The sequence below is a fragment of the Anabrus simplex genome, chromosome 11 (assembly GCF_040414725.1).
Source record: "Anabrus simplex isolate iqAnaSimp1 chromosome 11, ASM4041472v1, whole genome shotgun sequence".
NCBI classification, from domain to species: domain Eukaryota; kingdom Metazoa; phylum Arthropoda; class Insecta; order Orthoptera; family Tettigoniidae; genus Anabrus; species Anabrus simplex.
The window spans coordinates 40997778-41574493 of NC_090275.1; the positions used below are offsets into that span (position 1 = coordinate 40997778).

Sequence of the window (576716 nt, forward strand, 5' to 3'; positions counted from 1 at the left end):
ATGCTGAAGGTGAGATGGATAGATCAAATCACGAATGAAGAGGTACTGAATCGAATTGGTGAGAGGAGAAGAGTTGGTTTTTGAGGGAAGTGTAGGTAGTAAGAAGGGTAGGGGTAGACCAAGGTATGAATATGACAAACAGACTAGGACAGATGAATGATGCAGCAGTTATGTAGAAATGAAAAGGTTAGCACAGGATTGGGTGTCATGCAGAGCTGCATCAAACTAGTCTATGGACTGTTGACTCAAACACCAACAACAACAACAACAACAACAACAACAACAACAAGCCTCTCACTATAGTGGAACTGTCCATCATATCTTCCGGAATAATACACTCGGTGTTCATCAATCGCATTTCACTCACACCCATGAACGTAAAACTCCCCTTCCTACAAATGAATATTTGCCCCAATTTGTCCTCTTGAATTCCAACTTTATATTCATATTGTGATCTTTCCTACTTTTGAATGCACCACTCAAACTTATTCGTATACTAATTTCATTCCACGCCATCGCTCCACTGACAGCTCAAAACATCCCACTTAGTCGAGCAGCTCGTCTCCCGTCTCCCAAGTCTTCACAACCCAAATCTTGCAACATTTTTGTGACGCTATTATTTTGTCGAAAATCACCGAGAACAAATCGAGCTGCTTTTCTTTGGATTTTTTCCAGTTTTTTAATCAAATAATCCTGGTGAGAGTCCCATACACTGGAACCATACACTAGTTGGGGTCTTACCAGAGACTTCTACGCTCTCTCCTTTAAATCCTTACTACAGACCTACATAACCATGTGCAGAGATGTGTACCCTTGATTTACAATCCCATTTATGTAATTACCCCAATGACGTTCTGTCCTTATATTAACACCTAGATACTTACAATAATTCCCCACCGGGCGAGTTGGCCGTGCGCGTAGAGGCGCGCGGCTGTGAGCTTGCATCCGGGAGATAGTTGGTTCGAATCCCACTATCGGCAGCCCTGAAGATGGTTTTCCGTGATTTCCCATTTTCACACCAGGCAAATGCTGGGGCTGTACCTTAATTAAGACCACGGCCGCTTCCTTCCAACTCCTAGGCCTTTCCTATCCCATCGTCGCCAAAAGACCTATCTGTGTCGGTGCGACGTAAAGCCCCTAGCAAAAAAAAAAAATAATAATTCCCAAAAGGAACTTTCATCCCATCAACGCTTTAATTAAAACCAAGAGGACATTTTCTATTTGTGAAACACACAACCTGACTTTTAACCCCGTCTTTCATCATATCATTAGCTGCCTCTGAGGATCAGTGCAAGAGTGTCGGCCTCCAGATCTCAGGATAGCTGGTTCAAACCCAGCAGAGGTAGTCGAATTTTTGAAGGGCGAAAAAAAGTCCATTCGGCACTCCATGTCTTACTATGTCGGCATGTGAAAGATCTCTGCTGACACATTTGGTGTTTACCCGTCAAAATTCATTAAATCTCAGCCATAGACGCCCGAGAGAGTTTCGGTTTACTCGGTCTGCCATCCAGTGGGCCTAGAGTAAAACGCAACTTCGTAGTTTACGAGCAGACACCCAGATGGCGTCAAATTGTAATGTCTGCACACGGTAGCTGAGGCCATACGATTATTATTATTAATAAGATTATACCATTGCCTACTGTCCATCTCATAACATTATCGAGGTTATTTTGCAGTTTCTCACTATCTTGTAATTTATTTATTACTCTGTACAGAATAACATTAGAGGCTGCCTGTCCGAGGCGGTAAAGGCGTGCTCGGCTCACCCGGAAGGACGTCGGTTCGATTCCCCGTCAGGAAGTTGTAAAATTTAAGAAACGAGATTTCCACTTCCGGAGCTGCACATGGCCCTGAGGTTCACCCAGCCTACACCAAAAATGAGTACTAGGTTAATTCCTTGGGGCAAAGGCGGCCAGGCGTACAGCTAACCACACTACCCCATCAAGTGCCGAGGTTACGGATAGTGGAAGCCCTTACCTTCCGCCCCTCCAGGGGCCTTCATGGCCTGTACGGGGATGGCTTTGCTTGTTTTTACAGTATAACATCATCCGCATTATTATTCCACTTCTTTTCTCATATCAGTTATAAAGTTCATAATAATGTTATTTGCTTTACGCCCCATTAACTACTTTTCCATCTTTTGGAGACGTGGAGGTGCCGGAATTTTGTCCGCAGGAGTTCTTTTTACGTACCGGTAAATCTACCGACACGAGTCTGACGTATTTGAGCACCGTCAAATACCACCGGACTGAGTCAGGATCGAACCTGGCAAGTTGGGGTCAGAAGGCCAGCGCCTCAACCGTCCGAGACACTCGGCCCGACTATAAGAAACATCATCATCATCATCATCTTATTATTATTATTATTATTATTATTATTATTATTATTATTATTATTATTATTATTATTATTATTATGTCCGGCTCCATGGCTAAATGGTTAGCGTGCTGGCCTTTGGTCACAGGGGTCCCGAGTTCGATTCCCAAACAGGTCGGAGATTTTAACCTTAAATGGTTAATTCCCTTGGTTCGGGAACTGGGTGTTTGTGCTGTCCCCAGCGTCCTTGCAACTCACACACCACACATAACACTACCCTCCACCACAATAACACGCAGTTACCTACTCATGGCAGATGCCGCCCACCCTCATCGATAGGTCTACCTTACAAGGTGTGCACCCGGCCAGAAATAGCCACACGAAATTATTCATCATTATTATTATTATTATTATTATTATTATTATTATTATTATCCGGAAGGCCGAATTGAAAAATTGCCTTCCTACTACTGCTAGTACTCTATTCTAGCTTTAAATATGTTGATTTCAAAACAATGATTTTAGTGATCAACATTTACTTGTACGACAAAATCTGCACATACAGAAAATCATTACACTATCCCAAAAAATAGTCCTTCAGGTAATTAGTCACTTTTTTAAACGTTTATTGACGGCGTCATCATCATCCTCCTCTTCTGGCTTTTTCCCAGTTTGTTAGGGTCAACACATTAAAGCGGCTTTGCCCCATTTTTACGGCCAGATACACTTCCTGACAGCTATCAAAGAACAGTATTTTAATGCCGGGAGTGTTTGAGGACAAGTTCGGCTCGCCAGATGCAGGTCTTTTGATTTGACGGCCGTAGGCGACCTGCGCGCCGTGATGAGGATGAAATGATGATGAAGACGACACATACACCCAGCACCCGGGCCAGTGAAATTAACCAATCATCGTTAAAATTCCCGACCCTGCCGGGACCCATGCGACCAAAGGCCAGCACGCTAACTATTTAGCCATGGAACCGGACTATGCACTCACTCTTTTCTAGCAACGATGTGAATCAGGTATTCAAAGAAAATAGTGAATGTAAGGTTGTTCAATACAGCAGTCTGATTTTGATTTTTGACCAAAATCATCGTCCTTGGTCTGGGAAACGGCTTAAAGAGGGTGTAAATACACAGGTTTAATGAAAATATCCATCCATTCCGGATAAAAGTGAACGTGAAATAGGGTGGTTGACTTAGACGGGGGAACATATCATTGAATTTTTGAGTCCTCTTCATCTTCTATCAAGAAGAAATTGATACATTCTTTTTTCTTTCTCGAGATGTTTACTAGAAATCTTGATTACTAGCATTTATTCCAAGAGGGTGCAATACATAGCAGAAATACTCCCCTCCCGCCCCCATCCTGTGATAATAATACGTCCTGAAAAATCACAATAGTACAAAATAAATAGGTAATAATAGTAATAGTCCAACTCTGTGGTGTAGTGGTTAGCCTGATTAGCCGCCAGCAACGGAGGCCCGGGTTCGATTCCCGGCCCTGCCACGAAATTTAAAAAGTGCTACGAGGGCTGAAACGGGGTCCACTCAGCCTCAGGAGGTCAAATGAGTAGAGGTGGGTTGGATTCCCACCTCAGCCATACTGGCAGTGGTTTTCCGTTCTTTCCCACTCCTCTTCCACGCAAATGCCAGGATGATATTTAAGGCCACGGACGCTTCCTTCCCTCTTCCTTGCCTATTCCTTCCAATCTTCCCATACCCCCCACAAGGCCCCTGTTCAGCAAAGCTGGTGAGGCCGCCTGGTCAAGGTACTGTCATTCTCCCCAGTTGTATCTCCGACCCAATGTCTCACGCTCCACGACACTGCCCTCGAGGCGGTAGAGGTGGAATCCCTCGCTGAGTCAGAGTGTAAAACCAACCCTGAAGGGTAAACAGATCAAGAAAGAAAGAAAGAAAGAAAGAAAGAAAGAAAGAAAGAAAGAAAGAAAGAAGGAAAGAAAGAAATAGTAATGCGTTTCTAGCTTGAATATATTTTAAATAATGTGATGCAGTTAACACTGACGGCTGGCCTAGTCATTGTAGGGGAATTATGATATATATACTGAAGAAAATGAAAATTGAACCACAGAGAAGGAGTGGAGCTACATTGCAGCAATTGAACATACAGAACGAGTATTCGGTTGTGATTCGATGATTACACTTTCAGGTCCCTCTGACCGCAAGTTTGGACAACAATCAATACAGGTTGTGCCCAACACGAGCTGAAATAAATTGATGAATTCGTCGAGGCATGGTGTCAATAAGATCTGGGCGGCCCCTCTGCCCGGTACGTCGGCGCACACAATTCCGGCGATCACTGCGGGCAACACCGAAGCGCGATTCATCACTAAAGACGACCCTATGCCATTCGTCGACCCACGTCGATCTTTCTCGACACCAGGCCAGCCTTACACGGCGCTGTTATGGGGTCAATGGAACACGTTCTGCAGGGACACGGGCTCGTAAGCCAGCTGCACGCAGGCGATTAACAACTGTTTGTTGTGTAACGTGGGGTGCCACAGCTGCTCGAATTTGCGCTGCTGTTGCATGGGGTTCCATCCGGGCCATCCGAATGATGCGGCGATCCTCTCTCACAGTTGTCTGTCGCGCTGGGCCTGTGCCAGGTCTACGAGTGTGGGTACCTTCATTTGACCACTGCTACCATACACGTTGTATCGTAGATGCCTGTCGGCCAACACGTGCAGCGACAGTCCTTAGCGATAATCTAGCCTCACACAGCCCAATTATCCGAGCCCTCTCAAACGGCGACAGTTGCTTATAGCGTGCTCCTCTCTGTCGTCGAGGCATGTTTGACGGGGAACACTTCACTGCACAGACTGCAAGTCAATTACGCTACACCAGAGTCCGTATAGTGGAGTTGATACCTCCGCGACCAATCACGTGGGGAGACCTTTAGCAACAATCCAATGGGTCTGAAACGTTGATCGTTTACATACCTGCATGGCATCGTTCCATATCTTGAAAATCAATACAAACAACTAATGCCTTCATGATGTTGCAATTTCCATTTCCTTAAGTGTATTATAGATTAGACATGTTTGCGAAATTAATACCTGGTTTGACAGAAGGCAGTTTGGGTTTAGGAAAGGTTATTCTACTGAAGCTCAGCTTGTAGGATTTCAGCAAGATATAGCAGATATTCTGGATTCAGGAGGCCAAATGGACTGTATTGCGATTGACGTATCTAAGGCACTTGATAGGGTACATCATGGAAGACTACTGGCAAAAATGAGTGCTATTGGACTAGAAAAAAAGAGTGATTGAATGGGTGGCTATAATTCCAGAAAATAGAACTCAGCGAATTAGAGTAGGCGAAGCTTTATCTGACCCTGTAATAATTAAGAGGGGAATTCCTCAAGGCAGTAATATGTAAGTAAGTAAGTAAGTAAGTAAGTAAGTAATTCGTCTTTATTCGTGGCGAAGTTAGGGCTCAAGGCCCTCTCTTACACTTAACCACAATATTTAAAATGATTAACGTACATATAATATTTAAATGCAACAGATCTTTTAAAATAATATGGTACTAATAGAAAATTTGGAGATTGTAATAAAAAACTACTATAGAAAGTACAACACTACAATTTAAGTGTACATGATAATAAATATAAAACTAACACTAGTGATAATAAGAGACGGAAACATAGAAAAAAAAACTATAACTGGCAAATATATTTCTAATTATTATGAATATATGCTCATTCACGCACTCATTCACACTACACACATCGAAAAGTCAGCTAGAGGTATTCAGAAAGTGATTTCGGCAATCCATCTTAAATCTCCTACGAGAACGCAAATCCCTAATGGTAGCAGGTAGGGTATTCCACAGCCTCGCGGCAGTGACTACAAAGGAGCGGTTGTAGGTCCTGGAGTGACTGAGAGATATTGTTAAACAGGAGCCAGATCGTGTATCGTGGTTATGATAGGAGGAGAGGTAATTAAATTTTGAAGATAGATAATTCGGTACACCTGTGTTTAGAACACCATGCAGAAGAGACAACATGTGGAGACTGCGACGCTCATGAACACGAAGCCATGACAACTCCCTGTAATAAGGTGAAATGTGAGAACCATATCGCAGCTTAAATATGAATCGAATACAGATGTTCAAACTCCGTTCAAGCATCTTGTTACTGTCTTGAGATATGTCCGTAAGTACAGTGTCGCAGTAGTCTAGAATTGGTAAGATTAGGGATTTTACCAGTTGTATTTTAAGATTTTTTGGAAATATAGTAGAGTAGCGTTTGAGAGGAAAAAGGGATTTCTGCACTTTACGGCATGTATTTGTCACTTGTTCAGTCCAGTTGAGGGTCTCAGTCATTATAACACCTAAGTTTCTTACTGACGTACAATAGGGCACGACAATGGACCTTTATATTTTCTTATATATATCAATGATACGTGTAAAGAAGTGGAATCAGAGGTAAGGCTTTTTGCAGATGATGTTATTATGTACAGAGTAATAAATAAGTTACAAGATTGTGAGCGGCTGCAGGGTGACCTCGATAGTGTTGTGAGATTGACAGTAGGCAATGGTACGATGATAAACGGGGTTAAAAGTCAGGTTGTTTCACAAATAAGAAAAGTCCTCTCAGTTTTAATTACTGCGTTGATGGGGTGACAGTCTCTTTTGGGGAGCAATGTACGTACCTAGGTGTTAATATAAGAAAAGACCTTCACTGGGGTAATCACATAAATATGATTGTTATTAAAGGGTACAGATCTCTGCACATGATTATGAGGGTATTTAGGGGTTGTAGTAAGGATGTAAAGGAGAGGGCATAGAAGTCTCTGGTAAAACCCCAACTAGAGTATGATTCCAGTGTATGGGACCCTCACCAGGATTACTTGATTCAAGAACTGGAAAAATCCAAAGAAAAGCAGCGCGATTTGTTCTAGGTGATTTCCGACAAAACAGTCAGTGGAGAGATGGCGTGGGAGGACATCAGTAGACGAATAAGTTTGAGTGGTGTCTTTAAAAGTAGGAAAGATCACAATATGAAGATAAAGTTGGCATTCAGGAGGACAAATTGGGGCAAATATTAGTTTACAGGAAGGGGAGTTAGGGATTTGAATAACTTACCAAGGTAAATGTTCAATAATTTTCCAATTTCTTTGCGATCATTTAAGAAAAAGCTAGGAAAACAATAGATAGGGAATCTGCCACCTCGGTGACAGCCCTAAAATCAGATCAGTAGTGATTGATTGATTGATTGATTGATTGATTGATTGATTGATTGATTGATTGATTGATTGATTGATTGATTGATTGATTGATTGATTGATTGATTGATTGATTGATTGATTGATTGATTGATTGATTGATTGATTGATTGATTGATTGGAATGGGTATTATAATAATAATAATCTACTTGAAGAAAAACAGTAGAACTGAGGCAGATTTCTTAAGGTTTCCTTTCCGATAACAATGAAAGAATAATGTCTAATAATAATAAACATGAAACGTGCAAAAATGTGAGTTCCTAAGGGAATACCGATGTATTAAATTATTTTCAATGTGCTAGGTATTCTTAGATACGTATATTTATTCTTTAATATGTAGTTGTTTCATATGAGGGTAGGTAAATTATTATGTTATTAACTCTATAGGAACCTCATTCAGTTTGAAAGGAATCACGTTAATTTATTATTCATAGCAAATTTAATAATAATAAACATAAATAAAATTATAATTTTTCTTTGCCTCATACACCGTTCTTATCTCGGAGTGTATGTTGGATATTCAGCCCGAAGGCTGTCATAGTTGGCCTAGGTGTCACTGAAGAGGCGTACTTGGGAAATGAGGAGTGAGATAGTTTCCCGTTGCTTTCCTCACTGAGCCAGAAGTTTCTATTGCATATCAGTCTGCCAAGCCCACTGAAATGCATGCACCAACCGACCCTATGAGCAACGTTTTCACACCATCCATAGCAGGGACTGGCTGCATAAGCAATGGCATTACTAGCATCACTCATACCTCAGCCACTTTCATATTGCCAAAGCCAAGGATAAGACTGAGACAGGTCAATGAAAGTAACAAATTTATTCTAGCCCATACCAGAAGACATAGGGCACTGTACACACTTCATCTTGCCAGCAAAGGCAATATCTCGGATTAGGTAGTCTATATGATAGTCGAAAGAAGGTTGAACTAAATTTTGTTAATCACAACCGTCTATTCGTTTATTTTTATCTATCTATTTTCCTGTTTGTTTTTGTCTACGGTATTTGTTTATTTTCTAGTTGTTTGTCTACTTGTTATTTGTCAGTTTAGTTTTTCTCTTTCTCTGTTTGTTTGTTTGTTTGTTTGTATGTTTGTCCATCTATTTGTTTGGTTTTCTCTGATTGTTTATTAATTTGGTTGTCTGTTTCTTTATCTTTGTAAATTGATTTGCTGTTTTTAGGTCTGCCAATTTGTTTGTTTGTTTACTTATTGTAACGCAATTTTTATTGTAAGAAAGTTTCTTTAAACTATGAACAATCACATCTTTTTTCATTTGAAAGTAAATAGAAATGTAACTTCTAACCACTACACAGAGGAGTGTTCAGATTCCAAACTCTGAAAGAAATAGCTCTCTTTTATTGTCAGATCTTTATTAGATCTTTATTATTATTATTATTATTATTATTATTATTATTATTATTATTATTATTATTATTATTCTCTAGATCATAGTAAACAAATACCAAATTGATCCGCTGAATGAGAAAAATAACAGCGTTCAACTTTAGCCACACACACAAACTTCTACTGACTTAAAACAAATAGACATAGTTGATATACATACAAAGAAATAAAAGAACACCACACATTATAGGCAAAGAAAAAAAGAAAAGAACACCACATAAGAACCTCTCTTTTATTGTCGAAACTCATCAGTCTGTTATTGCATTTGTCGGTCTAGAATAACATTATTAAGAGTTCTCAATCAACATATCAGGAATGTTTGATACAGGTGCTTTGTTTCAAGCTACAAACCATGAATGTGCGGTCATTCAGACCGCTATAAAACGTAACTCTTTGTTATCGCGGTCTTACTGATGCTTATGAGAGCAAGGTCAACATGAGTAATAGACCTGACTACGCCAGGAAGATACAATGACGTTATTTTTCTGCCACGGTCATATCGACCGCTGGTTAAAGGTTAAAAATATATGTATTTCAATAACTTAATCATTATTTCTTACGTAGATGACTGCACAAATATTTTGTTAGCAGAGTGAAATTTTGAATTTACCATCAGTTAAACATCATGTGATATATTCTTATTGTTACTTACAGATTCTATCAGTGGTGGTGGTGGTGCTTGTCTCTGATGTGACTGCATTTTTCTCATATGGTAAGTTGAATTGCTGATAAAACGGATAAGTCCAATTAAATATGTCTTGTGTCATTGCTTAAAGTTTTTACTGGAAATGTGCGTGAGTAATATTACCCTGTTCGAAAGCAAATATTAAGTATTACTAGTGGACTCGTGCTACTCCGCAACATTCCTTATAAGTAGGTCAGATAACTCGCCTTGATGTGGCTGACGCAGTCATATGCCATTTTTAATAGTTTTATGAGCATTTAATACGAGTAATGTAGTTTATAACACTTCATTCTATACAATATTCTCTGTGCTTTGACCATTCGGCCGTATCTGGATCTTAATATTTTCAAACGATCTTGCCCGTGATAGTGCAACATACAATAGGTCATGGGTGAATACTGGTTCAGATAAGTACACAAGCCAATTTTTCAAGAGTTTGTATGTGCGCTTTATTAATGGTCATACAGAATTCTAGTCGACTTGGTACCTTCCCGTCTGTACTTCCGTAGCAGCATGCTAGTTGTTAGGAACGTTCTGCCATCTGTTGAGTATATTCAGAAGCTGGGCAAGGTCAAAGAATCAAAGAGTATCTATCAGAGATTAGTATTCTTCCATCATCAGAGGAAGTGTATACTCTCTGACTTTACAGGTGGTAATCAAACATGGCTACATGAAATTACTAAGGAAGAAAATCGCATAATTATATCAGAATATTAATGAAAGTGTTAAGTCACTTATCAACCTGCTAAGTACAGAATGAATTGCGGGTTAGGTTAGGCCTTAGGCCTTCTCCTGAAATTATAGGAGTGATCATTCAATGAATTTATTTTATGATTACTCAAAGGTGGCTGAACTTAGAGACCTATCAATGCTTCATGATTCACTGGGTGATAATTGCGGAGAGAATAAAACATAAACGAAGCAGGAAGAACGGACGGACAGATTTCCCAAAGCTGCTTTTAGTAAACTCTTTTAATCTGTAGATATTAGTATTCCTTTAAGTCCAAAACAAAAACACGGGAGTGCAGTCGAAAGAAGTCAGGTGATGCAGGAAATATTAAATTAGGAAATTAAGTCATAAAGGAAGTAGATGAATATTTTTACTTGGATGGTAAAATAACTAACGAGGGCAGAAGTGAGGAGAACATAAAATGCAGACTAGCACAAGCAAAGACGGCCTTTCTTAAGAAAAGAAATTTGCTTCAAGATCTCGAAAAAAAAGAGAGAAGAATCCTAAGGAAAATTTTAGGACCACAGAAAAATGCTGATGGGGAGAGGAGGAATAGAAAAATATGATTATCTCTACAAATACACCGAAAAAAACACAGTCATCATGCGAAAGCGAAGGCTAAAACTCTATGGGCATATAGAAAGAATGGATGAGAAACGGCTAACTAAGAAAATATTCAAGTACATCACTGGACTGAAAGCTTCGACGAAGTGGGTATATGAGGTAAAAAGAGATGCAATAGAAGGTGGACTCACAATGGATACGTTCCATAACAGAAAAGAATTTAGAAGCCGCGCGGACAGCATCGAGACATTCCAGGAGAAAGCGCCAAAATGTAGACACAAATTGGTCATATCTAAGAAAGAAAGGAAGATCAGAAGTGAAAGGATGAAGAGGTTCTGGGTGGTAGAGAAGAAGAAGAAGAAGAAGAAGAAGAAGAAGAATATAAAGCCTTAAGTTCAATGCGATCCATAGGTGGAAAAATTCGAAAACAAGAAGAAGAAGAAGAACAATGATATAAGGATTAGAAAGATGTTTTTGTAGACTTCCGTCTGGAGCGTGGCCTTGTATGGAAGTGAAATAAGGACGATAACTAGCTCGGAAAGAAAGAGAGATAGAAGCTTTCGAAATGTGGTGTTACAGAAGAATGCCGAAGGTGGGATGGATAAATCGAATGGCGAATGAAGAGATACTGAATCGAAGTGGCGAGAGGAGATCGATTTAGTTAAATTTGACGGGAAGATGAGACAGAATGATAGGACACATTTTAAGTCATCCAGGACATGTGCAGTTGGTTTTACAAGGAAGTGAACGTGGTAAGAACTGTAGGGGTAGACCAAAGTATGAATAAGGCAAGCAGATTAGAGCAGATGTAGGATGCAGCAGTTATGTAGAAATTAAAAAGTTAGCACGGGATAGGCTTGCATGGAGGGCTACATCATACCAGTCTATGGACTGATGACTCATACAACAGTAAACCTTCATTTACGTACATGGCGTGATTCAGGCTATAAAGTCTGGTGTTCTGCCCAACCATATCTTATAATGTACGTACAGCGTGATTCAGCCGCCCCTTCCAATGTGGTTTTATGCAACCCACAATATCAAATCCGTCCTGAAAACATCTGCCCTGCCGGTATGCTCAGACAACACAACCGGATATCTTGGTATTTACCGCCTCACCATGATAGGACGCCGTAATATTATATTCTTATTAAATACTGGAAGACATGCGTGTGCCTTCTAGATCATATGAACCTGCCACGCCGGCGAAAAACTAAACTGATATTGTGACCGCAGTAAACCTAATACTTGCTATAAGCTGCCCAGTGTTCCGTACGGAACCGTAGTGTAGTTGGTAAAGGCGTGGCGGAGCAGGCCTGCATGTCAGGAGGGAGGTTCGAGTCCGGGGCGAAGATTATAAATAGGCTATTTGCAATATTTGTTTAATACGTATCGCACGCAATGTAAGTTCAATCCCCGGTTCATGCAAATTGTGTGTGAATGAATGTGTTTGTGGCCCTAAGAAGTGCCGATTAGTTAGCAGGCTGGACAAATACAGACCGGAAATAATACGAACACAACTGCCCTGACAATGTTTTATCGCAGCAAATACTCGATGTGATGACCGCTTTGGTTTATGTACATTCGGGCCCGGTGTCCAATAAATCGTCTTGCGTTCTAAAGCATTCCAGGTGTAATTGCTCGGCAGGCATCCGCGATGAGTTGCCGGAGCTGGTCGGGGTTTTCCGGCGCTTGAGTGTGAACGACGTTCTTCAAATGCCCCCAAAAGAAGAAGTCTAACGCCGTTAAATATGGTGATCTGGCGGGCCAAAAAGCAGGGCCTCCTCGTCCTATCCATTTCGCTGGCAGTTCCTCTTTCAGATAGTTACGAACGGGCAAAGTCGAATGTGATGAGCTCCATCCTGTTGCATCCACATCTTCAAACGATCGTGCAAGGGCAGCAGTAGGAGTTCCTGACGCAGAAAGTGAAGGTAGCGTGGGCCCGTCCAATAGCCCTCAAATAAATAAGGTCCAATCAGGGGATCCCGCAAGATTCCACCCCAAACATTCACTCCCCATCGTACTTGCGAGCTGCATGTCGCACCCAGTGAGGATTGTCCCGACTCCAAAAGTGCATGTTGTGGTGATTGACGTTCCCATTATTGCGGAAGTGCGATTCATCCGAGAACAAGATGTGCGATACCAATGCTGCATCATTGTCCTGCCTGCCTAATAGCCACCGACAGAACTCCATTCGAGCTTCGAAATGGTATGGGTGATATTTATATTCATGCAGTATTCGCCAGACGTACGGCTGGCTGGTGTTGACCTGTCGTGCAATGACCCTTGTATTGATGTGTGGCCTCCAGAACGGCCTCTTCTGTTTCACCCGTTGTAACGGGACTATCGCGAACTGGTGGCTGGTTGGAAATCACTCCTGTTGTCCTTAGGTGCCTTTCAACACGGCGGAATGTCGTAGCAGCCGGTTGTCGCCTGTCGGGATACCGTTCTTGGTACAGACGTGGTGCGTCTTATCTTGTTTCCCCACAAATGAGGAGCATGTCAATGTTTTCGTCCGTGGATAACATGCCGAATGACAGCAGAGATTACAGTACATTGAGGCCCTAACCAGCGGAGTATGCGCAGTACACAAGATGAATAACAGCTTCATTCTACCGTTGAATGTGGCAAACGTGGGCCTGTGTATACCTAAGCAAACATCATACCAATGCAGAAGTATTTGAACGATGAAGGATTCGAACCGCCTTCTGGCATTCCGTTGATTGCTAGGCGAACGCCTAACCACATCCGTTACACTACACTGTTTGCTTTCTTTTTTTGCTAGTTGCTTTACGTCGCAGGGATACGTCTTATGGTGACCATGGGACAGGAAAGGGCTAGGAGTGGGAAGGAAGGGCCGTGACCTTAATTAGTGTACAGCCACAGCATTTGCCTGGTGTGAAAATGGGAAATCACGGAAAAACACGCGATTACAGCTATCGAGCTCGGTTACACTGTTTGAAACATGCTAGTAGTACGACGAGAGCAGAGTAGATACGCCATCCGGTTCGGTGTTTAAGACATTAATTACTGCACTGGTACCTAGTTTTATGCATTGATTCCCCTCTTCGTTACACCCGGTCACGAAGCACTACACATTAACATAGTTACATGGTAAAAGGATGTTGCTACATGATTTCAAGGCCTAATGTTTTGTAAACGGATGATTTAACATTTCAACGGGGTTCAGAATCGTGTGCAAAATGTGCTCGCTGAACATTTTTTCCATACAATACGCCTGCAGGGGAATAACACCCCTATAACAATGTGCACGTTAGTTGGGCTGCTGCATCACACTGTATAGTTCACCATATATTAGATACAGTTCGTCATATATTACACGTTACAAATGACTGATACACACACACACACACACACACACACACACACACACACACACACACACACACACACACACACACACACACACACACACACACACACACACACACACACACTATAATACTAAACTAAATTACTAATTACTAAACTTTACAAATAGTTATAAAAATACATGAAAGGAAAGAAAAAGGAAACGTATATAAAATAACCAGAATACTGATGCTTGTCCTAATGCATCAATAAAAACAAATTCAATAAAGCTTAGTGACACGTGGAAGGAAATAACAAATCAAGAAAACAGAATACCTTTTCATATAGTGTGTCCCTTAGGTCACTGGGCAACGAAATCCATGCTCGAATTTTATTGACAACAAAATAATTATTGTAGAGGGTGGATCTGTGATTTGGTTACGTTAGCTGCAGCTCTGGTCGGGATGTTACGAATGGATGAGAGCAACAGGAAGGAGTCTGTTAGATACGGGGGTGTCTATTATTGTGATTTTTATCATCTGGACAAATTCCTTTAAGGAATACATGGCGAAAAGAAGGAACTTAAAGTATACTTATTGACAGGCATTCATACATACTGCTTCATCATAGACTCGTATGCCTTTCAGCGTTCAGTCTGCAAGCCTCTATGAATTTACTAATCGCTGCCACAATACTGTATTTGTAGCTAGTTCTTTGGCTTCTCTCAGTTCTATACCTGTAACTTTTAAAACGTTAGAAAGTGATTCTAACCTTGTCGTCTTGGTCACCCTCTACGCTTCTTATCCTCCATAACAGAGTCCTTTTATTCTCCTCGGTAACCTATCCTCCTCCATTCCCTTTACATGACCCAACCTTCGGAGCTGTTTTATGCGTACAGCTTCATCTATCGAGGTCATTCCTTAGACTTTATCTCCTCATTCCGAACACTCTCCTTGAAATTATATGAAAAAGGAGAAGGCTGATTACCTCTACTTTGGGATAGAAAGCGAAGGGTCAATTAACATCGACAGCGTTGAGATTCTCAAAACATTTCAATTTAAATATCTGGGATCACTTATCCAGTCGGTTGGTGACACGCTCCCAAATGTTCGAAACAGAAACAACGCTGCTGGATGAAGTGACGCCAAAATTACAGGAGTACTTTTTGATCGGAGGGTGCCAAAGTATCTGAACTCCAAACTCTATAGAACCATTATTAGACCAGTGGAACTGTATGGAACACAGTGTTCACCAGTTACAACCACACACGGACAATGTCTGCATGTCATGGAGATGAAGATACTTCGCTGGCCAATCGTTCTCACTAGACTGGATCACATCAGAAATGAGGACATTTGCATGGCATTTGGTGTGGCCCCAATGCCCGATAAAATGCGAAGGAATCTATTGCGGTGGTATAGCTACGTGTTACGCAGAAAAGGTTCTTCGGTTGCAAGAAGGGCATTAGACTTTAAGTTCTGAGTGTCGCAGACAACGAGGGTTGGATCGACACTCTGCGGGAGGACAAGAATGTGGCGAAAGTCTTTCTTGAAGATGCACAAGACCGCATCAAGTGGAAAAGGAAGTGGAAAACAACAGGCCCTGCAATTAAGCGGAATGGATCGTAAGGAGAAGACAAAGGAGTTTTAAAAAGATAGAATAATAAAAGGTATTTAAGACAATGTCACCAAGCGAGTTGGCTGTGCGGTTAGAGGCACACGGCTGTAAGCTTGCATTCGGAGATAGCGGGTTCCCACACCATAGTCGGAAACCCTGAACATGGTTTTCCGTGGTTTCCCATTTTAACACCAGACAAATGCTGAGGCTGTACCTTAATTAAGGCCACGGCTGCTTCCTTCCCACTCCTAGCCGTTTCTTATCCCATCGTCGCCATAAGACCTATCTGTGTCGGTTGGATGTAAAATAACTTGTAAACTTGTCAAAGACCTGTTTCAAGAATTCTCCGGCTCTTTGATCGAATGGTCAGAGTCGTTGCCTTCTGTTCAGGGGGCCCAGGCTTCGATTCCTGGCCGGGTCGGAGATTTTAACCTTAAGTGGTTATTTTTCCTGACTTGAGGACTGGGTGTTTCGTACTGTTCCCAACACCTCTGTAACTCGCACAACGCTATACTCCAAAACAAAAACACGCAGTTCCCATATGTGGCATAAGCCACCCACCCGTATCAGAGGGTCTGACTCAGAAGGATTGCACCAGGCAGTCCGGACATGTCATCAGACACAACCATAAATAAATAAATAAATAAATAAATAAATAAATAAATAAATAAATAAATAAATAAATAAATAAATAAATACAGTAGAAACACTGTAAAATCCATCAATCATTCACTACTGATCTCCATTCAGGTCTTCGCCCAGAAGATTCCCTATCTGTTGTTCCCCTAGTCTCTTCTTAAATGATTGCAAAGACATTGGAAATGAATTGAACATCTCCGTTGGTAAGCCATTCCAATCCCCAGATCCCCTTCCTAGAAATTAGTATTTGCCCCAATTTGTCCTCTTGAATTCCAACTTTATTTTCATATTGCGATCATTCCTACTTTTAAAGACAAAGCTCAAATTTATTCGGCTACTAATGTCATTTCACGCCATATGACAGCTCGGAACATACCACGTAGTTGAGCGGCTCGTCTCCTTCCTCCTACATCTTCCCAGTGCAAACTTTGTAACATTTTTGTAAAGCTGCCCTTTTGTCGGAAATCACCCAGAACCAATCGAGCTGCTTTTATTTGGATTTTTTCCAGCTCTTGAATCAAGTAATCCTGGTGAGGGTTCAGTACACTGGAACCATACTCTAGCTGGAGTCTCACCAGAGATTTATCTGTTCTTTCCTCTACCTCCTTAATACAACCCATAAATACCCTCATAACCATGCACACAGACCCGTACTCTTTATTTACAATCACATTTATGTGATTATCCCAGTGAAGATCTTTCCCTATATTAATGTCTCATCCCCAAAAGGACATTTCACCCCATCAAAGCAGTAATTAAAAATGAGAGGACTTTTCCTGTTTGTGAAACTCACAACCTTACTTTTAAACCCGTTCTTCATCATACCATTGCCTACTGTCCATCTCACAATATTATGTCATCATGCTGCAGTTTCTCACAACCTTGCAACTTATTTATCACATGATATCATTACACTTCACCAACGTGGGCTGGTCACTAGCTAGTTAGCAATCAACAATCAGCGCCTCCGTAGCGTAGTGATTAGCTCTACGAAGGGAATTCGAAAACAAAAAATACCGAACGTTTTCTATAACATCTCTATCGCCTACTTTACAACATTTAAAGCAATTTTCCCCTCAGGGTAGTAGAATATCCTATGTTGTTATTGTTCTTTGAGTCATCAGTCCATAAAAAATGAAATGGCGTATGGCTTTTAGTGCCGGGAATGTCCGAGGAAAAGTTCGGCTCGCCAGGTGCAGGTCTTTTGATTTGACTCCCGTAGGCGACCTGTGCGTCCTGATGAGGATAAAATTATGATGAAGACAACACATACACACAGCTCCCGTGCCAGTGAAATTAACCAGTGATGGTTACACTTCCCGACACTGCCAGGAATCGAACCCGGGTCCCCTGTGGCCAAAGGGCAGCACGTTAACCATTTAGCCATCGAGCCGGACATCAGTCCATAGACTGGTTTGATTCAGTTCTCCATGCTACCCTATCCTGTGCTAACCTTTCCATTTCTTCGTAAATATTGCATCCTACATGTGCTCTAATTTGCTTGTCATATTCATGCCTTGGTCTACCCCTACTGTTCTTATCGCCTCTACTTCCTTCAAAACCAACTGAACAAGTCCTGGGAGCCTAAAGATGTGTCCTATCATTCTATCTCTTTTTTGTCAAATTTAACCAAATCGATCTCTCACCAATTTGATTCAGTACCTCTTCATTCGTGATTCGATTTATCCGTCTCATCTTCAGCATTCTTCTATTCTCTTTCTTTCTTTCTTTCTTTCTTTCTTTCTGAGCGAGTTATCGTCCACGTTTCACTTCCATACAATGCCACGCTCCAGATGAAACAGCCAATTTCTATATCAAACTTTGAAGTGAGCAAACTTCCTTCCTTGTCTTTGCTAGTCTGCTTTTTATGTCCTCCTTACGTATTCCTTCGTTAGTTATCTTACTACCCAACTAACAAATTTCATCTTCTTCCTGTAAGACTTTATTCCGTAATTTAATATTACCTGTATCACCTGCCTTAGTTCGACTGCACCGAGCTCCATAGCTGCAGTCACTTAAGTGCGGCCAGTGTCCTATATTTGGAAGATAGTGGGATCGAACCCCACTGCTGGAAGCCCTGAAGATGGTTTTCCGTGGTTTTCCATTTTCACGCCAGAAAATGCTGGGGCTGTACCTTAATTAAGGTCACGGCCGCTACCTTCCCACTCCTAGCCCCTTCCTATCCCATCATCACCAAAAGACCTATCTGTGTCAGAGTGACGTAAAGCAACTGGCAAAAGAAAACTGCGTAGACTGCACTCCATTACCTTTGTTTTTTGACTTATTTATTTTCATCTTGTACTCCTTACACAAGACTTCGTCCATATCATTCAGCAACTTCTTGAGATCTTCTGCAGTCTCCTCTATGGTTTGGAAACTACGTAGTTTCTCAGCTGACAGTAGATAACAGCCGACAGTAGGTGACGGGCTACGAGAACCCTGGCTATGATGCATCTTGTATTTGCTTGATTATTGATGAAATTCTGGGCGAGTTTGTGAGTTGCAGACAGTGTAGTCATGGAATATACCTAGGTAAATTATCTATGCGTCGTTCTTCCTTCCTTCCTTTCTTTCTTTCTTTCTTCTTTCTTTCTTTCTTTCTTTCATTATTTCTTTCGTTCTTTTTTTAAAACTTCATGTATTTAACAACTTGGCACGGCGTATTCAGTTGCCGACGGCTACGGATAATTGTGATTAATTACACTGAAGTAAATGGAAATTGCAACACTCAGAAACAGTGGTGCTACATTGCTGCAATTGAAGATGCGGGACGAGTGTTCGGTTCTCCTTCGATGATTACACTTTCAGGTCCCTCTGACCGCAAGTTTGGACAACAATCAATACAGGATGTGCCCAACACGAGCTGCAATATATTGATGAATTCGTCGAAGCACGGAGTCAATAAGGCCCTGGATCGCTTCCTGAGGAATTGTGGCCCATGCTTCCTGCACTGCACGGGTCAGTTGTTCCAGAGTTGTGGGTGGCTAAGGACGGTTGGCCAATTGTCGACCCATCATGTCCCACACATGCTCAATAGGACTGAGGTCCGGGGATCTGGCGGGCCATTCCAAGGTTGTGATGTCGTGGAGAGCTTCTCTGGAGATGCGTGCAGTGTGAACCCGGGCATTGTCCTGCTGAAACATCCCATTAGCAATGTTCGCCATCATAGAGACAACCACTGGATTGAGTACCTATCAACGAACTGTCGAGCAGTCATAGTGCCCTCAACAAGCACTAATTGTGATTTCACATTAAAGCTAATAGCTTCCCAGACCATAATGCTTGGTGTTGGCTCTGTGTGCCTCTCGACAATAAGATCTGGGCGGCCCCTCTTCCCGGTACGTCGGCGCACACGATTTCGGCGATCACTGCGGGCAAGACAGAAGCGCGATTCATCACTAAAGACGACCCTATGCCATTCGTCGACCCACATCGATCTTTCTCGACACAAGACCAGCCTTACACGTCGCTGTTGTGGGGTCAATGGAACACCTTCTGCAGGGACACGGGCTCGTAAGCCAGCTGCACACAGGCGATTACCAACTGTTTGTTGTGTAACGTGGGGTGCCACAGCTGCTCGAATTAGCGCTGCTGTTGAATGGGGTTCCATCCAGGCCATCCGAATGATGCGGCGATCCTCTCTCACAGTTGTCTGCCGCGCTGGGCCTGTGCCAGGTCTACGAGTGTGGGTACCTTCATTTGACCACTGCTGCCATACACGTTGTACCGCAAATGCCTGTCGGCCAACACGTACAGCGACAGTCCTTAGCGATAATCCAGCCTCACACAACCCAATTATCCGAGCCCTCACAAACAGCGACAGTTGTTGATAGCGTGCTCTTCTCTGCGCGTCGAGGCATGTTTGACGGGGAACACTTCACTGCACAGACTGCAAGTCAACTACGCTACACCAGAGTCCGTATACTGGAGTTGATTCCTCCGTTAGCAATCACGTGGGAAGACCTATAGCAGCAATCCAATGGATCTGAAACTTTGATCGTTTACATACCTACATAGAATCGTTCCATATCTTGAAAATCGACACGAACGACCAATGCCTTCATGGTGTTGCAATTTCCATTTTCCTAAGCGTATGTACAGACTGGTTATTACAGGTACCGAGTGACAGTAAATTAGATATATCGAAAGACGGCTAGCACTAAACGGGGAATGGCCGTAAAAATAAATCCTTGCATACTTGAAAACAATGAATATACGAATTGCACAAATACGACATTCATACTACACTGTGCTCAGAGAGACTATTAAATAGGCCACAGTCGATATTGCTGTGAAACGTATCACAACGTACATATTACAAAGCAACCTAGTGAGTACATGTCCAAGTTGGAAGTCGATATACTGAATACGTTTCGAGTTACAGTGGTTCGAGTGTAGCAGTATAATTTCTTACTTGGAGGCTTGAACTATACGGTCTACATGCGGTAGGAGCCTCCGTACGGGGCCCCTCGTCAATATCGGAAATTTGGGAAACAGGAAAAATTCTGCTGGGGCCAAGTCCTCAAAAAACGGTGGATGGAGCAGAACGGAAGTGTGATGTTTTGCAACGTGTTAGCCGGCGTATTGTAATGATGCAACATCCAAAGTCTGGTTTACCACAATGTAGGCCTCTTCCTGCGCACAGCATACCTAAAACGCGGTAGACTTCCTTGTTTACCATCTGATACGACAGAGCTGCCAAAATAAAACTCCTGGACCAGTTTGAAGTGGGGAAGGATGTCCCTAGTTATTCAAGAGCCTCTAACTTTGATGGCTGTTTTCCCGCAAGTTTACTTTTATTACTTAATGCTCATTCTTTCAGCTTCTACTAAATATAGGAGCTTGAAACTTTCACAGTTTGTTTAATCAAGTGTTGCACATGTGCTAAAGGTACCTAATTATTTTTATTTCAAATATTTAGTCACCTTAATGAAAATTCTGTTCAGTAAATAGTATATTTATTTATTTTCTTTGCAAAAAAATTGCATGTGAGGCACATCTTTAATTATATACACTTGAGTAGCTAATGAAGCTACACATCTTAAACACTGAAAGATATCGTACGTTTGTCATGGATAGTTTTTGAGAAAAGGTATATCAAACGTTGATAATTTAGCATTGAACGGATAGAGCGTATCGGGTCCCTTTAATTAAGTCCTCTATTGTCTCCAACCAAGCATACCGGGCGAGTTTGCCATGCGGTTAGAGGCGCGCGGCTGTGAGCTTGCGTGCAGGATATAGTGGGTTCGAATCCCACTGTCGGCAGCCCTGAAGATGATTTTCTGTGGTTTCCGCTTTTAACACCAGGCAAATGCTGGGGCTGCTCCGTAATTAATGCTTCCTTCCAAATCCTAGACCTTTTCTATCCCATCGTCGCCATAAGACCTATCTGTGTAGGTGTGACGTAAAGCCACTAGCAACCAAGCATCGAAGGCAATCTATACAAGGAATATTTGTTGAAGTCTGTGTTCAACCACACTTGTAACACTAGTACACCGACTCTATCTCTTACCTAACCGAAGGACACGCACACATACGCGCCTTATAATACTAAACTAAATTACTATTTACTAAACTTTACAAATACTTATGAAAAGCACATTAAAGGAAGAAAACGTATATAAACTTGTCCAGAATAAAGAGAATTGTCCTATTGCACCAATAAAAGCAAATTCAGTGAAAGTTATTGACAGCGGAATAAAAAAACATAATTTATGTATTTACACTCCACGTGGTACTCCCAAGTACCGCTGCCAACATTTCTTTTTGTATACCGGTTCAGATAGTGTGTCCCTTAGTCCATTGGGCAACGAATTCCAGGTTCGAATTGTACTTTGTACTATCAACAAAATAATTATTGTAGAGGATGGATCTATGATTTTGTATTTTGAGGGTTACGTTAGCTGCAGCTCTGGTCGGTATGTTACGAAGGAATGGGGGCAACTGGAAAGAATTTGCTAGATAATACGGTGTCTATTACTGTGATTTTTATCATCTGAACATGTTCCTTTTAGGGAGTACATGGCGAAAAGAAGGAACTTAAAGTATATTTATTGGCATACATACATGCATACATCTTTATTATAGACTGTTATGCCGCTCAGCGTTCAGTCTGCAAGCTTCTGTGAATTTACTAATCGCCACCACAATCCTCTATTAGTTGTATACCTCTAATCATTAAATATTTAGAGAGTGATTATAAGCATCGTCGCCTTGGTACCCCTCCACTCTTCTTACACTTCATAACAGGGACCATTATTCTACTCGGTAACCTATCCACCTCCATTTTCCTCACATGACCCACCATCGAACCCGGTTTATGAGTACAGCCTCATCTATCGAGATCATTCCTAACAGCCCTTATCCCCTCTTTCCGAGTACCCTCCTTGATATTATATGAAAGAAAGGACTTTAGAAAAGGTAGAATAATAAATGGTGTTTAAGACAATGTCACCGAGCAATTTGCCCGTGCGGTCAGGGGTGCACAGCTTCAAGTTTGCATTCGGGAGATAGTGAGTTTGAACTCCACAGTCGACAGCCCAGAATATGGTTTTGCGCGGTTTCCCATTTTCGCATCAGGGAAATGGTGGAGATGTATCTTGATTAAGGCCACGACCGCTTACTTCCCACTCCTACCTCCTTCCTATCCCATCGTCGCCATAAAATATCTAGGTGTCGGTACGACATGAAACAACTTGTAAGAAAAGGGAAAAATAATGTTATCAAAGTCCTATTACAAAAATTGTCCTGCTCTTTGGTTCAATGGTCAGTGCAGTTGCCTTCTGTTCAGAGAGCCCTGGATTCGATTCCCGGTACTGGCACAAATTTGAGATTGATCATGTACGTCATCTCAACTACTGCACCACCTCGGGATGGGGACACAAATTTACATTTATAATGGCAAAACTGTTAATGTGCTGGTTCTTGATCCAAGGCACCTCCGCCAGATGGAATTCTACCTGCTGGCAATATTTTAACTTTACTCGGTCAATTCATCTGGATCGGGGACTGGATAGGTGTGGGCTTCCTCCATCATTAGAATTCAACACAGGACGGGCTACATCCTCGCAGACACGCAGTTCACAAATAGGCGTCAGTTCGAATGATCTGCACCAGGCGTCATGTATGTAATATTAGTCAATAATTTCCTGGACTGGTGTCTACAGAGTTGGCAACAGAACATACACTAAGTACTACAGCGATTAACTTCGTGGACTGACGCCTTCAGTGTAGGCAACACAGCGTAATACAGTCAATATGTTCGTGGACTGGCACCTAGAGTTCAAACATCACCTGTTTTTTCCTTTTTCCCCAACGTTTTCATTCCCCATCCTGAAGGGGTGGGGCGGGCCACCTAGAGGGTTACGCCCTCTCTTTGGTCAAGAGATGCGGGCGGGTTGGGGAGATGTGATGGAAGAAGGAGGTGGGTAAATGATGTGAATAAGTAGGAGATGGGAAAGGAATTGTGCCTATGCCTAGAGATTGAACAATTGCGTTATTTAATTCAGAAGTAAATGTGAGACAAGATGTGATTTTCGTAAGGGTGTGATGGAAAAGGTGGAGTGCAAGTGGGAGAGATGAAGTTCAGAAAGAAGTGCCGGGGTAAAGGTGAAAGGTAAGAAGATGGAGGGTAGCTGTCATATGACTGAAAGAAGCGATGAGACGAAGGAGTTCAAACGTTGGTAGGGGTGAGGGGATAAAACCAACTGGAGGAAGGGGAGGACAAACTGGTTGAGATGGGTAAACAGGAGGAGGGGCTGGCCGGGGGCGACGAGACGTATGATCAGTGGGTTGGCGGCCGGGTGAGGGTGGGGAATGAGAGTGTTCCACTCGATAATGTTGGCCGTGGACACTGGCACCGGTGGTGATGAGCTGGTGGACGGCATCAGATGTACGCAGCTAGAGCCACACCATAGATGTAGGGCCATGGGCGTTCCGAATCCGAATAGCACGTCGGACGGGAACGCCTGCTGTACGAAGTTCTTGTAGAACGTTCATGTCGGAGATTTCAGGTGGGATTCCATGTAGCACACAGCTATACACAGCTGTAGGGGACGGTAAAGGTGACTGGGTCGAAGATGTCTGGGCAGCGGCTGCTGTGGTGTTGGCTGGTGAAGATATCGATGGCGAAGCGGCGACAGTTGAGTCCAGCGTGCTTGCAGAGAGTTGCTAAAGGGCACTGAGCGAAGAAATTGGGAGAGATGACGACATAACAGGTGATGGGTGACAAGTGGTAACCGTTGTGACAGGAAGAGAAGAAAGGATACTAACGGACGTCGTGGTGGTGGTTGTTTTGAAGGAGGGTGTTGATGGCTGAAGCGTCGCCCGGGATGTGGGATCGTGAACAACTGAGACAAGAGTTGGAGTTTCAGAGAGCTGGGGTTGAATGTTCGAAGGGGTTGGCACCACTGCGTAATTCTTACAATGGATCATCGCGCCGGAAGTGAACAGGCGGCGGAGGGCGTCCTCTCCGCTGAGATGCACTAGAATCTGCGTAGAGGGTGCAAGGGTGTAGAGGTGTGGCCATACGTCATTCTGTAGCCGATATGTACAGGGGAGTCAGCGGCAAGAAGGTCATCGATGACATCTTCTTCGGAGATGGCAGGATCCACTTCAGGAATGTTACAATAGTCCATGCTCGTGGGGAGGTCAACAGTTAGCGAGGCGTCAAACTATATGCTGATTGGGGTCGGCCTAGTGGCAGGTAGCGATGAAGGCCGCCCACCCCAGCAAAAAAATTGGAAGTTGCGACGGCGGAGACTATGTCCACTTGGCGAGGTGTGTCCCATGAAACAGTGTCGCACTCTGTTGTCCTCCAATAAACATCACCTGTCTTTTCCTTCGCCTTTCAGCGGGCTTTCCCCGCCGTGGTGATAGGTGCGATTTCGTCTTCATTACCTCAATTGATTCGATAGAGCATTTGCGTAATTTTTGGCAGAACCTGAAACTTTCCCGTTGCTCAAACAACGACATTCTCAAGTCTCGCTACTTACATTCAACTACCCTTCACAAGATGGACCATAATTCAGCGTATACTGAATGCACGGAATTGCCTCTTTCTGGGCGTAGCGAAGATCGGTCACGACACCATCCTGTGGTACAACCTATCCATCGTACTGCACCACAGTGACACTAGACGGCCAGTCCACGAACTAAATGACTGTACTGCGTATGCATTATTCTACTAGTCTTTTCAACATCTTCATTTATGCTAATACAGTACAACATTCTTCTTGCAGATCCATTATTTGCGGGTCGTAGATCAACAGCCGGTAGTTCAGAATACCCTGGAGGTGAGTAATTTTCTTTTCCTTTCCAACAAAATCTATAAGGATCGATCAAAACGTTTCCGTTCGACGGCTATACAACCTGAATCCGGATGCCAATGAGGCAAAATTGCCGTGAGCATAGAGACACTCATCCCACCGACCGTGTGCTGAAACGCGGTGTCAAGCTGCGTGTAGAAGTCCGTGATCAGCTGCTGAACATCCATGTCCGACAGCAATCATCGACCTTTCAAAGCCTAGTTGAGGGGAACCGAAGGCGTGATAATTGCATCAGGAGAGATCACGACTATTGGATGGGTGCTCGAGTGTCCGCCACTTGTTCGCAATGGATGCGGCAGGCCTCCAACATGGACCGGCGTCTTGTGCCGAAACACGACACGCATGGAATTTCGTGCACCATTCCACAGTGGTGGTTTTCGACAGACATGCTGTACCACACACAGTCTTTATTCTCTTATGGATGTCCACCGGTGTTTCTCCTTCCGCAGCCAAGAAGAGAATAACAGCACGTTGGTCCTGTTTGGACGCATTTTGTAATAACGTCGCTATAGTTTATGTGGCCGCATTTACCTCACGCACCTCGGCAAGACACGGCTGCCACAATAATCTATTTTCCTGCATGTCCGTGTTTGAAAAACCGCATCGGAGCCACGATACGTTGCATAATCATTGCAGCAACGCCCTTAAACGGAAATTTTTGATCATGCCTTATATTTTTGCTTAGACTACTCGATATAATAATGTGTCCGCTTTGCTTCTGTTATAAAAAGCTTTCTCTAATTGAGTAGCCGAAGTTTCTACATGTGTCATATCTTAACATCAAATTAAATTTCAGTCAGCATGAGCAAACTGTGCTATTTTACTCTGAATGTAATGAGATAACCGTTGTCAACCCGCTAAGCTTAATAGTGGATAATTTAGAATTTTCTCGAACTTCTCTTTGTGTTTTGAAGACTATTCCACGCAACACAATGAAACCCTTTCTGCTACAGTAACATTTTTGTAATATTTGAAGCCATCTCTTTTCAGTTTCAACTCGCTTAATTTATAACTGTCAGGTCCTGCCAAATCTAATTTTGAGTGATATGTGTACAAAATACCTGAAAAAGAAAACATTTTGTAAGAGTATTACACCTACAAAAGGAACAACTTAATTAAACTGGAATGTAATGTTTCGTTCTTCAAAGAACATCATCAGATCCTTTCAAATCACACTCAAATATTAGAAATAAAAAAACATTAATGTATATTTCTATTTGAATTATTATGCACATGAAATCTGGAACTTACCTTAATGGTACATTGAGTGGAGATATAAGGACACAAAATAAATGTTCTTATTTTTTATTCTGAAATTAACTTTGGAATCCTGGCTTTAAAATGGTATAAAAATTACCTTTGCATGAACAGTGTAAGTTTCTTTTAATATTTAAAATAGCTCATGCATGATAAGTAGTAAGCTGATAGCCATTATGGCCGACAGGGTTTCAGTATGAGTATTTCAAATGTAGCACTTCTGTAATGAAGTCCGTGGTCTCATAACTGGGAAAAAATACAACCATCCACTCAGTCTACCTTCTGCTGTGATGGAAATAATAAAGCCAGTTTTGTGGAAATTACACACCCTGACCTGATGGAAAAATATCTGCACACACGGACACAAAATCCAAACGAGAGTTTAAACAATGCCATCTCTGTAGACGGAGTATTGGATGCAGTGGCAACATTTAATGAAAGAAATGTAGCAAGATGTAAGTTTTGGGAAAGCTAGGATTGGGTGTCGGTTGTAGAACTGTTGATACGATGCTACGATGCGTCAAGGAATGACGACGAAATGCTGACCGAAATTTGCAGACTTTAACTTAGGAAGTCACGATACGACAAAACTGTCAAAAGAAAACTCCTGGACCAGTTTGAAGTGGGGAAGGATGACCAAAATTATGGAACAGGTTTATTGTGACACTCTAAATTTGACTGCTTTTTTCCCAGAAGTGTACTTTTTATTACTTAATGTTCATTCTTTCAGCTTCTACTAAATGTAGGAGCTTGAAACATTCACTGCTTGTTTAATCAAGTGTTCTACATGTACTAAAGGTCCCTAATTATTTGATTTCAAAACATTTGTCACCTTAATGAAAATTCTGTTCTGTAAACAATATATTTATTTTGATTCTTTGCAAAAGAATTACATGTGAGACACTTCCTTAAATTTATACGCTTCAGTAGCTAAAGAAGGTACATATCTTAAACACTGAAAGATTTTGTACGTTTGGCATGGATCCCTGGGTTCGATACCCCGTACTGGCACAAATTTAAGACTGATTATGTACGGCATGGAAAAATCGTTCACACACTTCTCCTGCTGCACCACATGGGTATGTGGACACAAATTTCCATTTATAATGGCTAAATGATTATTGTGCTGGTCCTTGATCCAAGGCACCCCCCCCCCCTCCCCGAATGGAATGCTACCTGTTCGCAGTATTTTAACCTTACTCGGTTAATTCATCTGGATCGAGGACTGGATAAATTTGGGCTTCCTCCATCATTAGAATTCAACACAGGTCGGGCTGCATCCTCGCAGACACGCAGTTCACCGATAGACGTCAGTTCGAGTGATCTGCACCAGGTGTCATGTATGTATGTATGTAATACTAGTCAATAACTTCCTGGACTGGCGCCTACAGTGTTGGCAACACAACATACACTAAGGTACTACAGCGAATAACTCCGTGCTCTGACGCCTTCAGTGTAGGCAACACAGAGTTCAATTACGTACTACAGTCAATAGGTTCGTGGACTGGCACCCAGAGTTCAAGCAACACCCGTCTTTTACTTCGCATTTGAGCGGTTTTTTTCCCGCCGTGTCGATATGAGCGATTTCGGCTTCATCACCCCAATCGTTTCGATGGCGATTTTGCCTAATTTTTGGCTGTACTTAAAACTTGCCCGTTGCTCAAACTATGACATTCTCAAGTTCCGCTACTTACATTCAACTACCCTTTATAAGATGGACCATAGTTCAGTTTATACCATATGTACGCAATTGTCTCTTGCTGGGCGTATCGAAGCACTTTCACGACACCATCCCGTAGTAAAACGTACTGTACTGCACCACTGTGACACTAGAAAGCCAGTCCGCGAACTAAATGACTGTACTATGTATGCATATTGCTATTATTCTTTTAAACATCTTAATTTATGCTAATACATTACAACATTCTTCTTGCAGCTGGCAGTTCAGCATTTGCAGGTGGTTTAACAGGAGGCTTTAGTTCAGCAGGTCTTGGAGGTGAGTAATAATTTTCTTTTTCTTGCGGACAAAATCTATATGGGTCGATCAAAACGTTTCCGTTCGTCAGCCATACAGTCCCGAATCTGGATGACAATCAAACAAATAACCTTTTACCCATCTCCCTCATTTTTTCACTTCTTCCCAACCCCGTCTAATCTTCTGGCCAGAGAGAGGGCGTTAGCCTTTAGATGGCCCACCCCACCCCTTCAGGGTCGGGGAAAGAAATCATTTAACGACGAAACTACTTAATGCTGTCACTGAAGCCAGCAGCGCAATGGGCTTGAAGCTTAATGTAGAGAAGACCAAGTGGATGGTTATAAGTAGGAATGAAGATGGCATTCGAGGTAATCTCACAACAGCGAAGGAACAGATCGCGAGAGTGGCAACATTTAAATACCTGGGATGTCACATCAATGATGACTGGGACCTTACTCACGAGATCCGATGCAGAATTGAGCAGGCCAGAACTTCTTTTCAGAGACTTAGAAAACTTTTGACAAGCCGTGACCTTTCCATTTCACTACGGACACGACTACTCCGGTGCTACGTTTTCAGCATTCTGTTGTACGGCGTTGAGGCATGGACACTAACTGAGACCATGTGCAAGAGATTGCAAGCATTTGAAATGTGGACGTACCGAAGGATGCTTAAGATACCTTGGACAGCTAAAATGACCAATATAGACGTTTTGCACCGTATGAACAAAGAACCAGAAATTCTCACTACCATCAAGAGAAGGAAACTAGAATACTTTGGTCATATGATGCGGAACTCTAAATACCACCTTCTGCAAGTGATACTCCAAGGGAAAATTAATGGAAAGCGTGGTCCGGGGAGAAGTAGGACATCATGGCTCGGCAACTTGAGCCAGTGGTTTGGGGTGACAAAGTTTACTCTGTTCAGAACAGCTATGAACAAACAACAGATCATGCTAATGATGGCCAACGTTCTGCGAGGACATGGCACATGAAGAAGATACCGACATTCGTTCCTCCGACCCTGCGGTGAAACACCATGAGCTGCTACATGAAGAAATCCGTGATCGCCTGCTGCACATCCAAGTTCGACAGGAATCATCGACCTTTCAAAGATTTCTTGAGGGGTCGAAGGCGTGGTAATCGCATGCGGAGAGATCAGGACTATAGGGTAGGTCCTTGAGTGTCCCCCTCTTGTTCGCAATGAATGCGTTAGGCCTCCCACATCGACCGGCGTCTTGTGTCGATACGCGACCCGCATGGAACTTAGTGCACCATTCCACAATCATGCTGTACCACATACATGTCCACCGGTGTTTTTCCTTCGGCAGCTAGGAAAAGAATAACATCACGCTGGTCCTGTTTGGACGCATTTGGTAATGACGTCGCCATAGTTCATTTGGCCGCATTTACCACACGCACCTCGGCAAGATGTGACTGCCACATTAATCTCTTTTCCTACATGCCAATGCTTGTATACCCTCATCGGAGTTGCGATACGTTGCATAATCACTGGAGCAACGCCCTCAAACAGAAACTTTTCGATTGCGCCTTATATTTTTGACCACTCAATATGGTAATCTGTCCCCTTTGCTTCTGTAATCACAAGCTATTTCTGTAATCGAGTAGCGAATGTTTCTTCATCTTTCATATCTTAATCAGAAATTTAATTTCAGTCATTATGTGCAAACTCTGCTATTTTTCTGTGGATGCAATAAGGTACTCTTTGTCAACCCTTTAGGCTTCCTAGTTGATCATTTAACATTTTCCCGTACTTCTCTTTGTGTTTTGAAGACTGTTGTATACCAGGAATCGGTATACAGAAAACACAACATAAATTTATTGATTCAATAGGTTTTTACACAATATGTACATAAATGCAACTAAATTTTCTTGAAGCTGGATGCACTTGTAAGCAATTGATGATGTTATTACTGTAGACTGAGGGTCTGTGGAAATATACACTTTATATACATGAGAGTCTATATACACACACGAATCTATCTTGCGGAGATATTCTGTCAATTAAGAGAGAGTCCAAGATAGTCGAAAACTATCTGCCTTGAAGAATTACAAGTGTAACTTGCAATGAAAGTTCGTACTAACAGAATGCTAGTAGTTGCCGTAGGCTTGTCAGGAGCTGACATAAATATTCACAATTAGTAGAATACTAATGTTAATGTCGGAGCCTAAGTGAGGACTGAGGCATGAGTAGAATACTGACATCGGGGCTCGACGTGGCTACAGGAAGCGGGAGGTGAGGCAGTGCCTAGAGGTGAAACCTCACAACCAGAATTTCAGTCCACCTGGTCGATACACATGTTTAAGAGGGATAGCCTCCGTGTTCGACTTGCAGTGTAATCTGGCGTTAGACACTGAGGAGTCCTCGTAAGGAGCGGAATGAAGCTTCCTTTTATAGCGCTGGCTGACGTCACAAGCAAGCGCACTGCAGTACCTCGTAGAGTCTGGAAAGATCCGGGCTGCGGAGTGTTGCGGAGCTACCAGGCGCAGAGCAGAGATTGCGAAGGACACACAACAAAGACTATTTCAGGCAACATAATGAATTTCCTTCTGCTACAGTATCGGTTTTTTGGTAATATTTGAAACCATCTCTTTTCACTTTCGACTCACTTAATCTATAACTGTTAGATTCTGCCGAATCTAATTTTGAGTAATTAATGTTCAAAATACCTGAAAAAGAAAGCATGTGGTAACAGTATTACACCTAAAAAGGAACAACTTAATTATAATAGGATGTTATGTTCCGTTCTTGAAGGAACATCATCAAATTCTACAAATCACACTCAAATTTTTGCATGTATAAACATTAAGTTTATTTCTGCTTGAATACTTCATCATCGTCATCATTTCTCCTTATCCAGCTCATGCCAGGTCGGAGTATTTACGACAATTCTCCACCTTCCTCTTGCCTTCCACAATATTTTCCCAGTCTAAATTTAGTCTTCTTATGGCGCTCTTCACAGATTCAATCCACCTTGTTCTAGGTCTTCCTCTTGCTCTCTTGCCCTTGCACTTTGACTCCAGCATCTGTCTTGGAATTCTATTCTCCTCCATCCACTTTACAGGTCCAAACCACCTTACTTTATTCTTTTCAACACTCTCATTTAGCTTTTCTATCCCAACATCCTTCTTAACGTCTTCAGTTCTCACTCTGTCTTCCCTTGTCTTTCCTATCGTACTCCCTAGGAAATTCATCTCACTGGCTTGAATTCTACTCTCTTGCCTGTTAGTTAAAATCAAAGTCTCAGCTTGTAACGTGTTCAAATCGCTTACCTAATTTTTCTTCTACGCTCAAACCCAACGCACCATCTCGCTACACGAACTGTCTGCCTTCACGCCTGTCGCTTGACTGCTTGGACTGTTTCATCGCTCCACGAGAGGCCCTGTGACGTCATCGCTTCTAGCATGTTCCACGGCGCTCTCGGTTCCGTATATATACGGGCTCCGTGTGCTTGTTCGAGGTTCAGGTGTGGATCAAATGTAATTGGCAGTGGAAGCTCTGGAAGTGTGCACGGCTGGCCCGTGTACAGACTGGTTTTAAATTTCTCTGTTCTACGTACTGGGTGAGCAGACTTCATATTTCTATTCATATTAACATTCATTCTATTTTGCCCTTTTTCTTCGGCTTGTTAATTGGAATCCGAACTTCAGTCCTTTTTTAAGGGCGTTACGAAATTGACACTGTGGTAAAATTCAAACTCTGAACTCGAGATAGAAAGGTGAATCGAGAATGTGGACTGGACTCGCACTTTGTCTTCTTGTCCCTCCTGATTTTTCTTCTCTCTTCGCCTCATTGCCCTCCTTTGCCTTTCCCTTCCTTTATTATTTTTATCCTTTTGTTTACCTTTGTTATTTTTGATGGTGTATCGCGGTCTGCTAACCCTTTTATGATGTATCTATATATCTACACTAGGCATGTTCGATGTTCACATGTTTCCCTATATTGTCTAAGCTGAACCACGAATCTGGGGGATTGTGGCAGTATCTTGCAAAGTACTCCTTTTTTCGTATTCTAAACCTCTTTTCAAAATATCTTATTCCGGTTCATCTAATGGGCCTCTTATGGGAGCTTGTATGTAAACAAGAACATTGATTTGCTCAGGTTTAACCTTTTCACTCGAATTTGTACGAGTCAAGATATTTGTAATTCACGGGGCATATACCCCTTTGGTTGTACCTCAAAGACAGTTGTAATTCTCGGGGTTGTTATCCCTTATTGTATCCAAAGATAATGTTGATTTTTACGGGTCATTTTTACCCTTTGTTGTAACTGTGTGTGCCTATCTAAACTAGATTATTGACCATTGTAATAGTCCCCCGTGATTTGTTTATCTCTCTTTTGTGGATCTATATCTTGTTGTTTTGAAAACTTTATTCAATATATACGTTATCTTAAAAAAAGAATTCTGTGTTTTGGGAGTTCTCTTTTCTGGTATTCCTTTCCTACGATTTAACATGCACTTACCACGATAACTCCTCTTGGGTAAGGCCCACCATTCAATTTTTTTTTTAAGTTCCGAAGTACGGCATTGTGTATATTACCTTCCTCTGCGCTCCGCTCTGCTGAGTTTATTGCCTTGTGAGTCAGAACTTGTCTACTGGAGCATTCTGCCTCTTATGCATCGATATTGAGTTGATACTTGCGAAAGCCGTTTCTCTTAACGCTCGGCGATATAGTGGAATCGACCTTTCATTTTTGATCTCTTCTAAAAGGGGATTGGTAAGCTTAGGCCACTAGTGTGTAACTTCATGACATTTTCTAAAATTGTACCTAACAAGCTGCATTATTTTTCCTTGCTAATTCTTTGCTCCAAACAAATTTTCCTACACTTTTGTAGAATGCTTTACCCTGCTGTACCTTCCGGCTAAACTCCATGCCCACTCTAAGCATTTACATTAATTCTCTTCCTAGGTATTTAAAGTTGTCCAGAATTTCCAGACTCTGACTTCCAATTTTCACAGTGCCCTTTCCTTGCCTTACCCCTCTCGACATCACCCTAGTCCAGCTTTTCTCTGTACTGATTTTCATGCCATACCTCTCAATTCTTCGTTCAGTACATCTAGTTGTTGTTGCACTTCTTCGCTGTTCTTTCCCAAGATCACAACATCATCTGCAAATAGCAGTATCTTCATCCACTTATCTCCATAGGCTTCTTTTGTTTCCTTTTAAATTTCGTCCAATACCATATAAATAAAAGAGATAACAGCACACTCGCATGTCTTTTTCCAGTGTTATTCATAAACCATTCTTTCCAACTGGGGTCAGTACTCTGCTAACACAGTTGTTGTACATTGCTTGCATCATTTCTAAAATTTCTCTTCCAGGTCTCTTTTTAACCTTGGTTTCCCAAATCTTCTCCCTGGGGACACTATCATATGCCTTTTCTATATCTATGAAAGACATGACCAGATCCTTTAAATATTCCCAGTTCTTTTTCATCAGCTGTCTCGTGCTAAAGATTGGATCCACGGTAGATCTTCCGCTCCTGAAGCTATATTGTTCCTCTTGTACCTCTCCTTCAATCTTTCTTCTCATTCTTCTTTCTAATATCCTTTCCAGTATTTCAACTACCTACGATATGAGTGTGATTCATGTATAGTTACCACAAACTTTCTTGTTCCATTTCTTAAACATTGGTACTATTATTCATTTTTTCCAGTCTTCTGGTACACATTTGTATTTCCGCATACACTTTAGTAGTCGGTACAAGCATTGCATAACCAACAGGTCCAGCAGCCGTTATCATTTCAACACTGATTTCATCCATCCCTGTTGCTATTCCCATCGTCAAATTTTGAACCGGTAACTCCACCTGAGGCATTGTAATATCATCCTCTGTTGTTGAGTTTTCACACTGTACTGCTTCTCTCTCCCCTGTACAGTTGTTCACATTCAATAGCTTATCAAAATTCTCCTTCCATCTCCTCTTTATCTCTTCTTGGTGTGTTAACAATTCCCCATCTTCCTTTTTCACTAGCTTTGTGATAACTCTTTCTGTCCTCTTACTTCTTATAAGTCCATACTGAATTATTTCGCTACAACTTACATCCACTTCTATTTTTTGTGTAAATTCTTCCGAAGTTAAGCAACATTGGGCGTGGTCAAGATTTGGATGGGTTGCCACGCGCTGTTCTGGGGGGTAAGGAAATGGAGGAGCGGAAAGCAACTGGTCACCCTACCGTACGTAAACTCCAGCTCAGGCACACCTCTGCGGAGGTTCGGACCTGCCTTCGGGCAGAATACACCCTTACCTTCTCCTACCACCTTCTTGCATCTTCGTATGTTGTTGAGATTCTTCCCTTTGCTTTCTTCTGTTTGAACTCGGTTCAATTCTCGCCAGGCTGTCTTTTTTTGTTTCACCACTTCAACATTCCACTACGGTGTCTCCTTTTCTTTAACTCGTGTACATGTCCTGCCAGAAGCACTCTCTGCTACACAAAAAAATGCCTATTTAATATTGGCCACTTCTCTTCTGCATTTTACACCTCAGTAACTGGGATGTGTTGCGTCCATCTCTCCCAAAAATCTTCCTGTATATTTTTGTCTTTCTATTTCCATACTTTTATTTTTCATTTTCTTATCTCTTTTAGTTTTCCATTTTTCCCAACCGTAATTTTGCCATCATAACTCTATTTTCCCCCCATCAAATGCTTCTCCTGGTAAAGCTGTCACATCCATCAACTTCCTGTGAATTGTCCTTCCCATCAGAAAGTAGTCAATTACTGATTTTGATCTCCTGTCACCTCACCCATATCTCGTAAAGCCATGATTGACCCCGAGCTGCCTTCCACCCCGGATTATATAGAGCGGGTGCGATCGCGTGTATGGAAGCCAGCACAGGCGTTTAGCCGCGAGAGAGGCAGCGAGGGAATACCTGAAGGGTTCCCTCCCTCTGTGCTGATTTATTAAATAAAATTTCATACAAATACATAGCAATCAGGTCACAACCTGTTACAAAAGAAAAATAATAACTAGTCTTTACAAACAAAGATGCATACAAGAACTCTAAGAAACAAAGTGATTCGCATAGTCTCAGGCAGACCCTTCAAGGATTTGTTCAATACGTGTAGAGTCGCCTGGCGCAAGAGCCGCGAGGAGAGGTTCGCCGCTGTCCTGCGGCCAGTTGCAGCTTCCTGCCTTCGTTGCTGTGGTTTTGCTCCCCGCCCCGCGACGTCCACGTCCTCTTTCTGGCCGAGATGAGCTGGCCCCGCGAGTGACCGCGGGCTGGCGGAGAGTTTGTGTGTAGGAGAAGCTTTCCGGAAGCACGGCGACTTGATCTCCTGTTGCCCTGTCTACTTGTACTGCCACGTCACACCCTTGGGCCAAGGTTAAAAAGAGGAGATTGGCCCGATTGAAGAAATATTTTATTTAGGCCCGCTCCAGGCGTGGCCAGGCCGAGGAGGGCCCATAGGGTGGTCGCTGCATCGTGGTGATCGCGCCCCGTAGTTACGAGGGTGCGCTGGTCCCGCAATGCGAGGGCGATCTGGTAGACCTTGGCGTCTGGAGGGGTTGGGGGGGCCTTTGTCGTACGTTGCCGGCTGGAGGCGTCTCCATGGGATGATTTCTGATTGCGGCTGCAGGTCCTGGTCGTCTGTGCCGCCGTCGTTGAGTTGTTGTTCCTCGTCTAAAAATAATCCATTCTGGCCTCGAGGTCCTTGAAGCGGTCAGACATAGCTGTGATGGCCGCGGTGATGGCGTCTAAGTTTGCCTGAGACATTCCTTGGTCTGGATCAACTTGGCTGAGGATCTCGGTGATGGCGTCGGTGCTACTGGCACTTTGAGTAGCCTTGGTTTGTTGAGAGACTGGAGTGACGTTCGTAGACTTGTCTAAAAGCTTCCTACGTGGAGTGTGCTTCTATTGCCGGTATGTCGCGTCAAGACGAGTCTGCGGCATACTCTGATGACCGGTGGGTGTCAGGGGTGACCTTCCCTAGATGTACCCTAACATACCCTGGGTGTGCAACGTTATTGTACGACCGGCGAACACACAACGGGGAAGGGAGATTAAAGTTGTATTGTTTTGTTTTGACATGTAATAGGTTGTGCTCAGTTTAGCGTTTTTTTCTCACGGATGGGAATGGGAAGGATTTGGAAAGGAAGTCGGCCGTGGTCTATCACAAAGGTACCTATCCGGTATTTGCCTGGTGTTGAATATGGGACACCAAGAAAATCACTTTCAAGTTGGGCGAGGCAGGTTTCAAACTTACGCTCTGCCGAATGCACACTACTACAGTCGCGCTGGAGCTCTGCAAAGATTAATGCGTGTAAAATAAAACATAAATAATAGTGTTGCTGCCATCTCACCACGATCAGCTCTGAACATTTGCTTTTCTAGAAGGAACTCTTCCGGTGTTTTGTGTTATGTTTATTTCACAACTCATAGGGTAGTATGAACTGTAAACTAAAACCAGTGACAATTATAGCTTTCGTCATCTTCCTTTCAAAGCAAAGTACTTATGTTATTCCTTTTAAACACATCAACCCTCTCTGTCCTGTCATGTGTTCGCCTGTCATCCACACATTGCAAACCCATCACATGTGTACGAGGTGCTTACATGCCTGGTATCCATTCTGTGGCTGGAATAAAGGCCAATATGTAATTGCCCGAATTCACGCCGTCTGATGCGGCATGCAAAACAGCGCATGCTGTACTTACTTATATCTCAAAAAGTAATTGTCCGATTTTGAAAATCTTACATATTTGAACTTGTGCGCAGATGAACTTTTAAATCAGCTGTATGAATTTGTGTCGTTCCATTTAAAAATATGCATTTAGTATCAATAACTCAATTGTTAACCACCCCATGAGACTAAGTAGCACGTTATTTTACAAGACCCTGCGTACCATTTACGAATATGAAAACAGAATGCTGATATCTTTAATGGTTTAGAAGTTATTTCCGTGTAATATGTTAGGTGAATAACCCTGCATAAATCACTTTTGTGTGATAAGTGTAAGTATTTCTTTTATATTTAAAATAACTCATGCATGAAAAGTAGTCAGCGTGTAGCCGTTATGGCCGACAAGTTTTCAGTGTGAATATTTCAAATTTAGCACTTCTGTAATGAAGTCTGTGGTTTCGTAACTGGGGAAAAATACAACCACCCACGCAGTCTACCTTCTGCTGTGATGGAAATAATAACGCAAGTTTTATGGGACTTAGCACACACTGATCTGATGAAAAAAATACCTGCACAGACGACACGAAATCCAAACGAGAGTTCAAACAATCCCATCTCTGAATTCGGAGTAGTTGATGCAGTGGCAGCATTCACTGAAGGAAATGTAGCAAGATGTAAAGTTTTGTTGATACCATGCTACGACACGACAAGGAATGACAACGAACATTTCCAGAGTTTAAATAAGGAAGTCACGATACGACAGAGCTGCCAAAAGAAAACCCCTGGACCAGTTTGAAGTGGGGAAAGATGACCAAAATTATGGAACAGGCTTATTTTGACACTCTAACTTTGATGGCTGTTTTCCTGTAAGTTTATTTTTTATTACATTATGTGCACTCTCTCAGCTTCTACTACATGTAGGAGCTTGAAACTTTCACAGTTTGTTTAATCAAGGGTTCTACATGTACTAAAGGTCTCTAATTATCTGATTTCAAATATTCAATCAACTTAATGAAAATTATGTTCTGTATATTGTATACATCCCGGAGGTCCCGGGTTCGATTCCCGGCCAGGTCAGGTATTTTTACCTGGACCTGAGGGCTGGTTCGAGGTCCACTCAGCCTACGTGATTAGAATTGAGGAGCTATCTGACGGTGTGATAGCGGCCCCGGTCTAGAAAGCCAAGAATAACGACCGAGAGGATTCGTCGTGCTGCCCACACGACACCTCGTAATCTGCAGGCCTTCGGGCTGAGCAGCGGTCGCTTGGTAGGCCAAGGCCCTTCAAGGGCTGTAGTGCCATGGGGTTTGGTTTTTTATACTATATATATCTTGACTCTTTGCACACATAATTAATTCTGAGGCACATATTTATGTATATACCGTTCAGTAACTGATGAAGGTACATATCTTAAACACTGACATATTTCTTATGTTTGTCATGGATAGTTTTGAGAAAAGGTACATCAAAGTTCATAATTTAGCACTGAATGTATAGGACATACCAGGCCCCCTTAATTAAGTCTTCTTTTGTCTCCAGCCAACCATAGAAGGCAATCTAGACACGGAATATACTTGTAGTTTGTGTTCAACAACACTTATAACACTAATACACCGACTCAAACCTATACCTAACCAAAAGATCACGCACAACCTCTCTCTCTATCACACAAACACACACACACACAATAATATTCTTCTTAATCTGTTTACCCTCCAGGGTTGGTTTTTCCCTCGGACTCAGTGAGGGATCCCACCTCTACCGCCTCAAGGGCAGTGTCCTGGAGCGTGAGACATTGGGTCGGGGGATACAACTAGGGAGGATGACCAGTACCTCGCCCAGGTGGCCTCACCTGCTGTGCCGAACAGGGGCCTTGGTGGGGGATGGGGATAGAGGGGAAGGGATAGACAAGGAAGAGGGAAGGAAGCGGCCGTGGCCTTAAGTTAGGTACCACCCCGGCATTTGCCTGGAGAAGAGTGGGAAACCACGGAAAACCACTTCCAGGATGGCTGAGGTGGGAATCGAACTCACCTCTACTCAGTTGACCTCCCGAGGCTGAGTGGACCACGTTCCAGCCCTCGTAACACTTTTCAAATTTCGTGGCAAAGCCGGGAATCGAACCCGGGCCTCCGGGGGTGGCATCTAATCACACTAACCACTACACCACAGAGGCGGACACACACAATAATACTAAAATAAATTACTAATTACTAAATTTGTTCGGCTCTGTGGCTAAATGGTTAGAGTGTTGGCCTTTGGTTCAACGGGCCCCAGGTTCTATTCCTGGCTGAGTCGTGGATTTTAACTTCATCTGTTTAATTTCTCAGGCTCAAGGGCCGGGTGCTCGTGTTGTTTTTAAGTGTATAAGTTCATTTATTAAAGTCAACTTTAATTACTAAGAAACAAAATTGAAGCTGGCTGGCAAAATATTCGATAGGTCCGAAAGGCAATTCAAAAATGTATTTTTTTAAATTACTAAATTTTACACATAGTTCTATAAAACACATTAAGAGAACGAAAAATAACAAACGTATATAAAATTATCCAGGATAAAGAAACTTGACCTACTGCATCAATAAAAACAAATTCAGTTTGCTAATTGCTTTACGTCGCACCGACACAGATAGGTCTTATGGCGACGATGGGATAGGAAAGGCCTAGGAGTGAGAAGGAACCGGCCGTGGCCTGAATTAAGGTACAGCTGCAGCATTTGCCTGGTGTAAAATGGGAAACCACGGAAAACCATCTTCAGGGCTGCCGACAGTGGAATTCGAACCCAGTATCTCCCGGATGCAAGCTCACAGCTGCGCGTCTCTAACCGCACGGCCAACTCACCCGGTAACACATTCAGTAAAGCCTAGTGACACACGTAAGGAAATAACAAAACAGGAAAACAAATTCATGTATTTCCACTCAACTCGATCCGTCCAAGTACCGTTGCCAACATTTCTGTCTAAATACCGGTTCAAACAGTGTGTCCCTTAGGTCATTGGGCAACGAAATCCATGCTCGCACTGCACTGAAAACAAAAGAATTGTTGTAGAGGGTGGATCTGTGATTTGGTTGCGTTAGCTGCAGCTCTGGTCGGGATGTCAGGAATGGATGAGGGCAACTGGAAAGAATATGTTAGATAAGAGGGTGTATATGACAGTGATTTTTATCATCTGGACATGTCCCTTTTAAGGAGTACATAGCGAAGAGAAGGAGCTTAACAAATATTTATTGGCATACCCACATACATTTTCATTATAGACCTTTCACCGAGCTCGATAGCTGCAGTCTCTTAAGTGCGGCCAGTATCCAGTAATCGGGAGATAGTGGGTTCGAGCCCCACTGTCAACAGCCCTGAAGATGGTTTTCCGTGGTTTCCCATTTTCAGACCAGGCAAATGCCGGGGCTGTGCCTTAATTAAGGCGACGGCCGCTTCCTTCCACTTCCTAGGCCTTTCCTATCCCATCGTCGCAATAAGACCTATCTGTGTCGGTGCGACGTAAAGCAAAATAGCGTATGCCTTTCAGCGTTCAGTCTGCAAGCTTCTGTGAATTTACAAATAGCCGCTACAATCCTCTATTTGCAACTAGTCCTGTGGCTTCCCTTAATTCTATATCTATTACGTTTAATACGATTCTAACCATCGGTTTGCCGTGGTTTCCCATTTTCACATCAGGCAAATGCTGGGGATGTACCTTGATTAAGGCCACTCCTACTTCTTTCCTATCTCATCGCCGCCATATGACCTATAGGTGTCGGTACGACGTAAAACAACTTGTAAGAAAAGAAAAAAAACAATAAAGTCCTATTACAAAAGAATGTCCGGCTCTTTGATTCAATGGTCAGTGTAGTCACCTTCTGTTCAGTGGGCCACGGGTTCGATTCCCGGTACTGGCACAAATTTAAGATTGATCATGTACGACGTGGTTAAAATGGATCACACACCTCACCTGCTGCACCACATGGGGATGTGGACATGAAATTGCATTTATAATGGTAAAATGGTTAATGTGCTGATAATTGGTCCAAGCACCCCGCACCCCCGGTTCGATTCCTACCTGCCTGCAGTATTTTAACCTTACTTGGTTAATTCATCTGGCTAGGGGACTGGATAGGAGTCGGCTTTCTCCATCATTAGAATTCAACACAGGTCGGGCTGCCTCCTCGCAGACACGCAGGTCACCGATAGGTGTCAGTTCGAATGATTTGTACCAGGTGTCATGTATGTATGTATGTATGTATGTATGTATGTATGTATGTACAGTGTTGCCCCCTTATTACCAAGCTAAGCTCAGCCACTGACCGACAGATCCCAAAGTGGAACGATCTTTCATGGCTGCCCGAATTTCTAGAGGCACTTAAGGGAACAGGATTGACGACCAAGCACAAAGCATAATTTAGAAAGAAAAATATTCTTGCAGTACTTGAATTTCATTTACAATTGCATTTTGTCATTTCTTCCAGTAGTAAAATTGACATACTCAAAATAATCTTCGTCGATGCAGACAACGGTTAGATTCTGCAATAAAGTATAAGCTTAGATTAGGCCTTCATCGCCTTTAAAAATGATTAAATTAAAAGATAAATGTGGCTAAGCCTATCCTGTAACTCACATTAGTATTTATTTATTTATTTATTTATTTATTTATTTATTTATTTATTTATTTATTTATTTATTTATTTATTTATTTATTTATTTATTTATTATTACAGAAGCAAAGTTGAACTGAAAATTCCACTCATCCATTAGAGATTTACCACGTGAAGATTTTTAACTAATAATCAGTTTCATTACTTCAAGGTAGATAACACTCGCTAGTAGTATAATTGGGGGATTCGGCCGCCTCCGCCTCCACAGGGCTCCCAGGGGCCCGCTCCTCCGCAGCCAGAGGCCTCTTCCAGTGCTGCCAACTTAACCTTACTAGCGCGAAATTTTAATTGGTAAACAAAGCCACGTGCTTTTTGACAGCTATCATCGACAACAATCATCGCTAACCTCACTGCTGCTATCTTAACGGGCCTAAACCTCAGTGCTACCAACTTAACCTCACTAGCGCGAGATTTGAATTGGTAAACAAATCCACATGCTTTTTTGACAGCCATGTGCTTTTTGACAGACAACAACGCATCGCTAACTTCAGTGCTACCATCTTGACGGGCCTAAACCTTAGTGGTGAAAAATTAACCTCACTAGCGCGAGATTTAAATCACTAAACAAAGTCACGTGCTTTTTTGACAGCTGTCATTCGCCATTTTTAATCAACAGAGCACCGTGCTGCGCTCTTGCAGACAATTTCGTCAGCAGTCATCCGCCATCTTTAATCTACACAGGACCGTGCCGCCCTCTTACTGACACGTAGTAGCGGGCAATTTGAAAAGTTCCGTTAGCTGTCACCCGCCATCTTTAATCAAGAGAATATCGTGCTGCACTCTTTATCGTAGTAGCGGCAATTTGAAAAATTATACGTTCTCTTGTTTGGAAACAAATTCACGTGCTTTTTTTGACAGCTGTCATCCGCCATCTTTAATGAACAGAGCACCGTACTGCACTCTTTAGCTAGATACCTTTTAGCGGGCAATTTCGTCAGCTGTCATCTTTAATCAAGAGAGCACCGTGCTGCACTCTTTAGTTGAAATGTGGTGGCGGAAAATTCCACGTGCTTTACAAAATCACGTTCTTTTTTGTCATCCGCCATCTTTAATCAACAGAGCACCGTGCTGCACTCTTTAGTTGAAATGTAGTGGCGAACAATTTGAAACATTCTATTTGACAAGCTGCCATCTTTAATCAACAAAGCATCGTGCTGCACTCTTTAGCTAGATACCTTTGAAATGTGGTGGCGGCAAATTAAAATTATATCCAGCAGCCATCTTTAATCAACAGAGCACCGTGCTGCTATCTTTATCGTAGTAGTGGGTAGTTTCTACGTAACAGCTGTTATCCGCCATCTTGCATCGCTAACCTTAGTGCTGCCCTCTTTAGCTACTTACCTTTGAGGCGGACTATTTGAAAAATTCTATCTGATAAAGCTGTTATCCACCATCTTGCATCGCAAACCTCAGTGCTGCAATCTTTAGCTACTTACTTTTGAAATGTGGTGGCGGACAATTTGAAAAATTCTATTTGACAGCAGCCATCTTTAATCAATAGAGCATCGTGCTGCACTCTTTAGCTACATACCTTTGAAATGTGGTGGCGGGCAATTCCACGTGACAGCTGTCATCCGCCATCTTGCATCGCTAACCTTAGTGCTACCCTCTTTATGACACTGCTGGTAATTTAAAATTTACGTGATTTTTTAACAGCTGTCATCCTCCATCTTGCATCGCAAACCTCAGTGCTGCCCTCTTTAGTTGAAATGTAGTGGCAGATAATTTGAAAAATTCTATTTGACAAGCTGCCATCTTTAATCGACACAGCATCGTGCTGTCATCTTTAGCTACCGCCATCTTACATCGCTTACCTCGGTGCTGCACTCTTCAGCTACTTCCCTTTGAAATGTGGTGGCGGACAATTCTATTTGACAGCAGCCATCTTTATTCAACAGAGTACCGTGCTGCTATCTTTACGGCTACTACATCGCTAATTAACACTTAGAATCTACTACACAAGATGGCGGTGTCTGTTATAGCCTCTTCCTCTGTCATGGCATAGCTTTATCGAACAAGTTTAAACATGCATCGGGATAGCTAGAGTAAGCACATGCTACAGTGATGACGTCATTGAGCATGTTCAGCCTTGATCGTTTTCTTAAGAGTAAGTACGCGTAAGGAATGCAATAAGTACAACATTTTGAATGCGATCAAATATTTATTTACAATGCACTACAACAGTGTTCGTTTTGCTGCTGATAAGGATAGCATGCTTCTTAACAACGTTTTGCAGTATGCTTCTGAAATGCCTCCTGCAACATTCAAATTAAACAAAACATTTAGAAATATATTATACCAAGTATGTTATGCTTTACAGAGAAGATCATACACTTCTTACCTTGTTGTTATTCCTTTTCTGAATCATCATCATCATCGTGAGGTATTAGAGAAAGTTCATTCTTACACTGTGTACAGTGTTCAATCCTCGGATTTGGTCCATACCAGTCATCATCACCATTTTCTCCTCGATGCTTTTAATGTCGTTGACAAGTTCTGCATAAAGCTACTTCGATCGACATCTTACTGTGTAGAGGAAGGATGTCCCAAAAATTATGTACGTAAGAGGCAGCGTACGTAGATAAAAATCCTGGTGGTAAGTATTGAATAAGATGTTTCGGCATGGACGTTCTATGTTTATAGAGCATCTTAACAGCCTCACTCATTCGTGCAAGATAAATAAGATGTTGCGTATGAGCATCCAAACAGCATGCACATTTAAAGTTTTGTTCCATAGCGTACGATGTCGAAGCACACACTAATGTTAATGATAAAGAGCTATCCTTACTTATAGTCTCGTAACAATATTCATTAGCGGATGGTAAGTAACATCACTTATATGAATAATACGACAATAGGCTGCTGTGTTAGCAGGAATGTCTTCAGATGTTTCAAATTCTAAACGAATATCAACTGGAGATTCTTTTATAGATTATTCATAAGAGCAGTCTATAACTACAATCGGTGCTTTATTTTTGAATTCTTGAGGTATAAATAGCGGACGATCTTCTTTCTGATAATACGATGATTGAAATTCACAAAACATGTCATAGAGCATCCCAAACTTATTTTTCTCAAAGTTAATGTCTACGTTTTCGTAGGGACACGTAATTCCGTTGAGATATACTCTAACGTGTCTTAATTTACAGTGATCAAACAGTGAGCTATCTTATTGTTGATTGAATTTACGATTAGTTTGAAATCCAAAAATAATACACAAGGGCTTCTCAGTAAAACGTGATGTTTTAACAGCCCAGCTATGCTTGTTTGTACGTGGTAACACAGGATATTCATGCAGTTCCCAACTTCGAAAACGTATACGTGATGGTGTATTATTTTCTACAATCTTGAGCAATCGAAGTTTTTCACGACCAGGTAAGGTTACATGTGGAATCTTCCACAGTATACGATGAAGTGTAATTTTCGATTCCACTGGTGTTTCTGCTGCTTTAAGAGAATTGTAATCACTTCGATCACGGATTAGAATAAGCTCTTGTTTTGCGTTGATTATAATACGTGTAAAGTCTTCTGCGAAGCCAAAAATATGTTTCAGTGATAACATACCCGTAAAAGTTCCATCCTCATTAATCATCCAGTTGTTAGTAGCTTTTGGACACCATCCTGCCATCCGCAAAATATTACTTTCTTCATCACAGAAAGAAGGGTAGGGTTTCATTGCACTTGTAATACCTGCATTCTTCGTTCGATATATTTCAACATTATTTATTTCATATCGCGCTTCAGAAAAGGGAAAAGCTAGAGCATGGTTGTTTAGTTGTGATTTGTTTAGTCCACTTCCATCCGACTTTTCTAGTCGTCCTTCAATATAGAGGTAGCTTTCGTGTGGTAAGGTGTATACATCTTGCCGATTAATAATAAAATGAATTTCATCATTGTTATTTACTCCAAACGTAAAAGGTTGATAGGAATGAGGCTCACTTCGTACTACACCTTCACGAGTTTCTACTGTATTCGTAATGTCTAGCATTTCTTCCATTCTGTTGTAGTAGCGTATATCCTAAATCTTGGAGTATCTGCTTATGGGTATCTGTTAACTCGATGAGTCTCTGCATACACGTAGTATGTTTTCGGAATGTACACCGTGTTTTATACATGTTATTCATACTGGTTTGAGATGAAGTTTGTAAGCTACGTACGCGTGCCGATCTAAATGAATAAGCTGATTATGTTTATTTACAAGTCTAAGAGTAATGTTGCTAATGTGTTTTACAGACACAGGATGATAAAGAACTACTGCTGGTTTCTCACAAATAGTATATCCTCGTTCCTCTGTAACAATAGTCATGCAGGACGTGCGAAGGTTGTAGATTACTATTCAAGTCTGTAATAATATTACAAGTAATGTTCACATGATAATCATCGAAGAGTGTTATAGGTTGATCAGACTCGTAACGTACGTTCGGTAGGAGCTCCCTCGATGAAAATCCAAGCAATGGTCCAATCGAATCAGGTTGTGATTTGAAGTCATTCTTAAATGATGATTCAATAACATATTTATGTGTAATGTTGCTTATAGTGATTGAGAACTTGTAATTACGATTACTAAAACTATCTTCTCCAAACTGATCAATTAACGTACTTTCAATATAGTCATGAATATCGTCTAATGAATAACTACCTGAGGGCAGTGTTAGCACATACTCATCGTAATAGAATTTGTTTACACCATCACGCACATTATAGATTTTATTGTAGCTTTCAAACGATACTAGTCCAAGACTATGCGGCTGATAGCCAAGTTCGATTGGCGGATTAAAATAGACGGTTGTTTCAGGTCCTTCCCCACGTACAGCAAACGTTCTTTCACTGTTAGTCATCACGTAGACACTAATGCTCTTTCTCTACTGTCTGGGTTTGATATAAGAAAATAAGACATAATCGTCCGCATATGCGTGTATTAAAGTTTTGCACACGGTTTTAATTTTAAACTATGTCTGCACTGCTTCCGAAATAACGTATGAGCTCAAAAGGAGGAGGTAAGTCTCCGTAGTTATCAACATACTATACTTTAGATTTACGTTTTACATAAGCAACGTAATGAGCTCCAGGCCCACGACTGTTGTCCAAGTTAATTACGGCACTTTCACGTTCACGTGGGCGCGCTGGTAGTAGATCGTGCATATACACACCTCGAAAATAATGAATTCCTAGTTGTTTAGCAAACGTAAAAACTACACCATGCTTTAGAGCTCGATGTGGCAGTGCATTCAGTAGACGTTTTTTGGAGAAATTTAGATACCAAGCCCTTTCTTGTATGGTGCTAGCTTCATGTTCACACCTTTACCTCGTAATGCAATTGCCTCCATCGTCTTGTTATGACGTTCACTCTCTTTCAACTGTTGTTTCGCTTCTTCTACAGCTTTGACAGTTCTCGCTACAGCACTAGCACCACCTAGCAATGACCCTGAAGCTGCTAGGCCAGCAAACAGCGCAGGAAGAAATCCTCCTCGTTTTGGTACAGGAATAATTCGTGCACGTTTACTAAATATTGCTCTGCACTTTGGAGAAATTCTCGCTCTTGCTGCGCGTAATGCCCTAGTAATAGCTACACGAGGATTGCATTCCCCTCGAAAAGCTTCTTGCGCAGCCTTTATAACATCTTTCCATCCAACAGTTTTTCTTTCTTCTTCTTCATGTCATTTGGATATCGTTGTTTAACCATGCTGTACGCGACTTTACTAGTCAAGAGCAAATCATAAACTAACCGTCACCTCTTGTTTCGTTAAATATATATATCACTATTACGGACTTTATGATTCAGTTATCATGAAGATTATAAAGCAGCAAGACACCTCTTACCTAGTTCTAGTACAACTACAAGAAAACGTCATGGAACGTTGTTTCCTTTTACTGTTCGATGTATTATAGCAGGTCCATCGGGATGCGGGAAAACAAATCTTTTACTTACACTTATTACTTCTGTAAATGGTATACGCTTCGAAAATATTTACGTTTTTGCAAAGTCACTCTATCAACCGCTATATACTATTCTACAAACTGAAATGCACGATCTAGTTAGAGGTGGAATAAGATATTTTAAATTTAATTCGCATGAGCAAGTACCATCACCAGACGATGTGCTTCCTAATTCTCTTATGATCTTTGATGATATCGGAACAGAACAGCAAAACGTTATTCGTGCATTCTTTAGTATGGGACGGCATAAATATGTTGATTGCACCTATTCTCGTGTGCCTAAGCAGTTGATACGCGACAACGCAAATGTTATTGTGCTTTTTCGGCAAGATGAGCGCAACATGCGACATGTGTATAACGATCACGTTAACACTGATATGACATTCGATGACTTTAAACGTGTGTGTGCTAAATGTTGGTAATACACCGTTACAGCTTTTTAGTTATGGATAAAGAAAGTGATGTTCAGCATGGACGATATCGCATGGGTTTCGATCATTTTATATGCATTAACACAGAATTACAGTAACTACTTGATTAAAAACCATCACCATGTTAACATCTAGCAAGGAGATTACAAAACATATCATCCAAGCTCGAAACAATATTCGACGGAAATTTAAAGAGCTTAAACGTATTCAAGCAGACACGGATTTATTTTTAATAACACAACTAAGTACACAACTCAAAGAAATTTTTAATTCTACTTCATTACCGCAGTCTACTTCAAGTTTGGCTTCTATGCAAACATCATATCATAAAGAGAAGCATGAAGAAGAATAAGAAAAGCATGAACAAGATAAGGAAGAGAAGAAGCAGGATGTAGATCAAGAAGAGGAAGATAAGGAAGAAGAAGAAATTAATGATATATCACCATCTAAGCGTGTTGAGTTTTTAACTACAGATGTTATTGCTGAAACACCTACTACATCGACGCAAAATCTACCATCGTTGTCTGAGCTTATGATAACACCAGAGTATCGCAATCAGTTTAGAACTTTTATTCAAGATACCTATGGATCTATCTTTGCATCGTATATAGAAAAGCTTTTTACAAGACAAACTGACACTACCTACGGTATTCGCTACGAAGATGACTGTTTCTGGAGAGGAAATACAAATGTTAAGATTAATAACAATAAACTCATTGTAAAAGCTGTTACCTATAAACCTACGAAAGGACTCTTAGAACATCTTTTCTCACGAATACCTGACAAGGATATAATTTTACAAGATGACGTAATTACAAGAGAACAGAAGCTGTAAATGCAAATAAGAGTTACAAGTATCGTGAGTTTATTTCTAAGCTGTTTCTGACTGCACGTAGTCTTGATGTTATCTACAAGCCTTTGTTGCTATGTGTGGATGTAAGATACTGGAATGACCCAAACTTACTCCTTGAACGATTACAACTTTTAAGAGCATCGCAAGAGGCTGGTCACACTGGTCACGAATCAGAAATTCTCGAAATAAAAATAGAATTACGTTATGCCGGTATTATTTTGTAATGGCTCGTCAAGAGAAGATCTCACCTGTAAAGCTAAACATCGCGCATGAGTTACATAAACCAGCACGTCGCACCTACTGTAGCAGACGCGTTATTACACGAGGAAAAGATGATCTTTGGCAAGAAGACTTAGTAGAAATGATTCCATATGCCTCTAGTAATAAGGGGTATAAGTATCTACTTACTGTTATCGATGTGTACTCGAAGTTTGCTTTTGCACAACCCGTGCGTTCTAAAACAGAAGCTCAAGTTAAAGAAGCATTTAAACATATTGTTGAAGAATCGAAACGCTGCCCAATCTTCTTCAAAGTGATCAACGTAAAGAGTTTTACAACAAGGATTTTTCTTCTTACCTCAAGTTACTTGGCATTCAACACTACTCTAAGTTCAGCAATCTCAAAGCAAGTGTTGTAGAACGCTTTAATCGTACATTCAAAACAATGATGATGCGAGAATTTACAGCACAAGGTTCATATCGTTGGATTGATCTGCTACCTAGACTGTTATCTACCTACAACGATACATCTCATCGCACTATCGGAACAAAGCCACGTCTTGTTTCAAGGAATACACCCCGTATACATGCTATTCATCTTGTAATTAAAACATCTGATCCACACCGCTATCGCTTTAAAGAAGGTGATTTTGTTCGCATCAGCAAACACAAGTCTATCTTTGCAAAAGGATACACACCTAACTAGAGCACTGAAATTTTTCAAATCAGAAGTGTTAAGCTTACTAATCCAGTTACGTATTTACTTCGCGATCTCAAAGGACAGCCTATTGAAGGAGGATTCTAGATCGAAGAACTGCAGAAAACAAAATATCCTGATCACTATTTAGTTGAACGTGTTATTCGACGTCGTTGGAATAAACTGTATGTTAAATGGCTTGGTTTTAATAACAGCTTTAACTCATGGATTAATAAAGAGGATGTACTTTAAATCTTATGTGTGTTTTTTAATCCTCAACCTCTCCTTTCTTCTAAGTCACCAGGACATGCTGTAGGATTAAACAACACATGTAATATGTTTTGACAATTCATATTTATTTTAGAATGTATATACATTTTTATCCTTTGTTTATTTTACTGTCTTTGTCACTTAGTTTTCGTTTTATTGCACCAACAACGACAAGTGCTGCTATCTTCTGAGCAGCTGAAGCACTAGGTAATAACACACACAGCATAACTTTACGAAGCAGATTTTATTAGCTACACGACATACTCTTTGCAGGCAGCATGTAACTACGTGTCAGGAGAACGTGTTCTAGAGCCGCAGGGAAGAAGAAGCTCGAAGAAAAGATCAATAACTTTATTGATGAGCCCATGCCCAACATGCTTCCTCATCTTTTTCCCAGCACGTTTCTTCACCTTTTCTTTGTTTACTCTCTTCGCAGCCATGATAAGTGTTTATAAGCGAAGATAAATCGTTAGTTTTAGGTCCGTGATACAGTTTAATTAGTTGACATGTACGGCACTGTCTCACAGAAGGTCTTCTGCCTAAACTCACGTGTTCATGATGTAAACTACAAGTTTGAAGCTCTGACAAAACAGGATCTTGAGTCCACTCACGGGGCACCTTATCCCAAATCTTCTTTACAGCATTCGCAGCTACATTAACCAAAAATGCCTTTGATAATGTATTTCACTCTTCTTCAGTCAAAGTGTTTAGTTACTTTTTGCATGCATAAAACTTTACTATTGCATTTTCAACTGCGTTACACTTAGTATCTGTTAGAAATGACATGAGGTCTTTACTCTACAAATGTTTCTTTTACACTAAGGTTATTTCGACACTGCAGTATACATATGTTGTTCACTTCCCGGCATGCACTGCAACACAAGCAATCAAAGAGCATGCATACATGTTGTAAAGACTGTTTACTTGTTTCTCTACTGTGCTCTTTGGGAAGAGTTTTAAATGATGGACACCCCAATTCATGAATGTCGCTAATTTGACACGATGATGGTAGATAATCACGCAACCATTATTTCTTTTCACAACCCTTTAAAAGAACAAGATCTGCTCTTGACAAATGTGCATTCATCATTAAAGGTAGAAAACGATTAGGTATTCCTTTTTCTTCCCACTTCAAACCTAAATTTTTTCGATCCATTGAGTCTGCTATTTATCTTCATCTGTTTGCAAACAGTAAGGGAACGGTGGGCTAAATACTAAACTAACAAGTTTTGGTGCCCACAACACACTGCAATCTAACACAGCCACCTCTTTAAACACATGTTTGTTGCCGTTTACTTTAAAGCCTTGCACATCAACTATTGTTTTCGTCATGTTTGCGCTCCACTCTCTATCACCATTTCTCGAAGACTAAAGCTTTTAGTCAACGAACAGGTTTAAACATGCACATCTATAATAACCTCATCTCTGCAGCACATGCACACTCTTGCTTTTATGATGCATACTTACTGCATTCCTTACACCTACTTACTCTTAAGAAAACGATCAAGTCTAAACATGTACAATGACGTCATCACTGTAGCACGTGCTTACTCTAGCTATCCCGATGCATGTTTTAACTTGTTCGATAAAGCTATGCCTTAACAGAGGAGTAGGCTATAACAGCCAGCGATGTAAAGATAGCAGCACGGTACTCTGTTGAATAAAGATGGCTGCTGTCAAATAGAATTTTTTAAATTGTCCGCCTGCAAGGTAAGTAGCTAAAGAGTGCAGCACCGAGGTAAGCTATGTAAGATAGCGGATAACAGCTTGTCAAATAGAATTTTTCAAATTATCCGCCACTACATTTCAACTGAAGAGGGCAGCACTGAGGTTTGCTATGCAAGATGGAGGATGACAGCTGTTAAAAAATCACGTGGATTTTAAATTACCAGCAGTGTCGTAAAGAGGGCAGCACTAAGGTTAGCGATGCAAGATGGCGGATGACAGCTGTAAAAAGCACGTGAGTTTGTAAAGCACTTCGAATTTGCCGCCATCACATTTCAAAGGTATCTAGCTAAAGAGGGCAGCACGGTGCTCTGTTGATTAAAGATGACGGACGACAGCTGTCAAAAAAGCACGTGGCCTTGTTTACTGATTCAAATCTCGCGCTAGTGAGGTTAAGTTGGCACCACTAAGGTTTAGACCCGTCAAGATGGTAGCACTGAGGTTAGCAATGCGTTGTTGTCTGTCAAAAAGCACGTGGCTGTCAAAAAAGCACGTGGATTTGTTTACCAATTCAAATCTCGCGCTAGTGAGGTTAAGTTGGTAGCACTGAGGTTTAGGTCCGTTAAGATGGCAGCAGTGAGGTTAGCGATGCGTTGTTGTCGATGATAGCTGTCAAAAAGTACGTGGCTTTGTTTACCAATTAAAATTTCGCGCTAGTAAAGTTAAGTTGGCAGCACTGGAAGAGGCCCCGGCTGCGGAGGAGCGGGTCCCTGGGAAGGCCGTCCGTGCGGTGGCGGAGGAGGAGGCCCCTGGGAGCCCTGTGGAGGCTACTCTCGCTAGTGAAAAATGTTAAAATCCTACTTCAAAGTCACAATTATTTAATTATTATTATTATTAATTGCCATCAAATTATTTGGTAATTATTTATCTCTGATAATCACACGATCGTGTTCACAAAATCGACGTATTCCATTTGATAAGTTCTCAATTTAATCATGACTCGCTTAATAAATTAATCAATTAATTAATTTTTTAATTATTTAATTATTATATTTGTTACCCCCTTGGTTTACAAGTTAACTATGTCATCTCTTGACATTTAATTCACTTCGTTTGAGTTCTTTTGAAATTCAATTGAAAATTAATTATAAATCGATTGAAAATCAATTATAAATCACTTGAAAATTCATGGAAAATTCATTGCCTCTGCTGGTTTTTAACTACAGGATCTTTCGTCTAAATCGGCTATAAAAGAAAAATATTCAACTCTAGTCTTACTTTGACCTAATCTCAACAAATTTTTCATTAAAGTACACTTCCATTAAATCAACTCTTTGGCAAAACAACGCTGGAATAATCTAAGTCATCGCAGTGAACGCATGACCAGATTAAAGCACAGTGTGAAAATGAACACTTGAAAATATTTCTAACTACTTCATTCGCTCATCTCATTCACACAAGTATAACACGAATTTTATGTACATTATTTACATGCGAACTTAGTTTGTTAGTCCATTATTTTTTTAAACATGGTCGAGTCAGTAAGGTCAAGTAGATGAACTTGTGTTAGCACAATCGACTTAATTAGTGACCAGTGATCGATTTAGAGTTATCACTTGCATTGAGTCAATCTTTTAAGAACGACGAAGATCCATCATAATTTCAGCAAATTTATCGAAGATTCAAATAGAAATAAGTAATGATCACCATCAAGTAGGTTATCAAGTTGCAAAATACAGAGTCCGTGAGCCTCAATCAATTTATTATTAATCCCTACACTCATGATATGCATTCAACACGTGCTCAACATTTATTCTGACTCACTGTGTTCCAACGACACAAGCAACAAATTATTATAATTATATCCCTCAGGATCGCCAATATTCCATGCGCAATTACTAACAGAGCACATCAAATATCATATTCGTGATTAATCTAACATAGTTTATGGCTCATGACCGTTAAATTACCACTTAATCCGGTCTCATACTTGAAAATTATTATTATTATTATTATTATTATTATTATTAAGTCTATCAGTCCTCTCGAAATTGTTATAAAAATGGATGACAAGACCCTAAAGAATTGTAAGTAAGGCATGGAAGACACTCAATTCGACACTACCTCTCAAAAATCAGGTACGATTCCATGTCACAATATTTCAAATATCACATGTAAAACAGGTAAAGTTCAAACGCGAGGTCACTTATATTTACATGTACAAAACCTGCACTTGAGAATCTATTCAAAAGAACAACTACAGCAAACTACTCTAATAGAGTTCAAATATTTCAATCACACAGGTAACTCGTCTACTTCGCCACCTTTAAGAATGGAAAATGGAAATAAATCAAACTACAGCAAATACTAATAGAGCTACGATCTAGGGAAGAAAGATCATCTAGTTATTACATAGATGAAAGAGATATTATAAAATCAATGGGTACTCAAATGTTGGGTGTCGTTCGACTCCTGGCGAAGCTGTCCATCATTCCGGCAGTTCCCTTTCGTTCACCTCCGTGCCAGAATCGTCTTACATGTATAGCAGCTCATGGAGACACAGTAGTTGACGCCCCTCTATGAAACTATTGTAATTCTTTAAGACGCCGGATTCATCTTGAAGTTGACGATGATGTTCGTTGAGCTCGGTCTTCGCCACGTGCAAGTAGAATTTAGCTGTAACTAACATAACAGGCATTAAAATATGCACACATCAGTCGAAATTTCCAGTAATCACGTGGAGAAATAAACTTAACTTGAATCCTCAAAATTTGCAACACCCCTGGGTGAAGTTCTACTGCAAATTACAGTCACAAGTAGCAGAAAAGTTATCGTCCGTAGGGTTGAATTAAGTTCCACGTGGTTCGACGAATAGCAAGTACATTATATTAGCAGGTCAGAGCAGCGCAGGGCAGGACAAAATAAGACAAGACAACACAAGACAAGACAAGACAAGACAAGACAAGACAGGATAGTGATTTAATGTGCACGCGAAGTTTTGTACCTTTTTGCTCTGGGGTGTGTCGTTTTACATGACGACCATTGGTTCACCAGTGTCTCCTTTAATTGGCTATGACTATTCCAGAAGTTCGCTGTTCGGGCACGCGCTCTAGCCTCGGGAAATCTGTTCGTCACGTGATCTCCCCTTTCACTCGATCGAAGATTGGATTAATACTCGCCCGTAGAGAACCGGTGAAAACAAGCCTGACACACTAGCATAGCTCGCTGATGACAATTCCATCGCTTGGCAAGTAATAAAATCTTCAATGCGGGCCTGTGGCAAATAATCTCATTATGGCCAAATTTGACGGGGACAGTATGTATTACTAGTCAATAACTTCTTGGACTGGCGCCTACAGCGTTGGCAACACAACATACACTAAGGTATTACAGTGAATAAGTTCATGGACTGAAGCCTTCAGTGTAGACAACACAAAGTACATTTAATTATTACAGTCAATAGGTTCGTGACTGGCACCTAGAGTTCAAATATCACCTGTCTTTTGCTTCGCCTTTTAGCGGTGTTTTCCCACCTTGGTGATACGAGCGATTTCGGCTTCATTACCTCAATTGTTTCGATGGCGGATTTGCCTAATTTTTGACAGAACTTGAAATTTGCCCGTTGCTCAAACTATGACATTCTCAATTCCCGCTACTTTCATTCAACTACCCTTCACAACATGGACCATGGTTCTGCTTATACTGAATGCACGCAATTGCCTCTTGCTGGGCCTAGCGAAAAACTGTCGCGACACCCTCCTGCGGTACAACCTACGAACTGTTCTGCACCACAGTGACACTAGAAGCCCAGTCAACGAACTAAATGACTGTACTACGTCTGTATCATGCTATTAGTCATTTAAACATCTTCATTTATGCTAATACAGTACAACATTCTTCTTGCAGGTATGAGTTCAGCATTTGCAGGTGGTGGTGGAGCATTTGCAGGTGGTGGTGGAGCATTTGCAGGTGGTGGTGGTGGTGGAGCATTTGCAGGTGGTGGTGGAGCATTTGCAGGTGGTGGAGGTGGTGGAGCATTTGCAGGTGGTGGTGGAGCATTTGCAGGTGGTAGTGGTGGTGGAGCATTTGCAGGTCGTGGTGGAGCATTTGCAGGCGGTGGTGGAGCATCAGCCTTTGGTTCAGCAGGTCTTGGAGGTGAGTAATTTTCTTTTCCTTTCCGAAAAAATTTATAAGGGTCGATCAAAACGTTTCCGTTCGACGGCCATACAAACCTGAATCGGGATGCCAATGAGACAAAATTGCCGTGAGCATAGAGTCCATGATCGCCTGCTGCACATCCTTGCCCGACAGGAAGCACCAACCCTTCAAGGTCTTCAAGGCGTGATAATCGCACGAGGAGAGATCATACCTACAGGACGAGTGCTCGAGTGTCCCCCATTTGTTCGTAATGGATGCGGCTGGCCTGCCACATCGACCGGCGTCTTATGTCAAAACGCGACCCACATAGAATTGGTGCACCATTCCACAACGGTGATTTTCGACAGACAATCTGCCCCCATACACTTTCTTCATTCTCCGATGGAAGTCCACCAGTGTTTTTGCTTCGGCAGCCAAGAATAGAATAACAGCACATTGGTCCTGTTTGGACGCATTTTTGAATGACGTCGCCGTAATTTATGAAGCCGCGTTTAACGCACGCTCGGTAAGACACGATTCTTCTCCTACATGTCTGTGCTTATATACCCGCGTCGGAATCGCGTTACGTTGTATAACCACTGCAGCAATGCTTTTGAACGGAAATTTTTGATCATACCTTATATTTTTGCTTAGACTAGTTAATGTAATATAATGTGTCCTCTTTGCTTCTGTCATCAAAAGCTATATCTCTAATCGAGTACCGGATGTTTCTTAATGTTTCATAAAATTTAATTTCAGTCATTATGTGCAAACTGTGCTACTTTACATTCAATGTAATAAGGTAATCGTTGTCAATCCGCTAGGCTTACTAGTTGATAATTTTGCATTTTCTAGAACTTCTCCTTGTGGTTTGAAGATTATATCACGCAGCATAATGAATTTATTTATGCTACAGTACCATTTGTTGTTATATCTGAAGCGATGACTTTTCAGCTTAGACTCAGTTAATGTTCAACTGTCTGTGGAAACTAATTTTGAGTAAGAAATTTGTAAACTACCTTAATCAGAACACATATGGTAACAGCATTTTACTTGAAATGGAACAGCTTAATAGAAATAGAAAAACCATGTTTCATTCTTGCAAGAACATCGTCAGATTCTATCAAATCCCGCTCAAATATTTAGAAATATATAATCATTTATGTTTACTCCTGTTCAAATATTTATGAACTACAAATATGGAACTTATCTTAATGAAGTTCTGTTTTGTCTCCAACCAATCATAGAAGGCATTCTAGACGTGAAAAATAATTTGTAGTTTGGTTCAACAACATTTGTAAAACTAAAACACGACTCCATCCTGTACCTAACTAAAGAACCCACACATTAAAATATCGATACTCAGTCCAAAGTACAGGAACACCAAAGATAATTATTCGTTATCATTATCAATCATTGCCATCATCATCTTCATCATCATTGCTACCACCCAACTCGAAGATTGGTCGATGCAGGTGCAGACGCCTCGTGTCTGCGTAGTTGTTGAGATGAAGTCACGGTTCGCTCCAAGTAAATCAGAAAAAGGTGAAGTTCATGAAATGAAGGAAACTGTTATCAACGGACACATTTCCCTGTCAATAACCAAACAACTGAAAGTCAAACCTTTCAAATATTTAGCGGTGACTCTACAAGTCACTGGATTCACTTTCACAGGGCACATTGGAGATAGAACTGTGGCTGCGATAAAAGCTGCAATGGAGATTCGCAATCTCAAATTCCTTTCGCTAAGAAAATCAATGTCATTACGCAAGCTGAAAGTTGCACCCGTAGCATCGTATGCAATTGACATAACATGGCCGTACCTTTCATACCGAAAGCTGAAAACTTTAGAGAGAACTAAAGTCAGATACCTAAAAAGCGCATTCTGCAGCTCGAAGATTTCACCGAATCAACTTGTATACCAGCTAGCAGGAAGATCTTCCCTTATAGAAGACCAGATAATAACTTATAATCTGAAACCAGCCCCAGCTACGAAAAGATTCCTAGACGAAAAACTCCAGATAACTGCAGAAATAGACCCAGGATTCTTTAGCACTCCAGCCATGAACAATAATTAATGGAAAGCAGACAATTTCGAGCTACGTCACCTCCACACGAGAAGAGCCATTCACGGCTTTAGCACAGTATTTGTAATAAGTAGGGAAAGGACTTTAAGGCACTAATAGGTTAGATTGCAAACGTATTTGAACAAAGCGCAAGTGTTCTCTACACGCACAACGTTTCTGCTGTGAGATTTGCATTAATGCACTTAAGAAAATGGAAATTGCAACACCATGAAGACATTGGTCGTTTGTGTTGACTTTTAAGATATGGAACGATGCCATGCAGATATGTAAACGATCAAAGTTTCAGACCCATTGGATTGTTGCTACAGGTCTCCCCACGTGATTGGTCGCAGAGGAATCAACTCCAGTACACGGACTTTGGTGTAGCGTAGTTGACTTGCAGTCTGTGCAGTGAAGTGTTCCCCGTCGAACATGCCTCGACTATTGAGAAGAGTACGCTATCAACAACTGTCGCCGTTTGAGAGGGCTCGGATAATTGGGCTGTACGAGGCTGGATTATCGCTAAGGACTGTCGCTGCACGTGTTGGCCGACAGGCATCTACGATACAACGTGTATGGCAGCAGTGGTCAAATGAAGGTATCAACACTCGTAGACCTGGCACAGGCCCAGCGCGACAGAAACTGTAAGAGAAGATCGCCTCATCATTCGGATGGCCCGGAGGGAACCCCATGCAACAGCAGCGCAAATTCGAGCAGCTGTGGCACCCCACGTTACACAACAAACAGTTGGTAATCACCTGCGTGGAGCTGGCTTACGAGTCCGTGTCCCTGCAGAAGGTGTTCCATTGACCCCACAACAGCGACGTGTAAGGCTGGCCTGGTGTCGAGAAAGATAGACGTGGGTCGATGAATGGCATAGGGTCGTCTTTAGTGATGAATCGCGCTTCGGTCTTGCCCGCAGTGATCGCCGGAATCGTGTGCGCCGACGTACCGGTGAGAGGGGCCGCCCAGATCTTATTGTCGAGAGGCACACAGGGCCAACACCAAGCATTATGGTCTGGGGAGCTATTGGTTTTAATTGAAATCACAATTAGTGCTTATTGAGGGCACTATGACTGCTCGACAGTTCGTTGATAGGGTACTCAATCCAGTGGTTGTCCCTATGATGGCGAACATTGCTAATGGGATGTTTCAGCAGGACAATTTCCGGGTTCACACTGCACGCATCTCCAGGGAAGCTCCCCACGACAACACAACCTTAGAATAGCCCGCCAAATCCCCGAACCTCAGTCCTATTGAGCATATGTGGGACCTGATGGGTAGACAACTGGCCAACTGTCCTTAACCACCCACAACTCTGGAACAACTGACCCGTGCAGTGCAGCAAGCATGAGCCACAATTCCTCAGGAAGCGATCCAGGGCCTCATTGACTCCATGCCTCGACGAATTCATCAATGTATTACAGCTCGTGTTGGCCGGGCACATCCTGTATTGATTGTTGTCCAAACTTGCGGTCAGAGGAACCTGAAAGTGTGATTATCGAATCACAACCGAAAACTCGTCCTGCGTGTTCAATTGCAGCAATGTAGCACCACTCCTTCTGGGTGTTGCAATTTCCATTTTCTTCAGTGTATTAGCGATCTGAACTAGTTGAACCCCTAAAATTTATGCAACTCGCCTACATACTTTAAAGAGGTTAGATGATACTTGCGCCTTGTTGAAATACGTTTGCATTCTAACCTTTTAGAGCCTACAAATCCTCTCCCTTGTAATAAGAAAGTTTTTCATCAGATATCCAGCGAATGTGATTGTGAAACCTGCGGCTCACATTGTTCACTATACCACCTGATCGACCGTACACAAAGAATACTCGTAAAGGATCGATCATAGGGGAAATGTCCATAGGGACTTATACTGGTTTGGGGTGTAGTATCTACACCCGATTACTTGTTACATGTTTGGCAACACAGTGTATGATTCTGCTATGAGTTACGAAGAAAAATAGGATCAAAAGTAATTCTGATCGCATCGCTCAAAAGATGAGTAGTACCATAACGAATGTAAGACCAAGTGTGAGGACTCAGCCATTATAGCGCGGTAGTTTGTGGTCCCACCACTGCATGCACTACAAGCGATTATATCCAACACATGCTCCAGTAGTTCCGGAGGCCGGATATAGAAAAATGCAAGAGACGTTACTGTGCGGGATATTGCAGTGAATAAGTAGAATTTTCTTTGCTTTCACTTCCTTCATTCAGTTCATTGTGTGTTGCGTATATCAAGCATGTATCTTATGTGGCTTGATTAATTTAATAGTTCAGCATGCCGTACTGTTTTGTGCGTGGCTGTAAGTCAGGCTATGGTAGATTAGTTGATGATACGCGATTTTTTTTCACTACGGAAAGAAAGAATTCAATTTGAAAAATGGGTCAGAGCTATTCCAAGGAAGGATACTGTGTTAACGGGTAATAGAAGAATTTGTCACCGAGCGAGTTGGCCGTGCGGTTAGGAGCGCGCGATTGTGAGCTTGCATCTGGGAGATCACGGGTTCGAATCCCACTGTCGGCAGCCATGAAGATGCTTTTCCGTGGTTTCCGATTTTCACACCAGGCAAATGCTTGGCTGTGCCTTAATTAAGGCCACGACCGCTTCATTCCAACTCCTAGGCCTTTCCTATCCCATCCACTCCATAAGACCTATCTGCGTCGATGCGACGTAAAGCAACTAACTTTTAAAAAAAAGAATTTGTCATGTTAATTTCTCTGATGATTTTATAGTAAAAATCAGATAATTGTATGTTCTTAACACGTCCTTCGAAAAGTGCAGGCCGAGAAAGTAATTAACTGAAAACTGAACTCAAAATCGATGTGGGGCGATTTTTTTTTATTGAATCGGTAACATAGAAAAAAATCAGTTGATCCTTCAGGAGGTGGCTGTTGTCTTCAACATGTTAAGGATAAAATCCCTAGAATTTTTATCATTATCTGAATATACCACATAACTTTGCAAAGAAATATATACGAATTTTTTCTATGAATTTTGTCTGTATATGTACACTCCATTAACCTATGCTTTCCGCAACATGTGATGAAGGCCGTACCTCTTATTTCCATATTATACCCTGCCGTTGTATTTTAAATGTAATCTCTCACTGTCTTTTAAAAGACAGTGTGTATACTCATCAGTTACGGAGTAATACGTTTCCTCTGGCATCATCCCTAATACCAGCTCGTCGGTACTGTGGAACTTGTCTACTATAGCACTGCCTGGCGGGCCGCGCTTGAACTCTAGGTGTCCTCACACTTGTTCTTACTGTATATTCGTCGTTGACGGAGCAATCACATAGCATGTGCATGATTAGAGTTGCATCGAGTTTTATTCCTTAGGATCCTTGCGAAGCACCTCCTCCTAATGAAATAATTGGAGAACTTATAGACGCAAGAGTAGGCCCATCTATCGGAGATGAGTGGCAGCCGAAGAAACAAACACATCACAACTGACAATGGTGAATTTAATGTTAATAGTAGAAGGGCAAAGTATGTTCTAAAACAATGAGTGCTGAGTCAGCTATGTAGGTTCCAGGTCCATGACCTAGTAGTGAATGATCTCTTGGTGAGGTTAACACGCGGAATAACGTCATCACCTTGCGTACGAGAGCAAGCTTTACCTCACAGACTCCATTGCAGGGGCCTAATTGGTCAGGGAATGATCTGCTGTGCTTTTGACCCCTAGGTGAGGTTATAACGTCTTGGCTCAACTCAACTCGGCTCGGATTTGGAAACGCTACGGAGCAAGTGGGAGAAAGGAGGAGCGAGCGGGACAGGAGTGGGGAAAGAGACAGCGCTATTGCTACAAATCGAGGAGTGGGGTTCTGCACTCTGGTCAACCAAGCGAAGTCGTCTTTTGCACCGTCCACAGTGCATACACCGGGCGCATGCACCCTGAGAGGCCCTGGCCTAGACTATAGTACCATATTCCCGGGCTTTACATACCGATTTTCATTAAATTCCCTTCAGCCTGCGCGTACGGACAGACAGACATAGCGGAAAATAAAAAGTGCATTTCCTTGTTAGTGTGGACCTGACCGATACAGAAATACCACTCTTTTGTAATTCTGAGCAATATATAGATAAAATCTTATTTTATATATAGTGAGCGAGATTTTTAATGGCTACTTTAAAGATGTTTGTGCCTACTTTAATGCCGATTTTTAATTTTTAAGACCTTTCTTTGCATGCTTATTTTGCAGATTTTTTTATTTTCTAACTAGCAAATGCACACTTGCTTCGCTACGGTATTCTACATTGTACACGGATTTCTCCGTAAACCACTGTAAATGCAGTAAGTAAGATTATATAAAATTGCATACATCTTAGCGCCATCCTAGAGACAAACAAACATGGAGAACAGGATACGTTGTTTCCGATGTAAGGTAAGCATTGGGGAAGTTTTGAAAATAATGGCAGGCCATATTTCCTACTGTCAGTCACAGTCGAGGTAGAGAGTTTCTACTAAAACAGCAGGCTCACTTGGCAACAACCATTCACAATAGAGATGGAGAATTTTGATTATAAGACAGGTCACTTTTCCTAATGCAAGTTACAATCGAGTTCGAAAGATTTGATTATAATCGAGAAATGCAGCGCTATATAACGTGTCAACAATCGTATCAACAATATAACGGCGCTTGTGCTATCTGTTTTGTAATACGACTTACCGTTTAGCCACCAATTATCCCGAAACGAAGGTCTGCACCGCCATTAACATGCATCCATATTTCGATATTTTCCGGGGCCAAAAGTTATACTTTTGAACAACTTGGAATTTTTCCTCAAGGAAAAAATTGACCAGGTTTCGGGATTAGCACTCGCTACATGCGGAGAAATTAAGGAACAAGGTGATACAGTTCAGAAAGTTGAAATTATTAGAAAATAGGATTATAACTAAGGACAGCCGGATAGGACAAATGTGTAAATACCAAGTGGATGTATTGGAAAATCAAATGTCCCTCAATAAATTACGAAGGAATGAAGTTACGGATATAAGAAAGCGGTTACTGAGGAGAAATTCAGGCGCAGGGATCCTTAGGTAAACGGATAAGGATATGACTTATGGTGTTATTTCTTAAACTATTCGAAGACGGCTATAACCTCCAATGATATTCCGCGAATATCCCGCAGAATAGCCGATTGACGTCTCTCTTGCTTTCTACCCAAGGAACAACCACGAGTTTACAGGAATGATGCCGAAAATGGCAATACGTTACTTCCCTGTAGGCAAACAGTCAGAAAGGTTGCCATGGTAACCTGTTCTCTCGGTCACTCAATGCAGACCATGACACCCGCAGAAAAATAGTAATTGTCTCCGTCATTTGAAGAGTAAGGTAAATTATGAACATAACAAAAGTTGTTTGTAATGAAAAGACGTTTCACATACAGTCCACGGATTTTGCAGAAAATCAATAATATAAGAGAAAAAGTGTTCTGGTTTTCTTATAAACCCCCGTCTGTTCAATGATTTTTAAATCACATGCATATCAAAACCTTCCGCGGGATGAGTATACTGCAAATGTGACGTTTGATCGAAATCTATTCAACCGTTTCGCCGTGACGGCGGAACAGACACGAAAAATTTAATTTAAAAAAACAGAGATTCGGTCTTGAGTTGACCTAAAACTGATAAATATCTGAACAACTGGCAACACAAACGAAATTACAGACAGTGGACCCCCTACAACTTTATTTATATAGATGTCCGATCTCCCTTCTGTACTGTATGTAAGAACTGATTCTGTTACAGGTGCTACAAGTATGGTTGGTGGTTTTGGAGGTATTGTCAGCGCTACCGGCGGTGGACTAGGAAGTTCTTTTAGTTCCAGCTTCGGTCCAGGTGGCACTCTTACTGTCTTCAATGGTGTAGGAGGAGCAGTCACAAGTATCACTAACAAGAAGGGAACAGGCAGTGCCGCAAGTGGTACCGGCACAAATCACGTCAGCAGCTTTAGTGGAATGGTTGACGGCAAGAGCATTGCCTGCAGCGTTATGGACGGCAAGACCGTCTGCGTTTAGTGCATTTATTATGTCTTTCTTCATAATAAAACAGGCCGTTTTTTAAAGTAAATAAGCAATCTTGTTATTTTATTTTTATCTCCCTGAACAACCAAACTCTGTGGCTTTGATGTTTCATCAAAGGACACTGATAAATAATAATAATAATAATAATAATAATAATAATAATAATAATAATAATAATAATAATAATAATAATAATAATAATAATAATAATCTATATATTAAAAAATTATGAAAACTAAAGTCAGTCAGTCCGGCCATTCTATCCGGTCGATTTCCTTCATTTTTTAACTGAAACGTATGCATGCACAGATTTTTCATCAGGTACTATAAATCACTTAACTTCCGCCTTCCTCAAATTATTTGATTTTCAGTTTTTTGTCCCTTTGAAGCAATCATATCTTTGGTTCTAATTGAGGGACGCGGTTCGTTTTGGCCTAAGAACACTCAGTAGACCAAGCTCTTTTATTTCAGCACTTAACTATTCAAATTGCTTGATTGTGAGGAAAGTTATGACTGCACGTTCAATCTGATGTGTCATTTCTTCTACATTTTCTCTCATTGAAGCAATCATATCTTTCGTTCTAATTGAAGTACGCAGTTCGTTTTGGTCTAAAACACTCAGTAGATCAAGCGCTTTCTTTCGAGGTAATAACAACTTAAATTCGTAGACTCTAAGAAAAGTTATTAGTATATTTGTCTCCATGACGAAGATCTTTGAAGGACTTTTTAACAGTTCGGCATGTAGTGTTCCAAGAAACGTTTAATTCGATTTCTTTGTATGACGTATTTTCAAGTGGTTTGTTGACATAATATTACATTCTGTTACCACAGCAGATCATGTGCTTTATTTCCTTAACTCGAAACTTTGCAAATGCATTCGTGAAGACAGTAACGAACAACACCATACTTTGTACATTGCGGGGGGAGCCACGGGGAAACTGCTAGTAATAATAATCAAAATAATGAAATGGCGTATGACTTTTAGTACCGGGAGTGTCCGAGGACAAGTTCGGCTCGCCAGGTGCAGATCTTTGGATTTGACTCCCGTAGGCGACCTGCGCTTCGTGATGAGGATGAAATGATGATGAAGACAGCACATACACCCAGACCCTGTGCCAGCGAAATTAACCATTTATGGTTTAATTCCAGACCCTGCCGGGAATCGAACCCGGGACCCCTGTGGCCAGAGGCCAGCACACTAACCATTTAGCCATGGAACCGGCATGATAATAATGTTACGAATTCAACTCCGTATGTTTTATTACTCTAATTTATTTCAGGATAACCTGGTATATTTACAAGTCTCTCTTCCTTATGGCGCAGCAGGCGGTCCGGCTCTTTGCTATTACCTGGGAACTGTTGACCGCTGGATTTGAACACAGGGCTACCCAACACACGATGACTATACCTTGGTTCGACTCCAGAGACAGTCCAGTAATTCACACAGTCTCGTGAAGTGAGCAACTAAAGAGCAACAGCTCAACAGTATTCAACAGCAGGACGATACTCACAACAGCGAACATTAACACACGCCCATTTACCGTCACGCTCACGATAGCGACTTTCCTCGCTGCCTCACGGCGATCCACAGCAAGAGAAATACACAAACACACCGTACCCTCAGGTGCTACACAGTTTTCTGTCCTGCACGTTGTCTTCAGTACATCCACTCGCCTGATATTCCGACACCACAACAACAGTTCCTCGCTCAGACTTTGTTGGACCACTAGCGACAGCCAACAACCCTGTCACCCTCAGCCTTGCCACCGAACCCCAACACACTGATTCCACCACTGAGCCCAACTCTGACTGACTGTCCCCGGTTAACCTCCATTTTTACAGCTCGGGTGATGTCAACCAGAACATTCGCAAGGTGGCTGGAGGCGGAACATTCCCGCTGAACCTCCAAGAAACTCACAGATATACCAGCCGACGAGAACAATACACGGAAATAACAGCCATGAATTCCAGGCCGGCTGCGACTCCTCAGTCGACTGATTCACTAGTTGCTTCCAGAAAATTTCGAAAGGAGCTACCACAGGGCGGGCACGTAACAATAATAACAATATATAATTTCAAATCCTGTATTATGGAAACTATCATTTGATATATCTATATTTTTGTTGATAATATTGGCATACCGATACTTCCATCTAGTATCGAATGGTATATTGATATTTTAGTACATCGAAACGTCGTTGCCTAGGTCTCGAAAACATAACATCGCCGGGGTCGAAAAAAGAACAAGTGTTGACCAAGGGAAGTTTGATTTTTAAAAAAGATGAAGGTGAGGAGCCTGAAATAATTAAGTGGAAGCACTGCAGTGCCAAACTCAACTAAGTGAACCACGGTCGCTAATCCACGCTCCTAATTCAGATCTCCTGGAGCTCATTTTAGTTGCCTCTTACGACAGGTGGATGTTATACTACCGCCCCCACTCACAGAGTAAATGCCTGAAAGGGGGATCCCAGAGGCTTTCAAGCTGAGGGTATGATGTGATGGCCAAGGCCCCTAGCTGACTCTGATACAGCTTCAGTTTACTTCTGTCAGGCTCCCCATTTTAACTTTTCCTATCTGACCTCCCCTGGTCATTGTTTGTTCCCTTGAGACCCTGACGGTGTTAGGTTTGGGAGACCTCATGCCTTTCATTTTCACGCCCTTTGTTGTCCTCTCCTTTCTTTTGCCGCGGGTAGTAACTATGGCTCTCTTCTATAGGTCACAGATCGCGCGGAGGCTCGTCGTTTGAAGTGTCGGGCAGCCCCTGCGACAGCTCGAGTAACTCCCCGTTTCCCCCAGAGGGTGTCTCTCTTCAGCACCTGCTGGCCGAATCATTGAACGGAATCGTTTTCTCCACTCTAAGGAAGGATTAGCCCCAAAGAGCACTTAGCCCTTCCCCATGATTGGGTGGTTACCCCCCTGTTCAGGTCATCCCGAGCCAAGAATGGGATTTTATCAGCACCGACTTCTCCGACTGATCATTCAAGGGAAGATTGATAGGAAAAGATCTACGGGAAGACGGATAAATTCCTGGCTGAAAGACTTGGGGCGGTGGCATGGACATACGTCGATAGAAATCTTCCGTGCTGCCGTTTCGCGTGTAATCATAATCAATTGGATCGCCAACCTTCGGAGGGAGACGGCGTCATAAGAAGAAGAAGGAGAAGAAGAAGGTCTTGCTCAAGGACCGGTCCCACAGGTAGTGACTTGGGGTGACTTTCCAGCAGCAGGCTTGTGCAGATGACAGGGCACATTCTGCTTGTCCTGACTACTACCTCTTCGGTCAACAGTTTCGATCCACCCCTCGAAGGATGGACACTCTTCCCTTTTTCCTTTTGATTAGTTTTAATAGAGGAAGGTTGCCCACTTGTACTTCCTCTTAAAAACATCATCACCACCACTACCTCCGTTGATCAATTGTCATGTTGTTGGGTGCGGTAGAACATATCCAAGATATTTCCTGCCTGTCATAAAAGGCAACTAAAAGGTCATCGCAAAAGCTTTCAGTTCGGGAAAATGTCCAACACTGACTGAGTGTCCGCGGCTAGCCTTCGCTTTTATAGCTCGGGTAATGTGAACCAGAACATTCGCGAGGTGGCTAGAGGCAGAACATTCCCGTTGAATCTCCAAAAAAACTCACAGGTAAGTCAGCCAACGAGAACAATACACGGAAAGGCCGGCCATGCCCTCCAGGCAGGCTCGGAGCTTCCCGGTAGTCTGACTCACTAGTCCTTGGGGGAACACTGTGCCCCTAGCTCAGCCTGCCATTGCCTCCACTTACTTGTGCTAGACTCCTCTCTTTCACCTAATCTCTCTAACCTCCCGTGGTCACTTCTTATTCTTTTCCGACTCGGACAGTGTTAGGTTTGCGAGGTGCAGTGAGTTCTTCAGGTTCATGCCCTTCCTGGCGATATCTTACTTCACCGAAGGGTCAGGTCTCTTTCCTCTCTAGCGTGATTTGCTTCAAAGACCGTTGCCCAGTTGTATTACTTCTACATATCTACATGTCTGCAGGTCACGAAAATATACGTAAACAGCATTCCTGAGTAGTGTTCCTTATATGACTAACTGTTTTTTTAAACTAACCCGAATATCTCATATCACGAGTACTGGTATTCTGATAAATGAAAGTTGACCAAAATTAATCTTTAGTGGTGCAATGGTTGTTATTTATATAGCATGGATTATATGTAATTACAATTTCTATTCCCATATATGTAGCTACAAGAAAAGCTAAAATGTCGGCGAATTACACTAAAGGGACCATTATTCCAAGAGTTTAAAGTTACATATTTTTACACATTTCGATGCATAATGAATATTTTGATAAATATTACATATTCTGAATATTTTGAAGGATATAACGCATTTGAAAGAAAAGCTGCCTCTGTGGATCAGTGGTAGAGTGTCAGCCTCCGGATCCCAAGATAGCGGGTTCAAACCCGGCAGAGGTAGTCGGATTTTTGAAGGGCGGAAAAAAAGTCCATTCGACACTCCATGTCGTACGATGTCGGCATGTAAAAGATCTCTGGTGACACATTTGGTGTTTACCCGACAAAATTCATTAAATCTCAGCCATATACGCCCAAGAGAGTTTCGGTTTATTCGGTCTGCCATCTAGTAGGCCTAGAGTAAAACGGAACGTCGAAATTGACGAGCAGACAGCCAGATGGCGTCAAATTGAAATGTCTGCACACGGTAGCTGAGGCCATACGATTATTATTATTATTATTATTATTATTATTATTATTATTATTATTATTATTATTATTATTATTATTATTATTATTATTTGAAAGAAAACTTCTTCACTAATTTTACATCGATTTGAACTTTTTTAATTAAACAATTGAATATAGTTCAAAACGTCTGTACGCCTCTCGCATCTAAAAATAATGTAATAATTTAAAGTGTGGTATTTTGTCAAAGAATCGCATCCCTTAGCTATGTTTACGGTGCAAGGTCTTGGGTGTCTCGAGCTGTGTCTACTAATCTTCCCTTGCACAAATTTTGTCACATTGTTCTCCTTTCAAATTTAGTGAATCTTTTTTTTTTTTGCGATCCCTTCACCAGTCCTCGGTTTAACGAGATATGTCAAAAGCGCCTTTTATTGCCCATACTTCACTTCCATAAAGGGCTACACTAGATACAAATGTCTTCAGAAACATTTTTCTAATAACCAATTTGTATTTGATGAGTTCAAATTTCTTCTCTCTTGATCAGGACCTTCCTTACTACAATTAAATATTTCTTTGCCGGGCAATTTGAAATACGCACCAGTGACTTCATGTGAAGTTGAAAGGTCTTTTCCTATGTATATAAGAACTATAAGAACATCCTAATAGACAGATGGCATTCGATGAACGCAGAAAATTTGGAAAACGATTCAGTTATTAATTGTGCCTCCAAATGAAAACTAGAGGTTGAATAATATCTGTACTTTTAAGTTTTTTCGGTTTTGTTTCCTTTTCTGTGTACAACAATACAGCAAATAAAGTTTGGATATTAAATTGCATATTTTTTATTTATTACATAATTAATTACATATGCTAACGGCCGTAGCCGTGTTGAAACACCGGATCCCGTGAGATCTCCGAAGCTAAGCAACATTGGGCGTGGTCAGGAGTTGGATGGGCGTAAGGGAATGGAGGAGCGGAAAGGAACTGGCCACCCTACCGTACGTAAACTCCGGCTAAGGAACACCTCTGCGGTGGTTCCAGAATAACCTTTACCTTAATTACATATCTTGTTAATTTTAGCTACATATTTATGTACATATTTCTCATTTTTACACTACATATAACCCGGGCTCTAGTTATCACACTTTCTGGAGTTCTGTAGAAAAGAAGGGTGCTTTTAATACACACTGATTTCGATCAGTGGCGAGAAAGAAACCTTAGCATTTGGTTGGATAAATGTTCGCCTCAAATGTAAATATATATAAAATAAGAGTTGTGTCTGCACATTGCTCAGAATTCAAAAGAATGGTATTTATTTATAGGACGTGCCCACACTCTTTTAGCTACCCAAAAAACCCACGCACGACTCACAGACGTCCATACCCACTCAGTAACATTAAGAGGTACTCAGTTACAATTCAAAGACACAGTTAAAAACTTAGGGATGATAATGGATAAAAACCTTAGTTGGAACGATCATGCAACAGGTATGTCAGCGAGTGTTTTATTCCTTACATTCCCTTAAGAAACTCAGAGATTTACTCCCCCAAAATGTAAGAAAACTGCTTATCCAAAGTATAGTAATGCCAATATTCGACTACTGTGACGTAGTATACAGTAACCTGCACGCCTCACTTTCCATCAAGCTCCAAAGGGCACATAACGCATGTGTTCGATTTATTTCAGATATACCAAGGTTTAGCCATATTTCTCCCGCATTTGGTAGGCTTTCATGGCTACGCTTAAGAGAGCGACGGAATTTGCACACTGTTTCCCTGTTACATCGTATACTGAACCTTAACACCCCTGAATACCTTGCCACACAATTCCATTACCTAGCATCACCTTCTAGTATTCCTACCAGATCATCATCCACCTCAGTACTAAGCATTCCCATTCACCGCTCAACTGGCTACAGTAGATCATTTGTAGTCGCCGCCAGCCGAATTTGGAATTCCCTACCTGCTGAAATTAGGAGCGTATCAAACCACCTCCGTTTTAAGAAACTCTGTCAAACCTGGTTAATAAATAATAATAATTTCTTATAACATAGTAGGATTAGATCATAGCTAAGTTATTAGGTTAATTAAAACATGTAATTGATACCTTAAGATATTAAGTTGTAGATAATTTACTGTATATTTAACTCTTCATGTAGGTGTATGTATGGTCGGACAGAATAGCAGGCTTCATAGCTTCATAGACAATAAATAATAATAATAATAATAATAATAATAATAATAATAATAATAATAATAATAATAATAATAATAATAACTTTCCGTCATCTCTGTCTGCTAAGCAGTTCTCGCTGTGCTAGTGAGCGCGTCGGACGTGCTGTACTGAAAATCAACTCAAGACCTAAGCGGTCCCTTTGATGTTAGTCAGACTTCTGGTCGGTGAAAAGGCTTCCGCAGCGCTAAATAGTTCCCTAGGTTTGTTATATGTTCCTGAGGTCAGGAGATTCCTTCGGTTTGGTTAGATATTCTGGTGAACTGACTTGACGAATTAAAAACTTTTTCCCTATATAAATATGGAAAATATATCACAGGTTGTATGTTATTCGGTTTCGTTACCAACTCTTATATTTCATACGTAGATGGCTATGAATAGTTACTTTTCTCAATGGTGCATGTAGCAAAATAATAATTATTTAATATGAGATTGATATTTTATTGCCCTGTGTACTTCGTTCGAGTTCATTTCATTGCTGATAAGTTCGCATAATATTTGCGACGTTGAAGATGGATCCAAGAAACCTGTTAGCAATACTGGCTGCCAGCTGTGAGAAACACGTCTGTGATGCTGTGGCGCTTGAGTCTCCTGTGAAATGCTTTAAAGCTAACAAAAGTGGAGAAAAATTAAGTAGGAAATCTAAAATTGTTTTAAACGTTTACGGTAGCCTACGAGATTAGAATCTGCTGTGGACTGTGGAAGACATGGTGAAAAAGACCGCGCAGCTGACAGGCGTTTCTGTGTACAGTGTTTATGCCGCTCGCGCGGAATTTGAACTCCACGAAGAATCCAAGTCTCCAGCGAAAGATCGAAAGAGAATTCTTATGTTTTCTTGTGGTACTATATCGTATGCTCTCCTGTGGCTGTTTATATATGTCGTGAGTCTTTCTGATGACACGTTTCTGTAAAGTCGCTAAACATTTAGTTTTAAGGAAGTGTCTCAGTATGTAAACAAGCAATCAAGGTGATAAGGAAAATGTCGCTCAACTAAGCTGCATGCCATATTTATGTGATAGAAAACGTTTGCTCGTTTGGCTGTTCGTCAGTAGGCCTATGCGTCAGCTCAGTTCGAGCTATGCACTCGCCGAAAAATAAAACAGGAAGGGCCTTAACACGGTATGGGAATAGGATAGGATCCTTGGCGTAATTAATAATAATAATAATAATAATAATAATAATAATAATAATAATAATAATAATAATAATAATAATAATAATAATTTGTACTTTACTTTATATTCGTAACCGCCCTCTACCTGCATAAATGTTGTCATGAGGGGATCATAAGTTCGTTTTTACCTTCCGAATGATGAGACTACAATATTAACAACATTCCTGGAAACACTGTATTTTGCAATCCCACTCACAGATGGGTTTTTCAGCTTGTTGAACTGTGAGAAACTGCCACTGACAGTCGTTGCACGAGAGCGGAATCGTATACTTATGTTGTAAGTCCCCATGTGCCTTACACAAATTGCTTTATGAAATAAAAGTAAACCTTGCTACTCGTACCTTGGTATTCGTCAGTAATCTGTAGGTTTTACATGGTCAATAAAGGAATAAATAGGTATGGTACGTAATCAAAGTACAGCTATGTGAAAGGAAGTGATTTCTTTTGATGCTTCACTATTTGAGAATGAAGTACTTGTCAGATAGACGCACGACGTTAATAATGAGCTGCTTTTGGCGGAGAAGGAGAACAGAGACGGGAAAGGGGAACAGGGGATGTGCTTACATGCGGAAGGATACTTTTCTTAAGCTCTTGACTTTCAGTATAGTAGTAGTGTGGTGAGGCAGTTACGAGTCCCGTTGTATTGGTCGTGTTCGGAATTTTGCAAACAGTTACTTTGTTACCAATTCCAGACAAGGTGCTTCTACATCTTGGCAACGATAACTAGACAAATCAACATGACAGCAATCGAACGCAAAAACACAATTATGATTAGTTTCATTGATCGCAACATTCCCCGACCTGCACCATATGAAATTCACGACTGGATATACGACAACCTGAAACTGGAGGAAAATGAGAACCTCGGACCGATTACTCCAAGATTATTCAGGTGAGCACACCTCTATTCATAGTAATGGTTTCCGAAGTAAAGTGACTGTAGACTCTGCCTGCCCAGGTACCAAATTAGTAGGATTTTCAACTTACCGATAGAAGTGCCACACAGACTGATTTCCGACCGGATACGTACTTTCGGTTCAGTGCCTTCCATTAATGATGAGACCTGGGACTCAAGCCTTCGATATCAAGTAAATAATGGTGTCCGAGCAGTTAAAATCATGTTAAAACAGCACATCCCCTCCTACATTGATATCGGTGGTTTCTGAGCTTTAATCAGCTACGAAAGCCAGCCCATAACATGCTTGATATGCAGTGAAACAGGTCATCTGCGAGGACAATGCCCCAAAAGAAAACATTGCCCGACCTGGGAAACTCTAGCGAGTGGCAAACTACCGACCAAACGAGTTCCCTTATCAGTTGCCCAACTCAGCCTAGCGAACAATGTCAGCAACACACACACAGTGGACACAGTACCGGAGGTCACACCACCAGTGAATGAGGATCTACAGGACTCCAAAAAAGTTCCGCTACAACCCTTCATGGATGTTGATACAAGCATTGAGACATGTAAGTTAGATATGACAAGTGCACACAAGGTACCTGTTGTACCGAATCTCTCCTCAACTTCAGTCGATGAGTCTATGGAGCAAGATCCTTCTCCCCCAGCGTTAGATGTCCCAGAACAACAACAACACCCCCATGACCTTGAATCCATAAGCGACCAACAACATATAGGGGAAGACGAAGAACCAATGCTAGCTGATCCAGCGGAACACCCTTCTACTCCAGATGTTCTAGTGCAGGAACAGGTCTTGGATAATGGTCCAAGTCAACTACAAACACTTTCATTACCAACCAACTCACATGATAATACGGGAAAGGATGTCCGAATAATCAAATCTCCGGGCACCAGTTCGAGAGATCCCAGATTAAAACGTCCGGTTGACGACCTTAGTTATAAGCGAGGACCGAAAAATCCTAAAAACTTATCGCAAGATAAAATTCTAGGCCAGATCGAAAATGGTCTGTAAAATGTGGGTTGCTAAAGTATTTCTCCTTTTGTTTATAATACTCCTTCGCACTTACGCCACCCTTAATGTGAACTGCTTGTGAAGTAGAAGTTAACAAGTTCTTCTCCGAGAATTTATTCGAGATCATGACATAAACATAATTTTCCTGCAAGAGATTAGCATCAGTAATCTCTCTTTTCTTTGCCCGTTATATGATTGCATTGCCAACCCCGGAGAGGAGTCCAGAGGTACCGCTATACTGTTTAGAGCAAATGTACCCATCAAGTTAATTGAATGTTATCCCAGTGGAAGGATTACATCTATACTAACAGTCGACAACACACTTTACGTGAACATTTACTTGCACTCAGGGACACACAGAAGACATGAAAGGGAGGATTTTTTTTGCTAGGGGATTTACGTCGCACCGACACAGATAGGTCTTATGGCGACGATGGGATAGGAAAGGCCTAGGAGTTGGAAGGAAGCGGCCGTGGCCTTAATTAAAGCACAGTCCCAGCATTTGCCTGGTGCGAAAATAGGAAACCACGGAAAACCATTTTCAGGGCTGCCGATAGTGGGATTCGAACCTACTATCTCCCGGATGCAAGCTCACAGCCGCGCGCCTCTACGCGCACGGCCAACTCGCCCGGTGAGGAATTTGTTACCACACAGCTACCATACTATTTGCGACACAACTGTCACAGACTAGTCACTGGGGTGATTTTAATTGCGTGTTGCATTCCAAAGATCAAAAAGGTCGCTTAAATTCGTCGCCAGCGCTTGAACGACTTTCTACAGCTGTCCAACTTCGTGATGTGTGGGAATCCAAATATGGGTCGCTTGTTCAGTTTGCATACTTCCAAGCATCAGCGGCATCCCGTCTTGATGGATTCTATGTTAATAAAGACACTATTCCCAGTGTTCATGACATAACAGTTAACATCGTACCGTTCAGTAACCATCATGCAGTTCTTCTGAAAATGGGATCTGATGATTTCTTACCCAGGATAGGGAGGGGATACTGGAAATGAAACGACTCGCTGTTAAATAAGGAGGAAATAAAAGCAGAATTTCATCGGATGTGGGCAGACTTGCTTAACCAACTACAAAGGCAGAGGCCCCTCAACATATCCACATGGTTGCACAGATTAAAACCTGCCATTCAATTCTTTTTAACAGAAGACAAACCCTACGTTCTTACTATGTAATCCTCAATGATCTATTGATTCGACAACAAGCAGGCTTTGATACCTCCAACCGTATAGCAGCCCTCAAACGTCGAATAACATCTATCCAGGACCACATTCTTTAAGGTTCCCTTGTGCGTTCCTGCCCTCCATCCCTCCCGGCGGAAGAGAAAGCTCAACTCTACCATATAGCCATGGAGAAAAGAAAGGCTCAGAGGAAATTTGTACACTCGGAAGATGGTAGACAGTTCAATGGTACACAAGAATACCTAGAGGAAGCAGAGAAATACTTCAAAGAAACATTTACAGATAACGGGAACTCCGTAGCCGAGCAACAAAAAATTATATAATTTGTAGAGCAGCACTTGTGTGAAGAAGGCAAACAGCATCTGAGCCGTCCCATCACTGAAGAGGAAGTATTTGAGGCAATACACGCAGCTAGACACAAGTCCGCACCAGGCCCCGATGGCCTTAACTACCTTTTTTAACAAGACATACTGGGCTATCATAAAAAACACTTTTGTGGAGCTAATGAATGTACTTATCGAAGAACTGCCTGATTGTACCGTGTTCTGTGATGGTATAATTATGCTCATACCCAAGGATAAAATGCCCAAAACAATATCAGACTTCCGTCCAATACCATTGCTCAACACTGATTATAAGATATTTTGAAAATTCTTGCTCGTTGTATAATGCCTTTCATGGGATGCGTCGTCAAACAAGGTCAAAACGTGTGGTATTCCAAATAGAAAAATAACACAAAATCTTCAAAACATTAGGAACACGGTGCTATTTTATGCAAGGAATACATGTATGGCTGGTGCCATTTTAAGTCTGGACTTTCAGAAAGCTTTCGATCGAGTTCATCACGGATACTTGCTGGGAGTTCTGAGACATGTGGGTTTCCCCGACGCTCTCTGTAACATTATACATAATGTTTATCAAGCCGCTCAAATAGAATTTTACTTAATGGTTTGTTTTCTCGTCCGATTCCTATTCAAACGTCAATACGACAAGAATTTCCCTTGTCTATGATCTTATATTCCTTGAGCATAAAACCATTCGTACGTGCTAATCATCACGTCCTTAACTCAATAAGTAGTATAATACAGGGATTCGGCCGCCTCCTCCTCCTCCGGCTCCCAGTGGCCGCCTCCTCCTCAGCCAGTGGCCTCCTCCTCCTCCTCAGCCAGTGGCCTCCCAGTGGCCGCCTCCTCCTCAGCCAGTGGCCTCCTCCTCCTCAGCCAGTGGCCTCCCAGTGGCCACCTCCTCCTCCTCCTCAGCCAGTGGCCTCCCAGTGGCCTCCTCCACCTCAGCCAGAGGCCTCTTCCAGTGCTGCCAACTTAACCTAACTAGCGCGAGATAAACAAAGCCACGTGCTTTTTGACAGACAACAACGCACCGCTAACCTCAGTACTGCCATCTTGACGGGCCTAAACCTCAGTAGTGCCAACTTAACCTCACAAGCGCGAGGTAAACAAAGCCACGTGCTTTTTGACAGCCACGTGCTTTTTGACAGATTTGTAAACAAAGCCACGTGCTTTTTGACAGCTGTCATCGACAACAACGCATCGCAAACCTCAGTACTACCATCTTGACGGGCCTAAACCCCAGTAGTGCTAACTTAACCTAACTAGCATGAGGTAAACAAAGCCACGTGTTTTTTGAAAGCCACGTGCTTTTTGACCGATTTGTAAACAAAGCCACGTGCTTTTTGACAGACAACAACGCATCGCAAACCTCAGTACTGCCATCTTGACGGGAATAAACCTTAGTGGTACCAACTTAACCTAACTAGCGAGAGGTAAACAAAGCCACGTGCTTTTTGACAGCTGTCATCCGCCATCTTTAAACCACAAAGCACTGTGCTGCCCTCTTTATCGCAGTAGCTGCAAAATTCGTCACCTGTCATCCGCAGTGCTGCCATCTTGACGGGTCTAAACCTTAGTGCTACCAACTTAACCTAACTAGCGTGAGGTAAACAAAGCCACGTGTATTTTGACAGCTGTCATCCGCCATCTTTAATCTATAGAGCACAGTGCTGCCCTCTTTAGCTACTTACCTTTGAAATGTGGTGGCGGATAATTTGAAAAATGCTTTTTGACAGCAGCCATATTTGTACACCGTGCTGCCCTCTTTAGCTAGATACCTGTGGTGGCAGACAATTTCACGTGACAGCAGCCATCTTTAATCAAGAGAGCACCGTGCTGCCCTCTATGTGGTGGCGGCAATTTGAAAATTCTACATTCTCTTGTTTGGAAACAAACCCATGCGCTTTTTTTTGACAGCTGTCATCCGCCATCTTTAATCCAGAGAGCACAGCTGTCATCCGCCATCTTTAATCCAGAGAGCACCGTGCTGCACTCTTTAGCTACTTACCTTTGAAATGTGGTGGCGGCAAATTCTACGTGCTCTTGTTTGGAAACAAAGCCATGTGCTTTCTTGACAGCTGACATCCGCCATCTTTAATCTATAGAGCACAGTGCTGCCCTCTTTATCGTAGTAGATGTAAATTCGTCACAGCTGTCATCCGCAGTGCTGCCATCTTAACGGGCCTAAACCTTAGTGCTACCAACTTAACCTCACTAGCGTGAGATAAACAAATCTACGTGCTTTTTTTGACAGCTGTCATCCACCATCTTTAATCTATAGAGCACAGTGCTGCCCTCTTTAGCTACTTACCTTTGAAATGTGGTGACGGATAATTTGGAAAATGCTTTTTGATAGCAGCCATCTTTGAGCACCGTGCTGCCCTCTTTAGCTAGATACCTGTGGTGGCAGGCAATTCCACGTGACAGCAGCCATCTTTAATCATGAGAGCACCGTGCTGCCCTCTACGTAGTGGCGGCAATTTGAAAAATTCTACATGCTCTTGCTTGGAAACAAACTCACGTGCTTTTTTCTGACAGCTGTCATCCGCCATCTTGCATCACAAATCTCTGTGCTGCGCTCTTTAGCTAGATACCTTTGAAATGTGGTGGCGGCAATTTGAAAAAATCTATGTGCTCTTGTTTAGTAAACAAAGCCACGTGCTTTTTTTTGACAGCTGTCATCCACCATCTTTAATCAATAGAGCACTGTGCTGCTATCATGCGGGTAATTTCATCACCTGTCATCCACCATCTTTAATCTACAGAGCACCGTGCTGCTCTCTGTAGTAGCGGGCAATTTGAAAAGTTCTGTTAGCTGTCATCCGCCATCTTTGAGCACCGTGCTGCCATCTATGTGGTGGCGGTAAATTCCACGTGCTCTTGTTTAGTAAACAAACTCACGCGCTTTTTTGTCAGCTGTCATCCGCCATCTTACATCGCAAACCTCAGTGCTACACTCTTTAGTTGAAATATGGTGGCGGATAATTTAAAAAGAAAAATTCTACAGCAGCCATTTCTCGGCGCTAATTGCACAAGATGGTGGCTATACATGACTCCTTAAAGGTGCTTATGCAAGATGGCCGCTATACATAGACTCCCTTGGGATGCTTGCGCAAGATGGCGGTTATACATGGCTCCTTTTGAAATATGGTGGCGGATAATTTAAAAAGAAAAATTCTACATCAGCTATCTCTCGACGCTAATTGCACAAGATGGTGGCTATACATGACTCCTTAAAGGTGCTTATGCAAGATAACCGCTATACATAGACTCCCTTGGGATGCTTGCGCAAGATGGCGGTTATACATGGCTCCTTATGAGACGCCCTAGAGATGCTTGCGCAAGATGGCGGTTGCTCTTATGAGGTGGCTTAAGGGTCCTTGCACAAGATGACTAGAGACGCCCTAAGGATGCTTGCGCAAGATGGCGGACGCAAGATGGCGGCTATACACAACTCCTTATGAGACACTTTAAGGGTGCTTGCGCAAGATGGCTGCTGCTCTTAGCTTAGAGGCTAACGTGTCGTGCTAGTTCGATTCATTAAATTTGGAGGCTTAAATGCAAAATGTTAAAATTCTCGAAAACGATGCATCGTAGAGCAAAACGGACAAAATTTTTCTGACCAATGATTTAACAGCTGCTGTTATGCATGCGGTGGAGGGCAATTTGAAATTCTATGTGCTTAATCAACAGAGCGCCCTGCTGCCCTCTTTAGCTGAAATGTGGTGGTGGATAATTTGAAAAATTCTTTTGACAGCTATCATCCTTAAACAATGGCGACTATACATAGGCTGTTAAGGCCTTATCATGCTCCTCCTCCTCCTCCTCCCCCTCCTCCTCCTCCTTCTCTACCTCCTCCTCCGCCTCTTATGTCAAGGCATAGCTTTATATCGAACAAGTTTAAACCTGCATCGCGAAGGCAAGCGCGTGCAGCGATAACATTATTGTGCATGTTTAGACTTTCGAAACATAAGAAGAGTAGAATCAAACGCTGTACTCGATACGACATGTGATCAGAACATTGATTGATGCGTTCAGAAAACAAAATAAGTGATCAAGACTAGAATCGAACACTGTACTCAATACATCATGTGTAGAATATGTCAGGGGATACGCTTGTTCTAAGAAGATCAGATTGAAACATAACAAGACTAGAACAGAACACTGTAATCGATGTTGTTAACTTCAACATGTGATCAGAACATTGATTGATGTGTTCAGAACACAAAATAAGTGATCATGACTAGAATCGAACACTGTACTCGATACAACATGTGATCAGAACATTGATCGATGTGTTCAGAACACGAAATAAGTGATCAAGACTAGAATCGAACACTGTACTCAATACAACATGTATTTAGAACATGTTAGGGGGTACCCTTGTTCTAAGAAGATCAGAATGAAACATAACAAGACTAGAATCGAACACTGTAATCGATGTTGTTAACCTCAAGATATGATCAGAACATTGTTTGATGTGTTCAGAGCAAAAGTACAATTTTGATGATTTGCGCAGCTAACTCGCTCGGTAAACGATGTGGCCAAAGTATAACTTCAAATTATTTACCTTCCATCATTCGTCTTGTGTGTAAAAATCAGTCGAACAAGTTATCGCATAAACATAGCTGAAAAAATATCGTGATAGGGTATGGAACCCAGGGGTTACATCTTGTCAGAAGAGCAAAAAGGATGAAAGGACTCTTCCTCCTCCTTACCGCACATTCCTTGGCTAAAGGGCTAATGGGCTAAAGGGCTAATGGGCTAAAGGGCTAATGGGCTAAAGGGCTAAAGGTGCAACAACCTCGTCGATCGCTATCAGCAAGAACGCTTGTACTTTGTAGAAAATTAATCTTTATTTGTAAATGGTTTTATGTTCAGAACAAGGAATGGAACCTAGGGGTTACGTCTTACGTAATAAAATCCCCGAGGTGCGATGAGTTACGTTTTTCGAACTAGTGTTTGGAACACTGAACTTTTCAAGATGATAGCAGAGAGTTTAGCAATGTTCTGTTGTTGGATTTTAAATTCCGCGCTACAACATGCATAAGGTGGCAGCCTTGAGGTTTACCGCCGTAAAGATGGCAAGAGTGAGGTTAACAATGTTCTGTTGTTGAATTTTAAATTCCGCGCTATAACATGCATAAGGTGGCAGCCTTGAGGTTTACCGCCGTAAAGATGGCAGCAGTGAGGTTAGCGACGCTCTATTGTCCTTCAAAGTGAGGTTAGGGTTCGTCAAGAAGACAGCTGTCAAAAAAGCACGTGGCTATGTTTACCAAACAAGAGCACGTGGTCGTGACGTCACGGTCACGTAATCAATCCTTAGCTCGACGTCGTTAAGAGCAGTATTAGGGTTAGCTATGCTTAAAAGTCTTGGGAACAGAGCAGCAGTATGAATTGCTATGTTTCAAAGCGTGTACACATGACCTATCGATTTTACATGCATCGACCATCGAACTAAACTTCACCCGCTAGATCGTGCTGCTATCTTAGCATAACCTATACCCATAAAATTAAAGTACAATGAATAGCCATGTTTCAAAGCGTGTACACATCACCTATCGATTTTGCACACATCGACTCTTGTACTAAACTTCTTCCGCTAGATTGTGCTGCTATCTTAGCATAACCTATACGCGTGACCTTAAGGTACAAAGAATAGCCATGTTTCAAAGCGTGTACACATTACCTATCGACTTTGCATGCAACAAATATCGTACTAAACTTCTTCCGCTAGGTTGTGCTGCTATCTTAGCGTAACTTATACACATGAACTTAAAGTACAAAGAATAGCCATGTTTCAAAGCGGGTACACATTACTTATTGATTTTGCATGCATGAAATATCGTACTAAATTTCTTCCGCTAGATTGTGCTGCTATCTTAGCATAACCTATACCCATGAACTTAAAGTACAATGAATAGTCATGTTTCAAAGCGTGTACACATCAACTATCGAATTTGCATGTATCGACTCTCGTACTAAACTTCTGCAGGTAGATTGTGCTGCTATCTCAGCATAACTAAGACGCATGAACTTAAAGAACAAAGAATAGCTATGTCTCAAAACGCGTACACATTACCTATCGATTTTGCAAGCATCGACTCTCGTACTAAACTTCTTCCGCTAGATTGTGCTGCTATCTTAGCGTAACCTATACGCATGACCTTAAGGTACAAAGAATAGCCATGTTTCAAAGCGTGTACACATTACCTATCGACTTTGCATGCAACAAATATCGTACTAAACTTCTTCCGCTAGGTTGTGCCGCTATCTTAGCATAACTTATACACATGAACTTAAAGTATAAAGAATAGCCATGTTTCAAAGCGTGTACACATTACTTATTGATTTTGCATTCATCGAATCTTGTACTAAATTACTTCCGCTAGATTGTGCTGCTATCTTAGCATAACCTATACCCATGAACTTAAAGTACAATGAATAGTCATGTTTCAAAGCGTGTAATCATCAACTATCGATTTTGCATGTATCGACTCTCGTGCAAAACTTCTTCAGATAGATTGTGCTGCCATCTTAGCATAACTAAGACGCATGAACTTAAAGTACAAAGAATAGCCTTGTTTCAAAGCGTGTACACATTACCTAATGATTTTGCAAGCATCGACTCTCGTACTAAACTTCTTCCACGAGATTGTGCTAAAATCGTGTAAGTGTGCTGCTATCTTAGCATAACCTATCGATTTTACATGCATCGACTATCGCGAGCATAACTAAGACGCATGAACTTAAAGTACAAAGAATAGCCTTGTTTCAAAGCGTGTACACATTACCTATCGATAATGTATGTATCGAATATCATACTAAACTTCTTCCGCTAGATTGTGCTGCTATCTTAGCATAACCTATACGCATGACTTTAAGGTACAAAGAGTAGCCATGTTTCAAAGCGTGTACACATTACCTATCGACTTTACATGTATCGACTCTCGTACAAAACTTCTTCCGCTAGGTTGTGCTGCTATCTTAGCATAACTCATACACATGAACTTAAAGTACAAAGAATAGCTATGTTTCAAAGTGTGTACACATCACCTATCGATTTTGCATGCATCGAATCTCGTACTAAACTTCTTCCGCTAGATTGTGCTGGTATCTTAGCATAACTTATACCCATGAACTTAAAGTACGAAGAATAGCCATGCTTCAAAGCGTGTACACGTCACCTATCGATTTTGCATGTCTCGTACTAAACTTCTTGCGCTAGATTGTGCTGCTATCTTAGCATAACCTGTACGCATGAACTTAAAGTACAAAGAATAGCCTTGTTTCAAAGCGTTTACACATTACCTAATGATTTTGCACGAAACGACTATCATACTAAACTTTTTCCACTAGATTGTGCTAAAATCATGTAAGTGTGCTGCTATCTTAGCATAACCTATCGATTTTACATGCATCGACTATCGTACTAGACTTCTTCCGCTAGAGCATGTAGCAATCGCTTTTATGTATCCCAAACCCATGTGCACGAACTTAAAGCATAAAGATGAGCTATGTTCTAAAGCGTGTACACATCACCTATCGATAATGTATGCATCGACTGTCGTACTAAACTTCTCCTGCCAGAGCGTACGACTATCGCTTGTGTGTGCACGAACTTAAAGCATAAAGAATAGCAATGTATAAAAATCTTGTAAACAAAGCAGCAGCATTACGTATAGTCAAGTTTAAATGCGTGCACACATCATGTATCCATGATGCACATAGTACTAAACTTATTCCATTAGAATGTACAAAGTTCGCATGTGTTTGTGCTGCTATCTTAGCATAGCCTATGTGAATGAACTTAAAGCATAAAGAATAGTTATGTGTAAAAAATCTTGTGAACATAGCAGAATGTTTACTACGTAGTTGTAGACATTAAACTTTGCATGCTGAGGCGGCATACTACGTGACCGTGACGTCACAGCCACGTGCTCTTGTTTGGTAAACATAGCCACGTGCTTTTTTGACAGCTGTCTTCTTGACGAACCCTAACCTCACTTTGAAGGACAATAGAGCGTCGCTAACCTCACTGCTGCCATCTTTACGGCGGTAAACCTCAAGGCTGCCACCTTATGCATGTTATAGCGCGGAATTTAAAATTCAACAACAGAACATTGTTAACCTCACTCTTGCCATCTTTACGGCGGTAAACCTCAAGGCTGCCACCTTATGCATGTTGTAGCGCGGAATTTAAAATCCAACAACAGAACATTGCTAAACTCTCTGCTATCATCTTGAAAAGTTCAGTGTTCCAAACACTAGTTCGAAAAACGTAACTCATCGCACCTCGGGGATTTTATTACGTAAGACGTAACCCCTAGGTTCCATTCCTTGTTCTGAACATAAAACCATTTACAAATAAAGATTAATTTTCTACAAAGTACAAGCGTTCTTGCTGATAGCGATCGACGAGGTTGTTGCACCTTTAGCCCTTTAGCCCATTAGCCCTTTAGCCCATTAGCCCTTTAGCCCATTAGCCCTTTAGCCAAGGAATGTGCGGTAAGGAGGAGGAAGAGTCCTTTCATCCTTTTTGCTCTTCTGACAAGATGTAACCCCTGGGTTCCATACCCTATCACGATATTTTTTCAGCTATGTTTATGCGATAACTTGTTCGACTGATTTTTACACACAAGACGAATGATGGAAGGTAAATAATTTGAAGTTATACTTTGGCCACATCGTTTACCGAGCGAGTTAGCTGCGCAAATCATCAAAATTGTACTTTTGCTCTGAACACATCAAACAATGTTCTGATCATATCTTGAGGTTAACAACATCGATTACAGTGTTCGATTCTAGTCTTGTTATGTTTCATTCTGATCTTCTTAGAACAAGGGTACCCCCTAACATGTTCTAAATACATGTTGTATTGAGTACAGTGTTCGATTCTAGTCTTGATCACTTATTTCGTGTTCTGAACACATCGATCAATGTTCTGATCACATGTTGTATCGAGTACAGTGTTCGATTCTAGTCATGATCACTTATTTTGTGTTCTGAACACATCAATCAATGTTCTGATCACATGTTGAAGTTAACAACATCGATTACAGTGTTCTGTTCTAGTCTTGTTATGTTTCAATCTGATCTTCTTAGAACAAGCGTATCCCCTGACATATTCTACACATGATGTATTGAGTACAGTGTTCGATTCTAGTCTTGATCACTTATTTTGTTTTCTGAACGCATCAATCAATGTTCTGATCACATGTCGTATCGAGTACAGCGTTTGATTCTACTCTTCTTATGTTTCGAAAGTCTAAACATGCACAATAATGTTATCGCTGCACGCGCTTGCCTTCGCGATGCAGGTTTAAACTTGTTCGATATAAAGCTATGCCTTGACATAAGAGGCGGAGGAGGAGGTAGAGAAGGAGGAGGAGGAGGGGGAGGAGGAGGAGGAGGAGCATGATAAGGCCTTAACAGCCTATGTATAGTCGCCATTGTTTAAGGATGATAGCTGTCAAAAGAATTTTTCAAATTATCCACCACCACATTTCAGCTAAAGAGGGCAGCAGGGCGCTCTGTTGATTAAGCACATAGAATTTCAAATTGCCCTCCACCGCATGCATAACAGCAGCTGTTAAATCATTGGTCAGAAAAATTTTGTCCGTTTTGCTCTACGATGCATCGTTTTCGAGAATTTTAACATTTTGCATTTAAGCCTCCAAATTTAATGAATCGAACTAGCACGACACGTTAGCCTCTAAGCTAAGAGCAGCAGCCATCTTGCGCAAGCACCCTTAAAGTGTCTCATAAGGAGTTGTGTATAGCCGCCATCTTGCGTCCGCCATCTTGCGCAAGCATCCTTAGGGCGTCTCTAGTCATCTTGTGCAAGGACCCTTAAGCCACCTCATAAGAGCAACCGCCATCTTGCGCAAGCATCTCTAGGGCGTCTCATAAGGAGCCATGTATAACCGCCATCTTGCGCAAGCATCCCAAGGGAGTCTATGTATAGCGGTTATCTTGCATAAGCACCTTTAAGGAGTCATGTATAGCCACCATCTTGTGCAATTAGCGTCGAGAGATAGCTGATGTAGAATTTTTCTTTTTAAATTATCCGCCACCATATTTCAAAAGGAGCCATGTATAACCGCCATCTTGCGCAAGCATCCCAAGGGAGTCTATGTATAGCGGCCATCTTGCATAAGCACCTTTAAGGAGTCATGTATAGCCACCATCTTGTGCAATTAGCGCCGAGAAATGGCTGCTGTAGAATTTTTCTTTTTAAATTATCCGCCACCATATTTCAACTAAAGAGTGTAGCACTGAGGTTTGCGATGTAAGATGGCGGATGACAGCTGACAAAAAAGCGCGTGAGTTTGTTTACTAAACAAGAGCACGTGGAATTTACCGCCACCACATAGATGGCAGCACGGTGCTCAAAGATGGCGGATGACAGCTAACAGAACTTTTCAAATTGCCCGCTACTACAGAGAGCAGCACGGTGCTCTGTAGATTAAAGATGGTGGATGACAGGTGATGAAATTACCCGCATGATAGCAGCACAGTGCTCTATTGATTAAAGATGGTGGATGACAGCTGTCAAAAAAAAGCACGTGGCTTTGTTTACTAAACAAGAGCACATAGATTTTTTCAAATTGCCGCCACCACATTTCAAAGGTATCTAGCTAAAGAGCGCAGCACAGAGATTTGTGATGCAAGATGGCGGATGACAGCTGTCAGAAAAAAGCACGTGAGTTTGTTTCCAAGCAAGAGCATGTAGAATTTTTCAAATTGCCGCCACTACGTAGAGGGCAGCACGGTGCTCTCATGATTAAAGATGGCTGCTGTCACGTGGAATTGCCTGCCACCACAGGTATCTAGCTAAAGAGGGCAGCACGGTGCTCAAAGATGGCTGCTATCAAAAAGCATTTTCCAAATTATCCGTCACCACATTTCAAAGGTAAGTAGCTAAAGAGGGCAGCACTGTGCTCTATAGATTAAAGATGGTGGATGACAGCTGTCAAAAAAAGCACGTAGATTTGTTTATCTCACGCTAGTGAGGTTAAGTTGGTAGCACTAAGGTTTAGGCCCGTTAAGATGGCAGCACTGCGGATGACAGCTGTGACGAATTTACATCTACTACGATAAAGAGGGCAGCACTGTGCTCTATAGATTAAAGATGGCGGATGTCAGCTGTCAAGAAAGCACATGGCTTTGTTTCCAAACAAGAGCACGTAGAATTTGCCGCCACCACATTTCAAAGGTAAGTAGCTAAAGAGTGCAGCACGGTGCTCTCTGGATTAAAGATGGCGGATGACAGCTGTGCTCTCTGGATTAAAGATGGCGGATGACAGCTGTCAAAAAAAAGCGCATGGGTTTGTTTCCAAACAAGAGAATGTAGAATTTTCAAATTGCCGCCACCACATAGAGGGCAGCACGGTGCTCTCTTGATTAAAGATGGCTGCTGTCACGTGAAATTGTCTGCCACCACAGGTATCTAGCTAAAGAGGGCAGCACGGTGTACAAATATGGCTGCTGTCAAAAAGCATTTTTCAAATTATCCGCCACCACATTTCAAAGGTAAGTAGCTAAAGAGGGCAGCACTGTGCTCTATAGATTAAAGATGGCGGATGACAGCTGTCAAAATACACGTGGCTTTGTTTACCTCACGCTAGTTAGGTTAAGTTGGTAGCACTAAGGTTTAGACCCGTCAAGATGGCAGCACTGCGGATGACAGGTGACGAATTTTGCAGCTACTGCGATAAAGAGGGCAGCACAGTGCTTTGTGGTTTAAAGATGGCGGATGACAGCTGTCAAAAAGCACGTGGCTTTGTTTACCTCTCGCTAGTTAGGTTAAGTTGGTACCACTAAGGTTTATTCCCGTCAAGATGGCAGTACTGAGGTTTGCGATGCGTTGTTGTCTGTCAAAAAGCACGTGGCTTTGTTTACAAATCGGTCAAAAAGCACGTGGCTTTCAAAAAACACGTGGCTTTGTTTACCTCATGCTAGTTAGGTTAAGTTAGCACTACTGGGGTTTAGGCCCGTCAAGATGGTAGTACTGAGGTTTGCGATGCGTTGTTGTCGATGACAGCTGTCAAAAAGCACGTGGCTTTGTTTACAAATCTGTCAAAAAGCACGTGGCTGTCAAAAAGCACGTGGCTTTGTTTACCTCGCGCTTGTGAGGTTAAGTTGGCACTACTGAGGTTTAGGCCCGTCAAGATGGCAGTACTGAGGTTAGCGGTGCGTTGTTGTCTGTCAAAAAGCACGTGGCTTTGTTTATCTCGCGCTAGTTAGGTTAAGTTGGCAGCACTGGAAGAGGCCTCTGGCTGAGGTGGAGGAGGCCACTGGGAGGCCACTGGCTGAGGAGGAGGAGGAGGTGGCCACTGGGAGGCCACTGGCTGAGGAGGAGGAGGCCACTGGCTGAGGAGGAGGCGGCCACTGGGAGGCCACTGGCTGAGGAGGAGGAGGAGGCCACTGGCTGAGGAGGAGGCGGCCACTGGGAGCCGGAGGAGGAGGAGGCGGCCGAATCCCTGTATTATACTACTTCAATACCTAATCCAAATAATCTGTTTGCCATTAGAGCTTACACAGATGACGTCATTATTAATCTTCGGACCCCTGGAGTCGCTCAACAGCTAACAGGAATAATATCTACATACGAAACGGCCTCCAACGCCCGTGTAAGTTATCAGAAATTTGAACTTCTTCCTCTTGGTAGATGGCTGAAGGCAGCAACGTTAGCCGACGTACCAACCAAAGAGCGTATTATAATCCTAGAGATCATCGTTACACAAACATTAAAGAAATAGTCGATTTAAACTGAGACAATATTACTCAAAAGGTGCGCTCGACCCTATCGATGTACCTCAGCAGGAACCTCAACATAATACAAAAAGTATGGCATCTCAACTTGTTTGCGCTGTTAAAACTATGGTACACTGCATAAATTTTACCAATGCCAGAAAGAATTGCCCAACGGATAGAACTTTGTGTCGGATATTACTTATGGAGAGGATATCCTTTTCGTATAGCCAGGCCACAACTGAGGAAACCAATTGTCCAAGGGGGATTAGGCTTCATAGCTGTCTCCGAAAAATGCAAAGCTCTCCTGATCAGCAGCATTCGTCTTCCGACCAAGATAGCGCACTCCAGTTTTCCCCCTTGTGGAAAAATCAATATCTTCGCTCGTCATGTTTTAAATATTTTCTGCAGGCTTTGCACAGCTTGCAACTTCTGACCACAATATCCTCACTGTTAAACTAATTTGTAATAAATTGCTACAGAAGCATGATCATCTTCCACACATTATGGTCAAATTTCCCAGTTACAATTGGACTAATATCTGGACAACTTTCCAAATGTCTTGCATCCCCTTAGAATGGAAAGTAGCCAGCTATAATGTTATAAACGAGTTACTTCCGACAGAAGAAAAGAAATTCCGCCACAGGATGACACAATCGCCGCTATGCTCGGTAACTGACACTCATTTTCATAGACTGACTAGGTGTGGAGCCGTCAAGGACATTTGGCAGTGGCTCAGAGTAGCGTTCAACAGGTTGACGTGATCTAGAAACCCGAACGACGTATATCGTGCAGTATTGACTTTGGACATTAGAACACGTAATCATAGACATGCTCTGACTTGGCTTAGTATAAGGTATCTGTTTTACACTCAAACCAACGACAAGGTATCCCTGACTTCCTTCAGAAGCTACTTACAAGAATGTAAACGGAAAATAGTAAGATGTGGTAGTCTCGCCGCCAGTCTACTCATAAAAGAACTCCAAAGTGCACTGTGATGTTTTCAGGTTTGTTGTCTCAGCCGTGTCTAGACTTTCCACCGATATCTCGTGTCCCCTGTCACAAAGGTGCTGGAAAGCGGTGCGAGTGTCAGCGACGCGCAGTGTTACAGTGAAGATCGAGGCTACCGACAAGTAGCATTGCACAGACTGTGTTCCTTAGTGAATTGCATGTATTATGTTGAGTAATGTTTTTGATGTAAGTGCATAGGCGAAAGAGGATAAGCACAGGACACTGAGGTGCAAGAGAAGTGCTATTATTATTATTATTATTTAGCGTATGGCAACACATTGTAATATACAACAATCTATAAATCATATACTAAAATAACCAGGGCCTTATTACTATTAGACATGAAACAGAGTATATAATGACAATGTATGCACGTATATAGTGAGAGTCAATTTGTCTATCCAGTTAACAGCATCTCGAGTCAACGTTAGAAAGTCCTTCAGATCTCCCGAGTATGACGTAATACTGCACTGCTGCACAATGTATTGGATGGTCTGGGGAGTCGTTCCACAAGCACAAGATGGATCAGAAATTTTGTTCCTTGTGTAGAAGAAGTCATTACATACTCATGGTTTGTACAAATCCTGTTGGCAGATTCCACGTACGTCGAGGCAGATCGAAACCAGCTGGTTTAGTTTCGGTGTTTAGAACAGTTATAATGTCTGGTGCTGCATGTTGGATCCATTTTTCTTCCCAATGATCATTGATATTGAAGCCCGTATTGAAAAGTTCAACAGCAGATTTAATTGCTGGATGTCTAGATTTTAACTTGCCAGTTATTGCACTTGGAATGTAGTCATGAATTGGAAGGTCCGGGTGATCCAATATTTTCTTATATTCACGTAACAAAGCATCCTGTCTTCTCAGTGCAGGTGGATGAATGTGACTTAAAGTTGGGAGCCAAAATGTTGGTGTAGTTTTTAGACGTCCGTAGGAATTACCTCCTCAATACCCTACACGTGTCCCCTGGGTGGTGCTAAGCGAGCAACAGTAACTCACTGGCGGCCAAACTATCAACAGTTGTTGATCTCCTGGCCATAACGCACATGGATAAAGAAAAGTGCTAAAGATGATATATAACGATATCACGTTTCTTTTTCAATGCATCATGTCCCTTGTTAAGTGCGTATGTGTATAATGGAATTGAATGTGTAAGTGTATAATAAAAAATGTGTCAATAAAAACTCAGAATAAAAAATAAAAAATAAAAACGGCCGTAGCCGCATTGAAACACTGGGTCCCGCGAGATCTCCGAAGTTAAGCAACATTGGGTGTGGTCAAGATTTGGATGGGTTGCCACGCGCTGTTGGTGGGGGGTAAGGGAATGGAGGAGCGGAAAGGAACTGGCCCCGCTACCGTACGTAAACTCCGGCTCAGGCGCACCTCTGCGGAGGTTCGAACCTGCCTTCGGGCAGAATACACCCTTACCTTTTCTGTCTATCTGTCTGTCTCTATGTACGAACATCGCGAGAAAATGGCTGAAGAGAATTTAATGAAAACGGTATGTAAACTTGAGGAATTAGGCACTACAATCCAGGCTGTAAATAATTGTATTTACGCTGACTGAAATGGTAATTTAGGGGAAGGCCTAAAATTGAATTCTCAAATATCTATGTTATTTTCGGTCCTATCGATAAATACTACAAGTAGAGAATATAATTTCCGAACATTTATGTCTTATACTGTTTTACCATACCGGTTATGATAATATAATTCATGAATTTGACTTTTGTTGCTTAGTCCATATCAACGCCGAGCATTGCCTTCTTCTCAATTCTCAATCCTAAGATTGGTTGGCAGCAATTCGTCTTCTCCACTCTTCTCTGTAATCCGCTAATCTATTCATTTCCACATATGAGCCTGTTCCTACGTCATCTCTGATCTGTCTTGAATATTGCAGTCTAGGTCTTCCTCTTTTACCTTGAATCATTCCTTCCATGACATTAACTATGAAACCATTGTGCCTATAGAGATGGCCAATTAATCGGTCTCTCCTCTTTCTTATTGTTGCTGAAACGGATTTTTTTCACCTATTCGTCGAAGAACTTTTTCATTGGTGAGTTTTGCTGTCCATGAGATCTTTTCCATCCTCCTCCAGCACCACATCTCAAATGCTTCCAGGCGTTTCTTATCACATGATGCACTAATAGTCCACGTTTCTGAACCATACAAGGCCACACTCCAGACATAGCACTTAATAAATCTCTTCTTGGTCTCCATATTTAAATTCCTTGATGTAAGTAGTATCCTTTTCTTGTTAAACGCAATCTTTGCTTGAGAAATTCTGCTCTTCATGTCGACTGAACTTTTGCCGTCGGGAGTGATTTTACTTCCTAAGTAAGTAAAGACATTTACTTGCCTAATTCTGATGTAGACTGCAATATGCTGGCGGTTGCATACCATAATTTCGGTCTATTTTGTATTAATTTTCAGGTTATATGTATGTATATCTCAATATCTTATTCATTCTTATTAATGCACTTTGTAGTTTCTCTTCGTTCTCCTCTATAACAGCTATGTCATCAGCAAATCTTATCATTTTGATTTCTACTCCATTTAACTTTATCCCTTCAATATCCTCTTTACATTCCTCAATGCCTTTCTCAATATTCAGGTTGAACAGCACTGGTGATAAATTACATCCCTGTCGTACTCCTTTCTTTATATAAGCCTCCCATACTACACCATTTATGTTATTATAGAGTTCATATACTATTCGCCTATCTCTAAAATCTAGACCAACACTAGTCATAATCTTCATTAATATATTCCAGTTCACATTATCAAAAGCTTTTTCTAAATCCACGAATGCAATAAAGAAAGGTTTTCTTACGTCTAGCATTTTGTCTATAACCTGCCGTAACGTTAGAATAGCTTCTCGTGTTAGCTGGTGATGGTTTTCGTCATGATTGGCTGATGGTGTAAAACCAGGTGATCGTCGGTCCATGTCGACAAGGAAAACTGTTAAGATGAGTATAACAATGATAAAACTCGTAAAAGAACGATCGCTTGAAGATTAAGAGAAGAGGGAGTCACGAAAGAAGGAAGGAAGGAAGGAAGGAAGAACTCCCTTTACATTGGATGCCCTAATATCACGGAGTTGGAGGTAAGCTACATGTGAAGGCCTACAATATCGAAAGCTCATAAAACTGATCAACGATCCATTGACGATTGTAGTGATGTGATTTGTCTCTTCTGCTGCTACTCATGTCCGATAGATGGGATTACTGCTCCGGCCCGATTAAAAAACAGTGCCTGAATATTGGCAGAAAGTAGCTGGGGAGTTACATTACTTTGCACTAGAGATGGCTGAAAAATAACGTAGCAGTTACTTTGTCACAGTTACATGCTTGTCACTGTTAAAAATGTATCCGAGGACAAAAAATAACCGGTTATCGAGTAACAACAACAGAATAACATACTAGTGAAAACAGTAGTCCACCTCTGTGGTGTAGTGGTTAGTGTGATTACCTGCCACACCCGGAGGCACGGATTCGATTCCCGGCTCTGCCACGAAATTTGAAAAGTGGTACGAGGGCTGGAACGGGATCCACTCAGCCTCGGGAGGTCAACTAAGTAGAGATGGGTTCGATTCCCACCTTAGCCATCCTGGAAGTTGTTTTCCGTGGTTTCCCACTTCTCCTCCGGGCAAATGCCGGGATGGTACCTAACTTAAGGCCACGGCCGCTTCCTTCCCTCTTCCTTGTCTATCCCTTCCAATCTTCCCATCCCCCCACAAGGCCCCTGTTCAGCACAGCAGGTGAGGCCGCCCGGGCAAGGTACTGGCCATCCTCCCCGGCTGTATCCCCCACCCAATGTCTCACACTCCAGAACACTGCCCTTGAGGTGGTACAGGTGGGATCCCTCGCTGTGTCCGAAGGAAAAACCGACCCTGGATGGTAAACAGATTAAGAAGAAGAAGAAGAGGAAGAAGAAGAAAACCGTAACTGAGAAGTGGTAACTGTCACTAGCATCAGCTTACAAACACAGAATGTGACCTTCAGAGTTCAGTTAGTCATTCAAGTGAGAGCGCTTTTGTAGGAGATTGCTGTAAGTCACCGAGCTCGATAGCTGCAGTCGTTTAAAAGTCCGGCCAGTATCCAGTATTCGGGAGATAGTAGGTTGGAACCCCACTATCGGCAGCCCTGAAAATGGTTTTCCGTGGTTTCCCATTTTCACACCAGGCAAATGCTGGGGCTGTACCTTAATTAAGGCCACAGCCGTTTCCTTCCCACTCCTAGGCATTTCCTGTCCCATCGTCGCCATAAGACCATCTGTGTCGGTGCGACGTAAAGCAACTAGCAAAAAAAAAAAAAAAAAAAGCTGTAAGTCAAATACGTTTAAGTTGCTGCTGTCATCTGGTAACTAAAGTGTAAACTGTTATGACATATTCAACTGCTCAGGGGTAATCGTTGACTCAGACATCGCGCAGGGCCACCTACATTATAATATTATTATAAGTTTCACCCTATAATTTTCCTTGTACCATAAATAAATTAGTATGCTAACTTTTCATATTGATAATAGAGATAACATACCCCTCCCATACAGCCCGTGAAGGGCCTTGGCCTACCAAGCGACCGCTGCTCAGTCCGAAGGCCTGCAGATTACGAGGTGTCGTGTAGTCAGCATGACGAATCCTCTCGGCCGTTATTCTTGGCTTTCGAGACCGGGGCCGCTATTTCAGATAGCTCCTCAATTCTAATCACGTAGGCTGAGTGGACCTCGAACCAGCCCTCAGGTCCAGGTAAAAATCCCTGACCTGGCCGGGAATCGAACCCGGGGCCTCCGGGTAAGAGGCAGGCACGCTACCCCTACACCACGGGGCCGGCAGAGATAACATAGCATTACATTTTACTTAATCGATCCTCTTGTACCGGTTTGTGTCGAGGTTTGGCAGACAGATCATCATGTTTTCTTGTCTTCTTTCATCGGGGCATTGTCAAACTCACTCCTCTATATTTAAGGAAAAACGCTATGGTGTCTTCTCATTTCATCTGTTCTCTGCCTCTCGTTACCTTTTTAGCAAATAGAAATTCACACTTTGCTGCACCGACTTTGAACAGTGTAGTGATGCGTGCACGCATGTGGGAGTCATTTAACGAGACTTCGCAACACAGCTGTAAGGAGACAAGCTTGAAGCCGTGATTAGGCTGTGACCAATAAAAGGTGAGTAACGGTGGACGTTATTTTTAACTGTTATTTTTTCACAGTTACTGTACTGTAGCAGTGACAGATGTAGCAGTTACACAAAAATAACCGTTCGTCACACCTCTACTCTGCACGAGTACTACAGCAAGTAACTCATAAATCTTATTCTGGTTCCACGTTACCTACACATGTTAATGTCAGCGTATATGCGCGACTACTAAGAATGTATGTAACATCAGACCACTCTCAACACTGCGCTACGGGCGCAGGCTTCAGTGAGGTTTGTACACAGTAATCCCTGAAATGTCTGCCTCAAGCTGGATAAATGACTTTGCGTTTTTAGTTGACATTCTCAACACCTTAATTTAAATGTTAGAAATGCAAGAATAGTCTCCGTCTAGTACTTTCCATACACTCAGTATTTAACCATGACCATAGATAATGTTTAATGATTTATTACAAGCCGCGGTGTGGTTAAGGAGAAACCATGTTGAAGTTCGCAGTTATAATAATTACAGTGTGATCATATTAGCCTTGAAGGCTGTGAACTATTCCTGGAAAACAAAGAACTCACGTTCTCCGCTATCACGAGTTTTTGTCCCGGTATATATAAGTAAAAGTCGATTTTATGTTCTGTTTAGTGAGTAGCATCTCCCATCCGCAACCATGGTCTTCATCAAACTGTTGGTAAGTAGATTTTATTACAAAAATAATATTCCATCACACAGTTTTCTTAATAACCATTACCATGGTAGACAATGCAGCTCCATCGCTGAATGGTGAACGTCACCCTTTCGATCTTCAGGGTCCCGGATTTGATTCCCGGGTGATTCGAGGAAATTTAACTTTTTACGGTTAATTCCTTTCGGTCGAGAAATTCCTTCAGCTCACACCACAGTAACACGTGGACTTATCACTTCCTGCTACGAGGTGTCTAATTTACAATGGCTACGCTAGACTAGCAATAGCCACACTGTATTATTATTATTATTATTATTTTTTTTTTTTTTTTTTGCTAGTTGCTTTACGTCGCACCGACACGGATAGGTCTTATGGCGGCGAAGGGACAGAGAAGGGCTAGGAGTGGGAAGGAAGCGGCCGTGGCCTTAATGAAGGTACAGCCCCAGCATTTGCCTGGTGTGAAAATGGGAAACCACGAAAAACCATTTTCAGGGCTGCCGACAGTGGGGTTCGAACCTACTATCTCCCGAATACTGGATACTGGCCGCACTTAAGCGACTGCAGCTATCGAGCTCGGTATTATTATTATTATTATTGTTATTATTATTATTATTATTATGTCCGCCTCTGTAGTTTACTGGTTAGTGTGATGAACTGCTACCCTCGGAGGACGGGTTCGATTCCCGGCTCTACCACGAAATTTGAAAAGTGGCACGATGAGTGACACGGGGTCCACTCAGCCTCGGGAGGTCAACTGAGTAGAGGGGGGTTCGATTCCCATCCCAGCCATTCTCGAAGTGGTCTTACGCAGTTCCCACTTCTGCTCCAGGCAAACGCCGGGATGGTACCTAATTTAAAGCCACGACCGCTTCCTTCTCTCTTCCTTGCATATCCCTTCCAATCTTCCCATCCCCCCCCCCACACACAAGGCCCCTGTTCAGCATAGCAGGTGAAGCCGCCTGGGCGAGGTACTGGTCCTCTTCCCCAGCTCCATCCCCCCGACCCAAAAGTCTCACGTTCCAAGACACTGCCCTTGATGCGGTAGAGGTGGGATCCCTCGCTGAGTCCGAGGGAAAATACAACCCTGGAGGGTAAACGGATTACTAAAAAAAGAAAGATATTTATTATTACTATTATTATTATTAGTATTATTATTATTTAGACTTTCACGGCCCGTGTAACTATTCACAATGTATATTTTGGGATGAAATGAAATGTCGTATGGCTTTCAGTGCCGGGATATCCCAGAGAACGGGTTCGGCTCGCCAGGTGCAGGTCTTTATATTTGACTCCCGTAGGCGACCTGCGCGGCATGATGATGATGACATGATGATGAAGACAACACATACACCCAGCCCCCGTGCCATTGGAATTAACCAATTAAGGTTAAAATCCCCAATCCGGCCGGGAATCGAACCCGGGACCCTCTGAACCGAAGGCCAGTACGCTGACCGTTCAGCCAACGAGTCGGACATATTTTGGGATTATGCCGTGTAATGAACTATATAAACATTCAATGCCTTCCAAAAGGAACCGTGCCTTTCTTCATCATTACACGGCATAAGCCCAAATTATACATCATTTATTATTATTATTATTATTATTATTATTATTATTATTATTATTATTTTAATTACCGAGCTCGATAGCTGCAGTCGCTTAAGTGCGGCCAGTATCCAGTATTCGGGAGATAGTAGGTTCGAACCCCACTGTCGGGAGTCCTGAAAATGGTTTTCCGTAGTTTTGCCATTTTCACACCAGGCAAATGCTGGGGCTGTACCTTCATTAAGGCCACGGCCGCTTCCTTCCCACTCCTAGCCCTTCCCTGTCCCATCGTCGCCATAAGACCTATCTGTGTCGGTGCGACGTAAAGCAACTAGCCAAATATATATATATATATATATATATATATAATTTTAATTTACGTTTGTCAACCTTGACAGTATTTGTAGTCTTCTCCGCTTTCACCCTCTGCCAGTTTTTCATCCTTTCTCCTACTTCCTTCTCCTGCTCTTCTGTATATTATCTCTCTTTTCTCAAGTGTTTCCCCAGTCTCCTGGAAACCACGGAACTATATGACGAGTTATCTAAATTGATTTCTGACCATGATATAATCTTCCGGAACCATCTTCGTCAAGTCCAACCTCACTTCTCGAAACCATTTCAGTATGTCTTCCTCTTGCTGAAGAATTTAAAGATTCTCTTCGTTACTCTATTATTGCCCATCCTTAACAAGTATCCATAGCACTATAATATTCTCTTTCTAATCAGTTCAACGACTCCTTCTGTTCTTTGATACAATAGTTAGATTTTAGCCTCCTCTCCCCATTCTCTACATTTGAGCCCAGAATTGTTCTAATCATTTTTTCTTTTTCTTTTACAGATATCTTCAATTTAAAGATATGAACTTCATTAATGTTTCCGTATTGAACTGAGATCAACGATAAGATATCTATTAGGTTCAACCTTTTCAATACTAATTAGGTACGTGTTTATGTTACAAATACCTTTTATTCAACTTTGGGACCGGTTTCGACATATATAATGTCACCAAGAGCCATAAAATCACGAATATATAAGCAAAGACATAATCTGTAACTGACCATTCACACCATGTGTCATAACAGAAGAGTAACGGCTTAATAATTAAATCTGGCGCAGTGACACATTGGCTGATGATGACATTATATATGTCGAAACCGGTCCCCAAGTTGAATAAAAGGTATTTGTAACATAAACGCGTACCTAATTAGTATTGAAAAGGTTGAACCTAATAGATATCTTATCGTAGATATCTTCAAGCCCGCCTTTTCCAATCATGTCCAGTGTTTCTGCTCCGTACAGTTGCTCAGGTTTAACAACAGTGTCTAGATGCCTCAATTTAGCCTAATAAGATTGAAACCTTTTCGTTGTAGTTGTTCCTCGTCTGTCGAAATGTCATTTCCATTTTTCTCGCCCCCTCACGAATGGCATTCCTTTCCGACCCTTTCTCTTGTAATGTTTCACCCAAATACTTAAAAGACATAACTACTTGCTTGTCTCCTAAGTTCATCAACTGGGGGGCCTCTTTAATGTTGGTCATGAGCGCAGTCTCAAAAGAAATTTGAATCCCAGACTTATTATTATTATTATTATTATTATTATTATTATTATTATTATTATTATTATTATTATTATTATTATTATTATTCCTTGGCGGCCAAAATCGTTCAAGTATGAAATTTTCATACTCTGACAATTATGGTTAGTCGGTTCGAGTCGCCGTGGAAAAAGAAACACACCATCAGAATGTTGGCCAGCGCCAAAAACCTCCAAAACACATAACAGTGAATAAATTTCCTCCACACAGGATTGGCATCAGGAAGGGCAACCCCGGCCGTAAAACATATCGAATCCATATGTGCGACACATTTCCCACCCGCGATCTTACTACAACATGTGGTAAGTGATAGAGGAATAAAACAACATTTGTATTATAACTGAGATAGCAAATTCATAATTACTAGTTATATGTAATTTACACGCAGGTCTTTACGGCTTATGGGCGATCTGCATGTCTGTGAGGATGGAGCTCTGAGATGATTTCTAATGTTGAAGACATCACAAACACCCAGTCCTCAAATTAACCAATTAAGGCTAAAATCCCCAAACCGGCCGTGAATCATACCCGGAACTCCCTGAACTGAAGGACCAAACGCTGAGATTTCAGCCAAGGAGTCGCACTGTAATATGTTTTGTTATGAGATTTGTGAAATTATTCTTCTTTTTCTACCGCATTTCCCACACTTGTGGGGTCGTGGGTGCGTACTGTGTCGCACATGTGGATTTGGCCCTATTTTATGGCCGGATGCCCTTCCTGACTCCAACCCCATATGGAGGGTTGTAATCACTACTGCATATTTCTCTGGTGGTTGGTAGTGTAGTATAATGTAGTGTAGTGTGTTGTCTGAATATGAAAAGGAAAGTGTTGGGACAAACACAAATACCCAGTCCCCGGGCCAGAATATTAATCAAAGGCGATTAAAATCCGCGACCCGGCCGGAAATCGAACCCGGGACCTTCTGAACCGAAGGCCTCAACGCATTCAGCCAAGGAATCGGACTTTATAAACATAGTAACTAAGTTATGTACTCTCGTAATGAAATGAAATGGCGTATGGCTTTTAGTGCCGGGAGTGTCCGAGGACATGTTCGGCTCGCCAGGTGCAGGTCTTTCGATTTGACTCCTGTAGGCAACCTGCGCGCCATGATGAGGATGAATATCCCGTGGCTATTGCCAGCCTGGAGCAACCCTTGTAAAGTCGACCCTCCGCCGAGGGCGGATGACATCTGCCGTGTATGGCATAGGAAATGTAAAACATCCTTTGTTTATTTCTCAAGAGATTATAATCAATATTCATTTTATCACTAGGGAGTAACATTAAAATGATGCAATAATCACATAATTTATAATTCAGGAATAGGAATTCTGTTAGAATATTATTTAATCTCTTTATAGTTCTTCCTGGTGATACTGGCAATTTGTCTTCTACCAGAGACTGCTGCTGATGAACAACCGATCCTTCTTCAACGAAGTAAGTACCAGACATAATAGTGGTTTATATTAAACTAACAACTCACCTCCGCTTGGCTCAGGAGCATATTTTGTATTTACGATGATGGTTCATCAGATTTCCTTGTAGACTACAATAGTTCGCTTTAATGTACGTAGCTCAGAGCGACGTTTTCCCCAACGCCTTTCCGGTCGCCTCTCTGTCACCTCATTCATTTTTGTCCCCGTACGATACTTAAAACACCAATAACTCCCAAACCATTCAAGAAATTATATACTGTTATAGCTATTATTTCAATACGATTGTTGAGATGAATGAACTATTTTGATAAGGATTGCCTGATTAGTCTCAAAATGTTGTTATTCTTTTTCTTTTTCTTCTTTCTGGCCGTTTTCCAAATTACCCAGGGTCGGCCTTTCGTTTGGGGATTTTACCCAGTTTTAAGGGCGGATTTCTTTCGTGACGCCGACTTATGTGGAGGATTGTATTCACTATCGCCTGTTTCTGTGGTGACAGTCGCCAGCGGGCATAGGAGAGAGTACTTAGACGGTGGCACAGAAGATGACTGCCGGTACCGCAGTAGTAGTCGAAACGTCTGGCAGGAACGAGAGGAGTAGACCATGGCAGAATGGCCCGCAAACCTTTGATTATATTGACTCCGACCAAGAAAGCCTTCATACTTTGATGGCCTACGTTATGACAAGGCCTGGAAATGAGGCGCGAGACAACACTGCGAGCGATGCTTCAATCTCGTTCCGCATTTTGCTGCTAGGTTCGCTTCTTGGTGCCCTTAGTCGTATCCTTTGCATTACGTACCATGTGCATTGTGTTTCGGTGTTTGACGATAAAGAAGGTGTCTTAAAGAGCGAGAAAGTTGGAGTGTGTTTATAACTGACTAGCGAAGCGTGTCGTATTATATATACCTTAGTTAAGAGCACTGGACTGCTGTTTGACAGAGAATGAGACGGCTGCAAATGCTTTTTGGGAAGAAGGCGCAGTGAAAAAGCAAGTTTTTACTTATGTTTTTACATGTGCCATAAAAATCACACAATTTACGGCGACCATGGGATAGGAAAGAGCTAGGAGTGGGAAGGAAGTGACCGTGGTCTTAATGAAGGTACAGTTCCAGCATTTGCCTGGTGCGATAATGGGAAACCACGGAAAACCGTCTTCAGGGCTGTCGACAGTGGGGTTCGAACCCACTGTCTCCCGAATGCAAGCTGATAGTAGTAGTAGTAGGAGGAGGAGGAGGAGGAGGAGGAGAAGGAGGAGGAGGAGGATTTATTGAACCTTAGAGGCCTTCGCCTAAAACAGTGTTCAAATCCATAATAGCCTAAGCAAATATAGAATGTATAAACTCCCCTGCTTAATAACAATGACAGAATAATAATTCGATTAAACAAAACAATATATTATTTGGAAACAAATGGCCCACGGTCAACTCTCTTCCGGAGCGCTGTTAGCTCTGGGAATACATCTAATCTACAGTCATAAATAAAGAACGATTGCTAAAGATTGCACGAACCTGGCGATTACCAGATGTTCGGCGATTGCCAGGAAAATGAAATTGCGTATGGCTTTTAGTGCCGGGAGTGTCCGAAGACATGTTCGGCTCGCCAGGTGCAGGTCTTTCGAGTTGACTCCCGTAGGCGACCTGCGCGTCGTGATGAGGATGAAATGATGATGAAGACAACACATACACCCAGCCCCCGTGCCATGGGAATTAACCAATTAAGGTTAAAATCCCCGACCCGGCCGGGAATCGAACCCGGGACCCTCTGAACCGAAGGCCAGTACTCTGACCGTTCAACCAACGAGTCGGACGATTGCCAGGAATTGCGAGGCTACTCACGATACTATAACGATTTTGAACTAAAGGGAATAAAATAATAGCTCCTAGTAGTGCTAACTGCTGGGTGGAGACTGGTGCTAACCAGAACACTAAGAAATGTTACGCATCCTGCTTAGGTTACGTAACATGAAGAAGTAAATACGAACTAGGCGAACGGCTACTGTAAGTGACACCCATAGGTATCTTCCTTGCCTAAGCTGGCTAGTCTGGTATTACGATACCACTCCTAGCAAACTCTGACGACACTACACTTTCCTCTGAGTGCACTGACTTTTCTGCTGTCTCAGGACCTTCCTCATTACCATATAAATTCCTTTCCACTTGTGTGTTTACATACTCATTTCTTACTTCACCACCACATACTGATCTCATTTTTCTTTCACATAGTTTTTTCACGGCGCTTAGGAATGAATTCAGATTGCCCTTGATGTTCCATTCTTTGGAGATTCACGCAACAACTTACAGTTTATCACCATTTCTACACATCTCTTGTTGTTTATCACTTAGGAAATTTTTCCTTAACTTCCCTGTTTCTATACACTCTCTACTAGGTGTAAGTCATCCACCCTGTTCCCGCATATAAAATGCAAGCATGGCCACTTGCTCGGTTATTTGTAGAGTAATTTAAATGTAAATAGCAGAGTAATGACTTGTGTTTATTAAAAACTAGCTAAACCGAGCCACGCTTCGCTGTGGCCCAGTCTGATATGAAATGAATGCGTAAGTAAATAAATGTATTCTAGCGAACATGAGATCAATCGCACTTTCTAACATCGGAATTAAATTATTGTCATGTAATATTCTTTTGCAACGAATCAACAACAATACACCTTCTGGTTACGGTAGAGATTTGGCAGCATTCATTCAATTGGTCATTTTCATATCCGATGAAATAGATTTGGAGAAATTTATGATAATTGCTGGTAAAAGGAAGCAAAGACTAACGATCTGTGGTAAATATTGACCCTGAATTTTGAAAAAATGCTTTTCTATAACGTTAGCGTCGAATGAAGTCATCTGGAAAGAGGACTTGTAATTCCTTATGTCTTTGATGAAATCTTTGAATCATTAGTAATTCCTTTTAACAAACTTTTCAGTGGTTCTTTTGGCTGCTCAAGTTAAGGTAGCTTCACTTCTGCGTTCGCGCAGCACATTCCGGGGGTTTCTCCTTTAAATTTTATTGCTGTGCAGTGAGGACAAACTTTGTCCATTTTTTCCATTTGAACGAATTTACGTGTTGAATATACGGTTCGTATGAAGAAGCAGTTCGGCGATATGAAGCTCGTTCATTCAGAGATTGTAACTGCATACGTCTTCGCTGTTGATCCAATTGTTCTTGGCGTTGTTGGGACTATTGTGCTGCTCTTCTTCTTCTTCTTCTCAATTCAATTCATAAAACTCTTAGTATGTCTGGCGAAAACACAGACGACGATACACCACTTTTAGAGTTTTGCGAGCACAGGACACGGTTATTCATGTTTATTCACGTTTATAATAACAGGCAATGAGTTGCTTAGTTACATGGAAGTACATCTCGATCACGGCATGTTGGATTCCTATTTCCAAATAACAAGCAATGGGTTGTCTAATTACAAGAACTTCCTCGCAAGCAAGGTACCTCATAAAACATGGCGGCGTGTTCTCATCCTCTTATATACAGCAATTATTACCGGGCTATAATGGATATAGCGTAAGTCGTCGTCGCCTAGCGACAATCTCTTCATCAAGGTCGATCCAATCTTGGTGTGGCTTTGTAATTAAATTCCATAAAATTACTCATTACAAAAAAATACCAATCCGATTTCGTTCAAACCACTTCCTAAACAAGCTCGTATCCGAATGCAACGTTGTGTCAAAATTTCAAGACAATAACGACTACTTTTAGAGTTTTGCGATCACAAAAATACACAGGCTGAATTTTCATATACAAAGATGGGTATTGTAGTGTTCCGTATTGTAAATCTCACCAAGCTAAAGACAATGGACTTTCGTTTCATAAATTTCCATTGAACGATGACATTAGGAGAAAATTGTTTCTAGAATGAGGCGGAAAATCAGGGTTTTTGTGGACACCTAAACAGTCTTCTACAACTTGTAGCAAAGTGTTTAAAGGATTCTGATTACAGTATAATTACTATAAAGAGAACGCTCTTACCAAACACACTTCCAATGGTTTTTGAGGACTACCCCGAACATAAACAAGTGCAAGTAAATAGAAATGCGTGCAAAAAAGAGCATATGTGGTAAAAGACAAATGTATAAGCAATAAAAAGAAAATGTGCAGGTAATGTCAATATTACAAATGAGTGTCATGATGAACTAGGGAAAACAATGATTAACACATGTTAGTGTAGGAACACAATGCAAGCCAACTAACGGCAAGTCAACAAAAATAAAATGTGCATTAAGGAGGGCAGTAGGAAAAAATGCAGTATACAAAACTACAATAAAATCGCTAAATCGAAAGATTATTTTATAAAAACAAAGTTTTCGTTCACTGGAACGTCAGGAAAAACTCGATGTTGAAATAGTCTATCGAAGTTACTACTACTTCTAAAGCGTTTTCATTCCTCCCCTGGAGGGTGAGGCGGGCCTCTTAGACAGTGACGCCGTCTCTCAGGTCCGGAGATTTGTTACAGTGAAGGAGATGCTCGGAGAAGGTGAGAGGCCTATACTAGGAACTGTTCCGGCATTCACCTTAGTGCAGGAGAATGGAAAACAACGGAAAACCATTCTCAGGACAGCCGACGGTTGGGGCCAGCCGTGAGCCGTGAGTCCTGTCCTGTCTCCCGAATGCAGAGGCGTAGAGCCACGGTAGAGCCGTGGCCACCCCTCCTCTGCTCGGTTGGCCGGTCAGAGTGCAGAGCTGTTGGACCACAGACCAGCCGTGGCTAGAGCTCTGCACGGATGCAGATATACGTGAAGTTACTGTCTTGGCGGATTAAAACTGTATGGCAGTACGGATAATATTGCTGATAATTTCTGAATAATTTAGTTGTTTGTTTTTCACTCAGGTATACTGTTATTTTTGCTTCTGGTTAGGCGACCCTTGACATTGGTATGGGAGAATGGTGATAAATAAAGAGCCTTGAGTCCATAGAGCCGAAAATGTGACTTAAGGCTAACTGGCTCTTGTCCGCAATTAATGGAAGGATGGAACAAAGGTCAATACGTCGGTAGTTGTCGCAAGAGAAATCCCTCATGAACCTCTGAATGCAGTGGTTCTGGTGCCAGGGGTCACGCATGTCGTATTATGTTAACAGATCTATCCGTTTCAATACTTTGATTGTAATATACTGTAGTTAAATATTTACCATATCCGCGGATAACCATTCCCAGATACGGATAACCTTTCGTGGATGCGGATGTGGGTGCGGCTGAAGGAAGTGCGGATGAGGAGCGCATGCGAACTGACAACAAAGACGCTAAATCGCGATCCTAGCGGCGTGAAGCGGAAAGTGATGTGCGCAGGGTTCTACCGTGGCCACTTGTGGGCCGAGACCCAGCCTGCATCCAGCGATCTATCGAGGCTCAAGAGTGAAGCAGGTCGTGGAGACTTAAAAGCTAATTTCATACTTGAATAAATTCGAGCTTTCACCATAAATAAGGGTAAATACAATGAAACGGCAATCAAAATTGGTGTATTGCTCTCAAACAAATCAGCTTCCGCTTACCGCTTAATGAGAGATATGGGTATTTTAGAACTTCCATGCAGTGGCGGCTGATGCAGAAAATCTGTTGTGTGCTGTAACCCATCCCCCCTCTAAAAAATAAAAATTTAGAAACTAATGCGGTTTTCAAGAGGCTCTCCACTGAGTTTCCAATACTGGACAAACACGTAAACAACCCCAACACATATACACATTCTTCATTCAAAACTAATGTAAACACACAATAACACCTGCAATGACAAAATTCCATCAAGAGCGAGCCGTAGTGTCGTTCTCACGGAGCTGGAGAATAACCGGTAAGAAATGCTGAAGAAGACACAGGAAGCGGAACTCAGTGATGTGCGCGAATGACGCATGGAATCGCGAGAATCGGTTCCTACGACTCCGAGGCCATACACAATGTCGCATGCGAGGAATCGGTTCCGCGATGACGTCACCAGAGTGTCCTGGGCTCACTTACTAGAGTGAAGGACAATGTGGCAAATTAGAACGTGCAATATTCACTATTTCCTTTATATACAGTATAGTATGATATAACACCCATTTAAATATCTTATTGGTTGTTATGATTGAATTATGCCACATAATAACGAAATAACACTTTAACCTGGTAATCCGGAAATAACATTACACATTTCGACACTGGGTGTAGCAATCGACGTTGTTCAATCAATCACTACTGATCTGCATTTAGGGCAGTCGCCCAGGTGGCACACAGACATACCCTATCTGTAGTTTTCCTAGCCCTTTTTTAAATGATTGCAAAGAAATTGGAAATTTATTCAACATCCCCCTTGGTAAGTTATTCCAGTCCGTAATTACCCTTCCTTGTTATTCATGCTTATACTGTATTCTGCTTCTAATGTGGTTTTCAAATATCGCCAGTATAAACGTATAAAGTCTGTGGAATTAAGTCAAATTTGTAAGTACAACTTGTGTTGTAGCGTACCTGCCTTCCGATATATTTAATGTGCAATGAGCATTGCATACTAATACTAAATATTATTATGATAAACTGTTACAATTACTGTCGGCCCTGCGGTATAGGAGTAGCGAGCCTGCGTCTTACTCGGAGGCCTCGGATTCGATTCCTGGCCATGTTAGGGGTTTTTAGGCGGATCTGAGGATTGGTTCGAGGTCTACTTAGCCTACGTGATTACAATTGAGGAGCTATCTGACGCTGACATAGCGTCCTCGATCTAGAAAGCCAAGAATAACTGCCATGAGGATTCGTCGTGCTGACCACACGACACCTCGTAATCTGCAGGCCTTCCGGCTGAGCAGCGGCCGCTTGGTAGGCCATGGCCCTTCGGGGCTGATACGCCATGGGGTTTGGCTTAGTTAGAATTACTATTTTTGTTTTCATCATTTCTTAATACTAGCTAAGGTTGTCCCTTTAGTACAATGAATTGTATTTTGTTGAAATAGTAGTATTATATTAAGTCATAATCACCGTACAACTTTTGATTGATTGACAATCCATATAATTTGAATAGTTTGAAACAAAGAATCATATATTCCGACCAAATTACAGTTGCATTAAAATATATAACTCCAGGGCACTGTATTGAGAGCAGGCATCGCTTGTAGGGTGGCTGGTTATAAACCGAAACGAACTCGCACTCTAGAACACATTAGTGCTGCACGTGTTTACGTATTTGCATCATAGATGGTACTACTATTCCTGGGAATCGATTCCGGAATGGGGTACCCGATTCCCCAGGCATATGGCATCGACTCTTCGCGATTGCATTCGCAACCCATCACTAGTGGAACTACCAGTTTGTCTCTCCAAGGCTCGGCTCATTTCCAAACCTTGAGTAATAACGTAGGTCACGGTTTCAACATTGCAATCAGAAGGTAATGATGTCAATGAGTCTGGTATTTCCTTTAGCTACGACGCTTGTATCTTTCTCATGGTGAACCCCCTCCGCGTGAACTACGACTTCCTGAATTAAAAAATAATTATCTAACATCTCGCAGTATGTCATCATGCCTATACGGTTGCCACCTTTAGTACTTTCGTACTAGATCTAGTACTTCATGGACATTTTTAGTACGTTAGTTCTTTTTATGGAAATCTAGTACCTTTTATGGAGGTAGAGTAGAACCTCTTCTACTGCAGCAGAAGAACAAGAAAGAAATTGATAAGAAGTTTCAAAGTCAAGTAGGCCCTACCTATATTTTCATGTTGAATTCTCCTAAGAGATTTTTAAGAGGATTGATTTTGTGATCCTATTTGAAAAATCTGTCCATGTCGAACCCAGAAAGTTGCAAAAGAGATGGTAGTTTCATCAGTACAATCCCATTAGCTATATATTTCTCTAATGTAATTACAGGAAGTGTTTATGAAGTTAGGTAGGTACAAAATGGTGGTTAGCCATAGACCTATCCACAGAAATATAAAAGCTTTTCAGTCCGTCGAACACACAAGCTCAATATAAATATTACACTATAACATACCTGTAAAAACACACACTATTAAAGAATATTTATAGTGAACTTCTGTGTTCGACAGACTGAAAAGTTTTAAAGTTACATTTAACTGAGACGACAGTGGACAGTTCCTTCTTAACAAACAAGTCCACAGAATCGCTGAAAGAAAACTAAGAATTTATGAAATTTTGGAACTTTGCTTTTGAAATGTAAAATCCTGTAGGCGACTACATCTTTCCAAATTTGACGATTTTTTTTTTAAGGCAGTGTTCTGTTTACCCCATTTTACTGCTGCAACAAAAATTTTCTGCTGTTACTATAGCCTAAATAAGATCAAATTTAGAAACAAACTCGTATCCTGTATGTTGAATGGGCTCCTTTTAACAAAGGAGAAACTAAAACATTCATCTGCCGAAAATGCTCTCATTTCAAAACAGTTTATTGCTTTCGCAATGTTTTCCAAGGATTAAGAGAAGAGCAAAATGTGAATATATTCTAAAAGACAGCCTACTTTTGGGTATGTATGAAGACAAAATGCACTGTGTGTGTGGTGTGAATGTTGAACTGAAATGCGTGAGAATATTCATAGTGTTCATATTCTAAACACAAATAAACGACTATAAACTCGTACTCAGCTTGAAACTGGAAGTGTTACGATGGTGGTGATTGAAACTGCAACATTGCTGCTTCCCATAATAGATATCAATACACATTTCTCAGATAAATGTGTATTTTTAATAAATATACTTTGTTTTCTATACTGCCTTTATGAATAATCCTACTCCATTGTCAAAAAAAAAAAAAGATTTAGTACTTTTTCCCATAATCTAGTACCTTTTTAGGGGAAAATTTAGTACAAAACTTTTTTGCCCGGTGGCAACCCTGCCTGGGCACTTAGACTACAGCTCTGACACCTAGATAGATTGGAACATACTGTGGACAGATTTGATGTAAGTTTGAAGCTTTGAATCGTGTTACGACAAAAATCTAAAGGACAATGTTCTTGATAATCTTCCAGATAACAGCACGGTAGCTACTCATCGAAGCAGATTTCACGCCAAATGTTGCTTTCTTCGAGAATATCACAAGATCCACTATACAAGGATTTATTTTTAAAATGTTTAAAAGTAGAGGGTTACCGATTGACAGAGATAACCTGTTTATTTGTGACGAAATCATACAATTAAATACAGTTAAGTCCAGTAGAATATTCTTCAGAGGATCATAAAAAGTCCGCAGTTCTAGTCCTTTGGACAAGCAACTGAACAATGAGAATGTTCCTTCATGCAAGGTGGAAAAGGGAACATTTAGGACATGAAGGAGAAGTAAATTGCTTACAATATACACAATATTCATTACTATAATTATGTACGAATAAATACATCTTTTGTCAGATTATTTGAGTTTGTTTCTTTTCAAACGATTTAGTTTGCTTCTGCACTTGATCGCTCTATCACGACATCTTCGTCCGAAGTCCTGGTTCACCACTTCAAGTTTTTACTCTTTTCTAACCTTATTATTTGCAACCAAACAACGTTTACGTGTTGGTGGCGTAATGGCGCACGACACACTCACGTCTTCATCCTCATCACGACGCGCAGGTCGCCTACGGGAGTCAAATCAAAAGATCTGCAACTGGCGAGCCGAACTTGTCTTCGGACACTCTCGGCACTAAAAGCCATACGCCATTTCATTTCAGTTCCGAGGCAGAGCCGGGGTGGAAAGCTAATTTCACGAACCACTACACCACCGATACGTTATAGCTAAAGAAATTCAGGTTCTGGTAAAGCACGATACAGATGAAGGGGAAATGAAATGGCGTATGGCTTTTAGTGCCGCGAGTGTCCGAGATCAAGTTCGGCTTGCCAGGTTCAGGTGTTTTGAATTGACACCTGTAGGTGACCTGCGCGTCGTGTTGAGGGTGAAATGATGATGAAAACGACGCATACACCCAGTTACCATGCCAGGAGAATTAACCAATTATGGTTTTAATTATCGAACCCGGGTCCCCTGTAACCATGTCATGGAGCTGGACAGAGGAAGGAGAGAGAAAATGTGACGACCAGACCGCGTCAACTTCGAACGCAATAGCGCTTCGCACCCTTTCCAATCATTAACGGGCTCGTCCGTCGTTGGTGTGGGCCGAACCGAACTTCACACCCGGCACGCCAGTTGGACGATCGTGACACCAAATGGTCAAGGTTAACAAGATACCTTGGTGGAATGACGTGAAGGCACGCACGGTCCGTAAGAAACGCGAGAAAGTCATGAACTCATGACGTGCACTTACTAATGTCTTAGAATTTTATTTCCATTAATGGCTGTACCTTGAAAAATAGTATAACCAGCAGAGCTTCCCAGTAATAACGCTGCTCCTCCTTTAGCGGTTAGGATTTTCCGGGTTCTGTAGCACGAAATGATACTGGAATAGACTTGCATGTTCTGAGAGCGGTGACAAGACAAGCCTTTAATTGCAAGGTAAACAAAGTAATCCGATTTGACACGAACAACCCAGGTCATTTGTCATGATACGTTGGTGGGTCAATGGCAGTGTCCGACTTTTCACTGATGTGATAGTACATATATCACACCCCCGAATTATATGTAGAAGGTAGAGATATTATTGTCAGTATTTGATTTATTATTATTATTATTATTATTATTATTATTATTATTATTAGTATTTCATTTGTATATTTTGACATTTATATTGGTAAGCTGGAAGATATCCACATATGTAGGTATGAGTAATTTGTTTTGCACCAGTGGGAAAACATTGCTGTAATAACTCTGGTAATTTGAATGAGTCATCTGGCTACCCCAGTGTCTGTTGTGATGTACTTGTGTCAGGAAATTCCATTTGTCATGTATATATCCCAGCCTGATGAGATAAGCTTGTTGTTGTACCAGGAAAGTTTGGTGATTCATGAAAACTCCCCAGAGTTTGTTATTGTCTTGGGAGGAAGAAGTAGTTCAGAGCAAGGTCTTCAGAAGAGGTTCACTCATGATTGGCTGGCAAGCACCAATCCAGACGGATCATCTGAGAGGAGGGGGATGTTGATGTCTATAAAGGTTGATGATACGGCGGCAACCAGGAGATTGTATGGAGGATTGTATAGGAGATTGTATGAGAAACATTGTAAGGGTGATTGTGAAGGTGATTGTATAGGAACGAGAAGGAAGATAACTACAACTACAACTGACGGACTGTACGGGAAGGAAGTGGTGCTGAGACACGGTACTGGATTGACATGGCTGCAATGGACTGGACTTCAAACGTTCGTGGAGCGTAGTCGTGTTATGTTTGTGGAAAGTGGCTGATTGTGGAGAGTGCTTGCGCATTAAGTATTGTAGCACTTGTGGCGGCCTAGCTTTATATGTTGGTGAAAGCTATCTCAGACTTTCCATAAATTTATATGTTGAGGATCGACAGACGTGTGTATATATCTTTACAACAAGTGTTAAAATATGTGAACACAGTAGTACAAGGTACAGTATCTGTGTGATGTGATAACTGCCGATTATGAGAATCGGTAAGTCGAATTGATATAGAGACAGTGAAGGGTATTTATCTTCATACATGTACATTGTTCATCGGACTATCTACAAATGGTAACTTAGTTCTCGCTTTCGTTTTCCCACGATTTTCATTATTATTGTTGTTGTTGTAAATATGGAGTCTTCCAGCAATATTTTATGTGTGTATTATATGTATAATGTTGTATGTTGATGAGGTGCTCATGCACGGAATTTGTTCAGAATATAGTTAGCTATTTTAGAATCAGTGTTATTGATGAACCTAGGTGCAGTTCCTACCTAATTAGTCGTTTTCAGGAGGTTAGGTAAGGCCTGCAGCAGATGTACCAGTACGCAGCATTATGTACACGCCCTGGGATATAAAGTCTATCATGCTCTTATCTAAATTCGAGGGATCCATTCTGGTGAACTCTGGCGCCCATACTACGGACATTTCGGTTAATTATGCTTATTAATTTTATTAAGTTTTTGAGTAATTTTATTTATATATTTTTATTCATGATTTTATTTATTATTATCATCAATAATAGTTACAATTGGCTTCCCAACGTGTGGCTGAATGATTGGTACATCTGTTAGGCTTATAAGCGTAGGTGCACTTGTCAGGTGTGGTTGGAATTCTGCAAACTATGTCAGTGAAGTGTTTTATATGTTTCATGTGTATTTTGGAGTATGAAGAAATGTTGTAGCGAGTCCAGTATTATAAAGTTGAGAAGTAGAGAGGTTTTGAAAGTTGCTGGTACTAAGAATCAGGATAAGAGAAGTCAAAAGAATTCCACCACATTGAGTTTATCTAATTTAAGTGAGAGTAGCAAAATGGCTGATAGTAGGAAAGATCAATTTGCAACGATCGGTGAGGAATCCAGTAACCCGTCTCAAACTCAGAATGTAGGGGTTGTTAAGGAAACGGTTCAAGGGGAGGTTTTAACTTTTAGTATGATTAAATCGCTATTTAATGAAATGTCCAGTAAAATCGATAATAATAATGTTGAACTGTCCAGTAAAATCGATAATAATAATGTTGAATTGTCCAGTAAAATCGATAATAATAATGTTGAATTGTCCAGTAAAATCGATAATAATAATGTTGAATTGTCCAATAAGATTGATAGTCAGAGTAAAGAGTTGAAGAGTGAACTGAGTTTTTTAAGCAATGAAATATACAGTATTAATAGTGAATTAAATTCAGTTAGTACGGAATTGTCCAGTAAGATTGAGAATCAAAGTAAGGAGTTAAATTTAGTGAGTGTTGAATTGTCTAGTAAAATTGATAGTTTAAATAGTGCTGTGAATGGTAGAATAGATGAATTGAACCAGAAGTTCGACCATCAAAGCAGGGAAATTCAGGAAGTCAATAATAAGGTTGAATCTCAACGCTTGGAATTGACTGAGAAAATCGAATGCCGATTTAATGTAGTTAGGAAAGAATTTGTTGAAAGCAGCAAGGAATGTGATAAGAGAATAAAAATAGTGGAAGATAAAGTAGAAGAAATAGATAGAATTAAATCCAATCAGAACGTTTTAGCGAAGCGTATAGATGAGAAGAATGAGAAATTGGAGAAAGACCTTAAGTCGGTAAAAGATGACCTCAAGTCAGTAGAAGGAAATGCCAGAATGGTAGTGGAAGAAGGAATTAAATCATGTCATGTGAAATTAAGGCAGGAGATCAGTCAAATCCAATTAGGTAGCAGCATATGTAATAAGTACGTATCTTGTACGAAGGACTCTGAATTACCCAAGTTTAATGGTCGGCAGTTTAATCCGATGGAATTCTTGAAAACGGTGGAGAAACGGTTTTCCAAGAATCTTGACGATGGTTTGATCGAGTGGAGTATGGTTGATGAGATGTTGGATATTGCATTTGTTGGAGAAGCGAGATCTTGGTTTCAAGTTTACAGACAGGGTATTTCGAGTTTGGAGGAATTTAGGGAGAAATTTAGTTCTAAATTTTGGAGTGAAGCTATTCAGGGAAGGGAAAGAGATCGCGTGCTATTTGGCAAGTATAAACCTCAGGAAGGTGTATCTATGACGGAGTATTTCTTGGCGCATGTTCTGATCAGCCAGAATATTGAAGGTCTAGCATCGGAGAGAGATACAGTCCGCCAGATGTTGAGGCATTTTCCTGAGAAGGTCGGATTAGCTGCATGTATGCAGAATATTGTTACGATCAAGGAATTAGAGCAGCTGTTAGAGAGGTTTGATGCTTTGGAAGGGCAGGGGAGGAATAGGCAAAGTGAAGGTAGGAATTACGGGGATAATGGGAGACAAGGTAATCAGCTAGGGGGAGATAGGAATAATCAGAATTTCAGTCATTCTAGGCAAGGGAATCAGGGTGGTAATTCCGGAAGGGGAAACAGACAGTCTAACCAAGGAGGTAATCACCAGGAATATTATGGCAGAAGACCTAATCAAGGGGAATCAGAAAGTAGGGGGCGTACGGATCAAAGACCTCCAGATCAAGTGCCGAGACATGATAATGAACAGTCCACGTCAAGTAATTTAAACCGGAATCGGACTTCTTAGTTGGGTCAGATAGGCAGTCCGATACCGAAATTCCTATTCACGCGATGAAACAGGTAAGTTACGAGGTAGACGTGAAAGAGGAATTATTGTATGACCATGTGTTTTGTGTTCAGGGAGATTTTGAGAATAGGGGGCGTGATGAAAGTAAGAAAGATGTGTCGGATGTCTTACTTTGTACTAGTGGTGATGGTAATAGCGGTGTTGCGATCGATAATCTTGTGGAAGTTTCTGAAATTGAAAGTGAAGTTTTTTGTGAAGTTGATGAAGGTTGTTTAGTAAGTGAAGAGTGTTCACGGAGTATACATCATGAGGATGTTTTTGTTGATTTAAGTGTACGTGAGGAGAGTAAAGTTAGGTCCATTATGTGTGAAAATGGTGACTTTGAGATTAATGAAACTTCAGGTAAGAGAGTCGAGAGTAGCAGTGTTGTTGGCATGAAAGTGGTGCAAGTGGGAGCTGATATGAAATGTGGTGAAGATGGTTTAATTGTTGGGTCATTAAGTAGTAATGACAGCAATTTCAAAGTGTATTATGGTAAGAATTTCTGTAATGGAGTGAACGTGAGTGAGAATGGAAGTGTGCGTGAGATGAAAGAAAGTCTTTTCAAGCGAGTGCGTAATGTTTCATTTAAGACTGAGAGTTGTGTGAATGATTTGAATGACGTGCTGAGTGATAGCGATGTGGAATGTGTGAAAAAGTATGTGATCTGTTTGCTTGCATTAATTATGGTTTTGTGGAAGAGTAAACATAGTAAGATTCCCGAATATTTCAGAAAGAGGGATTTCTTGGTTATGAATGTTCCGAATGAAAGCTTGTATGATTCTTGTGTGACTGGATGGTATGAATGTTTGTGTGTGAGATAGATTGTATTCTAGACGTAGTTAGTTTTTATTACGGTACGCATTCCTCGCTTATCGATGTCGATATTACGTTTATATGTATTTTTTCAATTATATCAGGGTCCGTATACTGTGGACAGTAGAATAGGCAAGTGTGCTTATAGGCTCCTAACCGCTGAAAATAAGGTTCTTGGGACATTTAATATCTATAGCCTTCGCAGATATAAGAGATAGGATCTGCACCTTGGATGTATATATTATCAATTGTGAGTTATGTGTACAGTAGTAAGAAGGGATTGTGTTCAATGGTATGTGAAACAATCAGAGTTGTGTGTATATAGCCATATTATTATTATTATTATTGTTTGGACAAATTGTATTTCGTGTGTGCGAATACAATGCAGTAGACGCAATGTATATATCATTATTACAGTAAATTATGTGTTCAGTTATGTCATTATAAGGTTATGTATGAAGTTCTGTTTTATGGTGAATCATAATATATGATATCATCGATTCACCAAGGGGGCGTTATGTGATAGTACATATATCACACCCCCGAATTATATGTAGAAGGTAGAGATATTATTGTCAGTATTTGATTTATTATTATTATTATTATTATTATTATTATTATTATTATTATTAGTATTTCATTTGTATATTTTGACATTTATATTGGTAAGCTGGAAGATATCCACATATGTAGGTATGAGTAATTTGTTTTGCACCAGTGGGAAAACATTGCTGTAATAACTCTGGTAATTTGAATGAGTCATCTGGCTACCCCAGTGTCTGTTGTGATGTACTTGTGTCAGGAAATTCCATTTGTCATGTATATATCCCAGCCTGATGAGATAAGCTTGTTGTTGTACCAGGAAAGTTTGGTGATTCATGAAAACTCCCCAGAGTTTGTTATTGTCTTGGGAGGAAGAAGTAGTTCAGAGCAAGGTCTTCAGAAGAGGTTCACTCATGATTGGCTGGCAAGCACCAATCCAGACGGATCATCTGAGAGGAGGGGGATGTTGATGTCTATAAAGGTTGATGATACGGCGGCAACCAGGAGATTGTATGGAGGATTGTATAGGAGATTGTATGAGAAACATTGTAAGGGTGATTGTGAAGGTGATTGTATAGGAACGAGAAGGAAGATAACTACAACTACAACTGACGGACTGTACGGGAAGGAAGTGGTGCTGAGACACGGTACTGGATTGACATGGCTGCAATGGACTGGACTTCAAACGTTCGTGGAGCGTAGTCGTGTTATGTTTGTGGAAAGTGGCTGATTGTGGAGAGTGCTTGCGCATTAAGTATTGTAGCACTTGTGGCGGCCTAGCTTTATATGTTGGTGAAAGCTATCTCAGACTTTCCATAAATTTATATGTTGAGGATCGACAGACGTGTGTATATATCTTTACAACAAGTGTTAAAATATGTGAACACAGTAGTACAAGGTACAGTATCTGTGTGATGTGATAACTGCCGATTATGAGAATCGGTAAGTCGAATTGATATAGAGACAGTGAAGGGTATTTATCTTCATACATGTACATTGTTCATCGGACTATCTACAAATGGTAACTTAGTTCTCGCTTTCGTTTTCCCACGATTTTCATTATTATTGTTGTTGTTGTAAATATGGAGTCTTCCAGCAATATTTTATGTGTGTATTATATGTATAATGTTGTATGTTGATGAGGTGCTCATGCACGGAATTTGTTCAGAATATAGTTAGCTATTTTAGAATCAGTGTTATTGATGAACCTAGGTGCAGTTCCTACCTAATTAGTCGTTTTCAGGAGGTTAGGTAAGGCCTGCAGCAGATGTACCAGTACGCAGCATTATGTACACGCCCTGGGATATAAAGTCTATCATGCTCTTATCTAAATTCGAGGGATCCATTCTGGTGAACTCTGGCGCCCATACTACGGACATTTCGGTTAATTATGCTTATTAATTTTATTAAGTTTTTGAGTAATTTTATTTATATATTTTTATTCATGATTTTATTTATTATTATCATCAATAATAGTTACACTGATATGCGATTAGTCTGATGACCGCTATGTGATTATTATTATTATTATTATTATTATTATTATTATTATTATTATTATTATTATTGTACTGAGGTTATCGTGAAACTGAGAGGTCAAAGAAGCGTGAGGGTTTAATGGGCGGACAACAAGACATAGAAGGATACCCAAAACATTGGGAAAATAATGATATATTTTAAATTTATTCCATTTTCAATCTTTTCCACATAATAAATACATGGAAATATTAAAACCAATTTAATAGACAGAGAAATTTGAAGCCAAGGCCTCAGGTATCAAAATTACGTTAATGAAGCACCAGGGTCGATACGTTTTACAAGATTATGGGATTCAGAACATATTCTCCTAGAGAGCAGAACTTTCTAAATGTCTACAACATTACATAGTTCAAGTTTTAGGCCACCCAATATATTACAAACTTTATATTCTAAGAACTATACACTTAAGAAGCCGTATCTTACAATGCATTACCAAAAAAACGAGTCTAAACCCAGCTGTCCATTCGACAGGTTTAACCTACACTTACATCGACTATTTTTTTTTCTTTTTCTATTTGGTTTACGTCGCGCCGACACAGATAGGTCTTATGGCGACGATGGGACAGGAAAGACGTAAGAATGGGAAGGAAGCGGCCGTGGCCTTAATTAAGGTACAGCCCCAGCATTTACCTGGTGTGAAAATGGGAAACCACGGAAAACCATCTTCAGGGCTGCCGACAGTGGGATTCGAACCCACTATCTCCCGGATGCGAGCTCACAGCTGCGCGCTCCTAACCACTATTAAGTCTGCGCGTAACATAGGCTATACTCATTACTAACGGGAGAAGATAATAACCAAAAGGGACTAGGAGATCGCAAACGGAGCAGAAAGCTCCACAAAATTTAGAAAAGGATCAAGACCAAGATAAAGTTTACAATTGGCAAAAACAAGGGGTCAGGGAATCCAAAAGCCGGAACTCCAGAAAAATATTGTGTTACCTACTTCGGCATACGGCCCGGAGGTGAAGAAGCTAGTCCATACTAAAAGTGACTGAGGAAGGGGAAACATTTAAATTTTAGAAGAATCAAAAATTTAGTCGTCAAAATTTAAATTGAGAGAAGGCATAACGAGGGCACCACACTCGGGTTTCCTTATATAACTTTATGTTTTAACACTGTGTATTATTTCTGTGTTCCCCGCAGTCAGAAGACAAATCAGTTGGTTCTCCTCTTCTGGTGGCGGTTCTGTCGCAGGAGGCTATGGACCGAGAGGACCTTACAGCGTCAGCAGCGGTACCAGGAGAAGCTATAGCGGGTATGGACTTGGCGGAGGAAGTTACACCAGCACGAGTGGTATGAGTGGTTACGGTAGATCCACTTCCTGCAGTAATACAGATGGTTTTGGTTACTGTAGATATCTATGAAGTCAATAAAGATCACATTAAACACACACTTGGTCTTCAATGAAGTTCATTTCTTGGACATAAACCTGTCAAACCTATCTCCAAACTCAGATTTGATTTTGTCATTAAATATACTGAAGGAACTGATTTATTTATTTGACCCACTTCCACTAGAGATGTGCTCAAGACGGTAAGTACTAATGAAATAAATACACTTACATTAACAATAATAATATTGCTTTGCATCTCAACGCCGGGGTGCCAGAATGTTTTTTTCGCTAGTTGCTTTACGTCGCACCGACACAGATAGGTCTTATGGCGACGATGGGACAAGAAAGGGCTAGGAGTGGGAAGGAAGCGGCCGTGGCCTTAATTAAGGTACAGCCCCAGAATTTGCCTGGTATGGAAAATGGGAAACCAAGGAAAACCATCTTCAGGGCTGCCGACAGTGGGATTCGAACCCACTACCTCCCGGATGCAAGCGCACAGCCGTGTGTCCCTGACCGCACGGCCAACTCGCCCGGTACGGGACACTGTTGACAGCCAAAAACATGTCACTCCAGCACTCCTCCCAACACACTGACTGAGTTCGCGGCTAGCCTCATTTACACTGACTGACAGAGCAAATGCAACACCAAGAAGGAGTGGTTCGAAAGGGATGAAAGTTGGGGAAAAAACAGAGACGGCACGGATGAATAATTGATGTTTATTTCAAACCGATATGCAGGTTACACAATGCGCACGGCATCGACTCAGTAGGATGTAGGACCACCGCGAGCGGCGATGCACGCAGAAACACGTCGAGGTATAGAGTCAATAAGAGTGCGGATGGTGTCCTGAGGGATGGTTCTCCATTCTCTGTCAACCATTTGCCACAGTTGGTCGTCCGTACGAGGCTGGGGCAGAGTTTGCAAACGGCGTCCAATGAGATCCCACACGTGTTCGATTGGTGAGAGATCCGGAGAGTACGCTGGCCACGGAAGCATCTGTACACCTCGTAGAGCCTGTTGGGAGATGCGAGCAGTGTGTGGGCGGGCATTATCCTGCTGAAACAGAGCATTGGGCAGCCCCTGAAGGTACGGGAGTGCCACCGGCCGCAGCACATGCTGCACGTAGCGGTGGGCATTTAACGTGCCTTGAATACGCACTAGAGGTGACGTGGAATCATACGCAATAGCGCCCCAAACCATGATGCCGCGTTGTCTAGCGGTAGGGCGCTCCACAGTTACTGCCGGATTTGACCTTTCTCCACGCCGACGCCACACTCGTCTGCGGTGACTATCACTGACAGAACAGAAGCGTGACTCATCGGAGAACACGACGTTCCGCCATTCCCTCATCCAAGTCGCTCTAGCCCGGCACCATGCCAGGCGTGCACGTCTATGCTGTGGAGTCAATGGTAGTCTTCTGAGCGGACGCCGGGAGTGCAGGCCTCCTTCAACCAATCGACGGGAAATTGTTCTGGTCGATATTGGAACAGCCAGGGTGTCTTGCACATGCTGAAGAATGGCGGTTGACGTGGCGTGCGGGGCTGCCACCGCTTGGCGGCGGATGCGCCGATCCTCGCGTGCTGACGTCACTCAGGCTTCGCCTGGACCCCTCGCACGTGCCACATGACCTTGCGCCAACCATCTTCGCCACAGGCGCTGCACCGTGGACACATCCCTATGGATATCGGCTGCGATTTGACGAAGCGACCAACCTGCCCTTCTCAGCCCGATCACCATACCCCTCGTAAAGTCGTCTGTCTGCTGGAAATGCCTCCGTTGGCGGCGGCCTGGCATTCTTAGCTATACACGTGTCCTGTGGCACACGACAACACGTTCTATAATGACTGTCGGCTGAGAAATCACGGTACGAAGTGGGCCATTCGCCAACGCCGTGTCCCATTTATGGTTCGCTACGTGCGCAGCACAGCGGCGCATTTCACATCATGAGCATACCTCAGTGACGTCAGTCTACCCTGCAATTGGCATAACGTTCTGACCACTCCTTCTTGGTGTTGCATTTGCTCTGTCAGTCAGTGTATATAGCAGGGGTGATGAGTACCGGAATATTCGCGATGTGGCTAGACAGGGAGCAGTCTCGTTGCACCTTCCGGAAACGCACGGGGAAATCAGACGAACAGACGGAAAGGCCAGGCATGCTTTCAGGCCGGCTGGGAGTTCCCCATTCGTCTGACACACCGAAGTACCGAAAGAGGCTACCACAGGGGTGACACGTAACAATATATTGACAACTTACAAAATATTTACTTAATACGTCTGTTATCGAACGTGCGAGTTTTTCATTCGCGGTTAAGAGTTAAGATGTTTTGATTATATTTCGATAAATTTTCAGAGGCGCTCGTCAAACTCATATTGCATCGAAGGCGGAAATATTTTTGTAATATGTGGTGGGACGGAGAACTACAACTATGGGAAATATAATTTTAAAGTTTTCTATTTAACGTGTCTGAAGGATTTCATTTTTGTTTGTAATATTTTGTATTTTGAGAAATGAAGAAATAAGAACTCATAAGAACTCTGGACTCTGCTGGAATATTTTTTTCATTGGAACATGTTTGTAATAATCTTTTTTAAACAAGGAAACATCAAGATATATCGAACAGTATGAACATTACAAGATTCAAAAGCGTTTTGAAGTGTTTTTGTATGTAAATTTTATGTAATTCTGTATGTCAAAATTGTAATCTGGTGCTTTATTTTGAAGCATCATATACTGCACGCGCGGTTATCGATGTTGAAACAGGTGATGTAATTCCTCTCCAGGAAATGACCATATATGGTCTTGCAAATGTATTGGCATACGGTAATCTAGTGTAAGTTTGATCTTATTGGTTAATTGTGATCGGGCCATTTCCGGTCTTCTGCGGGCTTCGGAAAAATGATGCGGTGTGATCGGGTAATTTCCATCCGACCGCCCTAGCGAGTGCAGTTGTGCTCGAGGGTTTCCCCTCCGGGGACCCTACCTCCTTTTTGGTAAGTGCCATGTCAATGTTTTCTGATTTTGTTTGTTTTAATTTAACTCCTTTTGTATTTTGGTATTTTCTCGCTTAATATAATTTTTAAAGTTTTGTTTTAACGGGTCCGAGTTTGCCCTAGATTCTCATAGGTTGTAGTCTAAATTCAAATATTTTACCTGCATTTTAATTGACAAGTCATGTGTAATTCTACATACGATTAAATTGTATTTTACTAAAGGATTTAAGCATCATGATTATGTTTTCGCTTTGGTTAGTCAACCTCTATCTGTCGTTGAATCAAGCATGAGTTGCTATGTAATTTAACTTGCTTTTGTAAAATTTTCTTGTTATTTTTAATATAGTTGAGCCAGAGGGTGTTTAATATAAGTCTTTTCTCCCCCATAACGTCATACGTTCCCATGGACCTCACAGGGCCCCCGCACGTTCCACAATCCTTCTTAGTTGCCATTTTTAGGCCTGTAAGTGTTCACTTGTGTATAATTTAATTACGCGTAGTGAAAGTTAAGTTATCCGTCACATTTCCATGCTCTGATGTGTATTCACCGCCACTGCCTTATTTTACTATTTCTTTATTCACATTTTATGTCAAGATTTGTCAATATATATAATATTTATTATTATTATTTTTATCGTTATTATTAGTAGTAGGTGTAGGCGTAATTATCCCGACTACGGTTACAATGTTAATTCCTCTCGGAAAATATTCCTCAGTTTAGGTGATTGCAACAGATAATTGGATAACTTGATCTTATATTGCTTGTTTTTCTTTATTAAATGAGTATTATTCTCGGACATCTAAAACGTAAAAAATGTCGAATCATAATCAATGACAACGAGTATTACACTCTAAATTCTGCCTACTCAGATATATGCAGTTCACCAACTGGTCGATGGTTGGCAGCATATTAAAAAAAATCGCCACTGAAGAGCTTGACGTACGAAGTTTTCAACCCGTGGTTCAAACATCTCATGTAAGTCTAACACTTTGTCCCTTTATATATATACGGGGTCGGGGATGAGATTAAATGAATTTATAAAACCGAAAACTAAACCCAATGGCGCAACAGTCCCGAAGGGCCATGGCGTACCAAGCGACCTGCTCAGCCCGAAGGCCTGCAGATTACGAGGTGTAGTGTGGTCAGCAAGACGAATACTCTCGGCCGGTAGTCTTGACTTTTGACCGGCGCCTCTATCTCACTATCAGATAGCTCCACAACTGCAATCACGTAGGCTGAGTGGGTCTCGAACCAACCCTCAGATCCAGGTATAAATCTCTGACCTGACCGGGAATCGAACCCGAGGCCTCCGGGTAAGAAGCAGGTACGCTGCCCCTACAATGCGGGGCCGGCGAGAAGAATGTATATGACACAATTTTTTGGTCGAATGCCCTTCCTGACGCCAAGCTCACATAAGGACCTAATGGAGATGAAATGAGTGACGATGAATGCAATTGGGTAAGGGGGTGGAGGATTTTTTTTTTTTTTTTTTTTTTTTGCAATTTGCTTTACGTCGCACCACAGATAGGTCTTACGGCGACGATGGGACAGGAAAGGCCTAGGAATGGGAAGGAAGCGGCCGTGACCTTAATTAAGATATAGCCCCAGCATTTGCCTGGTGTGAAAATACGAAACCACGGAAAACCATCTTCAGGGCTGCCGACAGTGGGGTTCGAACTCACTATCTCCCGGATGCAAGCTCACAGCACCGCGGCCCTATCATCACCTATCATTGTCCATCGCTCAAAACTGGGGTCTACTCAGTCTCGGGAGGGGATTCAATTCCCACCTCAGCCATCCACAAAGTGGATTTCCGTTGTTTCCCCCACTTCTTCTCCAGGCAAATGCTGGGATAGTACGTAATTTATGACCACGCATGCTTCCTTCCCTCTCCCTTCCAATTTTGCCATCCTCCACAAGGTCCATGTTCAGCATAGCACGTGGAGCCGCCTGGGAGAGATACTAGTCCTCCTCCCCAGTTTCATCCCCACGACAATGTGCTCACGCTTCAAGACACTGCCCTATCGCTGAGTCCCAGGGATAAACCAACTCTGGAAGGTTAACGGGTTAAATAAGTAAATAAATGTCTTATATTTTTCATAACAGGTATACCTTAAAAGAGCCAACGGCTGTAGCCGTGTTGAAACACCGGATCACCGAGCTCGATAGCTGCAGTCGCTTAAGTGCGGCCAGTATCCAGTATTCGGGTGATAGTGGATTCGAACCCCACTGTCGGTAGCCCTGAAGATGGTTTTCCGTGGTTTCTCATTTTCACACCAGGCAAATGCTGGGGCTGTACCTTAATTAAGTCCACGGACGCTACCTTCCCACTCCTAGCCCTCTCCTGTCCCATCGTCGCCATAAGACCTATCTGTGTCGGTGCGACGTAAAGCAACTAGCAAAAATAAACCACCGGATCCCGTGAGATCTCCGAAGTTAAGCAACATTGGGCGTGGTCAAGATTTGGATGGGTTTCCACGCGCTGTTGTTGGGGAGTGAAGGAATGGAGCAGCGGAAAGGAACTGGCCACCCTACGGTACGTAAACTCCGGCTCAGGCACACCTCTACGGAGGTTCGGACCTGCCTTCGGGCAGAATACACCCTAAATGTTTACCTTAAAAAGCGTTTATGAATTATTTCAATTTGATTTTGGTATGACTTATAACACGGAGACCAAAGTATACATGAATATTCAAGTCTTGATCTAACAGTACTTTGAACAATGAAATGACGTGTGGCCTTCGGAGAGAACTGGTGCAGGTCTTTTGACTTGACTCCCGTAGGCAACCTGCGCGTCGTAATGAGGATGCAATGATAATGAAGACTGCACGTACACCCAGTCCCCCTGCCAGGGGATTTAGTTTTACGAGTTCCTAAGTGATCACAAGATAAGGTAGATGTATGACAGCACATAAATAATGCTCATGACTCTTCAGCAGAGGTTGTTTTACTAGATTTTCTAACGTTAAAAAAACTCAAATTCATCTAATTTTGGCTGGATTACAATTGCATTGGCAGCCTGTCTGTGTGTTTTTGTCTCTGTGTGACTCAGTAAGTCATCATGCCGAGCCACAACTGAACAACGACAGTACTTACGGAACGCCTTCATAGGGTCCCCTGGGATTTCATTTTTTTTTTTTTTGCTAGGGGCTTTACGTCGCACCGACACAGATAGGTCTTATGGCGACGATGGGATAGGAAAGGCCTAGGACTTGAAAGGAATCGGCCGTGGCCTTAATTAAGGTACAGCCCCAGCATTTGCCTGGTGTGAAAATGGGAAACCACGGAAAACCATCTCCAGGGCTGCCGATAGTGGGATTCGAACCTACTATCTCCCGGATGCAAGCTCACAGCCCCACGCCTCTACGCGCACGGCCAACTCGCCCGGTGGGATTTCATTAATCCATTGCCAAAAAATCTTCTCTTTCAACCACTCGGATCTAAACTTCTGTACATACTTCGGTTTAACTTCCCGCATTTCACATGCTAATACGTATATGCTATATATATAGATTTATTAAACACACTGTATACTTTTAACAAATAATGGTTATAAGGTCCCTTGAAAGTTATCATCGTTTGCATAGAAAGTCAGGGAATTTATCCTCTCCTTACAATCGATCAAGTGGTACTGAGGGCAATACAAACCGCAGAGCGTACAGGAACACTGGGTTGAAGCATTATGGTAACCTCGTTGGTGACAAATTCTGTGGTGAAAGCCATGCGCTGCAGTCCGCGTGAAGACATGTCGGAGTTCAAAGTTGGACTCTTTCCATACATCTGTGTTCATTGCTGGAGTTTCATAGAAGTCTGGATCTATTGCTGCAAGCTTTTGCTGTCTTTGTTCGATGTGGGCTTCATATGCTGGGGTGGATTCTAGATTATTGCTTATCATTATCTCCCTTATGAAAAAGTTCGAGCGTGAACAGTATTTACGATCACCACGTATACATACTGTCAACCACTCTCAAGCTGAAACCACTTGGTTAAAATTATGGTTAAAATTCCCGACCCTGCCGTGAATGGAACCCGGGACCCCTGTGACCAAAGGCCAGCACGCTATTAGCCATGGAGCCGGACTATTGAACAGTAAGTTAAGTGTAATCTCTCGAAGTTCTCATTTAAAATCCTTGCAATTTGTTTGTTCCAAATGATTTAAATAATGTACCTCTTGTACAGGTGCGGCAGAAATACCTGACGAATTTCAAACGTAAATAACTCGGCAACGCAACAAGCCATTTAAAGATTTATTGCACAGTTGGAAAGAGTAATGTTTGCCATTTGCGTCACATACACATATACACTAGGTTTTGAAAATAATGCCATTCAAATGACGACCGTTCTGTTCGATGCACCTCTGAAGCCTCTCCCTGAAGCTCCGCATGACTCGCTTGAGCATGTCTTGTGGTATTGCCTCGATTTCTTCACGGATGGCAGCTTTCAGGTTATGTAGTGTTCCCGGCTTTCGTCGGAAGACACGATCCTTCAAATATCCAGAGAGAATGAAATCGCACGGGGCGAGGTCAGAGGAACGGGCAGGCCATGGAACGTCATTCCGTAAGGAGTCGACATTTTTGAAATAAGTCTCAATCACGAAACCTCGGTGTTCACCACTCCACGCCATGCTAGCGACTGGCTGGCTGGCTGACTGACTAGCCCGGACGAGACGATGCACGTGTACTCCAAGGCCAAGACCGCGCGTACCACGTCTATAACGGTGGCGTGCCAGATGCGACCGTGCCGCATGCGACCCGTGCCACTAGCGACCGCATAAACTGTAACCGTGCCGGATGCGACCGGCGTTGACAAGCAAATTGTCACTTGATAAGTTGTGTCATCACCCAAGATAAGGTAAGCTAAACGACGTGCAATGGCAGTTCAATAAGTCCTATAAGCAGCTACTGCCCCTGCTTTACATAACACTTCCGGGGGAAACTCATTTTACAACACGAAACATGGTGATGCGTTTACGTCTTTTCCCAGCGGGCGAGTTGGTTATGCGGTTAGAGGCGCGCGGCCCTGAGCTTGCATCCGGGAGATAGTGGGTTGGAATCACACTGTCGACAGCCCTGAAGATGGTTTTCCGTGGTTTCCTATTTTCACACCAGGCAAATGTTGGAGCTGTACTTTAATTAACACCCGGGCCGCTTCCTTCCCATTCCTAGCCCTTTCCTATCCCATCGTCGCTTTAAGACCTGTCTGTGTCGGTGCCACTAGAAAAAAAAGATCCTAATTCTCTGAAATTATTTACGACTTCGGCCTACTTACTTATCGTGTCCTATTAGTACCAGGAGTGTTCGAGGACGTGTTTGGCTTGCCTGGTGCAGGTCTTTCTACCTGACTCCCGTGGGCGGCCTGCGTGTCTGAATGTGGGATTATGATAATGAAGTAGGGAGAGATGAAACCCGGTTTCGGCACGTAGCCTCCTTCTCCCGAATAGTACTAAGGGGTCTGCTCAATGCTTTCCGTCGCCATCCGACGGCCGAATCACCATCAACACCATCATATCCCCTCACTCCATTTGAACACTGCGAAAAGGTTTGGGTTTGAATCCAGGCTTTTGGCATGCAATCTAGTGATTAGAAACTGTCTACCACCAACTTTCCTACCCTGCCGGGCAACATTCTGATGGTGATTTTTTTTATCGAGGCTAAGTGGCTCAGACGGCCAAGATGGTTGAGATGCTAGTCTTCCGACTCCAACTTGGCAGGTTCGATCCTGGCTCAGTCCGCTGGTATTTGAACGAGCTCAAATACGTCAGTTTTGTGTTGGTGCATTTACTGACACGTAAAATAAGTCCTGTGGGACTAAATTCCGGCACCTCGGCGTCTCCTTAAACCATAAAAGTCGTTACTGGGACGTAAAGCAAGCAACATTATTATATTTTTCTTTCAACCAACGGCACTCGAACCTGCTAACCACGGTGTCAGACATTTATTTTAGAAAAGACCAAGTTAGCTACTTATAAGCAATCTGCCACTTGGTGACAGCCCTTAATGCAGATCAATTGTAAGTGATTGATGGGTCGCATGCGGCACGATGCTTATCCACTCGGTCGCTACTGGCACGATAATGCCTGGTCGCATCCGGATCCGGCACGGTCGCATCTAGCACGTAACCTCTATAACACTTATTTGAAAGCTGTGGCCAATACGACCATTAGTTCGCTCCAATCTACTGTATGTGACATAAATGGCAAACCCTGCTCTTTTAAACTGCGCAACAAAATTGTGAATGGTTTGTTGCGTTGCTGAGTTATTTACGTCTGAAATTCGTCAGGTATTTCTGCCGCACCCTGTATTTCCATTGTATTCTCACTGTCTTAACAAAAGTACCTACTTGTAATAATCAATTACTAGCGTATACCAATTTTCTGCGTCAAAGTAAAGTACAAGGAAGAAGAGGCCCTGGCGACGACATGTTTCCTAGTTCGGAAACCTGCGCCAGTTGTCCAATCCATCATCGGCTGGCTTATTTAGAGCAGCTGTTAGTAGGGAGGCCTGGACCAGATTAACCGCCAACGTCCACTGAGGATATGGCACTCCCAGGAGAAGTATACTAACTGAAACAAAATTATTTTCTTGCCCGTAACGGGAATGTAAAATAGAAAGTCTAGTTGTTTAACGTCGCAGCTAACACATTGAACCTTTTCGACGAGGTAGGGATAGGATTGAAAAAGAAGCGGTCGCAGCCTTAAATAAGGTGCAGCGCCTTTACCTGGTGCGAAAATGGGAAATTACGGAAACCAATCTTCAGGGCAGCCGACGGTGGGATTCAAACCCACAATCATTCGAATGCAAGTTTTCAGTTACGCGACACTACCGCCACGGCGATCTCGATTGGTAAACACCATAACGCATCACTATTATGTTTTAGTTGTTGTTATCGGTGGTAGTGGTAGTGTCGATGGTACAATTCTACGGCAAACAAAGAGATTGCCTGAAGGGACAGATTTGACACAAATAGAAAGGAGAATCTTATCTCCAAAACGTACCCAATCCGAAAAATTGGATAATGAGGTGATGAAACTTCATAATATGAAAGAAATCGTCAAAACTACAAAATCCATGTCAAACAGGGCGTTAAAAGTCACGTTTAATGCTAATAAGTACCGAATCCCACGGGGTGAATTAGCTAAAACTTAAGGTATCCATGCAGCCAATGAACAGCCATTTCCGGAGCATGTGACCATCAACAACAAAACAATTTGGTTAATTAACATTTTTGTGTTTCATGATTTAGTCTGCTTCATTATTAATTAACTGATATGTGTCTTCACTATAAATAATTATACCGGGAGGTACACCTCAAAGCCGCGCATTCAAAATGAGCGTCTTAATGAACTCTCTATCAGTCAAAAGGTGAAACTGATAATACCCGAACTTGGAACTTTAATCGGAAAATGTCACCACTGAAAAATTAAGGAATAGTGTTGTTGTTAAGTTTAATCAACTGACTGAATTTCTCCTTATTTTGTTTTGCTATACATGAAGAAGTTTGGACATTTTTTTACAGATGACAATACTAAAGACTATGATCATGCATTCTTGATGCAAGATGAAAGAACTTATAATTTAAAGAAGTTTTGTATTTTTAGGTTGTCCACAACTGATCTATGATCATTTATTTTTGAATTGGCAACGCTTCTTTTTCTTTCCGCCAGTTTTGAATCGGACCAATCATAAATTTTGGTAATTACTTTTCAACCAATCCCGCATTTCTTGTTCACTTTGAATCTGCCAATAAAAATTAAGAGGGTGTGTCCTGATTAGTCTTGAATGATCTCGAACCTTCCCTGAGGGTATATAAACTGCGGCTTTTCATGTATCCTTGTCAATTGATCACCGTCTTTTTAAGTGTGTGTGTTAAGGCAGGAGGTGGGGCCGCCTCTTTCTTCGGTCAGCAGAACATCTATAAGGTAATGGCCACATAAAATCATTCTTTCTTGCTACCTCCGCAGTTTTATTCGAGGGGAAGGTCCGAATCTTTAATTATGTAACAGTACTTTTCTAAAAATGTAACTTTTCTTTTGGCTAATGTAAAAACCTTGTTAAAGTCTTTAACAGTAAATCGGCGATAGAGAGTGAGTTACCCTCTGGAGCTCCTCTTCATCTTGCTTCGAGGTGACTACGTTTTGCTACCTTTCTGTAATATATTAAAGATATTTCCATGCGAGCCACCTCAGTAGTTTGAGAATAGCCCCTGTTTCATCGGCCGAGAGCCCGATAGGTTTTAATATTTCATTATCTCGGAGCGCAGTTTTTGCCTCCATTCAGTTTGTGTTCGGGCCGTTTATTTAACCTTTTCTTTTTTCGCAAAGGCCCTGTAGGTTGGGTACTAGATACCCCTGTATAAAATAATTTTCAATTTGTAAGTGGTGCCTTAAGAGGCCAGAGATTGTAAGTTTTGATGTTGCCTTGAGTAGGCTGGTAGAGACTGAGAGCCTGTAAACTCTTTTCAAAGTTTTGTAAGAGTGAAGTGTGCCTCTGGAAGACTACATGCTCATGGATTAGGGGATTTCTGCCCTTAACTAAACAATACCACCTTTAATTGTAAATTTGTATCTTAGGGGCTTGCAGCCCAGAATTGTCAAAGTCTAAATCTTGAATTTTCCCATTATTGAAATAGTCATTGTACCTGATGTTTCATTGTTATGTTCATTCAGTGAATAATTGTTGTTAAGTTTGAAGTTCTAAAAGGAATATAACCTTTTACAATTTTAATTCAATTCTTGATATTGTAGTTAGACCCATTCAAACCCGGCACCTTCTTTAACCTCTTTCTGCTCCACGGGTATCCCCGTAACAATAATAATTGTATATTTAAAACAAAAGCCTCCGTGGTTCAGGCGACAGCGCGTCGGCCTCTCACCGCTGGGTTCCGTGGTTCAAATCCCGGCCACTCCATGTGAGATTTGTGCTGGACAACGCGGAGGCGGGACAAGTTTTTCTCCGGGTACTCCGGGTTTCCCTGTCATCTTTCATTAGAGCAACACTCTCCAATTTCCCCAGAGGAGTGCGACAGGCTTCGGCAGCCGGCACATTTCCTATCCTCGCAGCAAGATGGGGGCTTCATTCATTCCATCCCTGACCCAGTCACTGACTGGAAAACATGTTGTAGGTTTTCATTTTCATATATTTAAAACAGTCAGTTTTTCAGAGAAAAATTTGGAGTCTCAGTTTGAAAAAGTACCAAATCCAGCCTTTATTCCTGAATATTTCTTAAACTGCAGAACTACTTTTAAAATAATGCATTTATTATTATCATCATTAGTCGTTTTGCTCATTGAGGAGGAGTGTCGCGACCTCATAACGCAGCCTTGATGAGATGTCTCCATTCAGAGCGGTTTTCAGCTTTCCTTAACATGATCTGAAGAGGTGGCCAGTGATCTTCTTCGCCTGATCTAACCATATTCTTTCTGTTCGTCATCGTGGTCTACTGCCTTACACTTTGCCTTGCAAAATGATCTTTTCCAAGTTCTCTTCTAAAAATGTGACCAAGGAACTGGAGGCAGCACTCACTCACACGGGAAGACAGACGTTTCTTGATGGTCAGTTCGTTCTTTCCGTCCAGGGTACACGCAACATTCTCCGCCAACACCACATCTCAAAGGCATCATTGTCTCTAGCATTCACAGTCCAGGTCTCACAGCCGTACAAAGAGACTGAGAACACTAGTGATTCCACCAAGCGCATATTCGTATCCTTTGATATTATCCCGGCTGGGCTGTGTGGCTCAGACGGTTGAGGCGCTGGCCTTCTGACCCCAACTTGCGAGGTTCAATCCTGGCTCAGTCCGGTGGTATTTGAAAGTGCGACAGCCTCGTGCCAGTAGCACGTAAAATAACTCCTGCGGGACTAAATTCCAGTACCTCGGTGTCTCCGAAAACCGTAAACAAGTAGTTAGCGGGACGTAAAGTCAATAACATGATTATTATGATATTACCCGGTTCTGGCAGATCTTAGTGAGTTTAACCAATGCAGCACGACCTACAACAATACGTCTTTTGATCTGTATTTCACAGCTTCCCGTGTCATTGATGACTGACCAAAGGTATACAAATTCCTTTACTACTGTATGTCCAGGTCCTTTAGACATCCTGTAAGTTGGATTTGACTTTACCGATCAACTACCATTAATTTGGTCTTTTTATTGTATTATAATAATTTTGTGTGGCTATTTCTAGCCGAGTGCAGCCCTTGTACGGCAGACCCTCCGATGAGGGTGGGCGGCATCTGCCATATGTAGGTAACTGCGTGTTATTGTGGTGGAGGATAGTGTTATGTGTGGTGTGTGGATTGCAGGGATGTTGGGGACAGCACAAAAACCCAGCCCCCGAGCCATTGGAATTAACCAATGAGAGATAAAATCCCCGACACGGCCGGGAATCGAACCCGGGACCTTCTGAACCGAAGGCCAGTACGCTGACCATTCAGCCAACGAGTCGGACTTTTAATTATTATATTGGAACATAATAAAAGTGTTAAAATGTGTAAAATTACTTTTGGATTTGATACCTTTTGGAAATAAGCTTGTCATACAGACCCCTGGCCGGGATATTAATCGTGTTTGATTCATTCTTCTGGCTCGTGGACTGGGTGTTTGTTCCAACACTTTCCTCTTCATATTCAGACAACACACTATACTACTAACCATCACAGAAACACACAGTACTGATTACATCTTTCCATGTACAGTAAGGTTGGCGTCAGAAGGGTATCCGGCCGTAAAACAGGGCCAAATCCACATGTGCGACACATTTCACACCCGCGACCCCACAGGTGTGGGAAAAGCCTGGCCGGATCGTTAATACTTGTTGTAGTATGCAACGCTGTTTCACATGAACGTGTCGTGGGTTGCCTATGTAGCCAGGCGTCGGACTTCTTCATTTAACCCACAAGACCATTCGAAGTGGGCAGCTAAGAGCAAAAGAGTTGGAAAGAGACGGAGGGGAGTGATAGTATGGATGACACATTTTATGAGACATACAAAGAATATTCAAGAATTGAAAACGTTAGCATTTAAAAATACAACAGAATAAATTTGTCCTTTATTCTGCATTTAGGAGGAAACCTGACATTTCTTTCATTTCACCAACTTAGTGATGTTAGGGAGAATCGTTTTAGTGTAATGAATGCGTAACCCTGCTTCGGACAAACATAATCTACTGTGGGGTTACTCTTTTTTTCAGGTTCATGATTGAGAATATGCGTTCGAAAAAATATAGAGTCAAACATAGTAACTGATTTTCATTTCAATGCGTGCAGAAACGGAAACTGTTTTCCTTTCAAATTCTCATAAAATGCAAGGAGGCTGTCTGAAATATCGTAAAACTTCTCTTTCAAAAAGGTTATATTCATTGCAGCCGTTCTAGTTCTCTTTGAAATGTGACTGGAACATTCTCATCATTTACAGAAAAGGGCGTCATAAAAGTAATATTTCATTCACATGACATTTCTAAAACATTGTCAAACTGTTTAAGGGCTTCACAGTTACGAACAGAGTTACAGTCGGGTAAATCACGTATTTAAAGTTGGGAACTCTTCAAAATCTTTCTCCAGTAACTGTTTTTCGAACAATGGGATTTCCGTGGAAAAAAACACGAAAATTTTGTTCCACATATTTTTGCCTTGCATGGAAAGATTTAAATAACTCAAAATGGTTTGTAATGTCGGCATAAAAATGCAAGGTCAGCAACCCACTGCGTGCGTTCTTACTACATACAGGGCTTCACACAGAATGTTTTCGACGCATTGTCCAACGAACAGCGCATGAGGAAACAATTAAAAATAACAAAAGCTATCAAAGGAGCAAGTGTACTATGTCCACATTATTTTCAAAAATAAGAAATGCCATCTTCAACAAAACATACCGTAAGGAAAGAAAAAAGTAGAAGGCCTGTTTAGGAAACCTACGCCAGTGGTACGAAACATCATCAACTGACCTATTTAGAGTAGCTCTTTGCAGGGAGACCTGGACTAGAGTGACCAACGTCCGTTGACGATATGACAATTCAAGAAGATTTTTCTTTTCTTACTTTTTTTTTTGCTTTACGTCATATAGTGACGATAAGATAAGAAAGGGCTAGAAGTTGGGAAGAAGTGACTCTGGCCTTAAATAAGGTACAGCCTGGTGTGAAAATGGGAAACCACGGAAAACCATGTTCAGGCCTTCCTTCAGTGAGGTTCTAACCCTCTGTTTGCCGAAAGCAAGCTGGTAGTACGTGACCCAAACCGCGCGACCACTTGCTCGGTAAAGCTTGCATTCAAGAGGAAGAAAAAGAAGAAGAAGCAGCGCTAAAGTCGGACTCCACCTCATGCTATTCAGCGAGATTTGTTTCCCGCCAGACCGGTCACGATGAGGCTCACAGCCCACGGTTTCTCGATAACTTAAAAATATTTATATCCTGTTAGACTTGCGATTACCTTGAAGCAGTTCGTGATTTTCGCACTTGCTTGAGATTTCCCCTGCATTAATTGTGTATTGTTTCTACGTTACTGGTTAGCACTCATCCTGGTCAGCTACATTCCTAAATCCGTTAGCATGTAGCGATAACAATCACTTGGGTTTCTTCACTGGCTTCCTATTAATTATGACAACATACTCAAGTTATCCCGCGGAAGTAGTATTGTCCATTCACGAGGAATTCTCTCTATAAAGGAAACGGAGAACCCAAATCTTTCCTCTTCTTATATAAAAGAGGTGCAGCACTCTTGTGGTACCTCAGTGATCTTCTACGTGTATCACCATGAAATTCACATATCTCTTGGTAAGTTCATGACAAACCTTTCAGTCATAATTATCATAGAATTATAGATTTATTTTCATGTGATAGAAAAGTGTTAGTTTCTTTTCCAATCAGCTTTACATCGCACTGACACAGATAGGTTTTATGGCGATGATGGGATAGGAAAGGGCTAGGAGTGGGAAAGAATCGGCCGTGGCCTTAATTAAGGTATCGCCTTCAATGGCACAGTACGCTGATGACACCATCATTTACAGAGCCATTCGCAATGAGAACGACGTAAATAAGATACAGTCAGATCTGTATAATGTGGTACTATGGTGCAAAATAAATAGAATGTCTATAAATGTACAGAAATGTAAATATATCGGCTTAACTAGAGCGAGATCACAGTTACAAAACCAAATTTCACTGTGTGGTAAAAACCTGATGCCTTGTACCTTAGTAAAATTGCTTGGCATTCACATTTGCAGCAATTTAAAATGGAACAAGCATGTTGAGGAAATAAGGTGCAAAGTATACAGAGTCCTGGGATTCATACCCAAATCTCTACTGGGAGCCAGGAAGAAAGCAGTTCAGACAGCGTATTTGTCATTAGTACAGTACGGCTAATACTGTTGTACGGGCTTCCTTCCTGGCATCCTACTACAGTGGAGAACATGATGAAACTAGAGGGAGTTCAACGCCGCGCAAAACGACTAATTACTCAACACGGTCATTTAAATACAGCCAGGTCACTGCCCTCCATAACATCCCTCTGTAAACAAATAGATATTGCTTTTCTGAAAAAAATCCCTCGCAGGTAACATTCACACAAACCCTTTCAACCGCTTACAGCTGAACTATCGTTCCGCTCAAAGAGGTCGAGGTGTGTCCCGTTTTCCCCCATTTGCAAAAACAGCATCGTATCAAAGTGGCTTCTTTATTCGTTCTGCTCGGCTGTGGAACGAACTCTCACCACAGATAAAATAACTACCTGCAGAAATTTTTTGTAGAGGTAAAATGGATGTATAAATAACGAAACCGTCTGTACATAACATAACTTTTCTACTGCGTGAATGTTTAGTATGCGTGGGAGGACGGATGAAAGTTTATGGGATCCCGAGTGAGTGAGACTGTATGTGGGTATGAGTGAGCCGGCCTAGCTAAAGTATATTTGGGGATGAGAGAGAGAGAGAGAGAGAGAGAGAGTCGAATTACTTGAATGTTAAACAGATCTTGCTAATATTATGTAAAGATGCCTATGTAAATACTATAATTGTATATAAGCACACTATGTAGAATACAATTGTGGTTGTGGAGACACGTTCGTGCATGTGGGGCTATGCCCTTTCTCCATTCACCATCCCTAAATTGTACCCACAATTAGTGGAAAATAAATAAATAATAATAATAATAATAATCCCAGAATGAACTTGACATGAAAGTGGGAAACAACAGAAATCCGCACTCAAGGCTGCGACAGTGGGGTTCGAACCCACTACCTCCCGAATGCAAGCTGACAGCTGCGCGACCTTAACTGCATGGTCAACTCTCCCGCTATTATTATTATTATTATTATTATTATTATTATTATTATTATTATTATTATTATTATTATTATTATTATTATTATTATTATTTCCGCCTCTGTGGTGAAGTGGTTAGTGCGATTATCTGCCACACCCGGAGGCGCGGCTTCAATGCCCGGCTCTGCTATGAAATTTGAAAGTGATCCGAGGACATGAACGGAGTCCAATCAGCCCCGAGAGGTCAACTGAGTAGAGAGGGGCTCGATTCCCACCTCAGCCATTCTCGAAGTGGCTTCCCGTGGTTTCCCACTTCTCCTCTAGGAAAATGCCGGGATGCTACCTAACTTAAGGCCACGCCCGCTTCCTTCCCTCTTCTTTGCCTATCCCTTCCAATCTCCCCCACCCCCACAAGATCCCTGCCCAGCATAGCAGGTGAGGATGTCTGGGCAAGGTACTGGTCCTCCTCTATAATTGTATCCCCCGAGCTCAAGTGTCACGTTCTAGGACACTGTCGTTGAGGCGGTAGAGGTGGGATTCCTCGCTGAGTCTGAGGGAAAAGCCAACCCTGGAGGGTAAACGGATTAAGAAAGAAAGAAGATTATTATTATTATTATTATTATTATTATTATTATTATTATTATTATTATTATTCCTATATTTACATGGCCTGACTCAGGCTATGAAGTCTGCTTTTCTTCCAAACCATGTCTTATAATGTTCATATAACATATTACACATATGATATGTAATTACTTATTTGTTTGTTTTATTTATTAAGTTCGTTGCTCATAATCATTTTTTCGTCAAATAATTTTATAAAATCTTTCAAACAAAATGTAAATGTAAAAAACAGATGGTGATGTGGTGGTGGTGGTGGTGGCTGTTGTTTAAGAACAAAATGACATAATTATCAGCCCTTTGTTCACGGTACAATTTAAATATTGTAACTTAACTGCCATATTCTTTATTTTAGGTGCTAGTTCTGCTGGCTGGAGCTTTATCTGTTTTGGCGTTACCTGTTCCTCAACGTACCGTCACACATCATGAAGGTAAGTTACAAAAACATTACTTCTAAATCATTTTGTTCGTTAGAGGTAAACAATAAGGTTAAGAATAAGTTTGGCTGTAAGGTTGCATTAAAAGTTTGGAAATTATAGAAGTGGTGGTTGTTGGTTTAAGGGGACCTACTAGGAGATAATCGTACTTTAATTCTTCGAGTACGAGTCCAAAGTCGGAGGCCACTATATATAAGGTAGTCGGAAACAATGTAAACCGTGTATATGAGCGTTACAGCGTTGGTCGTACTGATGAGTAATTTCAAAAACTTACGTCGAAATCTTGTGCCGTTGTCTTTTAATCAGTTGCTGAAGTTAGCCAATCAGATCGCTTCGCGGGCGAATTGAAATGGGCTTTACGAGGCGGTGTTAATAAATTTGCACTTGGCTTCGTCGGGCTTCATAGCTACACCGACAAATGAGCATCAAGCACTAACACACGGTGGGTTTCAGCCAATCCCACCGCAGCGTGCTTGCTGTGGTCCGAGCCTATACTTGTTCAAGTTCCCCCCCTGGAGAAGTTTATTTCTTCTATTGGCGCTCTCAAGTCGGTCATAAGCCACGTGAAGATTTAGCAACACCGCCTCGCATAGCCCATCTGAAGTCGCCCGCGAAGCGATGTGATTGCCTGACTTCAGCAGCTGATAAAATTACAACGCGAGTGTTTTCTAATTATTTTTCCAATTGTTTATCAGTGTTATCAACCCTCTAACACTCATATAAATGGTTCACCTTGTTTTCGACCACCCTGTAAACAATAACACAAATCCCTGTCTGAATGGCCAACGTAGTAGCGTTTAGTTCAAAGGGCCCTGTGTTTGATTCTTGCTCTGATCAGGAATTTTAAGCTTGTATGGTTTGTTATCTCGGCTCGGAGACTCGTGCTTGTGCCTCAGCATCCCTGCAACTCGAATTTGTACTGTGTTCAGGAGTTGATATGAAGCAAATTGAGAAATATTCACACATTCGACCATGTATAACTTTGGAGCTAAGCTTGTAAGAGCAACCATTGTGGTACCAACATCTCGAGCTCAGAGAAAGCTTTCTATATAAGGGTTGGAATTTATATTTACACAGTATTTTTCGTGTGGCTATTTCTAGTCGAGTGCAGCCCTTGTAAGGCAGTCCCTCCGATGAGGATGGGCGTCATCTGCCATGTATAAGTAACTGCTTGTTAATGTGGAGGAGCATAGTGTTATGTGTGGTACATGACATACAGGGATGTTGGGGACAGCACCATCACCCAGCCTACGGGCCACTGGAATTAACCAATGAAGGTTAAAATCCCGACCCAGCCAGGAATCGAACCCGGGACCATCTGAACCGAAGGCCAGTACGCTGACTATTCAGACAACGAGTCGATCATTTACACGGTGAAATCTCTCATTTAAACATGGATATGTTTTACTGTTGAAAACATAGCACACAAAGTAGTGGTCCCTATACTAAGAAAAACGTAAAATTAAGCAATTTCTTCAATTGTGCCGAAGGGCTAAAGGGCTTGGAAAAGTTTCAAATTGCTAGTCTTGGATAGCTCTATCAAACTAAAAAACAGATTCCGAAAAATCACTTCCGGTCTAAATGCAGTTCCGAGAAAAGCATAAATTCGCTCGTTTCTTTATTCGTATTCTTTTATATTCAAATCCTAGCCAAATTAACTTATTTACATAATTATTTCTGCAATGTGTTCCTTGGTTCAATAATCTCAGGTGCTTCTTGATTTTTGAAAAATACCACACCGAATGTAGTTATAAGGGCTTAAATGAAACTCTGCATTGACTCGCATTAGCATTCGTAGTGGTAGAAAAAGGCAAATGTTAAGCTAATCGACCAGATAACGATGATCAAGAAAAAAAATTGTAATTTTTAGGAATAAATGAAGAATATATTCCTATACTTTATTATATTTTATTTACCTAAAATTCGTAGCTCATATCCCTAGGATGTTTTCAACATTGAGTTGCTTCCCTGAAGGGCTATAATTGGGGATTTTTGGACTGGGGGATTGTCTGTAATTGGCTTAATCAATTTTCCAACACCATTGTAACCATAGCAACCAGTGTTCCTCTATGAATACTAGATCCTAGTAACTAGAGCCCTGATTTTTATGCATTAATAGGTTAGTATGCAAACTTACTGAAGCGAGCAGCAAGTATAGTCTACCTTCACAACGATTATGCTATGGGGTTTGCATAAGCATTAGGGGTACGGCCCCATCAGAACCCCTATAATTTATGTTACACTTGCTACATTATGCAAGAGCGGGTGGCCGACACTTTCTAGTAACCAAATTACAGTAGTTTGCAATCTAACCTGTTACTGCATAAAAATCCGGGCTTTACTAATAACTAAATTGGTTTGCACTTTAACCTATCACTGCCTAAAAAACCGCGGTCTGTTCATTACACCAGATTTCCTTGCACTCTGGTGTGCGGAGTGAGATGTGGTCACGTTAATACATCAATGAGCTTCTAGCGCAGACGTTTAAGTCCTAGATGATATTACATGACATTCGAATGTGGTGTTAAAGATCTGATCGTTACTGTATTTCATGGTTCCTTATGGTTAGAATCCCATCTGTTGAGGAACTGAATATTATGCTACTGTCTATTGTCTTTGCAGCCAACAGTAGCAGCAGTAGCAGCAGTGCCGCGAATAGCAACAGTAGGATGTCCTCAGGAACGGAACCGAATGGCTGGTCTTGGCACAGAAGTCACAGCAGCAGCAGCAGTAGCAGTAGCAGCAGTAGTTCCAACAGTAGGAAGACAACCATCATCCGCTATCACGGATGAAACTGTGACTTGAACGTAAATAAAAATACCAAAAACATGACTCGTATGTGGTAGCTTCAAGAAGTTTCTAGAATATGATCTTATCAATGAATTTAGAGGTCCTGTACGGGATATTCTGGTGTCAACAGTTAGTAACTAACATTTCATGACATCGTTTAGGTATGAGTTTGATCTTTGTGGACACAGATTAATGTCAGATTCCCGATACTTCTGATATTTCGATACTTAAGGGTTTCGAGAACATTCGATATTTTAATGAATAATTATGTAGTTTAGTGTCAGATATTCAGTATTTTCGACACTTATATACTTGAGAGTTTCGAGAACAATCCATATGTTAATGTACTGGATCCTAAATATTTTTATTAGAGGTTTATCATCTTTCTATTCCTCTTCTTTCGGAAATTCTAGAATTTAAAAATACTTTACGACGACGAATTGAAAAATAATCTTCGTTCCTAGAAAACCAAACATTTCTGTAACCTCAGTCATTGAGCAAATTCTTAGAGACTGCGTTTAAGACGAATTTCTAAAAGCAATTGATTGATCGGTAAGTTGCCGTGGTGTTTATTGTTTAAGAGGAAGTACAACTGGACAACCATCCTCTGTTAAGACTAATTAAAGAGAAAACGATAGAGGTCCAACACTTTGAAGAGTGAAGACTCCCTAGGCCACGCAAAACTAATACCGGCTGGTTCGTAAAAGAACAAGAGTTGACCAAGGGAGATCGGACTGGAAAGATAAATGTGAGGAGCCTTACACAAGTGAAAACAATGCCAGACTCAACTAGGGGAACCGTGATCGCCCACCCATGCTCCCAAGTCGGCATCCTTTAGTCCCCCGTTTGGCCACATCTCATAATAGGCAGGAGATACCGTGTATTTGTTCTACCGCTCCACTCACAGTGGGGATTATCAGCTATCTTTGCTGTATTCCCTTGTGATGGATGTTATTTCAGTCAATTCTTACACAAAACAATCGCCTAGAAATGAAGTTCAGGTAAAGAAACATAACCACATGTTCTACAGGATGGACAACTGCAAAGCACTCAACAGAATGGCGCTGCGCCAAATGCAGCACGAAGAACAAGCAAGTTCGCACCATGTGGATGTGCAAAAAATGTAATATTCCATTGTAAAACTTGAGTAAAAACAAAACATGTGTCCAAGAGTTTTCGTAAATGTTAGGATACTGTTGCTTGTAATTAGAGAAGCAATGCAATATTTTTATGAATACATTATTTTTGTGTTTGAATTACTTTATTTGTGTTTTTTTTTTTTTTTTTTTTGTTAGCATCCCTTTTGCCATAAATGAATATAATTCAATTAAATTCGTTATTGCATTAATGTTCACTAAGGTTTAAAACAGGAAAAGGAATAATAAAACGCGACATATTTCTAATCTTTAACATACATTTGTTTAAAATGGTACAGACCGACTGGCACGGTGGGATGTTACGAATATATACCACCCACACCAAAACACTAAATAATTCAAAATCATTATTATGATATTCTGCTAAGTGACTATAGAAGAAACAAACATGTCCTGGACATTTTCACAACAAATACGTACATTGTGCTTCTTTTGCTATCGCTTTCATCCGCCAGGAAACGTTTTGGTGAGGCATGAGACCAGCCAATGAACTCTAGATTTAGTAAATTCTGTATTCCCATACCATATCATATAAATGTGTGAAGATCTCTATCCTTGTGTTTTCATTAATTTTCTCGAAGCACGGTCGAGAACATCTGTAAAGTGAGATAAATATTCTATGTGAACTAGCAATACCGGCATTTTGCTTATTACTAATTAACGCAATAAGTGTACATAAAATGTATAATGGTTATATAGCTACTTGCAATCATCACCAATTTGTTTCTTTAGCACTATTTTCCCACTGAAGTTTTCGAACTCCTGCCCTTTCGTACGAAGCATTTTAATCTTCTAGTGTTAATATTCCATATTCCTCACTCCCTTCTTTCGTTTTAATGTCCCGCAATCTCACACTGATTCATTAGAAGACATGATAATAAACTACACGAGGTTTACTGTCTTCGCGCGCAAAAGAATCAGTGCGAGAGCTCGTTTATCACTTATTTCACTTCTACCAACACTGAGCATAGAAAAACCACTTCTCCAGGACAAGTATTCTTTCTGTGCTCACTGTAAATTTCGTCGGTCCAAAACACCCATATCGCGTGCGGGACAAGTGTTAATTCTTTTACTAACCGATAGAACTATTCTCACAGAGCAGTGCTACACCCTAACTCAAAACCGACAATTTGTGGACAAGTGTTGTTTCTGAAATCAGCGATTCAAATGTCCGTGACCGCAAATATCCGGCAACCGGATCAAACAAGGAGTACTAGAAGTATGTGTATTATCTCACCTGCTGTTTAATCTGTACTCTGAGCAAATCTTCCGAGCTGCTCTTCAAGAAGCGGAATATGGAGTAAAAGTTAACGGTAGGCTCATTAGCAATCTGAGGTGTGCAGATGACACTGGCAGTACTGAAGGTCTTCAGCGTCCGGTAGACAGAATCCTAGCAAAAAGGGATACACTTGGACTTAAAATTAACACCGACAAGACAAAGGCGATGACTTGATGACCATTACCGAAACTCGCAACTCGCAACACGCACATTCTTATGAATATTTACGGGGAACCAGTTGAACAAGTGGGGAAGTTTAAGTAACTTGGCATCTGGATTACTGAGGATTTGGACCCAGATTTAGAGATCCGTGTACAAACAGAAATGGCTCGTGCTAGCTTTTTGAAAATGAGGAATCTACTGTGTAATAGAAAGCTTCAGCTTGGAGACTCATTACAACTTCGCCAGATGCTATGTATATTCACTGCTTCTGCACGGCGCTGAAACATGGACTCTGAAATGTAACACCATTAAGAGAATAAATACCTTCGAGATGTGGGTGTTCCGAATGATGTTATGGATCTCGTAGACTGACTACGTCTCCAGTGCTGCCGTACTCAGACGCATGAGAAGGGAACGAATATCGATGTGTATTTTCAAGAGGAATTATGAGGAATGAAAATTACAACCTACTTACATTGATCATGCAGGGTAAAGTTGATGGACGCAGAGGCTGCGATCGAAAGAAACGCGCTTGAGTGAGGAACTTACAGTATTTGGCAGGACTGGATTCCAGTAGACTGATGAGGACAACCGAACATCGTACAGACTTCGCTGTGAGTATGGCCAACTTTCAGTAATGGAGAAGGCACTACAAGAAGAGGAAGAAGAAGAAGAAGAAGAAGAAGGAGGAGGAGGAGGCAAAATAAGTCAAAACTTGGTTTTGATGTCGTACGTCAGTGACATACGTGGGGCGTTCAATGTATAATACAAGACATTCTATTTCTCGGCCAATTTCTGTTTTAAAAATTGGAATTTTGTTTGGGACATCTTTGAATATTTCCGCTTAGTCTCGTACACTTTCATTAATTTCCGATAGATGGCAGCGCTATAACTAGCCCTCAAATAGGCGTCTGTAACTGAGGTGTGTACCAGATAGAGATCAGTTACTGAGTTTCTTTTGGCGGAAAACTAGGGCATCACAGATATTCATGACGCTTGCGGAATGTCGAAGGAGCCCTGGCAGTGGACAAAAGCACGGTGAGTCGTTGGGCGAGGTGTGCCATCAGTTTGGCCCAATGAAGGATGCACTCAGCGGGAAGGACTACGTCGATGCAGCACGACGTTGGATCCGGTGGATCCGCTGGATGTGGTGCTGATAAAACCAGATGAGCTCTATAGGGAAACTGAAGTAATAGATGGTATTAGTGATCATGAAGCTGTTTTTGTGGTAGTTAAAAATAAATGCGATAGAAAGGAAGATCTTAAAAGTAGGACTGTTAGGCAGTACCATATGGCTGATAAAGCAGGTATGAGGCAGTTTCTAAAAAGTAACTATGATCGGTGGAAAACGGTAAATAAAAATGTAAACAGACTCTGGGATGGGTTTAAAGAAATTGTTGAGGAATGCGAAAACAGGTTTGTACCTTTAAGGGTGGTAAGGAATGGTAAAGACCCACCTTATTATAATAGAGAAATAAAGAGACTAAGAAGGAGGTGCAGACTGGAAAGAAATAGAGTTAGAAATGGCTGTGGAAGTAAGGAGAAATTGAAGGAACTTACTAGAAAATTGAATCTAGCAAAGAAGGCAGCTAAGGATAACATGATGGCAAGCATAATTGGCAGTCATACAAATTTTAGTGAAAAATGGAAGGGTATGTATAGGTATTTTAAGGCAGAAACAGGTTCCAAGAAGGACATTCCAGGAATAATTAATGAACAAGGGAGTGTGTATGTGAGGATCTTCAAAAGGCGGAAGTATTCAGTCAGCAGTATCTAAAGATTGTTGGTTACAAGGATAATGTCGAGATAGAGGAAGAGACTAAGGCCAAAGAAGTAATAAAATTTACATATGATAACAATGACATTTACAATAAGATACAAAAGTTGAAAACTAGAAAAGCGGCTGGAATTGATCAGATTTCTGGGGATATACTAAAGACAATGAGTTGGAATATAGTACCATATCTGAAGTACTTATTTGATTATTGTTTGGTCGAAGGAGCTATACCAGATGAATGGAGAGTTGCTATAGTAGCCCCTGTGTATAAAGGAAAGGGTGATAGACATAAAGCTGAAAATTACAGGCCAGTAAGTTTGACATGCATTGTATGTAAGCTTTGGGAAGGCATTCTTTCTGATTATATTAGACATGTTTGTGAAATTAATAACTGGTTCGATAGAAGGCAATTCGGTTTTAGGAAAGGTTATTCCACTGAAGCTCAACTTGTAGGATTCCAGCAAGATATAGCAGATATCTTGGATTCTGGAGGTCAAATGGACTGTATCGCGATTGACATGTCTAAAGCATTTGATAGGGTGGATCATGGGAGACTACTGGCAAAAATGAGTGCAATTGGACTAGACAAAAGAGTGACTGAATGGGTTGCTATATTTCTAGAAAATAGATCTCAGAGAGTTAGAGTAGGTGAAGCTTTGTCTGACCCTGTAATAGTTGAGAGGGGAGTTCCTCAGGGCAGTGTTATCGGACCTTTATGTTTTCTTATATATATAAATGATATGAGTAAAGGAGTGGAATCAGAGGTAAGGCTTTTTGCGGATGATGTTATTCTCTATAGAGTGATAAATAAGTTACAAGATTGTGAGCAACTGCAACGTGACCTCGAAAATGTTGTGAGATGGACAGCAGACAATGGTATGTTGATAAACGGGGCTAAAAGTCAGGTTGTGAGTTTCACAAATAGGAAAAGTCCTCTCAGTTTTAATTACTGCATTGATGGGGTGAAAGTTCCTTTTGGGGATCATTGTAAGTATCTAGGTGTTAATATAAGGAAAGATCTTCACTGGGGTAATCACATAAATGGGATTGTAAATAAAGGGTACCGATCTCTGCACATGGTTATGAGGGTGTTCAGGGGTTGTAGTAAGGATGTAAAGGAGAGTGCATGTAAGTCTCTGGTAAGACCCCAACTAGAGTATGGTTTCAGTGTATGGGACCCTCACCAGGATTACCTGATTCAAGAACTGGAAAAAATCCAAAGAAAAGCAGCTCGATTTGTTCTGAGTGATTTCCGACAAAAGAGTAGCGTTACAAAAATGTTGCAATGTTTGGGTTGGGAAGAATTGAGAGAAAGAAGAAGAGCTGCTCGACTAAGTGGTATGTTCCGAGCTGTCAGCGGAGAGATGGCGTGGAATGACATTAGTAGACGAATAGGTTTGAATGGCGTTTATAAAAGTAGGAAAGATCACAATATGAAGAAAAAGTTGGAATTCAAGAGGACAAACTGGGGCAAATATTCATTTATAGGAAGGGGAGTTAGGGATTGGAATAACTTACCAAGGGAGATGTTCAATAAATTTCCAGTTTCTTTGAAATCATTTCGGAAAGGGCTAGGAAAGCAACAGATAGGGAATCTGCCACCTGGGCGACTGCCCTAAATGCAGATCAGTATTGATTGATTGACATCGACCAGTCGAGTATTACCAGTTAGGCATACAGGCGGTGGCGTAAGGCCGTAGCATTGAACGGAGAGTATGCTGAGAAATATGGTATTGTAGCGAAACGATTGGGGAATAACATGGTGTATTTGAATCCTCTATAAAACCTACCTGCTTTTAGAAAAAAATGTGTTGCATTATATATGGAACTCCCTTTCTACAGAAGGTCGTTGTTAGGAATGGAGATCTTCGTGCACGATTATTTGAAGAGTTTGAAGTCACGACAAGTAGACTGATGTAAAATGAATACCCTCGATATGAATTAACTCCGCAATGTTTCAACAAAGTGTAGTCAAGCAGGAGAGTCCTCGATAATTAATTATTGCATTATTGTCTGGCGCTAAATCAGTGGTGGTCACGTTTCATAATTTATAGGTTTCGTCAAGGTCTACACTTGACCTTTTATAGTACAACAATAGAGTCCAACATTAATACCATTTTTCTGTGGGATTAATGGAAGGTGCGAATCTATGGCGTAGTGGTCAGTGTGATTAGCTGCCACGTCCGGAAGCCCAGGTTCGATTCCCGGCTCTGCCACGAAATTTGAAAAGAGGCACAAGGGCTGGAACGGGGTCCACTCGGCCTCGGGAGGTCAAGTGAGTAGAAAGGCATTCGATTCCCATCTCAGCCACACTTAAAGTGATTTTCCGTGGTTTCCCACTTCTTCTCCAGGTAAATGCCGCGATGATAACTAACTTAAGACCACTGCCAATTCCTTCCCTCTTCCTCGCCTATCCTTTCCAATATTCCCATCTCCAACAAGGTCCCCGTAAGCAAAGCAGCTGAGACACCTGGGAGAGGTACTGGTCCTCCTCCGCAGTTGTATCACCGACACAAAGTCTCACACTCTAGGACGAGGACACGGCCTTTGAGGCATTAGAGGTGTGATCCCTCGCTGAGTCCGAGGAAAAAACAACCCCTGGACGGAAAACACGTAAAGAAAGAAAGAAAGATTAAAGGATGATAAATAGCCAATCATTTTATAATAATAATAATAATAATAATAATAATAATAATATACAAAATAAGAGTTTTGTCTGTGCATTGCTCAGAATTTTAAAAAGATGGTATTTCTGTATCAGATGTGTCCACACTAACAGTAACTGTCTATAATATATACATATTATGTACGTAGGCTACTCTATGTACACGCATCACGAGAAAACGGCTGATAAGAATTTAATGAAAACCGGTGCGCAAAGTCGGGGAATAAGTCCCCATAATCCAGGCCATAAATAATTTTGTTCACGCTGAGTGAAATGGTAGTTTAGGGGAGGGCCTAAAAGGTAATTCTCAAATATCCATGTTATTAAACCATGTGAAGAGAACTATAACCTTACTTACAACATCATTACTATGATTACACCAATGAAGACCATTCCTTATGTTAACACCTAGGTACTTATATAGTTCCCCATGAGATACTATCACCGCATCCACACAATAATTAAAACTGAGAGGACTTTTCCTCTTTGTGAAACTTTCAACTTGACTTTTCATACCATTGTCTGCTGTCCATCTCACTACATTTATTAAGTCTCCCTGCAGTCGCTCACAGTCCTGCAACTCATTTACTAGTCTATACAGTATAACATCATCTTCAGATATCCTTACGTGTGATTCCAGACCTTTACTCATATCATTTATATATTGATGGTTTAGCGCACAAACACTGTATGTCCATTTATGGCCAGTTTGGAGTTAATACCATATTTGGATGTCACTCAAACATTTCTAGCTAATTCACAATTATAGTATGTCCAAATGATAGAGAACATGTTGATTTCCAAGGTGTAAATATTGCATGTCCTAGTTAAATCAACAACTCTACTTCACAAATATTGTACCAGTACGTCCCGTATAATAACTTTAGCCTAGTTAAACCCATTTGGTTTTCATTTCACTTGAAGGTGCAGATATTGTATGTCCTGGACACTGTTTTGAAAGATTTAAGACATATTTATAACCGAACAGTGATTATTAAAATTTATTTAATTACTTATCATTCATACCTTGTGAAATGATGAAAAATACTGTATGTTGAAATCAATTCCTTTGAGAAATACAACGTTTATGCCTTTAAGTTCTCTTTCAAATTGTTAGTGCCAAATATTGTATGTCCCAATCTTCCATTAAAATATAGTGAATAATTCCTTTGCCGATGCACAAAAATGTGGTCCAGTTGTTGAAATACAATTACAAAGAAATAATCTACAGATAAGTAGCACTGGCTACAGCTATATTATTTGTCGTAAGTAACTCCAACTTCACAAACTTTCTCAGAATCATGATTTTTGGACATACAGTGTTTGTGCACTAAGCCCTCGATATAGAGAGTGCCTCAAACCTTTTGGATCAAATTGAAACAGTTGAGAGTGGGTTCAGAACCTATTATATTGAGACAGGGAATGAATGGTCGGAAATGCATATTAATTGTGTTATCGACATACACAACGTACACCGCAAAACAACAAAGTTACACTGAATAGGCTTGTTGGTAATATATAACGGCTGTCATGAAGCCCTCTGAAGGGCTCTTGTCTGTAGAATATATACACGGCATCCCCTGCTTGTCGTAAGATGCAGCTAAAAGGGGTCCTAGGGGCTTTCGACTTGGGAGCATGTGTTGTGACCACGGGGCCCTTAGCCGAGTCCTGACATTGCTTCCACTTAGTTGTGTCAGGCTACTCACTTTCATCAGTTCCAACCGACCTCTCTTGGTCAACTCTTGTTCTTTTCTGACGCCAGTAATATTAGGTCTGTGAATGTTAGGGAGTCTTTCATTTTCTCGCCCTTTGTGGCCCTCGTCTTTCTTTGGCCGATACCTTCATTTGTCGAAGTGTTGGATTTGTTCCTTTTTCCTGCGGTCAGTGTTAAGAGTTGATGGTTGCCCAGTTATCATTTTCTGTGTTATTCACAGATAGCTAGGGTTATTTTTCATGTCTTTCTTTATCCATTGTTGGTTCTATATTGTTGGTAATATATAACCCTCTGAGGGTGGGGTTTTTCCCTCGAACTCAGAGAAGGATCCCACCTCTACCGCCTCAAGGAGCGTGAGACTCTGGGTCGGGGCATACAACTGGGCAGGAGGACTAGTACCTCGTCTGCTATGCTCAACAAGGGCTTTGCGGGGTGATGGGAAGATTTGAAAGGATAGACAAGGAAGAGGGAAGGAAGCGACCTTGGCCTTAAGTTACGTGCCATCCCGGCATTTGCCTGGTGGAGAAGTGGGAAACCACGGGAAACTACGGGAATCTACTCATTTGACCTCCCGATGCTGAGTGGACCCCGTTCCAGCTCTCGTACCACTTTTCAAATTTCGTGGCAGAGCCGGGAATCGAACCGCGGCCTCCGGGGGTGGCAGCTAATCACACTACCACTACACCACAGAGGCGGACATATTCTTTATTTACAGAGAGTTTTAACAAGGATTCTGATTAAAGACACACGACTAACACAATAGTTCTGAAAAAGAATTCATGGTAGGCCTATATTTCTATGTTGCTGAAGTTCAGTATTATGTTTCTGACAAAGTGATATATATAACAAATGTATTGTGTGATTTGTATTTAAAAACATTAAAAAAAAAGAACGATTGTTAAAATACACTTCCAGTTATTTTCAATAATTATAACTAATGGTGATGATCTTATGTTATCATCTGTGTTGTATGTTCAGTCTTCATCCCTAAGGCTGGTTGGATCCTCAACAGCCCTGCCATCAGCTGTCAGAGATGGCCTAGGCATCACTGAAGAAGCGTACTAGGGAAATGAGGAGTGAGGTAGTTTCCCGTTGCTTTCCTCACCGAGCCAGAAGTTACTATTACATATCAGTCTGCCAAGCCAACTGAAATGCATGCACCAATCGACCCTATGAGCAACGTTTTCACACCATTCATAGCAGGGACTGGCTGCACAAGGAATGGCATTACTAGCATCGCTAATACCTCAGTCACTTTCATATTGTCAAAGCCAAAGATAAGACAGAGACAGAACAGTGAAACTAACAAAATTGCTCTAGCCCATACCAGAAGACATAGTGCACAGGAAACACTAGGTCCTGCCAGCAAAGGCATATATGTTATCATATTATCATTTATAAGATGAGCACTACATTCAAAGTGTATATTTTAGTATTTTCTTAAATTGTGACATAATGCGAGTCCCAGTGCGCGCCTGCAGCTGCTGGCCTCTATCGGGTGCTAAATTAAGATACTGTTTCGGGTCGGAGCATAGTCGGCTATGTTTGGCTGTGCGTGCCGTCAAGCATGGTGCTAGATGGCCGTGAATCTTAGGCCTCCCCTTAAAATGACATGGGGTTTTATTGACACCGACAAAGAGAGCTCAAACAAGCCAACAAATGGCGCTGGAAAGCAAAACATCAGTGATGCCGCATGAGACCCGTGCACGGTATAAAAGGAGCTTTCGTGAGAGTGCATAATATGTAAGTGTATTGTAATATTTGACACATGTTGAAAATACAATCAGCAACAAGGACTTAAAGACTCTAGCCAAAGAAGAGGCTCAACAAAACAACAAAACAATTAACAAAACTGTAAATATATGTAAATGTAAATATGTACAAAGCAAAGAATTCAATAAACGGGGTCTGGCGGGGGAAAACTATGGGGGGGGGTCCTCTCCCTGGGTTGGTTCCCCTTGGTGGTCCGGCCATCTCTGCGCCAGAGTCAACAATAATTAAAAACGTAGGTATGTAGAACACATACAATCTCACATTTAAAGTCAAATTATCAATAAATCAACAGTAAAAGGCCTAGGAGCTACTGGTTTAGCTGACGGCCCGCCTGTCAAAGGACAGGAATGAAATAACTTCATTAGTTAGTTAGTTAGAGGGCGTCAGATGTGCCTACAATCACGGCATGTTATACTAGTAGCAAATACAGTAGAGACAATACGCGACACTTACGGATTTAGCCTTGTTAAAATGGAAGACAATTCGACGGTGGCGCTCCTAGTGATTTGACCTGAAAAGTCACGCTAAATTCAACTATCAATGGAAATGCATATACGAAAATGGCTAAACAAATTACGTCTACAAATAAAGTATTATTGAGATATTAACTTCGAAGTTGCTAAAGCAATTCTGGATAAATGAATGAAGAATTATTTAAAAGGTTATTATTTAAAGACTGAAATTAGATATATAAACAAAATGTGAAATGGACTGCTGTGAAATGGCTTGATCTTTCATTTATGAAATACTTTTTTTTTTTGCTTTAGTATTCCTTCCTGAACGTTTACGGTTAGATTTGTCTTTTTTCTCATTTAAAAAACATTGTATCATCACATTAGGACACTTGTCAATAAAAATATAGGAACATTCCTTACACATATGACGCAATGAATTAACATTTAAAAGCTGGACAATTTTCCTCTTAACATGAAGCCTACTAACAGAAAGAAAATCTATAAAATCCCGGCTTTAATCTGAGAAGAGGGATGTGTATGTTGAGTATTCATCCCGAAGGCTGGTTGGATCCTCAACAGGTTGACCATTAGCTGTCATGGATGGCCTAGGTGTCACTGAAGAGGCGCACTAGGGAAATGAGAAGTGAGGTAGTTTCCCGTTGATAAAAGAAAGACAAGTATGAAAATGTTGTCGATAGTGATGCTTTGAGGAATATTTACGTACAATTAGAGTAAAAATGTAACATACCCTTGGCTGTATAGTCGAGGATTTCTAAAGTCGCTGGCCTGGAAATGATCTGAACAGATCTCATAATTCTTATATAAGCGTAACGTCCCTTCTTTCGTGTACACCTTATCCAAATCACTTCTGTGACATTTCAAAGCCCACAGATCACACCTACAACAACACATCGGTATTGAAGGTTAACTGCTGCACTAATGCGTAGGCCTATTATATTTTAAGCCAGTTAAAATATGGGTCGAGCAGGTCAGAAGATTATGAAGTACTATAAAAATCTCTTTGTCACTGGAAGAATATATATGCAAACACAATATTACTTACATTTTCTTGTCACGAGGGAAGCGAAAGAAAGACCGCGCATTCTTCTCTACTTCATAGTTACTGCAGCCAAACACAGCACATACCTTTCCCCTCATGTTGAGAGGAGATATCAAGGAGTGACACACGTTACTATTTAATTATGTCAACTCACTGAAAACGCATAAATAACTCCAAAAACTTCACACACAAATACACGTGCTCTTATGACAAAATCAGTAATTTTCAGGTCTACCCGCTAGAGAGAGCTCTATTAGCTGTCCCTCGATATCTCGCTGAGTGTCGCATATTGTCTCTACTGTATTTGTTAGTAGCACCGCCGTCTCAATCCTATATACTGCCTGCTCTATGCTATGCGGTTAACGTGCTTCTCAGCGTGAGCTCTTAGTGTCACGAACCTCCGCTAGGGGCGCCAGCTAACGCACCCAACTTATCTCCGTACCCACGTTATTGTGTTCCAGTGCGTTTGCATCGAGCATTTATGTGTGTGTCCCTGGTTGTAAAATGATTAATTGTTGTGTTCTTCTCTGTATATGAAAGCAGGAAATCCAAATTCTTCAGGTGTGAGGATTCCTGTTATCCACCCAAGTAAAGAACTCTGGGATAATTGGCTTAACCCTATATCAAGGCAAGGATAAACCAAGGGTAATCAGTGGATTCCATCCGATTATTCCCGTGTTTTAAGCCTGAATTTTAGAGATGGAGGTACAAGATAAAACTAAAATAAAAATATATTGAAGCCAGAGAGCGTGCCTAGTCGGTCGTCGAATTATCCCCATTACCTTCAAACCAGAAAAATATCTCCACGAAAGACCAAACAGCGACAAGATATTTTCGGAAGAAATCTGTGACGAAACATGCTCTTCAACCTCAGGAAATACATTGGATGGCGAGTATGAAATTAATTTGAACAACGATGTATCAATCGAAGTCAATATTCCAACGAGTAAGAATGACAGCAGAGGTCAGAAAATCAGACATTAGAGGCTACGATCAAGAATTCTGAGACTGCGATAACAGCTGATGACTAACCATAATGAAGTTAAAAGACTATAGAGACAATTCGAAGACAACCCAGAAATTGATCGTTTGAATAAAGCAAAGGAAGCAGCCAAATATAATGGAAAAACGACCATTTAAAAAAATCAAATCCAAAATTTTCACAAGCCAAAATCCGGGCAGTCAGAACAAATCACGCGCTACTATGTGGCGTGGGGAATAGTATCCCAAACGGTTATGAATATGGCAAAACTCCTGGTCTAGCGTCAGCTCCGTCACGAAGTACTCTGGACAGGTAGCGTAAATGGAAAATGTTGATTGTATTTGTCGGGATTTCCCAAGAAAAGACTTAGAGCAGAATGTAAAACTCTCAGACCAACTGACAGGAGTGTAACAGTGATCGCTGATTAAATGGCTAATTAGGTACGGCTCCTCTAGAACCGAACCAGTGACAAGTTTGCTTGTGTGGTCAATGTTGAAAGTGTATGCGGCACAGATATTGTAAAATCTCACGCTCTCGCGAATAAACTGTTGTGTTTTCTTGTAATCCGACTTTCAGAGAAGTTATCTAGTCCTACTGCCTACTTCCTCGTTAAAGGCTTAGAAGTCTCCGATCTATCCCTTGTAGTTCAGAAATGATTACTGTAATGCCTTTCGGAAAAACAATCTAGATTTTGTGCATTTCTATTCACCAGCAGATAAAATACTTACAATGGTTGAATGATGATTTCATCAAGTACGTTAAAATAATTCGGTTGGAATCAAAACGTGAAAACCTGAAGTGTCTGACTAATGAGACGGAAGATGCTGTCTCGCTAACTGTGAAATCTATAGTATAATGTGTGTCTTATCTGTTACAAAATCGGTTATTTTATGTTCTCGCTAGATGATTTTCTGGAGACGCAATAGATCTATTTAGTTCAGTGAGATTGGGTGGTGGATTTAATGACATGGCGAACGCACGCACTGCATTTTGTGCTATAAAATGTCCTGAAAACTGGTCATAAACAAAGGGTCAGCGAAATAGTGATATAATTTTTTTTTTTTTTTTTTTTTTTGCACCCACTGCTGGTAAAGTACTTACAAGTACGAAAAAGGTGCTCCGTTATTCGTGTCGAGAAAATTCTGAAATTGGTATGTACCATGCAGCATGGGATGATCCGAATATAATATCTACTGTATTATTTTACGTTTCTATATCTTAAGCTAAGCTCAAATGTCGAATGTTAGTTTCTGTATGTGCATTATCCTCTCAATTAGTAACATGTTAAAGATTATTTTTCATTTTATATTGATGTTACGGACCAACTCTCATTTAACCAACATGTGCTCCGGGTGCGGTAAGTGCTGCCATCTGCAATGTCGCTGTAAACGCAATTCTCGTGGCACAGAGCAGGCAGTATATAGAGATGGAGACGGCGGTGGTTAGTAGTGATGGCAAAACTTTTCAAAATATCGATATATCGATTTTCGACACATCGGTATTAAAATATCGTTGTCATTAAAATATCGGTCTTCAAAATATCGATTTATCGCCGATATATCCGATTTAAAATATTGGTGATATTATCCATTATTGTAAGTCTTGTTTTTAATTTACATTAGGTTTAGTAATTCATGACACAGATCAGTAAACAAGCTTAAAACAATGACCAAGTAACATGACGTTTTCACTAGTGACACATTGTTAAAAAGTTTACAGCCAAAAACTGTTATGATACATAGAAAAACAGTATATGCAAGGTGTCTAGTAACGAGCTAATAGCTTACTCCGAAAAATCATATGAAAAAACTACAAACGTATAATTTGTGTACGAAGTATATCTGATAATTATCAGAGCTCCATAAAAGAATAAAATATTATTCGTCCCAGCTTCTTCCTCAGCACTGCAATTCCAATTGTTCGGGAAAAGAACATCATGATGATCTTATGTAAGACATTTAGAAAAAGCAGCTTGGATAACAGTTTGCCATTTAATCGGTTTCTCTTTTCCGTGATGGTGTTACCGGCCTTTGAAAACAGTCTCTCTGCTGGGACAACTCGCTATAATGCTCAAGTATTGCCTAGCTAACGTGTAAAGCTATGCATGAAAGGTATGCACGATGAATGAGTTGTGATATTATCACTGTATTTACCGAAGTGAATTGAGAAATGAAAATTCAAATTTCGTAACTGTAGCATGCAAATATTGAAGGGGTCTGAAAACGAATTAAATCGTAGCTAAAAGTGTTAAATTAGACAGAAATCTCTATATATATTTGGCACAATATATCGGACCTCAAAATATCGATGTCGATATTTCCGTCCCAAAATATCGATATTTCTGATATATCGATATTCGTTTGCCATCCCTAGTCATATTAGGACTCTCCGGTCCCCTGACCTCAATCCGGGAGATTATTGTGGGGTTACCTGAATTCGCGAGTCTACAGCGATCGGCCGACCTCATTAGGGATGCTAAGAAACAATATCCGACGGCGATTTCACACCATACGTACTGTTTATGAATGACAGCTGACATGATGAGCATGTTGTAAAGAACATTATCTTTGCTAATAGCTTAAACCTCGACTGTTATGCTAATAATTGCTTGTGTATCGTATGAAGCGCCATCTCTTTGTCATTTTGTGTACGTTATTTTGGTGTCAATAAGACCCCATGTCATGCCAATCATGTGTATCAATTATTATCACTCTGCCTCCAATATTCCTTGAAATATTGCCTCGTCAAGTGTTAACGGACTTTTGGGTCATTCTGTATATTAAAGAATCAGGCTTCCACAATAACCTTAGGCAGAGTTACGAAAATCGAAAGGCACTATCATCATCTGTGTCTGAAAGCAACCACTGTTCTCTGTCCTCAGCTCCTTGTTTCATTTTATAATAGGAACACTAATGGAGATTCTGTGCAAGTCTTGAAAGAATGTTTTCCTCGGTTGTCCTCGGACCTTTCTTCCCCGCGACTTTCTCTTCGAGCAGATTGGTAAGAAAGGTATTATATCGCAAGATGTGGTCAGTGAATTTAGCTCTTCTTTTCCGTCTCATTAGCATCAGTTCTCTCTTCCCTTGAATTTCTTACAGAATGATTTTCTTTGTTCTCTTTTCAATCTATTTAATCTCTAGCATTCCTCTCCAGACCAGATCTTAAACGCTTCCAGTTGTTTCCAATTCTCATTTCTGATTGTCCGAGATTCACATCCATACACTAGCACACTTCATACAAATAACACCACAATTTCCTTCCTAATTTCAAAATCTTCAATTGCACTGATCAAAAGATGTATCTTGCCTGCTTGGCAAGTGCTATTCACCTTCTGATCTCTTTGCTGCACCTGTTGTGATTAGTGATCAGACTTCCTAGATAAGGGAAGCTGGTGACTTCTTCCACTATCTTGTCAGTAAGCTTGATGTCGATGTGAGCTCGTTCAGGATGTTTCCTCACAACTAATACCAAAGCCACTAAAACACGCGCGTATTGATCTAGATACCAGTAGCGGTGATTAGGAACAACAAGTGGGTTTATAGACTAACAAGAGTTTTCTAGTTTGATTCAGCAAGGCAAAAACGATCATCAGCTCGAAGGAAATTCTGTGGTAAGGGACGTAATTCGTCTTCTGCTATTTCACTTCTCTCTTTTCTAATTTCGTATATCTTCAAGTTTTTTCGTAAGTTAAGAACTGGTTTGATAGAAGGCAGTTTGGATTTAGGAAAGGTTATTCCACTGAAGTTCAACTTGTAGGATTTCAGCAAGTTATAGCAGATATCTTGGACTCAGGAGGTCAAATGGACTATATCGCGATTGACCTATCTAAGGCATTTCATAGGGTAGATCATGGGAGACTACTAGCAAAAATGAATGCAATTGGACTTGATAAAAGAGTAACTGAATGGGTGGCTATATTTCTAGAAAAGAGAACTCAGAGAATTAGAGTAGGCGAAGCTTTATCTGTCCCTGTAATCATTAAGAGGAGAATTCCTCAAGGCAGTATTATTGGACCTTTATGTTTTCTTATATGTATCAATGATACGAGTATATGTAAAGAAGTGGAATCAGAGATAAGGCTTTTTGCAGACGGTGTTATTCTGTACAGAGTAATAAATAAGTTACAAGATTGTGAGCAACTGCAAAATGACCTCGATAATGTTTTGAGATGGACAGTAGGCAATGGTACGATGATAAACGGGGTTAAAAGTCAGGTTGTGAGTTTCACAAATAGGAGAAGTCCTCTCAGTTTTAATTATTGCGTTGATGGGGTGAAAATTCCTTTTGGGGATCATTGTAAGTACCTAGGTGTTAATATAAGGAAAGATCCTCATTGGGGTGATCACATAAATATGATCTCTGCACATGGTTAAGAGGGTATTTAGGGGTTGTAGTAAGGATGTAAAGGAGAGGGTTTATAAGTCTCTGGTAAGACCCCAACTAGAGTATGGTTCCAGTGTATGGGACCCTCACCAGGATTGCTTGATTCAAGAACTGGAAAAAATCCTAAGAAAAGCAGCTCGATTTGTTCTGGGTGATTTCCGACAAAAGAGTAGCGTTACAAAAATGTTGCAAAGTTTGGGCTGGGAAGCCTTGGGATAAAGAAGACGAGCTGCTCGACTAAGTGGTACGTTCCGAGCTGTCAGTGGATAGATGGCGTGGAATGACATCTGTAGACGAATAAGTTTGACTGGTGTCTTTAAAAGTAGGAAAGATCACAATATGAAGATAAAGTTGGAATTCAAGAGGACATATTGGGGCCAATATTCGTTTATGGGAAGGGGAGTTAGGGACTGGAATAACTTACCAAGAGAGATGTTCAATAAATTTCCAATTTCTTTGCAATCATTTAAGAAAAGGCTAGGAAAACAACAGATAGGGAATCTGCCACCTGGGTGACTGCCCTAAATACAGATCAGTAGTGACAGACTGATTGATCAAAGGAAAACGCAGTACAATTGGCCCCCTTCCGCTGGAGACAGCCGTTGTTCTCTGCAACAAGAAGGAATAAGGAAAGTGCCTCATTATCAATTGAAAAAATGATAAAGCAGGCAATGATTTTAAAAAAATATAATGTCATAGCAACGCTGAAAATAATTTCCATTTTCGTTTATGCAGACCTCGAAGGAAATTCTGTGCCACGGGGCGTAATTCGTCTTCTGCTATTTCACTTCTCTCTTTTCTAATTTCGTATATCTTCAAGGTTTTCGTAAGTTATGACCCTGTTTTCATCATGCCTTTTTCTGTTTAAAACGGATCTAGTTGTGTGTCACATTTCAAATAAAGCACGAACATCTTGTTTTGATGGTATAGAAATCGTTTGCAATATTTTTACACACACCTATATATCATACGATACCTAAAAAAATAACATGTTTCAACAATAAACAGTAGTTGGTCAATGATGGACTTAAACATAATGGAAAATTATTACTGTGCACTTTAAAATCACAATAACTGAGTGCGTCAAGTAAATCACTTGTCCCACGAGCAAAGGTACAGAGCTCTACAAACGAGCGAGACTTACAGAACAGAGGATGGGACAAAGATTCTGTTGTTTCCCACCAGGTAGCTCTTTGCTCGTCCCTTGAGTGGAGCAATACAGCCTGTCCTTCCCGTCAGCTACCTTGCGCGCCTCGCTTGAGTTTGCTCTAAATCTTTGTTTGGGGGTTGCTATATTATACAGCTGTATGCGTTGTTTATATTCAAAGTAAAATCGCTGACACCCTCCAATGTGAGTGGGGGAGGTAAATAACGCTCACGGTATCCCCTGCCTGACGTAAGAGGCGACTAAGAGGGGCTCCATGGGCCCTTAACTTGGGAGCGTGGGTTGGCGACCATGGGGTCCTCAGCTGAGACCTGGCATTGCTTCCACTTACTTATGCCTGGTTCCTGGCTTTCATCTATCCTATCCAACTTCCCTTCTCTTGTTCTTTTCCGACCCCGACAGTCTTACGTGTCGAAGTCCTAAGGAGTCTTTCATTTTCACGCCCTACGTGGCCCCTTTTTTCTCATAGACCGATATCGTCATTTTTCGAAGTGACGAACCCCTTCCTTTTTTCCCCCTCTGATTAGAGTTAATAGAGGAGGGACTGGAGGTTGACAGTGATTTTAGTGATGGTGATTATTGTTTTAAGAGGAAGTACACACTAATCAGAGGGGAAAATTAAGGTACCAGACAAAGAAAGACAAGGGCCACCAAGGATGTGGAAATAATAATAATAATAATAATAATAATAATAATAATAATAATAATAATAATAATCGTATGGCCTCAGCTACCTTGTGCAGACATTTCAATTTGACGCCATCTGGCTGTCTGCAATCAGTTACGACGTTCCGTTTTACTCTAGGCCCACTAGATGGCAGACCGAGTAAACCGGAACTCTCTTGGGCGTCTATGGCTGAGATTTAATGAATTTTGTCGGGTAAACACCAAATGTGTCACCAGAGACCTTTTACATGGCGACATCGAACGACATGGAGTGTCGAATGGACTTTTTTACGCCCTTCAAAAATCCGACTACCTCTGCCGGGTTGACCAAGAGCGGTTGGACAGGATAGACGGAAGTTAGGAGCCTGGCACAAGTAAGTTATTCGGGAGATAGTGGGATTGAACCCCGATGTCGGCAGCGTTGAAGATGCTTTTCCGTTGTTTCGCATTTAAATAATATTGTTGGCTTTACGTTCCAATACTTTCGAAGACGCCGAGGTGCTGGAGTTATGTCCCGCGGGAGTTCTTCGACGTGCCGGTAAAGCTACCTACATGAGGCTGACGTATATGAGCAACTTCAAATACCACAGGACAGAGTCAAGATCGAACCTGCTAACTTGAACTCCGAAGGCTAGCGTTCTACCGCCTGAGCTACTCAGCCCGCCTGTTTCCCATTTCACAACAGACAAATGCTGCGGCTGTACTTCAATTAAGGCCACGATCACTTCCTTCCCTGCCTTAACCCTTTCCTATTCCATCAACGCCATAATACCTGTCTGTGACGTAAAACAGATAATAAATACGGTAGTACTGCGATAAACGGGGAGAACGGGGAAAGTCCATTTGAATTTTCAACCCGAAATCCACCAGTAGCATTTAGGAGATTATACGAGTTGCAGCTAGATGGTACTTGCTTTATATACTACTAGCATTTGCCCGCGGCTTTATTAATCCAACCGTTAGATATTTCTAAGCTATTTATTTAAAAGCAAATTAAAACATTATATTTATTAACTCACATCGTTTTGACGTAAATTGCATGAAATACTTTATTTTATTTTTATTTTATTGCTACTTTCAATGCTTAAGATACCGGATTGATGGATGGTACAAATGATATTAAAACCATGTAAAAGACCATGTTGTCCGCCTCTGTGGTGAAGTGGTTAGCGTGATTAGCTGCCACCCCCGGAGGCCCGGGTTCGATTCCCGGCTCTGCCACGAAATTTGTAAAGTTGTACGAGGGCTGGAACGGGGTTCACTCAGCCTCGGGAGGTCAACTGAGTAGAGGTGGGTTCGATTCCCACCTCAGCCATCCTGGAAGTGGTTTTCCGTGGTTTCCCACTTCTCCTCCAGGCGAATGCCGGGATGGTACCTAACTTAAGGCCACGGCCGCTTCCTTCCCTCTTCCTTGCCTCTCCCTTCCAATCTTCCCAACCCTCCACAAGGCCCCTGTTCAGCATAGCAGGTGAGGCCGCCTGGGCGAGGTACTGGTCATTCTTCCCAGTTGTATCCCCCGACCAAGAGTCTGAATCTCCAGGACACTGCCCTTGAGGCGGTAGAGGTTGGATCCCTCGCTGAGTCTGAGGGAAAAACTGAACCTGGAGGGTAAACAGATGATGATATATAATACAAAATATACTGTTTCCTTATAGAGGTTCGGAATAAACTATATTAATGACCTTCCATTTGGAGGTAAGATGTATACTGTATTGTGTTTGGTTTTGGAACTCTTGAACAATCCACGTACAGTTGACAATGGCAAAAGCACCGTTTTCGAAGATGGAGTCCTACAACTTTAAGCGATTGTCCTATGTCAAAATTTCAGATCTCTGTGTGCCGTAGATTTGACTGGGCTTCGCACACATACACACAAACACTTCCTATTCAATGGACTTACAGTCCGAGGAATACTACTTCGCCCGCAGCATGCTCAGTAATGACGGTGGCTTCAATAATATTCGTCATCAGTTTCAGAGCCGTGTTCATTGCAGAGCATCAACAGTGCCATATGCCCTCACACCATATAATACCGACGCGTTGGCTGAACGGTCAGCGTACTGGCCTTCGATTCAGAGGGTCCCAGGTTCGATTCCCGGTCCAGGTCGGGGATTTTAACCTTAATTGGTTAATTCCAATGGCACGGGGGCTAGCTGTATGTGTTGTCTTCTTCATCATCATTTCATCCTCATGACGACACGCAGGTCGCCTAAGAGCGCTAAAAGCCATACGACATTCCATTTATTTACACCATATTTTTATTTACACCATATAAGACCAAAAACGGTTTCCTACGCCCTGGACGTAAAATGGCTCTTTGAATATTGTGTTCTCTACCTAGCTTATGTACGTTGCCTAGGGACAGCGACTCTATGCATTTAATCTTGGTGACAGCACGTTGGATTGTCATATCCCAATGAACGTTTTCTGATGGTTTTTCGTTCAAAACTCACCAACGAAAGCGAAAATGAAAATTCCGGCTTCGAGGTGCATTCGGACCCCTTTCCATCTACCTAAGTTCAAAATTTCAGATATCTGCGTGCTGTAGATTTTTCTGGGCATCGCGCACAGGCACACAGGCAAACACTTCCTTTTACAATTATATAAGACTAGCAGAAGTACCCGTTCTTCGTACGGGTTATCAGAAACTGGCTTTAGTTACTCATGCTATCGGTGTGAGCGACTTCATTAGATATTTATATCATTGGTGTATTTGCTTAAGTACGTTGAAATTATTTGTCATGTTTGGAATTATAAAGTATCTTCTTCTTCTTCTTTTCTTCATGGAGGCCTCTAAATATTAGTTCGTAATTAGCGTCGACCTCTAAAATCTTTTACTACCATGTTTTTTTTCCTTCATTCCCACCTAGATATACCTGCACCCCAGGGGCGGTTCGTGACATTTTACTCTGGCAGGGCTGTGCCGTCATCTCCTCTCCCCCCCCCCCCTTTCCACCAACAGCCCAGTTTTCACTGGCCAGTACCACGATAGTTGTAGATGAAATATAATAATGATGATAATAATAATCCGATTACACTGGCTAAATACTGTAGGCATCTTCTTCCGAGGCAGAACGATCACGTAGCGAAAATCAGATAATATCGCAAAGCGGAAAAAAGTAGACACTTAAAGCACCGCAAATCCGGAAGCATTACAATCTACATACCCTTAAAACATCGACAATAAACATATACGTATGTTCACAAAACCACTAAATTCATGACTCGATATACTTTTCAGGTTGAGGTTCAATAAACACAGGCTAATATATTATCAAATCAAATCAAAATCTCTTTATTTGCAAATGAGGTGTCTACCTTGGTGGCAAATGGTACACTAAAATACATTATTGTCAAGCACTAAATTTTAAATTAACAAGAGAAGAATTTTATTTTCTAGAATACAATAATATACAATTTATGCTAACAATTTTTTTCTATTAAACAAACAGATCATCCTTAATAAATGTATATTGTTTACAAAATTCTACTTATAATATCTCCTATACTTACAAACATAGTCAACTCATATACAGTATGTGGAATTACTTCAAATAATACTATGCAACTGGTATAAGATTAAAATGTACATTACATTTATTTACTTTTTTTTTTTTTTACCCATTTTGGAACCTAAGTAGCATAACGACCTGCTGCGTCTTAACCAGAGCCCCCTTTTGCCACCACTTTTCAGAGTTCCTGAAGGGCCTTCACAGTTACCGTAGCAGTCCCAGGGCGCTCGAAGTCCCCACTGTACTTCACCCCTACAGGCAGTCCCCTACTTTGGCTGTCCAAACTCCATGGACCAGGGGATGGAATTAATTTTTTTTAACACACATTTTTTATTTACAATAGCCTGCACTGGTCGAATGCCCTCTAACATTTACAACACATGTAGGGAAGTGAAGTGAAGTGAAGTGAAGTGAAGTGAAGTGAAGTGAAGTGAAGTGAAGTGAAGTGAAGTGAAGTGAAGTGTGAAGACAGCAGAGCGAACACTACTAACAAGAAAACCAACAACTGAATCCGAAAAACAATTCTAGTAGATTACGAAATGTCAGTCAATTGTTATTATAAGTATAAAGTTCGTACTATGATGATGATGATGATGATGATGACGACGGGATGAAGATACACATGAAAATAATACAAGAAAGTAGGTAACGATACCTTAGCTGACTTGCTTGTATACAAAATCCATTCTCCTCTCCTGCTCTGCGAAGTGGTTGATGACACGTTCGTTGAAGTTAGGAACTGCCAACAGCTGTTTCTCGATGGAGCACATAGCAAGCGCGTTAAGTCGGTCTTCCTTCATGGTATTCCTAGTGAACGACTTAATCCTTTTCAGCGTAGAGAAGCACCTTTCATTTTCTGACGTTGTAATCGGAATTGTACAAACATTAGCCGGCTAACAGCTACTGCAATCACGGCTACTAAGGCACTCAACAGTTTCACTGATCACAAACGACAATGACATTCTCGAGAACAAATAAACAATGCACGCCAGGGTTCCTTTCGGCTTCCTCAAATCTCAAAGCAATATGACCAACGTACAAATAGTGCCGTCACCTTATGATTAGATTTTAAATCTTTATTTTAGCTTATTTTTAGTTCTAAATTGTTTAAATAGTCAGTCCAATGGAATCCATTGTTTTGTAAACAGTTTTGGAATTAACCTCTAACAACAGTTAACGTAAGACGTGTGGGGAAAAGGCCTAGGTACATTGTAAAGTGGTTGGCGACGTTGCTACGGGCTCTGCCGGACAGACCATATACCTTTCAAGTATTAAATGCTCTAAGCAAGCATACACCCGCCTGCACTCTTCCTTCCCCTGACAAGCCCAAAATCGTCTTCCAATGCTCCTCCCGCACCCCTCGCTCTTGTTAAACTCTAGGAACTTACTGGGGGCTCTCCTGCCAGCACTCAACCGCCTAATGTCTAAAGAGAAAACATTGTGCTGGACTAAAGAGAAAACATCGTGCTTGCTGAACGGATGCCACGGTCAGACAGCCTTTGCCATGTCTTTGAAAATTGAAAAAAGCTAAAAGTTTACAGCCAAAACAATAAAGATAACATTGAATAACTGAATAACACACTACCATAAGTTAGACTTTGCTCAATTTGTCCATCTCTTTATATAATCTGCTACGGAGTGAAATTATGTTACGTGTTTTAGTAAAGGCGGCGGGGCGGCGCCCGAAAGCCCTTCATGCACGAACCGCCACTACTGCACCCTTCACAAAGCGTCAGGGTTAGTGTAAGTATACTTCCGATAGATAGTACCACAAATATAAATATTATTGAATGTATTTGTTTGATCCGACGTTTCATAACTATTACAAATGATCAAGGAAATGCGCGATGCATAAAATAAACTACTATAATTATCAAGAATTATAATTCTCAGGGCTTGTCACTCATGTTGCACATCATACAATGAATCTGAATACAAATATTGATAAATTTTTTTCAAGTCATGGGCGCACCATCTTGACAATTGTGTACAGTATATGGTTTTTTTTTATGGTTACAATGATCGTAGAAGTGGACCAAAATATCGGCACTAATAACATCAGTGATCCTACTACTCCATTATTTGATAGAAAATACTATAACTATAGGTAACAGACTCCGCAAAATGCTGAAACCTAAGCCAGTACGTAAAAACGGAGGCCCGTCGGCAACCGCTGGTCGCCGTACTACGATCTCCGGGGCTATTATTTTTATACTTCACTCCCTATCCATCCCCGCCCAAAGGAGTGCTATGAGCGTCTTACCCAATGGTTTATTTTTTCCAGATACTAAGTCACATGTGCATCAATTTTGGCTGGCAGCTATGCCCAAACGTACATGCATAATCTAGCTGCTGTAGAATCCTGGAGCTGACGTTGCCATGGTTACGGCCGTTCGTTTCTTTATCCGATTCCTAGAGCAGAGGTAGTGTGGTTCCAACACCTCCACAACGGTTGGTTTTAGGACCTTAAAACATTGTTTACGGACCCGTAGGGTTTACCGAGTTTTGTTCTTTGCGTCAAGGGGCTTAAAATGAGCTTTGTCTCGTCCTTGTACGATAAATTCGATTTCGCCTATATTAGCCTATTATTTTAATATTTTTATATCCCCCCCCCCCCCGCTGCCCCTCCCTCGAATTGTTTTAAAAATGAAATACAGCCCATGTTACTCACTGGCAATGTAGCTTTCTATAGGTGAAGTAATTTTTAAAATCGGTTCAGTATTTTTTGAGTCTATCCGTTATAAACAAATATACAAATTTTTCCTCTTTATAATATTAGTATAGAAGTATAGATTACATCCCTACACATGCGGTTGCCGTCAGGAAGGGCATCCAGCCGTAAAAAGGGGAAATCCACATGTGCGACACAGTTCTCATCTTCATTTTTTGAGATATATGTATCCTCATATAAATAATTCAACTCCTTCCTCACTTCTTTTCACCTTCCCCCCACCCCTTAAGTGGATTTTCTGAAAACGAATATTTGTATTCTTTAATTTTTGAAGGAGATTCCAAATATCAATTTTCATGTCTGTAACATGTTAGTTTTTTTACTTATCGTAGATAATTTCGCTGCTGTAGAATCCTGGAGCTGACGTTGCCATGGTTACGGCAGTTCATTACTTTATCCGATTCCTAGAGCAGGGATAGTGTGATGCCAATATCTCCGTAATTGTTAGTTTTAGGGCCTTTAAACATGGTTTTCGGGCCCGTAGGGCTTACCGAGTTTAGTTCTTTGCGTCACAGAGGATTAAATTGAACCTTGTCTCGTCCTTATACGACAAATTCGATATTTTGCCTATATTAGCCTATTATTTTTATATGACCCCCCCCCGTGCCCCCCACCTCGAATTGTTTTGAAAATAAAATACAGCCCATGTTACTCACTGGCAATATAGCTTTCTATAGGTGAAGTAATTTTTAAAATCGGTTCAGTAGTTTTTGAGCCTGTTCGTTACAAACAAACATTTTTTTCCTCTTTATAATATTAGTATATATAGATAAGACTGCAATCACGGCCGACTTGATGCGTCGCTCTAGCTAGCTCCTTACGGAGCGCAACGAGGGATCCAGTCGGCCGTGCTGCAATACATGTTAGGTTGCAGGTTTCATTCATAGAGAGCAGCACACGACAGAAAATATCATAACTTCAGAATAGCTGTATGGTAACAGAAGAGATGCCATGCTTTCGAAGTATTTTTCATATATTTTGTTCTTCTTAGGTGTGATGTATTTTGTAACCTTTAATTAACATTTATATTAAGTACTGACCCTAAACTTCACAATATCATTAAATGAACTCACTGCTTCTTGACAAGAGATCAGCTTTGAAAATGAGTCCACACTATTTCGCTTGCAAAAAGAAACCATGCTATGTAAAAGGACGACGGCCGGTTTAAATAATGGCAAATCAATTTTTTTTTTTTTTTTTTTTTTTTTTTTGCAGTGTGTCAGACGCTTATACATGGTGTATCATAACTAAGGATGAAGGGAATCATTTATAATAATAATGTTACCCTATTTGCTTTACGTCCCACTAACTACTTTTACGGTTTTCGGAGACACCGAGGTGGCGGGATTTAGTCCCGCGGGAGTTCTTTTAAGGAAATCATTTATTTATTGCAATATATTGAAATAATATTTTCGATAATCGGAATATATGGCGGGTAGGTGTATAAAGTGCGTTGACTCATCGCCCTCTACTATGACTGCGCTAATACGCCTTCTCATTCGCCCAGTCACACATGTAAACGAGCGAACACGGCGGACAGTTCAGGCGCTTGGAGCGCTGAGAAGCTGGCATTAGTCTGCTTGACGAGAAACGCTCGATGATCATTGCTGAGAGTGCTGGTATCATTTGAGCCTGTGTTTACCTTATTTGGATTGTTTCTTTGATCGTGAACCGTCTTAATGTGTATGTACATAATATTGTTTACTGCTGTGTGCCTTAATGTAAGATGAAAAGTAGATCGGCAAAGTGGGATTTCGTTTCATGAATTTGCTCTCAACGAGTAACGTCATAAATGGCTAAATGTTATTTCAAGAAAGGGTTTCACGCCGAATTTCAATTCGAGATCATCGAAACGATATGTCTGCCACACCGGATAAATCCACACTTTCAGCTACGTAGGAGATACAAACTGCGAGACTGGAATAACACTCTTAGTAAAGGAGCGCCGCTTAGCAGAAAGTCAGTGCCTAAATGAAGCAGAGACATTGTGAATGTTGGCAGTCCCACGAACAGCAGATGTTATATGACAAGAAACTCGACACCTTCTTTCAACAGAGATAAGCTTCATTCCATGTTGAGCGAATAAAAACTATTCAAGGAGACTGTCATGCAACCGAAAGTAGAAATCGAATTACCCTTGTCAATAACATTTTCTGTTTTATAGTTTCCTCTGTGACTAAAAAATAAAGGTTACAGCAGCTTGCGGTTTTTTTTTTTTTTTTTCGTGTTGCGCATTGTGAGTGACAATCATAGGACGAATGTTAGCAGGATAAGAAGAATGTCTTCTTCAAGACACATTAAACCGAAGATCTGTCATCCTGTTGATAGTGAAATGCCTCTTCTTGCTTTCGACAAATGGCACATTCTGAAAAGTAAAAAATTATTTATTCAAAAAATCGATGTTTGATGGTTCCCAGAATATAAATGGTGATTTTATCAAGAAACTGTATCAGATGCAATCAAATGAAACGGTGAAACTGGTTCATTTTTCTCACATGCAAAACCATCGAGCCGTCCAAGTTTAAGAAAATGAATGCGCGGCGCGCGAAATATATTTTCGCGACTGAAGTAATAACAGCCCTAAAATATTTTAAAGACTATTCGTATACAGATATTCACGATTTTTTAATGCAGGTACCACTGTGAAATAGGCTACACGTTATCGACAAAAAGTTGATTCGACATACAGTACGTGTGGTCAGTAGCACAAATGTAGCAACATTGCAGCCGGACAAGATGCTTGATTCTTTTGACAAGACCAAGGTGTTCTACACTGCTAATGGACTTGATTTATAAAAGAGATTAAAACAGCAGGCTGCAGTACCCATCTGATTTTCCACTGTGGATTTTGAAAGTTATTCATGATTTTGTATTGAAAGCACAACCATTTGTGCATAAAAATCCTGTTGCGTCTATGAGTGACTATTTAGTGCCTGTGTTGTGTGATTTTCCTCACACCAGTTGTCCTGAAATCGGACATTCATAGTTATTGAGTGAAGTTATTTGCGAGTGTGCTATTCCTGTATTCTTAAATAACATAGCCACATAAATAACTCTGATCTTTGAAAGATTTGAACGCGAGAACGCGAAACACTTAAACAGAAAAGTGTGTGAAATGATTTATTTTCTACAGTATTTACTACCTAGCGTTAACAATATTTTGTACGGTTTTTCCGCTGCAGAGAGGTACGTTCTTCATTGAATATCTTTATTAAGGTGTAAGGTGTGATTCAAATTCGTTTATTGAGTGATTGACTATATATTTGAACAGAAATATACAAAACATTTATCGTGTGCTGTAATGAATAATCGTGTTTCAATGCCAGCGAAACAGCGCTCGGTGGTAAAAATGGGAACTAGGCACATATCGCCCACCGCCGTCTCGATCCTCTTATACTGCCTGCTCTATGCCACTAGATTAACACAGGAAGGCGCGACTACCAATATTTCCCAAAGTCGCCGTAAGAGTGCAGCAGTAGACGCACAATCTTCCCTGTCAGTGTGGATGTAGCACTGTGTTATTGGACCATGAATGTGTGTGAAAACCTGAGTTATTTCGTACAATGAGTAAACGTGTCTGGTCACTTCCGTTCGTACAAGAGATATTTTGTGTAGAACTGTGAAATGAATTAATCATGTTATGTTTATAGATATTTCAAAAGGGATTTTAAGGTGTTGGTACTTGTTTCTTTCCGTTTGTGCAAGGTATATTTTTCGTAGTAGTGACACTTCAGATTCTTTCCCCGAAATATTCAACTGTTGTGTACCATTTTGCCAATCTCGGCAAGGTGGTTCGCAGTCAGAAAAGATACGACTCCATGAAATGCCGTCTAGAAGGGAATTAAGAGAAAAGCGGCTGTCGGCTTTATCTAGGCAAGGACCTAATAAAGGAAGTAATTGGTTATCCTCAGATTACTCTCGCATCTGTGCCTTTACACCTTATTTCAGAAGGTGATGGAGCCTCCGCGGCTCAGGCGGCAGCGCGCCGGCCTCTCACCGCTGGGTTCTGTGGTTCAAATCCCGGTCACTCCACGTGAGATTTGTGCTGGACAAAACAGTGGCGGGACAGGTTTTCCTCCGGATACTCCGGTTTTCCCTGTCATATTTCATTCCAGCAACAGTCTCGAATATCATTTCATTCTACTGTCATTCATTAATCATTGACTCGGAGGAGTGCGACAGGCTTCGGTAGCCGGCACAATTCCTATCCTCGCTGCTAGATGGGGCTTCATTAATTCCATTCCTTACCCGGTCGAATGATTGGAAACAGGCTGCGGATTTTTTTTCAGAAGGTGATTAATGCCGTGGAGGATAGTGGATTCCTTGTGATAAGAATTGTGACGGACAATCACAAAACAAATGTCTTCATGTTTAGACATTTTGGATAACCTCAGATATCCAGACGATAATATTCCAATCAAACTAGAAACAGGAAATCAAATCCTAATTTGCGGGTACTAGGTTCGTGTTGTTGAAGAGAGGATGGACTGTGACATTTGTGTCAGCAACATCTCACTGCCTAGACCTTCGATACCGCTATTGGAACTGATTATACATCAAGACAGAGGAGGAGTTCGATACCCAAAACCTCGTTTTGTTGCTCTGGTGAAGCATCTGCAGGAGTTCGTTTAAGCTGCTGTGCCCTATTGTCGAAGTCCTTCAAACATACGAGCGTAATATGACGACTTGCGACATCTTCCTTTTCAGAATACCGGGTGAGGTGGCCGTGCGGTTAGGAGCGCGCAGCTGTGAGCTTGTATCCGGGAGATAGTGGATTCGAACCCCACTGTTGGCAGCCCTGAAGATGGTTTTCCGTGTTTTCCCATTTTCACACCAGGCAAATGCTGGGGCTGTACCTTAATTAAGGCCGCGACCGCTTCCTTCCCATTCCTATCCCATCGTCGCCATAAGACCTGCCTGTGTCGGTGTTACGTAAAACAAATAGCAAAAAAGAAATCCCTTTCAGAATGGGTTTTGTTACAGTGTGAGATCAAAGAACATCAGCAAACTGTTAGTGATATTATCCTAACCAAATTCGTAAGACCTCTATTATTTGATATTGCGTTGGCAACAACACAAAAAGTACGGTACCACTGCAAGCCTTCGTCCAGGAAAATCTTTAAATTGTGCATGAAGAGGCCAACTGCGACTTCATACAGGTAATATTGCCGATATTTAATATTACTGATGTAATTTACGAGCTTCAGTGAACATATAACCATACTGCATTAGTGTTTTGTAGGCTGTCGTCATTAGAATAAGTTTAGAACATTGTGCGTCTATGTATGCCATCTAGCGGAGAAATTTTGTCACAGCGTAGTCGCAAAAAGGCTCGCATAGAGCAGGCAGTATACGTGGATCGAGACGGCGGTGATATCGCCACGACCGACTGGATCCCTCGCTGCGCTCCTTTCACCGGCCTTGACAATCGCGTGTGAAGCCCAGCATAAAGCTGTAATTGGAAAGTTTCACCGTAATGCCACTGGAGCGCTGGCCTACTACCCACTGACAGGAAGCTGTATACCGCAAATTGCCGGATTTCCAGCGTTATTTATATGGTTTTGCTGTCGTAAACGTTGGCAATGTGTTCGCAATGAGGTGTTTGTTGGCTTGATATTGAGATCTAATAGTTATGCGCTAGTGAGTATTATTTATTGTGTAGTGTGGTGATTACATTTTTTTAAATTGTGTTTACAAATCTTGGAATTTGTGACTTTCTTGTGCACCTTTTCGTACTTCGAGCAGAAATTTTATGGAAACAAGAATAAAGTGATTTCTCGCTGTAACTTCGTCCTGAACAAGGATTTTAATTTACGCGCTAATTCGTTTTTTAATGGTGTGGTGATATGCTTTTCTTTAATTGTGCTAGGAAATATTCGAATATGTATTGCTTGTGCCTTTTTTGTATTCCGAACAGGAAAAAAAAGAGCAAAGGGACATGATCAATTCACGGATTCTCTGTAGACCAGGACAAAACTACGGAGTGGCTAAAAGCAGGTAGCACTCTCTTCTTAGTTTTCCGTTTCTATGTCGGGTATTTACCTTCTTTCTTTCTTTCTTTCTTTCTTTTTACTCTGTTTACCCCTCCAGCGTTGGCTTTTCTCTCGGACTCAGGGATCCCACCTCTGCCATCTGAAGGGTAGTGTCCTGGAGCGTAGGACTGCGGGTCGGGGATACAACTGGGAAGGATGACCAGTACCTAGCCCAGGCGGCCGCGACTTCTATGCTGAACAGGGACCTTGTGTTGAGGATGGGAAGATTGGAAGGCATAGACAAGGAAGAGGGAAGGAAGCAGCCGTGGCCTTAAGTTAGTTACCATCCCGGCATTTGCTTGGAGGAGAAGTGGGAAACTATGGAAAACCACTTCGAGGATGTCTGAGGTGGGAATCGATACCCCCCTCTACACAGTTGACCTTCCAAGGCTGAGTGGCCCCCGTTCCAGCCTTCGTATCACTTTTGAAATTTCGTGGCAGGGCCAGGAATCAAACCCGGGCCTCCTGGAGTGGCAGGTAATCACGCTAATCAGGTATTTTACCCACGAATTTTCTTTCATTGAATAATCCTTTAGGCGGTGTCGTATTTGCCATATGACAGCAACACAACACATTTTTATCCAACATAATCTGAACTTTAACATTTAAACATTGACAAGTAAGAATCACTACTGCTATGGCGGTAAGGCCAACGAATGAAGTGTTGTTTCCTGAGCAACGGGGCCGATGACCTAGATGTTAGGCCCCTTTAGACAACAAGCATCATCAAGCAAAGAACAGTTTACAATTTATTTACTCAAAATACTTTTCTCTCACTGAATTTGTATTTAAAATTCTTCTACTTCTTCTTCTTCTTCTTTCTTCTCTATTTGTTTTACATCGCACCGACACAGATAGGTCTTATGACGCCGGTGGAATAGGAAAGGGCTAGCAGAGGGAAGGAACCGGCCGTGGCCTTAATTAAGGTACAGCCTGATGTGAAAATGGGAAACCACGTAAAACAATCTCCAGGGCCGTCGACAGTGGGGTTCGAACCCACTATCTCCCGGATGCAAGCTCACAGCTCACAGCTGCACGCCGCGCGGCCAACTTGTTCCACCCTACTGCATTTCAAGTAAAAATTATTGTCAGAATTTAGCACGGCCAGCTTGCCCGGTATTTAATATTCTAGTGAAAGGTATGAATGAAATGTAATCTGAAACTATATATATATATATATTGAAATTAAAATTTAAACATGTTTGAGTCAAAATATTTATGTTATGCATACAACGAATATGGAAAAAGTAAGACTTTTATGTTTTGCCCAATCCCCCTTCCTGAGAGCAGCGCTTGAAGAATTTTACCAAACTCTCATTGAACAATGACTCTTAATCTCAATATTAACATCAGAACACAAAGGCATTGTGGTAAGTTCTGCTATGTATCTAAATGCCATCTTAATAAAAACGATTACTATTATTCCTCACAATTAAGGAACGTCAGTTGGACTACTCCATCCTCCGCAGTTTCATTTCACGACGTTGTTTTGGCACATATCAATGAAAGTAGCCTTTAGGATTAATCATTTTAACAATATTAGTCTTGTAACACAGTATTTTATTCCCTAAATTAAGATACATTGGCAATCAGAGCAGTGGCGGCTCGTGGATATGAGCAGTGGGGGGCGCGCCTTACTTTCATAATTCCATAATATATCTCAAGTTCTTCAAACCATATTATCAAGATACACACTTCGAACACTATACGGTGCAATGCATATGCAATTATTATTATTATTATTATTATTATTATTATTATTATTATTATTATTATTATTATTATTATTATGCGTGAATGGTCCCTTTTGGAACACACGAAGCTTTATTTATGATATGCTTTCATCTGTTGACTAAAGATCCTCTTCCTTTCTTACGTCCACTTGGTACCTGCTCTTTTTGGTACTTCATTCTCTGGAGTAACTTCCCACGTGTCAATTTTCTTTCTATATATGTTTCGATTCACAATGTCTTCGGGTTGAATTTGTGCGTTCTTCATGTCCGCTTTTGTTTGTATTATTATTATTATTATTATTATTATTATTATTATTATTATTATTAACATTTGCCTGTTCTTGTCCATGATCGAATTATGTTTACGAATAGTTTTGCTGTAGTGATCACTCATACAAGACACGACATTGACTTTACCAAGCATTTCAAAGTCCATGGTACTATTGCTATCACCCCTGTGGTGATCCATTTATCTCCTTTCCTAGAACGGGAGAATAGCAGGCAAGGAATGCAGTAAAAGGTTTCTGAGATATCACTTCCACATATCCGCGCGTTCTTGTTATATACACTGACTGACAGAGCAAATGCAACACCAAGAAGGAGTGGTCAGAACTTTATGCCAATTGCAGGGTAGACTGACGTCACTGAGGTATGCTCATGATGTGAAATGCGCCGCTGTGCTGCGCACGTAGCGAACGATACATGGGACACGGCGTTGGCGAATGGCCTACTTCGTACCGTGATTTCTCAGCCGACAGTCATTGTAGAACGTGTTGTCGTGTGCCACAGGACACGTGTATAGCTAAGAATGCCAGGCCGCCGTCAACGGAGGCATTTCCAGCAGACAGACGACTTTACGAGGGGTAGGGTGATCGGGCTGAGAAGGGCAGGTTGGTCGCTTCGTCAAATCGCAGCCGATACCCATAGGGATGTGTCCACGGTGCAGCGCCTGTGGCGAAGATGGTTGGCGCAGGGACATGTGGCACGTGCGAGGGGTCCAGGCGCAGCCCGAGTGACGTCAGCACGCGAGGATCGGCGCATCCGCCGCCAAGCGGTGGCAGCCCCGCACGCCACGTCAACCGCCATTCTTCAGCATGTGCAAGACACCCTGGCTGTTCCAATATCGACCAGAACAATTTCCCGTCGATTGGTTGAAGGAGGCCTGCACTCCCGGCGTCCGCTCAGAAGACTACCATTGACTCCACAGCATAGACGTGCACGCCTGGCATGGTGGCGGGCTAGAGCGACTTGGATGAGGGAATGGCGGAACGTCGTGTTCTCCGATGAGTCACGCTTCTGTTCTGTCAGTGATAGTCACCGCAGACGAGTGTGGCGTCGGCGTGGAGAAAGGTCAAATCCGGCAGTAACTGTGGAGCGCCCTACCGCTAGACAACGCGGCATCATGGTTTGGGGCGCTATTGCGTATGATTCCACGTCACCTCTAGTGCGTATTCAAGGCACGTTAAATGCCCACCGCTACGTGCAGCATGTGCTGCGGCCGGTGGCACTCCCGTACCTTCAGGGGCTGCCCAATGCTCTGTTTCAGCAGGATAATGCCCGCCCACACACTGCTCGCATCTCCTAACAGGCTCTACGAGGTGTACAGATGCTTCCGTGGCCAGTGTACTCTCCGGATCTCTCACCAATCGAACACGTGTGGGATCTCATTGGACGCCGTTTGCAAACTCTGCCCCAGCCTCGCACGGACGACCAACTGTGGCAAATGGTTGACAGAGGATGGAGAACCATCCCTCAGGACACCATCCGCACTCTTATTGACTCTGTACCTCGACGTGTTTCTGCGTGCATCGCCGCTCGCGGTGGTCCTACATCTTACTGAGTCGATGCCGTGCGCATTGTGTAACCTGCATATCGGTTTGAAATAAACATCAATTATTCGTCCGTGCCGTCTCTGTTTTTTCCCCAACTTTCATACCTTTCGAACCACTCCTTCTTGGTGTTGCATTTGCTCTGTCAGTCAGTGTACGTCAGGAGAATTAATTTGTCTTTGGAAAGCCCTATTTTCATTTTCCTTGGTCTCCGGTCTTTTCAACGAGAAGTCTGGTGTCGGCCTACCACACTCCTTCAGTTCGACTTTCTTCTCGATAGAAAGAGAAGAAAACGTTAGTTCTTTAATATGTTCGATGGTAATCATACTGTACGAAGTGCAGACATAACACTACGCCTACATATAAATCACAACCTTTCTCCTAATTTCACCTCGTCACAAACACCTCACGAGATCATTCATCAACACACAGCTAAACATCGCGCTCTCCAGTGAGTATGGCCAACATGAGTCAAGTGCGAGGAGACAGTAGTTACAGTCGTTACTCGTTTCGTTAGTTAATAATCCTAAAAACTACAAGACTATTTTAAATATATACCGGCACATTTAACTCAGGTAAGTGCCTCAGTAAAATAGTTCCTAGTTTTAGGAGAGAAATGGCACAAACTGACCCCTGTTAAATAGAAATCAAATCAGCAATGTTTCGGGTAGGTTGGCTGCAACCATGGGCCGCGGCAGAAACGCGCCGGAATCTCCGTTAGAACAGCACACCTCTACTGTGCCTCTGATTGGCTCCCTCAAGGCCAGTCGAGCGAGACTCGGAGTATTTGGTCCGCTCTGAGAGAGTGCCCTCCTGCGCAGGGCCAGCAGCGCATCGGGCTGCAGTACAGTACAACTCGCGCCCTTGGTAATAATAGTAAAATATTTCGCTTGTTAACATTTAAGATTAAAATTCCCTAATTTAATGGAACCCCGTGGGGGGAGCGCGCCTTAGCGCCTCCCAAACGAGCCGCCACTGAATCAGAGTCAATATCAGAACGTCAGCTGGACTAAGTCATCTCCCCGCAGTTTCATTTCACAACATTTTGGCAAATATCAATGAAAGTAACCTTTAGGATTAATCATTTTAACAGTATTAATCTATGTAACGTTCTCCATAACTCTAAATTACGATAAATCGGCAATCAAAGTCAATATAATTTCCATAAAGAAGTATGCATTTCTACCGCAAATAGGTCGGCCGCCAGCGCCACGTGTCGAGCTGTGTCACTGCCTTCGTGATGTGCAGGCCGTACTGTACCTCTTAAGGCCCGCTCCCACCTAGTGGAATGGAATCGAACAGAATTTGTTTTTAACATGTGTTTAAATGGGAGATAGAGATAGCGATCGCCACGAGTCGAATCGCATCGAACCGAACGGAACAGGATTCTCTGCCAAGAATATTTTTCGACTAGCGGAGCGGAATCGAACAGAATTATCAAGATTCGTGCAACTTCGTAGACGGTCGGGTCGGGTCGGGTCGAGTCGAGATCTTAAGGACGACCATTTAGCGGCAAGAGAGTTAGCTGTTTCTTGGATACGGTCGGGAAAATTTTGTTTTGTGATCGTTTATTTAACTTATTGATACTAGACACGGAAAAACTTATTAGTTTTGTTCAAAAATATAATTTCCTCTACTACAAGACCCACGAGCATTACTGCAACAACGTAAAAAATAATGCCTGGGAGGATATAAGCAAGGCTATGGAAAACCAAACTTATTATAATATTCAATTTTGTGGTAGGTTTCTGTAGTCTATATACAATTTAATTCATATTTTTTGTTGACTTCATCACCAAATCATGTTATGTTGGAGTCCACATACAGTATATCAGTACGATAATTGACATCACATCTCACATAGGATGCATCTTTCAGTGTTTATTATATTTTCAGTGAACGATTTCGTAAGTGCCATTCCCTAGGTTTCAAACTGTCGTATTTGTGCTGTGCGGTTAGGGTCGCGTAGGTGTGAGTTTTCATTCGTGAGATAGTGAGTTCGAAACCCACTGTCGGCAGCCCTGAAGATGGTTTTCCGTGGTTTCCCCATTTTCACACCAGAAAAATGCTGGGTCTGTACCTTAATTAAGGCCACGGTCCTAGCCCTTTCCTATCCCATCGTCGCCATAAGACCTATCTGTGTTGGTGCGACGTAAAGCAAATTGTAAAAAAAATAATAAAAAGGAATGTTGAGGCTATCTCGATTAATGATTTCATCCTCCCACGGGACGCAATCTAATGCATTAAAGTAGTTTTAAAAATGATCACGGCCTCGCATTGCATCTGATGTAGCATTTCCTCTTGTAAAATTGAACTTTTCTGTTAAATTCTACTATCTGAAATAGTTGTTGAAATTGCAGTACAGTAACTCTGAAGTAGGCCTACCGTCGAAACTTAGCTTCATCGCGCATTCAACATTCAAATAAGTTTGAATACTCTCCTTTTGGCTGTCTTGTTAATTTCATGTACCCAGAAACTTCTCCGATCTCTCGTAATTTTCTACCTCCTCACACCTTCTATCAGACCGTCCATTGCAAGCCTGTGAAGTTTCCCGTAGAATCCCGTTCGATTCTGTTTCGCTAGATGTGAACGGTCGAGTGGAAATTTCGGCTGTTCGGTTCGATTCCACTAGGTGGGAGCGAGCCTTTAGGGCTCTCTAAAGTCTAGGTATGCTCGCCCGCCATTATGGTTCATTCCTGCACTACGTTGGTAAGGCAGCTGACCGACCCAGCCTTGCATATCCCTCTTTCCTTACTGTTCTCCACACTAGAAAATAATGCTAAACTAAGATACTGTAAAAATACTCATTCTCAGTATTACTCAAACGGTTACTCAACATAAATATTGATATATTTCGTACATAATTGTGTAATTTCTACTCGAGACGGTGATTGTAAAAACAAGCTCGTTGATAATTTGCTTTTTAATAAACAAACACACTTAGGCATGTGCTCTCACTGAAGACATATTAGAAAAAATAGCTTACTAATAAATCGGTTATTATTATTACGCACCGCGGTACCGTCAAATGAAATGAGGGTCAACGTGGTATTGATATAGGCTACTGTCATTCTTACATCGTGGAATTTGACGTGGTAATCGGTCACTGTCGAAGATATATAAATGGTGATAGGAGATTTTGATATCATATGATCTCAGTCGGTATTTCATACTTGCGTGAAATTGTTCAGCGCTATTTTCAATGCTATCAAAATAATAAGTAAAATATGCTTCGAGCAAAAATAACGCTGAAATGTGATGTACGAAGACGAACACACCCAAGTAACTGGGATTCTTTAAGTTTAATTATTTCTTCTAAAATTTACCAGAATTAAAAAAAGAGATTATCGGTGCAAAGTAAACTTAATTTTTGGTGAGTGTTCTGCAGTTGTAATGAACAAAGGATTTTAGTTTATTCAACCGAACATTCATGAAACAAATGTTATGTTATTATAAATTGCATTCGGGAAGAAAATAGGAATAGAGTAATTACTTCTACAGCTGAACCTTCTGTCCCAGCCTGAAGTATTGCACTGATAATCGGTTACCAGTGACTAGTAAGGGGAATGACCCACGAACTGTGGAGAATATTGAAAATTTTTTACTTCGGCAAAGTTAACAGTACTTTTTTTTTTTTTTTTTTTTTTTTTTTTTTTTTTTTTTTTTTACAGAGATTCCTCTGGTTTGAGGAGAAGTAGTATTCTCAAAACGACTCACTTTATTAAACTTCAAAGGGTTGCTACGTTGGTTGACTTGCTCAGGCAGCACATTAAAAAAAATGATATTTAAGTAGGCCTAATATTTTACAAAGTTACTGTCTCCTTTTATTACAGTATTTACGAAATAATAACATTCCATTCCTTGTTTACATTTTTATCTTCTTTTTCGAATCAGTTCCATAAATTTTACCCCGTTTCCGTACATTCTTGTTAAAGTCCTCAACAACATAGGATCGAATTTTGAAGAAGTGTCTAACATTATTTTCTATTAAATTACAGCACGTTTGAGAACATGTGCTGGTACATTTATCATTCAAAATGTTCTCCATAACAAGATTTGCACCATTTTTCATTATACAGTGGAACCTTGGATTGCGAGCATAATTCGTTCCGGCAACATGCTCGTAATCCAAATCGCTCGTATATCAAAGCAAAGCATAAGAAACTATTGAAACTCGGATGATTCGTCCACAACACAAAAACATTTATTCGCATAACATTTCTAAAATGAAGTAGGATAACGTAAAACAATTAATCTGCGCTTTACCTTACAATAGAATCATTGTTGGTGTGAGGGAGACGAGAGATGACATGAGAATAGTTACTGTGTAGCACGAATTTCACTAACGGAATCACTGCTATCGGTTGGCTCATTGGAAGTGTTTTCTTTTCGTGCAGCTGTAACGAGGAACCTGTCCGATGACTATTGCTTTTGCCTCTTTTTGAGGATTTCACGAAAATGTGACATTGCATTGTCATTGAACAGATTCATCCACTGTAATCATCTTCTTCTTCCGACCGAATTCCTTTTTAGCCTTCTTTTCGTTCACAGGGCCCCTCGTTGCAGAACAGTTATATCACAGATGACAGAAACAAAACATGTACACTCGCACGGTGTTGACTATGCGAGCGAGGCACGCCAACTGAAGTCCAGCGCGGGAAATGATTACACACACTTTCCCAGGAAAGAGTGGCAGGGGGAGGGCAAAACAAAGGCACAGGGGAGGTGGAAACGTACGTACACGTGACGCTCGTATTGCGAAACCTCACTCGCTTATCAAGTTACAATTTATTTAAAATATTTGCTCGTCTTGCAAAACACTCGTAGACCAAGTTACTCGCAATCCGAGATTCCACTGTATAATGCTTATAGTCCCTATAGAAGACCTCACAGTTACAAATTAATTCCATAATTTCAAATTTGGTTTCTTTAGACCACGCAAATTTAAAAAAATACGAATGTTTCAGAGCTTGAATCAAAATCAAATCAAAATCAAAATCTCTTTATTTGCAAATGAGGTGTCTACCTCGGTGGCAAATGGTACACTAAAATACATTATTGTAAAGCACTAAATTTTAAATTAACAAGAGACGAAGAAAATTTTCCTAGAATACAATATTATACAATTTACGCTAATAATCATCCTTAATAAATTTATATTGTTTACAAAATTCTACTTATATAATATCTTACAAACATAGACAACTCATATACAGTATGTGAAATTACTTCTAATAATAATATACAACTGGTATAAGATTAAAATAAACATTGAATTTATTTACATATTTATATTTTACCCATTTTGGAACCTAAGTAGCATAACGACCTGCTGTGTCTTAACCAGAGCCCCTTTTGCCACCACTTTTCAGAGTTCCTGAAGGGCCTTCACAGCTACCGTAGCGGTCCCTGGGCCCTTGAAGTCCCCACTGTACTTCACCCCTACAGGCAGTCCCCTACTTGGGCTGTCCAAACTCCATAGACAAGGGGATGGAATTAATTTATTCACACACATTTTTTATTTACAATATCCTGCACTGGTCGAATGCCCTCTAACATTTCATTTATTTTCTCTGTTGTTGTTTATTCTTTTCTTGATTATCTGTACAGATTTTGGAAAAGGATCAAACACTACCCCTGGTAAACTGTTCCACTCCTTCACGCCCTTCCCAATGAATGAAAATTTACCCCAATCGCTTCTGCTAAAATTCCTTCTAATTTTGTACTTGTGGTCAGTTCTACCAATATAATTATTTTCCAACTGAAGCCTCTCACGGATATCTCTCCATGCTTCTTCTCCTTATAGGCTCTATATAATCCTATAAGTCTAATTTTCTCCCTTCTCTTACTTAAAGTTTCCCAACCAAGTTCCTTTAACATTTCTGATACACTACTCTTTCTCCTGAAATCCCCTGTTACAAACCTTGCTGCTTTCCTCTGCCCACCATCTAGTTCTTTTATTAGGTATTCTTGGTGAGGATCCCAAACACTGTTTGCATATTCCAATAATGGACGAATCATACTTAAGTAACTTTTTTCTTTTAATTCTTTGTTGCATCCTTTAAGTAGCCTCATTATGACATGTAACGATCTGTATGCTTTCCCAACAATGTCATCAACATGACCCTTCCAGTGCAAATTACTTTCAAATCTCACACCTAAGTATTTGCACTTGCCATCTTTAGGGATAACTACCTAATCCAAAGTATATTCAAATTCAGTTTTAAAGCTCCTGTTTGTAAATGTTGTAACAGTTGATTTGCCTCCATTAATCTTCATATTATTTTCTTCAACCCATTCTTGGATACTCTCAAGGTCCCTTTGTAATTCTGAGCAATCCTCAATGTTATTTATTTCCCTATAAACAATTATGTCATCTGCATACAATCTTATTTTCGATGTTATATTGTTCCCTAAATCATTTGCATATATTAAGAAAAGTAACGGACCGATTATACTACCCTGTGCAATTCCCTTCCAAACTTTCTCTTCCTGTGATATATTATTTCCTACTTTGACTTTCTGAACCCTTGAATTTAGAAATGTTCTTATCCAACGTATAACCCTTACGTCCAATCCTATTCCCTCCAATTTCTTTAATAATATTCCATGTTCCACTCTATCAAAGGCTTTGGAAAGATCTATGGCTATGCAATCTAACTGGCCTCCTGAATCCAACTGATCTGATATGTCCTGCTGAAATCCCACCAGTTGTGCCTCACAAGAAAATTTCTTTCTAAATCCATACTGGCTCCTCATGAACCAATTTTTATCATCACATATCCTTCTGATGTACTTTGCTATTAAACTCTCCAGTATTTTACAAACTATACTGGTCAGGCTGATTGGTCTGCAGTTCTCTGGTTTCCTTTTATCACCCTTTCCTTTATAAATTGGTATTATTATAGATTCCTTCCATTCCTTTGGTAATACACTAGTATTTATGACATAGTCAAAGAGAAATTTTAAATAAGGCACTATATACCACCCCATTGTCTTTAATACCTCCCCAGTAATTTGATCACTTCCTTCTGCTTTTCCTTGCTGAAGCAGTTGGATTTCTCTTAAAATATCTTCATTTGTGAATGAGAAGCTTCTTGTTACCCTATGTCTCTCTCCCTCTCTATCTTCTGTTATGGTTTCCAAGTCCTGACAATCTTCTACTGAATCTTTGAATTCCCTACTGAAGAGGTTTGCTTTCTCAGTATCTGTTAAATAGTGTTCACCCCCTTCTCCCACCATTGTAGGAATTTGGATTCCTTTTCCTTTTTGATTCCTGTTATATGAATACAGCTTTTTCCATTTCCCTTTGTGGTCATTACCCTCTTGAAATATGCCATTCATATAATTCTCTTTTGCTTCCTTTTTCACTCTATTCAGTTCCCTCATTAGCTGTTTTCTAGTTTCTATATTCTCCCTACCCTCTTTGATTTTCCTGTTTACTATTCTACATTTTCTTTTTAATTTTCTTACTTCCCTTGTGTAATAAACAGGGTCTGAGGTCATTTTACCCTTCTTAACAGGTACAAATCTCTTCTCTCCTTCCCAAATGATTCCTTTACATTTAGCCCAAAGTGTAAACACATTACTCCCTTCACTTATCCACCAACTGAATTGTGATTTAAGGTAAGTCCCAAATTCATCAACTTTAGTTTTTCTGTATAATTTCTTGTCTTGTGTGACCCTCTTATTAAGCCTTTTTGGTACCAGTCCTACATCCATTATCACAGCCTTATGGTCACCTATTCCTTCAATTACCTCAGTTTTATCAACAATTTCCCATGGTTTAACCAGGAATACATCTAGTAAGTTATTGAGACGAGTCGGTTCTTGTACTACTTGTGTAAATCCTCCCTCCCAAATTAACTTATTTGCCAGTTTCTGTTCATGGGCTTCACTTGCAGCTCCATTCCATTCAACTTCAGGCAAGTTTAGATCTCCCCCAATTATTACCATATCATTATTATTGTTTTTATGAGTATAATCTATTATTTTGTCAAATATTTCCATGTCTCTTTCCTCTCTTCCAGGCCTGTATGTTTCTATAATTCCCACCTCCTTCATATTATGACAAACTAATTTTATCCCTAATATTTCATCCCTTTCATCGGTAAACCATTCATGTGAACAATAAGTTTCCTTAACCAGAATAAACACCCCCCCTCCCTTTTTATCTCCTCGGTCTCTACGATAGACTGTGTACCCTTCTGGAAATACTTCTCTATTACCCACCCTTTCTCTGAACCATGATTATACTCCTATCACCACATCAGTCTCATAAGATTCCATCAATATACCGAATTTTAATTGTTTATTTACTACACTCTGACAGTTTACCAAGAGCAATCTCAGACCTCCTTGCTCCCTAAAACTTGACTGTTGCAATTGGGTAACATTTGACTCATGAGTGGAGAACGTCCCTGGAACCCAGATCCTTGTACATAGATCTTGATTTAAGGGTCTGGGTTTTCTGGCAAGTTTCCCTGTATGTGCCAGTTTAGTGGTATGGGTTTTCTTAAGTACAGATTAGTTTGCAAATCTCTGTTGATAATTGTAGCAATTTGTCTCCAGAGATTTGCTTTTCCATTACCATTCAGATGTAACCCATGCCCAGTGAACATTTGCCTGCCAAGACCTAAAGTATCTACTACATAGACATTTCTAAAACTCTTACATAATCTCTTGATTTTTATATTTACATCATGTACAGCTTTGTTCACACATGAGTCCTCTAAAAGGTCATACCTAGGTGGCACATTAACTACAATTACTTTTGAGTCAGGTAGTTTGGAAATCTTACCTCTGAGAGTCGTAATTCGTTCCTCACCTTCATTTGCAGCAATGTCATTTGTACCACTCACAATTACCACATAATTGTCCTTCTCTAACACAGGATCACAACTTGAAAGGACGTCTTCAGTTTTGGCACCTGGTTTTATTAGTCCTAAAACCTCAGTTTCTGGATTCTGCAGCTCATCCTTGATGCCTTCTGCCCAACGAGCTAGAAAGAGGACTATAGAGTGGCTATTGGACCGCCATATTTGAATCTACTTGAAAGCCACGTCCGCCATATTGTAAGCGACCAAATCGAGTGGGCTTGTGATGAAGCAAGTACAGAGGCTGCGGGAATAAATACCGTTTCACAGTTTTCTTTATTAGGGAAGCACTCAAAGATCCGCAATGTCTGTTTAAAAGGACATTAAAAAAATACAAGATACAGGCTACGTACTTACATATTGTATAAGGAAAGAAAATTAGCGCATTTCCACTAGTCCGAATTACAAAACAAATCACAAGACATTGCCAAAAATTTAGACCCACTTACAGGGAATGAAAATATAGAACAGAAAACCTTGAGCAAAGCAATATAACAACATCGAGAAATAATTCATATAACTTTAATAATAATAATAATAATAATAATAATAATAATAATAATAATAATAATAAATCCCGATATCTTTCCATTTACCTGGAATTGGCATTTTGTATGGATTTAGCCTAATTTTACGACCGGATGCCCTTCCTGACGACGCCAACCCTAGATGGAGTGATGTATTTACTATTGCGTGCTTCTGTAGTGGTTTGTAGAATGTTCTGTTGTGTGTAGATGAAGAAGGTTATCCAGTCCCGGATCCAGAGGAATTAACTGTCGACTACCCGGTTAAAATGCTCAACCCGGTCGAATCTGGTGCCCTCTGAACCAAAGGCCAGCATGCTGATCATTCAGCCAAGAAGCCGGACACTAAACAACTTGGCAGGTTAGATCCTGGCTCAGTACGATAGTATTTAGGTGCTCAAATCCCTCAGAACTCCTGCGGGACAACATTCCGGCACCTCGGCTTATCCGAAAAAGTAGTTAGTAGGGCGTAAAACTAATAATAATTTACTAAATATAAGTATTCTAGAGCCGTGGGGTACAAGGTTTGAAGTGAACAATGGTGTAATAAAGTATCCCTTAATAATAATAATAATAATAATAATAATAATAATAACAAAATAAGAACAAGAATTTGTAGGATAAACAATTTGAAATAATTGCTAAAAAAGAGAACAGTTCTTCTTGTGATAATGATCTTAAATCACATAAGTTAACTTTCCTGAATAATTCGCTTCGATTATCTTTGGAAGAAGATTATGGTAACGCCGAGTTTTTATTTGCCTTATGTAGCACCCACTCAGACACGCCTTATAGCTACGATGGGATAGGAAAAGGCTAGGACTGCGAAGGAAGTGTCAGTGGCATTAAGGCACAGCAGCCCCCGTATTTGCCTGATGTGAAAATGGGAACCACGGAAAACCAGCTATCAGTGCTGTCGGCAGTGGGATTAGAACTCACTATATCCCGAATGCAAGCTAAGAGCTATATACCGCGAACCACGTAGCCAACTCGCTCAGTAGTAGTGGTGATGTAGGACTGAAAGTCCTCATATTACTCCGTATCGTTGGCAAAGGGGATGAGGTGACTAGGAAATTCTAAATATTGTAGGTGTGGCGTTGGACAGCAGGCGTCTTGTAACATCGTTGTTCACTTTATATTTATTTTCAAAATGCTGGGGAAATGTGCTCTGTAGGATACAATGTAATAATAAATAGTGGTATTGGTTTTTCGTCCTACCGACTACTTAGTATGGTTTTCGGAGAAGCTGAAGTGCCGGAGATTTCCCCGGTGGAGTTCCCTTACGGGCCGGTAAATCTGCTGACACAAAGGTAACCTATCTGAGCACCTTCAAATACCAAATACAAGAAAATAAAAGTAGGCCTAATGTACACGTGCTGGATTATGCTACACAGGCAACGTAATTCTGCTAATCGCCCAAAACTGTGTACTTTAGTAAAAAAAAGAATCTTATCTAATATATGATATTTATTCTTCAAGTTTTCTCTACAATTTATGCAATTGCATGCCACACACGTAGAGAGCATATTTTCTTCGATCTAATCTATTAGAAGTATCGCACCGTATGCGGAGAAATTATATGAATGGCGCTTAAACTATGGAGTCGCTATTTCGCCTTGGCACCACCCAGAGCACTGTAGCAGCCATGTTAGCCACTCTATAGTCCTCTTTCTAGCTCGTTGCTTCTGCCATACCCCGCCCTTGACTGTCTGCGTAGAGATGAATCTTTGGCGATCTTGACTTTCGGTTGGTTTTCTTCTTCTGTAGGTTACCTCCACTGGATTGAAAATTATTTGGAAAACTTGGTGTGTCTTCTTCTGGAACTTGCTGAAGTAACTGAAATCTATTTTGGCACTGCAAAGAGTTTTTTCCCGGTTTTAAGTTGTACGTAGTTTCTCCCATATGTTTAACATTAGGCCTAAAATGGCTACGCGTCACTTCCGTCCACGGCGATCTTTCTTCTCCAATGTCTTCTTTATCTTCCAGTTTCTTTATTCTGTCCTTTAAGCTTTCATTTTCATGTTTCAGAGCGCATAAGTCTTCTTGTAGCACTCCTAAAATCTTAATTATAGTTTCGTATGTCTCTCTTTCTTGTTGTTCTGCCTCACTATCGGTTTGTTTACACTCGGGACACAGCCACTCACTTTCTTCAATATCAGTCCTATTTACAATATTTGCACAACGAAAGTGGTACCATTCATCACACTTACGACACAGAATCCCATTTTTTAACTACTCTTCTGCATTTGCCACATTTTTCACTGCATCTTACACCATTATCTACTACGGATATCACAGACTCACACACAGTAGTCGCCATCTTTATATAAGATGGATATGCTTAGTTTAAAACCTGTCTGTATATAGGCCTACCACAGATCTTGGTTTTCAATAATGCATTTGTTGTACTACCACCAACGTTAAACAAATTATTTGTCATATGAAGTTAGTTTTGACAAATATTGTAACTGTGCTGTTTGGATGTTAAACTCATGTTGCCGGACTTTGGGGGCAGAACTGAATATTGAATGATCAATTTGACCGAATTAAGGGGTGTAGTAATATCAGTGGGAGCTGGATGCAGGTTTAAGTCAGCAGTTGAAGTAGAAGGTGTAGCAGTAACAGTGGAGGCATAATGCAGACCAGAAGGAATCTACAGTAAACAACCTGTATTCCGCAGAAGAGACATTCTTACAATTAGGTGCAGAACAACCCACCATTATGCAATAAATATCCTTACAAATATAGCACTATTCTGTCTTGCACGAGATGATTAAAGCTATACGTTGAATGTGACGAAGCGAGCGTTCGTGGGAGAAACTAGAGTTTGATCACACGGCCCACTGCGCATGTATGAACCAAAATGGCGGCTAAGCATATCCATCTTATAGAGCCTTAGTACCTCTGATGACGTCACGCTTTGGGGGGAGGGCTTGAAGACGATACGCATACGCTCCGCTTGAATAACACACTCGTTTAAATTACTTAAAGAACTGTTAACACCTTATAAAACCAAAACCTATCCTCAAATATTTGTTAATTCTGACATACAATGCATATCCTTCTCCGTAACGTTCTATTTCTCGCGTATATACGTTCGTTTGCGTGAGTACAGCCTAACACTTTGAGACACATTCTTGCGATTTTATCCATTTTCCGGTCAACCGGAACATTCACATCATACACACTGACAGAAAACATGCAGCCAATTACCATTACTATTTATTACAAATATAAATTATTTCTGTACCTCACTGTTTCCACTCCATGAACACTACAGCTATCCTAGACCTCTTACAGGAAGTTACACCAGTATGGAGTAGGTCTGCTCTCTTTGAAGCACTTTGTTGAATACACAAGTCGGTGTGAATTTTGGAAAAGTTATTTAAAAATGTATTCACCCAAATATATATACACTGTCCGGCCAGGTCTTCCAATTTCTTCCCGCAGTCACAAATGACTAGGGAATCTGCCAACTGCATCGACTCCAAAGCCAAGGATTTTGTGACACAGGATTGTCTGAATTTAGAAATACCATCTTATATGTATCTGACACTAACACACAAAATACTTTGTACACCTCAATTTCAAGTTCTATTGACATGTCTGATGGATACTTTAAGCCCCCTTGATTTAGGAAATTCAGATATCTTACTTCTGGAGGTAATTCATAAATAATATCTGAATCTGTCAGATTTACATAAATCACACTGCTGTTTGATACTAATACATTTTTTATTTTTTTACTATTAGCTTTCCGTTGCACCGACACAGATAGGTCTTACGGCGACGATGGGACAGGAAAGGCCTAGGAATGGGAAGGAAGCGGCCGTGGCCTTAATTAAGGTACAGCCCCAGCATTTTCCTGGCGTGAAAATGAGAAACCACGGAAAAGCATCTTTAGGGCTGCCGACAGTGGGGTTCGAACCCACTGTCTCCGAATACTGGATATGGCCGCAATTTAGCGACTGCAGCTATCGAGCTCGGTGATGCTCATAAATAAGACTTGCATTTTTAAATACACCGAATTCAGATAAGCCGTAGGTCTGATTACATAAAAATATAGGGTCTACCTAATGTTACCCATGTTTATGACATAATAAAAAAAATTAACTCACCATCTGGACGAGAGACACTTATTTCAGTATGTGATTTTCAGGAAAGTGCTTGATACACACAACTGTGTTGTGATTAACTATTGAATTCTCCCCGGGAATAGCCTTCTTCCATAACTTAACTCGTTCTTCATCAGAAGGAAACACAAATACCGGAGTGTACTCTCCGTTTACAATTGGCTTTGCAGCCAGGCACACAGCAACTCTTAGGCATGGTTATTTCCCTCACTGATCATCTTAATCCAATTATATACAATTCGTGGTTAATAATAAAACAAAGTTTGAGGTGTTTTTGTGAAAAAAAAAATTGCCTAGTAAGTAAATACTTTTAGAATATACAATTTGTTGCAAATATCATGAACTAACATCACACAATGTTTCAGGCTTCCAAGTCTGTACATGCAAGCACAGAAATGGTGTCCCGACGTAAACAATCAACACAGCCCCACTCCAGTACTGGAAAGGAGGAGAGTGAGTGAAGGGGTAGTGTTGAAGGCCACTTCAGTACTGAAAAGAAGGGGAAGGGAGTGAACGGGTAGTGCTGAAGGCACAGTGTGTGTATTGCTGTACATCCTCCACAGTGCCCATTTCAATCACAACAGCCTTGTAGCAATGCGTTAAGCGAGGAGGTGGGGAGATACAATGCTTTGTTTACATCGGGACACCATTTCTGTGCTCGGCTGTACCTGTGTCTTGAACACTACATACAGATTCAACAATTTTTAGGTCCTTAGCCTTGTCACACGGCAACTTCCTTTTAAGACCTTTTGGTCTGTGATAGTGCTCTAATTGTCCCCAACACTTCTCATGGATTCCCTCATTGCATCCTGGGCACCAGTGTGATGATCTTCCCCTCTTTTTTGTTGGACCACATACTGCACACTTTTGCTCTTGACGTGCAGGCAATTTTCCATAGTAATGGCTACTGCCTCCAGATGGTCCAGGTGATTGCTTCAGAGGAATATTATGCCTAGCTGGGGTTGTTCTTTGCCAGTATCTCCACTACTTCAACAATGTAGTCGTGATGATTCATTTGGAGGCAGGTATCAGTGTTGTCACAGTAGGCAATGTATGAATTTAGCATTATCATGTCAAGCAAATTTTGAAGGATTTTTCTCCAGTGTCTGCTTGTAGCATGTTTTGCAGCAACATGATGCACTTTCTGGTTCTTCAGGTCTACTCCACCCATGTGTTTATTGTAGTGTTTGGCAATATGCAATGGTTTGGGTACCTCCTTACCATTTTTTGCCTTCACCAACACAGTTTCAGCATGACATGCTAGTTGCTTTACGTCTCACCGACACAGATAGGTCCTATGGCGCCGAAGGGACAGGAAAGGCCTAGGAATGGGAAGGAAGCGGCCATGGTCTTAATTAAGGTACAGCCTCAGCATTTGCCTGGTGTGAAAATGGGAAACCACGGAAAACCATCTTCAGGGCTGCCGACAGTGGGATTCGAACCCACTATCTCCCAGATGCGAGCTCACAGCAGCATGACATGCGGTAGAAAGGCTACATACAGGCTTTCTGGATTTCTTCTCTTTGAATCTACAAGCTAGCACTTTCCTTTTCTATAATAGAAGACATCATAAGCTCTTTAGGAAGGCCCCTAGAATTTGCTCGGACTGTCCCCGTGAGCATGACCCCTTTCTGATGGAGAACACCTGCCAACTGATACTTTGTATAGAAATTGTCAGTAAACAAATAGTACCCCTGTGATGTTTGGAACATCACAGCATGTGATAAATTATTGAACTGTCTAATTAATTGATAAGATGTATATATTTAATCACTGATAGGTCATTTTTAAATTAATATGTATATATATAGGGTTTTAATCGTCCATTTCACATCATCATTTCATTTCTTTGTATCGCGGCTATAACGTATTCTGAACGAACCACATATTGGGTAAAGTATTTCAACATCATTCATACTAATAGCTTGCAGTAAATTTTCCAATAGCCGTTGTGAGGTGACCAGAGTCAGCAGGCTAATTTCAGCCCATTTCCAGGAAAAGTACGTCATCAAGGTTACAAGAGACCTTACCCTCTCCACCTCATGAAGAGATAGTTGATACATTATGAATGCCGACTTTTCGAAGTTCGCTACCTGACGCTTTGATTTCACGGGAAAGTTCAGCCTATGTGAATGGACGTAATGAAACAACGTGATGGATTCACAGCAATACATAGGAGAAGGGATGAGACCTCGAATCTTATTGGACCATGTGATATGGCTGATGGAGGGAGACTTTTGAACCGATATACTTTGAAGACAAGAGCTGGAGAGGACATTCTTATTCTCACTCTTAGACACTGAGACACTCTTACTACGATTCTACGTCTGCACATCAGAGAAGATTTTAACTTGGTTCACTTCACATCTGAGTAGTACCGTAGGATACTACTCAAAAGTTACTCTCATTGGGACTTGTTATCTCAATGTCGAGAGGTATAGTCAATGGGAGACTGGTTTTGACTAGTACAGGGAAGGAGAGCTTTTGCTATGAATTTAGTTATGCTACTGTTAAGTAATAACGGAAGAATACAAGTGTATTCTCTCCATGAACATAACCCATGGTGGTTTTGCATTTAAAATTAGGACTCATTACGACTTTATGTAAGGAGTACAATAGGAATGTTAAAGGCAGGAAAAGCAGAAGTAGGACTGGAATCCAACAACAGATGACGCAGCCGGTATGAGAAATCCACCCATCATTAGCTTCAAGATAACAGAGTCTACATATGGTAAGCTAAAGGCATAAGTTACTGCAAGTCTTCGCGCAACAGTTCATTTTCTTAAGAGTTAATTTCATTCAATTTTTCTTTTGTTTCCGTAAGTTCAGATTTCGTTAATACGCCATTACGTCACGTTTTTCATCCTAATAAATAGCTGTTTTAATTTGTATTTTATGAAATGATTATTAATGATCCTTAAATTCCAAGTTAGTGTACTTAAATGGTTAGTGTCCCGTCACCCTATCCCTGGGAGTTTTTTGAGTCTCATGATGTATTATTATTATTAATTATCAACTGTCGTTTTCAAGCCATAAGCTTGAAGGCTGGCGCCCATGGGATATTGTTTATTGAGAAACAATGAATTATTTATATTACTATTAAAGTGACCCGCCACGTTATAATACTGTCGCACATCTGTGGGCTGAGTGGGTACGTCACACCCCTAATATATAAGTTGCATTTACCAACAATTTCAGTAACTACTTTCTGTGCCATGCCATCTGGATCACCTGAGGCAAAAAAAAGTACTTGCCATTGTACAGCTCAATATGCAACACACATCCAGTTTTGCTTTCACACAGCTCACACTTTTTGATGCCAAATCAAGCACTTTTCATGTTTGGCATGTACTGTATGAAAGCAACTATTTTTCATTCCAGTCAAGGATTCACCTAGTGAGACTTCCTGTGCAGGAATATACAATTTCTTCCACAAAGAATTTAGGAAGTCTAGCAATGGTCTAACCTTGTGCCAAGAATCATACCCAGGTTCATCCCTTGGAACTGCTGTGGCATTAAAATTCAAATGTATCAATCTGTTAATTAATTGGAAGTCATTCCTAGACATTGCATTTGAAAAGAATGGCATATACTGGGAAAATCTGGTGTCCCAGTGTTTCTTTTCATCCTTTTTGGGATTTAAACCCATATTCAAAATAATGCCTAACCATGTTTTTAGTTTTTCCTTATCGACAAATTTGAACTTTTTCAGTCTGCTGTGAGGATGTGCCTCCAGATAATCCGAATGCTGTTCTAATGATTCAGCAGCAAAATGATTTGTTTCACTAGCTATCATCCCCCACAATTCTTCAGAAAAAAAAAAAAAAGATCAAAATAAGACATGGCATTTGAATTTCTGGGGATGTTAGCCTGGTAGCCAGTTTTCTTGGCATAAAATAGATACCATTTTTTTACAGGCTCTGGTCTGCTAACTTTCCGCCATGAGACATCTGAATGACTGATTGTATCACTGATGGGATCAACTGGATTAGAATTAATAATACGACTGAGGCGTACCTGCAGTGATATATCATCATCATCATCATCATCATCATCATCATCAGGGTGTTCAAATGTTTGGACATCCCTAGAATCATGTATGCTGTTATAATCTTCTTCAGAATCATTGCTATTAATTTCGCCATCTTGCACATCACTAAAATCAGTCTCATCTTCCAATAAACTACTTATTCTCTCAAGATCTCCTGCAATGTTTTCAATTTGGTCAGCCATAACTGTTTACAATGACCACATGGCCCATGCATCTTCAACGAGCAAATACAACAGAAATACATATCCTATTAGAGTACCAACTTAACTAAACGCAATCACGAAACTTCCTTGTCACCATCTGCTTCCAAGAATTGTGAAAAGATGTTGCTATATTTCTGAAAACACGCACGTAGTCTGATTTTTTCTGCCCTGGCTCTACAAAGCAAACGGAAGAGTCAAAAAAACTGACTCTTGGCACTTGTAGGGTTAAAATAAGAGCACAACAATAACACCACTTAATTTTTATTTAGTTGCAAATAATATTTTGTTTGTCTTTTAAGAGTTTCTATACTGGATATAATTCAATTTCATTTCTTTTTGTAAATAAGCAGTTATAGTTCTCCATCGTGCAGAGATTAAATGTTTTAGCAGATTCGCTGGACACTCGTGGAATTTGATGACAATGTGGTTTTCCCAACATTCACTCTGAATCAATTCCAATAAGTAAATGCATCCATAAAGATGCACTACGAAATTTGAGAAAGGGGCCTGTCAGAAGTGGCAAGGAATAGATGTTGCATAATTCTAGGTATTCCCATAGACCATCAGCATTGTGTAACTGGAACATGGGCTCTCCCTCAAAGTGGACAGCAGCAGTTAAACTAAACAAGAATTATGCCTATCTTTATGGAGAACTGGTGTTAGCAGCAAGTCAACCCTCTGTCACAGATGTGGCAGACAAAAACACCTTTTCATATAATAGACAACTGCCCTTATAAAAGGTTAGTAATAAATTAATGACACTAAAGTTAACCATAGGCTAGAAGACCTGCGAGACAGGAAAGGTTTTAACTACTAAAAAAGAGGCGTTTGCTGTCGACAGTGATGGATTCCGCCAGTTCAGATACATCAAGGCATTTAACATACAACATACAAAATGCACCCAGCAGCACCGTTCCCCTCCTGCCCCACCTACTCCACGCAGTACATTGTATTTTACATCAAGAACAATTATGTGCACAAATCGTTCGCAACTTTAAATCTGTTATGGATACTGTGTAAAAATGTGTAAATCTCTGCTGAAAGCAAGGTTTGAACCATCGGCAGTTCAAAGAATTTTTAAAAGATCTCGAGTCAGAATGTAGTGACATTTCCTTTCATTGTATTGTGAGCTGGTTAAGTTGCGCGAAAATGCTAGTAACCTTCTTTGCAATAATTGAAGAAATTACTCTGTTCATGGAGATGAAAGATTCTCCACAACCAACTTTGCGGAACAAACAATGGGTAGCTTACCTCGCTTTCTTGGCAGACTTAACGTCTTATTTCAATTATTTAAATATTTTATTGCAAGAGAGAAACACATTGATTAGCACCATGTGTTATAGAATTAAAGCTTTCCAAATGCAAAGTTTGTTATTGAAAAGTCCGCTTGAAGCCGGAAATTGACAATTTTACTTAATTAAAATCATTACATTTGTCTATTTATGAAAATATTAGAGACTATCAGACGTCGTTACAGACTTTGCACCATGAATTCAATGCCCAATTCAATGAACTGAATGATATGGCACCTCAACTTGAAATATTTATGACCCCAGTTTCACCATCACATTCACAAACAGGGCTGATAAAACTACAGTGCAATGCAATCCTAAAGGACAGTTACTACTACTACTACTACTACTACTACTACGTGATTTAATTTCCTTTTACGAAGGTGTTCATCCGCAAGAATTTCCCAGACTTCATGGTTTTGCCTTAAAATTTACATCAATGTTCGGTACAACTTATGCATGCGAACAAATGTTTTCAATTCTGAATTTAAATAAATGTAGAACTAGGACTTCTCTCTCTGATGTAGTAGTAGAGGCTGTGCTTAGAATTTCTACTGCCAAATCGATTGTACCTAATATTGGTAAATTAGTTGCCACATAATGATGTCAATCGACGTAAACGCTAAAAGTGCATTAAGGCAAACGCAATGTATGTACAGAATAAACTGTTTATGTGTTCACAGAATTGTCATAAATAATATTGTTTTCGTAAGCTGCGTGCTGACTTGACGACCTGTGGTTCTGCCTCTGCCACTTTCCCTCCTCCCCCACCACCTCATCGGGGCTTCAGCACAGCACCGGGGCTGCTGCCGGTGCCGGCCGGGGCTATGGGAGAACCTCAGTTGGAATCGTTTGGTCTAGATGAACGAGAACTGTTACCCATTTGTAGAGGTCCTGGTAGATTCAATCAAAAATCCTCAATTACTGCATTTATGGCAAATTAGACATTATGATGATGATGATGCTTGTAGTTTAAAGAGGCCTAACATCTAGGTCATCGGTCCCTAATGGTGACAATTTAAAAATCCAGAATCCTCTACTGACCAGATTAGAAAACGTGAGGACGAAGAATGGAGATGAAGTTAAAACAATCAGTGGATCCGACCCGCAATGCCCCACATTCCAAGAAACTAGCATTAAATAATAGTATTACTGACCAAGGGACTGCGTCTAAAGCACAAAACTGAATTGAAGCTTATAGCCTGAACGGGTCCAAAATCCAGGTCATTGGCTCCTCATAAGAGCACTTATCGTTAGGAAGATAGAACCATGCTATTTGTCATGTGGTACTAATCAAAAGTAGCGTAAACTCACGGTATTCCACACATTATGGTACTACTCACAGGTAGTGAAATGCGCACATGTAACACAGACCTATGGTGTTTCGCACACTGCGGCACTATTTACAGGCAACGCAAACCTATGGCGTTCCCCACCTAAGTGGACTAACCACAGGGACCCGCACTATCTCGGGTTGTTCCTCAAATAGTGGATACTAAGCAGAGGCAAGGCAGAACCATCTCTCATCCCATGGTGTTTCGCATATAGTGGTACGAATCACAGGTACTGTAGGAGCCGGCAACAAATCACAAACCTACTTGGTACCTAACATAGTGGTACTATGCACAAGTAAAAGCGACCCATGGTGTTCCCGCGTGGTGGTACTAATCATAAGTAGTCTCACGATTCTGATTTGATCATCCCTTGGTCACCCCTTTTAGTTGCCTCTTACAACAGGCAGGGGACACTGTGGGTGTATTCTTTGTCTGCATCTCCCACTCAGAGGGGCTAATTAAATATTGTGACACAAAATGCTGTTTTAGCTACTGATACGAAATTTATATAATAACTACATTGTTGTTAAACTTTATAACTGATTGGTACACTGCATACTATTGCATCTCCTGCATGGAGCAGCTTCTCTTTATTTGTACAGTATACACTGAAAAACTAAGCCGTTTCTCTCTAACAAAGCAGATCCAATATATGGCACTCTGAAAGTAAGAAATTCTAAAAGCAGATAATGTTATTGGTTTTCCATTCCAACAACTGCTTTTATGGTTTCCGAGAATGCCAAGGTGCCAAAACTTTGTACTGCAGGAGTTCCTTTACGTGCCAGTAAATCTACTAACACAAGGCTGGCTTATTCGAGGAGGACATTATGCATCTTACAACAAGTTAACTGAAAATCTTTTCTTTTGTTTTTTTTATCCAAGCCTTGTCTCGTCCTTGAATCCGTCGTGGCGGGTTTTTATGACCGGATGCCCTTCCCGATGTCAACCTCGGAGGAGTTAATGAGGTGAAATGTTATACGATGGTAGGAAGGGATAGGGTGAAACGCGGTGCTGGAACATAGCCTACTCCTGTCAAATAGCACCAAGGGGTCTGCTCAAGGCTTAACGTCCCCATCCAACAGATGAATCACCCCTCAACAGTGTCATAAAAATAACTGAAAATCTAATTCTTGAAAACAGCCGGCCTTGAAACTCATGAGAAATGCTCATCCCTAGCTTTCAGTTTATTTGGAATATTATACAATGATCTGGGATGTTTCAAAGAAAAAATTTGTAAGGTAGATACATGTATACTTATTCCTGGAATAAAACTATTAAACATAAAAATGATAAAAGGGATTTCCATTTTATTCTGAACTGATGAAAAAAACTTTTACATTCATCGAACAATTACAGAATCTTGGACAGTAATACATTTTAAAAAATACATCAGGTTCACAAAATGTGAGAGAGTATAAGGAAACAACCCATGCATAATATTATAATTAATACTGTAAAAAAGTACTTTAAAAAAAGTTCATTTATATGGTACCAACTTTACATAAAATCTACAGAAATAATTGCCATATAAGTTATGATACGACATTAACAACAATATTCTTAGAATACATAACCGATATTGTATTTCTTACAAATGGTACGGGCCATTTCCTTATAGAATTTGTAGGCAGGTGATGAGAAAAATAAAACAAGATAATGTTAAAAGAGTTAAAATGTTTTATATAATATTTCTGCAATAGTATTATCATTACTCTCATTATCGAGATAATATAATAGATATATTTACATGCAAAATAAAATAAAAACTATTTTCAAAAACAGTCTTTCACCAGTGACACCATTTACATAATCAGAATTATACATAAACATTACTTCTTTAACTCCCTTCTTTATGATCTATTACCATTTCTATCACCAAATATTTGATATAATCTAGGCACTGGAGACTTAAGTTTAACCACAAAAGAACAAAAATAAAAAGCCAGTTCTCATTTTTGTAATGGTCTTCATTTAAAAGGTGGGCTTTTGTCACTAGGCCAAGAACAAACATACAATGACTAGTAAACACCTCTCTTTAAAAGAATTATGCAAAAAAAATTGAATATACTACTCTATTCTGGAGCAGGGGGGAACCAATAACACAACAAACTTCAAAAATGTCAGGTAGGCACGTGCAGTGAAACAAGAAAAACTATTTGTGTTGACCTGTTTGAGATTAGAAGATAGAATGTGATGTATGAAGTGCACTGATATAAATAATCAGTACAGGAAAACCTTATGATGCATTTGTTGGAGTTTTCAATATTTAAAAAAATAAAGACCAGCATGTAAAATTCCCACACTTCTATAACTACTATACAGTGAAGCAGATTTGATAAGCAATGTTAATTCCATTTTTACAGATTCAACAATCGTTCCACTTTTATGACAAATTATAATAATAAAAATAATACATTGTTAATGCAGGATGTCAGCAATTGAGAAACATTTACTAACCACAATGGCTTTCAAACAAATATATTCTCAAATTAAGTAGTTAAATTTTAAAGTCTGGCATGACTGAAATAATTTAAGATCAAAATTTACAAATTTCATTAAAATAATATGCTATCAATTTTTAAAATAATTATAAGCAATAGCTGTCTTAGAGATTTCCTTCTCAATCCTCTTAGTGCTAGATTCGCTGCGAACATCCAAAAAACTTGCCAGCTTTGCTCTGAGCAACTTCTTGGTTATAAAATTGTGGTGGGTGTTTTGGAAAGATGGCGCGAGGTCTCTGGAGAAACCTGGTGCAGGTCTTTTGAGTTGACGCCGTATAGGCGAACTGTGTGCCCGAGGATGGGGCTGTATCCAAGATGAATTCTAATGCTGAATACAGCAAAAACACCCAGCCCCCAAGCCATAAGAATTAACGAAAGTTAAAATCCCCAACCCTGCTAGGAATCCAACCCGGGACCACTTGGACCAAAGGCCTGTACGCCAAACATTTAGCCAGAGTCTTATGTGTTTGTAACTTCCAGTAGGTACTCATTTTTATTGTTCCTTACACTGCACTGCATGTTCATAACTGAAGATTTTGCAGTAACTATTTCGAGTGACTTCAAAACAGCAGAAACTACACTCACAAAGGATCTCCATAATCTGAACAAATATTTCAGTACACGGCGACTCAAACCTAACTTGAACAAAACTGAAGTAAGTTGCTTCCACCTAGACAACCAAAAAGCCAACTATGTACCTCAAGTTTAATTCAAAGGCCAAAAACTTAAGTATAACCCATATTCAAAGTCTGGGCGTCACAACGGATCGGGCACTTTCATACAAGCAACACCTCTCTAACATTGCAGCCAAAATAAAAACAAGGAACAACACATTACACAAGCTCAGTGGAACAGGATGGGGAGCAAACGTGACAGTACTACGGACATCAGATTTTGGCTTGATCTATCCAGTTGCAGAATACTGCTGCCCTGTGTGACTTAACAGTGCATATACTTTAAAAGTTGATACACAACTGAATGATACCATGAGGACAATATCAGGCACCATCAAATCGACACCCCTAAAATGATTACTCGTTTTATCCAACATTCAACCCCCTCACATACGAAGAGAACGGGCTCTTGTAAGAGAATGGCAGAAATGTCGCAGTAATCCTCAACTGCCCTTACATCAGGACTCAACCCTCAGAAATCAAAGAGATTAAAGTCCAGAAACCCATCATGGAAGTTAGGCGAGAAGCTCCTGGAAACAAATTTTGATGCTGATGAGATCTGGCATGAAGAATGGACCTCTTCAAATCCTGACCAACCGGGTTTAATTCACCATCCTTGTAAAGCTCCTCCTGGTTTCAACTTACCGAGAAGGGAATGGACATCTCTAAACAGGATAAGGACAAACCATGGAAAGTGTAAATTCTGGCTTCACAAGTGGGGAAAATCTGAAGAACCATTCTGCAACTGTGATAATGTGCCTCAAACCATCCAGCACGTTGTTATGGACTGCCCAAAAAAAAAGATTCAATGGATCTGTTCAAGAATTACAGTGCCTCTACAGAAGCAGTGGACTGGCTGAAAAGTCTGGACATTGAATGCTGACCTGTAAATTACATACTTATTTAAGAAATATGTATTTATATTGTATCCTTGTTTTGCGATACGAAATAAATAAATAAATAAATAAATAAATATTATATTGTCGAAAAAACATACAGATGGTTCGGTGGTTATGTTCATCGCTTTCTGGCAGTGGTAACTAAAAATACAGGGATTACAACTTTTTCCCTGAAAGTCTGAATTCTTAAATAAAAAAAGAACACTTTTGAGGCACATCTGTGCATTATTGCCTGGCACAAAGAGGGTTAAATAATGGATAACAAGATAAAACTACTGTTACTCCTCTCATTTCAACTAAGTCACTGCCACCATAGTTCAAATAGCATACAAAAACTGGAAATGATTCTAAACTTCTACAAGAAAAACAACAAAGAGACAGAATTAAATAGGAAAATTTGAAACACAAACCCCTTTTTATAACCCTATATTCAAAACCATTTGAAGACATTGATATAACCGAGAGAGACACGCTGAAACAAGCACAAGTTCCGATTGCGAACACGTTCCCTATAATTACGAAAAAGTTCTATGAATGGCACAAATACTTCTGTTACATATTTTTCTCATTTTCTGTCTTTATGTAATGGAGCCTCTGGTAAATACACCTATATACTACATAATATATATAACTCCCCTGATCCAAACATACACAAGTTAATACAGACAACAATTACAACAACGATAACAACGATGGATATTTATGTATATATGAAGAGGGAAATAGATGAAGCAAATAATGGTTAGGATGGAAGAATAAATATTTCACAATATGTACACAGAGTGAAAAGGTATAACAGTTTGACAACTGCAGCAGAACATTCCTCTGGGTAGAAAAATATAAATCCATTCATTTCAATCACAGTAATACTTATGAAGAAGCTAATTTCTGCCCTTTATTAGTCATATTAATGATTGTAATTAGATACAATTTTTAAATAATTATCTTTTTTATTGAAGTTTCTCTACACACAAATCCATACTGTAACAATTCATTTGTAGGACACAGTGTTGAAGTAAGTTTAATGAGTAGTCAAACATGACACAAATAAAGTATTAAATAACGTAATAAACAACATATACCGTATTTACTTGCATTTATCACGCACCCTAATTTTTGGTATGGAAGTTAGCTTATATCTCTTTGTTGGCTGGTAGTATGCGTTACATTTTTTCACATGATATTCCCGACGCTCAGTACCACTGATTACCGTGTTTCTCTACGAATACAATTGCTCGATAAGTAAAACTACAGTAAAAAAAATTTAAAAAATCAGACTACCTCTGCCAGGTTTGAACCTGCAGGATCTGGAGACCGGCGCTCTACTATTGATTCAAACAGGCAGCCAGTATTAAGACAAACCAATCTTATACATACCCCCAAGGTTTAAAAGGTCTGTTCCGATAATCATTCCTTGCAGCATTCGAAGTTGACATTTGATTTTAATTAGATCAATTAAGAGCGTGAGAGTTCCATAATGTGACAAGAGTATGAAGAAGAAAAAAAAAAAAAAAAAAGGATTATTCATTCAGTTTTTCAGATTAAACATTCAATATTATTTTGTTGCAAAACTAAGGCACTGTGAACATAGTGGTATTGCACCTTCCCATTTCTCCTAGCAAGAGGAACATTACTTATTACAATTGGCAAACTAAAATCCTTTCTACCTTATATAAGTATATTTGTTTGTATACAATCATTATGAAATGTAACAAGAGACAGAGTCAGCCTATAACACAGTGAGTTATCATTCAAGAGCAGTAGTATAAGTGTGGCAATCAGTAAAAAAGTTATTAGCAGACACCAAATATTACATTATAAAAAATCTTTCAATATTATATTTATATATTATCAATGTTGTTATAATAACCACATTTAAATGTACAAACAAATATTTATTCTAGGTATTATTGTTTATACTACAAAGGTTCTATGAAGATCTACTAAGAATTAGTTAACTAACATCACTTCCAAAGCTACGGACGATGTGGCATTGAAACAATCCAGTGATGACTGAAGAAGTGCAATGGAAAAGAGCAACCGAGGATCCGGAAAGGATGACCGTAAACATGCACGCACACACACATGTACACACACGCCCACACACCAAAAAATCTTTACCATCGTGTGTTTATTTTTGGCAAACATTAAAAATTGACGAGGTGTGTTATTACCGAGTCCTCAGCTAATGTGAAAGGTGTTTGGAACTAACAGCAATATCAGATCAACTGAACATTGCACAAATTATCAAGGACATATGCTTATCCTGTTTGATCTACAGATTACAAAATCCAGAAACAATCTCTGAAAAATCTCTTTTTTCAGCATTAACATAAGATAATCACTTTGATTTTACAATTAAAAGGTTTAACACTCAGTTTAACAAGTAGAAATAAAGAAAAGTAAAAATTTTCAGTGCATTCTTATTCAACCTCCGAGATAGTCCACTTTACCAAACAAAAGATTGTTGCCATGGCAATGGAAGGCTAGCATTTCATGGTAGTCAGGAAAAAGATCAATTATTCATTCTTCCTGTCCTTTATTAAAAATCAGAGACATATTAGTGATGCTGATTGTCTTAAGGGGAAGTACAACTAGGCAACCAAACTCCTGATTTATGCTATAAATTACAACACCTACTTTTCAACTGGCCAATAATATGGATGACAACATGTCTTCTGTATCTTCACGATCAAGATACGGAAGGCACAATACTCATAAATGTAAAAAAATAATATTGCAGGTCCATGGAAGATTCAAGAAGATAGGATATCTAGAGAGAAATCCAAGCAAAAGTACCAAACAAGTTGCTAGAGGGAATTTAGTTAAAATGGAAAGCTTCAGGTACCAAGGATCTCTTCTACAGAGTGATGACATTAGCAATGTAGTGTGAGCAAGGATACATAACTCGTGTATGGAGGAAGGAGGTCAAGGGTGTACTTGGTGACAAAAGAGTGCCACTTTGCCTCAAATGAAAGATATATATAGGATAGTGGAACGGGCAATTTTATTGTTTGGAGTTGAATGTTGACCAGCCAACAAAATCGCTGTATCCCAGCTACATACTGTGGAAATGGGAGCACTCTGCTGTACAATAGACATCTCTCATCAACCACGTTGAGAACAACAATTCAGCAACAAAAGGTATGTATGGTATGATCATGTCCAGCATACTATGTCTAGTACAGCTTTAAACTATTCTCCATTTCAATGTTAAAGGCCTTGCAACGAGAGGACAACAAAACAGTGCTGGCAGTATACAATAAAAACAGGCTTAAGGATTGTCATTCTGAAGCCCAACGATGCAGAAGACCCATTATGAGGATCCTGAACCAATGGAATAAAGCTAAGAAGTAGTGTCAATATTCTCCAATATATATTTTAATGAAATAAAATAATATCAGAGTACTTCATTATTTTGAAATAAGATATATTAAAATTTCATCCATGCACTGGTTACTTTCAATACATTTATGCTATTACCCAAAAACAGATAATCTGAAAAACCTTCATAAGGTTCACACAACTCCTGGCAGCAACACAGCCCAAGTTTCAACTGAAGGGGAAATTATTCCAGATCAGATACAATCTGCACAAATATAAAAAGAAGTCCAAAGTGTATCGCAGTCATGAGACCAGTAGGGTCAATGGTTGCCAGTTATGTAGACCATGGTGAAGGTCGACACTATTAAAGACAAAATGTAGTTTAAACTAACTGAATGACTCAGCCAATATCCTAGAATATTCTTAAGGGAATTAGTATTTAAACATAAAGTATACTGATAGAGGAGCTTTGCTGTTAAACATTTCACTCCTGTAAATTATACTAAGAGCTAGCACAAAAATTTATATTCCTAGCAGGAGAGAAAGTACACTTAACAGAAGTATACTGCCCAAATGATTGAAAAACACAGAGTTGGCCATGTTGTTAGGGTGAGTTTGAATCCACGATTGGCAACCCTGAAATGGTTTTCCGTGGTTTCCCATTTTAACACCAGGCAAATGGTGGGGATGTACCTTAATTAAGGTCACAGCCGCTACCTTTCCAATCCTAGCCCTTTCTCATCCTTGCGTCGCCAAAAACCTTCGATGTATTAATGAGAAGTTAAACCACTAGCAAAAGAAGATCATAAGAATACCATCCTCTACGTGAAGAAACATCAGCAACATATTTTAATTATATCTAAAAATTAACAATTCAGGAATAAAAGCCAGCAAAAGGTAAAAACAGTGAACAACAAGCAAAACCGTTGCCAAAAGCATGCTTCCCACCTCACCTAATACTTTTTTCATTTTTCCATCTGCTTTTCTTTAGTCTAAAACTTAAAAATGCACCATGATTTAGAAAGACAATTTTACATTTGAGGTCCAAGATTCTTTCATACACTGCAACGACATTCAGAGTAAAAAGAACTTTAAAGAACACTATACTAACAGGTAATAGTAAGTACCGACTGAAAAACTGAGGACATAATTATATATTGCCATTACTTCCAAAGACACTTTTACCACATATCATAGTAACAAACTTGAGTCACACTACCAGCTTAGAATATTCCTGAAAACCTGAACAAGCAATATTATGAAGCACTAGTAAAAATATTTAACTTCAGAAGAATATCAGCCAAAAAGTCATAGTAGAAAGGCAGATATGGAAGGAGTGCAATTAGGTGACCTACTGCATATTTCACAAGAGTAAGAATTATAACAAGATGATACAATTACCAGACTTTGAATTTGAACTGTTGACAACGATAACACGATTTATTCTTGCGATTTCTATTCTCTGTATACATTCTTTTTATTTTATAAAAAGGCATTTGGTTGTTTCTCTTTTTTTAAATTATTACCAACACTACCTCTGCACCCTAAATTTGCATCTGTGTCCATGGACAATATAACAGACAGGAGTTAACTCTTCCATTCAACATTCCATCAGTACCATGCAGTAATATATTCTTGATATCAAAGTAAAAATTGACCATTTGAAATCCAATAATGAACATGCATTTTTCAGTATGGTAAGTACAGAATGGTACACATTTTTTTAAACTTCAGTTTTACTTAAAAATGGTAAATAATTCTTCTAAAAACATAAAACCAAACCACAGAGGGCAGGTTGACTAACAACAACCATGACTCATAGTAAAAAGAAAAACAAAAACATGAATTATAAAAACAAAACAACACTGAATATTAACCATCCCCACTTCCTATGGTGGGCATTAGTGTAAACGAATCAAAGCACAGCATGTGCTGAGGGGATAAGAACATTTCTAAACTCAGGTAGGGATGAGAAATCTGGCTAGAATAACTCATTTAACGGACAATAGAACTTAATCACAAGGTAGTATGGCAAGTTGGAAAGAAATGATAAAAACTTCTCATTTCTTTAGTTTCTTTGTCTTTCTTGTTTATCTAACAATGGTACTTTCTTCCTCACAAAGAAAGAAGAACTGTGATAATTACACATCAACAACCATCTTCTTGTGGATATCCGTGTTACCAACCACCTAGAAAAAAAAAAGCAGGCATTCTTTTATTTTTATGAAATTTACTAAACTGACTTACATATCAAAAGAAACATGCAATGGGATGATCATGTTATCAAACTGCTAACAATTGAGACTTTTTTTTTTTTTTTTTTTTTACAGGAATAGCCATTGGTCAAAAGAGTAACTTTTGAGGTTATTTGAGATTGTGCTACTGCTTTTTGCTGAGTATATCTGGCAACTATTGTTTATAAAAGAGCCACAGCCGTTGATATTCATTACTAAAGCTTTGTCAGTTCCACAAAGAACAAAACAAAAAATTCCTAAAGAAAGCAAAACTACCAAACTACCTATGAAAGGTATGTCATGCATATGCTAGTCTGTGGGAGCACATCTAACACCTAGGTTATCAGCTCCTAATGGTACGAAACGAGACTAAATGTAATGACAATTTAAAAGTTCAAAATCACCCATTGACCACAAGAAAAAAAACGTGATGAAGAATGAATGGATGGATATAAATTTAAAACAATAAGAGGATCCGACCCAGAAACTATCATAAACAATAGTATTACAGACCAAGTGACTACTTCTAAAACACAATCCTGAATCAAGGATGCTTGTTTAAAGGGGTCCAAAATTGAGGTCAACAGCCCCTCATAATGGTACTTATTGCTAGTAAAGTAGACCATGGTATTTGTCATGTTGCGGTACTAATCAAAAGTAGCATAGACTCACGGTGTTCCACACATTATGGTACTACTCACAAGCATTGTTCGTCGCATAGGTAACGCAGATCTATGTTGTTTCTCACATAATGACGCAACTTGTAGGCACACAAACCCATGGTGTTCCTCACGTAGGCGACCTAATCACGAGCGCTGGTATTCCTGTGGTGTTCCTCAAATAATGGGTTAATCACAGGCAATGCAGACCCACGGTGTCGCTGATAAAGTGGTACTAATCACAGGCAACGCCCAGACCTATGGTCTTTCTCACAACGGTACTACTCACGGGTAGTGAAAAACCCATACAGACTCACCTTCTGATCCTACTAATCACAAACCTATTGTGTACATAACATAGTGGTACCATTCACAAGTAAAGGCGACCCACGGTGTTCCCCGCGTGATGGTACTAATCACAAGTAGTTTCATGGTTCTAATACAATCATCCCTTCATTGCCCCTTAAAACAGGCAGGGGATACTGTGGGTGTATTGTTCGTCTGCATCCCCCACCCATAGGGGTTGTAGAGAGAGAAAGGAAGTAGAGATCCGTCACATCGAAAAACGAAGTAACCAACGACAAAAGGCGAGAGAAACGAATGGCATGAAAATGAAAGACTCCCTATTAGGCCTCCTCTAATACGGTCGGGGTCAGAAAAGAACAAGAGTTGACCACGGGAGGGTGGACGGGATAAATGAAAGTGAGGAGCCTGGCACAAGTAAGTGGAAGCAATGCCAAGACTCAGCTAAGGGTCTCACGGTCGCCAACCCACGCTCCCAAGTAGAGAGCCCTGGGGCCCCTTTTAAGTCACCTCTTACGACAGGCAGGGGATACCGTGGGTGTATTCCTTCATCTGCGTTTCCCACCCACAGGGGGGTAGTCATTTTTCTTCCTCTTTCCCTAGGATAACCAATTCAAAACATTTATTCAAATAGGGGAATGGAAATTCCTTAACCCCTTTGCTATTAGGTATTTATTCTGGATCCATTCTCAACCATGTAGTACATGGTTATATAAATCTCAACCAGTTACCACACCAAGCTACAAGTAAATGAACAAGTGCTAGTCGTATCGTTGTCCTTATTCCCTTCGTGCAATACCTTGGGAGTGCTGGGGCTCCAAAGCTGCCAAATTCTCAATTCGACATATACAGATTTACTATAATGTAATTACTACTACTAAAATGTAAATATTAAAATTTAATTTCAATAAGTAAATCAACCAACCATCAGTGATCTGCATTTAGGGCTATTACCCAGGTGTCAGATTCACTATCAATTGTTAAACTAGCTTTTTCTTAAACATTTTCAAAAAGAACTTTGAAATTTCCCAAACATTTCCTTTGATAATTCATTCCAATACCTTCCTCATTCTATAAATGAATATTTGCCCCAATTTGTCCGATTGAATTTCAACTTTATCTTCATATTATGATCTTTCCTACTTTTAAAACCACCCCTCAAGCTTATTTGTCTACTAATAACATATCAGATGTAAGGCTTTTCAGGCGTTTGTTCTATTAACCAGCGTTGTCTTAGGTCTGACACTAGACTCATCAGAGTGGGATGTATCAGACCCTACCCAATGACGCTGGGGTGTACGCAGGTGAACTTATCAGAAGCCCTATTGGTGGAAAAATATCTAATTCCCGCCTTGGGAACTTAGAATTTCCATACCAATAGCGTTCCTTGCAAACTCTCCACTAACAACTCAAAACATACCACATAGTCTAGCATTTCATCTCCTTACTCCCAATTCTTCCAAACCCATAGCTTGCAACATTTTTGTAGCACTCCTCCTTAGTGGGAAATCAGCCGCCAGAACAAATCATACTGCTTTCCTTTAAATTTTTTTTCCAGGTCTTGTATCAAGTAGTCCTGGTGAGGGTTCCATACACTCGAACCATACTTTAACTGCGGTTTTACCAGAGACTTTTCCGCCCTCTTCTTTATATCCTTACTACAACTACTAAACACACTCGTAACCATGTGAAGAGATCTATAACCTTTCTTAACCTCATTAATATGAATACCCCCAATGAAGATCATTCCTTATATTAACACCTAGGTACTTATAGCGTTCCCCATGAAGTACTATCACCTCATGAACACAATAATTAAGACTAAGAGGACTTTTCCTCTAGGTGAAACAACTTGACTTTTCATCCTATTATCTATCTCACAATACAGTTTAAGTCGTCCTGCAGTCGCTCACAATCCTGCAACTCATTTACTACTGTATACAGTACATCATCATTCACAAATAGCCTTAAATGCTATTCCAGTTCTAATTCATATAATTTATATATACAAGAAAAAAAAAATCCAATAATATTGCCCTGCGGGACACCCTTCTTAATCATTACAGGATCAGATAATGCTTCACTTTAACTGTCGGGCTAATTCATGGCTTGTGAGGGCACTAATATCACTGAATGAGGTGGGTGAATCAGTGACCTTTATCACTTACCTTCGTCTAAAACGACATGTGCCCTAATGACCTCATGAAAGTAAGGCCCTATCTGTAAGATATGTAAATGTTACTAGATGTAGTTTAATAATGTCAATTATTTCATGAGATTCAGTTTTATTTATTCATCTATTTATTTAAGGTGTTGTAAACATGCATATATAAAGATCTCTAGCTTTAGTTTGAACTTGGTTATTATTTTAGGAAATTAGTGTTTATTTAAGATGTATTTGTTTTATATTATGTTTTATTGAATCATCGTTGATTAGGAAAATAACCCGTTTATGATAAATAAATCTATTCTATTCTAAATGTAGCCACCCATTCAACCACTCATGTCTAGTCCAATAGCCTTCATTTTCGTTAGTAATCTATGATCTACCCTATCAAAAGCCTTGGATAGGCCGAAAGCAATACTGTCCACCTGACTTCAATCTAAAACATCTGCTACATCTTGCTGGAATCCTAAAGGTCGAGCTTCACTGGAATTATCTTTCGTAAACACACTGCCTTCTACCAAACCAGTTAGTAATTTTGCAAACATGTGTAATATAATTATAAAGAATGCTTCCCCACAACTTATAGACAAAATGTGTCAAGCTGACTGGCCTGTAATTATCCACTTTATGTTTGTCAGCCTTTCCCTTCTACACTGAGGCTACTATTGCAACTCTCCATTCATTTGGTATCGCTCCTTCATGGAAACAGTAATCAAGTATTTCAGATATGGCACTATACCCCAACCCATAGCGTTTAATACGAGGGGGGATCAAATATAAACATGGTTTTATTTTTTATTTAAATTAATTTATTGAAAAACACAAGGCAAATTACAATTTATTTTTCTACATATGGTAGTTTCCTGCTTTGGAAATGCATTTATACCAGCGTATGGGCAGCTTTTCGATGCCCTCACCGTAAAAAGAACAGGGTCGTGTCACCAGTCAGTTGAGCATGAAGTCTTCCACACTCTCGTCATCTTCAAATCGTTGCCCTCCTAGAGTTTAAGTGGTGCGAACAAATGGAAACTGCAAGGCGATAAGTCCGGACTGTACAGAGGATGATCAAGTGCAGTCCAGTGCATTTCCTATAGCTTGGAGACAGAGCTGCAGTATGTGGCCGCGCAGTGTCGTGGAGGAGGATGACTTGTCGAATCGGCTTGTCTCGTCTTTTAAGGTGTTATGCAGCCCTTGCCTTATTCAACAGCTTGCAATAGTAAGCAGCATTGATTGTGTGTCGCTCATGCAAAAAATCAATTGGCAAAATGCCTCGCTATTAAAAAAATGGTTGCAAGAACCTTGCCAGCTAACAGTCGAGTCTTGGATTTAATTGGGGCTGCCTCCCTTTTCCTCTGCCACTCCTTACTGGCTTGTTTGGATTCGGGAGTTTAGTGGTGGACCCATGTTTCATCGCAGGTGACGATCTGACTCAAAAATGTATTACCTTCTTCCTCAAACCTTGCTGTAGGACTCTGACAGACCTCCAAACGCCTGAACTTCAGATTTTAGGGTAAAAGGCGAGGGTCCCATCTGGAACATACTTTACGGAACTGTAGGTCATTTGTGATCATTTCTTGACAGCTCCCATAGCAGACTTGTTCTGCAATTTCTGATACTCTCGCCCATCGATTGTCGTCAATAATGTCTAACCACACGAATGTTTTTGGCTGTAATGTTGGTCCAAGGACGGCGACCGAGTTGCCGATTTTCCACACGTTCTCGTCCTTCCTTGAACTTTTTATGACAGGTAAACGTGTCCTTGACAATGTTGATCACCAAAGTGTGCAGTCAATCTCCGGCAAATTTCTGCCACTGTAACTCCTTCAGAGCAAGAAATTTGATAATAATGCGTTGCGCAGAGGAGGGGTGTACCTGTTGCTCCGAGATTGTGAGCATTACTGACGAAACAACGGGAAATATCTAATGGCACGCTCTCCCCACTCCTAATGGCCCCGCCTCGGCATAGCAGAAGCATGGGACCAGTTTACCATCTGTTTATGTTCAGTACCAAAAATCCCGTTTATATTTGATCGACCTTCGTATATCCCAAGAAAACTTGTCAATCCCAGCTGCCTTTCTAGCTTGCAACTTTTGTATCTTTTTATAAATATTTTTATTATCACAGGTAAATTTCAGTATTTTGCTGCTATTAGTCACCTCCCCTATCTGGACAATATCTTGAGTCATCGAGAAAGTTCTTGATAAACAGCTTCGGAACTACATTGTGTTTCATGACAATCAAAGGGGTTTCACCAATACACCTGGTACTTGCATAAATACTTCAATTTTGGAAGCCGCTTTACTGCACACCAGGCAAGAAAAGAACGATGCATGCATTATATTTCTCGGCATTTACAAAGCTTTTGATAACGGACATGCACACCTCCAGAGCACACTGGAATCGGTCGGAGTGCCCGAAAAACTGATGAGACTGATAATTGCTCTACAAGAGGGAAACGTAACACAGATACAGACACGAAAACAGGGAACAAAACCCATCGAAATTAATCGCGGTGTGCTTCAAGGCTCTCCTTTGTCACTGGCATTATTTAACATCGCTACCAATCATATTGTGGAAGAACTATCTGAAGATTTTTTAGCAAGGAATTATGGTTATTTGATTGCAAACGAGGAGCCTAACCTCACTATAATGTGTTTCGCCAACGATAAGGTAATATTTGGGAAAAACACTGAATCTGCTGCCGAACTAGCCAGGATCGCGATACAAAGATTTAAGGAACTTGGCCTGGACATCAGCGCTTCTAAATCAGCTTGTCTTTCTATTAAGAAAGGCCGGCTAACGGAGGAGAATATCATCATTAATGACTACTGTGAAATTAAATCACAGTGCAACGGAAGTGCAATTCGTTACTTAGGTGTGAATTTCATCAATGAACTTAAACCGGATCCACAAGCCGTCCTCGACAAGATGCGAAACAAGATTGACACCCTCGTTAGCTCACCATTGCTGCAATCTGACCAGAAATTTTCAATTTTAAATAGTTCAATATCACCTACTCTTATTTACCCACTCCAAGTTACTCCCCTAAACAAGATACCTCAAACTTTTCTATCAGATGCGGATAAAATATTAAAGAGTGGAACTAAAGAATTATTACAACTACCAGCACACGTTCCGGATCACATGGTATGCACTGAAAGGAAGTATAAAGGCCTCGGTTTGTTTCGCGCCACTTGGGAAGCCAAACTACAGCATCTGTAATAAATTATCGCTTGCAAATAACAGCTACATTAATGTAACTTGGAACAAGAACGTACAATTTGTTTGCAAGATCTAGGCATAGAAAAGAATGATCGAGTTATATCCAAAAATAGCCATCTTCCCACTGAAAGGAAGGTCCGACAGATACCACGAGGCAGAGAAGTTCAGTCATGGACGAAGTTGCCGCACAAACGAAACTAATCTTAGATCCCACGATACGCTTTGAGCCGCACGTTGGCCAGGCTGAAGAGGTGGATGCTGAAAAGAAGTCAATTTACCAGCCAACTGTAAACTACTATAAAGATAAATATCACCTAGACAACATTTCCATCCATGGACTCATGATCGGAGCTCGAGGCACAAACCCTAAATTTATTGTACAGCTATGGGATTATCTCGGTCTCAGCCGGACACGACTTCAAGACATCGCTATCGCCACAATACGAGGTTCAGTGACCATACTCCGTAATCATCTATATAACATCTGAAGAACCGTATTGCAAATTTATTACCGAGCCTTGTGGTGATTTTTCTACCTGGCCCACCAGCAAAGTCAACAGTAACTTAGAAGACAAAATACTGTGTAGTCGACATACTTCGTCCTTGTGGCAGCCTCCGCATGGGGGAAGTTGTAATAATAATAATAAATATATACAACTGCCTTTACATATTGCTGACTGAATACTTCTGCCTTCTGTAAGTCCTCTCCTATACACTCCCCTTGTTCATTAATGTTCCCTGGAATTGGAATGTCCTTCTTGGAACCTGTTTCTGCCTTGAAGTATCTATACATATCTTTCTATTGCTCCCTAAAATTCATACGGCTGTCAATCATATTTGCCGTCATGTTACCCTTGGCTGATTTTTTCCACTTAATTCAATTTCCTATTGAGCTCTTTCAATCTCTCATTAATCCCAAAGTCATTTCTAACCGTTTCTTTCTAATCTGCACTTTCTTCTTAATCTCTTTATTTACTCGTTCTAATATGAGGGCTGTAAAATAAAGTAGCGACATCGTAGTCCAGACACTGGCAGAAGATTGGGCATGCAAATAGGATATGGGAGCAGTCAGAGAGCCCTGTTGTCGATGTGTAGTGTGCATTTGAGGGGCACTGAGTTGGGAGTGGTGGTGCTGTGTGGTGTTGAAGTGAAAAGGGTCGATTTTACCGCTTAAAACCATGTTTTCAAGAGGTGATCAACGTTCGTGGATTAAAATAGAGATTACTGTATAGGACAGTTTCACGCCGAGTCAAGGCGTTTCATGCGGGTCGGAATGAGACTGGATTTGCACCACACAGGTTGGCCGTCCATTCCTCAAGATTAGACTGACATCATGAATGGTCTCATTTCCGTAGACCGTTGATGGACTGTCCGGGTATTGTCCACAAGGGTTGGTCTCAGTTATCAAATGGTGTGGCATATACTGATGAAATGTTTTAACATGAGGAAAATCATGTCTTGTTGGGTTCCACATCAACTCACCGACTTACAGAAATGGCACTGGTATGCACTGCCTGGCATCCACCTGGCTAGATACCACAATGAAGGAGGCGCATTTCTGCAGCATATTGTCATTTATGAGACGTGGGCAAGAATCTGAATTGCAGTGTCAATCGAATTAATGGCATCACCCAGGTTCGCTGCATCCACAGAAATTTCAACAGGAACCCAGCTGGGTGAAGATTATACTGATTGTGGCATATGACTACAAGGGTGTTATTCTTACCCATGCTGTGCACAAGGGACGAACTGTCAAGTGACTACTGTTGCTAATGTCTGGTGCATCTGCAGCCAGCAATGCGATGCAAACATCCACATTTATTCAAAGACGATCGCCCTATCGTGTTTTTTGACAATGCCTGGTGTCATGTTCCAAACAATGTCAAACTCTTAATGCAATGGTGGGAGTAGGGGGTCTCTGAACACCCTCCGTACTCGCCAGACACGAGTCCTTGCGACTTTTGACCTGTTTCCAAAGTTGAAGGCATCCTTCCGAGGCCACCGATTTCCTGACGTAGCATCAGTACTCCACACAATACGGCGCTCTGTCGATATCAACAAACAATACTTTGCCAATGGTCTCCAACGCCTTCCCAACATTTGGCAAAAGAGACTTTGCGGGCGACTACACTAAAGGAATGTAATCAAACTGTAATTGTTACTTCATTAAATATTGCATTCTATCAATTTTGCCACTTATTTACAGCCCTTGTATAATGGGCCCTTACAACTTTTAAAACGTAGATACCCGTTTTCACACTCCTTAACAATAGCTTTAAATCCAACCCAAAGGGTGTTTTATTTACCATGTGCCATGGATCATAACTGCTTTTTGAAAATTTCCCCATTCTCCTCTTATCAGCTTTATAGTATTTGCCTGATAATCCTACTTTTACAATGTTCTTTATTTTTAACTACGACGAAGACAGCTTCATGACCACTTATACCATGTATCACTTGCATTTCCCTATAGAACTCGTCTGGTTTTATCAACACCGCATCTAGAATACTTTTCCCTCTAACTGGTCCCATCATTTTTTGATTCAGCTATCCTTCCCATAATAACTTATTCACCATTTACTGGTCATGCTTTCTGTCATTCATATTCCCATCCCAGTTAACATTTGGCAGGTTTACATCACCCACTACAAGAACTTTCCTTTTTGTGTCATTCCCTGCATGGCTGATTATCTTATCAAATAATTCTGTATCAGCATCAGCCTTGCCAGGTCTGTAAACTGCAAAAAACATTAAGTTGAGCAGTGTCTTTAAAGAGGAGTCTTACACCTAGAATTTCATGTCCCTCATCCTTAACTTTTTCGTAGCTTACAAATTCTTGTTTCACCAGTATAAATACTCCCTCTCCTATCATTCCTAACCTGTCACTACAATAAACACTCCAGTTCCATAAAATCACTTCTCAGCCAGGATTCAATTCCTATTACAATATCTGGTAAATATCTATCAAATTACTTTATTCCAGTTATTTTCTTTATAATACTTCTACAGTTTAACACCAATCTTATGTTAATTTTAAGGACACTTCCTCTAAAGCATTACTTTGTCAATTTTATATATTTTTCATCTAAACAGTGTTATGTGGCTGAAGATGTTGATAATATACGAAACATGTAGCACTTTTGACCATTAAAAATTGCCTTAAGCAATCATTGTATCGACTAGGTGGAAAATAAATTAAATACTTAATTGCGAATCTATTGAAGTGCGATACGGACCATGAAGCTGATTTTATGTAATAACAATTTTATGTCGTCCTTACTTGACTTCATGCTTCCTATACTGTCATCTCCGCTCCTTGGTCCAGCCAGTTTCCCGGAATGTACCCCTCTATAAATCTTCTAAACAAACCCCCCTAACATATGTACCACTGCAGTTCAAGTGAAGGCCATCTGAACATAGATCCCTAAATTACAGGTAAAAATTGCGTTTTGTGGGGGGATTGAAATAATTTACATAATACAAGTTGAAAAAATGCTAAAAAACATAATGAAGGAGCAAATGAAGAAACAAACAAAAGAGAGCCTAGACGGAAACAAAATTAGCACAAATATACAATATTTACATCAATATGCAGAGCAAAATACAACTTACTGCGACAAAATTCAGTGGAAACAGGTGTTAATTTAAAATAATAATTGAAACTAAAAACTGTGTTGACCTAAGAAACAAAGGAATGAAAAAAAAAAACCAATGATGCAGATGGAAATGAACAATAGTAGCACATGGTGAGGTTGTGGGCCTCATGGTTTACAAAATATTGGTTTAGTAACAATAACAAAAAACAGGTTGAAATCACTGTCGAAAATCAACATCAAATTGGTCAGAAGGGGAGCGGGAGCAAACATTTGAGAAACCAAACCTGATATAACGTGCAGGCAAAAAGCCTGTGACAAGGAAAAAACACCAGTGAAATTTAAAGCTTTAGAAACAGCAGCATTCTCAATATCTTCTCAATCTAGTGGTCCCTTTCTAGATTATTGTTTCATAATGTTGGCTGGTGTCTTGCCTTATTATAAAGGGTCAGAAGGGCCGCGATATAAAATTGAGAAGCTGTGTTAGGTAGAAGACACATGCATAGTAAACTGTAAGTGATCTAGTGGAAACCGTCAATAAAGTACTAATCTGTAATGGAAAAAAATGAGGTTCATTTTTCACCTTTGTAAAGTGAAAATCATCAATACGGAATGATTCTAATATCTTGTAATACATAGATCTTATGGTGACGATGGGATAGGAAAGGCCTAGGAGTGGAAAGGAAGCGGCTGTGACCTTAAAGTACAGCCCCAGCATTTGCCTGGTGTGAAAATGGGAAACAATGGAAAACCATCTTCAAGGCTGTCAATAGTGGGGTTCAGGCCCACTATCTCCCGGATGCAAGCTCACAGCTGCGCACCCCTAACTGCATCGCCAACTCGCCTGGTGGCGATTCCTCTGTAGCCGTTACATTCCTTCTTATAAACTTTCTTGAATAATGAGATTATTAGATTGTGATGAAGATGATGATGCTTGTTTGAAGGGATGCAACATCTAGGTCATTGAATCCCGATGATAAGAGATGAAATGTATAAAATAAGATGAAAATTTACACAGCGACAAGAATTTTAAAAAATATAACAATGAGGAAGGTGATCATAAATTTAAAATAATCAGTGGATCTATTTTGCAATGCCTCATGTAAGTACATAATATACGAGTTCTATCTGTACACTGCTAGAATTTAAAAAGAATGGTATTTCTGCATCGGTCATGTCCACAGCAACAAGGAAATGTACTTTGTACTCTTCCGTAATTTCTGTCTGTATGCAAGAAGGTTGATTAAATATAAACGGGAGTTTTGTTCCCGAAAATTGATCAACAACATTACACTCCCCGACTCTATATACCGATTGTCATTAAATTATGTTTACCCATTTTCTTCTGGCTCGGCGTTGATATGGACTTGGCAACAAAAATGGAAATTAATGAATATATCTGTCATAGCCGGTGTGGAAAAAAAAAAAAAAGACATAAATGATCGGAAATTCAATTCTATATAACTTCAGTTATGTAGTATTTATCGATAGGACTTCTCTATCCTGCCATTCCTCTGGTTCGTACATTTTTTGATACTGCTGGTACGTAACACACTGGTTCATCATAGTATTAAAGTTATTCTATCCCTACTCTGAAGCGCTGATTGGTATGAGCAGCGTCCATAGCAGAGTAGTGTTCGCGGCTCGCAGCTGTCTGTGGCCTGGTAATTCCAGCTCTGGAACTTTGGACTGTTAGATCGGTAGCGTAGTACTGTTTGTTAAAAGTGAGAAAATGTGTGGTTTTTCATTTCATCGAGTATTTCATATGATAGCATTGCTTTTAATTGCAACATTCCTACTGACATCATTGTAATGACTATGTTGATTTCAGTTGGGAAAACTACTAAGACAGTCTTTCTGAGGATGTAAAAAAGCAGGTGGAGAGCGAGTGTCTGCCATTATTATGAAAAATCCCCAACTTGATCGTGACTGATGGTAGGCAAGAGGGCCTACCATTACAGTGAAAATTCTTCACATAAGAAAAGATGTTTGGTGGCTTCCGCCTTGTGTTTTTAGGGAAACTTTAAAAGCTATGCAATTTAATACAATCTTACAATGAATGCAGTACCTAACCTAGAATTCTATGTATAATAGATATAATTTCGTAGCAAAGCACGGGTACATAAGCTAGTATACCTATAAAGTGATTAAAAAAAATTAAAATGTAATATAATTGAATAAGGTGTTTTCTTTGAAGTAAGATCGTTTATTTTATTCAGCTTAAAAGATCAAAGCATATTAAAACATACAAAAATAAAACATAGTCAAAAGAATAAAAGCGTAGTTTACAACAACTACACTTAAAAAACAAGCCGGTTCTTCATAAAACAGATGACGAGATATACCGACAGCTCGTTATCTCGTAGGATGAGGGAGCTGTTATTCTGAAGTTTTAGACTAAGCCCAAATGGCCAGGTCCAAACACTCCATAACGACGTGTACTCTGGAGACCGAGAGACCTGAAGGGAAGTCCTCCAAACCTTCATCGATCCATTAATTGATTGGATGCACGCAAGAACGGGGGCTAACCATAAAATTTGTCAAAACTGATTAAGATGCTGCCACCTCCTGTTAATGATATAAACTACATTTACTGAAGTGGGCTACCATCAGGGAATTACCTATAAAGATATACAAGGCTTCAAAGTTCTTGGGATATCCATATCATCTTGACAGAATTGTAACTGATGGTTACTACATTTGTGTATTGACGCCACAGTATCAGAAGAATAGCAAACTCTGCAGAATTTGGTAGCCTATGATACATGTCCGTTTGGTACAATGTTAATTCAAAATGGACTCAAAAATGCAGATGTTATTTTAATTTTAATAATGCATTGCCTTGGAAGAGTATTCAATGCAATAAATTAATGCAAATTATGAAGTGTCATACAGGCATAACTGTTTCTCATTGGCCATATTGTCTGTTTACAAATAAAGTAAACATGGCTTCTGCTTTTGAAGGTCATAATTAATATGAACATAATTATTGGAGTTCTACCAATGGAAGTTGCATAAAATGTGAAAATAAATGTTTTTTTTTTTGCTATGTGCTTTACGTCGCACCGACACAGATAGGTCTTATGGCGACGATGGGATGGGAAAGGCCTAGGAGTTGGAAGGAAGCGGCCGTGGCCTTAATTAAGGTACAGCCCCAGCATTTGCCTGGTGTGAAAATGGGAAACCACGGAAAACCATCTTCAGGGCTGCCGACAGTGGGATTCGAACCTACTATCTCCCGGATGCAAGCTCACAGCCGCGCGCCTCTACGCGCACGGCCAACTCGCCCGGTGAAAATAAATGTCAAACTGGGAAAGGGTTAGTAGCGATTGTTACATTACCTACATACAGAGGTGAACCAATGAAAAAGAAAATCTTGGGTGAAGACACTGTGCACAAAAATTAATACTATCACTGAAAAACGGTAGAAGTATTCTGCGTTTTCCAGTTCTGGTGCAGTATTTTGTGTTTCGTTCACCTTCATAGCTGAGCGTGTTTACTCATACCCCACAAGATAACTGAGGAGCAGCGACGTATGGAGATCTGAGGTTTGAATCCCAGTGCTGACAGCAGCTATCCTGAGTGCGGTTTAACCCTGGGGTTTTCAACATTTCCTCCAGGCAAATGTCGGGATAGTACTTTATTTCAAGTCCCCTGGCACCTACTCCGTGATGACAATCATGTGTATCATCTGAGGGATCTTTCTTCAATGGGCTGGATTATGATTAAGCAGCTGCATCTGAACATAATTTGTCTTCCCCCACCATCTCTATTGTGATTATTAATAAAATGGTGCAAGTTTTATGTCAATGTTAAAAATAAAGCTGCTTTCAGACGAAAACAAAAAATTATGTTAATTTTATCCTTAAAAAATTTATGAGTGAAAAAGTCCCTTTCTCCAATTTAACAAAATGATGGTTAGCCAGTTTTTTCATGCATCCATTTAAATATTCTCAGCTTTATTTGAAAGCGGGTTGGCCTTCAACTCCATCTCGAAATGAAACAATATCGAATGTCTCGGCTGAGAATGAATATTACAGGCTGGAACCTTGTATGACAATGGGGGCAATGTGACTGCCTTGCCAGCAACCATATCAGCTAACTTGTTTCCCGCTACACCCAGGTGGCTTGCGAGAGAAACATATTTCTGGTGCGAATCCTCGACAACCCAGCCAGAAAGTGCCGCATTCAAGGATAGCACAAAACTCCGCTGTGTACATGCTACAGGTTTCATGTAGAGGAAAATAGAAACCTCTTATTTTTAACGATGAACGCACAGCCTACTTTCACTTCTGCCCTCTAAACATCCATGTAAATAACTACTAACCTCAGATACCGCCTAACAACAGACATGAGAGCCTCCGATAAAGGGGATGGGGGTCTGATCAATTTTTGGCTTGTGTGCAAATCCAGAATAATTTCAGGTCACTGCATAAACCACGGGGGTACCTTACTTGGTCGTCTAACAAAACGAAGAACTGAAGATATATCTAACAATCTGTAACTGCTATCCAAGCATGTACGAACTGGCTGCGCTTGTGGATAAGCAACAGCATACTCTTTTAATTGTGGAATATGCAGGGATAGCTTGTGTGAAGTGGTATCTGCCACAAAATCACAGCGAGTGGGCTAGTAATGGGACTTGTACAGAAAGCTTCCACTGGCAACCTAGCTCTGCTGTGGTGGATGCTATTCATTTTAACAAGAGGACTTTTCCTTGTTTGTATGTATGTAGCACAGCCATAGTCTCATCTGGATAATATGTGCCCTATAAAGCGTAGGAACACCTTGGGGTCAACCCCCACATGGTGCTAAGAAACTTCAAAATATTCAGTTTCTTAGCGCATTTGACTACTGACACATGCAGCTTCCGTGATAATTTACTATCGAAAAGGAGCGCAGAAATCTGTACGTGTATTACAGGAAGAACCACCTCCCCTAAATAAGCTTCAGAACGGGGATGAAGAGTGCATTTCCAGCAGAAGTGAACAATAGAGGCCCTATCTTTTGAAAACCAAAAGCCATGTTCTAAGGTACACTGTTCCACTCCCCTAATTCCAACCTCATGGCGCAACAGCACTGAACGGCCATGGCCTACCAAGCGACCGCTGCTCAGCCCGAAGGCCTGCAGATTATGGTGTCGTGTGGTTGGCACGACGAATCCTCTCGGCTGTTATTCTTGGCTTTCTCGCCGTCAGATGCCTCCTCAGTTGTAATCAGATAGGCTGAGTGGACCTCGAACCAGCCCTCAGATTCAGGTAAAAATCCTTGACTTGGCCGGGAATCAAATCCGGAACCTGAGGGTAAGAGGCAAGCATGCTACCCCTACACCACATGGTTGGCTCACTGCCCTCATTGCTAGCTGTAATTGACGCTCTGTGATTGACCTATTTTTTTAAAGTAATAATTCAGAGTAAAAGTGTCCACATATAGCAACAGTATTACTGGTGAATCCACAGCAGTGATAATACCATTTATGGCAACTGCGAACAGTGAAAGTAAAAACTTGCATTACTATTGGCCAATGAGAAAAGGGATGCGACATTCCCATCAATGATGATGATAATTAGATTGCATTACCAATGCTGACAGAATAAAAGCACAAATAAATAGAACATAGACGTGCCAAGTTACAAGTAAAAAATCAGGAGATTTTAGCAGCATATCCCAACATGTTAGGATACATCATTGATGACAATTTTTATGAATATTTAACACATTATAAGTTACTACTCAATTACGTAATTGTATTTATAAATACTGAAATAATAAATGTATATAGCTTTAGAACACATGACTCTTCATTGTAACTGCTTTAAGCCTCTTCATAAATTTCCCAAGTAGTTTTATGCTGAAAGCACTGGCCTTGTTGAATGGGTTTTAAGGTTTGATTTTTTCCAGAAGCTTTGATCTGAATTGAATTTTTATCCTTGTAAATATGCTAAATAATAATTTCACAGTTGGTGTATATCACGTCATCCATTTCATCTCATTAATTGCTCTGATGAGGTTAACGTCAGGAATGGCATCCGGTCATAAAAACTCGCCACGACAGATTCATCTCCCCTTATACCCGACCCCATAGAGAAACGGTATTATGCTTGAACAAACAAACAAACAAACGTTAGAGTTTCTGTCATATTTAAGAACACAACCAGCTCATTGCATCTCTCTTGCCAGTGCCCACCGAACATAAGTTTTATCCAGGTACTTAAAGAATCAATCAATCAATCAATCACTACTGATCTGCATTTAGGACAGTCGCCCAGGTGGCAGATTCCCTATCTGTTGTTTTCTTTGCCTTTTCTTAAATGATTTCAAAGAAATTGGACATTTTTTGAACATCTCCCTTGGTAAATTATTCCAATCCCTAACTCCCCTTCCTATAAACGAATATTTGCCCCAATTTGTCCTCTTGAATTCCAACTTTATCATTAGATTGTGATCTTTCCTACTTTTAAAGACACCACTCAAACCTATTAGTCTACTGATGTCATTCCACGCCATCTCTCCGCTGACAGCTCGGAACATACCACATATGGAAATTCTAAGTTCCCATGGAGGGAATTAGATTTTTTTTTTTTTTTTTTTTAGTGGGTAGGGTCTGACACATCCCACTCTGAAGAGTCTAGTGTCAGACCTAAGACGAAACGCTGGTTAATAGAGCAAACGCCGGAAAAGCCATCCATCTAATTTTTGATCTGACATACCACATAGTCGAGCAGCTCATCTTCTTTCTCCCAACTCTTCACAGCCCAAACTTTGCAACATTTTTGTTACGCTACTCTTTCGTCGGTAATCACCCAGAACAAATCGAGCTGCTTTTATTTGGATTTTTTCCAGTTCTTAAATTAAGTAATCTTGGTGAGGGTCCCATACACTGGAAAGATCGGAAAATATGTTTTACACACCTTCTGTAACGCATAATTTTCCGATATAGCTAATGTTAATGAAGAAACTTGACATATCATGTTTTATTCCCCTAATACTGCTACCGCCATTGTTAACTAATCAAACAACAGTATATAGCCTACTGTCGCAATTTTGAGAGAGCAGATAAAATACCGATACGGAGACGATATTCATCAATTTTAAAAGTTTTGTCTGCCCGTCATCAATTTTTCGTTAAAGTTTCAAATATTAAAACGCAGATATCTAGAATTTCCTGTTTAACCATAATTCGTTAATTAGAAGCTGAGAAATAATATTTTTAAATTCGAGAGTACCAGCAAAGAAGCGAACAACGGAGTCCGCGATTTTCCTTGCGTGCCACCGGTACCTCGCCCAGGTGCACAGTTACGATTCTCGCTAAATACAGCGGTTGTGTTTGGTACTTTCTTGTCTTCTGCTCGCTACGTGAAATCCAGAGCCATCTGACGTACCTTCCTTTAGCATCATACACGTTTTCAGAGCTCAGTTTTAGTGGCGTACCACTGCAGCAATGGAGTTTCTTACCGATCGTGGCGTTATTTGCTCACTTTAAGCCATTTTCAATAGGTTGATGGTTTCTCTGCACCCCTACTCTCTCCTTTCTGAAAATATTAAATTTCTATCAACAAAACAACAGAAACCAACATTACTAAAAAGAATGTGACGCATTTAGAAAAAGCTTCCAGTGTTCATCGGTTCTATAAATGACCACAAAATTAATTTCCACATGTGGGAAGCCGTGACAAAAGCTACTTAGACATCATTTTAAAAATAAAATGCTTTCGTTCTGCCAAACATGGGCTCCATACCGCATCACTTGATGAGACAAACGTTGTTCCTCCACGGCCTACAAGGAACACCATCAGGATGCGATAAACAGATATATTAATTGTAATCTTACCCTGCACTCTTCTACAATATAACAGTGACAAATATATCTTTTCTTCAAGGAAGAATAGATGATTAAGAAAGACTGATGCGCCTTCTGAATCGATAAATTATGTTCAGACCAAGACATAAATCTCAGGGCTTCTGTAGATTCTTAAGATTAGTAATATTTACACGAGATAAATAAATAACACTTCCCATCCACGCACAGAATTTGTCATACACGAAGATTTTTTCTTTTTTGTTTTGTTTGCTAGCGGTTTAACATGTTTAACATAGCCTGCTGTTATGTCTTGATGGATAGATGTAGTATTTTTGCACCTGTCTCTTGGCACAGATCGGGGCAAAATGTAGCTTTCACTGTAATCTCAGTCTTGTTTATGGTAACGGCAGTAAAGAAGTTGCCGCGACATTCGGTGCACCACCGCTACGTCAGGATGTTACGAAAGGTGCTACTCATAGAGCCGGTCGATGTGAAAAAGCACTTTCTGGTTCAGTGAGGAAAGCAATGGCAAACTACCTCACTCCTCATAACGCCCTCCACACCACGTTATGGCGCGCCATCGGGATTTTGTGGTACCCCCACCTCCAAATAATCACATGATCACATTATCACAGATACAGAGACGATATTCATCCATTTTAAAAGTTTTGTCTGCCTGTCATCAACTGGTGGTGCTTTTCGATGTGGTGGTGGTGGTGGTGATTATATCGTTTTAGGAGCAAGTGAAATTAGGCAACCTTTCTCTATTAGCACTAAGCAGAGAGGAAAATGAAAAAGAGGTTCAGTACTTCGAAAAATAAAGATATAGGCAAAAGAAAGGAAAGGCCCACGAAGGGTGGAAATAAAAGACTTCCTAGGCCTCGACAATCCTAGAACATCGTCGGGATGGAAAGAGAAGAACAGGTCACCAAGGGAGGTAGGATAGGAAAGAGTATACTGAGGAAAAACCTGGGATTTTCAAAAAATTCAGCCATACCAAATCTGTTCTCAAAATCGGAAGATAAGTCTCTGCGATCAGGAAAGAGGGAGGCTCCCGCTTAAATCTGGGGAGTTGGCATGTCTGAGAACATGAAAAGGATGCAATGTGGAATACAGAACAGCAAATATTTGCAGGAACGTGTTGAATCGAATGCAATTCACTCCCCTATATAGAATGCTCCGCTATTGCCCTAGGTGAAATAGTGTGCGCTGTCATTGCCCTACAGCAAGCTAGAGACCTAAAAGCCACTTCATGGCCCTAACCTGGGAGCTTAGGCCTTTAGACTAGTGATGGGCAATGCTCTTGCTCGAGACTATCGCAACTGACGTCACAGGATCTCTAGACGGATTCTCGCGTGCTGTGATCTGTGCGACGTTCCAGTAACTACAAGTGTAAGCTTGACAGTATATTAGCAGTTTCATATGATAATGCTGATGGTATACTATGAAGCTTATGCTCATAGTTACTGGGACGTCACACAGATCGCAGCACTGGAGAATCTGTCTCAAGAGCATTGCCCATCACTATCCTATCGAAAGAAATGGAGCAAACTCAGGCAATTTAGATTACACGTTTAATTCATGCATAATGGTGGTTGCATATGCAGCAAGGGCATCTTGCCCCGTCTTGAGTTCGAACAATAGACGCCTTTTCTTTCCGCTAGTGGCTTTATATCGCACCGACACATTTAGGTCTCATGGCAACGATGCGACAGGAAAGGCCTAGGAGTTGGAAGCAGCCATGGTCTTAAGGTACAGCCCCAGAATTTGCCTGGTGTGAAAATGGGAAACCACGGAAAACCATCTTCGGGGCTGCTGACAGATGGGATTTGAACCTACTATCTCCCGGATTCAAGCTCAGAGCCGTGCACCAGAGTCCTGCAGCCAGACCCACCGCGCAGCACTTCAAACCCACAAGCTCCGGCAGCCCAGCCCATGCAGTGCCGTTCTCTTCTGACACGGCAGCGTACTGGCCCACAGCACTGGGCTCATAGAACCCACTGCAGTCTACCGCACTGGGCGGGCCCAGTAGAATAACCTTGAGTACTTCTCCACAATAACATGTGCGCCGTGCACAACGAAATGTTCACGTCACACTACTATTCGGATCATTCTCTCTACGAATTCCCGTACGCTAATAACATTTGGAAATTAAACAGTAGAGATTTCTCCTGCACTGTAGTAGTAGTAGTAGTAATAATAATAATAATAATAATAATAATAATAATAATAATAGAAAACAAACAGAAACTTTATTATAAACTAATATTTGTCTGCAGTTGACACCAAATTAACTGAAAATGAATCTAAATAACACGAAACTTGTTCATCGGACTTCGTTCGCGTTTACCTCAAAATAAAATACAAACAGAAATGATGAGCATTATGCCAACAACACAAACAAACCTGAACATAGCTTTTACTTAGTGTGCGTAGTTTATTGGTCATTGTTAATTGTGGTGGAATGGAATTACTGTGAAAAGAGGAGCATCAGCAATCGTCTGGTTGTAGAAAAGAATGAAGCCCGCTGAACTGAAATTTATCTCTGAAGCTGAATTCGATGCTTGCATACATATTACTTTCTTAGCGATCTGGTGAAATTTTGAATAGTTTTGTCCATTTGTTCCCCAATAGGATGCTATATCCATCTTCTTCCATTCCACAATTTTGCTTTAAATATTTTTTCCAGCTCATCTGTTGGATTAGGAGCATGCTGAACGTCAGTCCACGAAGAAAATTTCATTACTTTGGAAGGTTCTGGCATAGTCGAGTGCGATGACATGGAAACATCAGAATGCTATTTGCTTTTACGTCCCACTAACTACTATTTTGGTCATCGGAGACACCGAGGTGCCGGAATTCAGTCTTTTACGTGCCAGTAAATCTACCGACACGAGACTGACATATTTGAGCACCTTCAAATATCACCGGACTGAGCCAGGATCGAACCTGCCAAGCTGGGGTCAGAAGGCCAACGCCTCTACCGTCTGAACCACTCAGCCCGGCATATAATAAAGAGAGAGCGTGAATTTTGTTAGTTTGTGTATATCTGGAGGGTAATCTCAGAAACTACTGGACTGATTCTAAAAATCCTTTTTTTAATGTAAATATACACTATCCCTGAGAGACATGGGCTGTATTTTATTTTCAAAATAATTCGAGGTGGGGGGCGACGGGGGGGGGGGGATATCAAAATAATAGGCTAATGTAGGCGAAATATCGAATTTGTCGTGCAACGACGAGACTAAGCTCATTTTAAGCCCCTTGACCCAAAGAACAAATCTCTGTAAGCCCTACGGGCCCAAAAACCATGTTTTAAGCCCCTAAAACCGACCATTATGGAGATATTGGCGCCACACTACCCTTGCTCTCGGAATTGGATAAGGAAATGAACTGCCGTAACCATGGCAACGCCAGCTCCAGGATTCTACAGCCGCGAGATTATGCGTGTACGTTTGGGCATAGCTGCCAACCAAAATTTGTACACATAATCCCTGAGCATATCTACAATATATCTCGAAAACTTAACATGTTACAGACGTGAAGTGGTATTTATAATCTCTTTTAAAAATAAATAGACACGTCTTATTTTGTTTTCGGAAAAGACACTTAAGGGGCGGGGGGGCGACGACGACGGCTGAAATGTGGGCTGGCGTGAATTCTTAAGATGAGCATATCTACTGTACAGTATATCTCAAACACTTAACACGTTACAGATGTGAAAATTGATATTTTTAATATTTTAAAAATAAAAAACGGGTATTATTTTGTTTTTTGAAAAACCATTTAACATGGGGGGGGGGGAGTAAAAGGGACTGAAAAGGGGGTTGAATTAATTTTATTAGAGTACTGATATCTCAAAAAATGAAGTTGTTAGAGACAAAAAAAAAAAAAAAAAAAAAAAAAAAAAAACGGTATTTAGAGTCTCCTTGAAAAAGAAAAAAATACGTATTCTTTTAGTTTTGGAAAATCCACTTAAGGGGGGATGAAAGGACTGAAATATTAGTTGAATTATTTGTATGAGGATACTTATATCTAAAAAACAAAGCTGTTGCAGACGTGAAAATGGGTATTTGACACCACCTTTAAAAATTAAAAAAACCTCATTTTTGAAGGTAAAATTAACTTCGGATGGGGGGGGGGGGTTAAAATCTGTGTTGAATTCTTTTCATGAGGATACAAATATCTGAAGAACTCAAGATGTTACAGTTGTGGTAATGGGTATTTTGCAGCTCCTTTATAAATAAACACTTGTTTTTTTTTTCGGAAAAACCACTTAAGTGACTGAAAAGAATTAAAAAAGCAGGTGAATTTTTAAAATGGGTACCGGTATATCTACAGTGTATGTAAAAAACTTTACATATTACAGACATGGAACTTGGTACTTTGAATGTCTTTCAAAAATAAATAAACATGTCACTCATTTTTGTTTTCGGAAAATCCACATAGGTGGAGGCAGAGGAAGGGCTGATAAAGGGGTTGAATTCTTTTTATGCGGATACTGATATCTCAAAATCTGGAGATGTTACAGATGTGGAAATATGTATTTGTAATCTCCTTTAAAAACAAAGAAACTTTTTTTTTACTTGAGAGAAGACGTTCTCGTGTACAGTTCTGTGTCGCATGGTCATCTCGGCCCCACAAGGCAATACCACACACTTGGTTTACAAAGAGTTTCTGAGATAAATAAAACTCAATTTTTCAGCGAGGTTTTATACTTGAGGGATTTTCAGACAATGTCTTAGTACAGTACAAAGGAAAGATTACTGATGATGATGATGACGCTTGTTGTTGTAAGGGGCCTAACATCGAAGGTCATCGGCCCCTAATGGTACGAAATGAAAGAACAAAAATTACAAAGGCATCCACTGACCAAAATAAAAATAGTCATGAAGAATGAATGGACAGGAACCCAACAAAACACAAAACAAACAAAAACAAAAACCAGTGGATCGGATTCAATAGAGAACGAAAATAACATTATTACCGACCAAGGAACCACTTATAAAGCACAATGATGCTTGGTGTCTAAAGGGGGTGCAAAATCCACGTGTAAGGCCCCACAGAATGGTACATGTCGCGAGTAAAATAGAACCATGGTATGTGTCATGTTGGGGTATTAATCAGAAGTAGCGAAGACTCACGGTGTTCCACAAAAGATGGTACTACTCACAAGTATTGTACTTCGTACAGGTAACGCAGACCTATGGTGTTCCGCACACAATGGCGCCACTTACAGCCAACGAAAACCGATGAGTTTCCTCACCTAGGGTACTAGTCACGGGTGCCGGTCCCAAGGGCCCCGTGGTGTTCCGCACATAGTGAGTACTAATCACAGGCAACGCAGACCCACGGTGTCGCTCATATAGTGGTACAACTCACAGGCTACGCCCAGACCCGCGGTGTTGCCCACATGGGTACAACGCACGGGTACTGGAATCCACCAGGCCAGGCTTTTTACTGCAACGAATCACAAACATATTTCGTACCATGTTAGTGATACTACTCGCAAGTACATGCAACCCATGGTGTTCCCCGCATGATGGTACGAATGACGAGTAGTTTCATGGTTCTAATTCATTCATCCCTTGGTCGCCCCTTTTAGTCGCCTCGCACGACAGGCAGGGGATACCGTGGGTGTATTATTCGTCAGCCTCCCCCACCCACAGGGGGTGTGTGTTTGGTCCGCGAGAGGTATTTTATTTCCCTCAAGTCCGCCGGCAAGCCGGTTAGGACCCCCCTATCCGCCACCTGGGACGCGCCACGTGGGAGTATCACCTCTCCCCCTGCTACGCCTGCGTAGCAGGTTCGTGGGGAAAGATTACTTTTATCAAATTACGAAATCCATGTGAGAAGCCGCGGGTAACTGCTAGTGTGTACATAAAGTTTACTGCAGATCGTACAGCACACAAAATGTCTTTCCAATCACCCTCAACTGCAGGCTTGAATACCAACCAAATACGACTTAAGTTTAGGATCTGGTTCAGAAGTCTTGTATTGTACAGTTTTTAGTTCGTTTGTTCCTTTTTTTTACTTCACGATTCTTTGCCACGGATTCCTTTCTTTAGGATCTACAGTCCACATTCGTTTCCGATAACAGGATAGACGGAGAAGTCACACTGAAAACCACAGCAAATTTGATCGGTTCCACTCGACCATAATGCAACGCGCTCCGCTGACACGCAGCACATTGTACACATTGAAGCAGTCAGCCCATAAAACTACCACAGCGCTATTCTTGGCTCTCCACATATGAATGACAGAGCACTGGCCCAGACCGGCCCGTGCGATGACGTCACGGGCTTCTTATGTTCGAGCCTTTCAAAGCCCATTGCAGCCTACTGCCGAAGCAGCTCATGAGCTGGGCCTCTCTGCAGGACTCTGCCGTGAAACCCTAACCGCACGGCCAACTCGCCCGGTCAATGCACTCCTTTAGAATCCAAGTACGTGTAATTACTGTTGACTTCGGTTTCTGTATTTAGCCCACCGGAACTTATTCATATACTTACCACTGCATACCTTGCTAGAATGTATATGCTTTATAATTATGTTTTACTGCATCAAAAAAACCTCTGTAGAAATGAAAAAATGAACGCCCTAGTCACTTGTTGACACATATTTACAGAATGGAGAAGGGCCGTGATTGGCTATTTGCATACTCTGCAAAACAACATTCAGCTCCGAGAACCTGTAGACCTACGACACGCTGCTCGCCACATAATGCGGGGACAACGCTCTCGAGATCTCTCGAAATTTCTCACAAGAAACAGGGAATGCGCTAGTCTTGAGAAATCTTCAGACCATGTATCGGACTGCCCATCACTAATTCAGACCTCCTTTGCTTGGTCACAGTCCAATGGTTTTGTCACCAGCTGGAGGATCTAACCAATCCAAAACAAACACTTAGTGACCCGAATTATAAATTAATTCAGCCTTTAGTCAATGTGCAGCATAGAATGCGCTGCTATCACCCTACAGAACGCTAGAGATTTAAAAGCCCCTTTGCAGCCCTGACCTGGGGACTTATGCTCCCAGATCCGCTTTGCTTGGTCACAGTCCTACAGCTTTGTCACTAGCCAGATTGATAAATTAATTCAGTTACAGGATGATCTTAGATCCTAAGTAAACAGTGTGGCAGCATTGTTGACCACCCAACAACGTACTCTACGAGAAGTAAACAAACGACAGACATTCTGCGCCTAGCTGAATGTAGTGAGTATTGGGTGGCATGCAGTCAGCCATTAATTAATGTAGCAAGTGCCATTCTCCACTGCTCAAGCATGCACTAGCATTTCCATTGATAGATGGAATCTCATATGAAGTCATTCCCAGTAATCACGACAAATACATTAGGTTATCAACTTGCACACAGTAAGAACAGAAATGCAACCTGTAAAGAAAACAACGTACCATTATGTGCCCTATCTTTGCATATCCAGGCCAATCTGTCATGAGAACGGTGACCGCTTTGGGACCACACTCCCTTCAAGAGGCTCTTTCCTATTGCCACAGCACATACTGCCCACATGGGCAAGAAAAAGTAATTTACCTTTGGCCCTAACCTGGAGGGACTTAGCTTTGTGCACCACGCAACCACGTCTGCGAGAAATTCAGCACAAATCACAACAAAGAATTCCCTGGTCTATCTACTCTATAGAGCCAGAGGTTCACGACTATAGAGTTGCCGAGCACCCCCTTAAGTCTAACCTATTACCACCTGCTCCCATTTAGCAGGACTTTTATTTTCAAGTAGACTAGTTTAGTATGACACATATACTTTGGGACAAAACATGATGACCTCGCCTCACAACACTACTCTGCAGCGGCAGCCTGGTGTCTAATAGCGGCTTATACGATTTACTACATCTATAGTAGCCGGAGTTGCCAAATCGCCTACTGAATTCAACACGAAGATAGAGTAAAGACTGAAGAGAGTATGAATGAAAGTGGTTTGGCAACTTCTCCATACCAAACAAGGATCACTTAGAACTTGTTAACTCAGCAGGGTGTGACTACTGCTGGCTTCCAGCTCACTTCCAGGAACTGAGGCCGTCATGTTTTGTCCCCAAGTATACTTGTGTAAGTTGGTGGCCATGCAAAAACAGTACCCATTTTCACTTTAAGTGGAGGACAAAACAGGGATGGTAGGAGATTTTTCAAATACGACAATAACTCCTGATCCTTTCACATTCAAGCCAACCTACTGGGCCAGAATTTGATTCATCAACCAACTGCATAAAAGTACAATCTGTGAAAGTAGCAAAGCAATTCTCTTTATAAATATATACAAGTCTACTTACAGAACAGAATTCTTCAAAATTTATTTTTCCATCTTCATCTTTGTCTGCAAACAATATAGTCTTATCTACAATCTGTTGAAGTTGCGTGTCTTTCAAGTTATTCCCAACCATCATCTTCAAAACCTGAAGAAAGGATACAAATTTAGTTTTATCACACATCAATATATGCCATGAAAAGAATGTTCCTCCAATACAATAAAACAATATTTTCATATTGGTACCTGAAATAGTTCTCCATTGGAGATGTAACCATCATTATCCATATCATAGATTCTGAATGCAAACCTCAGCTTAGATTCCTTATCACCTTTAACACTAAACTGGGAGACTCCTTGAATGAATTCTGGAAGAAAAACAAGAAAATACCAAACTGAACTCCTTACCAGACAGTAAAACTGAACTATATACATTTAGGAATAACAATTCTACCTTTAAAATCGACTTCTCCGTTCCCATCGGCGTCAAATATATCAATAACACGCTGGACTAGAGGGTTTTGTTGTAATTCTGGTAATGACATAAATTCATCAATACTCAGTGATCCTGAATTATCTAGGTCAAGTTTCCTAAATCGCTTTCCCAGTCTTCGAATTTCATCTGCATCAACTGTAAAACACAAAATAACATCGTTAAAATGCAAAATAGGTCATAGGAAGGCAAGATGGTACAGAATATACTAAATTATAATGGATTTAAGTACTCACAGTTGGAGCAAAGCTCCATCGGCAGTGAACTTTCATTACCCTGAAATTAAATAACATGCAAGTACATGAAGTAAAAGGCACAAAAACATGGGAAAGAAGAAATTCTGAAAAAAGAATAACTGCTGTATTATCCAAAGTTGACTCGACAACACTATTGAGGCAAATGGATACATGGAACGACATTTATTCAAGCTCAAAAAGCAAGGGTGAGAACCAATAAAACACTTTCTTACGCACAATTTTAAACTTTACACTAATTAATGTGTATTTTACCCTACCATGGTAGCTCTAGTTCCCTTTTTAACTTATATCCTACACAGTGTCAAAATATTCGCTGGAGATTCGTATATCATCTGGTCCTTAGATTGCATTGTATTTAGATGTGCTATGCCTCAAAAATAAACCCCGGAACAAGTGCCTCTTTTATACAACCAATCTTTATATTTCGTTTAAATGATCCAATAAAGTAATGGAGCTCTCTCCTACTGTTTTAAAATATGAATAATTAGGGACAATATTATTTGAAAAACATTTCAAATGTTGTAATAAGAATGAATCTCATATCCGTATAAATCTATAGCATATACAGTCATTGATAAGGTCTGGGTCGAAAATACGCCTGAACGCATGCGCCCTGTGCTGGATTGAACGTTTGATTTCTCCGCATGGACAATAGATCGCAGGAGCACACCCTTCTTGGCGTCCATTTTCTCTTTAAACAGGCAGCTGTCAACTTCCTCTTCCGCAGTCCACGACAATGGCGTCAGGGGTGAGAATTTATTAATTCTTGGTTATTGAGTTTTATAGAGAGCATCATGTATTGAGATTTGATACCGATATGCTAGGATGGTCTAGAAGTTGTGGTGAATTATATTTATATATTTATTTTTCTAGACTCTTTACACCTACCCTGAGAATTTTCGGGCTTACAAGGTCCTGATAGCAGCCCAGTATGCTGGCAGCAATGTGAAAATCGCTCCGGGATTCGTTTTCGGAGAAACTAATAAGACTGAAACTTTTCTAAAGAAGTTCCCTTTGGGCAAGGTATTGTATTTTTCTATCCTATATTTCGTGCATTTCGATTTTTTTTTCCCATGTCGCCTGTTCAGAAAGCATGGCCACGCCGGATGAATTTGAATACGTGTTGACGGTTGTTCTTCCACTGAAGTTTTGTAATCTGTCAATACAGTTAATTGCTTGCAGTATTTTCAATCTTAGGTTGGTACTAATTTTATTAGTTTGAATTAAGTGATGAATTTGACGACGGTCTTCCGAAATGTATCTGAGGATATAATCGTCTTCTGAATTACCAATTGCCTATTAACATATTCGTCGTTTATTCTCGCCCAAAATACCTATTTTGAGTTTTATTCTTATTCTAGGTTCCTGCATTTGAAACTGGAGACGGCCATTACTTGACTGAAAGCAACGCTATTGCATATTATGGTGAGTTAATTTTTTTTTTTTTTCCTGAACTCTCACTTCACAGATGCTATATATCCCTACATAGATTTTCAAATCTTGGGTTATTTCATAATTGTGAGCCTCCGCTCGACGAATGGGAGGATTATCATTAATTTCTCTTGCTTCGAGTTGGGACGAGCTCAGTTGCTGCTGTAGAAACCCTCTTTTACAAGTTGTACTTCGAAAACTACATGTTAATGAATGAAATAATTATTGCACTTATGGCCAAGTGATGATTAAAATAGTCATATTTCAGTGTAAAACTGGGTCAGTGATCATGAACACTGCTTACATATCAGTGCATGGTAATGTTTACGCAATTGTAGACAATTTATACAGATACCATGGTTGATGAAACAGCGTTGTTTTGCACAATTTGTGATTATAGTTCTATTTAAACAACTTGCGTGCCCTGACAGTTCGCAGGGTGGCGCTTCCGCAAGCGGGCATTGGTAATCATTAGTAAAGTAAAGGGTGCCGCTTCCGTACCCGGTGTGCAGACTTAGGGATGATAAAAATCATATAAGAATGAAGTGCAACTATACCTTAAGTAGCAGAAAGGAGAGATCCATCCTTCATGCTTGCTAGAAACCCACCATCCCGCCCCAAAAAGTATTCTTACTTATATAGAAGAATTAAAACCGAGACTGTGTAAATGAGATGATAGCGACCATGTGCTGTGTTCCTATTGGCCGGCTAATATTCGCGAAGAGTTCCTATTCGCCGGACAAGCTTTCTAATGTCTCCGACAGAGCTCGCATCGTGTGCAAGTACAGGGCTGCCATATTCGCTAAAAGTAAGAGAACCATGAATTTTAACTCGCTGTAACCTATCTTTGCAAATCCAGGCCAAGCTCTGTCATGAGAACAGCGGGGGCCACACTCCCTTCGAGAGGCTCTTAACTATGGCCGCGGCGCATACTGCCCGCACAGCAAGAAAAAAATGTAATTTAGCAGCTCTAACCTATCTTTGCAAATCCAGGCCAAGCTCTGGTCTTATCACTAAGAATGCGTAAGTTGGCAAGCCTCCCGAGTGTTACGTGACGTCGCCCGTGTCACGCCATGTTGGATGTCTAACCTCACTTTTGCACACCGCGTACGGAAGCTTTACCAAGTAAAGACTGAAAAGGAACGTTTTACAATACCTGGAGTACCAGAGAGGAGGGATCCTTCATCTACGATTGCTATAATCCCACCATCCCGCCCCAAAAGACATTCTTTCTTATATAGGAAAATTGAAAGAAAGACAACATGAAAGAAGAAATTGCCACCATTATCTTTACTCCCATTGGCCAGCTCCGATCAGCTGTGAAGAAGTCTATGTAACTTTTTTCCCGCTAGAGTTCGCTTGTGCGCCACACCAACCCGCGCAAAATAAAAACACTCGCTCGTCAAGGAAAAAATGTAATTTAGTAGCTGTAACCTATCTTTGTAAATCCAGGCCAAGCTCTGTCATGAGAACAGTGGCCCCGTTCGGGGCTCTTCACTATCGCCGCGGCGCATACTGCCCGCATGGCAAGAAAAAAGTTAATTTAGTGGTTGTAACATACCATCACATTTTCTCAACAGTTGGTGACAGCATCACCCGCCGCGAAGCCTCCGTGTGTACAGCGAGCGGAGTGCGAGGCACGCCATGCCCGGCCCGCTTGCGGAAGTTTTACCGTTCGCAGCATGGTAGTTCCAGTTGTCAGTTACTACGGCAACCAGTACACGCTTTCTGTTTAAGCCAATCCCAGGTATGGTAAACGACCACCACATGACGGGTTATCAACACCAGGGAAAACTGCCCTAAGGTTCGGATTTCAGTGAGAAGAGACCCCATGACATGATTGCAAAATTAAGCCATGTAAAACGACAAGTTGGATGGACTTTTGCCGATCACAACTCTCATCTTAAATTGCGCCGATACCTACGACAAGGTCAGACTGATTTCACTTTTTTTTTAATGTAAAGAAAAGCATGCTCTTAGATACTGTTCCCATCCTCACCTGAATTTGAACCCGAAATGTTGAGCAGGCCATTCATTGTTGAGGTCAACGGACATTTCTATGATATAAGGACCGTCCGGAGATCGAGGGGAAGGCAAACGAGTATGTCTTACGATATTTGAGCCAAATTAATTACTGTTGAGGCACCTTGGAATAATATGAACGTTATTTAATATGCTAATGCTCTCGTGATTCCTGTACAGGGCCTAGCGCAGAGCGAGAGGGTTTGATTGTGATGGTAGTAACATCAGCTGAACTAGCGCTGTTAATGGAGCGGAGGTTCTGGCTGCTTTCATTCAGTGCCTCCGGAGAACTTCAGATTGAATTACAAGCGCGTAGTTTAAACTTGGTACAGGAGAAATGAACAAGCATTTTTGCAGGACTTTATAACGCGTCGCTATTATTGCGCGAAACTACGCTCCTCGTTTAACTTTTTAAAAATGCCATTTGTTCGGGGCGTCAATCTATGAAGATTTTTTGCCTCTACTAGCAACATGTGAGGAACCTGCGTGTATTATGTAAATGGCGGATGTGAGGAAAGGAATGTTATGGACGACACAAACACCCAGTCCCCAGACCAGGGATACTGCTTTAAAAAACCCTGACCCGGCCGGGAATTGACTTTGGGCCACCGGGTGATGGGCGGACGCGTTGCCACCTACACTGCTGGGCCAGAGCATACGATTCATTTGTGCCACGTTTTACAGCGCAGCTCTTACAGACTCGAATTTCTCTGTCAGCTTGTAAATAGTACTTTTTCGCTCTCCCACTTATGTTCAAATTTTTACATTCTTCATTCAATATTTTAGTCAGTCCTTGTGCATTTGTGAGTCCAGTTGGACATGTGCGTATGTTAGTGATGCAGTGCGTGTGAGGATTACCCTTACAAACAGCTGGCACCATGCATTTTGTGTTGTAAACATTGGAATATGCCCTGGAGCATTGACAGACTTTGTCACTTGTCGAGTCGAACAGCTGCGTTCTACCTTCACATTGATTCGTATTGAACAGTATTAGAGCGATTGTCATTCAATTGTTGTTTAAAACATGGTCTCGAATTCTGTTGTGGTAGTCTTCACTTCTACAGGGTCTTTTTTTTAGCTTGCTCCGCAGCATCACTCAGAGAGATATATATTTCTTGGCAAATAAGTCGCCCGGTTATCGCCTTCCGTGCGTGTTCCCCTGACACACGGAGCAAGCCATAAAAAAGACCCTGTACTATCAGACACATTGGTATTGCTCATTAAATAGGCCTACTATGAATTTGATTTCTGTTCCACTCCAAAATTATGAATCTTCTTGTAACTACCAACAAGTATCAATCGAGCAGCGTCGATTCAGAAAGCGCCACTTCGGCCAAGGTTAAGTGACTGTCTAAAGGTCTGTTTCGAACACAGTGTTATGGCTGGTCTCCACTGATTAACATTTTAAAACAGCATGTTAAATGTTAACTGGTGACACCATCAACATGTTAACTGTTAAATGTTAATTACTGTTTCATTTAACATTGTGTCCACACTTCTAAACAAGTTAAGCTTGACTTCACCAGGCTGGGTGGCTCAGGCGGTTGAGGCGCTGATCTTCTGACCCCAACTTGGCAGGTTCGATCTTGGCTCAGTCCGATGGTATTTGAAGGTACTCAAATACGCCTAGTGTCGGTGGGTTTACGGACAGGTTAAAGAACTCCTAAGGGACAAAATTCTGGCACCTCTGTCTCCTAAAAACTATAAAAGTAACTTAGTGGGACATAAAGCAAATAACATTATAAAACTTGACTTCCTTTGTTTATACAGTATACAGGTAGTTCATCATATCAGTTTGTGGTAATGAATTCAGGTGGTGTCTTGTTTTTTCAAACAAAGACAATACTCTGATGAAGGGGATTTGACCTTTGTTATTGACACTGTTGCTTCGTACAAGTTCTTGAACGAAGGAAACGAGCATGGGTACGACAATATCACAATAAAAGGCACAATGTGGATGACGTTCTAAATGAACTAAAAGTAGAAGACAGATTTGGATTTTAAAACTTTCTGAAAATGCCTGAGCATGATTTTAATGTAGTTCTCAAACTACTTCCTTACATTCAATGATGGTCATCACTATTTCTTGTATTGAATAGGTGGATCCCCATACCTAACAATTTTGCATGTAAATCTCAATTCAATACAAAACCTAAATGAAATTTTTGACACTAGAAAACTACTTCCTATCATAAGAAAGGAGGAGACACAGTTACGAGCAGCTAGTCCACCTCATCTGCGTCTTGGGATAGCTCTGTGTTTCCGCAGAATATAAACTTCGTCCACTCCTGTCCCTGACTGCAGACTTTTCTGAACTTTTGCAATTCTCGACTACTGGGAGCGGAGGGAGGCTAGTTTTTTCAGTGCACTCGCGGGAGCAATTATAATTTCTAGTTCCTGGAAACTGTCGGCTTTCCTCGCTTTTATATCTCTATTCCTTCGATGGGACATCCCACAAAGAAGGCCTTCCTATTATATCATTAAGGCAATGATATAATTATCTATAATTGCTCCTGCGAGTGCTAAGAAAAAGACTAGCCTCAACTTTACATGACATTTCAACTCTGCAGTAAGCTGAACGAACCAAGTGTATAAAACAACGGAGTAATTATCTTTTTAAAAGGATTTTTATACTAAAGTGCTGTATCATATACCATATTTTAATATTCATCTATGCAGGTGTTACAGTGTTTTAAAATTGTTTTAAAGTAGTTTTTGTTTGCCTGATTTGACTCGGTGGCTGGTGGCACGAGTTAAGTGCGGTAACTAGTACCTCATGTGAAGACTTGATCACTTCACATTAATAAATGTCTTTGTATTGAATAGGAGGACCCCTAATAATTTCAATTATTGTAATCGCACTTCAGTACGGTTCATGAAATTTCTAAATATCAATGCAGTGGAATAGACGAAAAGAATTAGTAGATGCCATGCATTTCAGTAAGGCTGCCTGGGATTCTTTGGAGCAAAACACAATTTGGAACTGCTTCAATGCAGCTGGTTTTTGTTGTGTTCGCACTGATGTCATGCTTGATTTTTCTGAATGAAGAATGGTGCCGAATAACAGGAGGGGTCTCTTTCAAAACATACGTAAATGTTAATGACTGTGTTAGTGTGTGAAACGATGACAATGGACAAAATACTTTAATAGTAGATGGGAAAAGCATCATTGCAAGGATGAAAGGGGCGCCAGTTCCAACGGTATCAAAAGTGATGGAGACAGTGGACATAGTGAAGCGATACGTGTGTAGTTTCGAAGTTGATGACAAAGTAATGATTTTAATAAACAGGATGGACAGTACAATTGTAACATTAAAACGAGGAAAGCAATCAACCATACCGCCACACCTGTAGATATTCATAAATGCAGCAAACTTTCCTGTTATTCATTTTTATTCTGTCGTGGAACTTGACACTATCCTGGCACTTGATAGCATACCTAACCTAAATAATGCAGTCTCTCTCATTTCATTTACAGCTGTTTAGGTCAATCTCGATGTGATAAATGCAGAGAGCAAGCCTGAAATATGCTTAAAAATAAGGGTCTGGCTTTCAACGCCGCAGTTAACCTTGAATCTCCGTTCACAATGCAAACATAACGTAAAATTAAAATTAATGTTAACTTAGAAGTTAGCGGCCTTCTTATCTAATGGAACCATTCACAATGCGCCGACGTAAACTTAACTGCGAGTCCGTAAAATTAAGGGATTGCAAACTCCAAGCTCTTGCGGTTAATTTTACGTTAACTTTAAGAACCAGCCAATCAGAGCAGAGGTAAACATTGTGTGTTATGCACGATATGACTTCTTTCATTACAAGATATTAGAATCATTCCGTATTGACGGTTTTCACTTTACAATGGCGAAAAATGAAAGTATCCTCCTATTCAATACATCATATATTCCGTCATTAGACGGAGTAAACAAGTTCAGACATGTTTCGGCTCGTTTGAGCCATCTTCAGTGAAAAAATTAGGGGGGTTGGAATAATTTACATAATATGAGTTGCAAAAATGCTAAAAAACATAATGAAAGCGCAAATGAAAAAACAAACAAAAGAGGGCCTAGACGGAAACAAAATAGCACAAATATACAATATTTACATCAATTTGCAGAGCAAAAAATATAACTTATTGCAACAAAATTCAGTGAAACAGGAGTTCTTAGGTTAACGCAGTTTTTTAGTATCGATTATCAATTATTATTTCAAATTAACTCCTGTTACGTTCCTTCATTGTAAATACCACAAATTTTACGGTAATGTTACGTCAAGTTTACGGTTACGTTTGCATTGTGAATGGGGCCTAAGAATGCTTCCAGCTACTACGTATTACATTCGGAAGTACAACTCGTAACATACGCTGCTTATCAGCTGGTGATCTGGCACGCTTTCTATAGCACGGCATTATTCGGAAGGGCGGGCTTCTGCTACGATACACCAACTGGGAATTTCAGAGACCATCTGCAGAAACTGTTTGGCAATAGATTCTCACTGTTTGGAATCTATAGTGGGGAACAAAACTAATTTTAGAAGTTTCAAAAAGACTGATCTCGAATGCTCGCTTGCAGTGCATGGCTGATTAGATTGCATGGAAGATGTCGTCACTTGGATTGGCGACATGCTGGTGACAGGGAAGTCGGCGGCATGAAACTACTATAATTCAAATGAAAGCAGTGATCCAGTTTACTGTCTTGTAGGCGTACTGCTCAGCTGACACACAAATGACTGGCCATGGTACCAATATTGCATAATATAATTCGATACCCATATCCCTTTTCTCTACGGGGTAGAGTATGAAGAGACGAATCTTCGTAGCAAGTTATGACCGTATGCCCTTCCTGGCGTCAACCTTATCAGAAGAATTAATGAGGAAGTGAATGACGAGATATGAATAACTAAAAGGTACTACATTTACATTATATGTAGGCCTAAAAGTAGTGTTCACCATTTGTCTTTTTACATTTAGAAACTGCCTTGCAACGAAAATAGCCAAAATACATTCATAGGTTTGTTAAAGAATAGTGTAGAATGTTTACATGTTCAATTCCCCCCACCTACATTTTTTGCCTGTAAAAGCGTTTAATTGCGAATAAATACGGTGCTTAAATTTTTTTACACGCTTGGCTTCCGTATTGTATCTCACCCCTGCATGTACAGTGCTGTACAGTTCATCATGGCAGGTGGCAATATCTGAACTACAATGTTTCATCATGTTGGCAGGTTTAAAAAAAAATTGTGACAGTGCCAGCTGGATTACTCAAACAAGTAGATGGGATATAATTCATGTACTTTGTCTCTTAATATATGCTCTGGCATTGTACCAGCCAAAATTCCTTTGTGAGCATCCAGTATTTTGAGATTAAAAATTATTTTTAAATACATCAATAAGTTAATTTGAATGGGTAACTCTCAGGTAATCAGTTTTTTCAGGATTATATTACAGAACTTACAGGAAAGATTTGTCTTGCAGTTTACATGATGAATAATACTTGTAATTTCTGACACCTCTTCTGAAAATTTCTTGAATGATACAAGTATAACCTGATAATCTGCTGGACGACTTAGAATTCTTAGAAATAGCAACTTTTAGTGGTTGGTGGACCTTTGATATTTGCTAGTGAATGTTTTTATCCCCCTACAAGCAAGTTGCGTTGTGCTCGACTGAGCCTTAATTTATTTATTGATTTGTCCTTAGTGTTTGACTTAGAACTAACATTGTACTTACCCTTAAATCTGTACTTTCTTTACCATGTTCTGTACCTTGTAAACTTTACAATCCATAATGGTGGGTATATTTTGGGAGGTATGACTTTTCAGTAGTTACAGTGGCTTTGTCCCTTGGTGAATAATTGCAAGTTGAAATCTTAATTTCTAATTTAAAAGTTTTATGTATCAAGTTATTGGCTTCACATATAGTATAATGTGTACTTCTCAAGTGTAATTGTTATATAAATTGGTCTGTCTTGGAAGTCAGTACTGTCAATGCAACCTCTTTTCTACTCTGCTTTATTGTATTTCATCCTTTTGTACAGTGGCCAACAACCAGCTCCGAGGCCAGTCAGATGTAGAGAAAGCTCAAATCCTCCAGTGGCTTGGTTTTGCTGATGGGGAAATCCTCCCAGCGTCATGTGCGTGGGTGTTCCCATGCATTGGTATCATGCAGTACAACAAGCAGGTACATATCTAGGTCCTACTGTTCTTAATTTCAAGTACAAAGTGAACTGACTGATGTGTTATATCACTTCATGCAGCTTTAAGTGATGAAAAGTATATTGAATTTTCTGACACCTCTTCTGAAAATTCATTGATCGATTTAAGTACTGCCTGATAAAGCTGCTGAACTGTAAGGGTGTGATTTTGTATGAATCTAGTAATTTGCATATATTGGCAATTTGAGACTGATGCACCTAATCATACCTGCCAACTTTCCCGATTTAGGCGAGAGACTCACGATTTTCGACAGTTTTTCCCGCCTCCCGATTATTGTATTATTTCTCCCGATTTTAGCTTAGTTTTTTGTGAACTTCAAACATTTGTTTTGAAATTCGGTCATTTCAGCATTGTACGCCAGTGGCTGAATGTCCTTAGCTCATTGGCCGCTTTCAAATGAAATATCGACGTATATTATGAGAAATGCGCGCGAATGTGCGATGTATATTGAAACCTGTATATCGCGATGCGTATCTAGATTGTAAATCTCTCGTTCTCGCGTGCTATGTTCGTGTTCATCCACATCAGTCTGGTCGATTCTAGAGACTAGTCACTAGATTTGGGGTTTATTTCAATAATATAGTGACAGAATTTCAAAGATAGTGACTAGTGACTTTTCTAGAGATTCATTTAGAGACAATTCTAGCAAATTTTAATTTATTACTTGATAAAAATAACATTGCACTTCGCATAATTGCACGGGCACATGATGCAATATATTACTCTATGCATTTGCTAAATAGTGGCATTTAATGCATGACTAATTCACACCTATGGAGCGTGAGTTCATACTATTTTCAGAAGGCTTATCAGAGACCGATCATCTCGCTAACATACGGTACTTCCTGTGAGGTAATAGAGATGTGTAATTTTTAGCCTTGCAGCCTCTTATAGCAACAGTCAGGTTTTGAGACAATAACTGTTATTATATATACCATAGTACTCCTGTATTGCGCAAGACATGTAGAATAAGCAGGTTTGACCATTTGTATCTCCTAATTTTCATATCAAAATCTCCTGATTTTTGGTTTTGTAAAGTTGGCAGGTATGACCTAATGCTCATACATCTAAAATGGTAGGTAGCTTTTTAGAGTGCTGGATCCTTTTGATGGAAGAGATTGGAATTGTGTATGATGGTTATCTCTGATCCTGGCAGTCTTCAGTTGCACATGGTGGGAAAAGTCAACTAATCTTGATAATTGGATTAATGAAGATGCTTTTCATGCTTACTGTACAGTAAATCAGGGCTTGAAATTTAAATTCAGAAAACACTATTTAAGGTTGTCACAGTTTGTTCCTCATTAATATAACAGAAGTTATAAACATTTTATTCCCTCTTACGTTTTTAAGTTTTGGAAAAATATTTAAATTGCTAGTTCTATTATATAACCACTCAATGGCCTAATCAGCCTGTTGACTTGTTAACAGATGTCTTTGAAGTCTTCACATTTTCTTTTCATAGAACTCAAAGGTGAAAATACTGCAACACGTTACAGGCCTATTTACACTCTCTTTGTTTCGAAGATGAGATAGGAAATGTGCCAGCTGCCAAAGCCTGTCGCACTCCAGGGACAATGGTAAATGACTGATAGATGATATGAAATGTTAATGGAGTGTTGCTGGAATGACATACACTGTGTGATCAAAAATATCCGGACACCCCCAAAAACGTATGTTTTTCATCTTAGGTGCATTGTGCTGCCACCTACTGCCAGGTACTCCATATCAGCTTCCTCAGTAGTCATTAGACATTGTGAGAGCAGAATGGGGCACTCCGTGGGACTCACGGACTTCGAACGTGGTCAGGTGATTGGGTGTCACTTGTGTCAGAAGTCTACGCAAGTTTTCACACTCCTGAACACCCCTAGGTCCACTGTTTCTGATGTGATAGTGAAGTGGAAACGTGAAGGGATACGTACAGCACGAAAGTGTACAGGTCAACCTCGTCTGTTGACTGACAGACTGCAGACAGTTGAAGAGGGTTGTAAAGTGTAATAGACAGGCACTATCCAGACCATCACACAGGAATTCCAAACTGTATCAGGATCCACTCCAAGTACTATGACAGTTCGGCAGGAGGTGAGAAAACTTGGATTTCATGGTCTAGCGGCTGCCCATAAGCTACACCTCGCAGGTCAATGCCAAACGACACCTCGCTTGTTGTAGGGAGCGTAAACCTTCAGCAATTGAACAGTGGAAAAACGTGTGGAGTGACGAATCACAGTACAGTTAGAAATAGAAATTAGAAATGAAGATTATAGATTACGAATCACAGTACACAATGTGGCGATCTGATGGCAGGGTGTGGGTATGGTGAGCGTCCTCTGCCAGCGTATGTAGTGCCAACAGTGAAATTCAGAGGCGGTGGTGTTATGGTGTGGTCGTGCTTTTCATGGAGGGGGCTTGCACCCCTTGTTTTGCGTGGGACTATCACAGCACAGGCCCACACTGATGTTTTAAGCACCTTCTTACTTCCCACTGTTGAAGATCACTTCGGGGATGGCGATTGCATTTTTCAACATGATCGAGCACCTGTTCATATTGCACGGCTTGTGGCGGAGTGGTTACATGACAATAACATCCGTCATGGACTGGCCTACAGAGTCCCGACCTGAATCCCATGGAACACCTTTGGGATGTTTTGGAACGCCGACTTCGTGCCAGGCCTCAACCGACCAACATAGCTACCTCTCCTCAGTTCAGCGCTCCGTGGAGAATGGGCTGCCATTCCCCAAGCAACCTTCGAGCCCCTGATTGAAAGTATGCCTGTGAGAGTGGAAGCTATCATCAAGGCTAAGGTTAGGCTAACACCATATTGAATTCCAGAATTATCAATGGAGGGCATCACAAACTTGTACGTCATGTTCAGCCAGGTGTCCGGTTACTGTTGATCAGTGTATCAAGGGTTATGAACTTCATGTTGTTGGTCTGTATTGAACTGAGATAACATACAAATTATAAACAGAGAGAGTTCCACCTATTCAATGTTGTATTTACAATGTTATTTACATTACATGGGACTAGTTTCAACCCTACTTAGGGTCATCAGGCATATTAAATATACACAATATTTGGTGAAATCCCAAGACATGTTTCTAAGCAGTAAGAATCTTATGAATATATAATTTACAATAGGAAGTGTGGTTGAATTAGGCAAGGTGCTATGGCGTTCAAAATGTTGCAAATGAAAGTGAAATACGTGTGACATGGGTGAGCAATAAATAATAAAAGTACACTAAATCTGCGGAATTGCAAAATTCAACGGTTTCAGCAATCATTTTATAGAAAGGATAATCAGTAAACACAAACATCGCCCTAAGACTACCCTCATAAAAAAAAAACTAAATCTCTAACATTTTCCACCTTCACGTTCAACAATGATATTTACAAGTTAACCAATATCTTGAAGAAACAAGGTGTTAAAATAGCTTCCAAAACCAATAATAACATGAACATTTTACACAATACTTCACATATCTACAAGACCAGCAGTTTTTTAAATCAGGAGTTTATAGGATCAAATGCAATATCTGTGACAAATCCTACATTGGGCAGGCCGAAAGAAGCTTCAATATAAGATACCATGAGCACACTAACGTAATAAAATACAATAAGTTTTCAGCTATCGGCCAACACATGCAAGATTTTAACCATAATTTTACCAATATCGAAAGAGACATGGACATTCTTGAATTAGCAAATAAGGGTCCTTTACTCAATATACTGGAAAATTACTACATACACCTAGACCAATATTTTCGTGCCGGTTACAATCTTAGTGAAATCGAAACCCAACATCATTTTCGATTTATTTATCACTTTTCTCAGAAACAAGAATTCAGCCAACCAGAATCCAATCCTAAGTTTAATTAAAGGTACTCTTCCGAAACAATTACCCTTTCTCCCACACCCTTCAGCTCCGTCTTAAATTCTCCCCTTTCCAACCCACATGCACCTGCCTTCCTCCCCTCCCATATTTCTCCTTCCGTCATCAGTCGCACACTATCAGGTAAGCTGCGCGCACCGCAGAGCTAGGTGAGTGTTCCACTATGAAGTGAGGGTTCCACCAATTATCACCATGCACAGTCTACTTTCTTCTCAAGAAGAATTCAAAAACATTTCAGTCTGCACAATTCCAACAGTCAACCATGCAGCCCTATCAACATAGCTTGGTTACTTAATACACCATGTACCAAATTCTCTGCTTAAGCTGATACAGTGTATAGTCAACTCTTCTCAGATTCTTTTATAGTATCAACTACACATTTTGTTACTCAGACATTGTACATACTTGTATATTTTTTTTATATATGTGTCAGTTTATATTGTGTTCATTCTTAGTACCATAGCACTCAGTCCACAACCATTATGTATTACCAGGACCTACTAAATTCCGTGAGTCTAAAATCATATTGAATTTTTTACCTACAACACTATTTATACTTTTATTCCAGACTTTTTAGCATGTTTAGTGTACTTGTATTATTTATTGCTAACCTATGTTACAGGTAATATTTCACTTTCATTTGAAACATTTTGGGCGCCATAGCACCGTGCCTAATTCAACAACACTTCATATTGTAAATTATATATTCATAAGATTCTTACTAGAGATGCGAGTTACGTATCGTAACATGATACTGTATCTTAATCCGTAACAGTAAGCTGTTCCAGAAATATTATGTTCCTCTGTAGACCTTAATACTGAAGTAACTGTCTCAGCAAAATCAAGGGAAGGGTAGGGAGTTTCTGATTGGCTAACGGGTATTAGTGAGCATAGCAGTTCGCTTTAAGCGTACACTTCTGCGCAGGCACGAGTGATACTTTTGTTAACAGTTTAGTGGCAATACTGGTATTCCTATCCTGTTATAGGTCGGCCGCTCGTTCTTGGCCGGCCACTTGCGCGCGGGAACAATAGAGCGAGTATAGAAGATCATGTGACTTATCACGTGACTTACCCATTCCAATCTTCGGGCACCCTTCGCCCCGCTCGTCTGTCCGTCCGTCGCCATGCTGCAGGCTGTATAAGAAGCGGTCAGAGCAAAGCAAAGCAAACCAACTTTCCGTTCACACGAAATCTTTATACACATTATTCTTTACACTAAAAGATTCACATCGCTAGTAGGCATTACTGTACGTTCCAGTTAACTAAAAAAAGAATAATATATTTCTAACTTTCTACTGAGGTAAAGTACTAAAACTAATATTCACAGGAGCTAATAGTGGAGGGTTTAATTCAGTTCCTCTACACCTGACATCGCTGTGTCTTCACTGTCTCCTGATTGTATGTTCTTCTGATTCACTGTCACCGTCACTGTCACTACTGCCATTAACTGTGAACGCTATTCTTTCAATAGCATCTTCGATTAGTCCTTCCCGTGCATAATATTCTAATTCATTTTCCTCTGTGCGACGGCAAACCTTTCTCCATTCCTCTTCTCCGATTTCTTATAATCTTTCCCTGCAAAAAGCGATAACATCGTCCATTTTAAGAGTGCTGTTCCTATTTCCTACCCATTGTTTCACGTCAGCCCATATCATTTCTATGGGGTTTAAATCAGGATGGTATGGGGGTAGTCTCAAGGTAGTGTGCGCATGTCTTGCCATAATTTCATCTATGAGATACTGCTGATGGAGCGGTTTGTGCAATTTAATAATGTTGTACAATTCAGCCTTTAGCATACTCTCTTCAAACGAAATTCCTTTCCCTCTAAGCCATGCTTTCATGGTATCTTTCCTACTATTAGAGGTTGGAGTTTTGTTCAGACGAACGTTATGGTAAGAAGCATTATCTATTACCAGCACAGATTTAGGTTGTAAATTTGGTATTAATTGTTCTGTCAACCAGCGCTGATAATTTTCAGAGTTCATTTCATTATGGTAGTCTCCCGTCGACCGCCCCGATTTGAACATTAATAGAGCGTTCGGTACAAAACCCAATGAGCCACCGGCATGAACGATTATTAATCTACTGCCCTTCGATACAGGTGTCATCAAACCTGCTGCCGTGTCATCACTCCAGTTCTTAGGGCTTGAATGGCTACTATGAATGTAAGACTCGTCTTCATAAACTATGGGACGACCCTCCTCTCGATATTTCTTAATCGGCTTCAGGAACTGTATACGCAAAGACCTAATGTCATGCCGTTCTATCAGAACAGCCCTGTTGTTTCTTGTCTTTTTCCATTTAAAACCCATATTCTTCAATATGAGTTTTAAACTTGTTTTCCCTCCTGTAAACTTTATGCTATCCTCATCCTGAAGTCTAGGAAGGAGTTTGCCGATTGTTGGCGCACATTTCTCTACAAGATAAAAGTCATGCACTGTACGGCGAATCACAGACACGTCGAAGTCATCCACACCAGTAATACGTTTCCTTAACTGCGTGCTTTTTCCCAGGCGTTCCAAATGATGTTCCCGTTTCTTCAGCGGCTTCTCTTTCCCTAATAATCCGTCTCACAGATCGTTCAGACACACGAGTCGCCCTTACGACCCTTTCCTGAACCTTTTTCAAAGGGATCATCACTTCACCGGCCGCTGCTTCTCTCTTCATAAATTCGTGTACATTCGAAATTATTTCACGTGATTGACTATGCAAGGTTTTCGACCCTAGTTTCGAATGAACGGGAGGCATTGTAAGGAAGTAAAAACGAACCACTAGTCACTATTCTTACCGCTCGCGTTACTCTGGTGTCCGCACGCTGTCAGTTCGAGGAGAGAACTGAGGCCATAATTATTATGCGCATGCCCTGCGCGGGGAGATCACTGCGCACGTCAAATGTACTGGTTACCGTGGTGGGAAGAAACTTGTAGGCTCGCTATGTGTGGAGAGACCACTGCGCACGTGAATTGCACCGGCCAAGAACGAGCGGCCGACCTATACTTGCTGGTCGGTTACAGATATTCTTTTTTGTATTAGGCTTATTGGTGGTAATACATACAGTAGTTTAAGTTCCTTGGAACAGTTAAGCGTGGTCTTTCCACCTTACTTTTCGAGTTTCACTCCATGTTCTGGACAATGCGTGAGTGGATGTAATATTAAATCCGATATGATTTATGCGGACAAAAACTCAATTGCAGGAAGACGGTTTCATAGGAATGCGTTGAAATAAGGTACCCTATAATATTTTTAAATTAAAAATTTCTACCAGTTAATATAGTTCTGATAATGTATACTGTATTCAAATATTGGGTCCTGAAAAGCTGTCGCAAGTGCCATCACGTGAATCTCTGCATCCTGAAATTTCGTCATTGACTGCAACATGCGAGGCGGTGCAGCGAAAGCTGCTGTCATAATTTTTACCAGAACAAAAGAGGAGTAATAGCCTATATATAGAGAGAAGAAAAAAGATGCTGGGCAAGCCACTTCAACTGTTGTTTACCAAATATCCACAACCTTTTGTATATGACAAAGTACTATTTTGGGGCCTTTTATACTGGATTTACAGAGCGAGTTGGCTACACAGTTTGTTACGTAGCTGTTAGCTTGTATTCAGGAGATGGTAGATTCGAATCGCACTGCCGGCAGTCCTTAAGGTGGTTTTCAGTCGTTTCCCATTTTCACATCAAGCAAATGCTGGAACTGTTCTGCAGTTAAGACCACGGTTGCTTCTGTCCTAGTCCTGTCTTATCCCATCCCATCATCACTGTAAGATCAGTCTTGTGTCGGTGCAACATAAAACAACAAATAACAAAAAAAGTATTGGATTAAACTCTGCTTTACGTCTTGCCTGGTAGGGCTATTTCCTAATGACCCATTCCGGCGGCATCTGAAGTGTATACGACACTCGTTCAACATATTTTAGAGGCGGCGAACTATCAATAGTAATAGTCATCAATTTTTTTCCGATATGAGCTCTACTGGACATTATAAAGTTTCCAGCTAACTCATTCTTGGTTGCCAGCGTTTCGCCCTCGTGTGCTAGGGTGGGCTCATCAGTTGGTACCTAGCACACCTACCAATACGCTGGCTAGTGCATACCGTGGAGGCCACTGCGTAGGCTAACTGGAGCCACCGGCAGTGCCAATGCACTAAGAGACTTTGTCTCATTACCAAAAATTGATGCCTGCTTGGCCATCAGATGATATAGATGTTGATTCCCATAGGGAATCTCAAATATTTGTCCTGAATGAGTAAATTTATAATACCAATATAAATACCAATATAAATGGTCCGTTATTGGACATTATAATGTCCAATAACGGACCATCAATATAAATACCATTTATATTGGTATTATAAATTTACTCATTCAGGACAAATATTTGAGATTCCCTATGGGAATCAACGTCTATATCATCTGATGGCCAAGCAGGCATCAATTTTTGGTAATGAGACAAAGTCTTTTAGTGCATTGGCACTGCCGGTGGCTCCAGTTAGCCTACGCAGTGGCCTCCACGGTATGCACTAGCCAGCGTATTGGTAGGTGTGCTAGGTACCAACTGATGAGCCCACCCTAGCACACGAGGGCGAAACGCTGGCAACCAAGAATGAGTTAGCTGGAAACTTTATAATGTCCAATAACGGACCATTTATATTGGTATTATAAATTTACTCATTCAGGACAAATATTTGAGATTCCCTATGGGAATCAACATCTATATCATCATGAGCTCTACTATCGATAGTAATCGATAGTTTTCAAAAAGTTGAATGAACCATATCAATATGCCTGAAAATACAGTAGAACAATTATTGAACACAATCCACAAAAAAATCAATAGAAAGCACAACTATTTCATGCTATGTAATTTCTGAAATTCAAGTCAGAATCACTCGTGAATCTCTTCAGTGGCACGTCCGAGACATTCTCGGGCTGCACGTGCTCGCCCATAAAGTGATCGCTCGAGAAATTCTCGTTCAGCTGCAGTGTTCATTTTGCTAATATCTTTGGAAACATATTTTACAGCATTCTTAACAGATGGCAGGAGAGTTTTCAGTTGCTTTCATGAAGTCTTTGACCTAAAATGTGCCTTATCTTCTCTTGCCTATAAACAGTTCTGACAACATACAAATCTGTTTTTGTCCCATATTGGCATGAACTCAACTAATGTTAGGTGCTGAAGTCGTAGGTACACCGAGATACTTAAATGCACACGTATGAACTGGAACAAACTCCTCACCAGTTAACTGCAAGCCAGTGTACAATTTCTGTTAGCGCGAAAAATAAGCCAGAAGGGGGAGACTATCGTTGACTGTCGATAATAGGCAACTGACTATCCATATGAGGCGATAGTGGCCGCTATCGATAGTTTTCCGCCTCTAACATATTTCATAAAATCTGGTCCTAATGTCTGTTTAACTACAAATCCTTGGACATCTACGAATGCACATAGCAGCCACGGCGCTTTTTATACATGAAGGTTTCGAGGTATTGGTTCTCGGAATGTAAATGGGTCATTGCAAACATTTTTCTATGAACAGTCAAGAATGTGAGTGATGAGCTGGTGCAAGAAGCAGTGGGAGAGAAGGAAGTGAGATGATAGAATTATGGGTTCAGTATAGCTATTTAAAAGTACTTACTAAGGTGCGGTTAGGGGCTACAAGAGACAACATGTATATCCCTTTCAGACCTGAAAGAAAACTGGCGGTGTGAATTTTTATTTGTACGTCAAAATCTGACAAAAATTCTCTTAAATACATATATTTTTAGTTTATTCTACAAAACAAAAATTAACATCTGAAAAAAAGCACCCGCATAATTGTGCGTGTCAGGACTTACTTCACTACTTACAAAAAAAAATACCTCAATGCACGTGAATATACATACGTACATGATCAAATGTTCTATTTTACAGTGGGGAATAATTTAAAACAATTAAATCTTCATTCAAACACAAGAAAACATTACATTTTCTACATTGGGGAGGAGTTTTGCTATTACTGCCCTTTTGGCAGCAGCAGCTTGTTGTCAGACCTGAAAGAAATTGGAGGTGTCAGAACGTCAAAAACTTACTAAAATGCTCTCAAATACATGTTTTTACAGTTTATTTTACAAAATAGGAACTATCGGCTGAAAAACAGTACCCACACAATTCTGCATGTCAGGACTTCGTTCACTACTTGCAAAAAATAAAAAATTAAAAAATTCACCTCAGTTCATGTGAATATGCACATGAACATGATCAAATATTCTATTTTGCAGTGTGGAACGATTTTAAACAATTAAAATCTTATACATTACATTTCTCATGTAGAGTACGAGTTTTTCTTTCACAGTCCTTTTTGTGACAGCACCCAGCACTCCTGCATGCATTGCCTGTAAGGAAACCTAGCCTGCACATATGTGCGTATCAACATTCAAAACCTCATGGTATTATGTACGATGTAAGTTCACAATTTACGTTTGCTACACAATCTACACACTTCATTGATTATATTCTGATATTCAGTAAAGCTTCTAGATTAATATGAATACAATAAATAAATACTTTAGGCATTACTGCTTCCCACCATATTGCTAATGAACTGTATTTTTAAACTCTTCTTGCTGCCCCCTGGTGGTCAAGTAGTAAATAAAAACAGCTGAAGTACATGCTACGTGTCACGCACAAGCACTGCAGTCCGGTCTAGCGCCAAGAAAACGTCAAATAAGCTCAGACATAAATAAAATACAAACCCGCACAATTGTGCGTACACGGTCTGAAAGGGATAAGGAATGGTCCTTCCAAAAGTTGACTTGCAACTTGTATTATGTTACTTTTATATCCTAATACTCCAACCTAATACTACGGTGTGACGGATACACAGGAACATGATACTGGAAAGTAAGCATTTGTCCCATCCCTAATTCTTACTGCTTAGAAACATGTTTTAGGATTTCGCCAAATATTGTGTATATTTAATATGGCTGATGATCCCGAGTGGGGTTGAAACTAGTCCCATGTAATGTAAATTACATTGTAAATACAACTAGGTATTGAATAGTTGGAAAACTCTCCTGTTTATAATTTATACAAATAGTGCGAGACAGGGAAAACCGGAGTACTTGGAGAAAAACCCGTCTCGCCTCCGCGTTGTCCAGCACAAATCTCACTTGGAGTGACTGGGATTTGAACCGCGGTATCCAGCGGTGAGGGGTTGCCGTCTGAGCCGCGGATGCTTCAAGTTGGTGTAGTACTGTGTATAAAACATAACGTGGCACACTACGTCTTTAACACTGGAAAGACCCTTTTATGAGTTCAGTGCTCAGCTGTTGTAATTTATCTACTCAACTAGCTCTCCTATCTGGCTATGCTCAGTCTTAACGATTACAAAGGATCCAAATTTTCTGAAGTCCCTTGCATTATAAAATAACGCACTTCTTGTCTATTGTACAGAGTTCAAAATAATGTCAGAGTCTTATCAGAATATAGTGGCCGATTATCAGTTGTTTGTTCCTGGGTATGTGTGCAGAGTTCGACATTGTGAAGGGACCTATTTGTTCAGAACAAATGTTCTTGATAAACAACTCGTCAATTAAGATTTTCACTAGAGTTCTTTTGGTTTTGCAAGGTCCCTTCTGTCATATAATTCAATTGTACCATCTGAAGTCTAATAATTTAGTCTGTACTTGTTTAAACACAGTTCTGTCACATTTGACACAACTCTCACCGATGCATGTTATTCAATATGGCAGGTATTTACCAATTAAGCACAGATGATGATTATTTAAAAAAGTGTAACAGCTCAGCTCCAATTAAATTTTTATTGTATATGTACAGGGGTTACTTATTAGGACAGTTCATTTTAGATTAATATAAAGGGCAATGTCTCGCACGATAAAATCAGACCAGTAGAGTTAAATTCACTAATAGAGAATTTTTGCTTCATATGCAAAATAATACATGTACATAATATATTTAAAGTGTTAATTTGATTGTATTTAGTTCAACATTTGCACTATATATTGTCAGTTTTTCTATGGCTGAAGATGACCAACAATGGGGTCAAAACTTGTACCAATGTATAAGTAATTTGACATCATATCAAATGGTATTGAATATTTGGACCTTCATTTTAGTTTCTTATTCTTTCACTTGACATAATTGTCTTGAGAGTGATGTGGGGCATTAAGCCATTAGAACAATTTATTTCATTGACTGCTATTAAGTTTTTTAATATAGCTTTGTCATGTATATTCCTTGTGGTTTAAACCCTGTAGACTGTCAGTCTTTCTGATCTTTCTTAGTCTACTTTGAATTTTCTAAGGCTTCGTGAGCCTTTCATTTTTATGCCCACCATTGCCTTCACGTCTCCCCATACCTTCGTTCTGCAAAAGGTCATGCCTATTTCTTGTCTAATTTGAGTGAAAACAAAATGGATATGTTGTGTAACTCCCCTTAAAATGGCAATCAGCACCATCTGTTTAAATATTTAAAATATTGAATTTTGTAGACATATTGGTGGGGGATTTTATTCTTTTTTTAGAGGGAGGCCACTTTTTCATTGTTGACTGAGTTAATATTACTTGATTTCTTTTTTTCAGACTGTCAAACCACAAAATTTAATGCTTAGAACACTAAGGAGAACCTGTAAAGATTTTACTGGTTTTTAGCGCTGTGTTTCTTGTTTAAATTCCTTTACAGGTATGTTTTAGTGTTCTAAGTGTTACATTTCATGTTTTGAAAGACTGAAAAGCTAAGTCCAATAGTTTAATGGTTAGTTTAACTGCATGTAGAAGGTTTGATGACCTTAATAATTTTGACACTGCCCTACTAAAGCGTTTTCCATAATGGCAGTCCACGGAGCGGGCAAAGGAGGATATCAAGGCAGCCCTTGGAGTTCTCGACACTCACCTGCTGACTCGCACATTCTTGGTTGGAGAACGGGTATCACTTGCTGATATTGGGGTGGCCTGTACTCTTCTACACCTCTATCAATATGTTCTGGATGTTAACTTCAGGTCAGTTCTAAATAGTTATAATATCTCAATTCTACTATTAACTTTATCAGCCCTACATGGGCACCAATTAAAGTAACTTTCTTCTACTTCAGCTCATTCAATGTTTAAACAGTATTGCTCTTACAGACCTACAAGGAGCAAACACACCCCCTCTGAGACACCCAAAATTCCTCGTGATTAAGGGATATTATACTGTATTTTGTAATGTATTACCAAAGACAGATAAAAAAGGATGAGGCATTTTTGCCTTGAGTTATTTTTATAACTACATAACATTTTCTTTTTCAAAATATATTCGTAGGGAGGAAGCACAATGGCATGAACAACTATCACTTCATTGCCTTCATTTTCCTTCTGTGTTTCTCTGGTAGAAGCATCATGTAGACCCTCACTCTGTGAACTGCCGACAGCTGTCCTGTGTTGAGTGAGAGTTGGTTGTATGTTGTATAGTATAGTATTTGTGTGAGTCACGTTTTGAATTCGGGTCAGTGGATGAATTTGTACTTTTAAATTGTAATTCCATTTCGTCTCATTTCGTACCATAGGGGCCGATGACCTAGATGTTAGGCCCCTCTAAACAATAAGCATCATCATATTTGTGTGCGTTTTATTTTCGTACTGTACAGGAGTTGTTACTGAAGATTTTAGTGTTGTGCTGTGCAGCTATACATCATGATATAACTAGTACTGATAAAAACAAATTGCATGTTGCCTGGGGATGTGCCATAGTTTACATCTGATTCTGTACAAACCAAAAATAGCTCATGTAAACTCCCCATCCCCTTTAGTTCATAAAAATAATTTGGTGCTTAGTTTCTTTTGCTTTTTATCTTGAACTTGAATACTGAATTTCAAAATTTTATGTGCCATCGTTTACCCATGATAGTGTTGAGCAGAGCTGGTCAATATGGCAACCCAGTTGTCATACTGTTTTCTTAACATGGAATGAACTATAGTACTTTTTATTTGCTCCACATTTGATAATATGACTGCAATACTAAATAATTATGCAAACATCTGGGTAAGGACACCAGAGTTCACCAGGGGATTCCTCAAATTTAAATAATAATAATTACAGTAGAGCAAATTAAAATATTGTTCCAGATCATTAATGAACTGCAAATCTGGCATTCTGTTGGGCGTTAACCTAACACCCTCTGAAAACCATAGATCATCTCTCCACAAACACTGGACAAATAAACTTTAGAAAAAATTAACATATTCAAATCAACATGTCATAAAGAATAAACAGAACGTGATCAAGGTGGCATTCCTAACATTTTATAAAATTTATTTACTTATCCCTTATACTTCATCATAAATACCTTGATGTCTTCTAATTCAACATTATAACTGGTCCACATTTGTTCTAACCAATATACAGTAGAACCTCGATGCATCGTTCCTGAAACTGTCATTTTCCCGTATTTATCGTTCATCCAGTCCCAGAAATGTTCCTTATACAGGGTGGGGCAGAGTGGGCTCCTTGATTTGATGGGTTAACTGTATAAAAACCGTACAAGATTATTACAAAAGCTTTTTATTTCTGAAATCTACATACAATGCCATTTTTTTTTTCCATTTGGTTCTAAAAATATCTTCCAGGTGACGACCTTTACGAGTGACGCACATATTCAGCCGTTCAATAAAGTTTTCAAAAACTCTGCTCAGCATATCTGGCGTTATTCCAGCGATGACATCAGCAATTGCTTCCTTAAGGGCTTCCACGGTCCTTGGTCGAACTTTATAAACCTCAGATTTGAGGTAACCCCAAAGAAAATAATCGCATTGGATTAAATCGGGGGATCGAGAGGGCCTTGAAACATCCCCTCGTAATGAGATCATGGGGCTGGGAAACTGTTCTTGCAGAAGTTGGCGAGAGCGACGGGCGGTATGAGCCGTGGCACTATCCTGTTGAAACCAAAAGGCTTCCATTTCCATTTCCTCACCATACTCTTCCATTTTGGGGAAGAAACAGTTCTCCAACATCTCACAATAGTGCACAGCGTTCACAGTAACGGTTGCATCTTCCGATTCAAAAAAGTAGGGGCCAATAATGCCTATGGAGGACACAGCACACCACACAGTCACTTTTGGTGAATGAAGAGGTCTTTGGTGAAGACTGCGTGGGTTTTCAGCTGCCCAGTAACAAAAATTTTGCTACCAAACCACCTATGAAATGCCCTCTGCGTCGCCACCACACTATCGTTATTTTTAAAAAACGTTTCGACTACAAAACCACGTTGCTCGCCAGTCCATGGCATGGTGACTACTAAAATGGTGTCTTTTCCCCCACCAAATGCTACTACTCCCACTCCGCTTACTCACGTGCACGCTCTTCAGTGATTTATTGAAACTAAGGAGTCCACTCTGCCCCACCCTGTAAACCAATGTTGAATTTCCCTGCATCTACAAAGGGCACTAGGAAAGTTTTGCAATATGCAAAAACAGTTGGCTGGATACCCCTGTTATGGTGAGGGATGAAAAGGGGGGTGAAAACCGGTCTATAAGACAGCAAGGTGTGACCTTCACACCAGTTGTTACCAAGCAGTTTGATTGAAAGCAAGTTAAGATGTCAGTGTGGTCGAAAGGTGAATATCACACAATTATCCGCTACAGTTTTGCTCAATTAACTGTTGACCAGCACTTGGAGGAAATGACTCCTGTGCTGGGGAAAGACTGTTCACATCGGACAATTTTCCGCTGGTACAAGGAGTTCCAGAGGGGAAATTTTGAGGTTGAAGACTATCCTCGTTTTGGGCGACCGTCTGAATCAGTGACTTCAGGAAAACATTGAATCATCATCATCATCATCCTAAACCATCTCCAGTTTCCCGGGTGTGGTATATGAGCCTCCTCCATCTCATCCTGTCCTTGTACCATTCTTCCTCCACCAACTTGTCCCAATCATGACCTCTCAGCATTACATCGCTCTTAACTAAATCTATCCATTTCCTTCGTGGCCTTCCCACGGGTCGTCTTCCTTCTACCTTTCTGTCAAATTCCTTCCTTACACTTCTATTTCCTGGCATCCTCTTCATGTGACCAAACCACTTCAGTCTTGATATCTGAATTGTATTTAGGAGAGAATTGTCTATTCCTACTTCTTCTCTAATTTTCTCATTCCTAATCTTGTCTTTCCTGGTTTTCTGGATCATAGTGCGTAGGAATTTCATTTCAGCTGCCTGAAGTTTGGAATTATCTCTATTGGTCAGTGTTGTGGTTTCGAGACTGTATGTAAGAATTGGTGTATAGTAGGACTTGTACAATGTCATTTTTGTTTTCATGGGTATTTGCTCATCCCACAGCAGGTGTCTTACCTGGTGGTAGAATTGTGTTGCCTTATTGATTCGATTGTTCACCTCATGTTTTGATAGGTTGTCATTTGATATAACGCTACCCAAGTATTTGAAAACTGGAACGCTGTCCAGTTGAGCTTCATTTAACATGACTTGGTTCCGCTCCTTCCCCACACACTTTCATCACCACAGTCTTGATCTTGCTGATGTTTAAACCATATTTCTTAAACTCCTCATTCCAGCTTTGTATTCTCTCTCCCAATTCCTCTTCTGAGTCACTCCAGATTCCAACATCATCTGCAAATGTGAAGGCTTTGATATCTCCATGTTCTTTCCTTCTAATAGATTTCATTACTACATCCATTACAATAATAAATAGAAGTGGTGACAATGAGCTGCCCTGCTGCACTCCTCTTTGTTTCAAACCAGTCCGACAAACCACATCCTACTTGAATACAGCTTCTGTTCCCACTATACAACATTTTCACTTTGTCTACGAGGCTGTCTCGCACTTGAAGTTCTTTCATGCATTGCCAAATTCTTTCCCTTGGTACACTATCGTATGCTTTCTCAATGTCCAAAAATATTAGGAATAAAGGCTTGTTCTTCTCCCAGTATTTTTCCATTAGCATCCCAATTGCAAATATAAGGTCTGTAGTTGACCTTCCTGGTCTGAAACCATACTGCTCTTGTTCCAAAATTGGTTCAACAATATCTCTGATTCTGGTCTCTATTATTTTTTCCAATATTTTCAGGACATGAGACAGTAGTGTGATACCACGGTAATTAGTACATTTTCGTCGGCTTCCTTTCTTGAACAGAGGTACAATGATGCCCATCTTCCAGTCCTCAGGAATAGTATTTTCCTCCCATATCTTGTTGAGCAGTCTATAGAGCCATTGGATTCCTGGAACTCCCGCTGCTTTCAGCATATCTGCACTTAGTTCATCTACGCCCACTGCCTTTCCTTTCTTCATGCTCTTGAGCGCATTTTCAACCTCAAGCCATGTAATTGGTGGTTCAGTTGTGGTTCCTTGACTTGGCTCTCCTCTATCCGTTATGTTTTCTGTATCTCCATTCAGCAGCTTTTCAAAATAGATCTCGAGTTCTTGTTCAATTTCTCCCTCTTGTGCCAGAGTTCCATCATCACGTTCTATTGCTTTTATGGTCTCTTGATCCCTTCGCTTGTTTTTCACTACTCTGTATAGCAATTTCATATTTCCTCTACTGTCCTCTTCCAGTTTGTCTGCAAACTCATTCCATTTCTTCCCTTACAATGTTCTTTACATTGAAGCTGTGAGGAAAATATTGCAGCATGAGAGGCGATTGACATATCGGCAGGTAGAAGAGACCATTCACATTCCTGCACCAGCTATTCATTCAATTTTACACGACCAGTTCCATGTTAGGAAGGTTTGGGTGCCCCGTTCACTTTCAGAGGAACAAACGGCTCGAGTGAAATGGTGCAGAGAAATGCTAAAACAATTTGAAAATGGGACTTCGCGTAGCGTCAATATCGTTGCAGGTGATGAAACTTGGCTTTATTATTAAGATGTCCCAACAAAATCCCAGAACAAGGTGTGGGTGTTTGAAGATGTGGGTACTCCTGTGACTGCGAAAGTCAAGGTCAGTGAAGAATGATTGCAGTCTACTTCATTGAACGGGGCATCCTGACTCGGGTTGTGCTAGAAACATAAAGGACAGTTAATGCGAAGTGGTACAGTGAGACTAGACTGCCTCAGGTCATCCAGGCTCTCAAGCAGCTCTGTCCAAGGTCATGGCTCATCACTTCGCTCTTGCATCACGACAGTGCTCCAGCACATCGTGCTAATGTAACAATGGATTTTCTTGCCAGATGATCGTTGACTGTGCTTGATCACCCTCCATACAGTCTTGATATTGCCCCATGTGATTTCGCACTCTTCCCAGAAGTGAAGATGAGGTTGAAAGGGCGGCATTAGGCATCTGATGAGGAGCTTCTGGCAGCATGGGATCAAGAGTGTGAAAATGCAACAGAAGAAAAGTGGCAAGAGTTGGTTCAGTGACTGGTTTCGATGTATGGAGAAGTGTATTGGGTGTGGTGGAAATTATTTTGAAAAAGTCTGAAGCATTCACTCACATTGCAAAACTTTCCTAGTGCCCTTTGTGTTGTTCCTCGAACTGTTGTTTTATAAATACTTATAAAGTTTTTCAGGGGTTCCAGGGCACCGCAGACGTGCCAAGTCTCCCGATTTTTCATTGTTCCTCCCGATCGCCGGGTCCGATCTCCCGATTTTCAGAGCAATATCCGTAATTTTCGTATTATTTTAAACTCCCGCGGATTTCCTCGTATCGATATATGGCTGAGTATGGCTGGTCGATAGTAGTTCTAATAATGATACCAGATGGCAGTACGGGGCACGGTGGCCAGTCATGTGCTGCTCTTTGGTCTACAATACAGTCATTCTCTTTGCAAGCGAGTAACATTCTCTTTGGAGTAACCTAACCTCAGAAGTAGCACACCATAGTTGTTTTACCCGTAGAAGTGCTCGTGCTGTGCCTTAATATTTGTTTTGGCCAAAATGTCAAAAAAGAAATATGATGCAGTGTTTAAAAGTGCTTATAGGGAAGAGTTTCCGTGTTTGAGTGAATCCAGAAAGGGACCAACGTTCACATTCTGTACTATATGTAGGTGTGATTTTTTGTTGCACATGGTGGGAAATGCGATATACTCAAGCATATGCAAACGAAAAAATATAAGGAGTGTCCAGTGTGTAGAAAGAAACCAGAAACTGAAATTTTCATGTAAAAACCAAGATGTAAATCCTGTGACGAATGTCGAGGCATTATTTACGTCATTTATAGTAGAACATAACCTGCCTGTAAATTGTGCCGATCACGCCGGACCTTTGTTTCGCAAAATGTTTCCTGATTCGGAAATCGCTAAACGATATGGGTGTGCTAGAACGAAAACAGCGGCTATCATTACAGAAATGTGCATGGAAGAAAGGGCGAAAATGTATCACATTTGCAGGTGAATGCATTTTCTGTTGCTACTAATGGTAGTAATACAAGCGACTTGAAGATTTATCCCATTGTTGTAACATTTTTTAGGTTTGAACCCAATGAAATTCAGAGTTGTCTACTCTCTGTGCCTAATTTAGAAGGGTATGCTACTGGAGCTAACATTGCCAATATTTTGCTCTTAACTTTTCGGGAATTCTGCATTCCATTAAAAAACTGCCTAGCTCTTGGTGCTAATGCTCCAGTAATGGTAGGATTAAGGAATGGTGTGGCAGAATGTTTGAAGCAGGAAAATGGTAACATAATCATTGTAGGCTGCTTTTGTTACCTAATTAATCTTGCTGCCGAGAAGGGTGCGGCGTGCTTGCCCGTAAATGTAGATGAAAGTATAATTGATATATCTTATTATCTGGAAAGGAGTGCAAAGAGGAAAGAAAAGTTCAGAGAATTTCAGACTTTACACAACACAGAGATCAGGAAAATTTTGAAGCATGTGCTTACTCGATGGTTATCACTAAGAAGGTGTTTAGATAGGATTTTGCTTCAGTGGGACCTAGAGATGGGCACTATCGACTAGTTGGGCGATAGTCCCTTCGAACTATCGACTAAATAGTCGAATGTTTTCAGTCGAGCAAAAGTATTCATTACTTCCTGTCGAGAAGACTGAACAGTCGAATGATTTCAGTCGAATGAAAGTATTCATATAACGCAACTAGTCAGTCCATGAAAAACATTCGAATGTTTCCAGTCGAAACTCTCCGTATCAAAAGTGGAGAGTAGTACATTTACGAATTCGGCTCATTTTAACGCAATGTACCAATAATTAGAAATCACTTGTATAGACACGCATTAAAATCCGATTTATGCACTCGTTCGTACACAGGGCTAATAGATAGAGAGATGCCCTTAATACGAACCAACATCATACGAATGGCCTTTCTTGGTGCTAAATGGACAGTGAAACGTAGAAAGACGACAATGAGGCTCTATTCCCGAACAATGTTAACAATAATATGTAAAACGCGTTGCTGTAGTACACAATCAAGATATACTGTAGATGAGAACAGCCAAACACAACACTACCGTATTTTCTAGATTATTATTATTATAATTATTCAGTATTATTATTATGATTATTATTATTATTATTATTATAGTTATACCATAGCGATCGCTATGGTTATACCTTATGTATGAATAGGTATTAACGCAATTAACATAAACAAATATGCAACGAAATAAAGAGCGTATAAACGACAAGAGAAAATCGCCATGTATCGTAGGTACATATGAAGTTAATTATATATTACATATCCGAAGTGACCATAAACCAATTCGCTTCCATGTCGCTGTGACTTGAGTGCGACTGAATTCAGTCGACTTGTTTTGTGCTGACTGGACAGTGAAACGTGGAGTGATGCGTGGCGGGAATGCGACTGAATTCAGTGGACTTGTTTTGTGCTGACTGGACAGTGAAACGTAGAGAGATGCGTGGCAGGAATGCGACTGAATTCAGTCGACTAGTTCGATAGTTATCAGTCGATAGTGCCCATCTCTAGTTGGACCCTTTGGTTACATTATTCAGGAGCGAAATTGTGAGTAAGGATTCTCAGATGGGAACTTGAAAGACTTACAAAGTTCCTAAGCACAGTTTAAGTGCAGATGTGTCTTGTTTGTCTGAAAACGTTAAGGATTCTCATAACATTTCACCTCAGTTAAAAGGAAAACCCAGTTATCAGTTTCACTAAAAAAATGAAACTACTGATGACACTAAGAGCCATGCGTTGTCACGTGAAGAACGACTTTTCATGTTCCTTTCATCAAATTTACATTTTTTTGCCTTTTTCTCTCAAGTTTTATGGATATCTTTGAGAATCCAAACGTAGCTCTTCAGTCAAGTATGCCGCACATCCACTTATTGAGGTCAGTTTTGGAGGAACTATTGAAGAATGTGATGGCAAGGTTTGTGAAACCAGACGTTATTAAAAGATCCTCCTCTCTCCTTGATGTAGATTATCATACTCCAGCAAATCAAAAGGATGATTGTGATCTGATGATAGGGAACTCTGCGTTTGTTTTAGTGAACACCTTGAAGTCTGAGGAAAAGTGCATATTCTTTAAGTTTGTTAGAAAGTGTTTCTCTTCATCGTGTGACTACATGGTACACAAATTTCCATTCAAAGATGAAGTTTTAATTAATGCAGCAGTTGCGAATATTTCTGCTATAAGTAAGGCATCATTTTCTAGCCTTAGATTTTTTTATTAACAATTGTCCGAACATTTTGACTAGTGAAACGGAACATTTGGATAAAGAAACTGATATTCTGCACGCCAGTTCTGTAACTTTCAGCTCGAAGAAACAGACCTGGCAAAAGGAAGAATTGATGTTCAATGGGCATTGGTAGGTCAGATGAAATCAGCTGATGGTGTACTTAAATATGAGACTCTCTAAGGTGATGCTTGCTATTTTATCAATTCCACATAGCCATGCAGAATGTGAAAGGATTTTTAGCAGAGTCACAAAGACAAAAACACAGTTCAGATCTTTGCTGTCTGAACAAACTTTGGAGAAACTTTTAACCTTGAAATCAGTTCGGCAAGGCAAGTGCTTTGAGCAAAAATTTAGTTCCGAGTTTCTGAAGAGGGCTAAGTCAGCTACTGGTGTGTTGAACAACAATTAGTCGTAATGTGATCACCATGTTGAAGGATGAGAAGTCACGTGTTCCTACAGTTCAGGTATGGCCAGTATTTAGTATTGATGTAAATGATGAAAAAAATATATATGACCAAATAGAATTGTTAATGTATTGAATTATAATGAATTTGTACATGTTCTGCCATCAGTGATGTGTCGCGATTCGCTGCAAAATTTCTCCTGATTTTTCACTTTTGAAAGTTGGCATGTCTGGCACCGCCTGTTGCCATTTCTTGATGGATGCAGTATTTTTGTATCCGTCTCTTGGCACAGGCCAGAGTAAAGTGTAGCTTCCCCCTGAAGTCCCAGTCTCATCCATGGCTGTGAGAATAAGGAAGCTGCTGGGGGTATGGGTGGTGCTGAGTAATGTCATTTGGAGCACGACTAGTGTCGAGTGTTACGAAAGGTGTTGCTCATAGGATCGGTTGTGCTGGAGTAGCACCTGGTCCAATGAGGAAAGCAATGGCAAACTACCTCACCACTCATCTTGCCTAGTACGCTTCAATTGGTTTTTGCGGTTTCCTCATAACTGCATAGCCTGTGGTGGTGGTATTTGAGGATCCAACTAGCCTCTGGGTTGATGACCTAACACCATCATTTAATACATTCAATACTATTCATTACTTTATAAGTATTTGTGATCTCGGTTCAATATGGATAACATATAAGATGAAATTTATGTTAAACTGTCATTTTATTGCATTCATCTTCTAAAAATCATTTGTCCTCGGCCACAATTTTCCCGCATTGATCGATCGTACGTAAGAAAAATATATGCACATTTTTTAAAATATAGAGGCTCCTCAATACTCTTAGCATATAGCGTCAACGTGTTACGCGAGAATGTACGAGCGATTCTGAGTTGCTAGTCTCGAACAAGGATTTTGTAGGCTGGAGTGCTGTGCGCAGATTATTCACGCGCAACCTCACTACGAGCCTCCTGGTGCCTGCTGCTCCTTGACCCACTACCCCACTCCTTGAAATATTCTTATTTACAAGAATTAAAACATAGGCAGTGTTGACATCAAATTTTCCACAACTTTCTGTGTTGGTACAGGCTGGCTAGGGCTGCCAACTTTGTTGAAAATGATAAAATCACGCAGTGTGCTGGATACGTTTTAATTAGTCCCAGGGTGATTAATCGCGTTGTACCTTGTGGAGTGTTTGGGATGCTAGAGGCCTGGTGACCGCTTTGTTGCTCTGCCCAATAGTCGTTACAATCCAGACCTAACCCAGCCAGACCAATAAACTTTTCTCATAGCCTAGTCTTGTAACTAGTTCCTAAGTTGGCAGCTTCGTACAGGCCCCTTTGCCGATCGTCCAAGACACGCCGTGTTGAATTTCTAACCTTGGTGACATCTTCTGAGCCTAGCTGCGGGAGCCGCGTAGTGTAACCTCTCGTTCGCAAAAGATCTGCGGAATCTTTTCCTAAATACAGGTTATTGCTGTAATATCCACGTATACCCTTAATTTGCAATACGAGGACTGGACTATTAAGGTTTTCAGTTATTACGAAATGTGTAAAGAAACTTGAAATATTTGTTCCAAATGGGTTAAAGTGAAATTTGCCGACGCAAAAGTCACGCTTTTTATTTCATCGCGTAGGCCTATATCAGGGTTGAAATATTTTGATACCATTACGTATTGTGTGAGCTAAATAGTTAGCGCGTGTTGGCCTTTGGTTCAAGGGGTCTCGATCAGGTCGAGGATTTCAACTTTTTTTTGTTCCAACAGTTCGGGGGCTGTTTGTGTGCCGAATTAAACATTAGCATTCATCTTAGGTAGGGCCGCATTTTCATATGCGCGTAGATCGCCTATCACGCGACAACTCGAAAGACCGGCTCCGGAGTCCGCACACCTTTGTTGTTTTTATAATATATTTACATAACGAAGAGTCCAAATACAGTACCCGTATTTTATTATTTTGCTTTCCCCTTATTTTTTTATGTTGCCCGCATTTATCGTTCTCCCACATCTGTCATTTTCCCCTCTCTCCCTTGAAAAACTGTGCATCGAGGTTTTACTGTGGTTGGTCCATTATTGGACGTTATAAATTTTCCAGCTAACTCATTCCTGGTTGCCAGCGTTTTGCCCCAGTGTGCTAAATTGGGCTAATCGGTTGGTAAATAGCACACCTATGGAGGCCATTGCATTGGCTACTTGGAGTAACTGGTGGTGCCAATGCACTATAAGACTCTCATTTTCAAAAATTGGTGCCTGCCTGGCCATCATATGATACAGATGTTGATTCCCATAGGGAACCTAAAATACTTGTCCCGAATGAGTAAATTTATAATACCAGTTGGTCCGTTATTGGACATTATAAATTTTCCAGCTAACTCATTCCTGGTTGCTAGCATTTTGCCCCAGTGTGCTAAATTGGGCTCATCCGTAGGTAAATAGCACACCTACCAAGGCACATAACTAGTGCGTAATGAGACCATGCTACATTCCCATGACTCGGCAAGCTCTCTCACCTTATTGACAGTCTTTCGTATGGGTATTTTACAAGCAGATGAAGTTTATAAACATAGTCAGTCTTCCAGTTGGATGTTATTCGTGTTGGAGTTCACACCCCGTATACTTATCGTGCAGTAGTGACGACATGTTTGAAGGAATGTGAAATTGGAGACGGTAAACTTCCTAGTAGTGGTTCAAAATTATATTCTGATTAATGTAGTAGTGATAGTGATTCTGAGAATTGTGAAAATCGGGAACAAGTATTGTGTGAAGACCAAGCGGCAGTGCTACGGAGGTATGTTACTAGTGATATCTGTTGTCGTAATAATTTCATTTTTTTCGTTTGGCAAAACTAGGATAAATTATATATATATATATATATATATATATATATATATATATATATATATATATATATATATATATATATACGAGAAAACGATAGGGGACGAAAAAACAGGCATGTTTACAGCAGCAGTATCTTGTTTCAATTGTGCTCCCGTGCCTCTCACCTCCCTTTTGTCTTTTTGCAACTTGTTCTTCTGTTTATGAGGCGCTTGTAGTTCTTTACAGTCACTTTTATACAGGTCGGATTCTGAATTTTTTACAAGTTCCATAATAATCTGTTCACTTATCTTTGGGCTCCATGCACGCGTAGCATTTCCTTTACTTCTGCAGGGTCTGGGATCCATATCTCAATATACAGCATAGATTGACTGCTTGAGTGACGATTGCAGACGGTTGACTCATTACAGTTTCATTCTAAATCTGTGATGTCACATAAACCATCATTAGAACACGCGCACATTAATTTGAGCTTATCGAACCAGAGCTTGCGAGGAGTACGTATGTCAGCAATTAGATAAGATCTAGAAAAAATGAGCGCAGATGGCTATGAAACTTCGTTCAAAAGTTGCACCACCAATCACTATCGATCGATAACACCACCTGTGAATATTAAGTGAAATCGATAACACGTGATCTTTGTCTTGCCAGCGTTGATCTCCCTTCCACACTTCCCGCTGGTTCTTGTGAACCGGACCATGATTATCTGCATCTCCTCTGCCATACCTGCCAACTTTTAGAAATAAAAAATCAGGTTTTTATTTTTAATTCATGCATTTGATCGCATATAATGCACAGAACCGCAAGAAAAATCACGTGGCCTACAACTCCATAGAAAGTACGCACAGAAGCAATGTTAAAACAAAAAACTCTAATAATTACAGTAGGCTTATTGTAGGATAAACATGATTCTGGAGTGTCATATTTTTTCTTCCTGCTGTGTGATTCCCTAACTGTTGATCCTCTTGGAGGCAGAGGAGGAGTAAGAAAGGAACACACACAAGGACGATCACAATGCAGTCGAAACTGGTTAAGACGTCTGTCTTGGGAGTTTCCCTGGTGATTATGTCATTATTCCAAAGTCCCAGTCCATGTGCTATTAAATACATATTACAGAAATCTCGATAGCACGTGCACGCCACTCTTTAGTACCTTTGTAATATTCCCATCATAAGAAATTTAAATTAGCGTTCCTGGCCACGTTGCATGCACGATGCGTCAGCAGTGACTGGCCTGAGTAAGGATTTGGTAGAGGACTTAACAGCCCTAGCGTGTCGGCCTACAGCTGCAGTGACTGTCAGTCATGAATGAAGAGGTGTTTTATGACACAAGTAAAAAAACGGCAGGATCATTTAATAGGCCATATACTTAGACATGATGGGTTATTGAAGAAAATATTAGAGGAAAAATATAAGACGATCAAGATTAGAGTACATGATTCAAATAATGGATGACACGTGATGCGACTCCCATGAACTGAAATGTGAAGAATGGAGAGCTGCTGCCAATCAGCCTCATAGCTGATGAGTGGATAGAGAGGGGGTGGGGGGTGTGTTAAGTCTGTAACAGTGTACAAAAATTAGGCATACTGTATTGGCGCATAGTGGTTCAGAGGACGTTTAGTTATGGAAGAGAAAAAAGCTAGACATTTTACAAATGAAACATTAAAAGTTTATTGAGAATACGATAACTTTAAACATAATTGTAAGTTATGTGTATAGTACAGGTCACTAAAAACATTTTTCCTTGATGCTTTGTTGGTGTTCCAAAACGTATAATTTCATTACTTATAATTGTAAACACTTGTTTCTTTGATTTCATCGTAATTAGTTTTACGTTCAAACCTAACCTTAAATTAAACAGTGTAATAGTTTTTAATTTTTTTAGCACGTTCCCTCTTTTGGAACTTTTTTCTTGGTCCCCACAAAAATGTCCTAACCCGTTTTGATTGTAGCGGGTCAGTGAGGGAAGAGGGAGCAACTGAAGTAAGAAACGAGGATGGATTTGAAAACAGCAGAGGACAAGGACAATCTCACATCTTCATACACTGCTATTTTCAAGTAGATAGGCTCATCAATCTCTTCTCAACCCCCGATGTGCCCGTTAACCCTTTTTAATAAGTTTGTAGCACTGAAGGAATGCAATCTTATACCACACATTTGCCCATGTTTTATGAACTGTACACTTACAGTTACAAACTCAAATATATATTGAGAGTGGGTGATGCTGGAGTAGATTGAAGTACCGGATGTTTTTTCATTTTACTTTGCTACAGAGGGAACAAAGAATTCGAACTAAATTTACTTTGCTACAGAGGGAACAAAGAATTCGAACTAAATTGATCCTCGGTGGAAGGAAGGTCTGGCATTCAATTTAGTTACGGGTATTATCAGTGAAATCCTATTAGATTGAGTGTCTGTGATGTGGAGAGGTTGGTTCAGAATGATGCCTTTAGCAGAATAATTGTCGGGGTCTGATTGTTGTAAGAGAACTAGATGACACACCTCTGGCTTTGCATTTTCTTTGTGTTTATATGCCAGGTTATGTCTTTTATAATTGCCATATATTTCATAAATGTCTGCAAGCCATTTAATAGATACATTGATTTGGAATTAATGCCTTTGTGTGAATTTCAATACAGGAAGCCCTTCCAGAATGTAAATCGGTGGTTCACTACAATCATCAACCAGCCCGAGGTCAAGGCAGTAATTGGGGATTTCAAACTCTGTGAGAAAGCAGCTGAATTTGACCCAAAGAAATTTGCTGAACATCAAGGTATGTACTGCCTCATTGTTAATGAAATGAACTTGAGATGTATGTATCAGTATCTGTTGGATTGATGCTGTAGAAATCTAAACGGTATGCGTTTATAAAAGATATCAAATGGATTTATGGTGTAGGGAAGGAACACCACATAATAGGACAAACATAATGGCTGTTCATTGTGGGGAGAGGGAGCAATAGAAATGAGATATGAGGACAAACATGAAAACACAAAAGGACAGGGACAGTCTCCACATGGTCATACACTGTTGTCTTCAAATAGATAGGCTCTCTCATCAATCCCAGTTGCTGTTCATCCCTCTCTTCTCAGTTCTCAACATGCTCTTTTCTGCTCTGTCTCAATCATTATGGCAGGGATCAAACACTCATTGAGGGACCATCTTGACAAATTTTTGATCTTTATATGGAATAAGTGTAGAATAAGAAGAAAGCCAGGCAAGCACAGGAAAACCCATTACAGTTGAACCTTGATAATTTAAAATCTGTTAATTCAAAATCCTGCCTAATTTGGGAGGCTCTTTCCTGGAAACATGAAGTACGGTTTTGCATGTTATTTAACTTGTTTAATTCAAAATATTGATAGGTCGTCATTCGAAGAACAATGTCTGTCCCATTACCGAAACTTAGACTTCTAATTCAAAACTGCCTTTACGTTGTAAAACAAATAGTGTTTTACAGAGTAATTTAAGCTTAAAATTTCTGTCACGTTAGAACGAGTCTTCTGGAATGTGTAATGGGTAACTTTCTGCACTTTCACTCAGGTGTGTTTACAGTGTGCTTCATACTTACCAAGTTACAATGAAATCTTAATTTTTTTGTATTCAGCGTTTTAAGGAACGGCACAATATCACGTAGCAGGTATTGTGCGAAGCAGAATTTGTTAATACTGGCGATGGCGGTGTTTGGCGAAAAAGTGTGGCTCATACATCCTAATCAATTTGTGCGCACCGAACAATATTGTCAAAACCTCTTAAGAAGGAGCAGTTTAGATTCCTGCCTGAAAGCCCAGTGACTATATAGTGCCCTGATGGACATGTCGAAAACCTGTTCGGCAATAAACTCTAAAACAAGTAAAAAAAAAAATAAACATCTAACCCTGGACATAATGTAGACGTTTTGCAAGTACGAACATTTGACAAAATTTGTTCCGTCTTCAAGTAGAGCTGTCGAAATGTGCTCTGTCTCCTTCCAATTGTTCTGGACACTCACTGCTTTGATTTCCATGGATTCTCTAACAATACCACATGAATGCAATGCTAAGATGGTCCCTTATGCAAGTACACCGTCGATCGCTTTACCAGTACAGTCTTCCTCAATTTACCCCGATGATGGGACGTTAACTTAAAGATCCGTAAGTATGCCGCAGCCGTCCTTTCGTGAGATACAGTTTCTTGAAAAATGCGTAGTCAAGGATTTAGCGTCGATGGGACTGAAATTTCTGGATGGTTGATACCGGAAATCGGGATTTATACATCATTGTTTAATTGGGACGCTCGCGGGACCACGTAATTTGAACGAATAGTCAAATTTCTACTGTATTTTTTTTCCATGGCATTTGGAGGGTTTTTAACTTTGAATCAAGGTTAATTGCATGCATAACGAGCCTTAGAATATTTTGTGACGCAGCAAGAGTTGGTATTTCTGAATTGAGTCAAAATCATAATTCAAAGCCAGATTTTTGCATCCCAACGACTTTGGATTAACAAGGTTTTACTGTATTGCCTATTGTTGCCATACAGGTCTAGAAGAGTCAAGTGGTGTGAGAAGTCTTTTTCGTTGAGTGGGTGTGTGCTATGTAATCACCCCAGGGTTATTCTGTTTGCCACTGTTACGATCAGCGCAGCTAAAAAACTTCAGGTGCTGTCAATAAATATGCAAAAATGGTTGACAATTTTTCATTATCTGTTCAAAATTAATTTGTTTCATCTGCGCATTTATATTCAAGACACTTTCATGATGCTCTGTGATAGTCTGTAAATTATAACCTAAATTATTTGAGCTATATGGACAGAAGTTTTCATACTTAGTAATATTGATCTATGAATTTTTTTCATTAGAGATTTTCACTTGCTGAAGCCTTGGGTATTATAATCAAGGCGTTAGTGCCGATGACGATTTCATTTGCCTATAGAACCTAATGTGGATAGAGATCAGGATTCAGGAGTTTAAGGGGTCGTGTTATGAGTTACATTGGATTTTAATATATAAATAGCAAGAACAAGAACAGGAATGCAGTAGGACAAACATAAAGGCAGGTTAGTGTGTGAAGAGGGGAGACAAGGACAAACGTGAAAAGCAAGAGGCCAAGGGCAGTCTTTGTCTCATACACTGCCGTCAATTGATACATTTTTGTTCTCATACAGTATGTCCACTGATTTCGATCAGTTTTATTTACCTGCACATGTTTAAAGGTTTGTTTCTTTGCACTTTCGTGCTTGCTTCACAAGCATACTTGCGTATCAGTATGTCTGCTGCCTGATTTTGTGATGCCTAAGATTTCTTGGCAATGAAGGAGACAAGATTCTCTTAGTGATGACCAAGTGGTATTGATAGAGTGGGCCTTTATGGGTGGGAATGCCGTTTTATTGATCACTGCCACTTTGTGATCCTGTACTGTCTACCATTTGATTTTCTTTGGACCTGCGTTTCCATCCTGTTCCTTGTAACCTTTCATCTGCGTCTGATAAAAGTCGATTGTGTTGTGGAGCAAGATGGCGGCTCTGCGAATTACATCGCTTAATCTCTTGCAGTTAAAAATCTGTAGACTATACATTTTTCTTGTGTGTATTTATTAACCTGTGGACCCTCTCTTTGAGTACGGATCTGTTCTTATGATAGTTTCGTAATTAAGAGAGGAAGATTAATGGTGAAATCTCCACCCCGATGAGATAATAAATGTCTTGATTGGGACTAAAGTTTTCGCACAAATTTCTCATTAACTCATAAGAAGAGTTATTTATTACTATAACAGCAGAAATCATGCAATTACAGTGAAACCTCATTATTGAATTTGGCATTTTCTTGCTTAGCATGTTATAAAACTCCCAATCCTTGTCATTTATTTTAAATCTGTGTAAAAGTAATTCAGCACAAGGAAGCTTTACTGTTCAGTGTCGACTCGGTTAATGTAACTAAAGCTTTTCAGTCTGTCAAACACTAAATATAGTAGTGTTTTGTTTTTTTACAGGTACGTTAGCATTGTCAAGGAAACTAAAGTTTGCTTGCTAACGGTGAGCATGCTGAATAATCCAGTGTGCCTGTTTGTGCTTGCATACCTGCTAACTTTGACTTTTTTTTTTTCCCGCCTCCTGATTATACCAGTATTTCTCCAGATTTTAGCTTATTTTTTGGTGAACTTCAAAAATTTGTTTTCAAATTCTGCCGTTTCAGCATTGTACGCCGGTGGGCGGAAGTCCTTCGCTCATTGGTCGCTTTCAGATGAAATGTCGACTTTTAACCTTTTAAGTGCTGAGTTACCAGTTGACTGTTCGGTACCTCACTGCTGAGTTTTTTCAATCGTATGTACAAAATTTTGTAGAAGCCTCAATTTTTAACTTAACAGTGGGGTGATTAGTTTAAAATACAGTGAAACTCTGATAAGAAGTTTTTCAAGGGACCACAAAAAAAACTTCTTAAGCAGGAAACTTCTTAAAAGGGGTAATGCCCGAAAACTTATTCTGTACTTTGACATACATGTGAAACACACAGCCAACAGATTTCCTTGTTTGTGAACAATACCGAAATAGGCTGATAATGCATGTTATAAATTTCATATTAGAGCCTGTATTGTCAAAGTATCAACTTGTGAAAATTAGATTTTATAATTCCACCTTTACAATATTGCAATTGTCTTTATTACAAAGACTACATTAAATTACACTCGTGAAACATGTTTCGTCCATTTATGGGACATCTTCAGTCACAAATACGTAACATTAAAAATAAGGCGAAGACACGTTAAAATAAGTGAATGCAGTCTTAGTATCCTGTGACGCGGCGTGATAGCGTCTTGTCAATCTTCAATGTTAAGGTGGTGCAGTGTGAACATGATATAAAGCATGAAGTCCAATTAAAATCATATGTTAACACTGTTGTTCAAAAGAACAAATTGTCAATTATAAAACATAAGTGGCTATGCAAATAAAATTATGTGCATATTGTACATAAAACAGTGTTGTGGTGATGCCACATTATAATAGATTTCTTGATTAGGAGGTGGAGTTACACTGATGCTAGTTGAACCTGATTGTGTGTTGACAATAGGGGCCTAAAAAAGAAAAAGGAAATATGAACTGAAGAATAAAATGCCGTTAAAATCTGAACTAAGTGCCCGTCCAGTCACTCACCTCCTTGCCCGTCCTACATCGACCACTCCACCTCAAGTGCTAAGGCTAACTGTGTGACGTCCTCGAAGGTCGTTGAGGACTGATTGTGAGGGGAGGTTGAGAGGAGTTTGACGTAAGGGGAGAGGCGTGAGGTGACGTATTACTCGCGCGCCTTCGTGAAAAGAATTTATTAACTCCTCGAAAAGTATATTGATATCCTCTGTTATCTCATTAAGATTATAAATCGGGAGAATTTGAAGGTCTTGTTGTATGCCCGTGAATGTACGATTGGTATCGTCCATATGGGAATACGTCTCCCATTTAGTTGCCTCTTTAAAACGCAAGAGATACCATAGATATGTACTTGCAGACCCTACTTACAGGGAGTTATTCTGTGTAGAGTTGTAAAGAGTGGTGGCTATTTCTCATTGGACAGCCTACTTATGGATTAGGAACAGAAGTCCAGTAACATGATGTATATAGTACTTTCTTGGATGGCCCAATTATGGGCAAGTAGAAAGATGCAAAATGTTTAATGAATAAGGCAAAATCAAAATCCTTCAAAGAGTGGAAAAGTACCTTCATCTTTTGCATGTAGTTGGTGCAAATGTTAACACACTTTACACTAGAATCAGTGCAGATTGTTGCAGTGTTAAAGAAAGCAGCCAATCATTCCCTTGCTCATACAAGTAAGCAAGCTCCAAAGTGATTCATGATCAAAGAATGTGATCAGAAAGCCATGTTCAATATCCCACTGGTCTGAAACAGTTTTTAATTAACGGTGAAATGTTTCAAATTTGTTAGTAAACGATCTGAAAAAAATCTGATACAGGTGTTTATTTGTTCCCTCGTCTTTTGCCTGCCTTTTAATACTCGGTCGTTATTTGTGCAGGGCCCAGTGAAAAAGATTCCACATTTGTTCTTGCATTTTTCACACCTTTTCATACTTTTCCTCTAGTTTTCAAGAACGGCAGGTACTGCTTTCACTGTCCATATCCAATGTAAAATGTACTTGTGTAGGAGAAAACTTGTAAAATAGTTTCATATCCTTGTTGGGTAATTTTTAATTGGATATTTAATACGGCTTTTCTTAGAGGTTTTACTATATTTGCTGAACATAGTCAGATTTTAAGGTTCTTAACAGGGTTTTGTTTCATACTGCAGCTGCTCTGAAGGGTGGTAGTGCTGCTACTAAGGATCCAGGAAGTGCTAAAAAAGACAAGAAAAAGGAAAAGGTTGAAAAGAAGAAAGAAGAGAAACCTGCACCTGAACCTGCCGAAGATTTGGACGAGACAGAGTTGGCTCTGGCTGCAGAACCTAAGAGCAAAGATCCTTTTGAAGCCCTCCCGAAAGGGTGAGTGAACCTTGTCTTTTTTTGCTATTTGTATTAATGTAACTCTTTTCTCTGCCATAAATGCAAACCCTAAAATACTTCTGTAATATGCAGTTGTATACGGTTGGTGTATTGGTAATGAATGGTTCGATTTGTGTATTTCTGTTTTTCTGTCTTGCTGTTCTGTAATTTTGATATTTTCATATGGTATATAATTTGGTACTTAAGATATTAAGTATCACATCAATACCTATGTAGCCTAACTGGTGGCCATGATTGACAGGTCTGCAGTATGTGGTCTGGCACCATGGTTAGGCAGTTTGAGCCCATTGGTCAAAAATATTTCACCATTAGAATGTGGCCAGCAGGGTAGAAGATGTGGTGGTATAGAATTTGTAATCACTAGATTGTGTGCCAAAAGCCTGGCTTCAGTTCCATATCTCTCCGCATTGTTCATATAAATTGGGGACATATGACGTTGGTGATTCGTCCGTTGGATTGGGACGTTACGCCTTGAGCAAATCCCTTGGTGCTATCCAACCTATTATATTGTTACAAATAAAACTCATTTCATTTCCTTACTCTTACTTCAGTATGGCCCAATAAATGCATACACACATCATACTAATTAACTAGGAATTGCCACACTCGCTAATTGCAGTCTATTAACAAGTCTCTCAAGCAGTTGCGCAATCATTTCCGTAAATTTGCTGAGTTGGAGGAATAGCAGACAACTAATTCTTACTGAAAGTTTTACCTTAGTATGCAGATTCTCACTTTGTATTGCAGCGGCTCAGTTCCACAACAGAGCAAGAGCTCGCAAGTTTTCAAATTTTCTGTAACAGTCTCAAAATCAAATCTGTTTTAAACTGTGTTTTTAAGAACCTTTGTTGATTGTGCATTGATAACATACCTGCCAACTCTTCCGATTTATGCGGAAACTTTGTTTTTTAACTAGTCTTCAGATTTTCCAATTTATTTTTACTTCCTATTTTTGACCAATGTAACCTCCAGTATGGTCAATAATCTTACTCTAGGATAAAGGATAAATTCTTGTGTAATTTACTCAAACCTCATTTTCAAGCTTAATTATTTGATGCTTTATTTTGGGAATGTATCATGTTTTCCTGCTCTCCATAGCAGTGTGTGTGCTTTACAGCTTCGGTATTCAGGACAGCAATCGTCCTACAAGCAAGAGAGGCTAGCATGCAGAAGCGACTAACTGAAAATGAAATGTCGTATGGCTTTTAGTGCCGGGAGTGTCGGAGGACAAGTTCGGCACGCCAGATGCAGGTCTTTTGATTTGACGTCTGTAGACCTGCGCGTCGTGATGACAATGAAATGATGATGAAGACGACACATCCAGACCCCGTGCCAGCAAAATTAACCAATCATGGTTAGATTCCCAACCCTGCCAGGAATCGAACCCGGGACCCCTGTGACCAAAGGCCAGCACACTAACCATTTAGCCATGAGTCGGACTGCGACTCGACTTAATTGGGGCGAAAGCATGAGTTTGTCATTGTGTGTTTCGTGCGCTGTTAACCTTGTTTCTGTACGGAGTTTCATTGTAGTTGTAGACCACATGTGGTAGTTTCGTGTATTTCGGTGCATAATTTTAATGAGTTGAATGTATTTCAGGGAGTTGTCAGCGACAATTTCTGGTATTTTCTCTTCACGTTGTGGCCAAAAAATATAACAAACCTTATCTCCAAGTGGTCAGAGATGCTTATAAATTTCTGTTCATTTTACCATCTAGTAAACTATTATACATTTTGTTACGTGTGTCGGTGTGATATAGTGTCATAAATTAGAATGATTAGGTACATTTTCTTGTAAACATTTGTTTCTTAGTTGAGATTTTAAATTTAATGGTCAATTTGCATTGTAAATGTAGATTTGTATGCCTTTTATTGTGTCCTTTTTTTACCTAGACCCTGGTGCAATATATGTAATGAAATACAAGAATGAAAAAAGCTTCCTATTTTTTATTCCCAAAAGTTGACAGGTATGGATAATTTTGTTCATTTTGAGTCCTCTCCCTTTCCCTCCTGAATAGTTTCCAAGTATTTATGGAAATTTGTGGCAAATATCTTCTCTTGTTAATGTACTTGCAGTAAGACTTACCTCTAGAATTCTTGTTTTATAGTATCTAGGCTTTTAAACTCTCTCTCTCTCATTCTCTGTGTGTGTGTGTGTTTAACCTCTCTCTGAGAATGAATCTGTTCTTGTGACGATTTTTTCATAATTGAGAGAGGAAGATTAAATGTGAAATCTCCACCCCGATAAGATAGTAAATGTCTTGATCGGGACTAAAGTTTTCGGACAATTTTTTGATTACTGCATTACAAGTCTTTCAATACAGAAATGTATGAATTCTATGATTATGTGCAAAATGTAATCCTATTATTAATTTCACCCACTAATACCGTAAGAAAACAGCAGAAATTTAGAAATGCAACATTGGTTTTTTGAGCAATATTTAATCATTAATTTGCTATTGGATAGAGTTAATATTTTTGCCAAATAAATTGAAGCATATATTAGTTGAAAGTTATAATTAATGGATTAAAAATAAAAGAACTGACCATGGAATAAAACCGTCAAGAACTGTTATTTTTTTTGATTTAGGTTTTGATTTAGCTCCATTTTTTGCAAATAAATTGGCAAAGGAGATTACATTGATGGCATTAAAGTGTGAGGTCAAGGTGTTCATGTGAGTCGTAGTAGTAAATGTGAAATGGGAAGGGAGTGAATGGGCCTGAATACATACACGATATGTTCAGAGGCTAGTTCAGTGACAGTGTATATACTGCTAGATCTGCTCCGTTGACCTAATGTGAACACTGATGCCTTCGCTTGTCTTAAGATATTTCCAGGACTTACTTCACCAGTATCTGGACACTTAACATATGGTTCTAAGCTGGGAGGGAGTGTTGGTTTCTCGTTCATCTCCGATGTTAGCACCAAGATCTCTCTTCCTAGAGTCTGTAGAGTGTATACTGCGTAGTTCTTCACTATCTTTTAAGGCTCTGCATTCTATTGATACAATTTTCCTAACACCTGTTTGTGCAGCAGGTTCATGAACCAAGCATGTTGTGCAGTGCTTGCACCAATTGCCTTTGCACAGCCTTCAGGCCACGTGAGGGTTGTGGGCAACGAACTGGCGGATCTAGCTGGAAGATTAGTGGTACTTTTGCCTCCTAGACTTATGATTGTACCTGCTAGGGATGTTTGTTGTTTTCAGCTACGTCGAATAATCTTAGCATCCTAGGGATCGTAGTGGCTAGCTATCCAAACAAGCCAAGAGCAATTAAGAATACAAAGCTATCCAAACAAGCCAAGAGCAATTAAGAATACAACTGGAATGGAAATATAGTATTCCCTCCTGCCCCTTTTATGGTCCGGCATTGTATTTTTTCCCATAGTTAAAAACATTTTTTGTTGGTCCCGTCAGATTCCCTGTGCTTGCAATATATTGAAAATCTTAAAATTTAAGTTTGCGCCGTTTTATGCTTTCCACCATTTACACCACGTCAAGCTGTTTTGAGGCAGGAACAACATCGAAGTAAAATGGCGTTGCAACTAACCTATAGTGCTTAATTCCAATATAAATTGATTTGCATGGTAGCTTGCAAGTGACTGGATGTCCACACAACTATTACTGAACATTGTAATATCTATTCAGTAGCTACAATGTTCAGGGTATAGTAAATTACTTAGAATAATTGTTAATTGAATGTTTTAAAGTGTTCTAAACTAAAAATACCAAGAAATCATGATGAAAAAGTGTACTATTCTATAGCTCATTCCATGTTAAGTAAACAGTATTGGTCTTGTGGACCTACAAGGAGTGAGCACCCCCTATCTGAGACACCCATAATTCCTCGTAAGGGATATTATATTGTACTTCGTAATGTATTGAAAAGATAGATAAGAAGGAAAAGGCATTTTTGCCCTGACTTATTAAAATAACTACATGACATTTTCTTTTTCATGTATACATTTGTAGGGGGAAGCACAAAGGCGGAAACAGCCGTCGCTTCGTTGCCTTCCTTCATTTTTATTCTTCTATGTTACTCTGGTACAAGTCCCTCACTCTGTGAACCACCAGCAGCTCACTTCTGTAGTGGAGTCATCTACAGTATTTGTTGTGTGTATGTTTTTAGGCTTTAAATTAGTACGTGATTGTCTTGTGTTGAGTGAGAGTTATGCCTACGTGTGTGATTTTTCTTTAACATGAATACTGTGATCTTTTGTCGAGTCATCAACATTATTTCTTGCGTCGGTTTTCTGGCCTTTATTACCTGGGAACATTTATTAAATGCAATTAAGATGCCTCGCCCGTCGAGCCCATTAAAATTTTTTTGTCTATTTTATCCCCCCAATTCTTCTTACACTTCTGTGCTAAGGTTTTTTTAAGTTCTGTAGTTTATCTCAGATTCTGTAGATATCAAAAATAGCCCCTGTAACCCCCCTCGTCCCCTTTAGTTTAATTTGTAGCTTAGTTTGTTCCACAATTTGTCTTGAACTTAAATGCTGAATTTCACAAATTTATGTGCTGTCGTTTTCCCGTGATGGTGTTGAGCAGAGCCGTTCGGTATGACAACCCTGTTGTCATAAAAGGGGCCTAATATCGAAGGTCATCGGCCCCAGTACTGTTTTCTTAACATGGAATGAGCTATGAATGTGCTACATATCCATCAAAGAGAAATATTCCCCCTATTATTGAAGTATGATAGGAAGAAAGGTTGATGTTGATCTTGAAATAAAGTGCTAAACAGCCTTTAGATAGCTAGATACAACATACTGTTTCATTGTGATGTTATGATGAAATTGACGACGGTCTTCTGAGCTAGTGTGTGAATTACAAAATCGTCTTCTGAATGTCCAGTTCACCGAAGGAACAAAATTTGTGATTATAAAAATCCACCTGCATAATGTTTATGCTCTTTTGCAGAACGTTCAACATGGATGAATTCAAGAGGTGCTACTCGAACGAAGATGAGAGCAAGTCCATACCTTTCTTCTGGGAGAAATTTGATCCCGAAAACTATTCCATCTGGCTTGGGGAATACAAGTATAACAACGAACTCCAGAAAGTGTTTATGAGCTGTAACCTCATTTCAGGTATGTCTACATGTATAAATCAAATGAATCTAAATGTCCCTTGTATGATTCAAGCCTACATATTTGATTCGTTCATTTGTGCTGCTGTACAGAACTGTCCTAACAGTTCTGTACAGCATTACTCGATGGGTTTTTTCTCTTTTCTTGAACGTGTTTATAGAGGTTTCTGATCCATTTACATCAAAGATATTCAGACATGCAAATTTAACACAATTTATAATCTTTCACCTTACTATACTCTGCACGGCCTTACTTCTAAATTGAAGTTTCGTAAAACAAATGAGCATCGCCTTCCCTCTGTTGCCAGCGCGCTACGCCTGCGAGAACAGCTGATGCAGTATGACCGCGGTAAACAGCCCTTGTAAATTGTAATACAGTACTCAGAAAACGAATGAATATGGATTGAAAACAAATTCACGAGAACTACACTTTCTAACAATGTCTGGCACTAAAAGAGACTGTATTATTAACAATAAAAGAGAATGAGGAAATAACACATCACTAGCGGCTAATGGCTGGGACAAAAAGGAGGTTATGGCCTACAAAGGGAACACTCTACTGATCTCATAGTCACTGGAAGCCTCCAACAATATGACAAACACACTAAATATTGAAGGAAAATGCAAAAGATCGCGAACTGTACCGAATACCAAACACGCTGAGCGAGATAGGTTAACCACGTGGCGAATGTATTTATTAGGGTTGGCAACTAGGTTTCGAGATCGTGCTCTGCCGATATAAATCGATATGAATGGCAGCTTGGGATTGGTTGGATGTCTATGCTTCAGTGCATAACCACCAGACAGAGCCAAAATTTGCTAAAACGTCAATTTAGAAGTAGAGCCGTACGGAGTATAGGTGCACATCACTGGTGACCAGTATTTTGAAATGGACTCTTCATCGTCCTCTTGCCAAAACCTTTTCTAAGATGTTGCAAAGAAAGTCGTGTCTAAAAATTTAACCCACAGTTTTTCCTTTTTCTAGTCTCGTGAATGAAACTTCTTATTTTATGTACAGTGGAACCTCAATTCTCTGTTTTTGGACTATTTCATGAAACAGGCCTTGCCTCATCGCTTGATTTTCACTGTAATATTTTTGTAAAAAGTCTCATTTGTGTGATGTGTGAGTTATTTATATTAAAGGTATATATATAAAGTGAAACAATATTGACCATTCCTTATGTAATCTTGATTACGACATGATTAGGGAATATTGTTCTTGCACCCTACTGATCATATGATACCTTTGGGTAACATTTAGGCTACTTACTATTACGCTATCTTTTAGGTGGGCTATGTGGTGAAAGAAAATGTGAAGCAAGTTCGAGGTAAACCCCTATGTGATAATGCCTTTAAGGGATTTCCTAGACTAATCTTAAAATGAACAGATTTTTTTATCGAATTGAGAAATCCTTATTCTGTCTTTCCCTTCACACAAGTAATATTGAAAGAAAATGTCAAGCTCGTTCTTTTCCTTTAATTTTGCTTCAGTTTTGCACTTACTGCAAAATAAGTGAATTTCATTTTGAAGTGGCTTTATCGCTTTGATTCACAGAAACGAAATGACTTATTTCTTAATCAGAATCATATGATAGTTAAGATATTTCAAAATTGCTTCAAAATATTTTTGTCGCGTTCATCTCATTGCGAAAAAAAACCATGCCTATAGGCATGTCATTATCGAGAGGACAGGAGCCTGCTTTGGATTAGACTCAACATTTTTCTGAAGGTGAGAGTGGGAGAAATTACTGATAATCCACTTAATAGGTTGGCACCTCTATTTGCAATTAAATTAACAATTAAGAGTAAAATATTTCCAATTAAGTAATGTGGGCTACATTACGGAAGAAACATTTATTGGTACTAGTTTCAACGTGTTTTTAAGGTCATCCACCAAAACGTGAGTTACACAGTGTATCTGATAGTTCATAGAAATTGTAAAAAAGTCATGAAAACACTGGTTTGACACTATAAAGGTCAAAATTGTTGTAAAAAGTTTTGAATAACGCATAAATTAATGCACTTTGCTGTTGAAGGAAGAATTCAAGAAGAATAATTTGGGCATTGAAGATTCTTGAGGTTTGTGTGTATCACTCCTTAAGAAGTTCTGATAGTTGCGCTGCGATGAGTGAAGGACGTATTGCAGGTAAGGTCTTATTGGTGATCGAAGTTTCAGATTATGTTTAAAAATGCATACATAAATGCATGTAGTTGAAGGATAACGAAGATTCTTGAGAATTACGAATCACATGATACCGGAGTTCTAAAAGCTGCTAATCATCGGTAGTGGTAGCACAAGAATTTTGATTTTTATAGTGTCAAACCAGTGTTTTCACAACTTCTTTACAATTTCTATGAACTATCAGATACAATGTGCAACTCACAATTTGGCTGATGGCCTTAAAAAATTCGTCGAACCTAGTTCCTATAAATGTTTCTTCTGTAATGTAACCTACATTACTTGATTTTGTATTGAAAAGGTGGAAATATTTTACTCTTAATTTTTAATTTAATTGTAATCACGGTTCATTACGGACCATTCAAAATGAAATTCGTATTTCTTAACCTCTGTTTTTGAACTACCTGTTCTTAGTTTAGGTCTAGGCGGACCAGCGCCTAAATAAGGAATTGGGTCGAACCTGCACCGTCTGAAAGAGGCCTCACGAACATAAAATTAAGCACCAACACGTCAGACGTAAAAATAATAAGATTGGCTTGGGACTGACGCTCCCTGCGGCTGCAACCGCCCTCTGCACAATATTAAGTTCTCTAACAAATCCTTACTCATGCCAGCTATCGCTGAGCTGTCTTGCATGCACTGTGATCTGGAATGCTAATTTAAATATTTTATGATGGAAATTATGACCGTACTAAAGTGTGACGTAAATGTGCTATCCATGTTTATTTAGCATGTACTTAATAGGACATGTCCTGGGACTTCGGAATGATGGCATAATAACCAGGGAAATACGCTAGAGCGGGACGTTTAAAGGAGTTTTGGCTGTGCATAATATTGACATACTGGCAAAAAGAACTGTCGAACACAAGAAGGGCCGGGCATCAAAGGACGGACCTTGCTATATTTCCCCAAACCTTCGTGTCCAATCTTGTAAGATTGCAGTGTCCATCCACCCTTTTCCTTTGATACAAACGTCTATCTCTCGCAGAAATTTTAACTCCGGCATTAATTATTTGTTTTAGAATATGAGGTGCAAGCTTTCTGCCATCACCTGTTACAGCAAACAGTGCAGTACGTCTGTCTTTTTCGCTTCCTGTAGCACGTACGATAACACTCAATGTCCCTTTTCTTATTGATGTTTCCACTTTGTGGCATATGAAACTAATTGGCGCCTGACCTGTGGTTCTTACTTGGGAGAGCAAATATTTCCTCACTTTACCCTTCTCAATCACAACGCAATGAAAATCAATTACTTTTTGGTTGAAATCATTTGACATTTTGTGGCATAAATTCTCCGTCAAAAAGAAAGTCCATTTCTAATCAACAAATTAATCAAGCCTGGGCTAACCTTCAAATCTGAGACACTCATTCCATTCGCAGCCGCTATTTCTCGTCCTTTAAATTACAAAATATTGTGAGGAACAGCATATCAAATGATGTGCAAAGAACACCTATTTAAGCAGATCCTTCCCGACTTTTGGAAACTTGCCGCTTTTTTGTCCACGAAATGCTTCGCGAGACTTGTTGGACGCTTTAAGTGCACTTCAGTTACCATGGTAGCGCGTTGCATTCAGACACTGAATACTTGCGGCCTGCTGGCCTTTTTCCGTATGTTTCTGTGTAACTGATCACGATGAGTGTATGTGATGCAGTATTGCTCGAATACTTGCTCACCGTGGAGATCACGGAATATGCATGTCACGTAGCCGAAGCACTCATAAAATAAGTTTGTACTAGAATGTAATAGTGTCAATAGTCACTTCTGTACTGATTCTCTCTGTGAACTCGTGCAGTGGTATTCCCTACTGGCTGATAACAGCACGTTGCCCAGTAGTTGGAATGCCCAATTTTGCAAGAGGTAGGATGCTACCTGAGTAGTCGACATCTTTATTTGGAATGGATGTTCGAAGAAGTGGGTGCATCAAATACGTGAACATTTTTCTTCATTTTGGACCAAAAAATATTAGGATGCGTATATTATGCGAGAAATTACAATAATTTTAAGCCGTTAAGGTAATTTCTCTTACTGAAAATTAATGCTATAAGTGGATAAACTGCGTTTTCATCAAAATACAATTTCAAGGAATGTCTAATTTTTCATTATTGAGAATTGAAAAGATAGGATAAGCCTTTGTTTGTAGCGTCAAGAAAATTAGGCGAAATTAGAGCTTTGGTCCGAAACACGGCTAAAGTTCGTCTACAGTTATGGGTCGTGAAAGCATCATTCCAAATACTTAGATTTTATATTCTTTACTGTTCATTCGACAGAGTTGGAAACTAGCTGTACATTCACCATCCCTGAATTGTATCCTCAGTGAATGGAAAATAGATAACCTAATCTTGGACGTGTAAATTGTAATAATGAACATGAAGTCGCTCCCAGCTGATGAGCCGTAATCAGCGCATGTGCAGTTGCTACTTGGTGTAAGGGACACAGATCAACTGTAGTTTCTTGGTCAGGGTGAAGGGAGGTGCCAATGTAAAGGTTTCTTTTTTTAAAAAAAAGATAATGTTTGTAATATTTTATTGATTTTTAGATTAGGCCTACAATAACTGCAAGCATGGCATTGAATTTATAACATTTGGTTAATGTTCATGCTGGAAAACAGTGCGGGGGGGGGGGGGCTGTTTGTGGACACCTGTAGAATATAGTTTGTAATTCAAAAGTACGAATAAAACGTAAAACTCACATTACCAAGAAATGATGTGTTCTTTAGATGAGCAGCACACTTATCCACACAGTGTTAGACTTTTCTTCCTTGTGAGCCCACAGAGACTGTAAAAATTGTGAACAAATTTCAGTGGTCATCCAAGACTTTATTTGCATGATATTTCAGGGTAGTTTTTTCGTGTTCTAAAATAATCATTTTAATTTGATTCCCACTGACGTGCACTATCACTGTTGACACACTGCAAAACGATCAGTCTTTCAAAATTTTCTCATGGAGCTATCCTCTTGGCTTTCATAATACGGTTCCATCTGCAGAGATATTGGAAGCCTTTGCTTGTTGGTACCAAGTGAAATCATATTCTCCAGAGCTCCCATTTAAAAAAGTTTTCTTATTACTTGAACTGGCACATTTATCAGTTTGCTCTGTTCTTGGCAAATATGGAGTTCGAAGTTGAATTCTCTAACTCAGGATATGTAGTGATGTTGTTTGAGTCATCAGTCCATAGACTGGTTTGATGCAGCTTTCCATGCCACCCTATCCTGTGCTAACCTTTTGATTTCTACGTAACTATTGGATCCTACATCTGCTCTGATCTGTTTGTCATATTCATACCTTGGTCTACCCCTACCGTTCTTACCACCTACACTTCCTTCTAAAACCAACTGAACAAGTCCTGGGTGTCTTAAGATGTGTCCTATCATTCTATCTCTTCTCGTCAAATTTAGCCAAATCGATCTTCTCTCACCAATTAGATTCAGTATCTCTTCATTCGTGATTCGATCTATCCATCTCACCTTCAGCATTCTTCTGTAACACCACATTTCAAAAGCTTCTATTCTCTTTTTTTCTGAGCTAGTTATCGTCCATGTTTCACTTCCATACAATGCCACGCTCCACACGAAAGTCTTCAAAAACATCTTTCTAATTCCGATATCAATGTTTGAAGTGAGCGAATTTCTTTTCTTAAGAAAGCTCTTCCTTGCTTGTGCTAGTCTGCATTTTATGTCCTTACTTCTGCCATCGTTAGTTATTTTACTACCCAAGTAACAATATCCATCTACTTCCTTTAAGACTTCGTTTCCTAATCTAATATTTCCTACATCACCTGCCTTCGTTCGACTGCACTCCATTACTTTTGTTTTGGATTTATTTATTTTCATCTTGTAGTCCTTACCCAAGACTTCATCCATACCATTCAGCAACTTCTCGAGATCTTCTGCAGTCTCAGATAAAATAACAATATCATCGGCAAATCTCAAGGTTTTGATTTCCTACCCTTGGACTGTGATTCCCTTTCCAAATTTCTCTTTGATTTCTTTTACTGCCTGTTCTGTGTAAACACTGAAAAGGAGAGGGGACTAACTGCAGCCTTGCCTCACTCCTTTCTGGATTGCTGCTTCTTTTTCAAAGCCCTCGATTCTTATCACTGCAGACTGATTTTTATACAGGTTGTAGACAATTCATACCTGCCAACTTTCCCGATCCAGGCGGGAGACTCCCGATTTTCGACAGTTTTTCCCGCCTCCCGAATATTCTACCTTTTCTCCCGATTTTTTGGTGAACTTCAAACATTTGTTTTCAAATCCCTCCATTTCAGCTTTTTTACGTCAGTGGCCGGAAGTCCTTCGCTCAATGGCCGCTTTCAAACGAAATATCGAAGTTTATTAATGCGAGAAATGTGCGCGTATGTGCGATGTTTATTGAAACCTGTATATCGCGACGCGCGTATCGATTGTCAATCTCGTTCTCGCGTGCTATGTTCGTGTTCGTTCACGTCAGTCTAGTCGATTCCATCCTCTTTGGTCGATTCTAGAGACTAGTCGCTTTCTTAGTAATATAGTGACATAATTTCAATGATAACGACGGGTGACCTTTCTAGAGATTTTAGAAGCCATTTGGAGACAATTCTGACTAATTTTAATTTATCTCAATATAAATAAAATGTTTTGTCTGTACATTGCTCAGAATTTAAAAAGAATGATATTTCCGTACCGGTCGTGGCCATATTAACAAGGAGAAAAAGTTTTAATTTTCCGTAATTTCTGTCTGTACGTGCGCAGGCTCATCACGAGAAAACGGCTGAAGAGAATTTAATGAAAATCGGTATATAACGTCGGGGAATAAGTTGCTACAATCTAGGCCATAAATAATGTTATTCGCGCTGAGTGAAATGGTAGTTTAGGGGAAGGCCTAAAATTTAATTCTCAAATATTTATGTTACTAGCAGTGGACATAAAAGAAGCAAAAACCCAGATATCAGAACTTCAAAACATTGCAAATAAAATTGGCCTGAAAATATCATTTGAAAAAACAGAAATTATGCCCCAAAAACCAACACAGCTAAAAGAAGTCACCATAAATGGTAATAAAATCAAAATAGTAACTCAGTTTAAATATCTTGGAGAAGTAATAACACATAACTTAAATGAAAAAATCTCAGTCCAAGTAAGAACAAATAGATTAGCTAAAGCACAAAAATTAACATGGGATATCTACAAAAAGAAATGTCTATCAATAAATACAAAAATAAAACACTACAACACAGTTATAAAACCGGAAGCTACATATGCAGCAGAAACACTCTTTTACCTGAATAAACAATCAAAGACTGACAGACTTCAGAAAATTGAAAGGAGGATTGGAAGAACCTGTATCAACAAAAAATATCAGAAAGATGGGCAGTGGCGGTTAATACCTAACAAAGTCGTGTGCAAAGAGCTAGAACCCATTACAGATACTATGCGTAAGAGGAGACTGGGATTCTTTGGACATATCATGAGGATGCAGGACTCGAGACTTCTGAAACAACTAGTACAACACAATCTCGTCTCAAAAAATACCACAACAGGATGTAAATGGATCAGAGAAGTAAGAGAGGATCTGAAGGAAATAGGCCTTAAAACAGAAGACACCAAAAATAAGATAAAATTGAATACAAAACTCAAGAATACAAACCTCCGCTTTACCCTTACACAAAACAAACCAACAACACGCACATTTTCAACTGAGGAAAGGGCACGAAGATCGGAGCGTCTGAAGAAGTACTGGGAGGACCGCAAAGCCCGAACAATCCCTTCAAAGAGACCTGAACGACGGACTGACTAAAGTGATCCTATGTGGTCATAAAAGAAGAAGAAGAAGAAATATATCATAGTACTGTGTTGCGCAAGACATGTAGAATAAGCAATTTTGACCAATTGTATCTCCTGATTTCTCCTGATTTTTCCTGATTTAAAAATCAAAATCTCCTGATTTTTGGTTTTGTAAAGTTGGCAGGTATGACAATTCTTCGTTCTCGGTATCTGATCCCTATCATCTTCAGAATCATAAATAGCTTGTTCCAATCAACATTATCGAATGCCTTTTCTAGATCTACGAATGCCATGTACGTGGGCTTGTCCTTCTTGATTCGATCCTCTAAGATCAGACGTAAAGTCAGGATTGCTTCACGTGTTCCTACATTTCTTCTGAAGCCAAACTGATCTTCTCCCAACTCAGCTTCAACTTGTTTTTCCATTCTTCTGTAAATAATACGTGTTAAAATTTTGCAGGCATGAGATACTAAACTAATGGTGCGGTAGTTTTCACTCCTGTCAGCACCGGCTTTCTTGGGAATAGGTATAACAACATTCTGCCGAAAATCGGATGGGACTTCTCCTGTCTCATACATCCTGCACACTAAATGAAATAACCTTACCATGCTGGTTTCTGACAAGGCAGTCAGTAATTCAGAGGGAATATCATCAATTCCAGGTGCCTTGTTCCTATTTAGGTCACTCACAGCTCTGTCAAAGTCTGACCTCAAAATTGGGTCTCCCATTTCATCAGCATCAACAGCCTCTTCATGTTCCAGAACCAAATTATCTACATCGTTACCTTGATACAACTGTTGGATATGCTCCTGCCATCTTTCTGCTTTGTCTTCTTTCCCTAGAAGTGGCTTTCCATCTGAGCTCTTAATATTCATGCACCTAGATTTCCTTTCTCCAAAGGTTTCCTTGATTTTCCAGTATGCAGCATCTACCTTTCCCAGGACCATACAGCCTTCGACATCCTTGCACTTCTCCTTCAGCCATTCTTCCTTAGCTATCTTGCACTTTCTATCCACTTCATTCTTTAATCGCCTGTATTCTTTTCTGTCTTCATTTCTAGCATTCTTGTATTTTCGTCGTTCATCAATCAGGTCTAGTATCTCCTGAGTTATCCACTGATTCTTAGTTGATCTTTTCTTCCTTCCTAACATTTCTTCAGCAGCCCTACTGACTTCATTTTTCATGACTCTCCACTCTTCCTCTATTGTGTTTCCTTCAGCCTTTTCATTTAGTCCTTGTGCAACATGTTCCTTGAAACAATCCCTCACACTCTTTTCTTTCAACTTGTCTAGATCCCATCTTTTTGCATTCTTTCCTTTCTTCAAGTTCTTCAACTTCAGATGGCATTTCATGACCAACAAGTTGTGGTCAGAGTACACGTCTGCTGCTGGGAAAGTTTTACAATCCAACACCTGGTTTCTGAATCTCTGCCTAATCATAATGAAGTCTATTTGATACCTTCCAGTGTCTCCAGGTCTCGTCCACGTATACAGCCGTCGTTTGTGGTGTTTGAACCAAGTATTGGCAAGGACTAAATTATGATCAGTGCAGAATTCAACCAGCCGACTTCCTCTTTCGTTCCTTTGTCCCAATCCAAATTCTCCTACTGTACTACCTTCTCCTTGGCCTACCACTGCATTCCAGTCTCCCATCACAATTAGATTCTTGTCACCTTTTACATATTGTATTAAATCTTCTATCTCCTCATATATTCTTTCAATGTCTTCATCATCCGCTGAACTAGTAGGCATATAGACCTGCACTATTGTGGTGGGCATTGGTTTGGTGTCTATCTTGACGACAATAATTCTTTCACTATGCTGGTCGTAGTAGCTTATCCGCTGCCGTATTTTCTTATTCATTATTAAACCAACTCCTGCATTTCCCCTGTTTGATTTCGTGTTGATAATTAGGTAGCCACCTGACCAAAAATCCTGTTCTTCCTCCCAACGTACTTCACTTATACCAACTACATCTAACTTTAGCCTATCCATCTCCCTTTTCAGATTCTCTAACCTACCACACCGATTTAAACTTCTAACATTCCACGCTCCGACTCGCAGAATGTCAGTATCCATCTTCTACTCCTTTTTCAAACGGCTTTGTTTCAACTATAATTTTCAATGGTTTTTTGAGAGTTCGTACTTTACCAGAACATGGCGTTATAAATAACATTAATACAGAAAAAATTAGGAAGACTGAATGTAATCACTAACGAAAGATATTACAACAAAGATATAATACAGGATTGGCGTCAAGAAGCTTGTAGGCGTGGTTGCCTGTTAATAACCTGCACATTGCACTCGTGTCTGCATGATCCTGCATCAGCAGCCACACTTGCTCTCAAGACGTTACTTGAATTTTTAATTGTATGTACAGTATGTTGTGGTTAGATTTTCGATGAGATGACATGTTTTTTGGGAAACATTGTCATGTTGACACATGCTTGAAACAAGTTTTAAAAACAGGAACGTCTTGTGTTCTGCCTGCAAAAAAAAAAAAAAAAAAAAAAAAAAAAAAAATCTAAAGTATTTCCAAACTTCAGTTACCTAATGTGAAATGAAGCTAAGAAAATGGTAGTATTGGATTTTCTGTATGCCTATTGGTTATTTCATAAACAGTCTCCTAATTAAAGTACACAAAATTTTGGGAATGGATAACTTGTCTTTCTGCGTAGAATAGTGTTATAACACAGGACCGAGAGATTCTGCAGTATTAGATATTAGATATTTTTTACTATTTGCTAATTTCAGTATACAACTTCTCTCTTGTAGGGATGTACCAAAGGTTGGATAAAATGAGAAAGAATGCCTTTGCATCAATGTGCCTCTTTGGTACAGACGACAACAGTTCCATCTCTGGTATCTGGGTATGGAGAGGCCAGGATCTAGCATTTGAGGTAAGTTCAAAAGAAAAATATTTCTTGCAAGTTTGTGTGGAATGACCCTTTGTGTGATTAGCCGTGAGACTTACTGCAGGCTTTCTACTCGGGCGTTTAAGTTTGAGTATCATGTTATGGAAATTTCACCTGAAAAATCGCATGCCAGGAAGGCTGTCTGGCCTTACACTTTGAATTAAAACAGAAGTGTCTCCTGTAACCTTTGAAATACAGTGTGTATACAAATAATCCCTGCATATATGTATTGTAACGTGTGGTAAATAAAAGCAAAACTGATAGCGCTTCTTACCTCTGTAACTAAGATTTATTCTAACATGCGCAGTCCACAGGTTGCACTCTTGAATTCTTGTAGTTGCTGTTTGTCAGCCAGAGCATTCTAATACATTTTGTTATTCTAGAGAATTTTTAGTTCTGTTAACTCTTTCGCATGGAATATCTTTGACTCACTGTCTAGCGAAACCTAGAGTAATTTGCTTGTCAGGTATAGTTGTGGAGTACCTTCACTAAATAATTTATTCTTTAAAAATCACTTAAGATATCACTTTCAAATTTTGTAACAATGGAAAATACACTATAGTTATTCTAAAATGATACGATGAGATCACCTAATTACACGCAAGAACCCTCCCCCCCCCCTGTTCAGAAACATACACCAGGAAGCATCCAATATGGTGCATAATGTTAAATTGCTTGTTCTTGAAGTCAGTCTAAATTGCTGGACATGAAGGGGCTCTTATTTTCTTGGAATTCACCCTGAATCTCCCAATTTTTCATTTTCGGGATCAGTCGAATGAAGATATTTAGATAGGAAATCGTGCTTCCTCTCGGTCATACAAACTATAAACAATTTTTGACTGAATGGGATTGGAGGATAAATTGACATTAGTTGGAATAGGCTATTATGTAATTAAGTAGAGGCTCATAGTCCGAAACAGAATTAACTGAAGAATTAAAACTGATAATTATTTTTTATAAGTAGGCCTAATATTTTAAAAGGAGGCGGTACCTGAATGAACATGTCCTGTGCCGTATTTCGATTGCTCTGATTCATATTCTGTCCCAAATGCTTCCTATACCATTTTGTTATCATAGCTACAACTTCAAACTCGCTACCATTGCATTTGTCAACATATTGATCTAATTTGTAACGAATATCCTCCGCATTCAACTGGTTATGAGCAGCCATGTTGCTGCAATGTGTTTACATTCAGTCAGCTGTCTGTTCAATCTAAGAAAACGTATAAAAGAACACTTTATTTTAGAATTCCGTGCATGCCAGTAGTATCTAGGAAGCATAGGGAATTCAGTGGTTCCAAAAATTATATGTTTAGCAGACAGATTGCAGAGGAAGTCGGTTTGAAAGTCGAGTACGCTTTACTACGCAACCCGCGGGAAAGAGTTAATGAAGTGATTATCACTTCCAAATAAATGCACTACATAGTTTCCAATATTGCCTGTAGTTGCCCTGATGTTCCCTGCCTGTCTTTGTCGTTTTCCACTCTGGCACATGCACCCGGGGGAGGGGCTTGCAGACGCTCAGACCTTGGCTCCGTTTCAAAACTTCCTTCACGGTAGAGACAAGTCTGCGGCTCGCCACAACACAGCTCCTAAACTCTACTGGCCATACTTCACAACTACAGCAGTAACTCCACAACTCTGCAATGCATTCACTCAACTGAACTCCACAGTACTAACTGTACAGACGCAGAACTCTGTACTTCATGGCAGTAGTGACACATTTCTTGGTATAGTAGAAGTCCGTTATAGCGAGAATTCATAACAGCGAAAAATTTACTCGTTATAACGGATTGTCGTTATATCCGATTTTTGTATAAAAGTCAGAAAACCTTTCATGCACTTTAAAATCGATATGAAACGGCAATCAGTCTGTTCAAAACTTGCGTTTCCGTAGATGATATCCACACTACGGCTTACTTGTTTATTTTTCGTAATCCAATACTACGTGAAAGTGTGTGTTTAATTTCATTCTGAAATAAATATAGTACCGTATATCTGAGTCCAAGATGAACCCCACTTTTCCCTTCAAAATATTTTAATCAGGCTCAAAAAGAAGTTTGTAAAATCATACGAATGCCTTGTCTTACAGTAGGCCTACGCATTTTTAGACTATTTTTAGTCGCCGAACATTGACTTTCGTCACGCCGTATTTCTTTATTTTTGGCGGCTGCACAATTATTTATTTCCGCGGGTTTAAGGACCATTGGCATCATAATACCGAAGAGAACTCGTTGAAAATTTTCCGGCTATACCTATTCCATGCATCTCTACAATACAACGATCCATCAGGAAATTATTCTTGTTGTCTCTAAAACTGTTAACTTTTACGCAGCGTCAGATATAACCGGCTGCCGCTACACGCACGTCTCGCTTGCCGGGTTCGGCCAAATTCAGCAGCTAGTGATGTATTGTCCTAATCACGAACGTTGAAAGTCAACGAACGAGTTTATTGCGCCACGGTATGGCCATTCCGCCCTTGCGTTTTTCGTGCACATACCTCACAATTTCACCTTCGACTTCTTTATAGCATCCTTGCATTTTTTGTACTGTACGCATTTTTTAGCTCTTTGCCTTCACACTAACGCCAAATATTGGCTTTAGTTAGGCCTATGCCGTATTTTCTTGCGGTTGCACAATTATTCTACATTTCCGTGTGTTTAATAAACATTAACTTACAATTGGCATCATAATATCGACTAGATCCCGTTGAAAATTTGCCGGCAATACCTTTTCCACGTATCTTTATAATACGACTATCCATCACGAAAATATTCCTGCTGTCCATAAACGCTTAATTTTACTAAGCGTCAAGTACAATAGACGCGTTATGACTCTGCCACTGAGTAGCCATGGCTTTTCTAAGAATTTGAAGGGTCGCATGCTTTGATGCCATTCTGCAGATTTGAGAAACACACAGGCTCTGTACAACCGGTTGTCGCGGCTAGAGATGTGTAGTAAAGAGGCAGTCGTTTATTGTCAACGAGTTCTGTGCGCGTGTGAAAAGAAGCAGCGTTGTTACTGCGGTAGTTGTCAGTGGTATCCATTAACTTACTGTTAGGCCGCGAATGCAACAACCTTTGAGTTTTCGCACGAGATTCTGAGGAAAAAAAGTGTTGGATTCGGAGAAATACGGTATCACACCAGAGATTTCTGTGGGAAACACCTCAGCCTTCTTCAGTCACCTAACCATATATTTAGCCTATCATGAAAACATATTTGAAACACATGTAGAGAAACAACCTCCTCGCGAAAAATTTACATGTAAATAGCCGTAACTAGACGCGAGAAGATACTAAATATCCTCTGAAATCAGTGATGTACCATACTCTGCCATATCTTGAGGTGTATTGCATTCTTACTTAATTTCCGTATATAACATTAAAATTAAGATATCCTTTACTTCAGCCTTTATTTTTAACAAGTTAACAACTGCTATCGGCCACGTTATTTACGCATTTATTACGAAAACGTGTTTTCCTCTTTCATTTCAAATTTTCCTTAGAGTACAGCAGTCAATGGGTATTACCAATAAACTCCAACATTGCCTTTGAATGTCAATGAAAGAGCTCGCAAATGCACAAAGTGAGAAAACTATACCGTACCGAAGATGATCGATAGCATTATGTTGCAAACGTTTCAGTTTTCTTATTCAAACAGCGTCACGTATCCTAACTTAACCGTACTATACGTATGATGAAAACGCACTTCAAGCGCCAGTAGAGAAATTATACCTTTCTCGCTATAAATTTTCATAATAGCCTTTCCGTAATTTAACCAGACGCGACAAAAAAATAAACTAACCTCTGAAATCAATTAAGGACTCTGCAATATCTCAAGGTGTAGCCCATTCTTACTTAATTGCAGTATTTAGCCTCAAAATTAAGTGGTCGTTTAGTCAGCCTTAATTTTAACGAATTAACAACCGTTATCGGACACGTTATTTACGCATTTATTACGAAAATATGTTCTCTTTCATTTCGAAATTTATTTACGGAACTGTCGACGGATATTACTAATCGACGCCGACATCGCCTTTGAATGTCGACGGGAGAAATCGCTAGTGCACATAACGAGGAAACGATGCCGAAGGTAATCGATCGCATGCAATATCATCGCTGGGGTGCATAACGGAAAAAATTGTGCGCGCTTAATCGCTCGTAATAACGGATGCACCAGTGATAGAGTTCTCGCTGTAACCGAAGGACGATACACAGTTTAATATAGGAATTTTGAAGGGACAGAAAAATGTCGTTGCTATAACGGAGTTCTCGTTATATGCCATACTCGCTATAGCGGACTTCTACTGTACTTCATGGCAGTACTGACTCTGAGCCCCAGCACACTGAACAGAATTTCAAACTGAAGCCACTCACTAATCACCTGTCCTGCTTACATAAATCCTAAAGCAGCTTGCGGACAATCCAGAATTTGGAAGCAGCATGAACCCAAACACCGAACCAATGCCTGCGTGTCGTCTCGTTCAAGGTGGCGACCAGTCATTCTCCCGCACGTGGGAGTGTGCTGTCACAGTAATTCATGGTCGAAGAGTGTGATGAGAAACGTTGCTTAATAAGCTAGTGTTTTGAAATATACGGCTTCAACCAACAATTCAACATTATATGTTAATAGTTTCATGGGCCCCAGTTTTTCATGATCTCTTAGTTTACTCACCATTTTCTCTAATTGTTCGGTGACATGGTATAGCTTCTTGTGTACGTCGGTGTTACAATCCTAGCCATTGCTTGTGGAAGTATTGTAATAGTCATGACCAGAGGTCTGATCCCTCACCAGTTTCCCAGAACAAAGTAGTTTGCTAGACTTCTAAAGCTTGTTCTAAGTTTCCTATAGGGTCTTGAACTACTGTATAATCTCGTACCACCCGCACTGTTTTTTCTAAAATATCGCTTCCAAAATTGGGTGCGGGGCTTATTTAAAATTTTGGGAAATTTATCTTTCCGAATGCGCGTGAATCGGGCATCACCGCTGGCGCGGCTTGGCAACAATATTCTCTCCGCTCTCAGTATATGCTACTTCCGCGCTTGGCATCAGTCTCGCGCACGTTCTCGGAGTATCAACATGAATTCCACAAAGCGTTTGCGATCTTTTACTGCGAGTGAGAAACTGAAAGTAGTTTGGGAAGCTGAAATTATTGGAAATCGTGTAGCCGGTAGGAAATATGATATTCAAGAGTCCTGTATTCGCGATTGGAGAAAGAAGAAAAATGTGCTATTAACATGTGGTGATCGTAGAGTGTTTCGTGGACTGAGTGTACTGTTTCCAACAATTGGGGGGGGGGGACTTGATAAATTTGTGACAGAAAGGCAGGAATTGAGATAGGGTGTGTCAGCTAAAGGCATTAGAGATCGCAAAAGGAACTTTCGATGGAAGGGTTTAAGGCAAGCTGTGGGTGAGTTTTCAATTTTTTATAAAAGAAATGGGTTGAGCGTACGAAGGCGTACCTCAATTTCACAGCGTCTTCCCGGTGCCTACGATGAGAAGTTGTCGTTTCAGCATCACATAATTCGGTTGCGGAAGGAAAATGCAAATTTGCTTTCCTAAATTGGCAATGCAGATCAGATGCCAGTCTTTGAAATGCCAGTGGACAGGGCTGTGAATGTTGAGGGTGCGAAAATTGTTACCATTAGAACAGGTGGTAATGAAAAACAACTGTGTTCGGTAATGTTGTTTATTCTCGCTGACGGAACCAAATTGCCGTCGTACATAGTTCTCAAGCGGAAGACTCTTCCTAAAAATGTACCCACTGGTGTTATTGTCAGAACGCCGGCTGGATGGACAGTTCGCTTTTGAAAGACTGGCTAAAGTGTGTGTGGCAACGTCGCCCTGGTGCGTTATTGGCACAAAAGAGCTTGCTTGTTCTTAACAGTTACCGCTGCCACACAACAGACGCTTTGAAGAAACATATCAAGGATGGGAAAACCGACCTAGCACTCATTCCGGGCAGGATTACATCTATGCTACAGCCGCTGAATGTCTGCCTGAACCGTCCATTTAAAGCAGCCTTGAAACAGCTCTATACAGAATGGATGGCGGCTGATGATCACGCACTGACGCCAACTGGTCGCATTCAGCGCCCGGAAGTTCAGCTGCTATGTTCGTGGATTTTGACGCCATGGAATCCCTGGAGACCTCATACGAAAGAGCTTCAGGAAATGTAGCATTTCTAATGCTATGGATGGCAGCGATGACATTATTTTGTGGGAAGGTGATGGTGGTGAAAGTTCCGAAGTTGGTGCTGATAATGATGAATGAACTCGTTGGATGTCGTTCTGGTAATGTGTATTTACTTTTATTTGTATTTTCTAATCACTTGATGTGTGTTAGTAACGATTTTAAATAATTTTGACTTCACTTTTTCTTAAAATTTTGTTCTTTCAAATTAAGGGTGCGGGTCTTTTTCAATGGCGGGTGGTATTCGGGATTATACGGTTATTGGTTGATTGCCAGTTTTGAATTCATGCTACATGTACCTCCAAGGACAAATTTCATAGCTGACTTTCTACTCTCTTCAACCTCAGTAAATTGACACATAAAGAAGTCTCTCCACTCAACAGTCCCAGAATGTTTTTTCCATGTATCCAAACAATAATTTTAAGGCCCCATTGAATTAACGTTCCCTTACTGTTATGATTTTCATCTGCCTGATCTTTCTCTTGGGCTTGGCTTGTAATAAGCCCTAAACGTTTCCATATGCTATGGAATTTTCACATTAGTGACACACCCTCAAGCTGGATGGGAAATAACTGGACTTCCCATTTAATACTAGAGAAATAAATCTGGCAATCTGGAGGTGTTGGAACTTTCATATAGATTTTTAATATTGTACAAAATAGGGGGGCATCGGAAACTCAAATTACTGGCAATGTTAGATACTTTTACCTTAATTTCCTTAACCTTTATTGTTACTCATTTTCTGTTTTAAAAAAAAACCTTTCTCAAAGGCAGATATGCACCTATTGCATATTTTGTAACGCAGAAAGGTAGAGAGACTTGGCAGTGAATACTACTGTGGTACTGTGTTCAGGCATTTTACCCAGATTCTTGCCATACAGTGTTAAATTTAGTGATGGAAGATGACCACTTAAATGTAGCATACTGCACTCTGTAGATGTCATTTAAGTAATCTTGAGTTGTGTATCTGGTATTTTTTTTAAATGTTAATTTATTTTTTATTGTTGCAGATGGTATATGATCTTAGGCATGTAAGAAAGGGTTGAGTACTAAGAAATATGGGAATGGATGAACTGTACTGCTCAAAAGCCGGCCTCACACCGCTGGGTTCCTTCGTTCAAATCCCGGTCACTCGATGTGAGATTTGTGCTGGACAAAGCGGGACGGGTTTTTCTCTGGGTACTCCGGTTTTCCCCGTCATAATTCATCCCAACTCCCCCCCCCCCAATATCATTTCATTTCATCCGTCATTAATTAATCATTGCCCTAGAGGAGTGAGACAGGCTTCGGGAGTCGGCACAGATCCTATCCTCACTGCTAGATGGGGGCTTCATTCATTCCATTCCTGACCTGGTCGAATGACTGGAAACAGACTGGGGATTTTCAGGCTGCTCAAAAAAGAAATTAGATAAAGCCTTCATATTTTCTCAACTATATTATACGAATGCATGGTGGGACAAGGATTGGCCTGTTATGGCAATAAAATGTCCTGTTGACATAACAGAGGGCTCCACTGCCATCCAAATTGGCAGGCAACTTGTCAATTGGAAGGTACAACTGTCTCAATTCAATGTATGTGCAAAGGTTAGTCTGTGTGATGTATAGTGTTAACAAACCATGGTTGATCGTGTGGACCAAGGTAGACAACGGAAGTAGTTTTAACAAATGAAGCACTTGCACTTCTTCATGAAGGCTACTCAGAGGTGCATTGTTGACTGCTAGGGTTTGGTTAGAATACGATTTGGTATCTGTGGTAACATTTCCAGAAGACTGGAAGTGTTAGACACCCTGGCATGGACTGCAAAAGAAAAAAAGGAGAAAAAAAACACCTCAAGGGAGGATTGTTTTATGCATCTGCAAGCTTGCGGAATCTGCCAGGCTACAGGACGAGTCCTGGAAGTTGGTTTACAAATCAGCCGCTCCTTCTTGGCCAGTGCAATTCACAGGCGCAATTGTCTCTCCACACATAGCGAACCTGCAAGTTTCTTCCCACTACAGTAACCAATACATTTGACGTGCGCAGTGATCTCCCCGCGTAGGGCATGCACATAATTGTCTGTTCTCTCCTCGAGCTGACAGTGTGCGGACAGCAGAGTAACGCGAGCAGTAATAGTGAATAGTGGTTCATTTTTACTTTCTCACAATGCCTCGTGTTCATTCGAAGCCAGCGTCGAAAACGTTGCATAGTCAATCACGTGAAATCTTTTTGAATGTACACGAATTTATGAAGAGAGAAGCAGCCCCCAGTGAAGTGATGATCTCTTTGAAGAAGGTTCAAGAAAGGGTCGTAATCGTGACTAGTGTGTCTGAACTCACACTAACGCAATAAAATACAACAGGTTTTCAGCCATCGGCCAACACATGCAAGATTATAACCATAATTTCACCAATATTGAACAAGACATGGACATCCTCGTATTAGCAAACAAGGGCCCTTTACTCAACATAATGAAAAATTACTACATACACCTAGACCAATACTTTAATGCCAGTCACAATCTCAATGAAATCTCAGAGAAACCCAACATACTCTTCGATCTATTTATCACGTTCCTCAGAAACAATAATGCAGCCAACCTAAACTCAATCCTAAATTTAATCAAAGGTACTTTTCCAAGACAGTTACACTTTCTCCCGCACCCTTCAGCCCCACCTTAAGCCCTCTTCCTAAGCCATATTTCATTTCAATACAAGAACTTACTGATTTCCATGATTATAATTTTTACAACACCCCATTTATACTTTATTCTTTGTTAAAAACCTCTTAGTATGTATATTCCTTGTATTATTAACTATTACCATAACATCTCATTTCACTTGTTATTCTTTAAAATAACATTTTCTTAGGATTTCGCCACAAATGATCTTTGCTCCAATACGGCTGATGATGACCCCTAGATGGGTCGAAACTAGTTCTGTGTAATTTGTAATTTTGTGAATATATTGTAGTATTGAAAAGGTGGAAACGTTTACGTTGTTATTATTATTACTTATATATTATTCTCAGTTCAATACGGACCAAAAACATGAAATTCATAACCATCAATGAACTCATTCAGACGGATTATTAGGAAAAAGGAAGCTAGTGAACAAACTGAGGTGGATTATTAGTGAAAGGGAAGCTGATGAAGAAACGGGAATATCATTTGGAACTCCTAGGAAAAAGCATGCAGTAAGGAAACGCATCACTGCGCGTGGACGACTTTGACATGTCTGTGATTCGTGCTACAGTGCATGACTTATCTTGTAGGGAAATCTGCGCCAACAATTGGCAAACTCCTTCGTAGACTTCAGACTGAGGATAGCATGCAAGTTTACAGGTGGGTTTTTTTTTTTTTTTTTTTTTGCTAGAGGCTTTACGTCGCACTTTCACAGATAGGTCTTATAGCGATGATGGGCGGAACGAGCTTCAGCCCGTGTACGGGGCGAGGCCCCACACTTCATAGATTGTCACACCTTTTCTCAATGTATATCTTTCTAATAAAAACAGCAGCAGAGAGGGGGGTAACCCTCTCGTGGCGCCCCATCGCCTCCGCTGCCAACCCTGCCGACGCTCCTTCCAGGGACGTTCTGAAGTACTTACACACGCCCCCGGGTCTCCTATAAAGGGACCGGGGCGACCCTGGAAGGACGTCAGTACAGATGGAGCCGTGGAGGCCACGGGACGACCACAACTCTGTTCCAGACGTCGGGTGGTCTCTGGAGGTGGCAGACCCATCAAAGACCGCTGGAGAGTGCCGGCTGGTGACGGTGACGGGCTCCATTGCTAGCTGTGGCTATCTCGCCCCCCCCCCCGGCCGTCCGGAGCTATGTGGTGGCTTTCGCCCCCCCCCCCCCCCCGTGTGCCGCGGCCCCGTCCTCAGGCTCGACCGCGACTGACCGGAACTGGGCGAACCACGGGCTGGAAGGAAAACCCTTCCGGGACCCATGCGAGGGTCTCGGGGGTGGCCTGGTCGAGCTGGATCGCTTGCGCCCAGCCTTTGCTGAGCGCTACATAAAGGAGGTTGGCTCTCGTCGCGAAGTAGGCGCGCTGCGCGCTGTCCAGATGCTCCCAAGCGGATAGTCCCCAGAGAACGGACTCTATATCGTGCTTGTCTTGCCCGGCAGGTAGAAGGAGCTGTTGCTGTAGAAAGCAGGTCAACTGCAAGACCTTGGCTTGGCCTGGATTGACCCACCCTGCCGTCACGTCGGTTGGACGTAGTTGGCGCCATACTGAAGCGGGAGCTGGCTGTTGCTGCTGGTCCAGTCGCTCTGGTGGTTGTTGATGTTCCATCACAGTGGTCTCGTGACTCGGGTCCGATTCGTCGTAGCCCTCGAGCTGTTCCAAGCGCTGATTGAAGGCTGTTTGCTGGACCGAGAGGTTTTGCACAAGGTTGCAGATCTCTTGAAGTGCTTGAAGAGTAGTCAGATCCGTTGTTGCAGTGGTGATTCGGGGTGTGTGATCAGCCTCCTCGTCCACGTGACGTTTCTTGGATGTCTCGCGACTGTGTGCGAGGTTTCTGTGCTGGAGTCCGCTTGGTTTCTGGAAAGTTGTCCGGTATAGTTGTTTACTTCGACATACCCAGCTGTGGAGGCTCGAAGTAGCGCCTGCAGGGCCTACTTGGTGGGACATAATCTCGTTTAGTTGCCTGCTCCCTCCCTGGCTCAAGACTGCTGCGTGAGAAACAAGCTGCAAGGAATGTTTTATCACAGAACTAACAGGTTTTGTGCAAATGTTATTGTGTAATATTATATACTTTCGAATAGATCACTAGGGGGAAGTACAAAAGGGGTGTCATTATTGAGAAGGGAGGTGCATGCTTTGGACTTGGCGGGAAATTTTTCTCAGTGGAGGGTGATTGCTGATAATCCACTTCAAAGGTTGGCACCTCTGTCATGATAATCAAACTTTTATATTGTGGTTTTCTTTTAGCAGCCCTTATATTCGGCCTATTTCGGTATTGTTCACAAACAAGGAAATGAGTTGGCTCTGTGTTTCACATGTATTTCAAAGTACAGAATAAGTTATGGGCATTACCCCTTTTTAAGAAGTTTCCTGCTTAAGTTTTTTTTGCGATCCCTTGAAAATCTTCTTAACAGAGTTTCACTGTATAGTTGGTTTTAGTTACTCTTTTATCCCGTTTGTTTCATTTCATCAACTTCTCAGGTGAGGTTCACGCCAGGAAGGGCATTCGGTCGTAAAAACTCTTTACGAAGATTAGTCTAGCTTCATATTCAACCCCGTGCAATATTAATGAAAAGAACGTTATGGTCAAGTCGTTTGTCAGCTGAGCAGTAGGCCTGCTGCACAGTAAACCTGATCATGGTATAATTTGAATTTTAGTCTTGTGCCGCCAACTTCCCTGCTACTGGCACATCGTCGTTCCAAACGAAGTCCTCTTCACTGCCATCTTTGTTATGCACTGCCATCGAGAACATTTAAGTTTCCATCTTTTTGAAACTTTTAAAAATAGTTTCGTTCGGTAGATTTACTGACATTAAAAGAAATCCTGCGGGATGAAATTCTGGCACTTTGGCGTCTCCGAAAACCGTAAAAGAGTAGTTAGTGGGACGTAAAGCAAATAACATTATTATTAAAAGCCAGACCTTCATTTTTTAAAAGCATATTTCATGCTTGTTCTCTACATTTATCACATCAGGATTTACCTAAACAGCTGCAATTGAGATAAGAGAGACCACATTGTATAGGTTAGGTATGCATACCTGCCAACTTTTACTGTTTATCTGTAGTGTTTATGGAAATTGCAGCATTTTACGGATGGAGGGTGTCATTTTAAGACTTCGCGAACAGAGCGAAACAAAGAATTTGCGGAGCTGAGCCTGTTGACACCGAAGATTCACATTGAGGAACTGCTATCCCAGCTTTAAATTAAATTCGAGTGACGACACAGACATTACACAGGTAAAAGTACCAATCATATCAAAGAATGATTTGACTGTCGTGGACTTGCCTTCAACACATGTAAACAATCGATGGGACGGAAGTGGGGTGATTGGAATGTTAACGTTTCAAATTTTTGTTTTGCGTGAGTCTTACTGATGGCCCTTTTCAAAAGTTGGCAGATATGGTTCAGGAGTGCCCGGATGGTGCTAGAAATTCCATGAAGAAAAGAATAAAAAACAGGAAAACATGCCACATTTATGTATACCTACAGGTGTGGCGGTAATGCGTTTTATTATCATGTTTGATTTTGTACGTTCGTTGTCTCCCCTTTTTATTATTGCATGGTATGTTTTGTTTGGCATCTCTGAAAATCATGAAAAGTAGTTAGTGGGGACACAAAATCAATATTATTATTTGTTAGGTATGTTGCAGAGTAAAACAATTCTTATGAATGGATTGTTTTGATCACATTTTGAACCTACTTTTCTCCAAAAAATTACGTATATTGGCCCAAGTTATGAGATATTGAACAATCGCTTTGTTAATGATCTTGCCTGCTATATTAATAGTAGCAACTGTGAATATTGTTTAACTAAAGTAAACTCTTTTCCTCATCCTGAAGTGGTGCAACTTTTTTAGGCATGGCTCAAGTGGAGGGGAGCTGCATGCACCATTTTTCTTGTGTATCAACCTTCCTTCTTTAAATCTGACAGTATGGTACTGGGGATCGAACTCAGCCCCCTCCTGAATGGCAGCTAATTGTGCTAACCATTTCGCTGGCAGACGTTCTTAACTATAAAGAAAACACGTAGCATGATAGCGTGCTTGCATTTCTGGGTCGGACATGAGAACTACGAAACACGGATGCACCGCATGACTTTGACGCGTTTGATTTGCGCGGGTCGTACGGACAAAACTATTTGTGCAATGTCATTGGAACTGCAGTAAGGATGGTACCCGCTTTGAAGCGGAATCATTCTGTGACTACGTTGGATGTTCTTGTATGCAATATTTTTTTTTCCGTGTTCTTTGTCTCGGCAAAAGCCAGAAGCGGGGGTCTAATACACGAGCAAATACGGATTGTTCTTAATTGTTGCAAAGGTGGTGATTTGTTTTCATGTCACTGTAGGTTTAGGTTTGAACATGTTAAAAAAGTGAATTTCTCTTTTGAGCAGTGTTGTTTCATCTCACTCAAAAGTATTGATGTGACTGGAAAAGTTTACTTCAGACTGTCATAAACCAGAAAATTATAACAAATTTGTAGGATGGGTTCCATGGCATGATTAAGGTGATGAGCATCTTCTTTCAGTCTTTATATTAAAAATATTGGAAAGGAACTAATGTTGCCGATATTTGTTTTTCTTTTTCCTATATTTATCTGCTCTTTTTATTGTACACTGTCCACATCAAGGTGGAAAATCTGTTGACTCTGAGTGTTGATGCCTACCCTGTCGACGTTGGGAACCTTGTCGGGGTCTAAGAAAACTGGGATTGATGGGGGGAACGTGTATTCAAAGACAGCAGTGTTTGAAGATGGGGAGATTGTCCTTGTTCTTCAGTGTTTTCACGTTTGTACTGTCACATCTATCTGTTGCTCCCTCTTCCCATGCTCACCTATTGTGTGCTCCTTATCTTGTTCCTATCTCTTTCAAACTTTATGTATTTCATCTATACATTTTCTTTTACAGCTCTCTCCAGACTGGCAGGTCGATTACGAATCATACCAGTGGACTAAGCTCGATGTCAAGAGTGAAGACACCAAGAAACTTGTTCAACAATATTTTGCATGGACTGGCACAGATAAAGAAGGTCGCAAGTTTAATCAGGGCAAAATCTTCAAATAGTTGACAGTGGTTACTGAAAGAACATTACGTATGCACCAAGGATCATACTTACCAGTTTCTCAGCTTTTACTATCTTTCCTTCAGTAGAGCATTGGTGAGAGGATAAAATGTTCCCATAATACTTCTGTTAACAAGTCATCAGTGACTAATATTATTGAAATCTTACAAAAGTAATAGTTTTATTCCATGGAAATTTGTTTCTATTTGAAACTTGTCCATTGATATTAATGTGTGCAATCTGGTCTTGTATTTCAGGTGTCACTGGATTTAGAATTTTATTCTAGATTTGGTGATGAGTGAAATGAAACTTATAATTTGATACTGTACCAGAAATGAGATTTGGCAATTATGGTTTTTGGTGGTGTCGCAAGCGAGCTAGGACCAATCCTATCGAACTGTACGTTGAATGTCGACTACAACATTTTTATTTTCATTCGCATAATGTTAATAGGGTGGTAAATTATGACTGTAATATGTTAAGAAAAAGAATACACGGAGTGAAGATTCTTAAAATCCTGTGCATTTATTTTAACCTTAAAATGCCTCGGCTTTCTTTTCCACCCTTCAGAATGTGTGATAACTTCTTCCAAGAGATTGTACAGATATTTGTCGGTAATGCCGTAGTATTGGTGTTTAGATTCTTGTTGGTACAGTAGAACCTCGATTATCCGTTTTCCCGTATTATTTGTGGTCCCCGAGCATCTTAATTAAATCACGTAAAAATACCGCATTGTCTGTTCCTCGAAGAAACGATTTCTCGGATCAACCGTCCAGAAATTTTTGTCCCATCAACGCTAGATCCTCGATCATGCGTTTTTCAAGAAACTGTATCTCACGAAAGGACAGCTATGGCATACAGGTCTTGGTGTTAACGTTCTGTCATTGCGGTAATTTGAGGAAGTACTATACTGGAAAAACGATCGGCGGTGAACTTGCATAAGAGACCATCTTAGCATCACATTTGGGTGGTATTGTTTAGAGAATCCAAATCATAAAGCAGTGTGTCCACAATCCACAACAGTTGGAAGGAGACTTATTTCAACAGCTCTACTTGAAGACGGAACGAGTTTCGTCAAATGTTCATACTTGCAAAATGTCTGCATTATGTCCACTGTTAGACGTTTATTTATTTTATTTTATTTTTTTTTTTGCTTTTTTCGAGTGTATTGCTTAACATTTTTTTGGCACTTCACTCAGGGCACTGAATAGCCACTGAAATTTCAGCCAGGAATCGAGACTGCTCCTTAAAAAACACAAATTTAGTATTTTAATTCTATCATATACAATTATGTTATAGAGACCTGAACAGATGTTGCACCTTACATACAGAAAGCCATGGAAGGTTCTGGGATTTCCTATTACTGTTCTGGTCTGAATATAAGACTGGGAATTTCAAGTTTTTGTTAACCCTTTACAGGGTGTGGTACAATAATGTACCACCTTTTTGTATTAACAATATCATGTATGTGTCTTGGTACAAGTGTGTATAGAATGCATGAGATGATGTACCAGCACTTGTGGATTGTGCTGCTAGCTAGTTTGAGGTCTAGGAACCCGCTGTTCTCTCTCCAGTGGCATGCGATTGTGAAGTGGTACATACAAGTACCGCGCCCGTTTGGAGGTCTACTTGTGAACGTGTCTTTGTGTTTGTCTTCGCTTTACAACTGAATTTCGAAGAACTGTTCCAAGGTATGTACACTTTTGTTAAGATAACTACACACATATATACGAAATAGTATTATATTACTTTTGAATACTTAGGTATTGCAATATAAATATGGTGAAATACTTAACCTGAAAATTTAACACAATATTACATATTCTCACAATAAAATTTGGAGAGATAGTTACAAAATTAATGGTGTAATAGTGAAGTCAGTCCTTTACCAATAAATTTACGCATAATTACCTTTCGCAATTATTAGCCAAATGATAATACAACGAATTTAGTCAAGTTATGTCATGGTACTTTTGCTTTGGTAGGTCATTAAGGGTCTGTATACAGATGTAGATCTTTTGATCTCAATCTCCGAAAACCAAGCCTACGAGTCGGATGATGGAGATGGTGCTGAAGATGGTATTCCAGTAATACCATCCCATTCACGATGTAAGAGGCAGAAAAACAAGTTTTATTTTGCCCACCCTGTGGTTGATTTTGGAGCACTGTTAAATGCTGGTTCTAGCTCATGGTACCTTACACAAAGTAAATAACCTGTACCATACACAGACATCAAAACATCTCTTGTGGTCTGTCTGTGTATGATTAGCAGGCAATTGTTCTACACCATCAGATCCGTATTGACACAATTGCAACACATACGAGATCCTACCTTACTAATTAGTAGTGACCTGCGTTTTTTGCATTTGCGATAACACTAACTTTAAAAAGGGAAATAGTTACCTATACATACGTTGTTAACAATTCGAAAACTGGACAGATTTATTTTGCGAAATAAAACTAAATGAGACAATAACGTGAATATATACATGCAGAAGTATTGTCCAGTACTCATCATTAACAGAAATGTCGATTCCGCACTAATGCAAAAAGTGGAAGTCTATTCCGTTCTTTAAAAATGATTGATCACAAAAGGGTACAGTGAACTTCAGGAACAAACCAATCAAATTGCGAGATGGAAAAATAAATATTGTGAAAGTTCTGATTAGTTTGCTTGAGTCGTCCTGAGTTAGTTGCAGAACTCTCCAATCAGTGTGGTAAGCATGTGCTAATGTTGACTGTGAACGTTTCTCTTCTTGCTACTCAGGAGTACTGAGTGACTTGCGCTGTAACAGGAAAGTGACAATGTTCTCCTTTGACAGTTAGAAAAAAAATTCTTTTTTCATATTATGCCTTCTTCAGTGATGACTGAATGATCAAGATATGCGTGTCTTCAAATAAAACTACATGTTGTTCTTCAATAATTTATTTGCCTGAAAAAATACCTTTAAAATCCTAAAATATGATAACATGATTAAAAAACGCGAAATCTTAAAAAAAAAAAACACCCTGATTTCCACCAAAAAATGCAACTAAAATGCAGGTCCCTACCAATTATTTTAATACCACACAGCAAATGTTGACATTAACCACTTAAAAGAGGTAATATGATTAAGCTTTAACCAAGACATTCGACTCCAGTGTGCTCTTAAGGACAAATTTACATTAATTTCTTTTTTTTTACAAGCTGCTTTTACGTCGCACCCACAGATAGGTCTTATGGCAACAATAGGATAGGAAAGGGCTAGGAGTGGGAAGTGGCCGTGGCCTTAATTAAGATACAGCCCCAGCATTTGCCTGGTATGAAAATGGGAAACCACGGAAAACCATCTTCAGGGCTTGCCAACAGTGGGGTTCGAACTCACTATCTCCCATATGCAAGCTCGTTATCATTATGGTTTGATTCTGGTCCGTATTGACATATCTAATACACCACTGAAAATCGCTGGTCTTGTCAATACTACATATAAAAAGCAAACAGTTTGATCTTGGTTCACGGTAAACCTACCTAGAATTTTAGAGCACTGGCCTTTGGTCCAGAGGGTCCTGGGTTCAATTCCTGACTGTATCAGGGATTTTAAATTTCAATGGTTAATTCCAATGGCTCAAGGTCTGGTGTGTGTGCTGTCTAGTGATGGGCAACGCTCTCGCTCGAGACTGACGTCGCATATCTCGAGACCGATCCTCCTGTAGTGCAAGCTGTGCAACGTACCAGAAACTACGACTGTAAACTTGATAGTGTATCATTCGCAGTTATTGCGTGAAATAACGTTCTCATATGAAAACGTGTGAGCTAATACATTTTGTCAAAAGCCTGGAAAAGTACTGCACGTTCAACTAGGAGCCCCCTAATACCATTAACGAAAGTGAAAACAGAATGTCAGTATCTTAAACTGTTCACGACTTATTTGGGGTGGGCATCTTAGATGAATAACAATGCATAATTTGTGAATAACTGTAGATAGAATGTACACCTACTTGGATACTAGAGGCGTGCATTATTCGAACCTGAGATGGGGAAGATGTGTTTTGCTACATATGCAACCCCCATTACACGAGTGGAACGTGTAATCTAAAATGCCCGACTTTGCTCCAATTCTTTCAGCAGAGGTGATGGCAATGCTCTCGAGACCGATTCTAGTGTGCTGCGAGCTGTGCGACGTCCCAGTAACTACGAGTGTAAGCTTGATAGTTATCATCAGCAGTTCTCGTATGGAAACGTGTGTGACGACAAATTTTGCCAAAAGCCTAGGAAAACCCTGCATGTTGAACTATAAGCTCCTTAATAACATTAACGAAAGTGAAGACAGAATGTCAGTATCTTAAACTGTTCACGAGTTATGTCAGGTGGACTTCTTAGATGAATAAGCAGTATAATTTGTTGATAACTGTTATTAGGATGTAAACCTACCTGGATGCCTCACAATCGTCGGCAGGGTAGCTTCTTGTGATTCAGACCGGGCCGAAGGTGTTCTGTGACGATTCCTCCTCATTGATATGCGTTTGTAAGTGTCGGATCATCCCAGAAGTATTTCTGCCAACGTATTTTACTTCTCTTGAATGAGCAACACAGCGGGCTGTGCTATGTGACATCTCTTCAAAATAACCGACATCCACGACTTACGTTGCGTTTCGGACATCGTCTTCCTAGACACAATTTCACATTGCACCGTCATAATATCGAAGTACCTAATTATGACGCAAATACTCTATAACATTGTAAGGAAATATTTCCTTCGTCACCAAAATATTGGTAAACACAAGCAGTGGTCATGTTATTGAATGTGGGGTCTGATAACGATGTACACCTACCTGTCGAAAGAATTGGAGCAACTGAAGCATTTTAGATTACACATTCCACTCATGCGTAATGGTGGTTGCATATGCAGCAAGGCGCATCTTGCCTCGTCTCGAGTTCGAATAATGCACGCCTCTAGTATTCAGGTACGTGTACCTACCAGTGCATACAATGCCAGAATGCGTTTCCTTTATAATTATGTTATACTGCGTCAAAATAGACCTCGGTAGAAATGAACGCCCTCGTCGCTTGTTGACACGTATTTACGAAATTGAGAAGGCCCATGGTTGGCTATTCGCATACTCGGCACAAACAACATTCAGCTTCGACTACATGTAGGTCTTCGACACACTGCTCGCCGCACAATGCGGGGACAACGCTCTCGAGATCTCTCGAAATTTCTCGCGAGAAATAGTGCCTGCACTAGTCTCGAGACCTCGTCTCAGACTGCCCATCACTAGTGCTGTCTTCCATCATTAGAATTCAGTATAGGTAGGGTCCCATCTTCAGATGCGTCCATGGTTTGGTGCTTTATCTGGCAAAAATGTCAACCATTCTTGCACATCGGTTGCAGGTTTCAAAAATTTTGCACAGTTCCAAAAGAATATTCCATGCAAATTAGTTGGGAAATTTAACACTATTATTTAAGCACCAAAAAAAAAATCAGAAATTGTCAATTTTATCAAATTTTCTGTGACCAGCTCCCGTTAAAGCCTATGCTGTGATGTGAGAGGTTCATCTAGACTAACCTTACAATCAACAAACTGTTTGAGCAGGTCGTGACATTAAGATGTAATTGATCTGGCTACATATCATGCATTTTTTCAGTCTGCCTTGAATCTGAGAGTTTTTGATTTTATAGGTGACAAGCAACATTAAACCATTGGAAGAAAAAAAATAAAACCTGCCTCCCACTTTAGTGAATTTGGCTGTAGATGCAATCTTTGAATGTAATTATTTAGCATATTAAGATCACTACTAAATTTATCTTCCAGGACCCTCTCCCAGTCAGCTGTTGTCCTGTCCTGATGTGAGCATGAGCAAAGGACTATCAGAACTAACATTAGACCCGCTGAATCACAACACAAGGCTGATTGCCCAAATGATACAAACCACACAATGCCTTCAGTTGTGACAATGGAGTTCATCGATCAATGCCGAAAAGCTGACAGCAAGGTCGCAACAGTAGAGCGAATTTTGAATTTCACATGGTGCAATGGGTTAAGCCCTCTGAAAAGGGACCAGCAACAAGGGGCATGCAGATGAGGTAGTGAATACCCAAGGCAAGGTGGTGTTTGGCCTTTGCTAACGTAATTGGTCCAAAACATTTGAATAGTCATTGGAGCGTGTAATCAAGAGTATGAATTTTATGAATTTATACATTTTCTCAATCAAGGAATGATGGCCAAGGAAACTTTACCTTCTGCAAACCCTAACTTTTCACTGTATATATATTGTAAAGAGGAACTATCCAATTTATACTCATCACGTGGACATATTGGTTAATTATTTTGACCAATTAGAAACTTCCTTACCCAAAATTCCAGCATTACTTGGAAGCAGCCGAGGAAGAAAAGGGATAAATAAAACAAGTTCTTTAACGAAGATTTTTTTAAAGCCAGGTACAGGATGTTTTCATTTATGCTAATATTAGCACTAACAACTAATTTCTAATCTGCCAAAAATGTTAAATGGGAATAAATTCAAAATATCGCCCCACTCTGGCAAACTAACGAACAGTTGATTCATCAGGAGAGCTAAAACAGGTCATGACTGCTCATGTAAAATCCACTTGTCTACTGAATTTTGTTTTATGTGCTAGCCATATAGAAAGAGCCGCAGAGGGTAGACCTTACATAAATAGCAATTGCAAATTCGCTAATTTGTTACAGGGGGCGATGTGCTAACTTACATTATTCCTAGGAACTTTTAACAAGAAATTATCCATGAAAAGTTGACAATTTTTGCAATGGTCCAACAATATCTATGAGCAAAAATGTAATACAGTACCGGTACATGTTTTTGTTTTTACATTACTAAAGTAGAGGCAAGGCAACTTCAATACTTAGAGGGTAAATAGAGCTTTTATAACTCATAACAGGAACATGTTAACAGCATTAGATATAGCCTTCTAATCACTACATTTCAAAAGACAGTATATTCATTAATTTCTAGATAGCACCTATTATGATTTACATTTCATGAAGAAGTGTTTTACATGTATTATTTTTACTGTAAAAGAAGGAATGAAGTGGGCATCTAGTGAATACAGTAAAAAAGATCATCTAGACAACAGATCACAAACATATTACAATAAAAACCACAGTAAAACATTATGGAGGAAATACCAGATTTCCTCTTAAACATTAAGTCTAAAATGCTCCATACAGTTGACAAGTACATTCAAGGAGTATTAACACAGAAGTGATCTATATGGAAAGAGTTCCACTTTCTTGCAGAATAAGGATATGAGGTAAAGGAAGGTTTTGAAAATTTTTTACTGTTAGAAACCAATTGAAGTTTATTATGAGAGGTCAGACATAAAAACTTAAAAATCCGAAATCTGGTTTTTAATTGCTTTGAAAAATTAAAACCCCAAGAATATTCAGGCAAGCAGTTTCAGCAAATTAAGTTAGGTAATACCCTGAACAGCAGCAAATTAAGTAGCCACAAGATGGCATATAAACTTCAGTTACTTTCTGAATTCTAAGACAAATTCCTGTCACAGATAAGTGAATCAAGATATGTGTAATGTCTTCATTTTCACTGTAGCTTTTAGCACAGTCACAGAAAATTTTTAATGGTAATTTTTACAAAATATTTAATACTGAAAGAATTTCACAGAACTTATATTTATCTTTTAACAGCAAAACATCTATTCAGTTTTTATGTACAGTAGTTTATTTTTAAAAATATGATTAACAGAGTGATTTAAAAAAGTGATAATTCCCTAACCTATGTTTATAATCTATATATTTAAAGAGTTTACTAAAACAGCTTTGGCAAATCCGTCTGTCGATACTACTGGAATGATTTGCTTCATTTTTGTTTTATTCTTCCTGGAATTACCTGCTGGTGAACCACGAGACAGTGATAGGTTGTAAGTTCAGCCAACTTTGAGTAATCTTCAAATCAAATCATTAAAAGATCACTCCAATAATTGCAGGTGAAGGCTTACGCTAAACCGCAATACATTCTGTACTTGGCAGGTTGCTAAGCGATGAATACTTTCATTGCACCCAATGGCCATAACAAACATATGATAAAATTAAATGACACATTAACGAGTGCAAAGTGCATATCGTGTATGCATCATCTGCCTGTATCACCTTAGTACAGAACTGAACGAGAGTTATCCGTCTCTTGACACATAATGCATTAATGTTCTGATATATGTGATTTTCATCCTTAATGTCATTGCATTAAACAATGTTTGATTACTATCTGTCAAGCCAGAGAGTAGGCCTTCCTCTGATTCCCTGTTAGATATTCTTTGATTCCCTAACCTTTCCCAGCTTCCAAATATATTCAACAAATGACAGAGCATTCCTAATAACTTACATGCTGCTAAGAGAAAAAAGTCTACGTACAAACAGACCCCATCATGACATACGCCTTAGACATTATCTGGGCACACCTATCAAAGGATAACCGAGTTACACTAGAAAGAGTGAAGGCCATGTATCTTAAAAACGTACTCAGCCTGACAAAAATGCTCCTCCAAGACTAACAAATAAGCTAACAAGACAATTGTTCTATAAAGAACTGCAATTAAAAGTGCAATTGCCTTCTATGACACAATACCAAGCTTTACATCAAGAACTGCAGGATAAAAAAGCAAATATATTTATAGATTTTACCAAACAGGCGGGCATGATGTCAGAATGGATGAATTCTGATTATGAACTGTGGCATACCATAACGCGCTTCTTATTACATGTTCATAAAACCATTGAAAAGGGCAGGAAAAACAATATGAGACAGGCATTTCAATTGAGTTATCTGACCTATCTTTAACGAATGATGTGGAGCAGTACAGGTTCTCTAATAGATATTAAATTTCAGCAATGAAAATTTGGAAATGTTTAGACCACCATTTACTTTTTAAATGTTAAAAGGTTAACATAGTTCTTGTACTTTCAAATACTATCAGTTATATGTATGCTGAAATGCAGGAATATTTCTGGGGAAAGTGTTTTCTTACTTTTTACCAATTGATTGCACTGGAACTCCATCAATACTTTGACAACATAGGAGGCAAGTGCTTAATCAATTTTGCTTCTCAGGAGCCTGGTACAAGAAGAGGAAGCAATGCCACTTTTGGCTGCCACCTTATTGTGTGTAGACTAAATATTCCCTCTTAAAATAAAAGCCCAAATTCATTTTCTTTTGGAGGTTAAGAAATACATAGTTTTTTTTTATTTTTCACTGTACCTTTCCCAAATGAAGAATATGTTTAAGACATCTAGGGCAGTGGTTCTTAACAGGTGTGCTGCAGCACACTACTGTGCCACTTTGCTAGGTATGCTGTGAAACTTCCGAGACTGTGATATTGTTGGCAAAATTAAAATAATTTTGCTCAATATTTGAGTGCAATGAGAGAAATTTAAAACGACAGCAGCAGAGGGAGACATCACACAAATTCTACCTGGCCTGCTGGAAAGATCCACAGATGATTTTTAAAATATAACAAAAGAAAAACAATAAATAGCAAAAACATTTATTTTATGTAGTAGTTATTGGCTTTTACCTTACATTAGAAGTTTTAAGGAAACTTGGGCTTGCCTGTTGGTTTCCCCCCAACCAAAACCACCGCACTTCCTGTTCAAATTACAGAAGCCCCTCATGTCTGTTTTGCCTCCTCATCATCATTTCCCTTTACCCAGCTGTAGCGGTAGGGGCAAATATGGTTCCTCTCCACTATCTTCGGTCTTTCCACCACTCCTCCTCCAACACTGTCCCAGTCCAGGTTTCTTTCTATAATGCTGCGTTGGATGGTATCCTTCCATCTCAATCGTGGTCGTCCACAGCCTCTCCTTCCTTGGATTTGCATTTCCATCACCTTTTTTGGCATGCCTCTTATTTCTTCTATTCTGCTTTTACAACACACACTGAATTGGTTTGCTCTCATTTATGTTCATCTTAGATAAGGTCACCAACTAATATTAATCTTTTCCCCCTTTTAATCAGTAATTTAGCTACACCAACCTTAGATTTTAAAAAAAACTAGAACATGGAGTATTGCATGCCTATAAACTGACTGCTGAAGGCGAACTATTCACATGCAAGATAGGTTCATGCATTATTGCCAACTCGTATGGTAGAGTGTTGCAGGAACTTGCTACATACTGCCGTGAAGAACAAAAGTATGGTCCTAGGTTTTTCTGATTATATTTCTTTGGAAAAACAAACAACAACGGCATGAAGCACATATAAGAAGATGTACAATATTACAGGGAAGGATCCACCTTTCAATACTCCGTAGTAAAAAGTAGTTACAACCTGTTTATTGGAACCGGTTTCAACACATTTCAAGTGTCATCATCAGCCAATTAGCGAAGATGATGACACTTGAAATGTGTTGAAACCGGTCCCAATAAACAGGTTGTAACTACTTTTTACTACGGAGTATTGAAAGGTGGATCCTTCCCTATAATATTGTACATCTTCTTATTTCTATATTCAATACGGAACAATCATGAAGTTTTTAACTTTAAATGAAGCACATATTGTATACCGGTAACATATGCAAATACTCCCAGTAATCGAATAATCTCCGCACCTTAATTTTTGGAGAGGAAAGTTTGAAAAATTAGTTTTTTTGTATGTTTGTGTAGTTCTGTTAAATATTTACAGTTGAAGAAATATGAAGTAATTCGTTGTGTCCTTGAATGAATGGTCAATGCAAGACCTTTGTTTCTGGAGTTTGTGGGTTTGATTTCAAGCTGAGTCAGGGATTTTAAGTGTGTATGGTCATTTCACCTGCCATGGGGATGGAGTGTTTGCCCAAAAAAAAAAAAAAAAGAGAGAGAGAGAGAGAGACACATGCAACAGTGGGTTTGACATTTCAAAATAGGTAATAGCGTCTGGTCTGCATTACCAATTTGTTAAGAGTACATACAAATTTTTCTGGCACAAATCAATAACAAATCTGTGGAATTTCACTATATTTCCTTCACAACTGGCTGGAAGATGTGCAATGTTGGTGTTCCTATGGAAACTGAAGTTATGTCGTTCAAAATAATGCAAGAGACAACCACGGCTAGGGTTTCAGTCGAAAAATTTCACTCGTGGCCGCATTTCCAACCTGTCTTTACAGTCGCATGTTTGCACATCTAGTTTTTGATCTCTGGAAACTTCGTTTTTTGTCCACGAAATGCCCGGTGGTTACCGTTTGTTCACCAAGTTGCTTTACATCGCACTGACACAGATAGGTCTTATGGCGACGATGAGATAGCAAAGGGCTAGGACTGGGAAGGAAGTGGCCGCGGTCTTAAGGTACAGTCCCAGTATTTGCGTGGTGAGAAAATGGGAAACCACGCAAAACCATCTTCAGTGGTTCGAACCCACTATCCCCTGGATGCAAGCTCACAGCTGCGTGCCTCTACCACACAGCCAACTTGCTCGGTCCACCATTTGTTCAAGGTGAGCTGTATTTTTTCTCCAATCACATACTGCAACTCTCGTCCTCATTCTACTTTCTTCGCACAATACAATTACAAATTTGCTCTGCCTCTTCGATAATGTGGAGCTTTTCTTTAGTTATGATTGATATATAATGAGAACTTGCATCCTAAACATGTGCCATTACTTAAACTGACCCTACAAAAATGAAGCAATATTACGTATAAGGCCACTTCTCAGTTGTGGTGGAAACAGAGCTGTTAACAGAATGAGCACAAACATACCAACTTCGAGATTTCTGTGCGTCAAGAAGACTGTACCACACTTGATGCAAATAATATCTGCACCCCATCATTTTGCAGTTAGATTTGGAAAAGAAAAATAAACCAGTGAACATTATTCATATATATATGGTACTACTATTAATGACAGTAGCTTTTCACACTGCTCAACAGCTCTGAAGTCAGTGAAGCTAAGATCTGAACTGAGTTTGGCTCTGGTTCTTGAGCAGGCTTCTCTCTCTTTCCCACAAGGCATCTTTTATTTTGATGCATAATCCTGAAAGCAAACGCAAGTAAGCTCATAATTTGATAAACCACTGATATTGTGAACTTAGGCATGAGACCTCCAATTTTACATGGAACCTAAACAAAACTGATGTAACTTTTCCTTTAAAAAATCCCACACGCAAGGGCTGAGATTTGAACTACAGCTACCCGACTCCAGTTTTTGAAAGCTAGAGTGCCTTCATTATTCAAACACTTTCCCGTCTGGCTCAGTACTTCCTTTTCCTTCATCAGTACAGTATATCTTAAAACTTCAACAATTACAAGGACTTTATTTTAAAACTGTGCAAGGTAGGCACAATGATAGTCCTGCACTATGTGCAGTCATTGTAGCAGAGTTATAGGCAGCCTCAGACTGACAGTTGAGTGAGGCGATACAAAGTTATTAAGCAAGATTGATAAATGAAGCCAACTTACCAACTTCGACAAATATTTAGTATTGTTGCCATCACTCTTCTGTTAATACGTATATCTTGGCAGTGTAGTGTCATGAAAACTGTCTCATGCAAGATAATGCAGTTGTACACTGCTAATTCATGCATGGTAGCAAGAATGACTTAGTTAACTGCCCGGCTAGATTTCCCAATTAAAATTCCTGTAAGGGAAAGTGTATGCCAAAAACCACCACGCGAGAGAGAACTACAGGAGAACATTCAGCAGGTTATTGTATAGGGTGATCCAAATACCCGTTAACATTTGACGAGACAATACTCTGAGGCTCCAAATAGCCTATGCAGTGGCCTCCATGGTATGCACTAGCCATGCATCTTGGTGGGTGTGCTTTTTACCAACTGATGAGCAAAACTTGGCACACTGGGGCGAAACGCTGGCAACCAGGAATGAGTTAGCTGGAAAATTTATAATGTCCAATAACGGACCAACTACATTGGTATTATAAATTTACTCATTCGGGACAAATATTTCAGGTTCCCTATGGGAATCAACATCTGTATCAGAGATAATACTTCTTGGAATATTGGAGGTAGAGAGGTAATAATTGGATGACATGGGGGTTTTATTAACACCAAAATAAAGTACACAAAGTGACCAACAGATGGCGGTGGACAGCAACACGTCAGTGATGCCGCATGAGACCTGTGTACGGTATAAAAAGGAGCTGTTGTGAGAGAGGGCGTCAATTGCAGCACGTCATGCTTGGCCTCCCTGGTCCCCCGACCTCATTAGGAACACTAAAAGATAACATCCGACAGCAATTTCTCACCATACCTATGGATATGCTGTACAGTGCTGTTCACAACATTCACCCTCGACTACAAGTATTGTCGATGAATGACGGCTGACATGTTCAACATGTGTTATAAAAAACATCGTCTTTGCTAAACCTACATTATTATGCTAATTATAGCTTGTGTATCATATGAAGCGCCATCTGTTGGTCATTTTGTGTACTTTATTTTGGTGCCAATAAAACTCCATGTCATGCCAATCACGTGTGTCAATTATTACATCTCTACTTCCCATATTCCATGAAGTATAGCCTCGTCAAATGTTAACAGACTTTCGAGTCACCCTGTACATCAAACATCACACAGGATGAGTTTCATTGAAATGTCTCCTTGAGCATCTCCTTTAATGCTAGATACCATTTTTATCACCTAGTTTCACAAGAAATAGCTTTTTATGATTATTTGATACTGAGCAGGGCACAAATATGGCAGGCCTTTAACGGCTAGCGGACGAGTGTGAGTGGTGGTGGCTACTGCTGCTGCTGAACAGTTATACAATAAAGATCCTGTAGACCCCAACAATTCAAGAACAGGCCAGAGACTTAACAATTATTTTTGTATATGACAGTGAAGCATTTGCTTTGGAAAACAAGAGAAAGTATTAAAGGCAAAGAACAAATAAGAAAAGAGGTAGGATCTGGTGAAGAAAATTGTACACAACCAGGTCAAGTACATAGACCTTACATCATCTATAGAACAAAGATATATCATTTAATATCTTCTTTCATAAAGCTTAACATTATTACAACTTAGCGATGTGTAATATTCGGAAAAAATCATTACGTACATATCCATAAAATCAACTGACCAACTGATGTTGCATTCTGGAGATTTATCATCACTACATAAAAAAATAAACCCATGAGCTCCAATATCACTTCTTTTACATTAAAATTCATTTAAAGATAAATTTATAAAATAACTTAATGGGATGTTCAGTTACCAGCATAATATTTTTCCCCAGGAAAAAGAATTATGGCTCGGTAGAAATCCTTTACACAACCTGACACCTAGTTCACAACTCCTTTCTTAGAAAAAAGAAAGAAACAACATGTAAATATATTTATCAAAATATTAATCTACAACAATATATATGTACAGGGGTTTCTTAAAAGAACACGATCCTTCAAATAAGGCACTTTAAGAATTAAATACAAAATTTTTGTTGAAGGTCACTACTTAGTAACACTTCAATGGAAGTGTCAAACTTATTTTCATTCTACAGTCCATTCTGCAGTATATGGAAAGCAGCTCCCATAGCCCAGCTAATCTCATGGTTATCTATTTTCTTGTAAAGCTAAAAGAAAAAAAAAAGAAACAAATTCAATTATTTAACATGAAATCACTTTTAACACTAACACTAAAGACTAGATATGGTAATCAAGAGGAGGATATACCATGAATTTCTTTTTATCACACTGTTACTAGGCTCACTGGACAAAAATTTAGTCACCCCTGGAGAAGTCATTACAAGCATCATTTAATACTGTATAACTCCGCTTCTGGACTTTATAACCGCCTGGATTTGGTTAGGAAGCGAGTCCACAAGGTTGTGCAGGACCGTCGCATCCAGGTTAAGCCACTCGCTAAGGATCTGACCGCACAATTCCATCAAATTACGGGGATGGTGATGTCTGCGATTTACCTACTGTTCCAACATGTCCCGCAGGTTTTCGATGGGGTTCAAGTCAGGTGATTTACATATGCGTCCAGCCTGAAGAGTTTTGCTGTTGTCATCTTGAAAAACCGGCGTATCAATAGCATTCTCATAATGCAGATGTTGACTGAAATGCAACACCTGATCATCCAGAATGTTTATACAATATGCTGGTTCATTTTAGTGATAACCTCAGTGAACGGGCCTAATCAAAAAAGCATGCATCACAGACCCACCTCCGGCTTGAACCTGACCTTGCACACATCCAGGATGAAATGTGTCATTTGGCCTTTGGTGCAATCGATAACGTGCGTCAATGAAATACCGGCAAAAATGTGATTTGTCAGACTACATTACGTTCCGCCAGTAAGCTACTGTCCACACTCAATGATTTCTAGCCCACTGAAGATGCACATTTTTATGTGCCTATGGGAGCAATGGCTTCTTGTGAGGTGATGGACTCAAAATGTTCATTGCATGCAGTTCCCGTCCCACTGTTCTCTCGCTAACAGGTTGGGATGGACCTTCATTCACTGACTGCAGCAATTCCTGTCGAGTTAGGAAGCCATTTTGATTCACAAGGCAGGAAAGGTGTCTTCGGTCCCTCTCAGTCAGGATATTTTTCCGAACACCATTCTGATGTGTTCCGTGGCCACGTGTAGTACACCACTGCTTGTAGACATGCTAAACAGTCTGCTGCGAAAGACCAATATATCCAGCAACTTCAAGCACCGTATGGCCATCAGCACGGCTAAATACAATTGCCGATTTTTGCCACTCAGTCGCACCCTTACATCTACCCATGTTGACGTATACTGTCGGCTTGATACATCAATGTCTCACTGATCGCTACTGCCTTATGCTCACTTACGTGCACTAGGGCGACTAATTTTTTGTCCGTAAGCTTATGAAACTGCACTAATGAAGGTTGAAAGTGCAGGGTGTAATGAAAACCTAATGCAAAAGAAGAGTTCAACAGTAAAATAGGGAATAGCTTACTCACAAATGTTGATAACTCACAATGCCAGCGGGAAATACTAAACACCACATGGGTTGGTCTACGTAGAAAACGGTAAAAACAGAGATACATGATGATGATGATGATGATGCTTGTTGTTTAAAGGGGCCTAACATCTAACAGAGATACAAAAGAGGATGAAATGGATGACAGATGAAATACTGAAGCTAATGGAACAAAGATGATGAGCAAAATGCAATATAGAGGATTATCAGCAGATACAAAGAGAAATGAGAAGAAAAATCAAAATAGGTAAAGTAAAATTGGATGGCAGAAAGGTGCAAAAAACTGAGATAAGTGAAAAACATAACTTCAAACTGCACATGAAGGTCAAGGAGATAGCAGGATTATATAAAAAAGCCAACATCAACCACCCTTCTTGACAATGCCAACAGAGCCATTCTTGATGAGCAGGAAATTGCACACACTTGGGAGGAATTCATAATCAACAGTTTGAGGGTGACAGAGGAAAGAATATGAAATTCAGTATTGCTGATGGCCGAGAAATAATGAAGGACGAACTGCTGATGCTCTACCATTAATTCCGTAATATTAAAGAACCAAGATCTGATCAGATCCCAGCTGAAGTTTTAAAACTGATAATAAAAGACAATATTGATCATTCACCAAGCTCTTAAATACAGGAGAAATCCCAGATGACTGGCTATAATAAACATTAATTTCCAAGCAGAAATAATGATTACCATCTTTTACATTAAGATTCATTTAAAGCTGAGGTCATGAGCTGAAGACATTTCTGCAAAATGAATATGGAAAATAACCAAATGGGTTTAAGGAATGGCTTTGGTACCTAAGAGGCATTTTTCAATGTCAATGGTCTCCTTCAAAGATGACAAGAACAACTTAAAGATATATTTGTTTCACTGACTATGAGAAGGCATTCGACAGAGTCAAACATGAGAAACTGATCAAGATTGTCCAGCAGAAACGGTCAGCCATCAAAGATATATGCATCACACAAAATATTTACTGGAACCAGTGAGCCACAGCCAACATTGGATGAACAAGGTCTTCAGAGATATGTATCAAAAGAGGATTATGCAGAGGTTGCATACTTTCACCTGCTCCTCTTCAACCTCTAGGCTGTTAACATATTCAAAGAAGCCTCGCATGATACCGAGCTAAGTGTGAAAATCAATAGAGTTGCCATAAACAATATTAGATATGCAGATGACACCCTAATTATGTGTGATACCACTGAAGGTCTTCAAGAACCACTTAGCAGAATTCATCTTAGTGGATTAAGATAATTTTTGTAGTATTGATGTTTAGACCCTGTTCCTGATATTTAGCAGAAATCTTGAAGGTGCCTCCATATCATTAAATAATCAATACACAGAACGAGTATGTCAGTTCACATACATTGGGAGCACCATAACAGGAAATCTGGACCCTGCAAAAGAGATCAGATTCCATACTGAGATTTCTAAACCATCTTTTCTAGAAGTCATTTTTTGTGATGGTAATCTGAATTTCAAACACTGACAAAAGCTGCAGAAATATTCTGTCTGGTCAACACTGCTTTATGAAGTATAGACATGGAGTGTCAAATCTTCCTCCATGAACAGATTAGAGGACTTTGAAATGCGGTTACATAGGAGAATGCTCGGAATACCCTGGACAGATCTCGTAACAAATAATTAAGTGTTTAAGAGAGAGAGAGCAGAGTGTAAGCTGGCAAAACATCATCAAAGGCACACAAATAGCTTGTTTCGGTCATTTTATACGAGTTAGGAAGTACAGGCAGCTACACCTGATGAGTTGGTAGACACCAATGTCATGGCTTCAAAACATCAAAGACTTGCATCAACAACACCGAACCACTCTTCAGATTAGCCAAAGAAATGAGTACTTTCTCCAGAGTGATCACGAACATCTAGGGGACTGGATGTGGCATTTGAAGAAGAATGAAAACCCGGAGGGCAAAACTTCAGGAATGAATTATTCACGTATTCAGTGCATATTCATTTATTACAGGTTAACAAATGTGACTGTAACAATAAGATATGCTGGAGTACACCACAAATAAATTCTGTTAATTATGCACTTCCAGACTCATGTTGTTATAATTTTTCATAATAGAACTTATCAGATGAGGTAAAGTTAGGTACAGGAAAATAGGAACATGAAAAGGATACACATTAAACCAGGTCTGTATGAGAGAACAGGGACTATCTATCGGAAGATGTAAGTGTATAAAGATGTGAAGTTTTTCTTGCCCTTTTGTGCTTTCACACTTATCCGTGTATCCTCTTTCCACGCTCTCTCTTCCCATACTAAGGCCAGTATTCACCAATGACAGTTACTTTTGCTGTTATCTTAGATTTTCAAAACTTGGGTAATGTCATCTCGGATAACATTCACTTCCATATTCACCACAGAATTTATTATCTCGGTTTACCAAAACCAAGTTTTCGTTTCAATCTGAGTTTGAACTGCAAATTTTTCATACTGATGCAAGGAAAGCAAATGACTACGTGCTGCTGCCACTATCAAAATGTAAACAAGATTTTAATTCCATCCGGGGTTTGCAAATAATTATAGATTATGTCCACTTTTTTTTTTTTTTTTGCACTGTCGCACTGACACAGATAGGTCTTATGGCGACGATGGGACAGGAAAGGCCTAGGAATGGGAAGGAAGCGGCTGTGGCCTTGGTTAAGGTACAGCCCCAGCATTTGCCTGGTGCGAAAATAGGAAACCACGGAAACCATCTTCAGGGCTGCCGACAGTGGGATTCGAACCCACTATCTCCCAGATGCAAGCTCACACGGGCAACTCACCTGGTATGTCCACTATGGAGCAGAAACAAAGAAGAAAGCCTAATATGACTTTCCAAGAGAGTGAATTGTTGTTGAATTTGGTGGCAGAAAGTATTAAAACACAGAGAATAAGAAAACAAATTATAGCCTGCAGATTGTATATTTCACTCCAAAAATAAGGCAGTATTCCTTAATTCTTAATTAAAAAGTCACCCAGGTGTGTACCGTACAAGATATAAGCTATAATCGAGAATTCATCTTAAGCCTACCTATGAGTTGGGAATTCTAGGTTATGTTCGATCATGGATAACACTGAAAGATAATCTAAAATGCGTCTGAAAATCAGTATTGTCGTAGTCCTCAAAATATGTCTACCTAGGAAGTTTATTAATTGCATAATCTTGATCATATTACTCGCCGGTGTGATTTTCTCTTTCAATTAGATATCCCAGCCATCTACATGCTGCCATCTTGGAAGGCTACTATCCTAGATTTCCCATTTTACCGGCCAACCAATCTCCGGTCTAATTTTAAATTGAGATAATACCCATTATCCGAGATGATGATGTTGGCGAATACAAACTTAACTGTTACCTCGCTTTACACGCTTTAAACTAAAATAAAAACTTTTACTCGCGTTGGTAAATATGGGCCTAACTGTTACTTCGTGTGTCCTATTATGTGTACATTTTCATGCTCCTATGTTTCAATTCTTGACTTGATATGTTCCTTTCCATTACATATAACCAACCAGTTGGAATTCTCCTCCTCCTCCTGTGTTTCTCCTGTGTTCCTAGTTTTTTTACCATCTCCATTCATCTTTATCTTTCAGCCCTTCCCTTTTCCTGTCTTTATCCAGCTTTCTCCTTATCTTACACATCCCACATCAAGACCGAAGATCTGTCAAGACGCCTCCTTAATGAATATTGATGCGTGCCCTCCTGAAGCTAGGAAGCACTGAGAAGAATTAGGTATAGAAGAATAAGGATTAATCCTATTATTGTATGTGTTCCTACCCATTAGTTATGAAGACTATTTCAATGCATATTCATTTTTCATACTCCAATGAACTTCACTGTGGACCCGGTTTCATCAACATGGGTTATATACTCTAACCCTAGCTTTGTTAACTTAGGGTTAATATTTTAACTCGTTCTTACGAGTCACGTGTTTTACCAAGCTATTTCGGCAGAGGGTTAACTAACACCGTATTAACCCTTGCCGGAAACAGCTGCCGTACCGATCAAGGAGGCAGTGACTAAAAATCAGAGATTATGAACACACTACTAGCGTGGCTTTTTTGTATATTTCTTGTACGGTATTTAGTTTTCTTCCTCGGTTCCGTGGTAGATATTATTCTTTCATGATCATTATAGATAATGGATTGCAGTGATAGAAAAATGGAAGAAGTTCAGAAGAGAAATAGGGGCACAAATTTTTCTGCTTTAGAAAACCCATTACTTTTTGAAATAGCCACCAAGTTCCGAAGCATTATGGAATGCAAGAAGACTCACGGTGTAAAATTAAAAGAATAGGAGGATACATTGGAAAAATAACAGGGATTTAATAGCGTTGCGTACGTTACAGGCCATCTTGCAAGTATATAACGACTGAGGTTAGAATCACTGATTACTTGACAATTGACAGAAAAATAACCCTTGTTATCTCCGACCATCATATGAAACGACCCTGTGGTATAAAACCTTACTGCAATCAATACCTTCAGTATAGGACAGAGAGGCCTGTTTCAGTCAGTTGCGTATTCTAACCTCTCGCGAATTTCATCGATGACTTTACTGACAATATTTTAGACAGTTTATACTTCTACAATGGTTGTGGCATCATACACAACCATTAACCCGGCTCAAGGCAGATAGGGTCATCTTCCCTTTCCGTCACTTGAGTAATTCTTGTCTGGTGCATCCACGTTGAGGGGGTGGGTATCCTCCACATCAGTAGTTGCTTTACGTCGCACCGACACAAGTAGGTCTTATGGCGATGATGGGACAAGGAAGGGCTAGGAGTGGGAAGGAAGTGGCCGTGGCCTTAATTAAGGTACAGCCCCAGCATTTGCCTGGTGTGAAAATGGGAAACCACGGAAAACCATTTTCAGGGCTGCCGATAGTGGGGTTCGAACCTACTATCTCCCGAATACTGGATACTGGCCACACTTAAGCGACTGCAGCTATCGAGCTCGACTGAGAGCTAAGTTCAGGCAGGGACCCAGTCTCACGGGGTATAACGTGGAACCCATGCCCAGGGTTACGAGTGAAGACCTTAACGGCATCTTAGGCAGAGAAGGAGACCTTCGGAATGGCGAACATGCCTTGTGGAGAAGGGGGATGTTCAAAGGCTAAGGGAGTAAACCCCGAAAGAAAATCCTCAGATGCGGTAGGCTTAGCAGGTCAGAAGGTGAGTAAATTTGTACTTTGATGTTCGTGCAAGTGTTAGATCAGAGAACAAAACCCGATCTGGAACACTAACAATGACTGGGAAGGAAAATGAATTGATTGACCTAATGGAGAGACGAAAACTCAACATCTTGGGATTAAGTGAAGTAAAATGGAAAGGGAAAGAAGTGAAGAAACTAAGAAAGTGGTACACCCTGTATTGGATGTGTAACAGTAAAGAGAAAAGAAATGGGGTGGGATTTGTAGTGAATCAGAATGTTGAATCAACAGCTGAAGTTGAGTATGTAAATGAAAGAATTATAATAATGCACATACATGTAAACAAGGAGCTACTGAAGATAATACAGGTGTATGTTCCACAGACAGGATATAGCGTGGAAGAAAAAGAAGAGTTTTTCAATGATCTGGAAAAAAATATTGTTGGAGATGGGATCACGATAATGGGAGATCTAAATGCTCATGTAGGAACTGATAGAATGGGATATGAGAATGTTCTGGGCCCACATGGGTATGGCGATAGAAATGAAGATGGAAAGAAACTGTTGGACTTTTGTATCATAAATAACCTGATAATAAAGAACACATGGTTTATGAAGAGGAACAGTCATAAGATAAGCCGATATAGTTGGGATGGGCAGTATGGAACATTCATCGATTTTATAACAACAGACCGAGAATGGGGAAGATATGTCATGAATACGAAGATAATCCCCAGTGTAAGTATGGAAGGTGATCATAGATTATTAATTGTGGAATTAAAACAAATAAAAATCCCTAAAGTTGTATTGAAGAAGAAACCAAAGATCAGGATTTGGGAATTGGAGGAGGATGATGATAAAAGAATGACATTCCAAGATTGTACAAACAGGAAGTTGCCTAACACGGAAATATGAAGTGGAGAAGAAGAGTGGGACAATTTAGGACAGATATTTGTCAAAGCAGCATTTGAGGTATGCTGAAAACAAAAGCAAAGGTTAAGGGAAAGGAGACACGGTGGTGGGCAGACAAAATAAAAAATAAATAAAAGAAAGGAACAAGGTGAAGAAAGAAATGGATAAGGAAAAGCAAAAAAAATGTATCAGAGGGCTGAGAATAAGATAGAAAGGTTATATGTCGAGTACAAAAGATTGAAACTACAAGTAAAGAGGAGTATCAAGAAAGAAAAGGAGAAATGTTGGGGAGAGTTTTACGAATAAAATTGAGCAAGATAGTCGAGGAAACCAGAAACTATTATACAGAGTAATAAAATCGAAAAGAATAAATCAAGGAAAAATCAAGGCAGTAGAGAGAGAAGATGGATCCATAGTACATGACGAAAAGGGTCTTCAGAAGGTGATGGCAAAGTATTTTGAAAAACTTTATGATGAGCATGACTGCTCGGAGGAAGAATGAGATAAGAAAATGGAAGTAGATGGAGTAAAAGAAGAGAACCCGATAACATGGTTGGAACTTGAAAGGGCAGTGAAAGCAAGGACCAAAAGTAAAGCAAGTGGAAAAGACAAATTCAATGCTGATATAATTAAGGCAGCAGGAAGCAGTGGACTACAGTGGCTGTACAGAGCCCTCAATTCCATATGGAAGGATGAAAGGATACCTGAAGAATGGCAACAAGGAAGCATTGTACCACTGTTCAAAAAAGGAAATAGAAGAAATGTGAAAATTATAGAGGTAAAACCCTATTATCACATGGGCTAAAAATAATGGAGAAAGTCATAGACAAAAGCCTGAGGGATATAATAGAAATACAGAGGAAGAACAATATGGCTTTAGACGGAATAGATCAACAATAGACTTGATATTTACAGTGCGAACAATAATGGAAAAACATCTGGAAAGCGACAAGGAAATCATATTTGTATTTTTGGATTTGGAAAAAAGTTATGATACAGTTAAGAGAAAACATGTATGGGAATGCCTACTGAAAAGGAATGTACATTTGAATGCTTTGGTATTTTCAGATGATGTGGTGATTTAGGGAAAGGGAGAAAAGGAAGTACAAAGGAGACTGGACATTTGGAATGAAAATTTGAAGGAGTTTGGAATGCTAATTAGTAGTCATGCACTGTGGGAAAGAGGAAAAGAGAAGCCAGTGACCATAGACGGAGAACGGTTAGAGAATGTAGAACAGTTTACATATGTGGGTAGCATTATTAATGGACGTAATGAAATCAACCCTAAAATTAATAACAGATTAAGTAAAGATACAACATTTTATCAAGTCAGAGAGCTTTCATGGGATGATAAAGTACCCAAGAGAATGAAATTAACATTATATAAACAGTATTTCATACCAACTGTAACATACAGACTATAAACGCTGGTAACTAATAAGAGACAAGATAGTAAGATCCAAACAGTAGAAATGAAATTTTTAAGAACATCGGTTAAAAAAACGAGAGGAGATAGAATTCAAAATATTAAAATCAGAGAAGAGCTAAATATACAACCGTTGGTACAGAACATACAGAAAGCAAGACTGAGATGGTTCGGAGATGTTAAAAACAATGGGAAAGGAACGGGTAGCAAGAAGGGAATTGGAAAGAGAAGTTAAGGGAAAGAGATCAGTTGGAAGACCCAGGAGAAGGTGGATGGATCAGATTTAGAAGGACGTTAGAAAAGCTGGACTGGATATGGCGGAAGTAATGGAGCAGAAAAAGTGGAAGAAAGAAAGGAGGGGAGGAGGCTTGTTAACCACACCCGGGCAACTGGAGTGAGACGATGATGATGATGATATACCTCTACAGAAATTGTTCTGCAGATTTTGAAAATTGTTCCTTCTAATTATAGGCTTATTACTGTTAGGAACACTATTTAACAACTCTAAATAAATAGAGCAACTATGCATCACATGCATGTTTTACAGTGGCCATTTTGCTTTTAACCTCGAGTTAACAGTTTAACCCAAGTGAAAGGAGGGGTTAACTTAACTCCGACCTTAACCTAGAGTTAAAATTAACACTCCTTGATGAAACAGAATGAATAGTCAAATTCAGAGTTAAAACTGTATAACTTCGTGGTTAAAGTTTAACCCACAATGATGAAACCGGCCTGTAGTGTATATTATGTGCACATCATACAGTCGAAATGGACACAGCCTGGAAATTAAGTTTAAAAGAATGAGGAGTTCTGTGGGATAAAAAGGAACTACTCCACCTTAAAAGCAAAATTTATAAAACAGTTGTCCATCCAAACATTCTGAATAGCTCTGAATGATGGGATAAAAAGAAAACAGATGAACAGAAACTTCATGCAGCTAGGATGAGGATACTTAGATGGGCTCACAACGTAATCACGCTTGATAAAAATCACAACACCACCATTCAGAAACCTCTGAGAGCTACACCAATCTTCAAGAAACAGAGAGAGCATTGTTTAAGATGGTTTGAGCACCTTTAACAACAACCAGAGGAAAATGTGACTCATGCCTCAGCACACAAAGCTCAGTAATTATCAGCCTTTATGAATTCACAATATTGTTGTAAAAGCAGTGCACTATTACTATCGCTCAGTTTCGTTACGCTGGTTTCTTGATGCTTGTTTTTTCTTGCTATTATTCTCCTTGGAAGAAATTCGAAATAGTTTTCAGGAGGCAGTGATTTTTCGATAGTCTCTTGTCTTTAGTATATCCAGAAGGCAGTGATTGTTTCAAAAGTCACTTGTCTCTTGTGTACATTTCCTGTGGCAATATGAGCTCTGTTATTACCACTGTTCTGCTGGGAAGGTGAGATTCTGAATAGGTGTAAGGAGGAGGAATTTACATGGATAAAGTCCATCACCCTTATGATAGCCATTAGGTATTTATCTAGTTTCGAGACTCACTCTCAGCCGAGATTCATGAAATATAGTGCTATCGTGAGGTGAACCTGGACATCATGTCACAGGATTAGAATCGCTCACAGTTTGCACTTTCCATTTTCACCTCTGGGAGACTGTATTCTCACAGCGAGTCCAGCACACTTGATAAACCAGGGAACCCAGATATTCTGTGAAAGCCTTCCATAATCTCTCTTTGTTTCCATTGCGTAAGTGGGAGTTTAATGAACCGTGGTGATAATGAGGCAACTACATCAGAAACCTTATGTATTATGCAACATGCTGTTCTGTCAACATCACAGACATCACCAATCACGTCTTGAAATGTTCCAGTAGCATAGAACCACAGTTCTATTAGAAGGCAATTTCTAGGTGACTACGGATAGTTTCTCCCAGTAGGGAATTCCAACTGTTCACCAATTACATCTTAAATAAAACTCACCGTTTCCTTTCATAACAAAAATCTTCTCTGGAACGAAGCATCACTTAATTCTTCAAATAAATCCTGCCTCTTCTATGACTCTCTCCCTTCATTCCTTTCAAATTGATGGAGATATATCTGTAGTTGTAAAACTCCATTTTGGAAACTTTACCACAGAACACAAATAACTAAAACTGTACCACGGTTTTCTTACATAACCGCTCCTCCACAGGCGATAAACATTATACATACATACATACATAATGTCTTTCCATCTATACGATGGGTTGGCGAATGAAGCCCCTCCACCAACTTCTATCTTTGTACTTTTCTCCTTCTTCAATGTTGTCCCAGTCCCCTCCTTGTGCTGAATGTTGTTTTTCACCATGTCAGTGTATCGCATTCTTAGCCACCCTCTTGGTCTTGAATATTTTAACTGCAGATCATACATTTTTCTGGGTATGCGATGAGGATCCATCCTTCGCATGTGACCATACCATTTGAGTCTATGCAGAGTTGTATTCTGCCAACCTGAGCCATGTCCTTGATGTTCTCATTATGAATTTTATCTCGTCTTGTTTAGCCAACCATCGCTTGAACAAATCTCATTTCAGCTGTCTGAACCCTTGCTTCATCCTTTTTCCTCAGGGTCCAGGTCTCACATCCCAAATGTCAAAATTGGCATGTAATAAGTCAGAAAAACTGCTTGCTTGCATTTCAATGGTACTTTTAGGTTACATATTAGGTCTCGGACAACTTTATAGAATGTTCCTCCAGCTTAAATCCTGCTGGTAAGTTCCTCTTCAATGGAGGCTGTTGCTGATATCATGCTTCCTATATATTTGAATTTGTTGGACATCTTGAGTTGTTTACCCTCCATTTCAATGTAACTTTCAGGTTGACCATTTCCCTGCATAACCAAGACTTCACTTTTTTCCTGACTGAATCTTAGGCCGTACCCTTGAGCTGTTACTGTCCATGCATTGATCTGATCCTGAAGTTCCTCCTTGGAATCTCTCCATATACAGATGTCATCAGCAAATTGCATGACTTTCATTTTGTTGTCACCAACGTTTTGGCATCCTGGTTGTTGAATCTCATTCATCACAGTAATGAAGAGAAGAAGCGACAGAACTCCACCGTCTTAGGCTCGAAGTTGTTCTAACGGGTTCCGTCATTCCTGATTGTGTTTTGACGCGACTACTGATGTCTTCATATAAATTCTCAATTCGTTTTGTTATGTCATTATTGATTCCACTGTTTCTCAGCACTTCCCAGACTTTGTCCCTGCTTACAGCATTAAAGGCCTTTTTTGATATCCAGGAAGGACAGTCAAAGGACCTTATTATGTTCATAACACTTCTCCATTAGCTGACGCAGTCGAAATATTAGATCAACTGTTGATTTGCCTTTTCGGAATCTGTAGTGTTCCTCTGATAACTTTAATTCTATCAATGGTCTTATTTTCCTTTCTAAAATCCTTGCATAAACATTATACCGTGGTAAAATGTCGGTTAACTTGAAACTGAGCTTGGTGAAACAGAAATATGACTTTACCCCAGTAAATTATGAAGTTTACTGTGGTATTCTCTTTACCAAGGTTGGTGCACTCGGGCATCAGAATGAAGAAGCTTGTAGTAGACGGCCAACCAGCTCCAGAAATGATTCAAAAAGAGATGGAGAGCCTGTGTTAGAAAGGACCTGGTCAACACCAATACTGAGACAGAAATAAGAAAAGGTAAAGAAGATGATGATAATGATAAAGGATCCTGACTTGCATTTCTGGTAACTGTATGCCCACCTGGAAGTAGTTCATCGTGGACCAAATCATTAATTCAGAGTCAAAGAAAATCTTCAGCTTTAACTCCGGTCTTGCTCAAAAGAAACCAAATGTTGCACAATTATTTTAAATTTCAAGTGACATCAATAATGTTGCATAGTAAATAGCAGCGATGACAATGCTGAATACAGAAGAGTACTTACATTTAATACTGTGCCAGGTTCCAGCCCAAACCCATCTTCAAGTAATACTGATATGAAGGTGAGGTCTAAACACATGAAAGGCTGTTCAGTATTGGGAACAGCACAAGCTGGAAGAAGGCAGAAAGTATATTTTAAATATATTTGCACAAATACTCAACTGAAATTTATGATATTGCTTGATTACTTACTTGCTACAGCAGCAGATCGGAAATTTTTCACCTCTACGGTGCCTCCCAGATAGGGATCTATAATGTTACAAAAAGAGTTAAAACATAAAATATTGGGAAATTGTCACACATAGCATGACTGATATGCTGATAGAAAATATTAAATAATATTGTAAAGTACTTGTAAATAATTTCTCCCAATATTAGTGGCCTTATACAAGATCCCTGTTTTACATCATGTGAGGATTCGAAAGGAACAAACAAATGACAAATTAAGTTATATAAAGAAAGACAGGTACATATAAGAGGATAAACACAATGACATTCAGTATTGCAAGATGGAGCAACTGAAGGAGGAGACAAGGACAAATATATCATCAGGAATTCAGAAGAGATGGATATAGAAGAACTAGAAGTGATGGTATAAATGATAAGATAGCGTATTTCTCCGAATCCAAGACTTTCTTTTCCTCAGAATCTTATGTGAAAAATCAAGGGCCGTCTTGCATTCGCGACCTAACAGTAATGACCACCACTGGCAGCTACGACAGTTACCACACTGCTACTTTTCACCGCCCTCACGCGCGCACATGTACCTCGTTGACAATCGATGTCCGCCTCTTTATTCTCGGCCATCCTGTACATCGATAGTCGCGGTGACTGGTTGTACAGTGCCTCTGTAACGTCACTGGATCTAGGGAAATAGTGAAGAGAAAATGAAATTCTATTAGCCTCTACAAAAACGTTTCTCAAATCCGCAGAATGGCTTCACAACATGCAAACCTTCGAATTCTTAGAAAGGCCATGGCTATTCAGCGGCAGAGTTATAGCACATCTACTCTACCTAATGCTTAGTAAAATTAAGTTTTATAGACAGCAGGAATATTTTTGTGAAGGATTGTCGTAAGATACGTGGAACAGGTATAGCCGGCAAATTTCTAACAGGTTCTCATAGATATCGTGGAGCCAATTTTTAGTTAATGGTTAAACACGCGGAAATGAAGAATAATTGTACAGCCGCAAGAAAATATGGCACAGGCCTAACTAAAGCCAATCTTCGGTGTAAGCGTGAAGACCAAGGTAGCTTAAAAATGCGTATTGTACAAAAAATGTGCGCTTAAAATGCAAGGGCAGAATGGCCATATCATGGTGCATTGAACTCGTTCATTGACCTTCAATGCCCACAGCTTTATAAGACCTAAACATTGCTAGCTGTTGAAGTCTGCCGAACCCGGCAAGCAAGACATGCGTGCAGCCGGTTGTACATGACGATGAGTAACAGTAACAGTTTTATAGACAGCCGGAATATTTTCCTGATGGATCGTCGTAAAGACGTGTGGAACAGATATTGCCAAAAAATTTTCAACGGGTTCTCTTTGATATTTTGATGCCAATTTTAGTTAATGGTTATTAAGCCCATGGAAATAAAGAATAATTGTGCAGCTCCAAAAAAATATGGCATAACTAAAGCCAATGTTCAGCTCGGCGTAAAGACAAAGATAGACTAATAATGCAAACTGTACAAGAAAGGCATTCATATTATTTTACAAAGCACTTTTTAAACACTTTTTAAAGCAATGTTTAACTAAACTGCAAGTACTCTATTTAGGCATGTCCTAGTTATAAAATAACAGTCTAAGGCCCGGTTTCATAGTATACGCTTAAGCCTTGGATCGGGCTTAAGCGGGAGCTTAAACTCTGGACGAGTTTCACAGTGGGGAGTGCAAGTGGTAAGCCGAGCTTATCTGTGACTGGCTTAAGCTGTATGAAACTGAGGTTTAAGCTAAGGATTCAGTTCAGATGGTAGAGTGCTGGCCTTCTTAGCCCAACTTGGCACGTTCGAACCTGTCTCAGTCCTGTGGTGAAGGTGTTCAAATTCATAGTTAGTGGGACGTAAAACCAATAACATTAACATTAAATAACTTATATTTCTGAATGTATTTCGAGGCTCGTGAAATAATACAGTTTCCGTGTTCCGATATACAGAAAGAGACAAAAATGTTGGTCGGTCACTTGCTTTCTTGGCTTACGCTGCGTGAACCATCAACGATAGACCCCAAGTGTAAGCGTACGACTTGTAGAGCATAGAAACCTCTACAAAAAAGTCCACGATGGTATATACCTATTTCCAACCGTTTGCCCTCTAGAAGTGATTTTATGCTATACTCAGTGGGGAAAAAATATAACTCCTTAATATTAAATAAATATTTCGATATTATCCTCGAATTCCTCATCGAAATAAATTGTTTGACCTCCTCCAGTATTTTATAAGGATTACAATAACCTTGTCAGGACATTATTTGCATGAATGGTTCAGAAGTTATGGCCATTTTAGACTGTAGTGGTAATATGTGTCAGCAGGACGGGCGAGTGACCTTTTTAAACTTTATTTTTGTTACTATTATTGGAATCACATTTTCCGTTCATTTTTCTCAATTATCTTGGCTGATAAACGATGTATAACCTACAAGTCAATCAATCATAGGCTACGGATGTAAACAAAGATGAGAATTGTATCATTGCGCATGCGCAAGCATTACCAACTTCGGAGATGTTCAGCTTAGTAAAGCTGCACATGGTCCCCCTACTGTGAAACTCGTAGTGTTTAAGCCAAAGCGTAAGCCTTGCTTAAGCGGCGTGCGTGGCTTACTAAAAATTCAGCTTAAACTCAAACTGTGAAACCGGACCTAACTGTTGTAGAAATGTATTTACTCTAAATACGTAAATATAGATGGATTACTATTTTAACCTACTATGCTCTAATGTTAGGGCTATTAGAACACGTAGTGTTTATTACGTGCAAGTTATACACATTAAATGGAACAACACAGGCCAGGAAATTAATCTTAAAAGAATGAAGGAATATGGATTAAGTGAAAACATGAATTACACGAGTGAAAACAGCATATCAATTGAGAAAGAAATATGTACGCTACATTTGAACCACCAAACATACCAATGAGACCATACTCCGTTGCTCGGTCGAAGTAATACGAGAAGGCATTGATTTCTTTCCTCTTCAGCTCCGCTGGTTTGTCCACTTTGCTGCTCACGTAGTCTTTCACTATTTTCTGACATTCAGAAAACCTTACAATAGGCCTTTTCTCTCCTATATTTAAATTTGTGCTGCTGGGCTTCTCGGTAAGATAAGCAGGATTCTTCGGTCCCCTAGGAAGAGATTACACAATTAACTATGCAATAAGATTTTTGGCAAGGGAAACAAAACAGACTATGTTTTTTAAACTTAAAACCTTTTAAGAAGCTCTTTCCTACTAGCATCTCTATCGGAAGTTCCACGCCTAGGATAATCTACTCAGTTAAATACAGTAAAACCTCATTAATTCAAAGTCGTTGGGATGCAAAAATTAGTCTTCAAATTAAGTGATTTTAAATCTAGAAATTTAGAAATGCCAACCCTTGCCGCGTCAAAAAATATTCTAATACACGTTACTGCATGTAAATAACCCTAATTCACAGTATAAACCTTTCAAATGCATTGGAAAAAAACTATTTCCGAAAAGTATCCAACAAGGTGCATTTACATTATTCATATAATGAACTTGGATATATCACTGGCAAACAATCTCGCGCAATGAAAGAAAAAAAACACGCGATTCAAAGGCGAGGACAAATTATACTGGCTCCCCTTGGATTACTGTACTGTATGCATTTTTTAGATGCCTTGTACTTGCACAGAAAATGCCTGACGTCCTTAAAACATAGTGGCTTATCAAACTTTCCTATGATGAAAGGACGAAGTCTCTCGCTTCCTTGTGCATTGCAATACAGTAAAATGACCCTCCACCCTTGTACGATTACCCGGCTGGCACTTCTCTCCTTTAAAACTGTGTCCATATGGGTTCAGCATTAAAAAAACAATGCAGTTTCATCGGCACTGAAAATATCGTTCAGTGTGTACGAACTTATTGTATGAGCCACGCTTTTTCACCAACCGCCGGCATCGCCAATGTTCGCGGATTCGGCTTCTTGCACACTGCCTGCTACGTGATATTGTGGCATTCATTAAAACGCTGAATACAAAACAATTCAGATTTTACTCAAACTTAGGAAATATGAAGCAGACTATAGACACACCGAAGTGAGTGAAAGTACGGAATTCTACCCCAGCACGTTCCGGAAGACATGTTCTATCATGAGAAGGATAAATTTTGAATTTAAATTACTCTGTAAAATTCTATTTATTTTAAATGTGAAGGTAGTTTTGATAAAAAGTCTGAATTTCAGTAATGGGACCGACATTGGCCTTCAAATTACGAATTATCCATATTCTGATTTAAACAATTTAAATAACATGTAAAACTGTACCTCATGTTTCCAGGAACAAGAGCTTCTTCGAATTAGGCAAGATTTTGAATTAACCGATCTCGAATTATCGAGGTTCTAAAGTAGTGAATAAGCAATAATATAATAATTACAATGAAAAAGGTCAGTTAAATAGGGAGTAAACAATAACAGAAAAATTAATAACAAAGGATATCCAAGTTAGTGAGAGAAAATCCACAAGGGATAGCTGCCCTAGAACAAGGACTACTGTACAGTAACAGCATCAAATTGATAGTAATGTACTTAATGCCATTCCAATTTTCACCCAATTTATCTTAGGATACATATTTTTTTTCATTTCAAAACATCCCTGTTGTATCAACTATCCCCAATGATTTAAAGTTGAAAACTTCATTATGTTCTGTATTGAACTGAGATCACAATGTTGAAATGTGGGTAAAAGTTCCACCTTTTCAATACAATATGTGTTGTACAAGATTGTTCTTTACAACATATTTTATTTTTTTGCTATTGGCTTTACGTCGCACCGACACAGATAGGTCTTATGGCAATGATGGGACAGGAAAGGGCTAGGACTGGGAAAGAAGCAGCCGTGGCCTTAAGGTACAGCCCCAGCATTTGTCTGGTGTGAAAATGGGAAACCACGGAAAACCATCTTTAGGGCTGCTGACAGTGGGGTTCGAACCCACTATCTCCCGAATACTGGATACTAGCTGCACTTAAGCGACTGCAGCTATCGAGCTCGGTCATATTTTATTTAAGGTACTGGTTTTGACACCTGTATATGGTGTCATCATCAGCCTAAAATTGTAACCAAGCAAATGAGCATACTAAATCGTTTTTACAATGTACACAAATGACACAACACATGTTACAGAATTACATAATAAAGTTAAAATACAACCTGTGACAAAGTTTGGTGAATGAAGTCAGAACGGTCGATCCGGCAACACTGGCGACAAACAATGCTGCACCTGCGTAGCAGCAGGTTTTGACCACCTGCTCCCTACGTTGTTCAGTTGAGCATCATGTGTGTGCCGTGTAAGACCTGTTTGACACAGTGTGTGTTTAGTGCATTCGTTCTGAACTGCGAACAGGAACATGAACGACCAAAAGATCAATGTACAGTTTTGTTTTAAGCTTGGCAAGACACTGAAAGAAACGCTGGTATGTGTTTATGAAGATCAAGCACTGTCCTTGAAGTGTGTGTACGAGTGGTTCACCCATTTTCGAGGAGGCCGGGAAAGTGTTTCTGAAAAATCCCCTAGCGGAAGACTGGCAACCGCCGTTAGTGACGAAAACATTGGAAAGGTGAGGACATTATTTACGAACGATTGGCGATTAACTGTGCGCATGATAGCGGATGAACTGCAGATTAACCGTGAATCCGTGCAACAAATCGTTATGCAAAGTTGACTGACGATCAGAAGCAGGCACGTTTAGAGGCTTCACAGGATTTTGTCGAAACGGTGGATGCGACACCAAATTTCTTGAACTGTATTGTCACTGAGGATGAAACCTGGTGTCTCAGATACGACCCTGAAATGAAACAGCAAAGCATGGAATAGAGTAAATTAATGTATTATTTGGGTCCACCTTTTCAATACAAAATGTAAAGAGTTTAAATTACATAAATGATTAGGGACTAGTTTCAACCTGGTACTGGGTCATCGTCAGCCTAAAGCAAAATTAAAAAACAAATACCGAAGAAATTAAACAATGTAAAGACACGTAAGGTCTCGTAAAAGTACATACCATGTGAGATGTAGTGCAGCACTATGTTAAAAAAATAACTCTAAGAAAGAGATTCATAAAAAGTCCAGTGCACATTAAAAATATGTTATAGATAGGAATCCTTGAGTTGCTGGATAAGGACGTAACTTCGTCTCAGTTGTTCTTTGAATATACAGCAGCACATTTAAGAAGCTAGCATATGTTGAATTCCTTGACCTACAACTGAAAAATTTCCATCCCCATCAACTTTTTAATGCTATACGGCGCACTGGACTTTATTCATAAATAAACGACGTAACTTCAGCTCAGTGGTTCTTCAATTGGATACCTGCATCTTAAAGGAGCCAGCATATTCTGATCTCCTTATCCACCAACTCAAGGATTCCTATCTATAACATCTTTTTAATGTGCACTGTACTTTTTATGAATCTCATTCATAGTTATTTTTTAACATAGTGCTGCACAACATCTCACATGCTATGTACTTTTACGAGACCTTACGTGTCTTTACATTGTTTAATTTCTTTGGTATTTGTGTTTTAATTTTGCTTTAGGCTGTCGATGACCTAATACTAGGTCGAAACTAGTCCCTAATCATTTATGTAATTTAAACTCTTTACATTTTGTTCTGAAAAAGTGGACCCAAATAATACATTAATTTACTCTATTGTAATCACAGTTCAATACGGATCTATCATTATGAAACTTATTTCATTTAATTAAAGCATGGAATGGTGTTCTCTGGGATCCCCTTGTTGGAAAAAAGTCAGAGCCAAATGTCACGCATCAAACTCGCTTTGAAAGGAAAGAGATTCGACAATATTCCCGACATCCAACAAAACGTGACGAGGCTTTTGAACACCATCCCAAAGGAAGCCTTCTTGCAAAGTTTCCAGGACATGTATCGCCGATCTCAGCAGTGCATAGTTATGGGACGGGACTATTTCGAAGGATAGTAAGGTCACTGTCGTGCATTGTTCATCTATGTTGATAGTACAGGACTATTCACCAAACTTTATTGTCACAGGTTGTAATACGAAATATGTGGCACTTGTTTTCTTTACAATGCGTTATAGCATAATAGTCTTAAAGGGTTTTTGTGCTTTCATATGATCACTGGCAATGGAACCAAGATGTGATTAAATATAGGTTAAAAGTCTGATGTACAAATTAAAATCTTGATGAACGTGTTAAAAGTGTTCTTCTAGTGAATGTGAGGAAGAACATTTGTTGTTAAGCAGGTTCTTCAAATTCTTCAGTGACATACAACAAGATGTAGAGGTGTTCATGAATATGGGCAAAGGCCCTATTCTTGACGTCGCAGAAAATTGCTTCATTCACTTAGACCAGTTCTTCAACTCCAATTCAAATCTGAACGAAATCTCAGAAAAAAATAACATTCTGTTTGATTTTTTTAATTAAAGTATTCAAGTATTTTAATCTTCCAAATAAGAGGTCAATATTTAGCATGATACACAGTACCCTATCACGTTACAAACCACCACCACACTGTTCACAAGACCCACCTTAAACCTACTACTCCCCTAACAAGATCTTTTTCTTCCCCCCTCCCCTCCAGACCTACCAGGTATAACATTTTATATTTCCTAAGAAGACTAATATCTTTTACAACTGACTAATTTCATATGTATCAGTGTTAAATTTTTTTTATCAAGTATAAATTACATACCAAGTGATTCAAATAAGTTCTCGACGCTCTGGTTGACACACAGCAAGTGTGAATGTTTTAAATGACTTTTTACTTTGTAAGCCTGTCGGAGCCTTCTATTAAACAGATACACAAAGACTACATATTGAAGAACCTTCTTTTATTCTTTGATTAGTGAGAGACTATAGGCATACTTCAATGTGTCACTGCGCCAGATTTAATTATTATGCCGTTGGTCTTTTGTTATGGCGATTTATCTTAACACATGGTGTGAATGGAAGGTTAAAGATTTTTGATGATCATATTTCAGTATGTATCCACAATAGTTTTGATTATTATGTCTTTGCTTATATATTTGTGATTCATTTTATGGCTGATGATGACATTTTGTGGGTCGAAACCGGTCCCAAGTTGAATAAAAGTTATTAGTAACATCAACACGTAATTAGTATTGAATAGGTGGAACCTAATGGATATCTCATCTCTGTGATCTCAGTTCAATACGGAAACATCAACGAAGCTCGTATCTTTGAATCACTGATTTCAGACGTCTGTCTATATTTTGTTGCAACTGGTTAAATTTTGGTGATCAATCCCATGTAAATTTATAGCAAGAATGTTATTTCTCTACAGGCACTTGGAATATGTTTTCAGGATACATATAGTACAGTTAAGTTAGGTTGGGTGACACTGTTTGAATAAGACAAACATTTGCCATGAAATGTGATCGATCATTGAATCGTATAATTTTCTCACTATGCACACTTGTGATCTCTCTCGTCTATATTCGAAGGTGATGTTCGAGTCGATTAGTAATATCCGTCGACTGCTGTTCTCTAAAAGAAAATTCAAAATGAAAGAGGATAACACATTTTTGAAATAAATGCATAAATGACATGGCCGATAGGCCTAGCAGTCTCCCATGATTTACCCTATAAACAAACACTCGTTAGAAATAAAAGTTGAAGTAAACGATTGCTTAATTTTAGTATTATATACTGAAATTAAGTAAGAATATGATACACCTCAAGATATGGCAGAGTACATCACTGATTTCAGAGGATAATTTATATTTTCTCACGTCTACTTACATTTCGGAAAAGCTATTCACAGGTAAATTTGTAGTGAGGAGGTTATCATTTGTCTACGTGTGCTTGAAATATTTCACGATACAGAAACAGTTAGTTGACGCTGTTTGAAGATGAAAACGTTTGCCTCTGGTGTGATACCATAATTTTTTCAGAATAAAATTAAACATCCACTTTCACGTAGTATGGGATTTCAAAAAATAATGAATGAGTAAGCCGTAATCTAAGATGCAAGTTTTGAATGAACTGATTGCCGTTTCATCACGATTTTAATGTGTATGAAGGGTTTTTGTCGACTTTTACAAAAAATCGGATATGACGACAATCCGCTATAGCGAGTAAATTTTTCGCAGTTATGAATTCTTGCTATAGCAGACTTCTACTGTACCATATAAATGGTGATTTACCATTGACAATTAATTATGTTAAACATCTAAACAAATATCTTTTAAAAATGAAACACGAATACCAAAACGAAGGAAGAAATTAACTGAAAATTTTGTGACAGGTCCTTGCGCACTGAAGAGCAACCCAATCACCTCCCAGCAACTGGCGGGTCTATAGTACCTACTGACTAGATGAAAGTAAAACTTATTAATAAATGAATATAACTATGTTGCAATCTTTTATGCTTAGGAACCAATGCAAAATCTTTTTTTTTTCCCGCTATTTGCTTTACGTCACACCGACACAGATAGGTCTTATGGCGCCGATGGGATAGGAAAGGCCTAGGAACGGGAAGGAAGCGGCCGTGGCCTTAATTAAGGTACAGCCCCGGCATTTGCCTGGTGTGAAAATGGAAAACCACGGAAAAATGCAAAATCTTAAAGAAGAGTATAAAAATATAGATGGGATAACTTAAGATGCATTTGTGACATTTCATTCACACGTCATTCACTCGTACATTCAACTGTGTGTGCTTTGGAAGAATTTATGGCAGGTAAATGCGCAAGACGACGAGTTTTTAATATCTACCATGAGCATGTTTACTAGCTTTGAAGCAGTGACTAGGAAGGAATAGCTGTAGGTATTTGTTGGATACAGTGTTATTTCAAACAGTGATCTTCAACAAGTATTAATTTCGTGAAATGATGCAGTTCAAAAGTGTTTCACATTGTAGTATATTTTATATATATGAACAAAAATTTTTGATTCTTTTCTTTACACAACTAACGCAACTGTTAAAAATTCATTAAAAATGGAAAATTACAAAGACTGATATGAATGGTCACGATTTAAAAAAAAATTTTTTTTTTGAAGAAATATCACAGACATTAGGGTATGCTGTTGTGAGTCTTTAAATCATTTCAGGAAAAGGAATCCTGTAAATGTTCAAAACACCATAGAATTCATACTGTAAATTCCATTTAGTTGCAAAAAATTTACATGCAAATTTGATAAAGTAATTTGCAGGTAATTTCTAGGCTCTTAACACTCTAGCATCCATGCCTAAAGCCTGTAGAATCCAAGTCTATAACTTCTAAGGGCTCAAGCATAAGATCATTTTTTTAAACTCCCTACCCACAATTTTTTTTTCGAATTTGTTATGGTCCATATTGACAACTGATCACTATCAGAGGGTAGAGAAGGGTCCATCTATTCAATATCAAGTTTGTGGTTCTACACAATAACAAATTCTGCCACTTGATAACAGCTTTCACAAACTGAGGGTGTAATGCAGAGAAGTGAAAGGATCACCTATGATTGTAATAGGAAGGACGGCATGAAATAGGATAAGAGAAGGTCAATTAGTCAAAATAGTGTAATACAGAAAGTGATGTAGATGACTGTGATAGTGAAATAGATGAATTGGGATATACTACTGATGGGTTTGAAGGTTGTGTATCGTAAATAATTTTGAGTAGGCCCAAACCGTAATGTTTCAAATACACACAACTATTCAAAGTTTAGGCCTAGGCTTTGCAATGAAAATGTTGATGATTCTGATAGTGAACCTACTTGACTGCTGTATATGAAAATGTGGAAACTGTCCTTGTTCTTTTGTATTTTCATGTTTATCCTTGTCTTCTCTTTCTACTGCTCCTTCCTCCACTGACCTGTCAACGTGTTTGCCCTATTATGTATTCCTTTTCATGTTCCTCTCTCTTCTTCTTCTTCTTTTATGACCACATAGGATCACTTTAGTCAGTCCGTCGTTCAGGTCTCTTTGCAAGTGATAATCGTTATCCGTACTGAAGATACGGAATGTAGGATGCTAAACGGTTTGTTTCGTCACCTATTCATTACATATAAATTTTACAATTTAGGAATTTGTTATTGATTCCACTTGAGACATGTTTCACCCTTCATTGAGGGCATCATCAGTCAAATCATCTCCTCAAGGCAAAAATCAAGTACCTGGTTAGTAGTTGACATGCACAAATTAATACATATTATTAATACACATTACAAAAATTAAGTATGAGAAACAGTTGTACAATAGTGATGGTTGAACATATAGGTTTATAGAATAAGAAGTCAGCAGCAATGCATAAAATTAAAATAGTAGAGTTCGGCAGTGGTGCTCTGGAGAACAGCTGACACAATCATAGGAAAATATAAAGTTTTAAAAATATTTACATTATAACAATCAAGGGAGAAAGGGTGTAGTGCTCGGCGTCAATGTTTGTAACCAAAAATTAATGTCAATGGTTGGTAACTATACAGTATTTACATTGTCCAATTGAACAGTTGAGAATAAAGTTTTAAAAATATTTACATTATAACAATCAGGTAGGAGAAAGGGTGTAGTGCTCGGCGTCAATGTTTGTAACCAAAAATTAATGTCAATGGTTGGTAACTATACAGTATTTACATTGTCCAATTGAACAGTTGAGAATTTTACAATTTATATACATCTTTACACAAGAGCAGCTTGGTGAGCAAGGATATAAAAAAATCTAGTACCAAGTGCGTCCTGTTGTTTTACAGGTTGGAAGAAGAATGTAGCATTGACATTTCAGAAATATGCAGAGTGGTTTATCTTAGTTAAAATCACCGGGGGTAGGGAAATATTCCATAGCCAAATGAGGTTTTATAGGCATCAAGCTGGAAGTTGTCTGGTTGCAGCACCGAGATCGGTACGGAGACTGGTCAGTGTGGATGGAGACTCATGGGTATTCAGTGCGTTTGAATGGCAACAATGATGACAGTTATTTGTAGGTAATTTCTTATTAGGAACATGTTGTGGGTTGAAACTTTTGCTTATTCTTTCAGTTGACTTCTGTAGCTTCGAATGTTATGTGAAGACATCGGTGTGAAATGCCGGTGAGACTAAATTGATATTATTCCGTGGAAAAAAGTATGACGGACCTCGGGATGAAGTTATTGTTTTTTGTTGCTGGTCTGGTGAAACAGAATAGGGTTGCTTGTGTTGTGAACTGCAATGGAGAGATTAGAATGTATACAGTAACTGCAGAGTCAGAGCGTAGTAGCTGGGATGAGGCACCTTCTCATTCTGACTGCGAAGAGGAGCCGCAGTGGCACGCCATATTCGTGCCGATGTGCGCTGGGTTCTGGCGTGTTGTTGAAAGTTTTATTGTATGAAGTGGAAGTTCAGTTCACAACACAAGCAACCCTATTCTATTTCACCAGACCAGCAACAAAAAACAATAACTTCATCCCAAGGTCTGTCATACTTTTTTCCATGGAATAATATCAATTTAGTCTCACCGGCATCTCACACCGATGTCTTCACATAACATTCGAAGCTACAGAAGTCAACTAAAAGAATAAGCGAAAGTTTCAACCCACAACATATTCCTAATAAGCAATTACCTACAAATAACTGTCATCATTGTTGCCATTCAAACACACTGAATACCCATGAGTCTCCATCCACACTGACCAGTCTCCGTACCGATCTCGGTGCTGCAACCAGACAACTTTCAGCTTGATGCCTAGAAAACCTCATTTGGCTATGGAATATTTCCCTACCCCCGGTGATTTTAACTAAGATAAACCACTCTGCATATTTCTGAAGTGTCAATGCTACATTCTTCTTCCAACCTTTGAAACAACAGGACGCACTTGGTACTAGATTTTTTTATATCCTTGCTCACCAAGCTGCTCTTGTGTAAAGATGTATATAAATTGTAAAATTCTCAACTGTTCAATTGGACAATGTAAATACTGTATAGTTACCAACCACTGACATTAATTTTTGGTTACAAACATTGACGCCGAGCACTACACCCTTTCTCCCCTGATTGTTATAATGTAAATATTTTTAAAACTTTATATTTTCCTATGATTGCGTCAACTGTTCTCCAGAGCACCACTGCCGAACTCTACTATTTTAATTTTATGCATTGCTGCTGACTTCTTATTCTATAAACCTATATGTTCAACCATCACTATTGTACAACTGTTTCTCATACTTAATTTTTGTAATGTGTATTAATAATATATATTAATTTGTGCATGTCAACTACTAACCAGGTACCTGATTTTTGCCTTGAGGAGATGATTTGACTGATGATGCCCTCAATGAAGGGCGAAACATGTCTCAAGTGGAATCAATAACAAATTCCTACATTGTAAAATTTATATGTATTGAATAGGTGACAAAACAAACCTTTTAGCATCCTACATTTTTGTGCCTTTCCAATACTTGTACATTATTCAGAATATTTGAAGGGAGTACATGGGTTATAAATGTAGGAGACTGCTCCTTTGAGATCACCTATTACAAGTTAAGATCTAATGAGTAGGTACAGAGGAGGAATTTTTTTTTAACCATTAAAATTTCCTGATTTGGGGAGGGGGACAAGTATAAAATATGGGCTTGGTCGGGAGAGTATTAAAAATAAAAACATTTCATCATCATTTTCTCCAAACCCTTGTCCCACAGATGCAGGATCCGCTCATTGGATCTCCAATCGCCACTTCACTCTGTTCTGGGTGTTTGCAGATTTTACTCGTAAGTCTGCATCGATGGAGTTCTCTGATCGTTGTTTAGGTCTGCAATTTGGATACTGGCTTCGATCTTTTGATGGTAGGATATGTTAGGGAACATTCCACGGGCTGCTCTCAAGGCGTGTCCAAGCCACAGTAACCATCCTTCTCACATTTTTCTCATGGACAGAGGTGCTGCCAAAATGTCTTTTTAGAGTATTATTGCAAATATGGTCCTGGGAGAGTCCCAGTCTGCAATGCACAATTAGTACTTCCACGATGTGAAGAGATTTTGTTTGTAGGCTAACACTCCTTTCCCCAAAATGTCGCAGGACGGACAACAGCTCTACATATCTTTTGTTAAGAAGGATAGCATGTTTTGGATTCAGCGTTCCTGTGACATCCCTCCACCTCTTCCATATTACACATGAAAATAGCATATTTATAACAAATCCTTTCTCTCTATTCTAACAACATTTTAAGTAAATTATTTTTAAGTAATTTATGTCATTATTTATATAAATCATGAGGTTTTAAGAGTAGTATCTCTTGTACGTCTTTTCAGTCATGGTAATTTGATTACATTCACTTGTTCAGCTGTTCCAGTATAACCAATTTATAATTTGCTTTTACGTCGCACCAACACAGATAGGTTTCATAGTGATGATGGGATAGGAAAGAGCTAGGAGGGGGAAAGAAGGGACCGTGATTTTCGTTACAGCCCCAGCATTTGCCTGGTGTGAAAAATGGGAAACCACAGAAAAATCATCTTCAGGCTGCCGAAAGTGGGGTTTGAACATATTATTACTTCAGCATTTCATCATTTCAGCACCCATAACCAAAATATAGAGATATTACACTTTTGGTGTTTTTTGATGCAAAATAATCACATGTGAATGGAGAAATTAATTAGGATAAAACTGGATAATGCTCCACTTACTCAACTTTATAAGTCACTCCTCCGTAAGTCCACTCTGTGGAGATGATGGGATTGATGCACTCACTCTTCAGTACTCTGGAGTCCTTCTCATTGCCAACAGAGAGAATGGCCTTACGAGCTGCCATCAGTCCAAGCCCCAGGTAGCTGTTAAGGAAAGATTTTTTTTTTAAGTTATTATAGAACATACAACACATATATATTTAATTACAGGCTGTTATGCCGTTCAACTTTCAGTCTGAAACCCTCCACAATCCTCTATTTGTAATTAACTCTGAGGCTTCAATTACAGTAAAACCTCGTTAAGACGTTTCTGCAGGAGACAACAAAACTGAACATGTTAAGCGAGAAAACGTACTATTGAATATGTGAATAAAAACTATCCAACAGCGATATGGAAACACTAGATATGATTTTTTCCGCCTTGAGGGCATTTTACGTCGCGTATCCGTGGGTACCGTGAAAACTATATTTAACATTTCTAAAGATGACAGGAAAGTATTAAAAGGTGTGAAAAACAAGAAAGATCAAATATGAAAACCACCTCTGCTGGGGCTTATAAAATATCAAGTGCTTTGAAAGGTGTGTAAAACACCACACAACAAATATGAAAACATACGCACGGGAGCCAATAAAAATATACAAGTATTATTGCAAATCATGCTCTTTCTAAAACGAATGTTAGTAGAAGCCTTTTATTTCGGAGCAATGGGTTATTAAACATTATTTTCTGGTCACACTCAGACAATGAATTGGAGATTACACTTGACCATATGCGAATGGGAGGAATCAGGAAGAATAACTTTGACCGCCATTTTGAAACGCTTCGAGCAAGTCGAATGGTGGAGTCAAAAGTCGAAGGTGCACGTTAAACATTTGTGACCTCTGCGTGCTTAAAGATGAGGATGTCAGTCCACTTTCTGAAAGATTTTAATTCTGTCTTCATTAGTAAGCATTTTCACGACTTTTTCCATATCCATAACTAGGCTATCACAAGATAAATATGCAGCATACTAGGTAATTTCACGTGATTATGTTCCTAATCCAGATACAGTTTACCGTATCACGTGACAAAACTTCACTATGCCACTCAACACAAAATACATTTCTAACTTCTGAATGGAATGCGAAATACAAGCTCAAATAGACTCACTGTATTATTCAGCAATCTTGCTGCTAACCGGCGAGCAAAACTAAACATTTTTGAGGCTAATGGCTTGCTCCCTGAATGTACAACTTATCCTGTGAAATTCAGGAATTTAAGGGCTTTTTCCGTAATCATGCAACTGTAGCGACGGACCTTACCCGAGTTGGAAAGCACGTTTGTTTCACAAGGGATGACAAATATAATTTTCGGGGCTAGGAAAAATGTGATTGTACTAAGCGGTAACAGCGAAAATTCGTGATGCGATAAGCGAGATATTTTTATATAGATTTAATATGATGAGAATCGGGACTTCGAATTTACAACGTGCTAAGCGGGAAAATGTGTTCATGCGGAATGCACAAACAAGGTTTCACTGTAGTTCTACACCTTTTATTTTAAAATAATAATGAATTGATTCTACACATTATCGTTTTTGTCTCCACCTTCCATGGCCAAAGTTCGCACTCTGCTATGTAACCTATCCTCCTCCATTAACCTCACATAACTCCACACTTGAAGCCAGTTTTTTCATCCTTCAAGTTCATTTCTAATTGAGACTTTACTTCCTAATTCTCAGTACCCTGTTCCAATCTATTTGTAACCACATTCATTCCTATTACTTCATGTCTTTTACTTCTAACTTATGAGTCAAATATCCCGAGTTCACCCAGCTTTCACTCCCATTCAGCAAAGTATGTTTTGTCCGAGTATTCACTACTTTCTCACAGAATACCACTGAGTGCATTGGCTTTGAAATGATCCACGCTTGTTTCAGTTTTGTATTTCCTACCTGGCATTCAGTCTTCCAACGTTTCTCACCAACTGACATCAGTTTAGCCTTGGAAATGGTAATTTAGCAAAGTAAAGAACAAGCATCTCTAGCAATAACTTAAGCTTCACGAATACATCGAACAGTCTGAAAACCATGTACCTGTGGGTATATATTGTGATGTTTTGGTGGAAAGCTGAGATATGGTGGAGAAATTCTGGTTTTGTTTGCTTGAGAGTAATAGCATCAGTTGGGGCAAACGTGATCTGGGTTGAACCTCCACCAAGATCAAGTGCTGCCACAGTTTCCTCCACATTACCACCAAGACGATCTGAAATATTAGAAGTAATACTACAGTACAATCTCCAGACAGACCTATTTTCAAACTTTCCCAAATGCCTCATTCATAATATAAAATATCAAACACTTCATTCATAAATCCAAAGTAAAAAGAATAAATTTAAAAAAAAATTCCAAGTTGATGTTCAGAAGATGATCTTTCAAATGCTGAAGAAATATTGGATTTGTGAGTAATCAGACAAGCTAGATGAGTCCACTTAACATAATCATTGTCCTTACAATTAAACCAGCCCTTTCATTACTACAACAGTCTGTAATAAACAACAACTTTCTAAACATCAGGTTAGTGTATCCCCTGCTAACTTTACTCTCTCTCTCTCTCTCTCTCTCTCTCTCTCTCTCTCAGGGTTTGGATGAAGATAAATAATAACAATAACAATAAAATACTGAGCAAGTATGCCATCCAGTTAGGGTTGTGTAGCTGAGAGCATTCATTCGGGAGATGGTGGGTTTGAATCTCACTGTCAACAGCCCTGAAGATAGTTTTACAGGGTTTCCCCATTTTCACACCCGTCAAATGAGTTTTATCATAATTAAGGCCACGGCCACTGCCTTCCCAATCCTAGCTCTTCCCTGTCCTTCAGTCACCGAAAACTTTTTGTGTGTTAGTGCAATGATAAACCAACAACAACAGCACACTGACAAGTATGGATATCATCTCCCATGTATGGGAAACTGAGTGTTATTGTGGTGAAGGATTGTGTTGTGTATGAGTTGTAGCGATGTTGGGAGCAGCACAAACATCCAGCTCCCGAAACAAGGAAATGAACCATTTAAGATTAAAAGCCCTGATCCGGCTGGGAATCAAATCTGGGGTCTTCTGAACCACTACACTTACCTTTCGACCAAATAGTCAGACATTAGGTAATTGAAATAAAGTTCATAGAATGATTAATAACTTTAATAAGGACATGGGTTATATTATATTTTGGTTTCTTTTACATAATGACCAAAGAGCAAAAGAAGGAGCACTATCATAATTCAAACAGCATCTTAATTTTTGTGATAACTCATGTGCTATGTCAAAAAAAAAGTGTGGGGGAAAAAAAAAAAAAAAGTTGAAACTGTACATACTACTGAAGAATAAATCACTTGTACAATATTTTGCATATAACCATCAGTGGACAAGAGAGGAAGAACAGCTCTCCAATCTGTTGGTGCGGGTTAAGCGCAGAATAATGAAAATGTGTATCTTGAGATCAAGATAACTGACAGATATAAGCTACAGCTGAACGGCATTTCATAAGGGGCAACGTGTATATAAACTTGTAGGCAAGTTCAGAGTGACGTACAACTAACGCATCATTAGGGCAGTCAGGAATTCAGGATCTCCAAGCAAGGTATAGGAGATTTCCGAAGAGATGACTAAGGAAGGTTTTCACTCACTGCCAGCCAGCTAAGGGCTTGTATCTGAACACACAATATTTCTTGCTGACATGTAATGTTTTAAGAAAAAGTTGTATGCTCATAAAACTTTCAAAGATGACCTCTGGGGCCTGTCTGGCCATCAGAAAGTGATGATGATGATGCTTGTTGTTTAAAGGGGCCTAACATCGAAGGTCATCGGCCCCGGCCATCAGAAAGTACTGTGGTGTAGTTCTTTATGAAGAGGAAAGAGACAGGATAAAGTTTTTTCTTTTTTTTCTTTTTTTTTTTTTTGCTATTTTGTTTTACGTCGCACCTACACAGATATGTCTTATGGCGACGATGGGAGAGGAAAGGCCTAGGAAGTGGAAGGGAAGCGGCCGTGGCCTTAATTAAGGTACAGCCCCGGCATTTGCCAGGTGTGAAAATGGGAAACCACGGAAAACCATCTTCAGGGCTGCCGACAGTGGGGCTCGAACCCACTATCTCCCGATTACTGGATACTGGCCGCATTTAAGCGACTGCAGCTATCGAGCTCGGTCCAGAATAAGGTAAAGCAATGTCTGACACAAGCTCTGACTTAACAGCTCGTGATTATCTTTGAGGTAATCTCAAAGAGAAAGTGTACAGGAAAAATTCCTGCAGTCTGAAGGCTCTCAAGTGAGACATCACAAGTGTAATATGCTAAATAAGCCAAAATGGAGTACAGCAAGTTTTCTAGAACTTCATGTGCCACTGAGGCATGTGCTTGGATAGAAATGGTGAAAATTTTTAACATATGTGTGAAGTATAGGTTAAACAAAACCTTGAGTACTATAAATTCTCAGTTAAAGATATTACATCAGTGTATCATGTTACGGCCCTCCGTGGTGAGGCCATGTGCACTACTGGTCACATAGAACCTGCTCCAGCTCATAAATACAATGGCACATTAAGTTTATCTCTCCCTGTAAATGGTGTATACAATATCTCCAATCTACATAAATAAAGTTGTAGAGGGTCCGCTATCTGTAATTTTGTTTGTTTTGCCAATTTTTCAGATATTTATCCGTTTTAGGTCAACTTAAGACCGTATCGGTGGTTCTTATTTTTTGTGTGTTTGTTTGTTCCACCATCACAGCGAAATGGCTGGATAGATCTCAACTAAACTTCATATTTAGAGTATACTCATTCTGAGGAAGGTTTCGATATGCATCATCATCATCATCATCATCATCATCATCATCATCATCATTTCTTCACTCCAGCAAGCTGGGTGCGGTTGTGTTCGAGCCTCCTCCAATTTGTCCTATCCATCCACAGATGCTGCTCATATAAGTGATGCCAGTTCACATCTCTAATGTCAAGGTCCTTCAATATCGTTTTTCCCAAACATCACGAGGTCTTCCTCTTGGTCTCTTCCCAGGAAATTGTGGTCAAAGTATGTTCAAGGAGTCCTGTGAGGATCCATTCTTTTCATGTGACCATACCATTACAATCTCTTCACTTCTAGAGTCTCCAGCAAGGTTCTTTCCAATCCAAGCTGTTGCTGGATAGCCACATTCCTTTTTTTAAGTTCCGTTTGGGCCTGCTATGGACCACGTGGTTCTTATCTCTAGCAGCTTTCTTCTTTGACCAGTACTCTTTCATTCTTGCACTGTGAATGTCTTTTCGCTCCTGAGTCCATTTCACACCTCCTCCCGGACGTACTGTTTTTTCTGTTAGTGACTGGAGAGAGTTTGATGTTCTGATCAACGTTCTGTACCTATTCATAAATTTCACTGGGAGCAATGTCCAATTCTTGAAGGTCTTTTCTGACGAGTCTTGCCCACTTGGCATTAGTCGCTTTCCCTCTAGAGATGGTGTGGAAGATTCTGGAGGTGAGCCTCTGATTGTCCATTCTCATGACATGACCGTAGAAGTTCAATCTCCTCTTCCTTATAGATGTTGTAATGCTCTCCAATTGTTGGTACAGTTCGTTGTTGTGCCTGATTCTGTACTTGCCTTCTTCTTTAATGGGGCCCATGATTTTTCTCAGGATCTTCCTTTCCTTCAGCTCCAGTTTTCTAAGCTGCCCTTTTCTTACCATGTTTAGGCATTCTGAGGCGTATAGTACTGACGGTCTCACTACAGTAGTGTAATGCCTGATTTTGAGGTTAAGGGAGAGGGATTTGGATTTTTACATACTCTTACATAGGTGGTAGGCATTTTCCAATTTGATGAATCTGCTGTTCATGGCCTGATCTTCATTCATGTTTGGGGTTATCCATTCTCCTAGGTATTTGAAGGAGTTAGTCCTTTGTACTGTTTTGTCCCCCAGTGGGATTGATTTGGGTGCATCTTTGATGTTGGTGATAAACTGTGTTTTGTTGATGGCGATCTTCAGCCCTACTTTAGCTGCTATGTGGTCGAGAGAGGATAGTTGATGGATAGCTTCCTCCACACTGGATGCCAGGAGTGTAAGGTCGCCTGCGAAGGCTAAACAGTTGACTGTTAACTTGTCTTTCTTGTAGCCAATTCTCAATCCAGTCATCCTGTAGCATTTTCGTCCACTCACGAATGACTTTTTCAAGTAGGCAATTAAAGAGGATTGGAGATAGGCCATCCCCTTGTGTAACACCTGTTTTGATCTCAAATCTCTGGGACAGTTCCCCTCTGAATTTGATTCTGGCAGTAGTGTTGGTAAGAGTTGCTTTCACTAGATTCAAGGTTTTCTTATCTAGTCCCAGTTCAGCGAGTGCCTGGAAGAGTGACTCTCTATCTACTGAATCGTAAGCCTTCTGAAAGTCAACAAATGTTGCCACGTAGGGTGAGGCGCTTTAGGTTTTTGTAAGTGATGATGGTTTTGAGGTTCAGGATTTGTTCGGCGCATGACCTTGACTTGCGAAACCCAGCCTGGTACTCTCCGATGCAGGAGTCTAGTTGAGCCTCTACTCTTGTGAGTAATACTTTGGAGAGTATCTTATACGTCACTGATACAAGGGAAATCCCTCTGTAGTTGTTGAGATCTGATTTGTCGCCTTTTTTGTGTAACGGGTGGATGATAGTTGAGGTCCAGTCGCTAGGCAACGCTTCTGTCACCCAGATGTTTGATATGATTTCATGGATACTTTGGATTGACTCCTCATCAGCGTATTTCCAGAGCTCTGCTATGATTCCATCCTCGCCCGCTGCTTTGTTACATTTCAATTCTGAAATGGCTTTCTTGATCTCCCCCCTTTGTTAGTGGGAGAGAGTCCGACTTAGTAACATTCTGAGGTTCGAAATGCAGTTTCTCCTTGGGTTCCCTTGAATTTAGAAGGTTGTTGAAATACTCTGCTAGAACTGTGGTGCACTCTTCATTGTTCATTTTCAGATTTCCGTCAGCTCCCCGAAGGTGAAGTGTAGGGGCTGAATAGGGTGTTATTTGAGATTTAAAAGTTTGGTAGAAGTCTCTAGTGTTGTTTCTTTGAAAATCCCTCTCTGCTTGTTCAATGATATTTTTATTGTACTGCCTCTTGGTGTTCCTGATAATTTTAGTAGCAGTTTTCCTAACTTCTAAGAAGTTTTTATGGTTTTCCAGACTTTTGTTTCGGTTCCATTTTAGCCATGCTTGCTTTCTCTCTTCTATTGCTTTGTCACAAGTAGTTGTCCACCATGGATGTTTGTTCTTTCTGACTGCCGGGATGGTGGTTGTCGCTGCATCTATTAGTGCCTTCTGTAGTTGGGGCCAATCTTTTTTGTCTTTGTTTTTAGCCACATTCCTTATTTTATCCATTTTTGTTTTTTGTAGACAAGAATGGAGGAACTTAATTTCTGTTGCCTGAAGACGACTCTTTATTGGTCCAGTAAGTGTTGCTGCTCCCAGGCCATATGTCAATATAGGTACTAGATATATTTTGTACAAGCTGATCTTGGAACTAACAGAAACGTTTCATCCCAAAGTATTTGACGTACATCGTGATAGAATTTGGAAGCTTTTTGTATTCTGTTGCTGATTTCTTAATGTATGATAGTCTGATGACGGAACACTACCTAAATAGTGAAAGTTGTATACAATAGCCATCTCCTTATCTCCAATTCTTAGATGAACAGTTGGAGAGTTTCTACTCATCACCAAGCTAACTGCCTTCGTTTTGCTGATTTTGAGACCTAATGTTGTAAAAGCTTCATGCCAAAGATCTAGTCTACAGTAGTTTGAACTTCCGCTTCTGTCTCACCCCATACCATTACATTACAGCATCAGCAAAAACCAGGGCATTAGTTGTTGAATCCTTTCTTTTCACCGCTTTTAAAACTTTATCCATTATGATTATAAAGAGAAGTGGTGAAGGTCAACTTCCTTGCTGGATTATACTCTTCGTTTCGAACCAACCTGACCTTCCATCCTGGACCTGGACACAACACTTGGCTTCATCATATAATTGTTGTACTCTTGTTATGATGTCATCGGGCACTTTCTTATGTCTCAAAAATTCCCATATATGCCTGCGTGGTACATGATCATATGCTTTCTCGATGTAAAAAAAAAACGGTTATGAGTGTTTTACCTTTCTCCCAATACTTCTCATAGAGCATTCTGGTGGCAAAAATGAGGTCTATAGTTGTTCTATGAGGTCTAAATCCATGTTATTCCTCCTGAAGTTTAGGTTCAACATATTTTCTAATCCTGCTCTCAAGGATGGATTTGTAGATTGTGAGGCCATGTGACAGCAGAGTTATACCTCTGTAGTTGGTACATTTCTTTCTATCACCTTTTTTCAACAATGGGATGATGACTCCTTGCTTCCAATCATTGGGTATTACATTCTCTTTCCAGATTATATTTAGTACCCTGTACATCCAATGTTATCCAACCTCTCCTAGTGCTTTGATCATCTCAACACATAATTCATCTGATCCAGTTGATGTGTTGTTTTTCAGTTTAGATATTGCTATCTCTACTTCCAACCATGTCAGACTAGTGGTATTTCTGCTGCCAAAATCATAAGGTTTGTCGTCTAATGGAGTGACATTTTCGTAACACTTCAGCAAAGTTTCAAAGTGCCTTTGGAACTCCTGTAATATTTTGGTCTTATCCCTAGTCACCTCACCATTAGGAAGTTCTACAGATTGGATAGATTCATTTTGAGTTCTTCTATTTCCATTCCACCAGGTAGTTTCTTCAGGTTTTCTTATTTGACTCTGTCGTCCACATTCTTTATCTGCTGTCAACCGCAACCTTCTTTAGAGTATCCCATTCTTCATCTACCAATTTCAGTTCTTCTCTCAGCAACAACCTGCAGACACCTTCCCTGAATTCTTCCTTTACACTTGGCTCGGTTAGTAACCAAGTTTATATTTTTGGGACTCTTTTGTTACAGACTTTGGGAGGTCTTTTCTCTGCAATAACTGCAACCAACAGTCTATGGTCTCCACCAAGGTCTTCACTTGGAATGGCCTTGACATCATTGACATTTTCCCATACATTTTGATCTATCAGAATATAATCTAGTACTGTACCTCTTTTATCATCTCAGCTATATCTTGTGATTTTATGGGAGTCCTTTTTCTTGAAACAAGTGTTACTCACTATCAGGTTGTAATCATGCATAGATCTAGCATATATTCTCCCTCTTCATTTCTGTTTCCCATTCCATGAGGGCCCAGTGTGGATTCATATGCTATTTGTTATGAGCCAACTTGTGAATTAAAATCACACGTTACAATTAGATTGTCATACTCTGTGTGTTCTTCCAAGTTATTAAGGAAGTTGGCCTTTTCTTCTTTTGAGCATGCTACCTGTGGAGCATAGACTTTGATCACATTGTACTTTTTCCCCTCCTAAGTTCACAGATAACTTAATTATCCTTTCACTATCAAACTCAATTTCACTACAAGCATCTATATCTTTATGTATTAAAAATCCTATTCCATTTTTAGACTCTACTTCATTTCCAGACCAGTAGACACTATAGTCCAATCTGATATTCATTTTCCCAGTTTTCTTCCACTTTGTTTCACTCAGGCCCATGATCAGAAGTTTCCTCCTTTCCATGCAGTCGATCAGCTCTTCAGTTTTGTTTGTCAATGTCAGGATATTTAATGTTCCCACTCTGATACTTTGTCTCGTTTGATTTGGGTAGCTGGTGTAACATCGGGCTGTAAACCGTCATTCGCACCAAACTGATGTCTTTCTCGTGAATTCCTACATCCGAGGCTCATATTATTCTTGAAAGCAACTTCTTCAGTAATCTCTTTGTTGACCTGCTGAGCCTAACACAGACAGAGATTTTCTTTCAGGGTTTTCTCCCTTAGCCTTTGTTGTCCAGGCACTTCAACTTACAAGGCAGTAGGTTGTACTGAATACATTAATCCCTGAATACAGGGCTGCCTCTTCCACCATCTCCACTGTACCAAAGTCCACCTTCTCTGCTGTAGAAGTCGTTGAGGTCTTCACTCGTAACCCTGAGCTGGGACCCTTACCAGATGTTACACACCGGGTCAGTGTGCTCTGGGACTCACATAGGCAGGGGCACCACTCCCTGGGCAGGACTGCGTGAATACATGGGGGGTTTATCAGAAAACCAGATCAGTTTTCTTCCTTTTTCTCTTACACTATTGATTTACTGTAAAATCCATGGACTATATGTGAAACATTCCTTCATTACAAATAACTTTTGTTATGTACATAATTTCACTTACTCTTCAAATGACGGAAAAACATACTATTTTCTGCGAGTCTCATGCTCTGCATTGAGTGCCCAATAGACCGACAACAAACCTACATAATACCAATATAATGGTCCGTTATTGGACATTATAAATTTTCCAGCTAACTCATTCTTGGTTGCCTGCGTTTCGCCCTCGTGTGCTAAGTTAGGCTCGTCAGTTGGGACTTAGCACACCACCCAAGACGCAAGGCTAGTGCATACCGTGGAGGCCACTGCATAGGCTACTTGAAGCCACCAGCAGTGCCAATGCACTATGAGAGCTATGTCTCATTTTCAAAAATTGATGCCTGCCTGGCCATCAAATGATGTAGATGTTGATTCCCATAGGGAACCTAAAATATTTTTCCCGAATGAGTAAATTTATAATACCAATATAATGGTCCGTTATTGGACATTATAAATTTTCCAGCTAACTCATTCTTGGTTGCCTGCTTTCCCTATGGGAATCAACATCTACATCATTTGATGGCCAGGCAGGCATCTATTTTTAAAAATGAGACATAGCTCTCATAGTGCATTGGCACTGCTGGTGGCTTCAAGTAGCCTATGCAGTGGCCTCCACGGTATGCACTAGCCTTGCGTCTTGGGTGGTGTGCTAAGTCCCAACTGACGAGCCTAACTTAGCACACGAGGGTGAAACGCAGGCAACCAAGAATGAGTTAGCTGGAAAATTTATAATGTCCAATAACGGACCATTATATTGGTATTATAAATTTACTCATTTGGGAAAAATATTGTAGGTTCCCTATGGGAATCAACATCTACATCAAACAAACCTACATGTTACCATGGCAACGTCTCTGACTGCTTGCCAGCAGGGAAGTAGCATATTGCCATTTTTGTCATAATTACTGAAAACATGTGGTTGTTCCTTGGGTAGAAAGTAAGAGAGACGTTAATCGGCCATTTTGCAGGATATTGGCGGAATACCGTTGGAGGTTACAAATTGTCCTTGGATAGCACTAGGTGGCTTTTTGTTAATATCTGCACAGTACTGCGGAGTGTAGCCCATTATTTCACAGCGTAAGGTGTTTTCTGGAATTTGCTATAATTTTTACTGTATTTCTATTCTACTTCTGTTTTCCGCTTTAATTTCTTGCCTCTGCCTTGCCTCTTTAGGCTTAAGTCATCCTCTTATCTCTTTACCTAAGAATTCATGCCCCTAAATTTCTCCTCTGTTGCCACCTTCTTATATCCGTAACTCATACCATCACAATTTATTGAGGGGTATTTTATTTTCCAATACATCCACTAGGTATTTACGTATTTGTCCTATCCGACTCCTCAGTTATAATCCCATTTCCTATTAATTTCAACTTTCTTAACTGTATTTAAAAAAAAAAAAATGCTATTTGTTGGGGGCGTCGAACTAGAGAGATCTTTTGCCCCTACTTGCACCATATATGAGGAACCTGCATCTATTTTGTAAATGGCGGAAGTTTAAAGTGTTGAATGTGAGGAGAGAAACTTCTTAACTGTATTACTTTCTTCCTTAATTTATCCATACGTATACAATTGCTGATCCCTAAACCTGGACACACTGTTCTTTGAGGAAAAATTCCAAGCTGTTCAAGTGTATAACTTTTGGCCCCTGAAAATATAAAAATATGGATGCACTTTAATGATGGTGCAGACCTTCGTTTCAGGGTAGTTATTTTCTAAACGGTAAGTCGTATTAAAAAACTGATAGCAAAATTGCAGTTCAATTTGGAGAGATCTACAGTCCTATGATTTATTCTTGTGTTTCGATTGTTGATACCTTAGATAGCGCTGCATTTCTCGATTATAATCGAAGAAATCCAACTGAATAGTGACTGGCATTAAGAAAAGGGGCCTGTCTTTATAATGAAAACTCCATTTCAACTGTGAATAGCGGTTGTGAAGTTAGCCTGTCGTTATAGTAGAAACTTCCGAACTCGGTTGTGATGGCAGTAGGGAATGTGGCCTGCCATTATTGTCAAAACTTCCCCAAGGCCTACCTTACATTGGAAACAATGTATGGCGTCCTGCCTATTTTTTCGCACAGCGCTAGAGTAGAACGCAGCCCGGAAGGCGGTTTCGTTGCGCAGAGAGAGACAGAAGTATGAGGTGCTGTGATGCCAATTTGGCTACTCATAACAGCATGAATGTGTAAACATTTCTTCATCCAGTTATATCTTGAATTCCAAAGTGATGACCTATATTTTTCGTGGGCTTAAATGTTTCCTGAGAGTCTAAATTAATTCTTAACATCAAACCCCGAGAAATTGTTGAGGAAAATTTTCGAGATATTAAAGAAGGTAAATAGAAGGCGAGAGAAATGAAAGGCGAAGTGCAGAGCGCATAACAGCATGAATATGTAACATTTTTTCATCCAGTTATATCTTGAATTCCAAAGCGATGACCTATACTTTTCGTGGGCTTAAATGTTTCCTGAAAGTCTAAATTAAATTTTAACATCAAACCCCAAGAAATTGTTGAGGAAAATTTTCGAGATATTAAGGAAGGTAAATGGACGGGACAGTTTCAATGCCATAGGATATTCGCCGTTTTTATACATATCAAATTTTGTAGTACGCAAAACATTTTTATTGAAATCACCGAGGTCCGTCACTGGCTAAGGGTTCTTCCGTGGCGACCTGAACACTGCATTATTTTTATTTCCGAAGCTTGTTTTATCCTCTGTACTGTTTGCAGGCCAATACCACACGCGAGTGCTGTCTTCTTTTGAAGCGTGGCAACATGGCGTTCCTCACCTTCTCCGCCTATGAATGCCTGCTGCTGCATGCTTACCAAATACAAATACACTTTAAATACTATTTCCCTCACCTGTCGATGGAATACTTGTCATTTTGCTCTTCCTGGATCTATCGTACACACGCAAATAGTTCCCTAAATTCGTTGATTATGATATTTACAAATAAAACTCGAAACATTCACTCGTGACCCGCACAAACAGGCACCTCTTACTGAAATGATTCTATTGGCTCAGCGAAAAACACGTCACACTACAAAGTGCGGGAATGTTACTGCGCAATCCTCTTGAAACTGCCTTCCCGGCTGCGTTCTACTCTAAGAGACGTGCAATTTAATTTTTTTTTTTTTTTTTTTTGAAAATGATATTTGTTTGTGGCGTTGACCTCTATAGATCTTTTGCCACTACTTTCACAATATGATATGAATTCTGCGTGTAAGTGGAATTGCAGAAGTGTAGAGTGTTGAATGTGAGGAAAGGATCGTTAAGCACAACACAAACACCCAATCCCCAGGTCAGGCATATTAATCATTTACAATTAAAAACCCCTGACTTGGCCAGGAATCGAACCCAGGGCTACTGGGTGAACGCGTTGCCTCCCTACACTAATACAGTAGAAGTCTGCTATAGCGAGTATGGCATATAACGAGAACCCCGTTATACCAACAACTGTTTTCTGTCCCTTCAAAATTCCTATATTAATCTGTGTATTATCCTTCGGTTACAGCGAGAGCCCTATCATTAATGTAGATGTTGATTCCCATAGGAAACCTAAAATATTTGTCCGGAATGAGTAAATTTATACCACCAATACAATGGTCCGTTATTGGACATTATAAATTTTCCAGCTAACTCATTCTTGGTTGCCTGCGTTTCGCCCTCGTGTGCTGAGTTAGGCTCGTCAGTTGGGACTTAGCACACCACCCAAGACGCAAGGCTAGTGCATACCGTGGAGGTTGCTACTGCTGAGGTTATTTCATTCCTGTCCTTTGACAGCTGAACTAGTAGCTCTTTGGCCTTTGATTGTTGATTTTGTTATTATGGCTTTAAACGAGATTGTATGTGTTGTACATACGTCATTTATATTGTTGATTTGGCGCAGAGGTCGCCGGACCACCAAGGGGAACCATCCCACGGAGAGGACCCCCCCCCCATAGTCTTCCCCCGCTAGATCCCGTTTATTGAATTCTTTCTTTGTACATTTATATTTACATATATTTACATTTGGTAATTGTTTCATTGAGCTTCTTCTTTGGTTAGAGTCTTTAAGTCCTTCTTGCTGATCGTATTCACTACATATGTATCAATTTACAATAATTATATATTTAGCACAAGTTATATATTTTACACAATTTTAAAGGTAAATTTCTTGTTTCGTGGGGCCTTTTGCTTGGCTATAGTTTTTAGGTCCATTTTGTTTTTTATTTGTAACATATGTATTTGGTAATACGATACACTTTGTATTTCACAAGTTACATATTTAATATTTATTTATACTGTGGTTTATACTATTTAGTATGTCTTTTGCGGGGTACGGTCTGTCTTGTCTTGGTGTTATTTGTTTGTTTATAAACATCTGTGGTAGTACTACTAGTCACATGTTTGTTTGGAATGTCATTCATAGTCGTAGTGGTCACTGTTAGTGGGTCAGTCAGTGTTGTCAACAATGCGGTAGTAGTAAGTATGTGTTCATTGATGGTTTGGTCTCGTCTTGTGGCGGTTTATATTTTGAATTCTTATCTTTACATAGGATGGAAATAAAATATTTAGTAAATAAATAGTAATAATAATGACAGTAATTTAATAATGATAATGATAATTATGTTAACCAAATGTTTATGTTGTCCGTTTAGATATTATTATTGCTGTCCAGGGAAGTAGTGATAATTTTGATTAATAGCCATAATATGATAATAATAATAATAATAATAATAATAATAATAATAATAATAGTGTTCTGAAAAGCAATAGTAATAGTAATAATAGTGGTGATTGTAATATTATTCATTTTCACGTATACAATTTGAAACACTCACATGGTAAATTCACTGAAATTTTTCACTTTCTTTGAGAATTACTAGAGATTTCACTTCACTTCACTTTCACTTATTATCTGTGACAGCACTTGTGGTGCCTAAGTCGGCCGGTACGCTATTCTGGTGATGTGTCACCGTGGTCAGGAGCATCCTTTCTATTATGATATGCGATTGTTGAGACTTTGTGGCGGTGACAGTGGGAAGGTGGTGGAAGTTAGGTGATGGGAGGTGGGAAAATATGGGAATTTTCTGGAGTGCGGTTGTCGTTTAGAATTGCGGTGGCTAGGGGTGACAGTGGTAGGGCTTCTTTAATTATAGGGTTGTTATGGAGTGTGCCTCTTGTCAAGTATTGGAGGCGTAGTTTATGTAGGTATGATGTTATTTTTGGGAAGGTATAATAGGGGGTGAAATTGGCAGAGGGTGTATCTGTAGGTAGATGGTGAGCTATACGTAAGGCGTGTCGGTCGAGTCTATTAAGTTTAACGTATTCAGTTGGGTGGGCTGTGATCCATGTCAGGGAGGCGTAGGTTATTAATGGTCGGATGAAAGTCTTATAAACGTTAATTATCTGGGTGGGTTTAAGTCCCCATGTGAAACCTGTTAGGGATCTGAGTGCTCGAAAACGGCTTAAAGCTTTCCTGTGGATGTCGTCTAGGTGATGGTTCCAGTGAAGGTTATTTTGAAATTTAATTCCTAGGTAAGTTAGTCTGTTAGTTTCAACAAAGGGTGTATTATACATTGTTATGTGGACTTTGTGGCGTGCAGGGCAGAGACGGGATTTATTTCGGAAAACTATGAATTGGGTTTTGGTGGGGTTGATGGAGATGTGCCAATGGTTTAGCCAGGTTTCGAGGGTGTCTAAGTATTTTTGTAGCCTGTTGTTTAGGGATGTGAAGGTGGGACTGAAGGCTAGGATGGCACCACTGCATAGGCTATTTGAAGCCACCAGCAGTGCCAATGCACTATGAGAGCTATGTCTCATTTCCAAAAATAGATGCCTGCCTGGCCATCAAATAATGTAGATGTTGATTCCCATAGGGAACCTAAAATATTTGTCCTGAATGAGTAAATTTATAATACCAATATAATGGTCCGTTATTGGGCATTATAAATTTTCCAGCTAACTCATTCTTGGTTGCCTGCGTTTCGCCCTCGTGTGCTAAGTTAGGCTCGTCAGTTGGGACTTAACACACCACCCAAGACGCAAGATAGTCGTAAAGATACGTGGAACAGGTACTGGCGGCAAATTTTCAATGGGTTCTCGTCGATACCGTATGATGATGCCACTTTTAAGTTAATTGTTATTAAACACTCGGAAATGTAGAATAATTGTGTGGCCTCAAGAAAATATGGTATAGGCCTAAGTAAAGCCAATATATGGCGTCAGCATGAAGACAAAGATAGCTAAAAATGTGTACTGAACAAAAAGTGCATTCAGTGGTCCGCAACAAGGTTGCTTTAAAGAAGTCGAAAATGAAATTGTGAGGTATGCGCACGAAAAACGCAAGGGTCGAATGGCCATACCGTAGCGCAATAAACTCGTTCGTTGACTTTCAGCGTCCGCGATTAGGCCTATACATCGGTAGCAGCTGAAGTTGGCCGAACCCGGCAAGTGAGACGTGCGTGTAGCGGTAGCCGGTTATATCTGATGCTGAGTAAAAGTACCGTTACAGTTTTATAGATAGCAAGAATATTTTCCTGGCGGATCGCCGTATTTTAGAGATACATGGAATAGGTATTGCCGGCAAATTTTCAACGGGTTCTGTTCGGTACTATGATGCCAATTTTAAGTAAATGGTCATTAAACCCGCGAAATAAAGAATAATTGTGCAGCCGCAAAAAATGCTGTATAACGAAAGCCAATGTTCGGCGTCTAAAAATAGTCCAAAAATGCGTACTGTACAACAAAGGCATTCATATGATTTTACAAAGCACTTTTTGAGCCTGATTAAAATTTTTTGTAGGAAAAAGTGGGGTTCGTCATGGATTTGGAGAAGTACGGTACTGTCATTTTTTCAGAATGAAATTAAACATACACTTTCACGTAGCATCGGATTTCGAAAAATAACAAACAAGTAAGCCGTAGTGTGGATATCATCCGCGGAAATGCACGTTTTGAACAAACTGATCGCCATTTCATACCTATTTTAATGTGTATGAGGTGTTTTCCGACTTTTATACAAAAAATCGGATATAACGACAATCCGATATAGCGAGTAAATTTTCCGCTGTTGTGAATTCTCGCTATAACGGACTTCTATTGTATAATCTTACTCACTGTCTTTACAGTTATTTACGGAGAAATCCGTGTACAATGTAGAATACCATAGCGAAGCACAGGTACATCTGCTGGTTTTAATATATAACTAACATACATGAAGAATAGGAGAGGAGGCATTTTGTAAATGGTGCATCTTGAGGTGCTGCTGCTGCTTGTTGTTTTAAGGGGCCTAACATCGAAGGTCATCGGCCCCTAATGGTACGAAATGAAAGAACAAAAATTTCAAAGGCATCCACTGACCAAAATAAAAATAAAATATGTCATGAAGAATGAATGGATGGACAGGAACTCAACAAAACACAAAACAAACAAACAAAAACCAGTGGATCGGACTCAATAGAGATCGAAAATAACATTATTACCGACCAAGGAACCACTTATAAAGCACAATGATGCTTGGTGTCTGAAGTGACCGTACCTTTCAAAAAGTTCACAGTAAACCATGAGAACAGTCCTTCGTCCGCACCATCCATGATGGACACTGAATTTTCATTCGTCAGAAATGGAGATGCATCAAACAGGTTCTTTACCTGAAAATAAATAATAAGGAGGTTAAAAATTATCATTTTAAAAAAATGTGGAAGAGTCAAACGTAAGTCAGTCCTACATCAGTAAGACTGCCAATCACTGTTATTGGTCACAGATTACATGAATCATTTACTAGAAGACAATGGGAGGACGAGATTCAGAAAATGAGGAAATCTAGTGAAAAGGTGGTTACAATTTCAGATTAGGTCAAATAGTAAAAACAAATATTGTTTCATTTGAACACAAATGCAGGATATATAATATTAAAGTTGTGATTTCCATAATGACAAAGACGGGAAAAAGGATCTTAAAAGACATCAAACTGAAACATTTCAAAAGTTTTCTCCAACGATAGTATCATTCATTACAAGGACTAGCTGGGTAAGGAATCCAGTTACTACTATTCCTCACGTTGTGTAAAAAAATGTATGATCTGCAGTTAAAATATTCAAGAATGCGATATACATACATGATGAAACATGACATTCAGCAATGAGAAGGGGACTGGGACAACAATGAAGGAGAAAAGTACAAAGACAGGAATTGGTGGAGGAGCTTCATTCGCCGACCCATCGTATAGATGGAACAATGTGGGGTATGTATGTATGTATGTATGTATGTATGTATGTAGTTGACTTCACGTTACCATTTGCCACAAAAAATATATGCAAGGAATCATTTAAGCCCGTCTGATGGCCATGATCATTAAGGCACTGAAGTCTAAACGGTCTGCCACTCTGGTTAGCCGATTCAAGTCCCGTAGATAAAAAAATGTTCACCATCAGAATGCTGGTCAGCAGGGTAGGGGAGGTGGTGGTATACAATTTCTAATCACTAGAGTGTGTGCCAAAAGCTTGAATTAAATCCCAAACCTCTCTGCAGTGCTCATAAGGAGCGAGGGCAAGTGATGCTGTTGATGGTGATTCATGCATCGGATGAGGATGCTAAGCCTTGAGCAGAGCCCTTGCTGCTATTTGACAGGAGTAGGCTGTGTGCCAGCACGGAGTTATAAATATTTGGAATTTTAATGTTAGTTATTATATTGTAAACAGTAAGTTTATAACTATCAATTATACCTATGTGTTTCTCTTGAGTAATCAATTACAGCATGTACTGTAAATATATAATTACGCTTATTAAAATACAACTATTGTACTTGGAGCTAGTTTCTGTTGCAGACTTATAGATATATAGATAAATAAATAAATAAATAAATAAATAAATAAATTTAAAATTAAGGATTAGAGCAAGACGGAACAATGAAAGTAACAAACTTGTTCTAGCCCATACTGCAAGATACTTCTACCACTTTTCCCACAATGTGGTGAGTTGATGGGTGCGAACTTGGCCCTGTTTTATAACCGGATGTCCTTCCCAACACCAACCCTATGTGGAAGGATGTATCAAGACGTTTTCTTGCTTAGGATGTCGTAAATTTGAAGTTCTGTTCACGTCGTATTAAATCTATATAAAAATATATCACTTATCGCATCACAAATTTTTGCCATTGCTGCTTAGTAAGATCACATTTTTTCTAGGTCTGGAAATGTTCTTTGTCATCCCTTCTGAAAGGAATGTGATTTTCAACATAGACAAGAGTCCTCACCACAGGAGGCATATCGGGGAAAGTTGCATGAAAACGGGAAAAGGCTTTGAATTCCCGAACTTGACAAGGATAAATTACACTTTCGGAGAGCAAGCCGTTAACCTCAGGAAAGTTCAATTCTGCTTGCCGGTTTTCAGTGATATAGCTGTTTGTGTTTGTATTTTACATTCTATTCAAAAGTTAGAAATTAATTCTGTGTTGAGCAATACAGTGAAAGGTAGTGAATATCTGCCACATGATAGCCTGTATATGGATTAGCAACATAATCATGTGAAGGTGAGTAGCGTGCTGCACATTTGTCTTGTGATAACCCGTTATGGATACTGGAAACATTGTGAAATCACTTACTAATGAAGACAAAATTAAAATCCAGGAAGTGGACACGCATCTGCATCTTTCAGGGGTGGCACACATGTTGAGACTCGCACCTTTGAGTTTTGACCCGAGTTGATCGAGTGTTGTCACATTCAAGATTGCAGTAAAAGTCATTCTCTCACACATGCCCCAGTTTAACATCCAAATAATTCATGATGTCTAATACCCCACTAGTCCATAATATAAGGCTCAAGCTAACATTTCTTTAGAGCAAGTGTGATCTGCAATAATACGCTGATACTTTTATGTTGTTATTTAATACTCCCCAGTGGAAAAGGATTTCATATTTGTTCTCTCATTTTTTCGTGCCTTTTAATTCTCTCATTTCATCTTTAGAAACAGTAGATATCCTATATCTTTCAATGTACATGTACATACAACAACGTATTTCCCGGCATAATCGTCGCCACCGCATAATCGTCGCCACCGCGTAATCGTCGCATCCTTCATTTTCAATACAAAATCGGACTTTAAACATTTAATCGCATAATCGTCGCACATCCAAATTTTGTTTACCAATCTGGTTAAAAGGTAAATGGAACTGCAATGTAAGTTGCACATGAATGTGCAATTTAAATATGTGTATGGTTTATGGGCAATTTGGCAACACAGTCACATCTACGAGATGTTGCACAACGTATAAATAAATAATACCGGTATATATACGACGCATGGCTTATCGGTAGGCTATCGGCAGTTTGACAACGTGGTCGTGAGACAGTGTACAATCTATTCACCACCTACATATTATGAGTTCTCGTTTGAAATACGTAAGGCTGTAAGTTATCGCTTATCGGCAACATCGCCAGGAAATACCGGTACCAACACACACTTGTCTTCTAGTAGACAAGAGGTCTGATAGAATTTAGCGTTATTACAACCACCTGCCCCCCGGCGCAACAGTCGCGAAGGACCTTGGCCTAGCAAGCGACCGCTGCTCAGCCCGAAGGTCTGTAGATTAAGAGGTGTCATGTGGTCAGCACGACGAATCCTCATGTCCGTTATTCTTGGCTCTCTAGACCGGGGCCGCCATCTCACCGTCAGATAGCTCCTCAATTGTAATCACGTAGGTTGAGTGGACCTCGAACCAGCCCTCAGATACAGGTAAAATTCCCTGACCCGGCCGTGAATTGAACCTGGGGCTCCGTATTAGAGGCAGGCACGCTAACCCTACACCATGGGACCGGCTCCTGCGTTACTGCTCACGAAGTGAAATCCAAGACGATAACGCAGATTTCTATGGAATTATTCAGCTCACAGTCAGCCGAATTATTTACGATGTCTCAGTTGTCATCGCTAGACTCTTATCTTACTACTACGTCATAAGTGTCCGGGCATGGGATGAAAACTTTTACCCAAGCAGTCAAGATAATTATTATGGTATTAAAGTTTTATTTTATAAACTCGTCCATAATGTAATGTAAAATCATCAATAACTGGGAAGAAATATTAACCTAATTACCGTATGTTTAAAAGAAATTGAAAAAATGAATGTTTGTTACTGACGTCTTGGAACACAGTCAACTACAGTAGATCTACACCGCGCTAGCCAGAGCGATGTATGAAGACGTCCGTGCTCCGGTTTGCGAGCTTTGCACAAGTGCACTAGTGTGTTGCAACCAACAAGCTCAACTGATAACAAATTGCTGCATGCTTCCTTGCTGCCTAACAGTATTGGCTGCTCTGGAATGGACAGATCACAGATGCATTCATTTGTTTGTGACTGACGTGATTACTGTAGACATGTGTGCGTGAGAATTTAAGTTTTTAATTTGTGTTTGGGGTGTTTGTAGAAATAATTTATTTTAATAGTGAACAATTACGGAAAGTCATTTATATTGCAAAACATTAACGTGTGAAGCATTTATAAGCGATTATGGGTTATTTATGTTATTAATATTGGAGATCTAAATGCGCAAGTTGGGCTAGACAGACTTGGGTACGAGAACATCATTAGTCCACATGGATTTGGACAAAGGAACCCAAAAGAACAACTATTAGATCTGTGCAGAAGAAATGATCTTATAATCAAAAATACATTCTTCAAAAAAAGAGACAGTCACAGAATAACAAGGTACAGTTGGGATGGCCAGTATAGAACATTGATTGACTACATAATCACAAATAAAGATGGTGGCAGGTACATCACAGATGTAAAGGTCATCCCTAGTGAAAGCACGGACAGTGATCACACATTGTTGGTAGTAGACTTCAAACATAAGACAAATGAAACGTAGAAACTTATTACGAAAAAACCAAGGGTTAAAACTTGGAAGTTGCAAGAAGTCCAAATAAAGGAAGAATACAAACTAAGGATTCAACAGAGTTTGCCGAAGTGTGAAGTAACCAACGTTAATGAAGAATGGAAGGCCTTCAAAGACACCTTTGTGGGAGAAGCCAAAAACCTATGTGGAGTTACAAGTTCTATCAAAAGAAAAAAGGAGACACCATGGTGGAATGGTAGAGTGAAAACAGCGGTGAAAGAAAGAAACCAAATAAAGAAGGCACTGGACAAGGAAAATCAGAAATAGGGACAAGAACGAAATGAACAAGAAATACAAAGACTTCAAGGAGTATACAGGAACAAGAAACTTGCTGTAAAGAACATTGTAAGGGAAGAAAAAGAGAAGAAATGGAATGAGTTTGCAGACAAACTGGAAGAGGACAGTAGAGGAAATATGAAATTGCTATACAGAGTAGTGAAAAACAAGCAAAGGGATCAAGAGACCATAAAAGCAATAGAACGTGATGATGGAACTCTGGCACAAGAAGAGGGAGAAATTAAACAAGAACGCAAGATCTATTTCGAAAAGCAGAAAACATAACGACGGATAGAGTAGAGCCAATTCAAGGAACCACAACTGAACCACCAATTACATGGCTTGAGGTTCAAAATGCGCTCAAGAGCATGAGAAAGGAAAGGCAGTGGGCATAGATGAACTAAGTACAGATATGCTGAAAGCAGCGGGAATTCCAGGAATCCAATGGCTCTACAGACTGCTCAACAAGATATGGGAGGAAAATACTATTCCTGAGGACTCGAAGATGGGCATCATTGTACCTCTGTTCAAGAAAGGAAGCCGACGAAAATGTACTAATTACAGTGGTATCACACTACTGTCTCATGTCCTGAAAATATTGGAAAAAATAATAGAGACCAGAATCAGAGATATTGTTGAACCCATTTTGGAACAAGAGCAGTATGGTTTCAGACCAGGAAGGTCAACTACAGACCTTATATTTGCAATTAAGATGCTAATGGAAAAATACTGGAGAAGAACAAGCCTTTATTTCTAATATTTTTGGACATTGAGAAAGCATACGATAGTGTATCAAGGGAAAGAATTTGGCAATGCATGAAAGAACTTCAAGTGCGAGACAGCCTCATAGACAAAGTGAAAATGTTGTATAGTGGGAACAGAAGCTGTATTCAAATAGGATGTGGTTTGTCGGACTGGTTTGAAACAAAGAGAGGAGTGCAGGGCAGCTCATTGTCACCACTTCTATTTATTATTGTAATGGATGTAGTAATGAAATCTATTAAAAGGAAAGAACATGGAGATATCAAAGCCTTCACATTTGCAGATGATGTTGCAATCTGGAGTGACTCAGAAGAGGAATTGGGAGAGAGAATACAAAGCTGGAATGAGGAGTTTAAGAAATATGGTTTAAACATCAGCAAGACCAAGACGGTGGTGATGAAAGTGTATGGGGAAGGAGCAGAACCAATAGTCATGTTAAATGAAGCTCAACTGGGCAGCGTTCCAGTTTTCAAATACTTGGGTAGTGTTACATCAAATGACAACTGGCCTGGAGATGTCATTATCTTACTTCTCCTCCTCTCAACGTTTTCGATGTGGCCTAAACGGCATGGAAATTTGTGACATATTAACTCTACCTTCGTGGTATTATCTTCTATTCTGATTCTTACTTCTTCAAGTTTTATTTATAACTTGTGCTTTGAGCATAGCGCTTTATAAGCCTTCATTGAAACTAAGGGAAGTATGGACCTTGTATGTGCTGATATCTACTCAGAAACTTTGTACTAAGATGCTCTGCCCCTTGGCCAATGAAAGCTCCCTAGTTTTGGAGGCTATTCGCTGCAGAGGAAGAGCGGCCATTAAGCGTTGGTAGTTTGAAGAAGATGCATCGTGTGTGTGCTTGGTGGGTCGTGCTAGACGACTTTACATTCGGTGTGATGGAAAATGGATAAATAACATCGTGAGAGGGTTCTCCTTCTAGTCCTCAGGATCTGTTCTGTGTAGTTTCAACATGTAAACGTCCACAGTCTGTATGGATTATTTATTTATGTCAATTTAATCTGCATTCATACGTGAGTACAAAATGACGCTGAGGCGTCCTCTCAACCTTATATCCACCTTCAGCATTTATGAACTCAAAAGGAACTTTTCGGTATGATGTGGTGTGTCTAAATCCTTATTGCATTTATAAAATTACTCTTGGCTAAATCTTACTGATCTGTTTTTCAAAAAAAAAAAAAAAAAAAAAAAAAATTGCGTAAGATGTTAGAGATGTACTCTTTCATTTGATCACATGCTGTTAGCCTTGTTATAAACTTGTAATATTGTTCTGGGGTGAAAGTAAGTTATGATCTAAATTGGTTACACAAAAATGGAATATGATAGTGTACTATTTTAAAATACTGCTTTCCTATTCACCCCAAACAAGGTAGAGTTTCAAACCACTTAGTTCTAATCAAGGAGACTGTAGTTTTATTTAATTTCTAACGGCATTGTTTTAATTCTTTTCTTTCCTATCTTGGTACTTGCGCCCAACGTTTGCATTCCTTTTTCCTTTTTTGGGCTTCTCTTTCCGTGGTCTCCTTTGGCTTTGTGTTGTTCATGGCGTTCTTGGGTTACCATGACAACGGTTGATGATGGTGATTGTTGAGGTAAATAATCTGATGGTGGATGAAGTTTTTTTCCCCAATTTCTTCTGGGCTTTCTATCTTGAGTGGGGTTTCTTGTAATTGAATGATTTCTCCTTGTCTTGATTTAATTTCTTGCTCGCGTTTGTGATTTTCATGTTTATTTCCTGATTTATTTTCTTCGTGTGTAAAGTGTTGTGATTATTCTACTGGGTCTCCTGGTTATCCCTGCCCTTGGATAGAACTCGGTGGTTAAGGTCTTTTTTTTTCCTTTTTTTAAAAAAAAAGAAAAAGAAAAATAGAATTGTTATGAACTAATATTATTTATATTATGCTGTTTCCACTAATATCATGGGGACCCAATACCATTAATTCAAGTTATGTTTAGTTCAGTTTCTTGTGTGGCGGTTGTCCAACTTAATCACATTAATCACATTAATTTTCTTTGGATGTGTTAATCAAATTTAATTTTAACTGTTTAATCTTTTTTTTTCCTATGTGGATGTTTTCTATTATCAAACATTTTATTTATTTAATAAATTCTATTTATACCTTTTCACGAAAGGATTGTGTTCTTCTTTTAGTAAGTTAGTAGTTCGATACCAGGTTCCTGCTTTTCCTTCCACGGGCTTTTTGTGACACTCTTCCATCATTTGAGGTAAGTCCTTCTGGTTTGTTTTGGTCATGTTTGAGAGTGTCTGTTCACGCTTCCTGTTTATCATTTTCCTAATTGAACTAGCTCTTTGCGTTTCTGCTAGTTTGTTTTGTCCTTATATTACTGCCGTTATCGTAGTTTGTTTTGGGTTGACCAACGTAACGGGACAACAACCTAGCAAAACACGAGGTGAACAATCGAATCAATAAGGCAACACAATTTTACCACCATGTAAGACACCTGCTGTGGAATGAGCAAATACCCATGAAAACAAAAATGACATTGTACAAGTCCTATTATACACCAATTCTTACATACAGTCTCGAAACCACAACACTGACCAATAGAGATAATTCCAAACTTCAGACAGCTGAAATGAAATTCCTACGCACTATGATCCAGAAAACCAGGAAAGACAAGATTAGGAATGAGAAACTTAGAGATATCAAGACTGAAGTGGTTTGGTCACATGAAGAGGATGCCAGTAAACAGAACTGCAAGGAAGGAATTTGACAGAAAGGTAGAAGGAAGACGACCTGTGGGAAGGCCACGAAGGAAATGGATAGATTTAGTTAAGAGCGATGTACTGCTGAGAGGTCATGGTAGGGACAAGTTGGTGGAGGAAGAATGGTACAAGAACAGGATGAGATGGAGGAGGCTCATATACCACACCAGGGAAACTGGAGATGGTTTAGGATGATGATGATGATGACGATGATGATGATGGGTAAATATAGAAACTATTGTGCGGGCTTCAAGCTAAGCGTAATTGCCTTCGCTGAACAGCACGGAAACAGAGCTGCAGAAAGAAAATTTTCAGTGAATAAGTTGGTGCGTGACTGGCGGAAATTAAAAAACAAGCCAAAAAGCACAAACCCTTCTAGACACGCGTTTAGAGGTCCTAAAACAGGGAAGTTTCCTATAATTGACGAAGAAGTGTTTATGTACATCAATGAAATACGTAGCAATGGCTGCAGTGTATCATATGAAATGTTACAAATTAAGGGACGGGAGGTAGGGCGCAAACACAACATAACTCAGTTTAAGGCGAGTCGTGGGTGGAGTAACGGGTTCATGCGACGATACAATCTGTCAGTGCGAAGGAGAACAACACTAAGCCAAAAGTTGCCTGCTGATTACACGGACAAGATTGTAAATTTTCACCGATTTGTCATACGTTAGCGCAAGGAAACTTCGTACTTCCTTTCTCAAATCGGTAATGCCGATCAGACTCCAATCTTTTTTGATATGCCTCGCAACAGCACTATTGCGCTAAAAGGATCACGGAGTGTATTAATGAAAACCAGAGGTAGTGAGAAGTTGCGATGCACGGCAATGCTAGGCATTACAGCTGACGGAAGAAAGTTGCCACCTTACATCATTTTCAAGAGGAAAACGATGCCTAAGAATATACAGTTTCCCCGTGGAATTCATGTACGAGTGCAACCAAAGGGTTGGGTGGACGTAGAACTCATGCTGGACTGGGTTAAAACTGTGTGGGATAGAAGACCCGGTGCACTACTAAAACAACCAGCTCTGCTGGATTTAGATAGTTTCCGAGGTCACCTCGTGAATGTAGTGAAGCAACTTCTCAGTAAAAATAAGACACGACAGATAGTCATTCCTGGTGGCCTAACATTTGCTTTGCAGCCACTAGACGTATGTATTAATAAACCCTTGAAAGACCACTTATGTCGATTTTACGACGAGTGGATGATGAGCAGCGATCAGCAATTGACAGCCGCTGGAAATATCAGGCGTCCACCCTTGGACTTGGTATGCTCGTGGGTGATGAAGAGTTGGGATCTTATACCACCTGAACTAGTCTCCAAGAGCTTCAAAAGGACTGAGATTTCGAAGGCACTAGACGGATCCGAAGATGACGCAGTGTGGCAGAGAGACGAAGACTCTGATACTGGTATTAACAGCGGCGAGGACAGCGCATCAGATACCGAAACCTGCGATAGCGACACAGAAGATTTGGAATAAATTGTGTACCGGTAAGTCCGTATTTCACAACCAAGCAATAATTTTTTGCAAGTGTAATATTTTAACTTTAATACTCAAATTAATGACAATTAACTTAGTACGTTCATTTTTATTTTCAGGTTGGAAAAACGTTCGCCGAATTGTTGCGAATAATTATGAATTTTGTTTTAGACTATTTTAATTATTTTGATGTATAATCGCGAGTAAATTTGTATCAAATACAATTTAGTTATAAATTTTTTGAGTAATACAAATACTGGTATTAAAAATTCTTCGTATAATGGTCGCACCCTACTATTTTTTCGAAAATTTTGGTATAAAAAGTGCAACGATTATGCCGGGAAATACGGTACTTTTTTTCACTTAAGACGTTCTCTTTCCTCTATACTGAATATAAGACCTCAGTGTAGCTTACCTCTCTGAGCAGAGCTTCAGCTTTGGCCTCAGGTAACAGACGCAGCCCAGCAGTAGCCTTCATAGCCAGAGGAGTTTTGCTCCATTCTGGCTCTGGTATAACTGCCTTTGCTCGGTTAAGTAGCTCCTGAAGGGATTCTGCTCCCTATTGAGAAGAAAAACAGAGCAATTTTAAAATGTACAGTATATTAAAACAAAGGATTCAAAAGTAAAGACATTTTTTTTCTTTCCAAAAATATAGCTGAAATTCTCTACTGTACTGAACACTTAAACAATTGATGATAAATCAGTACATAATGAAAAAGTGGACATTTTCTGACACAAAATTGACTGTCTGGGTTGGACTGCAATGAATCTTGGTAAGATTTTTGTTTTGTTTGTAGAACACGGTAACATACCTATAAGAGAACACACTGTACTAACCCTGGAGGATCAGCAGCAGCAGCAGCAGCAGCAGCTGCTTCGCATCAGTATCTCATCAATGAAGTACATCAATAGCAAAATGAAGAAGAAACAATAGGAAAACACAGTCATCAAACTAGGGACACTTAATGTATCCAAAACCCTGGTAACTAGCATCAGGTCAGGAATAAAATACATTGAAATATAACAGAGGAAAATTCTCAGAAAAATCCTAAAACCAAAATATGAAAATAGAATTTGGATGAAAAAGAAACCGCAGGAAATTTATCAAATCACAAGATAAAAAAATCACAGATACAATTAGAAAAAAGGCAATTAAAATTCTATGGACACCTACACAGAATGGATAACAACAGCCTGACAAATAAAATTCTAAACCCAGCACTATCCCTTAAAAAATGCAACAAATGGTTAATGGAGATAAACTAAGATCTATAAGAAATTGATATAACCGAAAAAACTACTCAAGATAGACCAAAATTTAGAAGCTTACTATCGAAGAATCACACTTGTGTCCCATATAGAAAAAATATTTGAAAAGATACTAGAAAAAAAAGAATGAGGAGAAAGATGGAAGGACAATTGCAAGAAGTGGAAGATCAACACCAGACACCAATTCAGTATGAGGCAGTTAATGGAAAAACATCAGGAATACAGAAGAGATATGGCAATGCCATTCCCTGATTTCGAAAAGGCTTACGATAGTGCACTCAGAGCAAAGGTATGGAAAGTAATGCAACAGGAGAGATGTGGAAAACAAATCATAGAATATGTGCAATCAAGGTACAAAAATTCAAGACAATTCAATTTTACCAACAAGCAAGACACTGCTGTGGGATAAACAAGTACCATTGAAAGCTAAGATGACATTATATAAACCATATTATACACCCATCCTCACGTATAGCTTAGAAACTACCAACATTAACGAGACAACTCAAAACTCCAAGCTGCAGAAATTAAGTTCCTATGCACCATGATACAGAAGACAAGGAAGAACAAGTTCAGAAATGAAAAACGCCGAGGAGGTGGGAATAGGAGACTCCCTACTACAATAATAATTTAATGTTATTTGCTTTACGTCCCATTAACTACTTCGGAGAAGTCGAGGTGCTGGAATTATGACCTGCAGGAGTTTCTTACATGCCAGTAAATCTACCAACACGACGCTGACGTATCGGAGCACCTTCAAATACCACCGGACTGAGCCAGGATCGAACCTGCAAAGTTGGGGTCAGAAGGCCAGCGCCTCAAACATTTGAGCCACTCAGCCCGGCACTCCCTACTACATAGGATCCAGACAGCAAGACTGAAGTGGTTTGGCCATGTAAGAAGGACGAGTGCAAGCAGGACGGCAAGAAGAGAATATGAAAGAGAAGTAAAAGGAAAAAGACCAGTGGGCAGACCCAGAGGAAAACGGGCCGATGTAGTGAAGATGTTGAGGAGAGAAGACAAGATTGGGAGAAGATTACGAGAGAGCAGTGGTTCATGGACAAAGATGGAGGGACCTCATATACCACACCCGGACAACTTGAGATGGTCAATGACGATGATGAATGTACAAAAACTGCTGTTTGTTCACACACATGTAGGGAGGACAGTAGTTTTGGACTGAAACTGGACTATGTCCAGGAAGTGAGCTGTCACCACTGTTATTCATAATAGTTATGAACGAGACTGTGAAGGAGACAAAGGTAAAATGTGGGGACAGGGAGCTGAAGGTAATCTGTTCGCAGATGATATTGTGATTGGAATTATAAAAATAAAGGGACAGAACCTTGAAATTGTGAAGATCTTCAAATACTATGGAAACGAACTGATGCAGGGCTGGACGTGGAGATCAGTAAATGGATTAAACAGCAAAATGCATTCTACTGGAGTGTGAAAAATCTGGTTGTGGAGGAAGGCAGTACCAATGAAGAGGTGATATATAGGATGTGCTACAAGGACATTAGGCAGGAAATTGAAGTGAAAAAGCTTCATGACAGAATGGAGAGATATAAACTTGGATGGTTTAGACATGTTATGATGAGAGAAGAGGGAAGGATGCCGAAGTGGATGATGGAGACCCATACATAAGGAGGAAGGGCAAGAGAGAGACCCAGACTAAGGGGACTGAAAACAGTCAAGGATAGTATAATTACAAGAAACCTGGATTGGAACACAGTTAAGGAGGAACAAATGGTGGTTGGATAGAGGGAGAGGTTCCATAAACATTCCAACCTGGTGGGAGCAGGACAGCAGAAATGGATGAAGATGACAACGACGATGACTGAGCAAAGATAAATTTGCAGAAAAACCTACAACAAAATATACAGTATGGACAGAAGGACACAGAAAGCAACTCAGAGAATACACAAAGATACAATGAAAGGGGAATAAAAAAGACAGAGGAACATTGTACTAAAATACATTCAAACAAGCTCCTTAGCTACTCATGATGAATACAATAATAATAATAATAATAATAATAATAATAATAATAATAATAATAATAATAATAATAATAATAATAATAATAAATCATCTTACCTTCTTTGGATTGTCTACGAAAGATGATAACCCAGGTTTAACTTCAACAAAAAGTTCATTGTCAAGCTTGAGATTCTTATCACCTGTAATGAAATATATATTACATTATAACACAGAGCTTGGAGCAATACATTGCAAGAACACACACACTCTTTCCTGCAACTGCACTTAGATGATACACTCAACACTTTATTGAAGTCCAGATGCTACTCTCATCCCTGTTTTACCATCAAGACAAGGTTGAAATAATTATAGCCTATTCCCTATTCTACTAAAGGCTACTTTACGTTGGCCGAGTAGCCATTCAAGTTACTTGAACAAGTAGCTAGAAGCAGTCCATTTAAGCACTTGAACCAGAAACTAGCCCGCTCAAGTGAGCTGAACAGCACTCAACTTCCATGCTGAAGTGGGTTTCCCCTATGAAGCTAGTCCTTACTGGAATACAGGCGGTATGCTGCACTAGCCTTGTGTATTACACATTCATTTATTTAAACACCTTTAAATGTGATTCCACTTTGTCTTGAATGTCATGTGGAGCTCCTTGCAACCATTTTGATGCCATTTGTAACATTGTTCAATTTCGATTCTCTTCGCCGCAGCATACATGTTGCAGGTTTTGAATGTGAAAAAATGAAATAGTTCTGTTCGCATTGCAGGATATGAAACTCATCCCAATATTCAAAGCCTTATATTAGAGCACACTGTTGACTTACACAAGATTACTTTTCAGCACATGGCGAGTTTGATATTGATAACCAGATGGCATGCATAACTCAATTTGACCAAAAATGTCACGTGGTAGGTTTTGAAAATCACCCCCGCAAATACAGAAGGCATGTCAGCTTTCAAATAACAGAAGCGAAACTTGTAATACAACATTATTCACAAGACCAAGACTGCTGGAAAACACTGCACAGCAAACAGAAAACAAAAAACAGTGGTAAAACAGACTTCACACAAACTTACCTAATACTGTCTCGTGGAATGAAAAGGCCAATACTCGTGACCCAGTGCTGCCTGCATCGATGACCACAGCATAGACATGCTTCTGAAGGCCAAATACATTGGCAATATTATCAAGTGCGTTAGTAGTGTGAGTATAGAGCTTCCATGGTAGGACATCCAAATAGCTACCTGTGAAACAAATATGATGATTTACCTACATGTTCAGAATTTGCGACTGAGATGCAACTAACTTGAAAGAGAATATGACCATCCAGGGATTGTAGGGAAGATTTTTAGCATACTGAAGTTAGAAACTTAAGATCATGAAGTACAACACAGAACATATGTCAATTTAACTGAGAGAATGATTACTTCAAAATAAATTCTGCTTCAGCCAACTGGAGGTTGCTAAACTAAAGATGAAATTACATTACTATAGACACTTTTCTGTAGAAAAGAAAATCAACTTAAATTTAGTACAAATGGAGGTAAAAACAATTCTATAATTCAGTACTGTACGTGAAACACAAAAAAGGCACATTTATAACTCTTTAACTCCATGTAAGTAATTCTTAAAGATAATGTGAGTCACTGTTCAGTGTAAAATCTTTACAGAACCTAACAAATAACTTGGGGGGGGGGGGTTTCAAAAGTGAGTAGATGGAAATTTGCACATCACTAGCCAGTATGCTGATCATTCAACAAAAGACCTGCATATTGAAGTCTATTACATCAGTCTAATGAAAAGGTTTAGATAGGTAATGATTCTCTGTAAAACTATCCACTTATTTTCCTACAACAGCAGATAAGATAAACTATAACAGCTGCCAAGTAGATAATGTTATCTGCTTCAAGGAGAGCTACTTTTAGTCCTAATTACATAATTTAAAAAAAAATCTACTTCCCCTGCCAATGAAAGTGAAGCATTAATATTTCTATAATTTTTACATCATCAATCTAGGATTAATAGTAATGTTAAAATAAAACTGATAGAATGTACAATTATATGTGTCAAGGCAATTTAATTGTAAAAGAGTATTGTCAATGATATTCTTGAAATAATGAATGAATGAATCAATCAATCATGATGAGAATAAAATACGATATATTTCCCAATTATATACCTTTCTGGAATAATTTTCAAGAGGTTTTCATGGTTACTTCTAATTAACTTCAGATCCACTTCCTATCAACACTGAACTGCTTAAGATACAAAATCAGGTAAAGAATTAAATATTCATAACCTGCTTTTTACTTTTTGCAAATCTTTACGAGAGAGTACATGGCTAGCAAGACAAATCTGTCAAACAAGCTAAATAACATTCATGTTCAAGGAGTAACAGAGCAAATCAATGAATAGGAGCTATTATAAAATGATACTTGCAATAATTGGCTATAGATATTAAAGAAATGACACAGCTCAAAGAACAATAGAAAATAATTCGTGAGATTTGGATGACAATATCCTAAGAGCCTTGTACTCTAGATATGAATTTTGCCTCAAAAATAAAGACTTATTAAGGGTGAACTTCACTTCATCCCAGGTGAACATTATCCTCATCGGACTCAAGACCAAATAAAGTCAAACACAAATTATTTTTAAAATAACAGCAACTGAAAGGTGTGAGTTTGACTGACGAACCCAAATGGCACGTTCTGGGTGAAGCACTGCGCACGCACGCACGGCTTAACAATGAGCGTACTCCTACAGCTCCAATGGTAAAGCATTCTTAAATTCAAACCCTCATTATTGTAGAAGCCTTCCTCTGAACAATCAAGATTTTCTTCTGAAGACGCAGATCAAAGTTCTCTGAGAAACGTAGAGAGTTTCACCTTGTTCTCTTGACACGGCATAAACTTATGTCATATTCCCCTTTTGTTGTTTTAACAAGTTGCTTTATGTCGCACCGACACAGATAGGTTTTATGGCAACGATGGGACAGGAAAGGGCTAGGAGTGGGAAGGAAGCGGCCGGAACCTTAATTAAGGTACAGCCCCAGCATCTGCCTGGTAAGAAAATGGGAAACCACGGAAAACCATCTTCAGGGCTGCTGACAGCGGTGTTCAAACCCACTATGTTTCAAATACTGGATACTGCCTGCACTTAAGCGACTCCAGTTATCGAGCTCGGTCACTTCTTTCCGCTGCTCCCGCTTCCTGTACTGACCTGTCAATGTGTTGACCCTATTATTCTTTATTTATTTAGAGTATGATGCTACAGTTGACAATCAACTACGTACAAGTTCTTAACAGGCACAAAAAATTGACTCCATATACATAAAAAATATATACATATAGAAACACCACATTAAAAAGGTTAATGTGGGGGGTCTTTCAGTCTCTTATAGATGAATGTCCAGCTCTTCCAGCCAAGAGTGCTTCAGGGGTCACTCGATGAAATGTCCTTGATGGAACCAGCAAAAGCTTCCTTTCTACGCTAATTCTACGATAACTTTAAAATGTAAAACTAGCCTCTAAAAAAACGGCTTCTGATCATGGAGACAATATGAAAGTGGTGTAAACTTAAACCTAAAACCATTCTGATGGTAACTGGTGTAGTAACAACATTGATGCGACACTCCACTCTAACAGCAAGGCATCCCATGGCATGGAGCGCTGTCAGGGTTGCCAACAAGTGGTGATATTCCCTGTGCAAGCCATTGGTTCCTCCCAACTGAACTCTAGCCTAGCCCTATCACTAAAATTTTTTCCAGTAAACCACAATCTAATAATTTATATTAGCCAACAAAATATCATTTATAGAGTCAATTTATTTGAAAAAGCAGACCTACTCACAGATTCACTAGCTGCTGTACAAGCAGGATCCCCATTCATCAAGAATTCATGACGAACATCTACTAACAAAATTAAAAACTTTAAAGAGAAACATCACTTTACAATGGATCCCCACACATGTAGGAGTAGAAGGCAATGAACTGGCAGATAAACAAGCAAAAATTTTAAATACTAGTACCTACATGAGAACTAAACCTATGGCAGCTAACTCACTCAAGAAGATAAACACAAATAAAACCCTTGAAAAAATGGAAGAAAGAAACTACCCAAGTTACTATAATGAAGAAAAAAAAAAAAAAAGACCTATGGGACAAAAACGAAAGCAAGCCGAGGAAAGAAGCAGTGGCAATCATCAGACTGGAAACAGGGCATGACTGCTTAGCTGCATATCTAGATTCAGCTGGAATCAAAATATACCCTATGGAAAAGTGTACCATCAGCAAAATTACTGGATCAGTGATGGACTCGGATTCGAAACACCCACTTAGTGGACAGGACTCAACACAACCCAACAAAAACAAGGCAATTTACCAGCCCTATACTGGACAGCCAGAAACAAGGTGAAACAAGACTCTGTTCCCTGATACATCTGTACTTCATTACTGTTATTTGTATATTTCTGTTGTCTAGAGATATCAGTTTTGTACTGGAGTTACTACCCAATACAGCCATAGGTTACAACAACAGTCTAATCATCCTTATCAGTAATTTTGACATTAACAGTAATCAGTACTGAGACTGCCACACAACCTAATTGAACTCCCTCCTAACCCTGTCCCTGGCAGTGCTTTCTGGTGAACCAGAATCTAACCCACTGAAAATAATCATCGGGGGGAAGGGGGGGGTAGGAGGGCCTATGGTGATCCTTGAGGTGCTGTAACAAACAGTAATGTTTGTCCACACCACGGTTAATGTACTATACATCTTTTACATTGGCAGCTATGTAAAACTATAATTCATCAGTATGCTAGGTGGAGAACAACAAGAGTGTGAAGAGAGTGTATGGGAAGATGGTGAAATGTCAATGTTGTTGTTACCACCACCACCACCACCTGTTTCTATATATACCAAGAAACATAAAAGATTTCACTGTATCCCCTCAAAGAGAATCACAGTTTGTTGAGTTCCATATAATATCACTCAACAATGTTATCAATGTTATGCAAGATTAGAGAGGAGAGGGCGCCTACCTAATGCCAAGATCACCCAAGCTGTCTTAAAGGGCAAAACAACGTGGTTAACATACTGATAACACAAGATAATAATTCAAAGTTCATACAGGACAGATGTAACCTGAAGAAGATAGACCCAATCTTTGAAGCCCATTGCATCAGGAAATAAAACTTATGTAACTTATTCTGACAGAGGTTATCTATTCAATCTGAAAGTACCTACCAGCTGTTAAGATTAAATGATAACAATGCTCAACTTACCGATGATTAACGTGCTAATGAGGACACATCCCGTGAATATAAAAAATATTCTTGGCCAAGATCGTGTAGGCCTAGATCGTTGTTGTTGTTGTTGTTGTTTGTTTGATATGGAGGATTTGCTCCACGAAACTCCATTTTCCTCAATCAACTGAAATAAAAAAATTGTATGGTTATAAATGCTTTATTCTTCTAAAAGTTAGCACTAAACCTTAACACAAATACATATTATGTTGCAGAACAATAACAGCCATCAAACATTGTAATTTGATTAAATAATCATTTGTGTTTCACCTCTGTAAGGTGGTTTTCTGTGGACTTATTACTGGTCCCACTACCACAATGACCATATAATACTTCAGTACTTCTAACTTGTAAGCAGCTAATGAAATTTGGACACATCTTACAGACATCTCAAAGTTGAAGTTGTCTTCTTTACTGTGCTATGTATTTAGAAATTATCTGTCAGTCTTTCCAAATGTTTATATATATGAGGCAGTCAAATGAAAACCAATTACCCAATACAACATGACCATGGAATGGTGTTATTCCAAAGTCATTACCAAAAGTGTTAATACATTTACCCCACTGGGACACGAGACACCATTCCAGAAAGATCGTGAGACAAGCTGCCCAAAAGTGACAAGCATCATTATCATCATCACACTGTATATAGTGGAGGATCGTGGAACTTCAACAGCTGCCACACAGTACTACTTGCTGATACAAAAAAATAAATTGTTGGAAAATCAACAGTTGTATAAGAGAAAATGTTTTTCCAGTGACCTTGAAACTGTATGCTTTAAAATGAGGGGTCACTCATTGAAGTCTGTCGGTTTCATTTGGACAAAGAAGTGCAAGAGTGGGTGCTGTTGTGGATCTGTCAGCGACCTACCTCTTTCTACAAAACTGGAATTGATAGTGGGATTCGAACCTACTGTCTTCCGGATGCAAACTTACAGCTGCGCGCCCCTAACCGCACGGTCAACTTGCCTGGTGACCTGGTTTTAAGATGGTGATAATCTTTGTATATTTCATGTCATGGGATGGAGCCTTCAAGCTTTATGTAGCAGCCAATGCAACAGTTTTTGTTGTGTTAACATTCATGTAATATTGTTTGAACTTTGCTACCCACTCATCCAGTCTAGTTTGTACCTCTATCCCTGTCTATCCTCAGATGGCTACATCATCAGCAAATACCAATGTGCATAGTTCACCATCTCATTTTCTTTTCAGTTTTTAAGAATAATATCCATGACAGTAATGAATAGCAATGGTGAGAGTGTGCTCCCTTGTTGGACACCCTGTGTGGTACTAAACCATTCTGAACGGTCATCTCTAACATGCACACAGCTGCTACAGTTGCAGTACAGAATCTGGACCTTGCCTATGAAATTTTCAGGTACTCCCAGTTCTCTGAGGCACTTCCATATGACTGGTCTAGGCACCCCATTTATGTCCTTTCTAGTTCTAAGTACTACGATTAGGTCTTTCCCTCTCTGTGTTCCATTAACATCCTTAGGGTGAAGATTGGGTCTGTTGTTCTTCCATTGTCTCTGAATCCAGGCTGTTCTTCTTCTAGGAGAGGTTCTAGCACTGCCCAGTCTGATTTCAATTTTTTCCATTATTTTCAGACCATAAGAGAGAAGTGTTGCCTCTTACCCAGAGGCTCCAGGTTCAATTCCAGGCCAAGGATTTTCACCTGGATCTGACGGCTGGTTCGAGGTCCGCTCAGCCTATGTGATTAGAACTGAGGAGCTATCGTAAGATGAGAGAGTGGCCCTGGTGTAGAAAGCCGAGAAGAACGGCCGAGAGGATCCGTCGTGCTGACCACATAACACCTCGCAATCTGCAGGCCTTCGGGTTGAGCAGCGGTTGTTTGGTAGGCCAAGGCCCTTCAGGGGTGTAGTGCCATGGGGTTAGATTAGTAAGGAGAGAAGTGTGATACCCCTACAGATGTCTACATCCTTTTTTAAATAAAGGGGTAACAATATCTTTTGTCCAGTTCTCTGGAACCTAGTCAGCATATAAACATAAATAAGTCAAACAGAATGATTTATTTATTTATTTATTTATTTATTTATTTATTTATTTATTTATTTATTTATTCATGAAGCACAAGATACAGCTACACTGAGCAAATTTCACTTGCACTGTCAACAGACTATTTAACAAATGTAAACTTTCAAAATAAAACATAACAAACAACAAAATATAACAAGATCAGGTATACAGCCTACTAATAACAACTGTCCAAATCGAAAACCATGAGAATGTCCATGTTCATAGCCAAGTTGTCGTGGGTCAAGATGACGGTATAATCCCTTCACATCAACTTGTCTTTTAAGAGACTATTTACGCTCCTCTCGAATATGCTTTTATTTGATGCTATATCAAGCTCTTGTCCCCTTTTAATATTGTTGAAGAGTGTTGGGAGGTGGATTAGGAAAGATTGTTGAAGTATTGAGTGCTGAGTGTGGTGAATGTGGAGGAGGTCTTTGGTTCTGATGGAACAGGAAGGAATATGGAGAGAGAAGAGTGAGACAAGATGTTCCGAGCGATAATGTCCATTTAAGATCCCGTGGAGGAAACTCAGGTCAGCCACCTGTCGCCTGACGTGCAGCAATGACATATTAATTGCCATTAATACCTGCTGCGTAGACAGATTTCTGAGCTTGGGGTTTCTGTTCCTTACAATTGCAGCAAAGAAAGACCCTGCACTAACTGCTTAGTATTGGAGGGGGCGGCTGTTGTCCAAATCGGAAAGCAGTAGTTTAAGAGAGGTTGAAAGATCGTGAGGAAGAAATGACGAAGAGCAATGGGTCAGAAATTTCTGTGAAGTGATAGAGAATGCCTAGTAATTTCATAGCCTTGGTTGTATATGTTTCTATGTGGGTCTTAAATTGTAATTTTGTATAGAATATTACACCTAGGTCACGCTGTTGCGTAACTACGGTGATGGGCTTATCGAGTAGGTAATATGATGTCGGTAGAGGAGATTTACATAGTGTTATGGTCATGTGGCTGCATTTTTGTGGATTGGTGATAAGTTTCCAAGTACGGCACCAGTTTGAGAGGACATTAAGTGAGGACTGTAGCAGAGCTGCATCTGCTGGATTGCTGATCTCCCTAAATATCTTGCAGTCGTCAGCAAAGAGTAGGCTACTCACTGTCCCATTGAGTTTGGACGGCAGATCGTCCATAAACAAAGAAAACAGCAAGGGGCCAAGAGTACTGCCTTGTGGGACACCGGAGGTGACTGGTAACCATGAAGATGAAGTGCCTGATATTACCACTCTCTGCCAACGGTCATGTAGGAAGCCAGCAAGAAGGGTCAGAAGACTGCCATGTATATTAAATCGTTCGGAGAGTTTATGGAGCAACAGAGTATGGTCTACAGAATCGAAAGCTTTCGAAATGTCTACGTAGCTGATATCCAGCTGTGATTTAGCTGCAATGGCATGTGATGCAAAGCTATGCAGAGTGGCCAGGTTTGTTAGACAAGAGCCACCTGGTAGAAAAACATGCTGCTTGGTTGAGATATACAGCAAAGTGAATGCGAGGAGACGCTGGTGTATAATTTTTTCAAAGATAAAGGATAGTGTGGGGAGAATAGAAATTGGTTGGTAAGATGAAACATTAAATTTGTTGCCTGATTTGAGAAGTGGAACAATATTTGCCCGTTTCCAGGTAATAGGAAAATAGCCCGTGGCAAAACATCTGTTAAATAATTTAGAGAGAGAGGGACGCAAAGAGTGCTGGCAGTATTTTTTAGGAAAAGAGGACCTATAGTGTGGCGCCAGTAGCTTTGTTAGTACGATGATGATGATGATGCTTGTTGTTTAAAGGGGCCTAACATCTAGGTCATCGGCCCGTATTTGTTAGTACAAAGAGTTTGAAGAAGGTTATGAACTTCATTTGGTGTGGTAGTTATGCTTGATAGGGTTCTGTTTGAAGCTGTACCAACGGGAGGGAGCGGTTGGTTTTGTAAAGGAGGGGAGAAATTGGAGAAGAAATACCTGTTGAACAGTTCATTGCGATCGGCGCCGTCTGCTGTTGCATCGTTGTGGTTCACGCTGACAGGAATCCGCTCCATCCTTCTCCGTGTGTTGATGAGACTCCGGTAGCGCTGGGGATTACTGCAGATGTTTTCAGTGACAGTGTCTACGTGTGTTTTGTAGTCTCTTCTGACCATAAACCTCGCGTGGCGGCGGATTTTAACGAAGGTATTGTGAGTGTGTGGGTTAGGGAAGTCTTTCCATAGGCGCCAAGCTCTCTTCTTATTAAACAGTATCAGTCTGGTCTCTTGTGATATCCAGTGTTGATATTTGCTGGTAGTAGCCCATTGTGCAGGTATGAAATCTTTAATTGCAGCTTGCAGCCAGTCGTACAGCAGGTCAAGATTCGATATCAGCTATTTCGAGCAGACTCCAGGGAAGGCATTCCAGGGCACGACACATTGCAGGCCAGTCGGCACGGCGCCAGATGTAGGTAGGGTGGTAGGATGTCCTGCTGTGAGGCTTTGAGGAGGGGTGGGGAAGGAGGAATGTAGCATCGAGAGACTGGTGGTCGCACAGGAAATGGTTTCTGCCTGGGGTTATTGTTTTAAGTACTAATGAGGAGAGTATGAGGTCCAGGGTGTTGGGTCCACGGGTTGGGTACATATTAAACTGTTTCAGTCTGAGGCCATTAATAAAACTGTCTATAAAGTATGTGTCACAGTTTTTAGCTGACAGTCTGGAAGTTGGAGAAGACCACTTTATAGACAGTTTAAAGTCACCCATTAAAATTACTTCACCATGAGGTAGAGCTGCAATTACTGAGTCCAGGCACTGTTCAAGGTCACTGAATGGGCTGTTTGATGGTCTGTAGTAACATCCCACAAGTACAGGGCGCCGAGGAAAGAATAGCTCCACCCACACTAACTCACAGTTCCGTTTGAGATCTGTCCTTCGTTTAAACGGTAACACACTGTTTACTGCTAGCATCACTCCACCACCTAGAGTAGCGCGATCGCGACAAAATATGCTGTAATTAGCAAGGAGTGGTAGTTCACTGTCACTAGCCCACGAGAGCCATGTTTCAGTAAGTCCGATCACGTCAACTTCTCTTAAGTCTGGCAGGGATACTCCACAATCAGACAGCTTATTGTTTAGGCTTTGCACATTCTGACAATAGATGTTTATATCAGTTTTCATTTCACAAGTGGTGGGACCAGGGTTTAAGTGGATATCTCCCGCCAGTAGTAGGAGGCAAAGCAAGCCCCTAATCGCTGAGCGACCAGGCCTAGGCTCGTTCTTCACATCCCTATCTTTCTATAAGACTTAATTTATCACTTGTTTCTTTCTTTCATCAACTGTAATCATACAGGTCGAGTGGACCTAGAATCAGCACTCAGGTCTAGGTGAAAATTCCTGAACTGGCTAGGAATCAAATTTGGGGCCTCCTGGTGAAAGGCAGGCACACTACCATACACCATGGGGCTGTGCAGCTATCTGACGCTGAGATGACCACCCCAATCTAGAAAACAAAAAATAACAGCCTAGACGATTTGTTGCGCTGACCATGCATCACCTCAAAATTTTCAGGCCTTCGGGCTGAGCAGTAGTCACTTGGTAGGCCAAGGACCTTTGGGGCTGGTAGTGCCAGAGGATACTTTTGTTCCTTTCCACTACTAACATCAGCGATAACAATAATAATCGTACGGCCTCAGCTACTATGCGCAGACATTTCAATTTCACGCCATCTGGCTGTCTGCTCGTCAATTTCGACATTCCGTTTTACTCTAGGCCTACTAGATGGCAGTCAGAGTAAACCAGATCTCTCTTGTGAATCTATGGCTGAGATATAATGAATTTTGTCGGGTAGATACCAAATGTGTCACCAGAGATCTTTTACATGCTGACATTGTACGACGTGGACTGTTGAACAGACTTTTTTCCGCCCTTCAAAAATCTAACTGCGCCTGCAAGGTTTGAACCCACTATCTTGGGATCCGGAGGCCAACACTACCACTGATCCACAGAGGCAGCTTAATATTAGTGATAATTGTATATATGTTAGTCAGATCACATCAAAAAGTAATGTACATTCTAAAATTAAATTGTTTTGGCACAACCATATTTGTGTTTGAAGTTAAAATGGTATTTATGGTAACTTTCAGCTCCTTTGAAGGCTGGCATAATTTAGCATGACTCAACACTGCTGATAAACAGTTTGTTCAGATAGCTGGCTATGACTTAAGATTGACTACCCAAAGAACTTCATGGCCCTATATAAGCCAAGGATACCAGACAATTATTATGTCAAGGTAAGTTATCAAGCAATCTGAAACTCTTCATAGAACTGGAGTCAGGCACTAAAAGCAAAGTAATACATCTGTGCTGCAAGTAGAGGGTTCTCCAATACAACCTTTTATCTGAACCAAGTAACCATCAAAAAAGTTACATCAACATCTGTTGATATTTTGATTATAACCACAGGACCTAAAAATAGGGATGGAAATTTTAATTTCAGAAATCCCACTCCAACTATTACAGAATGTTGGCCAATTCACATACCTAGCAAGTAACTTAAATCAGTAAAGACAATTCCATTCCAAGTGCCTTGTTCTTTTTTGTGTAGGTGCCTTAGGACAAACCAAACAAACACCAATGGTGCATCAGCCCTGATGGGCCTTTGTTTACCATGCCAAAAGTCTGCAGATTAGGTGATGTGTGCTCACTACTTAGTTGACCACATAAACCGTAGTCTGTTTTTGGCCTCGCCAATTGGGAACATGCATCATTTTCAAAAATATTTTTTTTGAAAAGTACACCAATGAAATAGTACGTAAACGTATTACATTGTGGTATGTTGCCTTTTTTTCTACCATTAAAAAAATATTTAATAGTGCCTTTCCGCAAGGCGAGTGAAACGGCCTCTGACGTAAGCGGCGCGCTGTGACGTCACGATCCAGTACCGCATGGAGCTCTATCAGCCGTTGTGCATCAGCCGTTGCTAAAAGCCGATTGTTTATTATTCATGATGGCGAATAACTTCGAAATGACAGAAGAAACGTTCAAAACAGCACAGTCAGACAATCTACCATGTGTAGATGTCATCATTCTTGAAAAATGTGACTTTTGTGGCCGCAGAAATTCGCGGATAACAAGCAAGTTTGTAAGTGGCGTCTTTTATATACGTGCAATGTACTGTAACCCATAGTATTAGGATAACAACGAACCTGGATAGATATTACATCACTTTCTACATTTCCTTCTAGACTGATTCCCCTATTAAAGAATAACATTACATTTTCGGACTTTCAGCATTAGTAAAGTAAGAAATCGGATTTCAGCACTAACATAAACATATAGGTAGCATTATAGTACTAGTCCGCTTCTGTGGTATAGTGGTTAATGTGTGCCACTCCCGGAGGCTCGGTTTCGATTCCCGGCTCTGCCATGAAAGTTGAAAACAAATAGTACGAGGGCTGGAACGGGCTCTACTCAGCCTCGGGAGGTCAACTGAGTAGAACGGTTTCGAATCCCACCTCAGCCATCCTCGAAGTGGTTTTTCGTATTTTCCTACTTCTCCTCCAGGCACCTAAGGCCACGGCCGTTTCCTTCCCTCTTCCTTGTCTATCCCTTCCGATCCTCCCATCCTCCAACAAGGCCCCTGTTGAGCATAACAGGTGAGGCCGCCTGGGCGAGGTAATGGCCCTCCTCATCAGTTTCATCACCATACTCAAAGTCTCACGTTCCAGGACACTGCCCTTGAAGTGGTAGAGGTGAAATCCCTCGCTGAGTCCGAGAGAAAACCAACCCTGAAGGATAAACTGATTAAGAAAGAAAGAAAGAAAGAAAGAAGGAAAGAAAGAAAGATCATAGTACTATAGGGCTATAATCTATCATTCCCCCCCAAAAAAAATATTTATGGTTGGGACAACTGGCCTACCCACTTCCGGGGCCCATGAAAGAGAATTAAATATCTTTGTGGAGGGAAAAAATTAAACTTGATAAAGATAAATATGACTTCATCTAGTTTTCACAAGTCGGGCTGAGTGGTTCAGACGGTTGAGGTGCTGGCCTTCTGACCCCAACTTGGCAGGTTCGATCCTGGTTCAGTCCGGTGGTAGTTGAAGGTGCTCAAATACGTCAGCCTCGTGTCGGTAGATTTACTGGCACGTAAAAGAACTCCTGCTGGACTAAATTCCTGCACATCGGCGTCTCCCAAAAATCGTAGAAGTAGTTAGCGGGGCGTGAAGACAATAACATTAATTACATTTGGCTTTTAACAAGCTGAGCATATCAGGAAAGAAAAGTGTCCTGGTGACATTTTAGTCGCTCAATACAGGAATGTCTTTGGGTGCTGTGACTTTTTTTTTTTGCTTTACGTCACACCGTCACATATAGGTCTTATGGCGACGATGGGACAGGAAAGGCCTAGGAATGGGAACAAAGCGGCCGTGGCCTTAGGTACAGCCTCAGCATTTGCCTGGTGTGAAAATGGGAAACCACGCAAAACCATCTTCAGGGCTGCCGGCAGTGGGGTTCAAAACCCACTATCTCCCGGATGCGAGCTCACAGCTGTGCGCTCCTAACCGCACGGCCAACTCGCGCGGTATTTTTACCCTTCGGTTTATTGACTTGGCTTGTATAACCTAAAACTTTGGCTAAGTAGGATAATATTTTAAACACCTACATCACTATTTTCACCTGTGTGCAATTATGTTATTTATTTCATTAATATTATGATAATTATTATACTTGAGCATTGTTAACTTATAAGACCCCAACAGACAAGCATTGGTTTTGTGTAGAGTTATACGTTTGTTAAATTCACGTTGTTTCCTTTCATGATGCACACGCCTATTCTTTGTTACATTATAGAGTATTTAGATATAGCCTAAATTTCTTTACCAATTAAGCTCTTCAATAAAGACATACATAACTGTCCCATGCCAAGATATATTGGTAGAATTAGAGCTGTCAAAATGGTTCATAACCCCTTTGATTTATTATCTTGACATGGATCACCCAAAACATAGGTTAGGTTTGGAGAATAATAATCAGCATTATTTAATGCACTGTTTATTACTTTCATATTCCAAGATGTAACTGAAGCATTTAAATAAAGCATCATACATTAAAATTTAAAGTTTTACCACTAGAACAGCTGACATGGAAAAGTGATTTGAAAATTCAAACAAATTCATCTTACGTTAAAATCTTCAAAAAAATAAACTGTAGACTTTTCCGATATATCACCAGCATTTCTCCGGCTCGCCAAAATCCATTTCTGCCTAGTTTTAGCGTCTTTGGAACATTTATAAACAATTTGTTTGGTATGGTATGCGATGTGCTATTGCACATCGGAACTCTACACCATTTATAAGTTTTCTGCCTCACTGTCTGCGCAGGATTCATTTTAAGTCTAAAATATACCACTCAGATTATTATCCAATGTATAGACCTCGAATTTAACCATACCAGACACTAACATAAAGTAGAAATACGCGAAGTGTATCCTGCTTCTCACAGCACACTATGTGTTATTTCGTCTGCTAATTCAGTCAAACTGTACGATGACGTCAGACCAATGAGATCGCGTACTTGCGTGACGTGACATTTTCGTAGATTTTTATCATGTTTGGAGTTATTATTTGTACATTCTGATCACATTTTTGAATTCTGCATGAAATTTTGAATCAGATTAGCATATTTTTAATTAAAACCCCGGATCATGCATGTTCCCTATTAGCCTCCTCCATCTTTTTCGATCCGTGTATTCTTCTTTGGGTAGTCCCATTCTGCTCATATGCTCTCTGACCCCATCTATCCATCTCAATCGTGGTCTTCCCTTTGGTCTTTTGCCTCTGATGTTTTCTTCCACCATCTGCCTGGTTATCTGACCTCAATGCATTACGTGTCCATACCACTTCATCCTCCTCTCTTTAATCACTGCCACAATGTCTAAAAATTTGTGCAATTCCTGAAGTTCTAGGTTTTCCCTTTTCCTCCATTCCCTTCTGTCCTTCAATGGTCCAAAAATCTGTCTCAGCACAGCATTCTCAAATGTTATGAGTTTTCTTTCTGTCTTTTGGGCCAGAGTCCAGGTCTCTGCTCCGTATAAGACCACGAGTTGTATTACAGTCCGGTAGATCCTTATCTTCGTTTGTCTCAACAGAAGCCGAAACTTGAGCAGCTTTCTGACTGCAAACCTTGACCTGTTTCCTGCTTGAATTCTAGCCATTATTTCTTGGTCTATCTCATTCCTCTCACTGAGTAATGCCCGGAGATATTTAAATGCTCTTACTCTTTCAAAGATTTCTCCATCAGCATCTAAGGGTTTGTTATTGTTTTCTCTGCTCACTACAAGGTATTTGGTCTTTTCCATATTCATCTTTAAGCCCACACTAATTGCTTCTTCTCTTAAAACCCTTGTCATTTTAACAAGATCTTGCTCCATTCTGTGTTATCAGGACTACATCATCCGCGTATGCCAGGGTGTTGATTCTTCTACCCAGTTGAATTCCTGTCCCTAGGTTTGTTAGTTTCCTCGGTGCTTTTTGTAGTACCAGATTAAACAGAAGGGGGGGGAGGCAGTCTCCCTGTCGCCCTCCAGTCCTCACTTCGAACTTCTCTGACTTCTTTCCATTTACTTACACTGAGCATGTTGCTTCTTGTATACATGCTTGAGTTAGTTTTATTATTTTCCTGGGAACTTGTGCCCTTTCCAGTTCCTGCCATATTGCTTACCTGTTCACACTATCATATACTTTTTGGAAGTCCATAAATAGACAGTGTGCATCTCTGCAAAATTCCCAGCTCTTTGATAATTCTTGCGTTATCATATGCAGTTGGTCAATGGTTGATTTTCCCTTTCTGAACCCTGCTTGCTGGAATCCAAGTACTTCCTCGACGTATGGTGTTAATCGTTTTAGTAGTAACATGCTCAAGATTTTATATGCTGTACATAATAAAGTGATTCCTCTGTAATTGCTGCAACTTACTGGGTCTCCTTTCTTAAATATCGGGCAGATGATAGACTGTTTCTATTCTGCCAGAATCCTTTCTTTCCTCCAAATTACACATATCAGGTGGTGCATTCTGTCTTGTAAGATATGTCTTCCCTCTTTCAACATCTCTGCAAGTATTCCATCTGTTCCTGGTGCCTTTCCTTTCTTTGGCATCTTTATGATTTCTCCTACTTTTTCCCTGCTGGGCATTTCATTTTCCCCTGTTTGTATTGTCGCTCTATTTTCTCTGTATATTTCTTCTTCTTCTTCCTCTTCTTCTTCTTTTCTTGAAGCATTATTGATGTTTTCCTCCACATTCAGGAGATTTTTGAAATAGTTTTTCCATTCCTCCATAGCTTTCATCTTGTCTGTTATCATTTGTCCTGCTTGATCTTTGATGATATCTACCCTTGCGGTATATCCTTTCTTGAAGTATCCGAATGTTTTGTAAAAGTCTCTTGTATTACGTAACGTTTTGTCCTCTTCTGCTAGGGTTATCTTTCTGTTTATATACTCACACTTTTCTGTTCGGAGGACTTTTCTTGCTTCACTGGTTGCATCCATGTATTCCAACCTCATTCTTTCATCTTCGTTTGTCAGCCACAACATTTTGGTCGCTCTTCTCTTCTTGAGAGCATCTTTGCACCTATCGTTAAACCATCCTCTGCTCCTCCTCCTATTCTCCAATGGTTTCAGCACCTCTTCTGCAGCATGTTGGACTCCGGTCTTGAGTTTGGACCATAGTTCATCTACATCATCTTCTAATGTGATGATGATGCTTGTTGTTTAGAGGGGCCTAACATCTAGGTCATCGAGCCCTATGGTACGAAATGAGACGAAATGCGATTACAATTTAAAAGTACAAAATTCATCCACTGACCAGAATTCAAAAAGTGATGATGAGGAATGAATTGATGAATATGAATTTAAAACAATCAGTGGATAAGACGCGCAATGCCTCACATTCCCATAAACAATATTACTGACCAAGGGACTGCTTCCCAAGCCCAATCCTGAATCTATGATGCTTGTCAAAATGGGTCAATATCTATGTCAACGATCCCGCATAATGGCACTTATCGCTAGTAAAGGAGAAGCATGGTATTTCTCAAGTTGCGGTACTAATCAAAGTTAGCGCAAACTCACGATGTTCCAAACATTACGGTACTACTCACAAGTATTGTATGTCGTACAGGTAACGCAGACCTATGGTGTTTCTCACACAATGGCGCCACTCATAGCAAACGCAAACTGATGAGGTTCCTCACCTAGATGTACTAATCACGGGAGCCAGTATTCCCGTAGTGTTCCTCACATAGTGAGTACTAATCACAGGCAACGGAGGCCGACGGTGTCGCTCATATGGAGGTACAACTCGCAGGCAACGTCCAGACCTGTGGTGTTGCTTATGTGGGTACGACTCACGGGTACTGGAAACCCACAGTCCACACACACACACTGCTGCTACTAATCATAAACCTATTGTGTACTTAATGTAGTGGTACTACTCGCAAGTAAAGGCGACCCATGGTGTTCCCCCGCGTGATGGTACTAATCAAAAGTAGTTTCATGGTTCTAAGACAATCATCCCTTGGTCGCCGCTTACATGAGGCAGGGGATACTGTGGATGTATCTTTCGTCTGCGTCCCCCACCCACAGGGGGTAGTGTGATTTGGTCCGCGAGATGTATTTTATTTCCCTGAAGTCCGCCGGCAAACCGGTTAGGACCCCCCTATCCGCCACCTGGGATGCGCCATGTGGGAGTATCACCTCTCCCCCTGCTACGCCAGCGTAGTAGGTTCGTGGCGCATAATGTGGCAAACTTGTTTCTAATTTCAAGAACATATCTTTCCTTTAATATTATCTTCTCTCATTAGATCTGGATTAATTTTCCGGTCTGCTTCTCTTCTCTTGCTTCTATTGCATTCTATTCTTTCACGGATAGTCATCACCACGAGATAGTGATCCAATCCTATTTCTGCACATCTTCGAGATTTTACATTCTCAATAATATTTTTGTGTCTAGCATCCACTAGTATGTGGTCTATTTGGTTCTGAATGTTTCCGTCAGGTGACTTCCAGGTTACTTTATAAATGTTTTTGCAAGGAAAATAGGTGCTCACAATCCTTAAGTATTTTGAAGTTGCCAGATTGATTAGTTTAATTCCGTTATTATTGGAGGAGTCGTGTAGACTATTTGGGCCAATATAGGGTCTTGAAATAGTCTCTCTTCCTACTTTGGTATTGGTGTCACCAAGGAATACTTTTACATCGTAAGATTGTGCACCTTCGTATACCGATTCTATATCTCCGTAGAAGCTGTCTTTTTCATCATCATCTTTTTCTTCAGTAGGTGCATGGAATGATATCAGTTAGGTTGTAAATCTTTCCTTCTATTCTTAACCAACATATCCTTTCGTTGATTGCCTTGAAGTCAATAATGTTCCCTCTCATTCTATTGGCTACTGCAAAACCAACTCCAAATTGATGTTTGCCTTCCATATTTCCACTATAGAAGTAGCTATAGAATTTGTCTTCATGCATCCAGGCCATCTCATCTCTTGCAGTGCCACTATGTCAAGATTGTACCTATTCAGTTCTTCATCCAACACCTTAACCACTCCAGGAGTGTACAGTGATCTTATATTTCAAGTGCCACACTTCAGCCTATGAATGTTTCGTGACCTTCCCTCATTAACCATTGACTTTCCAGTAGTCATCATTGTCCCGTTTTGAATCCAAGGCTATATCTTGGCGGAGGACCAGACCCTAAAGATTAAGGTAGTGCTCAGCCATTATAATTGGCTTTCTAGACCAGAGCCTTTATCTCACCACCAGATAGTTCCACAAATATTCTCACATAAGCTAAGTGAACCTCAAACCAGTCCTTAGAACCACACAAAAATCCCTGACCCCATTGGGATTCAAACCTTGGGCTTCCAAGATACCTCAATGCTCTGTCAAATTCTCATCTCAAAATTGGGTTTCCAATCTCATTAACATTGTATAATAATTTTTTTTTATCACTAATATAATATAAAGCAAACACCTTTTATAATCTCAATAGGAAACAACACTATACCATAAGTAAAGTTCCTGCAGTCAAATACTTAGGAGAATAGATCTCAGCAAGCAAGAGCGAAACTTTGGCCATAGACACCAGGTACACCAAGTTAGAGAGGGCCTATCATTCCTGTAAAAGCATCTACACCTCCAAGTACCTCTCTAAGAACCTAAAGCTGAAGCACTACAACTCTGCAGTAAGACCCTCTGCACTCTATGCCTCCGAGTTCCTCTTGATAAATCGAAAGGGCCCACTCAGAAAACGAGAACTTCAAGAGAGGAAGATCTTGAGAAAGATACTAGGACCCATAAGAGAGGAGGAGACACCTACCGGTTCAGGCACTACAATGAGCTTTACAAATATTGTGTACGAGGAAAAGGCGACTGACCTAATGACGTACAACATCCAAAAATAATTCTCTGTTACTCATATATATAAATAAATCATAGCCATAACATACCATATATAACCAACAAATTCTTACCATAGTATCAAAGACAATCAACATTTGGCTTTTAGATTTTTAATTTCTTTTAATATATGACTTTCAAGTTTCAACTTGAAAAACAGTTGTTATATATGACCATCAAGTTTTATACTTGTAAAAAAAAGTGTTTGTTTATAACATGGATATCCGCTCTAAGCTACTTAGTACATCTTAATTATAGGGTCTATTATGATTATGTCTGCTATATATGTCGTCGTAAATTCCCTATTTGGCTGATGATGGCATTCATTATGCCGAAACCGGTCCCATGTAATAAATAATAATGTGGTGATTTAAAAACTCTCACATAATTTGTATTGAATAGGTGGATCCTTATACTTCAATTTATTGCTTTGTGACCTATGGGCACAAGACCTGCCTGAAACCCTGCAGGGTCACCAACAGAATCCTCACAATGACAAGTAGGGGAATGGCTTCCAAGACCACGTGGATCACCTCAGGAACTACACATCCCATTAGAGACCACAGAGTAGAGTTAGAAATGGCTGTGGAAATAAGGAGAAATTGAAGGAACTTACTAGGAAATTGAATCTAGCAAAGAAGGCAGCTAATGATAACATGATGGCAAGCATAATTGACAGTCATACAAATTTTAGTGAAAAATGGAAGGGTATGTATAGGTACTTTAAGGCAGAAACAGGTTCCAAGAAGGACATTCTCCAGGAATAATAAATGAACAAGGGGACTGTGTATGTGAGGATACACAAGTTGAAAACTAGAAAAGCAGCTGGAATTAATAAGATTACTGGGGATATACTAAGGACAATGGGTTGGGATATAGTACTATATATGAACTACTTATTTGATAATTGTTTGCATGAAGCAGCTCTACCAAATGAATGGAGAGTTGCTATAGTAGCCTCTGTGTATAAAGGAAAAGGTGATAAACATAAAGCTGAAAATTACAGGCCAGTAGTAAGTTTGACATGCATTGCATGTAAGCTTTGGGAAGGCATTCTTTCTGATTATATTAGACTTGTTTGCGAAATTAATAACTGGTTCGATGGAAGGCAGTTCAGTTTTAGGAAAGGTTATTCCAGTGAAGCTCAACTTGAAGGTTTCCAGCAAGATATAGCACATATCTTGGATTCAGGAGGTAAAATGGTCTGTATCGTGATTGACATGGGCGCGCGCAAGGGGGAGCAGGCCCCCCCCCTCGGAACTCTAAGGTTGATGTTCAATTATTTAATATCATACCAGATTATTTCATTAACTAAACTTACTGACAGTCATCTAGCATTTGTTATAACTGAAAATCTCTGTAAAAAATTTAATGTTGCTGATGTTACATTAGTTTTTATATTCAAGAAAATTGCTAATGTGAAAAGATCCTGCAGGCGCCCATGGCGATTGACCTGTCTAAAGCATGTGATAGGGTGGATCATGGGAGATTTCTGGCAAAAATGAGTGCAATTGGACTAGACAAAAGAGTGACTGAATGGGTCGCTTATATTTCTAGAAAACAGATCTCAGAAAATTAGAGTAGGCTAAGCTTTATCTGACTCTGCAATAATTAAGAGGGGAATTCCTCAAGGCAATATTATTGGACCTTTATGTTTTCTTATATATATAACTGATATGAGTAAAGAAGTGGAATCAGAGGTAAGGCTTTTTGCAGATGTTGTTCTGTATAGAGTAATAAGTTACAAGACTATGAGCAACTGCAACATGACCTCGATAATGTTATGAGATGGGCAGTTCATCAACTAAAAAGAAAACATTTTAAATTGTTTAAAGTAATTTTAGCACGTGTTGTATATGTTATGTCTCAATATCTTTTCTTTGTATAATAACTATTCCACAGTGTCAATACTTTTAAGACATCAGCAGTTTAATTTTTATAGGTAAAAATGTTCTCAAACCAAAGCTTGTTTTAAGATTAAATAAGGCTGATGATGCCCAATAAAGGAAGGGCCAAACATTAAATCTAGTAATTTCTATGTTTATTTAACCATTCAAGAGGACAAATTGGGGCAAATATTCATTTATAGGAAGGGGATTTAGGGATTGGAATAACTTACCAAGGGAGATGTTCAATATATTTCCAACTTCTTTGAAATCATTTAATAAAAGGCTAGGGAAACAAAAGATAGGGAATCTGCCCTAAATGCAGATCAGTATTGACTGACTGATTGATTGATCTCAGTACCGACAGGCCATGCTACAGGGAATCTTCGCACTGTCCCTCACAAGCAAAACAAGTACAGGCACCACCAGACCTAAGTGGACGGATGGAAGGAAGGAAGCAGGCACACAGCTAGAAAATGAAAGCATACTGGGACAAAAGAAAGCAGGCGACTATAGCTAAGAGTTAAGACGAGCTCCGTGGTCCCTAGCAGGCCAAAACGAACCGAAAAAATGTGTAGCTATTTCTAGCTGGGTGCAGCCCTTGTAAGGTAGATCCCTCGATGAAGATGGCGGCATCTGCCGTGTGTAGGAAACTGTGTGTCATTGTAGTGAAGGTTAGTGTTGTGTGTGGTATGAGAGTTGCAGGGATGTTGGGGACAGCACAAACACCCAGTCCAGGCTGATGACTTAGATGTTAGGCCCCTTTAAACATTAAGCATCATCATCATCATCATCATCATCAAACACCCAGTTCCCGAGCCAAGGGAAGTAACCATTTAAGGTTCCCGGCTGGGAATCGAACCCGGGGGCCCTCTGAATCGAAGAGCACTGTGCTGACCAATCAGCCAAGAAGCTGAACATCAGCATTCCATCAAGTCTATCAAGCTAGCTGTTGATGCTCTGCTGATGCTTAATGTTTCAAGGGGCCAAACATCCACATCATCAGCCCCAAGCTGGCTGTAATCAGCAAACTTAACATCCAATGGGTCATTTTTATAAACTGTACTCTTGTAGCTAGTGCAAGAAAATATCAGGAATCTCTGGAGTGAAAGATGATATCTCGTTTAACTTTTTTTTTTTGAAAATGTATAGCCATTTAGTTATTATAATTTTCTTGTAATTAACTTTTAACTTTCAAAAGTCTGATGAAATAGCTGTTTATCATCATGCATTGTTAATTGAAAAAGACTTCAGAAGTAAAAGAATGAATGAGAGCATGAACGATTTTTTAAAAATTTTAGTCTATCCTTTCTGTTAATAGAGAAGAGCCACACTGTTCTTTTCAGTGTAGCCTGTGACCTTGCCCAACACAGATGTGCTCAGAGAAAGGACCACAGCCAAGGCTACACTGCAAACAGCATCAACTCTAATTCAAAAAGCTTCCTGAACAACACACGAATAGTAGGCATATTCAAGATTAAAACACTGCTTTTAACCTGAACTGAAGAATGAATATATTGAATGAGCTGTTCTTCTTTGATAAGGAATATTTTTCTCTCAAACAGGTATTTCTGAAAATATTAAGAGGAGAGTGCTGGGACAAACACAAACATTCAGTAGAAGTCAGAAGAATTAATCGCACGCGATTAAAAGCCCTGACCCAGCTGGGAATCAAACCTGAGACCCTTGAACTGAAGGCCTTAACGCTGACAATTCAGCCAAAGAGTCTGACATTATTATTATTATTATTATTATTTTAGCTTTTACACCTTAATCCATTTCCTGGTTTTTTCTGCAGTAAGGAAAATTTCCAGCTGTGAAGTTACCAAGACAAAAAGCGTTCTACTAATTACACAAAACAAATGTGGTGACTCAGAAAGGTTTTCAGTGACAATGAGATAGGAAATGGCTATTTATGGAAAGGAAGCATCCTTGGCCTTAATTAAGACCGTACAGCTGCAACATTTGCACTGTGTGAAAATGGGAAAGCACGGAAAACCATCTTCAGGACTGCCAACAGTGGAGTTCAAACCCACCATTACCCGAATAAAAACTTACTGCTATAAGGTCCTCACCACACAGCCAACTCACTTGGTCACAATTTTATTTTAAGACATTACTTAAACAAGACATTGGATTAAAATACAAGGTAAGTATTATTTTATCTAGTTAGGCTATATATCATCTTCTAATATTATAAACAGCTACTTGTCATGCCAAATGCAACCAAGCAATTACAGAAAAATGCATGACCAAATACAGTACTAATACTGTTGGATTATCACTACCGGTATGCATTCTCTGTTAAACCTATATATTTTAAATTGTTAATTCAGCTATAGCATTCCACTACATACGATGCATCTAAAAAAGAAACTGTAAACAAAAAATTCTGAATATTAGAACCCTTCAGTTCTGAACTGATACTTGATACTTTATAATTTGTTACACCAGTACAACCAGTATCCACTTAAGAATTTCTAATATACAGTAATTATGCAGAAGGAGATTTCATGCATGATGTGTAGATGGATGAGATTTCAACATACTATATACAAGTACGCTAAAATTTTCATTAACCTAGATGGTTTTAAGAAACCTGGATGTTGTCAAACTAGAAAATATCAACAATTTTCAGTACAGCAATGAAAGACAAGTAGAAGAAAACTGAATCTGAATAAAGCACAGGTTTCAAGAAACATGCACCATTCTTATAGAGAGGTTAGACAATACTAGTTAAAATTTATCAGTGTCATATATATACTTTGGGTGTTATTGTAGGCAATGATTACAATTTGCAATATGCTGTACATTTGATTTGTACAACAGAACTACATAGTGTGCATACTATATTTGCTTAAACTGTTTCTAAAAAATTGGGTGTTTTTGGTGAAGAAAAATTACTTACATTAGGTTATAAATTACCGTATTCATTTTTATCTTACTGTTTCTTCCCCTTTTCCTTTATCTGGTTTTCTTCTAATTCTACTTCCCACATCAGGACCAGTCGATAAACTCAAACTGACCCTGACTCCTGAACTAATCAGGATGTGTGGATCAGAAACAGGTTCTGCTGAACTTTTATAACACCGGTGGAGCAAAGCAACCTCAAAGAAGGGACCATAATATTCCCTACAATGAGCACATATGGCCTGGCAGTGAGATGTTGCTCAATTCTTGGCAACATACCTATCCCGCAAGAGCTAAACTAACATGCAACAAATACACAGCCAGAGCGCCGATGTTTAGCTGATGTACGCTAGATTATATCAGGTGCTGAAAGGATGAACACTCGCACCGGCCTACCATTCACCGAGAAAAATTTGCTCTCGTTGGAGAATATTACATTCTACCAATCAAGTAGCACGTTGTACCCAGCAAAAACAAGGCGATACATCCTCTGATCATCAGTGAGCTTTTGTTTCTTAACTGCTTGCTAAGACTGTAACACTGCCTCATTCAGGTGCTCAAAGCCATCTTCGAACTGCTGTAAAACATTGTAGCTGCATGGCATTCACAAATGGGGTTGAAAGGGCCTCAGTGATGAAGAGATCAACCTGCTCCTGGTTCAAGAACTGCTGAAAAACCGGGTAATCACTTTGGCTTATGTCTGCCGGTTCTCGAAAATGTCTTATCCAACACGTTGCCAAACTCTGTTCCATAGCATCACCAGCCCTTTGCAGTAGATCCCCTTGTTCAGGCGAGATCAACTAACCACTCGTGGATCCAAAGTCCTTTGTGTGCCATAGTTGCCAGTAGAATGACCTACCTGTGTGTGTAATAAGTATGGTGTGGGCATCCTACAATCTGATTGGTTTGCCTGCTATTGTTGCTGCCAGCAGAGTGATGAACGGAAGAAAACCCATCAAGCAGATTTGAACCAGCCATCTTCCCAATGTGAATTTGAGGCCATACCCACTGGGCTACGGCGCTTCACAAACAAGCATACATACCACACCTATTAGCCTGCTTGTTAACTTCCAACTTACTCATATTTAAGGCCGTTTACAGGAAATTCCAGTAAGTGTGTAACATGTATAATACAGAAGAAGTGCCATCTGATTTTCAGCAGAATCTATTAAAACACTTTCCGCCTTGTCAATACTTCACAAGGCGGAAAGTGTTTTCATAGATTGAATATAAGTCAGTACGGACAAAATTGAACCATCATGGTTAAAATAATCTATTTTGGCAGAATGTTGTTTTACTTATTCCCAAGAAAGCTGATGCTGACAAGTGTGAAGACTACTCCATCTAGTATCTCATGCCTGCAAAATTTTAACATGTGTTATTTACCAAAGAATGGAAAGACAAGTTGAAACTGAGTTTCAGAAAAAATGCAAGAACATGTTAAATAATCCTTCTTAGAGGATCTTAGACACCCAGGACTTGTTCAATTAGTTTTTGAGTTCATAAATGTATTTATAAACAAGTACAGGAAAATGACGTGGTAGTACAAAGGAGTACAAGATGAAAATAAGCCGAAAACAAAAGTAATGGAGTGCAGTTGAGAAAAGTCAGATGATGCAGGAAATATTAGATTAGGAAATGAAGTCTTAAAGCAAATAGATCCATGTTGTTAACTGAGTAGTAAAATAACTAATGATGGCAGAAGTAAAGAAGACATAAAATGCAGACTAGCACAAGCAAGGAAGGTATTCCTTAAGAAAAGAAATTTGCTCACTTCGAACATTGATAAAGGAATTAGAAAGATGTTTTTGAAGACTTTTGTCTAGAGCGTGGCATTGTATGAATGATAACTAGCTTAGAAAGAAAGAGAATAGAAGCTTTTGAAATATGATGTTACAGAAGAATGCTGAAAGTGAGATGGATAGATTGAACAATGAATGAAGAGATACTGAATCAAATTGGTTAGAGATTGATTTGGCTAAATTTGATGAAAAGAAGAGATAGAACGATAAGACACACCTTAAGACACCAAGGACTTGTTCAGTTGGTTTTTGAGTTCATAAATGTATTTATAAACAAGTCCGGGAAAATGACATGGTAGTACAAAATGGCACATAATGAGGCAAGATCAAGGAGAGCTGGAACTATGCCAACTTCATGCAAGTCTTCATAACTAATGGTTCAAAGACATGACAAAGCTTCAGGACAATAAAGTCCTGTCTCTATAGAAAAATGATCCACATGACTACATGCAAGAGTATTGCTTTTGGCATGTTGCCCAATAAAATAAAAACATAACAGATAATTTCAACTCTTGTATTGCCAATCACTATCTTTACGTAACTACTACAGCTAAAAAATCTGCTCAGGCTTCTATCATATTCATCTAGGCCCTACAGGCCCTCATAACATCCTCAATGAGGGCAATCCTGGGTGTCTCAAGATTTGCCTTACAAAACGGTGTCTTGTTTTTAGTTGAATTTTACTGGTGCTGTCTTCTCACCAATTTAACTCTGCAATTCTTAATTTGTGTTCTGACCTTCTCAATTCTCCTTTATAATTCTTTCATAGCACCACATTTCAAAAGTTTCTATTGCCCTATTTGTACCAGTCTGAAGTGAGCAAATTTCTATAATAATAATAATAATAGGTATAATAATAATAATAATAATAATAATAATAATAATACAAAAACCCATGACACTACAGTCCTGCTGGGTCTTGGCATATTAAGCAACCACTGCTCAACCCAAAGGCCTGCAGATTAAGGTGATGTATGGTCAACGCAACAAATAGTCCTCGCTGTTATTTTTATTCTGGACTGGGCCTCTACCCTACCTTTAGATAGCTCCTCAATCGTTTTCATTTACTTAAGCTGAATGGACCTTGCATCTGCCCTCAGATCTGCGTAAGAATCTCTGACCTGGCTGGAAACCAACAATGGGACCTCTGGGTAACAGACAAGCTCCCTGTTCCCAGACTGTCTCAGCTTTCCCTGGTTTTCTCTTTATACAGCCCCACAGAAGATTCTTATAGCTTTCACTACCAGATGAAAAAGATACTATAAGTTAACACTAGCATAACAAAACTTTGACCACCAATTCTCACAATGCCTTTTCCTGGTCTTTCTCCTCTTGATATCACCATGATCTTGCTTTTCTTTGTGCTGATTTTGATACCATACTTCTCAATTTTCACATTCAGTACATCAAATTGTTCTTGTACTTTTTTGCTGTTAGTTCCCAAGACCACAATATTGTCTGGAAATAGTATTCATTTTATATACCTATTTCCATATGCTTCCTTTGTCTTCTTTACAATTTTGTACATAACCATTAGAAACAAAACAGGTGACAAGACACTCCCTGCCTTAGTCCAATTTCATTTCTAAACCATTCCATCCTTCCAACCGGGGTCTGTACGATGATACAGTTGTACATTGCTTGCACCATTTGTAGAGTTTGTGTATCCAGTCTGTTTTTGACCATGGGTTCTCAAACCACCTCCTGGGAACAATATTGTATGTCTTTATTAGATCTATGAACGTCATGACCAGATCCTTTCCATATTCCCAATACTTTTCCATTAATTGCATCATGATGAAAATATGGTCCACTACCAAACCACAGAAAACCATTCTCAGGACAGCCAGTGGTGGGGTTAGAACCCACATCTCCATGCAGAGCTTGACTCCATAACTGTAGCACATTAACGTGTGCACCAATCAACTTGATGCAATCAGGAACAATAATAAAGGATATTGAAAATCAGGGATAAGAACATAGAGAGACCTAGTGGAAATAAAAATGGACATAGGCTGGTATTTACAGGGTCAACAGACAATAATGAAATATATACTAATTGGTATAGGGGCTGGCAGAATTACTTGCACAAGGGTGCATTTCTGGTTGGTCTGGAGGGGAATATTTAAGGTTTGAAGTCAGAATGACACGATTTTAAGTAATATGATCACTGTACCTAAAATATGTAAATGAAATGGCGTATGGCTTTTAGTGCTGGGAGTGTCCAAGGTCATGTTTGGCTCGCAAGGTGCAGGTCTTTTGATTTAACGCCCATAGGCGACCTGAGCGTCATGATGAGGATGAAATGATGATGAAGACTTACACATACACCCAGCCCCCATACCAGCGAAATTAACCAATGATGGTTAAAATTCCCAACCCTGCCGGGAATCGAACCTGGGATCCCTGTGACCAAAGACCAGCATGCTAACCATTTAGCCATGGAGTTGGACCTAAAATATGTTTTTACTTCAATTAAATTTTTGTAATTTTAAACTTAGGGCCTACCTGTTTATTGAAGATTTTGTTCATCAGAAATAAAAACAAGTCTACAGAACGATTCTATAAAGTAACATGGGTTATTTTGTTTATATTATGGTTAATGATGGTTTTGATGTTAAAGAGGAGTAAACAATCATACTTCAGAATTTATGGGTTAGTATTTAATTTATTAATGTGCACAATTTGTGCAAAATAAAATTAGTATTTTATGCAGTATGGTTACAACACACGCCATAACTTGGAAATCAATAACAAGGGGTAATAGTCCTTTGTAGTCGGATGCTTGTTCAATGACATCAAATACTACGCAGCTGTATCTGAGGCCATCAAGATCAGCCAGACTTGGAATCAGCCTATGATGTGAGACAATAAGCTAAGTGGACTACGCATGCTCAGTGTTCACAGGAAGAGAGTGCTACAGAACAATGAATTCACTGACTCTGTGGCAAACAAATCTGGACAGCAAACAAGAAGGTTCCAGTTTTTGTTCCAGCATCAGTCTGTTCTTAAGCGAACGAGATATTCCGAAGTATTACTGCAGATTCATCATATTTTATGCACTGAAATTGTATTCTACTGAATTAATTACATTCGATATTACACAACCTATTTTTCTTATGGATTTTCCCACTTAACCTATCTCTTTTATGAGCCGGAGGGATGAAACTGCACCCCTCCCCTTGAGACACCCGTGCTGATTGAAGTATGAAATTTCTCTCTCTCTAACCAATGTCAACTCAACAGCACTCCTATCTTGTATCTATCAATGTAACATACTTCAGAGGTAGGCTAACTAAATTAACTCATCACCCTTTCAAATAAGTTTTAAAGATATATTCTGAATTTAACCATATCAATCTTTATAAAAAATGTTAATGATTTTTTTCGTCTGTATTTTATAGTAGCTTGCATTATTTACCTTAAGCTCAGTATATTTCAGCTTATGCACAAGCCAGCTCTAAATGTATAAACATTACTGTAAGTCTACAGAGCAGAACATGCCAATGACAGATCAGTGTAGAGGTTACGGATGACAGACAAAAGTAGCGGAATGGTAGTTACTTTTTCCTTCCTATAATATGGCATTTCACTCTATATTCAATATGTATCTCTTATATAGCAAAACTGTCGGTGAATATGGTAAAGATGACGAATAAATAATAGGTTACATAACAATACTTCTGAAAATAACTACATCTTGCAAAAAAAATGAAAGAAACCGGTATTATAATCGGTAAAATAAAGTAAGAAAATAAATCATAATTAAAACTCACAGGAATGTAAATCATTAATAAATACTAACACAAAATCACAACTCGCACAAAACATAGGAAAATAATTGAATGGAAACAGCAAAATGATGGTTCCTTGGTTCTTTCAAAACAGACACCAATGCTCCCTGTCGGTGAGCAGCGAAGATTTTGTGGTCACATCGTCAGCTGATTAGCTGCTATTTCCTGAAAAGTAATATAAATTCTGAAGTTTTGTTTTCTTACCCTTCTTTGCCGTATGGTTGGCATTGTATGTAAGCTCAATAAGAAACACTATCAGCGAGCGAAGGAGGGCGTGCCTTGTCTATGGTTAAGTGTCCATGGAATGACTGATGAGAATTTTGCTGACTTGCAAATTTATCTGCAGCTCTTATCTCATCACTCATTCCAAAGGGGGAGGTGACCTTGGAATGGAAGATAGTCTCTGTTCAGACAGTTATAATTTTACCTTTATAATAACCGTAACAATATTGTGACAAAAGGAAATAATATCTACACGATTAGGTTAGTGAAATATGCACTAATTTTATAAATTAAAGACGCAGCTGAGCTGTAACATTCTATCTTCTATGGAAAAAGCGATTAATCAGTCCTAAAGGACAGGCATCATCTATCTGCATAACTCCCCACCTGCAGATCTGAACCATTGTTGTGTTAATTTCGCACGTGGAGAGCAGTGATCTGATAATGAGAGCTTTGCATTGTCACGTTCGTCCTTCGAATCCTAGTCAATTCTTAGAAGATAACAGAAGTAGTGGTTGCGTAATGGTAATGCCCTGTGGCTGAAAAATGTTTAGGCCCTATGTAATTTTCCTGAATTACGTCCACTTTTAATACATTCCAAACGCCAAGACATTCAATAAGTACGAAATTGGTAAGGAGTTGTAACTGGAAAGTGATATTGTTCGAAATCTTGTTCCTGTGTTGTTTTTACCGGAATTTTTAACACGAACTCGTTGACCCCTTACTGATAATTTTAGCACCTCGGTTGAAGTATTATTTTCTTGGTAGCCTAAGTCCATTTTATTACAGTGTCATTGTTATTTGTGATGGTTATATAAGATTAGCTGTTGAACAGTATGTCCTAATGAGGTCTTTTTTAATTTTCACTTTTAATATTTTGATTTTGAGTGTGTGCAAAAGTTCATTATCCTTTTTAATATTATTAACTGTTGTATTAATTTTAGGTGTTGCTTGTTAAGATTCCAGAATCAAATACACAATGCCTGAGAGCAAATCACTTTTGAAGCAAGCTGCAATGCAGATTGGAGCAGGGGGTTCTGCAGGTAAGAAGTATAAAATAAGAATTTGTTTTGCATAAGACTTTAATATGGCTGTTGATGGCTAGGGTGCTTAATCAGTGGTTAAGAGCTTGCAGTGATGCATATTGGTGTATACAATAATCTGATTACGTGCATAACTAATTTATCAGTTTTTTAAAATACTAAATAGCCTACTATTTTTATCCTTGCCCAGCTCATGGCGGGATGGGATGTTTATGACACTTTACCATCTTCCTCTGTCCAACCATTATTGTTCCTCCTTAACTGTGTTCCAATCCAGGTTTTTTAAAATTATTCTATTCTTGATCATTTTCAATCACCGTAGTCTGGGTTTCCCTCATGCCCTCCTTCGCTCTATTTGGGTCTCCCATAGGTCTGCCTTGATATCCTTCTTCCTTCCTCTTAACGTGTCCAGACAATCTTAAGTTTATTTTCCTACATTCTGTCAAGGCTTTTCCACTCTGATTTCCTTTCTGAGATCCTCATTTCGTACTGTGTCCTTTCTTGCCTTTCTTACCACAATTCATTTCACTGGCCTGTATTTTATTCTCTCGTTTTTATCAATATCATTAGGCCAAAACTAGTACCATGATTAAAATAAATTGATGTACTAATTTTATATTGTATTGATTAGGTGGATTACCTCATTCATATACAATAACTAAACTGAACCTTATGCTGATAAGGCTCTCAGCAGACTGCAAAGGAGGCAAACTTGTGGCACTGAGCAGCGCATTACGGCAAACTGCTTGGCGGGAGACAGGCTCGCAGCACAGGCGACTGAGCGAGCCACAATCCCCTGACTAGATAAATTAATGTCCCTATAGGTATTATTAACTCCTTTGTTCCAGTCATTTGATACCAATTTTTCTTTCCATATACATCTAAATAGACTATACAGCTATTGTAGAACAGCAGGTCCTGGTGCTTTTATCATTTCCACTCACACTTCATCCATTCCTGCTGCTTTTTCCGCTTCTATTGTGATTTCACTCTTGTATTGTCTCCTCACATTCTACCCCATCCTCTCATCTGTAACCCTTCTCACATTCGGGAGCTCATCAAAAGTAATCCTTCCATCTTTTTCTTATCTTCTCTCTCCCTTTTTTCCCCCCCCCTTTTACCTGCTTTCTGTAGACTTTTTCCTTCCTTTTTTATAAGTCCATTTAGCATATCTGTTGGTGTTTCACGTTGATAAGTCTCCTCCAAGCTTGAATGCAATTTGTAACCCCATAACCGTAGCTCTCATTGTGCAACTACATTTGAACCAGCTGCTTTGGTGAGAGGGATGAGAGGATGCCACTTGCATTAAAATGGCAAAAGCTACGAGAACAGTTCAAATAGAAATGATAAATTAGTTACAAGATTGCGAGCAACTGCAAAAAGACCTCGACAATGTTGTGAGATGGACAGCAGGCAATGGTATGATGATAATTGGGGTTAAAAGTCAGGCTGTGAGTTTTACTAATAGGAAGAGTCCTCTCAGTTTTAATTACAGCATTGATGGGGGTTAAAGTTCCTTATGGGAATCACGGCAAGTACCTAGCTGTTAATGTAAGGAAAGATCTTCATTTGGGTAATCACATAAATGGGATTGTAAATAAAGGGTACAGATCTCTGCACATGGTTATGAGGGTATTTAGGGGTTGTAGTAAGGATGTAAAGGAGAGGGCATACAGGTCTCTGGTAAATCCCCAACTAGAGTATGGTTTCAGTGTATGAGACCCTCACAAGCATTACTTGATTTGAGAACTGAAAAAAATCCAAAGAAAAGCAGCTTGATTTATTCTAGGTGATTTCCAACAAAAGAGTAGTGTAACGAAAATGTTGTAAAGTTTGGGCTGGAAGACTTGGGAGAAAGGAGTCGAGCTGCTCGACTTAGTGGTATATAATATTGAAATATTCAATTTATTTATAAAAAGATTCCACCTATTCAATACAATTCATATAGAAATGATAAATTAGTTGCAAGAGTGTGAGCAACTGCAAAAAGACCTCAGCAGTGTTGTGAGATGGACAGCAAGAAATACATTTGTGTTGAATAGGTGGAAGCTTTTTTAAAATAAATTGAATGTTTCAATATTATATAGAAATTCAATACGGATCAATAATGAAATTTATTACTTGTAAGTGGTATATTCCAAGCTGTCAGTAGAGAGATGACATGGAATGACTTTAGTAGACAAATAAGTTTGAGTGGTGTTTTTAAAAGCAGAAAAGATCACAATATGGAGTTCAAGTGAACAAATGGGGGCAAATATTCATTTATAGGTAGGGCAATTAGGGATTGGAATAATTTACGAAGGGAGATGTCAATAAATTTCCAAATTCTTTGCAATCATTTAAGAAAAAGCTAGGACAACATCAGATAGGGAATCGGGCATCTGGGCAACTGCCCTAAATACAGATCTATGTTGATTGATTGATTGATAAAGGCAGCTGGACCTTTCCAAATTTAGTGGACACAGATTTCATAGGAAATTTTTCTTATTCTTGGCCTTTTTGGCGTTGGTACTCTATTTGGATTGGGTCCAGTTTTACAGCTGGTTATGTTTAGAGTAATGGAGGCCTCATCTTAATTTCCAGCCAATACTCCAGAGGCCACAGAACATCAATCAATTAATCAATCAATCAATCAAACCCTAAAGAGAAATGGGCAATGATGAGGTTACTGAGTGTGCAAGAGGTTGTGTTGCTGAGATATGTACCAAAGTGAAGAAGTGCAGCATTTCCTCTCAGTTTTACAAGCTGATGGATACAGCAAAACTGAATTAAAGCCTCCACGATCACCCCCTGTGGATGGGGGGCAGTAGAATAACATCCACATTATCTCCTGACTGTCGTAGGAGGTGACTAGTGACTAACAGGGGCCCCGGGGTCTCTAACTTGGGGAGCATGGGTTGGCGACCATGAGGCCCTTGGCTGAGTCCTGGCATTGCTTCCACTTTCTTGTGCCAGGCCCCTCACTTTCATCTAACGTATCCGACCTCCCTTGGTCAACTCTTATTCTTTCCTGACCCCAGTGGAGTTAGGTTTGCGAATCCTAGGGAGTTTTTCACACTGAGCATGTGGCTATGCGGTTTGGCTCACAAAGCTATCAGCTTGCATTTGGGAGATAGTGGGTTCAAACCCCACTGTTGACAGCCCTGAATGTGGGTTTCCATAGTTTCCCTTCCTTTTTTTTTCTTTCCAAATTGCTTTACATCGCACTGACAAATAGGACATTTGCCTGGAGTGAAAATGGGAAACCACGGAAAACAGTATTCAGGGTAGGGTTCGAATCTGCTATCTCCCAAATGAAAGCTCACAGCTTCATGCCTCTAACTGCACAGCCAAATCGCTCAGCGTTTCCCATTTTTACACCAGGCAAATGCTCGGGCCGTACCTTAATTAAGGCCATGGTCGCTTCTTCTCACTCCTAGCCCTTTCCTATCCCATCATCGCCAAAAAACCTGTGTCAGAGCAACATAAAGCAGATTGTAAAAACAAAATAAGGAAGGAGTCTTTCAGTTTCATGCCTTTCATGGCCCTTGTCTTTCTTTGGCCGATACCTTCCATTTTTTCCCTCCAATTAGTTTTAATAGACGGTGAGTCACCAGTTGTACTTCCTCTTAAAACAATGATCACCCCCACCATCTCACCACGATCCAGGAACCAGCCTGGAAGAGACACTGTGAGAAAGGCATGCCTTCAGTAGATCGCAGCGGAATGGACAGGATTGGCAAGGTTTTAATGTGTCACAACATCAAGACTGCCTTTACCACTTCAAAGAAAATATCCCATCAGTTATGCTCAGCTAAGAACCCACTCTCTAGCGCAGGCAGGCATGTACTATATTCCCTGTTTGTGTGGGAAGTTTTAAATGAGGACCAGCAAACACAGCATTAGCACCAGGCTGAATGAACATAAGCATCATTGCTATCTCATCCAACATACTCTCTCTCCAACCATAAAATTAAATTCGAGGAAATAGCGGTTTTGGCTGCAACCTTTCATCTTATGCTTATACTGTATTTACCAGGAAGATGTAGAGATAATGAAGCATGAAAACTGTTTCAATGTAGATCAGCAGAGTTTGGCAACTGTTGCTGCCACCACACAACTGAAGAATGAATGTAGTGGGTCACACTGCGTAGGTCCTAGGAACACCAATCTGGAAGACAGGCAAGGTAACGCTGCACCACCAACTAGCCTTCTTGCTGCTGTAAAAGTATGAGCAGCCGCCAGCTTGTGTAATTTCTTCTTGACAAGGACTACTGCAAAGTAGTTGAAACGTCGACATGCTTAGCATGTCGAACTAACCAGAACTAACGAACTAACCAGAAGAACATCAAAGCTCATCAATATTTGTTGTGTTCCAACTGTATAAAATCAGTAATTTTTAATTTGCTTTGAAAATGAACTTATCAGGATGATCTGAACTTCAGTTTTAACTTCTAATAAAATAAAAGCAACCAAGAAGAAACAACATTAGAAGGCTGAAAAGAAAGAAGTTGTAAGCAAGCGAATGAAGGAATACTATAATACCAATATAAATGGTCCGTTATTGGACATTATAAATTTTCCAGCCAACTCATTCCTGGTTGCCAGCGTTTCACCCCCGTGTGCTAGGTTGGGCTCATCAGTTGGTACCTAGCACACTTACCAAGACGCATGGCTAGTGCATACCGTGGAGGCCACTGTGTAGGCTACTTGGAGCCACCGGGAGTGCCAATGCACTTGAGACTTTTGTCTCATTACCAAAAATTGTTGCCTGCTTGGCCTTCATGGTATGCACTAGTCATACGTCTTGGTAGGTGTGCTAGGTACCAACTGATGAGCCCAACCTAGCACATGGGTGCGAAATGCTAGCAACCAGCAATGAATTAGTTGGAAAATTTACAATGTCCAGTAACGGACCATTTATATTGGTATTATAAATTTACTCATACGGGACAAATATTTCAGATTCCCTATGGGAATCAACATCTATATCATCTGAAGGAATATTGACGCCAAAGAAAACTGACCGGGCGAGTTGGCCGTGCGATTAGGGGCGTGCTGCTGTGAGCTTGCATTCGGGAGATAGTGGGTTTGAGTCCCACTGTCGGCAGCCCTGAAGATGGTTTTCCGTGGTTTCCCATTTTCACACTAGGCAAATGCTGGAGCTGTAACTTAAGGCCATGGCCGCTTCCTTCCAACTCCTAGCCCTTGCCTATCCCATCATCGCCATAAGACCCATCTGTGTTGGTGTGACGTAAAGCCACTAGCATAAAAAAAAAGAAATCATGAAGAGTTATTTATGTGGTCCTCCATAGGTGGCCAAAATCGATTATGAATAAGTCTCTTTATTACTGTATTGCAATTAGATTGGTGATTGTGTCAGTATTCTCCAACATTATTAGTCTCTTGGAATAATAATGGTTATGGAAGGAAAATACTGAGGGGAAATCTGTCAACTTGTGTTAGGGAGATAGTGGGTTCGACCCCCAATGTCGGCATCCCTGAAGATGGTTTTCTGTAGTTTCCCATTTTCACATTGGGCAAATGCAGGGGCTGTACCTTAAGGCCACGGGTACTTCCTTCCCACTCTTAGCCCTTTCTTATTCCATCGTCGCCATAAGACATATCTGTATTGGTGCGACGTAAAGCAACTTGTATTTAAAAAAAATATTTAAAAAAATTGGAGGAAGGAGAGTTTAGAAATAGGAATAAAGATCTATACAAGGGGAACAATAATGAAAGGATGTCAGACATGATCAGAAATAGGAGAATTAAATTTTTTAGTCACATAATGAGGATATGGATAATAGCAGATTGACAAACTGAGTGTTTAACCATGTTTACAAGAGCAAGAATAGCAACTGGTGGATTAAAAAAAAAAAAACTGAGATTAAATAACAGACAACATAATAGAAGAGAGAACAACTTTCAGGAAATTGGTACAGAACTTCAGTGGTTTCCAGGAGGAGAGGAAAGGTAATAACATCTGGACCCAAGAGAAGAGGAAACAGCAAAGTGAAACTATTAGAAGTCAAGAAAAGAAGGGTCATAATGAGTGAACAGGGTTACTTTTCATGGTCCTTAGAAGGCCAAAATTAAAAATAATAATAATAATAATAATATTGGCTTTGTCCCACTAATTTTACGGTTCTTGGAGATGCCGAGGTGCCAAAATTTAGTTCCGCAGGAGTTCTTTATATGCCAGTAAATTTACAGACATGAACCTGACGTATTTCAGCACCTTCTAATACCACTGGACTGAGCCAGGATTGAACCTGCCAAGTTGGAATCAGAAGGCCAGCGCCTGAACCATCTGAGCCACTCAGCCCGGCAATTATAGAGAAGCAGCATGTAATAGTGTGACATTGAAGGCGGGGCCAATGGATGGTGAAAATCACGGCACAGCGGCGACAGTGTGGACGAGGCCAGCAGCGAGAATAACACTGTTGAATTGTTGAAGCTGATGATGAGGAAATTTCCTGAAGAAGCTGGAAGGTGACTGACAATGGAGCAGACCTGAGAATGACCTGGAAATGGAAACTATAAGAATATTTTGTGGGACTATATATAAAGAACAAACCCAGCGAGGCAGAGTCAGTCTTGAGTGTGTCAAAAATAATAATAAGAAGAAGAAGAATTAGTGGATAGGAAAAGAGCACTAATCTGCCAGACTCTCACAGAGACAATATCTAAAGGGAAAGTTTCTTGGTGAATTTACCAAGGATATGGCGTCTCCCTGATTCTCTTTTAACTTTATGTTAACCGAGCTCGATAACTGCAGTCGCTTAAGTGCGGCCAGTATCCAGTATTCGGGAGATAGTAGGTTCGAACCCCATTATCGGCAGCCCTGACAATGGTTTTCCGTGGTTTCCCATTTTCACACCAGGCAAATGCTGGGGCTGTACCTTAATTAAGGCCACGGCCGCTTCCTTCCCACTCCTAGCCCTTCCTTGTCCCATCGTTGCCATAAGACCTATCTGTGTCGGTGCGACGTAAAGCAACTAGCCAAAAAAAAAAAAAAAAAAAAAAACCTTTGTGTTAGATAAAGTTATCAGAGAATGGGAAAAATTAATCAAAGGTATAATCGTAGAGACTTAAAGAAACAAGGTGAAGTGCCTGACTTTTGCTGCTGATCTAGCTATCATTACTAAGACTAGTGAAGAAACCAGGTATGTCATAGAGCAGTTAAATGAGATAGCATCACCGACAGGCCTCCAAATATCGTATGAGAAAACACATTGTGTGGAAAATGTACATCAAAATATCTGGAGATCCCCACTGTGGAATAATTTCATGCGTGTCTTCCTTCAAATATCTTGGAGAAATTATACTGCCATCTGTACTGGACAGTAAAGCCAATTTAGAAAGAGCCACCAAATTCAGAAAGCATATAGAGTAACTACAATAAAAGAGTGATATCACGTAATGCAAAACTTTGTCATTACAGGACAGTTGTTTTGCCTCAGTAACTACATCTCTAGGAGGCAACTCTAAAATTGATGAAAAAGTTGCAAAAATGAAAAATCCTAAGGAGAATGTATGGTCCCACTCGTGTAAATGGCATATGGATTAGAAGTAAAACTACAAACCTGAACAGAGCAACAGATAAGTTTATTGATGCCGTATGTTGGAGACTCTTGAAATTCAAGGGTCACATCTTTAGAATGGACAATAATAGATTCACTAAAAAGCTACTACCTATAATTATTACTTCAAAGGAGGTCAAGATCAACTGGTTGGAAGAAATTAAGCATGATTTACAAGAAATAAATGCTATAAATGGTACTATAAAAAATGGTAAAGTCTTAGGAATTCTAGTTGCAAATCACATATTCATGGAAAATTCTAAAGAGACCATTAGAAAACAGTGGACAGAAGAGTGAAAAAAGAAAAAAAACACCATAGCGAATTCGTGAAGAGATTTTGGGAGAATAAGAAGCCGTCAGACCAAGCTAAAAAGTTCAAACGTGCTCTTTAATTGGGCATAACGAAGAAAGAAAGGACAATAATAATATGGCCTCAGCTACCATGTGCAATAATTCTAATTTGATGCCATCCGAGTGAATGTAAACAGATGGTCGTGAGTCAATGATGAATCATTTCATTCAGAGTGAGTCCATCAGATGGCTGTGTGGAGTTCAAGGCTTATTAGGGTTGAACTGAACTGTTCTGGATCGCATTGCACTGGTTAATGCGCCACCGACCAAGCACGTGTAAATAGGGAAAATTTGTGTTGCGTGGAAAACTCAAATGTGAATGAATTTGTAAATAGCAGTTAAATAAATTTAATGGACATAAAAGATCTCTTGTGACACATTTGGTGTTTACCCGACAAAATTCATAAAACTCAGCCATAGATGCCCAAAAGAAATTCAGTTTACTCTGCCATCGAGTAAGCCTAGAGTAAAACGGAACATCAAAATTGACGAGCAAGCAGCCAGATGGCATCAAATTATAATGCTTGCATATGATAGCCTAGGCCATATTATTGTTATCAGTGAAGAAGCCCGTCTGGTGGCCAAGATCATTAAGGCGTTGAAGTCTATACGGTCTGACACCGTGGTTAGCTGGTTCGAGTCCCCTTGGTAAAAAGAAAATTTCATCACTGGAATGTTGGCTGGCAGGGTAGGAAAGGTGGTGGTATACAATTTCTAGTCACTAGATTGCGCGCCAAAAGCCTGGATTAAATTCCAAACCTCTTTGCAGTGTTCATATGGAGTGAGGGTATATGACACTGTTGATGGTGATTTGTCCGTCAAATGGGGACGTAAAGCCTTGAGCAGACCCTTTGCTGGTATTTGACAGGAGTGGGCTATGTTCCGGCACCGGGTTTCACCCTCTCCCTTCCTGCTGTCATATACCACGTCATTCATTTCATCTCATCTCATCAACTCCTCTGATGAGGTTAACGTCAGGAAGGGCATCCGGTCGTAAAAACGTGCTACGAAGATTCATCTTGCTTCATATCCGGCCGCATAGAAGAATGGGACAAAGGTTTGGACTTACGTACATTTTCAGTGATGGGAAGCGTACACTGGGGGGGTAATGGGCTGAGTTACAGTTATTTGAGATATATTTGACTAGATTACAATTACAAATTAGCTTTTCAACAAATAATCTGTAAAATTACAATTACTTTACTGAACGCTGGTTGGTTGGCTTAGTTTCTCGAACTTTTTTGCTCCCGCTCTCCTTCTAGCCATTTAACATGATGGTTTTTCTACAAAGGCAAACTTTCAGTCTGAATTTTCAAAATGGTGATTACATCCTGTTTTGAATTGTTAAAACACCAAAATTTTGTAGACTAAGAGGTCCGCACCCTCACTATGTGCACTTATTGTTTGTTTCTATCTGTATCATTATTTGTTTTCATTATTTTTCTTCTTAGGTTAACACAGTTTTTAGATTCAATTATGTTTTGTATTAACCCCTGTTTTCACTGAATTTTATCGCAGCGAGTTGTTTATTGCTCTATATGATAGTGTAAATATTGTGTATTGTGCTGTTTTTATTTCCATCTTGTGTCTGTTTTGTTTTTTTCATTTGTTCCTTCATTATGTTTTTTGGCAAATTTTTAGCTTGTACTATTTAAATTACTTCAACCCCCCCCCCCCCCTCCCACTTTTTCACTGAAAATGGCTCAAACGAATCAAAACATGTTTGAATTTGATTACTTCATCTAATGATGGAATTATATGATGTATTGTATTAGGAAGATACACTTAATTTTACCTTTGTAAAGTCATAAGGAAATCGCTGACTCCCTCCCCCTAAACCCCTGCATAATACAAAGTTTGCAAGAAAAATATATTACTTCATTTTGTATGTGTTTCTTTAGCATAGACACATTAAGTGGCTATTGCCACTGGGTGAAATTAAACATGATACCTTGGAACCTTCTAAATGATTGTTCTCAGTCATTTTTATTTCAGTTAATGGCTCTTAGCATTTCAAATAATTTGCCATCTATATATTAAAACAGTTTACTAAAAACAGCTTTAGGGGCCGATGACCTTTGCTGTTAGGCCCCTTAAAACAAGGACTGATTTGCTTAGTTTTTGTTTTATTCTCTCTGGAATTACCTGCTGGTGAATCATATCATGAGACATTAATAGGTCTCATAGTTCAGCCAACTTTCCTAGCTTCCAAATATATTCAACAGATGGCAGAGCATTCCTAATAACTTACATGCTGCTACTTCAGTTTGGAGAAAATGACCCTAGAAGAAAGAAGTCTACGTTCAAACAGACCCCATCCTAATAAGAAGTTATTATATTTCTGAAATCCAATACGGTTTTATGAGATTCATAACTTGCAAGACCCCATCATGACTTATGCCTTAGACATTATCTGGGAACATCTATCGAAGGATAACCTAGCTGCACTAGAAAGAGTGAAGGCCATGTATCTCAGAAAAGTTCTCTGTCTGGCAAAAACACGCTCCTCCTTCAAGACTAACATATGAGCTCACAAGACATCTGTTCTATATTTAAAAAAAAAAACCCTGGCACTACAGCCCTTGAAGGGCCTTGGCCTATCAAGCTATTTCACCGTCAGATAGCTCCTCAATTGTAATCACGCAGGCTGAATGGACCTCGAACCAGTCCTCAGGTCCAGATAAAAATCCCTGACCTGGCCGGGAATCAAACCTGGGGCCTTCAGGTAAGAGGCAAGCACGCTACCCCTACATCACGGGGCTGGCAACCGTTCTATATAGAAGAGATGAAATTAAAAATACCATTGTCTTCTACGACACAATACCAAGCTTTGCAACCAAGAACTGCAGGATAAAAAAGTGAATGTATGGATAGATTTTTACTATACAGACAGCATGATGATGTCAGAATGAATGAATTCTGACTATGAACTGCGGCATACCGTAACTTGTTTCTTATTAAATGTTCATAAAACCATTTAAAAGGGTAGGCAAAACAATATGACTACGACAGCCATATCGCGATGAGTTATTTGACCTATTTTTAATGAATGCTGTGGAGCAGCACGGGTCCTTAAGTTTACCTTAATTGGTTCTTAAGATTCTCAATACTAAGCCTTCTTGTTTTGGGTGGAAATGGCATCTTTGCATTTACTGAAAAGTCACCCTGTAGGGGCACGTGGAGGAATACTCATGTTTTTTTTTTTTTTTTTTTTTTTTTGCTAGGGGCTTTACGTCGCACCGACACAGATAGGTCTTATGGCGACGATGGGATAGGAAAGGCCTAGGAGTTGGAAGGAAGCGGCCGTGGCCTTAATTAAGGTACAGCCCCAGCATTTGCCTGGTGTGAAAATGGGAAACCACGGAAAACCATCTTCAGGGCTGCCGACAGTGGGATTCGAACCTACTATCTCCCGGATGCAAGCTCACAGCCGCGCGCCTCTACGCGCACGGCCAACTCGCCCGGTCATGTTTAATTTTAAGAAAATCATTGGTATAAGGATGATGTCTTTGGAATAAATGGAGAGGTACCTCATTCAGAACTGGTGAAGTTACTGGTGCTGGTTTAATAGAACTGAAAAATCATCATCATTGTCATTATTTCTTTTTCCCCCATTTCTACATGATGTATATGAGTTACTAGAATGTAACAATTACAATTTTGTTCCAAGAAATAAATTACAAGTAAAAATTACATTTTGTAAAACAGTAACGATTACAAGTAAAATTACTGGGAAGTCGTCATTATCTCGATATCCTTCCAGTGGGCCGAGTAGGACTTTTGTGGACAATATGCCTCCATCGGTTCCTGTCGTTTTAGAGTTCCTCTCCTTTCACATCCTGCAGTGTTGTTCCTTTCTTGATAAGGTGTGCATTTATTTGGTCCAGCCACCTTCTTTTGGGACGTCCAACAGGTCTCCTTCCAGGTACTGCCATTTCCAAGTATTGTCTGGGGGTTCTAGTATCTTCCATACTTTGCACATGCCCAAACCATTTCGACCGTGCAATGCATAGTCTTTCTTCCATCATACAGGTCCCTTGCATGTCATTTCTAATGCACTAATTTCTAATTCTGTCTCTTCTTGTTTTTTGCATAGCAGATCTTAAAAATTTCATTTCACATGCTTGCAGTTTGCTGATGCCTCTTTTCAATAATACACAGGTCTCCAACCCGTATGTCATGATTGGCAGGAGGTAAGATTTGGATATTGTTTGTTTGGCTTTTATGGGAACTGCTTTGTACCACACTAGGTTTCGTACCTGATAGAAGAACATGGAACCTTTTGTCACTGTTCTGGATTTCCAATTTAGCACTCCCCTGGTTCGATACAATACTTCCAGGATAGCTGAAGCTTTCTACATATTTAATTCTCTCTCCATGAAGTTTGAGGTCACATTTGCTGGGTGTTCTACTCAATTTCATTGCTACTGTTTTCTTCTTACTCACAGTTAACTTATATTCCTTAAATTTGTTGACCCAGCAATCTAATTTCCTTTGGACTTCTTGCTCTATTTCTCCCCAGATGGCAGCATCATCTGCAAACACTAATGCATCCAAATCTCCAGGTTCTGCAGCTTTAATTTCTTTAATGATTACGTCCACGAGTGCAAGGAAAAGTAGTGGAGATAGTTCACTGCCTTGTTGTACACCTCTCTTTGTTTGGAACCATTCAGATCCACCATTTCCTATTTGTACACTACTTTCACAGTTTTCATATAGCAGTTGGATCTTACGAATTAGAGAACTTGGAGCCCTTAGTTTATGCTGACATTCCCATATTTTGCTCCTTGGAACACTGCCATAGGCTTTTTCTATATCTAGGAACATTACTATCAGATCTTTCCCTTTTTCCCAGTACTTTTCCATTAGTTGTCTAATGGCAAAAATTAGGTCTATTGTTCCTCTGTTGTCTCTGAAGCCATGTTGTTCTTCTTCAAACTGATGTTCTATCCTTGTTCTTAATCTCTTCGCTATGATCTTTTCCAATATCTTGAGGCAGTGTGGTAGCAGGGTAATTCCTCTGTAGTTTGTACACTTTCTTCTGCTTCCATTCTTGAATATTGGTATGATCGATCCTTTTTTCCATTCATCTGGTATCTTATTTTCTCTCCAGATTACTCCTAGTTTTCGATGTAGCCACTGAAGACATTGAATGCCTGCCGCTTTGATTATATCTGCAGATAATCCATCTACTCCGGGTGATTTTCCTCCTTTCATAAGCTTCTGGGCATTTTTTGTTTCTGACCACATAATTGGTCTTTCTTATTCTCCATGTTTGATAGGTTCATTGTTTTCGTGCTTCTCTTCTTCATTGCCATTTAACAACTTTGTCAAAATAGTTTCCCATTTCTTCTCTGATGTTTTCTGTATTCCGGATTTGGATTCCATCCTCTGTTTCAATTGCTTTAAAGTCCTCTTTGTCAGATCTCCCACTCTTCATTATTCTGTCAAACATCTTTTGATACTATGAATGTAATTGTTACAAGTAATTTGATTACTTCCAACTCTGATTATTATAATTATTATTATTATTATTATTATTATTATTATTATTATTATTATTATTATTATTATTATTATCATCGTCGTCATCCTCCTCCTCCTCCTCTTCTTTATTTTATGTAAGGTATCTCCTGCCTGTCGTAAGAGGTGACTAAAAGGGGCATCCAAGGGATGATCAAATTAGAACCATGAAACTACTTGTGATTAGTAGCACCACGCGGGGAACACCATGGGTCGCCTTTACTTGTGCGTAGTACCACTATGTTGGGTACCAAATAGGTTTGTGATTAGTAGCAAACATGAGCACGACAGCTTTTACAGTACCTGTGATTAGTAGTACTATATGAGCGACATGCATGGTTCTGGCTTACCTATGATTAGTACCCACTATATGAAGAACACCAAGGGATAGTATGATTCCCTGTGGTTAGTACCCTTATGTGATGAACACCATAGGTTTGCGTTGCCTGTAAATGGCGCCGCAATGTGCGAAACAGCTTAGGTCTGTAATACATGTGCGAATTTTATTACCTGTGAGTAGTACCATAATGTGTGGAGTCTATGCTACTCTTGATTAGTACCGCAACGTGACAAATACCATGGTTCTACTTTCCTAGCAATAAGTACCATCGTGAGGGGCCGCTGACTTGGATTTTGGTCCCCTTTCGACTACAAGTATCATCGATTCAATATTGTGCTATAGAAGCAGTCTCTTGGTCAGTAATACTATTGTTCTAAGCCAGCTTCTGTGCATGTGAGGCACTGTGGGTCGGTTCCACTGATCATTTTAAATTCATATCAATCCATCCATTCATTCCTCATCCTCACGTTTTGAATTGTAGTCAGTGGATGTTTTTGGACTTTTAATTTGTCATTTCATTTCGTCTCATTTTGTACCGTCATGGGCCGATGACCTAGATGTTAGGCCCCTTTAAACAACAAGCATCATCGTCATCATAATCATCCAGATGTACTTTCATGTTGCTGAGGAATCTGTTCATTTTTGCACCAAATGGAAAAACAAAGAATGTCATGTATCCACTCACATTGCAGTGAACATCATGCATCGTGCAAAGAAATTGCCATGTATGTAAGCATGTATAAATAGTTTGATCAAATTAATAGACATAGGAATCTAAAAAATATAACTTATTCAAGTAATTATTTCTTGGTTTTGTAAGTGAAATTACAAGTAAATATAAATAACAAAACCAAAAATAATGAAGAAAAATGCTAATAAAAATTGAAGTCGAATTAATTAAAAAACACCTTTTATTTATTCAGGCGTAGCAGTGCACACAGGGTATCAATTAGTTTTCATTAAATGGCGAGATGTTGTAAGAAACATTTTATATGTCATTCAGCACTACCAACTTCCCAGGATCACCATAATGTTTTGCAGATATATATATATATATTTGCATACTGTGTATAGAAATATGTTATAACATATAAAATTAGGAACATGAATTGGTCTGAAGACTACAGTGTATGAATATGTGGAGATTGTCCTTGTCCATTTGTATTTCTATGTTTGTCCTTGTCTCCTCTTCTTCTTGCTCCTTCTTCCCACACTAACCTGTCCAGTGTGTTCCAATTCATGTTCCTGTCTTTCTTCGTATGACTTGATTTGGTACTTGTTTGTTCCTTTCCTTTTCTTATATATATCTTTTCTCTGTTACTAGGTTTTGTAGAGGTGTGCATTATGCATCCCCTGGATGTCGTCAAGACCAGGATGCAGTTACAGAGCCGCAAGGCAATTGCCCCAGGAGATCCCCACTATTACTCTGGAGTTATAGACTGCATGAGGAAGATAATTGTACAAGAGGGGTTCTTCTCACTGTGGAAAGGTATTCTGCCTCCCATCCTCGTAGAAACACCCAAGAGAGCCGTGAAGGTAATATTTATTCCCATTCAAGTTTGCATCAGTTACCCTAAACTGGAGGAATTTTGGATGCGGTGGTTATTTCTGGCAGCAAGGGTACTTTTCAGTTTTCAGGTTACGGAGTGAGGTGGTGGTGATTATTGTTTTAAAAGGAAGTTCAACTGGGCAACGCTGATCAGAGAGGAAAAAGGGAAGGGTCTGACACTTCGGAAAATGTAGGTATCGGCTAAAGAAAGGCAAGGACCATGAAGGGTGTGAAAATAAAAGACTCCATAGGCCTCGATACTTGATACCGTTGGGGTCAGAAAAGAACAAGAGTTGACCAAGGGAGGTCGGATAGGATAGATGAAAGTGAGGAACCTGGCACAGGTAACTGGAAGGAATGCCAGGTCTCAGCTAAAGGTCCAGTGGTTGCCAACCTATGCTCCAAAGTTCAGAGCCCCTGTGGCCCCTTTTAGTTGCCCCTCACGACAGGCAGGGGATACCTTAGGTGTTATTCTACTGCCCTCACCCACAGAAGCTTACAGAATGAGTTGGCTACATGGTTTTATTCACGTAGCTGTAAGCTTGCATTTGAAAGATAGCAGGTTTGAACTTCACTGTCAACAGCCCTGAAGAGGCTTTTCTGTGGTTTCCCACTTTCATACCAGGCTGTACCTGGTCCTAGCCCTCTGCTATCACATCGTCACTATAAGGCCTGTCTGTGTCGGTGCGACGTAAAACAAATACAGTTTTCAGGTTGGTAGCACTGCATCCAGGTGCTATTTTTTCTGCAACTTTTTCTGGTTACTGTTTGGACATTAGCCCACGCTTCTTAACATGTATCATTGTCTGAGCCTGAATACACTGTGGTAATATCAGATGATGCCATGGAAATAACAGAGGAAACTAGTTGTTGGTCCAAGATGCAGTTATGATCTGTTGAACTGGAAATTGCAATTTCTGTGTCATATGTGGCAAGTTTTCATACAGGAAGACCTCTGTGATATGTGCTGTGTACTTCAGTGACCTTTAAAGTAAATAAAACCAATCCTTGATTATCGGAAGACCATTGTTATTAAGCAAAGAAAGTGAATGTACTCTTATCCATCCCTTTTTTATTCCAAGAGAGTAAATCTCTTGTCTTCCCACAAATTCCAGACAGTCGCACAGTTGGAAAGGATAGAATGTTCGATTCTTACCGACTCCTTCAGACGAAAAAAGAAAGGTGGAATACAAGGAAACAGTCCTCTAACAATAGTCTGAAAAGTTACCTTTGTTGCTGATGTAATTTTACGTGGACTCTAAAACTCAATTAAACTGATCATAGTTTGCTTAGTGTTTTTATTTTCTTCAAATGGAACATGTAATTGTGTAATATCGTGTATTTTAGGCTATTCAGTGGAAAAAACTACTCGCTACTCAGATGCATATTTGAAAGAAAAAAAAAAAAAAACAAAGCCATGAAGGATTTGTCATGTTGCTGCAAATCTTGGCATGCAGTATCATCTCAATCAGGTAATCAAATTGCTAGTATAGTGACACAATTAGCTGAACAGTCATACCACCAGAGGCCGTGAACTTGCTGCCACCCGTGGCATATGTAAAGGCTTGCAGAGGCTAGGCGTACATAGCAGAACACTGCTTTCAGTTGTGAAAAGCTGATCAACCCCTCAGTATGCCTCTACGGCGCAATCAAATATATTTCGTTCAGTTATCGGAGTTTGAGAGGGGGCGCGTTATGAGAATGATTGAGACCAGATGTTCATAGTGACGAACTGCACATCACCTAGACGATTCTGATCACACCGTTACGGCATAGTGAATTTATGAGGGCACGCACACATGGCAGCTAGGCTTAGGGCATCCTCAACAGACCATCCAGAGAGATCATCATCAGCTCCTCCGACAAGCACAAGCAGCTCACTATTATGGTGTCTGCCATCTAGGCACGTGTAGCACCGTCACTACAGGCTGCTCTGTCCAGCCGAACCTCTTTCAGGTACTTGGTGGAAGGAAATTTAATCTCATGCACCCATATTCTTTCCTGCCATTGATATCTACCCACCATTGTTTCCAGTTACAGTGGTGCATTGAATGACAATCCTCTACTTGTATGGACTGGAACCGAGTTGTCTTTAATGACAAATCGAGTTATTCTTTGTTCACTGTCAATGGCTATATTCATGTCTGGAAGCATTGTGGTGAGTACCTCAATCTTTCCTTTGCTGTGGCTCACTGGACCACTCCCATTGCTGCTGTGCTGGTCTGGGGGCCCATTGCATATGACAGTCAGTCACAGCTACAGTGCAGCGATGTGTGCAGTACATACTGCAGCTGCATGTGTTGCCCTTCATGACAGGGCTTTCAGGAGGCATTTTCCAGCATGATAATGCTCAGCCAGACAGAATAAGGATATTACAGTAATGCCTCTGTAATATTGCCACAGATCTATGGTCTGTCCAGTCACCAGATTTATAACCCATCGCATATGTCTGGGATGACTATGAGGTAACACAATGTAGAGAACTAGTTGCTACAAAAATGGACAGCTATTCCATAGGATACCACACAGAACCTGTAGTCTCTTTGTGTCCAAAGTAGAGGTGGATCCCCAGAATACTACTCGCACTTCAACCGTTCAGTTTTACGCAGTAAAATATATGTTTGCTTACTGAGTGGAGTGGCTGTGTGTGTTAGTATGCTATGGTTATGGAGCCAAGCTGTGCATTTCGGGGGCAGGTGGGTTCGAACCCCACCATCAATTGTCCTGAGATTGGTTTCTGTGGTTTCTCATTTTCACTTCCAGGCAAATTCCAGGACACGTCCTGTTCATAAGCCACAGCCAATGACTTCCACCTCCTTACCAGTTAATCATTCGCCATCATTCATTTAATCTTCATTAGCTGTTCAACTGATGTTGGTGACAGGAAGGGCATCTGGCCATAAAAACACGCCATGTAATTTCATCTCGCCTCATTCCCAACCCTGTATCAAGAAATGGGACTATGGGGTAGACCAGAGGTGCAGAGGTGGGGTACAGTATTTAAAATAAAATACTATAATCGCCAAAAAAACTGACCTATTCAAGATATTCTGGTTTGATTTATACTGCACTCGATATAAACAGTCAGTTTTATTTTCTTATAATTATTCATTCGAAGAGAACTGACGCATGATCATTTTTATGTTACAATTTACGAAGGTACAGGGTTAAAGTGTACAAGCCATGATTTACAATTCCTTGGTTAGGAATGACAGTATTTCCATTTAAAAAGAAGTAAAATTCCAGTTACTCATTAAGCAGGAAGTGATATAATTACATAGTTCACCAAGTGTATTGCTTGATTTTGCACAGTGGTGTAGTGTTGTGTGACTTTCCCTGTTCAGTGAATTTCTGAAAATAAGGTATTTAAAGTTCAACAGGCATCCGATGATAATGGCTAGCCTCTAAATGGCGAAGAGGAAGTTTTGTCATGAGTCAGGACATAGATATACTAACCAAGATTAAAGTACAAGAAGAATGTAAATGTATCTACCAGATAGATGTACACAGTATGCCTTCAAGTAAATACCCTAACTGATGTTATTCCCAGTAAGCATGATTGGATTGTTGGTGAGGTTATCAGGTAATTTAAACTCAAATAACCAGAAGCCACAGCTTATCCACCTTAACTCCTTATTATCTTTAGAAATGCTTCTAAAGCACCTCTTAAAATGTAATAGTGAAAAATCGTAATTTGTTACGTACATTATAAAAATATTTGAAGTTGTAGGGCTAACTCTTTATGGTATCTGGTCAAAATACACAAACTGCAATGAACATAAATAACTTACTTCTTACAATATAAATTCAAAATGATGTGGATTTCTGCCCTCTTTTTTTCATTATTTTCTGCCTCTACTTCAAACTCTGGTATCACCGCAGTGACCTAGAGTGACTGGGGGAACTTCGCCCAACCTTCACGGCCTATGACGTAGACACAAAGTCACTGTGGTTGAATAGCATATGCTCATCGCCTCCCTGCTCAGACACTTACAGTGCTGGGTGCCCATGGGATGGAATGCCCAGCGTGAGCAACTCTGGGGACAGTGGAACCCCAATTAACCGAACTTCGCTTAAGCGAAATGCTCTTGCAAAATTGTAGCTTAATATTTTGGTTTTACCCTCTCGTTCTTAGTCGTCGGTATTAGTAATTCTCTTGCTATATGTGCTGAGAGCTACTAGGCAAACCGTATTTTTATATTACGACTTATGCCAGAATGCACATGTAGCATAAACCAAAACAGTTTCTTACCCTCTAGTTCGTTCCATGGTACATTTTTTCTTGAACAAGCAGGAATTATTATTACTGTATTATTATTACTGTATTATTCGTCATGAAGATTATGCTGATGACTCAGACCTTGACAATAGCAGCTCTGAGAATTGAGTTACAGCAGATGATGGATTTAGTGCATTAGAGGTAAGATTGATTTTGAATTTTTATTAAAATACTGTGCCACATGCTTTAATTACCGTACTGTAATAAAATTACTATGTGCAGTATTCAGTTCAGTAGTAACAAAAAATGGTTTCATTATTTCAGATTGCTTTGCGCTTTGTTGAACAAGGCAATGAATCTACACCACGACAGCGCTGCACCAAAACAATTCAGAAGAAAATCACTGATTTTATACAATGTGTGATATTATGTAAATATTTTAATGTTAATATACACCTTTGCTAATAAGAGAGTTTATGCATTGTTATTTTGACATTTAACTTCCAAAAATACTTACCATGTGACATCTGAAAAGACGTGTCAACCGAAGTGGCTTCGCCCCCTTTATTTTGGATAAACGGGGTTTTACTGTACATTGTTATCACTCATCTTACCATTCAGTTTCAGATTAAACAACTCCTCCTTGGTGAGCAAATTTTTTTTGTAGTGAGTACATAATACGTTACTTACAAAATAGCCCCATGATCAGTAAAATGAAGACACTACTGAAACAACAATAAATGTCTGAAACCCATCAGCGGGGTTAGATCGGACGCTTTTATTTAATCTTCTTCTTCATGGCCTTTCCCCTGGCACTATGTCTGGATTAACCCCAGTTTTACAGCCTGATGCGAACCCTGTATGAAAGGATGTGTTCGCTATTGCATGTTTTTCTGTAATGTGTTAAATGTTGATGAAGATGTTTATTAAGACGAACACAATTAATCATCATCAGTACTTCAAAATATTGTTTTATGTTCTATTCTATTATTAGCACTCTCAAGATATAATTCAAACATATCATCATCATCATCATCATCTGGAGCAGTTTCCAACCACAGGCTGGGTCTGCTTGGATCATAAGCCTCTCCATCATTTTCTGTCTCCATCTGCTAATTTTGTTCTCTCAATGTCATCCAGTTCCCTCCTGTTGCCTCTATGCTCTTCTTTACACCTTTCAGCCATCTTTCCCTTGTTGTTCCTTCAACTCTAGACCTAGAGGACGACCTAGCAGCACAACAGTGATGGTGGTGGTGATTATTGTTTTAAGAGGAAGTACAACTAGGCAGTCGTCCTCTATATAACACTAATGAGAGAGGGGGGGGGGGGGGGGAAGAAAGAATCCACACTTCGAAAATGAAGATATCAGCCAAAAAAAGACTGGGGCCACAAAGGGCATGAGAATTAAAGACCCCCCCCCCTAGCCCTCGAATGCTCTAAATAGCATTAGGGTCGGAAAAGAACAAGAGTTGTCCAAGGAAGATTGGATAGCATAGATGAAAGTGAGGAGCCTGGCACAAGTAAGTGGAGGCAATGCCAGGACTCGGTTAAGAGACCCGTGGTCTCCAGTCCATGCTCCTAAGTTCAGAGCCCCTGGGGCGTACAGCAGTGTGCAGATACATCCCATTTCTTCAATGCCTTGCGTGGTTCCAAGAAAGGCATCAGTGGACCTTGGGTGCATGGAAGAGGAGTTGTTGGGATCATCTGGAGTTGTGTGTCCCATTTCCTATAGCCCCGTGCACCTGGTATAAACAGCGTGAGGAGGCCTCCCCCGTCTGTATCATGTATCATGGATGTTCAGCCAGCTGGTGGTGGTGGTGGTGGTGGTGGTGGTGTCATGGTCTGGGGAGCATTCTCTTGGTCGTTGGTTATTGTACCACATACTTTGAATGGGGAAGACTAAAGCAACCTGTTAGCCGACAACCTGCACTCTTATCTCCAGGTAGTCTTTCCTGACAGCAAAGCCATATTCCAGTAGGATAATGCACCGCAGCACTGGGCTCAGGTCACTTCAGACTAGTGGGAAGAACATAACAATGAATTCAACACTCTGCCGTGGCCTCCCAAATTGCCCGGATTGTAAACTCATTGAACAGGGTTGCTCCTACATCTTTACAAAATGTGTATTAACTAAACAAGATACTGCGGTAGGCATGGTTTGTAGTGGACATGGACAACATGCATCACCCTATTCCTTGATGATTGCAAGCCTTGACCACCAGCAAAGCAGGGCGGGACCAACCTGTTATTATGTAGGTACTCCTAATAAAGTGAGTATTTGGTATATGAAAGTTTAGCATCTCCATACATTTCACTTTTTATTACTATTTCCCATTTCCTTGTACATTTTTTAGGTGTAAGATGTAGTGGTCATTTTTAAAATTTGGATGTGTTTGAGGTGAATGCTTGAATTGTTCTTGCTTCTCCAAATATTTTCATGTAGAGTATTCATTTTGAGAATGTTGCAATAATATTTCATATTCTTCTTCTTTTACAGTTCTTTACATTTGAGCAGTACAAAAGATTCTTTCTCTTTGGTTCTCCTGTACCAACACCTTTGGTAAGTCTTACATTTTTTAAAATCATGCTTGCATTAATTTATAGGGGTGGTTTGTAAGTATTGGTGTAATATAGCATATCACTGTCATATTTTATGTGTTTCTTTTTAAACTGTGAATGCTGTCCATATGACATCTTGTATTTGCTGTGCTCATGTTTACATCCAAGGCAGGTTACAGTGTAATATATCAATTTTTAACCCTCCAAGTGCTATCGTCTCGCTACAAGACGATTCGGATCCCGGCTGAAGTGCTATCATCTTGCAGCGAGACGATTCGTAAAATCGCTACAACAGCTCGTAAAATCATTGTAACAATTGATTTGACGAATATTCTCGCTGCAAAATGAAATTCTCTACCTGGTAGGTAGTGCAAGTTGGTCTTTGGCTGGGCAAGGAAAGCAGTAAACGGCGATCTTGTCAGCTGTGAACTGGTCTTTGTTTACGTCTACTCAAACTGTCCAGTTGCTTCAAGCGTTTGAAGATTACTGCTTGCTAGCCAATTTGTAATATTTGTGTGCCTGATTTACTCTATTTTAATTGGTTTATTTTAGTTTGGTGATTATTATAACATAAACATGAGTGAACTAAGTGGTTCAAGTGCAATTAGAAAAGCACTGGAGGAGCTTGGGAGTGATGAATGTGAAGAAGACATTGGTAATGTAGAAGATTTTCCTGATGATTTATCAGTAGACGACTTTTCTTCTGAAAGTGGAGAAGAATATTACCCTAATTTAGATACCCATGACTATAGTGATGCGTCAAGTGATGTCGACAATCCAAACGTGCTAACCCTACCAGGCACATCTAGAACTAATGAACCACCACAACAGACTCTCTCCGAGTCTTTTTACCTGTGACTTTTTTATTATTCATTGGAGTTTCTATTATTATATATCATTGTGCTTGTAATGGAATTTGGCACATTTTGTATATCTTGGAATTTAATTTCAGATAATGTAGTGCTTGTGATCAGCCTCAAAAATTGGAATATCTTTTGATTTTTTAAAAATATGACTTATCATCCATTATACTTTTACTGGTTACTTGTAAGTAAAACATCCTACTATTATCTTATTCTCTAATTCTTCCTGAACAAATTGATATATAATATGCCATATGTAGTTACAAATTTGTATTTATTGTAATTATTTTAATGTATCTGCATGCTTCCTTAAGGAATGCTCAGCACTTAAGAGTGAAATGATCGGCACTTGGAGGGTTAAAGGAGATGTTGCTACAACAGCAGACGAGGAGTAGGTTGCTGCAGTAGGTATATTGTACTTGATTTTGCTGCTTATAACATTACAGACTTTTTCATTATCGGGTTTATGTGCCGGCATAACAGAAGCTGTGCTGGTGAATCCCTTCGAAGTGGTGAAGGTGGCATTGCAGTCAAACCGAGCAAAACGGAGTGAAGTTCCAAGCACATGGACAGTCACGAGGCATATTATTACTACTGAGGTAAGTTCTAATAAAATATAAGATTGTTATTAAAATGTGGTGTTATTGGTCAGGATTGTAATTAAAATGATCATACATAGAAAGATACGGAACATAGAAAGCAGCACATTAATAGTATAAAGAGAGTCACGGGTGAGTCTAGGAAGAGGGAGAAATAGAAATAAAACACAATAGGAAAAGGACAATCTCCACATCTTCATCACACTGCTGTCTGGTTGGCTGTCTATTCTAATCGGTCCCAGTTCTTCTACATTGGTTTATTCTCAGCCCCCAACAAGGTCATTGTGCTTCCCTGCTTCACCACTCATTGAGGGGCTGTCTTGATGGATCTTCAGTCCAACGCCTGGTTTCTGGAACATGAGATATCGAAACTATAGCGGTATCAAATAGTTAACTTGTGTTTTTGCATTAGTCGAACATCTATCAGTTCGATAAACTGCCCGCTAACTTAGAGGACCGTGAGCATGTGCACTTGTTTGTACCTTTCCATTGCTAATGTTGTTAAAATGTTAAGTTGTCACTTGCTCTGTAGAATGTTTCATAAATAGGTATTTGTAGATAACTATAAATATCGAAACCTTATAGTAAAATATGAATTTATTCACAAAGCAGCACCGTCAGCAGGCTTGAAGATGGTTTTCTATGCTTTCCCATTTTTACACCAGGCAAATGCTGGGGACTGTAATGTAATTAAGGCCACGGCCATTACCTTCCCAATCCTAATCCTTTCCCATCCTTGCTTCGCCAGAAACATAGTGCTAGTGCACATTAAACCCCTAGCAAAAGAATAAAGGACAACTGTGGCATGGTGATCATCTTTCCAGCCTTCAAAAATGAAGGCTGTGTGTATGTACGTAAAGTAATTTAAGGATAGGTAATGGAAGATTGGAGCATGATAGCCAACAGACATTGCCTTTAGATGATATCCATGTGTTCATCTCATCCTACAACTTGGTGTGAAATAGGATCTTTATAATAGATATAAGCAGTATGTTCTTGCAACTATCATTTCATCTAATAATAATAATAATAATAGTTTTTTTTTACGAGGGAAGTATGGGAAATCTTTCATTAGACACTTGTGAGGGTCCGCACTCCACTAGCGTGTGAGATTCCTACTCACTAAAACCCACACACCCTTTTCCCACGACGTATATCTCCGCCCCGGAACCGCTCTCGCATTACTTCAGGGCGGTGTCGTGCTAATTTCTTAGGTTTCTTCTTCCTTATTTCTCCTTACTGCCATTCATGAGCATTCATATCTCTCTTTTTCTGATGCAGGATGCCTTGTACATATACTGCTATCTGATCCCAAGATTCTTGGTTTCGTAGCATCGCCTGCACAATAGTTTCTGGCGTCAACTCTCCTTGCTCAGTATATAAACATCTTCTCTGAGTTGACCAATGATAGGATACGAAAAATGGGTGAATATGTGTGTGTACTTCTTATGTTGAATTCGTAAGTAATAATAATAATAATAATAATAATAATAATAATAATAATAATAATATGTATTTTTTTTGTGAGGGAGTGTGGAAAATCTTTCACAAGACGCTTGTGAGGGTCCGCACTCAACAAGTGTGTGAAGATTCTTACCCACTAAAAACCACACTCCCTTTTCCCACGATGTTTATCTCCACCCCGGAAACCGCTCTCGCATTACTTCAGGATGGATGTCGTGCTTAATGTATCTTGTGCTTCATCTTCCTTCTTCTGCTTTACTGTCTGTCGTAATCATCCAGGTCCTTCTTCTGACGCGAAATATTTTCTACGTAGATTGCCACCTGGTCCCAAGATTCTTGACTTCGTAGCATTAGTGACATGATCCCTTCTGGCGCCAATTCACCCTGTTTAACTTCTAAGCATCTTCTTTGTGGCAGCCAATGAATACACACAAAGAAAGTATGCAATACGTCATCGATATCACTGCAGTATATGCACACCAGACTACAGTAGTTGCTAGCCCTAGTCTATGAAGAAATTTTCGGAAGTATCGATGACCTGTCAAGAACTGTGTGAGATAGTAGTTCACTTCACCATGATTTCGGCCAGCCCATATGCCCAGAGAAGATATCAGTCTTTTCGTTCATTTTCCTCTAGAATCATCTTCCCATCTTGTTTGCCATCATTGCATTCTGCAACTAAGAGCCAAAGCCCTTTTCCTTCCTAGCTCTTCTTGTGTGAGCCAAATTTCTTGTCTTTCGAAAGTCAACAAGTCAATAGGAGTTACTGCTGCTACTACTAGAATCGCAGGTTCTGATACTGTACGAAATGCGCAAGCAATTCGTAAAGCTGCTTTCCGTTGTACAACCCCAATTCTTGTCCGATATTTTGCAGTTTTTAACGATTCAGCCCAAATTTTTGAACCGTGTAGCAGTATCGATTGGACATTTGACATGAGAAGCCACCTTTTACTAGATTTTGGCCCCTTGATATTTCCCATGAGTCTACTCCTTGCAGTCATGGTTTTCGCTGCCTTATCTGTTAACCGTTAGATGTGGTCCCAATATGTAAGCTTAGTATCAAGCGTTACACCAAGATATTTTGTGCTTCTAGTTGTTTCGATGGTTATCTGCCCGATCTGCATCGGTACAACAGTATTAATCCTTTTCCTCGTCAGGAGGACAATTTTGTTTTATGATCTGCATGTTCTAACTTGTGATTTATCATCCATTCTTTAACGTCACATCACCTGATTCAATTTAAATTGAGCCAGCTCTAGGTTACGGATTACTATCAGAGCTGCCACATCAACAGCATAACCCACAAGTTGTACATCTTCTGGCATCTCCAGCCGTAACAAACCATCATACATGATATTCCAAAGGTGTGGTGCAAGAATTGAGCCTTGCGCTGCACCAGCTGTGAGCCGTTTTCTTCTCTGACCATCTTCCATGTCGTATAACAATGTACGGTCTTTCAAATAGTCTCGCAGTATATACATGAGATATTCTGGTAGCTTGAAAGTTTCTTGTAGAGCTTCCAAAATATCACTCCATCTTGCCGAGTTGAAAGCATTTTTAACATCTAGAGTAACAAGAAGCATCAGCTCTCTAGAGTAATGATTACCCATTTGAGCTCGTTCTGCTGTCTTCACCACTTCCTTCCCAGCATCTAGCGTCGAGTGACCTCTGAAATACATGTTGTTGATCAGATAGGTCACCAGCTAATTGGACTGCTGCTAGTATTCTCGGCTGTAGTAGCTTCTCTAAACCTTTCCCGGCAGTGTCCAACATACAGAGGTCTGTAACCCCCTGGTTTTCCCTTTACTGATCAGAACCAATCTAGCTATCTTCCAAAGAAAGCTAAATATTCCTCCTTTCAAACAATGATTATACATTCTCAACAGCAGTTGAGGACATAATTCGACTGCCACCTTTAGTACTTCTGCTGGAATACTATCTGGTCCAGGGGCTTTCTTATTTCTGAGGGAATTAATTGTGTTATCAATTCTTCAGTTGTAAAAGGTGGTACATTATCTAGTTCTTTCTCAGCCTCATCATCAATCCTCTCTGCATGATCAGGGAATAGTGTGTGTGCTGTTTCTTCCGTGGTGCGTGGATCCATGATAGGGCTTGGTAGCATCCCGAATTTCTTCATAACGATTTTATACCCTAATCCCCATGGATTTTCATCCATTTCCTTAGACATTTCCCACCACTTGTCGGCTTTACTCTTTTTAATTGTATTTCGCAGTCTTTTCTTCATAGTCTTATATTCTACTGAGAGAGAGCTTCATCGTTATGTCGTGCTCTTCGTGTCCTTCGTCTGAGTCACAGGCATTGTTTCCTCAGCTCAGCAATTTCTTCATTCCTCCAATATGCTGGACGCTTGCCTCTCTGTTGTTTGATTCTGGTCATTGATGCGTCACATGCTTGCTGAAGGAGTCTCATGGTGTGTTCCACGCATTTATTAGCAATTATGCTTCTTTTGCCTCCGTGACATGTATCCGTTATACAGTCCGTTCCATTCTGTATTACTTCATGAAATTTTTCTCTATCCATAGTGGCTATGTTCCATCTTTCTGGCTTGCGCGTGGTAATCCTTAGATGCAGAGTCTCTTGAAGTACACGAAAAGTGATATACTGATGATCGCTTCCAGTATATTCTTCAATTACTCGCCATTCAGTTATCCTAGATGCAATGTCTTCAGAAGCAAAGGTTACATCTGGTATAGTTCCCTGACATCCTGGTCGCCAAAAGGTTGTCACATTACCAACGTTGATAACCATTAATCCCAATCTGGCGGCCATCTCTATTGTACGCCGCCCTCTAGAATCTGTTTGAGGCATGTTCCATTCAACTGCTTGAGCATTAAAATCATCAGCAACAACTAGGTTAGTGTTCATTCCTTGCAGAGTATCTTCAGGCCCATCTAGTTTTATCTGGAAGTCAGAAATAGCCTCATTCGAGGTAAAATAACAGCTGACAAAAATTACCTTCTCAACTTGGACCAGACAAACCCATCCCGGCATCCTTGCTTCATAATATGAAGATAAAGTTGGAATTCAAGAGGACAAACTGGGGCAAATATTCATTTATAGGAAGGGGAGTTAGGGATTGGAATAACTTACCAAGGGAGATGTTCAATAAATTTCCAATTTCTTTGAAATCATTTAGGAAAAGGCTAGGAAAGCAACAGATAGGGAATCTGCTACCTGGGCAACTGCCCTAAATGCAGATCAGTATTGATTGATTGATTGATTGATTGATTGATTGATTGATTGATTGATTGATTGATTGATTGATTGATTGATTGATTGATTGATAACTGAATATTTTCCAAGGTCTGGTACCCATATCGCAGCTGTCCCTAGATTGTCTGAAAACCAACGTGTTTGATCTCTGTTTTGATACTGTTCACTAAGAATCAGTATGTCTGTTCCTATCTCATAGGTCATCTGCGTCAATAGATCATTGGCAGTTAGACTCCTGTGTATATTGGCTTGAAGGATCTGTACCATTCACCACTGCTTTTGTACCTTTTCTAGTGCTTCACGAAACACAATACACTTTTTATTATTTATAAGTTTCATTTTCCATATTGATTGGATTCAATGTATAGACAAGAAAAGTGTTCCACCGATCAATACTTATTTATTGTGAATGGATTATTACACTAGTACTGGTTTCGGCCTTTCATGGCCATCATCAGCTAGTACATTACATTTATAGTCATTAGACAAAATCACGAAGATGTTACGTTAGATCATCCGGATGTCTAATGGAGAATGGAAATAAAATGTATTGCAGTATAGTTAGTGTTCATTCCTTGCAGAGTATCTTCAAGCCCATCTAGTTTTATCTGGAAGTCAGAAATAGCCTCATTCAGGGTAAAATAACAGCTGACAAAAATTACCTTCTCAACTTGGACCCAGACAAACCCATCCCCGCATCCTTGATTTATAACTGAATATATACAATAGAAGATCAAAATAATGAATTAAAATTAATCCACGATATAGCCAAACATAACTGATATAGCAAAGAAATGGTCAACGAAATCATTCACAAAATAAAATCCCAACCTAAAACTAAATTAACAAAAACAGCCAAACCCAAAAAAGATTATGTCCTATTTACCTTCAACAACACCAATATATATATATACTATAACTAATATTTTTAAGAAGCGCAACCTGAAAATAGCATTCGAAACCACACACAAGTACCAACACTATACACAACACCAAAACAGTCAATAATAATAATAAATACAACCAATCAGGTGTCTACCGTATCAAATGTAACAACTGTGACACAAGTTATATTGGATGTACAGGCAGAAACTTCACCATCCGCTACAATGAACATATAAATGCAGTAAAACACAACCATTTCTCATCAATAGGCTAACATGTAGAAGAATCTAAGCATAGTTTCACAGACATCAATAATGATATGACGATATTACACATAAACTCTAAGGGCCCCCTGCTCAACATAACCAAAGATTTCTATATTTCTCTGGATACTCTAATCCCAATCATAACATTAACGACATTACAGAGAAAACCAGCATCATCTTTGATAAAGCCATTCCTGCATTAAAGAATGACTATCTCAAAATAGTGAACACACGCCCTAACAAACCGACGAATTACAAGCCTGACCCCGCCCCTACCTCCACAATAGCCTCTCCTCCTTCCCCTCCACCTACATCTTCTTGCTATTTGCTTCATGTTGCACCGACACAGGTAGGTCTCATGGCAACGATGGGTTAGGAATGGCCTAGGAGTTGGAAGGAAGCAGCCGTGGCCTTAGTTAAGATACAGCCCCAGCATTTGCCTGGTGTGAAAATGGGAAACCACGGAAAACCATCTTCAGGGCTGCCGACAGTGGGTTTCGAACCCCCCTATCTCCCGGATGCAAGCTCACAGCCGCGCGCCTCTACGCGCACGGCCAACTCACCCGGTGACAAGAGTTCTTACCACATATCAATATAACAGATATCAGCCATAGAACATTCTCGATGATCACCTCATACAACTAAATCGGCACAAGAACCACAAGAAGATTGAAGAATGAATGCTATGCAATACGAACTCAAATTTTAATAGACATTTTAAAAATATATACTATGTTCTAATGTGTAAATTTTTTAAGTGTTTTATACTGTGGCCGATATGTTTTAATGTGTTTAATGTAATCATATCCATGTACACTCAATAGGTTTTAGTTTAATGTAACCATCACCACCTTTAATCACAGATATTTTAACCTAACAATACTGCAATACATTTTATTTCCATTCTCCATTAGACATCCAGATGATCTAATGTAACATCTTTGTAATTTTGTCTAATGACTATAAATGTTATGTACTAGCTGATGATGGCCATGAAAGGCCGAAACCGGTACTAGTGTAATAATCCATTCACAATAAATAAGTATTGATCGGTGGAACACTTTTCTTGTCTGTACACACAATACATTTGCTTGAGCCAAGAGCATGATGTCGTTTTGACTCTTCAACGCCCATATCTGTACAAATTATGCATCGTGGATTCGTTTTGCATCCTACTGCCTTGTGACCAGCTTCCCTGCACTTAAAGAAGAGTTTACTTCTGTCCAATCCTTTACAATTTCGTGCTTGATGCCCATATGACAGACATCTAAAGCACCGAGGAACTACGGCCCACATTCTTACTCTGCAGTATAGCCACCCTACTTTAATTTTGCCTATGTCTAACAGCTTTCGTGCCTCGCTATCTTCTATCTCCACAATGGCGAGATTTTGTCCCCTGCTGTTCGGATTTGTGATTGAGACCTTCAATTCTTGATCAAGATTTTCTAATTCTCGTCTTACAGCCTCCTCTACGTCAGAAATAGTGGTGGCACTGTCCATATTCCGAATTTCCAATGTAGTTCTAGGCGTCAAAACCTTTACTTCGCCATCATGTCCAAGAGCACCTTTAAGTGATTTATTAAAATTTTCTCTGTTCTCCTTTTCCGTGGCTTTATTAAATTCAGGAAGAAACGCTCCAGATATAGTTTTCCTGATCGATCTAATACCAGCGCCACTGTCTTCCGGCTTCACCTTGCTGCGGATATCCTTCACAACATCTGCGAAGGTCTTGCCATTCATTGGTTTAATAAGTATGGCTTCTGGGCGGCTTCTTATAGTTGAACGTTTCCGTTGCTCGTTCTTTTTAACAGTTTCAGATACCTGTACTGGTTCAGGTTGAGTACCTTCATCTTCATCTGTCTTCTTCTGCCTCTGAACCCTCTTCTTCTTGGATAACGCTATTTCCCATTATCCTGTTCTATGTTTCTGTTTGTGGTGCTTTGTACTACCTTCTCTTGAACGGGCAAATCCTTTTGCATTAATGCTCTAGTTGCTTTCCAAGCTTTTCTGTGTGTAGATCCCGCATCTAAGGTTTCCTCCAGTTTCTTTAAACCTTGCTGAATTTTCATCTTCATATTTTTCTGCTGAATTGGAAGAATACTTTTCAACAGGCCCCTGGCGATTTCCAGTTGTTCTTCCTCTTTTAACATATCCTCCATAATTTGTTGAGTGATATCAAGCCTCAGATTCGTTTTCGCATTCTGCTCAATACTACTATTGCATGTATCATGCATGCACTCCACGTCCGTGATATTGTGGCCATGTTCCATAGATGCTGGATTAAAATCTACAGAGTCACACTGGATTCCAGCTCCCAACATCGTGCTGTATAGTGAGTCCAGCTGGCCGTGACTCATGTTGCGGTGAAATATTTATTCTCTGTTATTTTCTGTGACGAAACTAGGTAACCTAAAAACGCAATTTCACTAACACACAATATCAATGTCTTGAACTTTACACCCACTACCATAGTTTATCCTATTAAATATTGAAAGCACGTATATTAAATACTACTTATACTCGCTTTCCATGTCAATATACGGGTGATTACCAATGAAAGCTTCAATCATTGCATGCACAACAGACATACTGATCTTGCCACTACCAAGATGTACAACAATCAATAATAATAATAATAATAATAATAATAATAAAAATTAAGTGGTGATCTGTGTAATTTTTTTTCTCATTAATTATTGATTCTAAAATGTTCTTAAAAAATTGACTAATGTAATTTTCTTTTATTCCTTCTAGGGCCTTGGTTTACGAGGGCTGAATAAAGGTGTCACAGCTACAATGGCTAGAAATGGAGTGTTCAATATGGTGTACTTTGGTTTCTATCATTCTGTGAAAGGAATGGTGCCAGAATATAAAGTAAGTGTACTTGCATGTGCAAAACATTTTTATTTTTCACATTACATAATAGAAAGTTCAGTCTGTAGAAAACCATCTGTGAGCTAAAATATTTCACTCTGGAGTATAATGCAGAACATTTACTAATCATAACCTGTATCATTAGATGATAAACACACCTTATTCTGGAGGGAATTTTAAATAGTGTGTCCCAATGGCATTTGCTCAATAATTCCAACACCAGTGAGGATAGTGCAAGAAAATTGGAATGGGAATATGGTCTAGGTCAGGGATGGCAAACCTTTTCTGACTAGCGTGTCATTTACGGCTTTGTTTATTACTTTTTATTGTCTTGTGAGCCGTCCATTATTTTCCTTTATCATCGTGAAACACTCTCGTTTGACTTCATTTAAGTATTAGATTGCATTACATATAAATCCACACGTCTGAATGTTTCATGACTTTATTTTGCACACATCACTGTAAATTACATTTAAAAAACAGATATATTTTTGCTTTAACCTAATAAAATGTGTAAAAAAAAGTATGATCAAAAAATTAATTGTGACATACTTCTTTATTAAAGCGTAATGTTGACATATGCTATGTTGCAAGGTTTTCGACCTATTTATTATATGTGAGGATTTATTACATGCATAAAGTAATTGTGGGGCGTGCCACAGAAGTCGTGTTTGTGTGTCAGCTAGTGGCACACGTATCATAGGTTCGCCATCCCTGGTGTAGGTCCTTATTGTTGTAACACAGACTACCCACTAGCCAGCCTGCCTCCTTGCTGTTCTCTTCGTCATTTGGTTGAGGTGTTTACACGATACTGTTCAGGTGGTGGTTGTTTGTCAGTATTAGTGCAGTATGCATGCATATTCACACAGGATAATTGGAAAATGAATTGGTAGATTCTAGAGGGACAAGTGTTTATTCCCCACAGTTACTGGAAAACAGTCATGCCAGCAGCAATTTCTGGGAAAGTTTGGAGGCCAGCATATGTCAGGCAGGTCCACCAATTGGGACTTGATGTAAAAACTGGAAACCAAGTGGAGTTCATTGGTTGACTGTGCTGGAAATCATCTGAACATATCAGGGGGAAACAATCCAGAATGTGAAGGGCGTACTACTCTTAACTACTGGCATCTCCCAATAAGTCACTCCATTGACTTCCTCAGGAAACAGGGTTGTCCAGAAGCACTTGTCACCATGCTGTGAAAAAAGCAAAGATTGGTGCGTACCGTATCTCCATGGTCCACAAAATTCCGGCATTGACAGCAAGCATACTGGCAAGGACATTCCAGAATATGGCATACTGTGTTCACTCCTGTCTTGATGCAAATGATGGCCACTTCCAGTGCATTATGATGTCATCACATTACTTACAAATGAAGTGAGTCCTGTTCAAATTTTGTTGCAATATATTAACCCATTCAAGTCTCAATAAATGGCCACATTGTTGACTGTGGAATCAGATTTAATTTGCCCACCAGTAGTTTGAGCATAACTGTTGCACAAAATCATGCATAAAGTACTAACTAATGAAGATAATTCACTCAAATTTTGATTCATACCATTGAAAGTTATGACCTACTCCTACTTCATTCCTTGAACGACTGCTGGCAATGGTACAAATGTGTCATTTGAAATCATTTCAAAAATAGCGGATCCATGTACTCTCAAGTCTAAAGTTATCGCAACTTCGGAGAGTCTAAATTTTTTGTATTTCTGAAACACCGCTGTATCCTCAAAATGGATATATATCAGGATTATTGCCTTTATTCTCATTTTTCCAACCTCTATTGTTCGTTTGTATCACTGGTCGCTCATGTTTAGAAGGACCTGGCGCGGCACTTTCTTAATGCTCTTCGCACTCGAGTAAATTTCACTGTTGCTCTCACTATCCTTGAACTTGGATTCAGTTTTCAGAACGTCATTATCAGAGCCCGGATTTCTATGCACTATCAAATCTCAAAATATGCAAGCATCTATGCACCATCATGCGGCAAAACATGCACAATAAACTCGAAAATATGCACTGTCAAAATTCAGTTTAACATGGCTACATTTTTAGTTCCTTTTGAAACACTGTACAACAACTAATTTATCCAAATTGTCTTGTTTTAAACTCATCCATTTATCTGTCAGCACATTCTTAAGCACAGAAAATGATCTTTCTGCGTCAAGAAGCTACAGGTGCATACTTAAATGAAGACATTTCGGACAAAGTGAGGTCAAATTCTAAGTCTTTTGCATTTTCACCTTAATTTGAACGGATCCATTTCTTCAGCTTATCTCTAGCTGCCACAGCTATTTCTCTGTGCATCTATTGCAGACACATTTGAATCTCATCAATAACTGCTAACGATTGTCTGCTGCGATAACAAAGACGTGTGAGAAGTGAGAGTTCCGGTTACGAAATTCCAGGATAACAATGAAAGAGAATTCAGTGCAAAACCAAGGTTTGTAAGATGCTATCTCAGTAACACGGCATCACGGAAGTGAGATACAAGTTTTGTTTTGTTCGTCTAACATAGATGAAAAAATGAGCTGTCATTTAATAATGCACAATTTACAGCTCAATCTATAGCAGTTTATAACTGGGACGCCTTATTCCTAAGAATTACAGAGATCGATGTGGGACCTTCTGGCTTATGCTAATGTTTATTCAAGCAAGAGAAAAGGAAGTGCTTGGCTAATTGGATCATAGGACCTCTACCTTATGTACTAACTTTGGTTGTCATGTAGATGCCAGGAATACATTCTGTTTCTCTCCGTCTCTCAATAATAGACATAGTGTATTGTATAACATGGGAAAACGGTCCCAAATTCTGCAAACTAACATTCATAAAAGGCACTATCATGCAAGTTAACATTATATATGTGCCAAAGTCAGAAGAAAAGTCATATTAACCAATATGAATGAAATCAAAATCCACAGCCTGTTTCCAGTCATTTGAAACCGGGTCAGGAATGGAATGAATGAAGCCCCCATCTAGCAGCGAGGATCGGAAATGTGCCGGCTGCTGAAGCCTATCTCACTCCTCTGGATATCATTAACCAATATAAATGTCCAAATATTCACTATTAATTCCAAAATCTTCAGAATATGCATTATGCATTAATTTTTCTCATAAAAAGAGCAAAGCATACAAACATGCAGGGAAAAAGAATGGTTATTTGGAATCGTTAAGTCATAAAACGAGTATTTGCAAAGTTTGAGAAGTGCAGCCTATCTCACTCCTCTGGATATCATTAACCAATATAAATGTCTAAATATTCACTATTAAATCCAAAATCTTCAGAATATGCATTATGCATGAATTTTCTCATAAAAAGAGCAAAGCATGCAAACATGCAGGGAAAAAGAATGGTTATTTGGAATCATTAAGTCATAAAACGGGTATTTGCAAAGTTTCAGAAGTGCAACCAGCTTATTTAAAAACATGCAACCAAGCTCGATAGCTGCAGTCGCTTAAGTGCGGCCAGTATCCCGTAATCGGGAGATAGTGGGTTCGAGCCCCACTGTCGGCAGCCCTGAAGATGGTTTTCTGTGGTTTCCCATTTTCACAACAGGCAAATGCCGGGGCTATACTTTAATTAAGGCCACGGCCGCTTCCTTCCAATTCCTAGGCCTTTCCTATCTCATCATTGCCATAAGACCTATCTGTGTCGATGCGACATTAAAAAACAAACAAACAAAAAACATGCATTTGCGTGGAAATCCGGGCTCTAGTTATTATTGTTGTAATCATCTAAAACACCGTCTACAAGCACTTCCAAACTTTCGTCATTACCACAATATCGGTTGTACTGCACATTGAATACTGCTGAAAATAAACTGTTGTTCAACAATCCCAGTGCCACGGAGAAATACCAACAGTACATGCCTCTAGTTCCTTACAGTGTGTATTGTGAGAACTTGTATTGCAAAGAGAATCTAATATAACTAAGACAAGCGAGACACTGCGTCATTGCAAGCTGAGATCGTTATTTGATTACTGCGCCAAAACACTGCTCGTGACCACAGCTCGTCAAATGCCACGAATGGGTTAATTTGTTTTACAATTATTGAGGGAATACTGGGTTTGGTAGTGAAAGGGAGACAGTCTGTATACTCTTCAAACTATTTTTCTTGAATTACATGTAGAGGGAGTCAAAATTATGGCTACACATTTGATTTCATTGCATTATGACAATGGCTGTGGCAGGGCACAACATTTCCCAGGCGCTAGGTCACCATAGCACCTATAATTATTTCTTTGGTGCCTTCTTTTTCGAGCTGAGTATAATCTCCCCCTTTATATATGTTATTTCCAGTTTGGTGTCGCTGAACTACTGTAATTCACATATAATAATACACAAATACTTGATACTCCATATGATTTATCAAACTCGTTGAACAAGAGAATGAGGTCAGGTAATGGTAGCGTTATTGACAAGTATGGGCGATTCCTGCTTTCATGTTAATGTTATTACCATTTTAAATAACAATTAAGGCCACATTATATAAGCAATAGAAGAAAAATTAATGTTAAGTACGAACGTTTGGGTGTCGAGGGAACTTCTCGTAAAGAAAGTATTACCGACATAGAAATAACTAAATAACTCAAGTGTACTTCTCATGTAACAAACACTAATAATATCCTGCAATGCTCCTTTATGATTAAAATAGAATCTCTTTTGTTATTAAATTGATTATTTTAGCAGAGGTGCTATTGTAAGTTAAATAGAATATACTCTCGTGGAATGTATTTCCGTATATTGACAGTATACGAAGCTCCTAGGCATGTGCATGGACATAAAAGGCACAATAAGGATGTCTTGTAAAGTATGGGTTGTTCCTTGTATAATATTTTTTGTAGATAGGTAGATAAATAATTATTAAGCTTTAGGTTATTAATCCTTTAACATATCAGACTAATACAGTATACAAAGGAATTGTACAGTTTGATGGTGTTGACGACAATATTCAAAATATTAAGTATGCAACCATTTGGCTAGTTTCTTAAATTTGTATGTCTTATTTAGTTCATTGTCCTGCTGTGTATACATTTTGTGGTAATCTGTTGTAGTTTATAAAACTATAAAACTATAAAATCTCTATTGCTGTTACTTCCATATTTTATTTTTCAGATGGTTAGATGCCAGTATGTTAACAATGCGAGTACTAGAAAAATTATCTGGCCCCCAGGTTTTCAGTGCTGGCTCCTAGATTTAAAAACATTTGTCATGGCCTCATCTATGGTAAATGTGACATTACCATTGGAAAGACAATTATTCAAAGTAAAGAACAATCATCATCATCATTATCATTTAACAGTCTTCAGTTTCCCGGGTGAGATGCAAGAGCACTCTCCACTTACGTCTATGCGAGTACACTTCTTCTTCTTCTTCTTCTTCTTCTTCTTCTTCTTCTTCTTCTTCTTCTTCTTCTTCTTCTTCTTCTTCTCCTTCTTCTTCAACTTTACACAATTCCACTCCTTTTCCTTGTAGATCATCTTTTATTTGGGAGATCCATCGTATCCTTGGTCTGTTCCTAGATCGCTTTCCCTCCAGATCTTTGTCAAACCATTTTCGTGCTACCCTCTTCAGATCCATCCTCTTCAAGTGACTAAACCATCTTCATCTTGATGTTGCTAGAATTTCGTTGACTGGTTTCACTTGGATGTCTTTGGTGGATCTTATATCACCTTGTTTTCTGCAGCATTGGCCTCAGGAATTTCATTTCCGCAGCCTGGAGTCTTCTGTTATCCCTTTTGTTGATGGTGCAAGTTTCCAGATCAGATGTTGTTATTGGTAGAAAGTAAGCTTGATACGAAGTTTTCGTAGATATTAACGGAATTTGTCTGTCCCAGAGCAGGTTCCTGACAATAGGCATCACAAATTGGAATTGTTCAGACTGCTTGCCGTTTAAATCCAAGCATAATCAGCAACATTTTAGAAAGTCATTCATTGCTTCATGATATATGTCCACTGAAATATTATATAGTTCTTCCTCCATTGCTCTCAATGTCCCGCAATTTCTCCTTAAAATAATGTCCACAACCGTTAGTCCCAGGCTGCAGGATCAGGGGAATGGCCTAGCCATTTGGTCAGTTTTCTCCTTCCCAACCACCTCATTGTTTGTATTCGTCACTCTGCATCTCTGGCACCACAAGTTCGTGAAAGATTCATGATATCAATCAGCATGAACAGACTCCTCCCAAGATTCATTATTCCAAAAATCCTTTCCATCTAATCATTGCCCGAATTGTTATTGATTTAAATTTTGAATGTGTCTCATCAGTAACTCGGGGAATTCTATCTTGCATAACAACCATAGTTGTATCAATTAACATTTCTGATCACATAGAACACTACTTATCAGAAAAAAGCAATTTGTGAAACCAAGGCTCGTCATTCACAATCCCTTAAAACAAAGTCGCACAATTCCAACCTCCTTTTAGTCATTCTTGTTCAGTTCGTGGACACGGATCAGTTTGAGTGGATGGTACATCTCGAAGTACGAGAGAGACTGTAGTGACTGATACTAAGTTTACATGCATCTTGGTGGGTTTATTTCTACAGGCTGTCGGTGAACACATCCACAATCCTTGCCGCAGTTGCTGCGTTGGTGCTACCACGAGGCCTTCCATGAGGTTTTCCCTTTCTGAATACCTTGTGTTTTCAGTAGTCATTTTACTCCTTTTTCCCCACAGTCTATAGTAGCAGTGCTTCATTGTAAATCATGTTTAGTCCGTCTCTTGACCTCACAGTGATTCTGTTATGCAATCTACCATGCTGTTACTGTAACTTGTTACTGCCTGTTCAGTGCTATGGTAATTAATGATGCAAAGTTAGACACATTACCTGAAATGAATAAACAAAGTTCCAAGCTTTATAGACCACTTATCACTTCCCTTGGCAGTGTGCAGTAGTATACTGTATATATGTGAATAATCCATACACCCTAATTTTTTGAGAGAATGAAATAAAAGGAAAATTGTTTTTTTAGTTTGTGTTTTATTTACAATTGAAATTAATTCTACATAATGATGTACTCCAAAACTGAATAAAATATAAATTTGTTTTAAGAAATGCATCATAATCTTCACATACTGTTAGATAGGCAGTTGTGCTATGGTGGTGTAATGGTGAGCATAGTTGCCACCATTTGCTGAATAGGCAACCTGCTTGATCAGAATTAGCACGCGGTTTGCTTACCTTTCCCTGATATTTGTAATTGGCTAGTTTCACATGTGTATTGTCATGAGTGTGCTGCCTGATATCAGCTGTATAGGAACGTGTTGTGTGAAATGCCCAGCAATTACTGTTTGTTTTTTTGCCAGTTGTGAGTACAAATTTCTCTGACATTTTACTTTCTTCTTGCTGCACAGTTTCCTATGTTCTCTGCATCTTAAATATATACATTTAGCTGTGAACAAGCAGTTGTGAGAACTTTTAGCCATACTTATCATTCCATCATCATCTTCATTTCCCGTTTCCAGCTTCCGGGGTCGGGTTGCGAATCAAGGACCTCCATCGCTGCCTGTCTCTCCACCACTCTTCTCCTTTTTTTAAGTACATCTTGTAGTTTTCCTCCCCTATTCTCTATGCACTCCCACACTGAATGTCTCCATCTCTTTTGGGGTCTTCTTCGTAGTCTTTTTCGTGTTAACATCTCTGAAAAAGCATTTTTTTGGTACTCTCTCTTCTCCCGTTCTCATCATATGCCCATACCACTTTAGCTTTGTTGTTTCTATCCTGTCTTGAAGTTTCAAGATTTCTGTCCTTTTCCTTATCTCTTAATTTCTGCTTCTATCCTATCTGGTCTTGCCCTCGATACCTCTTAGGAATTTCATCTCTACTGCCTGTATTCTACTCTCCTCTCGTTTTGTTGTAGTCCACAATCCAGTTGCATAGGTTAGTATGGGTTTATGATAGGTTGAATATAATACTTTCTTACATTTCTTCAGGACATCTTGGTTCCACAAAATACCCCTTACACTCTGGTAGAAGCTGTTTGCTTGTTGTATTCTTTTTCCAATTTCCTCGATAATCTTTCCATCTTCTGTGATCACACTTCCCAAGTACTTGAAACATTTAACCACTTCCAGAATTTTACCATTCAGTTTTCTTCCCCTTGTCGTCACTATTCTTTTACTTTTCTCTGTGCTTACTTTCATCCCAAATTTTTCTCTCTCTTGAGTCCATACATTTACTTGTTTTTGCACTGCCATTTCATCCTCACCCCGTATCACTGTATATCTGCGAACAACGTGGCTTTTGTTGCATGTCTTTCCAATCTCTGTTTAATGTTCTTATGAATTTCATCCATGACTATGATGAATAGTATGGCGAATAGTACACATCCCTGTCAGAGACCAGTTTGATCTTTAAACCATTTTGTTTTTTCCTATACTAGTCTTCACACTACTAACACAATTTTTGTACATAGCTTTTATCATTTGCACTTCCACTCTGTTAACTTGTTTTTTCCTTACCGTGTCCCATACCAAATGTCTGGGCACACTGTCATAATCCTTCTCAGTGTCAATAAATGTCATCACTATGTCTTTTCCAAACTCCCATCTTTTCTCCATCATATGTCTTAATGTAAAGATCAGGTCAAACGTTGACCTGTCTTTCCTAAAACCATACTGTTCTTCCATTTCTCCTTCTAGCTTCCTCCTCAGTCTTCTTTCCAATACTCTCTCAAATATCTTAGCTACATGGGCAATAAGGGTGATCCCTCTGTAGTTATTGCATTCCTTTTTATCACCTTTTTTAAATATCAGGATAATTAAACCCTTTCCCCACTCGTTAGCCATACTTAATACAGCCAAAACTGGTTAGGACGTTTTTGTGGAGACCGAAAAAAGTAACATCATAAAGAGGGAACGTGCTAAAAAATGAAAACCAATTACACTGTTAAATTTAAGGTTAGGTTTGAATGTAAAAATAATTACAATGAAAACAAAGAAACAAGTGTTTACAATTATAATTAATGAAGTTAATATTGAAATACTGTACCTATGGAATGAAATACATAAAGAAATACAGTAGAACCCCTATTTAACGTTTTTACAGGGACCTGATTTCTTTAACCTTAAATGGAGGGTTTACTTTAAATCGAGCTTTCAATAGAAAGCACACCTTTTCCGGAGATCTTTGCCTGTATTAACATAAATTGTACCATCATACATTATTTACACACTGACAACGAACAAACAAGGAGATATCTACCCTACACACTGTACTGTAGTTACGGTTTGTGCTTTATTTTGACATATTTTTCTCGGTGAATGCAAAACTGCTTCAGTTTAAGGTTGCTCTTATAACGTTATAGATGATTTTCCATAAAAGTCAGAAAAGATACCAAACTTGCACAAAAACACATTAAAATCACTATGAAACAGCAATCAGTTTGTTTAAACATTTTTGTGGCTGTTTTCCAAGCCAGAGCTTACTCATTAGCACATATTTTCTAATTCCAATAGTCTGAACACGCATATTCAGTTTCATTCTTAAAATCTGTAATCTCCAGAGGCTTCTGGCAAACATTTTAATTTTCTTACTTCAAACGGCGTCACCTAACCTAGGTTTACAAGCTAGCGTTGCTGGAACAGCCCGACGTACTTAATACGCACCGTACGAAAAAAACTCGATCATTTCTTCCAACAAATGTTTCAATGGGGTTATAACACCCACTTGACCGTCTTTTGGATCCAATTGATTACCACACCAACATAATTACTGACATCCGCTAGCTTCGACATACATTTTATCATTAGCCACGCCTCCACAAGAAGTTCCGTTTTCTTTTTTACTTTCAGATATATCAACCGTATACATTTTAACATATTTATTACATTCACACTTCTATTTTAAATAACTGACAGTGATTTTACCATCTTGGATTCATACTATGGGAATTGAAGAAACATCCCCCTTTGATGATTGTGCTTACACTCAAGGCTGTCACAATCTTAATGATATATAACAAAAGGATCCATTTTAGTTTTAAACTCTCAAATATTCATGTTTAACCACGTTTTAATCTTCAAAAACTGTTAATTTACTGTTGTTGTTTTTTTAACACACTTTGGTGCAATATCGTTGTTTTAGATGTTATTGTATAATATTTTACGAAATCATTGTTCAACATTTTACCCTATAATTTATAAGATTAGAAAGACTCCATATGTATTATTTTTAAGATTGATATAGGCTGATGATGCCCGTAAAGGAGGGTGAAACATGTGTATAAAATTGTAACCATATGAAATAGTGGATTATATTGTATTGTATTGAACAGGTGGACTTATAAATATTGTCATACTATTTGAGACATAACCTAGGTTTACCGTGCACGAATTATGAAAACATATGTCAAGCTCCCTGTAGAATAATGATGAGATTTTCCCGGGAACAGCCTTTCTGAAATTTAAGAAGATGCGAAAGTACATAATCTAACCTCTGAAATTAGTTATGCACACCACTGTGTCTTGAGAAGGAGGAGTATCACATTCTTATTTTATTTCAGTACAGAGTATTAAAATTAAGCAATTGTTTACTTCAACCTTTATTTCTAAGGAGTTAACAACTGCTAGCATTGCACTTATTGCAAGAATATATTATTGTGATGTTAGAGGAGACCTCATGCTCGCTGAAGATCGGCTCGCTCGCGCATAGCGAGGAATCGATACGGAAGGTGATCGATCGCATTCAATATAAATGCTGGAGTAAAGTGTATGAATATTGATAACGGATAAAAGCTAACATTATTATTTATAAATTTCATTTTTCGTATTGATTGGATTCAATGTATAGATGAGAAAAGTGTTCCACCGATCAATACTTATTTATTGTAAATGGATTGACGGCCAAAACCAGTACCAATGTAAATCCTTTTACAATAAATAAGTATTGATCGGTGGAACACTTTTGTTATCTATACATAAAAGCTAACATGCCTGAATTTGTCCGTAATAACGGATGAAGCAGTAAAAGGGTTCTCATTGTAACCGAAGGATATTGTAGAGATTAATATAATAATTTTTGAAGGTTATAATAACATTGTCATTAAAATGGTGGTTCTCTTCTGCTACAGTGGCCGCGGTCGGATGTATATCTGTGTCCGACATCTCACTTTAGCCCTCAGTGCCCGCTCTCTAAATTCCTCTTCTGCCTTGAATCATCCTTAGCAAGCTTATGACGTCTTTTTCATAGGCTCCTAATGTCCCCTAACCAAAATGAATAGAAATATGTTTAAAGTTATCATAGGAATGTCCAACATCTGGGTGATTTGCACATTTTTCATGTGTGGATTACCATCCGCTTTCTCAGTAAACTTTAATTTCTCATCATTTGTAAACTGTCTAGCGTTCTTCTCCATAACTGAATGTCCTGCAAACCACTTTGAGTAAGTACAGTAGGCCTAATTTATGTACGCTGTTACACAATTCACTTACGAACATAAAATTAAGCATGAACACATCACACAAGCTACTGTTACGCAATCTAAACACACATATGCCCACGTCAAAGACTGGCTTGAGACTGATGCTCCCCGAAGCTGTAGGCCGACATGCTAGTGCTGTGAAATTAAATTCTCTACCAAATTCTCACCCAGGCCAGTCGTCACTGGCGCATTGTGCTCGCAACATGTGCACAATGTGGCCGGGAACACTTAATTTAAATTTCTTATGGTGGAAATCATGAACGAAATAGAGAGTGATGTAAATGTGCTATCAATGTTTCTTTAACATTTAATAGGACATTGACTGGGATCTTGGAATAATGACATAATAACCAGGGAAACACGCTAGAGAGGGACGTCTTCACCAGTTTCAACTGTATGCGGTTCACGCTTCATGTCTAATGTGCAGCTAACACCACACAACCAAGGCCAGAGAGTGTTATAGTAGGCCTATAATGGAATCCATTATTTGAGGTGAAGCGGTACCAACCATATCTCAATTAATGGATACACCCAAGATTTTCTTTGCCAAATTCTGTAAACAAATATGTGCATAATATTTGCATATACATGATAATTTAAACTTGTAGCTATATTTCTTACTCACCCTGTATGATACTGACTTAACAAAACTTTATACAAAGAAATATTTTACTGTAGTATTTTAATTATTTCTAAATCTAGAGTCTTTTCGATACTGTATCTTTGAATAGGTGTTATATTTATTTCTGTTAGTTATTCACATTAAACTAATTTTTTGAAATCTCTTACACACAGGATCCTGTGGCAGAGTTCTTGAGAAAGGTCTGCATAGGTTTTATATCAGGCACTATGGCTTCCTGTGTCAATATTCCATTTGATGTGGCTAAGAGCAGAATCCAGGGTCCACAGCCTGTTAAAGGTGAAATAAAGTACAGAACAACTTTATCATCTATGGGGATTGTTTACAGAGAAGAAGGGTGAGTATTGCCTATCCATATGTTTTAATGTTCAAGATAAAGGAAGCCACTCCAGTTATAATTTATGTAGCTCACCTTCTTCTTCTTCTTCTTCTTCTTCTTCTTCTTCTTCGCGTTTGTCTTGCAATGGAGCAGGATCCACTGTTTTGCAAACCAATCTCTACTTGGTTCTGTTGAGTGCATCGTTTGGAAATAGATGAACATAGCACGTGTCTTCTTGAAGGTGACCAAGGAAGCGTTTCTTGAACTGACCACATAGATGATATCCAGATGGCATGATGCGAAGTGCCATTTGTACAATAGATATACCTTCTCTACACGTTACGTGGCCATACCACTAAAGTCAGGCCTCACACATCTTGTCTACAATCGGGGCAACTCCCATGATTTCCCGGATTTACCGAGCGAGTTGGCCATACGATGAAGAGCGCGCAGCTGTGAGCTTGCATTCAGGAGATAGTAGGATCAAACCCCACAGTTGGCAGCCCTGAAGATGGTTTTCCGTGGTTTCCCATTTTCACACCAGGCTGTACCTTAATTAAGACCAAGACCACTTCTTTCCTGCTCGCCCTTTTCTATCCCATCGTCGCCATAAGACCTGTATGTGTCAGTGTGACGTTAAGCAACTTATGTATGTATGTAGCAGTGATCCATTTGACAATGCTGAGTTTTTCACCAGACCACCTGTGCATCGGTGTAGGTTGTAGATGTCCCCATCAGCCAGCCAATTAGTATGTATAAAACCTTATTTTACACTCGTCAGTGTGTTATCATCCGGTTTCATCAATATGTCTACAGACTGTTAGGAATCAGAATTTGAATTCCATTCTCTGGGTTTCCATTTTACACTTCTTTGGAATGTATCTCTGCCTATTCCAGCTATGCTTTTCCCTGCCTTCATTCTTGTTGTCATTTTGACCTTCAATTTTCTTAATTCACCTTCTGACTCGGACATTCGAGACTTCCTCATCCCATACCTTTCTAATACCATTTGGCACATACTTCAGCCTTGATCTAGACATCCTGTAACAAAAATGTCCTCCTTAAACCACTTCGCTAACTGGTGTGAAATACGGACTGAATATGGGCTAGTAGTATCAAAGAAACTACTTAAAATAGTCCACCTTGTCAATACACTTTTAATGATTGAAAATAGTTTATGTTGAGTTCACCTTGTCAATACACTTTTAATGATTGAAAATTATGTCTTTCTTCTTATATTTTAAATGTATGAATGAATAAATAAATAATTTTCAATCATTAAAAGTGTGTTGACAAGGTGGAACCAACATAAACTATTTTAAATAGTTTCATTAATAGATCAAGATGTACAAATTAGTTCCTCCCCCAAACTGACACTGCATTCCTGCCTTGTGGCCTTGAGCCTGATGATCTACAACACTACCTGCCAGGCTACAGCATTGTACAGCCTCAATATCGACACTAGCCCATATTTGGACCTTCTCCTCTACTTATTGGAGATTCAGCTGTTATAACAAGCCACATTTCAACATCTCTTTGATCAGCTGATTAATGTCTCTATAAAGAACCCAGTAAAAACAAATGGTTGGACAATCTTTTAATGCATATATTCGTAATGACAACAAAACACTCTAGTTTGAAGTGCTTTCTTCTTATATTTCAGATGTTTTTGCTTCAGTTATTTTTTATTTTGTGCCAATCATGGCTTGCATGTAATGGCTGAGGATAACCTCACAATTGGAGGTCGAAACTAGCACCCCATGAATACTCTGTGAAATAAAACATAGTAATTCCATTCTCTATGTGTATTGAATAGGTGGACCCACTTCTACCTCATTTAACTGCCGCCTAGGTTCTTCTACGGATTTGTTTGTTCAGTAATGTGTTTCAAAGTGAGATCCTCTTCATGGCTTGCTTCATAACTCACAGTCTGTTAGTGTTATGTCGAGTTAGAGCAACTGTTTCCAGACTATTTGTTTTGATTGGCAGGATACAGGCATTGAATACCTTCTTCTTGAGGTTGATTGGTATTTCTTCACTTTTCAGGATGAAGCCAAGCTTCCCAAGACCATTCCAACTTGGAAGCATTCCCATACACTAAAGGCTAAGCCTTGTCGCTGCAACCATTCTCCTCTCAATCCTGCTGTCTGTTCACTTCCTTGTAGTCTTTAAATCTCATTAAGTTTCTCGTGTCCTTGAAGTATGTCTTCCTCTTCCTTTCCTTTCTAGTATTTTTCCTTCAAAGATGTCTACTAGGAAGTTGTCATGTCTTAGGATATGACCTACAAGTTTTAACTTCTTCTTTCCATATCCTTTATCAGTCTCTGTTGCTCATTTACTGTATTTAGAACATCTCAATTCGTCTTTTTTTGAATCCAACATGTCCTCATGATTTTCCTCCAAATTCACATTTCATTTGCTTCCAATAGTCCAGCTCTCTCAACCATAAAATAGCACATTCTAGACAAAGGATTGTTCAAAATTGTTTCTATACTTATATGGGTATTTGTTAACAGATTTCTTTTATTTGGAAAGGCCTGTTTAGCAAGAGCATTTTTTTTTTTTTTTTTTTTTTTTTTTTTTTTTCTGTGGTGCATCTATTGCCTTCAGTTATAATGCTTCCTAAGTAACAGAAATGTTGCACTTGTTCTGCTTTGGAATTTCCTATTCTTATGTTTCTATTAGCTCTCCTGCCATCTTTGCTCACAACTGATATTGTGATTTTCTATTTTTCTTACTTTTTTCCTTTTTCCTCGACTCTGTGATCTTTCTTCCCAGGCTTCATCCTATGTTCAAGATACACACTCATCAACTTTCTCAACAAGGATTCTTGCTTATGCCAACATTAAAGTGTAGCTCCATCTTTTCAATCCTTTTCTTTAACTTTCATTGTTATGTCCATATCTTGTAATATTTCATTGTAAGTTTTTTTTGTGCTTATTTATCTGCACCATAAAGATAAGATTTTAGTTGGAACTTTGTCTTCCAGGTGGAGAGCCTTATACAAAGGTCTCCTACCCAAGGTTCTTCGCTTGGGTCCTGGAGGAGCCGTTATGCTTGTGGTGTATGAGTACGTCTATGACTACCTCAGCGACACGTTTCCTGATTAGTTTGACAGGCTGAGTTTTACAAATTGGTCATTTCCACATAAAGTACAATACATAGATTAATACTATATCAAAAAAGTGAATCTGGATTCATATTTTGGTTCTGACTAAGAGGGTTTCTTCTCAGTTTGTATATTATGTAGATTTTCTTTTAGTGCAATAACAAACATGGAAAGCATTTATTTACTTATGTAATGTACAGTATAATTTCCTATTAATTGTGTTACTATGAAATATATGTACAGAACCTTAGAAATGTCTCATTATGTTAAAAGTGTGAAAGCCATCTTTTCAGTGTTCCATAGCTAAATTTCTAATTGCTGGAGTGTTTTGCATTCAGTCAGCATGGTTGATTCAAAATGCACAATTGCCTTTTGCAAGAAACAGTATTGCAAGAAAATATCACAATATATCACTGCACTCTCACATATCAAAAAAAAAAAAAAAAAACAGAGTAGGCTACCTGTAAGAGATGAAATGCACATTTTTATTTATGAAGGTGGACATTAGAGAGCAAAACAAGTTTTATTTGCTGCTCAGTACTGGATATTCATGAGGAAAGCAATTACAAACTACCTCATTTGTCTAGAATGGCTCATTATCTTGTCGCCATCAATTTTTGCAGTTTCCTTATAACTATATAACTAGGAGATGGTGACACTCTTTACACCACTAAAACACGGTGATTTGCATTCACTGGCAAAATGTGTAGTTTATGGGCAAGTACTTGAGCCCATGTATCTTCCAGCGCACAGTGATAATGTTAGCTGTACAGTTAGTGGTACTGCGGAATTCAGGGGTTATTGTTTCACACGGTGTCGTGCAACAGTCCTGTACCATCGTCTTCAGTGCTCAGTGGTTCCTGTTGGTCAATACACGTGTGCTACCCAGCCATTCTTGGTGTTATAATCGTGTCTTCCCTTTTCCACTTCTCAGTTGCTTCCATGTTCATACTTTTATGTTCCTACCTTTCTACATGACTTGATTTATCACTTGGTTTTTTTTCCCTTTCCATTACTTTTATTGACTCATATGGCTACTTTTCTTCTTTTGTGTTTGTCCTGTGTTCATTCTACATGTATTTATCCTTTTCTGTCTTCCCTTTTTTCTTTTTTTATCTGGCTTTCTTCTTATCCCACACTTCCTGTGTCATAGACTTAAGATCTAATAAGATGGCCCCTCAATGAGTTTTGAAGCCCCCCCCAATAATCTTAAAGCTGGGAAGCAGAAATGATCTCTGTAGGGGTGGGTGGTAGAGTGTGAAGAAGTGGATGTAGAAGAATTAGGATTGATGAGGAGAGAACCTATCTACTGTATTTAAAGATGGCATTGTATTATTTTGGAAGAAAAACCAAGACCCTTTTTTGCTTGCAGATGATGCCTTACTGCAGATGGGAAACATTAAGGAACAAATAAGAGACCAAACTAATATGTGGAGTGAAAGAATTGAGGATTTGCGAATAATAATAATAATAATAATAATAATAATAATAATCGTCTGGCCTCAGCTACCATGTGCAGACATTTTAATTTGACTCCATCTGGCTGTCTGCTTGTCAGTTTCAATGCCCCGTTTTACTCTAGGCCTACTAGATGGCACAGACAGAGTAAACCGAAACTCTCTTAGGCATTGTGGCTGACATTCAGTGAATTTTGTTGGGTAAACACAAAATGTGTCACCAGAGATCTTTTACATGCCGACATCGTACGACATGGAGTGACGAATGGACTTTCTTCCGCTCTTCAAAAATCCAACTACCTCTGCCGGGTTGGGGAATGAAAATGTGTGAAGAGTACTGTAAAAGCAAGACAGTTGTAGTAACAAGAAAGCCAAGGAATGGGAAAGCTGTGTGAAAGTGAATGGTCAGCCATTGGAAGTTGTAAAGAAATAGGATGTGGGATATCAGAAGATGAGAGGATAAGTCATGCGATCAGTAGCAGAGTGCAATTAGCAAGAGGGTTATTTTAGAGTTAGGAGGACTTGTGTGGGATAATGATATGCCATTAAAATGCAAAGAAACCTTCTTACAAAATCTACCTTGTACCAATCCTAACATATGGAGCAGATACATGATTGCCCACAAAGGTCCCAGGAAGGTCACTTGTGAAATAATCTAAAACAGTTCTTGCAGTTTTTATTGTTGATCACAAAACCTAAAACCAAGCTCTCTGCATTCATCATTCGCACAATAAGGCAATAAGGTGTGTTTTTCTCCTAATTGGAAATGCCCAATCCCAGTTCATCTCAGTTCAGTAACTTCTGAAATAGATTTTTAAAAGATTCATTTTGTTCTTCACAATGTCCAGTTTTTTCTTGATTCCTGCTCCACACACATTCCATATCTCCACTTAGTTCAGATTCTCTTTACCTTAAGGGCAGCACCAGCAGTTTTCACCATGTCATTATCATTACCTGTACTCTGAATGATCCTGTACTCTTCCATATTAGCATAATGAAAGTCTTCCAACCCGAGGGTCCCAACGTTTGGTACTATTACATTCACTTAATTCATTTCCTCCATGAAATTTTCTTGGTAAAAATACAAGAGTGGTTTACCATCGCCGTCTTTGCCGTTGTCACCTCAGTGATTGTCTGCCTTTGACATCCTTTACTGCTGCTGCCCAGCACAGGATACAATTTTGTGGCTGCTCCTGACATGAGGAACAGACTCTGCTCTATGGATTTGGGCATTATTTCCTGCACAGCGCCATTGGTCTCTCTAGGGAGTTGAGTTATTTTCTACCACTGGACACTGCGTTGAGTCATCTGTAACAGGATGGCTTGGCAGATTGTATTACTTTATTATTAATAACGGCCATTGGCTGCAATAAATCATTAATAATATTTACATTGGTTCTTGTAAGCGAGTGACCTGTCCAGAAGTTCATTAATGTGTGCAGATTGTCCTTATAGTTTTGTGTTTTCATATTTGTTCTTGTCTCCTTTTCTCTTGCTCTCTTTTCTGATCCTGACCTATTAAGGGCCGGTATTATAATAGTGGTTTAAACTGTTGGTTCAGTTTAAACTTCGGTTTATCTGTTAGTCGCGTATTATAAAACTTAATCTCAAGTTTAACTAGAGATTAATTTTACTGCCACTCATCTACCGATTAAACTGAAGTTCAAGAATACATAACCTTACAACATGACAGAACGAATGGATCTCGAAGATATTTTTGAGGTGTTTGAAGAAATACTAAGCGATGATGAAGAAGTGGTTCAAATTATTGAACAACCACGGGCACCATGAGTTTTTCGAGCAAGGGCACGTCACTTTCATACATAGAACAAAATAGAGTTTTTAAATAGTTTTAGGCTTACAAAACAGACTGTCATATCCCTATTTCAGCAAATAGGTGCTAGGATAAAATATGCAACAAAAAGGTAAGAATGTAAAAATGACTTTTTGAACTGCTTGAATGTCAAAAGTGTAAAAAATAAAGTAACTTCCTTTATGTAGTGAATATTTCTGTACTAATTGCACAAGCAATTCTATTTCCTTACAAGTAAAATTAGGACAACGTTTATTGTTTTTATCCGCCATTTTACCTACAAGAAGTAAACAAAACATTATCGATAGTCATCTTTTCTTGCAAGTCACTGCAAAACATTATCGACAGTCATCTTTTCTCGCAAGTCACTGCTACCAAGACCGTATATTTCCTTCTTCACCTCAGTTTAACTTAGGCCGGTCATTATAAGACTGAACATCGGTTTAAACTCAAGTTACAGTTTAACTCAATCTTCAGTTTAAACCTTCATTATAATACCGGCCCTAAGTTGAAAGAAGATATATGATGGTTCAGCCTTTCAATACTATTAAAATAAGAAATGTAAGTTTTACATTCCTACTTAATTATAATTGGTACCGGTTTCTTTAACTGGGATATATTTCTTTCGACAAATAATATACAACTGTATTGTACTATTTCACTCACATCAGTATTTAAAGGCTTGATACTTGAACTTTTTAAATTTTTTCATTGGTTTCCCACAAACTTTTAGAAGCACAGTGCAGATCGGCACATGTCTTGCTACTCTTCAATAACTTGCTCCGTACTACATTTACATATTTGATCTATGACTTCTTCATGTTTGATACAGATGTTGATTCCCATAGGGAATGTCCAATAACGGACCATTTATATTGGTATTATTTTCTTCATTCTTTTTTCAGAACTATCGACATGCAGTCCTGATCTCTAAAATTATACAGTACCTCATGAACTGCAACTGAAAAATATGTATTTGATTCTAGACTTCTTCATTACGTTGACATTTCAGCACAAAGTGCTCCCTAAAGTGTTTTAGTGCTTCACAAACAGCAACTGACGGAATTATTTAAACTTCATATTTTATTTACCTGTGCATTGTCTTCATACTTATTTGTGATCGGCTTGTGATGACCAAGAATACTGGTCGAAACCAGTACCAATTATAATTAAGTAGGAATGTAAAACTTGTATGTATGTTCCGTCCGTCAGCGATACCGCTGGTGGGATCCTCAACAGCTCTGCCATCAGCTGTCATAAATGGCCTAGGCATCACTGAAGAGGCGTACTACGGAAATGAGGAGTGAGGTAGTTTCCCGTTGCTTTCCTCACCGAGCCAGAGTTGCTATTACATATCAGTCTGCCAAGCCCACTGAAATGCATACACCAACTGACCCTATGAGCAACATTTTTACACCATTCTCAGGGACTGGCTGCATAAGGATTGGCATTACTACACTGCTGTTTGTAGAAAGTGAAACACCAAGACCGAGTGCTGTGATCACAATACAACTTATTCCACATATTAGGGACACAAGACACACATGATTACAATTACAGAACTGTACCTGCACGGTGACCGTGCTAGACATCGTGGCATGGAATCAAAGAGCTCCTGAATATGCTGCTGGGGAATATTCTGCCACGCGGTTTGTAGGCACGACCATAAATCATCAACAGTGGCTGCAGGAGGACCTGAACGACCAAGGTGCCGACCGACCATATCCCAGATATGTTCAATGGGTGACATATCCAGCGAACGGGCAGGCCAGGGAAGCAGTGGTATCTGTTGTTCTTCAAGAAAGGCTTGCACATTCCTCGCCACATGCGGCCGGGCATCGTCCTGCTGAAATATGGCGTCTGGAACGGCCAGCAAGAGGTTCAGTGCCTCGAGCTGTAAAACCTCCCTGTTGTACCGGTAGCTGTTCAGATTGCTCTCAAGACGTAGGAGGCGAGATCGCATGTTATAGGCAATTGCGCCGCAAACCATCACACTTGGCGTTTGTCCGCTATGCCGCTTAACAGTACAGTCTGCCCGATGGCGTTCACCACGGCGGCGTCTAACGCGTATGCGGCCATCACTGTAGGACAAGTTGAAGCGGGACTCGTCCGAAAACACTACATTTTGCCACTCAGCATGCCAGTGTCTGTGTTCACGTGCCCATTGCAGTTTAAGGCGTTTTTGGTTGCTGGTCAATGGAAGCTGGCGCAATGGCATGCGTGCCACCAGTCCAGCCCTCAGAAGACGGCGTCGAACCGTCGATGCAGACATCCTCACCCCCGTTGCAGTGCCCTAACGTCGAGCCAACACCATGGACGAAGTTGTTCTGTCCGTTACGGCGAAGCGGACAAGATGGCGGCAATCTCGCGCTGTGGTCACATTGTGTCGTCCAGTACCCTGTCGGCGCTGTGTATGGCCCTCTTCTCTCCACTGGTTCTACATACGCCTCACTGTAGAAGCAGCGTACCCTGTGCGAGCCGCAATGTCATGTAATGACAGACCCATCTCCCGGAGCCCTATCATTTTGCCCCGTTCGAAAGCACTCACATGCTGATATTCCCTCCTGTGATGTCGGCGAGGCATAGTGGCACTTAGGTACATGTTTCCACTTCGTATGACGGCTCCACACTGACTGAGCGTAATATATAAGTAATAATAATAACAACGTAAACGTTTCCACCTTTTCAATACTAAAATATATTCACAAAATTATAAATTACACGGTACTAGTTTCGACCCATCTAGGGGTCATCATCAGCCGTATTGGAGCAAAGATCACTTTTGGCGAAATCCTAAGAAAATGTTATTTTAAAGAATAACAAGTGAAATGAGATGTTATTATGGTAATAGTTAATAATACAAGGAATATACATACTAAGAGGTTGTTAACAAAGAATAAAGTATAAATGGGGTGTTGTAAAAATTATAATCATGGAAATCAGTAAGTTCTTGTATTGAAATGACATATATAAAATTATATATGGCTTAGGAAGAGGGCTTAAGGTGGGGCTGAAGGGTGCGGGAGAAAGTGTAATTGTCTTGGAAAAGTACCTTTGATTAAATTTAGGATTGAGTTTAGGTTGGCTGCATTATTGTTTCTGAGGAAAGTGATAAATAGATCGAAGAGTATGTTGGGTTTCTCTGAGATTTCATTGAGATTGTGACTGGCATTAAAGTATTGGTCTAGGTGTATGTAGTAATTTTCCATTATGTTGAGTAAAGGGCCCTTGTTTGCTAATACGAGGATGTCCATGTCTTGTTGCGTAAAACTGCCCTGGCCGGTCACAGACAGAAGGGCACTGCTGGGCCTACGTGCAAGCCATCTCTCTGCAATTTAAAGCACATATTATGGTTCCACTGTTCTACACGTCCTTTGATTTTGGCGTGTTTCAGACCATTGCTTCTGAGTGTTTCACTTTCTACAAACAGCAGTGTAGCATCGCTCATACCTCAGTCACTTTCATATTGTCAAAGCCAAGGATAAGACAGAGACCGATCTATGAAAGTAACAAATTTGCTCTAGCCTATACTAGAAGACATAGTGCACTGTAAACACTAGGTCCTGCCAGCAAAGGCAAAATGTAAAACTTACATTTCTTATTTTAATAGTATTGAAAGGTTGAACCTCATATACCGTATCTTCTTTCAACTTAATAGTGATCTCACTTCAATACAGAGCACTGTGAAATTCTTTGATCCTGACCTGTCACTGTGTTTATCCCATTATGTGTTCTTATTCAAATTACTTGTAATACTTAACAACATGCCATGAATCTGAGGTCACAGTTGCACACAGGAAGTTTTAATCTCAAAAACACACCCTTTGCAGTGTTGATTCTGTTTCTTATTTCTGCATCTAGAGACCAAGAATGAAAGAAGTTAATTTTAAAGAGTATTTTTGTAATAAAAAATAAAAATTGCTCACACTTTGATATACACTAATCATTAATGTCACCATGAGTGTCCTAGTTTCCAGAAGGCCTCAAAAATTACATTTCTGTTTTTGCTGGTTTATTGGCATTGATTATGGAAACTTTTCTAATGTTCTGTTCCAAGTATTATATTTCAATTATCATAACTTTGTTTTTGCTGTGGGTTTGTGGAACATCAGGAGTTGTTACATGTTTATTAGGAGTAATCCCCTACTTCTGATTGAGAGAAAATACCTATCATGTTTAAAAGTTGTGGTAAACTACCATAATCTACTTCCTGTAGTTGATTTTATTTAATTACTAGCTGTAGTACCCAACTCTGCTTGGGCACTTTCTTTGAATATTTAATTTTAAGATGTGTATTAACTGTTTGAAGTTTTTTTTTTTTTTTTTTTTTTTTGCAGATTTCTTTATTAATGATGTTGACTGACAGTTTATGAACTCTTTTGTAAATTTAGAGTTATTGTTGACTCAACTTTAATTTGAGAATTATAATTTTGCGTTAAACTATATACATGTGGCAGCTCAGAATTTCAGGGAGGTAGCTGATCTTTTCATATAAATAATAAAAGTTTGTTATAACTGTGTGTAATTACGCCTCAGTGATCCCGAAAACTGTGGACTCAACACAGTAATCGGTCATTTTTGACATATTCTTGTTCACCCCTTCTCAACCCCTATGTGGAGGATGAACTTAAACAGCATCCAGAGTGTCACAGTTCATCTCAGCAACCCCAAAATCCATGTATTCGTCACGAATTTTGTTGTTTTCACTTTTTACATATCGACCCCTTCCCTAAAGGTGCTAGTGGTGTCTTACCATCACAGTATATTTTCCAGATAGTAAGTCCTGTGTATAAGAGTTTGGTCATTTTGGACATTTTCTTCTTCACCCCTTCTAACCCCCATTCCGATTGGGACTGAGCTTTGATTTACACGGCATCCAGAGTGTCACATTTCATCTTAGCGACAGCGAAAACTGGGTTCGACGCTAATATTGGTCGTTTTTGATTATTTTTGCATTTCACCCCTTCCTCTAGGGGTGCTAGGGATGTCTTACTCCCACAGTATTTTTTCTCAGATAGTCATATTTGTACCAAGTTTGGTTGAGAGCTATTCTGGAACACACACACATACATCCATAATCCTGGTCATTTTTGACATTTTCTTCTCACATCCTATGCCGATGGGGACTGAACATTGACTTAAACAGCATCCAGAGTGTCACTGTTCATCTCAGCAACCCTGAAAATTATGGATTCGACATTATTTTCGATTACTTTTATATGCCACCCCCTCCCACTCCTACTCCTAGGGGTGCTAAAGATTGCTTACCTCAACAATAAGATAGTAGGTCATAAGTGAACCAAGTTTGGTTGAAATTGCTTCAGTGGTTTGGGAGATGTGGGAAGGTACTTCCTATATACAGCCTTTCTTAACCGCACTATCGTGATACAGAGTAAATCGTCGTCGTCGCCGCCTAGCAACAATCTGTCCATCAAGGTTGATCTGAACTTGGTGCGGCTTTGCTCTTAAATTAATTATATAAAATTACTCATAAAAAAAACTACCTACCGGATTTCGTTCAGACCACTTCCTAAACCCTCACAACAGTAATAAGAACAGATTGTAAAATTTTCAGTGAGTATGGTCCAATAGTTTTTGAGTCCATTGGAGACAGACAAAGAAACGTTCATCTCATGTATGAAAATTGTTCCCTCAGAGTGATTTCTCTAGATTTATTGTGCCAAAGCAAAATATAATACAATTTAAAAAAAGAGAAAATACTTAACACATACAGGGGTATATTAAAAATGTAAAAAGAAAGTAAAAGCAAAATATGTAAATATGTGAAACCATTTCTTATAGAAATACCATGCGTCTACAAGATTTCAAAATAATACCCTGCAACATGTTGCACCGATTGCCAGTAGTATAGAGAGCACAATGTACCAATAGCACTGCCGCCTTGGTTGTTGTTCAAGGCAGGGTGCGGTACTGCTTGAAGTATGGCATCTCATGTATGAAAATTGTTCCCTCAGAGTGATTTCTCTAGTTTGAGAAACAGATCAAATTCGCGGGGTGTCCGGTGAATAGGGTGGCTGCTCCAGGACCTCCCACCTCCACTGTGCCAACAATTGCCCCGTCACAGGGACTCGCGTTTGGTGACTGGGGTGGCTGCTCCAGGACCTCCCACCTCTGCTGTTCCAATAACTCCCTCATCACAGAGACTCGTCCGGTAAATAGGGTGGCTACTCCAGGATCATCCACTTCTACCATGCCAACAATTTCCTCGTCACAGGGACTCATGTTTGGTGAATAGGGTGGTTGCTCCAGGACCTCCCACCACCACCATGCCAACAATTCCCTCGTCACAGGGACTTATGTTTGGTGAATAGGGTGGTTGCTCCAGGACCTCCCACCACCACTGTGCCAACAGTTCCCTCGTCTCAGGGACTCATGTTTGGTGAATATGGTGGCTGCTCCAGGAGCTCTCACCTCCACCGTGCCAACAATTCCCTCGTCACATGTTTGGTGAATATGGTGGCTGCTCCAGGACCTCCCACCACCACCGTGCCAACAATTCCCTCGTGACTGGGACTTATGTTTGGTGAATATGGTGGCTGCTCCAGGACCTCCACCATGCCAGCAATTCCCTCATGACTGGGACTCATGTTTGGTGAATATGGTGGTTGCTCCAGGAGCTCCCACCTCCACCGTGCCAACAATCGTTTGTTTTTGCATCAAAGAGAGAGATGTATAAATCCCATTAGTTGACTTTTTTGTTTTATTAGATGCCATATTACTTGCCGATGATGTAGCGTTGTTAAGAACATCAGAATGACCTGGAATGATCTATGTTTAATCTCCAGAATGTCTCTTCAAAATTAAATATGAATACATCAGGTGAAAAGAAACAAAAATAATGGCCTTCAATTGAAAGGATCCTACACAAAGTAGAATATGTTTAGAAAACAAAATTTTAGAGAGAGAGTTAATGAATGCAATTATTTGGGATATCCCCCCATGGCGCAACAGCCTCGAAGGGCCATGGCCTACCAAGTGACCGCTGTTCAGCCCGAAGGCCTGTGTTATTCTTGGCTTTCTAGACCGGGTTAGGGAAATAATCTGTCTTATTATATCGAGCTAGAACCACAGAAACACGCAATAGTGATTACATCCCTTCAAATAAGGTTGGCGTCAGGAAGGGTATCTGCCCATAAAACAGGGAAAATCCACACGTGCGACGCAGTTTGCACCCGTGACCTCACAGGTGTGAGAAAAATGTCAGGAAAAGAAGAAGATTGTAGGGAGCTAGACATATCTACCAATATAGTAAAATGTACAGGAACAACAGGGATAACTGAACCATATAACGAAGGCATTTATGGTGCAAGAACACACCCGTTTTCACCTATATAGTACTCTTGTCAGATCAACCCTGTGCTATAACAGTGAAGCATGGACTCTAAGAATAACAAATGTCTCCAAAATCACAGCATGTGAAGTGAAATTTATATGCCTAGCAGCAGGGTACACAAAATGGTACCATAAAAGAAACGAGGACATGCTAAAAGAGTTGAAATTCAATCTGATGATTGACTACATCTACAATTTTCAGGCAAATTGGGAACACCATGTCTAAAGAATGGAAACTGGAAGACGACCATAAGAAGTTCTTTGCTACCAACCCATAAGAAGAAGAAGATCCATTAGACATCTAGTGAAGCGGTAAGAGGGAATGCAAGACTGTAACAGGCCACCAGTTCCAATATATGATAGAATGTTGTTGTTGATGATGATGATGATGGTGGTGATAAAAACATTGTCATGAATTTTAAGGATAGAAAAATAACAAAATAATTTGAGTAAGCTTTGTTTGACATTTATATACCAAATTAATGTAGGAAGTAATCCCAATCTGTTGTAAAAACTAGTTCACAAACATCAATAATGGTTACAGATGAAGAAATGTTTCCGCCGAGCGAGTTAGCCATGCGGATAGGAGTGTACGGCTGTGATCTTGCGTTCGGCAGACAGTGGGTTCGAACCCTACTGTCGGCAGCTCTGAAGATGGCTTTCAGTGGTTTCCCATTTTCACACCAGGCAAATGTACCTTAGTTAAAACCGCTGCCACTTCCTTATCGCTCCTAGCCCTTTCGTATCCCATTGTCACCCTAAGACCTATCTGTGATGGTGCGACATAAAGCAAATTGTAAAAAGACAGTGTAGATTTCAAAGTCCAGACCAGGATTTGTTAAGATAGTAGGGGATACTCAGGTTGTGTCTATTCTGTTTTTCTGTTGGCTGTTACTTTTCCATTGATATTGGCTGCTGTTATTAGAAACGAAAACCCTTAAGGAAGCACCAGATAACTTTGCTATGTGATTAGGCATGTAACATCTTCTGTTGCTGTGTAACCTTTTTATCATTGAATTTATTGTATGTAATCAGTTTCATTAATAGATGAGTAGTGTATATATTATTACTGGTAATTTTATTTTTTCCTGTTTGTGGTGGTATACTAGTGTAAGTTTATAGATATTTGAGCTCAAACTGAAAGAATGTGTTTTCAAAGTTGTGGTGTCTACACACCATTCTATTGTGATACTGATGTCTTCTGACTGTGTGTTAACTTTTAGTTGTATTATTTGTGCAATAGACATGGCATGGGTAATGCTGTAGAAAGCTTAGGAGCAGTGTGTTATGCATTATTGAAAAATGGTATTCGTACTTAAGATGACCTTAACAGGTATCTTTCGTTAAAGTAACTAGTCTCATTAAAAAGATAAATTTATATCTCGGTACATCGGTTACTGTATATATGCGAATACTCCATGCATTTTTTTTTTTAAACCCTCTCCAGGAGTTTGTTCCATTATACTTAGGTGTTGCACATGGTGTCAGTTACCTAGTTAGAAGAGAGGTTTACCGAGCGAGTGACTGCATGGTTTGGGTCCCGTAACTCTCAGCTTGCACTCGGGAGATAGTGGGTTTGAACCCCACTGTCGGTAGCCCTGAAGATGGTTTTCCTTGGTTTCCCATTTTCACACCAGGCAAATGCTGGGGCTGTACCTAAATTAAGGCCACGGCCGTTTCCTTTCCACTCCTAGCACTTTCCTATCGCATCGTAGCCCTAAGATCTATCTGTGTCGCTGCGACATAAAGCAAATTGTAAAAAGTAAAATTTGAATCACTTGTTCAGAATGGCTGCAAGTTCTGATTCCTGTTTATTTGTGGCTAAAGAAAAGCTTCATGTTGTTGAAAATGCAGAAAGTTTTGGAAATCATGCAGTGGGAAGAAAGTACAATATCAGCTTAAGTTTTGCTTGCTTCTGGCAAGGAACCAAATCTCAACTTAAAAATAGTAATTGCCAGGCATTTTGCAGCCAGAAAGCAAAGCATCCGGATATTGAAAATAGGCTGCCTGATTATGAGAATGAAATAATTTTCCCTCCCAAAATTAGGAAGCACTAATTTATTTAGTGACTTGGATTATTTGCATATATACAGTATATATGTTGTGTGAGTAGATCCATTTATTTTTTAACTTCTTTATTTGCTTGTTTGCTGTGTTTGATTGTCTTTGATAAGCAATTTGACTGCAAAGAAATTCTTTCTGAGGCATTTCTATCATTAAATATTGTCAAATATGTAATATATTTTCTTGTTATTGCTATTGTTATCTCTAATGGGGATGGATCATCATTTTGCTTACAATGAAAGAAATTTAAATTTTTTTCCTCTTGTTATCAAAACAGAATCTGTTTTATTTTCTTATGTGTTTAGTATCAATATAATGAGAGGAATGATTGTATATTTAGGGGGATTTTTGTTTTGGAATGTCTAGTCATTAACATGGAGTAATTTTACACAACCATCAAACAAGAGTGTCGAAGAATGAAGAAGGATTTCACTAATAAGTCTACTTAGAAGCTTGAATATATCAGTCTTTCAAAATCTTCATATCTTGCACCCAGTACCAGGCTCTTTTGCTCTTTCAATGATGATGCCGGAATAGTCTGATATTTAAAAGGAACCACTAACACGTTCACGATGGTGTGTACCACTGGTGGCTCACACGTTCATACTGATTCATATCTCTCTGCCTTCTATGCAGATTTAGGAGGGAATTCAGCTCTTATAATACGACTCCAGGAAGAGTCGTGGTGTATGATGTGACTGCTCGTCATTGCCTGGCAGCAGTAATATGAGATGTACAACGCTGTGAAATGACTCGCAAAGCCATCAATAATGATGGGAAAACTTGACAAGTATACAGATCTCTAGTGTTACCAATTATGTTATTGATTATTAGATGATTTAATGATCCTAATGAGAACTAGACACTCTTTCAAAGCAGTCTTGATTAGGAAGAAGTGTCAGATCGCACATCTGTAGGTATATGATTTGCTTTCCTTTGGTCCGTCATGTTCCACTGGTGGTACATGAGAAAATTAGGCAGAATAGCTCCAAAAACACAAAGATAATTCCATAAGTCATGGCAATCATGTTTTAGCTTCGAAACATGTGAGGATACTCTAGGTGTAATATATACAATGGGATAACTGTGTTACACTCTATTGAATGCCACCAACTGATGGTATCTGTGTGAATTGGTGGCTAGTTAACAACGCATAAAAATATTAAGATGTTACCATAATACTCCAGTATGTATGTATGTATGTATGTATGTATGTATGTATGTATGTATGTATGTATGTATGTATGTATGTATGTAAGTAAAGTAACTGCAATCTGTGTGTGCATGACAGATATTCACATCATTGTCTTGTGAAGCTAAAGCTTGTTCACCATCAAATTTTTGTGAAATTCAAGACTTCACAAACATTTATAATACTCCAAAATTTTGCTTGTCCTATCACTTGCAACTCTTCAGAAGTCTTTCGAAGTCTTGAAAGTGAATTAGAACATGTTCTAACCAGTCAAAGAATTGCTAAGTCTCTGACAGAAATGACCAGTGGGATAAGAGTATTAACATTGTGCACTAGGCATGCTGGGAATCAAAATAACAAAAATTGCTTCATCTTCATGGCCGAGGGATATTGGGTTTGTACTAATTGCTAAGTATGGGGCATATTCCTGCCTATATTCAGTGGGCTCCATAGAGTACCACAATAAAATAAAGGAAATGTCAGTGTATGAGGAGATTATAAGAAAAATATCTCAAGGAAGTGGACAGTTTTTATGTATGGTAACCTATAAGTAAACACTATCAGCCGTGTTCTATTTATGATTATCTTTGCGTGTTATTATTACAGAATTCCTAATTTGTTTTCATATAATAAGTCATGAAAGAGCCTTCGCAGCTCAGGCGACAGCGTGCCGGCCTCTCAACGCTGGATTCCTTGGTTCAAATCCCAGTCGCTCCATGTCAGATTTGTGCTGGACAAAGCGGAGGCAGGACAGGTTTTTCTCTGGGTACTCCGGTTTTCTCTGCCATCTTTTATTCCAGCAACACACTCCAGTATCATTTCATCTGTCAGTCATTAATCATTGCCCCAGAGGAATGTGACAGGCTTCGGCAGCTGGCACAATTCCTATCCTCTCCGCTAGATGGGGGCTTCATTCATTATATTCCTGACCCGGTCAAATGACTGGCAACAGGCTGTGGATTTTTTTTGTAATAAGTCATGAATTTTCATTGTATTGCTATTATATTTATTCAATTTATGTGAGAAAATGCAATATAACATAACGTCTGCAATTGAAGTTGTGGCAGTAAATAAAAGACAAAGTCACCTCCATACAGGCCATGAAGGCCCTTGGAGGAGTGGAAGGTAAAGGCTTCCACCATTGTTAACTGCGGCACGTGATGGGGTAGAGTGGTTAGTTCTACGCCCGGCCGCCTTTGCCCCCAGGAATTAACCTGGTACTCATTTTTGGTGTAGGCTTAGTGAACCTCAGGGCCATATGCACCTCTGGAAGTGGAAATCTCGTTTCTTAAATTTTTGACTTCCTGACGGGGATTTGAACCCACGTCCTTCCGGGCAAACCGAGCACGCCTTTACTGCCTCGGCCAGGCAGCCCCTTGGGGCGGTAAATACATAGCAAAAATTATGTTGAAGGTAAACAGATTAATCTTTTGCCGCATGTAAATGATGCTTTATTGCACATTTCTCTCCTTTTTAAGAATATATCCCACTGCCAGTCCAAGAATCACAACTGCTGCTTGCCTTATTTCCATTTTTAAATTTTTTTTTTTTAAATGCTGTCAAACCTTGCCAAATCCTTTCAGATCTTATTAAACCTTCAGCAATATTAAATGGTCTTTTGACAAGATCTGACAGTTTTTCTTGTGAAGTATTAAATTGAAAGAAAAATTTGATAGTGTACAACAGGCATCATATAAGCGTTCGGTGATAGAGCTTTGCCATATCAAACTGTTGAGGCCTTCAAACATAGTGGTGTAACAATTATTGAACTGTCACAGAATGAACACTGGATACCCCATGTCTGCTTCCACAGAGGTGTCAGTTTCTGTTATCAAAAAGTACTTAATAGAAGACAGGAATTATCCACACATACAGATATTTCTACGTCGACAGTGTCCTGAATTTTAAAACGGGACTTGCAGATGCACAAAGTGTGTGCATAATAAAACAATGCTTTCTCTTCATAAATCTTTCAATTGCCCCTTGCCATTAGCTCCCCTACCCAAACCCAATTAGGTGCTAGTACTGAGAAGCCCATTTCAGAGGCTTTCAGACACATAAAGTGGATTTATATTGCTGTTGCCTTATTAAGTAAACTCGTGTCCTCATCCCGAGGTGGTGCAGCTCTTTTCAGGTACACCCCCATCGGAGGTGAGCTGCATGTGCCATTTCAACCACATACCAGCCCTCCTGCCATTCTTAAATTTCTGGCAGTACCGGGAATCGAACCTGGGCCCCCCGAGGACGGCAGCTAATAACACTAACTGTTACGCTACGGAGGCGGACGTTGCCTTATTTGAAATACAGCAGTTGTCCTTGACTTATGAAACAACTCTAATACATTATTGATGGTGTTAAAAGGATGTATCTTTCATAATAATGGAAGAATACCACTTGAAGCGGGGAGGAAGAAAAATAATATTGAACTCCATCGTGGACATGTTAATGATGGCATATACACATGATATATGACTGGACATAGTGTAGTGTATTGAGGATGCATATAAATGATTTTTTTTTTTTTTTGTTAAAAACCTATCGCGGTATCTTACTGAAATTTGACTGCAAACCCTGGGACTTGCAAGCCTTCACTTCAACTACTACTGTACTATCCCATCATCAGTTCTCAGGAAAGTCGTATCATAGTCTTGTGCTTTTGCCCAAATTGGTCACAGTTGTTACTTCGGGTAATACTTAAGACGTATATCTATGTAGCATTGTCAATACTTATCTTTTCCTGTGATACTGCCTTTTTACAAGTGCACAGCATGGTGCTTTATGGAGAATGGATTCAAAAGTGCCTTAAAGGAATGAACTCATATGTCACTGATTTTATTGTCATATCTTGTCATATCTTTTTACTCTAATCAAGGGATGGGCTAATTTTTCTTTTACCAAAGATAAAAGATAAATATTGTTATTGCTGTACCACAGGTACAGACATGTGTAAGTGTTCCATTCATATTCTTGCATTTCTGCATGCATCGACTGAAATATAGAATAGACTGCTTTACTAGTCATCTTAGATAATTATTGCTTTTAGCTTATTACATTATCACTTACAAATTGCTCAAAAATGGTGCAGAAAAATATGGGAAGTTTGCTTTCAAGGGCCAATGCCAAAGTTTATTATTATGATACTAGCCCCTGCACCTGTCCTTGATGTTTGTGTACAGTACAATATCATATGAAGCTCTGAAATTACAAATAAACCAAGTCATTATTCTAGTAGTTTTGAGAGCAGTGGACTTCTGCACAGTAAAAAAAATGTTAAAAAATGAAAGTAAAATGGAATAGCTTTTTAATTTTAATTTAAAACCCTCAGATCATTATTTTTCTTAAATACAGTCACTTAGGATTATGCATAGTATGCTTCATTGAAAGAGTGGTCTTGGTCTTATGCGATGGAGCATGGGTGTTGGTGCAGTGCTGAAGAATTAAAATTTGCTGCATGGGAATAGTCTATTGGCATGTTATGTTTTTCTCGCCGCGCAAACATCACCAACCTCAGCCGGGATCAAACCCTTGATCTAAGAGGTATGGGGGACCTCAACATGCTATTCATGCACCCACCAGCACTGGCTATCGTTATCATCACTTCATTATCTGTCAAAAAGAATTATTCTCGCACACTGACATTGGAATGTACCTCGAGCATATGCTTTCAATAACAATTAAAAAAGCTCCAAAACAAAGCATTTCAGGGTGTACCTTTATTTTTACCATTCATATAAGTGTTTTCAAGAGAACATTGAAACTAAATTTACTTTAAAGAAATGAAGAGATTATTTTTTATAAGTTGACTTTCAAACACTAAGTTGAAGATGCAAATGAAAACAATTGTCTTTCCTTTAATATGCAGCATGTGGTATTTATCCATCCCATACTAAAATATTATGTTTCCCTTTAGACCTTGCCTCAGCTTTTTATACAGTTTGTAACTTGTATTAAATTAGAAATGTTTGTTTTAACCTTCCTTAAGGCTTAACAATTTTTAAAATTTGGAATCATGTTTTGTCATTTGCATGTTAATGCAGATGTCTCATTTATGAGCCTCTTAACAAACAGAGTAAATGAAGGAAAATTTGACATGAAAAATCATGTAAATATAAGCTTATTTTTGAGCTGTATTTTTATTTGTTTACAGTTTTTTGAGAGGCCGATATTGAAGCCATATGTATTGCATTGTATCGCTTTACAATTTATACTGTAATTGGGTCTGTGCCCTTGAAATGTACTATAATAAACATGTTTTTTGATGTAAACAGAGTTTTAACACATTTTCTGTTGTAGTAGGTTAAATCAGTTAATTTGACTTCTGCTGATTCCCTGTCTGATTGAAGATTTTATTCTTCATTTATTGATTCATCTGTTTCTGAGGCCATACGTAATTATTATTCCCAACTGTCCAGCTTCCATAGCCATAGAATAACACAGTCTGAGCAAAGGACTTTGCAAAAGCCTTGTTTGTCTCAATGTCCATGTACCTGCTAGTCAAAATACCTTTCTTTTGGAAAACTTGTTCAGCCAATGCTGTCCTTTTATTTATTTCAGAAACACACCTGTTGTCAGTGGTTCACCATCACCACCACCTTAGATTATTTTGTACAGTAATATTTGTGTTCTATTTGACTGAGTAATCAATACCATCATAGCAATTGCTAATATAAAGAGAACATTACAACTCGATTGTTTCACAGATTATTACAGTAGAAGAATTTTTGAGTCTTGGGACATTTTTGCCATGTTAATTTCTTGCGTACACTACGTACTGCCTACTGTAATTCGCTGTACCGCTGACTTTTAACAACATTAATTCTCTATTCTTGCCGGTTCAACTCGCTGTTTAAAACTAATGGAATACAGGCAAGGACAGGGTGACACCCCCAGATCTATCATGACCTATCAATAGAGCCCTGTGCGGATATACAAAATAATATCCGCATCTGCACCGCATCCACACCTCCTTCATCCGCATCCGTGGATATTATAAATATTTATCTACAGTATATTACACCCAAGATATTGAAATGGATAGATCTGTTAACATAATACGATGTGCCTGACACCTGGCACCAGAACCCCTACAGTCACAGGCTTATGAGAGATTTTCTATTGTGACAACGTATTGACCTTTGTTTCTTCCTTCCACTAATTGAGGGCAGAAGCCAATTAGGCTTGGGTCAGATTTATGGCTTTATGGTCTCAAGGCTCTTTAAATCACCATTCTCCCATTCCAATGTCAAGGGTCACCTAACCACAAGCAAAAGTACTAGTTTACCTGAGTGAAAATGAATAAACATTATTATTTAGAAATTATGAGCAAAATTATCCGCATTGCCATACAGTTTGCATCCACCCAGACACTAACTTCATGGATATCCGCATCCATGCAGGGCTCTACCTATCAACTCCAACAACCATATAAATAGGTCTAATGGCAGAAGGTTGCAGATCAATTAGATCAGATTAGGCAAGCAGGTGACAAGTGATAAAGAGGTGGACGTGTTCATTATAAATAATACCGATGTTAAAAATGAGATTAGTCTGGGAAGACAATGTGCTGAACTACTGTCACGTTTCAGTGCTGATTGCTGAAATTAATAAATGAAGATGCTTAATTGGGTTACAGATAGAGATGTGTACTATTTATTACTGCAGGTCGAAGTGATGATAACCAATTTTGTATGAAAATCCACAGCCTGTTTTCAGTTTCAACAGGGTCAGGAATGGAATGAATGAAGCCCCCATCTAGCGGCGAGGATAGGAACTGTGACGGCTGCTGAAACCTATCACACTCTTCTGGGGCAATGATTGAGTGCTGACAGAAATGATGAAATGATATTGGAGATTGTTGCTGGAATGAGAGATGACAGAGAAAACTAGAGTATCCAGAGAAAATCCTGGCCCTCCTCCACTTTGCCCAGCACAAATCTCACATGGAGTGACCGGAATTTGAACCACAGAACCCAGTGGTGAGAGGCTAGCGTGCTGCTGCCTGAGCTACAGAGGCACTAGCCAAATTTATAACAGCAAATTGCTTACTGACGATATTACTGCAGATCGAATTGATGACAAGCAATGTTTTACAGATATAGATGCTTTCAATCAATATTACTACAGATTGAGATACTTAAAATTGATATTACTACAGGTCGAAGTGATAAGAAGAAATGTTGTTATAGAGTGAGATGCCTGCTACAAGTAGAAGTGATGTTGAATTTTTTTTACAAACTAGCTGTTACCCGCGGCTTCACTCGCGGGAAATTCGTAATTTGATCATCATAATCGTCATTTGGTGCAGCACTAAGACATTGTCTGAAAATACCTAAAGTATAAAAACTCACAAAAAAAAGAAAGAGTTTCATTTGCCCCATAACCTCTTTATAACCCACGTTTGTGGTAGTGACTTTTGGGGCTATGATGACCAGGCTGCTGGCAGAGCTAAAGTCTGTATCATGTTAGGTTTTTGAGACACACTGTAAATGTACTCATTTTAAAAATTTACCCACTCTTTGAATTCTTTTCACCCCTGTAAGTGGATTTTCCAAAAATAAAAAAGTACGTGGTTTCTATATTTTTAAAGGAGATTCCAAATGCAAATTTTCACGCCTATAACATCTTCAGTTTTTTTTAGATAAAAGTATCCTCACAAATAATTCAACCCCCTTTTCGGTCCTTTCACCCCCTTAAATGGATTTTCCTACAACAAAAGAATATGTTTCTTTATTATTAAAGGAGATTCAGATCAAGATGATATGAGCATCTTGAGCGTGGAGAGAGGGCACTCTACCTACTTGGTGTCAGCGTGAGTACGCTCAGTTCAGAAAGCATCATGCTGGAGTGTGATCAGGCGTTCAGTGTGTTGCTTCTGAACACTCAGGCAATGTTTTCTATTTGGACAGTACCACGCAGTCACCATAGCATGCAGAATGCTCGTCACCAGTTGTTGACCTTTCCAAGTGGCTAAAGATCCCCGCAACTAACAGTATGCAACTGTGCTTGTAGGTACAACATGTGTTCAAAATGTACACCCTTACGCATTGTTCACAAGGTTCTGTAGATTGTCCAACATGCTGATGAACATAGGTTGCCACAAGGACACAAACAATTACTTATCTTCTCTTGTAATTCGGAGCATGCTTAAAGAATCCGTTTTCCGGTCAGATGATTCACCTAGGAATGAAGCTCCCACCGAATGCACGTAACAGTTCATGTTAGCTGTTGGCTGGCGTTTTCGTGCAGCAACACGACGCCTGTTGAGAGAAGTCCAGATCGTTTTCTGTGAATTGCTATCCGGAAACGCTCCAGTGTGTCACAGTAACTGGCAGCATTCTTTGTCCCTCCTCTGGTAGGGTGTTGGCCTCCGGATCCCAAGCTGGCAGGTTCAAACATGGCCGAGTAGTCGGATTTTTGAAGGGTGGAAAAAAGTCCATTCGACACTCCATACTGTGCGATGTCGGCATGTAAAAGATATCTGGTGACACATTTGGTGTTCACCTAACAAAATTCAAGAGAGATTCAGTTTACTCTGACATTAGTGGGCCTAGAGTAAAAATGGAGCATCAAAATTGACGAGCATGCAGCCAGATCGCGTCAGATGAAAATGCTTGCACACTGTAGCCGAGACCATATTACTACTACTAAAGTGATTCAACAACAATGCAGCCATTCAGCATGTCAACGTGACGTGACGTGCCTCAGTCTCTGGAAGCAAATTTCTTCCATGCCGGCATCGATGCATTGAGGTGCTGTTGGAATAAGTACTTTGACAAGAATGGTGACTATGTTGAATAGTAATGTGTCATCATCATTGTACAGTTCCAGTTTCCAGGGTACTATTAATGAGCCTCTTCCACTTCTTCCTGTCCATATACAACTTATCATAGAGAACATCATCCACTGTCCATCCTCTGGCAACTAAGTCAACCGTGATCATGTCCATCCATCGGGTTTTAGGTCTTCCTGCAGGTCCTCTCCACCTGTCTTTCCAAATTTATTCTGGCTGTTCTTGTAGGCTCCATCCTCATCACATGCCCATACCACCATAGTCTGGATGAGCCGATTCTATCTAATAGGGATGTTTCTATTCCGGCTTCTTTCCTCACCTCCGCATTTCTTAATTTGTCCACCTTCGTCTTGTAGATGGTGGATCTAAGAAATTTCGTCTCTGATGCTTGCAGTCTTGATGAATCTCTTTTTGTGAAGGTGCATGCTTCAACGCCATACGTCAATATTGGTATGAAATAGCTGTTAAATATCATCAGTTTGGCCGGTTTTGGAATCATGTCATCCCATAAAAGTGTTCTTACTTGTTGGTAGAATTCTGATCCCTTTTGCACTCTGTTTGTAATTTCCTTTCTGACCAAATTATAACTAAAGATTACACTTCCAAGGTAAGGAAACTATCCACACACTCTAGCTGGTGGTCTCCTAGTTTTACAGTTGCTGGATGCCATCACCACTGTCTTGGTCTCACTGATGTTGAGGTTATATTCCTGGAACTGGGATTTCCATACGTTGAGTCTGGTCTGTACTTCCTCCTCTGTTTCACAGCAAAGGCCACTGTATTCAGTTCTTCATTATATTGTCCGTAACAGTGATGAAGAGTAGTGGGGACAGTGCACTTCCTTGCTGAACTCCACTCTTGGTCTCAAACCATGATGATCGACCTTCCCCAATTTGTACACAGCTAGTACAGTCTTGCACAACATCTGAATTTTCCTTACCAGTCCTTAAGGCACATTTCTTTTCCTCAGGCACTCCCAGATCTTATGTCATATAACACTATCATAGGCCTTTTCTATATCCAGGAATACAATGACCAGGCTCTTGCCTTTCTCACAATACTTTTCCATCAGCATGCAGGTGCTAAAAATTAGATTCATTGTTGATCTGTTACTTCTGAATCCATATTGCTCTTCCTCTAACTGTGGTTCAATGATGGTTCTCAATCTCCTTTCTATGATCTCTAGAATTTATAGCCCATAAGACAGCAGTGTTTCCTCTATAGTTGGTGGGTTTCCGTCTGCTGCCTTTCTTAAACAGGGAAATTATAATGCCCTTGCTCCAATCTGCAGGTATTTTGTTGTCTGTCCATATGGCATTTAGAACTCTTTGCAGCCATTGTATACCCTGCATGCCTGCTGCCTTTATCATGTCCGCATTCACTTCATCTGCACCTGAAGACTTCCCTTTAGCCATAAATTTTAAGTCTGTCTCTGTTTCTGTCCAGGTGATGGGAGATTCCTCATTGTAGGTTGGATTTCCGGTTCTGTATTTTGTTCTTGAATGGTAATGTGTATCCGTGCCTAAATACTGCATAGCCTTAAATTTACGGGTAAAATAAAGTTTCTCCAAGTGAGTTCTTGTTACCTTATTTATTTTATTTATTCATTTATTTTATTTTTTGTAGCGCCTGTATAAACCTATGAAGTCAGTTCGTGACAAAGGAAATAAGTTCACAAATATTAATCTTGAAATTCTGATCCACTGTTCTATAGCATTTAATACATTTGGACATAATAGTCTCTTATGATTTAGCCTGTCGGTAGGAATGCAGACTAGAAAAATTGGTGTAATGATATTTGCTAGGTGGTGATTATTGTTTAAAGAGGTCGTACAACAGGGCAACCATCATCCTTTGTTGTTGTTTGAGTCATCAGTCCATAGACTGGTTTGATGCAGCTCTCCATGCCACCCTATCCTGTGCTAACCTTTTCATTTCTACGTAACTATTGCATCCTACATCTGCTCTAATCTGCTTGTCATATTCATACCTTGGTCTACCCCAACCGTTCTTACCACCTACACTTCCTTCAAAAACTAACTGAACAAGTCCTGGGTGTCTTAAGATGTGTCCTATCATTCTATCTCTTCTTCTCGTCAAATTTAGCCAAATCGATCTCCTCTCACCAATTCTATTCAGTATCTCTTCATTCGTGATTCGATCTATCCATCTCACCTTCAGCATTCTTCTGTAACACCACATTTCAAAAGCTTCTATTCTCTTTTTTTCTGAGCTAGTTATCGTCCATGTTTCACTTCCATACAATGCCACGCTCCACACGAAAGTCTTCAAAAACATCTTTCTAATTCCGATATCAATGTTTGAAGTGAGCAAATTTATTTTCTTAAGAAAGCTCTTCCTGGCTTGTGCTAGTCTGTATTTTATGTCCTCCTTACTTCTGCCATCGTTAGTTATTTTACTAGCCAAGTAACAATATTCATCTACTTCCTTTAAGACTTCATTTCCTAATCTAATATTTCTTACATCACCTGCCTTCGTTCGACTGCACTCCATTACTTTTGTTTTGGACTTATTTATTTTCATCTTGTACTCCTTACCCAAGACTTCATCCATACCATTCAGCAACTTCTCGAGATCTTCTGCAGTCTCAGATAAAATAACAATATCATCGGCAAATCTCAAGGTTTTGATTTCCTCTCCTTGGACTGTGATTCCCTTTCCAAATTTCTCTTTGATTTCCTTTACTGCCTGTTCTATGTAAACATTGAAAAGGAGAGGGGACAAACTGCAGCCTTGCCTCACTCCTTTCTGGATTGCTGCTTCTTTTTCAAAGCCCTCGATTCTTATCACTGGAGACTGATTTTTATACAGATTGTAGATAATTCTTCGTTCTCGGTATCTGATCCCTATCATCTTAAGAATCATAAATAGCTTGGTCCAATCAACATTATCAAATGCCTTTTGTAGATCTATGAATGCCATATACGTGGGCTTGTCCTTCTTGATTCGATCCTCTAAGATCAGACGTAAAGTCAGGATTGCTTCACATGTTCCTACATTTCTTCTGAAGCCAAATTGATCTTCTCCCAACTCAGCTTCAACTTGTTTTTCCATTCTTCTGTAAATAATACGTGTTAAAATTTTGCAGGCATGAGATACTAAACTAATGGTGCGGTAGTTTTCACACCTGTCAGCACCGGCTTTCTTGGGAATAGGTATAACAACATTCTGACGAAAATCAGATGGGACTTCTCCTGTCTCATACATCTTGCACACTAAATGAAATAACCTTGCCATGCTGGTTTCTCCTAAGGCAGTCAGTAATTCAGAGGGAATGTCATCAATTCCAGGTGCCTTGTTCCTATTGAGGTCACTCACAGCTCTGTGAAACTCTGGCCTCAAAATTGGGTCTCCCATTTCATCAGCATCAACAGCCTCTTCATGTTCCAGAACCAAATTATCTACATCTTTACCTTGATACAACTGTTGGATATGCTCCTGCCATCTTTCTGCTTTGTCTTCTTTCCCAAGAAGTGGCTTTCCATCTGAGCTCTTAATATTCATACACCTAGATTTCCTTTCTCCAAAGGTTTCCTTGATTTTCCTGTATGCAGCATCTACCTTTCCCAGGACCATACAGCCTTCGACATCCTTGCACTTCTCCTTCAGCCAGTCTTCCTTAGCTACCTTGCACTTTCTATCCACTTCATTCTTTCATCGCCTGTATTCTTTTCTGCCGTCTTCATTTCTAGCATTCTTGTATTTTTGTCGTTCATCAATCAGGTCTAGTATATCCTGAGTTATCCACTGATTCTTAGTTGATCTTTTCTTCCTTCCTAACATTTCTTCAGCAGCCCTACTGACTTCATTTTTCATGACTCTCCACTCTTCCTCTATAGTGTTTCCTTCAGCCTTTTCATTTAGTCCTTTTGCAACATGTTCCTTGAAACAATCCCTCACACTCTTTTCGTTCAACTTGTCTAGATCCCATCTTTTTGCTTTCTTTCCTTTCTTCAATTTCTTCAACTTCAGATGGCATTTCATGACCAACAAGTTGTGGTCAGAGTCCACGTCTGCTCCTGGGAAAGTTTTGCAGTCCAACACCTGGTTTCTGAATCTCTGCCTAATCATAATGAAGTCTATTTGATACCTTCCAGTGTCTCCAGGTCTCGTCCACGTATACAGCCGTCGTTTGTGGTGTTTGAACCAAGTATTGGCAAGGACTAAATTATGATCAGTGCAGAATTCAACCAGCCGACTTCCTCCAGCCAACTTCCTCTTTCGTTCCTTTGTCCCAATCCAAATTCTCCTACTGTACTACCTTCTCTTCCTTGGCCTACCACTGCATTCCAGTCTCCCATGACAATTAGATTCTCGTCACCGTTTACATATTGTATTAAATCTTCTATCTCCTCATATATTCTTTCGATTTCTTCATCATCTGCTGAACTAGTAGGCACTATTGTGGTGGGCATTGGTTTGGTGTCTACCTTGACGACAATAATTCTTTCACTATGCTGGTCGTAGTAGCTTACCCGCTGCCCTATTTTCTTATTCATTATTAAACCAACTCCTGCATTTCCCCTGTTTGATTTTGTGTTGATAATTCGATAGTCGCCTGACCAAAAATCTTGTTCTTCCTGCCAACGTACTTCACTTATACCAACTACATCTAACTTTAGCCTATCCATCTCCCTTTTCAGATTCTCTAACCTACCACAACGATTCAAACTTCTAACATTCCACGCTCCGACTCGCAGAATGTCAGTATCCATCTTCCTGATGATCGCCCCCTCTCGTGTAGCCCCCACCCGGAGATCCGAATGGGGGACTAGTTTACCTCCGGAATATTTTACCCGGGAAGAAGCCATCATCAGTACATCATTCATACAGAGAGAGCTGCATGTCCTCGGGAGGTAGTTACGGCTGTAGTTTCCCGTTGCTTTCAGCCGTGTAGCAGTATCAACACAGCTAAGCCATGTTGAGTATTATTACAAGGCCGTATCAGTCAATCATCTAGACTGCTGCCCTTGCAACTACCGAAAGGCTGCTACCCCCCTTTCGATGAACCATTCGTTAGTCTGGTCTCTCAACAGATACCCATCCGATATGGTTGCACCTGCGGCTCGGCTATCTGCTTCATTGGGACACGCAAGCCTCCCCACCGCGGCAAGGTCACATGGTTCGCAGAGGAGGCCATCATCCTTTATGAACACTAATTAGAGGGAAGAGATGGAAGGTGTCCGACACTTCGAAAATTGAAGGTATAGGCCAAAGAAAGACAAGGAGCACGAAGAGTATGAACGTTAAAGATTCCTTAGGCCTCGTAAACCTAATACCGTCAGGATAGGAAAAGAACAAGAGTTGTCAGGGGATGTCAGATAGGATAGATGGAAATAAAGGGCCTGACGCAAGTAATGGGAATCAGTGCCACGACTCAGCTAAGGGCCCTGTGGTCGTAAACCCACGCCCAAGTCCAGAGTCCCCTAGGCCCCTTTTAGTCGTCTCTTAGGACAAACAGGGGATACCGTGGCAGTTATTCCACCATCCCCACCTACAGGTGACAGGTGGAGAAACTGGATGGGAGTTTGAAAACTTCATAAGAAGTTATTGTTATTAGTGGATTTCATTCATTTATGTATCAGCATGTGGGATACGTCACCCTCTACGTGGCTATAGTCTGTGTCAAATGGGAAGCCTTTTGATCACTAGAGGATACTCATAATTATCCATCCAAGCAGATGCTAAGTTATCGCGTTATTCCACCTTACATGCATGCCAACTTTCCCGATTTAGGCGGGAGACTCCCGATTTTCGACAGTTTTTCCCGCCTCCGATTATTGTATTATTTCTCCCGATTTTAGCTTATTTTTTGGTGAACTTCAAACATTTGTTTTCAAATTTGGCCATTTCAGCATTGTACGTCATTGGCTGAATGTCCTTCCATACCTGCCAACCCTTCCTATTTACCCGGAAACTTTCCGGTTTTTAACTCGTCTTTCGATTTTCCGGTTTATTTTTACTTCTTCCGATTTTTTACTAACCTCTAGTACGGCCAATACTCTTCCCCTAGGATAAAGGATAAATTCTTATGTGCTTGTGTAATTTGCATATTTGCGTAAAGTGAAGGATTTGATCTCCCTTATAGGAACCGCAGGTCAGTTTCCATAATTACAAAGTCGAACAATCGATAAGAAAGGAACAGTGTTATCGTACGCGCTACAGGAAGCAAAAAGGAACGATGTACCGGTACTGCAATGCTTACTGTAACAGCTGATGGCAGAAAGCTCCCACCTTACATTATTCTAAAACGAAAAACAATGCCTAAAGCAAAATTTCCGCGAGTGATCCACGTTCGTATTCAAGAAAAAGCGAGGTTGGACACGTCACTCGTACAAGATTGGATACGAACGGTTTGGGGTAATGTAGCAGGGTCCCTCCTTCGATGCCCGGCCCTTCCCGTGTAGGACAGTTTTCTTTTTTTTTGCCGGTATGTCATTCAGGTCGTATTGTCAGCTCGTAATGAGAAGAATATTTGCTAGTGTCTGTGCTTCAAACCCACGTGTCTAACTTACCTGATGTACCCTATTTGACTTTTCAGAAAAAATCTCACGCCGGAATTTTACTCCAAATGACGATAACCGCAAATGAGCTGAACCAATTGTGTTTATATTACATTTGATTATCTTTTAAATGTAAATGAATTGTAAATAATTTGTAAAGATCTGAATTCCTTGAATAATTTACGCATCCGATGTTTTCGCCTGTATTTTTCGTCAAAAAAGTGCGTTAATTACGCGAGAAAATACGGTATTATGCATTTTTTGTGTGTGTCGGTGTGACATAAATATTATTATTCGTATGTGTCATAAATGAGAGTGATTCGGTGGTACATTTTCTTCAAACCATTCTTATATTTTCTTAGTTGAAGATTTTAAATGTAATGGTCAATTCGCATTGTAACTAGATATGTATGCCTTTTATCCTGACCTTTTATCACGTAGACTGTGATGGAATATATGTGATGAAATCCTAGAATTAAAATAAATCTTCCTATTTTTGGTTTCTAAAAGTTGGCAGGTATGTCCTTCGCTCATTGGCCGCTTTCAAATGAAATATCGACGTATATTAATATGAGAAATGCGCGCGAATGTGCGGTGTTTATTGAAACCTGTATATCGCGATGCGTATAGCCTATATAGATTGTAAATCTCTCGTTCTCGCGTGCTATGTTCGTGTTCATCCACATCAGTCTGGTCGATTCTAGAGACTATACTAGACTTAACTAAAGTTGGCGTCTGACAGGTAAGGTTGGAGGGAGGAGCATTGCACGTGTCATTTCACGATGTTGCCACATTCAAGCATTCCATTCTACATGCTCTTACCCCTCGCTTCGGCTCACTTGTTCCCTCCTTCATTCTGACTGCTGTGATCTACCTGGCCAGGTGGTGTCGTCCCATTTGCGATCACTCTTATACAAACAATCAGGTTCTTATCAGTGACAGTGACAGGTTTGGCAACTCCCAGCAAGACGAGCTGCCCTGAAGTTATATCTCCATGGCAACCGCACAGCCACTCCCTTTATCCCGCCTCGCCAGGCAGTAAACGAACCTCCCTCTAAGAAATGTCATACACCAACTCTTATTATTAGCAGTATAGTTACTAGATTTGGGGTCCATTTCAGTAATGTAGTGACAGAATTTCAAAGATAGTGACTAGTGACTTTTCTAGAGATTCATTTGGAGACAATTCTAGCGAATTTTAATTTATTACTTGATAAAAATAACATTGCGCTTCGCGTAATCGCGCGGGCACGTGATGCAATATATTACTCTATGCATTTGCTAAGTAGTGGCAGTTAATGCATGACTAATTCACACCTATGGAGCATGAGTTCATACTATTTTCAGAAGGCTTATCAGAGACCGATCATCTCACTAACATACTTTCTGTGAGGTAATAGAGATGTGTAATTTTTAGCCTTGTAGTCTCTTATAGCAACAGTCGGGTTTTGAGACAATAACTGTTATTATATATACCATAGTACTCCTGTATTGCGCAAGACATATAGAATAAGCAGGTTTGACCATTTGTATCTCCTGATTTCTCCTGATTTTCATATCAAAATCTGATTTTTGGTTTTGTAAAGTTGGCAGGTATGCACCTATCAGAGTGTTGTGCTTTGCTGAAAATTTCACTCCGTTAAATATATTAAAAATATTTTTACTTCATAGAAAACGACCACAGCGGAAATAGCTTCCTGTTTGACGCAGACTGCATTCTCCGGGTGGGAGATGTGACGCGCATATGGAGGGGGGGTGGGGGTGAATAGCTGTAGAACAAGTTCGGTTGCCCAGTCACCCTTGAGCAGGCGCTGTGATTCCAATAGTTGGCATTAGTCCGATAAAATAAACCTGCTTTCTAGGGTGAATAGCGATGTTGATTAACCTTTCTTAACTGGACCGCGAAAGATAGGTTAGGGATCCAGCCTGGCAAGACTCGGACACGTCATAATGCATCTAACAGACTCTCCAACGTTGACGTAACGACAAAAGTGCAGTGGCGCATTCTACGTTTGCGAGTGGACAGGATTGAACTAATGGACACAATGACATATTTTCGTGCCGTGGGGACTCGACCCTCCTACAAATTGACGAGAAGTGACAATGACAAGACCATTGGCGTAATTTGGTTAGGTTTCGGCAAGCGACAAGTCATTTGATCCGCTTCGGCTAGGCTCCAGCGCGTGACAAAACCATCGATCTGGTTTTGTTGAGAAGGCTTATTGGTTTGCTTTTTACGGGTCTCCGGTATCCGTTCATAGTGACAGCAGCGCTTTTGTATTCTGTATTCGAGAGTGGACAAAACTTGGCAGGCATGTTTCTGGCACAAGAAAAGTAATTTCATTCGTGACACTTTCACTTCTCGTTTTCTACCACACATCCTATAACATCCACGGTATCCCCTGCCTATCGTAAGAGGTGACTAAATGGGGCTCCACGGGCTCTCAACTTCGGAGCGTGTGTTGACGACCACGAGGCCCTTAGTTGAGTACTGGCATTGCTTCCACTTACGTGTACCAGGCTCCTCACTTTTATATTTCCTATTTTACCTTGCTTGGTCAACTCTTGTTCGTTTCCGACCCTGACGGTATTGCGTTTACGAAGCATAGGGAGCCTTTCATTTTCATGCCCTTCGTGGCCCTTGTCTTTCTTTGGCCCATACCTTCAATATTAGAAGTGTCGAACTCCTTTCAATTTATCCTTTGATTAGTGTTAATAAATAATGGTTGCCTAGTTCCTCTTCAAACAGTGATCACCACCACCTTTCTATCACACACTCCACAAGGAGTGACTTATTATAATGTCAGTAATTTTGACTTCCTTACTCAGTTATTGTAATCCGGCTCACGTCGTAACAGTTTCCAACTTCACCGCTTCGGTATGTTCACGAAATTTGGTAGCCCTATGTCCAGACATGATGTGAGTTCTATCGGGGACAATAGGAAACTTAACTTCAGCATAGGACTGGTGGCCGATGGGAACACCGACAATGGTCACATTTCGCAGACTAACACTGTGTTTGTCTTAATTATTCTATAGGTAGATAGATAGATTAAAGTTTTAATTTCGTCGCTGGAGGGGACAGCGGGCCACCTAGAGTGTAACACAGTCTCTCATATCAGGATATTTGTTACGGTGAAGCAGATGCTCGGAGAAGGTGAGGAGCTTGGCGGCCGTAGCCTATACTAGGAACTGTCCCGGCATTAGTGCAGGAGAATGAAAAACCACGGAAAGCCATTCTCAGGACAGCCGACGGTGGGAACCAGCCCCTCGCAGTCTCCGAAATACAGAGGTGTAGAGCCATGGCCACCGCTCCTCTGCTCGGTTGGTCGGTCGGACCAGGGTCCAGCCGTGGCCTCTCACTTGTGGTCCGAAATCCACTCTGCATTCGCCGACCAACGTGTTCTACAACCTGTGACAATAAAGTTCGGTGAATAGTCCTGTACTATCAACATAGATGCACAATGCACGACAGTGATCTTTCTGTCCTTCGAAATAGTCCCCTCCCATAACTATGCACTGCTGAGATCGGCGATACATGTCCTGGAAACTTTGCAAGAAGGCTTCCTTTGGGATGGTGTTCAAATGCCTCGTGGATGTCGGGAATATCGTCAAATCTCTTTCCTTTCAAAGTGAGTTTGAGTCGTGGGAATAGGAAGAAATCTGGAGGATTGAGATCTAGCGAGTATGGGGGATGTTCAAGTTGCACCACCCCCTTTTTTGCCATGAACTGTTTGACGATATTGGCTGTGGGTGGGCTAGCGTTGTCATGGACAAAATAACCATGAACCTTGTGCGTACTGGGGTCGTACCTGCATAAACGTTTCATGAAACGCGTCAAAACTTCAATGTACCGTGCAGCATTCAACATCGTTCCCTCAGGTAGAAATTCCTTTTGGATAATGCCTTGAGAATCGAAAAAGGTAATGAGCATCGTTTTGATGCGTGAATTTTCGGCTCTGACCTTTTTCCGACGAGGGGATCCCAGAGAACGACATTCCATGCTTTGCCGTTTTGTTTCAGGGTCGTACCTGAGACACCAGGTTTCATCCTCAGTGACGATACAATTCAAGAAATTTGGTGTCGCATCCGCCGTTTCGACAAAATGCTGTGAAGCCTCTAAACGTGCCTGCTTCTGATCGTCAGTCAAGTGATGTGGCACAAGACGAGAACACGTTTTCCTCTTCCCTAACTTCTGGGTAACGATTTGTCGCACGGATTCACGATTAATCTGCAGTTCATCCGCTGTCATGCGCACGGTTAATCGCCCATCGTTCGTGATTAATGTCCTCGCCTTCTCAATGTTTTCGTCATTGACGGCGGTCACCGGTCTTCCGCTACGGAAGGCTGTCAGAAACACTTTCCCTGCCTCCTCGAAAACGGGCGAACCACTCGTACACACACTTCAAGGACAGTGCTTGATCTTCATAAACACATACCAGCATCGCATGCATTTCTTTCGGTGTCTTGCCAAGCTTAAAACAAAACTGTACATTGATATTTTGTTCGTTCATGTTCCTGTTCGCAGTTCAGAACCAACGCATTAAACACGCACTGTGTCAAACAGGTCCTACACGGCACACACACGATGCTCAACTGAACAACGTTGGGAGTAGGTGGTCAAAACCTGCTGCTACGCAGGTGTAGTGTCGCCGGTGTTGCCGGATCGACCGTTCTCACTTCATTCACCGAACTTTATTGTCACAGGTTGTATATAAGTAAGAGTACTCTAGGGGCGGGCTTTTTTGGTCCCTGGAAAGCATTAAAAAAAGGGATCTCTCCCCTGTGAGGACTAGAGACTTCGTAAATAACCACTAATAGTAAACTGTTGTCTTCATATGTGTGTACTGACTCGGTAATAAATTAGATCAGTAAAACAGACTATGTTTTATTCGTAACAGTAGAATAGGAAGGAATGAAGTACATGAGAATTATACACAAGAAGCGTAAGAGAGAATTAATTACATTTTATTGAGATATTTCTTTTCATTTTCTGAGTTTATTAAGAGAGCATTACAAAAGCGAAGGATCCACATTTCTAACCTCCAACTTATCTTCTGCCGTCATTTTTGTTTCGTACGAACGTGAATGAATTTGGCTTTGTACGTCATTTGTTCCGTTGTTAGATTCCATAGCTTGAATGACCAAACAATTCGACTTACTCGACTCCCTTATCAATCATTCACATTTTTCTTAATCGTGATTAAGAGACTATAAAACACTATTTGAGACTAAAATAATATTAGTCTCTGACGAGAATTATGTGTATTTGGTACAAACTGCAAAGGATGCAGATTCTTCAGCACTGCGTTGTAACTTAAGAATATTAAGGACATAAAAAGTAAACCACTTTTCTCTTTGCGAAAATCAAATGATCATAAAATGTTATCCAGTCATGGTCATCCATCAACGGCTACTAATTCCAGATGGCAACGAGCCGTAAGACATAGCCTGCACAGTTGCAATGGTGACACTTCCGTCACACATTTTGTAGCGTTACGCTACACAAATTGTCGGGTGACCCCCAGCTATGTCAAAGTGAATATTTTTATTTTATTTTATTTACCATATTACATTATTTTATGGTCACGTATTGAGTCAAATTCATATATTTCCACCGTTTCGTTATTTCGTGTAGTAATTAAAAATTTACAACATTCTTCAGTTTGTTTCTGGGGTCGATCGGATCATTCTAACCCATTTTCCTTGATTTTGGTTGGGCTTTAAAGGAGGATTTTCTTTCTGACACCTTCAGTTTTTTCAAGAGAAACTCCTCTCCGGGTTCCGAACCTCGGCCGTCCGAGTGGAATGCTAAGACACTGTTCTAAACATGACACCAACGAATGAATTAAAATTCCGATTGAATATTTATTGTCAGTTCTCCCATACGTATGAGATTCAATTCAACATTTAGTCTACGACACTCCTTTCGTTGTTATTGTTTCTTAATAGCTTCCGTTTCGGCTCTCAGTACTCTTGTATCACTCCAGACTGTCATAGCAAGGTAACCATCAATTTAGATGGACTTCGCCACCACGAGCCAGGAATTAGGATTACTTGTCTACGAAATGATCTTAAACACCTTACAATCAACATCTTACATCATATATATGGTTTTCAGCAAATTTCCAGAAATTCGCAACATGTACAAACTTGACTACTACCTATCAGTCTACAGGCACCTTTAAGACCGAAAATTACAAGCTTGTTGACAAGTTTAGGATCCGCAGTTAAATTCTTGTCTATAACGACTCCGCGAAAAAGATAATCGGCAGCCTTCGGATTGTGATTAACTACCAAGGACACAGATAGTGTCTGCGATACTGAGAGCTCATCAGTCATCCGCTTCAAGTGAACATTTAATGTTCACGACTACACTGTCTCAAGTGCCGGTATATATGGTATATACAATGCCGAAAAGATGTTTAAATGGCCAAACGGACTCATGTGGGCTCCTAACCCACAACCTTCCAATTTCACGTCGGATGCTGTACCGATTGAGCAACGGCAGCTAACATCATAGTAGTTATGTTGGAAAGGATCAACTATAAGTTTGTTAACATACTTAGGACCTAGAATTCCAAACTTCTGCTATGAAGCGACTGCGAGACGATCCTCAGCAGATTTTCTGTTATGTCCCAACGTCCACAACAAAATGTTTGTTAGATTAAGGTATACAGTTCACCTCTTCAGTTGAAGGACCACGGATAATCATTAGTGGATATTAAAGAAGTTCATCATTCACAAAACCGCTATCAGAGTAAGGACATAAACCCGGAAAACAGTCCATTATCGTCATCAACCTTCCGTAAAGAAACGGCACCAGAATAAAGAGAAGAAATCAGGTTCTTGTATCGGGTTGAGACAATAGAGCGCACTCTTTGTGAACCCAAGGTGGCGTGCTCGATCCTGGCTCAGTCTGATAGCATTTCGAGCGCACAAATACACCAACTCTTTTCTTGGTAGATTTGCCGAACCATCGAAGAACACATGCAGGATGTTCAGCAGACTTCATCTAATGACCAACATCCAACGACACAATGATGACTTAGAGCAAACGTATGGTGACCTGTAACATCAACATCCAATTGGCTACGGTATTCACAGATGTCTGAATTAGTGCCCAGTTCTCAATGGAAAGTCCAAACAGGATGGTCTTCTCCACACAGTAAGTGATGTCCAACGCTCCCAATCACGTGATTATCATCAATCTCCACGTGTTTCTAAAGAAGTTTAGCGGTCAGCTTTCAATTCTCCACTAGAAGATCCAGGTTGATGGCTTACAGCACACTGTAGACAATGTTCTGCATCCAAAATCCTCCGTTTGTTTAATCCCTCCTCACGAAGGAAAATAATCTGGCCTTGAGTACACTTCAGGCAATGTCCAGCATAGTGTTTGTTAACAAAACCAGCAGTTGGAACTCTTCAAGAGAACAGCTACTAGCACGTTCTTCTAGAGACTGCATGTGATGAGCAATGTCTTAAATCTAGCACCTGTTAGCACAGTCTGATACTAAAGACGCGTTCTCTCGAGTGAGAGCAGATAGTCGTACAAGGTCCACTAAAGGTTAAGGGTCATATTTCATTTCTCGGTTAATCTCCATCAGAGATTTCCCCTTCGTTTCCGGAACCAGAAAGAATACGAAGACTGCTCCCACTGCGCAACAGACGGCGAACATCCAGAAGGCGACGTGTAACCCAAAGTTGTCCATGACCGCCTGAAAAATACAACAGAAAGAATCAAATATAAATGGTGGTGGTGGTGGTGATTATTACTTTAAGGGGAATACATTAAAAGCAAAGCAAAGTCATCTGCGCACAGGGAATGAAGGCTCTTGGAGGGATAGAAGTTAAAGACTTCCGCTATCCGTAACCTCGGCACTTGCTGGGTAGAGTGATTAGCTCTACGCTCGGCCACCTTTGCCCCCAGGAAATAACCTGGTACTCATTTTTCGTGTAGGCTGAGTGAACCACAGGGCCATGTTCACCTCCGGAAGTGGAAATCCCGTAAGGGGAATACATTGCTGGTGGTGATTGTTGTTTCATGAGGTGTTACGCACTATAGAATATTCACTTTTTGATTGTATTAGATCCATCTGGCAGATACCATCTTCCTTCGTCTCTATACCAATTCTGATGCAAAAATGCCCAGGAGTATCTTAACATGTATACTAGAGGACCTATGCTAGTCCGCAGCATTCGTTTTAAATGGATGAGGTAACTCGTCTTGATGTGCCTGTCATAGTCACATTGTGTTGCCTGCCCTTTTCAATCGTTTTGTAAACATTTAATAACAAGCGCATTATGGTATGTCGTAGTTCGTATTCAAAATTCACCCATTCTGATGCCAACATGCATCTGTTTGGTGAAAAGCTATGTATATATTAGCTTTTTTTTTTTAAATCCTGGATTTCTTGATGTGAAGCTTGGTATTGTGTCGTAGAAGGTAATGGTATTTTAATCGCAGTTCTTCTGTATAGAACGGATGTCTTGTGCGCTTATTAGTTACTCCCGAAGGATGGGTTTTTGCCAGGCAGAGGACTTGTTTAAGAATCATAGCCTCACTCTTTCTAGTGTAGTTTGGTTATCCTTCGATAGGTGTTCTCAGATAAATATCTAAAACGTATGTCATGATGAGGTCAGGAGGTCAGTTGGACTGTATCGCGATTGACCTGTCTAAGGCATTTGATAGGGTAGATCATGGGAGCCTACTGGCAAAAATTAGTGCAATTGGACTTGACAAAAGAGTGACTGAATGGGTGGCTATGTTTCTAGAAAATAGAACTCAGAGAATTAGAGTAGGCGAAGCTTTATCTGTCCCTGTAATAATTAAGAGGGAAATTCCTTAAAGCAGTATTATTGGACCTTTATGTTTTCTTATATATATCAATGATATGTGTAAAGAAGTGGAATCAGGGATAAGGCTTTTTGCAGGTGATGTTATTCTGTACAGAGTAATAAATAAGTTACAAGATTGTGAGCAACTGCAAAATGACCTCGATAATGTTGTGAGATGGACATTAGGCAATGGTATGATGATAAACGGGGATAAAAGTCAGGTTGTGAGTTTCACAAATAGGAAAAGTCCTCTCAGTTTTAATTATTGCGTTGATGGGGTGAACGTTCCTTTTGGGGATCATTGTAAATACCTAGGTATTAATATAAGGAAAGATCTCCATTGGGGTAATCGCATAAAAATGATTGTAAATAAAGGGTACAGATCTATGTACGTGGTTATGAGGGTATTTAGGGGTTGTAGTAAGGATGTAAAGGAGAGAGAGTATTTGTCTCTGGTGAGACCACAACTAGAGTATGGTTCCAGTGTATGGGACCCTTACCAGGAATACGTGATTCAGGAACTGGAAAAAATCCAAAGAAAAGCAGCTTGTTTTGTTCTGGGCGATTCCCGACAAAAGAGTAGCGTTACAAAAATATTGCAAAGTTTGGGCTGGGAAGACTTGGGAGAAAGGAGACGAGCTGCGCGACTAAGTTGTATGTTCCGAGGTGTCAGTGGAGAGATGGCGTGGGAGGACATCAGTAGACGAAATAGTTTGAGTGGTGTCTTTAAAAATAGGAAAGATCACAATATGAAGATTATTATTAATATGAAGATGAAATTGGAATTCAAGAGGACAACTTGGGGCAAATATTCGTTTATAGGAAGGGGCGTTAGGGATTGGAATAACTTACCAACGGAGATGTTCAATGAATTTCTTTGCAATCATGTAAGAAAAGGCTAGGAAAACAACAGATAGGGAATCTCCCACCTGGGCGATTGCCCTAAATGTAGATCAGTAGTGATTGATTGATTGATTGATTGACAGTGGGGTTCGAACCCACTATCTCCCGGATGCAAACTCAAAGTTGCGCGCCCCTAATCGCACGGCCAACTCGCCTGGTACTTTGTTCTCTCAGCAGCATGTAAGTTATTAAGAACACTCTGCCATCTGTTGAATATATTTGGAGGCTGGGAAAGGTCAGAGAATCAAAGTGTATCTAGCAAGGAATAGTATTCTTCCGTAATCAGAGTGATGGCTTGACAGGTAGTAATCAGACATTAATATTAATGAAAGTGTTCATCGCTTAGCAACCTGCTAAGTACCTACAGAATGTATTGTGGGTTAGGGTAAGCCTTCGCCTGCAATTTTTGAAGTGATCATTTAATGATTTTATGATATCTCAAATTTGGCTGAACCTGCAAACCTACCAATGTCTCATAATTCCCCGGCAGGTAATTCCGGAGAGAATAAAACAAAAATTAAGCGAATCTGTCCAATAGAACGGACGGACGGATTTGCCAAAACTGTTGATAGTAAACTTTTTTAATATATAGATGATCTTGGGCTGGAGGTCTTTCTGGAATTAGCGTTATCAATTTGCCCAACACCATTGTAACCATGGCAACCAGTGTACTTCAACTGTGCGCTTTTTTCCTGTAACAAAGAGCTTGAGAAAACCCCATATCAAGCGAACCCCGTTCTACTCCTCTGTCCACTATTAAAATCCTTGAACTGCCCAGAAAACGAACTCAGGGCCTTGAATTTCTCATTGTGTGCTTTCTTCCTGTAACGGTGACCTTGAGAAAATCTCATATAAAGTGAACTCCTTTCTACTCCTCAATCCAGAATTAAAATCTTTGAACTGGCTGGAAAGCGAACCCAGGGTCTTGGAATAAGTGACAGGCACGCTTGCTCTACACCATAGGACTGGCTAATAATAATAATAATAATTCTGTCGCAGACACATTCAAAAGTAAAATTCGTGGGAGAGCTATCCGAAGTGTTTTTTAATTAAAATTGGCGTCAGGCAAGTGAACTGTCCCCACTCCTCTTCAAATGCGTGTTAGAAACGGTCATCCGAGAATGGGAAAAGGAATTATCCCGGAAAGGCTTACTGAACAAAGTTCACACTGGAGGCTCAAAAACCGGCGCGAAAGTCAACTGCCTTGCCTTCGCTGATGACCTGGCAATCCTGTCAAGAAACATAGAGACAGCTGTGGAACATTCAAACATGCTGAAGGAACAGGCAGAGAAAGCTGTTCTACAAATTTCTTTCGAGAAAACAAAGTACATAACCAATATCCGAACAGCGCCTCAACAGCTAACAACAGAGTACGGCAAAATTAAAAAAAGTGGAGAGTTTCAAATATAGCTTGATGAGATAGTGCAGATAAAAACTGGCGAGAAGGCAGCTTAACAACAGCAGGCAAGAGAAGATGGCCGCAGCTTTTCGTAGGACGCATGTTCTATACAAGAAAAAGGCAATCTCAAGAGAAGCCAAACTCAGGCACTATACAATATTGATAAAATCCGTACGCAAGTGAATGCCTCAGAATGACAGGAAAGGCTGGAATGAGAGAAGCAGAGAAGTATGAGCGCAAGATCCTTGGCAAAGTAATGGGTCCTAAGATAGACTCCGCCGAAGAGAAGAGCTATACGGGGATAATGAACGTCTGATGGAGTCTATAAGGAATCGACGACTGAAGTTGTACGGATATCTATTCAGGATGGATGTAACCCGACTAACGAAGCAGATTTTTAATGAATTGGACGACAGACCTAATGTCTCGGATACATGGTTCAAAGAAGTAAGGAAGGACCTCAAGAGCATTGGACTGAATCAGGATGATATCTCTGACCAATTAACATACAGATTAGTGATCAACAACTTTAAGGGCTTTCACGATGAGCAAAAGCAGAACAGAGGCTGGACAGAAGAGAGAAGACAGGCGGCAGAGAAAGACTGCATCAGTTTTGGGCTTCAAAAGAGGCTTCGAGAAATGCCTATAGTAACTTGACGTGGTCTCTAATGGCTCTAAACTAGAAAAATAATATTAGCATTATATTTACGAGGTCTTCCTTTACTACTGGATACTGTAGAGAGGAGGGGAGAGGGGAGACGAGAGTGATGTAGTTGGACATGAGATGGGCGGCTTGTAAGAGGGGCTCCGCCCCCAGGTTGCTGGTTATCCGCAACGGGGGAAAGGGGGAGTTCATCCATGCAGGCACACGTGCCGTAAGATAGAGATTAGCTTTATATACCTGTGTGTTTTTGTGTTGTTTTTATATATTTTCTCCAACGAAATGATCTAACTGGGAGAGTTCTGTATGGATCAGGAGAAAACAAAGGTACTATAGTATTATATTTACGAGGTCTTCTATTTTCTCACAATCCGTGAGCCTTACCAATCTTTTGTGGATGCACTAATTTTTCTTTTGATTTAGGTATCAGAACTCTTCATTTCCCCTGTGGATGCTTTAGCTGTTCCCCCTGCATATCGTAAGAGGCTACTGTACTCGCTCTCTCGCCCTCTAAGCCCAGATAGCAGTGGCGGCTGATGGTTTAAAAGTTCAGTGGTGCACAATTTTTACCATTGATATAATATGATTAAATTATAATTTTCAAATCCAGGTACATCAACAATACTTTCTGTTACCGTGTTTTAGCGGTAGGTAGAGGCGTAAGAAGGTGCGGGCGTGAATGGGTTTCAAACTACGGAATCAAAGTTAATGTAAAAGTAATTTAAAATTTAACTAGGTTATATTTTCTTTTCAAAAACAAAGCAATAACAGACATGGCAGGTACAATGTAGCAAAACAAGGGGAGATACAATATTTACCGGTTTTGGGCTTCACGCCCTGACTTCTGCGATCAGCTCAGTTTTACCACAAACACAAGTTTTAACAGAGGGGCAGAAAACCCCATTCATCCCTAGGAGCCCCTGGCTCCGAATTACACAGAAAAGCCTCCACGAGGCATATGACACTCCATTTTCCAAAGAGCGATCCGCTCTTAAAATTTAAGCCTCTCAAAGGCCACACCAAACTCTACCTTCAAGCTGTCCTCTAAGGACGTATTCACAGGGGTAAAATACCCAACCTACAGAGGTCTATTACATGAAAAGAAGGTTGATTACATGACCTCTAAACTAACAATTTGAGAGGAGGCGATCTTGCACTCCTAATACACTTTGTTTTTTAAAACCTAATCTGGCTCTGGGCCGCTAACGCAAGGGCTAATCCCATACTACAGAGGTGACTTAGAGAAGAACACTTTACATTACATAAACGAAGAATAGTTTGAGAAAATAAGTTCACCTCAAAACAAATGTGAGTGGGAGCTCGAGAGGGTTAGCACTCTCTATCCCAATATGTAGCTTTACAAGAAAAAGATGAAAAGAGTAATTACATTTTAGGAAAAGGTTACATGATGGAAATGCTTCGAACCCGCCGCGAGTGTTAAACTGCCGACCTAGCAAGAAAAGAAGTTATTAATAGGCCATTACCTGGTGTTGAACGGCTGAAGAAGAAAGAGGCGCTTCCCGCCTCCTGCTATGTACTTAATACACTGAAAGATGGAACAGAAGTGGCCCCGAGACCCTAAAATCAGCAGTTTATATCCTCTCGCGGAAGATTCTAGGCGTTAGGGGAAAGAAAACACCCTCCCACAAAATTTTTATTGGCTAGGGAAAAGAAACCCCTACATAGAGGAAGAAGAAACACATTATTGGTGGAAAATTAATTAAAGAAATTCGGGATTGGCTAGATCCAAAATAAGGGGAAAAAGAGGGGTATACAGCCAACTTAAACCATGACAGAAAGAAATTTAACAAAGAACAAACTCTTGAAATAAAAATTTCTCCAACAAAATAGTTCTTTGATTTCGCACTAGGTTGCACTATTGTAATTCTTCAGTAGTGTCCTCTAGAAGAGAAAGTTCACACTTCTTACTTCAAGCGAAACAAAAACACATCAAAAGTGACACAGTTCAAAAACTCAAAATTTTCCACGTGGTGACATCTTCTGAGAAAGTAGAGAATTAATAGAATAGATAAAGTTCAACCTTCCTCCAGAAGAGGAGTTTCAACTGGCGCAACTTTTAAATAAACGGTGTAGAGGTGTACCGCCCGGTACAGACCTCCCCCCCCAAAAGTTCCTCCAGGGGTGACACATGAAATCAGTTTGAAACAAAGTCCAAGTAATGATGTTGATACGAAGATAGATAGCAGAAGCATTTACAAGATTTCTTAATTCAGTTTCAAAATGTTGTTGTTGCAGGTGAATGAAAGTCTTTATGTTTGTAGAATTTGAATTTCTGAAGATAAACTTTTAATACTTAAAGGTGAAGAAAAATTTTGCAATGTCCACCAAATATTGTAGTTGAATTCCCAAGTGTAGTTATTGCTTATGGTGACTGTCCATGTAGTTGATGTAGATTGAGTCGAATGGCCGGACCGGCCGTTGCCGCTTGCGTCCAACGGAGGCCGCTCGGACCCCTCAAGTACCCTGAGATACCGCTCGCCCGCACTATGAGGGGAGCAGAGGTGTTGGAGTACGCCGCGCCCGCGGTGAACAGATACAGGCTGCGGGCATGTAGCAGGTCGTGCGCCGCACATCAGCCTTGGCCGGGAGGAGAGCTCCGGCTCGCCGTGCACATGTCGTCCTCGCTGGAGAGGAGGGGGCCCATCCCCCTCCCCAGTCGCTGCACGGCGCTGCGCGGCTGCGGGGGCGCTGAAACATTAAAGCTAGGCGGCAGAATTGTGTTGGACAATCATTTTCTTTGAGGGTACAGGCTTGTGGAGAGGTTGAGGGGCCAGCGGCGTGTAGATATCCATGGCATTTACTATTATGAAGCCACAGTGTAAGGTGGAGCAGGAGACGGGAGCGTGGTAATGGCCGTGGCAAGAACAGGATGGCAGTTTAACGGGTCGGGGCAGGTTTTACACAAGGCTTACATCTAAAACCAAAATATTACAGAAGGGGCAGAATGCCTTAAAGTGAAACTCAAAAAAAAAATATAACCTTCATATCCTTTCAAAATAATATGAAGCAAGTTAACACAGAAATTACACCGGTTTCACCTGGGACAGGTGAACTCTAAATATCCTCTCGGTGGCTGGATTACTTAGCAATAAGGTAACCGGCGTAAGAAAATCGAGAATGATACAAGGCCCATGAAATCTGGGGGCAAGCTTGCCCGCGGGAACAAAATTTTTGACCATAACCTGGTCACCTACCTTCAAGGTGGTGGGTCTCCGTCCACGATCATACCTTTCCCTAACCTTTTCATGAGATACTTTAAGATTAGCTTTAGCCTTCTTCCAAAGATCTTTAATGTTGTCCGGATCTATTGTCTCGGGCAGAATGTCATTCAGAGACCAGAGGTTAGAGAGCGGCGTGTTGGGAACGAACTTAAACATCAAAGAAGCTGGAGTAAATTTGTGAGATTCATGAACCGCCGAATTCAAAGCAAAAGCTAACCAATGCAGGGACGTGTCCCACCTAGAATGATCTTCATGATGATAGGCAATAAGTGCGGACCTGAGATTACGGTTAACCCGTTCAGCCAGAGATGGTTGAGGGTAATAAGCAGATGTAGTTACATGAGAGATGGACAAGTCAAAACAGAATTTACGAAACAGATTTGATGTAAAAGCTTTAGCATTATCAGATACAATGTATTGGCACGGACCAAAAGAAGCAAAAATAGAATTTAGGCAAGTAATGGTGGACTGAGCGGTAGCCAGCTTCGTCGGAAATAACCAGGAAAATCTTGTAAAACCATCTACACACACAAAGATGAACTTGTTGGCATTACCCTTTGACTGGGGGAAGGGTCCCACATAATCGATATACAGGCGTTCCATGGGGCGCGACGCTTGATGAGAAGACAAAAGGCCTACTTTAGTGGACATGGTGGGTTTACTGATCAAACAAGATTTACAAGCTTTTACAAGTTCCCGAATTTCACCGTCCATACCTTTCCATATGAACATTTCACGAATCTTTTCACGAGTTTTAAAGATTCCAAGATGCCCCCCCAATGGGGTCTCATGATAGTATTTGAAGATCATAGGTACAAGAACCGCTGGAACAACAACTTTCATCAACTTATCATGCCTCGAAGGGCAACATAGAACACCATTCCTCAGAACATAAGGGACAGCATGTTCCCCAGAAGAAAGGGTTTCCATTATCGGAGCCAGCGTCGGATCTTCACGTTGGTATTTCTCAATATCCCTAAAAAGCATGGGAGCATCTGTTAAGATGGCATTAACACCAGATAGTATGGACTCGGAAGGTGATGAACTGTCGACCGGTTCGTGGGTCTCTACGTCGTTATGAAACATACGGCTGAGTCCATCGGCAACAACATTTTCAGTACCTCTGATATGCCGTACATCGAATTGGAAGGCAGAAATACGGATGGCCCAACGGGCTATACGACCTGTACGACGCGGCCTACCTAAGACCCAGCTTAAGGCTTGATTATCTGTCTCCAGATCGAATTTGACGTGTTCCAGATAGAGACGGAACTTTTCTAAGGCGAATAAGACTGCCAAACCTTCAAGCTCATATATGGAGTACTTTGCTTCTTGAGCTGACAATGTCCTAGACGCATAGGCGATGGGTCGCCTCCCTAGTTCAGTCTCTTGAAGAAGAACTGCAGCTACTGCTGACGACGATGCGTCGGTTTGGACGATGAATTTCTTCGAGAAATCAGGCATAGCAAGTACAGGGGCATTACAGAGAGCTAATTTCAGATCTTCAAAAGCGGCTTGTTGAGAAGGTCCCCACTCGAATTTGATGCCTTTCCTACGAAGAAGGTTTAAGGGCGCCGCTCTATTAGCAAAGTTAGGAATGAACTTCCTGAAGAAATTCACCATACCAATGAACCTGGCGATACCTTTGATGTCCTTAGGAGGTTTAAAATCACGGATGGCCTGTGTTCTAGAATGATCGACAGCTACCCCATCGGGTGACACAATATGCCCTAGGAATGACATAGAGGGCTTAGCAAAGGCAACCTTGGACAACTTAACAGTTAACCCAGCCTTACGAAGGCGATTGAGAACTTCTCGCAAATGATCTAGATGTTCTTCAAAGGTTTCGGAAAATACGACGACATCATCCAAGTAGTGATATAAGTACTCAAATTTGATGTCGGAAAAGACCCTATCTAGTAGCCTAGTGAGCACAGCTGCCCCCGTGGGGAGCCCGAAAGGCACGCGGTTGTATTCATATAAATTCCAGTCCGTGGCAAACGCTGTAAGATGTTTAGACTCTTCGGCAAGGGGAATTTGATTATAGGCCTGATTCAAGTCCAAGATGGTGAAGAACTTGGCCTTACGAAACCATGAAAAGCAAGAATGAAGGTCGGGAAGGGGCACAGATTGCAACACCACCTTCCGATTGAGAGCCCTGTAATCAATGACAGGCCTGAAGCCTCCTTGGGGTTTCGGGACTAGAAAAATAGGCGAAGAATACGCTGACTTAGAGGGCCTAATAATACCATCCTTCAACATCTGATCGATGATTTCTTTCAGAGCCTTCATTTTAGGTGGAGATAGCCTATACGGTGGAAAACGGACAGGAATTGAATCCGTGACCTCAATTTTGTATTCAATAAGGTCAGTAACACCAAGAGTATCAGAGAACACCTCGGGAAACGACTGACACAGTTTCCGAATACTATCAGCCTGCTCCTCAGGTAGATGTCTAAGGTCTAACAACATCTCATCCTGGGTAGGCGAAATAGATGAACATGATACGGAATTACACTTTAACAAGGGAATTCAACAATTGGACGCAAATTTGAATGTGCACGACCTACTCTGGAGATCGAGCACAAGACCAGTGTGAGAAATGAAGTCCGCTCCCAATATGATGGGGCAAGACAAACGCTTGGCCACAAACAATTTGATCTTCCATGTAAATTTAAAAACCCGAATTTTGACATGTAAGGAACCTAGAATTTCTAATGGAGATGAATTAGCCGAAACATATTTAACAGGAGATGAGTCATAGTCAGGGAGTTTACAAACAGATTTCAATTTAGAATACCAATCAGCCGAAATAATGGAACAAACACTGCCTGAATCTAAGAGAGCTGTTATAGGCTCGTTATTTAACTCAATCTTAAGAAAAGGAACAGGTGCGGGGGTATCCGCCGCAATCCTAAGACACTCTTTAGGGCATTCAAAAGATGAATTTGAAGGCTGGTCGTTCTCTGCATTTACAACCTGTTTACTAGGGGCTAAGTCTCGGGAAGATGGATTAGTCGGCTCAGCCGACGCCACTAGTCACTTTTTATTATTGGAATAGCTGGAATTTGCACCAGAAGTTGAGCAGGAGGGGGTGCTAATTGAGTTTGGGCAATTCTTGGCGATATGTGAGAAGGCCCCACACTTAAAACAGCCTTGTGATGACCCTGCTCCATTCCTTGTCCCACTTGACTTGATCAGAGGACACTTATTCCGCAGATGTTCAGGCGACCCGCAAGCATAACATTTACGGGGATTGACTGGTCGGCGAGGTGGAGGCCGAGTGTTACTAAAGGAAGGCGGGGGTTCTTTCGCGACACGCAAAGAATCGGCGTATCTAACTCCTTCCGCTGAGACGGCCAATGCTTCAAGTTCAGAGAAGGTTTGCGGACACGCCGCGAAACACAAATATGACCTGTAGGATGGCGAAATACCTTCTACAATAGCCTGCACAATCTGATCTTCAGGAAAGTGCAGAGCAAACACCCTAGTGTAGAATTTGATATCTTGAATGAAATCAGCCAAGTTTTCATCCAAGCGCTGTACACGGTAATAGTACTTCTGAATCAGGGAGGACCTGGCCCTAGCCGGGATGAAGTTAGCTAGCAAATGGGCATGGAAATCCTCAATAGATGATTGCTCGGCAATGGCTCTTACGATTTTATCAGAGAGAATACCAATAGCATACGGATAGATAATTTGCAAAATTTGACATGGCGAAAGAGAAAAAACCAGAGCATGATCCTGAAATTCCACTAGAAATCTTAAAAATGAAATTACATCACTGGTGGTGTTGACGGAAAACTTAGAGATACCTCTAAGCAACATTGCCAATGGATGAGGCAAGCTACTGAACCCAGGTGACATAGTCGTTAAAGGTTTCAATGGCAAAGAAGTTAATTCAGAGCGGATGTTACCCAATGACGCACGGCGTTCAGATTCGTTGTTCGATGGGGCAGAAATAGTTTGAGCAGCAACGGTTATCCTATTGACTTCTCCCTGAGGAGGCTCTTCATCACTACCTACGTTCACTGTGGCGGGTTGATCAGTTTTGGGAGGAACTTCGCCGGTTAGCAATTGAGTGACCTTATTAGACAATTCAGAAATAGTTTCAAGGAGCGTATTAGCGTCCTTCCTCTGAACGTCATTCACCTTTAGAGACAACAGATCATTAACTCTATTTGCAAAGTGATACAGCCTGCCTTGCACACGCTTAATTTGATTAGGAGACGGATCGTTTTCATCAAAAAAGCTGACTACAGATGCTAGCCCAGTAATATTCTCGACGATCGTGGAAAGAGAGTCATCAATTTCTTTCTCTCCCAAATTGGGGATGGAAATGGGCAAATCAAGGGACTCTCTAAGCTTGTTGGTGTCGATTGCAACCGTGCCTCCAGATTGCACATTTCTGATAGTTAACTCGTATATCAACTCCTCTTTGCGCAAATAGTTAAGGAGGAGAACATCGCGAGGGCCGGGCATGATGACAGAACAATTTTGAAAAACTCAAAAAATTCCAGCAACTGAGACAATTGTTAGAGTTCGAATCAAAGCAATGTTTAGCCGTCAAAAGGGGCTAAATTGAGACCCATTCAACCACGCTCTGCTACCACTTGTTACCGTGTTTTAGCGGTAGGTAGAGGCGTAAGAAGGTGCGGGCGTGAATGGGTTTCAAACTACGGAATCAAAGTTAATGTAAAAGTAATTTAAAATTTAACTAGGTTATATTTTCTTTTCAAAAACAAAGCAATAACAGACATGGCAGGTACAATGTAGCAAAACAAGGGGAGATACAATATTTACCGGTTTTGGGCTTCACGCCCTGACTTCTGCGATCAGCTCAGTTTTACCACAAACACAAGTTTTAACAGAGGGGCAGAAAACCCCATTCATCCCTAGGAGCCCCTGGCTCCGAATTACACAGAAAAGCCTCCACGAGGCATATGACACTCCATTTTCCAAAGAGCGATCCGCTCTTAAAATTTAAGCCTCTCAAAGGCCACACCAAACTCTACCTTCAAGCTGTCCTCTGAGGACGTATTCACAGGGGTAAAATACCCAACCTACAGAGGTCTATTACATGAAAAGAAGGTTGATTACATGACCTCTAAACTAACAATTTGAGAGGAGGCGATCTTGCACTCCTAATACACTTTGTTTTTTAAAACCTAATCTGGCTCTGGGCCGCTAACGCAAGGGCTAATCCCATACTACAGAGGTGACTTAGAGAAGAACACTTTACATTACATAAACGAAGAATAGTTTGAGAAAATAAGTTCACCTCAAAACAAATGTGAGTGGGAGCTCGAGAGGGTTAGCACTCTCTATCCCAATATGTAGCTTTACAAGAAAAAGATGAAAAGAGTAATTACATTTTAGGAAAAGGTTACATGATGGAAATGCTTCGAACCCGCCGCGAGTGTTAAACTGCCGACCTAGCAAGAAAAGAAGTTATTAATAGGCCATTACCTGGTGTTGAACGGCTGAAGAAGAAAGAGGCGCTTCCCGCCTCCTGCTATGTACTTAATACACTGAAAGATGGAACAGAAGTGGCCCCGAGACCCTAAAATCAGCAGTTTATATCCTCTCGCGGAAGATTCTAGGCGTTAGGGGAAAGAAAACACCCTCCCACAAAATTTTTATTGGCTAGGGAAAAGAAACCCCTACATAGAGGAAGAAGAAACACATTATTGGTGGAAAATTAATTAAAGAAATTCGGGATTGGCTAGATCCAAAATAAGGGGAAAAAGAGGGGTATACAGCCAACTTAAACCATGACAGAAAGAAATTTAACAAAGAACAAACTCTTGAAATAAAAATTTCTCCAACAAAATAGTTCTTTGATTTCGCACTAGGTTGCACTATTGTAATTCTTCAGTAGTGTCCTCTAGAAGAGAAAGTTCACACTTCTTACTTCAAGCGAAACAAAAACACATCAAAAGTGACACAGTTCAAAAACTCAAAATTTTCCACGTGGTGACATCTTCTGAGAAAGTAGAGAATTAATAGAATAGATAAAGTTCAACCTTCCTCCAGAAGAGGAGTTTCAACTGGCGCAACTTTTAAATAAACGGTGTAGAGGTGTACCGCCCGGTACACTTTCTATTATTAAAAATAAAACAAACATTTTACATTTCTATTTTGGAGTATATTACTACAACCCAGTAACTATTTTTTTTCATTTAAGAACTCTTTTACCATATTGAAGTGAAACACTTTGAGGTAGCCTAATTCCGGTATTGTATCTGGTTTCGAAATTAAACGTCACGTGGGCCTACCAATTCGTTTCACCTCGGATATTTCTTCGGCAGTCCGTTGCGGAAACGGCCCAGATATTAAAAGACTACACCGAATTCATGATCTGGCCAAATATCACTAACTGATAAAAACACACGCTGACACGAATGTTTACACAGTGAAATCAATAAGCTATTTAGCTTGTACGCACATAACAAAGTTCGCAACTATACTGAAAGAAATGGCTGTTTTTATTTTCAAATTTAAAGCCATTAATTATATATATTATATAATTATTATATATCCAGCAGATGAACTTCCATCCAATGTCGCTAGGTGACATCTCTGTTCTATAACAGACTCTCACATTGAGCGCCAACGGTCTCTGGCGACTTTGCTAGTACAGGTAGACCTCGTTATACGCGATAGTTACGTTCCGCGTAATTGCCGCGCATACCGAATTCGCGTAAATCGAGATTCATTTTATATGTGAAATAAGGGTAGGTTTCCGTTTACTCACATATTAAGTTTAAAATAGCAGAGATTCTTAGAATGTTTACAAAATATAACCATTATCCTGTTTCTGAAACGCATTTTAATGCAAACTTTATAACTAAAAATTTAACACTGAAATACACAATAATAAACAAAACTCTGCATACGAGCTCTTTGCTTTAGCCTGAATAGCAGCTCCGGAGAGAGGCATGTGTTGTTGGTTGGATGCTTAATCCAATCCATTCTTTCCATCGCTTCCGAGCGAGATTTGGTCACTCTAGTCACACTTTAGTTAGTAGAAGATTGAGCAGTTTTTCGAATGGATTCTGCATTGTCATGAATAGTTCTCACAGTAGATTCATTAAGTCCCAAAGCATGCTGAATGTCATCAATACGCTCACCTTTCTCATAGCGATCCAAAACTTCTAAATTTGTTTCTAACGAATACGACTTTGGTACACGCTTCTTTCTTTCGACAGCCTCTGTTTCTTTCCTTTTGCCCGGATTTTTAAAAACAAAACCCTTCAAGTGTAACTTCGCAGCTCTACTGACCGGAACTGACGATTCACGTCTCGACAAACACGACAGAAGACGCGAGTAGAGATGCGCTTGCCCCGTTTAACCTTCCCGCGCGATGTAGTGTACGTTACAGATTTCGGCACGCATGTTTGTACCCGCCTCATGGCATTACAGCTTCCACGTACTGTTAACAGATGGCAGCACTAGACATGAAACCAAAATCGCGTATACGCGAAATCGCGGATAACGAATCCGCGTATAACGGGGTTTGCCTGTAGTTGGTTAAGTAGGAGCACGGCCGACTGGATCCCCCGCTGCGCTGCAAGGAGCTAGCTAGAACGACGCATCAAGCCGGCCGTGGAAGGAGGAGCCAGGTTGATAAACCTCTATTTAAGCAATGTATAAGAAGCCATGCCCATCTTTTCCTCTCCCTGCGCACCCCTCTAGCCGCCAACAAACACCCCTCGATCAGCCCCGCGCACCCCTCTGGCAGCCCAGGTTTTATCCTACCTCAAGTTGACTCTCTCCTGCAAACTTTTGGCTCCTGCAGTGAACATCTAAGAGTACCGCCTTGTAGTCTCCTGTATAGTCAATATTTGCTTTTTCAAGTTCTTGAAAGGTTTGTCTTGTTGAATGAAAATACAGTAGTTGAGTTATCCAAATTATAAACCTTTACCTAAAATAAACATAAAAAATTAATGCGGGTAGCGCAAACCTGCAACCTTATGGAGAAACCGCCCCTGCATGATAGTATGCTCTTCCGTGCAGCGGAGGAAATGTACGAGTACAAAGTTTTTATCTGTATTTCAGTGAAGAGATGTATGTTCCAGTCAGAACAGTGGGCATAGCATACCAGCACAACACTGCTCCGTAACTCGCATACGTTTGTTCACTCTCTTCGTCGAGGAATAAAGAAAGGATTTAGCTTTTCTCTGACTTCGCACCCGCCCCCGCTGGCAAACTAGCAAAAGTGACAAACAGGCGAATCTGCAGTTAAAGTCTATAATTCATTCCATGTTAAGTAATCAGTATTGCTCTTATGACAACATGGTTGCCATATCGAACGGCTCTGCTCAACACCACCACGGGAAAACGGCGACACATAAACGTGTGAAATTCAGTATGTAAGTTCAAGATAAAAAGCGGAGGAAACTAAGCTGCAAATTATTGTTATGAATTAAAGGGGGTGGGGTGTTACAGGGGCTATTTTTGGTTTGTACAGAATCAGAGATAAACTATGGCACCAAAAACACCCTCAGCATTGAAGTGTAAGGCAAATCGGGGGAGAAAATAGAAAAATAGTATTTTTATGGCCTCGAGGGGTGAGGGATACATTTAATTGCATTCAGTAAAGTTTCCCAGGTAACGCGGGGTACTACTGTGCTGTCGTATCGCTCACAAAAACAATAGTAAAAAATTAAATGCAGTCATGGGAAAAGTAGTGAAATTAAAACGCGCTTAAGAAAGAACAGCTAAATAACAAAACCAAGCACAAATAAAATACACGACATTTTTTTATCAGTTCGAGTTATGCCATGACGTATCGCTGCACACCACAACACCACAATCTTCAGTAACAACTTCTGAACAGTATGAAAATAATAGAACACACACACACATACTATGCAATATACAATCAACTCTCGCTCAACACAAGACAATTACACACTGATTTAAAGCCTAAAATACACACGCAACAAATAAATACTGTAGATGACTTTACAGACGTGAGCTGCCGGCGGTTCACAGAGTGAGGGACTACACGATGAAGGAAAATGAAAGAAGGCAACGAAGCAGTGGCTGTTACTGCCATTGTGCATCCTCCCTACGAATATATTTATGAAAAAAAATGTTATGTAGTTATTTTAATAATTCGGGGCAAAAATGCCTCATCCTTTTTATCTGTCTTTCATAATACATTACAAGGTATAGTACAAAATCCCTTAATCACGAGGAATTGTGTGTGTCTCAGACGGGGGTGGGGTGGGGGGGGGCGCTGTGTTGACGCCTTGTAGGTCCGTAAGAGAAATACTGTTTTCTTAACGTGGAATGAGCCATAGATACCCTGAACCGATTGCAGAAACAGTGTTAGACGATGTTTGCAATGTCTAAGTATGGCTGCCGCATTGCAGAGACGTTATTTATCTCTTATACACTGTCTAAAATCGATGTTCAACCGGCCATGTTTAAACACTGCTGAGAACACTGTTTAACCTAAAATGTGAGGAGTGAATCACAATCAGAGGTTATGTACCATGAAATATATAATTTGTGTTATCATATTGAGACGATTCCGGGAAGAAAGGTTAGTCCGACGGCTACTCTGTGGGTCGTCTGCTGCGAAATCGCAGCAATTAATTTGAAATGTACGGGGAGGTACCAGTGCAGCTTAACATACGATTTTGGTTTCCAAGAGATTTGTTTCTTGAGACTGACAAAGGGACAGTCCGGTAACTGTCAACTTGACTACGGTACGTACAATTCTTGGCAACCGATATTTTTTATTATGTTTGGATAACTTCCATGGAATTATAGGTCACTTCGACTACATACATATCAGAATTACTTGTCCCGATCTACAGAGGGCTGTCTCATACATCAGCCGGAAGGGATTCACTTATATTTAATACCAAGTAATCACACAAAATAGTGACAACTAGGAAGTAGGGTGTGCGTGTTTTCTTTTCTTTTTTTTAATAATCGTCGCGCTAATTCAGATAAGTTTTCGGTAACTATGAGATAGCAAAAGGAAAGGACCGAGAAAGAAGAGCCGTGGCCATAATAACAGCCCTAGTATTTGCCTGGTGTAAAAATAGGGAAACTACGGAAAATAATCTTCAGGACTCTCGATGATGCATTTCGAACCTATGATCTCCAGAATGCGAGTTACGGTACATCTGTTTGGTCCGTACAACTCAATTGGTTACACGGTACTATTGTTTCGTCTTCCCTTCACCGAAGCTATTTAGACTACACTCACCGTAACAGCAGTATAATCAAAGCTACACTTCCTCGTACGGTGGCGTGTTGCTTTAGTGTGAATATTATTATGAGAATTTCCACCGAAAGCGATATTCTTATCTGTGGGCAAGTTATGCTCATGCTTAGCCATATTTGAGTAATGTGTAGGAAGACAGCAGCTGGTTAGTGTTCGGCGTACGCACCGACGAATTTCATTGGTTGCGACAAGCAAAGAGTTGCATGAAAGATCTGTCTCCATTTTCGAACCAATATTGAAACTTTAAACGATGTCTAGTTAAACACCGGCTGAACAGTAGTTTGACAAATGATATGTACATATTGGTATAATTATTACGTTGCATTTGCTTTGAATTCATGTTACAAATTAGTTTATTTTGAAATATTTAATATTCTCCACAATTTTTATGTACAATGATGTGGTTAATTGTAAGAGAGGACCATGCATCCTAACTTCACCAAATAAATTAAAAACATTGTTTATGCAATGGAAGACCGTGCACATCTTAGACATTGTTTAGGTAGACATTGTCTAAGGCTTAAAACTAGTCATCGTTTCTGCAATCGGCCCACATCTTCTGATTTTGTATACAAAATGGTTTACGGTGTTCGTTTAACTTTTTACCATTGCAGATTACGTGGCATAACCTATTCATTCGATCGTATTACAGGTACATGTGTTATTTCAGTGAGCAATAAATCGCATGTTTGTACAATGCTCCGTACAATTGGGTGGAGAAATTGGGTGTATTCGTTTTCCCTTTGCTAGTTCCATGGTTCATTTACGTTGCTGACGCACAGGCAGGATGCAGAGCAAGATCGACCTTAAGAAGAAATTTAATTTTGGTTTGGTTTCATAAAACTAAATGGTAAATGGCGAGCCACCCGATATATTGTTCAGGTTCGAGTTGGTACAAGGAAGATTCCGATTAATGAGGGTTTCTTGTAAGAATTAAGCTTACCGTAGTATAAGTATGTCATTAACAGTGTTGAAAAACAAACACTGCATAATACCTTGCATACATGTATGCTTACATGTAGATTTACAATTTTGTGTATGTAATATTTCAACTTTTAAAAATGCAAAAAATGGAACCTGTTTTGTATGTGTGTATATTTGTCTGTTTAGTTGGCTGTCTTTCGTTTATAATGCGTACCCGGTTAATACGCGGTTTGCGCGTGCGCGGTCCTTTCAACATTTTAGCGAGGTTTTACTGTAATCGATTAATTTCTTTGTCAAAGTTCCTTGATGGTGAGAGGACTTACCTGGTAGAGCTTGGGGACAATAATTCCCACTGTAGACAGGATGATGGTAGTGAAGGAAGCTGCCATTCCTTTGGAGCTGGCAGGGAAGAGTTCCCCAATCATTGCAAGAGGAAGGGGCCCAAGACCTACTGTGTAGGTGATGAGAAACAAGATAATGGCTAACATCGATACCCAGTCATAGCCAGACATATCCACCCCCTGGACATTCTTGAGGTAAAAGAAGAGACCTTCAATGGTGAGAGCCAATGTGCAGCCCACTGTAGATACCAGCAGCATGGGACGACGTCCGGCCGTGTCTATCAGAGTCGAGCAGACGATACCTAGAACAACTTGCACTGCTCCAGTGATAATCACAGACACCTCCGGGCTCAGATCCTTGTTACTCTCCTCAAAGATGATGGTTGAGTACGAAAGCAACGCGTTGTTACCACTCAATGGCTGGAACACTGCAAGACCGACCACCACCACGAGGCCTCGACGATTCACGCGGTCCGTGAACAACTTTATCACATTCCTTTTCTCCTTGCTACTCTCCTGAACAAAGTCCTCCATGGCGTTCAGCTCCTCTTGGACACTCTCTGGGTTGCTGGCTGAACGCAGCATCATAAGAGATTTCTCGGCGTCCTCTTTTCTGTTCCTCAACAGATAGAAGTAGGGTGACTCGGGCATCCATATGAAGGTGAGAACAAATATAACTGGGAACACAGCGCAGATGATGGCTAGCGTCGTTGTTGAAACGTATGGACCCACTGAATATGAGAACAGCACGCCAAAGTTCATCATAACCTGGAAAGGGAAAATCATTTCCTTAATACTCTGAAATATAGATGTGATTTCAGTCAGTAAAATAGGAAGAAGAATGACGACCCGAGTGATCCCTACAGCAGAGCAGTGTCCCACTCAATCCGGCAAAGTGAGTGAGCGAGTGAGTGAGTGACACAGACTTGCTTTGCTCCGTTGGCCGGCCGAGTGCCGCCAACTAAAATTTCATAGGCCGCCGAACACGGGCTCTCACCCACCCGGCGTGCCTTCCCTAGGGAACGGGACCCTTCACCATCCATAGTCACATCTCCACTTCGTTCGCCGCCGAGGCCGGTAGGGCCGTACGAGAGGCGTACGACACATTCTCACGCCCGAGTAAGGGCGAGTGGTTACCAACATTAGTGAACGCCGCATATGAGCATGAACACTGGGTGGTGCAGGGGCTCGCAGAGTAAGTAAGTAAGGAAGTAAGTAAGTAAGTAAATACGTAAATAAGTCCATATAGTCTGTCTCAAATGGGAAGCTGTTGCCGTTGCGGTCATTTTTACGAAGAAAAAAAATACTTTGGTCTGTTGCAAATCATATTTAACATAGTGAAATTTTCCCCGTGGCGCAACGTATTGAATGGGTGGGATAACGGACAACATAACACTCGCTTGTTTGGGAAATTCTGAGGGCGCAGTCTCAAAATATCTGAGTCTCAGAATGTTCGAACATGAAATTGACAGAAAACAGTATGAAAATACGCAGGAAATATGTAGTCGAAATAAATACGTTAATGAGTCTTAATTGGCAGTCATACAAATTTTAGTGGAAAATGGAAGGGTATGTATAGGTATTTTAAGGAAGAAACAGGTTCCAGGAAGGACATTCCAGGAATAATAATTAATGAACAAGGGGAGTGTGTATGTGAGGATCTTCAAAAGGCAGAAGTATTCAGTCAGCAGTATATAAAGATTGTTGGTTACAAGGATCATGTCCAGATAGAGGAGGAGACTAATGCTGAAGAAGTATTAACATTTACATACGATAACAAGGACATTTACAATAAGATACAAAAGTTGAAAACTAGAAACGCGGCTGGAACTGATAAGATTTCTGGGGATATACTAAATACAATGGGTTGGGATGTAGTACCATATCTGAAGTACTTATTTGATTATTGTTTGCTTGAAGGAGCTATACCAAGTGAATGGAGAGTTGCTATAGTAGCTCCTGTGTATAAAGGAAAGGGTGATAGACATAAAGCTGAAAATACAGGCCAGTAAGTTTGACATGCGTAGCATGTAAGCTTTGGGAAGGCATTCTTTCTGATTATATTAGACATGTTTGCGAAATTAATAACTGGTTCGATAGAAGGCAGTTCGGTTTTAGGAAAGGTTATTCCACTGAAGCTCAACTTATAGGATTCCAGCAAGATATAGCAGATATCTTGGATTCAGAAGGTCAAATGGACTGTATCGCGATTGACCTGTCTAAAGCATTTGATAGGGTGGATCATGGGGGACTACTGGAAAAAGTGAGTGCAATTGGACTTGACAAAAGAGTGACTGAATGGGTAGCTATATTTCTAGAAAATGGATCCCAGAGAATTAGAGTAGGCGAAGCTTTATCTGACTCTGTAATAATTAAGAGGGGAATTCCTCAAGGCAGTATTATTGGACATTTATGTTTTCTTATATATATAAATGATGTGAGTAAAGGAGTGGAATCAGAGGTAAGGCTTTTTGCGGATGATGTTATTCTGTATAGAGTAATAAATAAGTTACAAGATTGTGAACAACTGCAACGTGACCTCGATAATGTTGTGAGATGGATAGCAGGCAGTGGTATGTTGATAAACGGGGTTAAAAGTCAGGTTGTGAGTTTCACAAATAGGAAAAGTCCTCTCAGTTTTAATTACTGCGTTGATGGGGTGAAAATTCATTTTGTGGATCATTGTAAGTATCTAGGTGTTAATATAAGGATAGATCTTCATTGGGGTAATCGCATAAATGGGATTGTAAATAAAGAGTACAGATCTCTGCACATGGTTATGAGGGTGTAAAGCAGAGGGCATACAAGTCTCTTGTAAGACCCCAACTAGAGTATGGTTCCAGTGTATGGGACCCTCATCAGGATTACTTGATTCAAGAACTGGAAAGAATCCAAAGAAAAGCAGCTCGATTTGTTCTGGGTGATTTCCGACAAAAGAGTAGCGTTACAAAAATGTTGCAAAGTTTGGGCTGGGAAGAATTGCGAGAAAGAAGACGAGCTGCTCAACTAAGTGGTATGTTCCGAGGTGTCAGCGGAGAGATGGCGTGGAATGACATTAGTAGACGAATAAATTTGAGTGGCGTCTTTAAAAGTAGGAAAGATCACAATATGAAGATAAAGTGGAATTCAAGAGGACAAATTGGGGTAAATATTCATTTATAGAAAGGGGAGTTAGGGATTGGAATAACTTTCCAAGGGAGATGTTCAATAAATTTCCATATTCTTTGAAATCAATTAAGAAAAATATAGGAAAACAACAGATAGGGAATCTGCCACCTGGGCGACTACCCTAAATGCAGATCAGTACTGATTGATTGATTGATTGATTGATTGATTGATTGATTGATTGATTGATTGATTGATTGAAATTATCCGAGAAGTGCAGGTAACTGTATAGGCGCAAGTGGATGGGTCAAGAACAACCACTCTCGTCCGTGGCAGGAAAATTCCTGTCATTCATCAATCCTAAAATATGCTCTGGAAACTTGAGCTGTAGTAATGCTGAGGAAAACGATCCCGAACAAACAAGGCAATGTTGTTGAAGGATGGAATTCTAAGTTCAACCGGCTGAAAAATAAAAGACCTCATCCCGCTTCAAGGACTTGGTATCTTATTTGCAAAAAGAATCTGAAACATATTTTCAAATATGGATGGATATGAATCTCGAAGGTTCGAAGAGAAGGAAACATTGCATTTTTTTACGAAATAATCAATAGGTCTACAGCTAAATATAAGGAAACTGGAGACTTAAAAATATTGAGAACCTCTTACGTCTTCAAAACGGACTGAAATCTGTAGCAATATTTTAACGAAATAATATGTATAAAGTAAGAGTATTTCCTGTACATTGCTTAGAATTTAAAATCAATGGTGTTCATGTATCGTCGTGTCCACAGTAACAAGGATATACGCTTTTTAATTTTCCGTCATGTCTGTCTGTCTGTCTGTCTGTCTGTACGGGCATCATGAAACAATGGCTGAAGAGAATGTAATGAAAATCGGTATGTAAAGTCAGACAATAAGGCACTACAAACTAGGCTATAAAAAGTTTTATTCACGCTGACCGAAGTGATAGTTTAGAGGAAGGCCTAAGATTTACTTCTCAAAAATCTATGTTATTATTGGTCCTAAGGACAAATACTACCGGACGAGTTGGCCGTGCGGTTAGGGGCACGCAGCTGTGAGCTTGCATCCGGGAGATAGTGGGTTCGAGCCCCACTGTCGGCAGCCCTGCAGATGGTTTTCCGCAGTTCACCATTTTCACACCAGGCAAATGCTGAGGCTGTACCTTAATTAAGGCCACGGCCGCTTCCTTCCCACTCCTAGGTCTTTTCTATCCCATCATCACCATAAGACCTATCTGTGTCGGTGTGTCGTAAAGCAGATTGTAAGAAAAAGAAGATAAATACTACATAACTAAAGTTATATAGAATTAAATTTCCGATCATTTATGCCTTAATACATTTTTACTGTACCGGCTATGATAACAGAGATATTCATGAATTTCGATTGTTGTTGCTAAGTCCATATCAATGCCGAGACCGAGAAAATGGGTGAACCGAATTTAATGAAAATCGGTATGTAAATTTGGGTAATAAGGGAGTACAGTCTAGGCTAAAAATAACTTTATTCGCGCTTGATGAAATGTACAGACGGAGACGCCTAGAATTAAATTTTTAAATACCTATGTTATTATGCAATTTAATACAATCTTATTCACAACGTGTGCATGACTCCATCTAGAAAATGCATACAATGTAGAAATCCGTAGCGAAGCATGGGTACAGCAGCTAGTTGTAAATATGTTCATAGTAACATTATTTTGTAAATAATCAAGATTGTAAAACCCGACCAAGGCGAGTGGATCGGCGGAAAGAATGCGAACTAGTGCTGTGACGGTGCAGCGCACATAGAATAGCGTATAGTCTGGTTCTACGAGATAGAATAACATGGAGATGAGGAAGCGCTGCCTGGCTGGAGCTAATAGAACGATCGTCCGCCATGTTTCCAGTGGTCACATAAGCAAAGGGGCGTGGCTGTCGAATGACTAAACATGTGGGAAATGCGCATTATAGAATCACTGGTGCAAAATTAAAGACCGTTTGATCGTAGGTCCGGTTAGATTATATGCTGCCTCAACACTTACATTATGACGTACTTTGATATGCTGTGTTTGTTCGGAAAACTGGAGAACTTTGGAGAACTTTGAAAGTGATTTAGCTAAACCCCTGTGAATCTGTTTAACTCAAAGAGCAGGCATATGATATATACGTAGTGTTTGAATAAAGAAGAATTAAACGGGTAGTTTTGTTTCTGTCCTAACAGTCCGGTTAAGTTCTGTTATCGGCTAATGATGGAGCGTAAATCTAATAAAGTAATACGAAGTACGATCACAAGCAGACTCGAAATATTATTTCACAATTATTACTTTAAACACGTAACCGCGATCACATACAACCAATCTATGCATGGCCCGCGTTCGCGGCCATATTGCCGCTAATGGAAACCTGCCCTAAGGTCTGAGTATTGAAGTCGCTCTTGGTTAGTGCTCCAGTTGTTCTCCTTGGCTTGTCATGCTCGTTGTTACTAGTGGCGCTGTGCTGTGCAGGACTCCACTCGCCTTGGTCGGGTAATACAAGTACGGATTTGCTCCAATACGAACAGGAACAGTTTGCAAACTCTCTGACGCATGCGCGGTAAGGAAACAGCGTTCCAACAAACTTCAAATTCAAACGCGGACTCGGAGTCGGTTATTCCAACAGACTGTGGACCATACATGAACCAATTTGCTGACTGGCAAAGCAGTTCGTGGTCCTGAACAAGAACTGTTCATCAGTGACATGCGCAGTATAAAGCAACAGCTGTATTAAAAGAAATGGGCGCGGCGTCCGTGAGCCTACTGACCTCCTGTCGCGTATGTGTGTGCGAAGATATACGGCAGGCCCACCTCAAGACTGACGTACCATTTTTAAAAGAGGGCACTCAGTCCTGGCCAGTGTTGACAATATTCTTCGCACCTTTTTATATTAGTGTTCATTATAATAATACTGTATTCATGACGCTGTTATAACCCTCTCAGTTCCACACGTATTTGTTAGGTACTAGCCAAGAGTGCCAACCACGTTTTGTCCGATAAGCAATTCTAAAAAAAAAAATTAAAAAGTCTTTACTCTCTCAATTGTAGTGAAACTTGTTCTATTATTTAAAATGAATGTCCCATTGAACTAATGGAACTTTATAACTAAAAACATTAATAGTTAAATTGAAATAAATCATGAATTAAAAAAATTAAAATGCAATTAATGAAAATCACATTTTGAGGCAAATATGTAGTTCTAAAATTTCGTATGACACATTAACTGTTGGTATTTCTTATTTTATTTATTTCAATTCAATATAGGCACCTGAACCAAGGCACTTCTTGGTGCAATACAGATAAATTACAATGGCGGCTATATTCACAATGCAATTATATAAAAAATAGATTGAATATATAATGTAACATGATGTAATAGATAAGATAGGAAAAAGCTTCATAAACGTAATTACCATGCTATTTTAAGTACCTATTTATAGCTCATTCCACGTTAAGAAAACAGTATTGCTCTTATGGACCTATGAGGAGTGAACACACCCCCCTCTGAGACACCGATAATACCTCCTGGTTAAAGGATATTATACTGTACGTTGTAACGTATTATGAAAAACAGATAAAAAGGATGAGGCATTTTTGCTCGTGAGTTATTAAAATAACTACATAACATTTAATTTTCATAAATATATTCTTAGGGAGGAAGCACAATGGCAGGAACAGCCATCGCTTCGTTGCCTTCCTTCATTTTCCATCTGCGTTGGTCTGGTACAAGCATCGTGTAGTCCCTCAATCTGAAAACAGCCGGCAGCTCACTTCTGTAGTGAACTCATCTACGGTATTTATTTGTTGCGCGTGTGTTTTATTTGTGCTTGGTTTTGTTATTTTGCTGTACTTTCTTAAGCGCATTTTAATTTTATCACCTTTTTCACGACCTCATTTGATTTTCACTATTGTTTTGTGAGCGATACGACAGCATAGTAGTACCCCGCGTTGCCTGGGAAAATTTACTAAATGCAATTAAATGCATCCCTCACGCCTGGAGCCCATAAAAATGTTATTTTTTTTCCGTTTTCTCCCCCAGTTAGCCTTACACTTCAATGGTGAGAGTTTTTGTGACGTAGTTTACCTCTGATTCTGTACAAACCAAAAATATCCCCTGTAAACCCCGTTGCCTTTAGTTCATAAAAGTAATTCGCAGCTTAGTTTCGTCCACTTTTTATCTTGAACATAAATACTGAATTTCACAAATGTATGTGCCGCCCGTTTACCTGTGATGGTGTTGAGCAGAACCGTTCGATATGGCAACCCTGTTGTCATAAGAGCAATACTGTTTTCTTAACATGGAATGAACTATAGTTACATTACTCTTGAAAATAGATAAAGTTGGTAAATTTTTTATATTTTTTGGAAGTGAGTTATACATAGTTATGGTCAAAATTTTCTTTGGCATTTTTATATAAATAGTAGAATGAATCTGACTGCAGTGACTGTTATAAATAATTCTTGTTTCACAATTATGAATCTGTGAATTGGTAATTGTTGATGTGTTTGAGCGGACTAATTCATTTCGAATTTCATAGATCATAATTATAGAAGCCTTTATGCGAAGGTTTGGAAGTGGTAATATATTACAATGCTTATACAAATCTTATAATAATGCTATTTGCTTTACGTGCCACGAACTACTTTTACGGTTTTCGGAGTTGGTATTTCGTGTAGTACACCCTCCTAACTGTCGTTTTGGATAAAATTATGTTATTTGGAATGATAATATGCCATAAAAATAAAAGCTATAGGTTCAGCATAATCAGGAGGACATGTTTCGGTCCAGGTTACTCGAGGAAAGGGTGAGATGGTTGGTATGGTAAATCACTATCAGGGGTAACTTCACTAAATAATGGCAATGTGGTGATATTGTTAATACCGATATTACCGCGGAAATCTTCGTTACTTTCCGAATTATCTATAACCACGGCAATTGGCGATGTTCCACTTACAAAATCCTTTTCAGAATTATTCTCACTGACTACAACCTCTCTAGAAGTGTTTTCAACGCTATTATGAAGTCAAGTTCACGTTCTGACTCGACATAATCATCGTCATTCCCTACACTATGTATGTAATCAGCTAGATCATCGTTTGTAAATACTGTACCTCGTCGCGTAAGTCCGCCATCACTGTTGCCATGTGTGCGAGATGGGCAGATACGACCTTCAAATTTTTTAAAATTCGTCACACGGAAACAAATAATTCGGAGACTATATACCTGCCTTGATAAGAATACACTGATATGTGCTATCATCTAACGGAAAAGGATAAACTACGATGGTTCACAGAGGAAATTCAGATATTTTGAGAATCGTCGTCCAGGTAGCAAAAGTAAACAATCCTCTGGAATTCGGATATTTTGGGACGACGCGATTCTGAGTAGTCTGCTTCACATTTGACACAGGCAATTAATAAGAACGTCCTGTCAGTAAGTAAATAAGTTAAGTACCTGGAAGATGGTAGCAATTGCTCCTCTGATGTGGTCCTGAGCAATTTCCGCCATGTACATAGGCCCCACGGCGAAGCAGCAGCCCATTCCCATACCGGCAAAGGTCATGGCAGCGTACAGGAACCAAACCGACTTTGCGAAGATGATCAACAGCCACGATATCAAGAAGGGAACGGCTGTACCGAGGAGCGTCGCCTTTCGCCCGATGATGTCCGTGACGTAGCCTGTAGGAACTAGAATTAAGACAGCTCCGATAGGGATACAGGAAACGATCCAGGAACTCTCATCAGAGGTGATGTGAGGTTCAGCTTTGCCGTCCTCTAGCCTAGGAAGGGTTGGTGATGCCCAGCCCATAGAGGATCCTACCATGAAGAACACCAGAGTGGCTGAAATAAGGCGATACAGATGTAGCATGAATAATAATAATAATAATAATAATAATAATAATAATAATAATAATAATAATAATAATAATAATAATAATAATAATTGTTACAGGGGTTATCGTGGATCAGAGGATAAAGGAACGATGAGGTTAAACAGCTGGACAAAGCATACACAAAACTTTTAATTTTAATATTATTTCCTTAATAGTCCTTTCTTTTATTTACTGATGACTAACAAGAACAACAATTAGGTTTTGACAATAGATACATATTTGAAAAAGTACAATAACAAATAAAAAGCAAGCTTTAGAGCTTAGTATTTATCCAGGGGAGATAAGCTCCCATTTTATCACGCTTTACGAAATCCTAGTGTCATGAAACTGATGAAGCTTAGCCCCCATTGACCTAGTTTTTTAAGCAAAAATTCAGTTTATGTATAAGAGAAAGACGTTTAGAACTCCCCAAGCAACGTTACATAAGATAAGGGTCTCGAGCTCTGGAGTTCAATATTACAATATTTCACTGATCAGGTAGATCAAGAATACGCTTCAGTATACCCTTTTCACCATTTCAAGAAAAGCTTAACAGCTTTCAGATTACTGACTCTCGCTCCCATTACTCATTAGGGAAGCACAATACCATACATGGATCAGAAGGATCCACAAACAGGAGCCGAAGCTCATATTAAACGGCCAAGAAATGGAGAACACAAGTTAAATGGAAAGGCCGAGAACAAAAGGAAAGGAAGGCCGAACCCATTCAAACACTCCCAAGTCATGACTCGAATAAAATCTAATTTAAACCTAAAGGGGCAGAAGGTCCGGTGACGCAATGGAAATACGACGGGTGAGTAAGGAGAATAAAAACATTAACAACTAAAAGCAGGATAAAAAATAGGGAAAATTTGAAACTTAAGTCGTCCGTCTCTAAGCTTTAGTGGTTAGTGTGATTACCTGCCACTAGGGATGGGTCCAGTCAGTTCATTTGCTTGAACTAGTTCATTCGATACCGTTCATCGCCTTGAGTCGTTCAAATGAACTAGTTCAAATGAACGAGGTAGTTCATAAGCAGGTGAGAAATGTGCTGTCACGTGACCATTAACATGGCACGCCATTGGCCATTTTTGAACGAGCTTATTTTGTCGTTCAAATGAACGAGGTAGTTCATTTGTGCTCTCGCGGCATTTCGTTCAAATAAACGAAGTCGTTCAAACGAACGAAGTCGTTCAAATGAACGAGGTAGTTCATTTGTGCTGTCTTCATGGAAACGCTCTCGTGGCACGTTGTTCAAACGAACGAGGTAGTTTATTATGAGCTCTCTTGGCAACAGCACAAGCGGCGTGAGGAAAGGTAGTTTACCATACCGCACGCGAGCTAGTGCGTAAATTTTACAACAGATGGTACTTGCGTACGTCTTCGTCTTCCTTTAATTGAATGGCAAACCATACAGCCTTGACCCCACCCCACCTCCTACGTTGTTTAAAGCTCGGTGGTTTTAAGGGGCGTATGAATCAGCTGTTTGAGAGAGAAGAAGCTACTGTATTTACTGCCTTTATACACGGGAAAACATTGCACTAAGGTGATAATTGTCCTTTTTATCTGTTAAAGAGCTGGGAGGACGAACCGTATGAAACGTCCTGTTAATAAGGGATGTTCCTGAATAGCTAACTAATAAAATGTCAGATGTAAGTCCTTTAAGGCGTTTGCTGTATAAAACTAGAGTTTCGTCTTAGGCCTGACATTACACTCATCAGAGTGGAATGTGACGATGATAGGGTGTATGCACGTGGATTTATCAGAAGCCCATTAACTTTTGATATGCTCTATTGGTATGAAAAATCTAATTCCCTCATCGATAAACATTCCCCATTAATATTACAACATATTACAGTGAGTTGTGACTGACATTATGAACTTGAAATGCGGTCAGCTGATTGTTAACCCAGACGTAATTAATAGTTTCGTTGTCAGGGAAGAAATGTAGGAGATACACAATTTCAATTTGTCTTCATCACACCATTGTTAAGGCGTAGTTTTTTGCTCTATTCACTTGATCATAAGAATGTATGGTAATTTCGAAGGAATATGATAGAAAAATATGTTGTATGCGACAAAGTGACAATAAATACGTACATAGGTTAAAAGGGAATGCAAAACTCCCTCTGTAGATCAGTAGTCTACTTCCTATCCGCAAGACTGGGGGTTCAAACCCGGCAGAAGTACTCGGATGTTTGAAGGGCGGAAAGAAATCCGTTCGAAACTATATCGTGCGATATCGGCATGTAAAAGATCTCTGGTAACACATATGGTGTTTACCTTAAGTCAGTCAGATCACCCTCCTGGTGAAATAAAGCAGAACGTCAAATCAAAATGCCTGTACATGGTAGCTGAAGCGTACTTAAAAATAATAAATTTATTTATTTATCTGTTTACCCTCCAGGGTTGGTTTTCCCCTCGGACTCAGCGAGGGATCCCACCTCTACCAGCTCAGGGCAGAGTTCCGGAGCTTGAGACTTTTGGTCGGGGGATACAACTGGGGAGGAGGACTAGACCTCGCCTAGGCGGCTTCACCTGTTATGCTGAACAGGGGCCTAGTAGGGGGGGGGGGATCAAAAAGGATAGACAAGGAGGAGGGAAGGAAGCGACCGTGGCCTTAAGTTAGATACCATCCCGGCATTTGCCTGGAGGAGAAGTGGGGAGACCACGGAAAACCACTTCGAGGATAGCTGAGGTGGGAATCGAACTCACCTCTACTCAGCTGACCTCCCGAGGCTGAGTGGACCCCGTTACAGCCCTCGTACCACTCTTCAAATTTCGTGGCAGAGCAGGGAATCGAATCCGGGCCTTCGGGGATGGCAGCTAATCACGTTAAGCACCACACCACAGAACAGAGGTGGACATTATTATTATTATTATTATTATTATTATTATTATTATTATTATTATTATTATTATTATTATTATTATATTTTTGCTAGTTGCTTTACGTCGCACCGACACAGATAGGTCTTATGGCGACGATGGGACAGGAAAGGACTAGGAGTAGGAAGGAAGCGGTCGTTGCCTTAATTAAGCTACAGCCCCAGCATTTGCCTGGTGTGAAAATGGGAAACCACGGAAAACCATCTTCAGGGCTACCGACAGTGGGGTTCGAACCTACTATCTCCCGAATACTGGATACTGACCACACTTACGTGATTGCAGCTATCAAGCTCGGTATTATTATTATTATTATTATTATTATTATTATTATTATTATTATTATTATTATTATTATTATTATTATTATTATTCTTATACAGCAATTGAATGAGTGCACTTGTTACACACATGACCACTTCCTTTTAAAATTTAAAATTTGGGCTTGGAGCTGTAAAAACGGTGGTAGGGTGATAGTAATTACATTTTTATACAGGGAAACTGAACAGTTTTTAAAGCCCAAAACTGAAATATTGATAGGCCTATTTGAAGGGAAATAGCCAAATTTTCACTCCTGATTCACCTTAGCGTAGTTTACGGTATTATTTGCTTAAGATGTATTTGTTTAGAGAAAATATTCTTAAGGCGCATATTTTATGTGGTTTATGATGGTGGAAATGATGAAAACTTTCGCGTATTCTGTGTCAATCGCATCTTAAGATAACTTATGTGTACTGATGTCTTGTATCTGTTACCATGTGCTAGCATGGTTTTGCTACTCCGCTCCAAATGCGTGTGATTTCGTTGTTGACATTGTTTATTTTGTGTGTAGACAGAGTATTTATTTACCGGTGCCCGTGTATTATTCCCCACAACTGTCGTGTATGATAGAACGCTTACGTAAGTGCCAGACAGTGAACACGTTTTTTTTTTTTTCGTAATGGAATTCTGAGGAACCTCGAATACGGTATTGTTCGTTAATATTATGTGGGATATCGTTGTTATAAGAGGTAAACCAGCGACATTATCACCCCATCGTGTGTTTCGTGGACCTATCTTGCATAGGACCGGACTCGAACCAACATGCGCTCAGTTACAAAGCTAGGCGACTAGTACGACATTCTGTGAACTTGGTACTTCATCGTCTTGCGGAGCGCCTAGCACGAGCAGAAAACAGCTGCCCAGTGCCCAGCGGCGCCGCCAGCCTGCCTAGGTGGAGAAAAGTCATCTACGAGAGACAGAGAAACAGGTAAACTTTCTAATTTTTTATAACTCTTCTCCCTGCTCCATCACCAGTTGAGAAATATGCTATCATGTGATCATTAACACGGCACGCCATTGGCCATTTTCGTGCGTGCTTATTTTGTCGTTCAAATGAACGAGGTAGTTCATTTGTGCTCTCGCGGCATTTCGTTCAAACGAACGAAGTCGTTCAAATGAACTAGGTAAAGCTATCTTAGCAACAGCTAGTACGTAAGATTTACAATAGATGGTGCTTGCTTACGTCTTCGTCCTTTAATATGCTGTATGCTCGCGTGAACGACTCGTTCAAAATATTTGAACGAACTCGAACTAGTTCAAATAAACGAGTCGTTCAAATGAACTAGTTAGTTCATGAACGACCCAACTCTACCTGCCACCCTCGGAGGTTCGGGTTCGATTCCTGGTTCTGACACGAAATTTGAAAAGTGGTACGAGGACTGAAACGTGGTCCACTCAGCCTCGCGAGGTCAGCTGAGTAGTGGGGGGGGGGGGGTTCGATTCCCACCTCAGCCATCCTTGAAGTGGTTTTCCGTTGTTTCCCACTTCTCCTCCAGGCAAATGACGAGATGGTACCTAACTTGAGGTCACGGCCTCTTCCTTGTCTATCCATTCCAATTTTCCCATCCCCCCAACAAAGCCCCTGCTCAGTATTACAGGTGAGGCAGCCTGGGCCGAGGTACTGGTCCTCCTCCTCAGTTTTGTCTCCCGACCCAAAGTCTCACGCTCCAGGACACTGCCCTTGAGGCGGTAGAGGTGGGATCCCTCGCTGAGTCCGAGCTCAAGACCAACCCTGGAGGGTAAACAGAATAATTAAGAAAGAAAGACTAAATACTAATCCTAAATAAATGTAACATAAGTAACAACTGCTCTAGTGTTTAAAGTATTATTTTGATAATAACTCTCAAATCGCATCCTACTTCTAATTTTGCTTTAATTTTTTGGATTTACCCGTGTCTCCTCTACCTCCATCACTACCTCGATACCGACTTGCGATCGAATCCAAAGTCTTAATTACGCCTCTGCATTCGGGAGATGGAGAGAGGCTGCTCTCCACCGTTGGCTGTCCTGAGAATAGTTTATCGTGGTTTTCAATTCTCTTGCAGTTCCTAGTATAGGTCACGGCCGCCAACCCCACTTCACCTTCTCCAAACATCTCCCTGACCTGAGAGACGGCGTCACCGTCTGGTAGGCTCGCCGTCCCCTTCAGGGATGGAATAAAAACGTTTTAGTGATAAAAGTCTTAATTTACCTTCATTGTGTTCCTTACAGTCCCGGAGGCCCCGGGTTCGATTCCCGGCCAGGTCAGGGATTTTTACCTGGACCTGAGGGCTGGTTCGAGATCCACTCAGCCTACGTGATTAGAATTGAGGAGCTATCTGACGGTGAGATAGCGGCCCCGGTCTAGAAAGCCAAGAATAACGGCCGAGAGGATTCGTCGTGCTGACTACACGACACCTCGTAATCTGCAGGCCTTCGGGCTGAGCAGCGGTCGCTTGGTAGGCCAAGGCCCTTCAAGGGCTGTAGTGCCATGGGGTTTGGTTTGGTTTGTGTTCCTTACAGTAGTGCTTTGTACTGTCCCCAACATCCCTACAACTCACACGCCACACATAGCACTATCCTTCACCATAATTACACGCAGTTTTCTATACACGGCAGATGCCGCCCACCCTCGTCGGAGGGTCTGCCTTACAAGGGCTGCACCCGGCTAGAAATAGCCACACGAATTTATATTATTATGGGTTCACACAAAATTTATCGCTTCCTTCCCACTCCTAGCCCTTTCCTACCCCTTCGTCGCCATAAGACGGTGCGACATAAAGCAGGGTGATGGTCTATCTCCACTCCTTTTTAATTGTGTCATGGAGAAAATTGCAAGAATTTGGAATGAAAAACTGAAAGAATCTAAAATATTGCCACTCATGCTGGGGAAGAAGAACAAAGGTGTTGCAATAAATTGCCTAGCATTTGCAGATGATTTTGCCATACTTTCAGAAAGCCTTACAGATGCAGCAATGCAAGTCAATCTCCTTGAAAAGACAGCCAACATGACAGACTTGAGAATCTCTGCCGAGAAAACAAAATTTTTGACGAATATAAAAAGTGCCCCAAAGTTTTTAGTAACGGATATTGGTCAAATAGAAAAGGTAAAGAAATTCAAATATTTGGGTGAGACAATTCAAGAAAATGGTTTAGAAAAATCTGCTATAGAGGAGAGGATGCAAAGGATGGAAAGAGCGTACGGTATAACTAAGAATACTTACAACAAAAAGTGCTTATCAAGAAAACTTAAAATAAAGCACTACAACACAGTAGTGAAACCAGAATGCCTTTATGCTAGCGAATGTATAGCACTGAACTACAAGCTTGATAAATTAGAAATATTAGAAAGAAGCATTATAAGGAAAATATTAGGTCCTCTAAGAATTGCAGAGTTTTGGAAATTAAGAAGTAACAATGAAATTTACCAGAACGTAGAAAACGTATCAGAAACAATAAGAAAAAGGAGATTGCTATTTCTTGGACACATTTACAAAATGGATGACAATAGACTAACTAAACGAATCTTCTAGTACCTTTGGGAAAGAAATCAACTACCACCTGGATTCAAGAAGTCAAGAAAGACCTGGAAAGGAACAACATACGAGAAGAAGAATTATTGGAAAGAAAGATTTTTAGGAAGAAAGTCTTACAAATGGAAGGATTCCAAGGGAGGAAGGAAAAGAAAACAGGCACAAAGTGGACTGAAGACAGGAAAAAGAAACACAGTGAAACAATGAAAGATTACTGGAAGAAAAGGAAAGAACAACTAAGGAGGAACAATTGAAATTGTAACGTGGTCCTTAGAAGGCCGGAACGCAAGAATAATAAAATAAATAAATAAATAAATAAATAAATAAATAAATAAATAAATAAATTACTATAGCCTGCTTATTCTGAAAGCATTATGCGAAACGGATGTTTGGCCCCACTGTGCGCCATCCTTATATTTTAGAATCCAGTGAACTTGAAAACCGATCTGTATAGTTGATGATATCTTACCAGTAAATGTGACGAGGAGTTGCATCCATACTCCTCTTGTCGGACAGGAAGGCAGCTTCATGATGGTCCTGAAGAAAGAGAAGTCCTGTCACTAATATAATGCATGTGATCATACACAGCAATTTTATTAGTCTTCACAACTAAGATATACAGTGCAAACTATCTTCTCATTCCTCAAAATAATTTACTGTTCGTGTTCCACCAGGAAGACGAATTAGGGACTGGTATCGTTTACAAAGGGAGATGCTCGATATATGTACAAGTTCTCTGAAATTATTTAAGAAAATTCTAGGTAAACAATTATAAGGGGCGATTAAAAAGTTTCTGTTCGACGGCCGTACAGTCCTGAATCGGGATGCCAATCAGGCAAAATCGCCGTGAGTAATGAGGAACTCATCCCACCGACGCACGAGGTTGAAGATCTCCTGACCTGCTGCGTGTGAAGAAGTCCGTAATCGCCTACTGTACATCCTTGTCCGACAGGGAACGTTGACCCTTCAAGGCCTTTTTGAGGGGACTGAAGGCATGACAATCGCATGGGTCTGCCCTGATTGCCTCATCCACCGTCCGCTTGTTATTGTGCGCAATGGATGAGGCTAATCTCCCAGATCGACCGGCGTCTCGTGTCGAAACGCGACCCGCACGTAACTTGGTGCACCATTCCACAACGGTGGTTTTCGACAGACATGCTGTCCCATACACAGTCTTCATTCTCCGATGGATGTCCACCGGTGTTTGCCCTTCGGCAGTCAAGAACAGAATAACAGCACGTTGGTCCTGTTTGGACGCATTTAACGCACGCACGTCGGCAGACCACGACTGCCACATTAATCCCTGTGTCACTGGGCGAGTTGGCCGTGCCGTTAGAGGCGCACGGCTGCGAGCTTGCATCCGGGAGATAGTGGGTTCGAATCCCACTGTCGGCAGACCTGAAGATGGTTTTTCGTGTTTTCCCATTTTCACACCAGGCAAATTCTGGGGCTGTATCTTAATTAAGGCCACGGTCGCTTCCTTCCAGCACCTACGCTTTTCCTATCCCATCGTCGGCATAAGACCTATCTATGTCAGTGCGACGTAAAGCCACTAGCAAAAAAATATCCCTTTGCCAACATGTCCGTGCTTATAGTCTATATCCGCATCTGAGTCGCGCTATGTTGCATGTCCGCTGAAGCAACGCCTTCAAACCAAAACTTTTTGATCACGCCTTATAATAGAGAATCTGCCATCTGGGCGATATCCCTAAATGCAGATCAGTTACAAATATGTATTATTCGATAATTTATAAGATAAATTATATTCATTCCTTGAAATTCACCTCTATAATAACTTACGACCTTGAACAGAATATGAGTAGCCTAAACAGGGTGAATCACCTACAACTTGCACCTCAAATATTTCTGAAATGGAAGGTGCTATTGCTATGCTGTTTTCACAGAAATGAAGTGTAACCATAGGCTCGTAATTGTAACCCATACACGGATTTTAAGAGGTATAATGTGTATTTATTTTCGAAAGTTACATTTTCAAATGGAAGCATTCCTATTGACACAACCAAATGAAAGTAGAGTTAATTAGAATGTCAATGGCGGTTTTTCAGCATTCTAGTATAAGTAGTTTATGAGTAGTAAGTAGTTTGAACATGGTAAATACCGGCAGTTGTCTACTTCATTCAACTACCAAGGGCTCCCTCTAAGGATTAATGGTAGAACACAGACCTCTAACCCCACGATGTTCGGCTCCATGGCTAAATGGTTACCGTGCTGGCCTTTGGTCACAGGGGTCCTGGGTTCGACAGCGTCGGGAATTTTAACCATAATTGGTTAATTCCCCTGGCAGGGGGAGTTGGTGGGGTATGTGCTGTCTTCATCATCATGTCATCCTCAACACGACGCGCAGGTCACCTACGGCAGTCAAATCAAAAGACCTGCATCAGGCGTCTCTACAGACCACACGCCATTATTATTATTATTATTATTATTATTATTATTATTATTATTATTATTATTATTATTATTATTATTATTATTGCCTCAAGATCACACGTTCAAAACAGACAGAGGTACCGTTTCCTATGTACATTTGTATGTACAGGGTCTGTCACGTAAACCCAGACCGAACGCACGGTATTTGTACTCTGCAGCTGCAGTATGGGAGGCGCGCGCATAGTTCTTGACCTTGCAAGCAGCCTTCACGTGTTCGACCTGGCAAGCATCAGTCGCCAGTCTGAATCACAACTGTTAACATGGTGATACAGTTATCGTTGCGATGCCGAATTTTCGAATGGAAAAGTTCTCATTTCAACTTAACGGTCGATTAAACAGTCATAACTGTTGCTATTGGTGTGCAGAAAATCCGAATGGTGTTTATGAAGTCCCTCAATATGATGGAAATATTGGTGTTTGATGTGCTGTTAGTGCTAGATGAATAATGGGGCCTATTTTTTAGAGACGACAGTAAGTGCAGAGAGGTATCAAGATGACATTTTGACGTCATTCTCCCATCAGTTAACGGAAGAAGAAAAATCGCGCGGGTGGTTTCAACAAGATTCAGCCCCTGCTCATACAGCAGAAGATTCCCTTCTTACAATCTCGTAAGATAGAGTGATCAGTACTGGTCTACACTGACTGACAGAGCAAATGCAACACCAAGAAGGAGTGGTCAGAACTTTATGCCAATTGCAGGGTAGACTGACGTCACTGAGGTATGCTCATGATGTGAAATGCGCCGCTGTGCTGCGCACGTAGCGAACGATAAATGGGACACGGCGTTGGCGAATGGCCCACTTCGTACCGTGATTTCTCAGCCGACAGTCATTGTAGAACGTGTTGTCGTGTGCCACAGGACACGTGTATAGCTAAGAATGCCAGGCCGCCGTCAACGGAGGCATTTCCAGCAGACAGACGACTTTACGAGGGGTATGGTGATCGGGCTGAGAAGGGCAGGTTGGTCGCTTCGTCAAATCGCAGCCGATACCCATAGGGATGTGTCCACGGTGCAGCACCTGTGGCGAAGATGGTTGGCGCAGGGACATGTGGCACGTGCGAGGGGTCCAGGCGCAGCCCGAGTGACGTCAGCACGCGAGGATCGGCGCATCCGCCGCCAAGCGGTGGCAGCCCCGCACGCCACGTCAACCGCCATTCTTCAGCATGTGCAAGACACCCTGGCTGTTCCAATATCGACCAGAACAATTTCCCGTCGATTGGTTGAAGGAGGCCTGCACTCCCGGCGTCCGCTCAGAAGACTACCATTGACTCCACAGCATAGACGTGCACGCCTGGCATGGTGCCGGGCTAGAGCGACTTGGATGAGGGAATGGCGGAACGTCGTGTTCTCCGATGAGTCACGCTTCTGTTCTGTCAGTGATAGTCACCGCAGACGAGTGTGGCGTCGGCGTGGAGAAAGGTCAAATCCGGCAGTAACTGTGGAGCGCCCTACCGCTAGACAACGCGGCATCATGTTTGGGGCGCTATTGCGTATGATTCCACGTCACCTCTAGTGCGTATTCAAGGCACGTTAAATGCCCACCGCTACGTGCAGCATGTGCTGCGGCCGGTGGCACTCCCGTACCTTCAGGGGCTGCCCAATGCTCTGTTTCAGCAGGATAATGCCCGCCCACACACTGCTCGCATCTCCCAACAGGCTCTACGAGGTGTACAGATGCTTCCGTGGCCAGCGTACTCTCCGGATCTCTCACCAATCGAGCACGTGTGGGATCTCATTGGACGCCGTTTGCAAAGTCTGCCCCAGCCTCGTACGGACGACCAACTGTGGCAAATGGTTGACAGAGAATGGAGAACCATCCCTCAGGACACCATCCGCACTCTTATTGACTCTGTACCTCGACGTGTTTCTGCGTGCATCGCCGCTCGCGGTGGTCCTACATCCTACTGAGTCGATGCCGTGCGCATTGTGTAACCTGCATATCGGTTTGAAATAAACATCAATTATTCGTCCGTGCCGTCTCTGTTTTTTCCCCAACTTTCATCCCTTTCGAACTACTCCTTCTTGGTGTTGCATTTGCTCTGTCAGTCAGTGTATTTCCCCCTCGTTCTGCAGATCTAACAGTGTGTGATTTTTACTACTTGTGGCGTAAAGTGAAAGAAAAAGTATATCGAACACATTCTCACACATCGGAGGAACTGAAAGAGAACATTTCGAATGAAATCAGAAACATTACAATGGCAGAACTCACTCGCGTCAGTCAGAATGTGGTTATCAGATACAATGCCTGTATAACCCAGGAAGCACGTACTTCCAGTACCTTTTTTAACGTAAGATTTCATATAAGATTGTATACACGCTTAAAGCAGGGCGGCCGCGCGCGACATAAGTTCGGCTGAGGTGGCTGCCGTAGCGCAGAGTACAAACACCGTTCATTCGGTCTGAGTTTAAATGAAAGAACTTGTATGTATGCAGGGGCGTAGCCAGGGATGTGGTTAATGGGGCTTAGAACAATCCCCTCCCCAATTTGGATTCTTTTTACAAAAGGAAATGAACAAAAAATGACAAAAACAAGTGAGAGTCGGCTCAATCGGTTGGCTCTTATGAACATTCACAGAGACATAATTGTAAAACGAACAGCTCTTTTGAATCAATTTTCTAAGAAGCCTCGAAAGTTGGATTTTAGATTGTATTGTTCTTGTTCTGCATTTTAATGTAAGATTTGTAGTGTAACGGTATTGCAATCTGAACACCAACACTAATTCACTAGTATCTGTGTCCTTATAATGACACACATGCACAAGCGTCTTCATTATGTTCTGTCATAATTTTGTAACTATTACTCCACCCCCAGTGGTCGATCCTGGCTATGCTACTATATGTATGTCATGCATGCATGTATGTATGTACAGTACGACTGAATTAATATATATATACATAACCTACATAAATGCTGTACGTACATACATATATACTGCATAGTTATAAATTGAACTGGTGGTCTCTAAAGTACCGGAAAGGCTTCTTTATTCAAACAAAATTATGCTCTTCATAATGCACAGCGAACACGTAAATTCTATTAATAGAGACAAAATTCATACCAATATATACTTCTAGTGCACATATTTAGACACGATGATAAGTAAAAATCTATGTTTCTGGTTTTGAAAATACGGAACTATTGGCGTTCCTTAAGAAAATTCAAGGGTCAGAAAATACTGCTCTCAAATATGGGACTAAATCTTTAAAATAATACAGAACATATGACAAACCTACCTGAAACTTATTTTTAATAGTTAGACGTGCCAGAAAATTAAGTATTCTAAATTGCTAATTTAACACAAAAATAAAATGTAAATATTAATTAATTAATTAATTAATTTATGTGTATGTCCAACTCTTGTCCCATTTCTCTACAAGGTCGGGTATAAAGTAAGATAAATCTTCGTAGCGAGTTTTATTTACTTACCTATGTACACTGACTGACAGAGCAAATGCAACACCAAGAAGGAGTGGTCAGAACTTTATGCCAATTGCAGGGTAGACTGACGTCACTGAGGTATGCTCATGATGTGAAATGCGCCGCTGTGCTGCGCACGTAGCGAACGATAAATGGGACACGGCGTTGGCGAATGGCCCACTTCGTACCGTGATTTCTCAGCCGACAGTCATTGTAGAACGTGTTGTCGTGTGCCACAGGACACGTGTATAGCTAAGAATGCCAGGCCGCCGTCAACGGAGGCATTTCCAGCAGACAGACGACTTTACGAGGGGTATGGTGATCGGGCTGAGAAGGGCAGGTTGGTCGCTTCGTCAAATCGCAGCCGAAACCCATAGGGATGTGTCCACGGTGCAGCGCCTGTGGCGAAGATGGTTGGCGCAGGGACATGTGGCACGTGCGAGGGGTCCAGGCGCAGCCCGAGTGACGTCAGCACGCGAGGATCGGCGCATCCGCCGCCAAGCGGTGGCAGCCCCGCACGCCACGTCAACCGCCATTCTTCAGCATGTGCAAGACACCCTGGCTGTTCCAATATCGACCAGAACAATTTCCCGTCGATTGGTTGAAGGAGGCCTGCACTCCCGGCGTCCGCTCAGAAGACTACCATTGACTCCACAGCATAGACGTGCACGCCTGGCATGGTGCCGGGCTAGAGCGACTTGGATGAGGGAATGGCGGAACGTCGTGTTCTCCGATGAGTCACGTTTCTGTTCTGTCAGTGATAGTCACCGCAGACGAGTGTGGCGTCGGCGTGGAGAAAGGTCAAATCCGGCAGTAACTGTGGAGCGCCCTACCGCTAGACAACGCGGCATCATGTTTGGGGCGCTATTGCGTATGATTCCACGTCACCTCTAGTGCGTATTCAAGGCACGTTAAATGCCCACCGCTACGTGCAGCATGTGCTGCGGCCGGTGGCACTCCCGTACCTTCAGGGGCTGCCCAATGCTCTGTTTCAGCAGGATAATGCCCGCCCACACACTGCTCGCATCTCCCAACAGGCTCTACGAGGTGTGCAGATGCTTCCGTGGCCAGCGTACTCTCCGGATCTCTCACCAATCGAACACGTGTGGGATCTCATTGGACGCCGTTTGCAAACTCTGCCCCAGCCTCGTACGGACGACCAACTGTGGCAAATGGTTGACAGAGAATGGAGAACCATCCCTCAGGACACCATCCGCACTCTTATTGACTCTGTACCTCGACGTGTTTCTGCGTGCATCGCCGCTCGCGGTGGTCCTACATCCTACTGAGTCGATGCCGTGCGCATTGTGTAACCTGCATATCGGTTTGAAATAAACATCAATTATTCGTCCGTGCCGTCTCTGTTTTTTCCCCAACTTTCATCCCTTTCGAACCACTCCTTCTTGGTGTTGCATTTGCTCTGTCAGTCAGTGTATTTATGTTTTATCTATCTATACGTTTTATTTATTTATTTATTTATTTATTTATTTATTTATTTATTTATTTATTTATTTATTTATTTATTTATTGTGGTTCAGGCAGTTACAAACCAAATGATGTGACGCACATTACAGAAGCTATTACGTTAGTTTAAATTAAAGAAAGGAACAACTTAAAATTACATTTAAAATTAAATAGCTTTTAGTGCCGGGAGTGTCCGAGGACAAGTTCGGCTCGCCAGATGCAGGTCTTTTGATTTGACTCCCGTAGGTGACCTGCGCGTTGTGATGAGGATGAAATGATGATGAAGACGACACATACACCCAGCCACCGCGCCAGCGAAATTAACCAATTATGGTTAAAATTACCGATCCTACCGGGAATCGAACCCGGGAACCCTGTGACCAAAAGCCAACACGCTACCATATATATATATATATATATATATATATATATATACAAGACATTTTTACTGATATATTTTCTTATTTTTCTAATTCTCTCTTTGTTTGTCTTTTCTGTTTTAAGGACGACACAAACACCCAGTCTCCGGGCCAATGGAAATAACCAATTAAGGTTAAAATCCCCGACCCGGCCGGGAATCGAACCCGGAGCCCCTTGAACCAAAGGCCAGCACGCTAACCATTTAGCTATGGAGACGGACTGAACTTACATTAGAAGCCCTCGTAAATATCTAGTCAGATATACTGTGCACTAACAGAACACTTTTCTTCTGTGGTATTATATCAGGAATCGAAAACAACATTACAAATGTTCAGTTATACATGCATGTACTTCATAAAAGTACGGATAGCCACTAATGCGTGATACTCCAGCAAGCATGTGTACATGCATACATATCTACATGCATATACATATTGTATGGACAGGAATGGAGCTGTTATTTACTAATAATGTCCGCCTCTGTGGTGTAGCGGTTAGAGTGAGTAACTGCCACCCCAGGAAGCCCCGGTTCGATTTCTGGCTCTGCCACGAAATTTGAAGAGTTGTAGGAGGGCTGGAATGGGGTCCACTCAGCCTCGGGAGGTCAATTGAGTAGAGGGGTGTTCGATTCCCATCTGAACCATCCTCGAAGTGGTTTGCTGTGATTTCCCACTTCTCCTCCAGGCAAATGCCGGGATGGTACCTAACTTAAGGCCGCGGCCGCTGGTCCTCCTTCCCATTTGTATCCCCCGACCCCAAGTCTCATGCTCCAGGACACTGCCCTTGAGGCGGTGGAGGTGGGATCTCTCGCTGAGTTCGAGTGAAACAATCCTAGATGGTAAACGGATTAAGTAAGTAAGAAAGAAAGAAGGAAAGAAAGAAAGAAAAGAAAGTGAATTATTATTATTATTATTATTATTATTAGTAGTAGTAGTAGTAGTAGTAGTAGTAGTAGTAGTAACAATTAAGAAAAGAGAGTGGGATTTAAATTTAGAATAGAAAACAATTAAGGTACATTGTTTACCATTGAAGAGTTTGTATCTGCAGATATATAACTACACTCTATTCACGTCTATATTCACTAAACTACTTTCATTGACTTTAACACTGGCGAATCACTATGTTGCTACAACTTCCTGTTAATATCTAGATTTAAGATTTTGGGGAGACGATATTAGAATGGAAATAAATGGAAATAAAAAATGTTAACAGTTAAATCAACGAAGAACAAGGGATAGATGGTTTTCAGTGGTTTCCTATTTTCACACCAGCAAATGCTGTACCTTAATCAAGACTGCGGTGGTTTCATTCCCACTCCTATCCCCTTTCCTGTCCCGTCGTCGCCACAAGACGTATAGCAAATAGTAAAAACAACACATTTTTATGATGGATTTTTATTAAATAAACATATATACTGACTACCTTAATTCACTGTAACTTCGACTTTTACAACATAAAATCTTGATACTCACCGGTTTAATATTCGCTGTTAAAAACTGATGAAATGAAGAGATCACAGCAACAGAGATTTATCGTGGGCGATCAACTCCAACAACCATTTAAATACGTTCAATGGCAGGAGATAGCTGATCAATTAGATTAGATTGGATAAGTGATGAAGGGGGTAGACATGCTCATTATAAACATTACCGAGGTTAACGAGATAAGACTGGGAAGACAATGTGCGGTATCATTGTCACGTGGCGGCTCTGGTAGCTGATATTATCACAAATCAAACTGGCAATAGTATTATACATCGAGCATTTAGAATGCCGGGGCAGATTCCAGTGAAACTTTGGCACGACTATAAGCCCGGAAAATACTTTTTTCTATATTCATCGCGGGAGATGCTGGGTTCGAACCCCACTATCTGCAGCCTTGAAGATGGTTTTCCATGGTCTTCCATTTTCACACCAGTCTGTACCTTAATTAAGGCCACGCTTGCTTCTTTTCCAGTCCTAGCCTTTTGATATCCTATCGTAGACAATAACCCTGTCTGAGTTAATGTGAAGTTAAACCACTACTAAAAAAGAAATATATCAACCTGGCGAGCCTCGATTGTCCTACAGATTATGGATCTAATAATCAATATTGAGATTGTGATGGTGGACTTTTTTTTTTTTGAAGATCGGAATGTCGATAAGCGATGATATTAGAGGTCGAAGATATGTTACTCAATTGTAAATGAAATGGCGTATGGCGTTTAGTGCCGGGAGTGTCCGAGGACAAGTTCGGCTCGCCAGATGCAGGTCTTTTGATTTGACACCCGTAGGCGACCTGCGCGTCGTACTGAGGATGAAATGATGATGAAGACGACACATACACCCAGCCCCCGTGCCAACGAAATTAAACAATTAAGGTTAAAATTCCCGACCCTGCCGGGAATCGAACTCGGGACCCCTGTGACCAAAGGCCGGCACGCTAACCATTAAGCCATGGAGCCGGACTACTCAATTGTATCATGAAGACATACATGGTGATACCGAATAGGGTTATACATCAGGCTACTGACAATCGATATTACTACAAATCGATCACTTGATACTCAACTGTTGTATAGATTTGCTTATTTATAATCGATATTACTACACCTGGGGGTGTAAGAGTGGACTGTTTAGAGGACTTGCGTGTTGACAGTCGATTTTGTGAAAGACTAAAATGATAATACGCAATTTATTGGTGAAGATCAAGGTAGAGATAATCGATCAACTATCAAGTAGAGGTTGTGCTAATCGTCCGTCCTTCATGACGAGGATCTGAAGATCTTATGTGAAGATATTTTGCATACAGCCATTATTCAGGTCAATTTTTGCAAACAGGGCGGGGTGAAGACGTACGAACGATTCTATTTTGGTGACAGATCCTATCGTCTTTCGGGTCTATTTTGCGACCATCTATATAATTCAAGGGGATGATGTGTGGCCATCTTAAACTACGGCATTTTGATAATCGATCGTCTTTCTGGTCGATAGAGCTTCAATCGATCTTCTTACAAGACAAGGTGTTGACATATGCTTAAATATGAAGGTGTGATTATCCAGCTGTACTGTCCCTTAAGGGAGTAATCTGAGCCGATGACCTCAATGTTTGGCTTCCTAAAACAGCAATCATCTTCATCATCAAACCAGTAAGTAATTTCCACTACCACTACCTTCCACCTGTGAAATATTTGTGTACGGTAGACTGATAGATTCACAACTAAGTATTTATTTATTTTACACCTAGTCGATACAATTATTGCCTAAGGCATTTTAATGGTTAAGAGTGGTACATGCTTCGTATATTATCAACATCTTCAGCCACATAACACTGTTTAGATGAAAAATACAGAAATTGACAAAGTAATGCTTTGGAGGAAGTGTCCTTAAAATTAACATGTATTTATGTATTTTTCATCTAAGCAGTGTTATGTGGCTGAAGATGTTGATAATATACGAAACATGCACCACTTTTAACCATTAAATTGCCCTAGGCAATTATTGTATCGACTAGGTGGAAAATAAATAAATATTCAGTTGTGAATCTATTGAAGTGCGATACGGATCATGAAGCTAATTTCATGTAAGACTGATAGATGTTATATAATGCACAAACTAAAAGAATGAATTGCATGGGGTCAAATATACTTTCTAGATGCTGTCTGATGGGTACAGTAAATATTATTTTAAGAAAGAAGTACAGAATTTGTCTCCAGAAGACTATTATTATTGATTTAAGCCCACTAAGGAGCGCTGATGGCTAGTTCTTCCTCGATGCTCTTCTTTGTTCCCAATATCTCTTGAGCCCTGCTGATAATTTCTCCTTTCTCTCCTGTGAAAGGGGCTTCCGACTTCTAGGAACTCTAGGTGGTGGGGTCCAAGACTGTACCATAGCACAAAATTTGGAACGATCTTCTATATCAATATCTGAAATCCCAGCCGAATCCAAGTCCTTCTGTACTTCATTAAGCCACAAGCTTCCGGTCTTGTAGCTTTTAACCAAAGAAAAGACTATACTATGTTTGTAATACAGTATGACAGGACTTACATAAATTTAAACATTTAATATCTTATCAGTTATGCAAACAGGTATAAAAAAGGATGTGCTTTGTTTCATTACCAGTGACTTGTACAAATGAAGCTTTCTTGATTTTACTTTCATTGGAAGTTAAGGTACTAATGCAATGAAATGGTGTATGGCTTTTAGTGCCGGGAGTGTCCGAGGACATATTCGGCTCGCCAGGTGCAGGTCTTTTGATTTGACTCCCGTAGGCGACCTGCGCGTCGTGATGAGGATGAAATTATGATGAAGACGACACCTACTCCCAGCCCCGTACCAGCGAAGTTAACCAATGATGGTTAAAATTCCCGACCCTGTCGGGAATCGAACCCGGGACCTCTGTGACCAAAGGCCAAGACGCTAACCATTTATCCATGGAGCCGGACAAGGTATTAAAAATTACGATGTGATAATCTTTCGTGCATATTGATTTACGAAGTGAACTAGATGTCATAGGGAATGAGCTTCCTATTCTGGGAATATTTAAGAGCATACAAGGGATTTGTATGAGGAAATACGAGTATAATTACTAGTAGAACGTATCCATCGTTGACGGATCGGTTATTAAAGATGGAACTGACATCTCAGCAGTTACCGAGCTTGGTTTAGAGGTAAATATTGGTAATGTCATTTTAGTGTTTGAAATCATTTCAATGCCTCCTTGTGTTCTTTTCCTACCTGACTAAAATGACGGTGCGGGTTAATTTGAAAAAAAAATTTGGCGTGTTAACGAGACGTTTTTGCTGGGCACTAAAAACAGATAAAGTAGGCAGGCATATAGGAACTAAAATATCCCCAATAGGCATGTAAATAAGCACCATTGTGTAAAATAGGCAACTACATAGGCATAAAATTCATAATTTAATAGTACACACAATGACTATGGAAGGAATTTACCTCTAACGAATTTTCAATATTAGGAGGTAACATCTATGTTCTGTTGTCATGAAGAATGTTTCTGTATTGTGAGAAGGATCTCTCATCAACTCATGAAGTAATGGGGCACAAGAAGACAAATATCTGGTTTTAGGTCTTTTTTTTTTTTTTTTTGCTTTACGTCGCACCGACACAGATATGTCTTATGGCGACGATGGGATGGGAAAGGCCTAGGAATTGGAAGGAAGCGGCCGTGGCCTTAATTAAGGTACAGCCCCGGCATTTGCCTGGTGTGAAAGTGGGAAACCACGGAAAACCATCTTCAGGGCTGCCGACAGTGGGGCTCGGTTTTAGGTCTACTGCTTCACATACCTCACCTCGTAGCACATTGGCTGCTTTTACTTTCTCCACCCTGGACTGCGTTGCAGGACCCGATCAAACTTTTCCCTGATAGCAGCCACCTTCGCAGATGTTTGCTCAAGATTTCCCCAAAATTCCTTCACAATCTTAATGAACTCCACAAGTGGCATGGCACTCCTCTCCAACTCGGTGATGACTCTCGGAGCTTGCTGAAGTTGCTTCAGGAACGTCAAATCTTATTGAATCGATGGTCAGGACACGGCTTTCTTGGCTTCTCTTATACAAACGGCATCTACATCATCCATGATCTGAATGACCGTTTACACCCCTTGACAGGGACAGATACACACCAGTAGGGGTCAGCAGTTGATGAATTAAAAATCACTGAAAATAATCTATAAAACGCCCTTAAATTTATGCACAAATGCTACAAAATAAGTAGCAGATGAGGCCACCTGGGCGAGGTACTGGTCCTTCTCTCCAGTTAAATCCCCGACCCAAAGTCTCACACGCCAGGACATTGCCCTTGAGGCGGTAGAGATGGGATCCCTCGCTGAGTCCGAGGGCAAAACCAACCCTGGAGGGTAAACAGATTAAGAAAGAAATAAATAAAATAGAGGCCGATGACCTTCGATGTTAGGCCCCTTAAAACAACAAGCATCATCATCATCATCAAAGAAATAAAATAGGCAAAGACAAAGACAAACCATGAAGGTCCTTGGAGGAGTGGAAGGTAAAGGCTTCCACCATTGTTAACCGCGGCACGTGATGGGGTAGAGTGGTTAGCTCTACGCCCGGCCGCCTTTGCCCCCAGGAATTAACCTGGTACTCATTTTTGGTGTAGGCTGAGTGAACCTCAGGGCCATATGCACCTCCGGAAGTGGAAATCTCGTTTCTTAAATTTTACAACTTCCTGACGGGGATTCGAACCCAGTGAACCTCAGGGCCATATGCACCTCCGGAAGTGGAAATCTCGTTTCTTAAATTTTACGACTTCCTGACGGGGATTCGAACCCATGTCCTTCTGGGCGAACCGAGCACGCCTTTACCGCCTCGGCCAGGCAGCCCCTTGAATAAAATAGAAAATAAGTAAAGCATGACTTTAAAATATTTGACCAAACTGAATTGTGGTGGTTGTGTTACAATGGTCACTGCGCAGCTATTGTTAATACAGAAATAATTATTTTACTTGGAAATATACATAAATATGAACATAATGATTTGCGCCCGAAGAAGTTGGGAACACGTCTTCTTGTTCTTCGCACTCTTGGATTCTCTTGTATAAAAGGCATCCACATCGTCCATGGCCTGAATAACCGCTTACATCCATTGACGGACAGATACACACCAGGAGGGGTTAGTTATTGATGAATTAAAAAAATACTGAAAATGATCAATAAAATGTCTTTAAATTTAATTTTAAATTTCAGATATTTATTTCAATCTGCCGTTGTACAACAAACTTCCTTTACGCACTCACTGTAACACTGCACAGTTTACTAAATAAAACACGCCCATCTGTTATATAAACGGCTTCTCCAAATTCATTCACTAGGAATTAAAAATACATTTTGTGGTGTTCACTTTTGGCATTTTTCTTCCACAGAACTACTAAGGAGGTTAATTATTTACTGAAGCGCAAAGATATATAACTGTTGTTTCCAATTCCTTCTTTCCATTTATTCTTGGCCTTGAGGTACGCGGGAGTGAATGGCTGGCTGGCTGGCTGTAGGGGCGGGGACGAAGGCTGGTGAATTTCTTGTGCTTGAGACACGTTGTGATATATGTAATTAATAATAATAAATATATTCTATTGCAATATGATTTGTCGTATAAGGACGAGACAAAGCTCAATTTAATCCTCTTGACGCAAAGAACAAAACTCGGTAAGCCCTACGGTTCGAAAACCATGTTTTAAGACCCTAAAACCAACCGTTACAGAGATATTGGCACCACGCTACCCCCTGCTCTACGAATCGGATAAAGTAATGAACCGCCGTAACCATGGCAACGTCAGCTCCAAGATTCTACAGCAGCGAAATTATCTACAATAAATCACAAAAACATAACATGTTACAGACAAGAAAATTGATATTTGGAATCCCCTTTAAAAATAAAAGAACACAAATATTCGTTTTCAGAAAATACACTTAAGGTGGGGGGAAAGAAGTGAGGAAGGAGTTGAATTATTTATATGAGGATACATATATCTCAAAAAATGAAGATGTTACAGACTTTAAAATTGGTACTTGGAATCTCCTTTAAAAATGAACACACTCTTTTTGGAAAAGAAGATGAAAAGAATAAAAAAGCGGGTGAATTTCTAAAATGAGTATCTTCTTCTTTTATCGCTTTACCCACACCTGTGGGGTTGCGGGTGCGAACTGTGTCGCACATGTGTATTTGACTCTGATTTACGGCTGGATGCCCTTCCTGACGGCAACCGTATGTGTAGGGATGTAATGTATACTTCTATACTAATATTATAAAGAGGAAAATGTGTATATTTGTTTGTAACGGATAGACTCAAAAACTAATCAACCGATTATAAAAATTACTTCACCTATAGAAAGCTACATTGCCAGTAAGTAACATGGGCTGTATTTTATTTTCAAAACAATTCGAGGGGGGCGATGGGGGAGATATACAAATATTAAAATAACAGGCTAATATAGGCGAAATCGAATTTGTCGTACAAGGACGAGACAAAGCTCGTTTTAAGCCCCTTGACGCAAAGAACAAAACTCGGTAAACCCTTCGGGCCAGAAAATCATGTTTTAAGGCCCTAAAACCAACCGTTATGGAGATATTGGAACCACACTACCTCTGCTCTAGGAATCGGATAAAGAAACGAACGGCCGTAACCATGGCAACGTCAGCTCCAGAATTCTACAGCAGCTAGATTATGCATGTACGTTTGGGCATAGCTGCCAACCAAAATTGTTACAAATATGACTTACTATCTGGAAAAAAGAAACTGTTGTGTCAGACGCTCATAGCACACCTTTGGGCGGGGATGGAAAGGGAGTGAAGTATAAAAATAATAGCCTCGGAGATCTCCGTAGTACAGCGACCAGCGGTTGTCGACGGGCATTTTGCGGAGTCTCTTACCTATAGTGTAAATTATTTTCTATCAAATCATGGAGTAGTAGGATCACTGATGTTATTAGTGCCGATATTTCGGTCCACTTTTACGATCATTGTAATCATGAAAACAACCTATATACTGTACACAATTGTCAAGATGCTGCGCCCATGACTTGAAAAATTTCTCAACATTTATACTCTGATTCATTATATGATGTTCGATAATTATAGTAGTTTCTTTTATGCTTCGCGTATTCCCTTGATAATTTGTAATAGTTACGAAAAGTTGCATCAAACAAATGCATTCAATAATATTTATATTTGTGGTACTATCTAGCGGAAAGTATACTTACACTAAACCTGAAGCTTTGTGAAGGAAGCAGGTATATATAGGTGGGAATGAAGGAAAAACATGGTGGCAAAAGATCTTAGAGGTCGATGCTAATTAGGAACTAATATTTAGAGGCCCCATGAAGAAAAGGAGAAGTTACACTATAATTCCAAACATGACAAATAATTTCTACGTACTTAAGTAAACACACCAGTGATATACATATCTAATGAAGTCAGTCACACTGATAGTATGAGTAACTAAAGCCAGTTTCTGATAACCCATACGAAGAACGGGTACTTCTGCTAGTAAATTATTAAAAATAATGAACCGAAATGTCCGTAGTATGGGCACCAGAGTTCACCAGAATGGATCCCTCGAATTTTAATACAGCATGTTAATTCTTTCTCTCCCAGAACGTGTACATAAAGCTGCTTACTTATACATCTGCTGCAGGCCTTACCTAACCTCCTGAAAACGACTAAATAGGTAGGAACTGCACCTAGGTTCATCAATAACTCCACTGATTCGAAAATAACTAACTATATTCTAAATAAATTCGTGCATGAGCACCTCAACACACAAAATATACATAAATACACTCCCAAACTAACGTTGGAAGACTCCATATTTACATCAACAACAACAACAACAACAACAACAACAGTGGGAAACCAAAAATGAAGACCAAGCTACCATTTGTAGTTCGTTCGTTGAAAGTTAATTACAAAGCATACATATATATATATATATATATATATATATATATATAGATGAACCCTTCACTGTCCCTGTGCATCAACACAATTTGCATATTCTCATAATTGACACTTATTATATCACATATATACTGTAGCTTTATAATACTGTGTTCACTGACTCTAACACTTGGTTTAAAGACACATTCACGTGAGCAACACACGTTTGCTGTTCCAGAACATAAACGAGGGAAAGTCTCATATACATCACTCCATAGCTCTCACCAACATATAATACCAAATGCCTAAGCACTCCACAGTTGTAGGTTATTACCACACTTCACAAACATTATAAGAACACGTTCCACAAACGTTACATCTCCTCTCGTCTGCTGTTTGAAGTCAAGTCCCGTATCAGAAGTTGTAAGTCCTCTTCCGCCGTTTGATCACGTTTGATCACATGCCTATGTAGACCTCAGCTTCCCCTTTCTCTCACATGATACGTCGACACTGACCCTGGCCATCCAATCATGAGTAGATTCTCTTGTCAAGACCACGCCCTGAACCTCTTCCGTGTCACAAGACAATAACAAGGCCACCTCATCGGACTCTGGGATGTCCGCATGACAATAATAACATCAACGGACTCGGAGGAGTTCCACATGGCTCATACGAACTTTACAAATTGAAAATAACACTGTTTTCCCATTTGTTTGTACAAAACAAATTACTCATATCACATATGGAGACTTTCCAGAATACAGTACAATATTAAGAATAAATATACAAATGAAATAATGATGATACTACTAATAATAAATCGAATACAGACAATAATAATATCTCTTACTTCTGAATACAGTGCGAGGGTGTGATATATGTTCTATCACAGCGTTAAGAAATACTTTCTCCTAATTATCCTAGTTCTGTGTTCCTGCACATATCTTGGAAAAACGAGACTCACAGAAATAAATCCTTTCCTTACCCTATATTTAGTCAGCAACAACTTCTGGTCAGTTTGCTTGGTCATGTAAGACATTTAACAATATGTAATAAAATGTGCCATAAGGAACGCATGCATAAATGAAAAATAACATTTAAAATGATCTAAATATTCTTCAAAATGCTATATATTGACGCAAAACTTTCTTTAAAGTTGAAGTACTGACTGATAGTCCCAAATCGGCAAAAATGCAAAATTGAAAAAATAGAAACGTGTTGTTATCGTTTGTTATATCGTAGAATTAATTTCTATGCTACTGAACAACGTCCTAACGCAAAATGTAAAACGAATTTCTATGCTACTGAACAAAGTCCTAACGCAAAATGTAAAACGAATTTCTATGCTACTGAGCAACGTCCTAATGCAAAAGGAAATAAGATGACATATTTTCAAAAACATCTGCCCCTACACATGAAAATTTCACAAAGAAATGCTGCAGCGCTTTCGTCGTTATTTGAACACCATTCAGTTGAAACACACACACACAGAGAGAGAGAGAGAGAGAGAGAGAGAGAGAATGTGTGTTGGATGTTTGAAATATCTAGCGGAAAATAAGCCAGAAAGGAAACATATGTTCCACAATTACAAATATGTGTGGGCAGCGTCTGAATGAGTTATTAGGATGTTTGTCTAACTTACAGGCATTACAAGGACTCAGCACTCGCTTCCCATTCATATTACCCGCGGACACGAAGTGGTATTTTACCACCTTGTGCAAGAGGAGGACAATAGGTACTTGAGTGCTAGTTGTTGTACATACATAGAGGACAGTCTGGCCCAGAATGGCTTTTCAGATAAGTACAGTACTGCTATTATCTACACCTTGCACTCTAAACCTTTTTCGGAGATAAATGCATCTTATCAGGTCGTGTTCCGCAAAGTAGCCTTGCCATTTTACGACAATCTCCCTCTCTCGATCGCGGGGTTCAAAGGTTATCAAATCTGTGTAGTAGAAATCCGTTTTGCAGATACTTGTATGATTTCCCCGTTCATCTCCAAGTCAGTGGAATTATTTAAATTAAATGTTCCGGTAACCATTACATATAATTTAGAAGCTGATTTAAGATGCAGCGTGATCAGTATTGCCCTGCTGTTTAGGCAGTTATACAGTACAGTAGCGGCGCTAAGAAGCTCACCCCCACCCTCCGCGATAATTAAAAATGGGCCCATCGTTTCCTGATATAGGCAGTTACAAGTTTATTTCGTAGTACAGTGTTGTATGTTATTACGATGAACAGCAACGATGATAATAATAATAATAATAATAATAATAATAATAATAATAATAATAATAATAATAATAGCAGTAAGTTACAAAATTTAGTTTTCAAATCCAAAGAAATTAAAATAATACACGTATATGGTACGAACACACACACACACACACACTCAAAAGAAATGCATATTCTAATTATAGTAACCAAAACGCGCTGACCGTTACAATATTAAGAAATAATCTCGTTCCTAGGACCAAATAATTTACGACTATTTACGACTCAACGTCCATCGTAGGCCTACTTGGCTACACTGACTGACGAGAGTTATGAACAGGCTCAAGACTTCAGTATTTAAAGTTTAGATAAGGAAGATATCTTTGTTATCGTATCCTCACTGACTACTGGGTTCTCAGAACTTCAACTTCAAAAGCCTTGTTGATTGTTGTGAGCGGCAGCAAGGGTTGGTTATTAGTGGAACAGGTTGGGAAACCCACACACTTCCGGAAATAACTACCGTACTCCTCTTGACGAAAGAAGCTCTGCACAACGCCGACCTACGTTTGGAATAACTCTCCATAGTAAAAGTAATACTGTGTTGTGTGCTGTAGCTTTATCAATATGTAAAATCACTCTTCAGCTACTGAATTATTAAACAGTCATGGGCTCCTCACAAGTCATGGGCCCCCCTACCTCTGCTGGGTCCTTATCGACGCCACTGATACAGTAGGTTAGAATGCAGCTTACTGAAGCGAATAACAAGTATATTCTAGCCAGGTCAACAGTCCTATGAGATTTGCATCAGCGTACTGGCCTTCGGTTCAGAGGATCCCGGGTTCAATTCCCGGCCGGGACGGGGATTTTAACCTTAATTGGTTAATTCCAATGGCACGGGGGCTGGGTATATGTGTTGTCTTCATCATCATTTCATCCTCATCACGACGCGCAGCTCGCCTACGGGAGTCAAATAGAAAAACCTGCACCTGGCGAGCCGAACCCGTCCTGGGATATCCCGGCACTAAAAACCATACGACATTTCATTTTCATTTGCATAAATATTAGCGGCTCTGCCTCTTATAACTCTCGTTATAGTATGGGAGAGCAGACTAGACAACACCTGTTACTCGACAAATATTCCATATTACTGCATAAAGATCTGGGCTCTAGTGATCAGGTATATTTCACTCCGACGCACAGTGTTTTTACTGTGGGCGAGCGCGCGTTCGTTTGCCGCGTGCGGATCGAGGTGAGTAGCGGGAAGGTAAATCATACAAGAGTAACACGAACAATTTTACGAAGTCCATTAGTTACCAAATTAAGAATGTTTAATGTTATTGGCTTTACGTCCCATTAACTACTTTTACGGTTTTCTGAGATGTTGAGGTGCCGGAATTTAGTCCCGCAGGAGTTTTACCTACCAGTAAAACTACAGACACGAGGCTGGCGTATTTGAGCTCCTTCAAATACCACCGGACTGCGCCAGGATCGAACCTGCCACCAAATTAAGAAAGAAGGTGTTAAAACTGCCCGCCTTAATTCTCCAAACGTTCTTAGCAACTCGTGTGGAAATTATTCATCATTTGCTCTTGTTCACATTGAGGAATCCCCGAAATTTCATGGCGAATAATATTGTTACGAATAAAAAAGTTTGATCGCTCTAGTTTAAGGTGCGTTCTGACAGTTTTTAGAGGAAGGTCCGTTTACTGCCTGCCCGGTGGAAAGAACGGAGTTAGGGGTATGGTTGCCATGGAAACGAGGGTGAAACCACTGCGGTTGCCATGGAGATAAACCTGCTGGCAGGGTCGTGTTGCTTGGAGTTGCCAAACCTCTCACTTCTGAGTTATGTACAAGAGAAGACAGCTTTCTGAATGAAAGAACGAACAAGTGATCCGAAAGCGAAGAGAAGGAGAAAGGAATGCAGGAATGTGGCAACATCGCGCAATGGCACATGCAATGTTCCTCCTTCCACCACTATCTGTCAAAACGCTTCTTTTAATATTATGGGTATAATTACTGGCTGTTTACAATTCTCTGTTCTTTACACACAGCAGGACGTTCGGCCCGTTGGTATTACCCCTGAAAGGGCTATAACTTTGATTGTCAGTCCTTACAGTTGAGTCCACAAGTCCAGTCACTCCAAACCGCAGGTGCTTACAGACAGCTAGGTTTGACCGCAGTGCTACTCGCCACACAACACACGATGGCGCTTCCTTTGTTCATCTCCAGAGAAATTCCAGTAATTCACGCCAGTAGCGGCGATTGGAAATTGGGAAAAAAATAAAGACAACAAAGTACCCCGGTTTGTGGGATATAGCGGGGTCGGGGGGGGGGGGGGGGGGACTGAAGAAAAACGCTACAAAGTGGAATTTCGACAGAGAGGTGAAGGTTGGCAGCATACCAATTTATTTTCTTCTTCTTCTACTGCCGCTTATCCCACATCTGTGGGGTCGCGGGTGCGAACTGCGTCGCACATGTGGATTTGGTCCTGTTTTACGGACGGATGCCCTTCCTGACGCTAACCCTATACGGAGGGATGTAATCTCTATTGCGTGTTTATGAGGTGGTTGGTAGTGCGGTGTGTTGTCTGAATATGAAGAGGAAAGTGTTGGGACAAACACAAACACTCAGTCCTCGAGTCAGAAGAATTAATCAGATGCGATTAAAATCCCCGTTCAGGCCGGGAATCGAACGCGGGACCCTTTGAACCGAAGGCCTCAACGCTGACCATTCAGCCAATGAGTCGGACAGCCACTTAACTGTGGTGATAATATTTATTTGAGATTTTGACTTAATACTATACAATAACACTTTCACCAAAGGAACAATAACCATGTAGGCCTATTACAATAAAGTAGAAGGACGGCGTGATTATACAATTAAAAATAATTTCGTATTTGACTACACGCTTAGAAACTGAAAGAAACTAACAGACACTAAAGAGACAGCCAAACTAACGAATGCGTGCGGCAAGCGGGTGAATCAAACCGAAAGAAGATAGAATCGTCATTGGATCATACCTCAGTGTCCATGACTTTTCCTCCTGTGGGTGGGAGTGGTAGAATAACACCCACGGTATCTCCTGCCTGTCTTAAGAGGCGACTAAAAGGGGCCCCTGGGGCTCTGAACTTTCGAGCATGGGTTAGCGACCACGGGGCACTTAGCTGAGTCCTGACATTGCTTCCACTTATTTGTGCCAGGCTCCTCACTTTCATCTGTCCTATCCGACCTCCCTTGGTCAACTCTTGTTCTTTTCCGACCCCGACACTATTAGGTTTCCGAGGGCTAGGAAGTCTTTCATTTCACGCCATTCGTGGCCCTTGTCTTTCTTTGGCCGATATCTTCATTTTTCGAAGTGTCGGATCCCTTCGATTTTTTCTGTCTGATTAGTGTTACATAGAGGATGGCTGCCTAGTTGTACTTCCTCTTAAAACAGTAATCACCATCACCACCACCACCACCTGTCCATGACTTAGGCAAAAAATATACCCCTGCTACCCTTCCTGCAAAGTCTCCACTACTTGCTGTGGCGCTATACAAATAGGTCAGCCGCGTGTACGACTCTTTTTTTTTCTTTTTTGCATATTTCCGCTGAAATGTCCTTAATAATTAAATAAATAAAGGAAATAATTAGCTGAAGAGAGAAGAGACAATGGGGATTGTAAAAACTGCTCGTTTTAATAATTCCTTGTTTCAGCCAGCTAAAATGGAATACAAATTTAATGATTCTCCACAAAGTGAGGGGGGGGGGAGAGGGGCCGCGCCCCCCCCTCGGCCCCCCTAATCGCCGCTACTGATCCACATAGTCAAACACAGTGAACAACTAAAACACTCACAATTATATAGCAACAGCTCAACAGTGCTAAACAGCAGGACAATACTCCTCACAACAACGACCATTGACACAGTTCCAATTACACTCACGATTCCTGCTCCAGTCTTCAGTCCAGCTACTCACTCGATATTCCTACGCAGTAACCGCAACTCCTGATTCAGATTCCGGTGATACACTAGCGAGAGCCAACACTACTGTCACCCTCAGCCCAGCCACCGAACCCCAACACATCGAGTTCAATTCCGACTCCCAACACTGAGTCCAACACTGACTCCAACTCTGAGTCCAACACTGACTCCAACTCTGAGTCCAACACTGACTCCAACTCTGAGTCCAACACTGACTCCAACTCTGAGTCCCGCACTGAGTAACTATTCGCGGCTAGCCTTCTTTTTAAAGCTCGGATGATGTGTACCGGAATATTCGCGATGTGGGTAGAAACGGAACATTCTTGCTGTACTTCGCAGAAACACGTAGGGAACCCAGTCGAAGAGAACAATACACGGGAAGGACTCATTAGTCCCTTTCAGGAAGTACCGAAGTACCGGGTTCGTCCTGTACGGCATTTTTACTTACCCCTGAGATACAATCACAGGTGGATAAATCGGGTGACCGAGTGGGTCCGAAATTTCTGCTAATAACCCGGTACACCGGGCGAGTTGGCCGTGCAGCTGTGAGCTTGCATCCGGGAGATAGTGCGTTCGAATCCCACTGTCGGCAGCCCTGAAGATGGTTTTCCGTGGTTTCCCATTTTCACACCAGGCAAATGGGACTGTACCTTAATTAAGGCCACGGCCGCTTCCTTCCAACTCCTAGTCCTTTTCTATCCCATCGTCGCCATTAAACCTATCGGTGACGGTGCGACGTAAAGCAACAACAACAAAAAAACCGGTACTGTGGAAAAACTTTGAATTTCTCTCATGGAATTATTCGCAGTGTCAGCAGTGGCAGAATCCTGTTACAAAAATGCAGAATCACGCTCCCCGTAGATTAATTCTCTGGAAGATGGGATTAGTATGCCATTCACTTGTAACAGAATCAACCGTATTCTCAGTAACAACAAACTGGTCCTATGATTCTTTCTCACTGACGGCACACTATACATCACTTTTGCGTCATTGAGGGGCACTTCATGTACGAATTCGGAATTAACAGCACTCCAGTAACGATTGTTTTGCGTGCACACATTTATTTATTTTCTTCTTGTTTCGTTGAGGCCCTTTGGAGCACCTGGTTCCCCACTCTGGTGAGCTTTTTTTTTCAGCCCAGTATTCCCTTATCTTTGCACTGTGGTTTGCTTTCTTTTCCTGAGTCCACTTCACTCGCTCTCCAGGACGAAATGTTTTAGCTGTCAGTGACTGGAGAATGTCGGATGTTCTAATCAGCATTCTAAATGTATCCCTGTTGAATATATCCTTGGGGTCAATTTTTAAAAAAATCTAAATTTTTTCGAACCATTTCGTCCATTTAGCATTTGTCCCCTTCATTCTAGAAATGGTAAAATTTCTCAAGGTTATTCTCTTGTTGTCCATTCTGATTATGTGACTCTAAAAGATAAGTCTCCTTTTTCTCATGGTTGATGTTATGCTTTCTAAATGTTGGTAGAGGTCGTTGTTATGCCTGATTCTGTATTCACCTCCCTCTCAAATGGGGCCCATGATTTTTCTCAGGATCTTTCGTCCTTTCAGTTCCAAATTCCTGATTTGTACCTCTTTGACCAAGTTCAAGCATTTTTAGGCATGCAGTACCAAAGGCCTTGCAACGGTTTCATAGTGCCGAAGTTTGAGGCGAAGGGAAAGGGATTTGGACTTGTAAACGTTCTTACAGAGATGGAAGGCTTCCTCCAGTTTGGTACACTTGGCTTTCATGGCTTGATCCTCACTAACCTTCGATGTTATCCATTCTCCTAGGTATCTGCAGACGTAAGCCTTATTTATTACTGTATCCTCGTGCGGGATTGAGTTGGGCGCATCCCTGCAATTCTCAAACCTACTTTAGCTGCTATTTGTCTGAGGGAGGAGAGTTGGTGTGTAGCTTCCTCCATTCTTGATGCTAGGAGTGTGAGGTCACCTGCGGAGGTCAGACAATTGATATTTAACGTGTACTTCTTGAAACCAATTCTGAACCCCAGTTATCTGATAGTGTTTTTTGTCCATTCATGAATGACTTAGCATGAATTTCATGACAATAGGGGATAAGCCATCCCCTTGCTTAACAACTGTTCTGAAAAAAACTTTTTGATAGTTCCTTCTGAATTTTAACTTTATTTATTTATTTATTTATTTATTTATTTATTTATTTATTTATTTATTTATTTATTTATTTATTTATAAAGTGGTGAAGTTAGGGCTCTTGGCTCTCTCTTATACTTAACCACTTACAATTTTTAGATTTTTTGCAGCATTAATTTAAAATATCATGGTCATTAATTACAGTTAATGAGAAAAACTAGTAAATAAGATGAGGAGTAACAATAATACAATTAATTAAGATTTCTATTGATGAAAAAGTGTAGTATAAATAGAGAGTAGACAATAACAGAAAAATATAGAATTAATAACTAAAGAATATATCTACTAATTAGCTTAGAGTAAAACTTACCTCTGAGTTCACTAAAATCATGTTACTACGTTATCTATTTCCAGGAACAGTGCATAGTCTTGAATTAGAAGAGTAAAAACGTAAATGGGACAGCCTAATATACATAAACAATTAAAACATAAATTTTTAATTTCATTCACACATCATTCACACTTCAAGTTAACTGTATGTACTCTGTATGAAAATACGGTAGGCTGTTTTAAACGTCATAGAAGCGCAAGAATTTTTATTATCAATCGGGATCGTATTCCAAAACCTCGAAGCAGTGACCAGGAATGAATCGCTATAGGTATTTGTTCGATTCGGTGCTATTTCAAGCAGTGATCCGGAACGAGTACTAGTTTCGCGGAATGAAGAAAGAAGCCTAAAAGTGGACGATACGTAGTTGGAGTTGTTTGTAGAAAGCAACAGATAGACGAGGGTCATTTGGTGGGTTTTTCTACCGTCGTTTAAACGTAAGGTGTTATATGAGCATCATGTCAGACCTGGAAGGTATATCGAATGCAAGAAGTAGTATAATAGACGGGTTCTGCGGCCTCCTCCTCCTCCGGCTCTCGGAAGAGGCCTCCTCCTCAGCCAGTGGCCTCCTCCTCCTCCTCAGCCAGTGGCCTCCCAGTGGCCACCTCCTCCTCCTCCTCAGCCAGTGGCCTCCCAGTGGCCTCCTCCACCTCAGCCAGAGGCCTCTTCCAGTGCTGCCAACTTAACCTAACTAGCGCGAGATAAACAAAGCCACGTGCTTTTTGACAGACAACAACGCACCGCTAACCTCAGTACTGCCATCTTGACGGGCCTAAACCTCAGTAGTGCCAACTTAACCTCACAAGCGCGAGGTAAACAAAGCCACGTGCTTTTTGACAGCCACGTGCTTTTTGACAGATTTGTAAACAAAGCCACGTGCTTTTTGACAGCTGTCATCGACAACAACGCATCGCAAACCTCAGTACTACCATCTTGACGGGCCTAAACCCCAGTAGTGCCAACTTAACCTAACTAGCATGAGGTAAACAAAGCCACGTGTTTTTTGACAGCCACGTGCTTTTTGACCGATTTGTAAACAAAGCCACGTGCTTTTTGACAGACAACAACGCATCGCTAACCTCAGTACTGCCATCTTGACGGGAATAAACCTCGGTGGTACAACTTAACCTAACTAGCTCGAGATAAACAAAGCCACGTGCTTTTTGACAGCCACGTGCTTTTTGACAGCTGTCATCCGCCATCTTTAAACTACAGAGCGCTGTGCTGCCCTCTTTCGTCACCTGTCATCGGCAGTGCTGCCATCTTGGCGGGCCTAAACCTTAGTGCTACCAACTTAACCTCACTAGCTCGAGATAAACAAATCCACGTGCTTTTTGACAGCCACGTGCTTTTTTGACAGCTGTCATCCGCCATCTTTAATCCATAGAGCACAGTGCTGCCCTCTTTAGCTACTTACCTTTGAAATGTGGTGGCGGATAATTTGAAAAATGCTTTTTGACAGCAGCCATCTTGCATCGCAAACCTCAGTGCTGCCCTCTTTAGCTAGATACCTGTGGTAGCAGACAATTCCACGTGACAGCAGCCATCTTTAATCAAGAGAGCACCGTGCTGCCCTCTATGTGGTGGCGGCAAATTCCACGTGCTCTTGTTTGGAAACAAACTCACGTGCTTTTTTGACAGCTACCATCCACCATCTTTAATCAACAGAGCACAGTGCTGTACTCTTTAGCTAGATACCTTTGAAATGTGGTGGCGGCAATTTGAAAAATTCTATGTGCTCTTGTTGGGAAACAAAGCCACGTGCTTTTTTGACAGCTGTCATCCACCATCTTTAATCAATAGAGCACCGTGCTGCTATCATGCGGGCAATTTCGTCACCTATCACCCGCCATCTTTAATCTACAGAACACCGTGCTGCCCTCTTTATAGCTACTACCTTAAGCATGTAGTAGCGGGCAATTTGAAAAGTTCTGTTAGCTATCATCCGCCATCTTTAATCAAGAGAGCACCGTGCTGCCATCTTTAGCTAGATACCTTTGAAATGTGGTGGCGGCAAATTGAAAAATTCCACATGCTCTTGTTTGGAAACAAACTCACGTGCTTTTTGACAGCTACCATCCGCCATCTTTAATCAACAGAGCATAGTGCTGCCCTCTTTAGTTTGAAATGTGGTGGCGGCAAATTCCACATGCTCTTGTTTGGTAAACATAGCCACGTGCAGCTATCATCCGCCATCTTTGAGCACCGTGCTGCCCTCTTTATCGCAGTAGATGTAAATTCGTCACCTGTCATATGCAGTGCTGCTATCTTTAGCTAGATACCTTTGAAATGTGGTGGTGGATAATTTAAAAAGAAAAATTCTACAGCAGTCCTCTCTCGACGCTAATTGCATAAGATGGCGGCTATACATGACTCCTTAAGGGTGCTTACGCAAGATGGCTGCTATACACAGGTTCTTATGAGACGCCCTTGGGATGCTTGCGCAAGATGGTGGTTATACAAGGCTCCTTATGAGACACCCTAGTGATGCTTGCGCAAGATGGTGGTTGCTCATATGAGGCGGCTTAAGGATCCTTGCACAAGATGGCTAGAGACGCCCTAAGGATGCTTGCGCAAGATGGCGGACACAAGATGGCGGCTATACACGTCTCCTTATGAGACGCCTTAAGGGTACTTGCGCAAGATGGCTGCTGCTCTTAGCTTAGAGGCTAACGTGTCGTGCTAGTTCGATTCATTAAATTTAGGGCTTAAATGCAAAATGTTAAATATCTCGAAAGCAGTGCACCGTAGAGCAAAACGGACAAAATTTTTCTGCCTAATACCTAGGTTCGCAGTATGAGGAACAAGAAAATCATAGTCTAATGATGGGATCAACGGTTCGGTTCCTACTTAGGCCCTTTGGCATTTGCTCTGTTTTAGCTTGTATTGAAGCGAGTCTTCGTAACATGATCAGGTTTAGCTATGGTAGAGAGTATAACGTGCCGTGCAGGTTCGATTCATTAAATTTGGAGGCTTAAATGCAAAATGTTAAATATCTCGAAAACGGACAAAATTTTTCCGCCTAATACGTAGGTTCGTAGTATCAGGAACAAGAAAAAACATAGTCTAATGATGAGATCAACGGTTCGATTCCTACTTAAGCCCTTTGCCATTCGCAGCTATCTATTTCTACAAGATGGTGGCTGCTCTTATGAGACACAAGATGGCTTGAGACGTCCTAGGGATGCTTACGCAAGATGGCGGACACAAAATGGTGACTATACATAGCTCCTTATGAGACGGCCTAGGGGTGCTCGCACAAGATGGCGGCTACTCTGATGAAGAAAGCTAGCTTAGAGGCTACTGCGCAAGATAACAGCTGCTGTTATGCATGTGGTGGAGGGCAATTTGAAATTCTATGTGCTTAATCAACAGAGCACCCTGCTGCCCTCTTTAGCTGAAATGTGGTGGTGGATAATTTGAAAAATTCTTTTGACAGCTATCATCTTTAAAAACAATGGCGACTATACATAGGCTGTTAAGGCCTTATCATTCTCCTCCTCATCCTCCTCCTCCTCCTCCTCCTCCCCCTCCTCCTCCTCCTTCTCTACCTCCTCCTCCGCCTCTTATGTCAAGGCATAGCTTTATATCGAACAAGTTTAAACCTGCATCGCGAAGGCAAGCGTGTGCAGCGATAACATTATTGTGCATGTTTAGACTTTCGAAACATAAGAAGAGTAGAATCAAACGCTGTACTCGATACGACATGTGATCAGAACATTGATTGATGCGTTCAGAAAAACAAAATAAGTGATCAAGACTAGAATCGAACAATGTACTCAATACATCATGTGTTTAGAATATGTCAGGGGATACGCTTGTTCTAAGAAGATCAGATTGAAACATAACAAGACTAGAATAGAACACTGTAATCGATGTTGTTAACTTCAACATGTGATCAGAACATTGATTGATGTGTTCAGAACACAAAATAAGTGATCATGACTAGAATCGAACACTGTACTCGATACAACATGTGATCAGAACATTGATCGATGTGTTCAGAACACGAAATAAGTGATCAAGACTAGAATCGAACACTGTACTCAATACAACATGTGTTTAGAACATGTTAGGGGGTACCCTTGTTCTAAGAAGATCAGAATGAAACATAACAAGACTAGAATCGAACACTGTAATCGATGTTGTTAACCTCAACATATGATCAGAACATTGTTTGATGTGTTCAGAGCAAAAGTACAATTTTGATGATTTGCGCAGCTAACTCGCTCGGTAAACGATATAGCCAAAGTATAACTTCAAATTATTTACCTTCCATCATTCGTCTTGTGTGTAAAAATCAGTCGAACAAGTTATCGCATAAACATGGCTGAAAAAAAATCGTGATAGGGTATGGAACCCAGGGGTTACATCTTATCAGAAGGGCAAAAAGAATGAAAGGACTCTTCCTCCTCCTTACCGCACATTCCTTGGCTAAAGGGCTAAAGGGCTAATGGGCTAAAGGGCTAAAGGGCTAAAGGGCTAAAGGGCTAAAGGTGCAACAACCTCATCGATCGCTATCAGCAAGAACGCTTGTACTTTGTTAAGTGTAGAAAATTAATCTTTATTTGTAAATGGTTTCATGTTCAGAACAAGGAATGGAAAATCCCCGAGGTGTGATGAGTTACGTTTTTCGAACTAGTGTTTGGAACACTGAAATTTTCAAGATGATAGCAGAGAGTTTAGCAATGTTCTGTTGTTGGATTTTAAATTCCGCGCTACAACATGCATAAGGTGGTAGCCTTGAGGTTTACCGCCGTAAAGATGGCAAGAGTGAGGTTAACAATGTTCTGTTGTTGGATTTTAAATTCCGCGCTACAACATGCATAAGGTGGCAGCCTTGAGGTTTACCGCCGTAAAGATGGCAAGAGTGAGGTTAACAATGTTCTGTTGTTGAATTTTAAATTCCGCGCTATAACATGCATAAGGTGGCAGCCTTGAGGTTTACCGCCGTAAAGATGGCAGCAGTGAGGTTAGCGACGCTCTATTGTCCTTCAAAGTGAGGTTAGGGTTCGTCAAGAAGACAGCTGTCAAAAAAGCACGTGGCTATGTTTACCAAACAAGAGCACGTGGCTGTGACGTCACGGTCACGTAATCAATCCTTAGCTCGACGTCGTTAAGAGTAGTATTAGGGTTAGCTATGCTTAAAAGTCTTGGGAACAGAGCAGCAGTATGAATTGCTATGTTTCAAAGCGTGTACACATGACCTATCGATTTTACATGCATCGACCATCGAACTAAACTTCACCCGCTAGATCGTGCTGCTATCTTAGCATAACCTATACCCATAAAATTAAAGTACAATGAATAGCCATGTTTCAAAGCGTGTACACATCACCTATCGATTTTGCACACATCGACTCTCGTACTAAACTTCTTCCGCTAGATTGTGCTGCTATCTTAGCATAACCTATACGCGTGACCTTAAGGTACAAAGAATAGCCATGTTTCAAAGCGTGTACACATTACCTATCGACTTTGCATGCAACAAATATCGTACTAAACTTCTTCCGCTAGGTTGTGCTATCTTAGCATAACTTATACACATGAACTTAAAGTACAAAGAATAGCCATGTTTCAAAGCGTGTACACATTACTTATTGATTTTGCATGCATCAAATATCGTACTAAATTTCCTCCGCTAGATTGTGCTGCTATCTTAGCATAACCTATACCCATGAACTTAAAGTATAATGAATAGTCATGTTTCAAAGCGTGTACACATCAACTATCGAATTTGCATGTATCGACTCTCGTACTAAACTTCTGCAGGTAGATTGTGCTGCTATCTCAGCATAACTAAGACGCATGAACTTAAAGAACAAAGAAGAGCTATGTCTCAAAACGTGTACACATTACCTATCGATTTTGCAAGCATCGATTCTCGTACTAAACTTCTTCCGCTAGATTGTGCTGCTATCTTAGCGTAACCTATACGCATGACCTTAAGGTACAAAGAATAGCCATGTTTCAAAGCGTGTACACATTACCTATCGACTTTGCATGCAACAAATATCGTACTAAACTTCTTCCGCTAGGTTGTGCTGCTATCTTAGCATAACTTATACACATGAACTTAAAGTACGAAGAATAGCCATGTTTCAAAGCGTGTACACATTACTTATTGATTTTGCATTCATCGAATCTCGTACTAAATTTCTTCCGCTAGATTGTGCTGCTATCTTAGCATAACCTATACCCATGAACTTAAAGTACAATGAATAGTCATGTTTTAAAGCGTGTACGCATCAACTATCGATTTTGCATGTATCGACTCTCGTGCAAAACTTCTTCAGGTAGATTGTGCTGCTATCTTAGCATAACTAAGACGCATGAACTTGTTTCAAAGCGTGTACACATTACCTAATGATTTTGCAAGCATCGACTCTCGTACTAAACTTCTTCCACTAGATTGTGCTAAAATCGTGTAAGTGTGCTGCTATCTTAGCATAACCTATCGATTTTACATGCATCGACTATCGCAAGCATAACTAAGACGCATGAACTTAAAGTACAAATAATAGCCTTGTTTCAAAGCGTGTACAGATCACCCTGAACTTCTTCCGCCAGATTGTGCTGCTATCTTAGCATAACCTATACGCATGACTTTAAGGTACAAAGAATAGCCATGTTTCAAAGCGTGTACACATTACCTATCGACTTTGCATGTATCGACTCTCGTACAAAACTTCTTCCGCTAGGTTGTGCTGCTATCTTAGCATAACTCATACACATGAACTTAAAGTACAAAGAATAGCCTTGTTTCAAAGCGTTTACACATTACCTAATAATTTTGCACGAAACGACTATCATACTAAACTTTTTCCACTAGATTGTGCTAAAATCATGTAAGTGTGCTGCTACTCATACTAAACTTTTTCCACTAGATTGTGCTAAAATCATGTAAGTGTGCTGCTACTCATACTAAACTTTTTCCACTAGATTGTGCTAAAATCATGTAAGTGTGCTGCTATCTTAGCATAACCTATCGATTTTACATGCATCGACTATCGTACTAGACTTCTTCCGCTAGAGCATGTAGCAATCGCTTTTGTGTATCCCAAACCCCTGTGCACGAACTTAAAGCATAAAGATGAGCTATGTTCTAAAGCGTGTACACATCACCTATCGATAATGTATGTATCGAATATCGTACTAAACTTCTCCTGCTAGAGCGTACGAGTATCGCTTGTGCGTGCACGAACTTAAAGCATAAAGAATAGCAATGTATAAAAATCTTGTAAACAAAGCAGCAGCATTACGTATAGTCAAGATTAAATGCGTGCACACATCATGTATCCATGATGCACACAGTACTAAACTTATTCCATTAGATGTACAAAGTTCGCATGTGTTTGTACTGCTATCTTAGCATAGCCTATGTGCATGAACTTAAAGCATAAAGAATAGTTATGTGTAAAAAATCTTGTGAACATAGCAGAGAGTTAACTACGTAGGTGTAGACATTGAACTTTACATGCTGAGGCAACATACTACGTGACCGTGACGTCACGACCACGTGCTCTTGTTTGGTAAACATAGCCACGTGCTTTTTTGACAGCTGTCTTCTTGACGAACCCTAACCTCACTTTGAAGGACAATAGAGCGTCGCTAACCTCACTGCTGCCATCTTTACGGCGGTAAACCTCAAGGCTGCCACCTTATGCATGTTATAGCGCGGAATTTAAAATTCAACAACAGAACATTGTTAACCTCACTCTTGCCATCTTTACGGCGGTAAACCTCAAGGCTGCCACCTTATGCATGATGTAGCGCGGAATTTAAAATCCAACAACAGAACATTGTTAACCTCACTCTTGCCATCTTTACGGCGGTAAACCTCAAGGCTACCACCTTATGCATGTTGTAGCGCGGAATTTAAAATCCAACAACAGAACATTGCTAAACTCTCTGCTATCATCTTGAAAAGTTCAGTGTTCCAAACACTAGTTCGAAAAACGTAACTCATCACACCTCGGGGATTTTCCATTCCTTGTTCTGAACATGAAACCATTTACAAATAAAGATTAATTTTCTACACTTAACAAAGTACAAGCGTTCTTGCTGATAGCGATCGATGAGGTTGTTGCACCTTTAGCCCTTTAGCCCTTTAGCCCTTTAGCCCTTTAGCCCATTAGCCCTTTAGCCCTTTAGCCAAGGAATGTGCGGTAAGGAGGAGGAAGAGTCCTTTCATCCTTTTTGCCCTTCTGATAAGATGTAACCCCTGGGTTCCATACCCTATCACGATTTTTTTTCAGCCATGTTTATGCGATAACTTGTTCGACTGATTTTTACACACAAGACGAATGATGGAAGGTAAATAATTTGAAGTTATACTTTGGCTATATCGTTTACCGAGCGAGTTAGCTGCGCAAATCATCAAAATTGTACTTTTGCTCTGAACACATCAAACAATGTTCTGATCATATGTTGAGGTTAACAACATCGATTACAGTGTTCGATTCTAGTCTTGTTATGTTTCATTCTGATCTTCTTAGAACAAGGGTACCCCCTAACATGTTCTAAACACATGTTGTATTGAGTACAGTGTTCGATTCTAGTCTTGATCACTTATTTCGTGTTCTGAACACATCGATCAATGTTCTGATCACATGTTGTATCGAGTACAGTGTTCGATTCTAGTCATGATCACTTATTTTGTGTTCTGAACACATCAATCAATGTTCTGATCACATGTTGAAGTTAACAACATCGATTACAGTGTTCTATTCTAGTCTTGTTATGTTTCAATCTGATCTTCTTAGAACAAGCGTATCCCCTGACATATTCTAAACACATGATGTATTGAGTACATTGTTCGATTCTAGTCTTGATCACTTATTTTGTTTTTCTGAACGCATCAATCAATGTTCTGATCACATGTCGTATCGAGTACAGCGTTTGATTCTACTCTTCTTATGTTTCGAAAGTCTAAACATGCACAATAATGTTATCGCTGCACACGCTTGCCTTCGCGATGCAGGTTTAAACTTGTTCGATATAAAGCTATGCCTTGACATAAGAGGCGGAGGAGGAGGTAGAGAAGGAGGAGGAGGAGGGGGAGGAGGAGGAGGAGGAGGAGGAGGAGGAGAATGATAAGGCCTTAACAGCCTATGTATAGTCGCCATTGTTTTTAAAGATGATAGCTGTCAAAAGAATTTTTCAAATTATCCACCACCACATTTCAGCTAAAGAGGGCAGCAGGGTGCTCTGTTGATTAAGCACATAGAATTTCAAATTGCCCTCCACCACATGCATAACAGCAGCTGTTATCTTGCGCAGTAGCCTCTAAGCTAGCTTTCTTCATCAGAGTAGCCGCCATCTTGTGCGAGCACCCCTAGGCCGTCTCATAAGGAGCTATGTATAGTCACCATTTTGTGTCCGCCATCTTGCGTAAGCATCCCTAGGACGTCTCAAGCCATCTTGTGTCTCATAAGAGCAGCCACCATCTTGTAGAAATAGATAGCTGCGAATGGCAAAGGGCTTAAGTAGGAATCGAACCGTTGATCTCATCATTAGACTATGTTTTTTCTTGTTCCTGATACTACGAACCTACGTATTAGGCGGAAAAATTTTGTCCGTTTTCGAGATATTTAACATTTTGCATTTAAGCCTCCAAATTTAATGAATCGAACCTGCACGGCACGTTATACTCTCTACCATAGCTAAACCTGATCATGTTACGAAGACTCGCTTCAATACAAGCTAAAACAGAGCAAATGCCAAAGGGCCTAAGTAGGAACCGAACCGTTGATCCCATCATTAGACTATGATTTTCTTGTTCCTCATACTGCGAACCTAGGTATTAGGCAGAAAAATTTTGTCCGTTTTGCTCTACGGTGCACTGCTTTCGAGATATTTAACATTTTGCATTTAAGCCCTAAATTTAATGAATCGAACTAGCACGACACGTTAGCCTCTAAGCTAAGAGCAGCAGCCATCTTGCGCAAGCACCCTTAAGGCGTCTCATAAGGAGACGTGTATAGCCGCCATCTTGTGTCCGCCATCTTGCGCAAGCATCCTTAGGGCGTCTCTAGCCATCTTGTGCAAGGATCCTTAAGCCGCCTCATATGAGCAACCACCATCTTGCGCAAGCATCACTAGGGTGTCTCATAAGGAGCCTTGTATAACCACCATCTTGCGCAAGCATCCCAAGGGCGTCTCATAAGAACCTGTGTATAGCAGCCATCTTGCGTAAGCACCCTTAAGGAGTCATGTATAGCCGCCATCTTATGCAATTAGCGTCGAGAGAGGACTGCTGTAGAATTTTTCTTTTTAAATTATCCACCACCACATTTCAAAGGTATCTAGCTAAAGATAGCAGCACTGCGTATGACAGGTGACGAATTTACATCTACTGCGATAAAGAGGGCAGCACGGTGCTCAAAGATGGCGGATGATAGCTGCACGTGGCTATGTTTACCAAACAAGAGCATGTGGAATTTGCCGCCACCACATTTCAAACTAAAGAGGGCAGCACTATGCTCTGTTGATTAAAGATGGCGGATGGTAGCTGTCAAAAAGCACGTGAGTTTGTTTCCAAACAAGAGCATGTGGAATTTTTCAATTTGCCGCCACCACATTTCAAAGGTATCTAGCTAAAGATGGCAGCACGGTGCTCTCTTGATTAAAGATGGCGGATGATAGCTAACAGAACTTTTCAAATTGCCCGCTACTACATGCTTAAGGTAGTAGCTATAAAGAGGGCAGCACGGTGTTCTGTAGATTAAAGATGGCGGGTGATAGGTGACGAAATTGCCCGCATGATAGCAGCACGGTGCTCTATTGATTAAAGATGGTGGATGACAGCTGTCAAAAAAGCACGTGGCTTTGTTTCCCAACAAGAGCACATAGAATTTTTCAAATTGCCGCCACCACATTTCAAAGGTATCTAGCTAAAGAGTACAGCACTGTGCTCTGTTGATTAAAGATGGTGGATGGTAGCTGTCAAAAAAGCACGTGAGTTTGTTTCCAAACAAGAGCACGTGGAATTTGCCGCCACCACATAGAGGGCAGCACGGTGCTCTCTTGATTAAAGATGGCTGCTGTCACGTGGAATTGTCTGCTACCACAGGTATCTAACTAAAGAGGGCAGCACTGAGGTTTGCGATGCAAGATGGCTGCTGTCAAAAAGCATTTTTCAAATTATCCGCCACCACATTTCAAAGGTAAGTAGCTAAAGAGGGCAGCACTGTGCTCTATGGATTAAAGATGGCGGATGACAGCTGTCAAAAAAGCACGTGGCTGTCAAAAAGCACGTGGATTTGTTTATCTCGAGCTAGTGAGGTTAAGTTGGTAGCACTAAGGTTTAGGCCCGCCAAGATGGCAGCACTGCCGATGACAGGTGACGAAAGAGGGCAGCACAGCGCTCTGTAGTTTAAAGATGGCGGATGACAGCTGTCAAAAAGCACGTGGCTGTCAAAAAGCACGTGGCTTTGTTTATCTCGAGCTAGTTAGGTTAAGTTGGTACCACCGAGGTTTATTCCCGTCAAGATGGCAGTACTGAGGTTAGCGATGCGTTGTTGTCTGTCAAAAAGCACGTGGCTTTGTTTACAAATCTGTCAAAAAGCACGTGGTTGTCAAAAAACACGTGGCTTTGTTTACCTCATGCTAGTTAGGTTAAGTTGGCACTACTGGGGTTTAGGCCCGTCAAGATGGTAGTACTGAGGTTTGCGATGCGTTGTTGTCGATGACAGCTGTCAAAAAGCACGTGGCTTTGTTTACAAATCTGTCAAAAAGCACGTGGCTGTCAAAAAGCACGTGGCTTTGTTTACCTCGCGCTTGTGAGGTTAAGTTGGCACTACTGAGGTTTAGGCCCGTCAAGATGGCAGTACTGAGGTTAGCGGTGCGTTGTTGTCTGTCAAAAAGCACGTGGCTTTGTTTATCTCGCGCTAGTTAGGTTAAGTTGGCAGCACTGGAAGAGGCCTCTGGCTGAGGTGGAGGAGGCCACTGGGAGGCCACTGGCTGAGGAGGAGGAGGAGGTGGCCACTGGGAGGCCACTGGCTGAGGAGGAGGAGGAGGCCACTGGCTGAGGAGGAGGCCTCTTCCGAGAGCCGGAGGAGGAGGAGGCCGCAGAACCCGTCTATTATACTACTGCAAGAGTTCTGTACACGTTGTAGTTTAGCTTCTTGTTCACAGGTTAGGTCTATCAGTATACTGTCACAGTAGTCAAAGATTGGAAAATAGAAGTGTTTTCATAAGTTTTAATTTAAACTCCAAGGGAAGAACATTCTTATGACGTTTTAAGTGATAAATGAATGCAAGCACATTTCTACACACAGTAGTTATATGCTCATTCCAGGCCTGAGTCTCATTTAAGGTGACTTATGGAGTATGGCACTTCAATATCAAGAATGGTAATTCGAGGAGGATATTGATTATAACCATGGAGGTGGAACCAGGCCTCTTCCGAGAAGAATATTAAATGTGGACATATTAATTTGTCCATTGTACGCATGTTTCAGACTCCTCTTACAAAATGTGTCCCTAACGAGAAGAACATTTCAGGAGTGGTTAATACCAAATTTAGAAGAAAAATAAACATGTATGTACATTTGAATTTGTGTAATTTCAATATTTAAGTTGTGATACGCATTGTTTCAATCATGGCATAACTGAAAGTTTGGAGAATGTTGCGAACTGGTACTTTTGTGAAGTAAGTTGGCAGTACATAATAAAAGGATTTTAATGAAAGAAGTATTTTTTGTTAGAAGAAAATACTAATTTTCCCATTTTCTTCTTCTTCTTCTTCTTCTTCTTCTTCGTCTTCCCAATATCATATTGGTACAGATTATACTTTGTGGATATTGTTACTTGACTTAACATGGTTTACTGCATCGTCTATTCGTAAGATTGATCCAAGAAGTAGGTTATGTGAGACGAGTTCTTCCCATCATTACGTATTTCAATAAATCCGTAAGTGTTATGCGTGTTGTGAGCCCGGTATCGTGTCTGGCTCCTTCCTGTTGTCATCGTTATGGCCAGGAAATGACGATCACTAGCAGGCAACATTCAGCGGCGCAGTTAGTAGGAGAAATTCAAGAACCATAACTGAGTGGAAGTACCGATCAGAAATAATTGAAGTCTTCTTCCTTAGCATTTGTCACACATGTTGGCGGGGTCCGCTGTTCGGCTCTCTGTCACTACTTCGCACGATCGTGTCTCTGATCAGGTTGCAGGCCTGTAATCCTGAGAACTTCGTGCAGGGTGTCAAGCCAACACTGCCCCAGTCTTCCTACCGGCCATTTCTCATCTACTTCCAAAGTAAAACTAATCGTTGCTGCTTCTGCTCAAAGTAGAAGACGTTAACATTTTCTGGTGTTTTCTGAAACACCTCGTGGAGAAAAATCAAACTAAACCCCATTAGTCTCTGCCCGACATTGACAGGCCACGCCAACCTACACCGTACGGTAACTGACTTCCGACCGCCAAAATCATACGTTAACAGGGCAGCCATCTTGTGATGGCATCATGCGAATTACGTCAGCGACCCCAGTCACGTATTCTATACTTTTCTTCCAACTTTACAATAATATATCGTCGTTGCCGGGACAAAACCTCCTATGTGATAATATTTTTGGAGGTATACTGTCCCGCTGCACATACATTATGAATAGCGAGAATGCCTTGGTAATATTCACGCAATATTGCACCTTAGATGACAGAACCTTACCGGCCAAAGTTCTAAGCTAAAATATTTCACATACGAGGTTTTGTCCCTGCAGCGACGATATTTACCATTTCCGTATATTTATTATATTTTGAGCTACGTGTATAATCAGGAACCACCTTTGTGTGTCTCTTGAAAAGCGTCACATCAAGCTATCGTATCAAAATATATTTATATGACTCTGTTTATTTATGGGGAGAGAGGATAGTATGTCATATTCAGTGTCATCTAAGTGAAACTGATTCATAGCGCAGCAAAACTAATGCAGTGAGCTCGCACTTACGATCAACAGTATTCTATAAGGAAGAAGTTAGCTGTTGGATAAAGCTGTCTTTACACAGGTCTGTCTTCAGACTGACTCTGCTGTACGAGAGTGAACAATGAATGGACTCAGGATATTTTAATCATAAGTTAGAAGTAAGCGACATGACATTATAGGCACAAAGATGGGAGTACAATCACGACTGATCTACATTTAGGGCAGTCGCCCAGGTGGCAGATTACCTATCTGTTGTTTTCCTAGCTTCTTAAATGATCGCAAAGAAATTGGAAATTTATTGAACATCTCCCTTGGTAAGTTATTCTAATCCCTAACTCCCCTGCCTATAAACGAAAATTTGCCCCAATTTGTTCCCTTGAATTCCAGCTTTATCTTCATATTGTGATCTGTCCTACTTTTAAAGACATCACTCAAACTTATTCGTCTACTAATGACATTCCACGCCATCTCTCCGCTGACAGCTCGGAACGTACCACTTAGTCGAGCAGTTTGTCTTCTTTCTCCCAATTCTTCCAAGCCCAAACTTTGCAACATTTTTGTAACGCTACTCTTTTGTCGGAAATCTCCCAGAACAAATCGAGCTGCTTTTCTTTGGATTTTTTCCAGTTCTTGAATCAAGTAATCCTGGTGAGGGTTCCATACACAGGAACCATACTCTAGTTGGGGTCTTACCAGAGACTTATATGCCCTCTCCTTTATATCTTTACTACAACCCCTAAACACCCTCATAACCGTGTGCAGAGATCTGTACCCTTTATTTACAATGCCATTTATGTGAATACCCCAGTGAAGATCTTTCCTTATATTAACAGCTAGGTATTTACAATGATCCGCAAAAGGAACTTTGACCCCATCAACGCAGTAATTAAAACTGAAAGGACTTTTTCTATTTGTGAAACTCACAACCTGATTTTTTTACCCCGTTTATCACCATACCATTGGCTACTGACCACCTCAGGACATTATCGAGGTCATTTTGCAGTTGCTCACGATCTTGTAACTTATTTATTACTCTGTACAGAATAAAATCATCTGCAAACAGCCTTATCTCTGATTCCACTTCTTTACACATATCGTTGATATATATATAAGAAAACATAAAGGTCCAATAATACTGACTTGAGGAATTCCCCTCTTAATTATTACAGGGTCAGATAAAGCTTCGCATCAGAGTGAGGAGATGAAGGCTGTTAGGAATGAATTCGAAGGATGAAGCTGTACACTTCATTAGTGGGGTCTTATGAGGCGAATGGAGTAGGAAAAGTCACCGACGAGAATAATGACCTTGGCCATGGAGGATAAGAGACGTGCGATACACACACTGCCCGGATTTTTCGATTTTTGTCCATTTAATCCCCCTTCAAACTGCTCTACTGTGTACCGTTCCACTCCCATCACTCCAACTACCCCGACACAACAACAATCCCTCGTTCATGGCGGCCTTGAATTTATATCTCGAGTGATGTATTACTGGAATCTTCGCGGTGCGTCTAGATAGCGAAGGTTCTCGTTTCCCCCATCCAGAAAGCCTACGAGGAAACCAGCAGATTAAAGTCCAATACAAGGAGAGGCCGGCCATGCCCTCCTGGCCGGCTGGGAGGTTTCCGGACTGACTTACTAATCTCTTCCAGAAAATACCGAAATGAACTACGACAGGGCTGACGGTCGAGAGCACGTAACGGTATTATTATAAGTACTCCTGTGTTAATAATAATAATAATAATAATAATAATAATAATAATAATAATAATAATAATAATAATAATAATAATATTAATAATAATATTAATAATAATGGCGTGTGGCCTCCGGATAGGCCTGGCGCAGGTCTCTCAAATTGACGTCGTATAGGCGACCTGCGTGTTTTTTTTAAGGATAGGACCCCATCTAAGATGATTTGTAATGATGAAGACAGCACAAACATCCAGTCTCCGAGTCAGACGAATTAACCAATGAAAGTTGAAATACCCGATCTGGCTGGGAATCGAACCTGAGGCCCCTTAGGCGAAAGACCAGCACACCAACCATTTAGCCACGGATCTTGACACAGGTGTGTTAAGAATGTAGCTACTGTGTACCTTCAAACCGACAAACAAGTTATTCTCCAGAGCATGAACACTTTGACGTGAAAGAAGCTGACATCTCAATTTTTGATTGATGACAAATTAAGTGACTGGATACTCTAAGGAAACAAGACGTAAAATATTCCGAGGAAATCCACGCTGTGTGTGTAGGCGTTATATTCTTAGTACATATCTCCTGAGAACTCAGCCTGAAAGAGTAGGGCATTTGGAGCCACGGAATTCAAGTAAGCTGTATATTAAAAATAATTATGAAAACTAAAGTCAGTCAGTCCGGCCATTCTATCCGGTCGATTTCCTTAATTTTTAAGATATTCATGCACAGATTTTTCATCAGGTACTATAAATCACTTAACTTCCGCCTTCCTCAAATTATTTGATTTTTCAATTTTTTGTCTCTTTGAAGCAATCATATATTTGGTTCTAATTGAGGTACGGAGTTCGTTTTGGCCTAAGAACACTCAGTGGATCATGCTCTTTCATTTTTTTGCTATGGGCTTTACGTCGCACCGACACAGATAGGTCTTATGGCGACGATGGGTTGGGAAAGGCCTAGGAGTTGGAAGGAAGCGGCCGTGGCCTTAATTAAGGTACAGCCCCAGCATTTGCCTGGTGTGAAAATGGGAAACCACGGAAAACCATCTTCAGGGCTGCCGAAAGTGGGATTCGAACCTACTATCTCCCGGATGCAAGCTCACAGCAGCGCGCCTCTACGCGCACGGCCAACTCGCCCGGTTCTCTTTCATTTTAGCTCTTAACTATTTAAATGGGTTGATTCTGAGGAAAGTTATGAGTGCATATTCAATTTGACGTCTCATTTCTTCAACATGTTTTCTCATTGAAGCAATCATATATTTCGTTTTGGTCTAAAACACTCAGTGGATCAGTTCTCCAAAGTATGTTCAGATGAGGTCTCTTTGATAATTTGATAAAATTGTGTCAAATTTCCCCTATGTAAAAAAATCAAATGATAAAAAATGTCTTATGGTATATCTCTCGGTCATGGCCATCCATCAACGACTGCTAATTTCAGATTACGGCCAGCCATAAGACAGAGCCTGCACGGTTGCTAGGTTACACTTCTGTCACACATTTTGTTACATACAGAATTTCCTTACACACATTTTCAAAATCATTTCAGGAAAAACTTCCAAAAAAATCACAGTTCTAGCCCTTCAGGCAAGCAACTCAATGTTGAAAACGTCCTGGGGATATGAGCTACGAGTTTTAGGTAAATAAAATATAATAAAGTATGAGAATAAATTCTTTATTCATTCCTAAAATACACAATCCCTTTCCTAATCATCGTTATCACGTCGATTAGATTAGCATTTTGCCTTTTTCTACCACTAAGAGCGCTAATCTGAGTCAATGCAGAGTTTCACTTAAACCCTTATAACTACATTGGGTTTGGACATTTTTCAGAAATAAAAAAAGAAGCCTCAAGGTATGAACTAAGGAACACATTACAGAAGGAATTATGAAAATAAGTTCATTTGACTAGGATTCGGATCAAAAAATAACAATGTTATTTGCTTGACGTCCCACTAACTGCTTTTACGGTCTTCGGAGACGCCGAGGTGCCGGAATTTAGTCCCGCAGGAGTTCTTTTACGTACCAGTAAATCTACCGACACGAGGCTCTCGTATTTGAGCACCTTCAAATACCACCGGACTGAACCAGGATCGAACCTGCCAGGTTAGGGTTAGAAGGCCAGCGCCTTAACCGCCTGAGCCATTCAGCCCGGCTCGGATCAAAAAGAGAACGAGTAAAGAAACAAGCGATTTTAAGCTGTTTTTCCGGAAATGCATTTAGACCGGAAGTGATTTTCAAAATTTGTTTTTTTTTAAGTTTGGTAGAGCTATCCAAGACTCAAAATTTGAAACCTTTCGGGGCTCTGTATCCGTTCAACTGTCGGTACAGTTGAGGAAATTGCTTAATTTTAACGTTTTTCGTAACACTTTGTCTGCTAAGAATTGTTTTCAACATTAAAATAAATTTGTATTTTGTCCACACGCATTACAGTATTTGAATATTATCGATTTCCATGAGCTATCCAGACCAGAAAGCTGTAATTCCTTAGACGTTGTTCCAAATCCGATCATGTGTACGTTCCACGTGCCTTTTATATTACCTTTCTTGCTCTTTTCCCATGGCTTTCTTTAGGTGGAAATAACAGCTTTTGAAAAAATACTCCTCATATGTCTCTCAATCGCGGCCATCCATCAATGGTTCACATAAGAGCCTCAACGGTTGCTACGTGTCGTCGCGTCCCAGCCATAAGACGATTCAATTCATAAAAACCAATAATATATGACATAAATCGCACTTGAACTAAACCTACATTCATAAAGGATCGACCTTTCTACAGCAATATTCCTATTTATTTATACTTTGTTTATTTTCCTTTTTGTTCATTCAGTGATCACTGATCTCATGCGGCAATATATTTTGCCGAGCGATTAAAAGAACCTTGAAGAAAAATTAATACCAACCATTGTAGCGAGTCATCTGTATTCTTTCTTGGAGTTTGAGTTTACACGCTTTGTGCTTCACAGGAAAGGGTCGAAATTGTCCGTGAAGAGAACCTAGTCGGTATGTAACTTACGATAAACATCTGACATGAATCTAATGATAGTTTAATGACCAGTGATGTTTTATTACTGGTATTATGAAGTCGTATATCGTTCTAATGTCGAGAAGTACCCCTTTAAAGGCGGCACTTAACGAACGTATCATTATGAGAAGGAAAAAACATATCCTTCTAAAGCATCTCTGTAGTTATAAAGGACATGGTTATTCCAAAAGTCAATATAAAATATTGATTTGTATCAACAAAATTAGCTCTCCCCAATCATAAAGATATAGCCTGAAATCAAGATCCTTATTATTTAAAACAGGACAAGAATTCATCAGTATGAACTTTAATGCAGCAACTGAATTAGAATGAACTAATGAGTGGCAGGCATTATTTAACACCCACTCCCCCCCATCTGGTTTTGATTTACCACAAAAAACTTGGGATTCCCTGAACATACTTCGACCTAACCATGGACGATGTGGAGTGTAAGATCTTCCCATATCTGTGACTGTAACGCACCAAACCTAAATTTAAAGTATATCCTCACCGAATATGCATCCTGGGCCTTCTCTTACAAATTTGGGAGTACCTCTGAATGACATGTGAGAATGGAAGGGCAAGCTTGATTGAGGAATACAACTCCCTAAGTGTCAACTATATAAGTTTTAACTTGGATATGTTTTTCGGCTAGCGATCTATCTGGAATTAGTGTCATCAATTTGTCGACAGTATAGTAAGCATGACTAGCAGTGTTCAATGTACACTGACTTAGCAAATGTCATGGGATAGTCACCTAATAGCGTGTGGGGCCTCCTCTGGCCCTGCGAACTGCAGTGAGACGCCGTGGAAGTGAGTCGACAAGTCCCTGGTAGTCCTCTGGACGCAGCTGACACCAAATCGTTTGCAGAGCGGCCGCCAATGCTGGTCTGTTCGTGGGTGCAGGATCCATGGCACAGAGCCTGCGTTCCAGGATATCCCAGTTATGCTCGATAGGGTTCATATTGGGGCTCCTGGGAGGCCATGGCAGTCGTTGGACCTCCGCTGCATGTTCCTGGAACCATTCCCGGGTGACGTGGGAGCGATGTGCCGGCGCGTTATCATCTTGAAACACCGCAGAACCGTCTGGCCGCTGAAAGGGCAAAAATGGGTGGAGATGGTCTCCGAGCAGCTCGACATACCGCGTACCATTCAAAGTCTCTTCCAGAACAACTAGGGGGCCCATTCCATACCAGAAAAATGCACCCCAGACTATAACAGAGACACCAGCGCCCTGGACCACACCTTCGAGGCAGGCGGGATCCATCGCTTCATGTGGTCTGCGCCATACACGGTGCCTTCCATCGGCACGGTGCAGTTTAAATCGTGATTCGTCCGACCATATCACGTTACGCCATTGTTCCAGTGTCCATCCCTGGTGACTGGCGACAAATGCGCGTCGTTGTTCCCGATGACGTTGGGTTAACAGTGGCACCCGTGTGCGGCGCCGACTTCTATACCCCATAGAATCCATTTTCCTACGGATTGTCCACTGGCAGACGTGTCTAGCACGGCCTGTGTTGAATTGAGCCGTGATTGTTTGCACGGTTGCCTGTCTGTCACTATTGACAATCCGTCTCAGATGTCGCCGGTCACGGTCATCGAGGGTGGCTGGACGGCCGGTCGTTCGTCTGTTGTTGACGGTGACACCCGCATTCAACCATTCACGATACACCCTGGACACGGTTGATCGTGTGAAGCCGAATTCCCGCACCACTTCCGAAATCGCACTTCTCATCCGTCGGGCACCGACCACCATACCCTGTTCGAACGGTGTCAGCTCACGACGACGTTCCATGTTACACCTGTCACATGCACAGTCACTACTCACAAGGTCTCTTATACAACTGCCGCTGGCACAGGGGGCGTGTGGTGCGCAGACAACACACCTGCGCATCAGTGCTCCGCTATCCCATGACATTTGCTCAGTCAGTGTACACTAGGGCAGTAGCGTCATCTTCTCACTGTGCGCTTCTTCCTGTAACTAGACGCTTGAGATAATTCCGTATTAAATGAACCTCGTTCTACTCCTCAGTCTAGAATTAACTGGCCGGAGAAACGAACCCAGGGCCTTGGTATAAGAGACAGGCACGCTACCACTACACCACTGTGCTGGCTAATAATAATAATAACAACAATGAGAATAAACTTCATTGGCCACACTGAACAACTTAATTCGTTCAAGTTCAAACTTGAACGTTGTACTGTTTGGTTCTTGTGATCTGCCCAGTATTTTTTCATTCGCTCCGATCGTCATTTTCTTAATTCGTCTGAAATAACTATAGCTCTTCTATGTGTAATTTCCGCTGAAAATTTGTGAGTCTTAATAAGGGTGTTGATTTTATTTTTCATCCGTGTGATAGTGGGGTCGAACCCCACTGTCGGCAGCCCTGAAGATGGTTTTCCGTGGTTTCCCATTTTCACACCAGGCAAATTCTGGGGCTGTACATTAATTAAGGCCACGACCGCTTCCTTCCCATACCTAGACCTTTCCTATCCCTTCGTCACCATAAGACCTATCTGTGTCGTTGCGACGTAAAGCCAATTGTAATGTATATATACATCATCGTTATAGACCGTTATGTCTTTCAGCGTTCAGTCTGCAAGTCTCTGTGAATTTACTAAACGTCGTCACAATCCTCTATTTGCAACTAGTGCTGTGGCCTCATTTAGTTTTATACCTCTTATCTTAAAATCGTTAGAAACTGAGTCTAACCATCGTCGTCTTGGTCTCATTCTACTACTCTTATCCTCCATAACAGAGTCCATTATTCTCCTAGGTAACCTATCCTCCTCCATTCGCTTCAGATGACCCCACCACCGAAGCCGGTTTATACGTACAGCTTCCATCGAGTTCATTCCTAAATTAGCCTTTATATTCTCATTCAGAGTATCCTCCTGCCATTGTTCCCACCTGATTGTACCAGAAATCATCCCTCCCTTCCTCAGATTCTTTATTATATTTTTTGTTCTCTGCATCTGCTATATCGAGTCCAACTAGTTTGAGATTTTGCTGAATTTCGCGGTCCATACTACTTTTACTATTAATACTAATACTGTATTTACGAGGCATGTAATGTTTTTCATTTCCTTACGTTTCCTCTTGTGGCTACATTAATTTTTCTTTCAATTTTTCGGTACTTTTTTCTACTACTGCTACCTTAGTGAGATCATGTAGGTACAGGGCGTATGAAATTAGTTTTCCACCCTGCGGTACGCCCGCAAGGAGTTACTGAAGGGCGAAGTTCTCACCCTCGCACGTGTCAAAGAAATGCATATACATACGTATGCCTGGGTAATTTTGACAAGGTACTGTAGTGTGGAACTTTATATAGTTCCAACCAATATTATGACTGTCCAATTGTGGTTCGTGAGAGTGCCGAAGGTGTAATCGATGTCAAAAATATTCCACCATAACATGCATTTTCCTATACACGGTAGATGCTGTCCATCCTCGTAGGTGTGTCTACCTTACAAGGGCTGCACCAGGCTAGCCACACGAAGTAGTTATTTATCTACGTGGTATGGGTCGTCTAGCTGTGAGTTTGCATTCGGAAGATGAGGGATTCGAAGCTCTTTCGTCGGTAGTCCTGAATATGGTTTGCTATGGTTTTCTCCATTTTCAAACTAGGTAAATACTGTGATCGGGATTGTATCATAATTAAGGCCACGGTCGCTTCTAGCTACTCTTCATTATACTAGTGTTGCCAAAGACTGTCTGTGTTAGTGCAACTTACAATAGTGAACAAAAAATGGAAGAAAAATGCAACAGGTATTACATGTTCTAGACCTGCTACACGCCAACTCAGGAATGATGTTGGTAATGACATTCTTGAAGCACTAATTTGTGTTCAATAGCTAGTTACGTCAGTCATAATTAAGTATTCGTGGTGAGTACAAGCCCATGTAAAAGGAGTGCCGCAGCGGCTATTATGTTTTTATTGGAAAAAGTAAAGAAACCGAAGATTGGTTTGTAGCGGCTTTCCATGAGCTTCGGTCTGTGACTGGTCTCTTCAAGTGGTCCACCTCTACAGTTCCTCTCTTCCAAACTACCCTCCAGTACTGTGTACAGAAAACTTTCATACCTCAAGATATCTCCTATCCAATTGTCTCTTCGGTGAGTAAGCATATTCCATAAACATGGCTCTCTCTAATCCTTTTCAGCGTTTAATAATAATAATAATAATAATAATAATAATAATAATAATAATAATAATAATAATAATAATAATAATGTCCGACTCATTGGCTGAATGGTCGGTGTTGAGGCCATCGGTTCAGAGGGTCCCGGGTTCGATTCCCAGCCGGGTCGGGGATTTTAATCTCGTCTGATTAATTCTTCTGGCCCGGGGACTGCGGTTTGTGTTCGTCCCAACACTTTCCTCCTCATATTAAGACAATACACTACACTATCAACCACCACAGAAACACGCAATAGTAATTACATTCCTCCATATAGGACTGGCGCCAGGAAGGGCATCTGGCCGTAAAACAGGGCCAAATCCACATGTGCGACACAGATCGCACCCGCGACCCCACAGATGAGGGAAAAGCGGTAGATTATTATTATTATTATTATTATTATTATTATTATTATTATTATTATTATTATTATTATTATTATTTCGTGTGGCCTTCGGAGAGGTCTAGTGCAGGTCTTTTGATTTGACGCCCATAGGTGATAATAATAATAATAATAATAATAATAATAATAATAATAATAATAATAATAATAATAATAATAATAATAATAATAATAATAATATTTGTACCGGCAGGTACACCTCAATCTCGTGCATTTAAATGAAGCGCCTTGAAGAACGGTGTCTATCATATAAAAATTGAAACATCTAGTACAAGAAGTTGGGACGTCGATCAAAAGATGTCACTACTAAAATTATAGAGTCATATGTTATTTTAAAGTTTCTTAAACTGACTGGATTTCTTTTGTTTTGTTTTGGTGTATCACTGGTTTCAACAACTGTTTCAAGAAATTTGGACTTTTCTCTATAGATTCCTCTATTAAAGAACTGATGTCATGCACTCTGGTGCAAAGTGGAATAACTAGAAATTTAAAGAAATTTTGTGTTTATAGGTTTTCTGAACTGAATTAACTTTCCTTATTTTGATACTTCAAGGTTTGCAATACTTCTTACTTCTTACTCATCCTGCCAGCTTGGGAGTCTGGTCAATCATAATTTTTGTGTATTTAATTTTCAGCCAATCATAGGCTTCTTTTAATTTTTTATCTGTCCGATAAAATGAGAGGGTGTATCCGGATTTAGTCCAGAGCCTTCCCGAACCTTCCTCTCGGGTATAAAGGCTCTCGCCTTTTCGAGCTAACTTGTCTTATTGATCGTCGCATTACTGAGTGTGTTGTGTTAAGAGAGGAGGCGTGGCCTCTCCCATCGGCAGGCAGAACATCAGCTAAGGTAATGGCCACCATTCTCTAACTC

General features: G+C 40.2%; 7 protein-coding genes across 12 annotated transcripts; 4 read left to right on the top strand and 3 right to left on the bottom strand.

Moving 5' to 3' along the window:
• Positions 1-95758: 95758 nt before the first annotated feature.
• LOC136883351 (keratin, type I cytoskeletal 10) lies at positions 95759-118723 on the top strand. Its single transcript, XM_067155599.2, has 3 exons — positions 95759-95829; positions 100321-100396; positions 118475-118723. Exons 1-3 carry the CDS (start codon positions 95809-95811, stop codon positions 118693-118695), a joined length of 318 nt encoding a protein of 105 aa, XP_067011700.2. The 5' UTR covers positions 95759-95808; the 3' UTR covers positions 118696-118723.
• Positions 118724-134367: 15644 nt separating this feature from the next.
• On the top strand, positions 134368-140978 carry LOC136883270 (uncharacterized). The gene is made up of 3 exons (XM_067155481.2): positions 134368-134425; positions 136886-136961; positions 139590-140978. Exons 1-3 carry the CDS (start codon positions 134405-134407, stop codon positions 139757-139759), a joined length of 267 nt encoding a protein of 88 aa, XP_067011582.2. The 5' UTR covers positions 134368-134404; the 3' UTR covers positions 139760-140978.
• A 55548-nt stretch (positions 140979-196526) lies between these two features.
• Positions 196527-231990, bottom strand: LOC136883377 (calcineurin subunit B type 2). The gene is made up of 6 exons (XM_067155650.2): positions 231906-231990; positions 231628-231667; positions 231353-231529; positions 231145-231266; positions 230924-231046; positions 196527-204832 (listed from the first exon to the last, which is right to left on the bottom strand). The coding sequence occupies exons 1-6, from the start codon at positions 231906-231908 to the stop codon at positions 204785-204787; spliced, it is 513 nt and encodes a 170-aa protein (XP_067011751.1). The 5' UTR covers positions 231909-231990; the 3' UTR covers positions 196527-204784.
• A 315-nt stretch (positions 231991-232305) lies between these two features.
• On the top strand, positions 232306-304858 carry eEF1gamma (elongation factor 1-gamma). Of its 2 annotated transcripts, XR_010861244.1 has the most exons (11): positions 232306-232396; positions 232522-232671; positions 233010-233073; positions 241134-241276; positions 254032-254195; positions 268639-268772; positions 274271-274460; positions 279400-279569; positions 290286-290410; positions 304190-304439; positions 304601-304858. XR_010861244.1 is itself a non-coding variant. In XM_067155648.1 (10 exons), exons 1-10 carry the CDS (start codon positions 232385-232387, stop codon positions 304343-304345), a joined length of 1308 nt encoding a protein of 435 aa, XP_067011749.1. In that variant the 5' UTR covers positions 232306-232384; the 3' UTR covers positions 304346-304858. The 2 variants fall into 2 exon arrangements, 1 of the variants encoding a protein (XP_067011749.1); XM_067155648.1 differs by having other exon boundaries at positions 304190-304858.
• A 13410-nt stretch (positions 304859-318268) lies between these two features.
• Positions 318269-407640, bottom strand: NTPase (ectonucleoside triphosphate diphosphohydrolase NTPase). 2 transcript variants are annotated; one of them, XM_067155696.2, is made up of 12 exons: positions 407477-407640; positions 382408-382555; positions 378200-378367; positions 377234-377316; positions 374280-374423; positions 364242-364353; positions 348539-348707; positions 346464-346607; positions 334788-334999; positions 331853-331909; positions 331665-331771; positions 318269-318875 (listed from the first exon to the last, which is right to left on the bottom strand). In XM_067155696.2, the coding sequence occupies exons 1-12, from the start codon at positions 407498-407500 to the stop codon at positions 318798-318800; spliced, it is 1446 nt and encodes a 481-aa protein (XP_067011797.2). In that variant the 5' UTR covers positions 407501-407640; the 3' UTR covers positions 318269-318797. The 2 variants fall into 2 exon arrangements, with proteins under 2 accessions (XP_067011797.2, XP_067011798.2); XM_067155697.2 differs by lacking the exon at positions 407477-407640 and adding an exon at positions 407255-407391.
• On the top strand, positions 407633-457754 carry LOC136883427 (mitochondrial 2-oxodicarboxylate carrier). 4 transcript variants are annotated; one of them, XM_067155699.2, is made up of 8 exons: positions 407633-407755; positions 408439-408537; positions 423641-423852; positions 430582-430644; positions 431953-432105; positions 440709-440828; positions 453052-453233; positions 456205-457754. In XM_067155699.2, the coding sequence occupies exons 2-8, from the start codon at positions 408474-408476 to the stop codon at positions 456323-456325; spliced, it is 915 nt and encodes a 304-aa protein (XP_067011800.1). In that variant the 5' UTR covers positions 407633-407755; positions 408439-408473; the 3' UTR covers positions 456326-457754. The 4 variants fall into 4 exon arrangements, with proteins under 4 accessions (XP_067011800.1, XP_067011802.1, XP_067011803.1 ...); XM_067155701.2 differs by having other exon boundaries at positions 407640-407755; positions 408454-408537; XM_067155702.2 differs by lacking the exon at positions 407633-407755 and adding an exon at positions 407828-408125 and having other exon boundaries at positions 408454-408537.
• Positions 457755-492084: 34330 nt separating this feature from the next.
• Positions 492085-520018, bottom strand: LOC136883117 (facilitated trehalose transporter Tret1-like). The gene is made up of 3 exons (XM_067155300.2): positions 519665-520018; positions 511056-511841; positions 492085-492234 (listed from the first exon to the last, which is right to left on the bottom strand). Exons 1-3 carry the CDS (start codon positions 520016-520018, stop codon positions 492085-492087), a joined length of 1290 nt encoding a protein of 429 aa, XP_067011401.1.
• Positions 520019-576716: the final 56698 nt, after the last annotated feature.

Coding starts and splice junctions, on each gene's coding strand:
- LOC136883351 (XM_067155599.2), top strand. CDS start 95,809: ATGGTCTTCATCAAACTGTTG. Junction 95,830..100,320: donor TGGTCTTCATCAAACTGTTG/GTAAGTAGATTT, acceptor ATCTCTTTATAG/TTCTTCCTGGTGATACTGGC. Junction 100,397..118,474: donor ACCGATCCTTCTTCAACGAA/GTAAGTACCAGA, acceptor TGTTCCCCGCAG/TCAGAAGACAAATCAGTTGG.
- LOC136883117 (XM_067155300.2), bottom strand. CDS start 520,018: ATGGGCTGGGCATCACCAACCCTTCCTAGGCTAGAGGACGGCAAAGCT. Junction 511,842..519,664: donor CAATTGCTACCATCTTCCAG/GTACTTAACTTA, acceptor TTCCCTTTCCAG/GTTATGATGAACTTTGGCGT. Junction 492,235..511,055: donor TTGTCCCCAAGCTCTACCAG/GTAAGTCCTCTC, acceptor TGTATTTTTCAG/GCGGTCATGGACAACTTTGG.
- LOC136883377 (XM_067155650.2), bottom strand. Junction 231,267..231,352: donor CGGAGAAGTCGATTTTAAAG/GTAGAATTGTTA, acceptor TTTTTCTTCCAG/AATTCATTCAAGGAGTCTCC. Junction 204,833..230,923: donor ATTTTGAAGAATTCTGTTCT/GTAAGTAGACTT, acceptor TTTTTTTTCTAG/GTGGTTGGTAACACGGATAT.
- LOC136883427 (XM_067155699.2), top strand. CDS start 408,474: ATGCCTGAGAGCAAATCACTTTTGAAGCAAGCTGCAATGCAGATTGGA. Junction 432,106..440,708: donor GGCATATTATTACTACTGAG/GTAAGTTCTAAT, acceptor TATTCCTTCTAG/GGCCTTGGTTTACGAGGGCT. Junction 440,829..453,051: donor GAATGGTGCCAGAATATAAA/GTAAGTGTACTT, acceptor TCTTACACACAG/GATCCTGTGGCAGAGTTCTT.
- LOC136883270 (XM_067155481.2), top strand. CDS start 134,405: ATGAAATTCACATATCTCTTG. Junction 134,426..136,885: donor TGAAATTCACATATCTCTTG/GTAAGTTCATGA, acceptor TCTTTATTTTAG/GTGCTAGTTCTGCTGGCTGG. Junction 136,962..139,589: donor TACCGTCACACATCATGAAG/GTAAGTTACAAA, acceptor TTGTCTTTGCAG/CCAACAGTAGCAGCAGTAGC.
- eEF1gamma (XM_067155648.1), top strand. Junction 241,277..254,031: donor TCATGCAGTACAACAAGCAG/GTACATATCTAG, acceptor CCATAATGGCAG/TCCACGGAGCGGGCAAAGGA. Junction 254,196..268,638: donor GTTCTGGATGTTAACTTCAG/GTCAGTTCTAAA, acceptor ATTTCAATACAG/GAAGCCCTTCCAGAATGTAA.
- NTPase (XM_067155696.2), bottom strand. CDS start 407,500: ATGCCAACCATACGGCAAAGAAGG. Junction 364,354..374,279: donor CTGAAGCTCTGCTCAGAGAG/GTAAGCTACACT, acceptor ATTTATTTTCAG/GTAAAGAACCTGTTTGATGC. Junction 346,608..348,538: donor ATCACAATATATACCCACAG/GTACATGGTTTT, acceptor TTTCCTTAACAG/CTACCTGGGGCTTGGACTGA.